At 46.6% G+C, this 551,494-nt stretch overlaps 3 protein-coding genes and 1 long non-coding RNA gene across 5 annotated transcripts in view; 3 read left to right on the top strand and 1 right to left on the bottom strand.

Annotated features, from left to right (window-relative positions):
- Window positions 1–12,378, top strand: part of LOC119966082 — a 42,329-nt gene extending 29,951 nt beyond the window's left edge. Inside the window, exons 2-3 of the long non-coding RNA XR_005460673.1 lie at window positions 10,061–10,163; window positions 10,542–12,378. This is a non-coding gene — a long non-coding RNA (uncharacterized LOC119966082). The remainder of the gene's footprint in view (window positions 1–10,060; window positions 10,164–10,541) is intronic.
- Window positions 12,379–89,212: 76,834 nt separating this feature from the next.
- On the top strand, window positions 89,213–429,361 carry jazf1b (JAZF zinc finger 1b). The gene is made up of 5 exons (XM_038797271.1): window positions 89,213–89,386; window positions 257,759–257,831; window positions 353,683–353,879; window positions 407,217–407,386; window positions 427,267–429,361. The coding sequence occupies exons 1-5, from the start codon at window positions 89,272–89,274 to the stop codon at window positions 427,441–427,443; spliced, it is 732 nt and encodes a 243-aa protein (XP_038653199.1). The 5' UTR covers window positions 89,213–89,271; the 3' UTR covers window positions 427,444–429,361.
- LOC119966081 (protein cornichon homolog 1-like) lies at window positions 99,375–100,172 on the top strand. Its single transcript, XM_038797273.1, has one exon. The coding sequence runs from the start codon at window positions 99,390–99,392 to the stop codon at window positions 99,819–99,821; it is 432 nt and encodes a 143-aa protein (XP_038653201.1). The 5' UTR covers window positions 99,375–99,389; the 3' UTR covers window positions 99,822–100,172.
- Window positions 429,362–468,329: 38,968 nt separating the features above from the next.
- The window catches only part of LOC119966079 (tax1-binding protein 1-like), a 142,519-nt gene continuing 59,354 nt past the window's right edge, over window positions 468,330–551,494 (bottom strand). The window contains exons 8-17 of one of the 2 annotated variants that reach the window (XM_038797269.1): window positions 546,436–546,675; window positions 541,368–541,523; window positions 540,688–540,799; window positions 539,190–539,308; window positions 526,612–526,734; window positions 501,935–502,030; window positions 501,333–501,510; window positions 501,016–501,158; window positions 469,447–469,538; window positions 468,330–469,345 (exon numbers count right to left, since the gene is read on the bottom strand). In XM_038797269.1, coding sequence (XP_038653197.1) covers window positions 469,144–469,345; window positions 469,447–469,538; window positions 501,016–501,158; window positions 501,333–501,510; window positions 501,935–502,030; window positions 526,612–526,734; window positions 539,190–539,308; window positions 540,688–540,799; window positions 541,368–541,523; window positions 546,436–546,675 — 1,461 coding nt within the window. In that variant the 3' untranslated portion in view covers window positions 468,330–469,143. The remainder of the gene's footprint in view (window positions 469,346–469,446; window positions 469,539–501,015; window positions 501,159–501,332; window positions 501,511–501,934; window positions 502,031–526,611; window positions 526,735–539,189; window positions 539,309–540,687; window positions 540,800–541,367; window positions 541,524–546,435; window positions 546,676–551,494) is intronic. The other variant, XM_038797270.1, reaches the window with a different exon arrangement.

Below are 551,494 nucleotides of genomic sequence, written 5' to 3'. Positions count from 1 at the left end.
CGGGGTGTATTGAGAGGTACTTTGAGGCCAACGACAACTGGGAGGTCCAAGTGGGGATGGTCTGGGAGGCATTGAAGGCGGTGACTAGAGGGGAGTTCATTTCCATCCGAACCCATAGGGAGAGGGGGGAGCAGAGGGAGAGGGACAGACTGATAGGGGAGATGGTGAGGGTGGATAGGAGATATGCGGAGGCTCCCGAGGAGGGATTGCTGGGCCTTCAGGCCAGGTTCGACCTATTGACTACCAGAAAGGCGAAGGCTCAGTGGAGGAAAGCACAGGGGGCGGTGTATGAATATGGGGAGAAGGCGAGCAGGATGCTGGCACACCAGCTCCGAAAGCGGGACGCGGCCAGGGAGATTGGGGGAGTTACAGATAGAGCTGGGAAGGTGGTGCGGAGGGGGGTAGATGTTAATGAGGTCTTCAGGGACTTCTATGGGGAACTGTACCGGTCTGAACCCCCAGTGGAGGGGGGTGGAATGGGGCGTTTCTTGGACAGGTTGCGATTTCCGAGGGTGGAGGTGGGACAGGTGGAAGGACTGGGGGCGCCGATCGAGCTGGAGGAGTTGGTTAAAGGGATAGGGAGCATGTAGTCGGGGAAGGCGCCGGGGCCGGCTGGGTTTCCGGCAGAATTCTATAAAAGGTATGTGGACCTGTTGGGCCCCCTGTTGGTCCGGACCTTTAGCGAGGCAAGGGAAGGGGGGGCTTTGCCCCCAACTATGTCACGGGCGCTGAATTCCTTGATCCTGAAGCGGGACAAGGACCCTCTGCAGTGCGGGTCATATAGGCCGATTTCGCTGCTAAATGTAGACGCCAAGCTGCTGGCAAAGATCCTAGCCACAAGAATAGAGGATCGTGTGCCGGGGGTCATTCATGAGGACCAGACGGGAGTTGTGAAGGGAAGGCAGTTGAATACAAACGTACGAAGGCTCCTCAACGTTATTATTATGCCGGCTGTGGAAGGGGAGGCGGAGATAGTGGTGGCATTAGATGCGGAGAAGGCCTTTGATAGGGTTGAGTGGGAGTATCTATGGGAGGTGTTGGAGAGGTTTGGGTTTGGGCAGGGGTTTGTCCGTTGCGTGAGGTTGCTCTATGAGGCCCCGATGGCGAGTGTAGCCACGAATAGGAGGAGGTCGGAGTACTTTCGGCTGTACCGGGGGACGAGACAGGGGTGTTCCCTGTCCCCTTGCTCTTTGCGTTGGCAATTGAGCCCCTGGCCATGGCGCTGAGGGAGTCGGGGAACTGGAGGGGCCTGGTCCGGGGTGGGGAGGAGCATCGAGTGTCGCTTTATGCGGACGACCTGTTGCTGTATGTGGCGGACCCGGTGGGGGGATGCCGGAGGTGATGATGATTCTTAGTGAAGTCGGGGGCTTCTCTGGGTATAAGCTGAACCTGGGCAAGAGCAAGTTGTTCATGGTGCACCCGGGGGATCAGGAGGAGGGGATTGGTAGGCTCCCACTGAAGCAGGCAGGGAAGAGCTTCAGGTACCTAGGAGTCCAGGTGGCTGGGAGCTGGGGGGCCCTGCACAAGCTCAACCTCACAAGGTTGGTGGAGCAGATTGAGGAGGAGTTCAAAAGGTGGGATATGTTACCGCTGTCACTGGCGGGGAGGGTGCAGTCCGTTAAGATGACGGTGCTCCCGAGGTTTTTGTTCCTGTTCCAGTGCCTCCCCATCCTTATCCCGAAGGCCTTTTTTAGGAGGGTCAACAGGAGTATCACGGGATTTGTGTGGGCGCATGGGACTCCGAGGGTGAGAAGAGTGTTCCTGGAACGGGGCAGGGATAGGGGGGGCTGGCGTTGCCCAACCTCTGTGGGTACTATTGGGCTGCCAACGCAGCGATGGTGCGTAAGTGGGTAATGGATGGGGAAGGGGCAGCATGGAAGAGGATGGATGTGGCGTCATGTGTGGGCACGAGCCTGGAGGCGCTGGTAACGGCACCGTTGCCGCTCCCTCCAACGAGGTATACCACGAGCCCGGTGGTGGCGGCTACCCTCAGAATTTGGGGGCAATGGAGACGGCACAGGGGAGAAGTGGGGGGCTCGATGGAGGCCCCGATACGGGGGAACCATCGGTTTGTCCCAGGGAGCATTGATGGCGGATTTCTGGGCTGGCACAGGGTAGGGGTTAGGAGGTTAAGGGACCTGTTTGTGGAGGGGAGGTTCGTGAGCTTGGGGGAGTTAGAGGGGAAGTTTGGGCTCCCCCCGGGGAACATGTTTAGGTACATGCCTGTGAGGGCGTTTGCCAGGTGGCAGGTGGAGGGGTTCCCCTTGTTGCCCCCACGTGGGGTACGGGACAGGATGCTCTTGGGGCTGTGGGTTGGAGGAGGGAGGATTTTGGACATATACCGGGTAATGCAGGAGGTAGACGAGGCCTCGTTGGAGGAACTGAAGGGCAAATGGGAAGAGGAGCTGGGTGAGGAGATTGAGGAGGGGATGTGGGCGGATGCCCTGGAGAGAGTGAATTCCTCCTCTTCCTGTGCGAGGCTTAGTCTCATACAGTTCAAGGTGCTGCATAGGGCCCACATGACTGGGACGAGGATGAGTAGGTTTTTCGGGGGCAAAGACAGGTGTGCTAGGTGCTCGGGGAGCCCAGCGAACCATGCCCATATGTTTTGGGCGTGCCCAGCGCTGGGGGAGTTTTGGAAGGGGGTAGCAAGGACGGTGTCGAGGGTGGGTGGGATCCAGGGTCAAGCCAGGCTGGGGACTCTCAATTTTTGGGGTTGCAGTGGAGCCGGGAGTGCAGGAGGCGAAAGAGGCCGGTGTTCTGGCCTTTGCGTCCCTAGTTGCCCAGCGGAGGATCTTGCTCCAATGGAAGGATGCGAGGCCCCCAAGCGTAGAAGCCTGGATCAATGATATGGCGCGGTTCATTAAATTAGAGAGGGTGAAATTTGCCTTGAGGGGATCAGTACAAGGGTTCTTTAGGCGGTGGCAGCCTTTCCCGGACTTCCTGGCGGAACGGTAGGGAAATAGGCCGGCAGCAGCAGCAACCCGGGAGGTGACGGGGGGGGGGGGGGAGGGGGGGGGAGGGAGGGAGGGGGGGGGTTTGGTTCGGTAGGGAGGGAGAACTGTACATGGGTTTGTGGGATGTGGCGGGTGTTATCTCTTTCCCTTTTGCTTTTTGGGTGTTTTTTTGTTTTTTCTTTTGTTTGCAGTTGCTTTTGAAGTTGGGAGGGTGTTGTTCTTGGGTTTTTACCGCAGTTGTTCTGTTAATATTGTTGTGATGTTTATATTTTGTAAAAATCTTAATAAAAATTATTTTTAAAAAAAAACGTAAGTGCCACCGTCACCTTGATGGCAACCGGTATCGCGTTTCCTCCTCCCGTTCCACGTGGGGCGAGGTGCGACATGAGTTGGCAGATATGTGCGACCGTCTCTCTGCTCAACCGGAGTCTCCTCCTGCAGGTGATGTCCGGCATTGTCTCGAAAGAGATCCGGCCACGGTACACCCTAGGCCTCGCTCGTCGCCTCTGGCGCTTTGGCTCCACCATCAATGCCTCCTCCTCCTCCTCCTCCCCCCCATGCTGCTCACGACAGGCCACTCCACGGCCATTCCCTCTGCTCCTGCAGCTGCCCCTGCATCCACTGTGGGATGTGGCTGTGGACGCTGCTCGATCTCCAACTGCAGTGCAGCAGCCCCAACCACTGCGCTGAACATAGCCGTTCGGTTAGCATACATTCTGCTCACCTACAGAAGGGTGGTGGGGGGCAGAGAAACGGGACATGTTAGACGGAGGTTATTCGACACCTCGGCAGCTGCCTGCCACGGGATACCTGTGTGTCCCGGTGGCCTGGTCGCGCTGCTGACACGCGGCCAGCCTAACCCCTGGTCACTTTCTGCGTCCAACGGGCAGTTAAACTATGTGCTCCTCACCGGTGCGTCAGCCACAGGGCAACCAGCAGCAGTGTCCTCGTGACCGTCCTGCCATGGCAGGGCGGCTGACATGTTGCATCCGGGGCTGGACGACCCACTCCACTCCACTCCCTCTCCCCCCCCACTACTCGCTCTCCCCCCCCTCCCACTTCTCTCTCTCCCCCCCCACTTCTCCCTCTCTCCCCCCCACTACTCGCTCTCCCCCCCCCCACTTCTCCCTCTCCCCCCCCACTACTCGCTCTCCCCCCCCCACTTCTCCCTCTCCTTCCCCCCCAATACTTCGCTCTCGCCCCCCCACCACAGTTCTCTCTCTCCCCCCCACTTCTCCCTCTCCTCCCCCCCTACTACTCGCTCTCACACTCCCCCCCTCCCACTTCTCTCTCCCCCCCCACTTCTCCCTCTCTCGGCCCTCCCCACTACTCAAGACTCTCTCCGCCCCCCCGCCACTCCCAAACCTTCTCCCGCTCCCCCCACTTCCACTTCTCCTCTCTCCCCCCCACTACTCTCGCTCAACCACCCCCCACTTCTCCCTCTCGCTCGCCACCCACTTCTCGCTCCTCCGCCCCTCCACTTCTCACTCTCTCCTCCTCCCCCTACTCGCTCTCATCCCCCCCACTGGTCTCCCTCTCGTCCCCCACTTCTCCCTCTCCCCCCCACTTCTCCCTCTCTCCCTCCCACTTCTCCCTCTCCCCCCCCACTTCTCCCTCTCTCCCCCCCCACTACTCGCTCTCCGCTCCCCCCCTCCCACTTCTCCCTCTCTCCCCACTTCTCCCTCTCCCCCCCCACTTCTCCCTCTCTCCCCCCCCCCACTACTCGCTCTCCGCCCCCCTCCCACTTCTCCCTCTCTCCTCCACTTCTCCCTCTCCCCCCCCACCTTCTCCCTCTCCCCCCCACTTCTCCCTCTCCCCCCCCACTTCTCCCTCTCTCCCCCCCCCACTACTCGGTCCTCCCGCCCCCCCCCACTTCTCCCTCTCTCCCCCCCCACTACTCGGTCTCCGCCCCCCTCCCACTTCTCCCTCTCCCCCCCCCCACTTCTCCCTCTCTCCCCCTACTTGCTCTCCCCCCCCACTTCTCCCTTTCCCCCCACTTCTCCCTCTCCCCCCCCACTTCTCCCTCTCTCCCCCCCCACTACTCGGTCTCCGCCCCCCTCCCACTCTCTCCCCTCTCTCCCCCCCCCACTACTCGGTCTCCCGCCCCCCTCCCACTTCTCCCTCTCTCCCCCCCCCCCACTACTCGCTCTCTGCCCCACCCCCACTTCTCACTCTTCCCTCTCGTCCCCCTCTGTCTTTCTCCCTCTCCGGACCCCCCACCTTCTTCCCTCTCTTGCCCCCCCCACTACTACCTCCTCGCGCTCCCACTCCGCACTCATCTCCCAAGCTTCTCCCTCCTCCCCAACCCACTTCTCCCCATCCTCTCCCCCCTACTTGCGCTCTCGCCCCCCACTTCTCACCTTTCCCCCACATTCCCTTCTCGCCCCCCACTCTCCCTCATCTCCCACCACTTCTCCTCTCCACCCACCACTAACTCCGCTTCTCCGCCCCCCACTTCTCCCTCTCCCCTCCCACTTCTCCCCTCTCCCCCCCACTGATCGCCCTCTCCCCTCCCACTTCTCCCTCTCGCCCCCCCCCTCTCCCTCGTCCGCCCCCACGACTCGCTCTCCCCCCCCCACTTCTCCCTCTCCCCCTCACTACTCGCTCTCCGCCCCCCCACTTCTCCCCTCTACCCCCCACTACTCGCTCTCCGCCCCCCCACTTCTCCCTCTCCCCTCTTCCCCCCCCACTTCTCCCTCTCTGCCCCCCCACTTCTTCCTCTCCCCTCCCACTTCTCCCTCTCCCCCCTCTAGTCGCTCTCCGCCCCCCCACTTCTACCTCTCCCTCCCCACTACTCGCTCTCCGCCCCCCCCCACTTCTCCCTCTCCCCCCCACTACTCGCTCTCACCGCAACTCCCCACTTCTCACCTCTCCTCCCCCCCACTTCTCACCTCTCCCCCCCACTACTCGCGCTCTCCGCCCCCCCACGTCGCTCTCCCTCTCCCTCGCCACTTCTCCCTCTCCTCCCCCCCACTACTCGCTCTCCGACCCCCCACGCTTTCGTTCCCCTCCTCATCGCACCCCACTTCTCCCTCGTCCGCCCGCCCCGCTTCTTCTCCTTCTACTCCCCCCCACTACTCGCGTCCTTTTCGCCCCCACCACTTTCTCCGCTCCCCCCCCACACTTCCTCCCGCTCCGCCCCCGCCAATTCTCCCTCTCTCTCCCCCCCCCACTTCTCCCTCTCTCCCCCCCCACTACTCGGTCTCCGCCCCCCTCCCACTTCGCCCTCTCTCCCCCCCCACTACTCGGTCTCCGCCCCCCTCCCACTTCTCCCTCTCTCCTCCCCCCCCCCACTACTCGCTCTCTGCCCCACCCCCACTTCTCGCTCTTCCCTCTCGTCCCCATTTCTCCCTCTCCGACCCCCCACTTTCTCCCTCTCTCCCCCCCCCCCCACTACTCGCTCTCTGCCCCACCCCCACTTCTCACTCTTCCCTCTCGTCCCCACTTCTCCCTCTCCGACCCCCCACTTCTCCCTCTCTCCCCCCACTTCTCCCTCTCCCCCCACTACTCGCTCTCCGCCCCCCCACTTCTCCCTCTCCCCTCCCACTTCTCCCTCTCCCCCCCCCACTTCTCTCCCTCTCCCCCCCCACTTCTCCCTCCCCCCACCTCTCCCTCTCCCCCCCACTACTCGCTCTCCCCCCCACTTCTCCCTCTCCCCCCCCACTACTCGCTCTCCGCCCCCCCACTTCTCCCTCTACCCCCCACTACTCGCTCTCCGCCCCCCCACTTCTCCCTCTCCCCTCTTCCCCCCACTTCTCCCTCTCTGCCCCCCCCACTTCTCCTCCCTCGCCCCTCCCACTCTCACCTCTCACCCCCTCTAGTCCACTCCTCCGCCCCCCACTTCTACCTCTCCCTCCCCCCTAACTACTCGCGTCTCCGCCCCCCCCACTTCTCCCTCTCCCCCCCCAACTACTCCGCTCTCCGCCCCCCACTTCTCCCTCCCCCTCCCCCACTTCTCCCTCTCCCCCCACTACTCGCTCTCCGCCCCCCCACTTCTCCCTCCTCCCCCCCACTTCTCCCTCTCCGCCCCCCCGCTTCTCCTTCTCTCCCCCCCACTACTCGCTCTCTGCCCACCCACTTCTCCCTCTCCCCCCCACTTCTCCCTCTCCGCCCCCCCGCTTCTCCTTCCTCCCCCCCCACTACTCGCTCTCCGCCCCCCCACTTCTCCCTCTCCCTCCCACTTCTCCCTCTCCCCCCCCACTACTCGCTCTCCGCCCCCCCACTTCTCCCTCTCCCCCCCACTTCTCCCTCTCCGCCCCCCCGCTTCTCCTTCTCTCCCCCCCACTATTCGCTGTCCGCCCCCCCCCCCCCCCCCCCCCCCCCACTGGCCGCTGCGTTCTCGGGGATGCCTTCCCCAGTTTGCCGAGACTCCGGGACGGTCCGCTCACCCCCTCACTGCTCGTCAGCCAACACGACTGGCTGGCGACTTTAAAAAGCAGGTGTGGACGGCGACATCGTGACCTTGCGTCATGACGTCGGGACCTCGGCCCATCCGGGCCGGAGAATAGCGGGGGTGCCGGAGAATCGCCTTTTTGGTTGCATCGGGCGATTCTCCATGTTTTTGCGTGCGAAACACGATGACAAAAATTTGGCCGGTTTGGAGAATAGCGGGAGCGCGGCGGACCGGCGTCGCGGGAAAAAACGGCGCGGCACGCTATCCTCCCAACCGGCGTGACATCGGAGAATCTGGCCCAATATTTTGTGGAGTCTTCTCCAGGGGGAGGAGTGGGAGGGTTGCCATTTCGAATAGGGACAACTCATTTTAAGTATCTGGAGGTGCAGGTGGCATGGGACCGGACATAACATCGTAAGCTAAATTTCAAAAGCTAAATGCCTGGTGGGGAGGGTGAAGAAGGACTTGGTGAGATGGGACAGTCTCCCCTTGTCGCTGGCAGGTTGGGTACATGCAGTAAAAATGAACATTTTGCCGTGGTTTCTGTTTCTGTTCCAGTGTCTGCCGGTCTTTTTGCCAAAGTCATTCTTTCAAAGGGTGCTGGTCTCGTCATTTGTGTGGGCAGGAAGGTAGCTAGGATAAGGACAGTGGTGCTTCAAAGGGGGTGGCAGTCGGGGGGGGGCTTCGCCCTTCCGAACCTATTGCACTATTACTGGGTGGCAAATGCGGAGAAGGTGTGAGGCTGAAGTAAGTAGACGGAGGCTTTGTGGGTGCTGATGGAGGTGGGGTCGCTGGCACTGACAATAGCACCACTACCGGTCACCCCAGGGAAATATTAGGGTAGTCCTTTAGTGGACGCCACGCTTAAGATTTGGGGCAATTTTGACAGCACTTCAAGTTGAGGGCAGGTTCGAGGGTGATGTCAATAAGAGGGAATCACTGGTTTAAGCCAGGGAGGATGGATATGAAACCAAAGAGAAAATTCTGGAAAATCTCAGCAGATCTAGCAGCATCTGTAGGGAGAGAAAAGAGCTAACGTTTCGAGTCCAGATGACCCTTTGTCAAAGCTAAAAGACTTAGAAAATGGGAATTATTTATACTGTGGCATGAGAGAATGAAAGATGAGTCATAGCCACAGAAACCAAGGGAACAGAGTGCTATTAGCCACAGAAACCAAGGGGAAAGAGTGCTAATGGATATGGGTGTATTGTTATAAAAATGTTGAAAATATGAATTAAAATATTTTTCAAAAGAAAAATTCTCTGCCCCATCCAAACTCTGAGCTCTCTGTTTTCGGCATCCAGCATTATTCCAATAAAGCTCAATGTAAGCTTGTGGAATAGTACCTCGTCTTTCAATGAGGCACTTTGCAGCCTTTCTGATTCAGCACTTGAGTTAATAAAGTTCAGATCATAATCTCTTCCCTTTGAATTTGGATGGCAGCCGTTGATAATTCTGTGATTCTCATTTACCTCCGCAAGACCCATCTTTTGTTTATTTTATTGTCTCCTTTTGTCTTTCTCCATTATACCTTTCTAAATGTAACCTCTTCTGCTTCCTGCCTTCGATTCTCTCACAGACCTTCCCGTTGGTTCTTCCCACCTGCCCTTGCCTCTCCTTTCCTTGCACCTGAATTTGCCTAAAACCTGTCACATCTCCAACTTGTTGCGGCTCTGATAGAGAGGGTCATTAACCTGAAAGTTAAGCTCTGATCATCTCTCCACGGTACTGCCAGATCTGCTGAGAATTTCCTGCTTTTTTTGTTATTATCCACATGGTCACCTGGTTTATTCTCTCATCTGTCTTGAATAAAGGTGTTAGATTGACCGCTTTATATTCTGTGGCAAAATTTGCACTTCTAAGAGTTGAAAAACAATGGTCAGAGTCTTTGCTGTACCCTCTGCAACCTCTCCAACAAGTAGGTTATATGCTTTCAAAATCCAGCGACTTAATTACTTTGAATACTATTTATTTTCAAAACTGACCTCTTTCCTAATTATTTCTGACTGTATTCCCATATTTTCTCTCTGTACTTTGACTCCCATCATTATATCTATAAACCAATGAACAGTATTTATTTTCTCTATGACAGTTTCATTCTCCACAAGTGGATTCCCCCTTCATCTGTGAACTTTCAACCCGTTTCAAATTATTTAGAATGCATTTATAAAGATCCTATTCCCTGGAAGCCGATCAACCAGCTTTTTCATATTACAAACATGCATTTTAATCTTAATTTTACATCTTTTTATAACACAGTAACTTGATTTTTAGGGTAGCACGTCAACAGAGTAGTTAGAACTACTGCCTCACAACGCCAGCAACCCGGGTTCAATTCCAGTCTTGGGCGACTGTCTGTGTGGAGTTTGCACATTCTCTCCTTGTCTGCATGGGCTTCCGCCAGGCGCTCCGGTTTCTTCCCACAGTCCAAAGATGTGTAGGTTAGGTGGATATGGCATGTTAAATTATCCCTTAGTATCCAAAGATGTGCAGGCTAGGTGGGGTTACAGGGATGGGGTGGGGAGTGTGTCTAGATGGCGTGCTCTTTCAAAGGGTCGGTGCAGACTCAATGGGCCGAATGGCCTCCTGCACTGTAGGAATTCTATGGTTCTAATGCTCATAGATTAATTTAGTATTGTTAGCCCTAGTTTTATCATATGCCTCAGTGTTGTGTTTCAATTTAATTTTTAACCTCTTTATTTATCCACAGAATTGTACCCCTTTGTGCATATGTGTGTCACTGACTATTCATTTCTTACAATTTTGAAACTGCCAGAACCTCTCTGCTTGCTGAACAGGAATCCACAAAATAGGTAATTTCCTAACTTTGAGCTCTCAGGAGGGAAATCTGTTGGGAACAAAAAGTAAAACTGAATCTCTATAATATAGAAAGAGAACAAACTCCATTTGCAGAATAGCTCAGAAATCAGAAACCCTTGACCAATTGAAAAGGTTAAAATATAAATGGTAAATACATCATTTTGCTTTAAGTATATGGAGGTTATAAAGCAAAGTTAAATCTTCAAGCTTAGAGCTAATACAAACGTGCTCCACATTCTAATCATTGCTACATAGCCTGCATATCACAACATAATCACAAAGTACAATTTGGACCATATATATTTTGCTTGAAGGTATCTCATGTAGTCTCAGTCAGCATTTTAACATTTGTTCCTTTTCTGCCATTACAGACTTGGAGGTGCAGCCTTCCAGCATTGCCAGCAACTCTGAGCAAGACAATAGCAGATAGCTCCTTGAAGCATAGCTACACAAATCCTTGAGAATTCAGTTAATGAGAATGCAAAGGCATAATGGTGAGAAACAGTGTAGAAATGAGGCCGACAGGAGGAGCAGGAACCTGCTGGCTGGAAGACCACACAGTTATCAATGACCTTCTGTACTTTCTTAAATACAGCAGTTAATCTGAATTTGGCAGTCAACTCATACTCCTCTTGCCCTTCAGAGAGGAGATGAAAATGTTGGCCAACATCTTAAAGAACTGCTAGCCTGAAATGAAACAGCAGCAGAAATATTCAGAATGTTTATTCATTCTTGGAATGTGGGCAAGACTAAAACGGCTGGCAATTATTGTTCTTCCCATTATACTCTATGAATATGGTGGTGTGCCATCTTCAGCTTCCATAACAGATCATACCAGTCTCCTCCAATGCCTTTTCACTTTTGGCCAACTGGTTAGGATTGCACCTGTCTGTTTCCATTCTTATCTGTCTAATCATAGCCAATAACCTCCTCACGTTTGAGAACAACTGTCTTTTCTTCACGAACCCTGTCTGGTCCTCCCCAATCACATTCAGGAGACACTCTTCCAACCTTTGCCAGTATCTTGGCATCTACATTCAACAGAATAATGGGCCTATATTACCCACCAGTTCCTTGTGCTTCTTTAATAGTAAAGACATTAAAGCCTGCCCTATCGTTTGCAGCAAGGCACCCCTACTCATCGCATCCTCAAACATTCCCACATCAACGGCACTTGGAGGGGGTCGGGGTTGCGGGTGGTGGCAACGGTACAGCTTCCGATGACCCCAGGTAAGTATAAGGTGAGTCCAGTGGTAGTGGTCATGTTGAAGATTTGGAGGTAGTTTAGACAACACTTTACGCTGAGGGCTGGGTCAGGCAGTATGCCAATCAGGGGGAACCATGGGTTTGAGCCGGGGAGGATGGATGCCCGGTTTCAGGAATGGGACGAGAGAGGAATCAGGGAAGTAAAGGATGTGTTCCGAGGGGGCGATTTGCAAGCTTAGAAGAGCTGAGAGAGAAGTATGCATTGGGGCGAAGGAAAGGGTTTAGGTATATGCAGGTGCGAGACTTTACGAGGAAAGTTTTCCCGACCTTCCCAATAGCATTGGCCTCCTCCTGGAGGCTCCTGAAAATATGACCAAGATAAAGTGGGCCACATCGTTGCAGTTTGCGGCAACACCCGAGGATTGGAGATAGAAAAGGGACAGAAATGAGAAGTGGCATCTTCAGACAAGGAATGAGGCAAGGGGGGACCAAAGCAAGGTGAGCCAGCAGAACATAACTACTGTACACTAAACAGGTCAGTGAGCAGTTGATAGAACGGCGCTTTTTCATCCTTTCTCTTGCCAATTATATCAAGCACAGGGGTGTACCAAACTGCTGCATGGACTGATAGGAATGGGAAGATAGTGAAAGATGGAATTTAATGCAGGGAGGTATGAAGTATTGCAATTTGGCCGAAGATATTGAGAAAGACAATGTAGACTTATTGGTACAGTTCTAAAGAATTTCCAGGAACAGTGGGATCGGAGGGATTAGGTACATCAATCTTTACATCAATCTTTGAAGGTGACAAGACATATTGAGAGAGTAACACTTAACTTGCAGGGCTATAGAGATAGAATGCAGGAATGGGACTGATTAGATTGTACTACAGAGGGCCAACATGGACGCATGTGCTAAAGGAACATCGGTAATTATGGATGATTTTAATCTAGGGCAGCGCGATGGCACAGTGGTTAGCACTGCTGCCTCACGCCGCCAAGGTCCCAGGTTCAATCCCAGCCCTGGGTCACTGTCCATGTGGAGTTTGCACATTCTCCCTGTGTTTGCATGGGTTTCGCCCCACAATTCAAAGATGTGCAGGGTAGGTGGATTGGCCATGCTAAATTGCCCCTTAATTGGAAATAATGAACTGGGTACTCTAAATTATTATTTTTTTAATGGATCATAAGGTGTACTCCCGGACCGATTTCTTTGTCTTGGGGAGGACCCTACTGGCTGGGGTGGTGGATACGGGGCACTCGGCAATCACGATCTGGGACCATGTTCCGCACTGGGTGCACCTGCAGGTGAGTATGGATAGCAAGCAGCGCCCGCAATGGCGGTTGGTTGTAGGACTGTTGGCGGACGAAGCGGTATGCAAGAGGCTGAGGAAGTGCTGAACTTCCTGCAGGTAAATGATACGGGGGAGGTCTCAGCAGCGGTGGTCTGGGAAGCGCTGAAGGCAGTGGTGAGAGGAGAGCTGATCTCGATCCAGGCCCACAGGGACAGGACGGATAGGGCAGAAACGGACCGACTGGTAAAAGAGATTCTACGAGTTGATAGGAGGTATGCGGAGGCTCCAGAGGCAGGGCTTTTAAGGGAATGCCAGAGGCTACAGGTGCAATTTGGTCTGTTGGCCACCAGGAGGACAGTGGAACAGCTCAGAAAGGCGAAGGAGGCGATTTACGAGCACGGTGAGAAGGCCAGCAGGATGCTTGCATGGCAGCTCAGAAAGGCGAAGGAGGCGATTTACGAGCACAGTGAGAAGGCCAGCAGGATGCTTGCATGGCAGCTCAGAAAGGCGAAGGAGGCGATTTACGAGCGCGGTGAGAAGGCCAGCAGGGTGCTTGCACAGCAGCTCAGAAAGAGGGAGGTGGCTAGCGACATAGGGATGGTTGTTGACGGGGATGGGAACCTAGTTGAGGACTCGGGGCTGAGCAAGGCCTCTCGGGATTTTTATAGCAGGTTGTATCGGTCGGAACCCTCTGCGGGGCCGGAGAGGATGAGGCACTTCTTGGAGGGGCTGACTTTTCCAAAGGTGGATGAGGATTTAGTAGAAGGGATGGGGGCCCCGATTGGCCTGGAGGAGATAGTGGAGGGTTTGAAGGCCATGCAGTTGAGTAAGGCCTCGGGACCGGCGGGTACCCAGCCGAGTTCTATAAAAAGTTAACGAGGCTAAGGAAAGAGTGGTTCTGCCCCAGACGATTTCACAGGCCATGATCTCGCTCATCCTGAAACGGGACAAGGACCCGGAGCTATGTGGGTCTTACAGGCGATTTCTTTATTGAACGTAGATATCAAACCCCCTGGCCAAAATATTGTCCTCCAGAATCGAGGACTGTACATCGGATGTTATTGTGGAGGATCAGACCGGGTTCGTTAAGGGTAGACAGCTAGTGGTCAACGTAAGAAGGCTGTTAAACGTGATCATGATGCCCCAAGAAGGTAGGGAGATTGAGGTAGTGGTCACGATGGATGCGGAGAAAGCCTTTGACCGGGTTGAGTGGGATTATTTATGTGAGGTGCTGGAGCAGTTCGGTTTTGGGAGGGGCTTTATTGACTAGGTTAGGTTGCTGTACCGGGCTCCGGTTGCAAGTGTACAGACAAACAGGATAACTTCGGACATTTGGGTAGCATGGTGGTTAGCATAAATGCTTCACAGCTCCAGGGTCCCAGGTTCGATTCCCGGCTGGGTCACTGTCTGTGTGGAGTCTGCACGTCCTCCCCGTGTGTGCGTGGGTTTCCTCCGGGTGCTCCGGTTTCCTCCCACAGTCCAAAGATGTGCGGGTTAGGTGGATTGGCCATGCTAAATTGCCCGTAGTGTCCTAAAAAGTGAGGTTAAGGGGGGGTTGTTGGGTTACGGGTATAGGGTGGATACGTGGGTTTGAGTAGGGTGACCATTGCTCGGCACAACATCGAGGGCCGAAGGGCCTGTTCTGTGCTGTACTGTTCTATTCTATGTTCTATTTCAGATTGCACCTGGGGATGAGACAGGGAAGCCCCCTCTCCTCACTGCTGTTTGCACTGGCGATAGAGCTGCTGGCAATTGCTCTGAGCGCTGGAAGGGGCGGGGGGGGGGGGGGGGTGGAGCACAGGGTCCTGCTGTATGTGGATGAATTACTGTTGTATGTCTCAGACCCAATGGAGGGGATGGATGAAATTATGGGAATTTTAGGGGAGTTCGGCTAGATTTTGGGATATAAGCTCAATATGGGGAAGAGCGAGATGTTTGTGGTCCAGGCAAGGGGTCAGGAGAGGCGACTGGGGGAACTGCCGTTCAGAGTGGCAGGGGACAGTTTTAGGTACTTGGGTATCCAAGTGGCGAGGGATTGGGACAGGTTACATAAATTGAACTTGGCCCGACTAGTGGAGCAGATGAAGGAGGATTTCCGGAGATGGGACGCGCTCCCGTTGTCTTTGGCGGGCAGAGTTCAATCGGTGAAAAAGACGGTCCTCCCGAGGTTCTTATTCGTTTTCCAATGCCTCCCCATCTTCATCCTTTTTTAAGCGGATCAATAAAATTATTGTTGGCTTTGTGTGGGGAGGGGGCAAGTCCCCGCGGGTGAAGAGGGCAATGCTCGAGCGGGGTCGGGGGGATGGTGGGCTCTCGCTGCTGAATTTCAGCAATTATTACTGGACGGCTAAGAGAGTGGGTGAGGAGGTGGCTGGTGGGGATAGGGAGCCGGCGTGGGTGCGCATGGCGGCGTCTTGTAAGGGCACAAGTCTGGGGGTTCATTGGTAACAGCGCCTTTGCCGTTCCCGCCGGCGCGATACTCCACCTGTCCAGTGGTGGTGGCGGCCCTGAGAGTCTGGGGGCAGTGGAGGAGACATGGGAGCATAGGGGGCATCGGTATGGTCCCCAATCAGCGATAATCACCGGTTTGCCCTGGGGAGGATGGACGGGGATTCCGAATTTGGCGGAGAGCGGGGATTGAGAGGATGGATAAAGTTTGCATTGGCGGGGGGAAACGAATTTCGATATCTACAGGTGCGGAACTTTCTGCGGAGGCAGGTACCAACCTTCCCACTCCTGCCCCTAAGGGGGATTCAGGACAGGGTGGTTTGTAGAGGATGGATAGGAGGGGAGAGTCTCGGACATATATAAAAAGCTTATGAGCTTGGAGGGGATGCAGAACGAGGAGCTGAAGCAAAAGTGGGAGGAGGAGCTGGGGGGAAAGATAGAGGAGAGCCTCTGGGCGGACGCGTTGGGTAGCATCAACGCGACCGCAACGGGCAGCAGGCTCAGCCTGATCCAATTTAAGGTCGTTCACTGAGCTCACATGACAGTGGCCCAGATGAGCAGATATTTTGGGGTGCAGGACAGGTGTGCGGGGGGCCAGCGAACCATGTCCACATATTCTGGGCATGCTCAAAACTGAGGGGATTTTGGCAGGGGTTTGCCGATGCCATACCCAAGGTATTAAATACAAGGGTAACAATGAGTCCAGAGGTGGCGATTTTCAGGGTGTCTCAGGATCCAGGTTGAGAAAGAGGCAGGCGTTCTGGCCTTTGCTTCCCTGGTAGCCCGGAGGCGGATATTACTAGCATGGAGGGACTCTGAGCCCCCAAAATCAGATACCTGGCTATCGGACATGGCTGCCTGCCTCTGCCTGGAGAAAATTAAGTTCGCCATGAGAGGGTATCTGTTAGGGTTAGCCCGGAGGTGAAAACCATTTGTCACCTTTGCAGAGAATTAACCGTCAGCAGAAGGGGGGTGGGTGGGTTAGGCTAGCGTAGATTAGGGAGGTAAATGATGTGGGACCTGTGGGAGAGGGAGGCGGTATTTGCACTATGTTAATGTTTTCCTTCTTATGTACATTGTTGATTTTGTTGCTGTTACAATGCCAAAGAAATACGTCAATAAAATGTTTATTTTTTAAAATGGATGATTTTAATCTGCATGTAGATTGGACAAATCAAATTAGTCAGAATACCATAGAGGAGAAACTCCTGGAGGGTGGGTTTCTGGACCAATATGTCGAGGAACCAATTCGAGAACAGGCCATCCGAGACTAGGTATTGTGTAATGTGAAAGGAATCATTGGCAATGAGCAACCATAATATGGTTGAATTCTTCATCCAAGATAGAGAGTGATGTAGTTGATTCTGATACTCGGGCCCTGAATCTAAATAAAGGAAACGACAATGATATGAGGTGCGAGTTGCCTATGATGAATTAGAAAATGTTAATTAAAGGGATGACGGTGGATAGGTAATGATAAACATTCAAGGAAGAACTGCAACAATTGTTAATTCCAAAAATAAAATGAGAAAGTTGGCCAAACCATGGCTTACAAGGGAAATTAGAGATAGTATTAGATCCAAGAAAGAGGCATTCCAATTGGTCAAGAGAAACAACAGGCCTGAGGATTGGGAGCGGATTGGGAGGGAATAAAAAAACTGACTGTAAATGCTTCTGTCAGTAGGTGAAGAGAAAAAAGATTGGTGAAGACAAATGTATGTCCCTTACAGTCAGAAACAGGGGAATTTATAATACAGAACAAAGAAATGGCTGACCGACTAAATACCTACTTTAATTCTGTCTTCACAAAGGAGGGCACAAATAACCTACCATAAATGTTGAGGAAGACGGTTTAGTGAGAGGGAGGAACTGAAGAAGATTAGTATTAGTAGGGAAATGGGGCGGAATTCTCCGCTCCCCACGCGGCGTGGGAGAATCGCAGGAGAGCCCTCCGACATTTTTCACGCCCCCCGCGATTCTATCCCCCCTCCCCCCCGGCTCGGATAAATCGCCGCTCGCCGTTTTTCACGGCGATTCTCCGACCCCGATGGGCCGAGTGGCCGGGACCGTTTCACGACAGCGTAACACACCTGGTCGCTGCCGTCGTGAAACGGGCACCAGATGCCCATTTGGGGCTTCTAGGGGGCCGTTTGGGGCAAGAGCACCACGACTGTGCTCGGGAGGGGACAGGCCCGCGATCGATGCCCACTGATCGTCGGGCCGGCGTCCAAATCGGACGCACTATTTCCCCTCCGCCGCCTCGCAAGATCAAGCCGCCACGTCTTGCGGGGCGGCTGAGGAGAAAGACGGCCACCGCGCATGCGCGGGTTCGTGCCATCAGCGTCATGACGTCAGCCGCGCATGCGCAGGTTGGAGCCGGCCAATCTGCGCATGCGCGGCTGACGTCATTAGGTAGAGCCAGCTGCGTCATTCTTGGCGCGACGCCCCCACGGCCAAGGGTTACGGAGCGCCGCTCCTAGCCCCGCCGGGAGGGGAGAATAGGGGGCGAGGAACGGCCTCTGAGGCCTTCGTGAAACTCGGCCAAGTTCACGACGGCCCTCACGATTTTTCCCAGGAGCGGAGAATTCCGCTCATGGTATTTGGGAAATTGATGGGATGGGAATGAGGGCAGCACGTTAGCATTGTGGATAGCACAATTGCTTCAGAGCTCCAGGGTCCCAGGTTCGATTCCGGCTTGGGTCACTGTCTGTGCAGAGTCTGCACATCCTCCCCGTGTGTACATGGGTTTCCTCCGGGTGCTCCGGTTTCCTCTCACAGTGCAGGTTAGGTGGATTGGCCATGATAAATTGCCCTTGGTGTTGGGTGGGGTTACTGGGTTATGAGGATAGGGTGGAGGTGTTGACCTTGGGTAGGGTGCTCTTTCTAAGAGCTGGTGCAGACTCGATGGGCCGAATGGTCTCCTTCTGCACTGTAAATTCTATGAAGGCTGATAAATCCCCAGGGCCTGATAATTTACATTCCGGGGTATATATGGAGATGGCCCTAGAAATAGTGGATGCATTCATGGTCATCTTCCAATATACTATAGTCTCTGAAACAATTTCTACAGATTGGAATGTAGTTAATGTAACCCCAATATTTCAAAAGGAAGGTAGAGAGTAAACAGAGGACTGGCGGGATGCTCCATTTTTCCGGCAGCCTGGGGGTTTTCCGACGACATGGGACTGCCCCACAATTGGAAACCCTATTGACCGGCCAGCATTATGGAGAAACTTGCCGGTGGGGTGAACAGGAAATGTGGAACGGGGGGGAGGAGAATCCAGTCCAGGGAATTTAGACCAGTAACCTGACGTCGGTAGTCGGGAAAATTCTGGAATCCATTATCAAAGATTTTTTAGCAGAGCATTTGGAAATCAGTGGCAAGATCAGACAGAAGCAGCATGGATTTATGAAAGGAAAATCATACTTGGCAAATTACTGGAATTCATCGAGGATATAATGAGTAGAGTTTGTCATAATATACACCAGTACATCATGGTGCAGACACACACTGATGGACACACACAGGGACCAATCAACATGCCCAAACACCGCAGCCAATCACGTTAGAATACACACACTATAAAGGCAGAGGACACCACGGTTCCCGCTCATTCTGGGTGCTGCCTCTGCGTGGAACAAGAACTCATCCAGTCCAGCACAGACTCATAACACGTGCTGAGAGAATCAACTGGTTCAGACAAGGCTTTGGTCTCTAGTTTAAGTTAGCATCATTTAGACACGCAGTCATCGTGAGTTAGTTAGCAGTTAGTTAATAAAATTGAGTTGAACCTTCCTCAGTGTTGGTAGTGTCTGTTCATCTCTCAAGTCTACACTAGCCAACACTTCAGAGTTGACGAGGGACCCCAGTGGATGTGATTTGTTTGGACTTTCAGAAGGACTTCCACAAAGTCCCACATAAGAGATTAGCGTATAAAATTAAAGTGCATGGAATTAGGGGTAGTGTACTGAGATGGCTAGAAAACTGGTTGGCAGACAGGAAACAAAGAGCAGGAATAAACTGTTCTTTTTCCAAATGGCAGGCAGTGACTAATGGGGTACCGCAGGGATCGGTGTTGGGACCCCAGCTACTCAAAATATATATTAATGATTTAGGTGAGGGAACAAAATGTCATATCTCCGAATTTGCAGATGGTACAAAGTTGGGTGGGAGGGTGAGCTGTTAGGAGGGGGCAGAGATGATTCAGCGTGATTTGGACAAGTTGAGTGAGTGGGTAAATGCATGGTAGGTGCAGTACAATGTGGATAAATGTGAGGTTATCCACTTTGGTAGCAAAACCAGGAAGCAGGTTACTATCTGAATTGCCATAAATTAGGAGAGGCGAATGTTCAATGAGACCTAGGTGCTGTCATACTCCAATCGCTGAAGGTAAGCATGCATGTCCAGCAGGCGGTAAAGAAGGTACATGATATGTTGGCTTTCATAGTGAGAGGATTCGAGTACAGGAGAGAGATGTCTTACTGCAATCATACAGAGCCTTGGTGAGGCGACACCCAGAATATTGTGTGTAGTTTTGGTCTCATCCATTCCTGCTATCAAAGGGGTGTTGAGAAAGTTTATAGACTGATTCCTGAGATGGCTGGACTGACATATGAGGAGAGATTGAGTCGGTTAGGATTTTACTGGCTGGAGTTGAAAAGAATGAGGGGGGTTCTCAAACACATACAAAATTCTAACATGACTAGACAGGATAGATGCAAGAAGGATGTTCCTGATGGTGGGAATCTCCTGAACCAGGGCTCACAACCTGAGTATACGGGGTAGACCATTTAGGACCGAGATAAGGAGAAATTTCTTCCGCCAGAGAGTGGTGGACCTGTTGAATTTTCTACCACAGAAAGTATTCAAGGCCAAAACACTGTATGTTTTCAAGAAGCAGTTAGATAAAGCTCTTGGGGGCGACAGGGATCAAAGAATATGGGGCGGGCAGGCGGGAGGGGAAAATCAGGCTATTGAGTTGGATGATCAGCCATGATCATAATGAATGGTGGAGCAGGCTCACGGCTGAATGACCACATCCTGTTCCTATTTTCTATGTTTCAATGGGTCAACTGGCTTCCTGTATCATCATGGCTCTCTGGCCTGGATTTTTGCAGTGGAGGCAGGAAACGAGCCAGGTTTGCTTTGCTATCAGGAGCTCACCTCCAGTGGGAAACTGATTAAGGGTCTATGGGGACAAGTCCTTAATTAACATGGAGATGGGTTCCCTATTCATTTAGAGGCAGTGGGGATGCAAATAGTAAGATGAAGTGAGGACTGATTTATGCTTTCCACGCTAACCAGTACAGAGGTTGCAGATAAAGGTTTGCTGATTGTCCCAGATATCTGCAGAGCACCAGAGGAAAGCGAGCTGTCCCAGGAGAGCTAGTAGCTTGGCACCCAGGGCAAAGCTGTCCCTTTCTTCATTGATTGGAACTTGGATTCAATGGTGAAGGGTCGGAGGGAGTGGAGGGAGGTCCTCTTCCCAGAGCATGGCAGGAAGAGTCCACATCATTGAGCAGCAGGATCGCCTCTCCATTAAGTATCATCTCATTGTCCCCTCCCATCTCCTCTTTTCCTGAATGAGCTGATTCCTTGAAAGCCTAAGCATCCTCAAGGTCCACATGTCTCTGGAAGGCCATGTTATGGAGAGCGAAATAAACCACCACAACATTTAAGATACTTGTGGGGGGGGGGGGGGGGGGGGGGGGGGGGCGCGGGTATAGCCGGATGATACCCGACTCCTCCAGGCACCGGAATTGAAGAAACCATAAAATCCTGCTGCTGAGGGATCTTCTATGTTTCAGTGAGATCATAGGCCCAATTTAATCAGCCTTGCATCATCGGACAGCCCTGTCATCCTATGGATTAATCTAGTGAACTTTTGCCCTTCTGCCTCCAAGAGGAGTATGGCCAGGATTTTCAGAGCCCGTGCCGGGTCGGAGAATCGCCGGAGGCACGGGAAATTCCTGCCACACCGCTCCGACCCTGGGCCGCCGATTCTCCGGCGACCAGAGAATCAGCGGCAATTGCGGTCGCTGCAGCGCTGGTCGGTGACCGTTGGTACAGGCAATCACGCCCATGCCGACGTCGGCCGCCGCGTGCATGCACGGACCCGCATGCGGCCACCGTGCACATGTGCGGCTGCGCGGTCTGGACAGCAGGGCCCCGCCACCATCCAGAGCGGCGGGACGCACACCGGGGCCCTGCTAGCCCCCTGAAAAATGGACAATCACCCCGGACTTTCGAAGAAAAAGTCCGGAGTGATTCTCGCCCATTTTCTGGCAGGTGTGGTGACTTAATCCCCAAAAGGGTGAATCCTGGCCTATATCTTTCCTTACATGCGGAGACCAAAAAAGGCGAGTCCCCGCCATCTGAAAAATTCAGGCCAAGGTGTGGCCTTGTACAATTGTAGCAAGACATCCTTATTTTTGTGCTCTAATCCTCTTGTAAGAAAGGCCAACATGCCATTGCCTTCTAATAGCTTACATACATGCTAACTTTCTGATTTCCTTGTATGAACGAACATATCCAAGACTCCCTGAACATCAACATTTAAAGGATTCAAAGCTTTGAAATATCTCTGCTTTTCTATACTTACAATCAAAATGAATCACCTCACAATCCTAACATTATAACTGACTTGATTGGATTTGTCCTGCTTTCTCTGGAAGGACAAACTTGGGCAATTTTAATCGTTGTTGGGTAGATGCAAGTTTGCCAGTATTGGAACAGATTGGAAATAGGCATGCCCCTAGACAGAGAATAAGACTTCAATAGTACAGCCATGAAGTGGTCGAGCCCATAGCTTTTCCTGTATCCAGTGGGCTGAGCCATCTCTTGATATCACATGGAATGAAGCAAATTGGCATCTGTGTTGGTGGGGACCACAGGAAGTGGCTGAGATGGAATTTTTTTATTTGTTCACAGAATGTGGGCATCACTGGCTAGGCCAGAAATATTGCTAATCCTTAATTGTCTTTGAGCAGGTAGCGGTAAGCCACCGTCTTGAACCCCTGCAGTTCATATGGTGTAGATACACCCACAGTGCTGTTAGGAAGGGAGTTCCAGCATTTTGACTCAATGACAGTGAAGTTCCAAGTCAGGATGGTAAGTGGCTTGGAGAGGAACTTGCAGGTGATGGAGTTCCCATACATATGCAGCCCTTGCCCTTCTAGCTGATTGAGGTCATGGTTTTGGAAGTGACGTTGAAGGAGCTTTGGTGAGTTGCTGCAGTGCATCTTTTAGATGGTACTATTTCCACTATATGTCAGTGGTGGAAGGACTGAGTGTTTAAAGTGGTGGACAGTGAGCTGCTTTGTCCTGGATGGTGGATTATTCACTTGGTACTACTGACTGAAGATGGTTGTGAGCGCTTCTCTTTTGGCTTTTGCACTGACAATGAGAGTAGAAATATTTGTTGCACCTCCTCCTCCACATTGTTATTTATTTATCCACCATCATACGGGACTATATGTGGTTGAACTGCAATGCTTTGATCCAATCCATCAGTGTGGGATGGCTTAATTCCATCTATGACATGCTAGTTCCACTGCAGTAATAGAGTCATAGAATGGTTACTGCACAGAAGATGCCATTTAACCATTGTGTCTCTTCTTGCCATCTGAAGGAACAATTCACCTAATGCCACTTCCCTGCCTTTTCCCCATAGCACTGCAAATGTTTCCTTTTCAAATAATGATCCAATTCCTTTTGAATGCCTCGATTGACCCTGACTCCACCACACTCTCAGACAGTGCATTCCAGAACTTAACTGCTGGCTGCTTGAAAATTGCTTCTTTTGTCAGTTACCTTAAATCTATCTCCTCTAGTTCTCAATCATTCCACCAATTCCACTGTGGTGGTATGCATCACTGTAAATACACAAGGGTTTAACGTAAGTACACGTAGACTAGAGAGACACTAGAGGGGGCACCAGAGACATGACACACAGACATTCAACCAATAGGTCAGTAAGATAGGACACGACCAATGGGCATTCACAATGGACACTACCACAGGGTCCCATTATATCAACCCATATATAAAGGACACAGCACACATGATCTTCCTCTTTCCAGTGGAGACACTCAGTGAGTACACAGGGTTGATTCAACACGTCATACCCACCACGTGGATTGTAGCAGACTGGTTCGTCAGTCTGACTAGCTATAGCAGGATTAACAGGAGAGTCGAATCCAAGTAGGAGAATTGTAAATAGTTCAATAAACATGTTGAAGTTATCTCCACGTCTGAACCTTCCTTTGTCAGAGTGCACATCAAGGAAGCAGCTTATGCTACGTCAAGAGCATAACAAAACATCCACCAAGCAACAGTTTTGCCCTATCACTCTACACAGACCCTGCATGATTTGAATACCTCTATGAAATCTCTTAACATTCTCTTCACCAAGCAGAACAGTCCCAGAGCAGGATTCACCATTTCACCAGCCCTGTTTTCCTGAGTGACGGGCCCCAGCCAGCAGCAGGATCTTTCATTCCGGCAGCCGGCCAATGGGGATTCCCATTGTGGCCATGCTGTTGGGAAACCCGTGGGCGAGGGTGCGCTGCCGGCTAAGCAGAGGATCCCACAGACTGAGAATCTGCTACCAATTTCTCCAAATATTCTACGTAACTGAAATTCCTCATCCCTGGAACCATCTAGTAAATCGTTACTGCACTCTCTGTAATGCCTTAACAGGCTTCCTAAAGTGTGCTGCCCAGAACTGGATCAATGCTCACCTGTCACATGAAAGGTGCGTGAAAATGGTGGGTCGCGAAGGTCGGCCGGTGTGGGCTGCAAAGGTCGGCCAGCCAAGGTCGCAAAGGTCAGCTGGCATGTGTCCTGGAGGATGGCCGGTTGGTAAAAATGGGTCCCGGACAAAAATGTTTGAAAAACACTGGTCGAGGTTATTAATATACATGAGGAAGGGGAGGAGTCCTAACACCGTTCCCCAGTAAACTTAACTCTAAACCACTACTCTTTGTAGTAATGTTACTCAGTCGATTTGCAGTCCATATTTCTCTTTTTTTAAGTACTTTAATTCCAAATTTTCGACTTTTCACATTTTACAGCAATAACAAACCAACCCAACACGTTACACCCACCACCCACCTCTCCCTCCCCGCCACCCCTCCCTCAGCAGGTAACCAACCCACTAAAATGCACAATAACCAAACCCCAACTTCTGTGGAACCCCTCACTCATCCGCCTGAGAGCAAATTTCACCATCACCAGGTCCCCCAGCCACACTGAGGCACAGGGTGGAGAAGCTGACCTCCACCCCAAAAAGACCCGTCTGTGAGCAATCAGCAAGGCGAAGGCTAAGACAACTGCCCCCGCTCCCGCCTGCAACTCTGACACTCCGAATATGGGGTTGGATTCTCTGTTTTAGAGACTAAGTCCCCAGGCCGGCGTGAAAACCATGGTCTTTTACGCCAGGACAACTGGCGCCAAAACGCCACTGACTCCCCGTTTTGCTGGGGGCTTGCAGGGAGGCAGCATAGAGCTTGCAGCTCTTGCTGCCGATACAGTCCCCAACACTTCCAGTTCAGACACCGCGCATAAGCACGGCGGCAGCCACGCCCTGCTCCATGGCATGGAGTCAGCCCGCAGACCTGGACCACCAAAGTAGTGCCCCACATCGGCCACTAGCGCAGCCCGGACCGCCCGCCCACAGAGCCCCATCTACAGGCTCCACATCTACATGTCAACCCCCAAAATGGTGCTGAAAACTGCCCTCCAAAAGTTTTCCAGCTTCGGTCAGGACCAAATCATATGCATGTGATTCGCAGGACCTTTCCCATATCGCTCACAGACATACTTAACCCATCAAACTGCCAGCTCATCCTTGACTTTGTGAGGTGCGCCCTATACACCACCTTCAGCTTATCAGCCCCAGCCTCGCTCACCCAAGTCGAGGCATTTACCCTCTGCAGCACCACACACCACAATCCCTCCTCCAATGCCGCTCCCAGCTATTCCTCCCACTTAGCCTTAACTCCCTCCATGGACATCTTATCCTCCTCCAAAATCCTCCCATTAATCACCATGAGAGCCACCCTCTACAACCCCCCCCCCCCCCCCCCCCCCCCCCGCAACCCCCCACTAACAGCACTCCCTCCAACAATCCAGTTCATATTTCTACTGTCCCTTTTATTCAATAGCTGTAATTTTGCCCACAAGTCTGTTTTGTGGCAATGGCGTAGTGGTATTGTCACTGGTTTCGTAAAGACCTAGGGAATGCTCTGGGGACGTGGGATCGAATCCCACCTGGGCAGTTGGTGGAATTTGAATTCAATTTTTTAAAATGTTAAATCATTGTCGATTGTCAGAAAGACCCATCTGGTTCACTAATGTCCTTTAGGAAAAGAAATCTGCTGTCCTTACATGGTCTGTCCTACATGTGACTCCAGGCCCAGAACAATGTAGTTGACTCTTGAATGCCCTCCAGGGTGGGCAACAAACAACTGGCCCAATCAGCAATGCCCTCATCCCATGGATGAATTAAAAAAATAATCAGATGCTTTTTGAAAGTTTATGAACCATATTAATAGCATTATCTTCATCAGCCCCCTCTGTTAACTCATAGAAAAACTCAAGCAAGTTAATCACAATCTCCCCTTATCAAATCCATGCTGGTTTTCCTTAATTAACCCACATTTGCCCAAATGGCTTAATTTTGCTCGAATAATCAGCTGGAATTTAAACCTGCGACGGAGCAGGTGAGCCATTGAAAGCTCCGTTCACATCAGCAGGACTGGAAGGTCCTGCCGGCGATAAAGGCTGGAAAATTCCAGCCTTCATCTCTCAGGCCTTTCCCACCACTGAGGTTTAATTGGCTAGCCTGTTGTGGTTGGGCTTATATTTACAACCATTTTAGAATAAGGGTTTAAGATTTGCACACTGTCCAGTTCTTTGGGAGTAGCTCTGAATCTGAGGAAGATTAGAAAATTATGGCCAGTGCCTCCACAATTTCCACTCTCACTCCCTTCAGTAGCCAGTACTAACTCCTTATCATTTTTAAACCTTTTAAGTGACGGAATGAGCTCCACTTTCACCATTACCTGAGTAGTATCCTCTTCCTTGCTAAAATCAGGTGCAAAGTATTTCTTAAAACCTCAAACATGTCCTCTGCCTCCATGTGTACATCCCCTTTTTGGTCCTTAATAGGCTCACCTCTTCATCTGACCAGTTTTTTACTATTTCTATGCCTGTAGAAGAGATTTTGATTCCACTTTGTGTTAGTTGCCAGTTTCTCTTCATACTCTCTTTGCTTTCTTGTTTCTTCAATTCCCCTTTGAACCTTCTTTCTCCAACCTTGGGCAGGATTCTCCAAAAATCGGGCTATGTCCCTGATGGAACCATCAATTCACCAGACACGTGTTTCCGATATGAATCTAGGCTTTAATCGACTTACTTCAGAGCCAGCCTGTTACCCGTTGATGAACTCTTAGTGAACTCAGGCTGACTCTGGACAAGGGTACTTATACAGCAGCACTAGGGGGAGGAGTCATGGGCGGAGCCAAGGATGGAGCCCAGTACAAGTTCCTGAGTACTCCCAGCGCTACTCCCCCTAGCGGTTGGATAGCGCTACTGCGCTTACAAAGACAGTGTGAATTATCATATCATATATTACATTCACCACATTCACCCCCTGCAAAAAAAATCAAGTCTGGCGGGGGTGGTGGTCTACAAAATCAGTCTGTCCGGTGGTCGAATTGTCCGCTGTGATCTGCGGAGCACCAGGATTGCAGCCTCTTGCGGTGGCTGGATGGGTGTTGTGTGCTGGGGTACGATGGTGGACTCCAGGGAGGGTTGTAACCGAGCTTCATACTCTCCTGGTTTGACCGGGGACTGGGGGGGGCGCTGGGGGCTGGCCGGCGCGGGTGCGCGGAACTGGTGGAGCGAGCTCGTGGGCTCGGTCGCGCAAGAGGGCGGCAGCATAGGGTGTAGGGTGAGAGGTCCTTCTATGGGGGTAGAGGGGGCGCTGGATCTGGCGGGTGCCAGATCCCGGAGGGATACAGTGTCCTGACGGCCGTCAGGGAACTCGACGAAGGCGTACTGGGGGTTGCAGTGAAGCAGGTGCACCTTTTCAACAAGGGGGTCGGTTTTGTGCGCCCTGACGTGTTTCCTCAGAAGTACGGGGCCCGGCGTCCTCAGCCATGCCGGAAGTGAGACCCCCGTGGTAGTGCCCCTGGAAAAAATGAAGAGCCTCTCGTGAGGGGTCTGGTTGGTCGCCGTGCACAAAAGGGACCTAATAGCGTGGAGAGTGTCTGGGAGGACTTCCTGCCACTGGGAGACTGGAGCTTTCTAGACCGGAGTGTCAGTAGGACGGTCTTCCAGACCGTCGCGTTCTCCCTCTCCACCTGCCCGTTCCCCCTGGGGTTGTAGCTAGTAGTCCTGCTCGAGGCAATGCCCTTGTCGAGAAGGTACTGACGCAGCTCGTCGCTCATGAAGGACGAACCCTGATCGCTGTGTACGTAGCTGGGGAAACCAAACAGGGTGAAGATGCTATGCAGGGCCCTAATGACTGTGTGGGAGGTCATGTCGGGGCACAGGATAGCGAATGGGAAATGGGAGAACTCGTCTACGACATTTAAGAAGTAAACGTTCTTGTTAGTTGAGGGGTGTGGCCCTTTGAAATCAATAGCGAGGCGATCAAAGGGCCTAGAAGCCTTGACCAGGTGGGCCCTGTCTGGTCTATAGAAGTGCGGTTTGCGCTCTGCACAGATCGGGCAGTCCCTGGTGACCGCTTTTACCTCCTCGTTGGAGAAAGGCAGGTTTCGGGCCCTGATGTAGTGGGCGAGCCAGGTGACCCCCAGATGGCAGAGGTCATTGTGGATGACTTTTAATCGGTCGATCTGTGCGCTGGCGCATGTCCCGCGGGATAGGGCATCCGGAGGCTCGTTGAGCTTCCCGGGTCGATATTTAATATCGTAATTGTAGGTGGAGAGTTCGATCCTCCACCTCAGAATTTTGTCGTTTTTAATTTTGCCCCTTTGCGAGTTGTCGAACATGAAGGCAACCGATCTTTGGTCGGTGATGAGGGTGAACCTCCTACCTGTGAGGTAGTGCCTCCAGTAACGGATAGCCTCCACAATGGCTTGTGCTTCTTTCTCGACTGAGGAGTGTCGGAGTTCTGAAGCGGAGAGGGCACGGGAGAAAAATGTGACTGGTCTCCCTGCCTGATTTAATGTGGCTGCAAGAGCTACCTCTGAGACGTCGCTCTCTACCTGAAATGGAGTGGATTCATCCACCGCCCGCATGGCCGCTTTGGCGATGTCCTTCTTGATGCCGTCGAAGGCCTGGCGTGCCTCAGCTGACAGGGGAAATCGTGTGGCCTTAAAGAGTTGGCGGGCTTTGTCCACATATTGAGGGACCTACTGGGCGTAGTAGGAGAAGAAGCCCAAGCACCGTTTGAGGGCCTTGAGGCAATGGGGGAGGGGGAGTTCTAAGAGGGGGCGCATACGGTCCGGGTCTGGGCCCAGGACTCCGTTTTCCACAACATAGCCGAGGATGGCTAGTCTGGTTGTGCGGAAAACGCATTTTTCCTTGTTGTACGTGAGGTTCAGTTTCTGGGCCGTCTGGAGAAAACGGTGGAGGTTGGCGTCGTGGTCCTGCTGGTCATAGCCGCAGATGGTGACATTGTCCAAGTACGGAAACGTGGCCCGCAGCCCGTACTGGTCCACCATTCGGTCCATTGCTCGTTGGAACACCGAGACCCCATTAGTGGTGCCGAAAGGGACCCGGAGGAAATGGAAGAGGCGGCCATCGGCCTTGAATGCCGTGTAGTGGCGGTCCTCCGGGCGGATTGGGAGCTGGTGGTATGCAGACTTCAGATCCACCGTGGAAAAGAGCCGGTACTGGGCGATCTGGCTTACCATGTCTGCAATCCTGGGGAGGGGATAAGCGTCGAGGAGCGTAAATCTATTTATAGTCTGACTGTAGTCGACCACCATACGGAATTTTTTCCCGGTCTTGACGACCACCACCTGAGCTCTCCAGGAACTATTGCTGGCCTCTATAACCCCCTCACTGAGTAGCCTTCGGACCTGTGTTCTGATAAATACCCTATCCTGCAGGCTATACCGCCTGCTACAAGTGGCTACGGGTTTACAGTCCTTTGTGAGATTGGCGAAGACAGGAGGGGGAGGAGATTCGCAACGTAGCGAGGCTGCAGATAGTGAGTGGGGGCAGGGGCCCTCCGAAGCTGAGGGTGAGGCTCTTGAGGTTACATTGGAAGTCTAGGCCAAATAAGAGTGGCGCGCAGAGTTCGGGCAAAACGTAGAGTTTGAATTTCAAGTAGCTAGCGCCTCGGATTGTGAGTGTTGCGGCGGTGCGCCCCTGGATCTGGACCGAATGGGAGCCTGAAGCGAGCGCGATAGTTTGCTGCACGGGGAAAACGGGGAGGGAACTACGTCTTACCAGGTCTGGATGTATGAAGCTCTCTGTGCTCCCGGAGTCGAAGAGGCATGGCGTTCTGTACCCGTTGATATGGACCTCTGCCATCGAGTTTCGTAGATTCTTTGGTCGTGATTGGTCCAGGGTGACCGCGCTGAGTTGCGGGTAGTCGGCGGCTCGATCAGCTGTGCTGGAGTGGCCCCGTGATGACTGCCCTCTGAGTTCATATTCGTATTCTTCCGCTGAGTTGTCCGAGCGCGGAGATGCCGATCGGGCCCGTGGGTCGCACGTGGCGGGCGGTGAGGAAGATGGCATCCAAGATGGTGGCCCCCATGAGTCACACGTGGCCGGCCGCGTGGTGGAGGTTTTCCAAGATGGTGGCCCCCATGGATCGCACGTGGCTGAAGGGGGCGGAGTCGGGGCATAGGCCGCAGCGTTTCAGGCCCCGCGGGCCTGCGAGTGAGGGGAGCGATTACTTCGAGTCGCTGGGGAGTTGGAAGCTGGGGCCCTTTTAGCGAGGCACACTCTTGTGTAATGGCCTTTTCGCCCGCAGCTGCTGCAGGTCACGTTGCGGGCCGGGCAGTGCTGCCGCGGGTGCTGATTCTGGCCGCAGAAATGGCAGGCTGGAGCAGCATAGTGGCTGGCTGGAGCAGCATGGTGGCTGGGCGGCTGCGTAGCACAGGCCTGGGGGAGTCGCTGGTCGGGGGCCCATGATTGGGTCGCGGGGTCCGCGGGGAACGAGTTAAGGCTGCGGAAGGAGACCTCCATCGTGGTAGCTGCTTCCACAGTCGTTTCTAAGTCCTGGGCCCCCTTTTCCAGCAGTCGTTGGCGCACATAGTTAGACCCGAGGCCCGCTACAAAAACATCGCGTACAGCAATTTCCCTGTGTTCAGCCGCGGTAACCGCTTGATAATTACAGTCATTGGACAAGTTATTGAGTTCCCTTAGGAATTCGGCGAGTGATTCTGTAGGCCGCTGGCGGCGAGTCGTGAACACATGGCGAGCGTAAACTTTGTTAACAGGCCTTACATAAATTTTATCGAGAACTGCGAGCGCTGCAGTATACGAACTGGCCAAGTTTAGTTGCGTAGGAGTGCAGTCTGTCAAAATGACAGTTCTCCCGAGGTTCTTGTTCCTTTTTCAGTGTTTGCCCATCTTTATCCCTAGGGCCTCTTTTAGAAGGGTGACTAGTAGCATCATGAGCTTTGTTTGGGCGCATGGGACCCCGAGGGTGAAGAGGGTCTTCTTGGAGCGGGGTAGAGATGGGGGGGGCTGGCGTTACCCAATCTCTCGGGGTATTATTGGGCGGCCAATGTGTCGATGGTGCGCAAGTGGATAATGGAGGGGGAGGGGGCAGCATGGAAACGGATGGAGAGGGCATCCTGTGGAGATACAAGCCTGGGGTCCCTGGTAACGGCGCCGTGGCCGCTCCCTCCTATGAGGTATACCACGAGTCCGGTGGTGGCGGCTACCCTCAAGATTTGGGGGCAGTGGAGGCGACATAGGGGAGAAGGGGGGGGCTCGATGGAGGGTCCGTTAAGGGGGAACCATAGGTTTGTCCCGGGGAACATTGATGGGGGATTTCAGGGTTGGCACAGAGCGGGCATCAGACAGCTGAGGGACCTGTTTATTGATGGGAGGTTTGCGAGCCTGGGGGAGTTGGAGGAGAAATTTGGGCTCCCCCCGGGGAACATGTTCAGGTATCTGCAGGTAAAGGCATTTGCTAGGCGGCAGGTGGAGGGATTCCCTGCGCTCCCCGCAAGGGGGGTGAGTGACAGGGTGCTCTCGGGGGTCTGGGTCGGAGAGGGGAAGATATCTGATATCTACAAGGTTATGCAGGAGGCGGAGGAGGCGTCAGTAGAGGAGCTGAAAGCTAAGTGGGAGGGGGAACTGGGGGAACAGATCAAAGACGGGACATGGGCTGATGCCCTGGAGAGGGTTAATTCTTCCTCCTCGTGTGCGCGGCTTAGCCTCATCCAATTCAAGGTGCTGCACCGGGCCCACATGACTGGGACGAGGATGAGTAGGTTCTTTGGGGGTGAAGACAGGTGTGTCAGGTGCTCGGGGAGTCCAGCGAACCATGCCCATATGTTCTGGGCATGCCCGGCACTGGAGGAGTTCTGGAAGGGGTTGGCGAGGATGGTGTCGAGGGTGGTGGGATCCAGGGTCAAGCCAGGATGGGGACTCGCGATTTTTGGGGTTGGGGTGGAGCCGGGAGTGCAGGAGGCGAAAGAGGCCGATGTGCTGGCATTTGCGTCCCTAGTCGCCCGGTGAAGGATCTTGCTACAATGGAAGGATGCGAGGCCCCCAAGCGTGGAGACCTAGATCAATGACATGGCGGGCTTCATTAAGCTAGAGAAGGTCAAATTCGCCTTGAGAGGGTCGGTACAAGGGTTCTTTAGGCGGTGGCAACCTTTTCTCGACTTTCTGGCTCAACGATAGGGTACAGGGACAGTAGCAGCAGCAACCCGGGGGGGAGGGGGGAAGGGGGAGGGACAAGGGGGGGGGGCGGACAATGACTATGTTTGTTTATTTAATTTTAATTTATTTTTAAGTTCTTTTGTTGTTCATTGGGGTTGGGGGGATGTGATACATACGGTCTGGGGGTGTTACAGTTATTATGGGTTATTTTGTTGCATTTCATTGTTTGTCGTTATGTTTTATATTTTCTGTAAAAAATTCCAATAAAAATTATATTTTAAAAAAAAGTTTAGTTGCGTAGAAATTCTGTGGCTCACCTTGCGTGCAGTAACTTAGCTTCTGTTCCTCTGTCATTTCGGCTGTGCTTCTGCCAGGTAGGCCTTGAAGCACCGCAGCCAGTGGGAGAAGATTTCTTTAGCCTCTGCAACCTGCGGGTCGAGTTCCAGGCGTCCAGGCTTGAGGACTGATTCCATGATCGATCTTTACTGTTCTTAAGTCAATTAAATTGATGGAACCATCAATTCACCAGACACGTGTTTCCGATATGAATCTAGGCTTTAATCGACTTACTTCAGAGCCAGCCTGTTACCCGTTGATGAACACTTAGTGAACTCAGGCTGACTCTGGACAAGGGTACTTATACAGCAGCACTAGGGGGAGGAGTCATGGGCGGAGCCAAGGGTGGAGCCCAGTACAAGTTCCTGAGTACTCCCAGCGCTACTCCCCCTAGCGGCTGGATAGCGCTACTGCGCTTACAAAGACAGTGTGAATTATCATATCATATATTACATTCACCACAGTCCCCACGCCGGTGGGAAAACCGGCGGCAACCACTCCGGCTCAACAGCCCCCGAAAGTGAGGAACGGCCAGCGTATTTCCACGCATGTGCAGACCGGCCGGCGCATTTCCAGGCATGCGCAGCGGTTCCCTTCTCCACACCAGCCCCCAGGCAATATGGCGGAGCCTTACAGGGGCCCGGCGCGGAGGAAAAAAGGCCCCCCACGGAACCAGCCCGCCCGCAGATCGGTAGGCCCCGATCGCGGGCGAGGCCACCGTGCGGTACCCCCCGGGGTCGGATTGCCCCGCACCACCCCCAGGGCCGCCCCCGTACACCTACCTGCCAGTCTCGCCGTGCGTGAGGTGAGTAATTCACGCCATCAGGACTGGGCAAAATTTTATAGCCACTCGGCCCATCGAGGCCCGGAGAATTGCTGGGGGTGCTGCTGTCAATGGTCCCGACCGGCGTGGCAGGAATCCTGCCGGACCCCGAAAAACAGTGCCAGAGAGTAGCACAGCCGGAAAGCGGCATTCGCGCATCCCCCCGGGGATTCTCCGACACTGCGCCGGGTCGGAGAATCCCGGCCCTTGTTCTCAGTTGTAATATCCACCTGACACCTGTTATGCACACTTTCTATGTTTCATCTTAATCTTTTTTTAAAATAATTTTTATTAGAGTTTTCACAAAATATCAACAGCAAAATGAAAAAGGAATCCTATAGAATTAAATACAAAACAGAACAAAACAACCCAATGCCCCCCTCCCCCCTATACATAAATAATAAATTAACACCCGTCTAAACACATAGCAAACATAGCAAATATGTACACCCCCTCAGATCCCCCAATATAGAAAAACAAAAATAAAACAGAATCCCCCCCCCGCCCCCCCTTCGGGTTGCTGCATCCTTCCACTGAAGAAGAATCCTCCGCCGGGCTAGAAGGATGCAAAGGCTAGAACACCGGCCTCTTTCGCCTTCTGCACTCCCGGCTCCTCTGCAACCACAAATATTGCGAGCCCCCAGCCCCGTTTGACCCTGGATCCTACCACCCTCGACATCGTCCTCGCTACGCCCTTCCAAATTTCCTCCAGCGCTGGGCATGCCTAGAACATATGGGCATGGTTTGCTGGGCTCCCTGAGCACCTAACACACCTGTCCTCACCCCCAAAAAACCGGCTCATCCTTGTCCCGGTCATGTGTGCCCTGTGCAGCACCTTAAACTGTATGAGGCTGAGCCTCGTGCACGAAGAGGAAGAGTTCACCCCCCCTAGGGCATCTGCCCACGTCCCCTCCTCGATCTCCTCCCCCAACTCCTCCTCCCACTTACCTTTCAGCTCCTCCACCGAGGCCTCATCCTCCTCCTGCATCACCTGGTATGTTGCCGTAATCTTCCCCTCTCCAACCCACACCCCCGAGAGCACCCTGTCCTGTACCGTGCGTGGCGGCAGCGGTGGGAATCCCACCACTTGCCGCCTGGCAAACACCCTTACCTGTAGATACCTAAAGGGGTTTCCCGGGGGGAGCCCGTACTTCTCCTCTAGCTCACCCAGGCTCGCGAACTTCCCACCCACAAACAGGTCCCCCAACCTTCTTATCCCTGCCCTGTGCCACCCCGAAAACCGTCCATCTATTCTCCCCGGGACAGACCGGTGGTTCCCCCGTATCGGGGTTCACACCGAGGCCCCCACCTTCCCCCTGTGCCGCCTCCATTGCCCCCAAATTTTGAGGGTAGCCGCCATCACCGGGCTCGTGCTATACCTCATTGGAGGGAGCAGCAGCGGCTCCAGACTCGTACCCTCACAAGACGGCGTCTCCAGCCTCTTCCATGCCGCCCCCTCCATCACCCACTTGCGCACCATCGCCGCATTAGCGGCCCAATAGTCCCCACAGAGGTTGGGCAGCGCCAGCCCCCCCCCTCCCCCCCCCCCCCCCCCCCCCCCCATCTTTACTCCGCTCCAGGAACACCCTTCTCACCCTCGGAGTCCCTCGTGCCCACACAAACCCCGTTATGCTCCTGTTGACCCGCCTAAAGAAGGCCTTCGGGATAAGAATGGGGAAGCACTGAAACAGGAACAAAAACCTTGGGAGCACCGTCATCTTGACTGACTGCACCCTGCCCGCCAGGGACAGCGGCAACACCTCCCACCTCTTAAACTCCTCCTCCATTTGCTCCACCAGCCTCGTGAAATTAAGTCTATGCAGGGCCCCCCAGCTCCTGGCCACCTAGACCCCAAAAAACCTGAAGCTCCTCTCCCCCTTTTTAGTGGGAGCTCGTCAACCCTACTCTCCTGGTCCCCTGGGTGAACCATGAACAACTCACTCTTCCTCATGTTGAGCTTGTACCCTGAGAAGTCCCCAAACTCCCTGAGAATCCTCATCACCTCCGGCATCCCCCCCACCGGGTCCGCCATATATAGCAGCAAGTCGACCGCATAGAGCAATACCCTATGCTCCTCCCCACCCCGCACCAGCCCCCTCCATTTCCTCGACTCCCTCAGTGCCATAGCCAGGGGTTCAATCGCCAGTGCGAAGAGCAGGGGGGACAAGGGACACCCCTGGCTTGTCCCTTGATGCAACCGAAAGTACTCAGACCTCCTCTTGTTCGTTGCCACACTCGCCATCGGGACCTCGTATAACAGCCTAACCCACCTGACGAACCCCTCCCCAAACCCAAACCTGTCCAGCACCTCCCACAAGTACCCCCACTCTACCCTATCAAAGGCCTTCTCAGCGTCCATCGCCGCCACTATCCCCGCCTCCTCCTCCCTCGCCGGCATCATAATAACGTTCAGGAGCCTCCGCATATTCGCGTTCAACTGCCTCCCCTTCACGTACCCCGTCTGGTCTTCGTGGATGACCTGCAGCACAGAATCCTCAATTCTCGTGGCTAAGACCTTCACCAGCACCTTGGCATCTACATTTAACAACGTAATCGGCCTGTAAGACCCACACTGCAGGGGATGATTGTCCCGCTTCAGGATCAAGGATATCAGTGCCCGGGACATCGTCGGGGGCAACGCCCTCCCCCCCCCCCACCCACCCCCCCCCCCCCCCCCCCCCCCCCCCCCCCCCCCTTGCCTCATTGAACATCCTAACCAGCAGCGGGCCCAACAGGTCCACATATTTTTTGTAAAATTCGACCGGGAAACTGTCCGGCCCCGGTGCCTTCCCCGTCTGCATGCTCCCTATCCCTTTGGCCAGCTCCTCCAGCCCAATCGGGGCCCCTAATCCCACCACCAGTCCCTCCTCCACCTTCGGGAACCTCAGTTCGTCCAGAAAGCGGCCCATCCCTCCCTCCTCCAGTGGGGGCTCGGAACAATACAGTTACTCATAAAAGTCCCTGAAGACCCCATTGATGCCAACCCCACTCTGCACCACACTCCCTCTCCTATCTTTAACTCCCCCAATCTCCCTAGCTGCGTTCCGCTTCCGAAGCTGATGCGCCAGCATCCGGCTTGCCTTTTCCCCATATTCATAAGTCGCCCCCTGCGCCTTCCTCCACTGCGCCTCTGCCTTCCTGGTGGTCAACAGTCCCTCCTCCGGCACCTCCGCGTACCTCCTGTCTACCCTCACCATCTCCCCCACCAGCCTCTCCCTCTCCCTCTGTTCTCTCCTCTCTTTGTGGGCCCTAATGGAGATCAGCTCTCCCCTAACCACTGCCTCCACCGCTTCCCAGACCATCCCCACTTGAACCTCCCCATTATCGTTGGCCTCCAGGTATCTTTCTATGCTTCCTCGGACCCGCTCGCTCACCTCCTCGTCCGCCAACAGCCCCACCTCCAAGCGCCACAACGGGCGCTGGTCCCTCTCCTCCCCCAGCTCTTAGTCTACCCAATGCGGGGTGTGATCCGAAATGGCTATCGCCGAGTACTCGGTATCCACTACTCTCGCAATCAGCGCACGGTCATAACAAAGAAATCGATCCGGGAATAGGCCTTATGAACGTGCGAGAAGAACGAAAATTCCCTAACCCCCGGCCTTGCAAATCACCAAGGGTCCACCCCACCCATCTGCTCCATAAACCCCCTCAGCACTTTAGCCGCTGCCGGCCTCCTACCCGCCTAGACCTGGAGCGATCCAGTGCCGGATCCAACACCGTGTTAAAGTCCCCCCCCCCCCATTATTAGGCCCGCCACTTCCAAGTCCGGGATACGACCCAACATGCGCCACATAAAACCCGCATCGTCCCAGTTCGGGGCGTACGTGTTGACCAGCACCACCCTACCTCCTTGCAGCTTATCACTTACCATTACGTACCTGCCGCCATTGTCTGTCACAATGCTCGACGCCTCGAACGACACCCTCTTTCCCACCAAGATCGCCACCCCCCGATTTTTGGCATCCAGCCCTGAATGAAACACCTGGCCTACCCACCCCTTCCTCAATCTTACGTGGTCCGCCACCCCAGGCCCGCATAACCAGCCCATTCAGTCCCCTTACGTTCCAGGTTATCAGCCGGATCAGGAGGCTGCCCGCCCCCCTCCCCCGCCGACTAGCCATAGCACCTCCTCGGCCAGCCACGCGCCCATGCCCCACGCCCGGCCCGTTCCCCACAGCGGCAGACCCCCGTCCCGACCCCCTCTACTCACTCCAGCTCCCCCTTGACCATACCAGCAGCAACCCGGTTCCCCCCCACCTCCTCCACCCCACCCTCCCCACCCCCCCAGTAGGACCCCTCCTCGCTGCATTGCTCCCGCCATTGCACTCCCGCAAGTCAGCTGATTCCTGCTGACCGAGGCCGCTCCCGCCTCTCCTTCGACTCCTCCCATTGTGGGACTTCCCCTCCCCCTCCATTACCCACCAGCAGGCTCTCCACCTACCCCTGCCATTCCACGCGCGGGAAAATGCCCGCGCTTCCCCACCCCGGCCCTGCCCCCTCCAGCCTTCAGCATGGGGAAAAGCCCACGCTTTCCACCTGCCTGGCCCCTCCTCCTCGGGCGCAGCTCCTTTTACAGGCCCAGTCACCTCACGCCCGACTTGGGCCTCACCCTCCCCCGCAGGGCCCCACCCCCCCTACCGGCCATCCACCCCCACTCCGTTTACTTGCCCCCTCCAAGAGCCCACCCGCCAGACCCAACCAAAACAGTGCCCAACCCACCCTAACCACCCACACCGAACCAAAAATAAACAAGAACAAAGAACCCCCCCTCAAAATGTAACACAATCACAACAATCCCCAACCATCCCCACGCACGATCCCCCATCCCGACCCTCAGTTTGTGTCCAGCTTCTCGGCCTCCTCCTCCCACACCTCCTCCGGGGACTCAAAATAATGGTGCCGGTCCTTGTAGGTGACCCACAGACGCGTCGGCTGCAGCATGCCAAACTTCACCCCCTTCCTGTGCAGCATCGCCTTCGCCAAGTTGTACCCGGCCCTCTTCTTCGTCACCTGCGCGCTCCAGTCCTGATATATTCGAACCTCTACGTTCTCCCACCTGCTGCTCCTCTCTTTCTTGGCCCACCTGAGTACACACTCGCGATCAGCGAATCGGTGAAACCGCACCAGCACCACCCGCGGCGGCTCGTTAGCCTTGGGCCTCTTCGCCAGCACTCTATGGGGTGGCTCCAGGGCTCCTGGAAGGACCCCGCTCCCATCAGCGAGTTTAACACGGTGACCACATAGGCCCCCACGTCCGACCCTTCCAGCCCCTCCGGGAGGCCCAGGATCCGCGAATTCATCCGCCTTGACCGATTCTCCATCTCCTCGAACCATTCCTGCCATTTCTTGTGGAGCGCATCGTGCGCCTCCACCTTTACCGCTAGGCCCAAGATCTCGTCCTCGTTATCTGAGATCTTTTGCTGGACCTCGCGGATCGCCGCCGCCTGGGTCTCCAGCAGCTTATCAATAGAAGCTTTCATCGATTCCAGCAGGTCCGCTTTGGGCTCCCTGAAGCAGCGCTGGATAAGCGCCTGCTGCTCCTGCGCCCACTGCATCCACACTGCCTGCTCTCCGCCCGCCGCCATCTTGCTTTTCTTCCCTCGCACTTTCTTTGGCTTCACCACCACTTTTTTAGTCGCCCCGCTCCTGGTCCAAGCCATACACTGTCGGGGGAATGTTGCTGTCTCCTTCCCACACCGGGAAATGCCGAACAAATGCCGTTGGGGGCCCTGAAAAGAGCCCAAAAGTCCGTTCCAAGCGGGAGCTGCCGAACGTGCAAATTAGCTCTGCATAGCCGCAACCGGAAGTCGTTTCATCTTAATCTCCATCTCTTCCATCATCCAGGGCTCTCTGAATTTGTTTGCCTTCCCTTTCACTTTTTGGAAATATACTTCAACTCTACTTGAACTAACTCTCTGTGGTCGTATGATTAACATAGCTGCCTGCCATTGGTGCAGAACACCGGCTTACCATTGGCCCTGGTCGGTCATGTGCCTCTCGACCGATTGGTTGAGACCAGTCATGTGACGGCTCCCCGATTGGTCGAGGGGCTGAGTTAACCCCGCCTCCAGGGTGAGCTATAAATACCCAGCACGCCCGGCGGTCGGCCATTTACTGTAGTCAACCGTAGGGCTAACATCTAGCTTATTAAAGCCTACTTTTGTACAGCAACTCGTCTCACGTTCAATTGATGGGTCATCACTCTCCAATAAAGGCAGCCCATTGTTCATTTGCAGTTTTGCCTGCTAATCGTTGTTTCCAATTTATCTGGGCCAGATTGGTTCTTACCCCATTGAAGTTAACTTTCGTCTAATTAATTATTCTTACTCTGTATTGCTCTTGTCCTATTCCATAGCCAATCTAAATATATATATGATACAAGGACTCGCTGTCCCCTAAGTGTTCCATTGCTGACACTTAATCTACTTGACCCATCTCATTCCCAAGAACCAGGACCAGCAATGCCTCTTTTCGCATTGACCCGGAAGCATAATACTGAAGAAATTTCTCTGAATCACACTGTACGAACTCTTACTAACTCTATAGCATTTATACCACCACTATCCCAGTCTAGATTTAGATAATTATAGTCCCCTATTATAACTGGTCTTGCACTTTGATTTGATTTGATTTGGTTTATTGTCACATGTACAGAAGTACAGTGAAAAGTATTTTTCTGCGGCCAAGGGAACGTACACGGTACGTACATAGTAGCCAAAAAGAATAATCGACAGAGAACATTGACAAATGGCACATCGACAAACATTGATTGGTTACAGTGCGGAACAAGGGGCCAAACAAAGCAAATACTTAAGCAAGAGCAGCATAGGGTGTCGTGAATAGTGTTCTTACAGGGAACAGATCAGTCCTAGGGAGAGTCGTTGAGGAGTCTAGTAGCTGTGGGAAAGAAGTTGTTCCTATGTCTGGATGTGCGTGTCTTCAGACTTCTGTATCTTCTGCCTGCCTTCTCTGTAATGTCCTTGTAAATTTGTTCCACTTTATCTTTCTCACTAGTCGGAAGCTTGTAGGCCACACTGAGCAATGTAATTGCACATTGTTTAGCCCACTGGGCTAAATTGCTGGCTTTTAAAGCAGACCAAGGCAGGCCAGCAGCACGGTTACATTCCCGTAACAGCCTCCCAAAACAGGCGCCGGAATGTGGCGACGAGGGGCTTTTCACAGTAACTTCATTGAAGCCTACTTGTGAAAATAAGTGATTTTCATTTCATTTTTCCTTAGCTCGAGCCAAATAGATTTTGTCCTTGACATTCCCTCCAGAACTGTAAAGTTATTTTTAATCAATACTGCCACCCCTCTTCCTTTCCTACCTTTTCTATCTTCCCTGAACACCTAGTATCCAGGAACATTCACCCAGTCTTGCCCTTTTTGAGGCAGGTCTCTGTTATTGGCATCTATTATTACCATATTTCCATGTGCCTATCTGCACCTGCAATTCACCAATCTTATTTACTATATATGCATTCTTGCATTCACATACATGCACTGTAACTCTAATTTAGACTTATTACTTTCCCTCTTCTCCCTTACTATTTCCTACTCAATCACTAGCTGTCTTTCCAAATATTCTGTACTTCTTGGCATCTCTCTCTGGTATTATCTCCTGATTCCCTCACCCATGCCAAATTAGTTAAAACCCCACCCAGTAGCACGACCATATTTTCCCACAAGGAAATTGGTCCCAGCTCTGTTTAACTGCAACCCTTTCGAGCTGTATGGGTGTCATCTCCTCCAGAACTAATTCCAATGTGCCAGGAATCTAAAGCCCTCCATCCTGCACCAGCTCCCGGGCCCACTCATTCATCTGCTCTATTTCTATTTCTACACTAGTTTGCCCGTGTCACTGGAAGTAATCCAGAGATTACTGCTTTTGAGGTCCTGCCTGCTAACTGCTTGCCCAGTTCCATAAATTCTCTCTGTAGGTCTGCATCTCCTCTACCTATGGCATCGTACCAATGTGGACACAACTGCTGGCTGTTCATCCGCCTCTTACGGGGTAATCTGCAGCTGTTCAGTGACATTCTTGACTGGTGCCAGTGAGGCAACATACCATCCAAGATTCATGGCTGCAGGAACGCCTGTCTATTCCCCTAACTATGTAATCCTCTATCATTATTGTTCTTCCAGTCTTATTCACCCTTCCTTTTCCAAGCTGAGCCAGCCATGATGACCTGGACTTGGCTATGGCTGCACTTCTCAGATGAAACATCACTTTACTCGGTGTTCAGAGTTGAATACTGGTGGAGAATGAGATGCACTCAGAGCACCCCTGCATCACCTAACTAGTCTGTCTTAACTGCCTGACTGTCACCCATTCCCTCGCTCCCTGCATTCCCTTAAGCTGCAGGGTGACCTTATCTATAAAAATGTTATGCACAAAGCTTTAAACGTCACAGAAATGTCACAGCGAGCCAACTGTTGCTGAAGCTTCAGAACCCATATAGTGAACTACTACAGCTGACAACATTTCCTGCACATGTAGTTATACAGGGCACAGGAAATGTCCCAGAGTTTCCACATAGAACAGGATACATTGGATTGGATTGGATTTGTTTATTGTCATGTGTACCAAGGTACAATGAAAAGTATTTTTCTGAGAGCAGATCATTAAGTACATGAAAAGAAAAGGAAATGAAAGAAAATACATAATAGGGCAACACAAGGTACACAATGTAACTACATAGACACCGGCAACTGGTGAAGCATACAGGGGTGTAGTGTAAATCAGGTCAATCCATATCAGGGGCGTTTAGGAGTCTGGTAACAGCAGGAAAGAAGTTGTTTTTAAGTCTGTTTGTAGGTGTTTTCAGACTTCTGTATCTCCTGCCCGATGGGAGAAGTTGGAAGAGTGAGGAAGCCGGGTGGGAGGGGTCTTTGATTATGCTGCCCGCTTTCCCCGGGCAGCGGGAGGTGTAGATGGAGTCAGTGGATGGGAGGCAGGTTTGTGTGACGGACTGGGCTGTGTTCACGACTCTCTGAAGTTTGTTGCGGTCTTGGGCCGAGCAGTTGCCATACCAGGCTGTGATGCAGCCCGATAGGATGCTTTCAATAGTGCACCTGTAAAAGTCGGTAAGAGTTATTGTGGACATGCCGAATTTCCTTAGTTTCCTGAGGGCATATAGGCGCTGTTGTGCTTTCTTAGTGGGAGCGTCGACGTGGGTGGACCAGGACAGATTTCTGGAGATGTGCACCCCTGGGAATTACTGCTAACCATCTCCACCTCAGCCCCGTTGATGCTAACAAGGGTGTGTTCAGTTCATAGAATCATAGAACAGTGCAGAAGGAGGCCATTCGGCCCATTGAAGCTGCACCGGCCATTGGAAAGGGCACCCTACTCAAGCCCTCACATCCACCCTATCCCCATAACCCAATAACCCCACCAAACCTTTTTGGTCATTTAAGGGTAATTTAGCATGTCCAATCCACCTAATCTGCACATCTTTGGACTGTGGGAGAAAACCGGAGCACCCAGAGGAAACCCACTAGGTTCTCAATCTCCCTCCTATATTCTGCCTCGTCATTATTTGGGATCCGACCCACTATGGTTGTATCATCAGCAAACTTGCAGATGGAGTTGGAACCAAATTTTGCCACGCAGTCGTGTGTGTACAGGGAGTATAGCAGGGGGCTAAGTATGCTGCCTTGCGGGGCCCGGGTATTGAGGACTATTGTGGAGGAGGTGTTGTTGCTAATTCTTACTGATTGTGGTCTGTGGGTCAGAAAGTTGAGGATCCAGTTGCACAGTGAGGAGCCAAGCCCGAGGTTTTGAAGGCGGAGCTGTAGTCAATAAATAGCAGTCTGATATAGGAGTCCTTCATGTTGAGATGCTCTAGGGATGAGTGTAAGGCCAGGGAGATGACATCTGCTGTGGACCGGTTGCAGCAGTATGCGAATTGCAGTGGATCAAGGCGTTCTGGGAGCATGGAGGTGATACGCTTCATGACCAACTTCTCGAAGCACTTCATTATGATTGAAGTCAGGCCACCGGACAGTGGTCATTGAAGCACATTGCATGGTTTTTCTTTGGCACCAGTATAATGGTGGTCTTCTTGAAGCAGGTGGGGACCTCGGAGTGGAGTAGGGACAGGTTAAAGATGTCCGCGAACACATCTGCCAGCTGGTCTGCGCAGACTCTGAGTGCACAACCAGGGATCCTGTCTGGGCCCGTCGCCTTCCGAGGGTTCACTTTCAGGAAGGCCGATCTGACTTCGGAAGCTGTGATGGTGGTTATGGGTGTGTCCGGCGCTGGGGCAGTCAAAAGCGGATCGTTGGTTTCCTGCTCGAACCGAGCATAGCATGCATTGAGTTAATTGGGGAGGGATGCGCTGCTGCCAGAGATACTGCTCGGCTTTGCTTTGTAGCCCGTTAGGTTGTTTAGTCCTTGCCACAACTGCCGAGCGTCTGTAACGCTAGTCTGTGACTCTAGCTTAGTCTGATATTCTCTCTTGGCATCTCGGATGGCTTTGCGGAGGTCGTACCTGGATTTATTGTATAGGTCAGGGTGGCCTGACTTGAACGCCTCAGACCTGTCCTTCAGTAGAGAGTCAATCTCGCGATTGAGCCACGGTTTCCGGTTGGGGAACGTACATTCAGCTTTCTTTGGCACGCAGTCGTCCACACATTTGCTGATGAAGTCTGTGACGGTGGTGGCATACTCATTTAGGCTGGTCGCTGAGTTCTTAAATATGGATCAGTCCACTGTCTCTAAGCAGTCACGTAAGAGCTCTTCTGTTTCCTTGGACCAGCACTGCACGACCTTCTTAGCTGGATTCTCCCGCTTGGGTTTCTGCTTGTATGCCGGGAGAAGGAGCACCGTCATATGGTCTGATTGCCCAAAGTACGGTCGGGGGATGGAACGGTCAGCCCCCTTGATTTTTGAGTAGCAGTGGTCAAGAGTGTTGTCACCCCTGGTGGGACAGGAGATGTGCTGGTGGAATTTTGGGGTTGTAATCTAGGGGTTGAAGCTGCCCTGATATTCCTCCATCAGATAATAAAACCTACTACTTAATAAAAATAAAGAATGCATTCACGGAAATTAAAGTCCGCTGAACAGCACAAATAGTGGGATGCTTCCCGGCGGACAGAGCGCTGAAAAACATCCTGCTATCCAATGGTATGTTGCTGGTTTTTTTGGGCCTCAGGGAAGTTCTTCCCATCGAGGCCACACAAGCTGACCGGCATGATAGGCTTCTCACAGAACGCCATATTTTCCGGCAGCCCCGATCTTCCCCTCCCCACCCCATCCCCATGTCCAGACCTTCCCTGCTTTCTTCACCCCTCACTCTCAACCCCAAACATTGGGAAGCCCATGGGAGCCACTCTTCACCCCCCGTACTCTCTACTTAACAAGGCCCCCCCCGCCCCCGGCCCGACCCTGGGCAGTGCCAACCTGGTACCCAGGCACCCTGCTACTGCCATACTGGAACCCTGGCAGTATCTGGGTGCCAGAGGGAGTGCCAGGGTGCCACCCTGCCCTGTTCCCGACCACCCGGGCTTCTCTAATGGTCTGGGAGACCCCTCCAGGAGTCATTAAGACTGTCCACGTGTGTGTGGACCAGTACTAAATGGCACCATGGCGAGGTCTCCCAGGAACGCCCCATGAGTCCCGGGCACCAGATGAATCTGGCATTTAAATGAGCAGGTTTACTTATTTAAATATTTAAATCTGAATCGCAGCCAGCAAGGACGAGATCCAGATCATGCCGACGGGAGTGAGTCGACCATGAGTGAGTCGGCATGATCGGCCAATGCCGAGCCACTTTTGGCGCTCGCTCGTGATTCACCCGTTGTGCATGGATCCATGCTGGGCACAACAGAGTGGCTGAATCGTGCCCAAAGACTCACTAGCCACTCACCTTTCCTCAGTTGTCACTTAAATATTGGGAAGTTAATTGAAATGTTTAACTTAGTGTTTTTTAAAATTCTGGTTTCCAACTTTCGAGAAAGGGAAACAGCTGCAATATTCACCAGCCAATCAAATTGCAGTCCTCCTGAGAACCCTTGATTTTATTTATTTTTTTCACTTCAGAGATCCTGACCCCTTCACACTGATCCCAGTCTGCTCCACAATGATCCTGATCCCTTCACACTGATCCCAGTCTGCTCCACACTGATCCTGATCCCTTCACACTGATCCCAGTCTGCTCCACAATGATCTTCGTCCCTCCACACTGATCCCAGTCTGCTCCACAATGATCCTGACCCCTCCACACTGATCTCAGTCTGCTCCACAATGATCCAGATCCCGTCACACTGATCCCAGTCTGCTCCACAATGATCCTGATCCCTTCACACTGATCCCAGTCTGCTCCACCATGATCCTGACCCCTTCACACTGATCCCAGTCTGCTCCACAATGATCTTTGTCCCTCCACACTGATCCCAGTCTGTTCCACAATGATCCTGATCCCTTCACACTGATCCCAATCTACTCCACAATGATCCTGATCCCTCCACACTGATCCCAGTCTGCCCCACAATGATCCTGATCCCTTCACACTGATCCCAGTCTGCTCCACAATGATCCTGACCCCTCCACACTGATCTCTGTCTGCTCCACCATGATCCTGCCCTCCACACTGATCTCAGTCTGCTCCACAATGATCCTGATCCCTTCACACTGATCCCAGTCTGCTCCACAATGATCCTGATCCCTTCACACTGATCCCAGTCTGCTCCACAATGATCCTGATCCCTTCACACTGTTCCCAGTCTGCTCCACAATGATCCTGATCCCTTCACACTGATCCCAGTCTGCTCCACAATGATCCTGACCCCTTCACACTGATCCCAGTCTGCTCCACCATGATCCTGACTCCTCCACACTGATCTCAGTCTGCTCCACAATGATCCTGATCCCTTCACACTGATCCCAGTCTGCTCCACAATGATCCTGATCCCTTCACACTGATCCCAGTCTGCTCCACAATGATCCTGATCCCTTCACACTGATCCCAGTCTGTTCCACAATGATCCTGATCCCTTCACACTGATCCCAGTCTGCTCCACAATGATCCTGATCCCTTCACACTGATCCCAGTCTGCTCCACAATGATCCTGATCCCTTCACACTGATCCCAGTCTGCTCCACAATGATCCTGATCCCTCCACACTGATCCCAGTCTGTCCCACAATGATCCTGATCCCTTCACACTGATCCCAGTCTGCTCCGCAATGATCCTGATCCATTCACACTGATCCCAGTCTGCTTCACAATGATCTTCGTCCCTCCACACTGATCCCAGTCTGCTCCACAATGATCCTGATCCCTTCACACTGATCCCAGTCTGCTCCACAATGATCCTGATCCCTTCACACTGATCCCAGTCTGCTCCACAATGATCCTGATCCCTCCACACTGATCCCAGTCTGTCCCACAATGATCCTGATCCCTTCACACTGATCCCAGTCTGCTCCACAACGATCCTGACCCCTTCACACTGATCCCAATCTGTTCCACAATGATCCTGATCCCTTCACACTGATCCCAATCTGTTCCACAATGATCCTGACCCCTTCACACTGATCCCAGTCTGCTCCACCATGATCCTGATCCCTTCACACTGATCCCAGTCTGCTCCACAATGATCCTGATTCCTTCACACTGATCCCAGTCTGCTCCACAATGATCCTGACCCCTTCACACTGATCTCAGTCTGCTCCACCATGATCCTGACTCCTCCACACTGATCTCAGTCTGCTCCACAATGATCCTGATCCCTTCACACTGATCCCAGTCTGCTCCACAATGATCCTGATCCCTTCACACTGATCCCAGTCTGCTCCACAATGATCCTGATCCCTTCACACTGATCCCAGTCTGTTCCACAATGATCCTGATCCCTTCACACTGATCCCAGTCTGCTCCACAATGATCCTGATCCCTTCACACTGATCCCAGTCTGCTCCACAATGATCCTGATCCCTTCACACTGATCCCAGTCTGCTCCACAATGATCCTGATCCCTCCACACTGATCCCAGTCTGTCCCACAATGATCCTGATCCCTTCACACTGATCCCAGTCTGCTCCGCAATGATCCTGATCCATTCACACTGATCCCAGTCTGCTTCACAATGATCTTCGTCCCTCCACACTGATCCCAGTCTGCTCCACAATGATCCTGATCCCGTCACACTGATCCCAGTCTGCTCCACAATGATCCTGATCCCTTCACACTGATCCCAGTCTGCTCCACCATGATCCTGACCCCTTCACACTGTTCCCAGTCTGCTCCACAATGATCCTGATCCCTTCACACTGATCCCAGTCTGCTCCACAATGATCCTGACCCCTTCACACTGATCCCAGTCTGCTCCACCATGATCCTGACTCCTCCACACTGATCTCAGTCTGCTCCACAATGATCCTGATTCCTTCACACTGATCCCAGTCTGCTCCACAATGATCCTGATCCCTTCACACTGATCCCAGTCTGCTCCACAATGGTCCTGATCCCTTCACACTGATCCCAGTCTGTTCCACAATGATCCTGATCCCTTCACACTGATCCCAGTCTGCTCCACAATGATCCTTATCCCTTCACACTGATCCCAGTCTGCTCCACAATGATCCTGATCCCTTCACACTGATCCCAGTCTGCTCCACAATGATCCTGATCCCTCCACACTGATCCCAGTCTGTCCCACAATGAACCTGATCCCTTCACACTGATCCCAGTCTGCTCCGCAATGATCCTGATCCATTCACACTGATCCCAGTCTGCTTCACAATGATCTTCGTCCCTCCACACTGATCCCAGTCTGCTCCACAATGATCCTGATCCCTTCACACTGATCCCAGTCTGCACCACAATGATCCTGATCCCTTCACACTGATCCCAGTCTGCTCCACAATGGTCCTGATCCCTCCACACTGATCCCAGTCTGTCCCACAATGATCCTGATCCCTTCACACTGATCCCAGTCTGCTCCACAACGATCCTGACCCCTTCACACTGATCCCAATCTGTTCCACAATGATCCTGATCCCTTCACACTGATCCCAAACTGTTCCACAATGATCCTGACCCCTTCACACTGATCCCAGTCTGCTCCACCATGATCCTGATCCCTTCACACTGATCCCAATCTGATCCACAATGATCCTGATCCCTTCACACTGATCCCAATCTGTTCCACAATGATCCTGATCCCTTCACACTGATCCCAGTCTGCTCCACAATGATCCTGATCCCTTCACACTGATCTCAGTCTGCTCCACAATGATCCTGATCCCTTCACACTGATCCCAGTCTGCTCCACAATGATCCTGATCCCTTCACACTGATCCCAATCTACTCCACAACGATCCTGACCCCTTCCCACTGATCCCAGTCTGCTCCACAATGATCCTGACCCCTTCAAACTGATCCCAGTCTGCTCCACAACGATCCTGACCCCTTCCCACTGATCCCAGTCTGTTCCACAATGATCCTGATCCCTTCACACTGATCCCAGTCTGCTCCACAATGATCCTGATTCCTTCACACTGATCCCAGTCTGCTCCACAATGATCCTGACCCCTTCACACTGATCCCAGTCTGCTCCACAATGATCCTGATTCCTTCACACTGATCCCAGTCTGCTCCACAATGATCCTGACCCCTTCACACTGATCCCAGTCTGCTCCACCATGATCCTGACTCCTCCACACTGATCTCAGTCTGCTCCACAATGATCCTGATCCCTTCACACTGATCCCAGTCTGCTCCGCAATGATCCTGATCCATTCACACTGATCCCAGTCTGCTCCACAATGATCCTGATCCCTTCACACTGATCCCAGTCTGCTCCACAATGATCCTGATCCCTTCACACTGATCCCAGTCTGCTCCACCATGATCCTGACCCCTTCACACTGATCCCAGTCTGCTCCACAATGATCTTCGTCCCTCCACACTGATCCCAGTCTGTTCCACAATGATCCTGATCCCTTCACACTGATCCCAATCTACTCCACAATGATCCTGATCCCTCCACACTGATCCCAGTCTGCCCCACAATGATCCTGACCCCTTCACACTGATCCCAGTCTGCTCCACAATGATCCTGACCCCTCCACACTGATCTCTGTCTGCTCCACCATGATCCTGCCCTCCACACTGATCTCAGTCTGCTCCACAATGATCCTGATCCCTTCACACTGATCCCAGTCTGCTCCACAATGATCCTGATCCCTTCACACTGATCCCAGTCTGCTCCACAATGATCCTGATCCCTTCACACTGTTCCCAGTCTGCTCCACAATGATCCTGATCCCTCCACACTGATCCCAGTCTGTCCCACAATGATCCTGATCCCTTCACACTGATCCCAGTCTGCTCCGCAATGATCCTGATCCATTCACACTGATCCCAGTCTGCTTCACAATGATCTTCGTCCCTCCACACTGATCCCAGTCTGCTCCACAATGATCCTGATCCCGTCACACTGATCCCAGTCTGCTCCACAATGATCCTGATCCCTTCACACTGATCCCAGTCTGCTCCACCATGATCCTGACCCCTTCACACTGATCCCAGTCTGCTCCACAATGATCTTCGTCCCTCCACACTGATCCCAGTCTGTTCCACAATGATCCTGATCCCTTCACACTGATCCCAATCTACTCCACAATGATCCTGATCCCTCCACACTGATCCCAGTCTGCCCCACAATGATCCTGACCCCTTCACACTGATCCCAGTCTGCTCCACAATGATCCTGACCCCTCCACACTGATCTCTGTCTGCTCCACCATGATCCTGCCCTCCACACTGATCTCAGTCTGCTCCACAATGATCCTGATCCCTTCACACTGATCCCAGTCTGCTCCACAATGATCCTGATCCCTTCACACTGATCCCAGTCTGCTCCACAATGATCCTGATCCCTTCACACTGTTCCCAGTCTGCTCCACAATGATCCTGATCCCTTCACACTGATCCCAGTCTGCTCCACAATGATCCTGACCCCTTCACACTGATCCCAGTCTGCTCCACCATGATCCTGACCCCTCCACACTGATCTCAGTCTGCTCCACAATGATCCTGATCCCTTCACACTGATCCCAGTCTGCTCCACAATGATCCTGATCCCTTCACACTGATCCCAGTCTGCTCCACAATGATCCTGATCCCTTCACACTGATCCCAGTCTGTTCCACAATGATCCTGATCCCTTCACACTGATCCCAGTCTGCTCCACAATGATCCTGATCCCTTCACACTGATCCCAGTCTGCTCCACAATGATCCTGATCCCTTCACACTGATCCCAGTCTGCTCCACAATGATCCTGATCCCTCCACACTGATCCCAGTCTGTCCCACAATGATCCTGATCCCTTCACACTGATCCCAGTCTGCTCCGCAATGATCCTGATCCATTCACACTGATCCCAGTCTGCTTCACAATGATCTTCGTCCCTCCACACTGATCCCAGTCTGCTCCACAATGATCCTGATCCCTTCACACTGATCCCAGTCTGCTCCACAATGACCCTGATCCCTTCACACTGATCCCAGTCTGCTCCACAATGATCCTGATCCCTCCACACTGATCCCAGTCTGTCCCACAATGATCCTGATCCCTTCACACTGATCCCAGTCTGCTCCACAACGATCCTGACCCCTTCACACTGATCCCAATCTGTTCCACAATGATCCTGATCCCTTCACACTGATCCCAATCTATTCCACAATGATCCTGACCCCTTCACACTGATCCCAGTCTGCTCCACCATGATCCTGATCCCTTCACACTGATCCCAATCTGATCCACAATGATCCTGATCCCTTCACACTGATCCCAATCTGTTCCACAATGATCCTGATCCCTTCACACTGATCCCAGTCTGCTCCACAATGATCCTGATCCCTTCACACTGATCTCAGTCTGCTCCACAATGATCCTGATCCCTTCACACTGATCCCACTCTGCTCCACAATGATCCTGATCCCTTCACACTGATCCCAATCTACTCCACAACAATCCTGACCCCTTCCCACTGATCCCAGTCTGCTCCACAATGATCCTGACCCCTTCAAACTGATCCCAGTCTGCTCCACAACGATCCTGACCCCTTCCCACTGATCCCAGTCTGCTCCACAATGACCCTGATCCCTTCACACTGATCCCAGTCTGCTCCACAATGATCCTGATCCCTTCACACTGATCCCAGTCTGCTCCACAATGATCCTGATTCCTTCACACTGATCCCAGTCTGCTCCACAATGATCCTGACCCCTTCACACTGATCCCAGTCTGCTCCACCATGATCCTGACTCCTCCACACTGATCTCAGTCTGCTCCACAATGATCCTGATCCCTTCACACTGATCCCAGTCTGCTCCACAATGATCCTGATCCCTTCACACTGATCCCAGTCTGCTCCACAATGATCCTGATCCCTTCACACTGATCCCAGTCTGTTCCACAATGATCCTGATCCCTTCACACTGATCCCAGTCTGCTCCACAATGATCCTGATCCCTTCACACTGATCCCAGTCTGCTCCACAATGATCCTGATCCCTTCACACTGATCCCAGTCTGCTCCACAATGATCCTGATCCCTCCACACTGATCCCAGTCTGTCCCACAATGATCCTGATCCCTTCACACTGATCCCAGTCTGCTCCGCAATGATCCTGATCCATTCACACTGATCCCAGTCTGCTTCACAATGATCTTCGTCCCTCCACACTGATCCCAGTCTGCTCCACAATGATCCTGATCCCGTCACACTGATCCCAGTCTGCTCCACAATGATCCTGATCCCTTCACACTGATCCCAGTCTGCTCCACCATGATCCTGACCCCTTCACACTGATCCCAGTCTGTCCCACAATGATCCTGATCCCTTCACACTGATCCCAGTCTGCTCCAAAACGATCCTGACCCCTTCACACTGATCCCAATCTGTTCCACAATGATCCTGACCCCTTCACACTGATCCCAGTCTGCTCCACAATGATCCTGATCCCTTCACACTGATCCCAATCTGCTCCACAATGATCCTGATCCCTTCACACTGATCCCAGTCTGCTCCACAATGATCCTGATCCCTTCACACTGATCCCAGTCTGCTCCACAATGATCCTGATCCCTTCTCACTGATCCCAGTCTGCTCCACAATGATCCTGATCCCTCCACACTGATCCCAGTCTGCTCCACAATGATCCTGATCCCTTCACACTCATCTCAGTCTGCTCCACAATGATCCTGATCCCTTCACACTGATCCCAGTCTGCTCCACAATGATCCTGATCCCTTCACACTGATCCCAGTCTGCTCCACAATGATCCTGATCCCTTCACACTGATCCCAGTCTGCTCCACAATGATCCTGATCCCTCCACACTGATCCCAGTCTGTCCCACAATGATCCTGATCCCTTCACACGGATCCCAGTCTGCTCCGCAATGATCCTGATCCATTCACACTGATCCCAGTCTGCTCCACAATGATCCTGATCCCTTCAAACTGATCCCAATCTGCTCCACAATGATCCTGACCCCTTCACACTGATCCCAGTCTGCTCCACCATGATCCTGATCCCTTCACACTGATCCCAGTCTGCTCCACAATGATCCTGACCCCTACACACTGATCCCAGTCTGCTCCACAATGATCCTGATCCCTTCCCACTGATCCCAATCTGCTCCACAATGATCCTGATCCCTTTACACTGATCCCAGTCTGCTCCACAATGATCCTGATCCCTTCACACTGATCCCAATCTGCTCCACAATGATCCTGATCCCTTCACACTGATCCCAGTCTGTTCCACAATGATCCTGATCCCTTCACACTGATCCCAGTCTGCTTCACAATGATCTTCGTCCCTCCACACTGATCCCAGTCTGCTCCACAATGATCCTGATCCCTTCACACTGATCCCAGTCTGCTCCACAATGATCCTGATCCCTCCACACTGATCCCAGTCTGTTCCACAATGATCTTCGTCCCTTCACACTGATCCCAGTCTGCTCCACAATGACCCTGATCCCTTCACACTGATCCCAGTCTGTTCCACAATGATCCTGATCCCTTCACACTGATCCCAGTCTGCTCCACAATGATCCTGATCCCTTCACACTGATCCCAGTTTGTTCCACAATGATCCTGATCCCTTCACACTGATCCCAGTCTGCTCCACAATGATCCTGATCCCTTCACACTGATCCCAGTCTGCTCCACAATGATCCTAATCCCTTCACACTGATCCCAGTCTGCTCCACAATGATCCTGATCCCTCCACACTGATCCCAGTCTGTCCCACAATGAACCTGATCCCTTCACACTGATCCCAGTCTGCTCCGCAATGATCCTGATCCATTCACACTGATCCCAGTCTGCTCCACAATGATCCTGATCCCTTCAAACTGATCCCAATCTGCTCCACAATGATCCTGACCCCTTCACACTGATCCCAGTCTGCTCCACCATGATCCTGATCCCTTCACACTGATCCCAGTCTGCTCCACAATGATCCTGACCCCTACACACTGATCCCAGTCTGCTCCACAATGATCCTGATCCCTTCCCACTGATCCCAATCTGCTCCACAATGATCCTGATCCCTTTACACTGATCCCAGTCTGCTCCACAATGATCCTGATCCCTTCACACTGATCCCAATCTGCTCCACAATGATCCTGATCCCTTCACACTGATCCCAGTCTGTTCCACAATGATCCTGATCCCTTCACACTGATCCCAGTCTGCTTCACAATGATCTTCGTCCCTCCACACTGATCCCAGTCTGCTCCACAATGATCCTGATCCCTTCACACTGATCCCAGTCTGCTCCACAATGATCCTGATCCCTCCACACTGATCCCAGTCTGTTCCACAATGATCTTCGTCCCTTCACACTGATCCCAGTCTGCTCCACAATGATCCTGATCCCTTCACACTGATCCCAGTCTGCTCCACAATGATCCTGATCCCTTCACACTGATCCCAGTCTGCCCAACAATGATCCTGATCCCTTCGCACTGATCCCAGTCTGCTCCACCATGATCCTGACCCCTTCACACTGATCCCAGTCTGCTCCACAATGATCCTGATCCCTTTGCACTGATCCCAATCTGCTCCACCATGATCCTGATCCCTTCACACTGATCCCAGTCTGCTCCACAATGATCCTGACCCCTTCACACTGATCCCAGTCTGCTCCACAATGATCCTGACCCCTTCACACTGATCCCAGTCTGCTCCACAATGATCCTGATCCATTCACACTGATCCCAGTCTGCTCCACCATGATCCTGACCCCTTCACACTGATCCCAGTCTGCTCCACCATGATCCTGACCCCTTCACACTGATCCCAGTCTGCTCCACAATGATCTTCGTCCCTTCACACTGATCCCAGTCTGCTCCACAATGATCTTCGTCCCTTCACACTGATCCCAATCTGCTCCACAATGATCCTGATCCCTTCACACTGATCCCAGTCTGCTCCACCATGATCCTGACCCCTTCTCACTGATCCCAACCTGCTCCACAATGATCCTGATCCCTTCGCACTGATCCCAGTCTTCCCCACAATGATCCTGATCCCTCCACACTGATCCCAGTCTGCTCCACAATGATCCTGATCCCTTCGCACTGATCCCAGTCTGCCCCACAATGATCCTGGCCCCTTCACTCTGATCCCAGTCTGCCCCACAATGATCCTGATCCCTTCACACTGATCCCAGTCTGCTCCACAATGATCCTGATCCCTTCACACTGATCCCAGTCTGCTCCACAATGATCCTGATCCCTTCACACTGATCCCAACCTGCTCCACAATGATCCTGATCCCTTCTCACTGATCCCAGTCTGCTCCACAATGATCCTGACCCCTTCACACTGATCCCAGTCTGCTCCACAATGATCCTGACCCCTTCACACTGATCCCAGTCTGCCCCACAATGATCTTCGTCCCTTCACTCTGATCCCAGTCTGCCCCACAATGATCCTGATCCCTTCACACTGATCCCAGTCTGCTCCACAATGATCCTGATCCCTTCACACTGATCCCAGTCTGCTCCACTATGATCCTGACCCCTTCACACTGATCCCAGTCTGCTCCACCATGATCCTGACCCCTTCACACTGATCCCAATCTGCTCCACAATGATCCTGACCCCTTCACACTGATCCCAGTCTGTTCCACAATGATCCTGATCCCTTCACACTGATCCCAATCTGCTCCACAATGATCCTGATCCCTTCACACTGATCCCAGTCTGTTCCACAATGATCTTTGTCCCTTCACACTGATCCCAATCTGCTCCACAATGATCCTGGTCCCTTCACACTGATCCCAGTCTGTTCCACAATGATCTTTGTCCCTTCACACTGATCCCAATCTGTCCCACTATGATCCTGATCCCTTCACACTGATCCCAGTCTGCTCCACAATCCCTTCACACTTGTCCCAGTCTGCTCCACAATTATCTTGACCCCCTTCATAAGACCATAAGATATAGAAGCAGAATTTGGCCCCTTGGCCCATCGAGGCTGCTTCGCCGTTCAATCATGGCTGATATATTTCCCATCCCCATTCTCCTGCCTTCTCCCCATAATCCCATATCCCCTTTTTAATCAAGAATCTATCTATCTCTGACTTAAAGACACTCAGTGCATTGGCCTCCACAGCTTTCTGCGGCAAAGAGTTCCACAGATTCACCACCCTCTGGCTGAAGAAATTCCTCCTCATCTCTGTTTTAAAGGATCGTCCCTTTAGTCTGAGATTGTGCCCTCTGGTTTTTCTTTTTCCGATAAGTGGAACCGTCCTCTCCACATCCCCTCTATCCAGGTCTCGCAGTATCCTGTAAGTTTCGATAAATTCCCCCCCTCACCCTTCGAAACTCCAATGAGTCTGTTTCACAGTGATGCTGACATACTTCTTATCTTCCGTGTGATCGTGCTGTGCTGCATCCTGGTCCCAGTCTATTTGACAGTGACCCTTGACCTTCTGCACTCTCCTCCTGGTCTGCTCCCAGTCATTCTGATCTGCTTCACACTTCTCCCAGCTCGTTCCCTGGGTTGACACATCATTTTTTAGACACACCTATTGATCCTCCTGACATGCTCGCCCAGACTCCTCATTGAAACTGAATTGATCCCCCCGTCTTCATGGTAATGGTAGAGTGAGAGATATACTGGATCTTGAAGTTATAGAATGTTGAGAAATGCAATTATGCTGCTGGTGATTGCCCATCATTGATATCCAGTTTGTGCTGCCAAATCTGTTCTGAATCTATCCCATTTGGCATAGTGGTCAAGCCACCACACCACGACCCAGACAGTGTCCTGAGTGCATAGGTGGAACTTGTGTTCATAAACAATGTGTGGTTGTCATTCCTACCAGTACTGTCACAGACTGGCACATTGGTGAAGATTGAGGTCAAGAAGAATTTTCCTTTGTGTTAGTTCTCTCACCAGAGGCTCAGTCCGGCCTATTTGTTCCTCAGGACTCAGCCAACTGTTGGATCAGTAAATCAGAATCTTATAAATGTGTCCATCCCCTAAATTCCAAACCATCCAAAAATGCAAGAGTTGGGATGAATGTTTACTTTCAGCACTCCTGGCACAGAGCTTTCCACACCAGACCACATCTCAGCAATCACATTCAGGTGACATTTCTGACAATGTGGTGGAGGTTAAAAACCTGGAATCATTTCGGGAACAATTGGATGGATCATTGGGGCTGGCAGAAGGGAGTCTGGGATTATTCCGGATTGATGAATTAAGGTTGGCTAAATATTCTTTCTCATCTACAAACACCCTGTGACCAATGACAATGAAAGTTTATATGGCAATGTGGCCTCAGATGCTGAGCTTCACTGAAGTTGCGAGTGAGGGTGAAGGAAAAGTATGGAAGGATGGATCTTAGTCCATGTTTCTATTCTCTATCCTGAAAAGCCTTGTTTTCTAATGAATGCCAGTAGCTCTTAAAAATAAATCAGTGCATATATGTTCCAGGGACTTCCACACCTGGATATGTTCTTGACTGTTATGTGTTGTGTATCACTGCAAACAGACTATAAAATGAGACGTTATAGTTCTCCGAAGTAGGGCGTGATCTACCGGCCTTGTCCCGCCGGAATCGGAGCGGGATGCGACCGGTTGATCCCGTGAGGGGAACTCTCCCAGCATTCCCGGCGGCTGTTATGGGTTGTGAGATCTAACCAGATCTTGTGAGACGTCGCGGTCTGTAGTCTAGCATGGATAAGTGAGTTTAAAAACACACTTAACCATGCTGGCGCTGGATGGAAAGGCCACCTGGCATCTATCGGCCTCGCCATAGCCGAGCGCTGATTAGTACTGGTCCCCACAAATGAGGACCAGGCGTACTGGCATCCGGGGACATCTCCAAGGTGACTGGAGGCTCCCGGGTGGTCAACCTCTGGCCACGCTGGTACCCTGGCACCGGTGGTGCCACCTTGGCATTTAAAAATTCCCTCCCGATCTCTTCCTGCACTGAGCAGCTCCGCTTGCCGGAACTCCTCAGTGCCGGGAATGACGCTAAAGTGCGGCCTCGCGGGGGGGGGGGGTGTTCCCTAGCGAGGTTGTTCCCAGTGCTACAAGTGCCAGGAACGACCACGCGAGTCCCGCACAGAACAGACCCTATTTTCTTTTAGTTAAATCGCAAGGGGAGCAAAGTGCCACATTGCAGCTCACTGTTTTTTTAACAAACAATTTTATTGAGGTATTTTTCGGCATCGTAAACAGTTACAGATAACAAACAAAAAAAAGACAAAAATGTGCAAACATCAACGTAAAACCAATGGCTCAATCAAATCATACTGCACAAGCCCGCTCCTCTCCCATAGACACTACCCGCCTATTTATCCCTCCTACTCTACTCTAATCTCCCCCCCCCCCCCCCCCCCCCCCCCCCCCCGCTGACGTTCACTCTCCCACGAAGAAGTCGATGAATGGCTGTCACCTTCGGGTGAACCCCAGTACAGATCCCCTCAAGGTGAACTTAATTTTTTCCATACCCAGAAAACTTGACATGTCTGAAAGCCATAGTTCGGTCTTCGGGGGTTTTTGGTAAGAAGTCTTACACCACCAGGTTAAAGTCCAACAGGTTTGTTTTAAACACGAGCTTTCGGAGCACTGCTCCTTCCTCAGGTGAATGGAGAGGTATGTTCCAGAAACATTTATATAGACAAAGTTAGAGATGCCAGACAATGCTTGGAATGCGAGCATTTGTGGGTAATCAAATCATTACAGATCCAGAGATAGGGGGTAATCCCAGGTTACCTTTCATGGCTACCTTTTTGGACACTAAGGGCAATTTATCATGGCCAATCCACCTAACCTGGGAGGAAACCGGAGGAAACCCACGCTGACACGGGGAGAACTTGCAGACTCCGCACAGACAGTGACCTGGAATGCGAGCATTTGTGGGTAATCAAATCATTACAGATCCAGAGATAGGGGGTAATCCCAGGTTACCTTTCATGGCTACCTTTTTGGACACTAAGGGCAATTTATCATGGCCAATCCACCTAACCTGGGAGGAAACCGGAGGAAACCCACGCAGACACGGTGAGAACTTGCAGACTGCGCACAGACAGTGACCCAGCGGGGAAATCAAACCTGGGACCCTGGCGCTGTGAAGCCACAGCGCTATCCACTTGGGCTACCGTGCTCCGCGTTGTGGAAACTTTAAAAAGAAAAGAAACAAACCAATACTGTTCTTGAGCTTAACATGCAGTAAACACATTTTGACAAAAATATTAAATTGCAACTGGCAGCTGTGAAATTCAGTACAAATATATGTGTGCAATTGTTCCATTCAAATAATACTTTGCATATTTGCTCATACTGTATTCAATCTGAGTTCCTGTTAGGTACTGAGCATTGTATGAAATGCAGTAAATAATGAATGTTTTTTTTCTGCTGTATTTGTTTTGCTTTGAAACTGGAAGTATATTCATCAATTTTCACTCCAGTTCTGTTCTAAATGTGAAGTAATTAGCAATGTTATTGAAATACAAAAATCCATGTATTGTGGACAACAATTGTTTTTCACAATTCATTTCAAACCAGCTTGGGCTAGGGGGAACTGTTGCAATCTATATAGATTTGTTGATAAAAGTCATTCTGTCTGATGCTTAGATTTTGCACAACCTCCAGCTGGTTAAAATTAGTGTTTATAAAGGCCTTTTTTATAATTAGTAACATTCGCCCAAATAAGGAACATCAATTTCGTGCCTTCTGTAGCTGTCAGATTTTCCCCGATGCATTTTATTCATAATCAAATTTTAATCACTGTTTCCTTCGACTACAATTCGACTAGCATGTGTACTGATCTGGTATAACTGGGCAGTCAATAATTTTGTAATTTTTATTTAAGTTGTTTTAAGCCATAACAGCATGCAAAATATATATCACATCAGGGTGGACAAGGAAGTAAAAACAGCAAAGACTACAGGGAAGTTTTGAAGCACTGGATTGTACTGAACAAACTGTTCACCATACTGATGAGCCATCAATTGCACGAGAGACGAGTTGCTTTACAAATGTTAGGCTTTAATAAACTAGAACTTAGCCCTGCGGTTGTCTACAATAAAATGGACGACCGCCGGGCGTTTGACTATTTATACCTCGGCAAGGAGGCGTGGTTAATTCAGCCTCTCGATCAATCGGAGAGCTGTCACATGACTGGTCTAAACCAATCGGTTGAGAGGCACATGACCGACCAGGGCCAATGGTAAGCCGGTGTTCTGCCCCAATGGCAGACAGCTATGCAAATCATATCACCACACATACTTAGAACTACACTGCTCCAGTATGACCAAATGTTTGAACCAAAAATCTGATTTTTTCCCTGACTCCCACACTGATTATGGTTCACAAGTCAGATTTGAACCACTCAATATGACCCGAGACTCCTAACTGCACTCTCTAAGTTTTACCTGAAAGGACTTGTTTAGGCACATTTAGGTCTCCTTTTGATCCCATATTTTTACATTCTTATGTGTCAGGTGGCTCATTAATAATAATAATTTTTATTGTCACAAGTAGGCTTACACTGCAATGAAGTTACTGTGAAAATCTCCTAGTCACTATACTCTGACGCCTGTTCGGGTACACAGAGGGAGAATTCAGAATGACCAGTTCACATAACAGCACATCTTTCAGGACTTCTGGGAGGAAACCGGAGCACCCGAAGAAAACCCACACACACACAGGGAGAACGTGCAGACTCCACACAGACAGTGACCTAAGCCGGGAATCTAACCTGAGACCCTGGCACTGTGAAGCAACAGTGCTAACCACTGTGCTACTGTGCCGCCCATTGGTTGCACTCTCAGCTCTGAGTTAGAAGGTTGTGGATTCCAAATTTACCCTCCAGACTCAAGTAAATAATTTAGGGACTCCCGGTGACGGCGGGCAGGAGGCAGCCGCGTGTTGGAGGGCTCCCGTACGGGAACGGCATTGTCGGGTATTGACGCCCAGTCCTAGGGGCAGCGAAGGCGGTAAAGGTCAGGAGAAAGCCCAGGGAAGGGATATGTCGAGGATCAGTAAAAAAACGGCCATGAAAACAGCTGAAAGTCCGTCGAGGAGTAGAAAGGTCACCGCGGGGTCGGGAAAGAAAATGGAGGCTGGAGCACCAGGCGGAGGTCGCATTGCTTACGGCTGAAGAAATATCCAAGGTAATGGCTGCGGAATTCGAAAGGCAGTTTACAAAATACATGGAGACAATGAGGAAGGAGATGAGGGAGGTTTTGAGTGTGCTGGTGGAGGAGGCGATTTCCCCGGTGATGACAGCGGTGGCGAGCGCAGTGGCGGAGGTGCGGAAGCAAGGGGAGGCGCTGAAGGAAGTGGAGGAGACATTATTGCAGCACGGTGATCAACTTACATCGATGGGGAAGGAGATGCGGAAGGTTATGGAGATTAACCAGGATCTGCGAGGAAAAATGGAAGGCCTGGAAAACAGATCCAGGTGACAGAATTTGAGGATTGTGGGGCTGCCCAAAGGAGTTGAAGGGCCGCGGCCGACTGAGGATTTTGCTGCGATGCTGGTGAAACTATTGGGGGAGGGGGAAGATCCCACCCGATATGAACTGGATCGGGCTCATCGGTCATGGAGGCCTGTACCAAAGGCGAGTGAGCCGCCATGGTTAGTGACTCTGTGCTTCCGTAGGTACAGTGTGAAGGAGAAGGTCCTGTGCTGGGCCAAGCAGAAGTGGGTGGTGCAGTGGGCTGGAGCTGCTATACGTGTACACCAGGACTTTATGGTGGAGCTGGCGAGGAGGCGGGCTGCTTTCAACCGGGTGAAGAGGGCACTGCACATTAGCAAGGTGCAGTGCGGCATTGTATATCTAGCGAAGCTGAGGGTGATGTACAAGCTCAAGGACTTTTATTTTGGAACGGCGGAAGCAGCGGAGGAGTTTGCGAAGGCAGAAGGACTGTGGCAGAACTGAGAAATTGAGAAATGGCCATGTGCCAATGTAACCTCATGACTGTATTTTCTTCTTTTTTGTTTCACTGCGTGCAGGTGTATGGGCTAAAGGAGCCAATGTTGTATATATTTGGACAAGTGAAGTGATGGGACTTGCATTCGAAGTGAGGGCTCTTTGGGGTGTAGGTGGATATGCAGGGTGTGTGTGCTAAAAGGGGATTTCCGGGCTTTCCTAGGGCCGGGCAAGGGGGAAAGGGACCCGGGCGGGGGCCTCCACGCTGAGGAGTGGACTCCATGGTGACCATGGGCAGTCCCGGACTCCTATTTTTTTCTCCATTGTTTTTTGTTTCCACCATGGGAGGGTTTGCTTTATTGGATGCATATATTGACAGGGGGCTGTTGTTTGGGGTGGTGGGAGGATGGGATCGTTGTTATTGTTAAGGGGATTGATGTTGTATTTGTTACCGTTTACTGTCTGTGGGTGGGGTGTAAATTTTGAAGGAAAATGTGAAAATGGAGAATAGAAACATTTATTAAATAAAGCAAATAATTTAGACGACAGCGGTGTACAGTATAGAGGGAATGCTTCATTATCTTTTGGATGAGACATTAAACTGAGGCTTTGTCTGCACTCTCAGAAAGAGGTGAAGGTTTCCATGGCATTATTTTGAAGAAGTTATTCCTGTTGTCCTGGCTAATAATTAGCGTTCAATCAACATCACAAAAAGAATTATCGCATTGCTTTTTGTTGGAGCTTGTGTGCAAATTGACTGCTGTGTTTCCTCCATTATAGCAGTCACATGTACCGAAGTACAGTGAAAAGTATCTTTCTGCGGCCAAGGAAATGTACACAGTACGTACATAGCCGAGAAAAGAATAATCAACAGGGAACATTGACAAATGGTACATCAACAAATAGTGATTGGTTAGTGCGGAACAAAGGGCCAAACAAAGCAAATACGTGAGCAAGAGCAGCATAGGGCGTTGTGAATCGTGTTCTTACAGGGAACAGATCAGTCCGAAGGAGTGTCATTGAGATGTCTAGTAGCTGTGGGGAAGAAGCTGTTCCTATGTCTGGATGTGCGGGTCTTCAGATTTCTGTATCTTCTGCCAATGGTCGTGAAAAATGCAATAATGTCTTTGTCCGTAGGATCCATCTGGTCTTACGACCAGAAAGTCGGCGGCGCCCCGCATCGATCCTCCACCCACTGGGGGGGGGCTAGATGCCACGCAGCATAATGCCCCCCCCCCCCCCCCCCCCCCCCAGGAGAAGACCGCCCACAACCACCGGGAGCGGGAGAAGACTGGAGGGGGACTGCCGGACCTGCTGCCCCTGACCATGGCAGAGGAGAGGGCCATGGATGTGGTCGGCAGCCCGGAGGAAAGGGAGGTCGCCGGGATGGAGTCCGACCGCGGGCGAGTAAATGAGACCCTGCTGAGTCGTGGTTTCCTGTGACATGTGCCAACCCCCCCCCCCCCATCACCCCCACACCGCCCTCACCACCATCCCCACACTACCCTCACCCCTGCCCTACGACCCGTGGTCTAATCATGCATCTTGTCTTGTGTCTTGTAGGACATTCAGGAGATGGGGCGGGTCCATCTGGCATTCCCCCCCCCCCCCCCCAAGCCACAGCAGGAGTTCCCTGTGAGCCGAACAGAGACGGGGGGAGCAGCTCGGAAGGCAGCCCTCAACCCGAGACTCAGGACACCCTCAGGACAGACCTCAAGTCTGAGGATGACACTAATTTCCTGACACACCCGTCTCCAACACCCTCCACCGTCCCAGAGACACTCATCTCGGTCGGGCACTTTAGTGAAGAGGCTTCTGGGACACTCTCTGGTGCGCACCACACAGCTGCTCTGGTACATCAGGCAAAGGTAGGAGCACCCAAGGGGACGGACAGTCGGTGGGCAGGCCGATCCCAGGGACTGGCTGCCGTCCAGATGGGTTTTGAGCTTCAGGAACGGACAATCCCATCGATTGTGGAGATGCAGTCGCAGACCCAGGGACTGCATGAGGGGTTTCCTGCGAGCATCCAGCATCTACAGACGGAGGTGGAGGAGTCCAACCACGTGTGGGAGTAGGAAGTGGTGGCGACAATGCCTGCCACCCAGGCCAACATCGCACGGGTGTCGTCCACGGTAGAGACATTGGGGGCAAAAGTTTTGGCTATGGATCAGCATGTCAATACTTGGGGCAATCTGTGCAGGCACTGGCCGAGTCGAAGGGCAGGGCTTCCCTGTCACAGGCAGCCATGTGCCAGAGATGCCTGGACATCGCAGCGGCACTCCTGAGCATGGCCCAGTCACAGGCAGTGAATTAATTGGAAAAAATGAATTGGATACTCTAAATTTTTAAAAAACTTATGCCTTAACTTAATTTGCCAGTTCACTTTAGCTAGCTGTGATTTAATGCCCATGTATCATAGACTTTACAGTGCAGAAGGAGGCCATTCGGCCCATCGGGTCTGCACCGGCTCTTGGACCTACCCAAGGTCAACACCTCCACCCTATCCCTATAACCCAGTAACCCCATCCAACACTAAGGGCAATTTTAGACACTAAGGGAAGTTTATCATGGCCAATCCACCTAACCTGCACATCTTTGGACTGTGGGAGGAAACCGGAGCACCCGGAGGAAACCCACGCACACACGGGGAGGACATGCGGACTCTGCACAGACAGTGACCCAAGCCGGAATCGAACCTGGGACCCTGGAGCTGTGAAGCAATTGTGCTATCCACAATGCTACCATGCTGCCCTCATTTAAGTTAAAATACAAGCCTTAGAGCCACTCTTCTCTCTCTCTCAAACTGAATGTAACATTCAATCATAAAATGATTGCTGCTACCTTAGGGATGCCTTCAGTACAAAGTCATTGATTAATTCTATCTCATTGCACAATACCAGACTAGTGAAGCCCGTTCTCTGGTTGGTTCCAGAATGTGTTGTTCTATGAATCTATCCCAAAATCATTCTATGAATTCCTCATCGAGGCTACTTTTGGCCATCTGATTTTCCCAGTCTATATACAGATTAACACCCCCCACGAGTATCGCTGAGCTGACAACCCCCCCCATTATTTTTTCCTTTAAACCACGTCCGACTGTATATTTGCTGTGAAGGGATGTAAATGGAGAAGGCAGCAAAAGGAGTCTCTTCCTAAGGAAGACCCTGACCTGAGCCCCACCAGTCTAGCACCAGCTCCCCTGACCCCCACTTCCCAGGAAGGACCCCCCTCGACACCCTGGCTGCAATGGTTGGGAGGGGACTTACTGCCTTTCCGTGGTGACGGGACAAGGCAGAAGCTGTTTCTGAGGATGGGAGAATTGAGCATAGCCGAAGTTAGCTGAGGAGGTCAATAGGACCAGGATGCAGCAGGAAGCACTTCACTGACCACTTGAGAGTTGGCAAGGTGAGTGCTTACAATTATCAGCTGCCTGCCATTATTCTCTCACCTCCTTAGCAGTCCTTTGTACAGAGAGGCAGACAATACAGAGAAATACCTCACAAGATCTCTTTGTCACCCTTCATTGATGCACACAGTGTGTTATTATGTTATTTGAGTAACGTAATCCGCTACTTGGTGTAGGCGCTGTTGAAGAATACTCCAGACCTCGAGGTAAGTTGAACATATTTATTGAGCAATTAACAAAGCTCCTAAGTGAGTTCTACACTCTACTGATCCGACTCTAGTGACAGTACACTCTATTAACTATATGAACTTTCTCTAGACCACATGTGGTGGTGTGACGGTGCTGCTTACTACACACGTCTTACTCTCTAGGTTTCTGCCAGTGGAAGGGGGAGAGGGCCTGTGTGTCTTGTCTTTTCTAGTGGTCGTGTGATGCCCTCTTGTGGTGATGCCACCGCTGGGTGTTCTGATTACCCATTGGTTGTGTCTAGTTCTGATTACCCATTGGTTACATATCTGCATATCATTACATCTCACTGTTTTTTTGTGTGCATTTCTAATGACGTGATGGTAGCTATGGTTGACAATACTAAAGATAATAACATGATTTGCATGACTTGGATATACAGTAGACATGACGAGGAAAATGTTCGTATTTCCAGTCTTTGGGGTCTCCATCTCGTCCTTGATGACCTTCTGAGAGGTGGTGGAGGAGATGCCGGTGTCTTGATTGTTGTGTGGGAGTATGTTTGACTTTGCCGTTGTTCTGCGGGTAGTGTGGACTGGAGGTAACGTGATTGAAGTTGTAGCATTTAGCAAATGTGATCCATTCTCGACGGTGGAAGCACGGCCCATTGTCGCTCATGACAGTATTTGGGATACCATGCCACGAAAATGTCTCTTTTCACGCTTTGATGATGGTCTTTGAGGTGAGGTCAGACGGCTTCAGCACCTCAGGATAGTGTGAGAAGTAATCAATGAGCAGTATAAAGTCACGATCATTCGCATGGAATAGGTCAATGCCGACCTTGGACCATGGAGAGGTTTCCAAGTCGTGTTGTTGAAGCGTCTCCTTACTCTGTGCTGGTTGTATCTTCTGACAGGTCTCGCAGTCCAGGACCATGTCTGTGATGTCCTGGTTGATGCCAGGCCAGTAAACGGCTTGTCGGGCCCTGCGTCTGCATTTTCAATGCCCCGGTGTCCCTTGTGAATTTGCCGCAGTACTATGTGCTTGAGATGCAGCGGGATCACTATTCTGTCCAACTTTAGCAGGATTCCGTTGATCAGCGTTAGGTTGTCTTTGACGTTGTAGAATTGAGGGCATTGCCCTTTCGGCCACCCAGTCTTTTGAGGGTGTAGATGACTCGTTGCAGCAGTCTCTTCTCTGATGAGAATGAGTTTTTCGTCCGTTGCCGGGAGGTTGCTTGCGCACATTTTGACCTGCGATTCAATGTGCTGGATGATCTGGATGATCCCGTACCAGCCTCCCCGAACAGGCGCCGGAATGTGGCGACTAGGGGCTTTTCACAGTAACTTCATTTGAAGCCTACTTGTGACAATGAGCAATTTTCATTTCATTTTCATTTTTTCATGATCTCCAGTGGCTCACTCGGTGAGGTGACGGAGCGGGACAATGCATCTGCAATGATGAGCTCTTTGCCAGGTTTGTACTTGGGGACTTTCATTGCCTCAATGGCTTTTATTTTGTCCATGTCCGGGCAGACACCGTGTTTCGATATCTGATCACCCAGGAACTTGAGCGTGGACATCCCAAAGCTGCCCTTGGATTTGTTTAGCTTGAGTCCATGCTCATGTATGCGTCAGAATACTCTCTTCAGTCGCGACACATGTTCCTCTGGAGTTGAAGACCAGATGATGACATCGTCAATGCAGACACGAACCCCGCCTATTCCTTCCATCATCTGTTCCATGATGCGGTGGAATATTTCAGATGCCGAGATGATGCCAAATGGCATTCAATTGTTGCAGAATCGGCCAAAAGGCGTGTTGAAGGTGCAGAGCTTTCTGCTGGATTCTTCGAGTTGGATTTGTCAGAATCCTTGGATGCGTCTAGTTTCGTGAAGAAGCGCGCGTGTGCCACTTCGCTCGTAATTTCTTCCCTTTTTGGGTTTGGGTAATGTTCCCGCATAATGTTTTTGTTTAGATCCTTGGGGTTGATGCAGATTCGTAGGTCCCCCGAAGGCTTCTTGATGCACACCATCGAGCTGACCCAGTCAGTTAGTTCAGTGACCTTAGAGATGATGCCTTTCTTCTATAGGCTTGCGTGTTCTGCTTTTAGTCAATCCCTTAGTGGAGCAGGAACTCTCCTTGGTGGGTGGACCACCTTTTTGCATCAGCCCGCAGTAGAATTTTGTACTCGTATGGAAGTGTGCCCATTCCGCTGAAGACATCTGGGTATTGGTTCGGTATGTCGTCAATGCTGGCCTGAAAATCCTGATGAGACGGCGTCATAGTGTAGACCCTTGGAATGAGGTTCAGTTGCTTGCAGGCTTGCGCACCTAGCAGGGACGCCCTGTCTGGTTGGACAATCTCGAATCTCAGGCTTGTCTCTATGTGTCGGTTGGACACTGTCAGGTGACATGACCCCAGTGCCGTGATTGCGTTGCCATTGTAGTCCTGGAGTTTGCAGGCAGCTGGAAGGATTTTGGGAGCCTTCATGATTTTCATGAAGTCAAACTTCAAGATCAGTTTGGCAGAGGCACCTGTGTCCAGTTTGAACTGGGTGGGGCATTGGTTGACATCCATCACTGCGTTCCATTCATCCCCGGAATCAACGGCAAGGATTGATTTGACTTGCGAGGTGTCCGGTGTGGTGTTTTCGCACTTTATGATGATGCCTACTCGGAATGTTTTATCCAGGTAGTCATCGTCTGGATTTATTGCATCTTGATCAGACTCATGCGTTTGGTGTTGCACACTTCTGATGTGGTTCTGTTTGAACTGTGGTCGCTGACACCTGAATTTGGTGCAGATCTGTACTGGGCAGCATAGTGGTTGAGTCTCCAATATTGGAGACATGGTTTGCCTTTTGCAGGGCATTTCTTTCTAATGTCGGCGGTTCCACACTTTGTACACATCATGGCATCGGCGTCATGATGTTCCGGGCATCGTCGCGCATGCGCGGTGCGGTTCTCGGCCGATTTGTGTTTCCGGTCATATTGCGCATGCGCCGGGCCCAAGGAGGAGCGCGCAAGATGGCTGCCATCGGAGATGTGGAGGCGCTCCATTCAGGAGATGGCCTGAACGCTCTCCACCTTGTCGGAGGTTTGTTTTTCACTCTCAGCATTTCTGCATTGTAAGTAGCGATTTTTTGAGTGTCCATTTACTGTGCGCGTTTCGATAGCAATCCTTAAAGTCATATGTTTAATTTTTAGCAGTTGCTCTCTCAGAGGTCAGAGTGGATTCCAAAAACGATTTGGTCTCTGATCATGGAGTCAGTTATGTCAGCGAAGTTGCAGGTTTGGGCTAGCAGTCTAAGGTTAGTGAGAAAACTATTGAAGGATTCATCTTTACCTTGTATCCATTGTTTAAAGATGTAGTGCTCAAATATTTTGTTTGTGTCAACCCCACAGTGGCTATCGAATTTTTCCAGGATAGTTTTGTATTTCGTTTTGTCCTGCCTTTCTGTGTAGGAGAGTTGAAGATCTCTATCGCGTGGTCACCCGCGGTGGTCAGTAGGAGAGCTACTTTCCGAGCTACTTTACTTATTGGTCGCGTTGTTCAAGTCAGATGCTTCTACATATAGTTGAAATTTTTGTTCAAACAAACGCCAGTTAGCACTAAGATTACCGGTGGTCCTGAGGTGATGAGGAACTTGTGTCTTGTCCATCGTGTCTGGATTCGATAGCTTTGTTCTGGTGGTGATGCTTGTGTTGGCTCTGTTGCCAAAGAGCTGTCTGAGTTTGTCTCTGAACTTACTGAGTTTAACTAGGTAGATACAGTAACCACTCCTTGTACCATGTCTTGTTATGTTACTGTGATGATCGGAATACCTTGCCCCTTTAAGAGGCTTGTGATGATCGGAATACATTGCCCCTTTAAGAGGCTTGGAACCCTGGAGGACTCCGCCTCTGGCTATGCCCCCTGGGAAACAGTACTTAAGATGAGACTCCATTTTGCGAGCACACTTCTCATGGAGGCTGCCATTGTTCACTGCTTATTAAAGCCTTTGATTACTGACCTAACTTTCGTGTCGTAATTGAGAGTGCCTCAATTTAATAAGCAGTGCACATCAAGATGGACAGCGGTCTGAAACCAGAGAGACTCAACCTGGAAGGCAGGACGCCTGAAGCCTCGGAAATCTTTAAACATTGGCTCCGGTGTTTTGAGGATTATTTGGACTCCTCACCGTCTGATGTCGACAGCGCTCGCAAGCTGCGCTTCCTACATGGCTGGGTGAGCCACCGAATCTCTGCCATGATTGAAACCGCTACGACCTATGAGGCGGCGATCGAAATATTGAAGAAACGCTTCATAAAGACTACCAATGAGGTACATGCCAGGCATTTGCTCTCGACCTGCAGCCAGCGCTCCGGAGAAATGCTGGACGAGTTCGTGGAAAGACTCACCGCGCTCGCGAGGAACTGCGACCACAAAGCAGTGACGGCTGAAGAACACAGGGACTTACACATTCGCGACGCCCTTGTGTCTGGCATCAGGTCATCGTACATCCGGCAGCGGCTCCTAGAAGACGGGGCGAAGGATCTTCAAGGCACGGTAACGCTCGGCTTTTCTCTCGAAACGGCCCACCGTAACCTCCTTACGAATCCCTCTCGATCCACTCCAGACTCGGCCACGCTACAGGCCTGTGCCACGCGTCGATCCACTCACTCCGGGGGCTCCCCATGCTATTTCTGTGGGCAAGGCCAGCACCCACGTCAGCGTTGTCCGGCCCGATCCGCGACCTGCAACGACTGCGGGAAGAAAGGGCACTTCGCGAAAGTCTGCCTGGCTGGGCCCAAAGGCCACAAACAAAAGTCTCACCGGGCCCAGAAATCAAGCTCCCGGCCTCACAGACCCCGCAACGCGGCTGCACTGCGGCCAGACACGCCCACTTCTGACGCGTCATCGACCTCGTGCGAGTCATGGGAGCAGCCATCTTGGCGGCGGCCATCTTCGAAACCCGACACGTGCGACCGGCGGCGGCGGCCATCTTGTGACTCCGGGCGGCCATTTTGTGAGTCCGACTCTGACGGCCCGCACCTAGGAGCAATCACGCTTGATCAATCACGGCCGAAACACCTGCGAAACTCGATGATGCGGGTGCGAATCAACGGCCAAGACACTCCCTGCCTGTTCGACTCCGGGAGCACGGAGAGCTTTATCCACCCAGACACGGTAAGGCGCTGCTCCCTGCGCACCCATCCCGCCTCCCAAACTATCGCCCTCGCCTCAGGGTCCCATTTGGTTCAAATCACGGGGTATTGTGTCGCTGACCTCACAATTCAAGGCGCGAAATACTCCTGTTTTAAACTGTACATTTTTCCTCAACTCTGCGCCCCCCTGCTGCTCGGCCTTGACTTTCAGTGCAGCCACCGGAGCCTGACACTGAAGTTCGGCGGACCCCTGCCCCCACTCACAGTCTGCAGCCTGGTGACACTCAAAGTTGCGCCACCCCGCCTCTTCGCGAACCTCACTCCCGACTGTAAGCCCATCGCCACCAAGAGTCGCCGGTACAGTACCCAAGACTTGACTTTCATCAAGTCGGAGGTTCAGCGGCTACTAAAAGAGGGGGTCATAGAGGCCAGCAACAGCTCTTGGAGGGCCCAGGTATTAGTAGTCCGCTCCGGGGAAAAGCAACGCATGGTTGTGGATTATAGCCAGACAATAAACCGCTTCACACAACTCGATGTGTACCCACTTCCCCGAATAGCTGAAATGGTGACCCAAATTGCCCAGTATCGGGTATTCTCCACGGTTGACCTCAAATCGGCCTACCACCAACTCCCTATTTGCTCAGAGGACCGCCCCTACACGGCTTTTGAAGCAGCCGGTCGGCTGTTTCACTTCCTTAGGGTACCCTTTGGTGTTACAAACAGAGTCTCCGTTTTCCAGAGGGCGATGGATCAAATGGTGGACCAGTACGGCTTACGGGCGACCTTCCCGTACTTGGACAACGTCACCATCTGCGGCCATGACCAGCAGGACCACGACGCAAACCTGAGGAATTTCCTCCAGACTGCCCGGGCCCTTAACCTCGCCTACAACAAAGAGAAATGCGTGTTCCACACAACCCGGCTCGCCATCCTCGGCTACGTCGTGGAGAACGGGGTCCTAGGCCCGGACCCCGACCGCATGCGTCCCCTTAAGGAACTCCCCCTCCCCCGTAGCCTCAAGGCACTCAAACGGTGCTTGGGGCTTTTCTCCTATTACGCCCAGTGGGTCCCCAGATATGGGGACAAAGCCCGGCCACTCATTAAGACCACGGTTTTTCCTCTGACGGATGAGGCCCAGTCGGCTTTCAACCGTATCAAGGCCGGCATCATCAAGGCCGCCATGCACGCGGTGGACGAAGCCATCCCCTTTCAAATAGAAAGCGATGCATCAGACGTCGCCCTGGCTGCTACCCTCAACCAAGCGGGCAGACCAGTAGCGTTCTTCTCCCGAACCCTCAACGCCTCGGAAATTCGACACTCTGCAGTCGAGAAGGAGGCACAAGCCATAGTGGAGGCCGTGCGACACTGGAGGCACTACCTAGCTGGTAGGAGGTTCACCCTCATCACCGACCAACGGTCGGTCGCCTTTATGTTCGATAACGCACAACGGGGCAAAATAAAGAACGACAAGATTCTGAGGTGGAGAATAGAGCTCTCCACCTATACGTACGATATTAAATATCGCCCGGGGAAGCCCAACGAGTCCCCAGATGCCCTGTCTCTCGGCACGTGCGCCAACGCGCAATTGGACCGCCTGAGAGCCATCCACGATGACCTCTGCCACCCGGGGGTCACCCGGCTTGCCCACTTCATCAAGTCCCGCAACCTGCCCTACTCCACAGGGGAGGTCAAGACCATGACTAAGGCATGCCAGATCTGTGCAGAATGCAAACCGCAGTTCTATCGACCAGACAAGGCCCGCCTGATAAAAGCCTCTGGGCCCTTTGAGCGACTAAGCGTGGACTTCAAAGGGCCTCTCCCGTCCAACAACCGCAACATCTATTTCCTCACCGTCATCGATGAATTCTCCCGCTTCCCTTTTGCTGTCCCCTGCCCCGATACTACCTCGGCCTCCGTGATCAAGGCACTGCGCAGCATCTTCGCTCTGTTTGGTTTCCCCGCTTATATCCACAGCGACCGGGGTACATCGTTCATGAGCGATGAGCTGCGTCGGTACCTGCTCAGCAAGGGCATCGCCTCGAGCAGGACGACGAGCTATAACCCGCGGAGAAACGGGCAAGTGGAGAGGGAGAACGCGACAGTTTGGAAGGCTGTCCTCCTAGCCCTACGGTCAAGGAGTCTCCCTATCGCCCGCTGGCAGGAGGTCCTACCCGATGCCCTGCACTCCATTAGGTCGCTCCTCTGTACGGCCACGAACGAGACCCCTCACAATTGTTTGTTTGTCTTCCCCAGGAAGTCCACCTCTGGAGTCTCGCTTCCACCCTGGCTGACGACTCCGGGTCCAGTCCTACTCCGGAGGCATGTGAGGAGCCATAAAACGGATGCAATAGTCGAGAGGGTCCACCGGCAGCACGCAAACCCTCGTTATGCCTACGTCGAGCACCCCGATGGCAGGCAGGATACTGTCTCCCTGCGAGACCTGGCACCCGCTGGCTCTCCCACCGACTCCACCGATCCTCCCACCGACCCCCCCCCCCTTCTACCGACGCTCCCGGCCCTACACTGAACGCCGACTTCGACAGCGCCCCCTCCATAGCGCCCCCTGCCCCCCAGCCGACACCGACCACCCTAATCACTCCTGATACCCCCCCATCTCCAAGGCGGACAAAGCTTCAGTCAACCGTGCTCCCGGATAGACCACCATCGGAACCGACCGCATCCACGGCGCCACCACCAGAGCGGCGAAAGCCAGCACGGACTATCAGACCACCACAAAGACTGAACTTATAATTTAAAAACACTTCATCCCCGACGGACTATGTTTTTTTTAAACAGGGGGTGAATGTGATGATCGGAATACCTTTGTCCTTTAAGAGGCTTGTGATGATCAGAATACATTGCCCCTTTAAGAGGCTTGGAACCCTGGGGGACTCCGCCTCTGGCTACGCCCCCTGGGAAACAGTACTTAAGATGAGACTCCATTTTGCGAGCACACTTCTCATGGAGGCTGCCATTGTTCACTGCTTATTAAAGCCTTTGATTACTGACCTAACTTTCGTGTCGTAATTGAGAGTGCCTCAGTTACTTTGAGTAACATAAGCCGCTACTTGGTGTAGGCGCTGTTGAAGAATACTCCAGACCTTGAGGTAAGTTGAACATATTTATTGAGCAGTTAACAAAGCTCCTAAATGAGGTCTACACTCTACTTATCTGACTCCAGTAACACAGTACACTGATGCACTATCAATTACGACGAGATGAGAGTATAGAGTAATCGAGGCTTTATTATGCAGAGATGTGGAGCCTCCCGCAGCTGCTGCCGAAATGGCTGCAGCTCGGTGAGCACACACATTTATACTCCGCCTACTGGGCGGAGCCAGCAGGCAGGGATCTACCCCTGTACCTGTAGTACAGGAGCCTTACCGTATTACCTCTCATATACGTATTATACAAACAGTGGGATGGCGAAGGGGAATCTGGAGTATTCATCGACCTCGTTCAGGAAGTACGTGTTTTGGTTGGAGGAGGGGAGGGGCCCTTTGAAATCCATGCTGAGGCGTTCAAAGGGACGGGAGGCCTTCACCAGGTGCGCTTGATCTGGCCGGTAGAAGTGCGGTTTGCACTCCACGCAGGCCTGGCAGTCTTTGGTGACTTCCGCAATGGAGTAGGGTAGGTTGCGGGCCTTTATGAAGTGAAAGAACCGGGTGACCCCCTGGGTGACAGAGACCATCGTGTAGGGCCCGGAGTCAGTCCACTTGTGCACTGGCACATGTACCTCGGGATAGGGCATCGGGGTGCTCGTTGAGCTTACTGGGGCGATACAAAATCTCGTAATTGTAGGTGGAGACCTAGATCCTCCACCTCAAGATTTTATTATTTTTAATCTTACCCCGCTGTGTGTTGTTGAACATGAAGGCAACCGACCGTTGGTCAGCGAGGTGAGTGAATCTCCTGCCGGCTAGGTAATGCCTCCAATGTAGCACAGCTTCAACGATGGCTTGGGCCTCCTTTTCGACAGAGGAGAGCCGTATTTCGGAGGCACGGAGGGTGCGGGAAAAGAATGCCACGTGTCTGCCTGCCTGGTTGAGGGTGGTGGCCAGAGCTACATCTGATGCATTGCTCTCGACTTGAAAGGGGACGGTCTCGTCGACCGCGTGCCTTGCGGCCGTGGCGATGTCGGCCTTGATACGGTTGAAGGCCTGGCGAGCCTCAGCCATCAGGGGGAAAACTGTGGAGTCGATGAGTGGGCGGGCCTTGTCTGCATAGTTAGGGACCCACTGGGCATAGTATGAGAAGAACCCCAGGCATCGTTTGAGGGCCTTGGGGCAGTGGGGGAGGGGGGAGTTCCATGAGGGGGCGCATGCGATCGGGGTCGGGCCCTAGAACTCCATTTTGCACCAAATAGCCAAGGATGGCTAAGTGGTTGGTGTTGAACACACACTTCTCCTTGTTATACGTGAGGTTCAGGATTTGGCGGTGTGGAGAAATTTGAAACGGTTTGTGTCATGGTCCTGCTGATCGTGGCCACAGATGGTGACATTATCAAGGTACAGGAAGGTGGCCCGCAGTCCGTACCTGTCAACCATTCGGTTCATCTCCCGTTGGAAGACCGAGACCCTGTTAGTGACGCTGAAGGGAAGCCTAAGGAAATGGTAAAGGCGGCCGTCTGCTTCAAACGCAGTATATGGGCGGTCCGCCTTACGGATGGGGAGCTGGTGGTAGGCAGATTTCAGGTCCACTGTAGAGAAGACCCGTTACTGTGCAATCTGATTGACCATATCAGATATGTGTGGGAGGGGGTAGGCGTCGAGCTGCGTGTACTGATTGATGGTCTGACTATAGTCAATGACCATCCTGTGTTTCTCCCCAATCTTTACAACGACCACTTGTTCTCTCCAGGGGCTGTTGCTGGCCTCAATGGTGCCTTCCCGAAGCAACTGCTGGACCTCCGACCTGATGAAGGTCCTGTCCTGGACCGTCTCCTCCTCGTGGCGACAGGCTTGCAATCTGGGGTGAGGTTTGCAAACAGGGAGGGTGGTTTGACCTTAAGGGTTGTGAGGCCGCATACGGTGAGGGGTGGTAGGCGTCCGCCGAATTTTAGAGTGAGACTTTGGAGGTTGCACTGGAAGTCCAGGCCGAGTAGCAAGGCAGCGCAGAGGTTGGGGAGGATGTAGAGCTGGAGGATCTTCTACGAACACGGAGTCAAGGCTGGCTGCCTATTGGCTCACCAGCTGAGAAGGAAGGCAGCTGTGGTAGTATGACTAGGGGTATTATGGTACCTTGGAAGTGAGCTGCTATCGGTGCAGAGGACTCGCTGCCCATTGGCCCGGGTAAGTCATGTGCCTCTCAGCCAATTGGCTGAGAGGTAGGTAGCTCTGCCTACAAGGCAGGATATAAGAACCCGTGCTTCCCGGCAGTCGGCCTTTCTTCTGTACATCTGCTGCCGGGCACACATCTTGTGCATTAAAGCCTTTTGTTTGGATCTCATCTACGTTTCGTGTCCATTGATTGTGCATCAGCAGCCACGAGGGAAATAGCGCAAGTAAAGGATAGGGGCAGACTGGTAACAGAACCAAAGGAGGTCAATCGGGCATTTGAGACCTTCTACCAGAGACTGTACACCTCCGAGCCCCACTATGGGGGCACGGGGATGGAACAGTTCCTAGACGGACTGGAACTACCAGTTGTGGAGGAAGACAGACGGGAGGAGCTGGAAGCAACAATAGGCCTGGGAGAAATCATGGAAAGCATCAGCTCCATGCAGGCGGGGAAGGCATCGGGACCCGATGGGTTCTCGGCGGACTTCTACAAAAAATTTGCACCAGTCCTGGCCCCACAACTAAGGGACATGTTCGCGGACTCACTGGCAAGGGGCACTCTGCCCCCCGTGTTAGCACAGGTCACAATTTCTCTGATACCCAAAAAAGATAACGACCTGACGGAATGTGGATTATACAGACCCATTTCACTGCTGAACGTGGATGTGAAAATACTCGCAAAGGTCCTGGCCAAAAGGCTGGAGGGCTGCGTACCAGAGGTGGTCGCAGAGGACCAAACGGGCTTTGTCAAGGGTAGGCAGCTCACAGAGAACATCAGGCGGCTGCTGAACGTAATAATGACTCCCCCTTCCCCGGGGAGAGAACACCAGAGGTGATTGTCTCCCTGGACGCAGAAAAGGCCTTCGATAGAGTCGGATGGAAATACCTCCTCGAGGTACTGGAACGGTTTGGGCTCGGAGTGGGATTCACCGCCTGGGTGAGGCTCCTGTACAACGCTCCCAAAGCAAATGTCCGAACTAACACCACCAGCTCTGAATACTTCCAGCTACAGAGAGGAATAAGACAGGGCTGCCCCTTGTCCCCACTCTTGTTCGCGCTAGCGATCGAACCCCTGGCAATAGCCCTGCGGGACATGAAAAGTTGGAAGGGAATCCGGAGAGGAGACAGAGAGCACAGAGTCTCGCTCTATGCAGATGACCTGTTCCTCTATGTCTCGAAGCCACAGGAGGGACTGAAGGCAATACTGCAAATACTGAAAGAGTTTGGAACCTTCTCAGGGTACAAACGTAACCTGGGCAAAAGCGAGGCATTCCCAGGGAACCCAAACGGGAGAGGGACAGAGCTGGAAGGGCTTCCGTTCAAAACGGCCCAGAACAGATTCCGTTACCTGGGGATCCAAATAGCCAGAGACTGGACACAGATCCACAAGTGGAACCTGACCAGCCTGGTGGAGGAAGTAAGAAAAGACCTTCAACGGTGGGGCTCACCCCCACTCTCCCTGGCGGGGAGAGTGCAGACGACCAAGGTGAACATATTGTTGAGATTCCTCTTCCTGTTTAGATTCATCCCGATCTTCATCCCCAAGGCCTTTTCCCAAAAAAATGGACAGGGTAATCATGGCGTTTGGAGGGGGGGTCCCCGAGAATTTCCAAACAGATACTGCAAAGAAATGAAATGAAATGATGGAAAGTCAAAGGGGCCTTGGCTTTACCGAACCTACAATACTACCACTGGGCAACAAGGCAGAATGAGTGAGGGGCTGGGTACAAGAACCCGACACAGATTGGGTACAAATGGAGGAGGCATCCTGTAAAGGAACAACCCTCCCGGCCCTGGCCACAGCAGCACTCCCATCCCCTCAGAAAAATACACAACAAGCCCAATGGTAGCGGCCACGCTCGGAACGTGGACCCAGCTGAGACAACACTTCGGGATAACCAAAATGTCCCCCATGGCTCCCATATGCGGCAATCACAGATTCCCCCCCCCCCCCCCCCTGTTGCACGTTTTACTTGAGTGTATTACGCGTTTATTGGAGTGTATTAACACGCCTCCGTTTAAAGGCCGTGTGCTTAACACTACTACAGCTCTGTGTATGTATTTTCAGCTCGGAGTCGCTAGGTGCCGTATTTAGACACCTCACAAGTATTTCAAGGTCAGGTTCAAAGTAATAAAACTATACACCGATTAGTAAGTTCAAACGATTGATATTTATTATACAAATATAATAAATACGCATGCATACGCTAAAGACTAATACTTATTTCTACTATTAAACGACTAAATACTTATCTAAGTAGGAACCAGCAAGGTCAGGGGACAAGGCCTTTGTTCCTTTCTGGACTGCACCTTCTGTTCACTAATAGTCGGATAATGTATAAGCAATGCCGGGTTCACGTAGCGAGCGTCGTTTTGGCACTTACTGAATGATGGCTGGTGCTCAACGGCTGGTGATGGAAGCCAGGATCTGGAGGCTGGAGTCGGAGTCAGAACAGCAGTCCAAGCCGGAGCACAAAACAGCAGTCCAAGCCGGAGCACAAAAACAGACAGAACCATGTGCGGGGTCTACCTTTATAGGTCTCCCAATGTCCGTGCCTTTTCGGGGCGGGCCTCTACCTGCCATGTATCGATTGGGTCATTTCCCAATCGATATTTTACAAATCCCCCAATCTGAGGGTCTCTTCTCGATGGGTGGGGCGGTCTCTAGGGTCTTTTGTGATGGATACTTCTGGTGCCGTTTCGTCTGGGCGTCCACTCAAAGTATCCATTCAAACGCAAATGTTGCTATTGTGTGGGCCCAGATCTGGATCGCCTCATTACTATGCAAAGCGTTTTGCTATTTACACCTTTGGTTGAGATCTTGCACCTGGCCATAAACTAGTTTTGCTACGTGCAGAATGCTAATTAGCCTTTGCAAACTGCTTGTCCTGGCTAAGACTGTTTTCTCCCTACAGCCTTAGCAGTTCTCCATTTTGTTAGCCCAGTGTCCATCTTAGGTGGCTACACCCCCCAACTATGTTGGATACCATCTTCAAAAGATGGAGGTGGGACAGGGGCACACTGACAGTCGGGGACTTCTACGTAGGGCACAGACTGGCGACGCTAGATGAACTGACGAGGAAGTGGAAACTAGCAAAAGGACAGGAAATACGACACCTCCAAATAAAACACTTCCTCCGCAAAGAGACAGTAGGGCTCCCCGGGGCACTAGAAAACACAGTACTAGAGGACCTGATCGGCGCAAGCAGCGAGAAGGGGGGCCTCTGTGGGAAAATATACAGACAGCTACTAAATAGAACTCGAATATCACTGGATGAGACCAGACAAAAATGGGAGGACGAACTGGGGACAGAGGTGGGATGGGGACTCTGGAGCGAAGCACTGAGCAGGGTGAGCTCCACCTCCTCCTGCGCAAGGCCTAATGCAGCTCAAAGTGGTGCACAGAGCGCACCTCACCAGAACCCGAATGAGCAGGTTCTTCCCGGAGGTGGAGGACAAATGTGAGCCATGCCAGAGGGGCCCGGCCAACCACACCCACATGTTTTGGGCTTGCCCCAAGCTTACTGGGTTCTGGACAGCCTTCTCTGAGGCAATGTCCGAGGTGTGGGAATGAGGGTGAAGCCATGCCCAAGAGTGGCAATCTTCGGGGTATCGGAGCAGCCAGAGCTACACATGGGGAAGGGGGTCAACGCCCTTGCTTTCGCTTCCCTAATCGCACGCCGGAGAATCCTGCATGGCTGGCGATTGGCAGCGCTGCCGACTGGCTCGCTGACCTTTCGGAATTTCTCCACCTGGAGAAGATTAAGTACGCCATCCGAGGGTCGGAAGAAGACTTCCTGGACACTTGGGGGCAGTTTGTTGACCCGTTAAAAAACGTGTTCGAGGCCAGCAACGAGGAGTAAGCTGATGGGAATTTTTAAAAAAACACCAAGATAGATGAGGAACCAAAAGATTGCGCAACCCAGGAGCTGGGGGGGGGGGGGGGGGGGGGGCGTGGAGGGAGACGGAAGGAAGGTGGGGAAACCACAAAAAATGGGGGGGAGGGGGCTACCCACCTTTTAAAAAATTCTTTCTGGAAAATAAAAGAAAAACACAGCCGAAGGCAGGGGGGGGGGGGGGGGGGGGGGAGAGAGAGAGAGGAAGGGAGGGGGAGAGAGGAAGGGAGGGGGAGAGAGAGGAAGGGAGGGGGAGAGAGAGGAAGGGAGGGGGAGAGAGGAAGGGAGGGGGGAGAGAGGAAGGGAGGGGGTAGAGAGGAAGGGAGGGGGTAGAGAGGAAGGGAGGGGGTAGAGAGGAAGGGAGGGGGAGAGAGGAAGGGAGGGGGTAGAGAGGAAGTGAGAGGGGGGACAATGGGGAAGGGGAGGAACTATAGACCGATCCAGAGGGCAGCGAAATGTACATAGGATCAGTTAAACGAAGGACAGAATAAACCTCTATGTATAATAAAGGAAATTAGCGCAGGCAAGAAAAATATGATGTATATCTACAACTGTTTACAAATATGAGAAATTCCAATAAAAAGATTTTTAAAAAAAAGTAATGACCACTCCCAGAGCTTTGGCAGTGCCACTAGAAGGTACCCTATCACCCCGGATTTCTTTTTAAAACCTAAGGGCCCTTCGGCATGGAGGTATCCTCTTCTTTATCCTGCAGCCTTAACAGTAGCCACCTCTAATGGTAGCAGATCTAAACTGCCAGACCTCTGATTGACCCAGCAGTTTTGGGACGCAGGTTGCCATCTTTAATTGGACAGCAGTCTCAGCAGTGGCCATTTAAGAGACCACAGCCAGAGAAAAGTCGCACCAGGGTCTAGAAAAAAAAACCTACTTGCATAGAGTCAGAAAGATACATCCATACGAGGCCGAGTTATATTGTCCCAGTCAGACTTAACCTCATTAGTGGGAATACACAGGATGCCCCAGATCCATTATTCTTTGGGACACTCCTGTCTGACCAGCTATTAATCCATTACAGGGTCTGATGGCCTCTTTTTCCGTCAATGGGAGGTTAGTTGCATAGCAATAGCATGGCTCTATTCTTTTGTATAAACGGGAGTGGGCACTCAAACAGCTAAGATAACACTGATGGGTTCGACGGAAACCCCAGCAGAGAACCTTTATTTGAGGGGCTGATGGAGCTCAGAGAGATGGAATGCTGTTTTGAACAGGTACAAGAGGAGGCTTTGGAAATCAACCAAGAAGGTCATGAGCATTGCCACTGAGGCAGGCTTTGGAAAAAGGGTTCAGAATGAATGTCTCTACCAGAAGAAAAATTGCTTTGTAAATGCAAAAATTGCCTTTGTCTGTGTGCGAAAGTGGACTGAGTGCTACAAGTTCTGTTACAGTTTTGTTTAATGGGAACTAGTGTCTTTAGGTTAAGAAACTGCATGTAATCTGTTGTTGTGCGGGTTGAAAAGTATAAATATTGTTTTATTTTCTTTTAACAAAGTTTGTTTATAAAATAACCAGAGCCATATTTCTTATATTATCACTCCTGGAATGAATTGATCTTCTGCAACGTCGTGAAACATAAAAATGTTAGGGTGACATAGTGGTTAGCACTGGGACTGCGGGTGCTGAGGACCCAGGTTCGAATCCCGGCCCTGGGTCACTGTCCGTGTGGAGTTTGCACATTCTCCCCATGTTTGTGTGGGTTTCATCCCCACAACCCAAAGATGTGCTGGTTAGGTGGGTTGGCCATGCTAAATTGCCCCTTAATTGGAAAAGAAAAATAATTGGCTACTCTAACTTTATATTAAAAGAAAGAAACTTAAAAAAGTTTTGGCTCTGGTTTAGCCTCTAAGCCACTGTTGAGAGTTGACCATGCGTCTATAACACCACTGACAAATAGGGATCTTTAATATTAAAACTTTTGAACGTAGGATTAACCCCATTAACATCCAAGGAAAAACACAGCTTTTCAATTAACAGTTAAGCAATTCTAAAAATATAAAGGTCTTTGAGCTTATTTTCCCATCTACTTCTAAATTTTCAATTAAGCAAAATCCACACACACAGGTCAAATGCCACTTTTTTTTTAAACAAACAATGTTATTGAGGTTTTTTTTGGCTTTGTAAACAGTTACAGATTACAGACATATGCAAATAACAACGGAAACCAACACTTCAACCAAACCATAGTGCACATAACCGCTCCTCTCCCATAGACACTACCCGCCTATTTATCCCTCCTACTCTACTCTAACCTCCCCCCCCTCCCAACCCCCACCCCACCCCCCTGCTGATGTTCAATCTCCCGTGAAGAAGTCGATGAATGGTTGCCACCTCCGGGCGAACCCCAGTATAGATCCCCTCAAGGCGAACTTGATTTTTTCCATACCCAGAAAACTCGACATGTCCGAAAGCCATAGTTCAGTCTTCGGGGGTTTTGAGTCCCTCCATGCCAGCAGTATTCGCCGCCGGGCTATCAGGGAAGCAAAGGCGAGAACATCGGCCTCTTTCTCCTCCTGGACTCCCGGGACTTCAGAAACCCCAAAAATTGCCACCTCTGGTCTCATCACCACCCTTGTTTTCAGTACCCGGGACATGAACCCCCACAAATCCCTCCCAGTACCCCCTAAGCTTAGGGCATGCCCAAAACATGTGTACATAGTTCGCTGGTCCTCCCGCGCATCTAGCGCACTTGTCCTCTACCACAAAGAATTTGCGCATCCGAGCCACCATCATGTGGGCCCGGTGAACGACCTTAAACTGAATCTGGCTGAGCCTGGCACATGTTGCGGTTGAGTTTACCTTACTCAGGGCTTCCGCCCATACCCCGTCCTCCATCTCCCCGCCAAGCTCCTCCTCCCATTTGAGTTTCAGTTCCTCCATCTGGGACTCTTTCCCCCTTCATGAGCACCTTGTAGATATCCAAGACTCTACCCTCTCCTCCTTCTCCTCAAGAGACTATTCTGTCCTGGATCCCTATTGGCGGGAGGCGTGGGAAGGATGGGACCTGTCTGCGTATAAAGTCCCGCACCTGTAAGTACCTAAAGTAATTTCCCCTTACCAGCCCAAATTTCTCCTCCAACGCCCTCAAGCTCCCCTCCAGGAACATATCGCCCACTCTCCTCACTCCTGCCCACCGCCATGTTCGAAACCCACCTTCCATGTTCCCGGGGGCGAATCGATGGTTATTACATATTGGAGCCCAGACTGACGCACCCACCTCCCCTACATGTTTCCTCCACTGGCCCCATATCCGCAGGGCCGCCCCCACTACCTGGCTGGGGGAGTACCTGGCCGGCGAAAGCGGTAGGGGAGCCGTGACCAGGGCTGCCAAGCTGGTGCACTTGCACGATGCCGCCTCCACCCACTTCCAAATAGACCCCGTACCCACCATCCATTTCCTTATTTTGGCTATTTTAGCCGTCCAGTAATAGTTGATCAGATTCGGCAATGCCAGTCCCCTCTCGCTGCGATTCTTTTCCAGCATCGCCTTCCTCACCCATGGGGATTTTCCCGCCCAGACAAAGCTCATAATGATTTTGCTGGTCCTTTTGAAGAAGGCCCGTGGGATAAAGGTCAGGAGGCACTGAAAAATGAACAAGAATCTTGGGAGGATTGTCATCTTTATCGTCTGCATCCTCCCCGCAAGTGATAGCGGGAGTGCATCCCATCTCCGAAACTCCCTCTTTATTTGTTCCACCACTCTAGTCAAATTTAATTGATGTAACCTGCCCCAGTCTCGTGCCACCTGTATCCCCAAATATCGGAAACTTACCCCAACCAGCCTAAATGGCAGCTCCTTCAGCCTATTCTCCTGGTCCCTTGCCTGCACCTCAAACATCTCACTCTTGGTCATATTTAATTTGTACCCTGAGAACTGGCCAAACTTTCTCAGTGTTTCCAGTATATTGTCCATCCTGGCCAGTGGGTCCGACACATACAGGAACAGGTCGTCGGCATAGAGAGAGACCTTGTGCTCCACCCCCCCACCCCCCAGTCATTCCCTTCCACCCCTTTGCAGCTCTCGGAGCAATCGGCAACGGTTCAATGGCCAGCGCGAACAGCAAAGGGGAGAGGGGGCATCCCTGTCTGGTCCCGCGATGTAGTCTGAAATAATCTGACGTCGTCCTGTTCGTCCTTACGCTAGCTTTTGGTTGGTGCCTGATACAATAGTCTGACCCAATTAACCAGTCCCTCCCCGACCCCAAACCATCCAACCACCTCCCACAAATAGTCCCACTCCACCCGGTCAAAGGCCTTCTCAGCGTCCATTGCCACCACTAGCTCCACCTCCTTGCCCGTCGGGGACATCATAATCACATTCAGCAATCTTCTCAAGTTGGCTGCCAGCTGTCTGCCTTTAACAAACCCTGTTTGGTCGTCCCCAATCACCTCCGTACACAGTTCTCAATTCTAATCACCATGACCTTGGCCAGGAGCTTGGCGTCCGCATTAATCAGGGAGATTGGCCTGTATGACCTGCAGGATTCTGGGACCTTGTATCACTTTAATATCAGTGAGGTGGTGGCCTGCGACATCGTCGACATCCCTCTGTCCCTCGCCTCATTAAAAACTCTGGTCAGCACCGGCCCCACTATCTCTGAGAACTTTTTGTAGAACTCTACCAGGTATCCATCTGGTCCCGGGGCTTTACCCGACTGCATGGCCTTTAGGCCCCCAATACCTCCTTCGCTCTAATCGGGGCCCCCAGCCCACTTTTGGGAAGGTTAGTCCATCCAGGAACCGTTTCATCTCCTCCGGCTCCTCCGGGGATTCTGAAGTGTAGAGCTTACTGTAGAAGTCCCGAAACACCTTATTCAGTCCTGGCGGGTCCTCCACTCTGCGCCCCTTCCCGCCCACCACCCTACTATTTCCCTGGACGCCTCCCTCCTCCTGAGTTGTTGCGCCAGCAATCTGCTATCCTTCTCCCCATGCTCATACATCATTCCCTTTGCCTTCCTAAGCTGTTCCACAGCTCTACTCGTGGATAGCACTCCCAGTTCCGCCTGCAGCCTCCGTCTCTCCCTGAGTAGGTCCTCCCCCGGGGACCCCGCATGCTCCTCGTCTACAAATGCCACTTATTAATAAAGTTAACACTCAGTGGTTTACAGATTTATTCATAAAGTCTTTGGGAGAGAAGCTTTCAGAAGTCAGTCTCAGAAACACACCTCCTTTCCTTAGAATCCAGAGCAGAATTCTAAAATGAAACTAAAAACAGACAGCCCTTCTCATTTTAAAAATTGTTTTTTTCTTTTTTTAAATAAATTTAGAGTAGTGAATTATTTTTTTCCAATTAAGGGGCAATGTAGCGTGGCCAATCCATCTTTGGGTTGTGGGGGTAAAACCCACGTAGACATGGGGAGAATGTGAAAACTCCACATAGACAGTGACCTGGGGTCAGGATCGAACCCGGGTCCTCAGTGCCGTAGGCAACAGTGCTAATCACCGGGCCACCGTGCTGCCCACACAGCCTGCCTAGCTGTTAACCCCTTGATCACAGCATTAATTGACACATGGGCAGGATCCACAGGTCGCATTGCGCCCAAAAAGCAGTGAGATGCAGTACAACGAGATTGGTAGATCCCACTTCCGGGATCTACCTGGCTCGCGACGCCTCGCGAGATCTAGCCAGGTATCGCGATATGAATCCTGCTCATTGTGGGCGGGATCACTTTCTGACTCAGGATATTGAGGTCATGGTCAAGAGGAAGAAGGAGGCATATGACATGCATAGGCAGCTGGAATCAAATGGATCCCTTGAAGAGTATAGGGTTTGTCAGAGTAGAGTTAAGAGAGAAATCAGGAGGGCAAAAAGGGGACATGAGATTGTCTTGGCAGATAAGGCAAAGGAAAATCCAAAGAGCTTTTACAGATACATAAAGGGTAAAAGGGTGACTGGGGAGAAGGTAGGGCGTCTATGTGCAGATCTGCAAGGGATGGGAGAGGTCCTAAATAATATTTCTCATCAGTATTTACTGTTGAGAAAGGCACGAATGATGGGGAAATTGGGGAAATAAAAAGTGATGTCGTGAGGAGTGTACATATTACAGAGAAGGAGGTACTGGAGGTATTAAAGCGCATCAAGATAGATAAATCCCCGGGACCTGATGAAATGTATCCCAGGACTTTGTGGGAGGCTAGGGAGGAAAGTGCCGGCCCCCTAGCTGAGATATTTAAATCATCGACAGCCACAGGAGAGGTGCCTGAAGGTTGGAGGGTAGAAAATGTTGTGCCCTTGTTTAAGAAGAGCTGTAGGGAACTACAGACCGGTTAGCCTTACTTCTGTAGTGGGTAAACTGTAAGAAGGTATTCCGAGGGACATGATCTACAGGCATTTAGACAGGCAAGGGCTAATTAGGGAAAGTCAGCATGGCTTTGTAAGGGAAAAGTCATGTCTCACCAATTTGATTGAGTTTTTTGAAGGGGGAAGGTAGATGTGGGCAGTGCAGTCGGCGTTGTCTACATAAACTTTGGCAAGGCCTTTGACAAGGGGCATGATTCTCCGAAACGGAGAGAAAAGGCCGACGCCGGAGTGAAACCCAGAGTGTTTCACTCCGGCGTCGGAGGCAGCTCCTCGCCCCCTATTCTACCCCCCCCCCCCCCCCCCCCCCCCCGGGGGCTAGGAGCGGCGTTGTGCGAATCTCAGGCCTTGACGCTTGCGTCAAAGCGCCGCGCCGAGAATGACGCGGCCGACGGCGCCTAAGTGACGTCAGCCACGCATGCGCAGGTTGGCCGGCTTCAACCCGCGCATGCACGGGTGCCGTCTTCCCCTCTGCTGCCCCGCAAGACATGGCGGCTTGATCTTGCGGGGCGGCGGAGGGAAAAGAGTGCGGGGCGGCGGAGGGAAAAGAGTGCGTCTCTTAGAGACGGCGGCCCGACGATCGGTGGGCACCAGTCACCTCACGAGCACGCCCGTGGTGCTCGATCCTCTCTCCGCCCCCCACAGGCCCCACACTTACCTGTCGCGCGCTGTTCACGTCGGCAGCGACCAGGTGTGGTTGGCGCCGGCATGAACCGGCCGGGTTCGTCAGGCCGCTCGGCCCATCTGGGCCGGGGGGTGGGAGAATCGCAGGGGGTGCCAGTGCAGTGATTCACCCGGCCCTCCCGCGATTCTCCCACCCGGCGTGGGGAGCGGAGAATCGCGCCCAAGGTACTGCATGGTAGGCTGTTGCAAAAGGTTAAATCTCACGGAATGCAGGGTGAGGTCGCCAATTGGATACAAAATTGGCTTGGCGACCAAAGTCAAAGGGTGGTTGTGGAGGGTTGTTTTTCAAACTGGAGGCCTGTGACCAGTGCTGTGCCTCAGGGATCGGTGCAGGTCCACTATTATTTGTATATATTAATGATTTGGATGAGACTGTAGGAGGCATGGTTAGTAAGTTTACAGATGATACCAAGATTGGTGGCATAGTGTATAGTGAAGAAGGTTATATAGATTGCAGGGTCTTGACCAATTGGGCCAGTGAGCTGATGAATGGAAGATGGAGTTTAATTTGGATAAATGTGAGGAGATGCATTTTGGCAGATCAAATCAGGGCAGTACCTACTCAGTTAATGGTAAGGCGTTGGGGAGAGTTACATAACAAAGAGATCTAGGAGTACAGGTTCATAGCCCCTTGAGGTGGAGTCGCAGGTGGACAGGGTGGTGAAGAAGGCATCCAGCATGCTTGGTTTTATTGGTCAGAATATTGAATACAGGAGTTGGGACATCTTGTTGAAGTTGTACAAGACATTAGTAAGGCCATACATAGAATCCCTGTTATAGGAAGGATATGGTTAAACTGGAAAGAGTGCAGAAGAGATTTACGAGGATGCTACCAGGACTTGATGGTCTGAGCTATAAGGAGAGGCAGGATAGGCTGGGACTTTTTTCCCTGGAGCTTAGGAGGCTGAGCGGTAATCTTATCGAGGGCTATAAAATAATGAGGGGCATAGATAAGGTAGATAGTTAACATATTTTCCCAAAGGTAGAGGAGTCTAGAACTAGAGGGCATAGGTTTAAGGTGAGAGGGAAGAGATACAAAAGAGACCAGAGGGGGAATTCCTTCACACAGAGAGTAGTGAGCATCTGAATCGAGCTGCCAGAGGCAGTGGTAGAGGCGGGTACAATTTTTTCCTTTATAAAACAGTTAAGACAGTTACAAGGGCAGAATGGGTATGGAGGGATATGGGCCAAATGCAGGCAAGTGGGACTAATTTAGTGATAGAACCTGGAGGGCATGGACAAGCTGGGACAAAGGGCCTGTTTCTATGCTGTAAACATCTATGACATTTATGACAAATCAGCATATTAGAGTGAGACAGCAAGTCTCATTCTAATATGCGTTCCCAAGATCTAACCAAGGCGTGTGATCTAACTCCCTCGTCCTGGACAACGTGGACGAGCGGCAGTCAGTACTGGTCTAGATAAATGGGGACCAGATGGCACGGTACTCGTGGGGGGCGCCCATGGGATTGGAGGCCCCCAGATGCATGCCCTCTGGACAGATGGTGCCCTGGCAATGCCAAGGTGCCACTTCCAGCTGGCACTGCCAAGGTGTCAAGTTGGAATTTTTGTGCAGCAATGATCAGGCCAGGATGTGCCCTGCATGGGTGTGGCTCAATGGTGGAATTTTGCACTGGCGTCATCAGCCATGTTTTCAGCTGATACGCCATGTCTACAAACTACAAACCCTGTAGTTGCGGGAATCCTTCTTTGGATGTGAATTTGTGTCTCTCAAAAAAATGAACTCTTAATGGAATCCCGACAGTGCAGAAGGAGGCCATTTGGCCCATCGAGTCTGAACCGACCTTTTGAAAGAGCATCCTAACCTCAACCTACTCCCCGCAGTATCCCCATCATCCCACCTAACCTACAGGTCAATTTTAACATGGCCCATCCACCTGACCTACACATCTTTGGACAGTGAGAGGAAACCGGAGCACCAGAGGAAACTCATGCAAAGAGGAAACACAGTCACCCAAGGTCAGAGTTGAATCTGAGTCCCTGGCTCTGTGAGACAGCAGTGCTCACCACTGTGCCACCCTTTTGTTAGATATTCTGAATTAGTGAAACGGGGGCAATCCACTGGATAAACCAAAATGATCATGAACGTTAATGCGATGATTTTGTTTTACAACTGACATTTTGTTTTATTGGAAGGTGCATTTTATGTTTAAGTTCTTTTATTTGTCCTCCCCTTTTAAAAAAGGTACCTATAAATTTACCATTTGGATTGTTTAAAAGGGTATCCATGAAGTGAACAGTTAACATTTCAGATTCAGACCTCGCATTACTAGAGATGGTAATATTTCAAAGTTAGATTTCCAGAAACTGCAGGATTTATGATTAACTCTGTGCTCAGTTGGGCTCTTGTCCAGCCAGAGTAAGCAATAGAAAACACTTGCAAGTTTCATTACCAGGTGGATTCGGTGAAGTGAAAAGTGCAAAGCATTGGAAAGGAGGACACGAGATTAATACCAATTATGATTTATGTTCATGGTTTTGGCATGGACCAACATCTTGGAGACAGATACAGCTCACAAATGGATCTTCTTGAAGATTTTGCATCTTTGGTGTACGCTTTGAAATAAGCAAATCCAATTGCACATTACTTTTATTGCAATATATTATAGAGGGCTTTACAAAACTAGTAATTTAATTTGGGATTATTTTAAAATTAAGGAAATGCTGCCTTTACTTGCATGCAGGTGGAATGAGAGATGGATGGTTTGTCAGTGGGTGGGTTGGCAGCCCCGCTCTCACTCACAGTGTCCCCGCCCCACTCCTTTCCCCTCCCCTCCCTCCTGCCGCCTGGACCCATGTAGCACCATGACAGGGATCGCGGCCGCCTCCTTCTTCTCCAATACTTGCCGCTTCGGGGGCTGCGGGCTGCACTTCCAGACCCTGGGGGAACTCATCGAACACATTGAAGACAACCACATCGGTAGGCGGGGAGCGGGAGGGAGGCAGCGCCCCGCTCCAGCAGCGGCTCGCGTGGAGCGGCGGCCGGCTGGGAGGTGACCGGCCGGGACGCTGCACGGCTGCTCTGCCCACTCTCCACAGCCCTCCGGACATGGCTTTGGGCCGAGGCTCCGCGGGGCCCCTGGCCACAGGCCGCGTGGGGAAGGCAGACCCGTTCACCACCGCCCCCTCCCCCAGTGCCGACTCGGGGTGTGGTTCAGGGGCAATCCGCTCAGTGCGGAGGGCGGACGGTGTCAGTGTGAGGCCTGGGCCGAGTGGGGCCATTCAGTTGCTGCCATGGCAACGCCTGCAGTGTCCGGGCCGGGCGAGTGGCCGCTACAAGGGCCCGCGGGAGGGGGGATTATTAAGGGTCATTATGTGTGGAGCAAGGTGGGGTTGAGGGTAGAGGTGGTGGGTGGGTAGAGATGGGAGTCGGTGCGCCGAGGGTGCAGATTGTTTGGGGGGGGGTGCGTGAGTGGGTTGAAGGTGGAGATTTGGTGGGTGGGTGGAGATGGGGGTGGGTCGAGGGTGGAGATGGGGGTGGGTGGGTCGAGGGTGGAGATGGGGGTGGGTGGGTCGAGGGTGGAGATGGGGGTGGGAGGGTCGAGGGTGGAGATGGGGGTGGGTCGAGGGTGGAGATGGGGGTGGGTGGGTCGAGAGTGGAGATGGGGGTGGGTGGGTCGAGGGTGGAGATGGGGGTGGGTGGGTCGAGGGTGGAGATGGGGGTGGGTCGAGGGTGGAGATGGGGGTGGGTCGTGGGTAGAGGGGTGGGTCGTGGGTAGAGGGGTGGGTCGAGGGTGGAGATGGGGGTGGGTGGGTCGAGAGTGGAGATGGGGGTGGGTGGGTCGAGGGTGGAGATGGGGGTGGGTCGAGGGTGGAGATGGGGGTGGGTCGTGGGTAGAGGGGTGGGTCGTGGGTAGAGGGGTGGGTCGAGGGAGGATGTTGGGTGGGTTGAAGGTAGAGAGTATGAGGGGGGTGGTTGGGGTGAGGGTAGAGTGCATGGGGGTTGGGTGGATTGGGGGTAGGAGGGGGGTGGATGGGTTGACGGTGGAGGGGAGGTGGGTGGGTTGAGGGTAAAGGGATGGTGGGTGGGTTGAGGGTAAAGGGAGGGTGGGTTGAGGGTAAAGGGTGGGTGTGTTGAGGGTAAAGGGAGGGTGTGTGGGTTGAAGATAGAGGGGGTGGGGTGGGTTGAGGGCAGAGAGAGGGGGTGTGCTGAGGGTAGGGGGGGCTCGGTAGGGGAGAGGGGGGTGATGGAGTGGGGCTGGGTGGGATGAGGTTAGGGTGGAGGGGGAGTTGGGTGAAGGAGTGAAGCTGGGTGGGGTCGGGGGGAGTGGGGTGGGGTCCGGGGGGGGGGGGGGGGGAGAGAGAGAGTGGAGTCAGGTGGGGTGGGGTCCGGGAGGGGGCAGGGGAGAGTGGAGCCAGGTGGGGTGTGGTCCGAGGGGAGAATGGAGCCGGGCGGGGCTGGGCTGAGGGCAATGGCAGGAGGGAGCGAATGGGGCCAGGTTCTGGGCGAGTAGAAGGGGCAAAAGAACTGGACCAGATTGAAGACGAGAGGAAGGAGAGTCGGTTTGAGTGTGGCGCAGGGCTGAGATTGGGGGAGTGTGAGTGTGGAGTGCTTGGTTGAAAGTTATTGGGTGGTGGTGAGGGAGGGAGGGGACCAAAGGGAGGGGAGAGCGGACCAATGGGAGGGGAGAGCGGGGCTGGGTTGAGTTGAGGCTGAGTTTCGGGGAGGATAAAAGAGGCCGGCTGAAAAGATGTTGAGTGGTCGTGAAGGGGACGGGTTGAGCAGGGAGGGAAGGGTTGATAACGAGGCTGAGCTGAGTGCGAGAGAGCAGGCCAGGTGAAGGGAGGGTTGAGATAGCGCGGCCGAGCTGAGGGGGAGAGAGCGCGCAAGGGGAGGGCGGGGAGAGTGGGGCCGGGCAGGTGGCGCAGCGTGGGGGTAGAAGGTGTGCTGGCTGAGGGGAACGGGGGCGAAAGGAGGATGGGAAAGAGGGGTGGGAGGGAGAGAAAGCGGGGCTGGCGAGGGGGTGGGGGATGTGGAGGGCAGGGATGAGGCATGGGGAAGGGGTCCGTGCCGCGGAGGTTGTATGTGAAATGGGGACAAAGGTGAGAGGGAGAGAGTGGGACCGGGCATGGATGGCAGGTAGGAGTGGTGGGTGGGGTGTGTAGTGGAAGGTGTGAGGGGCAGAGAAGGCTATGTTGGGTGAGGGCGAGGGTGGGGGGAGGGGAGTGTGCCGGGAGGGCTGGTGGGCGATGGCGCGGGGTGTGACAGCGATGGGTGGGGGAGGGCGGGTGTGTGAGGGGGCAGGTGGCTGAGTGCGATGGGCAGAGGGCGAGTGGGGCAGACGGGTGGGTCAGACAGCTGGATGAGGGTGTGAGGGTGAGGGGAGGGCGGTTGCAGTAGGGGTAATTGGTGATGGGGAGAATGGGTGTGGAGGAGAGTGGGGTTAAGGATGTGGGGATGGGTCAGGGTAGGCAGGGGATGGGTTGGAGAGTGGGGTGTAGTTAGTGAGTAGGGGATATGTGTGGAGGAGTGTGGAGTTGTGGCGAGAATGGTGAGAGACAAGGGTTGCTGGCGGTTGGGGTAAATAGGGTTGGTTGCTGTGGGGATGGGGTGAATAGGGTTAGGGTGGAGAGTATGGGTTTGGGGAAGAATATGGAATGGGGGTTGAATGGGGTGGGGATCGCTGGTCTGTAGCCCTAGGTGCAGTAGGAAACAGATGGTGGGGGTGGAGTTTACAAGGGTGAGGGGGAATCTCATTGAAACTTATAGAATACGGAGAGGCTTAGACAGAATGAATACGGAGAGGCTTAGACAGAATGAATGCGGAGAGGATGTTTCCACCATAAGGAGAAACTAGAACCTGAGGGCACAGCATCGGACTCGAGGGACGATCCTTTACAACAGCGATGAGGAGGAATTTCTTCAGCCAGAGGCTGGTGAATCTGTGGAACTAATTGCCGCAGAAGGCTGTGGAGTCCAAGTCACTGAGTGTCTTTAACACAGATAGATAGATTCTTGATTAGTAAGGGGATCAAGGGTTAAGGGGAGAAGGCAGGAGAATAGGGGTGAGAAACCTATCAACCATGATTGAATGATGGACAGATTTGATGGCACCAATGGCCTAATTCTGGTTCTATGTCTTGTGGTCTTATGGGATGTGGTATCCATTGGGTAGGGGGTTTGCATTGTTCATAAATTGGGTTGAGTTGAAATGCAGTCGCCTCCTTGTATGCTTGGGGTCAAAAGGTTTTGAAACAATTTTCATGCCATTTTAACCAAATTCCTTGATCTCAAGAACAGCTTGGTTACTATTTAGATCAGGAGTGCATCTGAGTGATTGTTTTGAAACTTGGTTGGGCCATAATCTGCAAAGTTATTTGATATTTGGTTTGCCCAATTTGGGGTGTGAATATAAAATTCTGGGCATGAATTCCTAGTTGCTGCCCAATACTCCTAATTTTTTAAGACCCACATGGCCTGAAATCATGCACTGTGCAAGCTCCAATTCGTTTTTTCCAGTTCTACAGTGGTCCTTGACAGGTCAAGTTTGGAGTACTTCTCCCAGTTTCATTTACTGTGAACTGCTGCTGACCTATGTCAGCCCTCCTTAGCTTGCTGGTCCTTATATTGGAGGTTGTGATGTAAAAATGAGTTGTTCGGCTTCTTGCACGCAGTGTGAATCTTTCTGTTTCTGTTTCTATTCACCCACCAGTGGAATCAGCTTCACAAGCCCCTTTACTGGCTGTTTTTATATCAGCTCTATTATCATAGAATTTACAGTGCAGAAGGAGGCCATTCGGCCCATCGAGTCTGCACCGGCTCTTGGAAAGAGCACCCTACCCAAGGTCAATACCTCCTCCCTGTCCCCATAACCCAGTAACCCCACCCAACACCAAGAGCAATTTCGGACACTAAGGGCAATTTATCATGGCCAATCTACCTAACCTGCACATCTTTGGACTGTGGGAGGAAACCGGAACACCAGGAGGAAACCCACGCACACATGGGGAGGATCTGCAGACTCCGCACAGACAGTGACCCAAGCCGGAATTGAACCTGGGACCCTGGAGCTGTGAAGCATTTGCGTTATCCACAATGCTACCGTGCTATTCTCACTCAGTGGGGCAATTTAGCTTGGCTAATCCACCTACCCTGCACATCTTTGGGTTGTGGGGGTGAGACCAACGCGGACACGGGGAGAATGTGCAAACTCCAAATGGTGCAGCTGCTACTCTTAACTGCACAAAATGTTGTATCCACCCCATTTGGAGGCCTTTCTTGTCCCAAATCCTCTCCCGCCACAAGTCTAATCCCATCCACCCATCTCCAGTTTCTCCTCTCCATCACTCAAGCCTCAGTCTCGCCAATGCCTATTTTTTTTTATTCTGCCCATCCTAAGTCCCAATTCCACTAAACTCTGGTTTCCCCCCACCCCTTACCCAAATCTCAAACTCACAGCCTCTAATTCACAATCTGACCATTGAGCTATTTCAGAACCATGTTTGCTACTCTCCTATTCTCTCCGAGATCCTATCCCTTGACTCCCAGTCACCTTTCCCCATCTTTCTCCTGTTCCTCTCCCCAGGCCGTCTCCCTGGACTACTGCCTCTCTCCCCGTGGGTCCCAGCCTTCCACCACCCTCCCCTGAAGTCCCAGTGATAGAAATTGCTGCAAAATTAAAAATATGCAGTTATCTTGGCTTCAAAGATGTTTGCTTAGAGACTTAGCAACTACGTTTCAACTAGACTGAACTGCGGTCCTGGATGAAACTTCATGTGTGCATGTTTGATAGCCCTTGTTTGGACATTACATGAAAACACACTCCTGAAAATTATTATAGGTTAAATCCTGGTGTCGTGGACTCTGATATAAGGGTGATTACAGTTGAACTTGCTCACTTCTGAGAATTTTTAAAGCATGAAAATTGTACTGTGAAACATGAGGTCCTGAGCAAGCTGGTATTTTTAAGTCCCAAAAAATGTTGGTAAATATGACAATCGCCTAATGTAGATACTAGAAACCCAAGATATGAAGTCTACACATTCTCCTACTTAGAAAAGATTAATCAATATAGGGATGTAGAGGAAAGGATGGCGAAGATGATTCTGGAAAAGAGCGAAAGTAACAGGGTAGTTGTTATGGGAGACTTTAACTTTCCAAATATTGACTGGAAAAGATATAGTTCGAGTACATTAGATGGGTCGTTCTTTGTACAATGTGTGCAGGAGGGTTTCCTGACACAATATGTTGACAGGCCAACAAGAGGCGAGGCCACATTGGATTTGGTTTTGGGTAATGAACCAGGCCAGGTGTTAGATCTGGAGGTAGGTGAGCACTTTGGAAACAGTGACCACAATTCGGTGACCTTTACGTTAGTGATGGAAAGGGATAAGTATACCCCGCAGGGCAAGAGTTATAGCTGGGGGAAGGGCAATTATGATGCCATTAGACATGACTTAGGATGTGTTGGTTGGAGAAGTAGGCTGCAAGGGTTGGGCACACTGGATATGTGGAGCTTGTTCAAGGAACAGCTATTGCATGTTCTTGATAAGTACGTACCAGTCAGACAGGGAGGAAGGGGTCGAGCGAGGGAACCGTGGTTTACCAAAGAAGTGGAATCTCTTGTTAAGAGGAAGAAGGAGGCCTATGTGAAGATGAGGCGTGAAGTTTCAGTTGGGGCGCTTGATATTTACAAGGAAGCGAGGAAGGATCTAAAGAGAGAGCTGAGACGAGCAAGGAGGGGACATGAGAAGTCTTTGGCAGGTAGGATCAAGGAAAACCCAAAAGCTTTCTATAGGTATGTCAGGAATAAAAGAATGACTAGGGTAAGAGTAGGGCCAGTCAAGGACAGTGATGGGAAGTTGTGTGTGGAGGCTGAGGAGATAAGCGAGATACTAAATGAATACTTTTCGTCAGTATTCACTCAAGAAAAAGATAATATTGTGGAGGAGAATGCTGAGACCCAGGCTATTAGAATAGATGGCATTGAGGTGCGTAGGGAAGAAGTGTTGGCAATTCTGGACAAGGTGAAAATAGATAAGTCCCCGGGGCCGGATGGGATTTATCCTAGGATTCTCTGGGAAGCCAGGGAAGAGATTGCTGAGCCTTTGGCTTTGATTTTTAGGTCATCATTGGCTACAGGAATAGTGCCAGAGGACTGGAGGATAGCAAATGTGGTCCCTTTGTTCAAGAAGGGGAGTAGAGATAACTCTGGTAACTATAGGCCGGTGAGCCTAACGTCTGTGGTGGGTAAAGTCTTGGAGAGGATTATAAAAGATACGATTTATAATCATCTAGATAGGAATAATATGATTAGGGACAGTCAGCATGGTTTTGTGAAGGGTAGGTCATGCCTCACAAACCTTATCGAGTTCTTTGAGAAGGTGACTGAACAGGTAGACGAGGGTAGAGCAGTTGATGTGGTGTATATGGATTTCAGTGAAGCGTTTGATAAGGTTCCCCACGGTCGGCTATTGCAGAAAATACGGAGGCTGGGGATTGAGGGTGATTTAGAGATGTGGATCAGAAATTGGCTAGTTGAAAGAAGACAGAGAGTGGTAGTTGATGGGAAATGTTCAGAATGGAGTTCAGTTACGAGTGGCGTACCACAAGGATCTGTTCTGGGGCCGTTGCTGTTTGTCATTTTTATAAATGACCTAGAGGAGGGCGCAGAAGGATGGGTGAGTAAATTTGCAGACGACACTAAAGTCGGTGGAGTTGTAGACAGTGCGGAAGGATGCTGCAGGTTACAGAGGGACATAGATAAGCTGCAGAGCTGGGCTGAGAGGTGGCAAATGGAGTTCAATGTGGAGAAGTGTGAGGTGATTCACTTTGGAAAGAATAACAGAAATGCGGAATATTTGGCTAATGGTAAAATTCTTGGTAGTGTGGATGAGCAGAGGGATCTCGGTGTCCATGTACATAGATCCCTGAAAGTTGCCACCCAGGTTGATAGGGTTGTGAAGAAGGCCTATGGTGTGTTGGCCTTTATTGGTAGAGGGATTGAGTTCCGGAGCCATGAGGTCATGTTGCAGTTGTACAAAACTCTAGTACGGCCGCATTTGGAGTATTGCGTACAGTTCTGGTCGCCTCATTATAGGAAGGACGTGGAAGCTTTGGAACGGGTGCAGAGGAGATTTACCAGGATGTTGCCTGGTATGGAGGGAAAATCTTATGAGGAAAGGCTGATGGACTTGAGGTTGTTTTCGTTAGAGAGAAGAAGGTTAAGAGGTGACTTAATAGAGGCATACAAAATGATCAGCGGGTTAGATAGGGTGAACAGCGAGAGCCTTCTCCCGCGGATGGAGGTGGCTAGCACGAGGGGACATAGCCTTAAATTGAGGGGTAATAGATATAGGACAGAGGTCAGAGGTGGGTTTTTTACGCAAAGAGTGGTGAGGCCGTGGAATGCCCTACCTGCAACAGTAGTGAACACGCCAACATTGAGGGCATTTAAAAATTTATTGGATAAGCATATGGATGATAAGGGCATAGTGTAGGTTAGATGGCCTTTAGATTTTTTCCATGTCGGTGCAACATCGAGGGCCGAAGGGCCTGTACTGCGCTGTATCATTCTATGTTCTATGTTCTATGTGATGAATCCGACCACATTTGGGAATATACTCATGCTGTAGCTACTGTACTGGCAAACATGCACAGAGCTACTCATTTTTTAAATAAATGTGAAACACGGAAGACAGCATCTGCATTCTTAAACTGTTTAAACAAACTCTCCTTTAGTTTATAAAATATGTAGATGGTCAATGGGAGGTCCTGCCAGTTTTGCACTTGACAGCCCACTGCAGTGTGCAGTGGCCCCTGAGATCTGAATTATTATACAGAACATAACTACAGCAGTAATTGTAGCATTTTGTAAGTTAAGTCCACTTAAAATGTTTTTTGTAAGAAATCGACTATTATTCGTTGCAAACAGTTGTTGTGACTTGAGATCCTGCTTTTAACTTTAAATAATTTGGCTGGAATAAATCTGTGTAAATGCACTTTATCAATGAGTAGCAGTGACATGGGGCTGAATGAAATTAATATCTGTAGGAGATGCTAGATTGTGAAAGGCTTATCCACAAGTGATGCTGTAAGTGTTGTTTCTCGGTGACTGACAATGTCATAAAACAAAGTCTCCAAGCATGATATACCTGTTTCTGATATGTGCAAACTATAATGTTCCCTTATAAGAAGTAAAGTAAATACAACTTCTGGTCATGTGAAATATTATCTCCTCTTTCAATCATGTGGTTCTGGTGCATACTGAGTCTGTTTACTGCTGCTCATCACATTGAAACGTAAAAAGAAACTGAACAAAAGTAAACAGTCTCTGTCCTGACATTAACCCTACTTCCTAATAAATGTCTCTAAGAAATTAAGAAATTAGAAATCCTATGTCTGCGCATACTTACTGTCCACTAAACATTACTTTCTGTTTTCACATTGGTGTCATACTTGTCAATATTTCTATTATGAATTCCAATGTCTATAATGAAAACCACACATGAAAGCCTGTCACCGTGATTACACACTCCTCCGAGTGGAATTGACCGAATTTTGCATCTCCCAGCTCTTCAATATACAATGCAAAGAAACCCCTCCATTCCAACCAAGTTTTTGAATGTGCTTCCCAAATTTCTGTAGGTTCTGTTGTTTATATATGAATAATAAAATAATTATATACAAATAGGGCCGAAGATGTGACTTTAAAGGGGCCCTGAATTATAGTTGGACACCTTGATTGAATTATTCCTATCCCCTGAACCTGCTTTACCCGAAGAGTAGCCTTGACCTTGATTCCCACTGCTATAGGAGATTGACTGGTATTATTCAATACATTTATAAAGGAGATTTGAAAATTCTAAATACCTGAATGTTTGAAACTTGGAATGATTATATAGATAGACAGTTATTAAAACATTGTTACATGGGGTGACTAATGTGATTATCTCAACTTGGACTGCTGGGTTTGGATGATTGCCACAATCTTAACTTCACCTTACCTAGACTCGAAATTTATTGTGTGAATCCATTCCCCAATGTGGTACAAAATCGTACTGAGGCATACTTTTTCATTGTTGATCTATATCGAGTTAACATGTCTTGAAGTTCCACAGTGAGCCTCAGTCCGTCTAGTCGAGGGAGTAGAAAATTTAGCTCCACATTGCTATCTGTTAGTCCCTGCCATGTGTATAGACATTGGATGAGGACAGGATTAGGCTAGGTCATGATGCCTTGTGTTGTTAAATGGTCCAGAAATGCATTATTTTCCTGAATACACACGAAGAATGAGCATTTGAGTGAGATACTGAAAGCGTTCCTGTTGATTCCCTTATTTTCCATTTCTTTCCTTGTGCCGTTATCATTTCGATCCATGGATGCTTAATTCACATATACCTTTTAAGTCGAGCAAATGAAGTGGGGAACTAAAGAGTACACCGTGCTCGTGTTTGGACAGCAGAACCCAGATTTTTTGGCACCTGAGAGGTTGGTGGGACTTGGGTCGATTGGTTGAATGATGGCCAATGAATTGGCCAAAAAGCTGTAATCTGCTCAATAACAGGCGGTGATTGGATCTTATCCATGTGAGATTATTTTTCACACACACGCATTCGCTATCTCTCTCTCTCTTGCCTGCGCATGCTCTCTCTCCCTCTTTCTCGCACTCCTGTTGTATTTCTCCTGCTGTATTTCTGAAACTCCAGAGACCTGAACACATCTACAGTGAACATCATTACAAACTGAAAGCAGAAACTTTGAACTGAAAGCCGAGTTTGAAGGAATGTGTGCGAGAAGATAACCACCTGAAACAGACTTATCTTTTTTACTCTATATTTTTGCATCCAATTTTTCCTTCTCTGTTTGTTTGTCAGGTGTGTGTGTGTGGAGGGTTGAGGTGAGTTAAAGAGGGAATAGGAATTAAATAACAGTTAACCTGTTGTACTTGCTGCATGCTTAATTATAGTCATTGCCATCCAAGATGGCATTTACATTCGTGGTCTTTTGTTATATGTTGGCGCTGCTCCTCACTGCCGCGCTCATATTCTTTGCCATCTGGCATATTATAGCATTTGATGAATTGAAGACTGACTACAAGAATCCTATAGACCAATGTAATACACTCAATCCTCTGGTACTTCCTGAGTACCTCGTCCATACTGCCTTCTGTGTCATGTTCCTCTGTGTAACAGAATGGCTTACATTGGGTGTCAATATGCCATTGTTGGGCTATCACATGAGGTACATGACTCGACCAATAATGAGCGTTCCAGGTCTTTATGATCCTACCACTATTATGAATGCTGATATACTAGCATACTGTCAAAAGGAAGGGTGGTGCAAACTAGCATTTTACCTGTTGTCTTTTTTTTACTATCTATATGGAATGATCTATGTGCTGGTGAGTTCTTAAAACAACAGTTGTGATATCCAGTGAACTTGTTTATTCAATGCTAAAGACAGATGGATGATGGTAGTCTTTTAACAACTTGGACCCATCTACAGAACCTGTGGTTCAACTTATGACTCGCTTGTATGCATACAAATTTAATGCTTTCCCTCACTTCATGGACATTTTGCCACCAGAGTTTATAGTTTTCCGCTCGTAGAAGAAATTATTTCTGCAACTTGCCTTGACCCGAAACTGAGAACAATTACGTTTGTACTTTGTATGAAAATTGCTGATTATGTTTTAAACATAACCTGGAAATTGCACTCCTATTTGATGCTGTTCACCAATAACTTGCAGGTATATTATGTCAAAGCAATTATGTAACTAGGCTCAAATGTATTGTGTCCAGTTTAAAAGATAGACTAGAAGATGAATTCAGACACTCTTTGGACCCTAAGCATCAGGATACCAGTTTACGTTTTTAGTATATCGAATAGTTTTGCTCACATTATGTGATGAGAATTTATTTTAAGCTTGTAATTGTACTCACGGAAGGAATGATGGATATAACCTAACCTGTGATGGTCATTCTTTACAGAATATGCAAATTATGGTTCTTTTACACAAATGGATCCCTTTCCCACACAAAGTGACATTTTAAAAGGAAAAATTCTTGCTATAGTTTGGGAACATTTGTTTGTGAAGACTATTTTAGCTCTGGTAAATGTGCCAAAGGATTCCATGTTGATTTGACCTACACATTTATATGGTTCTACTATACTTTTAATACATAATGAATTTGGTTATATTGACCCTCATAGCATTTATTCTGATTATGTTCAAATAACGTAAACTCCCTTTTTGGAATACTTAATTTGGTTTGTAATAATACCGTTCACTAGATATGGTGTGGTACAGCTGCATGTTTATTTTTATGTACAAATTCCGGCAAATAAAAAGCTTGAATATAAATTAAAAAAAATTATAGTCATTGTCATAAAAAATATTAATTATTTAAATTTACAAACCTTGTGACTGTAGTTATTGGGCAGCCAAGGGTCAAAGACTGAACTATTTGTTAATTTCAATTGGGTTAAGACTCCGGGTCAGGTTGGGCTGGAATTGACCACGCAGTAGCCCAGGGGGGGTTGTAACATAATTTGGGGGCTCATCTGGGATCTTTGGCATGGTAGATGGCGATGTTTGAGTTGCAGTATAAATTGAAAAGAGACATCAGGTTTGCAGTGGTATAACAGGATGGCTCTGGTGGCTGCTAACATTTTTATTCAGGTGAACAAACTGTCTTTGGTTTATTTAAAAGAGATTCAAAGAGACAAGCTAACCAAATTTGCAGGTGAATTGAAAATAGAGGTGCCAGCTAAAGCGAGGAAGGTACAGATAACTGGAAAAAAAAAATGAAAATTGCTTATTGTCACAAGTAGGCGTCAATGAAGTTACTGTGAAAAGCCCCTAGTCGCCACATTCCGCCGCCTGTTCGGGGAGTGTCGCTCGTTCTGGGTGAGCGTGCTTTACACTCAATTTGGCTCTGTTTCGTTCCTTAGCTGTTGAGTCACCAGGTATCGTTAAGATACCGCCACAAGTTTCAAGTTCAAGTTCAAACCAATAACTCCATACACCAGTTAGTAAGTTCAAACAAGACATGTTTATTATAATACAGTTATCTACTAATCATGCATATAAAACTACAAGACTAGGCTAATCCTACCACTAACAGGCCAATACTTATCTGGATAAGGGGACTGCCGGATCAGGGAACAACGGCCTCTAGCTTTGTCCTGGATCCGCAGGCTTCCAGTTGGTGTAGACTAAAGGGGTCAGGAGTGTCTACTCTCGTAGCGTGTGTTGTGTGACACTTACTTGTTGGCGGCTGCTGTTGGCCAGGCCTCTCCGCTCCGTGGTCAAGTTCGAGAGCTGCTACAAAGGTGTTCTTATTGGGAGGGCCGGCTGAGAGAGCTGGTCAAGGAGAGGCTGGCAGAGAGAGAGAGAGAGAGAGAGCTGGGGTCGGGGTCTCTGTCTTATACCTCTCCCAGGGTCTCGCGCCCACCTGGGCGGACCCTCTATACACTCGCAATCGATTGGGTCTCTTCCCAATCGATTGATTTGAATTTCCCCAATAACGGGGCAGTCCCTCGATCACTGGGTGGTTTTTGGGGCTTATTGTTTTGGACTTCTCTTGGCGCCGAGAAGTCTGGCCTTCTATTCATTGTAGCGATTTGAGTTAACTTGTTTCCATTGTACCTGGGAATCACCCGGTATCGCCTCATTAGTATGCTAACTTGTTTTCTTTCACAGTGCTGTCTTGTTTCTGCAGCAGTCAGAATACGCAAGCGCTTTGCAAGCTGCTTGCTTTTGCAACATGTCCATTTTCCCTGCATTCCTTGTAATCTTCCATTTTGTGTTGGGCAGTGGCCACCCCAGGTGTCTACACTCCCCCCTTGTGATCCTCATGAGAAATCATGAAGGATCACCCAAGTTCGGTGTCTTTGTGTTCCCTGATCTCAGCGAGTCCCATGGCCTCTACACTTTCCTCAATTATGGCACAAATGTTTTATTTAACAGTCTCTGGTTGGCGCTATGTCAAAGGGGACATGCATTACTAGGGAACCTCTAACTATCCTTTGTAAACTACACTCCCTTACACATTTAAACATTCTAACTTCCTATCCTTGAAACATTATCGTCATTACATTCCATTTCTGGCTCGGCAGTCGAGCTCAGAACATCACAATACGTCAGAAAAGGTCTTTATTTACAACAGCAACTTGAAAATTAAATCATTCATTACACATCAAGGGGTTGGGGGGACTGGTGGAAGCCAAAAATAGGGGATTGTACTCTCTATATGGTCGAGGCGCGAGAGCGGGAGGCTCTCCTTTTCCATTTCCTTAACCTAAGTATCTGTACTACGATGCAGAGAACTGCTATCGCCAAAAGTGATTCAACAACATATGATAGGGAGTACCAATTCATAAATTTTGTGCACCAGGTCGGGTCATCGCTGTTCATTACTGGGCTTTGAGTAGTTGGTGTTTGGGAAACATTAACGGCCGGGGTGGGGGTAAAGGGATTTCTGGTCGCGCGCAGTACAAAAGCAAGGAAGAATAATACAATGGCTGTCATCGTTCTTCTCTCTTCTCTTCCTTCTGTTTTCTTTCTTGTTGATCTTGCTCTGATCCTGCTTTGGTCCCTCCTTCGAACGTCCGAAAGCTGGGGGATCAAGCATAGTATCTGTCAATGATCCGTTTAATACCTTTAATGCTAGTGTATCTGTCCTCTTATTCCAATTGTCCCTTAAATGAATGGCCAAGTCACTCCCTGTGACCCCCCTCATTTTTTTTTCAAAAGCGAATTTAGGACCAGACATACACTTAACAACTGTGCCACTGTGAGTCGTCTCGCAGGTTTTGCGATTTACCATCCCAATGTTCCTGGATGTAAATATTATAAGGAGTGGCAACCGAAGGGCTACCTCAAACAAAACAAATGAAACCAAACTTTAGAAATGAGATATCCGAATGAGTTACGTATGGGCCGCGACGGGTAAGATTTGAATGGAATCCCCGGGTAGGGCGTGCTGTGCTGTGCTGACCAGAGTGGGGGGGTCCTCAGACAGGGCGGGTCCTCAATGCCGTTTCTCCACTGCCTGAGCGACCTGGAACGAACGGCCATGAATGTGTTCATCGTGGATTTGCAGCCTCTATTCCCAGAATAGAGGGGCACCTAAAAAAAGGGGGAGCCAAGATGCTCCTAGTGGGGTGAAGGGTGAAGCCTTAAGTTGGGCTCCAGACATTGCAGCTGAGTCAAGTTCTCAGAGATATCTGCGGACAAACTAACGTGCATGTGAGGTGGTCACAAGCTTTTCAGCTGAAAATCGTGAGGCCGTTCTCCAAAAACAAACATTAACAAACAAACAAACATCACCAAACATTCTTGCAGGTTCCATCAGTGGTGGCGTGGGGCTGTGAAAAGCTGTTTAAATTTAAACACTGAGCATTTAACAAACACATACAAACAACCATGCAACGAATATCATACAGGTTCCATCAGAAAGAAGGATACCGTAAATTACATTTGGCTTGGGGTGTAACTAGCATATGGAGTCAGTGCAATGTGACCGAAGAAGAGAGGAAGGAGAGAAACAAAAATGAATTGGCATTGCTGAGGTATCCCTGCCATGAGAAGTGGTGGGTAAGCGCTCATAGTTTGCATGGGGCAGCTGGGACCTTGTAGCTGCGGTGGGTGGTGTTCTCTTTCATATCTGGGGGCGGGTCTAGCTGGTGGTGGGGGTCTCTTGCAATCTCGGGCGAAGTGTCCTGGCTGCCTACAGTTGTAACATGACCCCTGAGGCACATGAGGCGAAGCAGGCACTCTGGTGCATTGTTCCCTTGGGTATTGTTCCCTGAGTGGGGGGTCGGGGCTGTTGGGTTCGTTGCTGCTTCGGGGGGCATTGGTGGGCTGATTCTGTTGCTATTTCGGGCGGGGGGGGGGGGGGGGGGGGGGGCTTGACATTCTCGAGCGTAATGTCCTAACTGTCCGCAGTTAAAACATTCCTGTGACTTGGTCTGCTGTGGGCTGTTCCTTCCCTTATTTACACATGCGGGGTTTTGATGTGTTTTAACTGGATGCATGTGTGCATCTGCCTGTCCTTCCTCGGGTTTTATTATTATCATTGGAGCAACTGGAGTCATTGCTCAGCATTTAAATTTGAAAGAAGTGTCAGAAGCACAGCTTGTGTCATGGCGACAATCAGGAGAATTAGCTAAAATCAGTTATAAATGAAACACATGGAAATGCAACAAAAAGAAAGAACTTTTCAAATAAAAATTGAAATGAGGAGGTAAGAGAGAGGAAAAAAGCATTAGAGAGAGAGAGAGAGGAAATAACAAAAGAGAGAGAGTTCCAACTTGGGGCACTAGAAATTAAAAGCGAGCTGCCACGAGCTAGAGGGGAGCTTAATCCTACAACGGAACCCAGTGGCGATATGTTTAAGTTTATACAGGCCTTCCCAAAGTTTGACGAAAAAGAAGTAGAAACCATTTTTAGGGCATTTGAGAAAATGGCAACCCAAATGGAGTGCCTGAATAAAACATAGATATTACCCATGCAAAGTAAATTGACAGGGCGGGCACAGGAGGTTGATGCTTCCCTATCAGAGGGGGTGTCTGACAAGTATGATGAGGTAAAAAGGGCTATTTTGGGTGCATATGAATTAGTTACCAAGACATATAGGCAAAAGTGTTGGAATTTAAGGACGCTTGCCGAATTTGAAAGGGTTAAGCAGAACAATTTTGAGAGATGGGTACGAGCATTGGGCGTTGAAACTACCTATGAGACTCTGAGAGCGATCATTCTTTTAGAACAATTTAAGAATTCCCTACCTTCTGTGATAAGAACCCATGTTGGAGACCAAAGGATGACGACTGCTGGACAAGCACCAATAATGGCTGACGATTATGAGCTGATCGATGAATTTAAACCTTTGTTCCATCACTCCCATAATTTTGAAAATGATAGGAAGTAATAATAATAATCACTTATTGTCACAAGTAGGCTTCAATGAAGTTACTGTGAAAAGCCCCTAGTCGCCACATTCCGGCGCCTGTTCAGGGAGGCCAGTACGGGAATTGAACCCGCGTTGCTGGCCTTGTTCTGCATTACAGGAAGGCAGGTAGCCGAGGTAAGGAATGGATAGCTGGGAATGCTCCGAGATCTCCTCCTCAGACCAGGAAGGAAGGTATTGAAGGTGAAGGTGAGACTCGGAAGGCCTAGATGTTACCATTGCAATAAAATGGGATACGTCGTTCAGCATGTTGGAAGTTGCGAGGAAAACCAATGGGACTTGTTGGAGCTCATAAGGAGGATTCTGAAAAGGGAACAAAGGTGGCGAACACTACATGGCAGACTGTAGCTTTAACTGGACTACTGTGGTAGTTATGATGAATGAGGTCGATGAGAGATATATCGAGTTTCTGTCTAAGGGGAAGACCACCCCATTTTCATCGACTGATGTACCCAAACCCATAACTATTTTCAGGGACACGGGTGCTACGAACTCTTAATGGAGAAAGACTAGGTTTTCCTTCCAGAGAATTCAATGAAAGCTAAAATGAATCGGATAAGTGGAGATTATACCCAAGTTCCATTGTTTTTTAATATTTTATTTTAATTGTTCATGGGATCTGGGCGTCTCAGGCTGTGCCAGCATTTATTGTCCATCCCTAATTGCCCTTGAGATGGCAGTTAAGCGCCAATCACACTGTTGTGGGTCTGGAGTCACATGTCGGCCAAACCAGATAAGGATGACAGATTTCCTTCTCTAAATAACATTAATGAACCAGATGGGTTTTAACGACTATCAACAATGGTTTCATGGTCATCACTTTTATTTCCAGATTTTTATTGAATTCCAATTCACCCATCTGCAGTGGCGAGATTTGAACCTGGGTCTCCAAAGTATTACTCTGCGTCTCTGGTTTACTAATCCAGTGACAATACCACAAAGCCACCGCCTACTATAAAGTACAATTGGAGTGTGATTTAGTGTCAGGTCCAGTAGTTGTCAGAGTGGTTAGGATGTTGCCAGTGGACGGAGTCGACTTAGCTTTGGGGAATGATTTGGCAGGAGTGAAGGTTGTAGTTTCACCCACAATTAGAGTGTGAGGAAAGTACTGCGGATAGTGCATGAGATACCAATGGCAGGATATGTGGGAATTCTGAAAATCTATTGGTCTTTAAATGACTCAAAGAAATGTTGAAAAAAAGTTAATCACACCGTAAATGACAATGTTAATTAATCTGATTCTGCAGATACTAATGAAATTAACTCTACGAGAAAGGTTTCTCACAGAACTTTGTCAAAGATAACATCAGGTAGAAAAGCAGATTCTGAGAACTCCAAACTGAAGGTGCCTAAGAAAAAGGAGTCCGAATATATTAGTAATAACAGTGATGAAGAGTCAGACAAGTGTTCTGATTATGAAGAAATGTTAAACAACTGCTACCAAATGGACCTGTTACTAACGGATCTTGAACAGCTGGCAAGGTATTCTTCCAAAGCTAAGGAAGAGAACAGCAAATTGGAAGGGGAAAGTGAATTGGACTTTCCTAAAAGTAACCTGTTATAGTTTCTTGCAGTAAACCTATTGCCATCCACTTCAAGTGCAATTGTTTCCCAGAGCATGTCTGTCTTGAAGGAAAATAACCATAATAGCATGCCTTCAGCTATTCAGGATGAGCACAGCAATGACTGCGAAATCCCACCAAGCAAACAGCGGAGTAACCCGACTCCTTTTAAAGGCACACAGCGCCTCTTCAAGGTAAAGGAAGCAAAGGAGATTAAATAATTAGTGATCAGTGTCTTTTGTAAATGGAAGAGGAAGGTGGATGAAGACCCATGCAACGATCCTGCAACCACATCTGTTAACAAAAACCAGAATGTTTATGGAACCAACAACGTGCTATCCACTGATCCTGATAATGATGTGAAAAGTAGGCCACCACCATTTAAAGGAGTAATTCAGTGTCTTCAATTCAACACACCCACCATGGACAACCCTAGCCACAGGTTTCACCTTGGTATATCTGAAAGTAAAGAAGAACATCTGGAAAGCACAAATTCTATAAGTCCATATCACTAAATTAAGAAAAAAGCTGTGATTATGACATCTCCGATGAAGAGATAAATGCTGTAAAATAAAGTTGCGAACATTAAACCCTTTACTTGTCACTGAAAGTAACCATGAGAAGGAAAGGCGAGAATGGAAAATGGGAGGAGTTGAAAAGTGTTTATTGTTTTAAAAATGAACCAAATATTGCCCTCGGCATTAACAATACAGCTTGTAATTTGGCTGCAGAAGATCCTTGAAATTTGTATAAATATTTATTGGGCAATCAGAAAAGACTGGCTGCATTACATTGGAGACAGAGAGACAGAAATGCAAAAGAAACCATTCAGGGGGCTCCCCACATCAGAAACCTGACAAAGGGAAGCACACTGTCTTTGATTGTGAACAAAAGAGTGAAAACACGACACTGTTTGAAGGTATTAGAAGGAGTTCTAAAGCCAAAGATGCAAACCTATCCGCAGAAGAACAGAGAGAATATCTAATAAAGGTACTGAAAAATCTAGACAGATTTGTAGGGAAACACCAGGGTGAACTACGATAACGAGTCATGCTGAAGACATAGGAAACTCTGAATCAATAACGCACCATCCGCCTCGACTAAACCCCTGGAAACCGGCTCAGTTAGAGGTGCGGAAATACAGTACACGTTGGATATGTTGTAGAAACAAGCGAAAGCCCTGTGGTCCACAGAACACCAAGTAGAGCTGTGGTGAACCACTGTTATTGTAGTTCCACTGTTGTTCCACTGTTACAGCGCTGTACATATTCTCTGTTACTGTTTGTTCCATTGTTAATCACTGTTATATATTGTTGTTCTTCAGTGGCTCCGCCCCACTGGGTGTTGTACACAGTTGACTGATCTGTAGCCCTGTCTCCAGTCTGGGTTCAGCAGCAGATAGGCTACATCTTAGAACATTAAAACCATTACTTCGTTTTCTACAACTTGCCTCGTGTGTAATTGATGGTGCATTAAGAGCTTAGGAGATTCAGGGCCATGTTAGTGGGCAAAACAGTGCTGGCCGCCCCGGACTTTTCCAGACCATTTAAAATAGACAGATGTCAGTGACCTGGGGTTGGGGCAGTGATACTACAACACGCAGGAATAGAGAGGCCAGAGGGATATTTTTCAAAAAAACGGTCCATGCCAGGGAAAGAATTCCACCATTGAAAAGGAAGCTTTAGCATTAGAATCATAGGATTTGCAGTGCAGAAGAAGGCCATACAGCCCATTGAGTCTGCCCCAGTCCTTGGAAAGAGCATCCTAGTTAAGCCGAGGCCTCCACCCTATCCACATAGCCCGACCTTACCTTTTGGACACCATGGAGTAATTTAGCATGGCCAATCTACCTAACTAGCACATCTTTGGACTGTGGGAGGAAACTGGAGAACCCGGAGGAAACCCCCACAGACACGGCAAGAAAGTGCAAACTCCATGCAGTCACCCGAGGCCAGAATTGAACCCGGGCCCTTGGAGCTGTGAGGCAGCAGTGCTGATCACTGCGTCACTGTGCCGCCCATACTACCAGCCCTTCAGTACTTTGAAGTATATGTCTGGCATGACAATAAGCAACGCTTAGTTTATATGGACCATAATCTGCGCTTATAGAAACGGAACACAAGATTATTCCGTTGCAGTTTATTATTACGACAGTTCAATGTTAAAAATGTACGCATCCCCAGAAAGGATAATGTGATAGCAGATGCTGACTAGTTACCAATGTAGAGACTGGGAAGGAACTTAAATAATGGGATGGATGAATGGATATATGTTTGTAATTTATGTCTTGTATACCTGATAATGAAATGTCTGTTCCTTGACGTTTCATTCCTTTTAAGGAGGGAAATATGTAAGGGCCCCTTCCTATTGATTCCCTTATTTCCCCATTAATTTTGGCATTATCATTTTGATCCATGGATGCTTAATGGACATACATTTTTAAGTTGAGCAGAGGAAGTGGATAACTAAAGTGTACACTGCTAGCCTTCGGACAGCAGAACTCAAACATTTGGCACCCGAGTGATCGGTGGGACTCTTGTTCGATTGGTTGGCTGGTGGCCCGATATCTGCCCGATAACAAGTGGTGATTGGATCCTCCCCATGAAGAATGATTTTTCAGAGAACCAAGGAAAGCACGGTGGGGTCCTGGACGCTCAAGAGGAAAGAAGCTGCTCTCTCTCTCTCTCTCTCCTATTTTCTCCATAAAAGCTGAGAGACCTAAATGAATATAGAGTGAAAATCAATACAGACTAAAAGAAGAAACTTATAACTGAAAGCCTAGATTAAAGGAAGGTGTGCTAGAACACAACCATCTGAAACAACTCTTATACTTTTTACACCCCTATTTTCCCCTAGGTTTGTGTGTGTGTGTATATATATAGAGGGTGGAAGCACGTTAAAGGGGAAGGGTTAGGAATTAGATAATAGTTAATCTGTTGTACTTGCTGCATATTTAATAAAAGTTATTAATAAAATAGTTTTTTACATTTGCAAAACTGGTGACTAGTTATTGGGCAGCCAAGGGCCAAAGACTTTGAAGAATGATTTGTTAATTTCAATTGTGTTGGGACCCTGGGTCAAGTGGGGCTGGAATTGACCCCGCACTAGTCCACGGGGGTTGGAACATCATAATGATATCATTGGTGGTCAAGTTTTGTGACTTTGCTGGCATGAGGATTCCTGACAACATGGCTACCTGTGCCTACTATCCCAACCAGCAATTTCTTTGGGGGGAAATTGAATCAGGTCACATAACTTGCTGTGTCTCACTAGAATTCCAATTGGTTTCACTCATGCTGTTGATCCACTTGAGATTAGTGTATCACTTGAACTTAATCTGCTGAATAACTGGCTTGAAGGTGCTATTTAATGTAAAAGTACTTTTATTTGCAATTTTGGCGTACATTACTGTAGGTTGGCATACATTTCTTGGGGATGCTATCAATCCTGATGTCTTTTACTTTCCTTCCCGTCTCACATTCTTATAAATCAAAATGTAGATTCAAGCCATAAAGCATTTCTCTGGCCTGAGACCTTAGTGCAGTACTGAGAGGATGCTGCTTTGTTGAGGATGCTGCTTGTTGGATGAGATGTTAAAAGAGGTTCCTATCTGCCTTTTCATGTGGACATAAAAAATATTTCACCTTCATCTCCTAGGGGCCTCACGGTAGCATGGTGGTTAGCATCAATGCTTCACAGCTCCAGGGTCCCAGGTTCGATTCCCGCCTGGGTCACTGTCTGTGTGGAGTCTGCACGTCCTCCCCGTGTGTGCGTGGGTTTCCTCCGGGTGCTCCGGTTTCCTCCCACAGTCCAAAGATGTGCGGGTTAGGTGGATTGGCCATGCTAAATTGCCCGTAGTGTAAGGTTAATGGGGGGATTGTTGGGTTATGGGTATACGGGTTACGTGGGTTTAAGTAGGGTGATCATTGTTCGGCACAACATCGAGGGCCGAAGGGCCTGTGTGCTGTACTGTTCTATGTTCTATCTCCCTGAATAGGGTAATCTGTCAGAGCAGATCAGCTGTCTAATGTATAATTTGCTATCAGTGGGGTAAGAATCGTGTGTTTTGTAACAGGTGTTCAGTACCTTGCCCCAGATCACCATCCAAGCCGTGACAGTGCCAGTTGTGCCCTCCTTGGCACTTTTTGAAGAGCGTGTTCTCCTGACATCCTGGTCAACTCTATTCCCTCGACCAACATCACCAAAACACATTCTGGTTTGCAGAATCTTAAGAATGATAAATGGCTGCCACATATGTCCATAAACAGCTATGACTGCAGGTTGCAAGCAATTGTTAACATTTCTTTTCATATTTGTTCATGTGATGTGGCATCGCAGGCTAGGTCAGCATTTGTTACCCATCCCCTATTACCTTTGAGAGGGTGGTGGTGTGCTGCTTTCATTGAACCTCTGCAGAGGGCTTTACAGTGCTCTGAAAACCTCTGTTTAAAAGCAAAGTTCTTTTGGTGTTTTGGGGAATTTAAAAAAGATATGATACAAAATGGAGAGCATTAGTTTTAGATGCACTGGAGACTGAGGGTTTTCATGTTTTGTATTGCAGGCAATGCCGCTTTGTGAAACCTTGTTGCAATCTATGTTAAAAATGCTAGCAATGGGGTGGTGCAGTGGTGACCCAGCCCCGGGTCACTGTTCGTATGGAATTTGCACATTCTCCACGTGTCTGTGTGGCTCACCCCCTCTCCCCCACACACACAATCCAAAAATGTGCAGGTTAGGTGGATTGGCCATGCTAAATTGGCCCTTAATTGGAAAACAAATAATTAGGTACTCTTAAATTTATTTTTGAAAAAGTTAAAAAACAAATGTTCGCAATTACCTATAATTATTACATAGTGTTACAAGCATACAAACAGGCCATTCAGCCCAACATGTCCAAGCAGTTTTTATTCTCCACAGGACCCTCCTGCCACCCTTCTTCATTTAACCCCATCTGCTAAATTGATTCCAAGCCAGATGGTGAAGTATGAATCTAGATACATATCTTTTCATAATAGTTTTGTTTGCAGAATGCAGTATAACATATCTAAGTTTCCTAATTACCAATCAACAAGTGTCCCAGAAGCCCCTTTTATGTGCTCTTTTGAAAAGACCGAATGATCAATAAAATAAGATGGGGGTGGGTACTGTAATAAAAAAATCAAAGCTTCAAAGGAAACTTCAGTGCAGTCCAGCTGCTTCATCAATCACTTTCCCTCCATTGTTTGGTCAGAAATGGGGATGTTCAGTTCCATTCACAATTCCTCAAATAATTAATTACAAACAGAAAATGCTGAAAATACTCAGCAGGTCGGGCAGCGTGCTTAGATAGGCTTTTTGGTTGGCATGGTCGAGTTTGGGCCAAAGGGCTGTCTCTGTGCTGTAGATTCTATGATATAAACCAAAATGTAATTTCTGGGGTGATGATGCACCCTGAAAGACCCACCGGTCATGGATGGAGACCCTTTTTTGCTTAATATTGCTGTGGGGTTTCAAACCTGGGTCCAATCGTGTGTGAAGCAAACGTGATGACACCATCAACATATCATTCTATTCCTTTTTCTCTTGTGTTTATCTAGCTTCCACTTAAATGCACACCTGCTAGTTATCTCAGTACTCCTTGAATCAGCGAATTGCATATTTTACACACTCGCTGGGTAGCAAAGTCCCTCTTGAATTTCCTATTTGATTTGTTATTGACTGCATAGACCGATGGTTCCTCACAAGTGGAAACCTTTTATCTGTGTTTACCCTGTCAAACCTTTCATAATATTTAAGATTTCTATCTCGTCATACCTCATCAATCTTCTCTTTATCTGTTCATTTTCTTCGATGGGTATAAACCTGCCACTTCTGGGATCATTCTAGTAATTATTTTCTTTTACACCTCCACGGGAGCGTCAATATCATAGAATCATAGCATTTACAGTGCAGAAGGAGGCCATTCAGCCCATCGAGTCTGCACCGGCTCTTGGAAAGAGCACCCTACCCAAACACACACCTCCACCCTATCCCCATAACCCAGCAACCCCACCCAACACTAAGGGCAAGTTTGGACACTAAGGGCAATTTAGCATGACCAATCCACCTAACCTGCACATCTTTGGACTGTGGGAGGAAACCGGAGCACCCGGAGGAAACCCACGCACACACGGGGAGAACGTGCAGACTCCGCACAGACAGTGCCCCAGCCGGGAATCGAACCTGGGACCTTGGAGCTGTGAAGCGGTTGTGCTAACCACTATGCTACCGTGTTGCCCCCTTTCTGTAATAGGGCAAGCAGGACTATTCACCGTATTCTCCTATGGTCTGACCAGGGTTTTATAAAAGATTAACCTAGCTTCTTTACTTTTTAAATTCTGATCCTCTACAAATGAACCCCTGTGGTATTTTTTTATAGCTTCATTAACCAACATTGCTACTTTTAGTGATTTCTATTTCTGTACTCCCAGACCACATTGCTCCTCTTCCTCATTTACACACTTATTCTCCAAGGAGAATGTAGCCTCTTTATTTGTCTAATCAAAAGGTCCCACTTTATACTTAAATATATTACAGTTATTGTGTCAATTACATATCCATCTTGCATGTTTATTAAAGTCATCTTGTATTTGATCATAGTCATTGTCTGCATTAACTATCAACCACAATTTGATGTCATTAGCAAATTTTGAAATTTGTGCTTCCGCTTCCGATGCCCAAATAGGTTATTTATGGCGAACGACAGTGATCCAGCAGCGATCCATGTGAATACCACTTCTGCTCTTTTCTTTTTGCTTTGTAGAAGTCTTGCTATCTATTCTGTAACTTGTCTACTGATTAATCATGAGCTTACTATGTGGTAACCTTCTCAAGGCCTTTGTGAAAATAGAAATATATTATGTTGACTGCATTAACCCATCTACCTTTTCTGTTACTTCTTTAAAGAATTCAGTAGCGTTGGTCAAACATGACTGTCTTTTGAAATCTCTGATGACTGCTCTTAATTATATTCCCAGCTTCAAGACATTTTTCTGTAACACCTTTGAGTAAGGATGCCATTTTCTTTCTTATCACTGATATGGAGATGCCGGCGTTGGACTGGGGTGAACACAGTAAGAAGTCTTGCAACACCAGGTTAAAGTCCAACAGGTTTACTTGGAATCACTAGCTTTCGGAGCACAGCTCCTTCCTCCGTAAGCTCTTGATTCCAAACAAACCTGTTGGACTTTAACCTGGTTTCTTATCACTGACATTATGCTAATTGGTCTGTAATTCCCTCGACTTGCTATATCTCACTTTTAAATGTAGGAATAATAATAAAACACAAGCCTCACTCTGTTCATTTTTCTAATTTAATAAAATATATGTCTAATCTCTGCTGATTCTTTTTTAAAAATATGTTTATTAAAAATGTTCCATATTGGGCAGCACGGTGGCCTAGTGGTTAGCACAACCGCCTCACGGCACTGAGGTCCCAGGTTCGATCCCAACTCTGGGTCACTGTCCGTGTGGAGTTTGCACATTCTCCCCGTGTCTGCGTGGGTTTCGCCCCCACAACCCAAAAATGTGCAGAGTAGGTGGATTGGCCACGCTAAATTGCCCCTTAATTGGAAAAAATAATTGGGTAATCTAAATTAATTTTTAAAAAAATGTTCCATATTAAACAAAACAATCCAAAACGATTAACCAAAATTACACAGTTAAAAGAGACAAATGATCAGAAACACTTATTAACTTTAACCCAAAAAACTAAACAAAACCCCCTAACAGCTGACGGTGGCTAGCTGCTTACAGAATGAAATGAATGGCTGTCACCTTAGGTAGAACCCTTCCACTGACCCTTGGTGGACTTAACCTTCTCCAAATGTAGAAAAGACATGAGGTCATCCCACCAAGCTGATGTACTAGGCGGAGTAGAAGACCTACACCCCGGGCTGTCAACAAGTCGAAGGCGAGGATGTCCGCCTTCACCCTCCACTTAAGCACCAACCAGTCTGATACCCCAAATATGGCCACCAGCGGATCCAAATCAACATTGAGTATGTCCAATATGGTGTTAAAGAAAGGGGCCCAGAGTGTACCAACTTGTTTAGAGTCATAGAGTCACAGAGGTCTACAGCACAGAAAAGGTCCTTTGGCCCATTGCGTCTGCGCGGTCAAAAACAACTACCCAACTATTCTAATCCTATTTTCCAGCACTCATAGCTAAAACTCTCCTCATAGCTAAAACTCTCCAGCCCAGGCAACATCTTGGTAAATCTTCTCAGCACCCTTTCAAGTGCTGTCACGTTCCTCCTATAATGTGGATTCCAGAACTGCACACGATACTCTAGTTATGGCCTAACCAATCTCCACATGGTGTTGAAGGAAAGGCCCAGAAACTTAACCAACATGAACCAGGACATGCATGTGTGGTTAGCTGACCCCTGGGAGCAGTGCTAATACTTGTCCTCCACCCCAGAGAAAAACCTGCTCATCCTCACTTTAGTCAGATGAGTTCTATGCACCTCCTTGAAATGGATGAAAATGATCCGAGCACACGAAGATGTGCGATTGACGCTGTGAAGGGCATCACTCCACACCTCAGCATCCAGAATGGGATCCAATTCACCCTCCCATTTCGCCCTAACCCCTCTCAATGGCTCTGATTCCGCTGAGAGGACATGGCGATATATGCCCGAAATCGTCCCCTCATCATACCCAGCCAAAGACAAAATCCTCTTCAACAGGGAAGAAGGTCGTTCCAAGGGAAAGGAGGAAAAGCCTTGCACGAGAAATTGTGAACCTCACGACCTGAAAAGACTGGAACCAGGCAGTTGGAATTTCTCCACCAGCTCGTTAAAACTGACAAACCTCCACTCCACAAGTAGGTCTCCAAACCCTTCTCTCTCATGACTTAAATGTCCAGTCAAAACCTGTTGGCAGAAAAGGATGGTTGTTGCAGATGGGGGCTAGTGAAGACAGGGAACAAGGCTTGAAATGCTGCTTGAACTGCTTCCAGATTCTCAGAGTGAACACCACCACTGGATTCAGGGAACAGCTCACCGGAGAGAAAGACAACCATGCAGTAATTATTGCGTCAAGGCTCAAAACAGTGGAGGAGCTCGCTTCCATTTGTCCTCCAGTGGAACCAGGATCATTTTTTTAAAAAAAATAATTTTTATTGAAAGAGTTTTTCCATACAGACATTTACCCCTACTAATTTTTAAATTATTTACAACACAATCCCTCTAGGCAAATATCCCTCCCTCGCCCGCCCTCTCGCGCGCACCAGTCCTCCCCCCCCCTCCCCCCCCAAGCAACAACTTAACAAACAAGGCAGCCTACAGTTTCAGACATGAGCAGCGAGCAGACTTGCCCGCGTTACAGTCGTGCATGTCCCCCCACGACCATTGCTGCCCCCCCTCCCCCCCCCCCCCCCCCCCCCCCCCCGGGTTGCTGCTGCCACGACCCTGTACGCCTATCTCTGATCTAAAAAGTCAAGGAAAGGTTGCCACCGCCTGGAGAATCCCTGTACCGACCCTCTCAGGGCAAATTTGATCCTTTCTAGCTGAATGTAGCTAGCCATATCGTTAATCCAAGTTTCAACGCTTGGAGGCCTCGCGTCCTTCCATTGAATTAATATCCTTCGTCGAGCCACTAGGGACGCAAAGGCCAGTATTCCAGCCTCCCTGGCCTCCTGTACCCCCGGTTCTACCCCGACCCCAAAGATCGCAAGCCCCCATCCTGGTTTGACCCTGGACCCCACCACCTTCGACACCGTCCTTGCCACCCCCTTCCAGAACCCTTCCAGCACCGGACATGCCCAGAACATATGCACATGGTTCGCTGGGCCTCCCAGACATCTGACACACCTGTCCTCACCCCCAAAGAACCGGATCATCCTTGTCCCCGTCATGTGAGCTCTATGCAGCACCTTAAATTGAATGAGGCTCAGCCTCGCACACGAGGAGGAAGAATTGACCTTCTCCAGTGCATCCGCCCACGTCCCGTCTTCTATCTGCTCTCCCAGCTCCACTTCCCACTTGGCTTTCAGCTCCTCCCCTGATGCTTCTTCCGCCTCCTGCATTATCTTGTAGATGTCTGATATCTTCCCCCCTCCGACCCAGACCCCCGAGAGCACCCTATCACTCGCCCCCTTACTGGGGAGCAGGGGGAACCCCTCCACCTGCCGCCTAGCAAATGCCTTCACTTGTAAATATCTGAACATGTTTCCCGGGGGGAGCTCAAACTTCTCCTCCAGCCCTCCCAGGCTCGCAAACCTCCCCTCTATAAACAGGTCCTTCAGCTGCCGTATGCCCACCCTGTACCAGCTCTGAAATCCCCCGTCGATGTTCCCCGGGATGAATCTATGGTTCCCTCTTATTGGCGCCGCCAACAGACCTCCCATTTCCCCCCTGTGTCGCCTCCACTGCCCCCATATCTTGAAGGTGGCCGCCACCACCGGGCTCGTGGTGTACCTCGTGGGGGGGAGCGGCCATGGTGCCGTTACTAGGGCCCCCAGGCTTGTGTTGCCACAGGACGCCCTCTCCATTCGTTTCCAAGCTGCCCCCTCCCCTTCCATCATCCACTTGCGCACCATTGACACATTTGCCGCCCAGTAATACCCCGAGAGATTGGGTAGTGCCAGCCCTCCACTGTCCCTACTCCGCTCCAAAAAGACCCTTCTCACCCTTGGGGTGCCATGCGCCCATACTTAGCTCATGATGCTACTCGTCACCTTTTTGAAGAAGGCCCTAGGGAGGAAGATGGGCAAGCACTGAAATAAAAACAAGAACCTTGGGAGGACCGTCATTTTGATTGACTGCACCCTCCCCGCCAGCGACAACGGTACCATGTCCCACCTCTTAAATTCCTCCTCCACCTGTTCCACCAGCCTGGAAAAGTTCAACTTGTGGAGGGTCCCCCAGTTCCTTGCCACCTGCACCCCTAAGTACCTAAAGCTCTTTCCTGCTCGCTTGAAGGGGAGTCTCCCAATACCCTCTCCCTGATCCCCCGGGTGTATCACAAAAACCTCGCTTTTGCCCAAATTTAGTTTGTACCCCGAAAAGTCCCCAAACTCTGCTAATAGTTCCATTATCTCCGGCATTCCCCCTTCTGGGTCTGCCACGTACAGCAGTAGATCATCCGCATACAGCGATACTCGATGTTCCTCCCCTCCCCTAGTCAGTCCTCTCCACCCCCCTGAACCCCTCAGTGCCATCGCCAACGGTTCGATCGCCAGTGCGAAAAGTAGGGGGGATAGGGGACATCCCTGCCTGGTCCCTCGGTGGAGCCCGAAATACTCCGACCTCCTCCCGTTTGTCACTACACTCGCCGTCGGGGCCGAGTAGAGCAACTTCACCCACTTAATAAACCCTTCCCCAAACCCAAACCGTTCCAACGTCTCCCACAGGTACTCCCACTCCACCCTATCGAATGCCTTCTCCGCGTCCAGCGCTACCACTATCTCAGCCTCCCCCTCCACTGCCGGCATCATAATTACATTCAGCAATCTCCGCACGTTCGTGTTGAGCTGCCGCCCCTTCACGAACCCTGTCTGGTCCTCATGGATTACCCCTGGCACACAATCCTCTATTCTAGCTGCCAGGATCTTTGCCAGCAACTTGGCATCCACGTTCAGAAGCGAGATAGGCCTGTAGGACCCGCACTGCACGGGGTCTTTATCCCGCTTCAATATCAGGGAGATCAGAGCCTGCGACATTGTCGGGGGCAGAACCCCCCCCTCTCGCGCCTCATTAAAGGCTCGTACCAGTACCGGTCCCACCAAGTCCACATTTTTCTTGTAGAATTCCACCGGGAACCCATCTGCCCCGGCGCCTTCCCCGCTTGCATCTGACCTATTCCCTTGACTAGCTCCTCTAGCCCTATTGGCGCCCCCAGCCCTTCTACCAGCCCCTCCTGGACCCTTGGGAACCTCAATTTATTTAGGAAGTCCTCCATTCCCCCTCTCCTCGTCGGCGGCTCAGACCGATACAACTCCTTGTAAAAATCCCTGAAGACCCCATTCACTTCTTGCCCCTTCTGCACTACCTTCCCGCCCCTCTCCTTCACTCCCCCAATCTCCCTAGCCGCATCTCGTTTGCGAAGCTGGTGTGCCAGCATCCTGCTCGCCTTTTCCCCATACTCATAGACCGCGCCCTGTGCCCTTCTCCACTGCGTCTCTGCCTTCCTGGTGGTCAGCAGGTCGAACTTGACCTGCAGGCTGCGCCGTTCTCCCAGCAGCCCCTCCTCTGGTGCCTCCGCATATCTCCTATCCACTTCCAATAGCTCCCCCACCAGCCTCTCCCTCTCCTGCCTCTCCTTTCTTTCTCTGTGCGCCCTTATGGAGATCAGCTCTCCCCTGATCACTGCCTTCAGGGCCTCCCAGACCATCCCCACCTGCACCTCACCCGTGTCATTCAAGTCCAGATAGCTCTCAATGCTCTTCCGGACCCTTTTACACACCTCGTCGTCCGCTAACAGCCCCACATCCAGCCACCACAGCGGGAGCTGGTCCCGCGCCTCCCCCATTTCCACATCCACCCAATGTGGTGCATGATCAGAGATCGCAATGGCCGAGTACTCAGCTTCCCGTACCCTCGGGATCAGCCCCCTGCTCAACACGAAGAAATCGATTCTGGAGTACACTCTATGGACGTGGGAGAAAAAGGAATACTCCCTCGCCCTCGGCCTACCAAACCTCCATGGGTCTACTCCTCCCATCTGCTCCATGTACCCCCTCAGCACTTCTGCCGCTGCCGGCCTCCTATTGGTCCTTGAGCTCGATCTGTCTAGCCCGGGGTCCAGCACTGTGTTAAAGTCTCCCCCCATGATCAAGCCCCCTGCCTCCAGTCCCGGAATGAGGCCCAATAGGCGCCTCATAAAACCCGCGTCATCCCAGTTCGGGGCATATACGTTGACCATCACCACTTTCTCCCCCTGCAGCTTACCCTTCACCATCACATACCTACCCTCCTTATCCGCCACCACCTCCTCCGCCACGAACGACACCCTCTTTCCCACCAGAATTGCCACCCCCCGGTTCTTTGCGTCCAATCCAGAGTGGAACACCTGTCCCACCCACCCCCTTCTCAGGCGAACCTGGTCCACTACCTTCAAATGGGTCTCCTGTAACATTGCTACATCAGCCTTCAGTCCCTTCAGGTGTGAGAATACCCTTGATCTCTTGACCGGCCCATTCAGCCCCCTCACGTTCCAAGTGATCAGCCGGGTCGCGGGACGACCCGCCCCCTTCCCCTGCCGATTAGCCATGTCCTGTTCCCTGCTCGCCCCGGGTCGACCCTCCCCTTCTGACCCGCTCCCCATGGCGATGTCCCCCTCCCCCCACCTCTCCAGTCCTCCACTTCCCGTTTCTGGTCTTTTCAGCAGCAACCCGGTGTCCCTCCCTAACCCCCCCCCCCCCCAGGCTAGGACCCCTCCTAGCCGCGATGTACCCTCCATCGCACTCCCGTAAGTCAGCTGGTTCACGCTGACCCGGCTGCTCCTGCCACACTCCGACTCCCCCCGGCTCGGGGGGGGGGGGCCTCCCCCCCTTGCCACTCCTCCCTGGCCCCGCTCCAGCGCGGGAAAGGTCGCCATTGCTAGCCACGCCCCGCACTCCTCTCCTCCCCCCCTCCCCTGCCCCGCGCGCGGGGAAAACAGAGGAAAGCCCGCGCTTTCGCCCTGCCACACCCCACCCCGCCATCTTCAGTTCCACCCCCGTCCCCGTCCATGCCTGTAAAGAACCCCCCCTAGGAGCCCATATCCCCGATCTGCTCTCCCCCCCCGTCCCGCCTCCCCAACTTAACATTATAAATAACAGATAGATAACAAATAACAATGTACTTAACAGTCGCCCTCTACCAACAGCATAAATAACCATAAATAACCATGAATAACCACAATAACAATAACTAAGGGAAGTTGGCAAAGGGGGAAAAAACATCAGAAGAAAAACCACAGCAAGAGTTCAAAATCCAAACAAAGAATTCAGCTGAAAGTACCCGAGCGGCTACGGCCGCCAAGTATCCCCTGGGTCTAATTCGAGTCCAGTTTCTCTTCCTGTACAAAGGCCCACGCCTCCTCTGGGACTCAAAATAGTGGTGTTGGTTCCTGTAGGTGACCCACAAGCGCGCCGGCTGCAGCATTCCGAACCTGATCCGTTTTGCATGTAGCACCGCCTTCGTCCGGTTGTACCGGGCCCGCCGCTTTGCCACCTCCGCACTCCAGTCCTGGTAGACCCTCACCATCGAATTCTCCCACTTGCTGCTCCTTTCCCTCTTGGCCCACTCCAGCACTCTCTCACGGTCGCTGAGTCGCTGGAACCGCACCAGCACCGCCCTCGGGGGCTCATTTGCTCTTGGCCTCCTAGCCATGACCCTGTAGGCCTCTTCCAGCTCCAGGGGCGAAGGGACGGCCCCTGCCCCCATCAGGGAGCTCAGCATTTCTGCTACATATCCCGGGAGGTCTGACCCCTCCAGGCCTTCTGCCAGGCCCAAGATCCTCAGGTTCTTCCGCCTCATTCGGGTATCCAGCTCCTCAAAACGGCTCTGCCATTTCAGGTGGAGTGCCTCGTGCACCTCTACCTTTCCCACGAGGACCGTGGCCTCCTCCTCCCTCGCAGTCATCTCCTGCTGCAGCTCCCGAATCGACGCCTCTTGGGTCGCCTGGGCTCCCATCAGCCTGGTGGTCGTCGCATTCATTGACTCCAAGAGCTCCATTTTCAGCTCCGTAAAGAAGCGCAGGAGAGCGGCCTGCTGCTCCTCCGCCCATTTCCTCCATTCCTCGGGTGCGCCACCGGCCGCCATTTTGGTCTTCTTCCCCCGCTTTTTTTTGGGAGCTGCTGTTGCTTTCTTTACCACCCCACTCCGGGTACTGACCATAAAGTTGGTCTGGTTCTCTTCAGGGAGCCTTCCCCCACCGAGATTTGTCCTTACAGCGCCGTTGGGGCCCTCCAATTGGCCCGAAAACACCTTTGTAGCAGGAGCAGCCAAACGTGCGACTTAGTTGGTCATAGCCGCAACCGGAAGTCTCGGAACCAGGATCATTGAACCACAACAATATCTTATGAGTATTGGCTGCCCAAAGGTAAAACAATAAATTGGGTAGAGCCAAGCCGCCTGATTGTCTTATCTCTTTGGATCAAAGCCCCAGGGATCCTTGGGGTCTTACCCACCAAATAAAGGAGGACATTAATTTGTTGATTTTGACACAAAAGGACTTGGGTTGGAGAGGGAGGAAAATAGAGAGAATTGAAAAAGAAATAAAAATCTTGGGGCAAGTTCATTTTAATAGCCTGAAACCTGCCCTCTCAGGACGGGGAGGTGATGCGACCTCTGCAAGTTTGCTTGACACTGAACTAGATTAGTGTCATTTAATTTCTGAAGCGAGACAAAATTGTGGACCATCCGGATCTCCAGATAGGGCGGCATGGTAGCGCAGTGGTTAGTACAGTTGCTTCACAGCTCCAGGGTCCTAGGTTCGATTCCCGGCTTGGGTCACTATCTGTGCGGAGACTGCACGTTCTCCCTGTGTCTGCGTGGGTTTCCTCCGGGTGCTCTGGTTTCCTCCCACAGTCCAAAGATGTGCAGGTGGATTGGCCATGATAAATTGCCCTTAGTGTCCAAAAAAACGGTGAGGTGGGGTTAAGGCGTTCGGGTGGAGGCGTGGGTGCTCTTTTCAAGAGTCGGTGCGGACCCGATTGGCTGAATGGCCTCCTTCTGCACTGTAAATTCTATGAAATTCTATAATGAAAGCTCGTCTTGACAAGTTGAAAAGGTAGTGTCCCCAGTTGGGTTCTCCTCCGGGGGTTGACCGCAAAACATTCTCTCTACTCCAAGTTTAACTTGTGACCCGAGAAGGAGCCAAAAATCCTAAGCAGCTTCATTATCTCGTCTCTAGAGGATACTGGGCCCGTAATATAGAGATATAGGTTATCCGTGTAAAGGGTCACTCATTGCTCCATCCCTCACTGCTTTATCCCATTCCATCTAATAGAGGATCTCAGTGCTATAGCGAGCAGTTCTATTGCCAAAGCAAACAGTAGTGGAGACTGTGGACACCCTCGTCTCATAACCCTATTCAATATAAGTAACCAGAGTTCTGGGCCTTGTATGAACGCTAGCAGTGAGGGTCCTTTAGAGTAGTTGAATACAGAAGATAAACATGTGGCCTAACCCAAACCTCCCGAGAATCTCAAACAGATATTCCCACTCCACTCTATCAAATGCTTTTTCCACATCCAGGGAAATAATGACCTTCAGTTCGGGCACCGAGGAGGGAATAAAGACAACATTTAGCAGGCAACATATATTGGCCGACAATTATCGCCCCTCAGCGAAGCCTGTGGGATCCTGCGAGATCGCCTCTGGGTGGTAGGACTCCAGCCACAGCGACAGCACTGTGGCAAGTACATTTAAGAGCGAGAAAGGTCGATTCGACCCACACTGTGTTGGGTCCTTTGTCTTTCTTGAGAATCAAAGAGATAGAGGCTGGTAGTGCCAAATCAACAAAGTTTTAAAAAATTAATTCGTGGGATGTGGTCGTTGCAGGCTGAGCCAATATTTATTGCCCATCCCTAATTGCCCTTGAGGGGGCATTTAAGAGTCAACCACATTCCTGTAGGTCTGGGATCACATGTAGGCTAGACCAGGTAAGGATTTCCTTCCCTGAAGGGCATTTGTGAGCCAGATGGGTTTTTATCGCAATCAACATCATTAGACTTTTAATTCCAGATTTTATTCAATTCAAATTTCATCATCTGCCATGGTGGGATTTGAACTTGGTTACCAGAGCATTATCCTGCATCTCTCGATTACTAGCCCAGTGACAATACCATTAGACCACTGCCTCTCCCAATGGTCCAAAATTACAATCGCTGAGTACTCAGCAGCTACCACAGAAGGGAACAGAGACCTATCTACTACACAAAAATTGATCTGTGAGTATATCCGGTGCACATGTGAGGAAAATGAAAACCTTTGTCCCCTGGGTGCCAAAAGTGTCAAGGATCTGCCGACCTCATCTGCTCCATGAACAGCAACAAAGCTCTGGCCAACCCTGACGGAGTCAGAGATTTGGGCTTGGATCGATCCAAACTAGGATTCAGAACACAAATTCCAATTAAGCAGCAATTTAGCGTGGCCAATCCACCTACCATGCACATCTTTGGGTTCTGGGGAGTCTGAGAACCCAAAGATGTGCAGTGTAGGTGGATTGGCCACGCTAAATTGCTGCTTAATTGGAATTTGTGTTCTGAATCCTAGTTTGGATCGATCCAAGCCCAAATCTCTGACTCCGTCAGGGTTGGCCAGAGCTTTGTTGCTGTTCATGGAGCAGATGAGGTCGGCAGATCCTTGACGCTTTTGGCACCCAGGGGACAAAGGTTTTCATTTTCCTCACATGTGCACCGGATATACTCACAGATCAATTTTTGTGTAGTAGATCGGTCTCTGTTCCCTTCTGTGGTAGCTGCTGAGTACTCAGCGATTGTAATTTTGGACCATTGGGAGAGGCAGTGGTCTAATGGTATTGTCACTGGGCTAGTAATCGAGAGATGCAGGATAATGCTCTGGTAACCAAGTTCAAATCCCTCCTTCTGCAATGTAGTTTCTATGTCTATGTCTAAGACAAGGTGGCCTCCATTGATTTCAGGAGGCCCTCTGACGTAACCTGCCAGTGTTTATTAAATTCCTTAGGCAAGGTACTTGAAAGCACGTCAGTGTATAGGGGCTGGTTTAGCACAGGGCTAAATTGCTGGCTTTGAAAGCAGACCAAGGCAGGCCGGTTCAATTCCCATACCAGCCTCCCCGAACAGGTGCCGGAATGTGGCGACTATGGGCTTTTCACAGTAAGTTCATTTGAAGCCTACTTGTGACAATAAACGATTTTCATTTCATTTCATTTCATTTCATTTCATTTCATTTTTCATTTCATTAGTGAGGAGCTCCAGAGGCTGCCTCCACCATTTTATCTACTGACGAGCTCTGAAAGGCCCCTGATTCCGTCAATGAGCTTCTGCTATCCACCCTACTTTTCTGGGCATTTCAATCCCATTAATTATATTGGTTTTCAAAAAAAAATACTCTCAAACTGAGCGAAAAGGGCAAAAAGTGCAGTACCCTAGTGGGAGCCACCTCTTGTACATCTTCCCCCGACATTACGCCACCAGAAGTCTCTTTAATTCCTTTTACTATCGACAGATGCAATCCTTAAGGCTAGTGATGTTATCCTTTTTGAATAGTTTATCAATTACCTCACACCTTTCCATTCTGAATGTCTTTTAAAGATAAATCAAAAATGATATTGAATGTTATGCCTAACTTGATGGTTTGTTTGGTAAATATTGAAGCAATGTATTGTTAGTAACTCCATCCATATTCTGACTTTTCTTTCGTTATTTATGTCTCTGTGGAGTACTTCACAATTTATTTTTATATTCCTTGCTAATTCAATTTTGTAATTTCTCTTTGCCATCCTAACTTTGGACTTGATTCCTGACCCTTTCATTTTCTATTGTGTTACTCTCTCCTTTGTTGTCTTAAGCTCTTGAGGCATGCACTTTTAAAATTCATCCATGGTGTGTCATTACTGACTAGTTTGTTCTTGCTTTTAGTGGGATATATTTCTCCAGGACTCTGTTATACGCAGTTTCTGTGCCATGTAGAAACGACAGGACACTGATTTCCGAGTTAGGGGGCAGAAAATGCAGGAATGTTTGATGTGTGCGCCGCTCTCAAACCAGTAGTCAGCTTTAGAGACTGTTGAGGGTGCTGTTCAGAATGTGATGCCAGTGGCCAAGTGACTACATAGGAAGGAACAACAAAGAGTAAATATGCAGTCATTATAGAAGATTAATTGCCCGTAGTGTCCTAAAAAAACAGTAAGGTTAAGGGGGGGGGGGGGGGGGGGTTGTTGGGTTACGGGTATAGGGTGGATACGTGGGTTTGAGTAGGGTGATCATTGCTCGGCACAACATCGAGGGCCGAAGGGCCTGTTCTGTGCTGTACTGTTCTATGTTCTATTTCATAGTTAGGGTAGCAGACAGTCATTTTGGTGAACCTTCTGCCTGCAAACAGTTTCTTGTTGATTTTAAAAGCAGAAAGCATGAATGGTTACCTCAGCATGTAACTTCCACAAGTTCAAAATCCTTTTCCCAAACAAAGCATGGTGTAGTTGATTCCAAACATAATTAAGATCAGGGGAACCATGATAATACACTGTAGAGTGATGATATTGGGGGATTTTAATTGCCCAAATATCGATTGGGATTAATGTTGGAGAAAGAATTTCAGAAATGGGTTCAAGAGAACGTCTTTGACAAGTATGTTCTCGGTCCAACTAGAAACGAGGCGTTGCCGCATCTGGTGCTGGGGGTGAGGTGTGCAAAGTGGAACAAATGTCTGTGGGGGTATATCTGGATAAGAGTGAACATTATATCATAAGATTTTGACTAGTAATGGAGAAGAGCAAGGAGCAATCGAAAGCAGAACCTGTACATTGGAAATGGGCTAATGTCAATGGGATGAGAGAGGATCTAGCTGCTGTAAAATGAAGCCAAAGATGACACGGAAAACTGTAACAGAACAATGGGTGGTCTTTAAGAAGGAGATTCTTCAGGTACATTCTATCAAAGATGAGAAATAGAAGAACCCAAATCAGGGCTCCTTGGATGATGAAGGAACAGAGAATATGAAGAAACAAAAAAGCTGTGAGGCAGCAGTGCTAACCACTGCACCACAGTGCCACCTCAATTATGATAATTTTATATTAAAGTGAGACATTTAGTTAAATAAATTTTTTAAAATGACACTTAAAACACTTGCACTTAAAACACAAGAGCAGCATAACACCATTAACAGTACTTTTCAAACACACCTTGGCTTAATAATTCAGAGCTAAATCTCCTTTCGATGGCAACAATTTTTATACATTTTAAATGTATAAAATGCCAGTAACTGATAGATTTCTGGAACAAGAGGCTCACACGGCAGAGGAGGGAAGCTCAGAAATATCTAACCAAGGGTATAGCTCCCCTCGCACTCCCACTTTATGGAGTAGTCCGGGAGCCATCAGGCACCTCAACGGATGAGGAGGTGATGCAGGGGAGGTGCTGGAATACCGCAGCACCTCGGACTCTCCCCACCCCCATTGCTGGCACATCTGGTGGGCAGCAGCAGGACGGGGTGGTATCACCGCTCGATCATGCTCCTGGTGGCTGCATGGGCTTCGTTGTAGAGTGCCTCTGCATTGGTATGTGGCCTCTGGATCAGCGTCATGGCCACAGTGGATAACCCCTGACACCCAGGAGCCAACCTCCCAGCCGGGGGTGTGGGAGGGGGGGGGGGGGGGGGGGTGAGATGAGGTTGGGGGATCTGTGGTGGCACCCATATGGCTGGTGTCATTCTGCAGAACCAGGGGCCAAGGTGGGTGGTCAGTGGGTGCACAGCAAGATGGGCGCAGTAATGGTAGTCCATGCCTGGGTACTGCCCCATCCTGTGGATGGTCACCCGGGGCCTGGCAGGGCCCCTACTACCACCCCCCAGCCCAGCCTGGCAGCCCGCAGTCACTCCTCTCTGTGTCCTACTTCCTCTCTCTCTCTCCCTCAGCGGCCACAACGCCGCTTTCACGATATTTGAAAACCCTAGTGAACCGCGCCGTCAGGAACTCGGCCCATCGCGGAGGCCCCTGAGAATACCGGGTCAGGCCCACTAATGATATGCAAACGTTGTTTGCTGTACTTGCGTTCCGTACGCATTGACGCCGCTGTCGAGGTGGTGAAGAATCACAATTTCGCATCTGACCCTATTCTCCACCAAATCGCATTTTACGATTTGACTGTCGGCAAACGGAGAATCCCATCCTGTGTTCCAACCAGATCTATTTCTCTGCGTCCAGACTTGTCAAGCCTTTTCTTGTTATTAAAATGAAGACTGAATTATATGTGCTCTATTCCTATTTATTAATGCTGCTTCACTTACATGCTGCAGGAGAATACTGTTGGGAAAGAACAAAAGTTCTGCTGTTGGCTTTTATTCAACATGTTTGAGGTTTTGTTTTAAAATTACATGTTAGTTCATGAAGTTGAAACATGAATTTCATTTTGACAGCTGCTGTTTGACTGTGGGTTCTGGTTTTGTACTACTTGGTCACCAATTGCTGAATTGTTGAGTTCATTGACGTACATGAATGAACCTCTCTAAAATGGGTCAATTTAGAAAATTTGAATTTTTTCCTCATAACCCGCAGTGTTCAGAAAAATAGTTTTAGTCGGTGGATTCTCTTAGCTTCTCTCTTGACTGTATTGGAATTGTAGAATGACATAGCACAGAAGGCCACTGAGCCCATCAGCTCTTTGGAAGAGTTATCCAATTGACCGCACTCAACTATTTCACCATAGCCCTGCAATTTATTTACCCTTCAAGTACTTATCCAATTGCATTTTTAAAGTTCTTAATCAATTTGATTCCATCACCCTTTTGGGTAATTTATTCAAATAATAGTGACATGCTGTGTTTAAGAAAATTCTCCTCATCTTGCCTCAAGTACGTTTGCCCCTCTGATACATTTGCCCCTCTGGTACATTTGCCAATTATCTTCAATCCAGGGTCCCATGTTCGATTCCCGGCTTGGGTCACTGTCTGCGGAGTCTGCACGTTCTCCCCGTGTCTGCATGGGTTTCCTCCGGGTGCTCCGGTTTCCTCCCACAGTCCAAAGACGTGCAGGTTAGGTTGATTGGCCCTGCTAAATTGCCCTTAGTGTCCAAAAACGGTAGATGGGGTTACTGGGTTACAGGGATAGGGTGGAGGTGTAGGCTTAAGTAGGGTGTTCTTTCCCAGTGCCGGTGCAGACTCGATGGGCCGAATGGCCTCCTTCTGCACTGTAAATTCTATTATTCTATGTACGCTGGTACTCACCTGTCTACATATATTGACTAGCTCCATCAAATCTCTCCTTAATCTTTCCTACTCTGAGGAGAACAACCTGAGTTATTTTGTGTCTCTTATCTGTGGTAACATTTTAATAAATGCTCTCTCAGACGTCTTTAGGGTGAAGACATCCTTCCTATGGTGCCAGTATTAGCTACAGTACACTAGTTGGGGCCTAACTAGTGTTTTATAAAAGTTTACCATAACATCCTTGCTTTTGCATTCTTTGTCTGAAAAATTCAGTTCTGTAGTGGCAGTCGTTTCAACAAAACGATGGTGATTTAGGAGAAAAATGGTGTTTGCGCCCTTCCCACCAATTTCTGGCTTGGGTCAGGCTAAACACCAGTTTGTTGAGGGTGTTAAAGTGGGCGTAACATGCACACTGTAAGTATGCAGAATTGGTTCCCTGATTACCATTTTTACCTCACTGACTCTCGTTGACACCCGCTTTTAAAAACATGCATAGCTGAACATGAATCAGCCACCAATCCTTTTAAAGCTTCTTCAATTTTCAGGCCAGTTGACTATTACTTTCTGCTGAGTTTGTGAAAGCACTAGATTTCAGAGATGCTGGTGAAGTTTGGAGGTAGTGATGCTAGATGTTGGGGAGCCATTTGTTGCTTCGGCAAAGCTGTTGGGTACATCATTTTCTTCCAGTTATGAGGTCTGTAGCTGCAGCATCAGAGCGAGTGTAAAAGAGGCAGGTTAAAAGAAAAACAGCTGCCTGCACTTGGAAGGAAGAGGCCGGAGACCCTAGCTGCTTATGGTCTTCAGGTGCACTTCTATCTGCACCCAAGTCAAGAACAATATGTTCAGTGGATGCGCTTCACCAATAGTTGCAGAACTATGCCACTTCTTGGAGCTAGTACTTCAGCGTTAAAGCAGGGCGAGGATGGTGTTGCCATTGGCTGTCATGGTGATTGTTGCCCAAAATCATTCTTGGTAGTGAATCTTTTCAGGCTGGAACAGGTGGCGAAGCAAATATTTCCTGGTGCACTGTTCATTGCTGCATCTAGGAGGTCATGCACATGGACTTCATTGTCTTCTCTTTAATCAGAAAGAAGCAGGAGGTAAGTGCATTTGGCTTTGCCAGGATAGGGAGCTTCTACATGATGCAGGGAACCATGAACTGCACACACATTGCTTTGCAAGCACCGCATCTCAATGCTGATATGTACAGAAATCCTAATGGGAACACTAACTTTGTGTGCAGGTGGTGTGTGGCCATGCCAAATACATCATGCTGGTGAATGTCTGGTATCCTGGAAGCAACCAGATAATCATGATTCGTTCATGCTGTGCCGGTACACTTTTCCAGCAATCTTTCAGCCACTATATCAGGACAGTGACTGGAATCACCCACTGTATACCTGACTGATGACGTCCTCTCTGACCCTTCACAAATGGCCTGCATCCATATAATTAGAGCTAAGGTGAGGAATGTTGGCAAACAGACCATGGGCATGTTGAAGCAACAGTCTTGCTGCATGGGCCGCTCAGGAGACCGCTCCAGTACTTGCACAAGTGGATGTCCTGGTGTGCATCCTCCACAATCTAGCCGTAATGAGCACTTGCCACCAAGTATTCGATGACCAACTTAGAAGGAGCAAGAGGAGGGACAGGAGCAGATGGCAGAGGCAGCGGAACATCCTTGTTCTGGATGGCTGTCTTTAAGCACATTGTCAGATTCTGGTCATACTGAATGAAGCACCAGGGGTGGGATTCTCCAGCCTCGTTCACCCGGCGACCGGAGAATCTCGCCCGAGGTCAATGGATTTTTCCATTGCCGGCGTCTCACCAATGGCGTTGTTGCGATGGGCGGGGCGGGAGAATCCAGCCCCAGGTCGTTGTCGATTTAAAAAAAATGTACTTTTATTCAAATGTTTCCATTTTATACATAATACAAAATAATACAAAGCAACAAACAGAATAGAACACCAGTACACCCATACATCCCTCAAAACACAACCTAACCCCTCACAAAACTTAACCCCCCCCCCCACAAATCCCCCAACCCTTAGCAACAAATGGTGACCAACTCCTTGAAATACACAATAAACAGCTGCCATCTCCAATAATCTCCTCAATAGCTGCCCTCAAGATGTACTTGACTTTCTTGATATATTGGCATCCCATCAGATGTCCCAGCCATACTGAGGCACTGGGCGGAGAAGCAGACCTGCACCCCAGCAGTACTCTCCTCTGGGCAACCAGCGAGGTGAATGCCAGGACATCGGCCCCCTGCAGCTCCAATGAGTCTAACACCCCAAATATGACCACTTAAGGGCCAGGCTTCAGTTCAATTTACAGAATCACCGACATGGTGCGGCACAAGGAGACCCAAAAGTCCACAGTGTGTGCACATGGCTGGCCTGACACTCTGAACACCGGCGGACCCTCTGAACATCGCTCGCACTTATCTTCCACCCCTGCAAAGAAACAACTCATTCTGGACCTAGTCAGGTGTGCCCTGTAAACTATTTTGAGTTGGATTAAACCAAGCCTCATGCACGATGACGTAGAGTTCATCCTCTGCAGTGCCTTGCTTCACACCTCATCCAAAATGGACCCTAATTCCTCCTCCCACCTGGCCTTGATCCCCTCCACTGACACTGAATCCTCCGATATAATCCGTTGATAATGCCAGAGGTGCTCCCTTCCTGTGACCGTATGAGCGAAAGAACCCTGTCCGTTAGAGAGATTGGCGGCGCCCTGGGGAATGTTGTAAAAATCTATTATAATAATCTTTATTGTCACAAGTAAGCTTACATTAACACTGCAATGAAGTTACTGTGAAAAACCCCTAGTCGCCTCATTCTGGCGCCCGAACGGGTACACTGAGGGAGAATTCAGAATGTCTAAATGACCTAACGGCACGTCTTTCGGGACTTGTGGGAGGAAAGCAGAGCACCCGGAGGAAACCCATGCAGACACGGGGAGAACGGGAAGAGAGACTTTCTTCTCCTGCATCAAGGCTACCAGTATGGTATCCACAAACCGTGGAGCATACCCTATGGCTGTTGCGCCTGTTCTATTGCTTCCTTCAGATCTTCCACTCATGTCCAAGTAGTTCCAGCCCTTGGTACTGCCAGAGTGCATCTTGGCATTAAGAGGTGCCGTCTGGCTTTAAATAGTGCAGGCTAACTTTAAGTCGTGTCTGAGTCTCACAGACTTGTGTCCTGGCTGGGACATGCAGCCATTCAGCAGTTTCCTCCGCGCTGGGCTGCATGCTGCAATTGTTACAATTAGAGTGCTGTCTGCATCACTTTGAATAGGTGTTGTGTTTGTATTTGGGGTCTTTTTTATTTTGGCCCCTGTGCTTCTATTTATAAAGCTGTGGATCCTACTTGACTTTTCAACCGTTTGCTCAACATGTGCTGGCGCAAGACTTTGTGTACATGTACATTGTCTTGTGTACATACATTCCCAGTTGCCTCTGTTCCTACACGTCCTTACCTTTATTATTGTTGGAGGAATAAATCACAGTCCATTATTATATTACAGCTTAAATCAAAGTGTAGATCAAGCATATCCATGAATGAAGGCACTGCTTTTCTTTAGCCGGTTATTTTTGCATGAAAAATTATACATTTTTGCATAATCAATTTACTTTTTTGCTGTGCTGTTGGGGAGATACTGAGCAGAGAAAGGAATGGGTTTTGAAAAGTGAACCACTGGAACTTGCTCCGATACAGCTGCTAGCAGCCAAATACAAAATGCCATTGGGAAGGTAAACAGCTGTATGCCAATTGAACAAAAACATGTACTGATGGGAAAGGCTTCATATTAATGCTTGCCTACTTAATTCAGCATAATTCCAGCACTAAAAGTTGAAAGTTTCATGATTACAATATTAAATGAGCTTGCTTTCAGAAAGTAAGTAAAACCGTTTAAACTGTGCATGGAGAAATTTGCCCAGATTAAATGACTGGAATAAATTTGAGTCTTTTAAAAAAAAAATCTATCCATCTCTTAATCCCATCTTTCTTTCCCTCTTCTTTGTAAACTGTACGTGAGTTTACATTGAATTGTATTATAATTATTACTTTCTGGTAGAGATTTTCTGTGACACAATTAAGTTTCACAGTCAGATTTGTGAAGAGCTATGCTGTTGCTTGCCCTATGCATGCAAAACCTGACATTCCCTGTAGAGGGTCCTGCACAGAAAAGGATCTCTAATTTCAGCACCAAAGTCGACAGAAGTCTGTGGGGAGTGGTAAATGTAACGAATGGTGAACATTGTTCCTTCGCCACCAACTGTTAAATTTTGGGCCAATTAGTGTTCTTAGTTACAAAATATCTCCTTCATTACAAAGTGTTTATCAACCAACTTTGAGCAGAAGTAAGTCTGTGCTTTCATGACATGTTTAAATTTTGTTATGTCAATACGTGGTTTGTAGTTGGTTTATCAATTGTCTTAATGTCAGAACAATGAGTACTGACATTTTGGGATCGTTTTCAGCATCCTTGCTCAGTGCAGAACCTTGCTGCCATCAGTACTGACCTGAATTGTGAGCACAATTTCCATAATTGTCCATTGAAATCAATAGGTAGAAAATTGCAGATAACATCCCTGCGCTGGTCTAATATACACTGACATCCAGCATCATTTCCCGCCACCAATGCATTCATAAAATTCCCCTAACAGTAATAGTAGCTCCCTTAGAGTGAGGCTTAACATCAGGGCAGCATTTGAACCTGTGTGGCATCAAAGAGTCCCAGTACAATTGAAATCAATTGGAATCTGGAGAGGAGTGGGGAGCTATCCACTGCTTGGAGTCATACCAAGATCAAAAGAAGATGGTTGTTAGAAGCCAATCATCTGAGCCCCAGGACATTGCAGTGGGAGTTCTTTAGGGAAGTATCCTAGGTCCAACAGTCCTCAGCTGCTTCATCATTGACTGTCTCTCCATCATAAAGTGAGAGGTTGGGATGTTTGCCGATTATCGTGCTGTGCTCAGCTCCATTTGTAACTTCAGATAATGAAGTAGTCCATTCCTGCATGCAGAATTCAGGCGTGTGCTAATGAGTGGCAAGTAACATTTGTTCCCGGCAATCTCCAACAAGAGAGAATCTGTAGGAAAATCCCATTTTTATGAAATGGGTCAGGGCCGAGTTCATTCGTAAAAAAGGATTTTCTTTAAAGCCGGTATTGTGAGTTCACCCTGCGAATTTATAGTAAAATAATTAGAGAACGGCAATACAGTCAGACAAAATGATGGATTTATTTCACAGAGCAGGACCGTACACAACAAGGAATCAGCAAAAGATTAAGTAAAATAATTTCCGCTGGGGAATGTTTCAGCCTGTTCGACCAAAATAATAAATCAAAATAACACTCACTTTCGTTTCGTAAAACCGGCATTTCCAGTAAATTGGTATCGCAAAAATTGGGCATTTACCTGTAACTATTTCCCCATGATGTTCAGTGGGATTACAATTGCTGGATCCCCCCCACCATCAATATCCTGGGAGTTAGCATTGCCGATAGACTAGCTGGGAATTCTGCAGCGTGATGCTCATCTCCTGCCTCCCCAAAGCCTGTCCACTTTTCCCAAGATGTGGAGATGCCGGCGTTGAACTGGGGTGAGCACAGTAAGAAGTCTTACAACACCAGGTTAAAGTCCAACAGGTTTGTTTCAAATGCTAGCTTTCAGAGCAGGCATTCACCTGAGGAAGGAGCAGTGCTCCGAAAGCTCGTGTTTGAGACAAACCTGTTGGACTTTAACCTGGTGTTGTAAGACTTCTTACTACACTTTTTCCAAGGCACAAGTCAGGAGTGTGATACATAGAATCCCGAGATGGAATACTCCCCACTTGCTTGGGTAACTGCAGCTCCAACAACACTCGACAAAACAGCCCACTTGATGGGTACCACTCTGCCACCGTCAACATTCAGTTCCTCCACCACCAGCACACCATAGCTACATTGTGTACCATCTACAAAATCCAATGCAGCAACTCAAGTATTTGCATTTTCCAAACTCTCAACCGTCATCATTTAGTAGAGGGCAGCAGATGCATATTTTCCTCTGAGCTACACACCACCCTGACTTAGAATCATGTTGTCATGATTCTTCGTCACTGGGTCGAGATTCCTGACCCTCCACCACATGCAGAGCAGCAGAACTTTATTAAAAATATTTTTATTCAAGGCACTTTCACACACATACACAAACTATCACAAGAACAACACATTAAGTCAATAAACAACCACATCCCTCCAGCCCCCGACATCAACACCCAGCCACGTCCTGCCTTACCCCATTTTAACCCCCTTACCCACCCACTCCCCACTGACCCCTCAATACTCCTTAAAGAAATCAAGGAACGGTTTCCACCTCCAGGCGAACACCTCTACCGACCCCGTAACGCAAAATTGACCTTCTCCAGCCTCAGAAACTCTGCCAGGTCGCTCACCCGCTTTTGCTGGTTCCGTGTCCGGCCACCCCAATAAAATCCGTCTCCGGGCTCTCGGTGACGCACAGGCGAAAACACCCTGGACTCCCGAGTCTTCGCTACCTCCGGACTTGGAAGCACCCCTATATCCAACACCTCAGGCATAACATCCGCAAACCCCTACCAGAACCCCCTCACAGAACATGTGGATGTGATTTGCGGGCCCCACGCACACCGTCCACACCTATCCCACAAAGAAATCTACTCATCTTTGCCACTGTCATGGGCCCAATGCACCACCTTAAACTGGATAAGGCTTAACGTTGCACTCAACAAGATCGTATTCACCCTCTGCAAGGCCTCTGCCCAGGTCCCAGCCCCCACCTCCCCTCCCAGCTCCTCCTCCCTCTTACGCTTAGGATCCCCCACTGGGGTCCCCTCCCACTCTATCAATCCCTTATAGATATCTGACACCTTCCCCTTCCCTATTTTGTCTTTCGACAGCAACTTGTCCTGGAGTTCAGAAGAATGAGGGGGGATCTCATAGAGATTTATAAAATTTTAACAGGACTAGACAGGGTAGATGCAGGTCAGATGTTACCAATTATGGGTGTGTCCAGAACCAGGGGTCACAGTCTGAGGATTCAGGGTAAACCATTTCGGACAGAGATGAGGAGACATTTCTTCACCCAAAGAGTGGTGAGCCTGTGGAATTCATTACCACAGGAAGTAGTTGATGTTAAAACATTGAATATATTCAAGAGGCGGCTAGATATAGCACTTGGGGAGAATGGGATCAAAGGCTATGGGGAGAAAGTAGGATTAGGCTATTGAGTTGGATGATCAACCAGAGTTGGATGATCAGCCATGTTCGTGATAAATGGCGGAGCAGGCTCGAGGGGCCAAAAGGCCTCCTCCTGCTCCTCTCTTCTATGTATGTATCATGTAACCCCTGGGCAACAGCCCCGGAGAGGACGGCACCTCTCTCGTCATGAAAGCCCGAACCTGCAGGGACCTAAAATCATTCCCCCCGGGCAACTCATACACTTCCTTCAAATCCTTCAGACCTGCAAATTTGCCCCCTATAAACAAGTCCCCGAAGTGCTCAATCCCCACATGCCGCCAACCCCCTGAACCTCACATCCAGCCGCGCCAGTGCAAATGTATGGTTGTCGCAGATGGGTGCCCACACCAATGCACCCTTGAGCCCGAAATGCTGAGACTGCCTCACATCCTTAAGGCCGACACCACCACTGGGCTCGTGGAGTACTTGGCCAGCGAGAACGGGAAAGGCGCCAACAACAAAGCCTTCAAACTTGTTCCCCTACATGACGCTGCCTCCAACCGACCCCTCCTCCAATTTCCACTTTTGCACATTGCAATATTTGCTGCCCAGTAATAATTTATCATATTCCGCAACGCCAGCCCTCTCCCCCATTCCAGAAAAGCCCACCGCACCCGCGGGGCTTTCCCCGCCAACACTAACCTGGAAATTAGTCTATTGACTTTCCTGAAGACCGACTTGGGGAGAAAGATAGGGAGGTTGTTCTGAAACACGAACAGAAACCTAGGCAGCACCGTTATTATCACTTTCGCCACCTGCCCAGCCAGCTACAGCGGCAAAACATCCCACCCCTTAAAATCTGCCTTTATCCCTTAAACTAATCGAGCCAAGTTCAGTTTATGCAGCTGGGCCGAGCTCCGCGCCACTTGGATACCTAAATACCTGAAGCTCATCCCCAGCATCATAAACGGCAACTCCCCACGTCTCCTTTCCTGCCCTCTGGCATTAATCAGGAACACCTCACTCTTTCCCATTTTCAATTTATATCCCGAAAAACCGCCAAAATCCTCCAGAATCTCCATAATACCTCCAATGCTGCCCACTCGGTACGAGATATATAATAACAGGTCAATGTATATAGCGAGACCTTATATTCAGCACCCCCCACTCAATCCCTCTCCAGTCCCTCGACGCCCTAAGCGCCATTTCAAAAGCTCTTATCGCAAAGGTGAAAAGCAATGGGGAGAGCAGGCACCCCTGCCTCATCCCCCGAAGCAGCCCAAAATGCCTCAAACTCACTCAGTTCGTCCGCACGCTTATACAGCAACCGGACCCAATCCACAACCCCTGCCCGAACCCGAACCGTCTCAGCATCTCCAAAAAATATGCCCACTCCACCCGATGAAAAGATTGCTCTGTGTCCATTGCCACCACTACCTCCACCTCCTGCCCCTCCGAAGGCATCATAATAACATTGAGTAGCTCCACACACTCGGCGACAACTGCCTTCCCTTCACAAAACCTGTCTTATCCTCACCTATCACTCCTGGCACAGAGTCCTCAATCCACGATCCAAGCACCATCGGCAGCAACTTGGCATCTACATTTAATAACGATATCAGGTGGTATGACCCACACTACTCTGGGTCTTCATCCTTCAAAATCAGGGCGATGGAAGCCTGCAACAATGTAGGAGGGAGTTTCCTCCTCTTCTCCCTCGCTTCATTGTACCCCCTCACCAGCAGTGGCCCCAGGTCCGCCCCAAACATTTTGTAATACTCTCCCGGGAACCCGTCTACCCCTGGGCCCTTCCCTGCCTGCGTCGATTCCATACCATCCATCATCTTCCTCAGTCCAAGTGTGGCCCCAGGCCCTGAACCAGCCCCTCCTCCACCTTGAGAAACTCCAACCCATCCAGGAACCGCTGCATCCCCTCCTTCCTGGTCGGGGGCTCCAACACATACAGCCTCCTATAAAAGGCTTCAAATACCCTGTTCACCCCCTCCAGGTCCATCACCACCTTACCCTTATAATCCTTCACTCTACCAGTCTCCCTCGCCGCTGCCTGCTTCCTCAACTGTTGGGTCAACATCCTTCTCACCTTCTTCCCATATTCATACAATGCCCCTCTAGCCCTCCGCAACTGTCCCAGTGCCTTTCCCATAGAATCTAGCCCAAACTCCATCTGGAGCCTCGGCCTCTCCTTCAACAACCTTGCCTCTGGCGCTTCCGAATACCTCCTGTCCACCCACAAAATCTCATCCACCAGTCTTGCCCTCTCCTCATGTTCCACCATCTCCCTGCACGCCCAAATCAAAACAAACTCCCCTCTCACTACAGCCATCAGTGCCTCCCGTAACATGGCGGCTGTGACATCCCCTGTGTCGTTCCACATGGGGCAGCACGGTGGCGTAGTAGTTAGCACTGCTGCCTCACAGCGCCAGGGACCCGGTTTTGATTATCACCTTGGGTGACTGTGGAGTCTGCACGTCCTCCCCGTGACTGCATGGGTTTCCTCCGGGTGCTCCGGTTTCCTCTCACAGTTCAAAGATGTGCTGGTTAGTGGATTGAACATGCTAAATTGCCCCTGAGGATGAGGTGACAGGGTGGGGGTTTGGGCCTAGGTAGGGCGGTCTTTAAAAGGATCGGTGCAGACTCGATGGGCTGAATGGCCTCTTTCCGTATTGTAGGGATTCTATCAACTCCATATAGCCATGAATGGCAGCCCGCAACCGCTCATACACCAACTCATCCACCAGCAACCCCACGTCTAACCTCCATTACATCCTCGACAACTCAACCGGTCCAAACTTGGATCCAGGACCGTATTGAAATCACTCTCCATAATCAACCGATGTGAGTCCAGGTCCAGAATCTTCCCCAACACCCGCCTCATAAAATCCACGTCACCCCAGTTTAGGGCATAAACATTTACCAGGATTACCGGCATCCCCTCCAACTTCCCACTTACCATCACATACCTATCCCCCCTATTGGGCACAATGCTCCCCACCTCGAACGCCACCCTCTTATTGATCAGCACAGCCACCTCCTTGTCATATCCAGCCCTAAATGAAGCACCTGCCCCACCCATCCCTATCAAAGCCTCGTCTGATCTGCAACTTCAGGTGCGTCTCCTGCTAAATGCCACATCCGCCTTTAGACTCCTCGGGTGCGTGAACACCCAACTGTTTAACCGGTCCATTCAGCCCTCTCACATTCCATGTGATCAAGCTGGTCGGGACGCTCCATGACCCCTTCCCTCGCCGATCAGCCATACACCTTTTTGAGCCAGCCCCTGGCCTGGGTCACATGCCCCTCCAAGCCCGCACTCTGATGTCCGCCACCATCGATCCCTTCCGAACTGCCACACCAACCACACCCTTGTCAGCAGCCCCCCCACCCCTATCTTCAACCCAACCCCATCTCATCACCCCCCCCCCCCGACACACAAACACACCATCCTCCTGGCAGCTCCCCACTTCACTCCCGTTAACTAGCCCACCCAGCTAGTATGCCCAAGGCCTCCAACTTCTCCTCCCTCCAGTTCTGCCCCCCCCCGATCCACCCAAACTCCAACACACAAAGAGTAACAAAAGGCACACTCACCATCACTGCTCTCCCGCTAAGACCTGCCTTGAGCCCGATGCACTTTACAAAGCACACAAATCTCCTCCACAGTTCAACGTCCTCACACTCCTCCCAGTCCATTGTCCGTCATAAAGTCCATCGCCTCCTTTGACGTGTCGAAAAAGAGCTCCTGTTTCTGCAATGTTACCCACAGGCGGACCGGGTAGAAAACTCCAAACTTCACCCCCTTCTTAAAAGGGCAGCCTTTATCCGGTTGAACCCAGCCCTCCTCTTCGCCAACACCCAGGTGTTGGTGACCCGCAGCTCATCCCTTCCCAGGTACACTTCTTGGTCTGCCTTGCCCATCATAGGATCTTCTCCTTATCCAAAAAGTGATGCAGCTGCACCACCATCGCTGTTGAAGGCCCCCAAACATGCAGCCTCCTCCTCAGTGCTCTGTGCTATCGGTCCACCTGAGAGGTCAGTCAGAGGTCCCCTTCCCCCATCAACATCTCCAGCATCCTCACCACATACTCAGCGGCCTCCGCACCTTCAATGCCTTCAGACATCCCAACTATCCTCACGTTTTGCCTCCTGGAGCAGTTCTCCAGGTCCTTCGGCCTATTCTGGCTTTCCCGCATCACCCCAATTGAGCCGTCAACCAGGTCATCTGCTCCTCATGCTCCCCATCACCTCCTCCACTTTCTGAATCGTACGGCTAAGGGACTCCAGCCTCTGCTCGGCACGCTCAGTCACAGTTCTTGGCGGCTCCACCACCGTGGCCAGGTCCTCCAGGGCCTCTTTCCTCTGCTGCTGAAATTTGTTATTTAAGAACTCCACCAGCTGCTCCGTCGACCACAGGGTAGGGAGCGCATCACACCTTGCCCTCTACCATCTTTCCTTCTGGCGCACAACAAAGACTCTCCTGCTCCAATTGCTCTTTATTTCCCATGGCGCTCCTCGTCCGCTGATCCATGCACCAGTTACACCAGAGGAGTATTACCTTCCCAGGGCACTCCTGCACCTTTTGCTCTCAAATACCATACCCTTCGGGTGGGGAAAGAGCAAGAAAAATCCACCCTGAGCGGGAGCCACCAAATATATAAACATCCGATGATCGCCACCGGAGGCGGCAGATAGCAGCAGATCTAGTTAGCAGCTCAGCATATTCTTCTCGAGGGTAATTAGGAATGGGCATTGCATGCAGGCCTTTGTCTCAATGTCGCATTCCAGAATGGAGGAAAAAAAACAGTTCCTGCTTCTGGTAATGGTCAGAAATAAGGCCGAAAGCCCAATGTGGCAAAGTGAGTTTTGGTGGGTTCACAATCATGTCACTATGTTTTGTCTTCCATGACCTGAATGCAATAGTTTAAATGAACTGTTCTTTCTCCTAATTGTGACTTGCCAATTATGTAGACCTGTCTCAGTTTTTATATCACCTTGGTACCTGGTCTATTAAAACACTGCCGAACTATTATATTAAACACATTGGGTATTTATTACGAGTTAAACAACAGCCAGTATCAGAATGAGACTACTCTGGTGCACAACGGCACTATTAAGTGTCGTAAACATGGAAATGAAAGTCCATTGGAAAACTAATTGCTCTCCAATGCCTGTAGAATTTGGGTCTATTTTGGTTAAGCAGCAGAAGCTGGAACTAATGTAGAATTTATGCAGATAGTATTTTGAATAAGTTCTGATAGCAGGAAAGCTTTCCTGCTGCCATTGCAGATCATAAATATAGTTTGAGTTCCTGGAAGTGAATATCATTCTGAACATTGGCATTGCAAAGTTGAAGTAGTTCCTCAAAATATTGTCTTCATTGTATTCAAACCTTGTTGATAAGCACCGCCTCTGAATTACAAATCTCAGATCTCTTTTATGAACAGCAGAAGTCTCTAGTTTATAAAACCAGTGTCTCTTTGAACTCTACATTTATGACATTAGATAAATAGCTGCTGTAATTCTTCCAACAATTAACAATTAAGTTTGATGTTCAGAATAAGACTTGCTTTAAGTGCATCCAGATAAATGAAAATACTTGATAATATACTTCAAAAAAGAATATGCATTCCACGTTGCCATATCTCCGTTCTAAGATTCTCAGTTGAAGAAGTAGTATTATTCAGATTGTTGAAAACCCCAGTTACTGACCCCGAGATTTGTTAATCAGAACAAGATGCTGCTTCATTATTTTGAGGATAGGATTACTGCAGATGTTTCAGATTTGGAAGGTAGCATATATAACATAATTCACATAAACATCATGAGACCTATTTTCAACTTTTGTCACACAAAATTGAAATTGAAAGATTGCAAAGTGGAATAAATGGAAGGTTCCATTCAAGTCCATACATACGAACATACAGACCTACAAATTTGGAGCAGGAGTAGACCACTTGGCCCCTTTAGCCTGCTCCTCCAGTTGATAAGATTGTGACTGATCTGATTGTAACCTCAACTCCACATTCCTGCCTATCCTGGTAATATTTCACCCCTTTGTTTATCAAGAACCTATCTCACAGGGTCAGTGTCCCAGGTTTGATTCCCGGCTCGGGTCACTGTCTGTGCGGAGTCTGCATGTTCTCCCTGTGTCTGTGTGGGTTTCTTCCGGGTGCTCCGGTTTCGTCCCACAAGTCCCGAAAGACGTGCTGTTAGGTGAATTAGATATTCTGAATTCTCCCTCTGTGTACCCGAACAGGCGTCAGAATGTGGCAACTAGGGGCTTTTCACAGAACTTGAAATGAAAATCACTTATTGTCACAAGTAGGCTTCAAATGAAGTTACTGTGAAAAGCCCCTAGTCACCACATTCCGGCGCCTGTTCGGGGAGGCTGTTACGGGAATTGAACCGTGCTGCTGGCCTGCCTTGGTCTGCTTTAAAGCCAGCGATTTAGCCCTGTGCTAAACAGCCCCGTAACTTCATTGCAGTGTTAATGTAAGCCGACTTGTGACAATAGTAAAGATTATTATTATAATAAAAATATTCGAAGACTGCTTCCACCACCTCGTGAGGAAGAGAATTCCAAAGATTCTTGACTCTTTGAAAGAAAATAATTCTCTTTATCTCTTAAGTGGCGACCCCTCATTTATAAACAGTGACCTGTAGCTCTAGATTCTCCCGCAAGGAGGGCATGATAGCACAATGGTTAGCACAGTTGCTTCACAGTTCCAGGGTCCCAGCTTCGATTCCCAGCTTGGGTAACCGTCTGTGCAGAGTCTGCACGCTCTCCCCGTGCCTTCGTGGGTTTCCTCCGGGTGCGTCGGTTACCTCCCACAGTCCAAAGGTGGATTGGCCATGCTAAATTGCCCTTAGTATCCAAAACAGGTTAGGTTGGGTTAAGGGGATAGGGTGGAGGTGTGGGCTTAGGTAGGGTGCTCTTTCCAAGGGCCGGTGCAGACTCGATGGGCCGAATGGTCTCCTACACTGTAAATTCTATAAGAGGAAACATCCTCTCCTCATCAACCTTGTCAAGACCCCTCAGGACCTTGCATGTTTCAATCAAGTCGCCTTTTACTCTTCTAAACTCCAGTGAGTACAAGCCCAGTCTATCCAACCTTTCCTCATGAGACAACTTGCCCATTCGGGTATTAGTCTTGTACACCTTCTCTGAACTGCTTCCACTGCATTTACATTCTTCCTTAAATAAGGAGACCAATACTGTACACAGTATTCCAGTTGTGGTCTTGCCAATGCCCTGTATAACTGAATCATAACCTCCCTACTTTTATATTCAATTCCCTTTGCAATAAACAATAGTATTCAATTAGAATTCTATTTATTTGCGGTACCTGCACATTAATCTTTTGTGATTCATGTACCCAGATTCCTCTGCATCTCAGAGCTTTGCAATCTCTTACCATTTAATCAATCTGCTTTTTTTATTCTTCCCAAAATGGACAATTTCACATTTTCCCACGGCATACTCCTTTTTGCAGAACCTTGGCCCACTTATTTAACCTATCTATGCCTTTGTAGCTTCCAAATGTCTTCTGCGCAGGTCCCTATCTTTTTAGCATCATCGAATTTAGCAACCATAGCTTCGGTCTCTTTATCCAAATTATTTATATGAATTGTAAAAAGTTGAGGTCCCAGCACTAAGCCCTGTGATACACTACTCATTACAGGCAATCCTCGATTTTACGACGCTTGAGTTACAAGAAATGGCACTTTAAACATTCATATAATTGACAACCCATTTTGACTTTACAATGCCACGGCAACACGTTCAGAAGCGCACATTGGCGTTCTTTGCCGCATCTGTTTGACTGGACAGTTCAAACCATTTTTATTGGCTTGGAAACAAGTGTTTTACCCTGTTAAAATTTTTGTCGCAATTGTCACAATATTAATGCATTAATAAATTTATGTTTTACTTAATATATGCTCAGACTCGCAGAAGTTCAAGGTTAAACCAGCAACTGACAGCGATCGAAGGGCTTCATTATATATCCCACACTAACTGAGGAACTTGTGCCAAGGCGTGCAGATATCAGTTTGCCTCAGCAACTTGAAAGAGAAACAGTTGCGAGCATTTTATACCACCGGGTGCCCCATCAGTGATTTCTGGACTTGATTCAGGAACCAATCCCCCATTTATACCTTGTTCCTATGGAAAGATCAGTTCTAACTGATGACATTTTGACTTAGCATGTAGTTTTCTGGAACCAACTGTGTCGCAAGTCAGAGGACAGCCAACCAGAAAATGACACGTTTGTGCCTACTCTGTTTCCTGTTAGCTAACCAATCTTCTATCCATACCAATATGTTACCCTTTATACCATGAGCTTTGATTTTTGCGCAATATCCTTTAATGTGGCACTTTATCAAAAGTCTTGTAGCAATCTAAGTACACTACATCCACTGGTTCTCTTTTGTCAACAACATACGTTACTTCTTCAAAGAAGTACAATAAATTGGTTAAACATGGTTTCCCTTTCACAAGACCATATTGACTCTGTCTGATTGCCCTAAATTATCTAAGTGCCCTGCTATCAGGTCTCTAATAATAATAATAATAATCGCTTATTGTCACAAGTAGGCTTCAATGAAGTTACTGTGAAAAGCCCCTAGTCGCCACATTCCGGCGCCTGTTCGGGGAGGCCGGTACAGGAATTGAACCCGCGCTGCTGGCCTTGTTCTGCATTACAAGCCCACTGTGCTAAACCAGCCACGGCCTGTTATTCACCTGTTCTTCGCCAGCCTACCCCATTAATACTGAATCCTGTCATTGTGGACATTGACACACTCCCCGCACTAACCCCACCACCTTTGAGGCACCCCTTTGGAGGCTTTGTGTACCGTCACTTACTGGAGTTCCCCCACATCCCAATGAGACCATCACATACCTCCCCATACCCGCACCCCTCCCCCTTATTAGATGTTCCCTATCTACAGGTGGCAAATGCCCCAGAACCATCACCTCTGCAGCCCAGTAAGAGCCCCCCATATCCTGGGATACCAACTGTAGGACAGGCCTGCACATCAAGCTGTGCATTTTTCCTTTTGAACACACAGCCATTTCCCCTCCCTGCATATGGGATACACCATTCTTCCAATGACTGCTCCTGCTACAAGGCTGCTGCTCCTCTGCAGTGTCTGTTTTCTATGACTGAGGTATTTATATCTTGGACTGCCTGTCATCTATGACTCCTTTCCATAATAGCTTCTAATATTTTTCTTACGATAAATGTTAAACTAACTGGCCTATGGTTTTCTTCTTTTTGAATAAAAGAGTTATATTTGCTAATTTCCAATCTAATGAACAGTTTCCAAATTTAGAGAATTTTGAAAAATTAAAAGGAACACCAAATGTCTCATTAGCCGCTTCTGCGACCCTAAGATGAAGTCCATCAGGACCTAGGAACTTGTCAGCCCGCAGCTCCAACAATCTGCCCAGTACCACTTCCCTGGTGATTATAATTTTCGAGGGTTCCTCCCTTCCTCCAATTCCTGATTTACAGCTTTTTCTGGGATGTTATTTATATCATCTATAATGTAGACCGATGCAAAATACTTGCTCAATTAAAAAAAAAACTTGAGAGTACCCAATTATTTTTTTCCAATTAAGGGATAATTTGCCATGGCCAGTCCACCTGTCCTGCACATCTTTGGGTTGTGGGGGTGAGACCCACACAGACATGGGGAGAATGTGCAAACTCCACACGGACAGTGACCCGGGGCTGGGATTGAACCTGGGTCCACGTGCCGTGAGGCAGCAGTGCTAAACAATGCGCCACTGTGCCGCCCGCTTACTTCACCTCCCATCTTCTTATTTTCCATTATTAATTCTCCAGACTCCCTTTCTCCAGGACCAATGCTCATTTTAACTTTTCTTTTTAAATATCTACAACACTATTACTATCTGTCTTCATATTTCTAGCTAGCTTTCTCTAATACTCTAATTTTTCCCTCATCGCTAATCAAACTAATGTGGCAGGGGGATGGGAACCGATGCAGGAAGTTGGAAGGTAGTAAAACAGGGACAGAAGCAAAAGGAAGTAAGGGGAAAAGTGCAAGGCAGAGAAGACATAGTCAAAAATCTAAAAGGGCGACAGTACAAGGTACAGTGACTGAGGGGAGCTCAGTGAATAGGCCCAGTAATAACAAAAGGAATAAAACTGGATATATTAAGATTCAAAACAGAGGTTAAAAAACCAACATAAGTGTACTTTACTTGAATGCTCGTAGTATTCGGAATAAAGTAAATGAGTTGATGGCACAAATCATCATAAATGACTATGATTTAGTGGCCATTACTGAAACATGGTTAAAGGATGGTCACGACTGGGAGTTAAATATCCGAGGGTATCAAACTATTCGGAAGGACAGAGTGGATGGTAAGTGAGGTGGTGTTGCTCTGTTATTTAAGGATGACATACGGGCAATAGTAAGGGATGACATCGTTGCTAGGAGGATAAGGTTGAATCCATTTAGGTGGAAATCAGGAATAGTAAGGCGAAAAAGTCACTGATAGGAGTAGTCTATCGGCCACCAAATAGTAACGTTATGGTGGGGCAGGCAATAAACAAAGAAATAACTGATGCATGTAGAAATGGTACAGCAGTTATCATGGGTAGATTTTAATCTACATGTCGGTTGGTTTAACCAGGTCGGTCAAGGCAACGTTGAGGAGGAGTTTATAGAATGTATCCGCGATAGTTTCCTAGAACAGTATGTAATGGAACCTACGAGGGAACAAGTGGTCCTAGATCTTGTCCTGTGTAATGAGACAGGATTGATTCATGATCTCATAGTTAGGGATCCTCTCGGAAGGAGCGATCACAATATGGTGGAATTTAAAATACAGATGGAGGGTGAGAAAGTAAAATCAAATACTAGTGTTTTGTGTTTAAACAAAGGAGATTACAAGGGGATGAGAGAAGAACTAGCTAAGGTAGACTGGGAGCAAAGACTTTATGGTGGAACAGTTGAGGAACAGTGGAGAACCTTCCAAGCGATTTTTCACAGTGCTCAGCAAAGGTTTATACCAACAAAAAGGAAGGACGGTAGAAAGAGGGAAAATCGACCGTGGATATCTAAGGAAATAAGGGAGAGTATCAAATTGAAGGAAAAAGCATATAAAGTTGCAAAGATTGCTGGGAGATTAGAGGACTGGGAAATCTTTAGGGGCAACAGAAAGCTACTAAAAAAGCTATAAAGAAGAGTAAGATAGAGTGTGAGAGTAAACTTGTTCAGAATATAAAGACAGTAAAAGTTTTTACAAATATATAAAACAAAAAAGAGTGGCTAAGGTAAATTGGTCCTTTAGAGCAGTGCTTCTCAAAGTGTGGTACGCGTACCGGGGCCGGTACGCGAGCCATCGTCTGCCGGTACTTGGAGTGTTTCCAGAAAAGAAAGAGACAGTAATCCTGGATTGGCTTGTTTCGCTCACCGGTCCCTGGCACATTGAAAAAAAAAACTGCCGGTCCGCCACATCAGTTAGTTTGAGACGCACTGCTTTAGAGGATGAGAAGGGAGTTTTAATAATGGGAAATGAGGAAATGGCTGAGGAACTGAACAGGTTTTTTGGGTCGGTCTTCACAGTGGAAGACACAAATAACATGCGAGCGACTGATAGAAATGAGGCTATGACAGGTGAGGACCTTGAGAGGATTGTTATCACTAAGGAGGGAGTGATGGGCAAGCTAATGGGGCTAAAGGTAGACAAGTCTCCTGGCCCTGATGGAATGCATCCCAGAGTGCTAAAAGAGATGGCTAGGGAAATTGCAGATGCACTAGTGATAATTTACCGAAATTCACTAGACTCTGGGGTGGTCCCGGTGGATTGGAAATTAGCAAACGTGACGCCACTGTTTAAAAAAGGAGGTAGGCAGAAAGCAGGAAATTATAGGCCAGTGAGCTTAACTTCGGTAGTAGGGAAGATGCTGGAATCTACCATCAAGGAAGAAATAACGATGCATCTGGATAGAAATTGTCCCATTGGGCAGACGCAGCATGGGTTCATAAAGGGCAGGTCATGCCTAACTAATTTAGTGGAATTTTTTGAGGACATTACCAGTGCAGTAGATAACGGGGAGCCAATGGATGTGGTATATCTGGATTTCCAGAAAGCCTTTGACAAGGTGCCACAGAAAAGGTTGCTGCATAAGATAAAGATGCATGGCATTAAGGGTAAAGTAGTAGCATGGATAGAGGATTGGTTAATTAATAGAAAGCAAAGAGTGGGGATTAATGGGTGTTTCTCTGGTTGGCAATCAGTAGCTAGCGGTGTCCCTCAGGGATCCGTGTTGGGCCCACAATTGTTCACAATTTACATAGATGATTTGGAGTTGGGGACCAAGGGCAATGTGTCCAAGTTTGCAGATGACACTAAGATGAGTGGTAAAGCGAAAAGTGCAGAGGATACTGGAAGTCTGCAGAGGGATTTGGATAGGTTAAGTGAATGGGCTCGGGTCTGGCAGATGGAATACAATGTTGACAAATGTGAGGTTATCCATTTTGGTAGGAATAACAGCAAACGGGATTATTATTTAAACGATAAAATATTAAAGCATGCTGCTGTGCAGAGAGACTTGGGTGTGCTAGTGCATGAGTCACAGAAGGTTGGTTTACAGGTGCAACAGGTGATTAAGAAGGCAAATGGAATGTTGTCCTTCATTGCTAGAGGGAAGGAGTTTAAGACTAGGGAGGTTATGTTGCAATTGTATAAGGTGTTAGTGAGGCCACACCTGGGGTATTGTGTTCAGTTTTGGTCTCCTTACTTGAGAAAGGACGTACTGGCGCTGGAGGGTGTGCAGAGGAGATTCACTAGGTTAATCCCAGAGCTGAAGGGGTTGGATTATGAGGAGAGGTTGAGTAGACTGGGACTGTACTCGTTGGAATTTAAAAGGATGAGGGGGGATTTTATAGAAACATTTACAATTATGAAGGGAATAGATAGGATAGATGCGGGCAGGTTGTTTCCACTGGCGGGTGAAAGCAGAACTAGGGGACATAGCCTCAAAATAAGGGGAAGTAGATTTAGGACTGAGTTTAGGAGGAACTTCTTCACCCAAAGGGTTGTGAATCTATGGAATTCCTTGCCCAGTGAAGCAGTTGAGGCTCCTTCATTTAAAAAAATTTTTTTTAAATATAAATTTAGATTACCCAATTATTTTTTCTATTAAGGGGCAATTTAGTGTGGCCAATCCACCTACTCTGCACATTTTTGGGTTGTGGGGGCGAAACCCACGCAGACACGGGGAGAATGTGCAAACTCCACACGGACAGTGACCCAGAGCCGGGATCGAACCTGGGACCTCAACGCCGTGAGGCGGTTGTGCTAACCACTAGGCCACCGTGCTGCCCTTGAGGCTCCTTCATTACATGTTTTTAAGGTAAAGATAGATAGTTTTTTGAAGAATAAAGGGATTAAGGGTAATGGTGTTCGGGCCGGAAAGTGGAGCTGAGTCCACAAAAGATCAGCCATGATCTCATTGAATGGCGGAGCAGGCTCGAGGGGCCAGATGGCCTACTCCTGCTCCTAGTTCTTATGTTCATCATTCTTTACTTTTGTTTAAAGTCTGTCCAATCTTCTGACTGCCACTCATTTTCATGCAATGATATGTCTTTTCAATAATTTGATATTATCTTTTAACTTTTTTATTTAACTATTGATGTCGGGTCCTCCACTTGCAATTTTTATTTCTCATTGGAATGTATCAATTCTGTGTATTTTAAGATATCTTTTAAATTTCTACCACTGCATCTTAACCTAATTTTCCAGTTAACTTTAGCTAGCTCTATCATGCCCTCATAATTGGCCACATTTAAGTTAAAAATACCAGTCTTAGACCAACTCTTCGCTCCCTGAAACAATGTAAAAGTCAATCATATTATGATTGCAGCTACCTAAGGCTGCCTTCACAATGAGACCATTAATTAATCCTATCTTATTGCACAATACCAGGTCCAGTAGACTGATTGGTGTCAAAATGTGCTGGTCAAAGAAGCTATCTTGAAAACATTCTATGAACTCTCATCTAGGCGACCATTACCCATCTAATTTTCCCAGTCTATATGTAAGTTAAAATCCTGCATGATTATCGCCGTACCTTTCTGACAAACTCCCATTCTTCCTTTATAACCCTGTCCTAATCATGTTGTATTGTTAGGGGGCCGGTACACCACTCCCACAAGTGACTTCTTGCCGTTAACATTTCTGTTCTTTACCTAAACTGTTTCTACATCCAGGTATCCTGAACTTAGATGATCTCTCTATTATGCTGATATCATCATTAATTACCAGGGCAACTTCTCCACCTTTTCCTGGCTTCCTGTCCTCCTTAAACATCAATTACCCTTCAACATTCATTCTCCCATCCGTTGACTCTGTCTACACCTTCTGGCCTTTGGGAAAGCGAGCAGCATAATCAAAGACTCACCCTCTTATAGACTGAACTGATCACTTCACATATCTTCTCTACTGAGTAGTACTGCCTGTGCCTGTGTATTTACATTGTGTGTTTATGTATGTCCTGTGCTTTTTTTCATGTACGGAATGATCTGTCTGGACTGTACGCAGAATCATACTTTTCACTGTACCTCAGTACATGTGGCAATAAAACAAATACAATCCAACATTCAAGTTCCAAATTGTGCCATCCTATAGCCATGTATCTGTAATGGCTATCAGACGGCACTTATATTTTCTATTTGTGCCATCAGCAGCTGTTCCGCTTCGTTGAAGGGTTAATAATGAGGGGACATAATTTTAAGGTGAGGGGCAGGAGGTTTAGAGGGGTGGTCTGGAATGCACTTTGGGAGGGTAGTAGAGGTGGGAAATCTCATAATCTTTTAAAAAGTACATGGATGAGCACTTGAATTATCCTAATATTCTGGGCTATGGGCCAAGTGCTGGAAAGTGAGATTAGTGGAGATTGTGTAGTTTTGTTGGTATACTCTCAATGGGTCGAAGGACGTTTTCTGTATTGGATAACTCGATGGCTCTATCAGTTAGTCTGTTTTGATAATCTGCTATTCACACTCGGATACAGAGCCCTTAGTTTTGCCCCTTTTAAAAAATGATTTTTGTAACCTCTAGCCTAATCCGCCGATTTACATTTAGCTTTGTACTCTCTGTTCCTTCCTGTCACGGTCTGTTTATCCTTTCCATTAGTAATATGTGTCTCTCTTGTCTCTACTCTTAGATTTACCACATCTTCCCAAATATGATTCCTCGTCCCCATTATTTATTTTAAAACCCCTTCCACTTCCCTAGTTATGTGGCTTGCTAAAACACTGGCCCCAGCACAGTGAAGGTGCCCCAACGGTACAGACCCCACTCTCCCCAGCGCTGGCGCAAGTAATTCTCCCACACCAGCCTTTGAGACACACATTCATCTCTCTAATTCCATTCACCCAATACCAAATTTGCATTTGGCTCGAGTAATAATCTAGAGATTACTACCTTTTGAGGTTCTGTATTGTAATTTAGTGCCTAGGTCCTCCTAGTTTCTATGCAGAATCTCTTTGCTAGTCTTACCTATGTCGTTGGTACATATATGTGCCATATGCAATGTATTGTCTCACTGCGGGGTTTGTCTCCAGCCCTGAGCGGATATCCCAAACCATGGCATTGGGCAGGCAACATAGCCATCTGGACTCATGCTATCAACTGTAGAGAGGACGTAGATGGGAAGGAATGTCCCCTTAGTAGAGGGGTTAGTAACCAGGGGCAGAGATTTCAGGTAAAGGGCAGGAGATTTAGAAGGGATTTGAGGGAAAACAAATTCAGCCAGAGTGTGGGAGGAATCTAGAACTCACTGCCTGGTAGAGGCGGGATTCGTCACAACTTTAGGAAGCATTTAGGTGAGCACTTGAATCACGATAGCCTACAAGGCTTTGGACCAAGTGCTGGAGAGAATAGCTAGGTGCTTGTTGGCTGCGCAGACACAATGGGTTGAATGGCCTTTTTTTGTGCAATAAAGCTGTATAAGCTGTATTGCTGTCTGTGGTCAGCACTGCTGCCTCACAGCTCCAGAGATCTGGGTTTGATTCCGACCTCGGGTCACTGTCTGTGTGGAGTTTGAACATTCTCCCCGTGTCTGCGTGGATTTCCTCCGGGTGCTCCAGTTTCCGCCCACAGTCTAAAGATGTGCAATTTAGATGGATTGTTTATGCTAAATTGCCCCTAGATGGGGTTACGGGGATAGGGCCGAGGTACGGTACTCTTTCAGAGGGTTGGTGCAGACTTAATGAGCCAAATGGTCTCCTTCTGCACTGTAGGAACTCTATGATTCTGTGACTATAACAGTATCTCCCTCTAACAGTGCTGTCCCCCATCACTAACGTATTCCCTTCGCTACCCCCAGTTTAATGGCATCCTTTACCATGGTGCCATGATAAGCCCGCTCACCCATCTTGCATTCACACATGTAGCAAGTACCTCAGACCAGTTGGATAAAGTTAGGGGCTGACATTCCTCCATCACTACAAGCTAGTTTGTGTTACCTGCCTGACTTGCAGCCAGATCCTCCTGTCTCTGACCATTGACCAATTTTAAAGTTTTGCCTAACCTTAGGAGAGTGACTGCCTCCTGAACAAAATGCCCAGTTAACTCTCCTCCTCCCTGATGCCCTGCGCGCAATGTGTGCAACTTGGACTCCAGCTCAGCATCTCTGAGCTGAACTTGCTAAGCTGCAGCCATTTTCTGCAGATATTTTCGTCTGGGTTTGCAGTGCCTTCCACAGATTCCCAGATACTTCAGTTACAGCTCAACATGAGCCCTGCGATTTCTATCCAAACTTATTTATTTAATTAGTCGATTACTCACTTGAACATGCAATGTGATTTCAACATGAAAGTTATTGCAAATATTCGCTACTGTGGTTTATTTTTATTGCTAACTGCAGGTGGTGGTAAGAATATTTGTTTTGGGAATGTGATTTTATATTAAAAGCTCATGGTTTTGACATATATTGGAAATCATCAGCAACAAGAACCCTTGCAACAGAATTGTCTCTGACAAATTCTTTAAAGTCAAGGTTATGACACATGCAAAATTATTGTCTGTGGAATTGTCTGTGAAATGAAGTTGGTTAAAGCAAAACATTTGAGACCAATTGATGTGATATAAAACAACTGCTCTCATATACTTAGAAATGTTGGTCTTCCCTTTGAAGTGTGATTAAAGTTTCAGGTTGTAAGTTCAATGTTTAATGTGAATGTAACTGCCACATTAGTAGGAAATAAAATAAACAGATATTGGATATAAAGTTGTAAGTTCTCTGGTGTGAGGGATTTTTATTATTGGCTGCTTTCACTGTGATATTTGAGTGGTGAACAACGATCATTGTCAGGAAATGGTGGACTCGATAGACTCGAAAGACTAAAATCTATTGATACCTATGAAAATTTTTAAGATTGTAAACTGATCTCATAACGTCTGGAAATCACTTTTGAGTTAATCTCGGTGCAATTTGATGCCTCTTAATTGGATTGTTGGCTTTTGATACTGAAAATTTTCATTGCTTTTTATAATATGAAGAAAACTTCATTCAAATGATAGACTGTCTCAGTAGAGAGAGAAATTGTGCAAAGGATTTACAGATTACAGCAATGAAAAGTGTCATAATGGGAGCTAAAATGCCAGGAAACTTTCCAAAAACTCTTGTCTATTTTATTACTATACAAGGGCTATCAAAATTAGTTCTGAAATCAGAGCACTTAAGTCACAGTCAATTTCTAATCATGTGTCCAACAATAGGAGAAAGGTCATTTTTCTGGAGGGGAGAAGAGAAAAAGGAATTTCTGGTGGCAATTAAATTTACTGAGACTCCATTCTTACAAATTTGATTATAAGCAAGTAATTTTAATGAGCCGCTATTTTTTACTTGCCAATATTTTCATATAACATGGTTTGAATAGATCCTTCACAACAGAAGAAGATACATTTTTCCAGCTGATATTGAACTTTGTGTCATCAGTGGTGTCTTGGTTGAAAACATTTGGTAGGGGCCACATCCGCCTCCAAGGCTGATGATTATTGAAACAAATAAATGCGCAGTTTGAACACGTTCACATTTGAGATTTATCTGACCGTGAAACCTAAAGAAATGGACTGGAATTCCTTGTGTAGACTTGAAAGGATGGGTAATATTGCTGAAGAAAAGAGACATGCTTTTCATCTGTCACTTATCGGGACAGATCGCAAGATTACAAATAGTAAACGGAACAATTTTTACTGTATGGGAAAGGAGTACTGGAAGGTGGACTTGATTGGAAACTTCAGCAGGGAACATTGGAAGTGCTAAACGTTTGTTCAAATTCATACCAGGAAGGCCGACTGTGATTGGTCAAGATCACCTGAGGAAGGAGCAGTGCTCCGAAAGCTAGTGTTTGAAACAAACATGTTGGACTTTAACCTGGTGTTGTAAGACTTCTTACTGTGATTGGTCAAGGTATTGCCATGGTGAACGAACCAATGGAATGGCTGTCCCACAACCTTCAGTTCACAGCAGGCAAAGTACTGACTGTACTCAACCAGCCCGTGCTTGCAAAATTCAAAACACGGTGGGATTATCTGGCCTCCCCCGCGGCGTGTTTATCGGCGGCGGGAGGCGGCCCACCGTTGGCCAGGGGCGGGATATTCTGATCCTGCCGCTATCAATGGGATTTCCCACTAATTTCCCCCCCAAACTGCCGGGAGATTCTGCCGGCGTGAAGAACCAGAAAATCTCGCCCATAGTGTCCAACATTTGACGTGATTCCACAATTGGACAGCACTTGCTAAACAATCCTGACTGTGCTGAGAATTACACTGAAAACCAATTTAGGATTGTCAGTCAAGCTCACTTATGCATGCTAGAAACTCATATAGTCACATGCAGGATCATGTCCTTTGCAGACAGAAGGAGCATGCACATTCACTCATTGCACCTTTTTCAACTGTCATAACACCCACGGAGGTCACAGTATAAGGACAATCCGATGTCCCATGACCTCCACGGAATATGAACTTCCCTGGTAATGGAGGGCGGGAATTCCCCTTTACTCAGGGAACCTCATTTGTATCTCAATCCGGGCCTGTGTGCAGGTTGGGGAGGGAGACCCTTCAAGGAGTGGAAACTTATTGTATACCGAATAAACCTTGTTAATTGTTTTTTACCTGCTGGTTCATGCTTGCTACTTCGGCGGATTCTGCACCAACTAAACAACAACTTGGAGGATGGCAATTCCCTGTTCATTTGCTTGACCAATTAGTCTTGACCTGTCTGGTTTGAATTTGAACAAAAGCTTGGTAGTTAATTTGGCATTCTCTATGGCAATGCCTCCAGCAATCAGAGTTCACTTGCCAATCAGTCAGCATTCTCTTTTCATGCAGCGTAAATTGCTGTTCTCTTTACTGTTGGTAATCTTACGATCCGCCCTGATGAGTGCAAGGCAAAAAACCTAAGACAACATGTCCCTTTTTTCAGCAATATACAATTCTGCACTATCAAAGGATTGTGGAACCTCCCCCTCTGGTTAATTGTTTAATTGTCCAGAACTGTGCAGGGCTATAAACTTTGATCAGATCCAGATATTTAGGGGCGGCATAGTGGTTAGCACTGCTGCTTCACAGCTCCAGGGTCCTGGGTTCAATTCCGGCCTCGGGTGACTGTGTGGAGTTTGCATTTCTCCTCCCCGTGTGTGCGTGGGTTTCCTCCGGGTGCTCCGATTTCCTCCCACAGTCCAAAGATGTGCACGTTAGGTGGATTGGCCGTGCTAAATTGCCCTTAGTGTCCAAAAGGTGAGGTGGGGTTACTGAGTTATGGGGATACGGTGGAGGTATGGGCTTTTAAATAGGGTGCTCTTTCTAAGGGCCGGTACAGTCCTGATGGGCCGAATGGCCTCCTTCTGCACTGTAAATTCTACAATTCTATGATATTCACTCTGTCTATAACATGCTGCTTCTGCTATGTTGCAAGCACATTGCCCTGCATTCTAGCCTCACCGGTTGGTACCTAATTATTATGTATGCTTTTGTTGCTGTTTGAATGTTCTCCTACTCTGCTCACTGAATGAGGATTGGTCTACTGGCTTAATGCTGATGGTAAAGTAAGGAATTTGCCAGGCCATATGGTTAGATTGTGGAGGAATACAATTTTGTTGATGGTAATGATTTCACACCGCCTGGTGGATGTCCGGTTTTGATCTGCTATATATGTTCGGAATCTATCCCATCAGCAAGTTGTAACATCTGTCGCGAACCACGCAGATGGTCAGATGGTACTTGTGAGGGTATCCCATCTTGCAATACTGGTTTGTGGGAGTGTATTGTTTTTTTTTTGTGGAATCTTTTGAGGATTCAAGTGAAGTCCCAGTGAGATCAACCAGCCCAGTTGTCGTGTAACAATTACTAAAGACTGTTTATTAAATTAAAGAGAAGACAAATAAACACGAACAGGACTACAATACTCTGGGGCAACACTAAACACGCACACAGTTTATTTGGAATGTATTCCTTGTTCCAAACTATATCCATGATCCACGAACTCCTTAAGACTTTCCCTTTCCCCAAACAAAATCCAAATTAAGTAAATTTTCAACTCAAATGCGGCTTACGGTTACCGCGCAATACAGTGGATAGTCCAGTCTTTTCCTGGTTCAGTGAAGATATTTAATCTGCCTTTACATAGGTTTAAGACTTAGCTCTAAGACCTAGATTCTAGCCTAGACTCCTGGCTGTTAGATTTCAAATTTGCCTCTCTGGTGTGGGGTGTAAACTGCCTCTCTGCTTCTGGGAGTGGTGGCAACTATGTATCATTTGTCTAGGCACATGAATTTTGTTCCTTTTTAAAATTGCATCTCACAGGGCAGCATGGTGGCGCAGTGGTTAGCACGTCTGCCTAATGGCACCGAGGTTCCAGGTTCAATCCCGCTCTGGGTCACTGTCCATCTGGAGTTTGCACATTCTTCCCGTGTTTGCATGGGGTTCGCCCCCACAACCCAAAAAAATGTGCAGGGTAGGTGGATTGGCCATGCTAAATTGGAATAAAATGAATTGGGTACTCAAAATTTATTTTTTGTTTCAAATTGCATCCTTTTATGCCGTTTTAGCTGGCTAGTGCTATCATTAAGCAGATTTCTACCCATTGCTGGGAAGACCCATGACACCAGTTGATGGTACATTGCAACCCATCATGTCTTGTTATATTTGTGTTACTGCTGTTGCTCGGCAGATCTCCACCTGTTGCTGGGCAGATCCATGACAGTTGTGTCACACAACACAATGTGGTTCCACAAAGATTGTTCAGTGGTCAATCCTACAATACTATGGACAGATTAGTGTGAAGAAGGTCAAGTAGGTTTTTCCTTTGTTTTGCTTCTCTCACATTAAGGCCTGTCTGGCAGGTTTGTTGTTGAGGACTGGGACTCCTCGCTCAGTAGTGCTGTTCATCAGCCACTGTTGGTGATGGCCATTGATGTCCCTCACTCAGAGTAAATTCTATGCCTTTGCTACTCAGTGCGTTTTCCAAAAGGACTTCAATGTGGATTAACACTACGTCGTCAGTTGAGGGAGAGTGGTAATTGGCAAGCAACAGGAGATTCCTTTATCTATGTTTGATCTGATGCCATGAGACTTCATAGGATCCAAAGTCAATGTTGGGGGCTCCTAGGGCCACTCCCTCCTGACTGTATAACCTGTTGTGGGTCTGTGCTGCCGGTGTGACAGGAATACTCAGGAATGGTGATGGAGGAATCTTGGACATTGCTGTAAGTTGAGTATGATCATTGTGGCTATTGTTTGATTAGTCTATGTGACTGCTCTCCTAATTTTGGCATAGTTTACTTTGGTCAAGTCCTGCACCTCGATTGATGCTGGGTGTTAATGCCCAGTATTTATCTTTTATCGTGGTGGTTCTTTGACCCTAGAAATAATACGGTGGACCATAAACTAATCCCCACCTTCCATTCCTAGTAACTCATGGGACAATGATGTTCTTCAAGAAAAGTGTTTCACCTGACTTACCATGATCAGTACCATGGGAAATGTTTTAGTTTGTTAAAAGTCATATGATTGCATGTACTTCATGTGCGTTATACTCTAGCACGGTGGCACAGTGGTTAGCAGTGCTCCCTCTCAGCACCATGGACCTGGGTTCAATTCCAACCTTGGGTCACTGTGTGGAGTTTGTGCATTCTCCCAGTGTCTGCGTGGGTTTCCTCCGGGTGCTCCGGTTTCCTCCCACAGTCCAAAGATGTGCAGGTTTGATGGTTTGGTCGTGATAAATTTCCCCTAGTGTCCAAAAGGTTAGGTGGGGTTTACTGGGTTCTGAGGAAAGGGTGGGGGCATAGGGGCTCTTTCAAAGGGTTGGTGCAGACTCGATGGCCTAAATAGCCTCCTCCTACACTGTAATGATTCTATGATTACATTTTGCTGTTGCATCTAAATTTTATATTTATTAAATAGCATAAATCAGAAATGCTGAATATCGACCAATAAAAGGAGGAATTGAGTCAAACAAATTACTTAAATCGTTTTAATCCCTTTTGGCTGCAACAAGTTAGGAATCTGTAAGTATGTAGGGTAATTTTAATCTACCAAATTGTTCAGAGTATTCTTTCAATACCCTTTTTTTCCTCCAAGGAAAGCAGGCTCAACTCCTCCAATCTGTCTATGTAATTGAAGTTTCTTATCCTTGGAGCCATTCTTGTGAATTTTTATACATTCTCAGTAATGCCTTCATATCTGAAAGTATGATGCACATAACTGACACAGTACTCCAGCTCAGGCCAAACCATCGTTTTGTACAAATCTAACATTGTTTTCTTGTTTTTACACTCAATGCCCCTATTAATAAAGCCATGGATAACTGCTTTTTCAACTTGTCCTGCCACCTTCAATGTTTTACGCACATATGCGTCTGTTTGTTCCTGCACCCTTTTAGAATTGAACCCTTTATTTTATATTGTCTCTCTGTGCTTTTCCTACCAATATGAATCACTATACATTTCTCTGCAGTAAGTTTCATCTGTCACTTGTTCGCCTATTTCAACATCTTGTCTATACCCTTTTGAAGTGCTACTTTATTCTCCTTACAGTTCACAATGTTTCCAAGTTTTGTATTGTCTGCAAGTTTTGAAATTTTGCCCTATAGTCCAAGGTCTAGATCATTAATTTATATCAGAAGATCAAGGATTGCCAAATAAATCCTGGGGAATTCCACTACAAGCTTTTCAGTCCAAAAAGCATCCATTAACCACTAGTTTCTGTTTTCTGTCCTTCAGCCAATCTCGTATCCATGTTAAAGATGATTTGCCCAGATCAAATCCTAGCTGGCTTTCCTTAATTAGAGGTTTGTAACTTGACTAATAATTTACTTAAATTAGTAACTTCACCAGTGTTGCCAAATACAAAACAACCGACCAGTGGTTTCCAGTTTTCGAGAAGGCTGCCTGGTAGAGCTTGCTTACTATTGTTCTGTGTAATAGTGGCTTTAAAAAAAAGTCAAATGACGATTTATGTAAAGGAACAAATTAAGGCTTGATTCACAGTTTTTATGGAAAATGGTTGCTGTCACAGAATTCAATTAGTTAATTGGTAAATATTTCAGGGCAACATCTAATAAAAAAAATAATTAAGTAACTTACTATTCTCAATTATAAATCAGTGGTCCTGTTACTGCATTACAGTTTAATACGTATCATCCCTGTTATAAAAGAGCATTCCTCCATTGTTATAACCCACATGGGCCTTACAGGGTAGGGATGATCCACTACCCCGTGGAGCTCACAGAGTACCAGCTTCCCCGATAAGGGGGTGGGACACTCTTAACTAAGTTCATGTGCTTTTGTATAATTAGAGTCGGCCAGTTAGGCACTGACTGGAGAAGACCCAGTTAGGAACAACTGGAGCTGTATATAATAGTTACCGTGTCAAATTATTTTTTTTTGTTATTTCTCTACAACTAAGTGTGGGCTCCTTTCATTGCCCCGTACAAAATCCAACTTACTAAATGCAAGCCATGGGAGATTTACTATTAATACTTTAGAGCTCAGCACCTATCTGTCTTATATTTTTTCTGTCAAAGTCGGAAAACAACAAAGCTGAGGATATGATGGGTACACAAATAAATTAGCGAGAAAAGCAGCTAAAAAACTACGAATAAGAGGCGAAGAGCTTATGATAGCAAGGAGGAAAATGTATGAATAAAAGGAAAAAGTGAGTGAATAGAATTGGCCAAAAGCCTAACTTGAAAATACTTAAAATGTATTTTTTTTGCGGGCTGGTTTAGCACACTGGGCTAAACAGCTGGCTTGTAATGCAGAACAGAACAGGCTCCGAAATGTGGCGACTAGGGGCTTTTCACAGTAACTTCATAGAAGCCTACTTGTGACAATAAACTATTATTATTATTATTATTTTCCATTTGAAGTGTGCTGACTATATGCAGAAGATAAGGACCCAGATCCTCTGGCCCCCAGATGTTCGGAGACCAGAGATGTGCCTCCTCTGGACCACTCAGAAGGCCCAACACAAGGGTTTCACAGGAATTGCCCTGGATGTTTCAACTTCCAATAGGCAATTGCTCATCACCCTCTGGAAAAAGTCTCCAACTCTGAGTTAGACTCAGAGATTTTGGAGGGTTTGGACTCAGTTACCTGGATAGTTACCCAGGAAATATTAGACTGCAAAGAAACAGGACTAACTTCGGTAATGATACAACTGATTCCACCTCCCCACTATCCCCTTTCCGACAATCCCACCCTCTTCTGACCTCCCTGGCCCTCTGATACTCCTCCCGCTGATCCAACCTCACCACCGTAGCCAGCTGCCTGACCTACCCTCTCTGCCACCTTAGTTAACCTACCACCCAATTCACCTTGCCCACTTGCCTCACTCACACTCATTCATTGGCACATTCAAAAACTATTTGTGTCCCAAAGCTTTATAGTGCATTAATAATGAAGACGTACCAAAATACAGCAGCCAGTGCTGTAAAAAGGGTGTGTGGCTTTGTTTACCCCAATGATCCTCGCCTACTAGGAAAGACTCAGAACAGAGGGCCTCTGCATTTCTGAAGATGTGAAGCTCCAATGTTGGGTAAGAAAATAGGAGCTAAGTGACGAGCCAATATTAATTTCCACTCCTTACAAGATTTGGTCAGATGTTTCTGACATTTTAATGTTTATATCAGAATAATATAATTAACCATACCAATAATATACTGGCGGGTAGGTTGGAGGAGTGCCGCCTGAAGGTGATAGGTGAAGATCAGACGGGGTTCGTGAGAGGGAGGCAGCTCTTTTCAAACGTTAGAAGGGTATTGAACATGGTTATGGCACCGGCAGAGGGGAAGGAAACAGAGGTGGGTGTGGCATTGGACGCTGAGAAGGCCTTTGACCGGGTAGAATGGGGGTACTTGATGGCAGTTCTGGAGCGGTTTGGAATTGGACTAAGATTTGTGAACTGGGTAAAGCTACTATAAAAGGAGCCGAGGGCAAGTGCCCGCACAAACAACATCAGCTCGAGATACTTTCCTCTCCACCGTGGGACTAAGCAGGCGTGTCCTATGTTCCCCCTGCTGTTTGCACTTGCGATTGAGCCGTTGGCCATCGCATTAAGACGTTCGGGGGTATGGAAAGGAATAGGGTGGGGTGGGGGGGGGGGGGGGAATAGAGCATAGGGTGTCCTTATATGCCTATGACTTGCTGTTATACGTGTCGGAACTGAGTGCATCGATAGGGGGAATATTGGAGCTGCTTCGAGTGTTTGGGTCTTTCTCGGGGTACAAACTAAATCTAGACAAGAGTGAGCATTTTGTGGTGCCTCGGCCTGGGTTGGGGGGCTGCCATTCCGTAGGGCAGGGACTCACTTTAGGTACCTGGGGGTGCAGGTTGCACGGGAGTGGCGGGGGGTGGGGGGGGGCTCCCTCTGTCACTGGCGGGTCGGGTACAGGCGGTTAAAATTAACGTGGTGCCGCGATTTATGTTTATTTTCCAATGCCTGCCGATTTTCCTGCCAAAGGCTTTTTTCAGAGAGATTGAGGGAAGGATTACTTCGTTCATATGGGGAGGGAAGGTGGCCAGAGTTAGAAAGGTGCTGCTACAGAGGGGAAGACAGGCAGGGGGTTTGGGTCTTCCGAACCTGATATATTACTACTGGGCGGCAAATGTGGAGAAGGTGTGGAGCTGGGTCAGAGGGGTTGATTCCCACTGGGTCAGAATGGAAGAGAGTTTGTGCAGGAGGTTGGGATTGAAAGCACGAGCAACAGCGCCGCTCCCGATAGCCCCGGGGAAATACTCAGGGAGTCCGGTAATAATAGCTTCATTGAGAATTTGGAGGCAGTTTCGCCAACACTTCGGGTTGGAGGCAGGGTCAAGGAAAATGCCGATATGGGGGAACCACAGATTTGAGCCAGGGAGGTGGGATGGAAATTTTCGGAAATGGGAGGAGAAGGGGATTAAGACACTAAAAGTTTTGTTTCTTAGGGGTCGGTTTGAGGCTGATGTCAGAGCCTTCGCCTTGTTGATTGCCCGAAGGTGGATCCAAATAGGTTGGAGAGCAACCTCCCCATCCTGTGCCCTGGCATGGCGTGGGGTGGGGGAGGGGGGGGGGGGGGGGGGGGGGGGGGGGGGGGGACCTGTTGGAATTCTTACTCTTGAGAAGGTTTAAGTTTGAACTGAGGGGAAGGATGGAGGGGTTCTACAATTCATGGGCATTATTCATTATGTACTTTCAAGAACTGGATAACATCGAACATTAGTTGGGGCGGGCGGGTGGGGGGAGCTGGGGCTGTGTGTGTTAATGGCGACTGTGGGTGATTCCGAATTCCATTTTGTCTTTAGTTTGTGTGAATATGCAGGCTAATGTTTGGGGTTTGGTGGGAGGATGGGATCGTTGTTATTGATATGGGGATTGACATAATTGTTACTGATTATTGTTTATTGTTGGTGGGTGTAAATTTGGCAAGCACCTGGGTAATCCGATCCCCTGGAAAACTCTCACGAGTGCCATTGCATCTGGTCCCTGTTTGTGGAGACCAGCAGTGAACGGCACTCTCCTGTCGTGTCTGCGGTGAAGGGGATAGATCCCAACATCTCAGGAAATTGCATATTAAAGTGAGACTAGCTGCCTTGCTCCAATCTGCAGATTTGCCAAAAGATGATCCTGCCCACATCGCAACGCCTCATGAGATTGGGTTAGATCTCGCGAGGCGTTGCGAGCTGGATGGATCCAGGGAACAGGGTCGCCTGTCTTCTATTAGCCACATTGCGCTACGGCGCGCTGCCTTTCAGGCGCAACTTAGCCATTCGATAGTGCCCAAAGAGTTATAAAAATATTTAATTGTGTATTAGCTATGCACAGAGTAAATTGTAACCAAACAGGAAAACTTACAAATAACAATGGCACAAGCTGTTAAATACAAGTTCTGAGTTCATTATTTGGGACAATTTATACGCCCTTCTCCCACATACATCCCTCCATTTTAACCTCTAATTACTGAAAGCAGTACCGTGAGAGATTAACTGGACATGTGTTTTGCTTGCAGTACTGCAGACATCTCGATTTGCTATGGATGCAAAATTATATTTTAAATAAATAATTATTTAATTCTTGATTTTTCAGAAAATTGGCATGAAACTAATAAGTATTTTACAATCTTTATAGTTCCCCCACCAAGCAACCATGAAACTCGATTCACGTGATGACACGTTTACTTACCAGTTAGACTCATGGCCTTTGAGGGGCTTAACGTTCAGCTGGCAAGTCGATGCTGTTTTCTTAACTACATTATCTAATGTCCAGCATGTAAAATAAGAGCCTTTTGTGTTTATGATGCAAAATGCTGCAAGAAATGTGCTTATGTTTGTGAACCTATTGTATATTGTGTATTCCTGTGGCAGTCCTATTCTGGCCATCATCCTTGTGCCACACTTCTTACTTGCCTGTCTTATATTTTGGCCCACATTCTGCGGGGCAGGTAGATAGGTGATGGTGAACTGTCACCATTCGTCATCATTACTATTCTGAAAGTGACTGCAGCTCCCAAGATGTAATAATAATAATAATCTTTATTATTGCCACAAGTAGGCTTACATTAACACTGCAATGAAGTTACTGTGAAAATCCCCTAGTCGCCACATTCCGGCGCCAGTACACTGAGGGAGAATTCAGAATGACCAAGTCACCTAACAAGCACGTCTTTCAGGACTTGTGGAAGGAAACTGGAGCACCCAGAGGAAACCCACGCAGACACGAGGAAAACGTGCAGACGCCGCCACAGACAGTGACCCAAGCCGCGACTCGAACCTGGGTCCCTGGCGCTGTGAAACAACAGTGCAAGATGTTGGGCATTCTGTAACTGTGCAGATTAACATGTTGCAGTCCATCATCAGGGCTCTGGTCCAAGCTCTGCTGTGGACCCCCTCCGACCTGGCAATTACTCAATTTGGTGAGAACCTCAACTTTCCCACTCTCATATACCTGGTGCAAACTCCATGAAAAGTTACTTTTTGTTCAATCGGTATTTATTGGCAATGTGATCAATGTAAGTTGCTGAACAACAGAAATGGCCCTGAAAAATAACTTTACATTCATGGATTGCTTAAAACAAATAATTAGTCCATGGGTCACTGTCTGTGCGGAGTCTGCACATCCTCCCCATGTGTGCGTGGGTTTCCTCCGGGTTCTCCGGTTTCCTCCCACAGTCCAAAGATGTGCAGGTTAGGTGGATTGGCCACGATAAATTGCCCTTAGTGTCCAAAATTGCCCTTAGTCTTGGGTGGGGTTACTGGGTTATGGGGATAGGGTGGAGGTGTTGACCTTGGGTAGGGTGCTCTTTCCAAGAGCCGGTGCAGACTCGATGGGCCGAATGGCCTCCTTCTGCGCTGTAAATTCTATGATAATCTATGATTAATCTAGGACAAAGGTTCGGCACAACATCATGGGCCGAAGGGCCTGCTCTGTGGTGTATTTTTCTATGTTCTATGTTTTAAGCTAAGTTTTAAAATGTTTTAAAACGTTTTTAAGAAAGCAATTTTCATCTTCTATCTATCTTACCCCTATCTGTCCATATCTATCTGTCCCACTCTTTACTTTGCTCCATGTAAAACCTTTTATAAATGATATTTTACTGGTCTTTGTTCCCTGGTTGAGAGATTGTGAAAATGCTTTAATGCAATTGGATGCATGGACAGCCTGATGCCATCATTGCTGCTGCATATTGTGAATGTCCAGTAAAGAACACTCAATTACTTGCAGCATCATTGCACGGCAATAGAGGTCAAAGTCTTATCAGAATGATCTCTCAGCAAGGCATTAGTTTGTGGTCAGTGGTGATCACCCTTGTTTTGCCGCTGATTGCAAACTTCAGACCTAATGTGAAGACCAATACATCACTCAAGCATTAGGAAACGGACAAATCAAACACAAAGAAGCTTCTCCTGAGGAACTGTTTAAGGAAAGATGAAAATGATGATTCGGGCATTAGTAGTGCATCCACCAAAATAAATGAAAAAAAAACAAATTAATTGAAGTGTACCAAAGTATTTTGTGAATCTCCCCTCAACTGAAAGGTTGGGATATATTTATAGCATTAACTCTTTTTGATAGAAATAATAATGCTGAATAAGCTTATTTTTGCTTAAAATTGCCGGTATACATTGTAAATGCCTGGGAAATGTTTTTTCAGTGAAAGGTACGACTGAGGCTCTATTTGTGATATCAGACATCACCTCTCTCTTGCTTCAAAGGGGTACTTCTAACCGTACCCACTGAGTAGAAAGAGACTTAAAATTGATTGGGAGATTTATCCAAAAACAATCTAGGTGGCATAGCGGGTAGCACTGCTGCATCACCGCGTCAGCGACCCAGCTTCAATTCCGGCCTTGGGTCACTGTCTGTATGGAGTTTGCACTTTCTCTTGTGTCTGCGTGAGTTTCCTTCGGGTGCTCCAGTTTCCTCCCACGGTCCAAAGATGTTCAGGTTAGGTGGATTGGCTATGCTAAATTGCCCCCAAAAAGTGTCCAAAAAGATATATAGGATAGATTAAGGGGTATTGAGATAGGGTGAGGGTAGTGAGCTTGCGTGGAGTACTCTTTCAGAGGGTTGGTACTGTCTCTATGGGCTGAATGGCCTCCTTCTGCACTATAGAGATTCTATAGTTCTGCTGTTTCCACAGCCTTCTATTTGAGCCTACTCTTTTGAACAGACTGGAAGGAGGCCTGCCTAAGATCAGTGGAAATCTTCTTTAAATGTACAATGATGTCAATGGACCCAAGCTATAATTTTAACTGATAGCCTGAAGTGGGGAAGGTAGTTGGAAGAGATTTCTTAAATGTGGGAGGATGCAGGGTGGCAGGCGGCAGCACAGAGTGCTTCTGGGCCCCAGAAGGAAAGTTTAGGCCTTCCCTATCTCAACTCCTCGCTCTTCCTGAATATGTAATCCTCCCAAAATACCAATCTCTTGACTCACCTTAGTCCTGGCAAAGTGTGTCTTGCCTTGCCCCTGATGTTTTGCTATGGCAAGTTGCAGCAGTCCACCAGCTTCGGACCAGGGGCATGGTACCCAGTTATTAAAGTCCTCTGAACCTCATGATGCCACTTCACCCACTCTTACCACCAACTCCCCTCCACCCTGGCTTTCACACTAGGTTACAATTGTATCACAGAACAAATTAAATGTAATTTTTTTTGAAGAGCAATTTGGAATAAACAAAGTTTAAAACAAGTTCTTTCATGGGATGTAAGTGCCACTGGCAAGACTAGTGTTTGTTACTCATACCTAATTGTCCTTAAGAAAATGATGGTGAGCCACCTTCTTGAACTGCTATCGCCCATCTGATATAGGTGCACCCACTGTTAGGCAGGGAACACCATGTTATTGACCCAGCAACAGTGAAGAAATGGTGATTTAATTCCAAGTCAGAATGGTACGTGGCGTGGAGGGGAACTTGCAGATGATGGTGTTACCCTGCATATGTTGCCCTTATCTTTCTATGTAATAGAGGTCATGGATTTGGAAGGTGGTATTGAAGTAGGCGTGGCACGTTGTTGCACTGTAACTTGTAGATGGTACACACTGCTGTCACTATATGCCAGTGATGGAGGGAATGAATATTTAGGTAGTGCAGGGGTGCCGATTATCCATTTCCCTTTGCGCTGGGTGATGTTAAGCTTCTTGAGTGAGCGGGTGGCACAGTGGGTTAGCCCTGCTGCCTCACGGCGCCAAAGTCCCAGGATCGATCCTGGCTCTGGGTCACTGTCCCTGTGGAGTTTGCACATTCTCCCCGTGTTTGCGTGGGTTTCGCCCCCACAACCCAAAGATGTGCAGGCTAGGTGGATTGGTCACACTAAATTACCCCTTAATTGGGAAAAATGAATTGGGTACTCTTAAATTAAAAAAAAAAGAAGCTTCTTGAGTGTTGTTGGAGCTGCACTTATCCAAGCAAGTGGTGAGCATTCCATCACACTCCTGACTTTTAGCTTGTGGGTGATGGACAGGCTTTGGGGAGTCGGGAGGTGAGTTACTTGCCACAGAATTCCTAATCTCTAATCTGGTCTTGTAGCCACAGGCATAAGATGTTCATTTGCTTAGAAATTTCAGCTGGCGACCTCTTGGATAATCAAGTAGATTATTCCAAATTATACAGGTTTGGATGTCATAGCGGGATATCGACTCTTGCAGTGAATCGTTAACTAATCTAGGTGAGTTCTCAACACAGAATACCAAATAATTATTGAAAGTGAACCGAGTTATATACCTGGATGGGCAATGTCAGGTGGCGTACTTTAAATTGATCAATTCTGAGAATGTCATGGAACCGTTGTGTCATATGACAAAGTGTTAGCCTCAGTTCCGTTTGTCAAGCTCCTGCCTGAGACAGAAGGTTGTGCATTCAGACCCACTCTTGAGACTTGAGTACAAACTGACAGATAAGGAGCTCCACACAGTCTTTCGGATGAGACTTTAAACTGAGCCATGTTGGATGGAATGATCCTCATTGATACAATGATACAATTTCTCAGGAGAGCAGGGAAGCTATCCCTCGTGTCTGGAACAATATTTATCCCTTGGCCAACTCCACTTCCAAACACATGACCTGCTCATTATCACATTGCTGTATGTGTGACCTTGCTGGGTACAATCCAGGTGCTGTGTTTCAACAAAATAATTGTGACTCCACTGCAAAAGTATTTAATTGGTTGTAAAGTGCATTGAGATGTTCTGAAGTTGTGAAAATTGCTACATAAATGCAAGTTATTTCTTTGACACCAGTTGATGGCACTTTCACACCATATGCACTTCATTTTTACTAGAGTCTGTGTGCCACTTAATGTAGAAGATAACACAATCCTGCATGGTTCTAAACATCACTTCCAACCAATATAATAAGGCCTGAAATCTAGACATGTTATCCCCAAACTAACAATAATTCTGCTACAGCTCATTTGATTCTTTCACCTGCTGCTCACTGAATGTACCCAAGTGAAATCCTAACAACCTATCTAAACCACGTGTTAGCCTGCATTACACAGTCTACATTCTTATAATACATAGATATTAACACAGGCTTCTGTATTGCTATGCTATTTGTCGGTACGGCGGCACAGTGGTTAGCACTGCTGCCTCACAGCTCCAGGTATGTGGGTTCAATTCCAGCCTCAGGTGACTAAGTGGGGTTGGCACTTTCTCCCTTGTTTGCGTGGATTTCCTCTGGGTGCACCGGTTCCCTCCCACAGTCCAAAGATGTGCAGGCTAGGTGGATTGGCCCTGCTAAATTGCTCCTTAGTGTGCAACAGGTGGGGTGGGGGGTCACTGGGTTACGTGATAGGGTGTAGGCATTGGCTTAAGTAGGGTACTCTTTCCAAGGGCCAGTGCAGACTTGATGGGCTGAATGGGCTCTTTCTGCACTGTAGGGATTCTATGATTCTATCCTATTATGTTATATATACTAGATGCCTTTTAGATATTCAGATTTCTCACCTGAAAAAGGCACTGGGTGCATTGTATATGCAAAGCGGGTTCCTAATGCTACTTGTACGGTCCTGATGCAAAATCTGGGTCCGATTTGCAGGGCTTGTGCTGCATGTGCTTTGCCCAGTTGTGTCAGGTCTTGATGGCCTAATCATCCCTATAAACGGCTGCAGGCTGCTCAAGGAAAGGTAAAACTTTTTAAAGATTACACCTTTGGAGTAGGAGGACAAGGAACAAGAACTCCCTCTAGCGGGTGCAGCTGGCTGGAATTTAACAGGTCTTTGCCAGTGAGCTTCACTGGGTTGTCATGTTAATTTCACAGTTTATGTGTTTAATTCAAATCAGACCCAATGCCAAATTTTGCTCAGGGCTCTCGAAATGAAAATCGCTTATTGTCACAAGTAGGCTTCAAATGAAGTTACTGTGAAAAGCCCCTAGTCGCCACAGTCCGGCGCCTTTTTGGGGAGGCTGATACGGGAATTGAACCATGCTGCTAGCCTGCCCTGGTCTGCTTTCGAAGCCTGCGATTTAGCCCTGTGCTAAACCAGCCCCTTTTATCGTTATTATTAGGAGTACATTTCAATCACACTGGCCATTTCGCAGCAGTAACTCAAACTTGCTCCAGTTTACAGCTCCCGGTTTACACAACTTCTAGGAAGTGTTATTATTGATCATAAAGTACAGTCACAGAGGCTGCTAGGCTTTGACCTGTCCCATCCCCCAATATAATTAAAAATAAATAAATTTACAGTATGCAATTCTTCTTTTTTCCAATTTAGGGGCAATTTAGCATGGTCAATTCACCTACTCTGCAGAGTGGGACCCACATAGACACGGATGTGCAAACTCCACACGGACAGGGACCCGGGGTCAGGATCAAACCTGGCTCCTCGGCGCATGAGGTAGCAGTGCTAACCACTGCGCCACCGTACTGCCCTTCCCCAACATAGAATGATTAAGAAAGATATTTTATGGAAAGAGTTTTAAGATAGGTGAAAGTTGTGAAATCTGTTTTGTACATAACATCAAAAACAAAGAATAGCAGGAACTCTTCAAATTTAACCTGGTGAAAAGTACATGGGTTACTTAGGTTCAGATCTCAGATTGTGACACAGCCAGTTATGATCTTGCTGCTTGAATTCTAGTCAAAGTACGGGTCCCAGGTTCGATTCCCCGCTGGGACACTGTGCGGAGTCTGCACGTTCTCCCTGTGTCTGCGTGGGTTTCCTCCGGGTGCTCCGGTTTCCTCCCACAGTCCAAAGACGTGCAGGTTAGGCGGATTGGCCATGCTAAATTACCTTTAGTATCCAAAGGGCTAGGAGGGGTTACTGGGTTGTGGGGATGGGATGGAAGTGAGGCCTTGGGTGGGTCGGTGCAGACTTGAATGGCCTGTTTCTGCACTGTATGTTCAATGTTCACTGTTATATAAGCACAGTGACAAACAACTTATGCACAGTAAGGTCCCACAGATAGCATAAAGATAAATGAGTAGTTAACCTTCTTGTTTGCATTGAGGGAGGCATGCTATGCAGGTCACCAGGACACCTCCCTGTTGTTCTGTGCATAATTATGTGGTATTTTTGCTTTTAGTCCACTTCAATGGTAGACAGGGCCCCATCTAAATGAAGGTACTGCTACTAATGCAACTCATTGTAGCAAAGCCGTAGCCTAGTCCTGGAATGAGGCTTGAACCCTCCAAATGTTGTGACAGGGTTGAGGTTCCTATCAAAGTACTGTTATTCAACTAAACAGGCACACTGAATATATTCCACATTTTTATGGTAACTGGAATTTTGATTATTTGTACATTCTGAGAACTCAAAATCACTGTTGCAAGTTATTTGTATCATTATTCCAGTTTTGTAGAACTTATGAATAAAAGTCCTCCATTTCAAATACTCAGTGGTTTGCTTAAATGCACTGGTACACTGGGGAAGATACAAATAAGACAAGATTATAGTCTGCATCTTTCTTGACCTCTTTTATAAACTAAGCGTATGACGATTTTAATGAAAATTACAGATGTTTCCCTAAATTTGCTGTACAAAAATGAAAATGTTTTCCTTCTGGTATTTCTGAATACCACTAAAGCCATTGTCTCACTTGTAACAACTCTTAAAATGCATCATTATAACTCAAAAGATTAGTTGGTCAATAATTCTAATCTTATTATTACAATAGTTACTTTGGTTACTTGGAGAATGGTGACACCTGCTGGTAGAATAGCAAGGATAAAGTGTCTATGTATTAATCAAATTGGTCTTAATGCAGGAGGAGCTAACTTTGGGATTAATGAAGAATCCTTGGATTTCTCCACAAATGTTTTTGAAGTGAATGAATGAATGGCATAGTAGAATCAGAATTTTACAATATAGAAGGATATTATTGGCACATTGCGACTGTGCCAGCTTTCTGAGAGTCTTTTTCCTCCATATTCTTTTGACTTTTGCTTTTTCAAGTATTTATCCATTTCACTTTTAAAAGCTGTGGTGGATTCTGCTTCTTCCATTGCCTCTGCAGGATATTCTATGTCCTTGTGTAAAAACAAATCTTCTCTTTGTTCATTTGGTAGTGATCTTAAATGTATCCAAATATCAAATCACTGAAAGGCTTTTTGGATGAAAAGAACCCCAGTTTCTCCAATCTGTCTGCATAACAAAGTCCGTCAATCCTGATATCATCTGTGACTATTCCCTGTGCCTTGACATCCTTTCAAAGTAAGGCACCCCAAATGTTCATAATTTCTAACGATGGCTGAACGAATGATTTGATTTGTTAACTTTTAGAAGGCATTAACATGACTGTTTGTTTCTCTGAGATGGTGGGCGGAATTTAATGTAGGCCTCTGGAGCAGTGGCAGAGTAGGAATAGTGGCGGTGCCATAGAAACACCTGGGAGGCCAAGTTGGAGGCCTTGATGTCAGTTAGTTGGGGCCAAATCACACGGGCGGTAGGGAGGCAGTGAGGCTGTAATGTCACATGCAAGTGGCAGGAAGGTAATTGAGATTGTGGAAGAAGGCATTAAGTTGAAGTAACATACTTTTGAATGGAATCGAATTACACTCTGGGGTCGTGGGCTGTCAGATCTCTGACCATTAAAAGCTAGTGGTTTTCAGGCAAGGTTTTCGATTCTGAGAAGGTCGGCCATTCTGGAACTGCCGTCCTTGGAGTGTACACTTTAGTTGAAAGGAGAGAGGAAGCAAGTGAACGTGTGAATGGGAAGGGAAACTCTTGAGAGGTTGAGGGACAACAGCTGCATCCAAAGGTAGCAATCAGTTAAGGAGGTGTCGTCTAAGGATAAGTCTTCCTGGCCCATGAATGATGGAGGAAAGGCTCTGAGGCGTTCACCAGTCCGTCGAGCCTCTGTTACCAGGACAAGAGGCGTAGCAAGTGGTGCTGCCCATAACTGGGCAGCTGCATGAGGGCGCAAGAGAGGCCGAAGATGGTTCCTGCTCCATTCCAGACTATTCGGAAGTCGCATGAATTATCTTCGGTTGTTATAGCAATGGCGCATGGGGGAAATTGTGCCTTTCATGGGTGTCTGTCACCAATCTCTGCATGATGCTGCAGGGCAGCACGGTAGCATTGTGGATAGCACAATCGCTTCACAGCTCCAGGGTCCCATGTTCGATTCCGGCTTGGGTCACTGTCTGTGCGGAGTCTGCACATCCTCCCCGTGTGTGCGTGGGTTTCCTCCGGGTGCTCCGGTTTCCTCCCACAGTCCAAAGATGTGCAGGTTAGGTGAATTGGCCATGATAAATTGCCCTTAGTGTCCAAAATTGCCCTTAGTGTTGGGTGGGGTTACTGGGTTATGGGGATAGGGTAGAGGTGTTAACCTTGGGTGCGGTGCTCTTTCCGGGAGCCGGTGCAGACTCGATGGGCCAAATGGCCTCCTTCTGCACTGTAGATTCTATGTAATTCTATATCCCTCATGAGATAGGGTGGGGGAATGGGTCCAGGGTGCTCTTTCAGAGGGCTGATGCAGACTTGAAGGGCCAAAAGACCTTCTGCGCTGTAGGGAGTCCGTGGATCCTATGGCAGCTGCTTCTAGGACATATTATTCTTTTACTTGCCTGGCTTCTGAAACTTGAGACCTGTTGCATATTGCCACTGAACGTGCCCACTCAGACTCATCCTGGCATTGAAGAGAAGGTCATTATTCCGGCTTAGGATCCACTTACGCTGCTGGACCCTCATGGCTGCTGACCTCCGCAGCTACCTCCATCCTAGCTTCACTGGTGAAGCGGGAGGGCTTCCTTTTTCCGTTCATTGAGAACAAGACCACCTGCTGTTTCTGAGCTCCCTGGAGGAGAACCTTAGGGAGGCATCACTGAGCCATGGGGCAATGCGCTGTTTGAGTTGTGCCATTCCACTGCTGTATAGCTCTTGCCTTGCTTTCTTCATTGAAGGCTGCTGACATTGGCAGGATTTTGTTGTGGCCACTAATAGTCCAGATCTTCCTGCTCAATCTTTTCTGGCTTGGCGCTGTAGGCTGGTGTTTTGAGCTGATTGGATCTCCTTTCAGCTTCAGATTCAAAAAGAGTCAAAAATCTTGGAACCATTACAGACAGCTCTGGCTGACGTTTAAAAATGTTGCCACGTGACCCAGTGGTTAGCACTGCTGCCTACGGCGCTGAGGACATGGGTTTGAATCCCGGCCCTGGGTTACTGTCCGTGTGGAGTTTGCACATTCTCCCCGTGTCTACGTGGGTTTCACCCCCACAACCCAAAAGATGTCCAGGTTAGGTGGATTGGCCACGCTAATCTGCCCCTTAATTGGATAAAAAATAATTGAGCACTTTAAATTTATTGACAAAAAATAAAGAATAAAAAAATGTCGGCAGCATCTGTGCTACCATCACTTGAGAACAGTATTCCAGCCTTCCTGCCCGCCTCCCTCTGTCACATGATTGGATGGGCACTGCACCTCTGTCTGATTTATTGGCTGGCAACTGTGAGATCACATTCGACTGGTTGCTTTGCCCCAGATGACAACGCCACCGATTTCTGGGTCCACCACCTTGACAGAATTATAGAGGAGCAAGTGTAACCCTGGTAGTAAAGGATGACATAAGGACATTAGTGAAAAATATCTGGCCTCAGAAGATCATGAAGTAGCATCAGTATATGTGGAACTTAGGAATGGCGAGAGTCAGAATACGCTGGTGGGAATAGCTTATAGGTCCACTAACAATAGTTCTGCTGTTGGACAAAACATTAAACATTAAATTATTAGAGCTTTTAACCAAAGCAATGCAATAATCTGGGATCTTTACACTTCATATCTTATACTTCATATCAATAATCTGGGATCTTTACGCTTCCCGTACCAGCCTCCCCGGACAGGCGCTGGAATGTGGCGACTAGGGGTTTTTCACAGTAACTTCATTGAAGCCTACTCGTGACAATAAGCAATTTTCATTTTTTCATATAGACTGGGACAATCTCTTTGGCAAGAGTGGCCTAGAAAATGGGTTTATAGACACTTTCTTTGGAGCAATATGTTATGGGACTGACCAGGGCAGTGGTTCCCAACTGGCATACTGGTGTGCCACAAAATAAGATTCAAGATTAATGTAACTAAACTAAAACTAATCTTCGTCTTCAGTTCTGTGGACGGCATCTCCAAGTCCTAACAAACTTTGGACTTCCCACACATGCACCAGGTGCTGGGAAAGGGCTGCACATGCACAATTCTAATTTTTTTCCCCCTCTAGAGTACCCAATTATTTTTTCCCACTTAAGGGGCAAATTAGCATGGCCAATCCACCTACCCTGTACATCTTTGGGCTGTGGGGGTGAGACCCACGCAAACTGGTTCAAATTTTTTACGTTGGTAGGCATGCACATGGGCCTGATTTCCATAAAGATTTCAAATGCGGCATGCTGCTTTAGAGCAATAGCATTCTGGCTGGCACGCCGAAGAGTTGTGCTTGTGAGTTGATACTTGAAGTAATTTATTGTGTAGTTTGACCATAGTTTGCCATGGATAAGCTCTTGAAGAAAAGTGAAGAATCCCGCTTTGATTCAGATGAAACCGAAAGAACAGACCATCAGGAGAAAAAAAGCGAGGTTTGTACACAGACAGCACGGCAACAGTTACTTGGCCATTGGATTTTCGTGGACTGATGATACTTCTTCCCCTGTCCCAGAATGCCAATGGTACCAAGAAGGTGAAAGCACCATTTCAATCAAAACGCCATTTACTCTCAAACACTTGAAAGAACAAAACATAAAGCAAAACATAAGAACATAAGAACTAGGAGCAGGAGTAGGCCATCTGGCCCCTTGAGCCTGCTCCACCATTCAATGAGATCATGGCTGATCTTTTGTGGACTCAGCTCCAACATATGTCGGAGTTTGTGTGGGTCTCAGATGATACGCAGAAGGTGAGTTACCTGGTGGCTGAGCTCATAGTGAAATCGAAGATCCTGCACACCATTGCCAAAACCCTAATTCTGTCGGCCTGCAAAAGCGTTGTGGGACCTGATGCTGTGAAAGAAATCAGAAAAGCTCCTCTTTCTGATAATACAATCAAACAGCATATTCATAACATGTCAGTTGATTTTTGAGCAGGCGCTTCAGGAGAAATAAGAAATGTGTGGAAAATTTTGCCCTGTAGATTAATGATTCCACAAATATTAGCCACCACCAGCTCTTGGCCGATGTCAGATATGCTGACAGATATTTTTTTCTTTTGCAAACAATCATATGACCGGAGAGGATTGATGGAGCAGCTTCCATGACCAGAAAGGTGAAAGGATTTGTGAGTAAGGTGAAAGAACAGAATCCTGACATCCGTATCAGCCACTGTTCTGCACTGAAAAGCCCTTTTTGCCAAAAAGATGGCACCTGAGCTAATTGCAATCCTCGACCAAACAGTGAAAATGTGAACTATGTGAAGTTGCATGCTTTGAAGTTGCGCTTGACTATTTTGTGTGAAGAGATTGGAGCAGAGTACCAGGGTTTACACATACACAAAGAAGTGCGATGGCTGTCTTGGGGAAACCGTTCTCTCGTGTTTGAGCTCCGTAATGCATTGAAAAAGTTTTCAGCTCTGCATGAATTGCCACACAAAGATTTTATATATTATGGTTCTTGTTGTGCTAAGCTTGCATAACTTTCAGATATATTCAGCCATCTGAATGAGTTGAATTTTAAAATGTAGAGGAAAAATGAGAACATTCTGGCTGATAAACTTCAAAACTACAGATCGAAATTGACCCTTTGGCAGGAACAAATGGCAAGTGGGTCATTTGGGGTGTTCAAGCTGGCATCAGCAAATCCTGCTGGCAAAACCAATCTCCAGCTCACCTCCACACATCAAGAGAAGTTCTACTGCTATTCCATGAGTATCAAAGATTTTGCCTGTGTACGTGATCCATTTAGTTCACTTTCTTTAAAACCATCAAAGATTTTGCCATTAAAAAAACACGAGGAATTCAGAACTCAGGATGGATCACCTGTCTTCATTGTTAAACTAAACATTGGTTCTTAGAAGCAGGAGAAGAAAAAAAATATCATGGGTAATGAGGAAATAAAAGATTATTATTAATAGCAGAGAATGTGAACAATTGTCTATCTTCACGGTAGAAGACACCAGTTTCCTACCAGAAATTGACAGTAACCTAGGAGCTAAAATGAATGAGAAAGGTTAAGGAAATTGATATCAGCAGAGAAAAAGCTTTGGTGAAACTAGAGGTTCTAAAATCTGACAAGCCCCTGACCTGATGCCTATACCGTAAGATTGGAAAAGAGATAGCTGCAGCGATTGTGAATATGCTAGCTATGGGTTTACAAAATTTCTTCAATTTGGGAATGGTCACATCAGATTGGAAGTTAACAATGTTGCACCGCTTTTCAAGTAAAGAGGAAGAGAGAAAACAATGAACTACACACAGGCCAGTTAGCCTACCACAAGTCGTTGGGAGGAAAATGCTGAAATTTATTATCAAGGAAGTCTTAATGGAGTTAGAAAAGTAAAGTATGATTGGAACAAATCAACTTTGGAAACCCTATTTGACAGATTTATTAGAGTTTTTGTAGGTTGTAACGAGTAGAGTCAATAAAGGGGAATCACTAGATGTAGTATACCTACATTTCCAAAAAGCTTTAGTTGAGGTGCCATACAAAAGGTTAATAGGCAGATTAAGGGCTGATGGAGTTGGAGGTATTATGAGAAAGGGCTATGAGAAAGCTCTGGCTGGTAAAAGTTGGAAACACTCCAAGATTATCCATAAGTATTTCAATTGAAGAGGATAACCAGGAAAAGAGTCGGGACCAATGGGGAAGAGCCAGAGGACATTGGTAGGGTATTGAACGAATACTTCACACCTGTCTTCACCCAAGAGAATGAGGAGGAGAATGAGATACAGAACTCGGGGAGAGAGACTGTGAGGTTCTTGGGCAAGGTATTGGGAGGTACTGGCAGGCTTAAAAGTGGACAAATCTCCAGGTCTGGATGAATTGTGTCCCAGGATGCTGTGGGAAGCAAGGTTACAGGGGCTTTGACCCAAATTTTTAATTCTCTCTGGCCACGGGGAAGGTGCCAGAGGACTGGAGAACAGCTAGTGTGGTCCCATTATTTAAGAAAGGTTGTAGAGGTAAGCCAGGGAACTACAGACCAGTGAGTCTCACATCAGTGGTAGGGGAACTATTGAAGAAAACTTTGAAGGAGAGAATCTATCTCCACTTGGAGAGGCAAGGTTTGATCAAGAATAGTCAGCATGGCTTTGTCAGAGGGAGGTCATGACTAACAAATTTGATTGAATCTTTTGAGCATGTGACCAGGTTAGTAGATGAGGATAGTGCAGTTCTTTGTAATTTACATGGATTTCAGCAAAGCCTTTGTTTGACATGGGAGACTTATAAAGAAGACAAATTAACATGGGATACAGGGTAACTTGATAAAGTGGATTCAAAATTGGCATGGCTGTAGGAGACGAGGGGTGATGATAGGCGGCTGCTTTAGTGACTGGAAGTCGGCGTCCAGTTGGCGTCCGGTGTCCAAATAGCGTCCCCTATTTGTCATTTATATAAACAACATAGATGACTATGTGGGAAGTAGGATCAGTAAGTTTGCGAATGATGCAAAGATTGGTCAGGTGGTTAACAGTGAGGTTGAGTTTCTTGGGTTGCAGATGGGATGATCAAATAGGCGGATAAATGGCAGATGGAATTTAATCTTGAAAAGTGTGAGGTGATATACTTCGGAAGGAGTCATTTGACAAGGAAGTATTCAATGAATGGCCTGACACTGGGAAGTTCTGAGGAACAAAAGGACATAGATTTCTGAAGACCAGTTAATAGGGTGGTGGGAAAGGCATATGGGACACTTGTTTTTATCAATCAAGGCATAGATTACAAAACCAGGAGGTCATATTGAAGTTGTACAGAGTTTTGATGAGGCTACATCTTGAGTACTGTGTGCCATTCTGGTCCCCACATTATAGGAAGGATGTGATTGCACTGGAGCGGCTGCAGAGGCGATTCACCGGGACATTGCCTGGGATGGAACATTTAAGTTATGAAGAGAGGTCGGATAGGCTTGGGTTGTTTTCGCTGGAACAGAGATGACAGAGGGGCGATCTGACCGAGGTGTACATGATTATGAGGGGCGTGGATAGGAAGCAGCTGTTCCCCTTGGTTGAAGGGTCAGTAACGAGGGGACACATGTTCAAGTTCGGGGCAGGAGATTTAGGGGGGCTTTAAGGAAAAACATTTTAACCCAGAGGGTGGTGACGGTCTGGAATAAACTGCCTAGGAGGGTGTGTAAAGGTGGATTGCCTCACATCCTTTTGAAAAGTACCTGGATGAGCACTTGGCACGTCATAACATTCAAGGCTATTGGCCAAGTGCTGACAAATGGGATTAGATAGGCAGGTCAGGTGATTTTCATGCGTCGGTGCAGACTCGATGGGCCAATGGGCCTCTTCTGCACTATTATTCTGTGATTCTGTGTGAACCTTCTCCGGGGTGGGGACCCCCCCCCCCCCCAAGCACTTGATTAGCACTATCTCCCGGGAGGCAGCCTCATGTCTCAGCTGGTGTGCTAACAGAGGGATGGCCTTCTCCCCTTACTTATAAAAGGTCCCTCTCGAACATCGCAGCTGGATCACCGCCTTGACTGTTGGCAACAATTCTAATTCTATCTGCAATTTATTTCTGCCGATATTTCTGGTGTTCGGCAATTAAGTACTGGCGAGAATAGATTCATAGAATTTACAGTGCAGAAGGAGGCCATTCGGCCAATCAAGTCTGCACCGGCTCTTGGAAAGAGCACCCTACCCAACCGCACACCTCCACCCTATCCCCATAACCCAGTAACCCCACCCAACACTAAGGGCAATTTTGAACACTAATGGCAATTTAGCATGGCCAATCCACCTAACCTGCCCATCTTTGGACTGTGGGAGGAAACCGATCTACCCCCTAATGACAGCCTTCAGGGCTTCCCAGAGCGTGGAAGGTGAGACCACCTCATTCATTTTAAACTCTACATACTCCCCAATTGCGGAGTATATACGCTCACAAATCTTATGTCCGCGAGCATCTCCGTGTCTAATCTCCATGGGGGTCGCTGAGAGTGGCCCGGCTCCAATATCAGGTCCACAAAATGCAAAGCATGATCCAAGGTAACGATCGCTGCCTCCCTTGTCACACTCATTTCATTATCAAATGTTTTGTACCACTATTTAATTGTAGACTCTGGCCTCCGGTAATATTATATTGTATTATTTCACAAATCGCTCAGATTGCTTCTGGAGGAAAAATAAAGCCTCACCATTTTTTACCCTGCGTCCAATGTCAAATACAACTTGTATTTCTTTGCACTTTTAGCTTTGAAGCATTCTGAGATGCTTTGTAGAAGCATTATTTGACACAAATGGATGCTGAGCCAAAAGATATTAGAAGAGCGAAATGAAAGTTTGCTCAAAGACATGGGTTTTAACCAGCATCTTAAAGGGGAAGAGGGAGGTGAAGAGAGTTTCAGAAGAGATTTCAGACTCATTGAGCCGAATCTTCGCTACTGAGGTGGGTAGATTAAATCAGAAAAAATTCCAGGGTTGCGACACCCTTGCAAAACAGACCTTGAGTGTGACGATGTTAGATCCAAGGGGATGGGTGTAGGATTGAGTCAGGCTTGCCACCCCCAGAAGCACAGCTTGAGCCATAGGAGAAGGCGTGTGATGAGACAGGCTGGTAGAACTCCCATCTCGGTTCTCTGAGATTTTGTGCCGGTTGCATTATAAGATTTTAGGTTCTCTAGCCTTCACCCCTCACACTCCCATTGCTCTTTATATCCTCTATCCCAGCACATGCCCCCCACCAACCCTCTGGTCCCTTTTACCAATATGCCAACTCACCTAATGTCCACGCGTGGCAGATCTAAGGAGCCATGTGAAGACTTAGAATTCACTTATACAGACTTGCTAGTAAACAATTCCTATTCATGAAAGCCCGTTCAAACATTCTTAAAATCTCAAGTGCTTATATAAACAAGCTTCACATCAAAGACAGCACGTCCTTTAATAGTCTCTCTAAGTTGTCAATCAAATTGTGAACTCTGCACCCCACCCAACACAGGAACTGAGGATTTTAAATTGACGGTATTATGAGGGTCATGGAGCCAATTTAAGTCAGCAAGCACTGTGGTGATGAGTGAGTGGGACTTAGTGCAGGATAATACACAGTCACCAGAGGTTTGGATGAGCTGATATTTATAGAAGATGGAAGATAGGGAACTACCTCGGAAATCATCGGAATATTTGCACCTGGAAGAGGCAAAGGCAGGGATGAGCGTTTCAGCAGCTGCAGTGCTGAGATAGGAATAGCCAGGTGATGTTCTGGAGGTGGGAGTCAGTGATCTTTTTGATGGGGTGGATATGGGTTCAAAATCTCAGCATGGCCTCGAGCAACATGTCAAAGTTGCAAATATGGTCTGGACAGGACGGGGGTTAGATTTTGTGGCAAAGGTACGAATTTGTGTGGTGGCCAAATAAGTTGGCTTTGATCTTCCCAGTATTTAGATGGAGGAAACAATGGTTGCCAGACACACAGTTTGACAACATAGAGACAAGGGTAACATTGTCCATTTGTGCTTGATGTGGTCCGCCCTTCACTGGTAAAACATGGTGTGCAACAAATGTGCACAGGCCTACACTTAGATTTGAGGCAGCAAAGATGGATACCAAGCCAGAGGGACAACTGGGATTGGAGAGTGAGAAAAGATTTTCCTGGAGATGAGGATGTGAGGTAGTGATTGAACAGATGAATAGCTGCAGAAGGAGCCTGGTGAATGAAGGCCAAATACTAAGTAGTTGGGAACTTGAAATTGAAGTTGCATAAGAAATAGGAGCAGAGTAGAGTATCCAGCCCTTCAAGCTTATTCTGTCATTCAGAGCCTCTCTTCCCCTCTGTCCCGTAGCAGGCAGGCTCCCTTCTCTCCCAGGCCTTGCAGGCAGCCTCTCGTTCCTCTTAGCTGCCAGCACCCCCTCTTCCTTCCCGCCCCCAAAAGGCAGCCTTTCCCTCGCAGCCCCTCTTCTGGCCTGCAGGCTCACCCCTGCAGCTTGCGGCCTGTAGGCTCAACCGGGCTCAGGCTCACAGTGCAGCTTCCGGCCTGCAGGCTCACACTGCAGCTTCCGGCCTGCAGGCTCACCACTGCAGCTTCCGGCCTGCAGGCTCACCACTGCAGCTTCCGGCCTGCAGGCTCACCACGGCAGCTTCCGGCCTGCAGGCTCACCCCTGCAGCTTCCGGCCTGCAGGCTCACCACGGCAGCTTCCGGCCTGCAGGCTCACACTGCAGCTTCCGGCCTGCAGGCTCACACTGCAGCTTGCGGCCTGCAGGCTCAACCGGGCTCAGGCTCACACTGCATCTTCCGTCCTGCAGGCTCACCCCTGCAGCTTGCGGCCTGCAGGCTCACACTGCATCTTCCGGCTTGCAGGCTCACCCCTGCAGCTTGCGGCCTGCAGGCTCACCACTGCAGCTTCCGGCCTGCAGGCTCACCCCTGCAGCTTCCGTCCTGCAAGCTCACCACTGCCGTTTCCGGCCTGCAGGCTCACACTGCAGCTTGCGGCCTGCAGGCTCACACTGCAGCTTCCGGCCTGCATGCTCACCACTGCAGCTTGCGGCCTGCAGGCTCACCACTGCAGCTTGCGGCCTGCAGGCTCACCACTGCAGCTTCCGGCTTGCAGGCTCACCCCTGCAGCTTGCAGCTTGCAGGCTCACCCCTGCAGCTTCCGGCCTGCAGGCTCACCCCTGCAGCTTCCGGCCTGCAGGCTCACCACTGCAGCTTCCGGCCTGCAGGCTCACCACTGCAGCTTGCGGCCTGCAGGCTCACCACTGCAGCTTCCGGCTTGCAGGCTCACCCCTGCAGCTTGCGGCTTGCAGGCTCACCCCTGCAGCTTCGGACCTGCAGGCTCACCCCTGCAGCTTCCGGCCTGCAGGCTCACCACTGCAGCTTCCGGCCTGCAGGCTCACCACTGCAGCTTGCGGCCTGCAGGCTCACCACTGCAGCTTCGGGCCTGCAGGCTCACCACGGCAGCTTCCGGCCTGCAGGCTCACCACTGCAGCTTGCGGCCTGCAGGCTCACCACTGCAGCTTCCGGCCTGCAGGCTCACCACTGCAGCTTGCGGCCTGCAGGCTCACCCCTGCAGCTTCCGGCCTGCAGGCTCACCCCTGCCGCTTCTGGCCTGCAGGCTCACCCCTGCAGCTTCCGGCTTGCAGTCTCACCCCTGCAGCTTGCGGCTTGCAGGCTCACCCCTGCAGCTTCTGGCCTGCAGGCTCACCACGGCATCTTCCGGCCTGTAGGCTCACCACTGATCGTGTCATTGCAGGAAATTAGGTAAGTGTGGCCTCGGCGGGAAGTTCCTCACTGAGGCCAAAATAAAAACCCCTTTGATAGCAGGTTCGTTCTTGGTGCTGCAGGCGCCGAGTAACACTCTCAAAACGGGACTCTTTCTGCGAAATTGTGCCCTGAATTAATAAGAATCAAATGCAGTGGCTAAGGAAGAAAGGAGGGAAATTGGACATTTGGGTTCAGTATACAATCAGGATTTTAAGATAAGATTCTCAAAGATGGGGAAGGTATTATGATTATAATTGGAACAGCACTGCGAGATGTTTAATGCCCTGTTGCCTCAAGAGTGGTCGGAGAGAGAATCTCTGTAAATTGGTAGGTTGTCTGCATACCAAACACCGAGTTTGCAATCAAAGATCAAATGTTTAAATTGTAAGGAGGGGCTTCCTGTAAGCTAATAAATATTTGAAAAACCCTTAATTTTTATAATTTAAAACCGCATTCTGTTTCAACACAAGTGCATAACATTGTATGACACCGTATATAAAAAGCTGCAGGCTTCCTGTTAAAATGTAAATAAAGTGCACTGATCTCAATCTTTGGAGGCTACAATCAATTTTCAGCTTTCCCGTTTCCTCTCAAACTCCCAAAGTAGCCTGCCAGTGCCTTTATTTAATCTCCTACTTATTTTCACTACTGGGACTTCATGTTTGGAAACTAATTGAATTTGAGCTCTAGTAAGGAGATAAAGCCAAAGCCTCCTCTAGAATGTCCTTCCATGATGTGACTGTGCAATTTCACTTTGTTGGAGAAGTAATAACAAAGGTGAACTATGTCACTGGATTGTTATTTTGAAGCAGATAATTCAGAGCAGACAAAAAGCACTGCCTGATTTTCAGCAGAGTTAAGTGGTGATGTGGTTGTTTCACTGTTCTATCACAGAGGTATTTTGTAGGAGACACCAAGTACTGCTGATGTCTATAATCACACCCTCCCAAGTATTGTTGTTTGCATGAAAACTACAAGAGCTCACTTAGCCCATTAAATCCATTTCAATGTTTTGACCTCACCTGCTTTCTGTGGTAGCGAATTCCCCAGGCTCACCACCCTCTAGGTGAAGAAATTACTCCTCATCTCAGTACTAAATGATTTATTCTACATCCTTAGACTGTGACCCCTAGTTCTGGACTCAGGAACATCCTTCCCGTATCTACTCTGTTAAGTCCAGTTAGAATTTTATACGTGTCTATGAGATCCCCCCTCATTCTTTTGAACTCCATCGAATATAATCCTAACCGACTCTATGTCTCGTCATATAGCAGTCCCGCTGCCCCAGGAATCAGTCTCGCAAACAAGTCCTCTATAACAAGAACATCCTTCCTCAAATAAGGAGACCAAAACTGCATGTAATATTCCAGGTATGGTCTCACCACGGCCCTGTACAATTGCAGCAAGACACCTCTACTCCTGTACTTGAATCCTCTTGGTATGAAGGCCAACATACCATTTCCCTTCTTTACAGCCTGCTGCACCTGAATGTTTACTTTCAGCGATTGGAATACAAGAACCCAGGTCTCGTTGCACATTCCCCTCTCTCAATCTATAACCGCTCAGATAATAATCTGTATTCCTATTTTTGCTACCAAAGTGGATAACCGCATATTTGTCCACATTATACTGCATTGGCCATTCATTTGCCTACTCATTCATTGCCCATGCATTTGCCCACTCACACCCAAATCACACTGAAACAACTCTGTATCCTCCTCACAGCTCATCCTACCACCCAGCTTTGTGTCATCTGCAAATTTGGAAATATTACATTAAGTTCCTTCATCTAACCATTAATATATATTGTGAATGTCTAGAGCCCTAGCACCAATCCCTGCTGTACCCCACTAGTCACTGCATGCCAATTGGAAAAATACCTGTTTATTCCTACTCTTTGTTTCTGTTATAGTCTCAATGTGCTGCAAAGAGAAAAGGTATGGAGATGCCACGCAGTTATATTTCTTACAAACACAATGTGAGGTTTATTAGGAGATGTTGTTCATCCAATCTAAGATAAAGAACTGAAGACCGCACAAACATCCTGCTGACGTCACTACAGTTCATGTAGGGATGTATTCCTTCATACAATACACCCCCACCCTCCCCCTCTATTTCTTGGGTACAGTGGCAACTTTTCTCAACGTTAAACAATAGACCCGGTTATACATTAAATACATGACTTGCACCATTCATTATCTTTTTACATGCATACAACTTAATAAGAGTCTCTCAGGTGGGCATCTATTACTTTTAGCTGTACTCGACTTTCTGGAACCTGGCTACTCGAGACCCTGGAAGTGTCTTTTTCTTCTGTTGGTGGTACTTCCAGTGAAGTTACTTTAGTGTCCTTCTCCATTGATGTTGGAGATTCATCAGAAACAGTCTCTGTCTTGGTCTCTGTTCAGAAGTATTGCTGCTTAGGTTTTCCGATGAAAATACTTCATGGGAAGTTTCAGCAATTTCGCTTTGTGAAGCTAGTCGTTGGACATTATGGCAGCGCCAAACTTCCTTCCTTTGTCTGCACAGTGTATGATATTGGACCTGTCTTTGCTCGGATCACAGCAAACACGCATTTCTCATTGGTAATGTAGCTTCTTACTAGCACTCGGTCTCCTTAAATAAATACTCTCTTTTAGAGTTTAGTTCCCTCCTCCCAATCTGTGCTTGGTTTTGTCGTTTGACAATCTCTGAAGTCTACGGTGGTATCAAAAGGTCAACTTTGTTCTTCGCTTCCTTTTGAAAAGCAGCATAGCTGCTATACTCTATGTCACTGTGTGTGCGGTGTTTCGGTATGATTTCAAGATGTTGTTTACTCGTCTTGACAATGTACCATGGTCCTTTCATGCCTTGATTGAGTGTTTAAATGACTGGTACAAATCGCTTGACCAAACCATTTGTTGCAGTTGGTACGTTTATACCATTTCCTTTTTAAGTAGTCTTCAAACTCCCTAGAAGTGAACTGTGTTCCATTGTCACTTACGACCCGCTCTGGTCTACAAAATTGTGTAAATATTCCATCCAACTTCTCAATAGTCTGTTCAGTCGTTGTAGATTTCAATATCACTACTTCTGGACACATAGAGCGTGCATCAACATAGCTAGGAACATGTATCCCTCCACTGGACCAACGTAGTCTATGCATATTCTCTGCCATGGCTGTGTCGGCCATTCCCACAGACGTAAGGACATTGTCCTACCTTCTCTTTGATTTGAGCATTTAATCCTGGCCATCAAAAATAGTTGCGTGACAATTTAGTCATGCTTACTGCACCAGGATGTCTCTCATGCAGTTGATCAAGGATTTTATTATGCGAGCACAAAGCAAGAATCATTCTGATTCCCCAAAATAAAACTCCACTCTGGACTGTCAACTCCGGTCTTATTGTGATGTCGGGCTTGAGATCTGGGTTTTTACGATGTACATCTGTCATCATTTTATTAAGAACCATGTCCATCACCTTCCCCATTTCTGGATTTTGAGATGAAGTCACAGACACATTATGCACGTGTGAGAAATATTGGATGTTGACAAAATTGTCTTCAGGTTCTTGGTTGATTTATAACAGCAATTTTGACAAACCATCAGTATTCGCATGTTGCTCCGATTTACGATATTGAACATCGTAAGTGTGCGCCGATAGTAATAAAGACCATCTCTGTAACCTACTAGCTGCAAAAGAAGGAATACCTTTATACGGCCCTAAGATTGATGTCAAGGATTGGTGATTTGTCAAGAGTAAAATGACGCCCATAAAATAGTGGTGCAACCTTCTTACCCAAGAGTATGATGCTTAAAAGCTTTTTCTAGCTGAGCGTAATTTGTTTCTGTGGTAGTAAGAGTTTGTGAAACGAATGCTATCGTTCATTCCTCTCCTGATGGCATTATGTGTGGGACACTGCACCAACCCTATAGGGTGACGCATCACAAGAAAATTGTAACTTCAGCTTGAGGCTTTGGTGAACCAATAGCTCTGACTTCTTTAAGGCGTCTTTTACATCTTTATACACACTTTCGCATTCTTATGTCCAGTGCCATACACTACCCCCAATCCCATATGCTTTAATTTTACATGCTAATTTCTTACGATGGACCTTGTTGAAAGCCTTCTGATAGTCCAGATAAACCACATCCACTGGCTTCCCCATATCAACTCTATTAGCTGCATCCTCAAAGAATTCTAGTAGATTTTTCAAGCATTATTTCTCTTTCGTAAATCCATGTCCGATCCTGCCACTGTTTTCCAATTGCTCTGCTATTAAATCTTTTATAATGGACCCGAGCATTTTCTCCACTACTGATGTTGAGGCTGACTGGTCTATAATTCCCTATTTTCTCTCTATCTCCCTTACTGTTGCACTCTATTTTCCCCAACTTAATCAATCCCTTTGTCCTTTTCTGAATTCTACACTGCTCCAAATCCTCAGGTTTGGTGTTATTTCTGGCCAATTTGTATGTTTCTTCCTTCGACCTAAAACCATCTCTAATTTTCCTTGTAACTTGTGGTTTGGCCACCTTTCCCGTTTTATTTTTGAACCAGACAGAATGAACAATTGTTGCAGTTCACCCATGTGCTGTTTGAATGTTTGCCATTGCCTGTCCACTATCATCGCTGTAAGTAACGCTTCCCAATCCATCTCAGCCAACTCGCGCCTCAAACGATATGTTAAAATGTCAGGATATTAAACATATGTTTTGTGTTTGGCTCTGTCTAACATAAGAGTAGCTAATGAAACAATAGATTTTGTCATGTTTCATTAAGAAAATTGCAAAGAAAAATTTGGATATGATTAATAATAAACTTAGTGTGCAATTGCTGTGGACAGTGGCAGTCAAGTAGCATGTGTTATCTCAAGGGGATTTAACAAGTTACTGCAATCTTATATGGGCGGCTGGTGAGGCCATATTTTCTAATTTTGTAATTACAGTTTTGGGCATTCTGCAAGAGGTTTGTTAGTGAAATCTAATCGTAAAATACGCAGAGTATATCAGTGAACACTGAAACCCACGGAGCTCTTATAAAGTGCACCAGTCATTGACTTGTCAGTTGGACTTTATGATTGCAGGAATGTTATTGAAGCAGCTGAAAATAATTATGCGTAGGATATTCTGCTGTTAACCATGAAGTATTTTTGTGTTTTTTAACAGGACTATAAGTCATAAATTTTTCATCATTTGCAGTTTGCTTGGTGAATGGAATTTAATTACAGATTTGGAAGAAGTTAACCAAATTGAAAACTATGTGCAGTTTTTGTCAAATAGAAGGAAGAATATATTGACAATGGAATGGTTTTCTACCTTTGAAACCCACTGGTGTTATTGAGCACTCTGCCATGAAGAGTGTAGCATGGAACAGTTAACCACGAGCTTTGTCCAAATTCAAACTAGGCAGGTCGACTATGGTCAAGGCAATGCCCTTGGGCAATGAACCAGGGAATGACTGTTCCTTAAGCTTTTGCTTAGTTGAAAAAGTGTGGACATGTTCCTTCTGTCTGCAAAGGGCAGAGCTCTCTGTGTGAATATCTGTAACTTGCAGCATGTATAAGTGAGCCATGCTGCTCGACTGATAATCTTAAATTGTTTTTTGGTGTAATTCTTAGTATAATCAGGATTGCTTAGGAGGTGTTGCCCAATCATGGAATAATGGTACACACTATGTTTTGGGTTTTGCAAGCACAGGCTTGTTGGCTACAGTCAGTTGTTCATCTACTGCGAACAACCAAAGGGGCGTGGTGTTTGATACGATCCACCATTAGTTGGGACATACTGCCTATATATCTGACATAACACCAACACTGAAATCCATATACCATATATCCTGATGAGTGAAAAACGTAAAGCTTTGACAGCATGTCTCCTTTTTTTTCAGAAGCACTCGAGTCCTGCTTTGTTTCACAGGACTGACATGTCCCGATTTCAGCTCATGTCTCTTAATAGGGCCCTGTGGACTTTTGAAATAGTGAGACCACCAATTTAGTGCTGAATTACAGGCAATTCAAGGTTATGAACGTCTTTGCTCAATGTGCAATCTTAATTCAGTGACAGTGGCTTTAATCCACCTGTCTGCTTAATTTAATTTACAAATATGAAAAGGTTGTATTTTAAACCACTGCAACCTTCCTTTAATGATTTTAAAAATGAATCAAAATATTTTTAATTAGAAAAGAAAAATATCCTTCAGGTTACTATCAATATAAATTCCAGTGCTTTTAGCTTTTTTTCTACAAATCTATAAGGCTAATGAGTAGAAATGTTCCCCAAAATAAATACTGGAAGGACAGAAGTGTTACCTTCAGTCTCTATGCCAAACTCTGTTCGCTGGCCATGAACTCCAATCCTCCATCCCTCTCCTTGGCAAATGTCTGAGGCTCAACAAAAACTTTGTAACTTTGATGACATATTTCACCTTAAGATGAGCGTCTGTCAATATCAGTGTCATAGGGCAGCACGGTGGCACAGTGGTTAGCCTACTGCCTCACGGCGCCGAGGTCCCAGGTCCGATCCCGGCTCTGAGTCACTGCCCATATGGAGTTTGCATGTTCTCCCTGTGTCTACGTGGGTTTCACCCCCACAACCCAAAGATGTGCAGGCTAGGTGGATTGGCCACACTTAAGTTGTCCCTTAATTGGGAAAAATTGAATTGGATATTCTAAATTTATTTTTAAAAATCAGCGTCATCACTAAAACCACTTATTTCACTTCTATTACATAAGATCATAAGACATAGGAGCAGAATTAGGCCACTTGGCCAATCGAATCTGCTCCGCCATTCAATCATGGCTGATATTTTCTCATCCCCATTCTCCTGTCTTCTCCCCATAACCCCTGATCCCTTCATTAATCAAGAACCTATCTATCTCTGTCTTAAAGGCACTCGGTGATTTAGCCTCCACAGCTTTCTGTGGTAAAGAGTTCCACAGATTCACCACCGTCTGGCTGAAGAGATTCCTCCTCATCTCTGTTTTAAAGGATCATCCCTTTAGTCTCAGGTGGTGTCCTCTGGTTCTAGTTTTTCCTGCAAGTGGAAACATCTTCTCCACGTCCACTCTATTTAGGCCTCGCAGTGTCTTGTAAGTTTCAATAAGATCCCCTCTCATCCTTCTAAACTCCAACAAGTAAAGACCCAGAGTTCTCAACTGTTCCTCATACGACAAGTTCACCCACCTCTGTCTCAGCCCATCTGCTGCTGAAACTCACATCTGTGTCTTTGTTACCTACAGACTCGGCTATTACAATGCGCTCCTGACCAGCCGTCATTGGGAACCGCGATTGGGTGTAGAATCAGTTCTGATGCTGAAATCGCGGCAGACACTGATTTCACACCAAATCGCAATTCTCCTTTGCCTCAACAACAGTGTCAACGCGTTCCAGAACGCGAGTACAGTAAACACCGTTGGCATATCATTAGCAGGGCCGACCCGGTATTCTCCCGGGCTTCTGCGAATCTCTGTCTCCAATGGGCTGAGTTCCCGACAGTGAGGTTCACTCGTGCTTTTAAAAGTTGTGAAACAGGCGCCGTGGCTGCTGAGGGAGAGAGAGGGGGTTGGGAAAGTGTCCAACATCGCCATAGCTTGCTGACAATTGTGCTGCTAGCCGGGAGGAGTTGTGGAGGGTGGCCAGGAGGTGGGCTCTGGGGTCGGAGTCGATGGGTACAGAGCACTATTGCCGCAGCCTGCAAGGCAGCCATGCAGCCGTGCACGCCACTGACTGCCCACTGTGAACTTAAGGCCTCCTCCCCAAGGTGCCCTCTGGCCCTGGCCGATCCATCAGCAGTATGAGCATGTTCCAGTGCTATCTTGTTGGCTGGGATGAGTGTGAGTGGGAAGTGAAGTGTGTATATGCGTCTGCACCTTATCAGATTCCTGAGTGTCAATTGAGAATCTGGCACCGTTTCTCCTTGGAATTGATTGTGTTCCACGTGGCACCAGTGCTAGCCCCTTAACATTTGCTGTATTGGTCCAGGTTTGGCACCAGTTTTGCTGCCGTGGAAATCCAAGAATCCTGCCCCAGCGTCAATGTTTAGTCTCGGGAACGGAGAATTCTGCCAAAGAGAGTTTGCTTCCAATGGCAGTTCTACAGCATGTTTTCTCATAGCACTTGCTGCTTAAAGCATCTGCTTTACAGCTGGTAATGGCCTTCTCAGAGTCATTCATTCACTTACAGGCGGAAGGCTTTCTGGAGAGGCACTTTATTTCTTATCAGAGGTTCAAATTCAGTCCTATATCTTTCGATATAGATACTTTATTTCACATAAAACCTTGCTTCAGCACATGGTTTGACTTTAAACCTCTGCAGTCACAAGAAAATGACGTCCAGACTTGCTGAAGAGAGAGTCAGTCCTCAGTGGTCTTCTGAAAAGGATTAGTTTGATCTTTTTGGAGAGAGTTAGTTGGAACCCTCCATACAGGCTGCAGAATCAAACATGAAAACAAAAGGGAACCTCATTAATCTAAAAGCATTCCAGTGGGATCAGATTCAATCACCACCAGTTACCGGGCAGAGTACATCACTTTGGGCCAGTTCATTAATGTCATGAGAATGTCACTTTAAAAAATGTCTGTCTGCTCATGTTACTGCAGTGATGTCAGAGTGTGGGTGGAGCAGAGCTCTGGCTCTGCTTTTTAGTTTCACTTTGAGAAAAGCTTGGGTGTGTCTTTTTTTGGTTTTGTTTCCAGTGTTGGAGCTGAAGCCAGATAAAGGAGGTATACTGCTGTTATCTCTGCCATGAAAAGACTATCTCTTGATCATTTGGTGAATTCAGAATTATAAATGTTTTCAGTCGTGAATGTAAACATGATCTGCTTCTGTTAAAAGGTGTTTCTTATGTCTTCTGGATATTGTTTGGGACGTTATTAAGGATTAGTTAGTGTTGTATTCTTTGGGGGTTGTATTTGAATTAATGGTTGCTGAGATGTTCACTGTATGTTTTAAAAAGGTTAACTTGAGTTCATAGAATAAACATTGTTTTGCTTTGAAAAATACTTTTCCATTTCTGCTGTACCACACCTGTAGAGTGGACCATGTGCTCCCCATACCGCAATCTAGTAAAAGTTGTAGGTCAGGTGAACCCCATGATACACTTTGGGGTTCTCTAAACTCTGGCCCATAACATTAGACACCAGCCAAATCAATCAAACCAAGTTGTCACTAATGTCAGCCAATCTCCAATCGCCCAGTCTAAAACAGCACAGCCTTCGAGAAACCTCTGTTTGAATTAAATGTACAGGTTGCTTATAGGCTGCTTTGCCTTAAGTCACAACCATTAAACATTCATGAATCAAAATGTAACGGCAAAAAGAAAAGAAAGGGGAAAAATCGGGAATAAATGGGAACAAACAGGGAGGACCGTTACAGTTGGTAGCACATTCACTTCTGAGTCACCAGGCTCGGAGTTCAAGTCTCATTACAGGACGTGAGAACAAAAATCAAGACTAACACCCCTGTGCGCTATCGAGGGAACATTGCATCTTTTGGGTAAGATGTTAAACCAACACCTTCACGGGTGGATGTAAAAGATCTTGTGGCACTATTTTAAGAACAACGGGGGAGTTATCCCTGATGTTTTGAACAATATTTATCCCTCACTCAACAACACTAAAAACGGATTATCTGATCATTATCACGTTGTCTGTGGAAGTTTGTAGAGTGAAATTCGCTTCTGCATTTCTTACATCAGCGACTATCCTTCAAATAGTATTCAATTGGCTGTAAAGCGCTTGAGAGTTTTGGTGGTCGTGAAAAGCACTACATAAGAACAAAGAAAACTACAGCACAGGAACAGGCCCTTCAGCCCTCCAAAACTGCGCCGACCATGCTGCCCGTCTAACCTAAAACCGTCTGCACTTCAGGGGTCCTTATCCCTCTATTCCCATCCTATTCATGTATTTGTCAAGACCCCCCTTAAGCGTCACTATTGTACCTGCTTCCACCACCTCCCCCAGCAGTGAATTCCAGGAACCCACTACCCTCTGTGTAAAAAAAACTTCCCTTGCTCATCTCCTCTAACCTTTGCCCCTCACACCTTTAACCTATGTCCCCTAGTAAATTGGCTCTTTCACCCTGGAAAAAAACTATCCACTCTGTCTGTGCCCCTCATAATTTTGTAGACTTCTATCAGGTCACCCCTCAACCTCTGTCGTACCAGTGAGAACAAACCAAGTTTATCCAACCTCTCCTCATAGCTAATGCCCTCCATATCGGGCAACATCCTAGTAAACCTCTTCTGTACTCTCTCCAAAACCTCCACACCCTTCTGGTAGTATGGGACCAGAATTGAACACTATACTTCAAGTGTGGCCTAACTAACTGCAGAACCAGACAAAATATGAAGGTTTGATCTGGATTTGAGCATGACTTCCTTTGATTTATAATTTATTCTATTTATTATATATTTTTCCATTCTATTTACTTAGCTGATTTCTATTTAACAGTGGTTGGGCATGTCAAACATCTGCTGCCGTGATTATTCACCTTCCTCTCCAAGGCACTAACCCATCCCTTAACCTTTTTATCAGCAGGCAACTTTTGGATCTCTTCCCTTATTGATATTTTTCCGAGCCCAGTGACACTGTAGTATCCCAGCCAAGATTGTATAGGGCACTTTGCAACCTGGTACTTTCTTCATCCGTATGGCTCACTGCCCACTGAATAAACCCACTAAGCTATCAAGGAAACTCAAGGTTACATTTTTACCTGCATCGGTGACCCCCATTCTTGTAATTATGAATCAAAAATGTTTGCAACATCCATTAGACTATCCATTTTTTTCAATCTTCAGTTTCTATTAATTATGCCTGCATTCCAATGCATGACTGCCCACACATACGGTTTAACAGGGTAATCATGTTAAGTGTTACTTTGTATAAATGTTGAATAATTACATGTGTTCTTCATGTGGCGAAGCTGTGTGGAGTTGTGGGATGAGATTCCATTATGCACCACCAAATGGATGTCCAAATGTTAGTGTTCTTTACAGGCAGGGATCTGCAGGGAAGTTTAACTTCATCTATTTATAGACACAAGCTAGAAGAGCTTGTGTACCAATCTGTAATTTTAATAAACAATTCAAAATTGTAGAGCACATTAAAAATGCATGTCTTTTTAAATTGTACCACCATTGATGATTGTGCCTTTAACTGCCTGGACAATAATCTCTGGAATTCCCTCCCCAAACCTCTCTGCCTCTCTACTTTTCTTTACTCCTTTTAGATGTTCCTTAAAAACTGCCTCTTTTATTAAGCCTTTGGCCATCTTCCATAATATCTCCTTTTGTGGCTCAGTGTCAAATCTTGCTCTATAACACTCCTATGAAGTGCCCTGGGATCTTTTATTACAATAAAGGCACAACATAAATGCACATTCTTTTTGTTGTTGGTTATATTATTTGTTACAAATATAGCTTGGGATAAAGAAAGTCCAATATTTGATCCCCAGTCTGTGCCAAGTTATGTGATCTCAACTGGGATAACAGGAAGCTTTCTTAATTTGCCTCGGCTCTGTGGGGTACTTGGGGACTGGGGCAGAGAGGAAACCAGCCATGGTTCCTGTTCAGTTACAGTTTTAAGTAGTCGTTAAATACTACAGTCTCACTTTTTTTGCCCATGGAAATGATTCTTGATATATTGTTCACTCCCAACAAGGTGATGTGTAATTTTATAATGCACCACATCTGATAACGTATTGATGTCCAGAGTCGAATGGAGCACCGGTATAATCATCTAGCTGGCAATGACACAAGTCCCACGTCCTTACAGTTTTCAGATAATAGAAGAATAATCATTCTGTCAGACCTTGTACTTTACAATCGATGAATCATTAGAAGTAATAAACAGTAGCAAAAGATTAATGCAACCTATTATACTGGATTTCGGTAACTTCACTTACAACTCCTCAGTTTACAAAATAGTAAAACATCCAATGCTTTACTGTCATTCCTAACAACACTGAATTTACACCATAATTAAGGGTAGCAATACAATGGAATGATAAAAGTCAGTGAGCAGAGATTCTCTTTTGCGTAATAAAAGGGCAATCTTACGAAGATGGAAGTAGGCTGTCTTGGTGATGGAGAGTTTATGGGGTTGGAAGTTAAGCTCAGGGTCATACGGGATGGAAAGGTTGCGAATAGACTGGTTCAGCCTCACTCAGTGACCAGGGAGGGGGTGATATGGGTGCTGTGGAATGGGGTTTGTGACGAGGCCTGAAAATAATGATTTTGGTCTTCCCATTTTGACGAACCAGAGGAAAATGAGGGTTCAGGGGAAGGGCTGGTGGAAGTTTGGCTTTGTTGGCTTGTGGAAATGTGGACACTGGTGAAGGCAGCTGAAAGGATGGCACTCATCCAAAGATTAATGGCAAGCTCAGTGTTTTGTATGGCTCATAATGGAGGAACACAAGCTGTCGACCAATATATGGTGATTTTGGAGCTCGGCCAATATCTTGCCCTCACCGTTAACTTGTAGCAAATTTTGGCTTAGATGTACCAATATATGTACATCGTTATGACTAGAAGGAGTGTTCGCAGCCACCATATATAAACTTCCAAAAATCTTAAAAATAATGAGAAAGGTTTGATTCTTGACATTTCTGCAGTCCTCTACACTGTCTATTGTTTTGGCATAGTTTCAGACTGCTGATTTCCTGTGACATTCCTAATTGAATCGAGGGTAAGAACTCCAGGAGACACATCTTTGGCTGGTTTAGTTTGGAATTTGACTTGCTTATGCCGTGGTAACCACGTGCTTTGTTTTGTACGGACCTGTCATTTTATGCATTTTCTTTTTGTACTGTCAATCCAAGATAGAGGTATTTTAAAATATTGCTTTGGAACTATATTTCCCGATTAAATTGCTAAATTGTTGAATGATGAAAAACAAACACCAGCTGCACTTGATTAATTTATAAATTGTGATCAATGTGTATGTGGGGTGTTCTCCCAAAATCTTATCTATCCCTAATCATATTCCTGACAATGGTATTGGTCAGTGGACAAAGTATGGGGCTGTCATAACACATGTTTCAATTAAGCAATAAAATTAAAGATTTTAGTGAAGTTTCTACAACAAGGCAGTAAAATTGTTGCCTGTCAGGATTCCTTGAAGGGTGGAGACAGCGTTAAATTTTAATTTGATTTTAAACAAACTTCTTCCTCAATGTGTAGTGATGAAGCTGGTGTGTGTGAGTGACCCCTGGGAACAGCTGTCTCCATTTTATCAATACCTTCTAAAGATTGTGATCCAAATTCCATTATATTAAATCTAACAGCTATCCTTGTATTGACCAGCGACTGAACAATTGAATACTTTGCTGATTTTCAATCTATTGCGTATCGGTCTCAGTGACAGCATGATCAAAGTGGTGACAACTTAGCATATTTGTCACTGTTGATGCTGAGAGGGAAGCCAGCCATTTTAACTGTGAGGAATTCTACAAAGTCGTATGAAAGTCCTAATAGACTATATGTGGCATACGTTATGACACTTATCACTTACATCACGATTTCCTGGAATTGCTACGCCATAATAATGGGTAATCCATATCCGTTTCAGGAAGGCAGTTAAATTAAAAAGAGAAAAAGGTGTACTGACTTCTGATCTGTTAGAGTGCACGTGTGGAGGGTGGTCAGGAGAGTAAGGGCTCAGTTGTCATGCTTAAGTTGTTTGTTGACATTCATAGACAGCACAGGAGGAGACCATCTGGCCTATTTTGTTGTTGCTAGTTAATTGATTGACCTGTTAACTAGTCCCATTCCCCATCTCTTTTCTCTGCAGCCCAGCATTTTTTCCCCTTCTCATTCCCTTTTGAAAGTTACTGTTGAATCTGTTTCCAATATCTTCATCAATCTTGCAATCACCTTAAATCTGTGTTCTTTGGCTGCTGACCCTTCTGAAACTTCAGTTCCTCTTTATTTACTCCAACAAAACTATTATTGATTTTGAACGCATCTATCAAATCTCCTTTAAAACCTCTCTGCTCTACGAACAATGACTCCAGTGTAGTTGGTTGCAATATTCAAGTGAGAATAAGTAAACAACATTTAGGCAGTGAAATTGGAGGGCAGGAGAATTACAGCAGCACCACATTCAGGGTAACCTATGAGACATTTGGGGAGAAGTGTTCGATTTGTATTTGAGCAAGTTTAAATCTTGTGCCGGTGTATAGAGGGGTTGCTTTAGGGCTTGCAATCCAATCCATATGCTTTCCTCCTTTTGTCTGTTATTTAAAAATAATTTTGACTAATGTGGTTTTTAGTTTTGCAGCACCATTCTCTTCCATAATTAAAATGCTTCCTTTAAAGAGAAGCAAAGTTCAATGAGAATACTTCATTCCAATGGCTTCCCCAATCAGTTTTACCAACTGACCAGAGATATAAAATAATATAGTAAGCAAGCTTAGTAATGCCATTGACATTGCTAGAAATAGTAAAGTAATGGTGTAAAACAATAACACTAATAATATCGCTGCGATCACTAAACATGCACAGTCTGTTGCATTGTAACTGCATGATGCTACTATTGGTAATGTCATCAAAGCGGTTCAATAATGCCAGACTGCCACTTCCGAGTAACCTGCAGACTTGTCCAGATCTGTAGACTGTAGGAAACTATATTATTGGTTGGCAATCCAGTCCATCATTAAGTCGATTTTCATCTTTGTCGCTAACTTATTACCACAGTTGGTGAAATCCTTACTGCACCGTTACTATCTTTGGTCTCAGCTTTCAAACGGTGGACCAGTCTTCGTGTGTGTTCCGATTATATCTACAATGATAGTATAATTCTGGTTGGATGCCCATTTTCTGTCTCTCGATCAAGATGAGAAACAATGTGAGTTAAATTGAATAGTTCCTGAAAATGAGTGTGGGGAATTGCAGCTTTGTGCCTAGTGTTCATCATCATGATTCTTGTGTGCAGCCAGCTTCATTGATAGGTTATGTGCATGCAGGAGTCCAAAATCAATACCTGGTAGTGCTACCCGAGCTTAAAGCTAACCTGCACCACTGAACGAGGAAGTGCTTTGCTGGGATGCCCGTGGGAGCTGAATGTAACCTGAGAAAATGCCGAGTGGGTGGGAAAGAGCAAGCTATCGACTTTTCTGACATTGTACTTGTGAAAGAGGAGGAAAGGAAAAGTATCCTCTACCTGCTCCTGCGCCACTAACCTTGGCAACTGCTCACATTGCCACAGCCAGTCACTCAGCTCCTAACAATCTCTTATCAATGGAGAGAGGGAAAAAGACATCACCCTTTAAATGTGACGTCATTGACAGGCAGATGATTGGAGGATGATGAGCGTTTATTAGCCCCGTCCTACAGCAAAGCCTGGTGACCAGTCAACTCGGATTTCCCTGCCACTGGACCAAGACCTTGATCTGCTGGGACCGTGTGGTGGGTGGTGTTTAAAGAATCCACAGGGCGGCATGTGGCGCAGTAGTTAACACTGGGACTGCAGCGCTGAGGACCCGGGTTCGAATCCCGGCCCTGGGTCACTGTCCGTGTGGAGTTTGCACATTCTCCCCGTGTCTGCGTGGGCTTCACCCCCACAATCCACAATCCAATGCTAAATTGCCCCTTAATTGGAAAAGAAAAATAAATGGTTACTCTAAATTTAAAAAAAGGAATTCGCACATAGGCACCTTCCCACACAAATGAATTCCGGGACCTGGAATGCCAGGACCAGAATGCACAACACCAACAGCAACAGACCCGAACGCCGCACCACCATCATAGCCCGGGAACGCCTCATGGGCCTACAGCTCACCCTGGCCCAGAAGCAGCACATCATAGCCATCAGTGCCTATGGCCCAACCCGAGATGCAACGGATGAGGCATTCTACACCCTCCTCAACCAATTGCTGTCCCACATCTGTAAGGGAGAGAAGCTGATTCTCGTTGGCGACTTCAATGCTAAAGTCAGGAAGGATGCAAACCTTTGAAAAGGCGTATTAGGCAGGGAAGGCATGGGGAAAACAACCGAGTCCTCCTCCTGACAAAATGTTTAGAACATGACCTGTCACCATAAACACCCTATTCCGCCAGAGGGACAAACAGACGACCTCATGGCAACACCCACACTCCAAGCACTGGCAGCATCATCTGGGCAAGGGACTGCAAAGACGTCCGCGTCACCCACACCACGACCGGAACCGATAACTGCTGGACTGACCACTGACTAATCTGCCCTACTATCTCCATCACCCTTGCCCAAACCGGCCTAGGCAGAAGAAACTCTGCCACAGGATATTCAATATCACTGGACTCAAAAGACCGGGAGAAGAAAGAGCTACTCAGTCAGCGCTTCACAGGTAACCTGGCGACAACCAACGAGCCATCGCCACAGAATGCCCACCGTGCCTGGTCCGCCTTAAAAGCCACGATAGTCAGCACCTTTAGAGCAGACGCTCAAGCTCTCAACCAGGAAACACCAAGACTGGTTCGATTAGAACGATAAAGAGATCCAGGATCTCCTTTACCGTAAATGTAAGGTGATCCTGAACTGGCAGCTCCATCAAAACTCGAGTAAGAGGAAACAAGCTACAGGCAACTGAAGCTGAGGTGCAACAAAGAACTCTTGACCTGAAGAACAAATGATCGGTGGAAAGAACACAGGTGACTCAGCGACAATGTGCGCGGCTTCGTCAGCACAATTAAAATCATCTACAGTCCGAGTACCCATAGACCCACCTTTATAGAGCCATCAAAGACAGAGAGGCAGCCTGCCGGAGAGAGCACTTTGAGGACCTCCTTAACCAAGACACAACCTTCGACGCAAGTGCCCTCGACATCCCACAACACGCTACCCGTCACCATCTCAGGGCAACCCCAGCTGGTCATGAGATCGAAGAAACCACCCAACAGCTGAAAAACAACAAGCCTCTGGCGCAGATGGAATCCCTGCAGAAATATTAAAATGCGACGGAGAGGCACTCTTGCCTGGAAGGAAGGGAACCTGCCGGGTGATCTCAGAGACACCTTAATTGTGACCATCTGCAAGAAAGGAGACAAGTCCGACTGCGGAAATTGCAGAGGGATTTCCCTTCTCTCCGCCACGGTAAAAGTCATCGTGAGAATCCTCCTCAACTGCCTCCACCCAGTGGCTGGAGAGTTCCTCTCTGCATCTCAGTGTGGCTTCTGCCCATCAGGTGGCACAACAGGCATGATCTTCACGTGACAAATCCAGAAAAAGTGCAGGGCGCAGCATCAATCAAAGGCTCGATTTCACAAAGGCCTTTGACTCTGTCAACCACGAGGAATTGTGGCACATTCTCAAATCTGTCACCGTTCTCCGCCTGTTCCACAGTGCCATGCAAGCCATGATCTTCACCAACGGAACCACCACAGACCCAATACATGGGCACCTCCATTTTCACTGGTTGTCCATTCAGTAAAGGAGTGACCCAGTAACTGTTACACCTGAAATGGTGGGTACATTCGATGACAATTTGTTATCTGACTGTGACTCTGGTTCTTTTTCGTGCCCTTTTTGTATCACATGGATCCTTTTCCCTCTATTCAGTTTTCCATTTGATACACTTAGCTCTTGCTTTTTTATAGCCCTTGTTTGGAACTTGTTGCTTCTTTTCCCAGCATGCATGTTTGGTGCCCCCTTTTTACCACCATTCCTGCATTTTGCTTTTTTGCACCAGCAGACTGTTGCTGCATACTCAATTTTTTGCACATCAGTGGCAATTTTGAAACTGTGTCTGTTTTTGTGTCTCAGCTGATATTTTATGCATTCTAGTGCTCAAACTTAATTGTTGGCCTTCCTTAGCTGCTGATTCCATAAAGATTGTGACTTCTAAAGCCTTGTTTAGGTTTAAGTTGCTTTCTGTTAACGGTGTATTTTGGATAGTTCACTTCTCAACCCACACACTAGTCTATCTCTAATGGTGTCGTTCAACACATCTCCAAATTCGCAGCATTCAGCTAATTTCTTCAAAGTAGCTACGAACTGTGTGATTGATTCACCTTCTTGTTGGTTACGTTCATGGAATCTGAATATCCTGGCGATGACCAACGGCTTAGGTGAGAAATGGCCCTGCAATATCCCACATTCTCATCTTGGGTTTCCAAGCCTGGTTTTTCTTGCTGCACCAGACCTCGCAGGAGATTGGATGTTCTAAACCTCTTGTCTCCCCCATCCCCATCCCATGTTTATTCACTTGGACAAAATAATGGAATCTCTTTCAGTATATGAGCTCCACTGCTCCGTATTTTCATCATATGGCTAAATCGCTGGCTTTGAAAGCAGACCATAGGCAGGCCAGCAGCACGGTTCAATTCCCGTAACAGCTTCCCTGAACAGGCGCCGGAATGTGGCGACTAGGGGCTTTTCACAGTAACTTCATTTGAAGCCTACTTGTGACAATAAGCAATTTTCATTTTCATGTGGTCCCATAGCGCTAAATATTCCGGTCATTTTTACTCTGGAAAGGGCTTGCGTTAGCACAATGTGACACAGAAATTTTAGCACTTCTTCACTGTTTTCAAACAAGGTATCCCTGAGCTCAGCCTATTTCCTGCCAAACTTTGGAACACCACCAGTTCTAAATTATTGTTGCAGGGTACTTGCTACTCACCGTGGTCCCTGCACTGTTCCAGATCTTTCCGGGCAGAGCACGTGGTGACCTTCTTTTCAATAAAAATCTATGTTTAAATTTCAGTTCCTTCAATGGCTGCTATCGATGTTTGGCACCCCTCCTTGGCAGTTTTGGTTTAGCAAACCTTTTAGCTCCTAATCCTTTTCGGATGTCTCCGTGACGATTTTTCTATATTTTCTTTCTACTCTGAGAGTATGTCAGCTTGCTTCCGACCTCATTGTTGCCAGTTTTCTTTGTGATATTTTTAAAGTAGGCTTGCAGACCACAAGCCTACAAGTACAAACAGGTACAAACAAGCTTTATTGGAAAGGTGTTTACTCTACAGGTTGTTAGGCCTGATGGCCGATGACTTCATCAATATGTCATGTGATTAGACCATGTTCCAACTAGGAGCAAACATGAATACACAACAGGTGTCACATTCTGTTTTCTAATGCCCTGTGAAGCGCCTTGGGATTTTTCATTATATTTAAACACTGTATAAATATAAGTTGTTTGCTGCCTCTCTTCCCCTTTTGCCTACTCCTCATCCTTGCCCTCCTGCTCCCAACCCAGATGGTTGGTGGCAGAGGTAGTTCTTCAGGATGGCATTTTTGTGCTACATGCACTATAAAACTGACCATTGAGAGCCACTCAGCTGAATACTGCAGTGCTCTGCTGAAACTATTGTATGATAACTTGTTGTAATCTGCCTGCTCTGCCTACTTCTGACTAACGGTAACTATGCATGCTACACCTTTGCTAAAATGGCATCCAACATACTTTATGTCACAAGTGTGTGATGTGGATGCTATTTTGAAACCCTAAGGGCATTCATAACACCCAGACAACAATATTAGCAAGCAATTTCTCACCTCAAGTGTTGTAATTCATTCGCTGGTATGATATTTCTGGCAGCCGTTTCTCTGCTGATTGCATGTGATTCACTAAAGAAATACCCTACTAAATTGTCTGTAGATGGCGACATAGTTCAATGAAATAGGGTATTTTACATCCAAAAAATTAAATGTTGAAAAGGACATTGGTTTCCTTTAGCTCTTGTTAGTTGTGCAGGAGATTTTTCTTTACGTAAATAAATACCAAGATAAAAATATTGTTTTGTGAAAAAAAGTTTCTCTTTGTTAAACTTTTTGAATAATTGTGCTGCTGTTTGCTTCAGGGCTGCAATAGTTTCAACAGCATTGACTTATGTAGATGTGTATTTACTGTTAGTGGGGCCCTCTGCTCACCTTCATTCCGGGGATGGGGGGGGGAGGCCTCACCCATCCCTTCACACTTTCCCTCCCCTTGCACTTTTCCCACATCCCCTCATACTCTTCCCACATCCCTCACATTCTTTTCCCAGCCCCCTTGCGCTCTTTCCCCAGCACTTCATACACTTCGCACATCCCTTCACAATCTTCCCCACCCTCCCTCTTAGCACACCTGGGGTCCTCCGTCTGCTTCGCTGCCTCGCCTCTGTGGCCCCCTGTCCACTCTGCTACCTTGGCTGGGGTTTCTAGCCTCGGTCGGCAGTAGCTCAGGTTTGACCCACCTCCCTTCCAAATCTTGTTGTCATCCTTGAAAAACATACACTTTCGATCCTTCTGCAAATTGTCACCTTATCAGAGATTTCAGTCTTCATCTTGAATCATCTTGCCCCTCTTTGTTTTTCCCAGTGCTCCTGACCTCCCTTAATATCTTTATTTACATGAACTCCCCTTGCCATAGTCACAACTATTCCAGCTCCTGCTGCTTCCTAAAATCCCTACTTTGTTCTAAGTCTGCCTCTGGAAAAGCCATTCAGAACTTTCAAGTTCATGATACGCTGCCATTCGATCGTCTCTTCACAATATTTTTACAGATGTCGTCGACTCAATCATTAGCTTGCATCCACCTTGGATGGCTTTGTCTCCAGTAAAAACTCTCCCAGCCTGATCATTTCACCTGGTATTTTCATGGATTCAAATCCAGGGGGTTGTGACATGAACATTTCTGACACACCTGGTTTATCCGTGGACAATCTGGGAATGGAAATATTATTCTTGGTTTCTAGTCTTCATTGCTTAAAAACTTATCCATCTCCTTTGCAACAAAGTGAAGGTGCTCAAGTAATTCAGTGTCACCAAGATTCATTTGTTCAGCTGCCTCTTGTTAGGATACCGGACCAGACCCCATCTTTTGTTTGAATACTGGATAGGAACCCCAAATAATCTTTCTATTTGTAAAACGGAGGAAAGGATACTTCATCGCAGGAGTGATGACTGACCAATAGGGATCTTTTATGTAAACATTAATTTAAACACAGAATTAACCACATTTGCATCAAAGAAATAACTTTACAATGATCAGTTAAACAGTTCTTAAATAAAAGGAAAAACATGAACTTACTATCTGTACCTGTTACTAATTCAAATTAAGCGACCCAATACAATTAAAATGGCACTTATAAATAATGATAACAAACAGGCTACTGTCTTATCTGTGTAAAGACTTTTGGTGAGAGTTCCTTTCAAGACCAGATCCAACCTAACAGCATTTGACAAAACCGCTGTTCAATTTAAAATGCTATAACGGACTGCAAAACTACAGACAGACCTGGCTCCTTCTGTAACTTCCATCATCTGTATTCAACTACGTTCCATGACCTGCTTAGCTTGGACTAAATACAATCCCTCATAAATTATCTACACTCTAGGGAACAATCTAAAATAAAAACGTTTCATTAACCTTTATCTGTAACCAAGTAAATGGTTGAAATGAATTAATACCTGACTCTTTTACAACACCTAAATTACAGCTTTACCAGTGCCTCATATTGAAACCGAATATTCATCAACGTATTTGGTTCCAAGTTCAACCTTGAGCACATCAATCATCTTCTTCCAGCTCTGTAACATTGCCTGTTCCATCTTTCCCTCAGCCAATCTGCGTCTCTTCCATGCCTCTGTCTCCTTAGATTTGGTACTTCACCATTTGTCTGGTCTACACTCTATCCTCACCCTCCATACCTCTGTTGCTTTTATTGTAACCTGAATCATGCTCTGCTCATCCACATCTCTCCTGCCTGCTGGTCTTTACCGACTCCAAAGCTCCCATTGTCTCACATGTTCAGATCTCTTTGCCGCATAGATTTATCCTAGCTTGTAATCTCCTTGATCCCGATGTACCTCTGAAAGTTTTGCACTCATGCCTGCAACCTTTGACATGGTTGACCACACCATCATTCTCTCATACCTCTTCACTCTCGTCCAACTGGGTGGGACTGCTCTCACTTGGCGTTATTCTTATCTATATAATCGTAGAATCATCTTTACCTCTGGTGCCTCCAAGAATCAATCCTTGGGGGCCCCTCCTATTTCTCATTTAATTACTGACCCTTGACAACGACATCCCAAGGCATGTTATTCATTTTCACACATGCACTGGCAACACCCAGCTCTACCTCACCATTGTTGCCTCATCATCGGCAATCAGGCCTTCATTTTTCTAGGCCGCAAGCTCTCGTCATTTCAGCCTCAACACCGTTTGCTCTTCTCATTTCCAACTTACAGTCATGTCTTCTTCTTTGGTTTGATGTCATTTTTTAGCTGATTATTCCTATACGAAGGGTCTTGATACTTTTTTTGTACAGATACCATCTGATATATGCTTCCCAGCCTTGTCATTAGACTTAGTTTAGCATATTGATAACAATGTGCATTTAAAAAAGCACGCTAAAACCAATGCTCTCGAATGCTGCACAGCATATTTCTTGTAATATGTCACTCTTAATTCATCATCTCATTACTTCTAATCCGAGTGACACACCTGTAACTACCAATATGTTAACCTTGCCCCTGAAATTCCACGGGCCACAATCCAGACGCAATTGGGGTCCTGGTGATTTATGTTGCTCAGAAAGCCCTCCAGACACAACCCATATTTGGCAGGATAAAATCCATAATTGTACTACTGGGTCTTTTTCAATGCTTGACTGAACAACGTTAAAAAACTTAAGGTGTTCACCATTATGTTTTTTCTAAAATTTGTGGATAATATTTCCCTTGAAATCTTTTGTGTGCTTCTCAGCTCTCTTAAGCATTTAAGAATACTTGCCTCGATCATTACCCAATTTTAAATTAAAGAGGCTATAGTTTAAAACACACGTACTGATTTTGACTTTAAGTGAAACAAGATGCCCCAAATCAGGATAGTTATGACATTTTTGAGAATTTTCTAAAAGACAAAATGAAAGTGAAACCTTGACAAGAGTGCCAGACTGAATTTTATAACTTTTCTGAAAAAAACTTGTGACATAAACATGCCTATTCTAATTTACAATATTGATGCCGTCAGTCTTTTTAGTTACATTGGATTTTGCTATGTAAAGTTGCTAGTTTTAGTTGAGTGAATTGGTGAACTGAACTAGTTGATGGACAAAAGTAATTTTCATCCTGTTTTCTTGTGGACTAACATCACATGGCAGGAATGAAAAATAATTTCAGAAATAACTAGATGCATGGTAGCAGATTTTAAAAATGAGTTGTGTATCTTAAATAAGTTACGTATTTTTTGTTCCACAGTTAAATACACCGTGAACAGTTTTGTGTTTAAAAAATAAAATGATATGTTAATAAAGGTGCTATTCCATTTTTGAAAATTGGTATACCTTTTATTATTTTATTACTTTGAGGTTGGGCGAAGGCATATATTTCAGCTTTAAAGCTTCTTTCTATTTACAGGAGCTATGTCTTGTACATTTGGTTGAATCAGTCCAAAACATTGCTTAAAACAATAGTCAGTAATATTTTCCTGGTTAAAAATATTGTATCATTCAAAAGATGTGATAATGATTGACTATTTAAAAATAATTAAAATCCTTACATGGAATTTGTGGAAATTCATGATAAACACGGAAAGTTGCAAAAATGGCTGCTTATACTTTATAGATTGTTTAAGAAATTAAATTGGAACATAATAGAAATTCATATATTCCAGGACATGTTTAGAAATTCATATATTCCAGGACGTGTTTAGAAATTCATATATTCCAGGATATGTTTAGGATTTTACCTGGATGATAAATGTGTCAGCAGATTTGTGTTTGAAACTTTATAGTCACAAAGTCAGTTTGTGTTGCATGTTACTTAAACATTGTGGGTGCGATTCTCCGACCCCCACGCCAGGTGAGAGAATCGCGGGAGTGCCAGGCGAATCACGCCTCGCCGCCCTGGCACCCCCACGCGATTCTCCCACCCCCCCAAAATGGCGTCTCGCGTTTTGCGACTGGCGGCTCGGTGATTCTCCGGCACCGGTTCACGCCGGCGCCAACCACACCTGATCGCTGCCGGCGTGAACATCGCGCGACTGCTGCGTTTGGGGCCTGTGGGGGGCGGAGGGAGGATCGAGCACCAGGGACGTGCTCAGGAGGGGTCTGGCCCGCGATCGGTGCCCACCGATCGTCGGTCTGGCATCTCTGAAAGATGCACTCTTTTCCCTCCGCTGCCCCGCAAGATCAATCCGCCATGCCTTGCGGGGCAGCGGAGGGGAAGACGGCGCCGGCCAACCTGCGCATGCGCGGGTGACGTCATTTTGGCGCTGCCGGCCGCGTCATTCAGGCCGCACCGCTTTGACGCAAGCGTCAAGGCCCGGCGCGCGAGATTGACGCGCCGCCGCTCCTAGCCCCCCGGGGATGGGGGGGGGGGGGGGGGGGGGGGGGGTGGGGGGATGGGGGGGAGAGAGGAGAGAGTATAGGGGGCGAGGAGCGGCCTCCGACGCCGGAGTGAAACACTCCGGGTTTCACTCCGGCGTCGGCCCTTTGTCTCCTTTAGGGAGAATTACGCCCTGTGTGTGGTATTAATGTGCAGCATCAGTGGAAAAAGTATATTAAATACACAACTGACAAGTATTAAGAACGTATTTTGGAAACAAAATCAACTTGCATGTGAAATTCAGCTCTTCGGGTCTTTCTTAACTATTCGTGAGGCAATCACTTTATTGGCTTTGCCGTAAAATGTTCTGACCCTTCAGGCTTTAGAGGCCCCATTTCGCAACAGTGAACATAATATTGTGCCAAATAAAGTGCTTGTTTTGCATATTGCTAAGGCAGAGTAGAGTTAGTCTGCATCTTTCCTTGTGTTATAATGCTCACCTATATTAGCTTAAAGGGACGGATTAAGATACTATATGAACAGTTGTGAGAGGAAAAGACTTTTAATAACTGGATAATTTCTCTCTCAATGTTGCCCTGGATATTTCTGAAGGAGTACTTCATTCTTAAGTTCACATTTTATGAAAACCTCATTCCAATTCCATGCTGAAAGTTGAGTGTAACCTAGGTAGCTTTCTCTTGTAAAGACCTCACAGGTAAGTGGTATTGCAGTGTTTTTCACATTGAGGACATGTTTATATTGGTTGACTGTGGCGGCTGTAAATGTGGAAACAATTTCCTCACTAATTTGGGACAATTGGTATGTTTTCCTTAATCAGAACGGAAATAATAAAATTTAAAAACATTTAGAAGTGCCCACCACTAGTTCAGCTGCACCTGGCGTTCCTAATTACATTTGTTTCGATCATCACTCAAAACTGGGGGGCTAAATAGCCACCATCAATACTTATGAATGTATATTGGGTATTAACTTGTAAAACAAAATTATGGGAATTGTGTGATATTGTAAAATCTGAGGTGATGACATTTTTGATTGTCTGAAAAGTTAGCTTTGATATAATTTCAAGGTCAGAAACCATTTTGGCTACATAATTTAGTTTATGCCAATTTTAAATCCCTCATCTTTGCCCTTAAGCTTTGATATTTGTTGTTGTGGTTAATTTTAGCTGACCATTCTTTGGTAAAGAGAGGAACTTCAATAAAATGTAAGTTAGGGTTGCAGGGTCTCCTGTGGCAGTTTCAGTGCTTATCTGATAAGAAAGCTTTCTGCTTGGTACTATAAAATTATCAAAGAGAGGCATCTGTTCAATGCAAGAGGTTGTTGGTTTATTTTTTTTATCTCAAAAGAGAGCTTGGGCAATGTAGACTTTCCATTTGTACATTTGCCCTTAAGGCAAGAATAACGCCCCATAAAGTTTGCTATTTCTTACCACAATACTGCAGTGGCTGCAGCCTGCAGCCAATTTACTTATTCCAGTCTCTTTTAGGTCTGGAATGTCTTGCCTGGCAGCCTTTAAACTAGGTCAACAGATTTCAAATGTTAAATTTAGTAGCTGCATGCAAATATTAATTGTTAACAGAATCATTATTACCAACAGTAAAATGGTTGGCATAAGCAATGTCTCCTAGGAAATGACTACTACAAGTTTCCGCACAAATAGATGAAATACAATGCTACGTTATACATGCGCACTTGAATGTAAAAAGGTTTCATTAATTAAAATAAGTAAAAGGTTTTTGTTAAAATTGTCATAAATGTACAAGAAAATTCATTTCTGTAATACCTTAAGTCATTTTGTAATATTGAATCAAATGACATGTCTCCAATCATTTAAAAATAAATTATTACAAATTGTGTAGCAGTTTTAAAATATGATAGCACATTGTCTTCCTTTGGTTTGTGTTTCAGTGATTTCTGAATCATTTTCACTAGAGCATGCTGGTGCTTCATAAAAATGTCACCAATCACATTCTACATTAAGCACCTACCCGTTCAGCTCTGGGCTGTTGAAATAAATTCGGACCAGGTGTTCCTCTCATAATATAACTCTCTGATGTGTTTTGATAATGAGCTTGAAAACGGAAACTGTCATTTTTCAAGTGGCTTGAAGAATGCAATTAGAGCAGTTTTAAAAGTGCCATGGGACAGTATTCATCAACGAAGCATTAGTTTCATTCACAGACATTTTTTTACCCAGAGAATGTTTTCTGAAACATAAGCTTGTGTGTTTTTGTTTTGTGGCTGTTGACAGATGGTAGATGATCAAAACTAGATCAGTGTTTACCTGTTTTCAAAGAATACCCGGACAATCCATAGGTGAACCGAAATAAATAAAAATATGTAATTAGCCATTTTGATAAACCTTTTAATGTGCTGTAGTAATGATAATATTTGCTATTTCAGTCGAATAAACTGTGTTGTCTGAGGAGAAGGCATTCCCAGTGATTAGTTAGGAATAAAGTTCACCAGTGTATTGAGATGTAGAGATGAAAACCCTTTCACAAAAGCCAATGTCTCAAAGCATTTTACAGCCAAAGATGTACTTTTTGAAAAGTAGTCATTGTTGGCATACAGGAAATGGAGCAGCGAGTTTGCACACAGCGAACTCCCACTAACAACAATGTTATAATTGACAGATAATTTGTTTCTGTGATGTTGATTGACAGATAGATATTGTCCAGGATGTTGGAGATGGCACTCCTACTCTTCTTCGAAGGAGTGCTGTGGGATCTTTCATGTCCACATGACAGGTCGACCAGGTCTTGGCTTAACAATTAATTCGAAGGTTGCACCTCCAGTTGTTCAGCATTCTTTCACTACTGTACAGGCGTGTCAGCCTAAGTTTAAAAATTTTTATTTTTTTAAAAATTCTTTTCACATTTTCTCCCAAATTTACACCCACCAACAATAAACAATAATCAGTAACAAATATGTTAATCCCATAACAATAACAACGATTCAATCCTCCCACCAAACACGAAACATTAGCCCGCATGTTCACAAAAACAAATGACAAAATGGAATCAGGAATCACCCATAGTCACCATTAAACACACACCGCCCCCCCCCCCCCCCCCCCCAACTAATCTTCGATGTTATCCAGTTCCTTGAACGTGCATAATGAATAATGCCCATGAATTGTAGAACCCCTCCGTCCTTCCCCTCAGTTCAAACTTAACCTTCTCAAGAGTCAAGAATTCCAACAGGTTCCCCCCGCCACGCCAGGGCACAGGGTGGAGAGGTTGTTCTCCAACCCATCAGGATCCGCCATCAGTTGATCAACGAGGCGAAGGCTACAATATCTGCCTCCGCATCCGTTTCCAACCCTGGCTGGTCCGACACCCTGAATATGGCCTCCCGGGGGCCTGGGTCCAGTTTTACGTGCACCACACTTTAGAAATTACCCTAAAAACCTCCTTCCAGTAATCCCCTAGCTTTGGACAGGACCAAAACATATGAATGTTATTCGCGGGGGCCCCCCCGCAGTGCTCACACACATCTTCTTCTACTCCTTCAAAGAATCGGCTCATCCTCACCCTTGTGAGGTGTGCTCTGTAAACCACCTTCAGCTGTATCAGCCCCAACCTCGCGCACGAGGTGGAGGCATTCACTCTCCAGAGCACCTCACAACAGAACCCTTCCTCCATACCCTCTCCCAACTCTTCCTCCCACTTTGCTTTGATCCCTTCCAGTGGTGCCTTGTCCTCTTCCAAAATAGCTCCGTAAACCGCTGACACTACCCCCTTCTCCAGTCCCCCTGTCATCAGCACCTCCTCCAGTAATGTGGAGGCCAGCTCCACCTGGAAGCTTTGTATCTCCTTTCTGTCAAAATCTCGAACCTGTATGTATCTAAACATTTCCCCTTGCTCCAGCTCATACTTAGCTTCCAGCTCCTTCAGACCTGCAAACCGACCCCTAAGAAACAAATCATTTAGTGTCTTAACCCCCTTCTCCTCCCATTTCCGAATATTTCCAGCCCACCTCCCTGGCTCAAATCTGTGGTTCCCACGAATCGGAATTTCCCTTGACCCTGCCCCAACCCGAAGTGTTGGCGAAACTGCCTCCAAATTCTCAATGAAGCTATTAGTTCCCCGGGGCTATAGGGAGCGGCGCTGTTGCTAGTGCTTTCAATCCCTACCCCCTGCACAAACTCTCCTCCATCCTGAACCACTGGGAATCAACCCCATTGACCACAGGGAATCAACCCCTCTGAGTCAGCCTAAGTTGTTGTGTCAATTCCTGGAGCAGAGCTTGAAGCCACTGCTTTCTGACTTCGAGGCGAGAGTGCGACCAGCTGAGCCACGGATAAGCTCCTCTTGATACTTAATTTTCTCACATCCTGATCAAAACCACTTTTACAGTAAGGACAGAATGGCAACTAGATATTTCTCTGAAGAAGAGGGTAATATGTGTTTTAATGAAGGAAGAAGTAATTTATCTTGCTCATATGTTCCTTTCTGATTTGCCAAAAGAAAAATGATCTTAAACAGGATCTAATCAAGGCGATGATCTTTCTTTCTTAAGCAAAACTACATGTAGACTTATTCTAAGGGAGTAATTTACTATTTTGGTTCTTCAAAGTGCTGGCTCTGGTGAGAAAAAAGGTATGTAGTCTGCCGAATGCACTGCCAGCTTTCCCCACCAAAAACCTGCCCCAATGGCAACGTCGGCCTTCTCGAGATTGGGGTGTCATAGTGAAGGGCATTCCTGATCTAACAAGACTGAAAATAAAACCTAAGAACTCTTCCCCCCCCCCCCCCCCCCCCAAACAAACCCCCTCCGATACACCCCCCCTCCCCCAAACAAACCCCCCTCCGATACACACACACACACTCGGGGAGCCTCTCCCCCAACAAACACAGCTGGCGGCATTTACATTCCATTAATTTAAAAAATCTGGAACTAAAATCTAGCCTCAAATAATGGTGAACATTATCAATTGTTGTTAAAACCCACCTATTGATAATGTCCTTTTAGGGAAAGAAATCTGCCATCCTTACCTGGTCTGGTCTGGTCTACATGTGACTGCAGGCCACAGCAACGTGGTTGAAATGCCTTCTGAAATGCCACTCAGTTGTATCAAACCATTACAAAGTCAAACAAGAATGAAACCGGACAAATCAACCATCATCTACTTCGACGCTGGAAATGACAACAGCACATCGTGCTGACTCGGCAAAGTTCCTCTTCGTAACAGTTGGGGCCTTGTGGCAAAATTGGGAGAGCTGTCCCACTGACTAGTAAAGCAATTGCCTGACATAGTCATACTCACTGAATCATACCTTACAGACAATATCCCAGACACCAGCAACACTATCCCCAGGTGTGTCCTGTCCCATTTACAGGACAGAGCCACCAGCGGTGGTGGCACAGTGGTAAGCAGTCGCAAGGGACTGCTTCAACATTGAGTCTGGACCCCATAAAGTCTCATGGCATCAGGTCAAACATGAGGAAGGAAACCTCCTGCAGATTACCACCTCCCACTCTCTCTCGTCTGATGAACTCTCCAATTGGAGAAAATGCTGAGGGTGGAAAGAAAGGGCACAAAATGTACCCTGGGTGGAGGACTTCACATGTCCATCATGACGGGTGGCTCAATAGCACACTACTGACCGAGCTGGCTGAGTTCTGAAGAACATAGCTGCCAGACTGGACCTGCGGCAGGTGGTGAGAGAACCAACAAAAAGAGAAAAACCTACTTGACCTCGTCCTCACCAATCTTTCTGTCACGGATGCATCTGACCATGACCGTATTGGTAGGAGTGACCACCATTTGGTCCTTGTGGAGATGAAGGCCTGTCTTCACATTGTACTCTCCATCATGTTGTGTGGCACTGCCACAGTGCTAAATGGGAGAGATTGAAGAGACCTAACGACTCAAAGCTGGCCATTTATGGGGTGCTGTGAGCCTCCACAGAATTGTTTTCAACCACAATCTGTAACATGGGGCTCCCATATCCTCCACTCCTCTGTTGCCATCAAGCTCGGGGATCAACCCTGGTTCAATGAAGAGTGCATGCCAGGAGCAACACCAGGCATACCTAAAAATGAGGTTTCAGCCGAGTGAAATTACAGCACAGGGCTACTTGGCGCTAAATAGCAAAAGCAGCATGTAACTGGCAAATCTAAGCAATACCACGATCAACGGATCAGATCTAAGCTCTGCAGTCTTGCCACATACTGTCATGAATGGCGGTGTACAATTAAACAGCACGGTAGCATAGTGGTTAGCACAATTGCTTCACAGCTCCAGGGTTGCGGGTTCAATTCCCGGCTTGGGTCACCGTCTGTGTGGAATCTGCACGTTTCCCAGTGTGTGCATGGGTTTCCCTCCCACAGTCCAAAGATGTGCAGGTTAGATGGATTGGCCATGCTAAATTGCCCTTTTTGTCCGAAATTGCTCTTAGTGTTGGGTGGGCTTATTGGGTTATGGGGATAGGGTGGAGGTGTGGGCTTGGGTAGGGTGCTCTTTCCAAGAGCCACTACTGCAGACACAATGGGCTGAATGGCCTCCTTCTGCACTGTAAATTCTATGAAACAACTCACTGGGGGAGGAAGCTCCACGAACATCCCCATCCTCAATGGTGGGAAAGCCCAGCACATCAGTGCAAAAACCAAGTCTGAAGCATGCAAAACAATCTTCAGCCTGAAGTGCTGAATGGATGTTCTGTTTTTCTGCGGCCTCCTGAGGTCCCCAACATCACAAATGCCAGTCTTCAGCCATTCAATTCACTCCGTGTGATATCCACTCCGCGTGATATCAGTAAACAGCTGATGGTACTGGATATTGCGAAGGCTATGGGACCTGACAACATTGCAACAGTAGTAATGAAGACGTGCTCCAGAAGTAGCCGTACCCCAAGCCAAGCTTCGGACCAGCCAATTATTGCCCCATCAGTCTACTCTCAATCATCAGCAAAGTGATGGGGTGTCATCGACTGCGCTATTTCAGTTTGGGTTCTGCCAGGGCCACTCAGCACCTGACTTCATGAGAGTCTTGGTTCAAACATGGACAGAAGGGATGGGGTAAGAGTGACTGCCCTTGATATCAGGGCAGCATTTGACCAAATGGCATTAAGCAGCTAGAGCAAAGCTGAAGTCAGTGGCAATCAGGGGAAAATTCTTCAACTCTTCACTGGTTGGAATCATACCTGGCACAAAGGAAGATGGCTGTGGTTGTTGAAGATCAATCTCAATCCCAAGACATCATTGCAGGTGTTCCACAGGGAGTTTCCTTTCCTGTACATTTGTAGCTACTTCATCAATGACTTTCGCTACTTTATCAATTACTTTCTCTCCACCACGAGGTCAGAAGTGAGGATGTTCACTGATAGTACACTGTGCAGCACCGTTTGCAACTCCACAGATACTGATGCAGTCTATGTCCATATGCAGCAACACTTGCCACTTATCAGCCATGTTATCCAAGAAACATCCACATCACACAGGCAATGACTGTCTCCAACAAGAGAGAAAATGTAACTTTCCCCTTTTGATGTTCAATGATATTACCATCGCTGAATCTTGCTCCATCCCCACCCGCACTATCAACATGTTGGGTGTTATCATTGACCAGAAGCTGAATTGAACCACCAAATTAAATGTTATGGCTGCAAGAGCAGGTCAGAGGCTGAGCATTCAGCAGCAGGGTGACTCACGTCCTAACTCCCCAAAGCCAGTTCTCCATCTACAAGTCAGGAATGTGATGTAATATTCTCCACTTGACTGATAAGTACAGCTCGAACGACACTCAAACGTTACATCATCCAAGACAAAAAGCCTACTTGTTTGGCACCCTATCCACCAAGTTAAACATTCACTCCCTCACCCCTGATGCACAGTGGCAGCAGTGTATACCATTCACAAGATACACTACAGCAACTCAGAAAGGCTTCGTTGACAGCACTTTCCAGACCCATGACCGCTACCACCTAGAAGATCGAGGGCAGCAGATACATGGGAACACCACCACCTGCAAGTTCCCCTCCAAACCACACACTATCCTGACTTGGAACTAAATCGGTGGGTCAAAATCCTGGAATTCTCTTCTTAACACAACACTGTGGGTGTCCCATGGACTGCAGTTTTTCAAGAAGGTAACTACCACCATTTTCTGAAGGACAATTCGGGATGGACAATAAATATTGGTGTGATGACCACGTCCCATGTAAGAATAAATTTAAAAAGAATAGTTGAATAAGTTCAAAAGGCTACAGGAGTTTAGGAAGAGACAGAATGGCAGTGTTGTCATTGAAAGTCAGAGGTATATGGGTTGCTATGGAGTGAAGTACAGTGGGAAAGCGGTAGAGATGGAGATGAGGGAATGGAAAGCAAGCAGTTGGAGTGTTGTCTTTTACAAGCCCTTACCACTGGAAACTCAAGTGGAATTTACCTGTCATTTTATACTATATTACCTACCATCTCAGGCCTGAGTAGAGTAAACATCAAAGAATCAGAAACAATAGGAACAGAAACAAAAAGCTAGTTAGAGACAGAAATACAGAGAAAAGAGGAACAAGTGGAGGCAGAACAGAGGAGAAAGGAAAATGGTAGTAAAAAGACAGAAGTTAGAAAGAGTTACCGTGTGTAAAAATATAAAATATTAAAATTATTGAAAGAACTTGTACTTCTGTTTGTCATGCTTAGTTCTTGTGCCATTTTCATGTTTGAGCAATGCTTAACTGTAAGATGTATATTCTTTTAGCCACTCCAATGCTTGTTGCATATGTTTCTTAAGTTCGTCACCTACTTCTCAGGCAGCACTTCAAAAACGCATGAGCATCTAGCTTCCAACTACCCTCTTTCCTTCTAAGGTACTTGCTCCCATTGTAACCATTCTATTTTCCATTTGTTGGCAAATCCTCCGTGTCACTGCACATGATGTCAGATGTTTTGTAAGGAACATTGCTGTTCTATCAAGTGATATTATCAGATGTATTGATTTATCAGCCGTGAGAGCAACTTGAGAGCACTGAGAAGGGGATCCAGGGTCTTGCACTGCTGGGGAATGGGGTCTTCCAATATTGGCATGTGCAATGTGTGACCACCTTGTGGGGTTTGAGGTGAAGGAGAATGAGATCATACTGCTCTTGTTCACATTTGAACCATCAGGTTACAAAACCTCAAACATGTTTCCAACAGTCCATCTCCTACCCTCAACAGTCTGCAACCACTTTTGTACACTCTGGTTCATTTGTGATAAACCATCTCTGTTTCATTTTATACCAATCAACAAGGAAAGCATAATAATACTGTGTTGCTGTTATCTGTCTGTCAGGTATTAGCAAAAGAAAAAAAAAGCAATTGTTGCATAGATCGAACAATTGACTGAATGATAATCATTGAAAATTTGTCCTCTTGTTTCTTGAAAATTTCCTCTAAAAGGTAAATAAACATGGAAATTTTCACGGGAATAGACAATACACCCTTCCCAGCTTCCTAATTGTTGAAATTAAATGTCATGTCCAGATTTTTTTAAGCATAAGCTGAGGCTTGAACTAAAAGCTTTAATGAAGATATTAAAAGACATACAAGCAATTTAGTGCAGTTATCATGAAATATATCAATTTATTTATTTTTATCTGCTGCTATGCCACAAAATAGCCTTTGATTGTTGATTGTAATCAAGTATAAACCACTTAAATTAGACTGGTTCTGAAGATAATCAGTTGAAGGCTAAGAGGTTGGCAATGTGCAGGTGGGCTTGCATCTGGTATCTAAATGGAGTTCAGTGAATCACTTAAATTTCATTAACTTTTTAAGTAATGAGAGACACTTTCTGTGTGATTTGAACCCCTTTTGAACTTTTAGAGTAAGAGGTATATAAGATGGGCGGCCTGCCCTAACCCACTCAGTTTTTCTTGTACCAAAAGCCTGCAGCCTTTTACCGCTGACTCAAGGAGACCGACGGTTAGCTACACTTTCATGCATTGCATTTTATGATATTGAAGCTGTTCTAGGGTTGGCAGAGGTTTGCAATTTTTTGAATACCTGCGGAGGTGTAGTTTATACTTTTTGTAATCAAGTGAAACCATTGATTTTATGCTGCCGTCTCCTTTTCATTGTTTATGTACCTGATTTGTAATTTATAAACCTGAATCACATGGTCTGATGATTATCTGAAGACTAGGAGAACACAAGGGGAATTGTGTCAATTCCAGTAAGTAGACAGGATATTAAACACACTACTGGATGAGTTCATAGGGAGCAATACTTATTTTCAGGACTAGTCTTTGATACTTAACATTTTTTAAAATTTAGAGTACCCAATTCATTTTATTTTTAAAAAAGGGGCAGTTTAGCGTGGCCAATCCATCTAGCTTGCACATCTTTTGGGTTGTGGGGGCGAAACCCACTCAAACACGGAGAGAATGTGCAAGCTCCACACAGACAGTGACCCAGAGCCGGGATTGAATCTGGGACCTCGGTGCCGTGAGGTCCTAACCCACTGCGCCCATTTGATACTTAACATGAGAGAAATATGAGCAAAGTGTATAAAAGTGGCTGTTAATCTTTATTGTTAGGTTCATACCCATGCAAGTAAGGAGGCTGTTTTCCTGAAACCCTTTTGGCCATTCCACATCTTAATTTATCAACTGTAAAGGGCTGGTGGTGAAAAGTAAATAGATTGAGCTAAGAAAATAATATTTTCCTGTTGGATACATCACTGACAAAAGCCAGACAAGATGATAGCCAGGCTGCCATGGTTAGCATTGCTGCCTCATGGCGCTAAGGATCCAGGTTCGATCCCGGCTCCGGGTCACTGTCAGTATGAAGTTTGCACATTCTCCCCAGGCTCACCAGGCTAAATCGCTGGCTTTTAAAGCAGACCAAGCAGGCCAGCAGCACGGTTCGATTCCTGTACCAGCCTCCCCGGACAGGCGCCGGAATGTGGCGACTAGGGCTTTTCACAGTAACTTAATTGAAACCTACTTGTGACAATAAGCGATTTTCATTTCATTTTCATTTCTATGTGGGTTTCACCCCCACAACCTAAAGATGTGCAGGGTAGGTGGATTGGGGCCACACTAAATTGCTCTTAATTGGTTTAAAAAAAATAATTGGGTACTGTAAATTTAAAAAAGAAAGATAATAGCCAAGATTCACTTGGGTGAGTAATTATTATTTGTCATAGGATGCAAAATCTGGGCTTAGCGGTTTTAATCTGATTGGCCACTTCTTCAATAGAAGTCTGAAATTTAGTGCACCAGGTGTATAATGTTTGAATGTTTTGATCCACTTGCTCTGTGAGGTGTAAGATCCTCTGTCCCACATGCTGACGTTCCGGCGCATGCAGGTACTTACGCCGGCCAGCGAGGTCCTTTCGGCCCCAGCCGTCAAATAACCCACTAACCAATTCCGAAGAGTGGGCACAGACAAAAGCTGTGTGGCGTTATTATAGATTTTGGGGGATGAAATGAAAACCTGAACAGCATTGCTGAGAGAACACTTTATACTTTCTGCCGATATATTAGTCATTGGTCTCTTGATTTCTCTCTTGGATCTGTCAAACTATCTCAAATGCATTCAATTTGAAGATAACAATAGGTTTTATGAGGAATAATGGCTGGGATTCTCCCCTACTCGGCGGGCCTGGGGGTCCCGGCGTGTTGGAGTGGTGTGAACCACTCCGGCGTCGGGCCGCCACAGTTCCGCACCTTTAGGGGCCAAGCCCTCACATTGAGGGGCTAGGCCCGAGCTGGAGTGGTTCCCACTCCGCTGGCTGGCGTGAACGGCCTTGGCGCATCGCCGCTGGGGCCGAAAGGACCTCGTGGCCGGCGTAAGTACCTGCATGCGCGGAACATCAGCGGTGCTGACGTCATACCAGCGCATGCGCAGGGGAGGGGGTCTCTTCAGCTCTGCCATGGTGAAGACCATGGCGAAGGCAGAAGAAAAAGAGTGCCCCCACGGCACAGGCCCGCCTGCCGATCGGTGGGCCCCGATTCGTGGGCCATGCCACCGTGGGACACCTCCCGGGGTCAGATCGCCCTGCGCCCCCCCAGGACCCCGGAGTCCCACCCGCGCCGCCAATCCTGCCGGTAAGAGAGGTGGTTTAATCCACGCCGGTGGGACCGGCATGACAGCGGCGGGAATTTGGCCCATTGCGGGCTGGAGAATTGCCGCGGGGGGCCCACCGACTGGCGTAGGGGGCCCGTCGACCGGCGCGATTCCCGCCCCCGCCGTATCTCGGGGGGCGGAGAATTCGGGACACGGCAGGGGTGGGATTAAAGCCGGCCCCCGGGGGTCGGAGAATCCTGCCCAATAACTGTCAGGCAGGGAGCCCTAAATAGTATTCAATCTCAGGACTGCTGAGCTGGAAAAAAAACACTCCAGTTTTGATCTTGTTGATTGACTTCAAAACTATGAGCAAAGTAAAAGGCATGAACCGTACCCTTGTATAAATCAGAACTGGGATAAGTACTTGAAAAGGTACAAGACAAGAAGATATGCTATAAGCTCTTTCGAAAAATATATAAAACAGCAACTGTATCCCTCTCTTCAACAGTGTTTTTAAGGCTTCGCAGGATGCCCTCAAGTTAAAGGTATGCAATATATATCTGGTAGTACTGTGGATTCAGCCTGTAAATTATTGGTGAATTAATGTTCACTTTTCCCATAATTTTGCAGCTTCACAAAATATTTCTGTAATTGTTTCCTCTTTCTGGCACAGTCTGTAGTATTAAATATAATGTGGTTAGTCCAGCATTCCTGTGACCCAGACTGGATATTTACAATGTGTGAGTCATTTGAAATGTGATGCATTTGTCTTTATAAAGATGAAAGGAAACAGATGTAAACATTAAACTATCGTGAGGCTTGAATTAATGCGTAGAAGTTTTTTTAGAAGTTACAGGCATAAAGTTTTTTTTGCAAAAGCAGAGGAATTACATCCTCTGTGTGAATTGTGGTACCTTGGATACAGAACAGCTCTTTCTTAAAAACAAATTCTGTACTCTTTCTTGACAGGTTGGTAGCCCAGGGCAAGTCTGTTCGTTTGTATTTTGGCACAGTATCAGTATCAATAAACAGATCACCCATGATGTTTCCTTTCCTCCAACAGTTAAATGTCATTATAAAGAGAAGGGTGATAGGACAGGAAACAACCATATGTAGAGAACCAGGGACTACCCTGGTGGCCAGTGCATAATAGCATAATAACTTTGTTTGAAAAAAAAAACAATGTCTCCATTAATAATGTTTTGAAATCCAAGTAAAGCTGTCAGGTATGATTGGATAAATGTGCCAAGCTAGTCCACAGTATATGAAGCGGACTGCCAATTTTGCATGTTAAGTGCTGTGAAGTATCAAAGTAAAAGTACTCAATGCCTAGCTGTAAGTAAATCAGGAGCATTTTATTACCAGTGTGCATGCAGGGGAGATCATCTCTCTGTGAAGCAGGGCGGCACCTCGACCTAAATCATTCAGATCATAATTTATTGTCTCATTCGTTAGCCAGCTGCCTGTTTCAGCATAAAATCCCCATGGTTTCCCCATATTGTCAAGTATCCCGTGATTCCCACTTCAGTGAACTATTTTCAATAGGGATAAAATACTGCAGTGGTTGGAAATCTGAAAAAGAAAATGTAGAGTAGTCTAGCCAAAATCGTGAAGAGCAGACAAGTTCTGACAAGGAGTGTATCTGAAATGTAAAATTAGCTGTTCATTGTACCGATGCTAAATAATAAGCTGCATGGGTTTGCTTTTTGTCCCAGTGTAACTGCTTTTGTGCTGGTAGCTAACCTGTCATAGGATGCGCAAGAGGTTAATAACTGACAGCCTAGCATGTAAGCTCTCGAATTCCCTTCCAAAACTTACTCCTCTTTTTATCTTTATGTCCATAAAATGTACCTTTTCGATTAAACTATCTGTCATCTGTCACAATACCTCCTAATATAATTGCTGTCAAATTTGTTTGATAGCACTACTGTGAAAAGCCTTGTGGCATTTTGCTGTGGTGATGATGCTATCTAAATGTAAATTGTTGCTGTGCATGTATTTTTTATTCATTCACGGGGATCTGGGGCATTACTACGTTTATTGCCATCCTTAATTGCCCTGAGAAGGTGTTGGTGAGCTGCGCTTTGTTGAACAGCTGCAACCCATGTTGTGTAGGTACTGTTAGGGAGGGAAGTCCAAGATTTGGCCCAGTGACAGGAAGAACAGTGAGATACTTTCAAGTCAGAATGGTGAGTGGCCTGTGAGGGGTACTTGCCCGCTGGTGGCGGTCCCTGCATCTGCTGCTCTTGTCCTGGAACTCGCAGATTTGGAAGGTGCTGTGGAAGGAGCATTGGTGAGTGATAGACATGAGGCTATGACAGGTGAGGACCTTGAGAGGATTGTTATCCCTAAGGAGGTAATGGTGGGCAAGCTAATGGGGCTAAAGGTAGACAGTCTCCTGCCCTGATGGAATGATCCCAGAGTGCTAAAAGAGATGGCTAGGGAATTGCAAATGCCTTAGTGATAATGTACCAATTCACAAGACTCTGGTGTGGTCCCGGCGGATTGGAAATTAGCAAACGTTGACGCCACTGTTTAAAAAAGGAGGTAGGCAGAGGCGGGTAATTATAGGCCAGTGAGCTTAACTTCGGTAGTAGGGAAGATGTTGACTCTTTCATCAAGGAAGAAATAGCGAGTCATCTGGATAGAAATTGTCCCATTGGGCAGACGCAGCATGGGTTCATAAAGGGCAGGTCGTGCCTAACTAATTTAGTGGAATTTTTTGAGGACATTACCAGTGCGGTAGATAACGGGGAGCCAATGGATGTAAGAACATAAGAACATAAGAACTAGGAGCAGGAGTAGGCCATCTGGCCCCTCGAGCCTGCTCCGCCATTCAATTAGATCATGGCTGATCTTTTGTGGACTCAGCTCCACTTTCCGGCCCGAACACCATACCCTTAATCCCTTTATTCTTCAAAAAACTATCTATCTTTACCTTAAAACATGTAATGAAGGAGCCTCAACTGCTTCACTGGGCAAGGAATTCCATAGATTCACAACCCTTTGGATGAAGAAGTTCCTCCTAAACTCAGTCCTACATCTACTTCCCCTTATTTTGAGGCTATGCCCCCTAGTTCTGCTGTCACCCGCCAGTGGAAACAACCTGCCCGCATCTATCCTATCTATTCCCTTCATAATTTTAAATGTTTCTATAAGATCCCCCCCTCATCCTTCTAAATTCCAACGAGTACAGTCCCAGTCTACTCAACCTCTCCTCATATTCCAACCTCTTCAGCTCTGGGATTAACCTAGTGAATCTCCTCTGCACACCCTCCAGCGCCAGTACGTCCTTTCTCAAGTAAGGAGACCAAAACTGAACACAATACTCCAGGTGTGGCCGCACTAACACCTTATACAATTGCAACATAACCTCCCTAGTCTTAAACTCCATCCCTCTAGCAATGAGGACAAAATTCCATTTGCCTTCTTAATCACCTGTTGCACTTGTAAACCAACCTTCTGTGACTCATGCACTAGCACACCCAAGTCTCTCTGAACAGCGGCATGCTTTAATATTTTATCGTTTAAATAATAATCCCGTTTGCTGTTATTCCTACCAAAATGGATAACCTCACATTTGTCAACATTGTATTCCATCTGCCAGACCCGAGCCCATTCACTTAACCTATCCAAATCCCTCTGCAGACTTCCAGTATCCTCTGCACTTTTCGCTTTACCACTCATCTTAGTGTCATCTGCAAACTTGGACACATTGCCCTTGGTCCCCAACTCCAAATCATCAATGTAAATTGTGAACAATTGTGGGCCCAACACGGATCCCTGAGGGACACCACTAGCTACTGATTGCCAACCAGAGAAACACCCATTTATCCAACTCTTTGCTTTCTATTAATTAACCAATCCTCTATCCATGCTACTACGTTACCCTTAATGCCATGCATCTTTATCTTATGCAGCAACCTTTTGTGTGGCACCTTGTCAAAGGCTTTCTGGAAATCCAGATATACACATCCATCGGCTCCCCGTTATCTACTGCACTGGTAATGTCCTCAAAAAATTCCACTAATTAGTTAGGCACGACCTGCCTTTACGAACCCATGCTGCGTCTGCCCAATGGGACAATTTCTATCCAGATGCCTCGCAATTTCTTCCTTGATGATAGATTCCAGCATCTTCCCTATTACCGAAGTTAAACTCACTGGCCTATAATTTCCTGCTTTCTGCCTACCTCCTTTTTTAAACAGTGGCGTCACGTTTGCTAATTTCCAATCCACCGGGACCACCCCAGAGTCTAGTGAATTTCGGTAAATTATCACTAGTGCATCTGCAATTTCCCTAGCCATCTCTTTTAGCACTCTGGGATGCATTCCATCAGGGCCAGGAGACTTGTCTACCTTTAGCCCCATTAGCTTGCCCATCACTCCCTCCTTAGTGATAACAATCCTCTCAAGGTCCTCACCTGTCATAGCCTCATTTCTATCAGTCGCTGGCATGTTATTTGTGTCTTCCACTGTGAAGACCGACCCAAAAAAACCTGTTCAGTTCCTCAGCCATTTCCTCCATTTCCCATTATTAAACTCCCTTCTCATCCTCTAAGGACCAATATTTACCTTAGCCACTCTTTTTTGTCTTATATATTTGTAAAAACTTTTACTGTCTGTTTTTATATTCTGAGCAAGTTTACTCTCATACTCTATCTTACTCTTCTTTATAGCTTTTTTAGTAGCTTTCTGTTGCCCCCTAAAGATTTCCCAGTCCTCTAATCTCCCAGCAATCTTTGCCACTTTATATGCTTTTTTCCTTCAATTTGATACTCTCCCTTATTCCTTAGATATCCACGGTCGATTTTCCCTCTTTTCTTCCGTCCTTCCTTTTTGTTGGTATAAACCTTTGCTGAGCACTGTGAAAAATCGCTTGGGAGGTTCTCCACTGTTCCTCAACTGTTCCACCATAAAGTCTTAGCTCCCAGTCTACCTTAGCTAGTTCTTCTCTCATCCCCTTGTAATCTCCTTTGTTTAAACACAAAACACTAGTATTTGATTTTACTTTCTCACCCTCCATCTGTATTTTAAATTCCACCATATTGTGATCGCTCCTTCCGAGAGGATCCCTAACTATGAGATCATGAATCAATCCTGTCTCATTACACAGGACAAGATCTAGGACCGCTTGTTCCCTCGTAGGTTCCATTACATACTGTTCTAGGAAAATATCGCGGATACATTCTATAAACTCCTCCTCACGGTTGCCTTGACCGACCTGGTTAAACCAATCGACATGTAGATTAAAATCCCCCATGATAACTGCTGTACCATTTCTACATGCATCAGTATTTCTTGTTTATAGCCTTGCCTCACCATCTCGTTGCTATTTGGTGGCCGAGTAGACTACTCCCATCAGTGACTTTTTCGCCTTACTATTCCTGATTTCCACCCAATAGATTCAACCTTATCCTCCATAGCACCGATGTCATCCCTTACTATTGCCCGGATGTCATCCTTAAATAACAGAGCAACACCACCTCCCTTACCATCCACTCTGTCCTTCGAATAGTTTGATACCCTCGGATATTTAAACTCCCAGTCGTGACCATCCTTTAACCATGTTTCAGTAATGGCCACTAAATCATAGTCATTTACGATGATTTGTGCCACCAACTCATTACTTTATTCCGAATACTACGAGCATTCAGGTAAAGTACACTTATGTTGGTTTTTTACCTCTGTTTTGAATCTTAACATCTCCAGTTTATTCCTTTTGTTATTACTGGGCCTATTCCTGTGCTCCCCTCAGTCACTGTGCCTTGTACTGTCGCCCTTATGGATTTCTGACTATGTCTTCTCTGCCTTGCACTTTTCCCTTTACTTCCTTTGTTTCTGTCCCTGTTTTACTACCTTCCAACTTCCAGCATTGGTTCCCATCCCCCTGCCACATTAGTTTAAACCCTCCCCAACAGCTCTAGAAAACACCCCCCCTAGGACATCGGTTCCAGTCCTGCCCAAGTGCAGACCGTCCGGTTTGTACTGGTCCCACCTCCCCCAGAACCGGTCCCAGTGCCCCAGGAATTTGAATCCCTCCCTCTTGCACCATCTCTCAAGCCACGCATTCATCCTATCTATCCTGACATTCCTACTCTGACTAGCTCGTGGCACTGGTAGCAATCCTGAGATTACTACCTTTTGAGGTCCTACTTTTTAGTTTAACTCCTAACTCCCTGAATTCCGCTTGTAGGACCTCATCCCGTTTTTTACCTATATCGTTGGTGCCTATGTGCACCACGACAGCTGGCTGTTCACCCTCCCCCCCCAGAATGTCCTGCAGCCGCTCCGAGACGTCCTTGACCCTTGCACCAGGGAGGCAACATACCATCCTGGAGTCTCGATTGCGTCCACAGAACCTCCTGTCTATTCCCCTTACGATCGAGTCCCCTATCACTATAGCCCTGCCATTTTTCTCCCTGCCCTGCTGTGCAGCAGAGCCAGCCACGGTGCCATGAACCTGGCTGCTGCTGCCTTCCCCTGGTGAGCCATCTTCCTCAACAGTATCCAAAGCGGTATATCTGTTTTGCAGGGAGATGACCGCAGGGGACACCTGCACTGCCTTCCTACTCTTGCTCTTTCTTTTGGTCACCCCATTTTCTATCTCCCTCATAAACCTTCACCTGCGGTGGTGACCAAGCGGTATATCTGGGAGTTCCAGAAAGCCTTTGACAAGGTGCCACACAAAAGGTTGCTGCATAAGATAAAGGATGCATGGCATTAAGGGTAAGTAGTAGCATGGATAGAGGATTGGTTAATTATAGAAAGCAAAGAGTGGGGGATTAATGGGTGTTTCTCTGGTTGGCAATCAGTAGCTAGTAGTGTCCCTCAGGGATCAGTGTTGGCCCCCAAATTGTTCACAATTTACATAGATTATTTGGAGTTGGGGACCAAGTACAATGTGTCCAAGTTTGCAGACGACACTAAGATGAGTGGTAAAGCGAAAAGTGCCGAGGACACTGGAAGAGGGATTTGGATAGGGTTAAGTGAAGGAGCTAGGGCCTGGCAGTTGGAATACAATGTTGACAAATGTGGGTTATCCATTGTGGTAGGAAAACAGCAAACGGGATCATTATTTAAATGATAAAATATAAAGCATGCTGCTGTGCAGAGAGACCTGGATGTGCTCATGCAAAGTCGCAAAAAGCTGGTTTCCAGGTGCAACAGGTGATTAAGAAGGCAAATGGAATTTTGTCCTTCATTGCTAGAGGGGATGGAGTTTAAGACTTGGGAGTTTATGCTGCATCTGTATAAGGTGTTAGTGAGGCCACACCTGGAGTATTGTGTTCAGTTTTGGTCTCCTATCTGAGAAAGGATGTACTGGTGCTGGAGGGTGTGCAGAGGAGATTCAGTAGGTTAATCCCAGAGCTGAAGGGGTTGGATTAAGAGGAGAGGTTGAGTAGACTGGGACTGTACTTGTTGGAATTTAGAGGATGAGGGGGGATTTTATCGAAACATATAAAATTATGAAGGGAATAGATAGGATAGATGCGGGCAGGTTGTTTCAAAATAAGGGAAAATAAGGGGAAGTAGATTTAGGACTGAGTTTAGGAGGAACTTCTTCACCCAAAGGGTTGTGAATCTATGGAATTCCCTGCCCAGTGAAGCAGTAGAGGCTCCTTCATTAAATGTTTTTAAGATAAAGATATAGTTTTTTGAAGAATAAAGGGATTAAGGGTTATGATGTTCGGGCCGGAAAGTGGAGCTGAGTCCACAAAAGATCAGCCATGATCTCATTGAATGGCGGAGCAGGCTCGAGAGGCCAGATGGCCTACTCCTGCTCCTTGTTCTTATGTGAGTTGCTGCAATACTTCTTGTAGATGGTACCCATGGTTGCCATTGTGCATTGGTGGTGGAGAGAGTAGATGTTTAAGGTGAGAATGGGCTGCCAATCAAGCAAGCTGCTTGGACATGGAGCTGGTTGAGTGTTGGTTGGAGCTGCACTCATCCAGGCAAGGGGAGAGTATTGCATCACACATCTGACTTTGTGCCCTGTAGATAGCGGACAGACTTTCGGAATTCAGGAGGTGGGTTACTCGCCACGGAATTCCCAGCCTCTGACCTGCCCTTGTAGCCACAGTATTTATATGACTACTCCAGTTCAGTTTGTGGTCAATGGTAAACCCCAGGATGCTGATAATGGGGGTTTCAGCAATGGTAATGTAATTAAAAGTCAAGGAGAGATGGTTAAATTCTCTCCTGTTAGAGATGATCATTGACTGGGACTTACGTGGCAAGATTGATCAGGCTAGGTTGCCCCTTAGTGTCCAAGAGTTAGTTGGGGTTGCTGGGATGGGGCAGGGTAGATAGCCTGGGTTGGGGTGGATTTTTGAGGGCTGGTGCAGACTCGATGGGCTGAATGGCCTCCTTCAGCACTAAGGATTCTGTGATTCTGTGAATGTTACTTGTCATGTATCAGCAAGCCTGAATATTATCCAAGTTTTGTTGCATATTGATATGGACTGCTTCGGTGTCTGAGAAGTCACGAATATTGTTGATTATTGTGCAATCATCAGCGAACATCCCCACTTCTGACTTTATGATGGAAATAAGGTCACTGCTGAATCAGCTGGAGATAGTTGGAGCTAGGATACTGCCTTTTTTTTTGATGAACTAAAAAGAAGAGTAAATCAGCCCTTTCACAATCCCAAACATACACCACATCCTCCCACACCGCCCGCTGCGGTTGTGTGTTACATGATATAGAAACAGAATGCACTAATTTGAGTTTCACAGGATGTTAAGAGAAATTAATATTTTTCTGATTATGATTTTTGTGCCGTTGAAGAAAAATGAGATACCAGGATTAATTGAACAGGGAGAAATGTACTGAAGACTTGCTGTCTGTGAGATCTGAGCTATAAACATGTTACGGTTGGTGTATTTGGAATGAGGAGTTAAAACAAATTCAGGTAGGTTATGTACAAGGACGAGATGCAAAGCACTTGAGGATTTACGGTGCCATTCAATCCCAGGACACATGTAGCACGGGGTTAGATACAGAGTAAAGCTCCCTCTACACTGTCCCCATCAAACACATCCAGGACATGTACAGCACGGGGTTAGATACAGAGTAAAGCTCCCTCTACACTGTCCCCATCAAACACATCCAGGACACGTACAGCACGGGGTTAGATACAGAGTGAAAAATGAAAATTGCTTATTGTCGCGAGTAGGCTTCAATGAAGTTACTGAGAAAAGCCCCTAGTGGCCACCTTCCGGCGCCTGTTCGGGAAGGCTGTTACGGGAATCGAACCGTGCTGCTGGCCAGTCTTGGTCTGCTTTCAAAGCCAGCGATTTAGCCCAGTGTGCTCCCTCTACACTGTCCCCATCAAACACATCCAGGACATGAACAGCACGGGGTTAGATATTGAGTAAAGCTCCCTCTACACTGTCCCCATCAAACACATCCAGGACATGTACAGCACGGGGTTAGATACAGAGTAAAGCTCCCTCTGCACTGTCCCCATCAAACACATCCAGGACATGTACAGCACAGGGTTAGATACAGAGTAAAGCTCCCTCTACACTGTCCCCATCAAACACATCTAGGACATGTACAGCACGGGGTTAGATACAGAGTAAAGCTCCCTCTACACTGTCCCCATCAAACACATCCAGGACATGTACAGCACGGTGTTAGATACAGAGTAAAGCTCCCTCTACACTGTCCCCATCAAACACATCTAGGACATGTACAGCACGGGGTTAGATACAGAGTAAAGCTCCCTCTACACACTACCCTCCGTCAAACATTCCCAGAGCAGGAACAGTATGGGGATAGCCACACAGTAAAGATCCCTGCTACACTGGCCCCATCAGACACTACCAGGGCAGGAACTGCATGGGGTGGGACAGGAGCAAAGCTTCCTCTATGCTGTCCCTTTCAAACACTCCCAGGAAATGTTTAGCACAGATCTGATACAGAGTAAAACTGCCCACTACACTGCCCCATCAAACATTCCCAGGACAGACGCAGCACAGGGTTAGACACAGGGCTCCCTCTATTCTTTTCCAGCATACTTCATTGCCAAATTAGTATACAATAGCACAGTGGTTAGCACTATTGCTTCACAGCACCAGCCAGGGTCCCAGGTTTGATTCGCGGCTTAGGTCACTGTCTGTGCGGAGTCTGCACATTCTACCCATGTCTGCGTGCGTTTCCTCCCGGTGCTCCGGTTTTTCCTACAAGGAAGACGTGCTGTTAGGTGAATTGGACATTCTGAATTCTCCCTCAGTGTATCCGAACAGGTGCCAGAGAGTGGTGACTAGGGGATTTTCACAGTAACTTAATTGCAGTAAGCCAACTTTTGACAATAAAGATTATTATTACATCAGACTACCCTATGACAGTGCAAGACTTAATTTCCTGTACCAATGGTGCTAAAGTCTCTAGATACCTCTTTTCTGACCGTCTCCGCGGTTGGTTGGTTAGTCAATGGGTATTGAGAGATTTGGTCACTATTCCAGAACTTGAATCTCTTGGATCAAGAGCTTGATATCTTGGATTTAGACTGTCTCTGATCCACACATCCCAGCAGACAGAATTGAATTTAAACCCAGCTCTTACAGCTGATGCCACTGACCAACAAACTACAAAGCCAGGTCCCTACTTCTGTAATTGGCTCATGTTGAGGTCAGATTCTTGATGGGAGACTCTTCATTATCAGCCTCCCATTGGATTACAGATACCAGGAGGTTCAAAATGCCACCAGCTTTAAACAGATTCAACAGCTGGTCAAACATTATCAGGAGCATACTCCTGCCATTTTACCCTCACTGTTAACAGGGATGCACAGGGGGCAGTAAGTACCCTCCCTGGGAACCTGCCCAGTCCCGGGCAACCAAACTCAAAAGGAAAGGGCAGACATGAAAATAATTTTAAAAATAAATAAAATGCAAACCTGTAAAGTAATACTTGCCTTTGAGAAGACTCCTCCCACAGGCCCGCCCAACCACATGCTAGCCCCACTGAAATGGGTTATCAGTGGGCGGAACTCTCCATTTGGAAGACTTAAGAATTCCTGTCAGAACTGAACAGCACGCTATTCGCGTTCTCGTTGGGCGCTATTCATTCCGCGATTCAGGACATACAAATGGGCCAGTACTCTGCCGGTGTGAATTGGAAGCAGTTCCCGGCCCAGTGGGCGGTGTAACTGCTGGGGCCAGAATTGGGGCTAAAGACCCTGACAGGTGTTTTTAAATGCTCCACTCACCACACACTGATTGCTGCCACAAAGATGGCTCAGAGAAGGCCGGACAGGGGCAGTTGAAAGTGGCCCCCGCGGCAATTCTCCGTGCTCGACGGGTCGAGTGTCCGCCGGCGTGGTTCACATGCAGTGCCACCCGGCAGGACCTTGGCGTTCTGCGGGAGCTGCCCTGGGGAGGGAGGGGAGGAGGGGAGGGGGGGGGGGGGGATCCAACTCCGGAGGTACCTTCACAGTGGCCAGGCCCCCAATTGGTGGCTACCAATCAGCTGGCACACTCATTCCGGGGGCAGGGGGGCTATGTTCCTCCGTGCCGGGCCCCTGTAAGGCGCCGCCATGTTGCGCGGAGGCCGGGCAAAGACGGTAACTGCAGGGCCCCGCCGGTGGCCGGAGCTGAGGGACGCACTCCTGGGACCTGCCAGCCCCTTGAAGACGGAGAGTCAGCCTGGACTTTCTAGGCAAAGATCCAGAGTGATTCCTGCCCATTTTTCTGCGGACGTGGGGACTTAGTCTCCAGAAGGGAGAACCCCGCCTATGATTTTTCACTTGTGCGCTATTCTCAACCCAAACACATTTCTTGCTGCCGGCGGCTGGAAGCAGAGAATTTATTTCATTGTTTCCAGGTGGAAGACACAATGATTCGATAACAAACCAATTTGCATCAAATTTGAAGGTAAATCTGCAAGTGGTCAGCAAGTGTCTGCATTATAGTTTGCAGTGAATTGGGCATGCTAACCAGTGTGCCCAATTTTATGTAATTTGTTTCCAGGAAAGTTCAATACCACTCAGAGCCTTGGAAAATCAGGGTTAATATACTCCTGTCAATCCAATAGAAATTATTTGTGAGAATAATTTAAAACTTTACGGTTTGGGAACGGCATTGTCGGGGGTTAACGCCCGGTCCTAGGGGCAGCGAAGGCAATAAAAGCCAGGAGAAAGCCCAGGGAAAGGATATGTCAAGGATCAGTAAAAAAACGGCCGTGAAAACAGCTGAAAGTCCGTCGGGGAGCAGAAAGGTCACCGCAGGGTCGGTAAAGAAAATGGAGGCTGGAGCACCAGGGGAGGCCGCATTGCTTACGCCTGAAGAAATAATTAAGGTAATGGCTGCGGAATTCGAAAGGCAGTTTACAAAATACATGGAGACAATGAGGAAGGAGATGAGGGAGGTTTTGAGTGTGCTGGTGGAGGAGGCGATTTCTCCGGTGACGACGGCGTTGGCGAGCATAGTGGCGGAAGTGCGGGAGCAAGGGGAGGCGCTGAAGGAAGTGGAGGAGACATTATTGCAGCACGGTGATCAACTTACCTCGATGCGGAAGGTGATGGAGATTAACCAGGATCTGCGAGGAAAAATGGAAGACCTGGAAAACAGATCCAGGTGACAAAATTTGAGGATTGTGGGGCTGCCCGAAGGAGTTGAAGGGCCGAGGCTGACTGAGTATTTTGCTGCGATGCTGGCGAAACTATTGGGGGAGGGGGAGGATCCCTCCCGATATGAACTGGATCGGGCTCATCGGTCGTGGAGGCCTGTACCAAAGGCGGGTGAGCTGCCAAGAGTAGTGACTTTGTGCTTCCGTAGGTACAGTGTGAAGGAGAAGGTCCTGTGCTGGGCCAAGCAGAAGCGGAAGGTGCAATGGGCTGGAGCTGGTATACGTGTACACCAGGACTTTACGGTGGAGCTGGTGAGGAGGCTGGCTGCATTCAACCGGGTGAAGAGGGCACTGTGCATTAGCAAGGTGCAGTGCGGCATTGTATATCCAGCGAAGCTGAGGGTGATGTACAAGCTCAAGGACTTTTATTTTGGAATGGCGGAAGCAGCGGAGGAGTTTGCGAAGGCAGAAGGACTGTGGCAGAACTGAGAAATTGAGAAATGACCATGTGCCAATGTAACCTCATGACTGTATTTTCTTCTTTTTTGTTTCACTGCGTGCAGGTGTATGGGCTAAAGGAGCCAATATTGTAAATATTTGGACAAGGGAAGTGATGGGACTTTCACTCGAAGTGAGGGCTCTTTGGGGTGTTGGTGGATATGTGGGTTTTGTGTGCTGAAAGGGGATTTCTGGGCTTTCCTAGGGCCGGGCAAGGGGGAAAGGGACCCGGGCGGGGGCCTCCATGCTGGCCGGTTTAAACCGGCCAGTGAATGGGAGTGAGGTGTGGGGAGGGGCTGCGGCCATCGGAGCCTGGCGGAACAGGGTCCGAGTGGTCTAGCCGGGGTGGAAAGTTGGGGGGAAGGAACTGAGGTTGGGGGGAGGAGTTTTACAAGAGGCAGTGGAGGGGAGGAGTTGGGGGGGCGCGGTTTACAACTCTTGGGTATCATGGTAACCATGGGCGGTCCCGGACTCCTTTTTACTTTTCTCCTTTATTTTTTGTTTCCACCATGGGAGGGTTTGTTTTATTGGATACATATATTGACAGGTGGGCCGTTGTTTGGGGTGGTGGGTGGTGAGAGGAGGGGATCGTTGGGCGCGATTCTCCACAACCACGATGGGTGGGAGAATAGCGGGAGGTCCGCTCCCGCACCTCCCGCTATTCTCCCACCCTCCCCAAAATGGCGTGTCCGGTTTTGCGACACGCCGCTCGGAGAAACGCGGGCCGTCATTTTTCATGGCGGGCCGCGATTCTCCGGCCCGGATGGGCCGAGCGGCCTGCCGTTCCCGACCTGTTCACGATGGCAGTAACCACACCTGGTCGCTGCCGTCATGAACATGGCGCTCCAGGTAAGTGTGGGGCGTGTGGGGGGCGGATCGGGGATCGAGCACCATGACTGTGCTCGGGAGGGGACGGGCCCGCGATCGGTGCCCACCGATTGTCGGGCCGGCGTCTCAAGGGGACGCACTATTTCCCCTCCGCCGCCCCGCAAGATCAAGCCACCACGTCTTGCGGGGCGGCTGAGGGGAAAGACGGCAACCGCGCATGCGCGGGTTTGAGCTGTCCAACCCACGCATGCGCGGCTGACGTCATTAGGCGCCGCTGCCGCGTCATTCTTGGCGTGCCGGGACAAGGCCCGGCGGCCGAGTTTCCCAGTACAGCCCTCCTATCCCCCGGAGGCGGAGAATAGGGGACCGGGAGAGGCTTCCGACGCCGTTGTGAACCTCTCCGGGTTTCACGACGGCGTCGGGCCTTTCGGAGAATTCCGCCCATTGTTATTGTTAAGGGGATTAATTTTGTATTTGTTACTGTTTATTGTCTGTGGGTGGGGTGTAAATTTTGAAGGAAAATGTGAAAATGGAGAATAAGAACATTTTTTAAAACAATAATTAAAAACATTACTATGCAATGCAGAGATTGAAGACAACCTACTAATGTTTCCAGAAAAAAATCAAAAGGTAGACAGTGAGACTTCTGTGTTGTAGACTTAATGAATAACTTTTCAATAATTGGAACACACTGTCCAAATTAATTAGTAAATTGAATAAGTTTGGGTAGCTAGAAAAATGACCCAAGGTCATTCTGCAATTCTGAGGAAAGTATAGTAAGTCGTTTAGTGTTGTCACAAGATTATAAAGTCTGTGACCCTCATGCCTCCTACTAAGCATTCTAAATTAGAAGGACGGTGTTATTCTCCTAATTATGCCGACTCCATGAAGGCAAGGAATTTTACATTAAAGATTTGGCTGCAGAATTTGTTAGAATTCAAGCACTATTGTCTGTATAACATATTATGTAAAACAAAAAATAGTTTATATTATAAAAATACTATTTAATTTAACATGAAATGTTTTGAGTAGAATTGTCGGACCATGAACCTCCTCCTAATGAACAAAACTCGGGTTCTTGCAGGTTTGAGAATTGTGGTTAAAAAAGGACAGGTTAGAATCTATATAGTCTTTCACGGCCACCAGACATTTGTGATTTTCAGGGCGGCATGGTGGCACAGTGGTTAGCAATGCTGCCTCATGGCACCGAGGACCCTCGTTCAGTCCCGGCCCCGGTTCTCTGTCCGTGTGGAGTTTGCACATTCTCCCTGTGCCTGCGAAGGTCCCACTCCCACAATCCAAAGATGTGCAGGGTAGGTGGATTGGCCATGCTAAATTGCCACTTAATTGGAAAAATTAATTAAAAAATTTTATTTAAAAACTCACCTGTGATTTTCAGCCAATGAAAAATTTTGAAAGTGTAGTTTCTGTTGTAATGTAGGAAACACAGAAGTCAATTTGTGCACAGCAAGCTCCCATAGTAATTTCTGTGAAAATGACCAGATAGTCTGTTTTTGTGATGTTGATTAAGGGAGAAACATTGGCTGGGCCACAGGGGATTACTGCACCATCTCTCTGAAATAATGTTTTGGGATCTTTTACATCCACCTGAGAAATCAGGCGGGACCTTGGATGACATGTCATCCAAAAACACCGGGCGGAATTCTCTGCAAGGCCCGACGCCGTCGTGAACCTCTCCAGGGGAGCTAGGAGGGCCGTACCGTAAATCTCGGCCGCCGGGCCTTATCGCTGGCGTCAAGGCCGGCATGCCGAGATTGATGCGGTCGGTGCGCCTAATGACGTCAGCCGCGCATGCGCGGGTTAGCTGGCTCCAACCCGCGCATGCGTGGCTGACGTCACGACGGATGATGGCTCAAACGCGCGCATGCGCGGTTGCCGTCTTCCCCTCCGCTGCCGCGTAATACGTGACGGCTTGATCTTGCGGGGCGGCGGAGGGGAAAGAGTGCGTCCTGTTGAGACGCTGGCCCGACGATCGGTGGGAACCGATCGCGGGCCAGTCCCCTCCCGAGCATGGTCGTGGTGCTCATTCCCCTCTCCGCCCCTCCACAAGCCACAAAACGGCTGTCGGCGCCATGTTCATGCCGGCAGCGACCAGGTGTGGTTGCCGCCGGCGTGAACCGGTCGGGAATGGCCGGCCGCTCGGCCCATCCGGGTTGGAGAATCGTGGGCCGCCATGAAAAACGGCGGCCCACGATTCTCCGAGCGGCGTGTCGCAAAACGCGACACGCCATTTTGGGGAGGGCGGGGTGGGAGAATCGCGGGGGGTGCCAGAGCGGCCCTCCCGTGATTCTCCCACCCGGCGTGGGAGCGGAGAATCGCGCCCACCATCTCCAACAGTGCAACACTCACTTAGAACTGCATTGGACTGTTGATTTTACGTCCTGGAGAGGGACCTGAACCTAGAACTTTCTGATCCAGATCCAAAAGTGCTACCAACTGAGCCATGGCTAACGCAGCCAGTAAAAAAAGTCAGTACAAAAATGGTATTGTTTGCAGTAGGAAAATTAACTAACTACGATCAAATGTCAACAATGAACTCTTAACGCCGGCTTTGAACTGTCTTCAGCTAGTACATTGGGTTTGTTTACGGATGGAGGATTTCAGGACTAAAGTGAACCCAGCCTGATCATGTTCTGAAAGAAACGCAAATGTTTTCTGGAAGGGTCACATATAAGGTTACTTATAATGTAAGGAACCTTCTTTTATATTCTAATATAGAATTAATATTCCCTGATGTATGCACAAATCCTGTATTGGTCCCAATAATCCCATTTCTGAAGGAAATACGGTTACAAAGCATGGAGCATATTTACCCCAACTCCGAATCTATTGCTTGGAAATTGCTTGGGTCTCATTTAACCTGTTGTTATGCCTGCATGTCAGAGGGTAAAACTTTTCCCTTGCATTTGCAATTAGAATATTGCAAATGTCCAAACTGTTCCATAAATGTAAGGTTTAGAAGCATGAATTTAGCTTAATTTCTATCCAGCTCTGTTTTGAGCAATTTTGAGTGAAATGTTAATAAGATCCTTTGTCATATATTGATACCAAAGATCAGTGGTTGATGATACTAAAGATCAATGGTTGATGACATTAAAGATCAATGGTCGGTTGTATTACTTTCCCAATTACTTGCTAACTTGCTATGTCATTGTTCATTAAATGTCTGAAGTCTAGAACTTGAACATGATTCCATTTGAATTGGTGACTGGATGTTAAATCACAGCAGAAAGTTACCTAGAATATTACTAGGTATAATAGATTAACTTCTTAAAAATGTAATGAGTCTGTTGAGGCATTTTGATAGTTAGCTACATTGGATTCTGGTTATATTTGAAAGACTCTGAAGTGGCCTGTGCTTTCAAATCTCTTCAAAACACGAGGGGTGGGATTCCCCGACCCTGTGCCGGGTCGGAGAATCGCTGGGGGGGGGGGGGGGGGGGGGGGGGGGGGGGGGGGGGGGGGGGGGGGGGGGGGGGGGGGGGGGGGGGGGGGGGGGGGGGGGGGGGGGGGGGGGGGGGGGGGGGGGGGGGGGGGGGGGGGGGGGGGGGGGGGGGGGGGGGCGCAAGTCACGCGACTCCGCATCGAGGCGGTTGCCATCCCCCGGCCAACTCTCCACGCTCGACGGGCCGACCGTAAGCCCGTGAGTCCCGCCGTTCGCGTGTGGTCCTATCCGGTGGGACCTCGCCGTTCATGCTGCGGGGGCCGTCCTGGTGTGGGGAGGGGGTTCCGACTCTGGGGGGCCTCCACAGTGGCCAGGCCCACGATCGGCCTACCGATTCGGGGGGGGGCTATGTTCCTCCTCCGCGGCGGCCCCTGTAGGCTCCGCCACCTTGCCCGGGGGCCGGCGTGGAGAAGGCAACCCACGAGTATGCGCGAACTCACGCCGCCGTGCTGGCGCCCGTATCGGCAGCTAAGCTGCGTGAAGCTTCCAGTGCCGTGCTGGCCCACTGTGCGGTACTGGATCACTGCTCCTAGGGCCAGTGACACTGCCGTAAACGCTCCGGCATTTACCACGGCATCAACACATAGCCCCAGGATCAGAGAATTCCACACCTGGAGTCTACAACAGAGAAAGGGTATAAATGATGCTTCTGCAAATTAGCAGTTTTTTTTGATGCAGTTAAATTAAGCTGGATGTGAGCAGTATTGCTAGTGTGCTACTGCAAACACTGGGCATGAACTGCTATGATCTGGCAGACAAAATGATCAGGTGAATTGCTTAAGTCAAGACAAGACGAGTTGTATTGCCTCTATGGCTTCCTTTTTGCTTAAACAACATATCGGCAACTGTAGTGGCAAATAGGATGTGCCTTAGAAATAAGCTCATATCCGTTATTTCCACACTGAAATGCTATTTTTGGGTTGGGTTCCATCAGGATCACCAAGCTGAGAGTGATTGTCCTTGACACTGAGGTAGCATTCCACCAAGTGTGACATCAAGGAACTGTTGTAAAGTTGAAGTCAAGGGGAACCAGGAAAAACTCTCCCCTGACCACAGCACAAAAGAAAATGGTTGTGATTGTTTAAGGCCTGTCATTTCAGCCCCAGAACATCACTGCAGGAATTATTCACTGCCGTGCCCCAGCCCAACCATTTTCAGCTGCTTCAACAACCTTAGAATTAGCAGATAGCAAAGGAAGCCAGCATGTTGCTGTGTGCCGAAACCCAGGATTGAACCAGGAACCTTTACATCTTCAGTCTCTCCCAACTGAACTATTTCAGCTGAGGCCTGCATGGTGTTCAGTTCCATTTGCAAGGCCTCATAACGAGGCAGCCCATGCCCAAGACCTGGATAACATTCAGGCTTGGACTGATAAGTGGTAAGTAACATTAACGCAATACAATTACCACCACCTCTAACAAGAATCTAAACCTCTCCTCTTTACATGAATTTTAAAAAAATTCCAATTAGGATTTAGAAAAGGAGCAAAAGAAAATTAAGCCAAGTCAAGTTTGGGGCCTCACGGTAGCATGGTGGTTAGCATCAATGCTTCACAGCTCCAGGGTCCCAGGTTCGATTCCCGGCTGGGTCACTGTCTGTGTGGAGTCTGCACGTCCTCCCTGTGTATGCGTGGGTTTCCTCCGGGTGCTCCGGTTTCCTCCCACAGTCCAAAGATGTGCGGGTTAGGTGGATTGGCCATGCTAAATTGCCCGTAGTGTAAGGTTAATGGGGGGATTGTTGGGATACGGGTTACGTGGGTTTGAGTAGGGTGATCATTGCTCGGCACAACATCGAGGGCCGAAGGGCCTGTTCTGTGCTGTACTGTTCTATGTTCTATGTTCAAGCCGAGAATCATCCAGGTGTAAGTCTGAAAGCACAATACCTACTTTTTCAGCTGGACCACATGATTAACATTTAGGTCTTGACTTATCTCTCTATTTTAGTTCCATTCCACAAAACCAAGGAGACAGATTATGGCACTTCTGTTTCTAGCTGTCACCTAAGACAGCTGGGTCACTGTCTGTGCGGAGTCTGCACGTCTCCCAGTGTGCGTGGGTTCCTCCGGGTGCTCCAGTTTCCTCCCACAGTCCAAAGATTGGCGGGTTAGGTGGATTGGCCATGCTAAATTGACCGTAGTGTCTAAAAAGTCAGGTTAGGGGGGAGGGTTGTTGGGTTACGGGTATAGGTGGATACGTGGGTTGAGTAGGGTGATCATTGCTCGGCACAACATTGAGGGCCGAAGGGCCTGTTCTGTGCTGTACTGTTCTAAGTCTAAGAAATGCAACTTGAACCAAAACCAATATAGCTCTAAGATAAATTTTAATTCTCGTTCACAAGCACTTGCAAGTTTAAGGAAAGTAATCATGTACAGTCATCACAGAGGGCATGGACACCATGTTTACAGCTATTTGATGATGTGCCTGAATTCAAAATCTTGTCTCTTGGTTTACAAATCCATTCATGGCTCATTCTGCTCATCTGCTTCTGTTTTCAGCTGTATGTACCCGTTATGCACCCTCTCCCTATCTGATTTTTTTTGTGCCTCTTTTCTGTCTGTATCACTACTCACCCCAACATCAGATGCAGAGCTCAGTAATACTTTTAAAAATTATTTCGTGGGATGTGGACATTGCTGGCTAGACCAGCATTAATTACCCATCCTTAAGAAGGTGTTGGTGAGCCGTCACCTTGAACCTCTGCAGTCCAGGTTGTACAGGTACAACCATAGTGCTGTTAGGAAGGAGTCCCAGGATTCTGACCCAGTGACAGTCAAGGATTAACAATGAACCAAGTCAAGATGGTGAGTAGCTTGGAGGGAACTTGCAGGCGGTGGTGTTCCCAGGTATCTGCTGCTCTTGGGGTGGGGGAGGGGCCAGCAATTTAAGGAGGATAGAGAATTGTCTCACATAATAAATATCTTTGTGCACAACCAGTATGATGCCTCTGTCGCCTTATTCCTCAATGTGGGCCGACCTCCGAACCCTTGACCCATCTCACCAGGCATCCCCCCTCCCCATGGCACTCGCTCACTCTCCGGCGTGGACATGTCCCCCGAGCTTTGTCCCATCCCCTGGGTGTTCGGATATTGGCTGCCATGTCCGTGGTGTTGCCTCCCGCAGTGTTCAGGCACAGTATCCAAGCATCGAGGTGTGATTGGGATGCTGAGCAATGACTCCCACCTGCTACATGTCCCGTCCACCCACGGGGACCCACTTGGGTTGTGTAAAGTGCTCACTTAACCATGATTGCCAATTCCCTATTAGCGATAGCCTTCAGCCACATGACCAGAGGCCTCGGCAGTTGGTGGGGGTTATGGATGGTTTTTGGGGCAGACAGGCAGGGACAAGGGTTTCTCCAGGAATGGCTACACACGATCCAGAGGTTAGCATAGCGGAGCCGCATGCGGTGGCCCTCCCCACAACGCCCTCCCCCACTGTCCCATGGCGGCCCACCCCTGTGGCGTGTCTCCCCTCCCTCCACCCAGTCGAGGGTCCCCCACCCACCGCCGAGCACTGGGGTGGCAAGCCCAGCACCTCCGGGCTCTTTACCTGTGAGCAAAGATGGCTACTCAGCTCCCCACAGAAGCCCTTTCAGCAGGTTCACGTTTTTCAAAAGGAGTGCTAATCGGCACCAGCGTGAGCACTTGCTGAGGAGGCCGCTGAATAATGGCAGGCTGTTGGATGTGGGGTGTCTCACGTTCATTTAAAAAAAAATTTAAAGTGCCCAATTCATTTTCTTTCCAATTAAGGGGCAATTTAGTGTGGCCAAATCACCTACCCTGCACATCTTTGGGTTGTGGGGTGAAACCCATGCAACCACAAGGAGAATGTGCAAACTCCACACAGACAGTGACCCGGGGCCGGGATCGAACCCGGGTCCTTAGAGCCATGGGCTCTCGATAATTGTATGGAAATGGGGCTTAAGTGGTGATAATTGGTTTCTCGCCACGCTACGGCGAGCTCATGATTTCGCCTACGGAAGCAGACCGATTGCATCGCAAACGGTTTGACGCCTGGCGCAATACTCATATTTGGCCTCTCCCGCTATTCACTTGAGCGAGAGTGCAACAAGGCCGGAGAATCACGCCCACAGTCTGTGACCTGCTTGGAGCCACAGTATTTATTGGGCTGGTCCAATTTGGTTTCTGGTGAATAGTGACCCGAGAAGGTTGATAAGTGAGGGATTCAGTGATTGCATTGCCATTGTATGCCAAGGGGAGATGGCTGGATTTGCTATTGTTGGGGATGGCATCTTGTGTGTATGTTACCCCAGGCTGACTGTTGTCCAGGTCTTGCTGCATATGGATATTGGCTGCTTCAGCACCTGAAGAGTCATGAATTGTACTGCATATTGTGCAGTCAACCACAAACATCCCCAGTTATGATCTTTTGAGGGAAGGTTATTGATGAAGCAGATGAAGATATCTGGGCCTCGGGCATTATCCTGAAAAACTCCTGCAGAGTTGTCCTGGGATTGTGATGATTAATATCCAACAACCACAACCATCTTCCTTTGTACCAGCCAGTGGAGAGTGTTCCCCCTTTCCAACCCCTTTCCATTTTGAGGGAATTGAGGGTTTGGAGCAGTAGCCAGCAAGAGCAGGGCGACTCGACCAGAGGCTAGCCAGGCAGCAGCACTGAGAGTGAGCACTGGGCAACAACTTGACTGGGCAGCGAAGGCAGCGTTTTGGGTTTCTGTGCCTTGCATTGTGTGAGCTTGGAGTGGGCAGGGTCAGGAAGGCATTGACATAATTCAGGGCGGGGCTTGACATTGTCAGCGGGGCTCAGCATCATTGGGGCCGCGACTCTGTTATTGGGGGCAGGGCTCGACTTCATTGGGGCGTGAGTGGGGCCCAGCAAAGAGGGAGAGCACGGGCCCCCCAAAAGGGCTGCCTCTGGGCATGGGCAGTGTAAGTTGTCTAAATCTGGGCCCATCTCAGACTGTTGGCTGACAGAGTCCTTACAGGGCTTTGAATTAACGAACAACATTTCAATTGTCTCCACTGAGATAGTTCTAGGAGGGGCAGAGGGAAAGTAGCAAGAGAGTTGAAGTGGGGCATATTGCTGTCCTGCTGTGGGGAATAGCGTCCACTGACAAAAGTCTGTCCTTTAACTGTGGGATATTGAGGTGTAGATCTGGAAATGTTGGGACTAGGAAAATGGCAGAATTGGTGAGGTCTGAGATCTAATATTTTTGAGAAAGCGGCAAAATTATTGGGGGCTTTAAGTTTTCATGAATTGTCCTTGTAGCTGTTCCACTAATTTTTCTGCAAGTGTAGTATAGGCGCACTAAAGTCTCTGAAATATAGCTCAGTGCCAAGAAAGCTATTAGTGTAACCTTTCCTGCTGTGAGAAATGGCCGATTGTTGCATCCCTGCTTACTATCTCAGTAAAGCCACAATAATACTTTTAAATCTTCAAACTAGTTAACAGGTCACCATCAGAAATATGGCAGTCGGCTTTTTCTCAAGAGCTGGTTTGCAGGGGGGAAAGATATGGGCCTTCAAGATAAGAGATGTGGTCGCATGAAGATAGAAGGGAGAAAAAGGACACTTCTAACTCACATAGACGTCGAGAATTGGAGAGGCAAGACAGATTTTTTTTAAAGTCTGAGGCATGATGCACTGTAAGAACAGTATCACAGTACCATCTACCCTGGTGCTGGAAGGACTTAATCAGAGATAAATAGAAGCGTATCAGAGAGGCATTACAGGATGTAAGTATTACTCTCACATTGGGTTGTTCCTCAAAATACTTAATGTTACCAGCAGATTTTTTGTGATGTTGCTTAACTGATTCAGATCTGTTTTATGAGATTTAGAAACTGACCATATGTTGGTGAAAACTAAATAACTCTTGCATGACAGAGCATGATGCTGAAATAAACATGACAGGAGGAAATAGGTACAGTTGGAAGACTTCTGATATATCATAATCAGTTGTGTATATTTATAAAAGTTGTCTTGTGCTGGGATTTGTTAGCAAGTGCTTTTAGGCTGCAAATTCTTTTTAATGCTTTGACAAAGTTTAAAGAGTCACCCAGACTCAAAACGTTAGCTTCCTTCTCTCTCCCCAGATGCTATCAGACATTGTCCTGTATTGTCTGTTTTTGCCCTGAGATTGTCCTGTATTGTCTGTTCTTGTTGAGTCCAGCATTCGCCGTAATTTGCTTTTCTCTTCATGTTCGATTCTTTTTAATGTTTCAGTCAAAACCTCAATTGGAGGAAATACATATGATAGAATATTCTCTTAAAGGGAAAACGTTGGATTTTTTCCCCCCCAAAAAAACCTTTTGGATGAACCACAGAAGTAAAAAACAAAGGAAGGATATATTGCTTTGATAAACAATCACCAATGTACAGTCAGTAAAACGCAGTCAATCTGATTGCCATCCACCAGCGTACCAGCACGACTAATGTAAACATTTCATACATCTTTATGTTCAAGTTAGTTTCCAGTGGACATTTTTTAAATCATTACTGTGATGATGCTATCATTAAAGGCTTATTGCATAAGAGAGAATTGCATTTACTATGCTCCTTTCATAACCTCCAAACATCCCAAAGTGCTTCACAGCCAATGAAATACTTTTAACATAGACATAGACATTTTGATGCGTAGTCACTGTTGGACATGAAAATGTACAAAATTAACAGGCAGGAAAAGATTAGTTGGTCCACCAAGCTTGCCCCACTAAATACTTTTGTGAACATGCATAACAAGGTCCCGGAATATCAATGAAATAAATGACCAGATCATCTGTTTTAGGTGTTAGTTGAGGGCTTAATGTTGCTCTTCTTTGGAAGGTATTGTGGAATTGTTAATACTTACCTGAGAGGGCAGATAGGGCCTCACCTCGAACATTGTAGTACTTGTCAGTACAGTACAGAAGTGCCCACCTAGATTATGTTCTTGGGTCTCTGATGTGGGGCAGGATTCTCCGCGAACCGGCAGGGTGGGCCACTCCGCCGCCGAGGAATGGCGTGAACCTCCGCACCTTCAGGGACTGGGCTGGTGCCAGTGTTTGGCGCCACGCCAACCGGCGCCAAAGGGCCTTTGCCGGCCAGCACGAGTTGGCGCATGCGCAGGACCGCCAGTGTATGCTGCTGTCATCCCTGCGCATGCACAGGGCAGTTTTTCTCCGCACCGGCCATGGCGGAGGTTGACAGCGGCCGGTGCAGAGGGAAAGAGTGCCCCCACAGTAAAGGCCCGCCCGCGGATCGATGGGCCCGATCACGGGCCAGGCCACCGTGGGGGCACTGATCTCCCCCCCCCCCCCCCAGGACTCTGCAGGCCGCCCGTGGAGCCAGGTCCCGCCGGTAAGGACCTGCTGTGATTTACGCCGGCAGGACCCGCTGAAAACGGGCGGCCACTCGGCCCATCGTGGGCTGGAGAATCGCCGGGGGTGGGGGCGCTGCCAGCAATTCTCCGACCTGGCGGGGGGTTGGAGAATCCCGCCCGTGATACTTGAACTCTCAACTCTCACCTTTCTTGCTCAGAGGTGAGATTGCTACCTCTGAATCAAGGCCAACACCTTAGATTAGGTCTTGAAGAGCACAGAGTATAAAATCATTTGTTCAATTTACAGGGACTGCCCGAGTGTTCTGGCTTCAGTCTGTGCTACAGTTGGAGCAGGACAATTGACCTCCTTACTGACTAGCAAATGAATTCATCTCGGCTTCCAACTTCTCATCACTATCCAGTAACTTTTTTTAAAAAAAATTATTAAGTCATGTATGGTTTTATAGCAATAAAAGACATAGTTCAGTGCTTAACACATCCCTCCATCTCCCACTGTTCCCGCCTAATTGAGAGAAAGAAAAGCCTAACCCCCACCCCCCCAGAATCTGCTGACAGTTTAGTTTTCTCCGAAGAAGTCGATAAATGGCTACCATCTCCAAACGAACCCTAACGTTGATCCTCTCAGTGCGAACTTAATTTTATCAAGTCTGGGAAACCCAGCCATGTCGCTCATCCATACCCCTGATATTGGGGGCTTCAAGTCCCTCCACGCTGGCAATATACGTCTCCGGCTACCAAGGAGGCAAAGGCCAAATTATCAGCCTCTCTCGTCCCCAGGACTCCTGGGTCGATCGACACTACAAACATTGCTGCCTCTGGACTCGGCGCCACCCTTGCTTTTAGTATTGTGAACATGGCATCCGCAAATCCCTGCCAGAATCCCCTAAGCTTCAGGCATGCCCAAAACATGCGGACGTGGTTTGTGGGCCCCCCTGCACCACTCGCACACCTGTCCTTCACCCCAAAGAACCTGCTCATCTCCCCCCCCCCCCCCCCCCCATGATCAGTGATGACTAGCCAACACCAGGTCACCATGATCAATATATGCGAGTCCAGGTCTGGAATTTTCCCTCACACTCGCCTCATAAACTCCGCGTTGTCCCAATTTGGTGCGTTAATATTCACTAATACCACCGGCATCCCCTCCAGCTTCCCAATCACCATGATATACCTACCCCCTGAGTCCGCCACTATATTCCCTACCTCAAATGACACCTGCTTATTGATCGGGATCACAACCCCCCTAGTTTTAGAGTCCAGCCCTGAATGAAATACGTGCCCGACCCACCCCTTCCTCAGCCTCGTCTGATCCACTACCGTCAGGTGTGTCTCTTGTAGCATTGCCACGTCCGCCTTCAACCTCTTCAAATGCGCAAACATATGAGCACTCTTGACCGGCCCATTCAGCCCTCTCACGTTCCATGTGATCAGCCTGGTTGGGGGTACCCTGCCACCCACCCCTGCCGATCAACCATCACCCTTCGTGGCCAGCCTCCAGCTCGCGTCCCGCGCCCCTCCGACCCCCCCCCCCATCCCCCATTAACAAAGCAACAATCCCAACCCCCACCCCATATCAAACTTGTTACTTGCTCAACCCCCACTGCGCTTCCATGAGCTAGCCTGCCCAGCTAGCCTGGTAATCCCCGCCCATGGCGCCAAGGTTCCTACCCCCCATTGATCTCCTCCTCCCCCCCACCGCTCGGACATACATATGCAAAACATAACAATCCCCAACAAACACAAAGAAGAAAATTCCATCCACCCCACAAGAACAAAGTTAACCCGCACACAAAACTGTTTAATGTCCTCCATCACCTGCCAGTCCCCTGTCCTGAACAAAGTTTATCGCCTCATTTGGCAATCGAAATAAAGCTCTTGCCCCTCGTAAGTAATCCACAAACGAGCTGAGTACAAGATGCCGAACTTCACCCCCTTCTTGAAGAGGGCCGTTTTAACTTTGTTGAAGCTTGCCCTTCTTTTGGTCAGTTCTGCATCCAAGTCCTGGTAAATGCGCATCTCATTATTTTCCATTTACAGCTCCTCGTCTGCCTGGCCCACCTCAAGATCTGTCCCTTATCCAGGAACCGGTGCATTTGTACCACCATCGCCCTCGACGGCTCATTCATCAGTGGCTTCCTCGCAAGCGCTCTGTGCGCCCAGTCCACCTCTAAGGGTCGAGCAAACGCACCTTCCCCCAGCAGCTTCTCGAACATATGCGGCACGTATGCCCCTGCGTCCGATCCCTCAATGCCCTCCGGGAGGCCAATGATCCTCAGGGTCTGCCTGCATGACCTGTTCTCCTGCTCCTCCATCTTCTCCTGCAGCCTTTTCTGGTGGTCCCTCATCAGCTCCATCTCCGTCGCCATCGCAGTTAGCTGGTTCCCGTGCTCAGCCACCTTCTCTTCCATCTTCTGGATCGCCTGTCCCTGTCTTTCCAATCTTTTCTGCACCAGGTCAGTCTCCATCTTAATTGGGTCCAGGTACTCTTGTCTTTGCTTGGCGAAGCTCTCCTGAAGGAATTCCACCAGCTGCTCTGTTGACCATAGGGCTGGCAATCCGAGTCCCTGAGCCTCCACCATGTGTCCCTGACTTCACTCCCTAACAATCTCTCTTTGTAGACCACTTCTGGTCCACAACTCCATAAACTGGTTGGAGATTCTTCTCCTCTACCTCACCAGTTTCCAATTTTACCGATCAGATCCCCCATAAGTCGGGGGAAACGGTCCCAAAGGTCCACCACGGGCGGGAGCTACCAAATAAGCGACCTCTCGCTCCATGGAAGCCTCTCTAGTAGCTTCTGATCACAATCCAGTGACTCCTGCTAGAAAGCACACATGTATGAATGTCAGGTGAGAAGGAGATCAGGCTTTACAGACATAGATAGGATTTACAAACCAGCAACTCCTTATCTTGCCCACTACCTGAAGGTATCATTATATTTGAATTGTAGCAAAATTAGTTTAATAATTAAACTGCACTGTATTTTATAGTGATAGGAGAGATTTTTATTTTCCGCCAGAATCGTTTGTCTGCTTTGATTAAATTGAAATCAACAACATCTTGTACTTATAAAGCACCTTTAATATATTAAAATGTACCAAGGTGCTTCACAGGAGCATGATAACGAAAAATTAGACATTGAGCAACATAAGATATTGGGGAAGGTTGATCAAAAGGTTGGTCAAAAGAGGTAGGATTTAAGGAACATCTTAAAGGAAGAAAAAGAAGTGGAGAGGCAGATGGCTTTCCAGAGTATAGGGCTGAGATAGCTGAAAGCATGGCCAGCAATGGTAGTGATTAAATGAAAGAAGGAAAGGTTGTAGGGATCGCCCTACAAATCCTCACATGCGTTGAGGAATATCCACCTAGAATTAGTGATTAGTGTTGTCGCAAATCATTTCTATTTGTATTCATTTTGGGGATAAAGAAGAGTTAAAAATTAAAAATGTTGTCTTGGAATGTACGGGGGAAACATCATCCTATTAAGAAAAGAAAGATTTTTTAATTAAAAAGGAGAGAGTTGACATAGCTTTGTTGCAGGAAACTCATTTAACTGATGAGCACTTAAGGTTGAGATGGAGCTGGGTGAGGCCGTTTTTTTCACCTTGTTCTTGACCAATAATCGGGGAATAGCAAAATTAGTCAACAAAAATGTGCCTTTCAAAATAGGGAACTGGGTGAATGACAAGAGGCGGGGGGGGGGGGGGGGGGGGGGGGGGGGAGAGAGAGGGGGTGACGTAGATACATGATTGTCAAGGGCCTTTTATATAGGGAGTTTGTCTTGCTAATGAATGTGTATGGTCCTCCAAATTATTCCCCTGAATTTGTTACTAAAGTCTTCATGGTCCTTTGCTGATCTGGTATTGGCTAATTCCTTAATAGGTTGGGACTTCAATTGTCACCGTAACTCCTCAATGCTTCAGCTCCAAAAACCACCTCCGATATAACAGGTCAGGGTGCTTGTGTCGGTTTGCGAGGAGGTGGGGTACATAGATATGTGGAGAACACTTCATCCTCGCGATAAGGAAATCACTATTTTTTCTGCATCTCATTAATGTCATATTACAATGAACTATTTCTTCATGTCAGGAGCAATGCTGCATTTGGTGCTTCCTGTTCCATAGGCAATACAGTGAATTCTGATCATGGTCTCATTTTTGTAGTTTTTGCTTGAGGGACCTGGAGATCTGATGCGCCATGCTCAGGGATAATTCATTTACCACATCTTTTAAGATGGAATTTGACTTCTTCTACTCAGTCAATTCCATCTCTGATGTAAGCCCCTCTATCCTGTGGGAAACCTGTAAGGCTTATGCTTGAGGGCTAGTCATTTCATACACGACCGACAAAAGGCATAAAATGCTGGAGTACAGCGCCGGTTGGAAGTAAAATTGGCTGAAGCAGCGAGCGTATCAGGCCTCCTAGCCGCTTATTGTTGCAAGATATTCGTGCAACTTGCGCAGCACTGGATTCCTTGCTGACTCAGCAGGCTGAGAGGAGTTTAAAGTTTGCGAAACAAAAGTTATATGTATTTGGAAAAAAACCAAGCAGATATCTGGCCTTTCTGATGAGAAAGAAGGCTGCCTCCAGGGTTATTCCCGCTGAGCTGAGGATATCAACAACTCATTTAAGGGTTTTTAGACCAATTTATATAAATCAGACTAGTCTGAGGATGCACTGACACTGATGGAGCGTTTTGTCTCTTCTCTTAAGCTCCCAACGATCTCTGAGGACCAAAGGTTTGTCCTGAATGCTCCTGTTTCTAAAGGGGAAGTGACTCTTGCATTGAAGGAGCTTCAATCTGGCAAGGTCCCAGGGCCTGATAGTTTTGGGTTTGAGTATTACAAGGAATTTAAAGACTTGCTATTAGATCCACTGATTAGCATATATAGTTAACTCATTTGAAGCAGGTCTGTTACCACAGACCCTCGGGAGGTGAATATTTATTTAATTCTGAAGGCAGACAAGAATCTTGAAGAGTGCACATCCTATAGGCCTATTTTACTCCTGAATGTAGATATGAAGTTGTCAGTGTGGCACCGGAGAGAATTCTCTCATCCTTTACTCCTGGATAAGCGATAATAATAATAATCGCTTATTGTCACAAGTAGGCTTCAATGAAGCTACTGTGAAAAGCCCCTCGTCGCCACATTCCGGCCCCTGTTCGGGGAGGCTGGAACGGGAATTGAACCCACGCTGTTGGTCTTATTCTGCATTACAAGAAGGATAAGTATCCTTCAATTCAAAATAAGCATAAAATTATCGGGAAATATATCCCTATGGAGTTCCTAACTTGCATACTCCATTCTAAATGAATGAAATGAAATGAAAATTGCTTATTGTCACGAGTAGGCTTCAATGAAGTTACTGTGAAAAGCCCCAGTCGGCACATTCCGGCGCCTGTCTGGGGAGGCTGGTACGGGAATCGAACCGTGCTGCTGGCCTGCTTGGTCTGCTTTAAAAGCCAACGATTTAGCCCAGTGAGCTAAACCAGCCCCTAAATCGGATGTATTCCGAAATGTATGCGATCCCTATCTCAAATTTATAGGTTCTGCTATGTCTGACTTGCTCCTACAAGGTTTCCCATAAGTTATGTAGCACTGTTTTCAATTCGTTGTGCATGAAGGCGTGCATCATATTATCATGTTTACATGGCCTGCCTTATCCTCTTCTCGCCTATTCTTTAACTTATCCGTTTTTTTCCTATTGCATGGTTGGAGGCCATACGTTTAAGAACCTACTGTGTTGACATTCTTCTGCCCTTTTCTGTACTCATGTATGCCGAAAAATGGCAGCACGGCGGCGCAGTGGTCAGCACTGCAGTCTCACGGTGCCGAGGTCCCAGGTTCGATCCCAGCTCTGGGTTACTGTCTGTGTGGAGTTTCCACATTCTCCCCGTGTTTGCATAGATTTTGCCTCCACAACCCAAAGATGTGGAGGTTAGGTGGATTGGCCACATTAAAATTGCCCCTTAATTGGAAAAAATGAATTGGGTACTCTAAATTTATTTTTAAATATATATATAGAAACATTTTAACTGTACTGCATCAGTTTTGAGGGTTTGTTGCATTATTGGTAAAAATAAAAAACTAATAAAAATATATATAAAAATTTCATTTAGACGTTTGGAATTGGTTTTTGCTGTTTCATATGGCCAATAGACACGAGCTTGTGCTTTTTTTTTATCCCTTTCGTTGGAAAGTATCGGTAACACATTTCAGTTGATAAATTGAATGTGCTGCAGTATTAAATCATCTGTTAATCATGGCCCTCACAGGTCTTAAAGGTGAAAGTACTAGCCCAAACTACATCATATGCTTACTTTGTGAAGTGCATATGAACAGACAATTTCCCTAAAATAAGTAATCCTTTATAAGAAGCCTTTTGATAATTCTGCAACTTGAATTACTGCAATGCATCGCGGGTTCTCGTTGTATCAAACTATTAGAATTTTGCCTGTAGAAAATAGTGGCAGACTTTTTTATTTTTGTTGCGTGTAATTTTTAGAAATCCGGGGCGGGATTCTCCGACCCCCACCCCCGGCCGCCGAATTCCCCGGCACCGGAGATTTGGCAGGGGTGGGAATCGTGCCGGTCGGCGGCCGCTTGCAGCGGCCCCTCCGGCGATTCTCCGGCCCGCGATGGGTCGAAGTCCCGCTGGTTCTTTGCCAGTCCCGCCAGCGTAAAGTAGACTAGGTCCCTTACCGGCAGGACCTGGTGGGCTGTGGGGGGGGGGGGGGGGGGGGGGGGGGATCTCGCCCCGGGGTTGCCCCCACGGTGGCCTGGCCCGCGATTGGGGCGCACTGATCCGCGTGCGGGTCTGTGCCGTGGGGGCATTCTTTTCCTACGCGTCGGCCATGTTCGTCTCCGCGATGGCAGATGCGTAGGTGAACACCCCCCTACGCATGTGCGGGTATGACATCAGCAGCCACTGACGCTCCCGCACCAGCCGGCGGAGTCCCTTCGGCCCCGGCTGGCGTGGCGCCAAAGGCCTTCCACGCCGGCCGGCGGGGCGCAAACCACTCCGGCGCCGGCCTAACCCCTGAAGGTGCAGAGGATTCTGCACCTTTGGGGCAGGCCGGTGCCGGAGTGGTTCACGCCACTCCGCCCCGCCGGGACCCCCCGCCCCGCCGGGTACGGGAGAATCCCGCCCCAGATTAATTTTCAGAACTAATTATTTATGGCAATTTACGACCCATAGTTTGTCATAATATTACTTTGTAGATGGTACTGGAAATTATTTTCAAGTCCCTGTATGTAGGGGCACCCAAGTGCTTTATGACCACTAACTACTGGGAGGTGAAGATGGAATGCAGGAAAGTTATATGTTTTTAAATCTCTTGCTATTTTGTTGTTGCTATGCTCGTGTTGATTGGTGCTGCATTGGAAATTATAAGAATTTTATTTTTATTGCCAATCTTAAATTAACCTGAGTCTTCCTCTCGCTACTCCGTGGGTCGAATTTAATCCCGGTAATAAGTTTGAAGGCAAGGGGAGAATTTAATTGAGTGGGAGAGTGTGACGTGGGGTCCGCTGACTTCCCATCTGAATGCTAATTGAGGCTCTCAAGGGTCATATAAGGATCTCATCCCAGTGCTGCTGATATTCAACCTGCATAGTGTTGCCATGCAGGAAGTCCGCAAAACAAGCCCTGTTGGGATTTCTTGTGGGCCCATGTTGGGGAAAGGTGGGATCCTCATTCAAAGGCACTCAGTGCTTGACTGAGAGACCAGGCATTAGGAGCTGATTGAAATGTAATTTACCCAGAGGTTTGTAAATTTTTGGATTTCTCTACTGCAGGGCTTTGGCAGCTCAGTCATTGAGTAAATTTAAAGTAGAGATGGACAGATTTCTAAATACCAATGACATAAAGTGATCTAAGGATAGTGTGAGGACAAGGTCATTGAGGTGGATGGTCAGACATGATCTTACTGAATGGCGGAGCAAGTTTGATAGGCTGAATGGCCTACTACCCCTAAATTCCTATGAACTGCAATTCACAAGACATTGGATTAAATTCATTGTTTTATTCTGTCCTTTTTGTATAGTTAAATTTTATTCCAAATGTTGAATGTACCATTGATTTTCAATGTAAATTGTCTTAATCCCCTCTCCTCTGACTTCTACCAGCCCCCTCACCTCCAATGGTGTGCAAAGAACTCACTACGATTGAGGCCATCTGCCTCTACCAATTCCTTCCCTAATCCATGGGGTGAAACCACCTCAAAGGTCCTGAAGTTGCATCGTTCTTAATTTTCTCCTAAACCCTCTCATTTCGTCTCTCAGCTCAGCATGTACATAAGGTCCACCTCTTGCTCTCTAACTCTATTCCCTCTAAATTGCTGACCACCCAACTTCTCTTCCAGGTTCCCATGCTAGCTGATATTGTTAAATTTTCAGTGGGGATTACAATTAGGATATGCCAAGGAAAACCTCCTTTTGAATTTCACACCTGCTGATGTCATTAATTGCTTCAAAGAAAGCTTGTAACTGGCTGTCCCCATTTGTATTTCTATAAAACTATGTTCCAGGCCATCAGACAGGGCCAAAGTCTATGAAAACAATGTCTATGTTGAGGGTGTTTATATATTCTTCCTAGCTCATTGCAGGGGAGAATGGACAAATTAAGTGACGGCTGGGACATTGACAAAATAATCATCTGTTACCTTCAGTTAGCTCCTCAGTTACCTTCTGTGGAATACTCAGATCATTATGGCTAGAGAGAGAGATCATGTGGCTAAACTCATGATTTTGAAATGTCTTATATTACAATGCCCTGGGTGCTTTTGAAGAAATCTATTGAAGAAATGGCTGAAGGCAGCAACATGTCACATACCTCCCTCTTTCAGACTTTCTTTGAGGAGTATGCACATTCTCCTCGTGTGTGGTTTTGTCTGGATGCTTTGGTTCCTCCCACAGTCCAAAGATGTGCAGATTAGGTTAAGGGGTTATTGGGATAGGGCGCAGGAATGGGCATATATGGTGTGCTCGTTCAGAAGTTCAGTGCACACTTGATGGGCCGAATGGCCTTCTTTTGTACGGTAGAGATTCTATGATGTAAAGAGATTAAAACTGCATACACTATTACAGATGTGGTCTCACCAAGGTCCTGGACAGCTGAAGTAAAATTTCTCTACTTTTATTTTCCATTTCTCTTGCAATAAGCATCATCATTCCATTTGTCTTCCTATCATTTGCTGTACCTGCATACTAACCTTGTGATTCATGTACCAGGACCCCCAGATTCCTCTATCACTGAGTTCTGCAATCTTTCACCATTTTAAATAGTATACTGCTTTTCTAATCTTCCTGCCAAAGTGAACAAGTTCATATTTACCCACATTATACTCCAGCTGCAACGTTTCTGCCCTCTACTTAACCTGTCTACATCCCTTTGCATTCTCTACCTCCTCTTGACAACTTACTCTCTTACATATCTTAGTGTCATTTGCAAATTTAGTTACCATACTTTCAGTCCCTTCATCCAAGTCATTTGTATAAATTGTAAATAGTTGAGGACTCAGCATTGGTCCCTGTGGGCACTCCATTAATTACAGCTGGCTAATCCAAAAAAAAACATTTACCCCTTCTGTCTACATCCTGTTAGCCAACCAATCTTTTAGCCATGCTAATATGTTACCCCTTGCACCATGTGCTCTTATCTTGCGTAGTAACCTTTACTGTGGCACCTTATCATATGCCTTTGGAAATCCAAATTTACCACATCTACCAATTCCCCTTTATCCATCTTGAATGTTAATTTGTTTAAAAAGCTAACATTAGTTAAACTTGCCTTCCGTTCACAAAGCCTTGTTGGCTGTCCCTGATCAAATTGTGATTATCTAAGTACCCTGCTATAACCTCCTTAATAATGGATTCTAGCACTTTCTCTATGGTTTTAGGCTAATTGGCCTGTAGTTTGCTGCTTTCTGCTCCCCTCCTTTTGCCTCCTTGATTGCTGATGAGCAGAAATGTCAATACTGGGAAGACCATAACCATTGGCCTCATTAGCTTCTCTGTTCTGTAGCTGCCTGTTCGTCCCTCTCAACTGTCTAACGCTAACCAGGCTGCGTCCAACCTTGGTATCACATTTGACCCCAGAATGAGTTTCAGTCCACATTTCATTAACATTGCCCGACTCCATCCCTGCTTCAGCTCATCCATACCTTAATTATATCAAGACTTCACTGTTACATTTCACTCCTGGGCTGGACTCCCATCTTCTAGCCCCATAAACTTGAGGTCATTCAAAAGTGTAACTCACACCAAGTCGTATTCACCCATCACTCTGTGCTCAATGACTTGCATTGGCTCCTCTTTGAGAGAAAACTTGATTTTAACATTTTTAACCTTGTTTTCAAATACCTTCCTAATACTTCATGGCAGTGTGAGATATATTTATGCTTTACCAATTCTGGCCTTTTGAACAACATGTTTGGAATCATACCACTATTGATTGGTGTGCCTTAAGCTACTAAGGTCCTAAGCTCTGGAATTCCTCTGTAAATCTCTCTGCCTCTCCAACTCTCTTTCCTCCTTTTACCTCTTTGACCAAGTTTCAGTTGACAATGGTGTTGGGTTTTTTAAGAGCTATATTTTTAAAATATATTTTCAGTAAACTTTTGTCATTTTATACCAAAAAATACAAGAACAAAAAAATCCAAACAGCAACAATTATCTAGTAAACTAACCCACACCCCCATTGCTCCCTATCCCCCCTCGAACATCTAACAGTGACCAATTCTTTGAAATACAATCTAAATCGTTTCCATCTCCAGTAGAACCCTTCAATTGACCCCCCTCACTGTGCATTTGACCTTCCCAAGGTGCAAAAACTCCATTAAATCACCTAGCTACGCAGTGACAGTAGGTGGCATCACCAGCCTCCAACGCACCAGGAGTCACCTCCGAGGAACCAGCGAGGGGCATAGGCCTGGTCATCTGCCCCCATCCCCATCGACAGCTCCGGCAGGACCAATACCCCTTTGCTGTTTGTGGATTAAAGAAATGATCTAGATATGAATGTAAGGAGGGCAGATCAGTAAGTTTGAGGATGATATAGAAATTGGTGGGGTGGTAAATAGTGAGAAGGATGGCATTCTGTTACCGGAGGATATTGACAGGCTGGTCAGATGGGCTGATTAGTGGCAAATGGCATTCACCACGTATATGTGTGCAGTGATGCACTTGGGCAGGAAAATAAAGCAAGGGAATACATGATGAACGGCAGGATGCTGAGGGATCTTAGTGTGCAGGTGGATACAGTGGTTAAGAAGGTATATGGTATACTTGCCCTCGTTACCCGAGGCATAGAGTTTAAGATCAGGGAGGTTTTTCTGGAACTGTATAAAATGTTGGTTAGGCCACAGCTGGAATATTGTGCGCAGTTCTGGAATTCACATTATAGGAGGGATGTGATAGCACTGGAAAGGGTGCAGAGGAGATTTATCAGGATGTTGCCTGGGCTGGAGAGTGTTAGTTATAAAGAGAGATTGGATAAACACATTGTTTTCCTTGGAGCACAGGAGACGGGAGGGCATGATTGAGACGTATAACATTATGAGGGGCATAGATAAGAGTCAACAGGAACAATTCTTTCCCCTTGATGGAGGAGTCAATGACCAGGGGCATATATTTAAGGTTGGGGGGGGGGGGGGGGGGGGGGGCTTAAAGGGGATGTGAGGGAAAACATTTTTACTCAGAGGGTTGTTTGGGAGTTTGGAATTTTCTGCCTGAAAGGGTGGTGGAGACAGAGACCCTCATAACATTTAAGAAGTATTTAGATGTCCACTTGCGATCCCAGGGTATACATGGCTATGAGCCAAGTGCTTGAAAATGGGATTAGAATAGTTAGGTGGTTGTTTTTGACCGGCACAGATAAGATGGGCCAAAGGGCCTTTTCTGTGCTGTATGACTCTATGACCCCAAATATAGCCACTAAAGAGCAGGGCTCCAGCTCAATGTTCAGAATTACTGAAAAAAGAGACTGCATAACACTCACACTTACGACAGAACCAGGGCATGTGCGTGTGATTCGCGGGCCCTCTGAAACAGCGCTCACACTTATCTTCAACCCCTGCAAAAAAACAACTCATTCTGGTTCTAGTGAGGTGCGTCTGACCAGCTTAGTACCTTGAGCTGGATTAGGCTCAGCCTCGCACAGGATGATGTGGCATTCACCCTACGAACGGCCTCACTCCACACCTCTGCCTCCATTATAGGCCACAGCTCCACCCCACGTTTGGTCTTCACCCCTTCCAACAAGACCAGATCCTCTCCCAAAATCCATCCATATATGTCAGACATATTCCCCTCTTCCGACCCTGCACAGGGTAAAATCCTCTCCGTAAGGTTGATGGCGGCGCCACCGGGAATGTCGGGAATATCATACTAAACACAAAATTCCATACCTGAAGGTACCTAATCGCATCCGAGCCTGAGAGCCCGACTTTCTCTTTCAGGCTGGCCAACTGCCCCTTCAGGAATAAATCACTCACTCTCTCTCCAGCCCCTTCCACCCTCCAAATGTGGCATCCAACTTTGCGAGCTCAAACAAGTGGTTCTTACAAATGGAGCCAGCCTTGACACTGACCCCAACTTGAAGTGCTGACGGAGTTGCTCCATATTTTTTAAGTGGAGACAACTACCGGAGCAAATGGCAGAGGCACAGTCACCAGTGCCCCCAAACTCAACCCTCTCCATAACCCAGACTCCATCCACACCCAAGTAGACCCCTGGTCTCCACATCACCCCAACACTCTTCCGCATTGGCGGCCCAGTAATAAAACATCGAATTTGGCAGCGCAAGCCCCCACGACAATCTATCCCTCTGCAGGACCTTCTCCGAATCCTTGGGGAGGGTTTTCCCACCCATTTGAAACCCGATATAAGCCACTAAATCCCGAGAAAATGACTTTGGGGGGGGGGGGGGGGGGGGAATACCGTAAGACACTGAAATAAGAACAAGAATCTTGGTTAAACGTTCATCTTGATGGATTGAACCGGCCCGCCAAGGACAACAGGAGGCTCTCCCACCGTTGCAGGTCAGCCTTGACCCGACTCACTAGGCTGGTATAATTCAATTTACTGAGCCGTGCCCAATCCCGAGCCACCTGTACCTCCAAATACCGAAAGCTAGTCCCGGCGTGACTGCAAGGTAGCCCCACCTCCACTGGACTGACATCCTTCCCCTAATTGTTGACCACAGAATACCTAAGTTTAACTTGTATCCAGAGAAGGAGCTAAAGTTCTTCAATATACTCATTATGCCCCCTGTAACATTCCCGGGTCCCTCACGTATAGCAGGTCACCCGCATACAAGGACGCCCTGTGTTCCACCCCTTTCCCTAACAATCCCTCTCCACTTATTTGAGGCCCTCAGAGCAATAGCCAGTGGCTCAATCACCAACGTGAACAAAAGGGGAGACCTAGGACCCTCCTGCCTCGCCACCCCCCCTTGCAGCCGAAAATACCCCAAACTCATGATGTTGGTACGAATGCTGGCAGAAGGAGCCTTGGACAACAACCACACCCACGATGCAAACCCAGGGCCCAACCCAAACTTCTCCAAAACTGCAAAGAGGTAGCTCCACTCGACCCTAACAAATGCTTTTTCTGCATCCAGCAACACGATTACCTCAGGAGCCCAACCGCTGGCGTGAGAATCACATAAGCAGTTGCCTCACATTGGATGGCCCTTCACAAATCCCATCTGGTCCTCCTCAACTAGAGACTGAGTTCCAACCTCAATGCCAGGATCTTGGCGAAAAGAAGAGCTATATTTTAATGAAACAATACATCACTATTGTCACTATTATATCGTAAAGCTTTTATTATTTATTATTTATTTTAATATCCCGGGCAGTTTGTGTTGGAGTAAAATTACATTATTTAAAAACTGACAATTTTTATCTGATCACACAGTAATTTGTTTTCTTTATACTTGAGAAGTCTATTAGTGAGATAATGTGAACCTGTCTGAAGTCATGGTAATTATTCATAATTCTGTTTTCTTCCCTGCAGACACAGACCCACGGGTGTTAGAGAAACAAGAGCTACAACAGCCAACATATGTAGCTCTAAGTTATGTTAACAGGTAAGAAGACTTTTCATACAAACACCTAAATGAACGCTTTGTTATTTCTTGTGGAGATTTCTTTCAAAAAAGGGAGCAGAACAATGTAAAACCAATTTTTTGGGATGCAGTATATGCAATGTACTTTGTACTTTCAAGATTTTGAAGGTGACTTAATATATTTATCAACTATGTAAGCTAGTGTCACCCCACAAAATAATTTTTTATATTTATAGTTATTAATAATAGCTGTAATACAATTTCACTTTCTTGACTCTTCCCTGTTCTGTCCACGAGTCATTGAGAGTGAAATTAGAGTTGGGTGATGGTGCAAAATGCATAATAGTGAGTCAGCATCCTGTTTTGCATTCTTACCTTTTTTCGCTTTAAATTAAGTCAATGCATTTCAAAAGTAATTTACTGTACTTGAAACATTTTGAAATATATGCGATAAGGTATGATATAAGTTTGTTTTTCTTGATCACCTCCTCAAGTGCTCCTTAAACCGTGGTTTTTGATTAATTTAGCTCCAATAGCTGCAAAAGTCAAGGGCGGGATTCTCCCATCGGGCGGCTAAATGCCGAGGCAGGAGTAAAACGAGAGTGTTTTACTCCGGCGTCAGCGCCCGTTCCGGGACCACATTCTGCGGCCCACAGGGGGCTAGGACAGCGCTGAACCCGGGGTCTGCGCATGTGCAGTTGTGCCGGCGCCAACTAGTGCATGCGCAGTGGCCTTCTTCCCCGCGCCGGCCCCGACGCCAAATGATGCAGGGCTACAGGAGCTGGCGCGGAGGAAAGGAGGCCGGGGGACAGAGAGGCCGGCCCGCCGATCGGTGCCCACCGATCGGCGGGCCAGGCCACTAGGGAGGCGCCCCGCCCAGGGTCGGGCGGAGTTGCGCGATTCACGTGGCACCGCTTCTCCAACCTGGGGGGAGGGGGTCGTCGGAGAATTCCGCCCATATGCACGCTGCAAGATGTCACATTTTGCCTTAAATGTATCCTTATAAGTGCAGATATATATATAATCTTTGTTGCTTTATTCCGATCTGCTCATGGTTAGCCAGCAGCCTTCCAACTGCAATCTTCATCTTGTGGTCAAGCCATCTTAATATAGAACGATGCACCTTCCTAATTTCTGATCGAATCATTAAAATGTTAGATCAGAAAATGTTTAGCTTTTCCGTCAGATGTCTGCACTGTTGAATAGCCTACCAAGTACTGTCAGACTAGGTTCGCATGAGAAGAGCCAGCTGGGTAAGATTATATTTGATTATATTGGTAAACAAAACACATACTTTGACAAAGCTTTGACAAAGAGTCATTGGACTCGAAACGTTAGCTTTTTCTCTCCCTACAGATGCTGCCAGACCTGCTGAGATTTTCCAGCATTTTCTCTTTCACTAGAGTGCTTCACTACCAATTCTGTATTAGTTGAATCCCTGTTGCAATGAAGAAAAATGCAATAGTCAAAGAGCACACAACAGGGCGAACATGCTCAAGTGTCTGGAACCCATAACCTTCTGACTCAGAGATATCACAATTCAAGGCTGACTGATTGGGTTGTGATCATAAGATATGATAGACAAAAGAAGAATTCCCATTGTTTTGCCAATCTTATTCAGAGAGGCCTCATGGATTCATGCTGTGAAAGATAAAAATATGACCACTGCAAGGATGAGGCACTTCAATTAAGTGGAGAGACTGGAAATGAGAGATAAACAATCCTACAACCAACGGATCAGATCGATGTTCTGCCGTCTTACACATACAGTCATGAATGGTGATGTATAATTAGCAGTTAACAAGAAGAGGAGTTTTCATGATCACCCTCATCCTCAATGATATTAGATCCTAGTGCATGAATGCAAAAGTTGAAGTTGAGCTGAAGTGTTTGCGACCATCTTCAGCTAGAAGAACCAAATTGATAGTCCATCTTGGCTTCCACCTGAAGTCCCCATTGCAACAAATGATGGATTTCAGCCAGTTTGATTCACTCCATGTGATATCAATAAATGACTGAGTGCACTGAATAGAGGAAAAGATTAAAGGCTATGTCAGCGTCCCAGCTGCAGTGCTAAGACTTGTGCTCCAGAGCAAGCCACGCTCCTAGCCAAGCTGTTCTAGGACAGCTACAACATTGGCATTTACCTGACAATATGGAAAATTGCCCAGGTATGTCCTGTCCTCAAAAGGCAGGACAAATCCAATCTGGCTAATTACTGCTCAGTCAATCTACTCACAATCATCAGCAAGATGATGGGAGATGGCATTGACGCTGTATTCAAGTGGCACCTGGTTAATGGTGCTCAGTTAGGTTTGGCCTGGGCATTACACCCCAGACCTCATTACAGCTTTTGTCCAAATTAACTGAATTCCAAAGATGAGGTGGGATGGGTGTGAATGCCCTTGCCATCAAGGCAGCATCTGGCTGAGTGAGGCATCAAGGAACCCTCATAAAATTGAATTGATGGGAATCAGAGGAAAATCTTTGTATTGGCTAGATTCATAGCACAATGGAATATTGTTATGGTTGATGGTACTTAATGATCTCAGCCTGAGGAAATTACTGCAGGGGTTCCTCAGGACAGTGCCCTAGGCCTAACCATCTTCAGCTGCTTCAGCAATGGCATTTCCTCCCATCATAAAGTCAGAAGTGGGGTGATCGCTGATGATTCAGTTCCATTGCTAAGATAATGAAGCAGGCCATACCCACACGTAGTATGATTTCGACAACTTTCAGGATTGGGCTATAAGTGGTAAGTAACATTTGCAACACATAAGTGCTGGATAATGACCATAATAATAATCATAATCACTTATTGTCACAAGTAGGCTTCAATAAAGTTCCTGTGAAAAGCCCCTAGTCACCACATTCCGGTGCCTGTTCGGGGAGGGCCGGTATGGTCCCTACTAAGAGCAAGACTAACCAGCTCCTTTGGACATTCAACAGGATTCCACCACTTACTTCCAGACCACCACCGTCTTCCTGAAACTACAGATGAGGAGGAATACCGAGGATAAAGGACATCATCGGTAGATGAACAATGGCTCCAGAAATATTAAAAATATAGTTTCATACCCTTCATCAATTTTCAGCTCTTTTCTAGGTTCTAACCCTGAGATCTTCCAAGTCAATAAACTTTCACAATGAACAACTTTATGAAGCAGTAGATCCAAAATCAGAAGTGTGCAGTCCTTCAAGTTAACTAGCATTTCTAGAGGGATTTATAAAGTAATTTTTATAGTGGCCTTGTTTTGGGGCAGTAATGTGGCATTGAGAGAAAGATTGAATGTAGCATATTGCCAACTTAAAATCATTTACATGGCGCAAGCTTGTGCTGAGCAGGGAACTCTGCTACATTTTCCTCAGCTTTATGCCTAAAAATAAGTGAAAACACAGAAAAATCTAGCCTGTTGTTCTCCTTTTACAAGATTTCAGTATAATAGAAATGAATGATTGAAACGTGATCCTTTAAAATTGGCTGTGGAGATATTTAATTAAGTGTAGAGCGATGTCAAAGTAGGAGGCAATTGGTGAAAGTAATGAGATTTGCAGATGACCAGGTCCTAATGGTTAGCACTGCAGAGGATCTACAGATATTAATGGATATAATCAATGAACTAGTGGAAGCTTATGGAATGAAAATAAATGTAAAAAGATGAAAGTTATTAAGATTGAAATAATGGTGGGAAAGTAGAGGTCAAGGTAAATGGTCGACAGCTGGAACAGTTCTTACTTTTTTACTCTTTTGTGGGATATGGACGTCACATGCAAGGCCAGCATTTGTTGCCCATCCCTAATTGCCCTTGAACTGAGTGGCTTGCAAGACTATTTCAGAGGACAGTTAGAGTCGATCATATTTTTGTGGCTCCAGAGACACATGTCGGCCAGACTGGATAACGGCAGTAGATTTTCTTCCCTTAAGGACATTAGTGAGCTGGATGGGTTTGTACAGCAATCAATGATAGTTTTATAGTCACCATTACTGAGACTGGCTTTCAATTCCAGACTTAATTGGAACCATCCGTCTCCTTCATTTTGAGTATGTGTGAAGCACTGTCAGAAGGTATTATTGTGATTTTAAAAAATTAGAGCTATAATTGCTCTGCCTAAGAATGAGAAAAGAGTATCTTCTACGAGACTGAAGCATGGACCTCGTGCAAAGCAGACATCCAATGATTAGAAAGTTGTGAAATGTGTTTCTGGGTAAGGATGGAGTGGGTCAGTTGGAGAACATTGAGGAAGGTCTCAGACTGGTGAAGAAGAAAACATCATCAGTGATTATCTTCAGGAAAAAGCAACCAAGTTGGATTGGCCATATTCTGTGGAATAAATGCTTGCTGAAGAATGTGATGTAAGGAAGATTAGAGGGATATAGTCACAGAGGGAGAAAGAATGATGATGTTAGACAACTTGAAATTGAAAATGGGGTGCTCCTATGAGCAACTGATCAGGAAAGAGCAAGATGCATGGCATGGAGAAATGAGCAGAGGACATATAATTTTGCAGATCACTACTACTTTAGGCTTTGTCTAGTCCTATTCAATCAAAAGATGACTTCCCAGTGGGGGGAAACCACACCACCTGTTGATCACCTGCCTTTCCCAGTGGGGGGGACCCTTCTTTGCAAAATTGTTCTGGCTCCTTTATTACAGGTGTCATTGACCTAGAATCATCTACAATGCTGTTACAAAAATGTATCTCCTAATCTCTAATTTCCCTTCTAGCTTCCAAATTCTACGATTGTATTCTGTATTTCTATATTCAATATCCATGATAACAAGTTCCTTTAGTTCCACCGTATACCTTTTTTAACTCATTTTTATCATGCCCCCCTTGTATTTTCTGTCATCCTTCATAATTTATTTCTTCAAGTCCAGGAATTATCCTCGCTTCTCTTTTCTGAGTTCTTCCTCAAACATCGATCTGTTTTTTGAGGTAAGGTTATCAAACTGCACACTGTAATTCAGAAATAGCTTCATCTGTACAATGGCAATTCCATTCTCTGGTTTCCAATCCTGTCCCCGATGGATTCAGGTCAGTCAGTACCTGCTTGACTTGAATTATTGTCACAAATTGTATGAAGTATGAACACAAGGTAGTGCAAAACCTAAGAGTTTACATAGAGTATGGTAATTGCAGGCCCAATTCAAATATGAATGAAGGCAGGTCTCATTATATGTACATCAGGAGAAATGTTAGATGCATTTAGGCATAACTAGAGCCTGGCCATTGACTTGTAGCTTGCACAGAGAAATCAAAAAGAAAGCTAGATTCCAGGAATCAAAATATCCCAGAATCGCACACATTTGGAAGCCAGAAACGTACACACAAGCAAAATTTGACATTCTCACCCAAAGTAAATGAGTGGCCCAAGCTATTGGTTATCTTCGCCTTTCACTGAACTCCTTCAATAAGCAGGAGATAACTGCCAGGTAAAAGCCCCTCCAAGAAAAATGAGAGCGGAAGCAATACGTGTTCAAATTTCAAATCTGTGACTTTATAGAATATTTGAATACTTTTGCACCTTCACCAACACATACCGTTAAGATTTTAATTGCTTAATGAGACTGGAAGTGATTTTAGTTTCCATGTATTTATATTAAAAAAAGATCTATTCTGGTTTGCACTGTTTTAAGACATATTAGAATCCCAAGTGCAAATAGCAACACGTAGCATGCCGGCCTATAATTGGATAAAGATCATAACTTCAGCTGCAAATGGCACTGGTTCTCTGTTTATTCTTTATTTTCAGAAGCTTTTATGTCCCCAAATAACTTGATATATTGTCCGTGAGTCCACATTATTAGTTTAAAATGACCCCAAATCCAAATAAAAAAACAAATTATGGCGGATGCTGGAATCTGAAACGAAAGAGAAAATGCTGTAAAATCTCAGCAGGCCTGGCAGCATCTGTAAGGAGAGAAAAGAGCTAACATTTCGAGTCCGATTTCTCTTTGTCAAAGCTTTGACAAAGAGTCATTGGACTCGAAACATGAGCTCTCTTCTCTCCTTACAGATGCTGCCAGACTTGCTGAGATTTTCCAGCATTTTCTCTTTCGCCCCAAATCCAAATAATGCTTTTGGTGGACTTACAGTTTTCTTAAAGACTTCTCTGTTGCGGAGCATTAAGCAGGACCATCTAAACTAATTTTAGTCAGTTTACTTTGCTTTGACCAAGTGAGAAGGAGTGAACTGGCTCCTCTCTATTCAACCTCTTTGGACAGTCACAACAAAGGTTCAAGTTTTGTTTTCACAAGGATATGTCTTTTCTAAATTGGAGCAATATTGAGCCAATCAAAAAAGGTTTAATTGAGTCAAAGAAAGAGCAAATGAATTTGCCTCTAAACCCAACACTCGCGAGTGCGCGCGCGCGCGCACACACACACACACACACACACACGTATCAGAAATAAGGGGAATTAGAGTCCAAATGTATGGTTAGGTGACCTTTGATTGTCCTTAAGATGTAGATTTTAGATGCTGCAGCCAATTTGGGTTAGTTGGTTTCTTGGATGTGGTCTGGCGCAGAGGATGTTACAATTATTATGAGATCTTGGTTTGCTGGTAGGCTACTGGTAGAGTTGTTTCTCGAAGCAGGTGAAACCCTTATTCCTCTGTTTCCTCTGCTGAAGACTTTCTTGATACTGCCTGTCATTTGAAATCCATACCGCCCAACCCGTCCATACAGATTCTGAGATCACTGTCTCCAGTTTCCAGAAAAAGGCCTTCGGGAGAAAGATCAGAAGAGCCTGGAAGACAAACAGGAACCTTGATAGCATATCTGGGGCTGTTTAGCACAGGGCTAAATCGCTGGCTTTGAATGCAGGCCAGCAGCACGGTTCGATTCCCGTAACAGCCTTCCCGAACAGGCGCTGGAATGTGGTGACTAGGGGCTTTTCACAGTAACTTCATTTGAAGCCTACTCGTGACAATAAGCGATTTTCATTTTTCATTTCATATTTATTTTCACGACCTGCACCCTCCCTGCCAGTGTCAGGTGTAGTGTCCCATCTCTTGCAATCCCCCCTAATCAGTTCCACTAATGTTGTCAAATTCCACTTGTGCATCGTAGCCCATTCTCTCATCACCTGGATTTCCAAATACCTGAACCCTTCCCAAGCCACCTTAAATGGCAGTGCCCCCAAGTTGACCCCCAGCTCTGCCGCATTCACCGGAAACACCTCGCTCTTCCCAATGTTCAACTTCTATCCCGAGAAGACCTCAAACCACTCCAGTATTTCCATAATCCTATCCATACTCTCCAGCGTGTCTGACACAAACAATAACAGATCGTCCACGTACAGCGACACTCTGTATTCCCTGCTCCTCCTCACAATCCCCTGCCACTCCACTGACCCCCTAAGAGCCATAGCCAAAGGCTCAATTGCTAGTGCGAACAACAGTGGACCCTGCTGTCTTGTATCTCTGTGCAGCCTAAAACTCCGTGAGCTCGTCCCATTCGTGACTACACAGGCCACCAGAGCTGTATACAAGTGTACCCACGCCTCGAACTTCAGTCCAAACCCAAACCTACCCAAGATCACAAATAGATACCTTCACTCCATCCGATCAAAAGCCTTCTCTGCATCCATGGAGTTAGTTGTACGAGAGAAAAAAATTAATTACTGTAACATAGATTCAATAATATTATTTTGTTAGCTCAGTCGAGTGTGCAAACCATTTCAAGCAATGTAAAATAAACTAGCTTTGGTTTAAATATATAGCTCAATGTTCTTTGTAAACACTACGACTTTGGCTATCTTGGAGAACAATACAAGGAACATTACAGTGACCTTAATTCACAGCAAATTGATCTCATCCCACTGGCAACCTTGCCAAGACTTGAAAAGTAGGATGGAAGGAAAGGAGCAGGCAGCTGGCTACAGACAAGTGGCAGTTTAGCCCAACACTCAACCTTTTTGATGGTTACTCAAGCAGAGGTGGTACTGTTTCCGATGCTTGTGAGCATGATTTTTCTCTTTCACCTGTGGGGGGCAGTTGCAGCATTCATGCAAGAAGGCAAGCACGTTTCAGATGAAAATCAGACATTATCGTGGCTACATATTGCAAGTGCTGGGCTCCATGTTAAACCCTGGTATAGCATATCCAGAGTCTTCAAAGGTAGGCTATCACAGTCATTTCCAGGTGGATTTTCTAGGGGCTTTGCAACTGGTTGATGGCATCTTGATAGGTGCAAATTTTCTGTTGCCAAGAAAGGGAGCTTGGGGCAAACTTAAACAATTGCACCTGGCACAAACTCCAGCTGAAAGCCAAAAAAGCAAAAGACAAGGACTTTTAAAAGAGTTAGTGCATCTACCGTTAAAATACATCATCCTTTTGAATGCCATCCCGCCTGCAGGTTCACCTGGGCTTCTATCTAGGATGCCCTGGTATGCAGGGATATGACATTAGGCATGCCCCTGGGCCAAAACTGGTGTAGAATCTTTTCCCACCCTCTTCTGCAGGTAACACTGAAGCTCCCACCCTCAGTTTATTGGACTGGTATTCGCCCCCACCCCAGACTTGAAATAGGTAGGTTCCGCACACTATGTTGTGAGAATTACACATTTGATTTTCCATCTTAAATGATTTAACCTCACTCCATTCATCATATTTCCCACCTTCTGGACAAAATATTTAGATTCCTTATTGTTTTTAGTTTCATGCTCAAGTTAATTCATTCTCCTTACTCTGATCGTTTACTTCAGCTACAGACTTCTAGTAGTGAACAGTTTATCTTCACATTTTAAAAAATAGTTAAGCAAATTGAATGCTCAGCCTGCCTTCGATTTTGCATTGCGGTGTTTTACCCTGTGGTTGAAAGAACTGAAGATGGCCACATGAGGGAGCACTCTTACAAAGCACTGAAGAGTAAAAATCAACTGGATGTGCCTGAATATTGCTCAGTGGGACAGTCTAACCGACTGGTGTTCTGTGTACATGGCTCACCATAGAATATTCATATTATAGTTTTAATCTATAAGTTATGTATAACTTTGAATACAGTTTTATACTAATGTTTGTTTTTGCATTTCTGTATTTTTATAATGCAGTGTTTTCTGGCAGAATGGCATCACTGTCATCTCAAATATCTTTCATTTTCAAAATTGGTAACTTTATCTTTATAGTGTTGGTAGGTGTGTTGAATGTGTGATGAAAATGAAGTATTTAGGTCAAAGCTGTCATTTAACAGGAAGCTGATTGAGACAAATCCTAAATGCTATTACGCATATAGCAGCCGCTGACACAGATGGTTTTACTTATGCAGAAGTGTTTTCACATCCTAGATTTTGAGTATATTTGGAGATGGGACCTAAAGAAAAGAGAATCTTAATGAGAAGTAATAGATCCAAACAATTGATTTCTTTTCTAATTAACTTTTAATGCAAAACAGTATAATAATGACTATTTTAACTGTACTTAATCAGCCTTCAGCTGAAGAAAAGTGAAAGCACATTTCCTTTGCTACTAACGCACTGGTCTATTGCCAAAAAATAAAACCTAGACAACCTATTGTATTTTTATGAGCAATGCTTAGGAGACCATAACTATAGACAGACACAACATACAACAAAGCGTATACTGCGCCTAGCAACACGTTTTTTTCAAGTGCTTTTTGTGTTTTTATTATCTTGGTCAGTGCTTTAAAGATGTTAAGGCCAATTCCAGAATCCCGACTGTGAATGAGCCAGTGTCCCATTTCTGGGTGCAGGATGGGGTGAAGAGACAGCAGCAGTAGGTGAGGGACAGGATGCGAAGGGAACCACAAGTCCCTGGGTCGGATAGGTGAGAGCAGTGGTGGAAGAAGCAAGGAAGGAGGACAAAGCAACCTAGGCATGAATAAAGTTAGCGATGGGAGCCTTTTGGGGCAAAGGCCCAATTTTCACAAAGCTCAGCTAACCTATTTTGGATGCATAATTTTGGAGTTGGGAGAGGTCAGAGTTGACATCGGTTGTGTTGGGCGATTGTCAATCAGAAATAACTATAGCGTAAGCTGAGGTTTCAGTGTGATGGGAAAAGCCTGATGTGGGGAAGTGTTGCAGTTACCACAACTGCTCATTCTCTATAAAATCTAATGTATAACCTACGAGTTGATATTCCATGCAATTTCTGATTAGAAGTTGGAAGGCAACTTTTTTTTTAATGATTAATTTGTGCAATCACTCATTAGACAGTAAATCTATTGATGTTTTGCAAGATAAATAGGTGAAATTGATCTTTGGTGACAGTAATGAAGCAGGAGACTTTTTTAAATATTGTGTCCAGTTTTCTTTTCAGTGACTGCAATCTCCAATAAGTAATAGTTAACTTAGTTATTCATTACAAAATATATGAAGCACTTTGAGATTTAAATAGGCAATGGAAAGGCATTTTAAGAATGCAATGCTTCTTTGAGTCACATGCTGTGTCTGTAACTCAGCAGTTTGGCGAAGCTAAGGGTACAACAGGAAGTAATTGAAGACTGAAACTGACCTGAAATTAGGACGGTAAAGAGTAAGCCACCTAGCCTGAGGCCTGTCAGAGGCCTGGACTGAAGAAGTTCCTTCAGGATTAAGTAAATCTCAAGTTCCTTGGACATCTTTGAAGGGCAAGTTCCATTATTGCCTGTGACAGTGCACGGTGCCATAGAATACATAATCAGAAGTTGGCTGAACCACTGAAGAGGAGATGCAGCATTTTCCAGCACAGCAACAATGGAAACAACTTCCAAAACAAGTAGCAGAAGCATTCTTCAGTAACTGGTCGAATCAGACAGGATGGCCAGAGGGCAGCACATGGAATATCTTGAGCACAGGATCTATAGGCCAAGGGTCAGTTTCCTGGACCCATTTGAACAGTATTGTCAGAATCCTGCAGTTAACAGGCCAGGTGTGGTTGCGGATCTATGCACCTTCCTGGAGGAAAACCTAAGGTCAACAGGAGCAAGGGGCTACCTATTTCCCAGTTTGGTCAAGGTGACCGCAGCCCTCAATTTGTGTCTGTAGGATCTCGCAATGTGCCTTCCACCACTGAATCAGCCAGCTCACTAATCATTCTTTTGCAAAAGGATCCAACTACATTAACTTTGAACAATACAACACAGGAACAGGCTCTTCTGCTCTCCAAGCCTGCAGCAACCATGGTACTTGCCTAAACTAAAACCATATGCACTTACGGAGTCTGTATTCTTCCATTCCCACCCTATTCATATATTTGTCCAGATGCCCCTGAAATGCCCCTATGGTACCTGCTCCCACCACCTCCCCAGGCAGCGCGTTCCATATATTTATCACCCTCTGTGTAAAAAGCTTTCCTCACACATCTGTTCTAAACTTTTCCCCACACACTTTAAATCTATGTCCCCTAGTACTTGACTCTCCTACCCTAGGAAAGAACATCTGACTATCCACTCTGCCCATGCCACTCATAATCTTGTAGATCTCTATCAGGTCGCCTCTCAACCTCCGTCGTTCCAGTGAGAACAGACCGAGTTTATCTAACCTCTCCTCATGGCTAATGCCCTCCATACCAGGCAACATCCAAGAAAACCGCTTCTGTACCCTCTCCAAAGTATCCACATCCTTAAGTTAGTGTGACGAGCAGAATTGTACGCAATATTCCAAATGAGGCCTAACTAAGGTCCTGTACAGCTGCAACACGACTTGCCAATTTTTATATTCAATGCCCCGACCGATGAAGGCCAGCATGCCGTATTCTTTCTTGACCACCTTGTCCACACGAGTTGCCACTTTCAGTGATCGGTGGACATGCACGCCCAGATCTCTCTGCTTGTCAGTATTCACAAGAGTTCTACCATTTATAGATTCAGCCTGTGAAGCTGGTGGCTATGAGATTCAATCCCTCACAGGATTTCCATCGATCTAGGGCATGACTGCACCTAGGCACCATTGGAACAACCAGATCTTTTAATCAATCAGAATAGATTCTGCTTCAATATGCAGCTGATGTATGACCTTTGCAAGAGGATACACCAAGTTTGTGCCAAATATCCAGGAAGTTGCCATGAAATATTCATCCTTATTCTCTTGTGCCACAGATCTTCTTTGCACCACACAGCATCAGTGGATGGCTCCTGGGGTACAAGGGCCCATGTGATTCTTTTTGTACGGTTATTCATGTCCACTTTCTCTTATTTTAACATGGCTTCAGCAGAATTGGAGGCTAGTTGCTTGTTCCCCTGCTCTAACACTTTATTTGCCCATGGCAACAGCTTCTAGGCTCCAGAGTCTGTGAAGGGCCCACCAAAAACTGCCCAAAATTGCATATATGCGGTATCAGATTCGGTTGTGGAGGTAGGGCACAGTGTGTGGCTCAATCAGAGGGCCCGGGGGCAATAATCGTAAACTGGAGACACCTTGAGAAAAGACCCACTGCCATGATTCTCCTCTGGTCTGGCTGCAGTTGATTGTAGCTCTCTGCCATTAAGGCGGCTTTTCGATCAATGCTTTGCAAGGTCACCTCCATAGTGTGAAACCATTGGTGTGGGCCAGTTTCCACTCATTGGTTTGTTGGATCTGACTCTCCATGAGGTTGGCCATTCTTTCAGTGGAACTGGCCATGGGCACAAATGGCAGAAACATCACGGCGCTCATGGACTCCTACCTTCTGCACAGGGGTGTGCACCGTCTCCAGAAATTCTGATGCCCACACATTTCCCTTTACTGCTCGACATGTGCCCATTATATAAGTCCCAAATCTCAGCATTGGTGTTCAGCTGTGCAGAACTTGAGGTGTTCCTAGCCAGCTGATGGAGATTCTCTACAGTTGTCTTTGCTGTCGTACCTGCCCGTACTCTTATATGAAGTGCTTCTGATCATCTGCCACTCTGTCTGCCTGTGATGCTCAATTCATCCAGGTGTTGCACTGGTGGATATTGCTCATGGATCATTGGTGCTTGTCTGAGTCGTGTTCCTCCTTTCCGGATTCCACTCCCTCCTCCCCCATCTGTAGCATGTGGCAATGTACTCGTGGAAGATGGAATAATAACATCCGTGCTGCACGAAGGAGAAATAGCGTTCCAGTTTAGCATTTCACGGATTATAGTTTATTTACTAACAGCATTAATTCATCATAAGTGACAGGACTGTCAAATAGCGATGTGAACTCTAATGCTTTCAGCAGGTTTCATTAGCACCCCCCATTTCTCCATTGGTAACCACTTGCACTGCTACCAACCTGTCGATCTCCAAGGCTTCTCCAGGGCTTCTTCCTCCATCACTGTTAGGATGACCTGTGAAAGTCATATAAGCCCCACTTTACTGCCCCTCGCATCAGCTGTGAACTCTCTCCTAGTACAATGAAAAAAGGCAGACAATTAGGATTGTAAGGGGTTACGAGATTTCTAAGGATGAAGGTAAGACTTTGGGGATTGACTGTGGGATGGAGCTGGAGAGGAGCAGCAGTTGCAGGTAAGTATTAGTACTGTTTGCTGATGTGGAAACTTGAGGAGGAACCTGCGGCAAAATTAATATTAGTGGCAGCAGTGTTTGGCTGAGATAATTGTGCAGAAATTTATTAGGGAGGTGAGAGAGTGAATACTATAAGCTGAGAACTGCAGAGCATTCAACCAGACCTTATTGCTGACCTCCTCTGAAATCTCAAATCATGTCTGTTCAGGGAGGCTGGCTGGCTTCCTCCTGCCATTTTCTGAAAAGAGTACTTCTTTGACCTGTCTGATTCCAGTATTACCTCCAGGCAGCCATCCAGGAGCTTTCAATCCATGTTCTTCCTCTTCTCTGCCTCTTTACTCAATGAATGACATCAGACAGTGCTACCACTGAGCATGCTTCCTGGATCTCTGTAAGTAGAGATCCTTCATTTATCTTTCAGCCATATCATCTCACTCACCCTCCCTAATTGGACTGCAAATCAGATGGTTGGCTCTAGGAAATACCAATTCAAGGTCTACTACTTGGCGGGTTAGGTTTGTCACCCAGAAATAGATCCACTGTTGCCCAGAGACCAAGATGACATGGTTCCACCCAGTGTTCGACTATTATTTTTGAGTGGAGAAATACAATGCACACCTCCCATTTTCTAATGAAACTTTGGCTTCCAAATTTTGCATTACAGGCTTCATGACCCGAGCTTTTCTGGGGTTATGTCAGGTGCCATGTTGAAACAGGGGACCTTCAGTCAACTCAGCCCAGCAGCGGAGCTGTAAAATATATGTAAATTAGGTTCCTCTGCCTTGCTGCTGATGATTGTGCCACATTGAACTGCTGACATTTTTTCATTTGAAACCCACTGACAAATCCTTGATGGTTACAGGCAGGAAAAACGCTGCACCAGAATATTTAAAGGGCATAAATGACTGCACTCTCAAAGCAATGCATGTTCCATATCAAGGACCATACAATGTCTGTCAACAGGATGGGCTTTCAATCACTCAACATTCAGTTGGTGTGTGCATCATGCAAGTTTGTATCTGATTTCCCGGCAGTTCTCATGATGCCTTTATCGTTCTGTGCTCAATCCCCATTCTACTCCACCAAGATCAAACTAATTGCTGAAGGATAATATGTACTCCTGAGCATGCAACTCATAAAATCAGTTAGGGTCCCAACCACAGATGCAGAGGAGTGTTCCAATGACAGTCATGCCTCTAACAGAGCTCTGATTGAACAAGCAACTACCATTCTCAAACAGCTTCTCCTGCCTGGATATGACTGGAGTTGTTCTTTCAAGAAGCCCCGAGAGGCTCTCTTGATTAGTTGACTGTCAATTCATGTTCCATGAATGTGCAATCTTGAGAGCCACCTGGGGAAGTAGAAATGGAAGCACATGAATGGGAAGAACAGCAGAATGTGAAGAAAGAACAAGATTCATCGATCTTGCCTGCAGCCAGAGCTTTGCAGCAGCAGATCCTTGAGGAATACTTTGTTACTTAATCACCTGTGCCACCCTTGCACTATATAATCCTTTTACCATCAGACACCAAACCGTACATCCTCAAGATTAATGCCTTCAACTTCAACACCAGCATGGCCATTGCTATCACTTCATTAGGTACTGCCAAACAAAATCAATCTAAAGAAACAGTGCACTTCGAATTCCAAAGCATTAGTTTTTTGGTTGTGAATAAGCAATTTTCAGACTAAATGCTATCCTTGTGCAAATCCTTATTTGCCTGTCTTTAGTTCTTTTGCCAAATCTGGTGTGGTGATGCACTCCAGCAGCAATTACATTGTATAGTCTCATTTATTGTTTTCTTCCAGAAATGTATAACACCAAACTTATTGAATTGCATCTGTCACCTCTGCCCATTCTACTAACCTATTTATGTCTTCCCAAAGCATTTTACAGTTCTTCTTCATTTTCAAAAACTCCCTACTTTATGTCGCCAACATAGTTTGAAATTGTGTACCCAAGTACAAATCAACTAAATAAACCAAGAACAAAAGTGAAATTTGCACAGACATCGGAGATACATGACTGCCAAATCTTCTCCAATCTGGGCATTTATTCTAACTTATTGGTTTCTGTTACATTAACTGAACCTTTGTATGCTACTGAAAGCAACTTATAAGTGCTAGCATGGTCCCTGACACCCGCGGTGTACCAGTGGGTTCCTTTGCTACAAAATCAGCTTTATAGTGTGTAACAGATGTAAAAAACTTAAAAGAATTACAGCTGTTGGATTACTTACACGGTCTGGTGCAATTTTCTGCAGTCCCTTTTGTTTTTGTCCTGAAACTGGCATTCCTATCGGGGATTTATTGAACACTAATTATATTAAATATACTAAATACCACAATTTGTTCTCTGTCTCTATATCCACAGTTAGTTCAGAGATCGAAATAGCAAAAGAGTCATATTCGACTCAAAGCATTAACCCTGGCCTGAACTTTGCACCGAACAAGAGGCACCCAGTCAAAGTGGAAATGGGCCCTGAAGCTTGAATCCAGAAACCGGCCCCAAAGCCAGGGGAGCAGGGAGGGGTTAAACATTTCCAATCCGTGGCTCATGGAGGCAACTGCACATGTTAAAGAGAAGCTGTCTTCAGTCAGGTCCAATTTAGGCCAGTGGACTCTCTGAAACATGACTTATGCACATTAGTTCTATCCCGGTCTAAAGTTAGCTGAGTTCTTTGAAGAGGTAAGGTATCCTTTTCAATTGGAACATGGACACCTATGGGTGAGATAAGGGCCGTTTGGGATTGTTAAAAGCAGACATGAATGTGCGTAAAAATTGAATAAGCTCATTGAACTGTCAAGGGAACTATTAAAGCTCATTGAAACTGGTAATCTGTTGAGAGATTTAAATTTCCTGACCTTTAAAATTAAAAAAAAACGTTTCCAGGTTAAAAAAAACCCAGTATTTGCTGTTTAATTATTTTTGTTGACATGAGCCTTAGGGTTATCATTATAGGATTTGTGCTGCATGACTGATTTGAGGGGTGCTATCGGTTCACAGTTTAATTGACAGCTCCAAGTGCTTATGAAGTCTTTGAAGACTATGAATATAAATGCATGTTTTTAAAAATGATTGAGAGAATGTAGTGAATGGGTTTTTATCAACGAGATTTTTTTTTAAAGTGTGGATTTTCAATAGACCTTTAGAACTGGGGTCTGCCCATGGTGAAGATGGGGTGAGTTGGCATGGAGGAGCATAGATCATAGAATTTACAGTGCAGCAAGAGGTCATTCGGCCCATCGAGTCTGCACATGCCCATGGAAAAATCACCTTATCTAAGCCCACACCTTCACCCGATCCCCATAAAGCAGTAACCCCATCTAACCTTTTTGGACACTAAGGGCAATTTATCATGGCCAATCCACCTAACCTGCACATCTTTGGGCTGTGGGAGGAAACCGGAGCACCCGGAGGAAACCAACACAAACACGGGGAGAACGTGCAGACTCCGCACAGACAGTGACCCAAGCCGGGAATCGAACCTGGGACCCTAGAGCTGTGAAGCAACTGTGCTAACCACAGTGCTACTGTGCTGCCCTATGTAAGGGCAAAAGGTGGTGGGTAGGCATGGAGTTGGAATAGGGGCTATAAAGGACCATGGGGTAGTTGGAGGAGCTTGGGCAGGGCTTTGGATTGCAGCTGTTGAGGGTGCCTCCTTATCATTTCATATGGATATTTAGACAGTGGTGGCGAACAGGGTCACATGCAAGGTGTTGGGTTAGTGGGGATAGTATGGTAGTTGCTTTGGTGGATTATTTGGAAGAGAGGAGGTTGCAACCCAATTACTGAAGCCCAGAATTTTCATCACAGATGTTCTGTATTATGAGCCACGGCTGACAAAAATTGGCCAAGAAAAACAGCTCGGTACGAAGCACCAGCAAACAATGAGAAAGGACCTGCTTTGAGTTGAGCGTACATACCATACTTTGCCAAGCAATAACCTGCTCACTGATACTCAGTTTGGGTTCCATCAGGGCCACTCAGCTCCTGACTGCATTGCAGCCTTTGTCCGAACAGGGATAAAAGAACTGAATTTGAGGTGAGGTGAGAGTGACTGCTCTTGACAACAGAGCCTCATTTGACTAAGCATGGCATCAAGGAACTCTGACAGAACTGGACTCAACAAGTATAAAGGCAAAAACTCTCCACTAGCTGGAGTCATACGTAGCACAAAGGAAGATGGTGGTTGGAGGTCAATCATCTCAGTCCCAGGACATTACTGCAGGGGTTCATAGGCCCAACTATCTTCAGCTGCTGCATCAATGATCTTTCTTCCACCATAAGGTCAAAAGTGAGGATGTTCGTTGATGATTGCATCTTTTGTAACTCCATAGATACAGAAGCAGATCGTGCCCAAATGCAGCAAGACCTGGAAAACATTGAGGCATGGATGATAAGTGGCAACTAACCTTTGTGCTGCACACGTGCCAGGCATTCACCATCTTCTACAAGAGAGAATCCAGCCTTCTCCCCATGACATTCAAAGACATTGCCATTGTTGCATCCCCCACTATCAACATGCTGAGGTTTACCATCGACCAGAAACTGAACTGGACCAGCCGTATAAATACTGTGGCTACAAAAACAGGACAGAAACTGGAAATCCTGTGGCGAGTAACTCACCTCTTGACTCCCCATAACCTGTCTACCACAAACAAGACACAAGTCAGGGGCAAAATTCTCCAACCCCCATTAGGGTCGGAGAATCGCCTGGGGCCGCCGTAAATCCTGCCCCCGCCGTGGCAGAGATTCCCGCCACCCGGGAATTGGCGTGGGCGGGAATCACGCCACTCCAATTGGCGAGGCCCCTGCGGCGATTCTTCAGCCCGCGATGGGCCGAAATCCCGCCGCTGGGAGGCCTCTCCCGCCGCCGAGGTTTGAACCACCTCTGGTGGCGGCGGGATCGGCGGCGCGACCGGGGTCCTGGGGGGGGGGGCGCGGGGCGATCGGACCCTTGGGGGTGCCCCCACGGTGGCCAGGCCCGCAATCGGGGACCCCCGCTCAGACTCCGGGCCAGTGTCTGGGTGCACTCTTTCTCCTCCGCCGCCGCCACGGCCTCTGCCATGGCAGAAGCGGAAGAGAAACCCACATCGCGCATGCGCCGGTGGTGATGTCAGCGGCAGCTGGCCGCTGACGTCACCGCCGGCGCATGCGCCGGCCGGCGAAAGCCTTTCGGCCAGCCCCACTGCCGGGCGGTGGGCCTGAAATGCCGCTGGCACCGGTTTTTTGCACCAGTCTTCTGGTGCCAACCGCTCCGGCGCGGGGCTAGCCCCCAAAGGTGCGGAGAATTCCCCACCTTTGGGGAGGCCCGACCCCGGAGTGGTTGGCGCCACTCCCCTACGCCGGGACCTCCAGTCACACCGGGTAGGGGAGAATCCCGCCCCAGGAGTGTGATGCAATACCCTCCATTCTCTTGGATGAGTACAGCTCTAGCAATTCTCAAGAAGCTTGACACCATCCAGGAAAAAGCAGACCGCTTGATTAGCACCCCATCCACCACCTTCAACAATCACTCTCTCCCACCACTGATGCACAGCAACAGCAATGTTTACCATCTCCAAAATACATTGCAGCAACTCGGTGAGACTTCTTCTACAGCACCTTCTAAACTTGCAACCCCTGTCACCTCGAAGGACTGTGGAAGCAGATACAAAATCAGAAAATGCTGGACAATCTTAGCAGGTTTGACAGCATCTGTGGGGAGAGAACATAGAACAGTACAGCACAGAACAGGCCCTTCGGCCCTCAATGTTGTGCCGAACAATGATCACCCTACTTAAACCCATGTAACCCGTATACCCATAACCCAACAATCCCCCCATTAACCTTACACTATGGGCAATTTAGCATGGCCAATCCACCTAACCCGCACATCTTTGGACTGTGGGAGGAAACCGGAGCACCCGGAGGAAACCCACGCACACACGGGGAGGACGTGCAGACTCCACACAGACAGTGACCCAGCCGGGAATCGAACCTGGGACCCTGGAGCTGTGAAGCATTGATGCTAACCACCATGCTACCGTGAGGCCCCCTAGCTACCGTGAGGCCCCCATGAAGGGAGCTCACTTTTCGAGCCTGGATGATTTTTCATCAAAGCTCTTGCAGAGAGTCATTCAGACTCTATAAACGTTAGCTCTGTTCTCACTCCACAGATGCTGTCAGACCTGCAGAGATTATCCAGCATTTTCTGTTTTTGTTTCAGCTTCCAGCATCTGCTTTCACCTGAGGGAAGCAGATACATGGGAGCACCACTCCCTACAAATTTCCTTCCAAGCCACTCACTATCTTGACTTGGAACTATACTGCTGTTCCTTCACTGCCACTGGGTCAACATCCTCTCATGTTCTTCCTAACAGCACTGTGGGTGTACTTACAAACATGGAGTGCAGCGGTTCAAGAAGGCATTTCATCAGCACATTCTCAAAGCAATTAGGGATTGGCAATAAATTCTGGCCCAGGCAGCGACACCCACATCCCATGAAAGAATTTTAAAAAGCCATGCCTTGATGTGTTTATTATGTGTTGATCTATAATATGTGGACTTTAATAATTATGTACTGAATATTGCAATGCTACTTTATTGCTATTTTGATTTTGTTGGTGTCTGGGGTCATGTTTATTTTCAAGTGTTGAAAAGCGGTCATTGGAAAATAGTTCAGGAAGCACTGTCACAAGCTTTCTTTTTAGCAGTCTTATCAGATTGGCCTGCCACCTTCAATGTTATGTGTATGGAACCCCCAGATCTCTCACTTCCTGCATCTCCTTTTAAATTTGATGATTATAGCCCGGTGGATCTGCATTATACCTGCATCTTGGCAGCACAGTTGCAATTGTGATAAATCCTCAGTATCATATTAATACTTAGAGCTAATACATTTGAACAGCAGCTAGCATATTTCCAATATAATTTCTTTTTAGCTAGTATTATTCACTATTATTCGCTATTAACCTACATTGTGCTGATTCTTCCATGCAGTCTAGTATAGTGGCAAAAAAAGTTTTATTGTAAATTAGCTAGCAACTGTTGACAAATTGAAGGCTGCTGTTAATGTTGAGATTCTCTGATGTTAAACTTCTCAAAAGACAGGTTTGTGGTTTTTGGTTTAAAGTTCCCCACAGCTTTCTGACACTTCTATTTATCTTACTGCAAAAACGTATTGGTGTGGATATACAGAACGGTATGTTACTGCGTGCACTGGAATAACGTACAAATAGCCTCGGGAGATAAAATGTTTATCTTTGCACAGTAGTGCCTCTGACCCAGTTTATGAATAACACATTGCTGTTTTTTCAATTAGAAGATGTGGGCAGAGCAGGGATAAAACACATTGGAGGTTTGTTGATGCAATAAAATCTGAGAACTCTCCCAATAATGTGGCTTTCTTCTTATGTTAATATACCAGTGAGCTTTTTCCTCCTTGCCTCTGACCTCAGTTCCTGGTATTACAAAATTAATTCTTCATGTTAATTTAATCAGTAAGCAACAGGACACCAGGTTGATATTTTTCAGGAGCTACATATTAGATTAAATTATGTAATTGGACCAGAACTTCCGTTTTTTGGTTGGGAATGTTGTTTAAACAAATAGTGGGGAAGGGCAAATGAAAACCAAAAATTGCACTTTCCTCCGACTGTGATTCTCTGTTGAATCAGCAAATATGTGCAGCATTTTTGCATGCTGCATATGCTGTCTTTGATTATGCGAGACAAGGTCTTTTAACACTGCTGGAAGTATGGATTGTGTCAGCTTGAAGTCTTTCATGCTTGGAAGATGCTCACTTAAGGTACAGCGAGCGGATTGTGGAATGGTGGTTGTGGTTTGCTTATTTAAAGGTCTTGCACCGTGCATTTAATCTTAAAGATTGCTGTGTGGATTTTTGTTTAAAAGAGTGTCTCAAGCTAATTATTACCTTTGTGTCGTAGAATTATTCACTATTGGACTATTTAATCCTTTTTGACTTTTGAGGGTGGTGAGAAGCAGGTTGCAAGGCCTCTCTAAAAGAAAACAAATAATGACAGGTTATTAATGTTAAGTAGCTGTATATTTAGGCTTCTGCTTTAGTTGTGTTGGCATCAGAGTCTAATATCCATATTCCGCCAACATTTATATTGCTTCTGTGAGACCCCTTTAATCTTCTGTCATTTCATATTTGAATTAATGATCCCGTCTACTAGACACAAACATTCAACTCTTGAAGGATGCAAATGCATTTTTGTCACTTTTTAATGAAAAGCATTTTAAAATGCAAGTACCTTTTATCCGAAATGCAATGATTGGAGAGATGAAACATGAAGGGAGAGATTATCCTTCCAAGTGGTGTTTGGAGCATGTCAGCTGGACACCCAGTAATCCTTTTCTTAAAAATTAAATTTAGAATACCCAATTATTTTTTTCTATTTAAGGAGCACTTTATTGTGGCCAATCCACCTACCCTGCACATCTTTGGGTTGTGGGGATGAGACCCACGCAGACCCGGGGAGAATGTGCAAACTCCACACGGACAGTGATCCGGCGCTGGGATTGAACCCGGGTCCTTGGTGCCGTGAGGCAGCAGTGCTAACCACTGGCCACTGTGCCGCCCCAACACCCAGTAATCCTGATAGGAGAGATGGTCCAATGAGAGCTGGGTAGGGTGGCCAATAGCGATTAAATATATTCATTTTCCCCCACGTTCCAGGCATCAGTCACCCAACACATTCACCCTGTGCCACACTGCATTGCCATGTCATTTGGAAAGCAAAGACTCATTACCCCACTGGATGATGCTTGGCTGTCAGGCAAACAGCCTTTTTCTCCCATTTTCAGTACTTTTATATCCGGTAAAGAGAAAAGCTCAAAGAAAATGACAAAGCGAAACAATCTTTTATAATGTCCTGATGATTTTTCTCCAAAATTGCATACATCAGTGTCCTGGAGATTGATCTTCAATTCTTGGCGACTCCAGGCCAATCCAGGAGGGTTGGCAACCCTAGGGCTAAGCCTCAATAATATACGGCTATGAGTAGAAAATTGGCTGTAATAACGTTGGTCCTGGGAGTGGCGGGAGAGAAATGTCGTACCTTCTGGGCCCCTTTTCAACCAGACCAGTTGAGCTTTAAAGAGACAGTCGTATATCACAGGACCACAATTTCAATATTAAAAGGCAAATTTAGAGGACTAAGTGGCCAATCAATTAAAACATAGAACATACAGTGCAGAAGGAGGCCATTCGTCCCATCGAGTCTGCACCGACCCACCTAAGCCCTCACTACCACCCTATCCCTGTAACCCAATAACCCCTCCTAACCCTTTTGGACACTAAGGGCAATTTAGTGTGGCCAATCCACCTAACCTGCACATCTTTAGACTGTGGGAGGAAACCGGAGCACCCGGAGGAAACCCACGCAGACACAGGGAGAACGTGCAGACTCTGCACAGACAGTGACCCAGCGGGGAATTCTCTGATATATTCCTGTTTCCTTGCAATTGCTCCTGAGCTGGTTTCGGGGAAATGACAGCTACCCATCTGGCATAGACAGAAAACTAATGGAGGTAATAATTGAACCAATTTGCAGCCGTTTTTTTGGAGCTATTGAATTTTAAAGGGGGTGCATAGAATCCTGTCTGCACCTTGACTGCTCACAGGGCGCAAGAGCACAGAAGGAGGTGTTTATTGTTGAACTTTTTTGTTCTCAGTTCCTGAATCTCCTTTCCCTGTGTGCCTGAAAATCTATCACTCTGAACTTGTGTTAGTAGCTCCCTCTGTGTCTGAATGTATTCTCTCTCTCGTCCATTGAATAACTGAATTCTCTCTCTCATCCTCCCCTTAAAACACCTTAACAGGACAAGCAGTGTGATAAAGTACAATTGTTTTTTATTTCCACCCCAAATAGAAAGAGATCCAGGCAAACTGAGAAAGTATTGAACAATAATACCAACAGCAGGTCAGAAGATCTAACTGTACATTGTTCTGGGCCCAAGTATATTTACCATGTAACACATGATAATTCATCCATGTCTTATAATCTTAACTTAATTCGGAATGATGAATAGCATAAAGTGTGAAATTCTAAAGGGTATTTAACTCATGAGTACACTCATTCTGCCAGTCATAAATAATCTGTTATATCTTTGACTTTACGCCGCTTGTGAGATAAGATTCTTTTCAGTGACATGTGTGCTTAATGAGCTAAGTTCAGTGTAAAAATATGAACTCCATTTACACATTCATTACTTAAATTGACTGACAACTGCATTTAAAGAACCCACAGAAGGATTCATGCTGTTGCGTTCATCACAGATCTTGCAGATAGAAATTCCACCTCATTAGTTTTCCAATTAAAAGTCTTCAAAGTTATCATTCACCTCCTCCATCCCCATTGGAAGTAGGTGGCCTCTTTGATGGGGGAAGTTCGGAGGCTGGAATCTCTGCACAACCCTAGAATGAACTGCAACAGCAACATGTATTTATATTGTGCCATTAGCGTAGTGAAATATTGCGAGGTGCTTTATAGGAAAGTTAGCAAATAAAATTTGATGCTGCAACATTCATTGGGACAGATCGAATTATAAAGTCCAGAGGTAACAACAGGCTTCAGGGGCAGATCAGCTGAGGCAGACGCAAAGTCTGGCCATATAATGAAGGTAGAAATAGTTGTGTTAATAACGATTTTGGTATGTGAGGTGAAGCAATTTTCAGGGTTGAGTTCAGTCTCAGATGATTGCCAGGGCAAGGAACGTGGAGCTGAATATCACACCAAGAGTGTGAACCGTCAAGCCTGAGGTGGTGGTCAGGAAGGGTGATGGAGTCCGTAGCGAGGGGTATGCTGTGTAGTGGTGACTGAAAAATTTCTAATGTTTAGCAATATTTTCCAATGAGGCTTATTTGTGACTGGATGTTTGAGGAAAAATCCAACACCACTGAGGCAGTGGAAGGATCAAGATAAGTGCTGGAGAGAAAGAACTGGATGTAATCAGAACATGTATGCAAGTTGTTTTTGAAAACTCACCATTATTCTTAGAATTCCCCTGTACCAAAAAGGGCCGACATTCTAAATGGTGAACAGGGATTCTCACTCCCTGACTCCGATGCAGGCTTAGGTGTGTGCCATTCAGGTCAAACTATATTTTCAAGTTATCCCCCGGTATAACCCATACCTTCACCGAAGATTTTATCTACTTACCACTTAGTAGCATCGATGTCCTGGGTCCTGCATTGCTAAGTAAGTAAAGTAGACTTTGGAATAACCACTGTTTCAGGTTAAATTAAGTTATTTTATTATTATATTTTTTCTTTTAAAAGCTGCAATTACTTTATTTACAGAAAGGAAAAAAATCTTGCTTCTGGATCCTTCTGGTTGGTTGAAGGGACCTTCAGGCCCACCTTAACAATCATTCTTTTTAAAATCTGGTCTTCTTTAGATGTATTCGCTGGTGAGCTCGGTTGCTGTGTCCTATCCTTCCTATGTACCGAGCTGGCTCTCCTGGCTGTCCCCTTTCTTCGGGTTTATATTCTCTTTCGAACAGTTATTAAGTTTTAACGCCTTTATTGTAAATTAGCTTATTTCACTTTGATTGTAAAAAGTATCTTTGATCTAAACATTCTAATACAACTAAGTATTCATTTTGGGCATGGCCTCAGCCCTCAGATCTGATTACATTGTCCTTTGTGATGTTCAAAGTTCCTTTGTGATATTCAAAATGCTTTGGTTTCAAGAGGTGTTATTTTTAATTCCTGTGATTTCAATAGTTTAATTTTCCAATTGTCCCCAGCTCATAACTTTGCCTTTGATTTTGACTTTAAATTATGTTTCTCGTAGACTGATAGTCTCCAATTTTCTTTTAATTTACTTGATATCAGTAGAATTTCACACTTGAAATTGACACCTAATTCAACTGAACCTCATCCTTTCCTTCCCAGCTGTTTACTAAGAGAGTTCATTTCAATGAAGGTGTGAGCCATTGTTTTAGCTTAATACAAGAATCCTGTGTGTTTGCTAAGCCTGCTTGTGAGAAAGAATCTTTTGTAATCTTGCTCTTTGCAGCTGCTTTTAACCCTTCATGGGATCTTTCCCTGTATCCTCTCATGTTTCTCTTAGACCAGATATTGCCAGACCTCCATGTTTCAAATGACACATTTTTCCGTATTTTCAAGAACAAAGTTGACTCTGCTCATAATGATGTCAGTGAGGGAGGCACCTAGAGGAAGAAAGGGGGGGGGGGGGGGGGGGGGGGTGGAACCAACATTAGCTCTCTGGAGCAAATCCAGAGGTTAGTGTGTGGAGAGAATTTGTTCAAAATTCTCCAGATATTGGTTTGGTAAGAATGGAACAAGAGGATTATCCCAATGCTGCACTAAATAACTGCAGAAAAGTGTTGAAAGAGAATGATGCCGTCAGTCCTATTGAAAGCTGCAGAGGAGGAATATTGTCCCATAACTGCAGTCAGGTAGCTTGTAGCATGTCATTCATGACTTTGATTTGGACTGTTTCAGTACTGAAGAGAGGTGATGGGAACTGGATTGAAGATTGGATTGGTTAGTTGCGAGAGACTCCGAGCTAGGGGATAACTATACGTTTGATAACCTTGGACAGGAGAGACTAATTGAAGCTGGACAGTAGTACCAAGGACAGCAGAATTGTTTTGATGACAAATTTGAAAGGGGAGCACCCGGAACCCAAGAGGGAAGCAATTTACAATATCCATGAGCAGGGCGAGGGGGCAAAGAGGTTGAACGGTCAATAGTTGAGTGAGAATGGGTTTAAATAACATGGTAGCTATGGACGTGAGGAGTTTGGAGAGAATAGGAGCAAGAAAGTAGAATGAGTCAGACAATCAGAGTTTGGGGTAACAGGAGGACTTGGGAGAGGGTAAGCTAAAGGTAGGCAGCTAAATGTATGTGCTTCATTTTGTTGCAAAAACATTCAATGAAGATACAAAGAAAAGAGAATAAGGAGGTTGATAGTAATAGGGAAGAGGACCCTGATATCTTAAAATTAAAATATGGTGGATGTTGGAGATCTGAAATAAAAACAAAGTGGTGAAGAAACTCAGTCAGTCTGGCAGCATCTGTGGAGATAAACAGAGTTAACGTTTTGAGGCGAACACGACTCTTTGGAACTGAAGAGAGGTAGAAGTTGATGGGTTTTATGCTGGTGAAAAAGGGGAGGGTCGGGTACAACAAAGGGGAAAGTCAGGCATAGGTTAGAGGGTGGGGAGACTAAATACCAAAAATGTCATGGAACATAAAGAAAAGTGTGTCGTAATGGTAATAGTTAAGAAACAAAAAGTTGGTCCGAGTAGGTATTAATAGGACAATAAAGGCCAGCTCTGTCTCTATTCAAAACATGAAAACAAGGTACAAACTAGCATTGGAGGGGGCGGGGAGGATTCAAAACCGAGGACAAAGTTCATGATCTGAAGTTATTGAACTCTGGCTTTAAAGTGCCCTATCAGAAGATGAGATGCTGTTCCTCCCAGTTTGTATTGAGCTTCACTAGAATATTGCAGCATGAGAAGGAAAAAAATGCAAGCATGACAGCATGATGGTGAATTAAAATGGTAAGAGGCCAGAAGTTCAGGGTCATGTTTGTGGTGGAGCGGAGGGAATGGTCCCTTCAAAATGTTGACCGGGAAAGATGTGTTTATTGTGGCATTATGTTGGAGGTGGCGGAAATGGTCGCGAATGATCCTTTGAATACAGAGGCTAATTGGGTGGAAAGTGAGGACAAGGGGAATCCTAGCCTGGTTCTGGGAGAAAGTGGAAGGAGAGAGGGTAGCAGTGCAGGAAATGGGTCAGACACAGTTAAAGGCCCTGTCAACCATTGCGTGGGAGGGCGGCAGAATCCTCATTTCAGGGAAAAAGGAAGACATGTCGGAAGTGCCATTGTGGAAGGTAGCATCATCATAATAGATGCAACTGGGAGAATGGAGTGGAATCTTTAGAAGAGGCGGGGTGTGAGGATATGTAGTTCAGGTAGCTGTTGCAGACAGTGGACTTGTACTGAATATTAATAGTCCATCCTCAACCATAGATTTGAGCCAGGAAGTGGGATGGAAATTTTCGGAGATGGGAGGAGAAAGGAATTAGGACACTGAAAGATTTGTTTCTTGGGTGTCGGTTTGCAGGATTGAAGGAGCTGGGAGCAAAGTATGGGCTGGAGCAGGGGGAAATATTTAGATACATGCAAGTTTGAGACTTTGCCAGAAAGGAGATACAGAGGGAGGAGGTGCTGATGACGGGCCTATTTTGAAAGAAGAGAAAGCACCGCTGGATGGGATCAAGGCAAAGTGGGAGGAAGAGTTGGGAGAGGGAATAGAGGGGGGGGTTCTGGTGTGAGGTGCTCCGGAGGGTGAATGCCTGCACCTCATGCGTGAGGTTGGTGCTGATACAGCTGAAGGTGGTATATAGAGCGCGCCTCACAAAGGTGAGGATGAGCTGGCTCTTTAAGAGGGTATAAGATGTGTGTGAACGTTGCGGGGGGGGCAGGGCGCAAATCACGTACACATATTTTGGTCCTGTCTAAAGCTGGAGGAATACTGGAAGGAGGTGCTTCGGGTAACCTCTAAAGTAATGCATGTGAAACTGGACCCGGGCCCTCAGGAGGCCATATTCGGGGTGTCGGACCAGCCGGGGTTGAAAACGGGTGCAGAGGCAGATGTTATAGCCTTCGCCTCGTTGATCGCCCGAAGGCTGATCCTGTTGGGATGGAATGTAACCTCTCCACCCTGTGCCCCTGGCATGGCGGGGGGACCTGCTGGAATTCTTGACTCTTGAGAAGGTTAAATTTGAAGTGAGGGGAAGGTTGGAGGGATTCTACAATTCGTGGGCGTTATTCATTATGCACGTTCAAGAATTGGAGTACACGAACATTAGGGTAGGGGGAGGCGTTGGGAGGGTTGTTGGGGAGGGGGACTGACTATGTGTTAATGGTGACTATGAGTGATTTCTGATTCCTTTTTGTTAATTGTTCATATTCCCATGCGGGCTGCTGTTTGGGGGTTTGATGGGAGGATGGGATTGTTGTTGACATGAATGCTAACATTGCATTTGCCTTCCTAACTGCCGACTGAACCTGCACAGTAACCTTAAGAGAATCGTGAACAAGGACTCCCAAATCCCTTTGTGCTTCTGCTTTCGGAAGCATTTCCCCATTTAGAAAATAATCTATGCCTAGATTCCTCCTTTCAAAGTGCATAACCTCACACTTTTCCACATTGTATTAGATTTGCCACTTCATTGCCCACTCTCCTAGCTTGTCCAAGTCCTTCTGCAGCCCCCTTGCTTCCTCAATACTACCTGTCCCTCTACAGATCTTTGTATCATCTGCAAACTTAGCAACAGTGCCTTCAGTACCTTCTTCCAGATCATTAATGTATATTGTAAAAAGTTGTGGTCACAGCACAGACCCCTGAGGCACACCACTAGTCACCGGCTGCCATCCTGAAAAAGACCCCTTTCTCCCCACTCTTTGCCTTCTGCCAGTCAGCCAATCCTCTATCCATGTCAGGATCTTACCCTTAACACCATGGGCTTTTAACTTATTTAACAGTTTCCTATGCGCACCTTGTCAAAGGCCTCCTGGAAATCTAAATAAATCACGTCCACTGGTTCTCCTTTGTCTAACTTGCGTGTTACCTCCTCAAAGAACTCTTAACAGATTTGTTAAACACAACCTCCCTTTGACAAAGTTGTGACAAGTGCTCCGCGATCTCACCTTTAATAACAGACTGTAAAATCGTACCAATGACCGAAGTGAGGCTAACTGGCCTATAATTTCCCATCTTCTGCCTCCCTCCCTTCTTAAACAGTGGTGTTACATTAGCCACCTTCAAGTCCTCTGGGACCCTTCCTGCCTCCAGTGATTCCTGAAAGATCATCACTAATGCCTCCGCAATTTCCTCTGCTATCTCTTTTGGGACCCTGGGGTGTAGTCCATCCGGTCCAGATGAACATTCCACCTTCAGACCTTTCAGTTTCCCCAGAACCTTCTCCTTAGTAATGGCCACTGTACTCACCTCTGCCCCCTGGTTCTCCTGGAGCTCTGGCATCCCACTGGTGTCTTCCACCGTGAAGACTGATGCAAAGTAACTATTCAGTTTGTCTGCCATTCCTTTGTTTCCTATTATTACTTCTCCAGCCACATTTTCCAGTGGTCCAATGTCTATTTTTGCCTCTCTCTTACCTTTTATATATTGAAAAAAACTCTTCTTATCTTCCTTTATATTACAAGCTGGCTTCCACTCATACTTCCGTCTTCTCCCCCTTATTGCTTTTTTAGTTGTCCTCTGCCTGCTTTTTAAAGGCTTCCCAATCCTCTGGTTTCCCACCAATCCTCGCCACTTTGTCTGTTTTTTCCTTAGCCTTTATGCTGTCCTTGACATCCCTCATCAGCCATGGATGCATTGTTCTCCCCTTAGCATGTTTCCCCCTCCTTGGGATGAATTTCTGTCGTGCCTCCCTAATAACCCCCAAAAACCCATGCCGTTGCTGTTCCACTGTCTTCCCTGCTAGGCTCCTTCTCCAATCAATTCTGGCCAGCTCCTCTCATGTCTTTGTAGTTACCCTTATTTAATTGCAATACTGTTACATCTGATTGCAGCTTCTCCCTCTCAAACTGCAAGGTTTGATTGCAGATTCTCCCTCTCAAACTGCAGGGACCACATTGCCACTGCAGCCACCATCTGCTTTCACAGGCAATGAGATGCACAGTCTTTTGCTTATTTTACCTTTGAAGACTAGCAGAGTTTGAAGCCATAGTCAAGTCATATCTGGCGTTGGCTAAACCTCTTGTGACGAGACTTGCTGGTTTGTACCCCACTGATTTGAAAAAAGATGGATAATGAATAATAAATAACCTTTATTGTCACAAGTAGGCTTACATTAATACTGCAGTGAAGTTACTGTGAAAAACCCCTAGAATAGGGGTTTTGCTCGGGAGCTAGCATAGAACATACAGTGCAGAAGGAGGCCATTCGGCCCATCAAGCCTGCACCGACCCACTTAAGCCCTCACTTCCACCCCATCTCCGTAACCCAATAACCCCATTTAACTTTTTTTGGACACTAAGGGCAATTTAGCATGGCCAAACCACCTAACCTGCACGTCTTTGGATTGTGGGAGGAAACCGGAACACCCGGAGGAAACCCACGCAGACACGGGGAGAACGTGCAGACTCCGCACAGACAGTGACCCAGCAGATAATCGAACCTGGGACTCTGGCGCTGTGAAGCCACAGTGCTATCCACTGTGCTACTGTGCTGCCCTCCTGATGGGGGTTATGAAAGTCCTAATGAACAGAACAGTAGACGTGATGTCACCACATTCCTGTACGCCAGTGAGGCCTGGACTGTGCATCACCAACTGATGGGGGTTATACTGGGGGTTAACTAAAAAGGATAGAAGAGAGCAAAGACTTTGCTTAGGATGTAGACGTGACAAGAAATTGAAAAAAATCAACAACCAATAATTAAAACAAATACAAGGTAAAGCATAGGCAAATGAGAGATTGAACTTGTTGGACAATTTGGGAAGAATTTCACCCATGGTGGATCAGAAGAGCAAGTGGGACTGAAAGAATATAGGGACATGGGTGGTGAAGGATGTGAGAGTTGGAGATGGCCTTGTCGAGACTTTGGGAGTCGGTTAACGCAGGGATTGAAGAGATTGAAGAAATGGTTGTCAGTATGGGAGAAAGGCTCAATAGATTGAAATTTAGGACTGATGCAAGGGAAACTAAGGTGAAGACTGAATTCACGGAGAACAAGCAGTCACTCGGTATGAAGGAAAAAACAAAGGTTAGTTTTGGGAGAAACTCAAAGTGGTGCTTCAGAAGGGCAGTCAGCAACAAAGAGTTTAAAAGGACAGTGAGAGGGGGGTTGGAAAACAATGAGGTGCTCAAAGAAAAGAAAGATGCGTCAGGAGCAACAGATAGGGCTAAGTAATAAGGCACTGCCACTTCAGGGTGCTTTGTGTGTAGGAATTAATGAAAAATTAAACCAAGTGTGGAGGTTTTCGTGAGGGATAAGGATATACCACCCGTGAATCAGGATTTGCTGAAGGCTTTGCGCTCGTCCTATCTCGGGCTCTTGATGCTTCTTTGTTTCCTTTGTGCACCTCATTGTGTTCCACCCTGTCCCTGCTCTTTAGAAGAGTAAGAGGCAACTTAATTGAAACATATAAGATCTTGAGGGATCTTGACGAGGTGCATGTGGACAGGCTTTTTTTCTTGTGGGAGAATCTAGAAATCACTGTTTAAAAATAAGGGGTCACACATTTAAGATAGAGATGAGAAGAAATATTTTATCTGATGTTACGACACCCGGGGCAAGTGCACAGTCAATTCCAGCCCCACGTACCCAGGAGTCACAACACAAGTGAATTAACTAATAATTCTTATAAAAATAAAAGTCTTTGGTCCTTGGCTGCCAAATAATTACAGTCACCAGGTTTGTAAGTTGAAACACTATGACTGTTCATTTATACCAGAAACTGTCAGAAGATATGCAGTAAATACAACTTGATAACAATAAGCTAATACCTATTACTCCCTTTAACTGTACCGCCCTCCACCCACACACACAGACAGAGGGGTGGAATGGGATAAAAATAACAAGGATGAAGGTCAAAAGATAAGAGTATTTACTTCAAATGGTGGTTCTTTAGCACACTTTCCTCACAGCACACTGGTTGATCAAAGCCTCTGATTCACAGCTAGCAATGGTCTTCTTTGCAGAGTCATTTCATTCAGGATCCCCGCAGGCTCATAAATGCAGTACTTACAGGCAGTAGGCTTTCTGGAGAGAAGGTTTCTTTTTTATCAAACTGGGCCTTCAGTTCAAACTTCACATATATCTTTCTGTAGAGACACTTTATTTCACATCAAGCCTTGCTTTCAGATCGCGGTTTGATTTCAGGCCTTTGCAGCCTCAAGCAAATGATACCCAGACTTACTGGAGAGAGAGTCAACCCTCACAGTGACCTTCTGTAGAGGTTTAGTCACATATTTTCTGGGGAAAGTTAGTTAGGTCCCTTCATCCAGGCTGCAGAATCAAAAGTGAAACCAAAATGGAACCTTGTGGCTCTGAAAAACATTCCAGCGGGATAATATCCAAATACCACCTGTTACCAGGCAGATCACTTTTGGGCCAATTCATTGGCCATCAGCCAAATCAATCAAACCGCGTCATCCCTGATGCCGGCCAGTCGGCAATTGCCAGTCTAATACAGCACAGCCTTCTGTGTGAATTAAAGGCACAGGCCACGGTTTCCTTCTGCTTGAATTAAAGCGACAGACCACCTTAAAGACACATGTCCATAAATCATCCATCGATCAAAAATGCAATGGAAAAAATAAAAGAAAGGGGAAATAAAGGAATAGACAGGGAATAAAAAAGAAGGACTCTTACACTGAAAGTAGTGAGTATTTGGAACACTTATTCAAAGCGCAGTGGAAGCGGAGCCTTTAAAAGTTTTCAAGGCAGAGGTAGAGAGATTCTTGATAAACAAAAGGTGGAAGATTATTGGGGGTAGGCAGGAGGCTATGGTCAGAACAGCCATGATCTTATTCAGTGGTGGAGCAGGCTCGAAGGGCTGAGTGGCCTACTCCTATTCCTAAGTCATATGTTCATAAATTAAAATCAGTATCTAAGATAAGCTCATGAACGGCAGTACCTTTAATAGAATGTCAACAGACGTATTGGAGGGAAATATGTAGAGAGAAAGTGATTACGGATCACCTTGTAGTGAATGGAATAAAAAGAAAGTCGGCGAGGTTAACCCTTAAATGACCGTGCGTGGCAATGTGGTTGACTCTTAACAGCCCCTTTAAAGGCAATTAGGGATGGGCAATAAATACTGGCACAGCCTGCGACGCCCACGTCCCATGAGCGGATAAAAAAAGAACGTTGATCAAACTGAGTTAACGTTCTCTGTAGTCCCTCGTAAATTCTATTTTCCATCCTCTAACGTCTCTCATATCCTTATCTTGCCTTTCCTCTTACTTTTTTACTTCCCCATCCCTTCTTGGCTGCTCTTCAATGGGAATCCAGCAGCCAAGTCTTTAAGGAGCCATAGAGCAGCCAGTAAGTCAAGGAGTGGGTGAGGTTAAACTAACAAGAGCAAATCTGGAAGCAACCAAAGAATGAACAGATGGTGCTTGGACAGCTGCCTGCAGCAGGGACTTTGGGAGACGATTGCTTTTTTCCTGATTGCAGCTGACTACAGTCAGGCATCTAGGTGTTTAGGGACAAATATCACCCCTCTAGATAGTATTCTGCCCTGATACTGCTGTAGTATTAACTTGCTGTCTCATGATGTTGGTTGTGCCTGTTCCCTGTTCCATCAATTTGACCTGTTTGAATTCCCATCATTTCAGATCTGAAATGTTCTGCTTTGCGATTGTCAACTTTAGGCTATTTCTCAATCCATTATTAGCAGCACAGAAACGATCTCCAAATCTCAAAGTACGAATGGATAAAACTTGCAGAGTAACAAGTAACATCCTGAGACTACTGAGAAAACCTGTGTTTTAAATTTACAAAAGAAGGTGCCTATTAGAATACCCAGAGTTTCTGTTTATTAAAAAAAAATTGTGTTTAGAAAAATGTTATGCCTTTTGTTACTGTTCCAAGTAGTGTTGTTATGAAAAGAACCTCTAACGCTCCAATGATTTTCTTTTTTCCAATTGTGAGGGAGCCAGTTGCTGAGGGATGAAAATGAGTTTCAGTGCTGCGTGGAATTTTTTGTTTTGCAAATTTGACAAAGGAGCTGACTTTGTTGTTTGTAGGCTTATAATTCAGAAGCTTTTTCTAAAGTGTACTTTAAACAATAGGCTGGCATTGGAACCTGTAAATGATTGAAAACTATATTTTTGAGCCAAAATTTTAGGTAATAGTTTTCATATGCTCATTTTACATAGAATGGTCTAGCAACTCAATTATCTTGCCTACGGCAAATGAAGTACAGAATGTTAGGCCTCTGAATTCATTTCTGTCATTTATTCCAAAGTGCATTCTCACTTATGAGATGGTACTTGTGAAGTTTATCCACGTTATTTCACGTAGTAGGGGGGAGGGGGGGACCTTTGTACATTTTGGGATTGTCTCTTCACAGATCTCTCCCACAGAAAAGATGGGAGGTCAGAGACCAGTAGCCAGGGAACAGTCATTAGAAAACCTCAAACATGAAGTTGAGTGATTCAGCCTAATGTCAGCAACGTGGCATCTCTTAAGGCAATTCCAGCGAAGTATTTAGATATTTAAAGGCTTTTAAAATACTAAACTGTTTGTGCCCATGGTTGCACACAAATAAACAAAAGGTCAATGACTGCCAAAACTGATCTTTTCCATTATTCATTTCTACCAGAGCTGTACTTGATTAGTGTGCCTATTTTAGTCAATCATCAGCTGTGGATGTGATTTCTTTACATCAAATAAATAAGATGACCACTGCCAGCTTTATGGTGTTTGAATCATTTTTTGTTGATCTGATAGGAATTTTAAGAGAATTTTGGGGTAAATGGCTGCTAGTTGAACCTAAATATTTAACTTATCCATAATATACACCCCTATCAAATTCCTGAAATGCCTCTTCTGAAATTTACAAATGAGATCCTGTGTGACAAAGGTAAACTATCCATCCCCATCCTTCTCGACCTGTTACCAACTTTTGATACGGTTAATCATACCATCCTCCTCCAATAAAAATTTATTGTCACAAGTAGGCTTACATTACCACTGCAATGAAGTTACTGTGAAAAGCCCCTTGTCGCCACATTCCGGCACCTGTTTGGGTACACAGAGGGAGAATTCAGAATTTCCAAATTACCTAATGGCACGTCTGTGTGGAAGGAAACCGGAGGAATCCCACGCAGACACGGGGGAGAATGTGCAGACTTACACAGACAGTGATCCAAACCGGGAATTGAACCTAGGACCCTGGAGCTGTGAAACAACAGTGCTAACCACTAAGACCTCTTCCCCTATCATTCAGCTGAGTGAGCTTTTTGCACGATTTTGTGAAGCAAACATGGTAACCACAGCACTACAGAAACAGGCCAAAGGGAATGGAACTGAACACAACAAGCATCATGATTGATTTGAGACAAGTTGATGTTATTGGCCAGTATGGGGATCAAACCTTGCCGTTATTAGCACCAAGCTCCGACTAGCTGAGCTCAGTGGGACTGCTCTCACCTGGTTCCATTTTTATCCAGTCATTACCAGGATTTTTTGTGGCTTCTCTTCCTGTTCCTGCACAGTTACCTCTGCTGTCCCCCAAGAATCTATCCATGGTGCCTCTTATTTCTTATCTATATGCTTTCCATTAATTATATCAGCCAAAAACATAGCATTAGTTTTTATTAGTTTTCACATGTATGCTCAATGACTTCCAGTTGTGCTTCATCATCACCTTTCGGCTTCTCTGCCAAAGCTAAATTATCAGACTGCTTATCCAACATCCATACTGGATGAGTTGATATTTCCTCTAATTAAACATTGGGAAGATTGAAGCCAATATTTGCAATACCTACTCCAAACTCTGTTCCCTAGCTATTGATTCCATCAATTGCCCTGTCAACAGTCTGAGATTAAGCAGGTCTGCAAACTTGGTGTCACGTTTGATCCTGAGATGAGTTTCCAATCTTCTGTTTGTGCCATCTCCACAACCTCCTGTTTCCTGTCCGTAACATTGCTCAGCATTTGTTCCCAGTCACAGCTCACCTGCTGTTGAAACCCCCACCCATACCATTTTACCTCTAGACTTGACTATTTCAAACTTCTGTTTGGTCTCCCATATCCTACCCGTAACATTTTGTAAATCTGGTACCATCCAAAACTCTGCAATCCACGTCTTAACGCGCAGCATGTCTTGTTCCCCATCACCCCGTGCTTGCTAACCTACATTGACTCCTGGTCATGCCATGTCTTGATTTTAAAATTCTCGGGCGGGATTCTCTGACCCCCTGCCAGGTCGGAGAATCGGCGGGGGGCGGCGTGAATCCCACCCCCGCCAGCCGCCGAATTCTCCGGCACTGGAGATTTAGCGGGGACGGGAATCGCGCCATGCCAGTCGGCGGCTGCTTGCAGTGGCCCCCCCGCCGATTCTCCGACCCGCGATGGGCTGAAGTTCCACTGGTTCTTTGCCAGCCCCGCCGGCGTAAGTTAGACGTGGTTCCTTACCGGTGGGACCTGGCGGCGCGGGTGGGCTCCAGGGTCCTGGGGGTGGGCGGGGTGATCTGGCCCCGGGAGGTGCCCCCATGGCGGCGTGGCCCGCGATCGGGGCCCACCGATCCGTGGGCGGGACTGTGCCGTGGGGGCACTCATTTCCTACGCGCCGGCCGTTTCAGCCTCCGCGATGGCCGACACGTAGGTGAACCCCCCTCCCTGCGCATGAAAATAAAATGAAAATCGCTTATTGTCACGAGTAGGCTTCAATGAAGTTACTGTGAAAAGCCCCTTGTCGCCACATTCCGGCGCCTGTCCGGGGAGGCTGGTACGGGAATCGAACCGTGCTGCTGGCCTGCTTGGTCTGCTTTAAAAGCCAGCGATTTAGCTGAGTGAGCTAAACCAGCTCCATTGCGCGGGGATGACGTCACAAGCCGCTGACGCTCCCGCGCCAGCCGGCAGAGTTCCTTCGGCCCCGGCTTGCGTGGCGCCAAAGGCCTTCCACGCCGGCCGGCAGGGCGCAAACCATTCCAGCGCCAGCCTAGCCCCTGAAGGTACGGAGGATTCCGCACCTTTGGGGCAGGCCGATGCCGGAGTGGTTCACGCCACTCCGTCCCGCTGGGACCTCCCACCCCGCCGAGTACGGGAGAATCCCGCCCCCTCACCTTTCTTTTCAAAGTCTTCCCTGGTCTTTCCCCTCACTTTGTCTATAATTTCCTCAATCCCGCAACCCTCTGAGATAGGTGCGCTCCTCTAATTCTGACTTCTTGTGATTTTCCAATCATAGTTCCACTATTAGTAACCATGCCAGTTCTCTACACTCCTACCTCTGGAATTCTCTCCCTCCACCTTTCTGCCTCACTACCCCATTTTACTACTTTTGAGGCATTTTGGCCAAGCTTTTGGTCATCTGACCTAATATCTCCTTTGTGGCTCGGTGTCGTAATTTGTTTTACAATGCTCCTGTGAAACCTTGGGGCACTTCACTTTGTTAAAGGCGCTATGTAAGTTGTTGTTATAAATGTTTTGTTGGTACAGCATTAAAATTGGACTGCAGCTCTAGCATGAATTTTCTAATATGATTTGCCAGTGCATTGCATTTTACAAGCCTGCTGCACAGTATTTTATAGTGTTCCTTGGAGATTGTTTTATAGCTGCAGCCAAACCCTGCTGTTGAGGTTCAAAATAACTTAATCTGAACTTCCTGTTCATAAAAAAAGTATCAGTGGAAAAATTAATTATTTTATTACAATGAAGACACCTATTCAAATAAATATTTGTGGAGCATGTTACTTTGCTTCAAATTTAATAGATTTCCTTTGGCAGAAAGTTAGTCATAACTGCAGAATATGATTGTACATTAGAGGTTTCTGAAGAAGATGATCTTGTTATATGTGAAAACAAATCTTCATCAGAATAAAAACAATTTGCTGCTAAAAGCTGTTTTGTATCGAGACCATGTTGAAACAATCACGTAAAATATGTATTCTAAGCAAAACAGTGATACAAATATGATATAAATCAAAGTGTAATAAGGGAAAGGAAATAGCAAACAAGAACATACGACATTAAAATGTAAACTAGGAACATTTCAAGCCAAGGTCAGTTTCACAGGATATTCAAATGGTAGCAATATGGTGTAATTAAAAAAAAAATCAAAGCTTTTGTCTGGAAACAATGAAATAGCTCCCGTTTTAAACTATTGAAAGAAGCTAATTTCATGTTTGATCAATTACTCTGCAATGATTGAGGAAAAATCCAAAAATGATTATTATATTCTGTGCTTGAACATTGCACTGATGGAAACAATACTGCTGTCAACTTATAATCATTGAACATTTAAAATATGGATTGATATGTTTCTTGAAAGCATTAGAGGAAGTAGTTTAAAGACCTGTACAATGCAATATTGCCTTGTCTGAAAGAAAAAAATCCACAAATCTCACAGCACAGTTTCACAGGGTAGTCAGTGTGGGGATGGGGATGAGTCAGGCATGGGAAATGCTGACGTAAATCTGTCAGTGGTTTGTAACTTGGCCACTGCATTATCAAATAATTTCCACATTACATGATCAATTAGCATGAGTGTTCATGATAATGACCCAGGCAAGGCAGTTTCAACTATATAAGGGACACTCCAAACCAACACAACAGAAAGAATTGGCAGAATGGAGGCCAGACTTATAAAAGGCTGTGCTTTGACTTAGTGTGGTATGTGCAGCTGGGGCTGTAAGGGCCCATGGCAAGATATGGTTCTCTAGATACCTGGAGGTGAAACAAAGAAGGTGTGGCTGGAGGTCAACCCCAGGAATGTGGTGCCATGACCAGGATTCTAAGCTGAAATAGGTTTTTTTGACGTAAGCAGAGCAAGAAAAGTGAATACAATAGCAGTTGCAACTATATTCTGATGTGTGTTATCACCCCAATACACATTTTTGAGCTTAATCTAGCACAGTGACATGCAACATAGGCTAGTGAGTGGGCTGCATGAGTGGCCCTCCTTCATCTCAGTGGCTGCAAGATTGAAATCAGGCTTATTCACTAACCATGATCCTATGAATAAGATTAAATACATAATGAGTTATAGAAAATACGTAACTATTTATTAATAGCCAAATTCATAGAATTCATACAGTGCAGAAGGAGGCCATTCGGCCTATCGAGTTATTAAAAACTTCAAATAATAAAAACAAAATAATTTGCACTTTGGACGCAGATGAAGTGTACTTCCCTCTAAGTCAATGTTATGTGAAATCAGCACGCACCACGCTTCACTTGCCTTTGCTTTACGTGCACATCACTTCAGTCATACCGGAAGGATAAAAACTACGCAGACAGAAATCAGCGGATTGTAACATGGATAATAGGCAACAAAAATTCTCGTGGGCTGCATTCAGAACCCAAATGAGCTGCACGTGGCCCCCGGGCAGCCGGTTGCCCACCACTGATCTCGCACATCTTCTCTCACAGAAATTTACCTTGGATTGCACCCATCCCTCTCTGCCTATGCACTTGCTCACAAATCCATCTGTCCATCCACGACCAACACTTGCCTTCATCCTCTTGAATGAAATGAAAATGAAATGAAAATCACTTATTGTCACAAGTAGGCTTCAAATGAAGTTACTGTGAAAAGCCCCTAGTCACCACATTCCGGCGCCTGTTCGGGGAGGCTGGTACGGGAATGTTACGCCTCTACCTGATAGTCAACCTCAAAAAATGTGCTACTTCCATCTATTCAACATATGACATTACTCTCATCTTGGGTCACCTTCCCTTCTTGCAGATGAGAACTGGAAGTGGTCCTTGAAAATTTCAAAACTGAAACCTGCAATGGAGTTGGTATTGAATAGCAGTGGATTTGCCATGCCTGGATGTTCATTTTAAAAATTGTTCCCTTGACCATTCCAAACCATGTCTTTAATCTCCCTCAGGGCCTTCAAGTGCCCTTCAGGACAACAAAGTCTCCTCAGTGGGGAAATACTCACTCTGTGGATGCACTGTCATAGGAATCATGCAGGCTGTGCAATAACTTCAATGCTGAAATTCACAAACCTCTCTCCTGGGAGCGTCGTATGTGTGCAGGCTGATGCCTTGGAGTTAAACATTGAAGTTGATGATTTGGTTCCTGCTTCCTAATGCGTTTGCCATTTTCCAGAATTTAACCCTGTAGCCAAACACAGACAAATGATGGATTAGTAATTGCTTTGTTTGTGTGGGTGAGGAGAAGCAGACGGAGGAATTATTGAATGAAAGGGAACAATGCAAATCAATTTTCCAACTTTCTCAAAAGAAAGGCTGCTGTTTTCAGGCCCCTCACCTGATGAAGAGGGGGTGGCAGAGGCCTTAAAGTAGAGTGAGAGGACACAATGCTGGTTCACACTGTTGCCCGGAGAGTGTGTTCAGCTGATTGAAAATTTAAATCCGGTCCTATGACAATAGGTCAAGAGAACCCAATACCATTTTTGGGCTGAACTGGGCAGAATATGAGCTGTGCTCGCACCACCTAGTGTCGGCTATCGACATGACCTTGGAGGAACAGCAAAGTAGGGTTAATAAATGCTGGCCTTGCCCCAATCCCATGCCCATATCCTTTGAACAACAAATTGAATTGTTGTAGTCATGCATTTGATACTAGAATGGTGGAGGAAAAAAGGATGGAAACAGGACAAATGGAGAGCTTTAGTATATTTGCAGATTTGGGTTAAGGATGTTGGGACTCAATTTTGCTCCAGTGACTCCACCATTGTTCCTACCATACAGAGTTCACAATATCTAACCCCGCTGCTGCTAAAAACACTGAATATCAGTGCCCCTTTAATGAGAGAGAGAGCCATCATGTACTCCTGCCCCTGCTGTAAATTTCAACCTTGTGGATGTCAGTTGAGAAATAGTATCCAAACTCTAATTGTTGAACTTTTCGTTAAAAAAAATTGCAATGGTAGGTAACAACAACAAAGAATGTTCTCTCGGTGGGGGACTTTAAAATCCATTGGCAGCACCACTATTGAGTAAGCTGACTAAGTCCTGAAAGACATAGCTGTCAGACTTGGTCTGCGGCAAGTAGTGAGAGAAGCAACATGAGGGAAAATCCTACTTGGCCTTGCCTTCACCAATCGACCTGAGGCAGATGTATCTGTTAGTGGTAGTATCGGAAGGAGTGACCACCCACACAGTCCTTGTGGAGACAAAGCCCCAATTTATTGTGTCAGCAGTGGCTCTGCTGGTAGCACTCTTGCCTCAGTCATTAGGTTCTGGGTTCAAGCCCCACTCCAGAGCTTGAGCACAAAACTAAAGGCTGATTCTCCAGTGCAGTCCTGAGGAAGTGCAACACTGTTGCAGGTGCTATCTTTCGGATGAGATGTGGCCCCATCTATATTTGCTCGGGTGAATGTAAAAGATCTCACAGTGCTATTCAAAGAAGAACAGAGGAATTATCCCTGGTATCCTAGCCAATATTTACCCCTTAATCAACATTACAAAAACAGATTATTTGGTCATTATCATATTACTATTTGTGAGAGTTTGCTGTGCACAAATGAATTGCTGCATTTCCTACATTACAATAGTGACCACACTCAAAAATGCTGGAAAGCATTTTAAGATTTGTTGGTCGTCAAAAGTGCTACCAAAGAAGAACAAGGCAGCTTGCCTCAATGACTACCGACCGGTGGCCCTGACGTTTGTTATCATTAAATACTTCAAGCGGCTAGTCATGAGAAGGATCACTGCCAACTTCCCAGACAGTCTCGATCCACTGCAGTTTGCCTATCACCACAATCGGTCCACAGCAGATGCTATCTCCCTGGCTCTATAATCAACGCTCGAACACCTTGACAACAAGGACACCTATGTAAGACAATTGTTCATCAACCACAGCTCCGCCTTCAACACCATTACCCTAAGAGACTAATAACCAAACTCTGCAATCTTGGACTTGACCCCTCCCTGTGCAGCTGGATCCTTGACTTCCTCATCAACAGACCGCAATCTGTCAGGATTGGCAACAGCAGCTACTCCACATAGTCCTCAACACCGGGGCCCAGCAAGGATGTGTGCTCAGTCCTCTACTGTACTCCCTATAAGCATATGACTGTGTGGCAAGATTTAACACCAACTCAATCTCTAAGTTTGCGGATGATACGACTGGTGGGCCGTATCTAAAACAACGACGAATCAGACTACAGGAGGGAGATGAATCGCTTGGTTGCAAGGTGTACCAAAAACAACCTCTCTGTAAATGTCGGAAAGACCAAGGAACTGATCATCGACTTCAGGAAGCGTAGCGCGACACACACTCCCGTCTGCATCAACAGCTCTGAAGTGGAGATGGTCGATAGCTTTAAGTTTCTGGGGGTCACCATCACCAACAGTCTGTCCTGGTCCACTCACGTTGATGCAACAGTCAAGAAAGCCCAACAACGTCTCTACTTCCTACGGAAGCTAAAGAAATTTGGCACGTCTGCATCGACTCTCACAAACTTCTATAGATGTGCGATAGAAAGCATCCTATCCTATCTGGCTGCATTACAGCCTCGTATGGCAACTGCTCGGTCCAAGATCGCAAGAAACTGCAGAGCGTGGTGAACTCAGCCCAACGCATCACACAAGCTTGCTACCTTCCCATTGATTCTGTATGCACCTTCCGCTGCCTCAGGAAGGCAGACAGCATTATCAGAGACCCCTCCCACCCAGGCATTGCGTTCTTCCAGACCCTTCCATCAGGCAGAAGGTACAGAAGTCTGAAGACTCACACATCCAGACACAGGAACAGCTTCTTCCCCACAGCTACAAGACTTCTCAACGACTACCCTTCGGACTGATCTGTTCCCTGTAAGAACATTATTCCCTGTAAGAACACTATGAGCTCTTACTCATATGTTTGCTTTGTTTGGCCCCTTGTTCCGCACTGTAACCAATCAGTGTTTGTCGATGTACCATTTGTCAATGTTTTCTGTTGATTATTCTCTTTATCTACTGTGTGCATTCCCTCGGCCGCAGAAAAATACTTTTCACTATACTTCGATGCGTGTGACAATAAATTAAATCAAAATCAAATCAAATCAATAAATACAAGTTGATTTTTTTAACATTGAGGACACCCTCCATCATGCTGTGTGACACTACCACTGTGCTAAGTGGGAATGATTCAGAACAGATCTAACAACTCAAATCTAGACATCCACTGAAAACATGTGGGCCACCAGCAACAACAGAATTGTATTCTTTCATGATCTGTAACTTCCTGGTCTGGTATTTCCCTCACGCTACAGTCACCATCAATCCAGAGAATCAGCCCTGGTTCAATGAGGGGTGTAAGAAAGCATGCCAGGAGCAGCATCAAGCATACCTAAAAATGAGGTGTCAGCCTGGTTTAACGGTAACAGAACTGCGTGCATGCTAAACACCAGAAGCAACATACTATAGACAGAGCTAAGTGATTGGACAACTCAGGGATTAAATCAAAGCTCTGCACTCCCACCATGTTGAACTGCGAATAATAGTGGGACCTCTGAGGTTACCACCAACACAGAACCCAATATTCAGCTAACTCAATTCATAAGTGAAAATGGTGGGTTGTGAAGTTCAGCTGGTGTGAGTCACTAAGTTCATCGGGCATGCAGCGCGAAGCTCGGCCGGCGAAGGTCAACTGGCGTGAGTCTCTAACGCCGGCGGACATGGGTCCCGAAGGATGGCCGGTTGGTAAAAATGGGCCCCGGCAAAAAGGTTTGAAGAACACTACACTACATGTAACAGAAGAAATGGCTGTGCACTTTAGATACAGCAAAAGACTGTGGGTTCTGGTAAAATTCCAGCTATTGAGTTGAAGAACTGGGGCTGCCGAAAATCCCGCCCCTGCCATGTCCAGAATTCTCCCACCCACAAAAAGTCGGCGCCCGCCAATCCTGCCGCCCGCCTCGGAGAATGGCGGGTGCCGGCGGGACTCTACGGGTTTCTGTGCTGCCGTTATTCTCCGGCCCGCGATGGGCCGAAGTCCCGCCGCTGGGAGGCCTCTCCCACCGCCGAGGTTTGAACCACCTCAGGTGGCAGCGGGATCGGCGGCGCGAGCGGGCCCCCGGGGTCCTGGGGAGGGCGCGGGCCGATCGGACTCCGGAGGGTGCCCCCACGGTGGCCAGGCCCGCGATCGGGGCCCACCGATCGGCGGGCGGGCCGGTGCCGTGGGGGCACTCTTTCTCTTCCGCCGCTGCCACAGCCTACACCATGGCGGAAGCGGAAGGGAATCCCCCAGCGCGCATGCGCCGGTGGTGACGTCAGCGGCAGCATGCATGAACCGGCGAAGGCCTTTCAGCCAGCCCCGGCGCCGGGCGGCGGCCGTCAAAGGCCGTTGGTGCCGGTTTTGCCGCCAGTCGGCACGGTGCCAACCGCTCCGGCGCGGGCCTGGCCCCCAAAGGTGCATTCTCCGCACCTTTGGGGAGGACCAACGCTGGAGTGGTTGGCGCTACACCTGGACCCCCCCGCACCGCCGGGTAGGGGAGAATCCAGCACCGGAGATTCGGCTGGGACGGGAATCGCGCCGCTCTGGTCGGCGGCCGCTCACAGCACGCCCCCCCCCCCGCCCCCCCGGGGCGATTCTCCGACCCGCGATGGGCTGAAGTCCCGCTGGTTTTTTGCCAGTCCCGCCGGCGTAAATTAGACTAGGCCCCTTACCGGCGGGACCTGGCGTCGCGGGCGGGCTCCGGGGTCCTGGGGGGACCGCGGGGCGATCTGGTGGCCTGGCCAGCGATCGGGGCCCACTGATCCGTGGGCGGGCCTGTGCCGTGGGGACACTCTTTTCCTACGCATCGGCCTTGTCCGCCTCCGCGGTGGCCGACGCATAGGTGAACCCGCGCATGCGCGGGGATGATGTCAGCAGCCGCTGACGCTCCTGCGCATGCACGGCCTCGCGCCGGCCGGCGGAGTCCCTTCGGCCCTAGCTGGCGTGGCGCCAAAGGCCTTCCACGCCAGCCGGCGGGGCACAAACCACTCCGGCGACGGCCTAGCACCTGAAGGTGCAGAGGATTCTGCACCTTTGGGGCGGGCGCACGCCGGAGTGGTTCATGCCACTCCGTCCCGCCGGGACCCTCCGCCTGCCGGGTATGGGAGAATCCTGCCCCTGGGCTCCAAAACTGATCATGCCTCTAGCTGAGCTGTTCAAGTAAAGCTACAATATTGGCATCAACCAACAAAGTGGAAAATTACCTAGGTATGTCCTGTCTGCAAGATGCAAGGAAACCCCAGTCCAGTTAAATACTGTCCAATTAGATTACTCTCAATAATCAGCAAAATGATGGAAATTGTCGGCGTTACCTTCCATCAAGTGTCACTTACTCAGCAATAATCTACTCACTGATGTTCAGTTTGAGTTCAGCAGGGACCACTTGGTTCCAGACCTTATTTAAGCCTTGGTCCAAACATGGACAAAACAGCTCAATTCTAGAGGAGGAAAAAAGTGACTGTTCATAACATTAAGGCCGCATTTGATCAAATAAGAGACTTATAAAATTCTAACAGGACTAGACAGGGTAGATGCAGGGAAGATGGTCCCAATGATGGATGTGTCCAGAACCAGGGGTCACAGCCTGAGGATTCAGGGTAAACCATTTCGGACAGAGATGAGGAGACATTTCTTCACCCAAAGAGTGGTGAGTCTGTGGAATTCATTACCACAGGAAGTAGTTTATGCTAAAACATTGAATATATTTAAGAGGCGGCTAGAGGGGAGAATGGGATCAAAGGCTATGGGGAGAAAGCAGGATTAGGCTATTGAGTCGGATGATCAGCCATGATCGTGATGAAGGGCCACAAGGCCTCCTCCTGCTGCTATCTTTTATGTATCTATGAAGGAGCCCTAGTAAAATTGAAGTCAATGAGAAACACAGGGAAACACTCCACTGACTGGAATCCTACCCAGCACAAAAGAAGATTCTTCTATTTGATAAAGACCAATCATCTAATCCAAGGACATCACAGCAGGGGATCCTCGGGGCAGTGTCCAAGGTCCAACCATCTCAGTGACCTTCTCTCCATCGTAAGGTCAAAAATAACAATGCTAGTTCGACAGTCTGTTCCATTCAGAATTCCTCAGATAATGAAGCAGTCCATGCCCGCTTGCGGCAAGACCTGGACAACATTCAGGCTAAGTCTGATAAAGGGCAAGGAACATTCACACCTTACAAGTACTGGATATTGACCATCTTTGACAAACGGAAGTCTAATGACCTAGCCTTGACATTCAATGACATTACCATTGCTGAATCCCACAACACCAACATCCTGGGGCCGACCATTGACCAGAATGGAATTTACAGTGCAGAAGGAGGCCATTCGGCCCATCGAGTCTGCACCGGCTCTTGGAAAGAGCACCCTACCCAACCCCACACCTCCACCCTATCCCCACAACCCAGTACCCCCACCCAACACTAAAGGCAATTTTGGACACTAAGGGCAATTTAGCATGGCCAATCCACCTAACCTGCGCATCTTTGGACTGTGGGAGGAAACCGGAGCACCCGGAGTAAATCCACGCACACGGGGAGAACGTGCAGACTCCGCACAGACAGTGACCCAAGCCGGGAATCGAACCTGGGACCCTGGAGCTGTGAAGCAATTGTGCTAACCACTATGCTACCGTGCTGCCCAATCTTTACTGGAGTCTTTACTGGAATAGCCACATAAATACTGTGGCTCCAAGATTAGGTAAGAAGCTGGGTAATCTTCAGAGAGTAACGCATCTGACTCCTTTTCACCTATAAGGCAGAAGTTAGGTGTGCGATTGAAACTCTCCTCTTGTCTGTATGAGTACAGATTCAAAACGCTTGAGAAACACAACACCATCTAGTAAAAAGCAGCCCATTTGATATCACATCTACTAACTTAAACAGTCACTCTCTCCACAACCGGTGTCTGCAGTGTTTACTAACAACAGATGTGTTACAACAAATTCCTATAGCTCCATTGCCATCACCAAATTCACACCTCGACTGCATAAAACAAAGAGGGCAACAGACAGATGGGACTACCACCACCTGCAAGTTCCCCTTCACGGCACACACTATCCTGACTTGGAAATAATTAGCCATTCTTTCATCATCGCTGGGTTAGAATCCTGAAACTCATTGCCTAACAGCACTGTGGGAGTACTTTCACCAGACACACTGCAGTGGTTCAAGAAGACTATTCAGACCCATCTTCTCAAGGGCAATTAGGAATGGGCAATGAATGCTGGCCTTGCCCCAATCCTGTACCTGCCTTTCGCGAACACATCTGACAGTTTTTGGCATGCATTTCTGGCTAGAATGGTTAGGGGGTGGGACAACTTTGCTCCAGTGATTCCCCAACTCTTCCCACCATGTAGAGTTCGCAATCTCATCTGGACCATCTGGAAGAAGACGACTTCCAGATGAAAGGATTAAGAAAACTGGAGTGAATTAAATCTTGCTGCCCTTGTGCAATCCTCAGCAATTGATTTGAGGCACTCTATAGCCTCCCTGCTGTTCTGGTTTGAAAAAATCAGATTGTGTGCTGTTGCCGCAGCTGGGTGTTAGATTTTGCTGTGGTTTTGGAATATAAATAATAAGGAAAACCATAAAGTAAGAAAGAAGCAGTAAGTGAAGAATGCACAACAGGCATCAAGCAAACATTTACATTTAAACGCCAACGACCTGTAGCATTAGCTATTCTTTACTGTGCATTAGAGAACTGGATTGCTACTGATCAAGGATAATTCATGATGGCCTTGTACTATTTCTGAACTTGGAGATGACTGTACTAATGTTCTTAATTAACAATGAACATTGGTTCACTGAAAAAATAAAAGTGCCACGTGATTCCGAGCAAAGATTTATTTCTTGACTGTACATCAATACATGTGTATTTACACAACACTGTGAAGTTAAAATCATGGCCCTGGATTTTAGTGTGGAGGTATGTTGGGGGTGGGGAGTAGCTGTTGTGAGGTTGGGAAGCCCAGAAGAACCGGTTTCTTAAATATACACCAGAGTTTAATTGTAGGGCTCTTTAAGTAGGGTTCCCACCGACAAGTCTTGACCGATAGGATGCAGGCGTTCCATCAATAAACCTGCTTCACAGGGCTGTAAGAAGGTTAATGTACTAAGAGAGATTGGAGATTTAGAGAGATTGTGGGGAGAGGATTCAGATTGTTTGTTGTTGTTGGGGGGGTGGTGCAACATCTGGATCGAGAGGGACGAGATGGGGGGGGGTTCCAGAATACGGAGTGTGGCTCCAATCGTGTTGGGGTGGGTTGTCAATTGGATGGTGGTCAGGGGAGGAGCAGATCAAGAAAGAATTAACTCCTGCACTCCCTTATTTCTTCCCATAAACTATCAAATCTTTCCTTTTCAAGTACATATCCAACCTGCTTCCACCACCATTTCAGGTATTGTACTTCGGATCTAACCACTGTGTAAACATTTTTTTCATATTTCCCTGGTTCTTTTGTCTTTACTGTGTTGTCTGGTTACTGTGACCCTCTTGCAAGTCAAAGTCAATTTTCTCTATTTCCTATGTGAAAACCTTTATATTTAATTGACTTTTTAAAAAAAGTTTGGGACCACATTTGTAGCCTTGTTGAGAGAGTTAGTATTTGCAGAACTCTGTGTTGTGATGCAAAGATGCTGCACTGGAGTTGTTTCACACAACATGATACAATTTGCCAAATTATGATATATAGATGTAACAATACAAGCAATTGTAGCGTACAAACTGACTGTGACTGAAAACAATGCCGCACTTATTATAATTGTGTCTTATCATATTTATTATTCAGCAAGTATGAGGCTGGTTTAGTTCAGTTGGCTGGACAGCTGGTTTGTGATGTAGAACGTGGCCAGCAGCGCGGGTTCAATTCCTGTATTGGCTGAGATTATTCATGAAGGCCCAGCCTTCTCAACCTTGCCCCTCGCCTGAGTTGTGGTGATCCTCAGGTTAAATCACCACCAGTCAGCCCTCCCTCTCAAAGGGGAAAGCAGCCTATGGTCATCTGGGACTATAGTGACTTTACCTACTTACTTTACATTTCAAAAATAATGCATTGCAAGTATCCCATCAATATTGAGTTTTTGTTGTGTGATCTCAGTATCAATATTGGTCTGATTGTTCCAGCCCATTTTTTGAAATTTTATAATTAAAAAATCGTAACACCCATTCCTTCAACTGACTCACTTATGATGGAATAACTAATTATTGGTATTCTCACAGCATTTATTTATTTGTTGTTTAAATTTAGTGTAACTGCATTTTGCTTTTCCTTCTCCACTGCACCAGAGCACTTTTATCTCCATAGATATATGGAAGAGAACCATATATATCATAGATATATAGCTTTTGAGAAATGGAAATAGCAATAAATCCCACAAATCTACTTATGGTAGAGGGGTTTGTGTTTTTGCGCAGTACTGCTGTTCTACCTATAGATGCCACTTATGCACTTCACAAAGCACATGTTACGCATGTTGGTAAAAATGTGTTTATAATCTGGACTCAAACGGTTCATATTGCAGCTATATTATTAAAATGTAATGGTGAACACATCTACATGGGTGGTTTATACTCCTGTGCTCCATTATTACAATTTTGCTGGGCAGCTTTAGTCTGATTATTTCACCTTCATTGCCACATTATACTATTTGATTGGAGAGAGATTACAGAATTTGTAGGTACAGAGGAATCTGGGTGTCCTGGAATGTGAATCATAAAAGATTAGTGTGCAGGTACAACAAGTGATTAAGAAGGCAGATGGAATGTTGGTGTTAATTGCAAGGGGGATGGGATATAAAAGTAGAGGTTTGACTGCAGCTTTACAGGGTATTGGTGAGATCACATCTGGAATACAGTTTTGGTCTCCTTATTTGAAAAAGGATATAATTGTGTTAGAAGTAGTAGAGAGGAAGTTCACTCAACTCATTCCTAGGGTGAAGGGCTTATTCTGTGGAGATTATTTTATGGAGAAAGATTGAACAGGTTGACCTATACTCATTGGAGATTAGAAAAATGAAGGATCTTATTGAAACATTTAGATTCCTGAGGGGACGACAGGACAGATACTGGGAGGATGTTTCCACTTGTGGGGCAGACTTGAACTAGGGCACACAATTTCAGGATAAGAGGTCTCCCTTTTAAGCCTTAAATGAGAATATTTTTCTGTCAGAGGGTTGTTAGTATGTGGAATTATGTTCCCTAGACAATAGTGGAGGCTGTGTCACTGAATTTATTCAAGGCAGAATTGGACATTTTAAAAATATATTTGATGAAAAATTTCCATAATAAGCAAAATAATACAAAATAATTAACCAAAGTTACACAAGAGTGGGATTAACAAGAAAAATCACGTATTAGCTGAACCCAAAACTCTAAACGAAACCCCCTTAAAGCTGACGGTGACTAACTCCTTAAAAAAGGAGATGAATGGCTGCCATCTTGGGTAGAACCCTTCTGCCACCCTCACTCGGAGAACGACCCTCCCCTGGAAATTGACTCTCCCCTGGAGATTGACTCTCCCCTGGAGATCGACCCTCCTCCGGAGAACGACCCTCCTCCGGAGGGTACATCCTCCAATGGTGTACTTAACCTTCTCCAAATGTAAGAAAGACTTGAGGTCACCCAACCAAATTGAGGCACCGTGAGGAGTCAGAGACCTCCACTCAAGCAGAACTCGTGTCCAGACTATCAACAAGGCAAAGGTGAGGACCTCCGCGTTCACCCCCGTTTGAAGCACCAGCAAGCCTGAATCCATGCCAGCAGCGACATGGATCCAAATCAACATTGAATATCTCTGACATGGTGTTGAAGAAAGAGACCCAAAAGCTTAGCAACTTGGGGAAAGACCAGTACACATGAGTGTGGTTAGCTGGCCCCCAAGAACAACACTAACACTTGTCCTCCACCCCAGCGAAAAATCCATTCATCCTCGCTTTGGTCGGATACACCATGTGCACCACCTTGAATTGGATGAGACTTAGCCGAGCACATGAAGACATGAAGTTGACCGTCATCAGCCTCATACCTCATTGGCCAGATTAGGACCCAACTCACCCTTCCATTTCGCCCTCGCCTCACTCAACAGAGTTGACTCCGCTGAGAGGAAATGGCCATTTCCCCCCTGAAATAGTCCCCCCACCAAACCGGCCAAAGACAAAGTCCTCCTCAACAGGGAAGAGAGTGGTGCCAAGGGAAAGGAGGGAAAGCCTTGCACAAATAAAATCACGAATCTGAAAGTATCTGAAAAAACTGGAACCAGGCAGTTGGAATTTCTCCGTCTGCTCCTTAAAACTGGCAAACCTCCCCTCCACAAACAGATCTTAAAACCCTTCCCCTCCCATGACTTAAAACGTCCAGTCCAAATCCACTGGTAGGAAAAAGTAGTTATTGCAGATAGGGGCCAGCGAAGACAGGGAACAGAGCTTAAAATGCTACCTGAACTGCTTCCAGATTCTCAGCCTGGACACCACCACTGGATTCAGGGAAAATATCATCGGCGAGAAATGCAACAATGCAGTTACCATTGCACCAAGGCTAGAACCCTTGCAGGAGCTCACTTCCATTTGTCCCCATATGGAGCCAGGATCACTGAACCACAACAAAATCAAAGCCATTGAGGGTGAAAATCAACTTTGGCTGGAGCACAAAACCAACACGTGGTGAATTAGCCGCCTGTGATAATCTCAGCCAATTTTCCTTTCCACTGACTTCTTAAATTGCAGCACAAAAATTTATGTATTTTGCATTTCGTTTACAGCACCTATTTCTTTTATCATCTAAAGTGTTTGGGCTTTTGGCATTCTTTTTCTCCAGTGCACTGAATGGGAAATGGAGCAGGATGTATAATGGGTGCCAAATTCTTTGGCAACGGCATGAAGTGGTTGGTAATGTGGTATTTCACCCTGATTTTCTGTAAATCACAAAGGATGAGTAATGACCAGGAATTCAAAATATTTTACCCGACCAGAAAAATGCTATGTAATTTGGTTAAATTGCCCATTTAATAAAAGTAATTCAGTTATTTTAAAACTCTTAGTGATGTCCCATGCAAATGTAATTATTTTTTGTAATTTGTTTTTCCTAATGAGCAAGAATTTTTTGGTGGCCGATTATCTGACATTGCACCTTTCAGGATGCAGGCATTATACAGCAGAGAATAATCCCTATTATAGCAACAGCCATAACCTGTATTTATGTAGCGCCTTTATTGTGATCTACATCCCAAGGCATTTCACAGGCGAGTTATAACAGCAGAGTTTGGCACTGAGCCACATATTAGGGCAGATGAACAAAGGTTTGATCAAAGAAGTAGGGTGGGGTCCTGAAATTCCGCCCAAAGTCAACGGACCTTTGGCTGCTCTCCAAATTGTCCGGTCTCACCCGTACCCATGTTTGCCACAGGCGACACCGGAAAATTCCTGCTTTGGCATCTTAAAGGAGGAAGAAGAGATAGAGCGATGAAGGCATTTAGGGAGTAAATTCCAGAGCTGAGGGCTTGATGGCTGAAGGCACAGTCACCAATGGTGAAATGATTCAAATTGGAGTTGTTGAATAGGCTAGAATTAGAAGAGTATAGATGTCTCGGAGGGATGTGGGGCTTGAGATTACCAAAATAGGGAGGAGTGTGGCTTATATAGATTTGAAAACCAGGATGGGAATCTTAAAACTGAAGCATTGTTTAGCTGGGATTCAATAAAGGTCATTGAGAACAGGGGTAATAGATGAACCAGATTTGGTCCAAGTAAGGACACAGGCAACAGAGCTTTGGATGACCTCAAGTTTATGGGGGGTGAAAAGGAGTAAAATGTTTTTCTGCTTGAATGAATTTAGCTGAAAAGTATAATACAATCATTCACTTCAAGTTGAAGTCTAAAGCTGGGAAAACAGTACCCCTGGGGTTAAGCGAAGGACATTTTCTTCATGGTAGTTACTTCTGTAATGACTTTACCATTGTATCTACGTCATTTAGCTGGAATATGCCAACTACACTTAGTTTACAAATGAAAATGTCTATCTGTTTTTAATGATGAATTTGGGAAGCTCTGATGAATAAACAAAACTGGATATCACCAAATAATTTATTTGAAAGTAAAATTGTGCAAGCACTGCAATTTAATTAGTTTTACCACAACACAATATTGTTCCAAAATGTTCTGTATCGTTTTAACTTGTTGGCTACTTTTTTGATGTGGTAGCTTGAACTGTCAAGAACTGTATATCGTTCAATGCTTTGAGGCCCTTCCCAATTTTCAGATGTACCCTCGGAAAGGTCACTAATACCACTGCTGGTTGCTGTAGGAATTTCGGAATCTCTGATGACTGCCACGGTTGATCTATCTACCCTGTTAAACTTGCATGTAAAACTCAGTCCAAAAGGATTAAATAGAGTTTTACCATGCAATAAACACATTCCAGCACCATAGGCTGGCTTGCTCACTTCGGTGTGAAGTTGTTTTTGGAAAGGGATTCGCGTTTGCTATCTCCTTTTATAATTAAATAGAACGGCAATAGAAATGTGTCAAATGTTGTTTGTTTACACTTTTAAAGCTTAGTATCTGAACATCTTTTAAACAACAGCTCTAGTAATTATGATATGATCTCTATTTTTAGGTTTGACAAAATAACGACATTTTATTTGAAGTTGCTCACTCATTTTCGAGCACTTTATTGTGGGAATTATTTCATAGCAAGAGAACCCATCCTGTGCACATCTCTATGTAAACTTTGAATGTTGCTCCTTAATTATGAACATTATACACCCAATCGTTTTTCCTTTTCCTCCTGCCCAGGACCAAAAATCTGAGTCTGAATGTGAATATTATGCACTGGAGGACTGGAATGTCACCCTAATGTCTTTTTGGAGACTTATATATTTTAATTTTATAGTTGTTAGACTATTTATATTTTAGTAATGAAACTTCAGATTTGTACTGGTAGAATGTTAGCACCTTGCATTTTGATAAATAGGAGACCCCCTTACCATGATTGGGAAGAATTGTCATTTCAAAAGCATAAATATTTAAAAGCCATAACCAGTATGTTTAAATGTAATTAATGACGTGAGGGATTTATTCTTATTCCATCCTTATTAATCTTTTTAAAATAGTTTTTAACAAATTATTCTTTCATGCAATGTGGGAATTGCTGGCAAGGCCAGCATTTGTTACCCATCCCTAATTACCCTTGAACTAGTGGCACTGTGACCATTTCAGAGGGCAGTTAAGGGTGAACCACGTGGCTGTGGGTCTGGAATCACATTTCGGCCAGACCAGGCAAGGAGCGCAATTTCCTTCCTCAAGAACCTGATGGGTTCTTATGACAATCGATGATGGTTTAATGTGTGACCATTACTGAGATTACCTTGTTTTTAATTCCAGATTTATTAATTCAATTCAGGGCAGCACGGTAGCATTGTGCTTAGCGCAATTGCCTCACAGCTCCAGGGTCCAGGTTCGATTCCCGGCTTGGGTCACTGTCTGTGCGGAGTCTGCACATTCTCCCCCTGTGTGCGTGGGTTTCCTCCGTGTGCTCCGGTCTCCTCCCACAGACCAAAGATGTGCAGGTTAGGTGGATTGGCTATGCTAAATTGCCCTTAGTGTCCAAAATTGCCCTTAGTGTTGGGTGGGGTTACTGGGTTATGGGGATAGGGTGGAGGTGTGGACCTTGGGTAGGGTGCTCTTTCCAAGAGCCGCTGCAGACTCGATGGGCCGAATGGCCTCCTTCTGCACTGTAAATTCTATGGTTATGATTATCTATGAATTCAAATTTCACCAGTTGACATGGTGGGATTTGAACCCATGTCCCCAGATTATTAACCAGGTCCTCTCCTTTTAGTCCAGGAATATTACCACTATGCAGCCATCTCCTCCTAAACTTACTTTACTTATCCATAAAGTCAATTCAAATGCAGAAAACTGATATGATTGATATATGTGATGTAGTTCAAATCATTGGTTTACGGTATCCTCTTCAACAGTTTAACAATTTGTTTTCTGGTGCAGTAATAGCTAAGTAGTGATGTGGTGAAGCATGCTTTTATTTTTTGAACAGCAGTGCAAGAAAACATTGACGACTATTTCAAGATCTACTTAAATGCCAACTAGGTGATAAGAATTAATTGAAAAGAAATGTGCATCATTGTATCTTCATGTGCTTGCTAGCATTGTAATTTCCTTCTCTGTGAAGGACTGTTCTGACCTAAGGATTTGGTATTCATGGAAGATGTGGTGGCTATTATGGGATGGCAGGGGGAAAGTCTAGATATCTGTTCTTAGTTTCACCAGAGTATAGCACAGTATGCACTGTGATACATTGTGTGGAAAACTAAAGTGAAGAGTTCTTCGTACATTAAAAATATGTGTCTAACTATGTTTTGCAGGCTTCTACACAAGGGAAAGGGTAGTTCTGAACTTAGCACTTAAGAGAATGAAGCTGGGCACGTCGAGTATTTTGGTGGGTGCGATCATAATTCAGTTAGATATAATGCAGTTCTGGGAGAAGAAAAATATAGGCCAGGTGTAAAATTCTTGTGACGTCTGGTCAATTTTATTACTCTGAGATGTGATTTCCCAAAGTGAACTGGAAACCGTTATGTGAAGGTAAATGTGCATCACAGCAGTGGGTGGAAGTCAAAGAGGAAATCGTGGGGGTTGAAAACAAATATGTTCTGACACACTAAAGGAATGGAACTCTCAAATCTAGAGCCTCTGCATGTTGAGGAGCACATAAAGTAAGATGAGGCAAAACAAGCTTATGCTTCGCCCTTCATTAAAGAGGGAAACAATGTAGACATTGTGGTTAACGAGTAGGAGTCTGAAATATTGGATGGGATAAACACAGTGAAAGATGAAACATGAAGGAGTTTAGCTTCTTTGAAATTAGATATGTTGTTGGCTCCTGATGAAATTGTCCCTGGCTGTTCAGAGACACAAGGGAGGAAATAGTAGAGGCTCTGACCATTGTTTTTCAATCCCCTCTAGTTACAGGTCTTCATCCTAACCTCAGTGGTGGACAAATATTTGGAAAAACATCTGATGGTCAATATTAATTACCATTCAGAAAGGCACAGATTAATCAAGAACAGTCAGTAGTGATTGTGAGGGGAAATTCATGTCTGACTAATTTAATTGAATTTTGTGAGAGGTAACAAAGAGGGTTGATGAAGATAGTGCATTTGATGTAATCAAAATGGATTCTAGCAAGGTTTTACAAGGTCCCATATGATAGGCTGGTCAGAAAGTTAATGTCTATGGGATCCAAGGCAAATGGGCAACTAGGATCCAAAATTTGCTCAGTGGCAGGAAGCAAAGTATGAGCGTTGGGTGTTTTTGTGATTGGAAAGCCATTTAAAGTGGGATTCCGCAGGGGTCTCCAGTAGGCACCTTGCTTTTTGTGGTTATATTTCATATGTTTTATTTTATATATATATTTTTAAATTTAGAGTACCCATTTAGTTTTTTTCCAATTAAGGGGCAATTTAGCGTGGCCAATCCACCTACCCTGCACATCTTTGGGTTGTGGGGGCGAAACCCACGCAAACACGGGGAGAATGTGCAAACTCCACACGGACAGTGACCCAGAGCCGGGATCGAATCTGGGACCTCGGCGCCGTGAGGCTGCAGGGCTAACCCACTGCGCCACCGTGCTGCCCTTTTATTTTATATTTAAATATTGGTAATAATATTTGCAGATGATATGAAAATTGATCATATTAATTGATAGTGAGGAAGAAATCTGGAGACTGCAGGAAGATATCAATGGTGCTGAATTATACAAGGTGCCAGATTCCCTGACCCAGCTAAAACGATATAGGGCCAGCCTACCAAGGGGAAGCTAGGCAGCCATTCGATGGTCCATTGTCCATTAATAGACTGGATGTGAGATTCCTGAGCTGCAAGTGCATGATATCCTGCCTCAGAGAACTGCCGTCCAATCAGAGGCTGGAAGCTCTCGGGTGTGTCTCACTAGATCATTTAGGTATGTTTGGGGAATCTTGCCGGGTGCCAAGCTAGCAGGCTGGGGTTTGAAAGGCCATTGGGGTGAGGGAACCCTACGATGGGTAAAAGTTTTGAGGAGACCCTCTGATGATCTCAGGGGGTCCATTAAGGAGCAGCACCCTCTGTCCACCAGCACCATATGCAGAAAAGCCTGTCACGCTGACTGCTTGGCATGAGCTTCCAGATAAATCCTGGCAGCAGCGGAAAGAGGCCCTTAAGTAGACATTAATTCCCAATTTAAGGGCCTAAATTGGCCACGTGAATGAGCCGCCTAATGCCACCCCCACCATTGGTGCACAGGGTAGGTGAATATGGGTCAGGGGCATGTTGAAAGGCCGCCTGCTGGATTTAACAAGTCCTTCCCCCATTCAGATTTGCTGACAAGGATCATTAAATCCAGCCCAGTGTACTAATCACGTGGGCAGAAAATTGGCAAAAGGAATTTAATCTGGAGGTAATATATTTGAGGATGGAAAATAAAGGATGGGATGCACAATAAATGGCAGGATTATGAGAAGTGTAAAGAAGCAGAAGGGTCTTGGAATGAATGTCTAAAGACCCTGAAGGTAGGAGGACAGGTGGACAAGATGTTCAGGATGGAATATCGAATACTTTCCTTTTTAACTGAGGCATGGAATCTAAGTGCAGGGAGGTTAGACTCCTCCTCCTCTGTCAGGTACCATGCTCTGTGAGGGTGTTAATGACCACGAGCCTCCATTGGATTGGTCCAAGATTATGCTTTGCAAAGTACTGCAGTGGTTTGTCATTGCCTCTGCAATATGGCTGACTGGAAACTCTCCTGCTCTTACGGCCTGCCATCAAGTGTATTGAAAGGAGTTACAGGCTGATAAATCAACCTGTTAGGCGACATCATGAACACACCTTCCATGGCTATCAAGTCTTGAAGTGGGGCTATATCCCAGAGTTTCTGGCCCAAAGGTAGGTACAGTACCACTGTGCCAGGCAACCTCCTACTGAGGTTCTACTAAAATGGCATAAAATTCTCATTCTCAAGCTGGAGCACTGTGGACAGTTCTAGTCACCGCATTACAGAAAGGATGTCATTGCACTAGAGAAGGTGAGAGGAGATTTACAAAGATGTTTCCAGGTCGAGGGAATTTTAAGATTGATAGGCTGGACTTGTTTTCTTTTGAACAAAGAAGGCGTAACTGAGGTGTGTACAATTATAATGGGCCTAAATGAGTCGATACGAAGGACCTATTTAACATAGAACATACAGTGCAGAAGGAGGCCATTCGGCCCATCAAGTCTGCACCGACCCACTGAAACCCTCACTTCCACCCTATCTCCGTAACCCTATAACCCCTCCTAACACTTTTTGGTCATTAAGGGCAATTTAGCATTGCCAATCCACCTAACTTGCACGTATTTGGACTGTGGGAGGAAACCGGAGTACCCGGAGGAAACCCACACAGACACGGGGAGAGCGTGCAGACTCCGCACAGACAGTGGCCCAGCGGGGAATCGAACTTGGGACCCTGGCGCTGTGAAGCCACAGTGCTAATCACATGTGCTACCGTGCTGCCCCACGGGTAAGTAAAGTGTCAATAACCAGGGACTATGGGCTTGAAGTAGTTGGCAGAAGGATTAAAGCTTATTTGAGAAATATTTTCACTCCGAAGCTGGTGAGACTTGGAACACACTGCTTGAAAAGATGGTAGAGGCACAAACCCTCACTGAATTCAAATAGTACTTTGGTATACACTTAAAGGGTGGGATTTTCAAGTCGCCAAGTCTCTCGCAGAGGGTCCTGTCACTACAGGGCTGGAAGATCCCTACCAAAGCGCCGTAACCTACAAGGAATTAGGCCGGATAGCTGGTTCTCAGTTTGCACAAACAACAACTGGGTGAATGGACTCTTCTGAAAATATCCGTGATTCTGTTTATATTGAATACAAAGGTTCGCGCATCAGCAAATTATACCGAACTACTGCTGTCCTTTATAGTGGCCTTGTGGGAACATCCGATATTTCCCACATAAACACGTTGCTACTTCCCTAAACTCTCATATAGAGGAAAAATTTACTAGCCACAGATCATAATCTGGTTGACACCCTTGACCTCTTATGTTGTTAACATAGGTTGATGAGATCAGAATAGAAACCGCAAACTTGCTCAGTGTCACGGAGACCTGTACAGATCAGCTGATAGGGTTACATATAGTCGGGTGGGAGGAGGCTCATGTGGAGCATAAACAGTGGCATGAACTGTTGGGTTGAATGACTTATTCCTGATATACAGAATTGTATCAAATATCAACAGACATGAAAACGTACCACCCATATGTCTGAAAAGAATTTAAAAGGGAACAAAATGCAGGACTGTTGAAGTCCCTGTTTTTTTTTAAACAATTGTTCCGGCAGGAGGGGGATTATCTTAAACAGCCCTGATTTCTCCTTGCACTAACCGCCAATAAACAGAAAGGTATTTTTTATTTTCCCCTTTAAAAGTGGTGACAAATTTTCTCCAATACTTAAATTTGGAGTGTTCCAATCCTGTATGAATAACTCGCACAGGAAACTTGAGGCAAGATAAAATAAACGGGTTGGTTTATTTCACACACGCACACAAAATGCAGGAAAAGGGTTTCACACTCATACAAGAAAAGAGGGATGAGGGAAAGAAAGGGCCAGATCATAATTAAATACAAGTTGTGGTTCTACATGAGACCACAATCAAAAGTCTAATGGAGTGTTTATTCAAAAGGTAGGTTGGGCGACTGTCACAAGGTGATCCGCCTTTCCAGAAGTGAGGTTTCCACGAGGGGGGAAGACACGTAGAATTGAATTAGCCTTGAAGGCACCAGTTCCATTGTTGCAGTAGTTCACAATGTAGATGAGGGCCAGTCAATTGCACCTTTATGCTGCTACCTGTTCGATGGTAAGATGGTAGACAGCTACAGGTTGTTTGTCTGGAGTTACTGTTCTCTTTGTAGGTCAAACAGTCACCGATTATAAGATCAGCAGCTCAGTCCTTCAAGAAATTCAGACAGCTGAAGTCTTGATCGTGCCATAGTGTGGTTTTGAGTTGAATAATGAGACTCCTGGTTGAAACCCATAGTGTTTTGGAGCAGGTAATGTTTGGGCCATTTAGACCTCATTGGATATTAGGAGTCACAAGCAGCTGCCTTCGTCCATAGCTATCTGGGACAGATATGCCATCTACTAACTCATAGTGTTCTCTTGGCTGTAACATTTATTTAATGCAAGGAGTGTTACATTAGAGAATGCGTGAGGTGTTATCCTTTGTTTGCTTCCAAACTGTTCAGAACCTTTCAAAAGCTGTCATGTGATCAGCTGGTACCATTTTATCAGCCCAGCAATTGTCCGTTTTGAACAGAAAAATAATTTTATAAAGTAGCCAGGTTAGGGTGGTGCACTGGTTAGCACTGCTGCCTCAAGCGTTGAGGGCCCAGGTTCAATCCCGGCTCCAGGTCACTGTCCGTGTGGAGTTTGCACATTCTCGCCGTGTCTGCATGGGTCACATCACCATAACTCAAAAGATGTGCATGGTAGGTTGATTAGCCACATTGCCCCTTAATTGGAAAAAAATGCATTGGGTACTCTAAATTTTTTTTTAAAGTAGCCAAGTTGACAGAAATACATTTCTTTTTTCTTCCCATCTTAACTGGGACACCATTCTATTGGACCTTGGCGGGAGTGCCAATAGGTGTGTTATAATTGAACCTGTGCCCTTGGCTTGAGAATGAAAAATCAGTCCGGGTTTAACTCGTCATTGCTTCATCGTCAGCATTTGATATGGTATTTTGCCATTTGTTGTTCCCTTGAGAAAACAACCACCCAATCAATACTTAACCCTCGAGCCACAATCTTCCGCGCTATCTGCACTCCTCCAATTCTCCCTTTCATCACTCCCCCATTGACGGCTGTGTCCCCAGCGGCCTGGGCCCTAAACTCAGGAATTCCCTCCTTAAACATTGTTGCTTCTCCACCTCCATTTCCTCCTTTAAGACACTCCTCAAAACCTATTTCTTTCACCTGCTTTATGGGGCTTGGTGTCAAATTTTGTCTGAACGCTCTTCTGAAGATTCTTGGGACATTTTACTAGGTTAAAGGCACAATATAAATAAGTTATTGTTGTCGAGGTTCACAGCTACTCCTCCGTGAGGTTGAGTAATATTCCTTATGTATGACTTGTGGTTCTTGTAACTATTTTTAAATCGCTATTAATCAAAGGTTCAACATCTTTCTGGATTCTTGTAAATTTCCTTTTTTTAATTCATTATAGCTTTATAGAATAGTTACACAGTGGAATTTTAACCCACAAAGACAGGTTTGTTTGGTTTATGTGGGATGTAAATATTCCTAGATTTCCGAAACACAACCTTGAACATACCCACTTCCAGTTGTAGCGGCAGTGTAACAGGATGTGGGTAACCATATATTTTTATTAGGCTACGTGCCTCAGAATTTGTCTCCATTTTAAATTTAATTCTGTCCCGTCAGATTTCACAGGCTCAAGAAAGTGAAAACTGCTGCATGTAAGATTTTAATTCTCTCCAGCCACTCGATGCAACCGAGGCCCCCACCCCATGAACTCTGTCAGAAATCAAATCTCACCTGTTCCTAGCCTGCATGACATTCCCCACCTGTCGGAGAGCCAAACTAGTCAACCAGTGGTCATCGGGGTTAGGATCTTGTTATACAAAACATGCACAGAGCAAACTCATCTTTGGGGACCAGAATTCTGCTACTCCTCACACCATCCCCACCCCACTTCTATTCAGTAAAGAGGCCCCAATAAATGTTGGGAGTCAAAATGGGGTCTGCAGCACAGTGGCAGTGCGGAGCCTGCACGTTCTCCCCCTGCCTGCGTCCAAAGATGTGCGAGTTAGGTGGATTGACAACCCTAAATTGCCCTGTAGTGTCCAAAGGTTAGTTGGGGTTACTGGGTTATGAGGACAGGATAGAGGTGAGGGCTTAGGCCTAGGTGGGGTGCTCTTTCTAGGGCCGGTGTAGACCTGATGGGCTGAATGGCCTTCTGCATTGTAAATTCTCTGATTCTACATACGAGGCAAACCCTGAACTCAGTACTGAGTTGAAACAGTCCCAATTTTCACTGTAGCAAGGGCCTTAACCCAGAGTGTGGGAGTCATGAACTTTTAAGGTAGACTTACATGCTCATGAAAGGCAGATAAAGTCAGTAGAATGGTGAAGCTGGTAGGTTATTCCCTTTAAAAATGAAGAAAACAGCTTGCCTAAGTGAGTGGTAAAATAAATCTGAGTTGTAAAGTTACTTAAATCCCCAGCCCTTTAAAAAAAATTAAAATAGGCTGCATGTGTCAATGAGGGTTCAAAAAAATGTTCTAGTAGTTATAATAATTGTTTGTTCACATTAGCCTAAGATAGTTATCTCAGCAGGGGACTCTAAATTCACAGTTTTATTGACAGCTGGAAAAGGATATTAAAGGATTTAGCTGTCTTTGATGGAGAATTAATTCACAACTTAATAGTTCTACTGACCTAAATGAAAGATATTTAGCCCTGGATTTTAATTGATCTCAGCATGGCTCCTGAGGACTGTCCATGGTGGATGCAAAGTGACTTGATATGGTGGGTGTAAAGATGAAGGCTGTGTTAGCACGAGTTGCGATTAAGTTGACATGGGGGCTGTAAGGGACTTTGGGTTAGGTGGGGGCAGAGGTTGGCATGTAGGTCATGGGGCAATTGGTGCTGGGTGGGGTGTGCATGAGTTAGTATTTATGGTGCATGGGGAGGGGTGTGGAGGTGAAGGTTAGAGGGCAAAAATATTTAAGAAAACAACTGGTATAATGTCTCCGACAACTGAGAAGGGCCTTTCAAACTGCCCACCTCAGCAATCAGTGCACTTAGGCAACTACAACCCAAACCCTGGCAGTGCTAGGGTGCCAGGCTGGCAGTGCCAGTGTGCACAAAGGGCATGCACCTGGAAGCCTCTGATCCCCTGGGAGAGCCTCGCTTGTGAAGACCAGGACTGAACGGCACTCACCAGAGGTCTCGGAGGTGAAGTAGATAGATCCCACGACTTAGATACCTCGGGAATCTGCACATTAAAGTGAGGCGAGCTGTCTCCAGCCGTCCCGCTTTAATACGCAGATTTTCTAAACAGAGATCCCGCCCACACTGGGTGGGATTTACATGGCAACATCTCGTGAGATTACATTAGATTTCGCGAAGCGTTGCAGGCCGGGTAGATCCCGGGAGCAGGTTCTCCCAGCTTCTATCGCCCACGCTGCGCCGCGGCGAGATGCTTTTCAGGTGCAGCGTGGCCTTAAAAACCGTGCCTCAACCTTCAACAATGCAGACTATTGAATAAAAATTACTAAATATCTGAGCACATTGTTGGGGATTATCAGTGACTCTCTAATTTACTGGATTAAATAGTGGGCCAGTAAGATTCTTAACTTCCTGCTTAGACATCATGTAGTTCCAGAACGCTTTACTGTCCCCCACGTTCTGCAACTGTACGTTTAAAATTCAGCACCGCTTGTCGCACTACAGATTTAAGATTGTTAGCAGATCTATTACGATGAATACAATTTTCTTCTGTCCTGAGCACTCTAAAAGTCAACTCGGCTAACTGCTATTGTCTCTCTGTTTCTCGTACTTGCTCTATTTCCCAGAGTGGTTTTAATTTGTGACATCATTTTTCATTGAAACATTTTGTCCAAGAGCCTCACGTATCATTTATGAATATTGTGCCCAGACATCATGGATGGCATATCACTAGAAAACTGCAGTCCAATCTTTCTCTTGCAAAGGTTCCTGGGTGGAATCTCACAAAATGTTTTCAAAGCGTCAGGCTCAGATTGAAAACTGGTGTGTAGCTCTCCTGTTGCACAGACCAGTTTTCACTCCTGATAATGAGCCTCGTTATGGAAAAGAAAAAAAATTAAAGGGCGTGGTATATTCCCTTACTCTGGTGGGGCGGGGCCTGATCGAGCCGGCATCCAACACCACAGAGATTGGGGCGCCATCTTTAACAGGTACCCTGATCAGAACTGGTGTAACACCTCCCCTCCTCCCACCCACCTGGACAATCATTGGGTGCTCTTCTTCCCCCCCCCCCCCCCCCCCCCCCTCCCCGCCATGACCTTTCTGTGCCAGGGCACTGCCCAGGCATGTACCTCTCCCCCGGGAGCTATACTTAGCTTTTGCGTCCCCTCGACTGAATCCTGTTTTTAAAAGCTGTTGAATGTTGTGTGAGTATTTAGTGAGGGTGCAATCTTGTGGAAGGGAGGCATGTTAATACACTTAATTATAATCCTTTTAAATGAGGCTTCTACCCTTTGTGGGTGTAAACCTCGTGGTGTCACCGGCGAGGGCTGGGGAAAATCGGGAAACGTGATTTCTCTGGAGAGAATCCAGTTTCCCGAATTTCTTATCGACTTTCTACCCGCATAACCTTTCTCGATGAAAATCACTCCCACCATCTCTCTAGCCACCTCCTTCAACACTCTGGGATGAAATTAATCTGATCCAGGGAATTTATCAACCTTCAATCCTGTTATCTTTCTAACTAGCGGGGTCTGTGGAGGGCTGGCCAATAGGAGAAACAGAGAGGGGAGGGTGCACTGTTTCGGTCATGTCACTGAGGTTCTGGTTTGTGCTCAAACTGCGGTGAAGGAGGGGGGCAAAGGGCAGGAAGGAAGGGACTCTCAAAAATGTCCCTTGCCGATGGTCTGTGATTTCTCCATGGTTATAATTTTGGTTCCCGGCTAACAACCTCTTTTTTTTTTAAACGTGTAGATTTTGCAACCACTCTTCCTCGTCCTTAAACAAAAATGGTGTATGGACATCGGGATATTTTTTAAGCAATTCTTGCAAAACAGAAGTAGGTTCGTTAGAACGTGATGTGAAATTCTATTCAGGTCTCCCCAAAAAAAATTTTCATTTAAAATCTTTTCAACTACATCCTTACTAATAATAATTGCTTCTGGTTCTCCTGAGATTTCTGCTTTTCAATCTCCTTCCTAGCTCCCTGAAATCTGCGTTCGGAACTTCAACCACTTCCTACCCAAGTCATTGGTAACAAATGGACCACAACTTCTACAGCTGCTCCGTGACATCCTTGACCCTGACATCACCAATTCACCTTATTCCTACTGATAAAGCGGACTTAATACTTAACACACTTTACGAGTTATAATAAACCTTACTTAAAGCATCTCATTTCCCTGCGCACAGAATTCCCATATAAACCTAATTTGTTACTCACTCGACCTCCGTCTCACTCAGGTGTAGTCATCTGTCTCCTCATGTGCATGTTACTACTGTCTTATTAAAATTTCTTCAAGCATTTAGATAAATAACCTTTTTTTCACCCCTTCACTTTGCTTGAGGCTTATTCACTGAAGCACTATTACTGTTAAACTCTCTGTCCCTTCCTATCCCACTCTGCTTGTGTTTACCCAAATCACTATGCTGCCGTATATTTCCCTTCATCTGACCCCTCTCTTTTTTTAAATTAAGGTGCTATCCACAGCCCTGGTTATACAGTTCACCAGGGCGCTGATCCAAACCTGGTTTAAGTAGCCCAGTCCTAATGGAATACCCCCTTCCCCATGAATTGAAATCCCTTCTTCTCATACATCTCTTTAGAATCATTGAATTTACAGTGCAGAAGGAGGCCATTCGGCCCATCGAGTATGTATTGGCCCTTGGAAAGAGCACCGTGTCCAAGTCCACACCACCTTTCCCTGGAAGCCAGTAACCCCTCCAAACCTTTTTTGGACACAAAGGACAATTTAGCATGGCCAGTCCACTTAACCTGCACATCTTTGGACTGTGGGAGGAAACCAGAGCACCCTGAAGAAACCCAAGCTGACACGGGGGGAACGTGCAGACTCCGCACAGACAGTGACCCAAGCCGGGAATCAAACCTGGGACTTTGAGCTGTGGAGCAACAGTGCTAACCACTGTGCTCCGGTGCTGCCCACTTTGAGCCACATTTTTAATTTTCTAATCTACCTGACCCAATGGTCAAATAGCAATCCAGAGATTATTTCATTGAATTTCTGTGCTTTAATTTAGATCCCCAAACTCCCTTTGCCAAACAAGTTCTACATATGTCTGCTTAGAGCAGACAATTGGATCATTCCCTTCCCACCATGTTTTTATTCAGCCGTGTGAAGAGGTCTCAAATTCTGGTAATGCAACCTTCACAGCTTTGCTACAGTTGTACAGGGCTTTGATGAGACCACACATGGTGCATTGTGTGCAGTTTTGGTCTTCATATTTAAGGTAGAGGAAGCAGTGAGAGTTTACGAGATTGGTTCCTGGGGTAAAAAGATTGTCCTATGATGAGAGGCTAAGTAAATTGTCCTATACTCTCTGGAGTTTAGAAGAATGATGTTAGACGTTTAGCTGCTGTTGTATAAAGATTCAAAGGTACTGCTCCTTTTACAAACACCTTTATTCCTCTTTAACAGACTCTGCCCATCTTCACATCACCTCACACAAAGGCCACCTGAAGCCCTTTTACATATCAGTGTCAATTATTAGATCCTTCACATAAATGAGACAACTAATTGGAATATCTCTTAACCCATTACTTAACAGTCTCCCCTTGTAGAAAAAAAATTAGGTGAAAATAAAATTGCAAGAAACTCAAAAACACCCCCTTCCCCCCCCCCCCCCCAAAACAATCACAGAAACAGGCGTCCTTCATTAACAATATCTAAAATTTTCTGTGTACTAGCTCCTCTTTTTGTAAAACAGTCTGACAATTGATAGCTACTGTCGACCCATTTAATTTTTGCTATTTCCCCTCTGTCCAACATCTGCTTCAAACTTGCGATGTCTATCCTTAACCTTTTTTCATTGACACTTTTTGTAGAGTGCACATTTTCCCACAGGGATTTATTGTCAATGTGACAGTCAATCGGTATATTACCCAAATCCCCTAATCCCAAAATTTCTGTCAATATCTGAACTATATAAAAGGCCATATCCACCGCCTCTATAAGGCTTAACGTCACAACAGCCAAAGTGCTTTTGACCACCCTCCTTATTTTCTTTGCTTCCCACACAAGAGGGCAACATTTTCCATTGTTCCCCAAAAGGAAAATTATAAAACCTCCTGCTCTTGAAACCCCATCACATAAATTTGCATAGGACGCATCACTATAAACTATGAGTTTCAAGTGCCTACTGTCATTGGATAGGCATATGGACGATAAGGGAATAGTGTAGAGGGACTTTAGAAGGGTTTTGCAGGACGGTGCAGCATCGTGGGCCGAAGGGCCTGTACTGCGCTGTAATGTTCTATGTCACCTAAAACTGGGAACCTCAAAACACACTCCTGCATTTTAGTTTGGCTAACGCTTTATTTTCTCTTACTATGTCTTCCACTTTGGGATCATTCATTTTTGTACTCAACTCTAAGACATCAAAACTCACGTCTGGTCTAATCTGTCTACCTAACCAATTCAGTTGCCCAATTAAACTTCGCAGTTTCTCTTTTTCCATCTTTGAAGCCATTGTGTCTCTTTGTGAAACCCGGCCACAATTAATTGCTATTGGGCTGATGCTTTCCAAATAAGATTGCGGACGTAAAGTTGCCCCTAACTTAGTCTGTCCGATTTCCAGTCCAATATATTTAAATGCACCAGGAAACCGGACTTCCAACCCTGAATTCTTTCCTCAAACCAGAGATTACAATAGCTTCGAAATCACTAGTCCCACCCCACAAAAAATAATCGACATACATCATAAAGATGCCAGAAAGATTTTCTTTATAGTGCTAGTAAAACATTGCCGGATCTGCTTTCAACTGGCAACAGCCTAACTTAAACAAAACTGACCTTACCGAAAAATACCAGACTCTAGACGCATCATTTAATTCATATACACATTTGTTCAACTTCCAGAGTACCCCTTTTGTGTTAGCTGCCTCTTTAGGAGGACGGAGGAAAATGTCTCTCTGAAGCTGACGCCCCTGCAAAAAGGCAGCTTTTATATCTATAGATTTGCATTCCCATGCCTTTGTGGCTAATAGAGCGAAGAAGATCTTTAAAACAACCTTTCCTGCCGTAGGTGAATCAACCCTTAAATCAAGTTCTTCTAGGTTTTCTTCAAATCCCCTTGCCAGAAGCCAGTCCTTTGCCTTATAAGTTTCACCCGGAAGAACCTTTTCTGTGCAAATCCATCTCTAGAATAGAGCTCTTTGTCCCCTATCCGGTACTTCCGTGTATACCCCAAATTCACTCCAGCTATGCATTTCTTGCTGCTTTGCATCTTTGATAACTTTTTCATCTAATTTATTGGAAGCCACAAAAATACTCCTATTCGTAGTCTTACTCATGTTCCGAGATAGTGATAAATTACGCCCCCCCCCCCCCCCCCCCCCCCAAACACCCGGCTGGTATCTTGTTCTGTACTGCTACTGCTTGATCTTTCCCTTCTGCAGTAGGATGTCCTTTCAATAGTTCTCGGCCTTTTCCTGCAGACCTGTTCACTATCCAATGTACTATCTGAACTGGCACTGCATTTCTGTGCCCTCCATTTTTGAACTTTGTGTTCCCAATCCATTGTCTTGACTCCTTCCCCTGAATGCTGTGCATTCAACCAATGTTTATACTTTCCAGTGGCCTTCCCTGCTCTACTAATAACAGTTGCATCCTTCCATTGACTCGACCCTTCAGGCACATATGTCACTTTTGTACCAACTTTTGGCAGTTGTCCTTTCGGAAAAATGGCCTGTTCTAATTCATCAGAAGTGTTGTGTTCCTCTACAGAAACCCTGTCTATATCAGTTTACTGGTCCTCATAGTTCTGTAACACGTGCATACCAGATGACTCTGGTCCCTCATCATGCCTGTCTGCTCTGTCTAAATTTGAAAATTTGTAATCTGTACCCATTATCCTTGATGAATGTACCCTAACAGTTTGATTACCATGTTGCAAAATAATTGTTTTGCCATCTATGCCTATGATCTTCTCTGGGACTTTCCATTCATTAAAATGGTCTCTCTTACAGTATACTATGTCTCCTTGCTGAAAAACGGTATTTGATGGCTGTACATTATGTCTTAAAGCTCTGTGAATTCTTTCAGAGATTTCTGCTTTCAAAAAAACTTTTCTACGGCTTTGTAATGCATTTAAATGCTCAGCAAAGGCAGACCTAATTGTAGTCCCTTCCCAAGCTGGAGGCTGGTCATCTAAAAATGGAGGGGATTTTAGGATTTCTACCAAACACTAATTGATAGGGACTATAGCCCCCAACCATCTGCAATGAATTCTTTGCATGTACTGCCTATGGTAAAGCTGAATTTAGCTTGCAGTTTGGTCTATCTGCTAAAATTTTCCTGAGACTGTAATCTATTACCGCATGGGCTCTTTCAGACACACACTATTACTAAATGGGCTTTCCGCAGCCGTGTTCTTAACTGTGATATTCACTTTTTCACACATATTCCTAAACTCATCATTAGCAAATTCTCCCCCATTGTCCGGAAGGAATTTTGCTGGTGGGCCCATTCTTGTCTCTTTTCCACGATTTGATCCAGAATTACTCTCTTTTCTTTACTTTGTACAATCGTTGATTGATTAAATCTGGTTGCTGAATCTACAAAATGCTAAATAAATATATTATTGGCTTTATCCCAGACCTTAAGGTCCATGGCCACAATGTCGTTAAAATCTCTGGCCAAAGGTAGGGTTACTATTGGTCGCGCTGGTGTCCTTCTGTACTTCCTACAAACTTCACAGCGATCACTAACCTGTTCTATCAGCTTAGTATAGACTTCATCCCTTACCCCTGCATCCTTTAATAAAATTTTCAGCCTCCGAGGAGACAGATGTGCAAATTGCCTTTGCAGTTTTAATACAACAAGCTTTTTATCAGCTAAAGTCCTATTTTCAACGGCCATTAACACATCCTTAACAACTGTACTTTAAATATTATTTGTCAGTAATGGAATACAATAGTGTCCCGACTGAAAATTGTAAGTCCACCGTCTTTCCAAAAACTGTCGCCGTATCCTGTTCCGTATCCAGTTTCATGTGTGCTTTCTTCATCGACGGTCTGCTCAGAAGCAAAGGTATCTCACTTGATACAACATCCGTGCTAATGAAATGATTCACTCGGCAATATTGCAAGGGATCACCACTCTTTTCAGCGACTTAGAGTATTATCATCCCAAATCTGAAACTTGTGGAACTTTCAAATTCCTTAACCTTGTTATGATTTTCAGCATTCAAGGAGTCCAGGTAACATTTTAACCAGTCAATTTCACACACACTAGATGTGCAGCCACTGTCCAATACAGCACAATTGAAGGATTCTGCAACCAACACCTTTATTACCGGCATAAAACTGCTTGTTAATAGGACAATGCCTTCTTTCTGGTCACTATCTTTTTCCTCTTCTGACTCTTCCGTGTCATATAGGGGCTGATTTAGCTCACTGGGCTAAATCACTGGCTGTTAAAGCAGACCAAGCAGGCCAGCAGCACGGTTCGATTCCCATATCAGCCTCCCCAGACGGGCGCCGGAATGTGGCAACTAGGGGCTTTTCACAGTAACTTCATTGAAGCCTACTCGTGACAATAAGCGAATTTCAATTTTCAATATGTTGTTTCAAACACTATTATAATGTGTTGGACAGTTGAAAGCATAATGGTATTGAGAGTCTCATCGAAAACATCGATTTGTCGTACCCAAGGCATTTCTGGGGTTCATCTTCCGACTAGATTCTAACTGGGTTTCTGTCTTCATAATTTTCAGGTCCCGATCTCCTTCTACATTCTTGGAACCTGTTTGTAGCCGTGCGATTTTGCCATCCTGTTAGTAGTGTATCTTCCATATTCTGCTTTATTGCAGACTGACCTATTTGGGTCATCAGAGCCAACGGAATTGAATGTTTCCCCAGAAACATTTTTTAAAGCTTCTATCATCTGATCGAATAAGGTATCCTTATCCGCAAACTGAACTACTGTCAAAACAGGAGCCTATCCATGTTGCTCACTCTTGCACAGTCAAGTAATTTAAAGGCCAACACAGACTGTGGAAATTACTGGTTGTGTTTCTGCAGCCTTTTATATAATCTGCCAAATTCCATTATCTAGTCTTCCATGGAGAAATCCTCTATTTTCCGGAACCTATCAAAATCCGACCATGCTTCATATGCACTTAACAAATCATCCTTTTTATAAATCCTATCCATTTAATGTAGTAGAGTCTCCAGACCTTCTTCTGAGTCTAACTTTTCCAGTTCCAGCTCAGAAAACACTTTGCTTCGGATTTACTGTCATAAGGTAGAGAAAGAGCCAATGCCATAACCTTGTTTTCTCTTTCCCAAGGCAGTTACCTTAGTCCACATAACTACTGCACTTCTCCATAGGTCGTACGATCCCCTGTCAGAAAATAAGGGGGGCAATCATAGCCGGCCATTTTTATCCTAGGTTTAGCCATATATTTTCTTTTCTTTTTTTCTCACTCACTCCTTGGTTTGGTCTGGAAAAGTTGTATCTTTCAACCCTTCGCATTTGCACACAACCATCAGTGTCAATTATTGGATATTTGACATAAATGAGACAACTAATTGGAATGTCTTTTAACCCAGTACTTAACAAATGAGAGGTGATCTCATTGAAACATACTAGATACAGAAGGGGCTCAATTGGGTAGATACTGAGTGGCCATTTCCCTTGGCTGTGGAATCTGGAACATGGAGGAACAGTGAAGGATAATGAGTCAATCATTTAAGACTAGATACTCCATCATTGAATAAATTGAAGCTGGGATTAACAGATTTTTGATCTCTTGGGGAATCCTGTGAAATGGGAAGCAGACAGAAATGTAGAGTTAAAACTGAAGAAAAGTACCCAATAATTTACCGTTTACATATTAGAACTTGTGCTCCTTTGTCCTTCTCTCATAAGTAATCTTCTGGTGAGCATTTTCTACATATTTTGAAAATCTATATACACAGAATCACAGAATAATATAGCGCAGAAGAGACCCTTTGGCCCATCGAGTCTGCACCGATGCATGTAAAACGCCTGACCTGTCTACCTAATCCCATTTGCCAACACTTGGCCAAGCCTTGAATGTTATGATTTGCCAAGTGCTCATCGAGCTACTTTTTAAAGAATGTGAGGCAGCCTGCCTTTACCACACTCCCAGGCAGTGCATTCCAGATCGTCACCACCCTCTGCGTAAAAAAGCTATCCCTCAAATCTCCCCCATTAACTTGCCCTTCACCTTGAACTTGTGTCCCCTTGAAACTGACCCTTCAACTAAGGGAAACAGCTGCTCTCTAACCACCCTGTCCATGCCCCTCATAATACGCGTACAAATTGCCTCAATTGTCGGTTGAATAGCCCAATTTTTTACAATCCTTCCTTGTATTTCAGGTCTTCACTCTTAAGAAACAACTTTGTTGCTGTTCGCAGCACTGATTTCAATACTTGAAATATTTTGTTTTTTGCTGACAATAGCTGGATGCAGCATTTAAGCTGCAGTCTGATCAGAGCACAATATAACAACCATAAACCCTTCAAATTTTACATTTTACTGTTTTGGCTACAGATGGTTCCTCACTGTTCTTCGTGGGTTAGAAATATTTATAGGTGAGTTCACAAAGGCACCTAGATCTCATTCACCTTTATCTAACACCATTCATTGAGTAATGCGGTGTCGACATTTTCCTTTGTGTAGTCATGGTAGCACAGTGGTTAGCACTGTTGCTTCACAGCGCCAGGGTCCCAGGTTTGATTCCCGGCTTGGGTCATTATCTGTGCGGAGTCTGCACGTTCTCCCTGTGTGTGCGTGGGTTTCCTCCGGGGGCTCTGGTTTCCTCCCACAAGTCCCGAAAGACGAGCCTGTTAGGTGAATTGGACATTCTGGATTCTCCCTCAGTATACCCGGACAGGCGCCGGAATGTGGTGACTAGGAGTTTTTTGCAGCAATTTCATTGCAGTGTTAATGTAAGCCTACTTGTGACACTAATAAAGATTATTATTATTTTGCACTTCTGCGCTAAATTTTGATATATTGACCCCTTAAATATTTTGTCCCATTCTGTAATTTGTGACCTCCCTTTTGCAATTGCACCGATCTGACCTCGTTTGGTATTATCTGCAAATGTGACCACTTTATTGAGTTTCTGAATTCAGGTCATTTATGTAAATTAGTGTGAGTCGTGAGCCCTGAGGCAGCCCAGGCAGTCCATTCACCTGGCTGCTCTTCCACCCCCCCACCCCAGCCCCATTCTGACATGGCTCCTCTAACAAGTACTTGTTTCCAGCCTTCAGCCAGTTTCCTAACTATTCCCAGGGTTTACTGTGAATCCCTACAGCTTTGAATTTAATTCATAGCTTTTTATTGGCATTTTATCAAAGTACACCACGTCATAGGGATTACCAAAGTCCACTTGCGTTGAGATTTCCTGAAAGCAATCAAGAAGGTTGGTCAGGCAGGATTTTCTCCTCTTGGATCCATGCCGACTGCTGCTCACAAATAATGTGATAAATCACAAAAGTAGAGCTGAAACAGTTTATGAATGCCAGGGTAACTGTGAGGTTGGGCTGCTGCTTCAAATTCAATGTTGAACTTGCCTTTCAGTTTCTTAAATGCCTAAGTGGAGTGCTCACTGTCGAAGTGGCCACTGAAGGAAAAAGAGAGAAGCAGAGTGTGGGGTAGAGAGCCAAAGGCCTGATCAAAGAGGTGCGTTTGTGTTAGGGTGACCAGATTTTCAAAAGTTAAAACCAGGACACACTGACCAGCTCCGGATAATATTGACTTTCACATCAAGGAGCTCAGAGTCTACGATTGCACCCTATTCCAGTGTAGCACTGAGCAGTTACTTCACCAGTCCCCTCATTGAGTGCTTTTACCTGGAGCTGCACCATATGCCCCGATGTCAGCATGCTGAAGAGGCGTTGTCAGCACCACATCTGGAAGAGTGGCCTGGACAGATCTCTCGAGCATGCTTGGAACACTGGTTCAGCTGGGGATGCCTCCCTGGGATCAGCTGTCAATCATCCCAGTATGCCCCTCCCAGCTCTGTTGTTGCTTCTCTGTTCACATTCTGCTTGCATTCGTATTTTGCCGCTGTTATTTTATGAAGAGACATTCTGGAAACCGGACGTTTGAACGATTTTGAGGGTATTGTCAGGACAACGAGATGCTTCTGAAAATCTGGGACTGCTCTGGCAGAACCAGGATATCTGGTTGAGGAGGTTTTGAAAGGGAAGGAGGGAATTGGCAAACACAGGGATTTCCGGAAAGAATTCCAAAAGGCAGAAGAATAGTTTAGGAATGCACAGTTCTGCAGGGACATAAGGAGATCACAAAAGCTTAGGCCCAAATTTTTGGCCCCAGGTCAGATGTGCAGAGTCAAGAGATCTCCCAGCTTTGTGAACCAAACTTTTAAAATGCCCATCCACAGGTTGGATTACGGTTTGGGATGTTTGCTGAAATAGGAATCGGGTGGACAACCCGGAACAAGTGCGGAGGCTGTGGGGTTGGGTTGGACGGAAGTCACTGTGTTTAAATAAATAATAGAAAAACAGTCCTCTATTCCCCCCCTCACCCATACACACATCTTATGCTTCACCCATGCCCCACCCATCCCACATGACCCCCAGACCAACCCATGCCCCTCTACCCGCTACCATGTCCCTCAACCCCGATACCAACTTAGTGCTAACTTATGGCCACCACCTTTTGCCCTTCCCCCTCCATGCCTTCTAATCTATATTCCTTGGACACTTCTTCGACTCTTTTGACAGTTCTCTAACAGCTGGGTAGCCCTCGGACAGCTATACAGTACCAATGAATTTCTGCATAAAAAGTATGGAATCATGTTCACTTTTAACAATCTCAAAAGGTGCTTTACTTCTCCCAAAGGTGTTTGGGATCCTATCCAAAGGATAGCTTACCTCTCCAGAGGATTATCCTGGCCATCCAAACAAATCCACCAAGTTCAGACCTCCACTTGCATTTTCTGCAGACCTCAGCTTGCATTTTCTGATCTGCACACTCTGGATTTCACATCCTAGCCTACTTCAGTGGAGATAGCTGATGATTTAAATAGTCAGCCAGCTCTGTGAATGGCGCAGACCCGAATCCTGGCCTGACTCCGGTACTATCCCCACAATGGGCAATGCTTCACCATTGTGGTGAAAAACTGGGACAAAATCTTAGTGCAATAAGAATGGGAAATTTGAATTTGATATGCCAATATCGAGGCAGTGTACACCAGTGATCCCAAGACTACAGTGCTAATAGCAGTGTGGATATGGTACAGGTGTGTGCAAAGCCTGCAACATTGGATTGATGTTAAACTGATAGAGGTTTGATGTTGGGAGGCCAGATTTTATACATTAAAATGTAGATTTTATAATGAAGCTTGCGATTGAGCTGCAAGAAAACTTTTACTCAATTTACTTTACTAAAAACTTCAGCAGTACTGTGATAAAGAAAATAAGGTCAATTCATATCTCTAATGAGTTCTAAACACACGTAATGCAAACATTGCTGTCGGGAGTGGGCTATGCTTATTTTTGACTGCTTCCAGCAATATTTCCAATGGAAGGGGGAAGGCGGTAGCATAGTGGCATTGTCACTGGATTAGTAATCCAGAGACCCATAAGACCATAAAACATAGGTGCAGAATTAGGCCACTCAGCCCATCAAGTCTGCTCCGCCATTCAATCATGAGATGGTGTCCTCTGGTTCTAGTTTTTCCTACAAGTGGAAACATCCTCTCCACGTCCACTCTATCCAGGCCTTGCAGTGTCTTGTAAGTTTCAATAAGATCCTCTCTCATCCTTCTGAACTCCAACAAGTAAAGACCCAGAGTCCTCAACCGTTCCTCATACGACAAGTTCACCTACCTCTGTCTCAGCCCATCTGCTGCTGAAACTCTCATCTGTGTCTTTGTTACCTGCAGACTCGGCTATTACAATGCGCTCCTGACCAGCCGGCATTGGGAAACGCGATTGGGTGTAGAATCAGTTCTGATGCTGAAATCGCGGCAGACACTGATTTCACACCAAATCGCAATTCTCCTTTGCCTCGACAACAGTGTCAACGCGTTCCAGAACGCGAGTACAGTAAAAACCGTTGGCATATCATTAGCAGGCCCGACCCGGTATTCTCCCGGGCTTCTGTGATTCTCTGTCTCCAATGGGCTGAGTTCCTGACAGTGAGGTTCACTCGTGCTTTTAAAAGTTGTGAAACAGGCGCCGTGGCTGCTGAGGGAGAGAGAGGGGGTTGGGAAAGTGTCCAACATCGCCATAGCTTGCTGACAGTTGTGCTGCTAGCCGGGAGGAGTTGTGGAGGGTGGCCAGGAGGTGGGCTCTGGGGTCGGAGTCGATGGGTATAGAGCACCATTGCCGCAGCCTGCAAGGCAGCCATGCAGCTGTGCACGCCACTGACTGCCCACTGTGAACTTAAGGCCTCCTCCCCAAGGTGCCCTCTGGCCCTGGCCGATCCATCAGCAGTATGAGCATGTTCCAGTGTCATGAGTGTGTGTGGGGAGTGAAGTGTGTATATGCAGCTGCACCTTATCAGCTTCCTGAGTGTCAATTGCCAATCTGGCACCGTTTCTCATTTGAATTGATTGTGTTGCCTTCTCCTGCCTTCTCCCCATGACACCTGATCCCCTTACTAATCAAGAACCTATCTATCTCTGCCTTAAAGACGCGCCGTGATTTGGTCTCCACAGCCTTGTGCGGCAATGAGTTCCACAGATTCACCACCGTCTGGCTAAGAAATTCCTCCTCATCTCTGTTTTAAAGGATCGTCCCTTTAGTCTGAGATGGTGTCCTCTGGTTCTAGTTTTTCCTACAAGTGGAAACATTCTCTCCACGTCCACTCTATCCAGGCCACGCAGTATCCTGTAAGTTTCAATAAGATCCCCCCTCAACCTTCTGAACTCCAACGAGTACAGACCCAGAGTCCCCAAACATTCCTCACATGACAAGTTCTTCATTCCAGGGATCATTCTACTAAACCTCCTCTGGACCCTTTCCAAGGCCAGCACATCCTTCCTTAGATAATGGACCCAGGGTAATGCTCTCTGGGCACCTGGGTTTGAACCCCACCACGGCAGCTGGGGAAATTTGAATTTGATTACAAGTCTAACGATGACTGTGAAACCATTATCAATTGTTCACAGAAATCCATCTGGTTCACTAATGCCCTTTTTCCTTCAGGGAAGGACCCTGACCTAGTTTGGCCTACATATGATTCCAGACCCACAGCAATGGAGTTGACTCTTAAATGCTTTCTGATATGGCCTAACCAGCCACCCAATAAATGCTGGCCCAGTCAGCGATGCCCACATTCCCACAAATGAATTTAAACAAAGTTTCCAGATGGAAATTGCTGGTACATTTGCATTTATATTAGCAACAACCTATCACTACTTTTTTTTAAATTGGCACCTGTTACAGTCCTATCAATTGCGGCTGTATTGCACTGTTGACTGATGACATTGTTTTTACATTACCAAAAATATGCAGCATTTGACTTAAACACTATTACATGCTCAGCTATAATAAAGTTTGTTACAGGATGACGAAGAGCAAAACAATAACATGATTTCCCAACAAACTCCCTTAACTATACCACTCTTGAAGCTATAGAGCCCCATCTATAGTTATGGCTGAAGAAATTCAGGAACCATCTGCAATTTAAGTCACGTTGCTGGGCAACTCCACATCTGAATAGACCCAGGAGTGCTCATCGTAAGGAAGTAAAAACATTAAGTGCTGAAAAAACTCAGCAGTTCTGGTAGTATCTATGGGGAGAGAAACAGAATTAACGTTCCAAATGCAAATGTGGTTCTTCTTCATAACTCTCCTTCTCTTCTGAAGCAAAGAACTTTAACTCTGTTTCCCTTTCCACAGATACTGCCAGACCAGCTGAATTTGTAAAGCTCTTCCTGATTTTATTTCAGGTTTCCAGCATCTGCGCTATTTTGCTTTAATCATTGTCAGAAAATCTTGACCATCCCTTTACCGGACTCACTCCCTCCTCACTGATCACAGCCAAAGATGACCTCACCGCTTAGCTTGATAACAGGCTGGAGCTTACTGCTGCCGATTTTCCACAACTGTCTACCAGCCAGCTGTTGGATCTAGTCAACTTCAGCATATCACTGAGAACATTTATGGAAATGAGTCCAGGCCATTAAGATTGGCCTGCCTCCATCTCCCTGATGTGGAGATGCTGGCGTTGGACTGGGGTGAGGACAGTAAAAAGTCTTACAACACCAGGTTAAAGTCCAACAGGTTTGTTTCAAATCGCTAGCTTTCGGAGCGCAGCTCCTTCCTCAGGCTAGTGATTTGAAACAAACCTGTTGGACCTTAACCTGGGATTGTAAGACTTCTTACTGTCCATCTCCCTGGAATGCCATCCACTTCAGAACTCATGCTCTCCCTTTAACATCTCATATTTTTTCTGAATGCCCAGCTATGGCAACTGGAAAGTATGATCATCTTCATCAATATAGTTAGTTTGATGTTGCCAGTAAACCTGGTTTCCCTCTGAGTAGATCAGAAAAAATGTCCTTCATAATCTTTTTTAAAAATAAATTTAGAGTACCCAATTGTTTTTTGCCAATTAACTGTGGCCAATCCACCTACCCTACACATCTTTGGGTTCTGAGGGTGAAACCCACGCAGACACCGGGAGAATGTGCAAACTCCACACGGACATAACCTGAACGGAATTTATGACCCTTCAACTGGGGTGACATATAAAGACAACTATCATAGTTTGTCGGGTAAAAATACAGACTAATAACTGTTATGTTGATTTCAAACTGACTAAAAATGTGGTGCATAATTGTGTTTTGGTGGAGGTTTTGCTGTGCTTAGCTTTATCATTTTGTCAGCTCACTAATAAACGGTCGCAGAAAGTACAGAAACCCTCAATTTTACATATGGTGGATAAGAGAATTATGGGAATCTTGTCTCTGTGGTAGGTTTGCATATTCTTTACAAATGACACCCATGCTGTGATGCGATAATTGACAAGGAATCCTGTTATTAAGAAGGTCTGTAGAGGTAATTAGCACTCAAGGTTGCATTTTTTAATCGGACTTGAGTCAGATAATTTATCACAGCAGTAGCAAGCTGTCAGGGTCACATTATAAATGCTTGTTAATAATGAATAGAGATTAAACACAGACTGAATAGAAATTAGGCCAAGGAGTAGTTATCAAAGGTCTGATTTTGATATTTACAGTGCTAATTTCACATTGTTTTGGCAAACAGATTGAGTTGCAAAGCATTATTTGTAGCTGGAAACTACTGAAGGATTGAAGGAAGGATTGTGTTATAAACATTGAGAAAATAATTCTCCTCTTGCTCCTAATTGATTAGAATAAATTTATTCCGTTTTTGAGGAGCTGAATTAGCACAACACCGCTGACAGAACCAGGCTCTTCAGAGTAATTAACCGACCTTAAGTTTATGAATAGAAATTTTGCATATTGAGTGAGATCTAATTTGTTAGCATTAGTAAACTACAGCACATTCAATTTAATCTAACCAATTTGTCTCTGACCCAGTTAAAGATAAGCATTTGGTTTGTGTTATAACCAGGCGACTTTAATGTGGAAACACTCTTAAGCAGAAGGAATGAGAGTTGTTAAGTTATTTTAATTCTTTTTTCATACCAGACTAGTTACTTTACATGGTTCTTACTATTTTTCCTGTATTTTCTAAAGCCAGTGGACAAAATGTTAATAATAAATTATTGATGATTTCTGGGGTTTCTAAGCTGCATATTTAGGTTCATATGTTTATGAATTACAAAAATCTTAACTGTCAACAGTATTAACCACACATTTATGTTATGTAACATCAGTAGCTCACCGCGTAAAAGCTTGTCATATAACCTGCTTTTTGTGTATGTGAGACTTTCAAATTATATCCTGCAAGTGCCAACTCGCAGTGTGAAGTATTTTGGATCAGCTTTCAGTTTCCTTCTGCTGTTAGAAGAATGTCCATTGGAGACTTTTTTCCACTTCAATCCCTGTTCCATTGTGTACCACAGTCTGCCAAGCTTGCCAAACACAGCAGGGCTGCTGTGGTGTATGTATGTGTCTGCATGTGACAGCTCCCCTGATGTGGAAAGACATTGGCTGTAAAACAGCTACTGTAGAAACATGTAAGAACTTGGATTATCATCCAGGACCTGAACAGCCATGCTGTGTTGCTTGCTGTAGTGTGATCAAAGTCCACCTTTGTCGACCCTTTGGGCTCAGTTTTATATTTACACAGACTTTAAACTCTTTGCACCTAGTAAAAGCAACTGTAAGTTACTACTGCTGTAGAAGTGCAATTTTTAAAAAATATGGTGTATTTCACTTCTGTTAAAAATAGGTGACGGTTTCCATTTAAATTTGGGAATAGATTACCAGAGTTCTATTTATTTTAAGATTGGTATTTAGTTATCATTTCTGTGTATTATGCTTATTTGGGAATAGATTACCAGAGTTCTATTTATTTTAAGACTGGTATTCAGTTATCATTTCTGTGTATTATGCTTGCTATCGCATGTTTAACCCTCCATCCAGGGCCACTAATTACTCAAATTGATGCTTAAACATTGTCATGAAGGGCAGCAAGAATATTTGAAAACCAGGGAGCAGTGAGACACCAATAACACTCATGTCAGAAAGGTATTTAAATATTTCAGAGTTCTGAGGTTCCTGAGAGCCAGCCTTCATTTTGCATTTACCTGTTTGAACAGTGTACCCACAGCAAACCATGGAATGAGCTGGTAATAAATAGCACAGAGTGAAAACAGTAATTCACCTGTGGGAATTCGACAAAAGTGAGAATCTGGAGCAGAGAGGAAGGAGGAACGGAATAGTTTTTTCATGGAGATAGTTAAGGATGTAAATTTAACAGTGGGTGATTTTAATACCACCCAATGAGGACAGTACGGGTAAGGTGTTTTCAGATGGCAAAGAGGTTGATTGGACCATCTTCCCAACAAGTTCCCACACAATCTTGTGACCTGATTTATTTTATTTTTTTTATTGCCTGCCAGCACTGACATTGGTGTTTCCAACTGAGCTTAAGACCATAGAACTTCAAGCAGAGTTGGAAACAATTTGACTTGTCGAGAGGGAAGAAAGTTTCAGACGGTTGTCACCCTGGGGCGATATGGAAATCTGGCAGTGACACAGAAGGACAAACTGACTGTTCACAGCTCTGGGAAAATGAAGAAATAACAATCCTAAGTAGGAACACCGAGAACAAATTACCCTCTCAAACAAGTTTGGATGCACTGGATTTTTGTGTGAAGGATGAGGACTCCAGGTAGAACCACCAAAAACAAGAAGGTGACTCACGTTGAGCAGTGGAAAAATTGGCATTTTAGTTGGAAATCAGTAGGAATAAGAGACTGAATATTTAGAACGGTCTAAATATTCTGCAGTCCAGACGGAGTGTCTCAGATGCTTTGTTGCTTTCCAGAGGCTGGAGCAAGAGTCATTCGGAAAGACTGGAAACAATTAAGCAAAGGGAGAGAAAATATCCAATCATCATGGTCCATGCAGGAAAAACAATATAGGAATAGGGATGCCTGAAATACTGAAAAATAAGAGTTCAGGAGATAGACTTTAGCTGAATGAGCAAGCAGTTGAACAGTTGGCAGTCTGGGTAAGCAGTCTGGCCGAGAAGCACAATGCTATCTAACGGCACTCGGGTTAGGTAGGAGGCCTCAGCGAGGAACGTGGCCGAGGCCACATACAGCCCTGTTCCCTGCACTGAGGAGCTACGCTCATCAGTCTCTGGAGTCCCCAATGTGAGAACTGACCCCTCCCCCTCAACCCCAACTCACTATGAGGGGGGGGGTCCCCCACCCTGGCACCTCCACAACACCCACGCAGGACACCCCAGGCCCGATCGCTGCCATGTGAGAAATGCCAGATTGGCACCATGTCAGTGCTAACCTGGCACCCTGACAGTGCCCCTGCTTGCTGGTAGTGTTGCATTGGCACCCTGGCAGTGCCAGGCTGGCAAATCCAGGGTGCCACCCTGCCCAAAGGCCTCCAGTCACCTGGGAGACCCCCACGAATACCATTCCACATGGTCCCCGTTTGTGGAGACCACTTTTTTTTCCAAAAAATATACTTTATTCATAAAATTTATAATAAACTTTACAGAACATTTCAAATTGTCTTGCCTGTACATTCCCATCTAAGTTACATTCATTTGTCTTTCTTCAATTCAATTGGGTAACGTTACACACGTATCCTACTTTTACAGTTCTTTCTTAAATATTTAAATTGCTTTGTTTCTTTCATACATTGTGGTATTGAAGACCCGGACCGAGGGGCTTTACATTGTAACCCACCCCATGGTGTACATTTGGTGGTAAGACCTTACACAGTGGTCTTTCCCATTTGCGCCTTGACGGCAGCTGCCCCAAGCTTGAGTGCGTCCCTCAGCACGTAGTCCTGGACCTTGGAATGTGCCAGTCTGTAACACTCGGTCAAGAACAATTCTTTCACTACTGAACAGCACTCGCCCGAGGCCTCTGAGACTAAGGGGATAGATTCCCACAGCCTCGGTTGCCTCAGGAAGCTGCATATTACAGTGAGACTAGCTGTCCCACTCTAATATGCAGATTTGTCGAAACGTGATCACAACATCCAGCGAGATTGCATTAGATCTCGCGAGACTTTGCGAGCCGGGTAGTTTCCAGGAGTGGGGTCTCCCGGCTTCTTTTGGCCATGTTGCGTGTGGCTCGCAACTTTTTGGACACAGCGTGGCTGTTCGACCGTGCCCACCACCAATGGGTGGAGCAGTTAAAACTGAGGCTGTTCAAAAGGCCATAATTAGATGAGCCCGCAGATATTTCCGAGGATTGTGGAGATTACAGAGATAGGGAGGGACAAAACCATGAAGGGATTTGAAAACGTGGATGAGAATTTAAAAATCAAGATTTTGCTTGAACATGAGCCAGCATGGTCAGGTGCACAGACATAAAGGGTGAATGGGACTTGGTGTAAGTAAGTACACAAGCAGAAGACTTTGGGCGCGATCCACCAGCCATGTTGCGCTCTCACTTGAGCACGGTGCGGCAGCTGAATGTCGGGAGAGCCCTCTAGCCGACAGTCTTCGTGCCTCGGGGGATTTGCCCAAGTCCCGCGAATCTGAAACACGCCCACAACGTGCGTGACCAAAGAAACAGGAGGAGAAGCCAAGTAATGATTAGATGGATAAGAATGAAACAGAGCGAGAGCAGTCCCGCCCAGCTGTACAACAGTGGAGAGGCCTTGGTGAAGAATAGTCTGGTCAACTGTGCCAGAGCCTCTGAATAGGTCGAGAAGGATGAGGAGGGATAGTTTACCTTTGTCATAGTGACATGGGATATAATTTATAACTTTGATAAGAACCATTTCAGGACCTTGGCAGAGACAGAATCCTGATTGGAGAGATCCAAACCTGTGGCAGAATTTTCAAGGTCCCAAGTTGGTAGAGTGGGGGAGCAGAAAATAGTGGAGAGCCGAACAGAGATGGAAACCAATTTAAATAATTAACGACCCACTTAAGTTGATTCTTTAAGGGCCACCGGTATTTTGATTCAGGGAGGCAGTCTCCCTGCAGCAGCCCAGTGTTGACACAACGGACCAGAGGCCCCGTCATGCAAAGTGTGCCGCAGGGATCTGTCTGCCTGGCTTCTCTGAACTTTGCTTTAAAACTCTTCTTTTTGCAATACCTGCCCTGTCTCCTCAATGCCCACCTCTCCTGGTGTAGCAGTAGCCATTGATCCTGGGGGCACTGCTGGAACTGGATTGGCTGACAGCTCTCTAAGATGGGACCTCCTCAGAGATAAGCTCCCTCCTCAAGCCAATTAGGGCAGCAGGGTGGCACAGTGAGTAGCACTGCTGCCTCACGGCGCCCAGGTCCCAGGTTCGATCCCGGCTCTTGGTCACAGGGGCTGGTTTAGCATACTCGGCTAAATCACTGGCTTTTAAAGTAGACCAAGGCAGGCCAGCAGCACGGTTCAATTCCTGTACCAGCCTCCCCGAACAGGTGCCGGAATGTGGCGACTAGGGGCTTTTCACAGTAACTTCATTGAAGCCTACTCGTGACAATAAGCGATTTTCATTTAATTTCATTTCATTTCATTAAAGTAACCCAGCCTGGTGGAGGCAGGCTCACGTCTGACTTTTTAGCTGGTGTTGGTCCCAAGGCCACTATTTCCACACAAAATTTTCGCCCGTGGTATCAGCATGGAATATGGCAGATGAGCAATAGCATTTTTAAATTAAATTACAGAATTGAAAAGTAAACACCATTAAGTTTGGAGACGGAGGGCAGCACGGTGGCGCAGTGGAACGTGCGCCGAGGTCCCAGGTTCGATCCCGGCTCTGGGTTACTGTCCGTGTGGAGTTTACACATTCTCCCCGTGTTTGGGTGGGTTTCACCCCCACAAGCCAAAGATGTGCAGGATGGGTAGATTGGCCACACTAAATTGCCCCTTAATTGGAAAAAATGAATTGGGCACTCTAAATTCATTTTTTTTTAGTTTGGAGACGAATGTCAAACACCTCTGACCTGAACTGCCTTGGAGCCTCCTTGCTGTTTCAGGCGTGCATACTATCAGTATTTGGGTGTAGCTTGTTTTTTCTTCATCCATGATGTTGAGCCTGATGTGCACTGAGGAATGTCAGTGACTCTTCCACTAATTCTTACAGCTATTACAAGTATGTTAATCCTCATCTGCTGCAAAATGGTTGCTATGGCACCAAAATGGTAACGTAAGCACCATTGACTCAAAACTAGGTTTAGCAATGCCTCCCCTCTTACAGACATACAGACAAATGGCTTGAGAAAGGGGGTTATCTATCCCCGCCTCAAACTCCATAATAGGAACAAAATTCAAGTTGCAGGCTTCTAAGCTAGCATTTGTTTTAGGGATATTATTTAACCGACTGCAGGAACCTGCTACTGAGAGCAGTACAGAAAGATTGTATAGGCAGCTCCATTTGTTTTGTAGTAGTTGCTTGCCCGAGACAGCTCTGTGAAAATTAATGTAGCCATTTAATTTGCCCAGTCTTTCAGACCTCTGGGTTGTGCAACTTCAATATCCAACATTAACTTGCCCATCCCGAGTCATTCACTGCAGCCCTCATATGGAGGTCAATGCAGCCATATTTTCGACTGTGGCCAGAGCCCATTCTCGTGCAGGTATGCATTGATTTCAGACCCTTGAGAGAAACGCCACAGGAGATCTGGTTTTCCAGGTGTTTGACATCACATATTAGCACTATCAGTGAGTGATTTAAAGGCTGTTGAATGGTCTTGGGGCTGTTGCAGTTTATGATGCTTTCCAAGTTTCATGATCAGATTACGGTTATACAACAACTCTCCTGTGTTTGTTATTCCCCATTTAAACCCTCTACAGATTCCTGTTCCTGAATTTATTTCATAGAAATGAAGTAATAGTGGAGCATTTTTACTTTACTGAGATTGCCATATAAACATGGAGCACCTCCAGCCCTGCAACACTCCGCTATCTCCTTCAATTCTGGCCTCTTGTACATTTCCAATTTCCTTGGCCCCGCCATTGGTGAATTTGCCTTAAGTTGTCTCAGTTCCTGAGCAGCACGATGACGCAGTGGTTAGCACTGCTGCCTCACTGTGCTTAGGACCCAGATTCAATCCGGCCCAGGTCACTGTCTGTGTGGAGTCTGCACATTCTCCCCATGCTAGGAGCGGCGCTCCGTAACTCTCGGCCACCGGGCCTTGACGCTTGCGTCAAGGCGGCGCGCCGAGAATGACGCGACGGCGGCAACTAAGTGACGTCAGCCGCGCATGCGCAGGTTGGCTGTCCCGCAAGACATGGTGGCTTGATCTTGCGGGGCGGCGGAGGGGAAAGAGTGCGTCGCTTTGAGACGCCGGCCCGACGCTTGGTGGGCACCGATCGCGGGCCAGTCCCCTCCCGAGCACGGCCGTGGTGCTCACTCCCCTCTCCTCCCCCCACAAGCTTCAAACGCCACTTTAGCGCCCATGTTCACGATGGCAGCGACCAGGTGTGGTTGCCGCCATCGTGAACCGGTCGGGAACGGCAGGCCGCTCGGCCCATCCGAGCCATAGAATCGCCGATCGCCGTTAAGAACGGCGAGTGGCCATTCTTACGAGCGGGAGGTGGGAGAATCGCGGGGGCGCCAGGGGGGGCGTGTCATTAGTCGCCCGGCCCGCCTGCGATTCTCCCACCCGGCGTGGGGAGCGGAGAATCGCGCCCGTGGAGTTGTAACGCTGGAGTAAATTGCAGAGATTGGCACTCTGAGATAAATTGTCGATGATTTAATATATTTATCTGCAATAAACATATTTCTTTAGTCAAGAAAATATATGGCTGCGGTGTGATTGTCAAGTTCTATTGTTAATTGCTAGGGATAGTCTCAATAACAATTAGGTTAACAACTGATGATTTTGAAATTTTGTTTTAATGTGAGTGATTTGCTGGGATGGAAAGAGAATTTTATTTTCCTCTTGCTTTCCTCTGAATCATACATGTTATCAAAATAGAGTCCAACCATTGTCAATTAAATCTTGTATTGGCCATGTGAGATATCGAATACGTGGAGAGTGCCCAAATAAGCTGTTTTAAGGAATGTGGTAAGGCGTTGAGTTACTGCCCTCAGCTGTGCTGTTATAAAGAAGTACAGAGCAGAGATTGAAAAATGTCCACACAGGAAAGCATGAAAAATGGTATGTAAAATCACTGGTTTTCATTCATATTGACAAAGTCCTGACAGCAATTTATCAGTTGACCGTCTTGGCTTTGGTGTGGTGGTACATTTATGTACTGTGATTTTATGTGTGTAACTGTAGTTCCCAAGTGAGCAGAAATAGCTTAACAATTTGTAAAATGGAACACAAAATAATTTTACATTACAGCAGGGAACAATGGAAATTAAATCGACTCAAGCTTGCCCACAGGAATGGTTCATCATTTAATTTCTTCACAAATAATGTTAGTTCCATGAGACATCGCTCAACATTGTCACTTAATTAATGTAAGGTTGCTGCTAAATTACCAATGATTTAATATAAGTATCGCTCCAGCTGCATTCTGGCTATGGGAAGTTTATAAACCTTGGCATTTTCAGGTCATTTCTGCTGGCAGCATGAAACACTACAGGTTCATTCATTTCACTAAATTACATTTATAACGAGGCTTGTAAGACATCATTATAGTTTAAAATGCTACCGTAGCATGTTAACTTGAGGATATAGAAGAGAAATCGAATTGGCTGGAGCTATCCTGTAATTCTCTTGAAAGTTGAAACTAAAAACCGCCCCTTTATGAAAGACATTGGAAAAAAATAATAGGGAATATATAATGGGGGAATATAAATTTTATTCTGTTGTACTGTTTTTGAAGTCGTCAATACTCTACTTTCCATTATTTCACTCGAACAACCTCCCTCCCCCATTGGCATTATACCTCACCTTTGTGCATTTGACAGCTGCCTGCTCCCTACTTTGTTCTTCACTTTGTCGTTAAAACACTGTTCCCTCTAATGTTTTGTTTGTTAATTTCAGTTGCGATTTCTGCCACTTCCTTTTCCATCCATGGACCAAATAAGTTAATGGCACTGAAGGTCATTGATCCCATTCATTTATACGCCAGCTCTTTGCAAGAGTAAACCAAAACGAATCCCACTGTCCTTCTCACTCCTGGTAACCCTGGATCTTCCTCTGCTTCAAATATTAGTTAGATTTCCCCTTACAAGCTGCTGTAATTTCTGCCCCAATCATTCTCGGTGGCAATATATTCCTTGCTACAGCATAGAAAAACACTCCAGTCTCTCTCCTTCACTCTGTTAATGCAGTGTGAGGTTGATTACCACTTATGACTGACCAGTAAAGATATTGGCCAGGATTCTCCTTTCAGGGGACTAAGTCCCCAAGCCGGCGGGAGAACCGGCGCCAACCATTCTCCGCACTTTCAAGGGCTAGGTGGATGCCGGAGGGTTTGGCGCTGCTCCAGACGGCGGCGAAGGGACGGCATGAGTTCGCGCCTGCGCCAAAGGGTTGGCATGATCTTGCGCATGCGCGGACGGCCGGCGTATTTTGGTTCTCTTCTCCGCGCCGGCCATGGTGGAGCCCTACAGGGGCCAGCACGGAAGGAAGAAGTGCCCCCACGGAACAAGCCCGCCCGCAGATTGGTGGGCTCGATTGCGAGCCAGGCCACCGTGGGGGCCTCCCCGGGGTCAGATCCCCTCGCGCCCTCCCGAGGACCAGCCCCGCCGACTTACCTGTCAGGTCCCACCGGTACGTGAGTTGAGTGATTCATGCCAGCGGGGCTGGCCAAAAACGGACAGCCACTCGGCCCATCGGGGCCCGGACTATCGCTGGGGGGAGCGCTGCCAGCGGCCCCCGACCGGCATGGCGTGAATCCCGCACCCGCCCAAAAAACGGCGCCGGAAAATACAGCAGTCGGCGGCAGGGCGGGATTCGCGCCACCCACCGGGGATTCTCCGACCCGGCGGGAGGTCGGAGAATCCCGCCCATTGTTTCCGTATTCACCCAATCAAAACTGTGGGTGGGATTTTTCAGATAGTGGGGTTTGCTGCCCACCACCATAGAATCATGGGGGAACATATCCCTACCAATCACAATAGCCCCACAGCCTCTGAGGAGCCTAATTGGCTGCAGACAGGGCTTCAGCCCTTGGTGGGGCACAAGTCTCGCCTCAGAGAACTGCCAGCCAATCTGATGGGTCAGCAGCTCTGTAATCCCAGCAGCCCTAGTGGTAAGAACCAGAACTACGGGCAGTTCCCAGGCTCTAGGTCCGGAGACCAATTGCAGATAAGTGCATGGTCTCACAGTGTGGGAGGAATTTCAGTCCTGGGTGGTGGCGAAAGGTGGTGTGGGTGGGAGTGTTGACCAAGAGGTAGGGGAATGTACCCACCGATGACGCACCTTTTACAGGATTGCCCAGTGTGGTGGGGAGGGGGTCCCTTGAAGGAGGCACTTCCCATCTCTCACCTGAGTCCTGGGCAGTCCTGTCGAGCCTCCCCTCCCCCTGAAGTCCTCCCACCGGCCTCAAAATTGATTATTTAGTAATTCCTCCAATTCCTTTGGCTGATGTTTGGGTGCAAACAGGCTGAGGACAACAACTGCTGCACCAAAACTCAAGGGTGATGGGAGTGTGCCATATTGATCCTCTTGCTTCACCAGGAGGTATACCAGCAGGCACGAGGTGCACTCCAACAGGCAGTTCAGCATTCAGGGGAGATTCAAAATCAGCTGGCTGAGAAGTTCAGGATGGAGGGAGGCAATCGGAAGGGAAGTGAATGGAGATCACCAGCAGTTGTCTGTTTTAATGTGGAGTCCGGAAGCACACTTCAATGCAATGCAAACTCCAGTGGATTTTTTCCCATTATGGCAGAAGGGGCACAGGCACAGCACCTTTCTTTGCACATTTATATCAGGTTAGTGCTGTTTCCTGGTGGCCAGAAAGGCCAATGTTATGCTATCACATATCAGACCCAAAATCCCAGCAACATAATCCCTAAAACTAAAGCGGAATACTTTGGATGTTGGAAATCTGAAATAAAAACCGCAAATGCTGGAAATATTCTGCAGGTTTGGAAAATCTGTGGAAAGAGAAAGTTAACGTTTCAGGTCAAAAGAAAGGTAATTGGCCTGAAATATGCACTTGGTGTTTCTCTCTGCAGATGCTGCAGACCTGTGAACTATATCTAGTGTTTTCGATTTTTACTCCAACATATAACATCGCACTCATCGTGCCCATTTTATGCCTGATATTCAACTCCAAGTAATCAAATTTCCAATGCACTGCAGCATTGAATCTGATTCCTGTCATTCCAAGGTGCCAATGCATTACACCATTTTAGATAGCTTTGCCCAGCCTATCATTGCTGAAAGCTTAAAATCAAGTTTAGTGAATTCACGTTTGTTACCACTCACTCCAATGTTTTATATTGATTCTTAGCACAGTAAATTTGCAGAGTTGTAATTTTACAAATACTTGAGGGCAGATTTATTTCACTTAACACGTTAATTTAAAAATCTTTCAGATAGTTGATTTACTGCTGGTGTGCTTACTTTATACATATAAATGACAGCTACATTTTTACAGTCATTATGACACTCATAAATTATTCCGTTCACTTAAAAGCAAAGCACAGCTTAAATCCTATTTACACTAGCAGATCTCCCTTGCTGTTGCTTACAGATTTTATGCTCCCTCGTCAGTGGGTTTAAAGGCAGGAAGGCATGTAAACTCCAGAAGATGGCCTTCCCAATGCCTTCCTGCTTCCCCCCTACCTGTCTGAAATTTTACAGGATGTTGGCTGGTATCGGGCAAGTACAGAATGCAACCTCCTTAATCAGTCCCCTGGACCCACCAGAGGGATCCCCCTCCCCCCAGATCAACCCTCACCAACCACGTTAGTACCACCTTTAACCCTCTTCCACCCCTCCCCGACCCATTGAGCTAGCTCCCCCCTCATCAAGACCCTCAATCCCGGATCTACCCGAGTTCGGCCCCCTGCCTGTAGCCCTAGCAGTAACCAATGCTCTGGTGGAATGAATTGGTTTACTTCATCAGAGTTTATACTGAAGTTGTAGAGACCACAAATTCTTATGACCGGAGAACTAAAAACAAATTGTGTTTGATCAAGTCAGATCCTGAGCAGACTAGCCTATGTTGAGAGCAACATGTGGGGTGAAAAACTGCTCTGTACATCTTCACTGTGAAAGATAAACACTTTCAATTCACAGTTCTGGCAGCAGTTAGTTTGTACAGTATGTATCTTCCGAACTTCCCAAGATGCTCAGTAATTCAATGTCAATTCTTGCCTAATTGCCATAATATTGTCTGTATGAGCATCTCCGCAAACTATCAGATTATACAATGCAATGCAAAGCTTAATTTTATAAAGTTATTGTCAGTGTACAGATGCTTTATTCTTTATGCATTTGGGAGGTGCAAATGAACCAGTGATCAAAAGACAGTGGCCTCATAGAGGTTATGCAGATTGCAGTGCCAATCTGTCTAATCTTGCAGTGAGTGTTGCCATCAACATATCACTAACTGGTCAAAAGGGGCAGTCTGTACAGGTCAGTTAGGAATCCACTCGGATATCCCTCAATGTATATCATCCAGTCTGAAATAGTAAAGTGATATTGCTAATAGTTGTTGGCCATCCCAGCAGAACTAACCAAGTATTATAAGATATAATTCCATAATCTTAGCCTGGAATGTAAGGTCCAACAAAGTTGCCCCAATTCCCATGCTCCTTCCTTACATGGCTCCCCACACAGATCATGGGATCTCAGAATTTCCTGTATACCTTTTTTTCTTTTCAGTGTCTTCTTGTAAAGCTGGAAAAGGCAAGTAATATAAATGTTTGGTTTACTATAGATAAATATTTAAATATTTTGCCTTTTACATCACAATGGAAAAAGGGATCAAGATTTATAGGAGTGTTGATCTCAAAATCTGATTTGTTCCCACAATGCTATGGAGATGTGTGCAGTTCTACCTATTGGCCTCTGGGAGGCTCTCTAATACCATGTTTTTTTAATGTGCTTTGAGTCCGGTCCATGTTCTAGGGATGTGTTTGGGGGGTGGGGAAAAAAGTTTACGTATGCCTTCCCTCACACAAATCTGGCAAACAGATTGAAATGTGGGCGGCCATTCTTTGTGGTCTTTCCAGTCTGGATTCATTATTTTAATAGTTTACAGCAAGCTTACGTAGCAGCAAGAGTCCAGAATTTACAGGGTAAGAAAATACGCTTTTCAGTCAAGGTTCTTACTGCAGAATGAAGGACGCATTTTATTCAGTTTTTCCTTTCATGAGAATAACAATTGCAAAATTTCAGCATCTTCTCATCTCAAAATGGTGGCCTATCTAACTAAAATGGAATTTTGAACAATACTTGTGAAGTGTCAGTAGATGCCACTACATTTAGAAAGCTTGTTGAACCCCTAGTAATTACAGAAAAAGAATTATGGGCATTGAAATGCGGGTTTATTTTATAGTTTTTATCACGTTGTTTTAAATTGACTTTTTTTTAGCTGAACGAAGTACAACTGTTGTCATACATTATTGTTGGAGGGCTGTTTTCCCAGAATGCACCACAGTTTTCATCTCTGGTCCTCCTTGGCCATTGGATATGGCTGCTGGTTATTAAAGTTTCTTTATTTTGTAATGATACTTCAATAGTGGCCATCCCTTTTTAACAACTTTTTTCTACTTAATGAAAACCCTATTATTTTGCAATAACTGTGCTTATGAAATGGATCAAACACAGAGGAAGGAAACTCCTGCTGCACGTTGCCTTAGAGGCTTTTGCATTCTTATGCACTCAGATGCTAAACCATTTCCATCCTAGCGGGGTTTCGACTTCATTTCTACTAGACCAGCAAATTATGCCACTTTGGTTTCACAGAATCTCTACCTTTCACCCACAAAATGTAATGTTATTTCTGTTTTGTTTCTGCATTGTAATATTTCTCTTTGTCATAATAAGACAAATGCCCAGCATTTTTGACTGCACGGAAAACTTTATTTGACCGTTCAGAAAGAAAGCTTTGCAAAACTGCTCAAAAACTCAGTTGTTTTGCTAGTCCACCATTATGTAGACAGTGCTTTAATCCCTTTCATGACTCCAATCTTGATTGTTTCATTTTCAAATTTGTAGATTTTAAGGAAAAGAAACTTTAAAATTGATAAAATAAAGTTGATATGTAGATTTGCTTGCAAGAAATTATGCCATTGGATTTCAGTAAAATGCAATGAAGGCTGTGCAAATAAACTTACCTGCAATACTGAATTGATTTTTAATGTCTTTTTGCTAATGGATCTCACTTTACCATTTATGTTCCTGGTTGGCTCTTTAGCACGTCGCATATCTCTGCAGATTGCCTCGTGGATTTTGAGGCAACTGCCATTTATACAATGGGTTGAGGTAGAAAGAATATTTGAAAAATGAAATGAAAAAAATGAAAATCGCTTATTGTCACAAGTAGGCTTCAATGAAGTTACTGTGAAAAGCCCCTAGTCGCCACATTCTGACGCCTGTTCGGGGAGACTGGTACGGGAATTGAACTGTGCTGCTGGCCTGCCTGGGTCTGCTTTAAAAGCCAGCGATTTAGCCCAGTGTGCTAAACCAGCCCCTATCTTTGCTCATCTAATTACATGAAGTGTGATGTTGACATAATTTCTTAGATATTCTCCCCCTCCCCTTCCTTTGCTCTAAAACAAACCAGTACAAGTCAGATGAAGTCATGCTCAAATCATATAGTGCACTGGTCAGACCACACCTTGAGTATAGTGTGTAGTTCTGGTCACTGAAACCACTATATGAGGGAAGCATTCAGGCCTTGAAGAGTAAACCGCAGATCTAGCCATTAGTGTTCGAGGACTGTGTTACGAAGCTGGAAAGAAATCTGGGATTTCAATCTTTAAGCAGCAAATGAGAGTTGGAAGCATATCCTCAGCTGCACTAAGCCTGATATCAGTGAATGGCAGGTAAAAATGAAATAGAGGGTAAGGAGGAAACCTGCTTCTTTGCCCACTCAAAGCGTCACCTGAAAAGCTAGGTTAGAAAGAGCAAGACTGAGGAGGATCAATTCATGTGATTTGCACTTGAATTCACAGACTAGTTACTAGTTCCACTCAGCTATACACATAGCTATGTTGAACCTTTGTATTAGAGATAGCAAAGTGGTCCTGAAATTAGTTGGAATTTCCTTCAGTCTTGATGTAATTCCGATGGAACTCCTGAAGAAATACCATATTTCGATAGGAGTCCTCCTTTGGAATTTTGTTGGATAAGTGTTAATATGTCCTGTGGTTAATTCACAGTTTTCACTGTTGTATGTATTTAAACATGCGCAGGAATAGAGTAGTGGGCCAGCACTCTTACCATCAAGCCGGAAAGCAGATTATTGCTTGGCACAACTACTGCTGTTGCTTTCTGAAATTGACAAAGAAAACTAACCAATCATAGTATGGTGCCTGCAATATGACAACACTTCACCAAACCAGCAAGTCTAAACCACTGGCTTCCCCTTAATCATGAAATAAATAAATTAAATGATGGAATGTGAATGCCAATAAAAATCCCAAGTACTGCAAATGGTGTTTGATTTAGACAGTGAGAGTAAGCAGTTTGTCCTGAATGTGGGGTTCTGGTAGTTTGAGAGACTGGAAGGACAACTAAAAGCATTTTATGGACTAATAAGATATCAAGAGGCAGTTATGTTTCTCTATGTTTGCCAGTGTAAAATATTATAGTTTTTTTTTGTCGCTGTTTCAGGGCCTGCCAATACTCACGAGAGTCCCATTATTCTGAGTTCCAACATTGGACATGAACTTGATCATTTCCAGCATGGAATGGAGAAAGAATCCTGTCTAAGATCGCATATTTGCAGTGCAATAGCTATTAGTCCCATTGCCAAGAACAGCCAGCCCATTCAGGAAATAAAATGTTACCTGGCACAGGGCTGACCTTTGAAATTGTTGCTGTTTTTTCAATGAGCAGATCTTTTCATGCAAACTGTTCATTTTTAAGAGAATCGATTTGGAGACTTGAACAATGGTCCTGAGACAGTGCATGAAAAGTGGCCAAGTAATAAGCGCTAAGGGTAATTATAAAAGGCCCATAAACTTGTGTTTAGCTCAGGCATCAACAAGTATAGATTATTTGCAAGTACTTTTCGAACTCAATACCTAAATGTGTAGCATGCTTGAGGAAAGGGAAGAGGTTGTTTTGATGAAAAGGGAACAGTGAACATATAACTGGCAGGCATTTAATCTAGAACAAGTGATTATTGGAAGAAATTATTGTTGTGCAGCATCGTTCCTATCCTCAAGATATCCCATGGCACTTCACAGCGAATTATTCTTTTGTAGACAAATACAACAGCCAATTTCTGTGTGATAAAAGTGCCACAGTCAATGAGTTAACTTGTTTTGGCAGTGTTGAGTTAAGAAGTAAATGTTGACCAGGATACTGGGAAAAATCCTTGCTTTTCTTAAAATCATACCATGAGAATTTTCTTAATATCTACATAAGAAGGCTGATGAGGCCTCTGCTTATTGTCTCATCCAAAATGTGCAACTCGACCAATGTATCCCTCGTCGGCACGGTAGCACAGTGGTTAGCACTGTTGCTTCACAGCGCCAGAGTCCCAGGTTTGATTCCTGGCTTGGGTCACTGTCTGTGCAGAGTCTGCACGTTTTCCCCGTGACTGGCGCGGGTTTCCTCTGGGTGCTCCGGTTTCCTCCCACAAATCCCGAAAGATGTGCTTGTTAGGTGAACTGGACATTCTGAATTCTTCCTCTGTGTACCTGAACAGGCGCCGGAATATGGCGACTAGGGGCGTTTCACAGTAACCTCATTGCAGTGTTAAGTAAGCCTACTTGTGACAATAATAAAGATTTTTATTATTATCAGGAGTGCGCTGAAGTGCCAAACTAGGTTGCACTCGAGCCCTGGAGTGGAACTCAAACCAGATTCTTCTGACTCTGGCAGTGAGAGTGCAACCTTGAGCCAAGCTGTGAGTAAATATATCATTTCACAGATAATGTGAATAGCTTAATCCCACTGTATATTGCCATAGAGGTGCACACCCACCCTGCTCACCACTGAATCTTTAAAAATCTGAAATACTACCAAATTCATATATCTGTTACCTCGCCCATATATGCTTTTCACTTGCCCTAAAAACATTTTGCACAGTAAAGATGATCATCTAAAATATTATTCCCCGGTAGAAAGCCACAGATTACATGTGTGTTTTTGTCATTGCAGATTTATGACTGATGCTGCTCGCCGGGAACAGGAATCCCTGAAGAAAAAGATTCAGCCTAAGCTATCTTTATCGTTATCGAGTACTATTCCGCGAGGAAGTATTTCTACGCCACAACGTCACAACAGCGGTAGCCTTACTCCACCAGTCACCCCACCTGTTACGCCGTCGTCATCATTCCGAAGCATTACTCCCACAGGTACAAAAGAAAAATAATCCCATAAATGAGTCTAAATCCAAATCCGCAAATGTTTTTTATCAGTCGTGAGTTAATTGATCTCCGTTGACATGGCAACTATGACTGTTGTAATTAACCATGGTGCTTGTGATCTGAGGAGTGGGGGAGAGTCAGGCCAAGTTCCTTCTTCTGATTGCTACTTCATGATCCCCTGCTAGATGGTGCACATATGTGAATGATGGCCCCTCACAGCTGGAGAGCCTGGTAATATTCAATTAGTTACTTGTGCAAAGTATCCAAGTGTTTCCAGTACCCATGGAATCATAATTTAATTCAGGAGCTGAACATCAGGTGGGGGGGGGGGGGGGGGGGGGGGGGGGGGGGGATTGAGATTGTTTAAAAAAGAATTAGAGTTAATTAGGTACATTTAAAAAGTACGGATTTGAGAGATTAACATTAAGGATATATGGTGGAAAGGAACTAAAATGGAAGATCACCTATGGGAAGTAGATGGCAAAGGGAAGTAAGGGGTAAATTAACTGAGGGATGTTTAATTTAAATAGGACTAAACTCTAAAGGAAACACAGGATGACATAAATGTTTTAACTAACAGGGGGCAACAGGAGAAGTAAGAGAAAAGCATTCAGCAGAAAGAAGTACAACTAAGATGAACACTATGAGGTGTGTTTGCTGTGGAATGTTCACAAACGAGAACAGTCACAATAGAGGTGAAAAGTTGCAAAATCAGTCTGTTAAGCATAATCTTAAATAATGAACTACAATCTAAGAAAGCAAAGTACAAAAAATTCACAAGTCCACAGAGTAAGTTAGGGATCTGGAATTGGATTGCAGATCGCTGTTGTCAAATGGAAAACCGGCGTGAAGGGTCAAATATGCGTCATGAGCATGGCCATCACCACATTGAATCTTACTGCTTTCAGATGTGCTTAGAATGGCTGGTGAACCTGACACCTGGAAACTTGAGAGGAGACAAATCCATTGTAAGACATGATAATGAAAATCGCTTATTGTCACAAGTAGGCTTCAATGAAGTCACTGTGAAAAGCCCCTAGTCGCCACATTCCGGCGCCTGTCCGGGGAGGCCGGTATGGGAATTGAACCCGCGTTGCTGGCATTGTTCTGCATTACAAGCCAACTGTTTAGCCCACTGTGCTAAACCAGCCCTTATGAGATGGAAAATTTCAATGTAAACTGCTCTGGTTAGACATTACTAATATCAATGTGTTTTTGGGTGCTACCACCAAATAGCAGCCTATTGATGAAAAATGGAAGGCAGCCAAGGATAGATTCTTGTGGGGACTCCAGAGATAACTGGAGGAGAAACACTGCGACTGATTCTTTGGGTATTATGGGACAGAAAGGAATGGAATCAGGCAAGGGAAGCCCCATCCAGCTGGACGATGAAGGAGAGGGGTTGGAGGAGTGCAAACAGGTCAAGAAGGTGAGGAGAAGGTATAGTTTACCATTGCCACTGTTACACCGGATAGTATTTCTGACTTAGAAAATTGTGTTTCAGTATTGTGGCAGGGTTAAAAACCTGATTGAAGGTATTCCAATATGGAATTCCAGAAAAGATGGGCACAGCTTTGGGAAGTGACAACAAATTGAACAAACTTTTGAAGGGAAAAAGAGGTTGAGGACAGGGTGATAGTTTGCAAGGACAGAGGGGTCAAACAGAATGCTGAAAAAGACGAGAGAAGAAATTTGCTCGGGACTACGTTTCATTGAAGATGTCAGTGAACTCTGAAAGGTCACCTGTAGATTGGAAATAGATGAAGCTTCACAAAACAAACTCTGACTACTATAGACACATTTGTCTGTCTTCCATTCAATGTAGGATATTGGAATTGATTATCAGAAGTAAATTTGAGGACCATATGCATATTAATAACCTAGTTAAAACTATTCAGTATGGATTCAAAAAGGGAAGGTCCTGTCTGACCAACCTCCTCGACTATTTGACTCCTTTAAATGATGCCACATTAAAACCTGTTAATTAAACTTAAAGGCGTGGGGATTCAGGGCAAACCCTGTGAATGGATAAGAAACTGAAAGGTAGGAAACTCTTAATTACTTGATGGAAGAGTTTTGTTGAAGCTGGGGAGGAGCAAGCATGCAGTGTGATACCACTGGGCTTGCTGCTGGGCCGTTAATGCTACTACTTCCCATAAAAGACCCAGAAATTCAGCACAGTGGGAACATTTTGCAGAAGATTTGTTAAAAGTTAACTTTAAATTAAACTGGCAGTGGAATTATGAGATACAGGTTGAAAATCGTTAGAAGTAAATTTAAGACTGATATCAGAAAAAGAGGATGATCGACTTGGAATGGATGTCCAATGAGATTAGTTGAAGCAAAATTCTAAGATGGTGTGGCATTGGGATCGCTAGGATTAGATAAAATATAAATGGTCTTTCTCATCTGTAATAATCCTGTGATTGACTGGTTTCAGTATTCATGTTCTATCCTGTTGAAATGCAATTTTTATTTGGTGCCTCGAAGACACAAACCAGGTATTCAAGTACGGCTCTAGTTGAAAGCAGAACCAGCAGCTTTTCTTCTTCTCCCTCCCCCCACCACCCCCACCTTCTGTCCAGGGTTGATTAGTCACATCTGTAGTACATAATGCAGTGATATGGCAAATTACAGAAGGCTTTAACCTACACTTAATGATACAGTACAAACGTGGCAGAAGTGATGGTGTTGATGTGAGTCAGAGTTGTGGCAAGTAAAGGTAATAAACCTTTCTCCACAATGTGCCAAAGAAATGTTTCTTTATTTCAGGACAATAATGTAAAAAAGGATAAATAGACATTCAACTTGAGGGGTGGCTATTTGTTGATATCAGCTGTTGTTGAAGTGGTATTTGTGTTCCAAGGAAGTATTGCTCACCACAGAATTAGGTTGCATTCGAATTGCTGTGTTCCCTTGCATTTCTAGTGTAGGACTGATAATGAATGCCACAATACACACAGCAATTACACTTTTGAAAATCTGGTATTTATTCATAACAGAGCATAAGTTTAATTCACAAATCTTGGCACTACTTTCTCTTATTAGCCATAGAAATTTTACTCTGAGACAAAAACATGGAGAACTTTTTTTAAAATACTGTTAGAAGCCTGCTGAAAGAAATTTGCTAAAGTCACTGAACTATGGCTTTGCAACAGAGATGCCAGCATCATGTCAAAAACATAAAAATACATTTTTACTAGGCTCGAACTGTGCATCATAAAAAAAACATTGATTGAGAGCTGTAATGTGTCTCTTTCTAGCTACGAATTATGTAACTTGACAAAGCCCTTTGCTTAACCGACGATATACATTAGTTTGGACTATATTAGATAAGAAGGAGCTTTACCCTACTCAACGGAAATATGTATGGTAGCCAATTCATTTTTGTACTTTGGGCCCATTTTAAAACTGTATTTTAAAACTGCACAATGTAATTCGTGTAAATAGTAGTGGATAAAAACTAAGAAATAATAAAGATACTATTAAATTTTTGTAAGTATTCTCATATCATCATCAACATTCTTCCATCAACGTAAGATAATAGATCTGCGGCAAATCTGCTAGGGATGAGAGAGTTTCATTTGGCGCACTTTTGCCATAAACCACCAACCAGTGGGAAAGACACAGAGAAACAAATTTACAAGGAAGGCCCAGAGGTGCAACCTCAGCTCTTTTTCTGGTACATTGATGACTGTTTCAGTGCCAGTTCCTGCTCTTGTTTTTTTCTGGCTCGATTGGAGAGACTCAAAAAGGTACTTCATATTTCCTGCTTTTTTACGCAGCATAAAAAATACTTTACTCAAGAAGGTGACTGGAGAGAGAGAGGTGAGCTGGAGCTTCTCCAATACCACAGTTTTATTATTTTTGTTTATGCAGCTGAATAAATATCAGTTGGAGCAGCAGTAGTACTGGTGTGAAATTCCACAATCCTCAGTCATAAATTGCTGTACTCTCACTCGCAGGAGGAGCAACCCATGCCTATCAACAAAAATGAACTACTACCATGAACTAAAATTTAAAAGTTATATATTATTAAAGGACACATCAATTTGAAATAAGCTACACCCTAAAGTTGTAAAAAATATATACATCTTGCCTCTGCAAGTCCAACCAAGATAGAGCAGCTATACTTCCCCCATATGCATCAAACTATCCCAAATTTAGGTTCCCAAAGATGACTTAAAAAGACCATGAGACACTGCAGGACATGAATGTGCATGAAGCATGTATCATTCTCAGTGGAGACAGCCAAAGCATGTCAAAACTACCAAAGAAAAATAATCTGATGAATCAGGAGTGCCAGAGGGCTAATCTTAACTTTGGGTGTCAGTTTTACATCTCTCCTGATTTTTATTGTAGTTGCTGCTGGTTCACGGTGAGCTATTTTACATTATCACATAACTCAAAATTATCTCCCACTGCGGTGCCTATTTTCATAAAAGGCATCACAATAGATTCAGGTAACTCACTGATCATTCTTCAGTCCCACACAAAATAATGGAATAAATTGTTGGGAGTAAACCTGAAGCACATTTGTATAATACAAGAGTAAGTAGTGGTCAATGTAGATTTAGAAAAACTAAATACTTGTGTCACATTTCAGGATGTTTGACTGTGCACCACAATGAAGGCCTTGGTGTAACACTTAAAAACACTACAGAGTTAAACTTGATTCTCATGTGTTTAGCTGGATGTTAGGTCTGAAAATATAGATTATGATTCAAATGGATGTGTGGACCAGCATGTTTTGAACAATACAAATTAGTTTGGATATTTCAGTGATTGTACACACTTATTCTGGGTGCGATAACTTGATTTATTTCAGCTCAGCAGGATGCATTTGTCAGGGTTGTCAGACAAAATATCAAGCCAGTATTAACAAAAAGTAACTTAAGTCTTTATTCAAGATTAGATGGTAAGAAAGCATTTCTTGACCTGAAATGACAACAAAGATATTTTCCCCACCTAGAACTTTTTCTTTAAATTTCGAGTACCCATTTTTTTTTCCAAATAAGGGGCAATTTAGCATGGCCAATTCACCTACCCTGCCCAACTTTTTGGGTTGTGGGGGTAAAACCCACACAGACACGGGGAAAATGTGCAAACTGCACATAGACAGTGATCCGGGACTGGGATCGACCCGGGTCGTCAGCGCAGTGAGGCAGCAACCCCAGCTGGAACTAACCAAAACAAAATTAAATTAAAAAGTGACTACTCCCTGGTCTTTTTGGTTGAATCACCCTCACATGGTGCCATGAAGCGCTATTTTAATATTTTGCTACGTTGTGCATCAAGCCTCGTGGTTGAGTTGATATTTAGGTTCGGTGTCCCACTGTCCTCATTTTTTTTATGGGATGAGGGCGTTGATGCAAAGGGCAATGCTTCTTGCCCATCCTTAATTACCTTGGTGGTGAGCCACCTTCTTGAACCGCTGCAGTCCATCTCCTGCATGCACAGAGTGCTGTTACAACAGGAAGGGAATTCCAGAATTTTGACCTAGCAACACTGAAGGAACAATGATGTAGTTCTGAGTTAAGATGTTTTGCGGCTTGATGGGGAACTTGCAATTGGTGGTGTTCCTATTGTTGTGTTATGCTGCTTCGGATAACACAGGCTGCTACTTGATGCAGTCTTAACTAAAGGATGCTCCAGACTCTGAAATGAGTTCAACGTGTTTATTGAACTATTAACACAGTTCTCAAATGAGTTTGACTCTCTGCTAATCTAACTGTAGTAACTCAGTCTAACTGTACCAGCTTGCTTTAAGCCACGTGCTGGGGTGTGATGCTGCTGATCAACCCTGTCTAACTCTCTCGATGTCTGTCTGTGGAAAGAGGCAGGGTGTGAGTGCCTCATCCCTTTTATAGTGTTTATGTCATGCCCCCATGTGGTGATGCCACCTCTGAGTGTCCTGACTGCCCATTGGTTGTGTCCTATTCTGAGTGTTCATTGGTTGCATGTTTGCATAGCATGACACCTATGAGTCTGCTGTCCTCGTTCTTCCAGGTGGAAGAGGTTGTGGTTTGGAAGGCTTTGTCGAAAGAGGCTTGCTTCTGTGCATCTTGTATATGGTACATGCTGCTGTCATTATGTGCTGATGATAGAGGGACTGAATGCTTAAAGTGGTAAACGGAGTGCCAATCTAGCTGACTGCTTATTCCTGGATATTTTTTTAAATGTTGTTTGAACTTCATTCATTCAGGGAAGTGGAAAGTATTCCTGACTTGTGCCTTATAGATGGTGGACAGGCTTTTAAGAGTCAGGAGTTGAATTACTTGAACAGCCTCTAACCTGTTCTTGTAACCACAGTTTTTATATGTCTGGGCCAGTCCAGTTTCTGGTCAATGGTGAGTATAGAGAAATACAGCACAGAACAGGCCCTTCGGCCCACGATGTTGTGCCGAACCTTTGTCCTAGGTTAATCATAGAATTTTGGACACTAAGGGCAATTTGTCAGGGCCAATCCACCCAACCTGCACATCTTTGGACTGTGGGAGGAAACCGGAGTACCCGGAGGAAACCCACGCACACACGGGGAGGATGTGCAGACTCCACACAGACAGTGACCCAAGTCGAAATCGAACTTGGGACCCTGGAGCTGTGAAGCAATTGTGCTATCCACAATGCTACCGTGTTGCCCTTAAAAACCCCAGGTACTGATGGTGGGGGATTCCACACTATAAATACTGCTGAATACTCGGGGCAATTGGTTAGATTCTTTCTCTCACTCTCACTGGAGATAGTTATTGCTGGGCAAGTTTTTTTTCCTTTTTTTCTTTTTATAAATTTAGAGTATCCAATTATTTTTTCTCCAATTAAGAAGCAATTTAGCATGGCCAATCCACCTACCTTGAACATTTTTGGGGTTGTGGGGGTGAGACCCATACAAACACAGGGAGAATGTGCAAACTCCACACGGACAGTGACCCAGAGCCGGGATTAAACCCGGGTCCTCGGTGCCGTGAGGCAGCAGTGCTAACCATTGCGCCACCGTGCTACCCTCATTGCCTGGCGTTTGTGTGGCATAAATGATACTTGCAGTCTTAGACTGCTTCAGTATTTGAGGAGTATTACAATCCCAGACCACAAGTGTTGCTGGGATACTAGACAGAAACCCCAATATTTTATTTAATTTGTAATACTGGACAGAATTTAACAGAAACATTTCTAAGTTCATTTGTGGTGAGTTTTTCAGTGAGTTTCCGCTGGTTCTGCCGGTGAGTTCTCCACTGCTAGCAAATGACACTCACTTTTTTGGGCCCTGGGGAGTTTCCCACCAGTTTAGACCACACTGCGGAGCTAAATTCCGAGATCAGCCGCCATTTTGAAATGGTGCCCCGATCTCTAAGTCAGCTTGTGGGACCCCACACCGCCCACGCATGGGCATTGTCACCCCTACATGCATGGGCATTATCCCACACACACCCGCAGGTAAAGATGCCCCCTCTTCATGCCCCCTTAAAGGCCCCCTCTCCAGGGCCCTATCCGTTCTCCCCCCCCCCCCCCCACCTCCCAGAGGCCCCTACTTACTTGCCCTGCACCCCTCCACAACCCCCTTAAAAGCCCCCTCTCCAGGGCCCTATCTGTTCCCCCCCTCCCCCCACCTCCCAGAGGCCCCTACTTACTTGCCCTGCACCCCTCCACCCTTCAAACTCCCCTAACCCAGATACGCCCAAACCTCCACCCTATCCCAGTAACCCCACTTAACCTTTTTGGACACTAAGGGCAATTTAGCATGACCAATCCATCTAACCTGCACATCTGTTGAACTGTGGGAGGAAACAGAAGCACCTGGAGGAAACGCATGCAGACACTGGGAGAACATGCAGACTCCGCACAATGACCCAAGACAAGAACCTGGGAGCCTGGAGCTGTGAAGCAACTGTGCTAACCACTGTGCTACCATGCCCCCAATAGGGATATGGTATATTAAAACAAACTTTATTGCAAACGCTAGATTAAAATAACTTTAACATCATAAAAGAAAATAGCTTGCAATTACCCGTTAAACAATGCTCGACAATAAAATGAAACCTTTTAACTCCTATCTGCTATTTATAATAATAACCGCTTATTGTCACGAGTAGGCTTCAATGAAGTTACTGTGAAAAGCCCCTAGTCGCCACATTCCGGCGCCTGTTCGGGGAGGCAAGAAAACCTCTTCTCAGGTCAAAATCCTCTTTGAAATACTATGAGCCCATCCAGGAATACTTGATCTAAAGAGATATCTTGGATAAACTGCTGAGAGAGAAAGATCCTTCACGAACCAGCTTTCAGATTCTTGCGTGTTTAACAGACCACTGTTTAACCTGTTTAACGCCAGCCGTTTACAAAATTGCTGCTCCGTTCACAGGCAAAATATTTTTAACTAAACTGTTTTGGGAGAAGCTGGTGGTCTGTCCACATCCCAATCTAAACTGAACTCCCAAACTGAAAACCTGAAAGCTTCTGCCTCTGACATTCAGCGCAATCTCGCGAGACATTGCAGTATAAATCCCGCCCATGTTTTGTCAAATCTGCATATTATGGCGAGGCAATAAGCCTCACTCTAATGTGCAGATTCCCAAGGTACTTGAGGCTTAGGGATCTAATCACTTCGCCTTGGGGACCTCGGGTGAGCACCGGTTGGTACTGGTCCCCTCCAACGGGGACCAGACGGAACGGCACTTGTGGGGGTTTCCCAAGGGATAGGAGGCCCCTAGCTACATGCTCCATGGGTAGAGTGGTGCCCTGGCACTGCTAGTGCCACCTGGGCAGCCTGGCAGTGCCACCTGGGTGCCAGTCTGGCACTGCCAAGGTGCCCCTGTAGCACAGCTAACTGGCAGTGGCACTGCCAAGGTGCCAGGTTGGCACTGCCAAGATACCAAGAGATGACACCTCCACCCCAATCCCACCACCGTCACACTCCCTCCAGCAACGGGATGGGCGGTGCCACCGGAACAGTTGGTAAAACCTTTTAAGCAAGATCCAGCACTTGCAAGCATCTGAAAACCTCCACTCCGCTCGCTTCACTTGTCCCCCGGTCCCCCCAATCCCCACATGTTCCATGTTGTCACCTGAACCTGAGATCTCTCTGCTTCCCCTCCAATCAGCCATAGCTGCTACTCCTGGCCCCGCCCAACAGGTGGGACCCAGCCCTTCCCCTAAGCACCGTCTGCCAGCTACCTCACCCCCCTCTTCCCAGAAGTCCCCCAGCCACAACCCCACCATTCCCACCTCCCATGCCTCTTGAAACCTGTCCATACAAGTTCCAGTGATCGTGGCCCATCCACCCATTCGCTCCCGTTCACTAGCTAACTTACGTTGGCTAGCACGACAACCCCTGTCAGAGCTCCCACGCCACATAGATAAAACCAAGAGAAAGCCCCCCCCCCCCCACACACACACTCAAACCTTCCAAACTCCCACATCATAATCCCTCAAACCGAAACAATAATTCCCAACAACTCACCACAAATCCCTCACCATCCCTTCCCAACATAACCTACCAAGGGAAAAAAAGGGTGAAACAAGAAAAAAGAAAAAAAGATTAACCCAACCAAAGTCCAAACTCATCTTGGTCCCAGTCCCTCAGATTTCACGAATGCTTCTGCCTCCTCCACTGTCTCAAAGTGTTGGTTTTTGCAGTAATGCGTGACGCCCAGCTTCGCTAGGTAGACCACCCCAACCTCGTGTTACTTTTATACAGCGCGACCAAAGGCCGCCAGTTATGCCATGAGATCCGTATATATGAATACCACCGCCTTCCCACCTAACCTCTTGGTTCAACTTCACCCATCTCAACACCTTTTCCTTTACCTGATAGCTGTGGAAGTATACTAGCACAGCTCTTGGTGCCTCACCCGCCTTTGGTTTCGGCCAGAGCGACCGGTGAGCCCTGTCTAGTTTGTAGATGGAGGAGGTCGTCCTCCCCCAACAACTTGGCGAGCATCTACTCAAAATACTCTGTTGGCCTCCAGTCCCTCAGGCAGTCCCCTGATCCTTAGATTCTGCCTTTGTGACCTGTTCTCCAGGTTCTCCACTTTGTCTCTCAGCCCTTTGTTACTCTCCACCACCCTCCACAGCTCCTCACCCATCGAGGTGAACTGGTCACTCCATCCCCTTCAACGCCTCCTCTCCTTGTTCCTGTACCGCCATTGCCAGAGCCTCCTTCATCGGGGCAAGAGTCTCGTCCACCCACTGCTTGAGCGAGGCCATCATCTCCTTTCGATGCCTGTCAAAGTGTTTGGAAAACAGCCGCTGAAATGCCCCCGCCATCACCTCAGCCAGCTTATCCGCTGTAATGGGCAGAGCCCCACTCAGTGAGCCTACTCCAGCCATCTTTCCTCCCGCTGAACTCCCCACCAAACCCACCGGCAGACTTTCGTTGCCGCCCTTTTTTCCCCGGATTCTTTTTCTGGGTTTTCAACATCCTTTGATTGCCTTAGACATTCCTCCAAATAATCGTACAAAATTGTCCCCAAAACCTGGGTGCAAAGGGCCAAAAAACAAAAGCTCTAGCAGGAGCCACCCAACCTGCGACCTTCACCTACATGTCGCCACCAGAAGTCCCCCAGCCTCCTGTAGTCATACATACATAGAAACATACATAGAAAATAGTAGCAGAAAGAGACCATTTGGCTTTTCGAGCCTGCTTCGCCATTCATTATGATCGTGGCTGATCAAGTTCAATATCCTAATCCAGCCTTCCCCCATACCCCTTGATCCCTTTAACCCCAAGAGCCATATCTAATTCCTTCTTAAAATTACACAAGGTTTTGGCCTCAACTACTTTCTGTGGTAGCGAATTCCACAGATTCACCACTCTGGGTGAAGAAGTTTCTCTTCACCTCAGTTCTAAAAGGTTTGCCCTTTTCTATGAGTTTCTATGAGATTCCCTCTCCCTCTCCTAAACACCAATGAATATAATCCTAACCAACCTAGTCTCTCCTCATATGACAACCCCGCCATCCCAGGAATCAGCCTGGTAAACCTTTGCTGCACTCCCTCCATAGCATGAACATCCCTCCTCAGATAAAGACACGAAAACCCCCCGCACAATACTCTGTGTGGCCTCACCAATGCCCTATACAATTGCAGTGAAACATCCCTAATCCTATACTCAAATCCTCTCGCTATGAAGACCAACATACATACCATTTGTCGTCTTCACGGCCTGCTGTACCTGCGCGCTTACTTTCAGCGACTGATGCACGAGAACACCAAGGTCTCGCTGAGTATCCACCTCTCTCAGTTTACACCCATTCAAATACAATTCTGCCTTCCTATTTTTGCTACCAAAGCGGATAACCTCACATTTATCCACGTTATACTGCATCTGCCATTCATATGCCCACTCAAATTCCAACCATGCCAATAGAATTGACTATCCCGGCAGAAAACTGCCTTGTATGCAATATTCTGCTTCTCTTCCTCCCACTCCCCAGCCTCCCATTTATTCTTCCCACTTCTGACTGACACTGGGCAAAATCTCTTTCTCAAAAAGACATAGTTCAAGAAGATAGATTTCAAACTCTAGTGAGGAAGATTAAAATGGAGGATGGAGAAAAAATAGTTAATATGAGACACATGTGGATTACTTAAAGTGTGCTGTTATTTAGTTTACAAGCCTCATACCTTTCTACATTGTCATTTTGTCCTATTAAGGGCATAAAATCTGTGAGGCTGGCAAGAACTCTTTGGGGATATATGGATATCCAAAGGCACAAGGTCTCAGCCCAATTAAAATTACATTCTCAAGCCTCATGCTGAAATACAAAATGTAGGACGAAAGTCATTTGTTTTTGCAGTGATCCAGACTTCTGATGGTTCCCCAGGTAAAGTAAGCATGAATAGCGTTTGCCTTGGCACATGTAGTGTTGCGTTGTACAGTATTTTACAGTGGATTTAACATTAACATGATACCTGAAACATAGCTTTCATTCTTCAATTGTTTGTGGCTACCGCAATCACCTGTATTCACTGGAGAGGGTGTGTTCGGCAATTTGTTTTTTGCTGTGCTATCATCCATTTTGTTTCGCAAATATTGGTACCAGTGCATTGTTGGAAATGTCACACGCGAGTCGATGTGGATTTTGAAGATTAATTGACGTTTGCTGGGAAATTGATTAGATAACAGTTAGTATCGTATGATTTGGCTACTTGTAAATGAAGCTGATGAGATAATTAGCATGTAACTGTCATGAGAAAATTGTGGTCATTCTCCCACACAGAGATAATTGTATATCATGGTGGGTGTGACATGTTTTGTCTGAACGCTTGTAATAAAAATACAGATAATGCTTGCATTTATAACACACCTTGTCATTTGGAAATGCCTTAGAACGTTTAACATGATTGATCCATTTTTTAAACCTTGTGATCCGTCATTTTATAATTACATCAGAACAATAAAGTATTATTGTATGATAGAAAACTGCAAAAGGTCTGTCAGTTTCTGATGTCACTCTTGTTGACAGTAAATGGAGTTGCATTTTACTGGTCTTTGCCTGCGTAAGTATGTACTGAATAGAATATAATAGAATGGGGAAATAAGTCAATCGCCCACAGAAAGAGTGAGTCAGGTTAAAATGTGGGTCCTGATGAAGAATTGTGTCCAAACCTTTATTCCAAATACAAATGAACATGGCAATTCCTGTATTCTTAACTAGTTATTCAAAGTTCCAGTAGTGATACTTTATTTCGTCTTTGGTTTTATGGGGGTGTTTATAATTTTATCAAGTATTTTTACAACTGTTCTGTAACAAACGCGTTTAATGAGGCTAACCATGCTCCACGTCGGAGTTATCCAGTCATAGGATTCTCACAGTGCCGAAGGAGGCCATTTGGCCCATTGAGTTTGCTCCGATCTTTCAAATGAGCACTCTACCTATTTACACACCTCTCTGTGCCCAACCCATCCCCGTAACCCCCTAATCTAACCTGTATATCCCTGGAGATTAAGGGGCAATTTAGCATTGCCAATCCATTTAATCCGCACATTTTTGGACTGTGGGAGGAAACCGGAGCACCCAGAGGAAACCCACACCGACCCGTGCAGATACTGGAAAAATGTACACTTCACACCGCAGTCACCCCAAGGCCGGAATTTAACCCAGGTCATTGGCGCAGTGACGCAGCAGTGCTAGCCACCATGCCAATGTTTGCGAATCTTAAGAATTATCTATTCCAGAAGGTTGTCGATACTCCACTGTTGAGTCTATGTCAATCTGAGAGAGGCAGGTTTTAGTCTCTCAGGGAATCAAGGAATGTAGGGAGCAAGTGGGAAAGTAGAGTTGAGACAGAAGATTTACTAATTTGGCCTCCTGAAAGTGGTAACCCATTCTCACCTAATTCCTGCCTGCAGCACCAGTTCATGTTTTAGCACTATCTTATATGTCTATTCCCATTGAATACTATCAGCCAATTATTTTCCACATTGCTTTCTAAAATCCCGACAGAATTTTCATCTGATTAATAATTGGTGAAATTACATAATTTTGTATCACCCACAAGTATAGAATCTTGCTCATAAATGTCTCCAATTAAGTTAATGAACAACAGGAATGCAAGGTTATGTCTCCGTGAAACCCCATCAAGTCAATACTGTCTACCATTGAGCACAAAGCTTACAGTATGAATACATCTTGCAAACTGATAACTCCGTTTAGTCTAATGTAATTAATAATATTCATCATTTTTTACTCAATTTTATCAGTTTGATTCAGTATAAATTTATTGTTTACTACAGAGCTCAGTTATTATGAGTAGAACGGAATTTAAATAAGTGAATGAGAGCATAAGAAATAGGAGCAAAACAAGTAAAAGATTTTTCAAAGCGATAGAATTTTAGAATGAAAGATGTAAAACTGAATGATGGGCAGTAGAAAATTTGATGGAAAGCTTGGGCAACTAAGCAATTTTCCAGCAGACCTTTAAGTGGTGCTCAGCCCAAAAAGGCTATTTAAATTGCAAAATCATAGTCCTACAATTGCTTATAAAGAGAAACCTTCAATTATGTCACATATTTCATGATCTCAGGATGCCCAGAAGCACTTTATAGCCAACAAAGCACAGTTGAGGTGTGCTAACTGTTGTAATGTCAGGAAATGCTTGCGCATACAGGCATATGAATTGGGAACAGGAGGAAGCCATTCAGCCTGTTCTGACATTTGATAAGATTGTGGTTAATCTGATTGTGGCCTCTACCTTCCTTTCTACCCCCCATACCTATTGAGCCTTTTGTCAGTCAAGAATCTACCTAACTCAGCCTTATGGTAGCACAGTGGTTAGCACCGTTGCTTCCCAGTGCCAGGGTCCCAGGATCTGTACAGAGTCTGCACGTTCTCCCCGTGTCGACGTAAGTTTCCTCCGGGTGCTCTGCTTTCCTCCCACAGGTCCCGAAAGACGTGCTGTTAGGTCATTTGGACATTCTGAATTCTTCCTCTGTGTACCGGATCAGGCGCCAGAATGTGGCAACTAGGGGATTTTCACAGTAACTTCATTGCAGTGTTACTGTAAGCCTACTTGTGACACTAATAAAGATAATTAAAAATATCCAATGACCCAGGCTCCATTGCTTGTTGTGAAAGAGAATTCCACAGACTTCTCTGAGTGAAAAAGGATCATCCTCATCTTCATCTTAAACGGGAAACCTCTTATTTTTAAACAGTCCCCTGGTTCAGAGGCAACACCCTTTCAGCATCCACCCTGCCAAATCCCATCAGGATCTTCATGAATGAGATCACCTTTAATTCTTCTAAACCAAAATGGGTATGGCCAAACCGTGATTCAGGAGTAGGTACATCTTTGGGGCTTTTGTACGATATGGAACCAATATCCTCACTTGGTAACAATGTGGGACAGGGGAATGGAATCAGGATTTAAAAAAAAATATTTGTTCAGGGGATATGGGCATCACTGGCTAAGCCAGCATTCTTTTCCCAATCCTACTTTCCCTTGGGAAGGTGGTGTTCAGTCACTTTCTTGAACTGCTACAGTCCATGTGGTGTTACACCCACAATGCTCTTAGGAAGGGGGTCCCAAGAGTTTGACTCAGCGACAGCGAAGGAATGGTGATATGGTTCTAATTCAGAATGGTGTGTGCTTTGAGGGGACCCTGCAGGAGGTAGTGTTCCCATGCTTCTATTGCCCTTGTCCTAGGTGATAGAAGTTGAGATTTGGAAAATATAGTTGAAGGAGCCTTGGAGTTGCTGCAGTGCATCTTGATGAGGGTACACCCAGTTGCCATTGTGCATCAGTGATGGGTGGAGTAAAATGTTTAAGGTGGTGTCAGTCAAGGTCATTGATGGTGTGGTGCCTTTTGAATGTGGTGGACCTGCACTCATCCAAGTAAGCGGAGAGTATTCCATCACAGTCCTGACTTTTGTCTTGTCGATAGTGGACAGGTTTTGAGGATTCAGGAGGTGAGTTACTCCCCACAGAATTCCCAACCTCTGTCGTGCTTTTGTAGCCACAGTATTTGTATGGCTAGTCCAGTTCAGCTTCAGGTCAGTGATAACCCAGGATGTTGATAGTGAGGGATTCGATGATGTCAAAGGGAGGTGGTCAGTTTCTCTCTTGTTGGAGACCTTTACTGCCTGACAATTGTATGGTACAAATGTTACTTGTCACTCATCAGCCCAAGCCTGAATATTGTCCATGTTTTGCTGCATATGGACATAGGCTGATTCAGTATTTGAGGAGCTGGAAATACTAATGAATATTGTGCAATCATCAGTGAACATCCCCATTTCTGACCTTAGGATGGAGGTAAGGTGATTGATGAAGCACCTGAAGGTGGTTGGCTTAGGAACTTCTACAGTGATGTACTGGGACTGAGATGATTGATTTTCAACAACCACAACGATCTTCCTTTGTGCTGGGTAGGACTCCATCCAATGGGAAGTTGCTAACTCATTTAGCATGGTGGTAGTGCCAAACTCATTTTCATTTCATTTCACAACATGATGGAGCTTATCCTTATTGCAATGACATGACGTGTCTCTAAAAGGGCTGAGCGGTGGTCACCTCTTTCAGTACTTTCATGGACAGGTGCATGCACAACAGGTGGATTGGTGTGAATGAGGTCAAGTAGGTTTTTCCCTATTATTGGTTCCCTCCCCACCCGCTGCAGAGCCAGTCTCCGAGCTCTGTCCTTCAAACTTCATCAATTGTGGTGCTACGATCAACAATGTTTTCTCAGACTAGCTTTTAATTCCAGATTTATTAATTGAATTGAAATTCCAGTAGCTGCCATGGTGGGATTTTAACCTGTCTCCCCAGAGCATTAGCCCAGGCCTCTGGATTACTCCTCTAGTGACAATGCCTCACCGTACAGCATTAGAAAGGAGAAATATGGTGCACAAAGCATTGGGAGGGTCAGATAGTACCAGTATACGAAATAGGAAGCCGAAGAGGGTATACAGTTGGATCCATTAAGAGCAAATGGTGGTTCCAAGCCTGCATTTGCCAGCAACAGTCTGAGAAGTCTTCCAGGAGCTGATTTTGCTGAGCTTCACAGCATTGCAGAACTGGGCAATATCTAGGCTAGCATGTCCATGGGGCTGGGAGGGTGACTGCTCCACTGAATTGGGTTTGATTGTGATTGTGACCTTTCATACTTGGGCCCTGTCAGTGGGGCATTGTCTGTTGACCCTTGATTCGAGGATGACACCTACTCAGAGTTGCAGGTTTCTGACATAGATTTTCATGTGATTGAAAAGGTTGATTATCGACCCCAAAACCTTTGGGTACATGGGGACGAATGACCTACAAAGTAGTGGGATATAGAGAGCAGGATTTTCCTCCTGTCCTTTTCTTCTTTTTTTCTCTGCCGCCTCTCTGCCTCACCATTAAGGCATTTGAACTCTCAACACATGATGCAGCCTGATGAACAAGTTGTTGTCACTTAGAATGATTGGCAGCAAGCTCCACCCAGGCCTTAAATGTCAATGCTGCCCTGCTTCAAGGAGTGCTTCAGAGTGCCTTTGCAGCATTTTCTTTGTACTCCTCTGAAACGAGGGCCCCTTGAGAGTTGATAAAACAGGACCTGGCGGGGGAGATGCTTTCCAGTTATCCAGACGATCTCCAGACCATCAAAGTTGATTTTGTATGAATTTTGTGTGAATGTTTGTGGAGCTGGCTTCAAGAAGGACACCAATGTTTTGACAGTCCTCCCACTGAATCCAGAGGATGTACTGGAGGCATTATTGATGGGATTTTGCTGGTTCTTGAACAGCGCAGGAGTGTGGTAACGTCAACTGCTCTTTATATTGGGGCTTTTGTTGACTTGCAGAGGTCATCATTGTCAAACACTCACTGCCGTAGTTTGTAGAAGGCTGAGCCGGCTCAGCTGATTTGTTATTGGATCTCCTCGTCAATGGTGGCCATTTGAGAGAGTTAGCTGCCAAGCTCTGGGAATTGTTCAACATATTCCAGAGTCACTCCTTCAACATATTCCAGAGTCACTCCTTTAACATTTCCAGAGTCACTCCTTTAACATTTCCAGAGTCACTCCTTTAACATTTCCAGAGCCTCTCCTTCAACATATTCCAGAGTGACTCCTTTAACTTTTCCAGAGTCTCTCCTACAACACTTCCAGAGTCTCTTCAACATATATGGGAGGTGGAATATTTAGCTGACCAGGTGCGGGTTCATAGAATCATAGAATCTGCTGTGCAGAAGGACGCTATTTGGCCCATCGTGCCTGCACCGATCCATTGTATCTGCAGCAGGATGCCAGGAATGTAGCAAAATCAGCCCTAACGAGGGCCTTAACCAGCCTAATTGTAACCCATCTCCGCTGTCGGGAACATTTAGCCCATTGATTCAACTTGTGTCCCTCCTGGCTCTGTAAATATCTGCCAGCCTGCTGCTGGCCTGTTTCTGTCTTCTCCAGATCTCTTCTTACCTTGCCGCCACGCCCTATTTGCTGTCTGGCTTTGTGTAAAAAATAAAAGCCGGCCGATTTTCCAAAACTGGTAAAATTCAGATAAGTCTTGCATTTGAAAATGATTTGGTCATCCGAACTGTGGCCAACTTGCTCCCCTATTACACCAAAGTTGAACATTTCCCACCCCACCCCACACCCTCAACAGAATTTGGCTTCAGTATAATTTGAATTATTAAAAATGTTTTACCACTTAATAAATATTGTCCTCAACTAAAACTTAAATGCTGCCTAACACAAAAGTTGCCAATGTTTGTTTAGTTTTGTTTGTTTCTATTTTCTACTATCAAACTTTTCTGAGTATAAAATAGTTTTAGGGTGCTCTTTTTTCATACCATTTAACAAGGACTTGACAATTAGGATACATGACAATACTGATTTTGTTGCAAATGTTTGAGGTGTGTGTCTCACTGTAATATTAATAGCAAAATAAATTAAGGATCTTGACCTAACTTGCCATGTGCTATCTCCATAGATGCTGAAGAACTCTGGAGAATAGTAAAATTTAATTTTAGAAAATTTGAAAGAGTTAAAGATGATTTATTTACTTTTGATTTTGATTTGATTTATTTGAATTTGATTTATGGTCACATGTACCGAAGTACAGTGCAAAGTATTTTTCTGCGGCCGAGGGAACGTACACAGTATATAATAGACTTCTAGCTCATCTTTAATATCTTGGATCATTCAGACCAACAAAATGGAATGTCAGAGGTGGGTGGCAGAAATTTATCTCAACTTTGAATATTAGTAACATAATTTCCCTGACTTCTTGGGGATGGGCTGGAATGCGGGAAGGCTGGAAAAATGCACGGAGAAGTGTTGGGTGGCTGGCCATTTTGTCAGCAGCGGGAAAGGGAACGAATGGTGTGCTCACATGGAGCCCAGTTGAGCCACTTCAGTGGTCCCATCTCTTTTGCCTGCACCTGGAGGGCCCAACATCATGTCGGGATACCACTCACTGAAACCCTGACAGTCTCCCAGCATACTCCAGAGCATGGCCTCTTCTGTGGGCACTCTTCCGCCCACATAGTGGTCCCTAGGTGACAGCAGCTGGCCTCACAGCAACAGCACCCCCTATCTTCAATGATCTCAACCACCACACCACTCCCCCAAAAAAAGCTGGGGGCTCCTTCCTGACCCCTGAATCCCCAAACCTCGCTTACATGTCCTTACCCATCTCTGAGGGTGCACAGCCATCAGTACATGCCACCGTGCCATCTGTGGCATTGAGGTTAGAAGGAGAATTGAAATATATGTATCCTTAAAGTAATTATTATTTATTTGAAGCAAGTTAATTCAGTTTGTAATTCTCCCAACATGGGGACTCGCGTTAGCAGTGCTGCTTTGGGAAATTGAGAGTGTTTGTTAAACACAGGTTGATAGAATTGGTGGCCTGTTTTAATCTGCCATGCTTCTTATTTCCATTAACTTCAACGAAAATAATTGGGACATGTGAAACAAGCTGCCAATTTGCTGTCTCCGATTTTAAACAATTGCACAAAATCAACATTCCCTCTGCCGCCACACACTCCACAGTGAAACAGATGGGTGGCCAATTGTTCCTCTGATCTGCAGCCCAAATATATAGGTGCAGATTGGACTTGAAACTGAGGAATATTGAAGCAAAGGGGGGGGGGGGGAAAGGCAGAGATAAAACATTTTAGTTGATTAAAAGAAACAGATCCCTTCTGTGTTGTAAATGAATTGAGCAGCTATTTATAATGGCTTATAGGCATCAAACTCTGGTCCTTTTCATCTAAAATGGGATAAGGTTGCTTATGATCCATTAATGAAAACCATTTTTACACCTTTTGATTTCAATCATAACCAGCTAGCTGAAAACCTGCTGTGGTTGGGCAGCTCATATGTTAAATATTTGGCAGCCTTTCTTGCCCTAAAGGAATAAAGATCAGTAGGAGGTAGCTCCTGGTGACATCGCCAACTTACTTTTATTTTTAAGTATATGCTTTAAACCAGTCACTCTAATATTTCTGCTGTACTTTATGCATGGGGCTGAATCACACACACACACACAAGTTTACGTTGTTTGATATATACATATCGCCAAAAAACTTGGTAAACAGCACATGTTTTTGTAAATGTTTGATTTTAAAGCTGTAAATGATTTAAATTCTCGAGCGCTTGACTTTAGTGCTTCAAACCCCTTCTTGCCCAATGGAATGCACATGCTTTTTAATGCTGTATAGACAGCAAGGGGTAAAATATATGTATCATATTAATCAGTTCCCTCATTTTCCAACATCAACATGTATATAGGACCTTCTGCTATCGCGGAAAGGAAAAAAATCAGACCACTGTATAGACAATACAATTTGACCATTTTACACTTTTGAGGCATGCCTTTAGTTCTTTCTCTTCTGCTGTCAACAGCAGATGTTTGTTAGTTACCACGCATAAAAATATTCATATAACTTGATTGTTTTTTTTAGTCTACAGTCATTTATATAATGTCCAATAGATGATTGATAAGACGAGAGCAAGTATGCATAGATATAAGGTTTAAAATAAGAGATTTAGGCCCGAAAGAAGGATTTCTTTTGCACACACGAGGTTGTGAAACTGCAAAATTCACAGCTAAAGTTAATGGTTGAAGCAGAGACCCTGTCTGGAATTTTCCTGTCCCTTTGGGGATTTGCCAGGAGACAGGAAAACCAGCAAATTGGCAGGGAAAAGCATCAGATGGCTAACATCTTCCCATGATCTTGCCAGTGGCGGGAAATCTGGCAGAGCAGCCAGACACCAAGAGACTAATTGATCCACTTAGGTGGCATGCTAAAAGCCTCTTCCCGCCTCAGCCCCTATTTTTCATCATCGGGGAACGAACTGCGCTGCCCGAGTCACCATGTCAACCTCCCAGCACATTCCGGGTCTTCATCTGTTGTGGACACGGGGCCCACAGAGTGCCCATGCCCTAAAGGCGGCTGTGGTCATGCTTCAATTTTGGACACACTGGCCACAGAGCGCGCCCCCCCCACCTCCAGTGGCAATGACTGTCCAACAGAAACAGCAGCACTCGCTCACGGCAACAGCACCACCTGCTCACGGCAACAGGACTGCCTACTCACGGCAACACTGCCTCTATCACCAGGGCCTGCCTGCCTTTCCTCAGCATTTCCAGACCCCACAGCCCTCTTTACTGGCACAGGGTCGTTGGTGTGCCTTCATCATCGAGTTGCAGTCCCAGCAATGGTTACTGCTGAGGTATCAGCCCTTTGATTGAGACAGGGCACAGTTCTATGCCAACCACAATCGCAGGTGGTGCCTCATCTACAAGGCTGGGGACAGTCCTGTTTCAAGAGCAACTGAATGGGTGCCATGAACCAGTTTATTGCATGTCTCGGGCACAATCTGACACAGAAACTAGGTGCGCAGTTATAGAGAAGGAGGCTCTCGCAGTCAATATGGGCTTGAGAAATCATCTGACTATATAATTGGGCTGAAAGTAGCCATGAAGACAGACTACAAACCATTAGACTAATTGCTGAATGAAAAGGAACTCACCAGAATGCCCTCAAGAATCCAGAGATTCCACTTTTGACTAGCGCACTTCACTTAAAGACAACAAATATATGTCCCAGGCAAGCTGCAACTGACTGCAGACATATTGTTTAGGTCCACAGTCAACCATCGAGCAACACAGGATATTAATCTGGCCAACAAGATCAAGTCCTATTCCGAGTTTGTGGCAACACAATTGCCAGAAAGCTCAAAGAAAACAACAACAAATATGCCAAGAGATTTTCCCGTGTCTGCGTGGGTTTCTTTCGGGTGCTCCAGCTTCCTCCCACAGTGCAAAGATGTGCAGGTTAGGTGGACTGGCCATTCTAAATTGCCCTTTACCGTCTATAGGTCAGGTGGGGTTCTGGGGATAGGAGGGGGGGGGGGGGTTGCCCCAGGTTGGTGCAGACTCGACCGGCCGAATGGTCTCCTTCTGCACTGTAGGGATTCTGTGGTGCAAGATGAGGTCTGCATCCATCAATACATCATGCAAGGTTGGCACTGTAGTCCACGTGGAATGGTCATGAAAAAATACTTTAAACAATGAAAACGCTTTGAGCGGATGCTAATTCCCATCTCACTCCAACTGGAGATTCAACCAGGAGCATACAGGCACCACAAAATAATGAGCACGAGCACAGTCTGCTATGCAGTGGTTGGAAATATCACGAGCGATCAAAGAGATTGTTTCACAGTGCCAGGTATGCACGGAGCATAAACCAGACCAACAAGGGTCCCTTATCCCCACTCCTTCAACCTGCCCAGGCTCAACAAAAGACACAAGGTATGGATAAGCGATCTCAGCAGTGTAGGTGTCCCCATCCAAAGAGATGGTGATCAACAATAATCTTATTTAATACATACCCAGGAGGTACAATAAGAAAGAACAGGAGAAAGCTTATCCTCGTTCCTCAAAGCGAACAATCTATGATATATTTGAACCAGATATCGAGAGTCAAACTGACACACACCAGATACTGCAACTCTTACCGTGACCAAGTCAAACCAAATAAATCCAAAGGGAGACTAGCGAGCATCCCAGCCCGGGAGAGCTGTAAAACCTCCAGATCAATTAAACCAATGAAGTTAGAGACTTGGGGGGAGATGAGGTAGTAATAAAATATAAATGTAAAATATATTTGAGCAAAGACTTAGGGTTAGATGTAATATTACGGTGTTCAGGGCTGGAAGCGTTAATATGTGGGACTGGAGAATACTGCCGCCCACATGATGATAGAAGACAGAGTCATATGACAAGGAGAGTAGAAGGTACAAGGTCATGGTTTAGACTGAGTGACCACTGCGGTCTTATATATCTGTAAATAGTTATATTCATCCAAGAAACCAATTATTGTTTAGCCATATCCTTGGACTGGGACTACAACAGTCAGGTGGCACAGTGATTAGCACTGCACCAGGAACTCAGGTTCAATTACGGCCTTGGGCGACTGTGTGGAGTTTGCATATTCTCCTCATGCCTGCCTAGGTTTCCTCCGGGTACTCCGGTTCCCTCCCACAGTTCAAAGATGTGCAGATTAGATGGATTGGCTACACTAAATTGCCCCTTGGTTAGGGGGATTACAGGGTTGTGGGGGTAGGGCGCTCTCAGAGGGTGGGTCCTGACCCAATTGGCCAAATGGCTTCCTGCTGTACTGTAGCAATTCAATATTTCTTTGAACAGTCCCCTGAGGTCCAGGACCAGCTAAGTGCATGTGGTCTCACAGCAATGAGGCCCAGAGGGGGTAGTAGCACCCAGGGGTATGAGGGGTGGGGCTGTGGGGGGCAGACAATGTAGGGCGGGGTGGGGGGAGGTTGCTGCCTGAAGTGGAAGTGTTGGCCATTGAGGAAGGTGACCCCCTACTCCATCCTACCCGAGGCCTGAGCACAGTGACTTGCTGGACTACTGGAACTCTGATAGTGATTCCAAACAACAAGAAGCACTACTTGCCCCATAATCAACTGGCAAGGACCCTCTTGTCAGTTTTAGCTTTCCACATACGCAAGAATAACATTTGGTACAAGATGCTCTCTTGTCAGTGGAAGTATTTTTCTTCCAAGTTATCGAATTCTTTTTGCCGTCATTTTAGTTTTCCACTTGGAATCTTTCACTCCGGGGTATCTAGTGATCTCACCTGATACCATGAACTGTCAATTGCTTGGTATAATAATAAAGCCAAAGCTGATTTGGCATTGCACTCATGGTGTGACAGGATATATTATTTGAGATTAATTGAAAGGACATGGGGGACGTCCGGTGGCCGTATGTCAGCGGAGGACATACACAAAGTGGTTCCCACTAGGATACTGTACTTTTCGCCCATTTCGCCCAGTTTCTAGGGGCATTGTTTTGTAAAATCGATGGAATGAGATGCCCATGTAAGGGAAATGCCCAGAAGGACCAGGGCAAAGAAACTTCAAAGCAGAACCTCAATGCCAGAACTGGAATCTTCTTGAGGCTTGTCGGCGGAGAAAATGGTCGAGGCAGCTTCAGTGACTCCAGCCACTCCACTAATTGCTGAGATGCTTACTGGCACTTTGGCGGCGGAATTTGAAAGCAATGGTGGGTAATGTCAGGAGACCTCCCCACGTCGATGGAAGCGGCGGGGCTCCCATTCCGTTGGGATTGGAGAAGACCAACGAGACGCTAAAAGAGCATGGTGCTGCGATACAAGGTGTGGAGACGATTCTCTGGAGGCCAAATTGGATGATTTGGAGAATCATTCCATGAGGTGGAATGTTCAAGTCGTGGAGTTGCCAGAGGGAATGGAAGGCCCAACTTCCTCAGAATATTTTTCAAAGATGTTTGGGAAGATGGTGGGAGAGGTTGGATTCACACCCCGTCCCGAGCTGGATCGAACCCACCAGACACTCCCACAGCAACCTCGCACAACGAGCAGTTATTGTGAAGTTCCATAGCTTCCAGGAAAAAGAACAGACCCTGAGATGGGATAAGGAACATCGTGACTATAAGTGGGAAAGCCACGCCATCAGGCTGTGTCAAATTGTTGGTGCGGAACTGGCTAAGAAGCGGGTGGCATTTAACACAGCCAAAGCCGCCCTGTATAAAAGTTGAGTCCTATTTGTGGTGGTGTACCTGGTGTGGCTCAGAGTGACTCTTGAGGGGAATGACAATTTTTCCGAGGCACCGGAGGAGGCTGACTCTTTGTAAAAAAAAAATAAGCATGGGCTGGGTGCGGCTTGATGGAGGTCTTCGTGTTTTTGGATGTTGGGGGTGGGCGTGTGGATATGGGGAGTTGTTGGGGTTCCTTGTTCATGTCTGTTTTTATTTGTTCTTGTATTGGTTGAGTGTTTCGAAAGTTGGATTTGGGTGGGGGTTGTTAATGTTCTGGGGGGCTTTGCCCTATATGCTATAACTTATGAGAAATACATAGCTCCCTGTTTGGAGTCCTATGTTTTAAGGGGTGTTTTATACTTTATGTCCTTTTTCTGTTTGCAATTTTCTTTACTCTGGGCAGGAGCTGCCCTGCCAAACGAAGAGTTGGCTAACGGGAATGGAATGGTGGGAGTGACTGCAGCTCATAATATATTAGTTTTGTTTTCGATAATGAGCTTAGTGTTTTTGATCTGTTTGCGGTCCGGGTTCGTGGAAGTAGGTTTTAGTGTTTTTTGTTCACCTTACACTTCCTCGCATTCATGTTTGGGTGTGGTATTTTTGAGGATGGGGAAGTGGAGGGGAGTAGGGGGTAGGAATAGTCTGCTGACGGTGACTACAGATTTTTCTTTGTTTTGTCTTGATAGTGGGTTTGGCGGCCATCTTGGGTGGGCCTGGTGCCAGTACTCACGAAGTAACTGTTGGATAACCCCTCTTGGTGGAAATGGCTGACTCTGGGGTGGGGGGGACACCTCCAATTCATTTGATCACCTAGAATGTAAGGGGGTTGAGTGAAAAGGTCGAGAGCATTTGCTCACCTTAAAAGTCTGAGTGCTGATGTGGTGTTTCGGCAAGAGAGTCATTTACAGGTCCAAGATGAGGCAAGGTTGCGGAAAGGATGGTTGGGTCACATTTTTCATTTGGATTTTGATGGTAGGGCCCGGGTGCGGCAATTTTAATTAATAAAGGTGTAGAATCCGCTAAAGCAGCTTACGTGGATCAGCCAGGTAGAAAACAAAGATTCTATTTATTCATAATATTACACTCTCCAGTCCCCGAAGGGTCTCCTTCCGGATTCCTGGCCAGGGTTTTTATAGTAGAGAGCTGAGCTCTCAGTTAAGGGGGAAATCCCGCCCTCTCGTATTCCGAAGAGGTCACCTGGAACCTAATTGTCCTGACCTTGTGACCTCCCTTCGGGTTATAACAAAAGGGGTTCAATTTTCAGCCGCTAAGATCTTGGCAGACGTGATTATTAGTGGTGGGCACCTCGATGGTCCTGGTGAATGTTTGTGCTCCAAATCAGTTCAATATGGGTTTTATTAACAATCAGCTAACCTTCGTGGGTGTTCTGGATCCCGGAATGGATCGATCCAGACCCAAGTCTCTGACTCCATCAGGGGTGGCAAAGGTGTTGTTGGCTTTCATGCAGCAGATGGGAGGGGGCGGATCCGTAGCGTTTTTTGTACCCGAGGGATAAAGACTTCTTTTTTCTCCCATGTCCAACAGTTATACTCATGTATTGACTTTTTTGTGATGGGTAGGTCTCTTCTCCCTTGGGTGAAGAGGACGGGGTATTCAGCGATTGTGATTTCAGACCATGCCTCACATTAAGATTTATTGTCACGTGTGCCGAGGTACAGTGAAAAGTATTGTTCTGCGTACAGTCCAGGCAGATCATTCCATGCATGTAAAGTATAGAACATACGACAAATACTCAGACATAGACATCAAATGAAGCATACGGAGTGTAGTGCTACATCCGTAGCGAAGATGCGTAGAGCGATCTGCTCAGTCCATAAGAGGGTCATTTGGGAGTCAGGTAACAGCGGGGTAGAAGCTGTTTTGAACCTGGTAGTGCGAGTTCTCAGACTTTTTCTGCCCGATGAAAGAGGTTGGAAGAGAGAATAAGCCGGGTGGAGAGGGGTTTTTGAAGTGGAGGGGGGGGGGAGGAGGATAATTTCCTACAAAGCACACATGGAAAGAACTGCAAAGGTGGAGCAGCAGAGGCTGGTGGACACCATCCTTGAGGTAGACCATTAGTACTCACTTGCCCCTACCCCGGAGTTGCTTGCAAGTAGGAAAAAGCTGCAGACACAATTTGAAATCATGACTTTTATGAACACGGGACAAAGCCAGTTGCCTTTTAGTTCATCAGCTGTTGCGGCAAGCTGCTTTCCAGGAGATTGTGTAGATAAGGGTCTCGAGTGGCAGTTTGCTTTTCATCCCACCTAAGGTCAGTGTGGCTTCTGTAACATTTTATTGATATCTCTATCGAGATCAGAGCCCCAGAGGAGAGTTCACCCATGACAAAGTTTTTGATGGGTTCTCCTTCCCATTGGTGGGGGGGGGGGGGGGGGGGGGGGGGGGGGGGCAGGAGGAGTTGGAATCCACTTTGGTCCCAGAGGAAATTATGAAATGCTTTGGGTTGATGCAGATGGATAATGCTCCTGGCTCTGATGGATTCCCCATTGAGTTTTACAAGACGTTTGCAAGACAATTGCTCCCTCTAATCTTGGATATGTTTAATGACTCCATGTCCGGAGGTTCGTTGCCCGTTACACTTGTACAGGCTCTATCTCCCTGATCCTTAAGAGGGACAAGGGCCCTACGGAATGTGGTTGTTTCAATCTATTTTGCTTTTGAGCGCAGACGCTAAATTACTCTTAATTGCTGGCACAGCGGTTGGAGCCCTGCCTCCCAGAGGTGATGTCAGAAGACCAGACTGGCTTCGTCAAGGGTTGGCAATTGTCGACCACTATACGTTGACTATTGAGTATTGCCCTTTTCCCCCTCTCCAATGCCCAAGCTGGAGGTAATTGTTTCCATGGATGCTGAAAAAATGTTTGATAGGGTGGAATGGGGGTATCTCTGGATTCTTGGGAGGTTTAGGTTGAGGCAAAAGTTTGTATCCTAGATTTGGTTGCTGTACAGGTCCTCCACTGCTAGTGTTCGCACAAATGCCTTGAGCTCGAGTATTTTTTGCTGAATAGCCGTACGACGCAGCAATGTCCATTATCTCTGCTTCTATTTGCTTTAGCAATTGAACCGAATAAGAAATTCCAATAAGTGGATGGGGATATATTGGGGAGGGAGGAAACACACAAGGATGACCTTGTATGCAGATGATCTGCTTCTTTATATTATGGACCCCGTATCCACTATGAATGAGATATTAGCCACTTAGGAATTTTAGCTCCTTCTCAGGGTATAAGTTGAATTTGAATAAGAGCGAATACTTCCTGGTTAGCACCCCCCCTCCATGGGATATGTTACCTTTTCGCCTTGCCAGATCTAGCTTTCGTTATCTGGGAATCCGGGTGACTCATGATTGGGCCTCGCTCCATAAACTGAACTAAATTAGGCTTGTCTGGTTAATAGGGTCAAATCTGACTTGCAGAAGTGGAATCACCTCCCCCTGTCCTTGTTGGGCAGGGTTCAGATTATTAAAATCCATGTCCTTCCGAGGTTTTTAATTTCTTTTTCAGTGTCTCCCCACTTTTCTCCCCAAATTCTTCTTTGTTAGAGTTAACAAATTAGTGTCCTCTTTCATTTGGTCGGGTAAGATCCCCGAGGATCCATAGGGCGTTCTTGCAGAGAGACAGGCAGTCAGGTGGTCTAGCTTTACCTAATTTGTTATTTTATCATTGGGCAGCCAATATGGAGGAGGTACCAGGATGGTTTAACGACCCGAGTTCCATATAGGGGCAAATGGGGACTTATAGGAAGTTCTTGTAGGGGCTTTAGTAACTGCCTCGCTGACGTTCTCTCCAGCAAGGTTTTCTTCAAATTTGGTAGTGGTATCTACCCTGAAGACCTGGAAGCAGTTCAGGCATCATTTTAAATTTAGTTCCATGTCATTGCTGGCCCCTATCTGTAATAATCACCTCTTTTTGCCAGTGGGCTTAGACTCTACGTTTAGGTCATGGAGGAGAAGGCCGTGGTGAGGTTTGGGGATTTGTTCATGGAAGGAAGGTTCGCCAGTTTTGAGGAGCTGTCGGAAAAATTCCAACTTCCTCGGTCCCATCTGTTTAGATATTTTCAGATTTGCGATTTTTTTGCTTAAAGCTTTTCCCTCTTTGTCCTTGGCACCACCATCCTCCCTGTCGAAGAGGATTTTGTCTCTGGCCAAGCCTGGTGATGGAGCGTTTTGTGTATGCACGGCCAGATCCTATCAGCAGAGTCGCCTCCACTGAATGAGGTAACAGTAGAGTGGGAGGGTGAATTGGGTCCTATTCTGGATGATGAGTTGTGGAGCGAGGCTCTTCATAGGTTCAATTCCACGTCCTCTTGTGCGAGGCTCAGTTTGACCCAATTCAAGGTGATGGACAGGGTCATCTGACCAAGGCGAGGATGAGTGTTTTTTTTCCAGGGTGGAGGACAGGTGTAAGCGTTGTTCTCGGGGGGCCGGCTAACCATACTCATATGTTCTGGTCCTGTCCCAAGTTAAAAAGCTTTTGGGCCTCTTTTCTTCTACACCATGTAAGAGATACTTAATGTCGAACTGGAGACACGTTCACTGGTGGCCATTTTCAGGGTGTTGGACTCGCCGGTGCTGCAGACAGGGGTGAAGACGAATGACTTTGCATTTGCCTCGTTAATAGCCTGGAGGCGAGTTCTGCATGGGTGGAGTTCTCCTACTCAGCCCAGTGCCTCAGCCTGGTTGGGTGACCTCATGGAATTCCTACATTTGGAGAGAATCTAGTACACCATTAAGGGGTCAGTTGAAGGGTTCTACCTAAGATGGCAGCCATTTATTTCATTTTTCAGAATTGGTCCACCGTACTTGTTAAGGGGGTTTTAGTTCAATGTTGTGGGGTTAAGATTGGCCATGTTCCTGATTTATGATTATGTTCTTTTTACATTGCAACTTGAAGTGTTTGTTTTATATTATCATGTTTATAATGGAAAAGTTTTAATAAAAGCATTTTTTTTAAATAAAGGATATGGAGGGTCTATTGGGATGCAGCAGCTGGGTGTTCATTATGGTACTGGATTAGCAGCCCCGAAGTAGAGTTCTAATCCTGCCGTGTGAATTTATTGCAATATCCTTTAAGGAAAGGATGCTGTCACCTGACACAGTTTGGCCTATATATGACCCTTGTCCCAGGCAACTAAGAATAGGAATGAAATATTGTCTTGCCGTTCCAAGAGTAATTTTTAAAAATCTGCAACTGGGTACAGGAGAGGTAAATACTAATTTAAACCAATCTTAGTCTTGCTCGGTTTTAGTGTTTTTAATAGGGTGTATTTTTCCCTTTTTCACTTCACATACCTTGCCCACCACTTCCTCAGTTCATAAGCTGCCTGAAAAATGCTTTTTAATTCTGTAAATTTTTAGAATGACAAGAAATAGTTTAAAATTGCAACCGTGCTTTCCATGTGTTTGTATTAGGACTATACAATTGTTAATAATGAGTGTGTTGTATTACTTGTTTTGCATAACTGTCATGGGAATGATGTCTTTGTAGTGAACTGTCGCCTGTGATAGACAGCCAACCATACATGACGCCCTGTAAACAGATGGAGAACATCTTTGTTTACCAACATTGAATCTTCAATGTGTAGTAGCTTCAACATAGAACAGATTTGACTCTTCTTTTTCCCAAAAGAATCTTATATCTGCAAGTATTGTTAGTGTTACCACTGGGAAATGAATATAAAACTAGACCAAACAGATGGTATGAGAGTCATCCCTGGTCTATCTTTGTCAGAAGTCTCATGAATAGGCTTTTATTTATCTCCAATACATCAAAGCTGTTTGCCCTCAATCCTAATGGACTCCTTCCACTAATGAGAAAAAAATCTCTCCATGTTTTAGCCCTTTCTTTGATGGTGAGAGGGGTATTTTGGGAAGAAATGGATGTCTTGAAAAGGGTTTTCCCGAGGCTGGTTAAATGACCTGTTCTTGACAGTTTTTTGTTCAACCTTACCTGAGTGCACACAATGCTGACACTGGATGCAAAACTGTTAAATATTCTCAATATTAATATCAATGAGCACAAAAATTCAACTGAAATAGGTGGAGAGACGATAAAATGGAATTAATAATAGTGTAGTACTTCTTTGAAAAGAAAACTACATTACTTTCACATTATGGATACAGTAGCTGTGTACACTGAAACACAGCTGTTTCTTTCACTTTGATGCATAGTCTTCAGTTGTAAACTTATCTTTAAACATTTGCCAGGATTCAATTTATTGGCAATGACTGAAGATGGAAATATTTCCTGTGTGACTGATGAGTTTATTGAGTATTTACCGTTTTTATTCTTAGCCCAATAGTCTGGACAAATGGATGCCAATAATTGGCATTTCATGCTGACATTTAGATTGAAGGCCCTGTTAATTTTTTAAAAATCATTCATGGGATGCAAAGATCAGTGACAAGGCCAGCATTTGTTGCCTATCGTGGTTGCTCCCAGTTGAACCGCTGCAATCCATGTTGTGTTAGCACACCCACAGTCATGTTAGAGCTGGAATTCCACGATCTTTACTGAGCAACAATGAAGGAACAGCAACATAGTTCCAGGTCAGGATGGTTTGTGGCTGGAGGGGAACTTGCAGGTGGTGGTTCCCCCATGTATCTGCTGCTTTTGTACTTCTGAGTGGCAGAGATTGTGGGTTTGGAAGGTGCTGTTGCAGACATTTAAGCTATTAAGATAAATTGGCATCACTGAGGCTATTCTTTCTAGAGAATAGAAGATTGATAAAGGTGCTCTAAACAATGAGGAGTCCAGACTAAGACGACGGGGAGAGATTATCTAATTGGCGAAAGGGTTGAGAGGACACCGATTTAAGATGATTGGTAATGTGAGGAAAAACAATTTAGCTACCTAGTGGTTATGATCTATAATGCACTGCCTGAGAGTGGGGTGGAGGTAGACACAATCATGGTTTTCAAAAGGGAAATGGATAGTTATCTGAAGAGAAAAAAATCTGCAGAGAGGAGTGGGAGAATGGCCTCTTTGTTCTGTAAACATTCAATGAAAGGAATCTCAGCCATTGCATACTCTAAGCAAGAATTCACACTGCAGAGGTTTCTGCCTATGGTATGTGGCAGGTGGGACCCCTTCCATTAATGAGAGGACCTGACTATGACTGTTGGGGGCAAAACGGATATTGATAGGGAAAATGAGTGGAAACAAACAGAAGAGAGAATAAAAAAGTAAAGGGATAGGAAAATATATATATCAATGAAGAGAGAAGGGACTTGGCTACAGTGAAGAGAGATGGAAATGTATGGCATTGAAAGGGGCAAAAGATGGGACCAAGAGCAGAGTGATAGACTGCCAGCATAAACTCAGAAGAGAGAGTTCAAGATTTAACCGAGGGGATTGGGCAGGGGATGGCGGAAGGGTGCAAGTGGTATCATGTCACCTTCAACTGGGTTGACAATACTGTGGCCCTGAATGAGGGTTCGAAGATCTGAAATAAAAACGAAAACCTATCCCTGATTGTTGCTTGTTCCACCTGCCCCTCCCGACATTTCAATATAAAAATGCTGCAAGACCTGCTGAGTTCCTCCAGAGTTTTTACTTATTTTATTTGGAGAATTGATGATATCTGTTGAAAATCAAAATCGTGCATGTTTTCCATTAAAAACCTATCAATGTAAAGTATAAAAGATGTTTACATCAGCTAGAATAAATCAATTTTCATGAAAGTTCAATATTTCTGCTGGAAATAGTCCCAAACACCCCTAAAAATGTATGACCAATTTTGCCTGTCCAACAACAATTGAATCCTCAGATTAGCATTTTATGAACTCAAGTTAGATTATTAATACTCCAGTTTAAGTTACCAAGCCCATGTGAATGCTGTTTTCACATACCAATTTTCAAAATATTATAGTAAGAAGTCTTACAACACCAGGTTAAAGTCCAACAGGTTTGTTTCAAACACGAGCTTTCGGAGCGCAGCTCCTTCCTCAGGTTCCTCAGGTTGAAACAAACCTGTTGGACTTTAACCTGGTGTTGTAAGACTTCTTACTGTGCTCACCCCAGTCCAACGCCGGCATCTCCACATCAAAATATTATGTGAGCTTTCTATCTTAAGGTAGATACATTTCTAATTTAAGAACATAAAGCCCGGTGGAAGGAGACATGTTCTTGATTCTTCACCGTGTTGGGATTGTACCAGCTAGCTCTGTTAAAACGGTATCCTTGTGCTCGGTTTATAGATTGCCATGTTGCAGTTATTCTGGAAAGATAGCAGGCTCTTAGAACATAGAACAGTACAGCACAGAACAGGCCCTTCGGCCCTCGATGTTGTGCCAAGCCATGATCACCCTACTCAAACCCACGTATCCATCCTATACCCATAACCCAACAACCCCCCACCCCTTAACCTAACTTTTTAGGACACTACGGGCAATTTAACATGGCCAATCCACCTAACCCGCACATCTTTGGACTGTGGGAGGAAACCGGAGCACCCGGAGGAAACCCACGCACACACGGGGATGACGTGCAGACTCCGCACAGACAGTGACCCAGCCGGGAATCGAGCCTGGGACCCTGGAGCTGTGAAGCATTTATGCTAACCACCATGCTACCGTGCTGCCCCTTAAATTGTATGTTTCATTTTCACAGCTGTCCAAACAGTATTAAGGAAAATGGTCAAATATTGTTGGACCATGGACCATTTCAGAAAGTTGATACAATCGACTGGACATAGTTGCGATTTGAGAATTGGGCTCCTGGATGGCACCACTTCCTCTTCGACACTTGCAATATTCAAAGGGACTGCATGGGGACGAGATGGGAAACCAACTCTTCGTCAATTAACAGCCCCTTAAACTCCTTAAAAACAGTGTTAAGGGGCCTGACTTGATTGGAATGGGATTTTTAGTCTTTTTTATACATGAAGCTGAGCATACTGGTGCACATTAGGATACAACTGTTAGGGGTCAGCACAGGGCAGAAGAAAGTTTACTTCTATCTATGTTTTATTTTGTACTTCAATTTGGCAACCATGGCTACTTTCCATTTTCTCTATCCTTCTAATCCTTTAACGAGCTGCCTGTTCTCCTCGACAAGGCATAAAAAAGTAGCCCTCAACATGGCGTCCGTCTGCCTTTGCCGCTGGTACCTGCCACTGGCAGGTGCTCGGTGCCTCTAATTGGGCCCAATCAATATTTACATATACAATCACTGTGTATAACGGAGTTCAAGTGCAGGGTCGGGAACCGGAATTAATCTGGACCTGAAAGTCAGGACCAAAATAATCACCTATATGCAATACTGTACAATGTTTATTTTTCTAAATTCAGTACCACGGTGCACGTATATGATTATTATGCATGTTGCTGAATGATGCTCATCATTTTTCTAACAGTGACCAAATGTTCCCAAGTACCATTGCTGCACTAGAATTTTACTGACTTCGCTAAGAAACAGTTTGAAGCACAGTAGGTTGAACAGAGGAAACAGGCTACAATTCCCAATCCTGTTTCCTTGCCAAAAATCCCTGCCCGGAGTGCACATGTGTGAATGTCAGGCAAGGACATAATTCGGCTGACCCCCGATGCCACCAACACAGATGTCTTTTCTCCTTTCTGCTCCTGCATGGGTCCAGCGGGTAACCTGCTGGACAAATCTCATGCCTCCTCTTTGTACCATTCAATTGCTTGTGATCTACATGATCAAAACTCTGTATACTGCAGGTGAGACTTTTTCTTGCTACAGTATGCACGCACATTCAACTTTAACTCCTGATCATGAACCAAAACTTTGTGTATTTTGTCCTTCCCTGATGGTGACACTTCGGACTAATTGTAACACCCCTAAATGAAATTATTCATTTTGCACAGACAGTGAAGTGAAAATGAGGCCTTACTTAGTGTATGTGGTTCAGCAGTATATCAGCAGTGCACTTAGTAAGCTAGGAGACGAGATCTGAAATTTGTGCTTATAAGCTGTAGTTAATCATAGAATTTACAGTACAGAAGGAGGGCATTCGGCCCATCAAGTCTGCACCAGGCCTTGGAAAGAGCACCCTATTCAAGCCCACACCTCCACCCTATCCCAGTAACCCCACCTAACCTTTTGGACACTAAGGACAATTTATGATCCAGCTAACTTGCACATCTTTGGACTGTGGGAAGAAACCGGAGCACCCGGAGGAAACCCTTGCAGGCACGGGGAGAATGTTCAGACTCCGCACAGACAGTGACCCAAACCGGGAATCGAACCTGGGACCCTGGAGCTGTGAGGCAAATGTGCTAACCACTATGCTACCATGCTGCCCTTCCCCTAAGTGGGATTGTGGAGCTGATAGTTGACTTTGAAAATTACTGTAACATTATCCTTGAAAAATACTGTTGTCGCTCTTTGACAGCATATTGCTACCTTGGAGCAGCCTGGCCACTTCTGCTGCTCATCAGGAAGTTTGTTGTTGATATGTATCGTATGGCTAGAACAGGACATGCACATCCTGGGAGCAAGGCTCACATCTCCCAATAGTCCATGCTAACTGATATTCACATTTCCCACATTATACCAATGTTGAATAGTAATGGCTTATTATAATTCAGAATACTGAATAGTATAGCTTTTGGTCTCCTGTAATTTACCAGAAATGAAATGCTGGTACGTTTGAGCTTGTAACTCTAAACAAGTGACCAAATGAATGGAAGCAGAACAACTCTTCAAAGCAGGATTCATTCTTGGGACATGATTTTTATTAGTATTTACACTAGATTTTATCCTAGCAGAAATGCAGTAAAGCTGTAAGCGAGTAGTTTGTCATTTAATATATTATTAAGGAGAAAAATTGAAGCAGCTACTTTAGGAATTAAATAAACTAAACTGTAGGAAATCATGAATTGGTCTAATTTAGTTCCGGTTTGGATTAAATATTTTAAAATTGCAAATGATAAACTGTACAGGGGATAGTATGTAAAAGAGAAATTTTATAAGCCATTCACGAACAACCAGTATACTTATACTGGAATAAAAAACAAACCATATAGCTCGGGAGGGTAGTCTTCCAAATGTCTAGTGTGTTGCTCAAGGCAGCAGAGGCCCAGATGATCCCAGGTGAGCTCTACTGCTTTTCCAGGCCCCACTGAGGAAAGTTAATTTTCAATTTACCAAATGGTCTTTGGCTTCCTGGTTCGCCTGGCAGGTCAGCTGGAGCACTTGGGAGCAACCTGAAATATCCATCTTTGTCATAATTTGCATCTATTAACCTAGTTCCCACCAGAGTTTTGCAGGTGCCTCATTCGCTGTCAAAACCAACAGTACTGGAGAACTGCACTGTTACCAGAACCGAGAGTTCATACATATTAGGAAAAATTCAACAGACTGGGGCTCTTATCTCGGGAAAAGAGAAGACTGAGGGATAATCAGATAGCGGTCTCTAAAATTTTGAAAGGTTTAATGGGCCGAATGGCCTCCTTCTGCATTGTAAATTCTATGATTCTATGATCGGATAAACGTAGAGAAGGTACAGAAGGTATTTCCAGCTGCATAGGAGACCAGAACTATAGATCATCAGTGTAAAATGGACACCAATGAATCCAATCGGGGTTTCAGAAGACAATTCTTTACCAAGAGAGTGGTTAGAATGTGGAACTTGCTACTACAAGGGGTAGCTGGGGCAACTGGTATAAATGCATTCAAGGGAAAACCAGACACATGAGGGAGAAAGAGTTGGATAGATATGTTGATGGGTTGAAATGAAGACGGGTGGGAGGAAGTTCATCTGGAGCATAAACACCAGCATAGATTTTAAGACGCAATGGCCTGTTCCTGTACATATACTACTATGATAAAATCAGCAGTCTGCAGGAATTGAGTAGGATATGATGCCACTCCATTTTAATTATTCCTAAGTTTGTTTCCACTAAATGGGGATGGCTAAAATCGTTCTGTGCATATTTTATCTCCCTGACATGGCTGACTGCATAATGACAACCTTTCCTGCTAGCAGTAATTGAAATCTTTTGTGCATAAGTTGCCAATAACAGCATGCTACCAAGAATCCAACTTCTCTTTCATACTGGTACTTGGTAGTTGTGGTGAATTATAAACCTACTAATTCACACTGTGTTCCAGTATATGTATTGTGTTCTTGTGGGCTCTGTATACGAGCCGTTGCTCGGCTCTGCCTATAGGGGGAGATGAGAAGTTTGTACTGGGCTCCACCCTTGGCTCCGCCCATGGCTCCTCCCACTAACCTGAAGTATAAAGCTTTGCAGTCGGGAGCCTGCTGCCAGTTCATCTCGTCGCAGGCAGGCTCTGTTGTAAGATTATTAAAACCACTGTTCACTTCCAATCACGTGTCTTGTGAATTGATGGTCACATCAATTTAATAATCTTAGGAAACTTGAAGAAAACTACTATGGAATCAGCCCTCAAACCTGATCGACTAGAACTCGACCCGCAGGCTGCAGAGGCGAAAGAAATCTTTCTACACTGGCTCAGATGTTTCAAGGCCTACCTGGCTGAATCAAGCACTTCAGAAACTACGGAGGAGCAGAAACTCAGTCTGCTGCACGCAAGGGTGAGCCACTGTATCTCTACACAACTTAACAGTACTTCCTTGTATACAGAGGCCCTGGCCATACTCGATCGAATGTACGTGAGGCCCATCAACGAGGTCTACGCGCGCCACATTTTTACAACCCGCCGCCAGCACCCCGCGGAGTCGCTGGAAGAATTTCTGTGCGATTTAAAAGCCTTAGCTCGGGACTGTAATTATCAAGCTGTATCAGCCGCCCAGCATATGGAGCTCGCTGTCCGAGATGTGTACGTGGCAGGGCTCAGGTCAAACTATGTGCGCCAGCGGTTGCTCGAAAAAGGGGCCCAGAACTTGGAGGACACTGTAGAGTTAGCTACAGTCTTGTTCCTCAGCCTCACCTCGTTCCCCGCGGACCAAGCAACCCCATCCTGGGCCCCCGACCAGCGACTGCCCCAGGTCTGCACCACGCGGCCACCCACCCACTACGCAGCCCCAGTGTGCCATTTTTGTGGGCAGCCCCAGCACCCACGGCAGCACTGCCCGGCCTGCAACGCGACCTGCAGCAGCTGCGGTTGCAAAGGACACTATACCCGGGTCTGCCTGGTGAAGAAAGCCCCCTCTCCAAACTCTCCCGCAGCCCAGAGCATTCGCTTCCAAAACTAGCAGGCCCGCAGGCCCCAAAATGCTGCAGCCTGTATGCCGACTCCGACCCACCCGACACGTGCAACTCATGGGGGCCGCCATCTTGGCAATCCTCCTCTACACAGCCGGCCACGTGCGACTCATGGGGGACGCCATCTTCCTCGCCGCTCACCACGTGCGATCCATGGGGCTGCCATCTTGGGATCCATCCTCTTTGAACACTGAAACTCACCTCGAAGACTACGACCTCAGCGGACAGTCATCACGGGGCCACTCCAGCACAGCTGATCGATCCGCCGACTACCCGCAACTCAGCACGGTGACGTTGGACCAGTCGCGTCCGAACCACCTCCGCAACTCGATGATGACCGTTAAAATCGACGTGTACAGTACACCGTGCCTCTTCGACTCCGGGAGCACCGAGAGCTTCGTACACCCAGATCTGGTAAGGCGCTGTTCACTCCCTATCTTCCATGCACGGCAAACTATCTCCCTCGCTTCGGGCTCACACTCTGTTCACCTCCAAAGGCGCACCGTCGCGACCCTAACGATTCAGGGCGCCAGCTACTCGAACTTCCAGCTGTACGTACTCCCCGAACTCTGCGCCCCACTCTTACTGGGACTCGACTTCCAGTGCAACCTCAAAAGCCTCACACTCAGCTTCAGCGGGCCCCTACCTCCACTCACTATCTGCAGTCTAGCGACGCTAAAAATCGACCCCCCTCCACTCTTTGCTAACCCGTAGCCACTCGCAGCAGGCCGTACAGCCTGCAGGACAGGGTGTTTATCAGAACCGAAGTCCATAGGCTCCTACGTGAGGGGATCATAGAGGCCAGTAATAGCCCCTGGAGAGCTCAGGTGGTGGTCGTCAAGACCGGGGAAAAATTCCGATTGGTAATGGACTAGCCAGACCTTTAATCGGTTCACGCTCCTTGATGCGTACCCCTTCCCCAGGATTGCAGACATGGTGAATCAGATCGCCCAGTATCGCATTTTCTCCACGATGGATCTGAAGTCTGCTTACCACCAGCTCCCAATCCGTTAGGAGGACCGTCACTACACGGCGTTCAAGGCAGATGGCCGCCTCTTCCATTTCCTCCGGGTTCCCTTTGGCGTCACAAATGGGGTCTCGGTGTTCCAACGAGCAATGGACCGAATAGTGGACCAGTACGGGCTGCGGACCACATTTCCGTACTTGGACAACGTCACCATCTGCGGCCATGATCAGCAGAACCACGACGCTAACCTCCATCGATTTCTCCAGACTGCCCAGAAACTCAACCTCACGTATAACACGGAGAAATGCGTTTTCCGCACGACTAGGCTAGCCATCCTCGTCTATGTGATGAAAAACGGGGTCCTGGGCCCCGACCCGGACCGTATGCAACTCCCTCTCCCTCATTGTCCCAGGGCCCTCAAATGGTGCCTGGGATTTTTCTCATATTATGCCCAGTGGGTCCCTCAGTATGTGGACAAAGCCCGCCCACTATTTAAGGCCACAGTCTTTCCTCTGTCAGATGAGGCTCGCCAGGCCTTCACCTGCATCAAGGAGGTCATCGCCAAAGCGGCCATGCGGGCGGTGGATGAATCCTTCCCCTTTCAGGTAGAGAGCGATGCCTCTGAGGTCGTTCTCGCAGCCACTCTAAATCAGGCACGGAGACCAGTCGCCTTTTTCTCCCAAACCCTCTCTGCTTCGGAACTTCGACACTCCTCAGTCGAAAAGGAAGCACAAGCCATCGTGGAACATATACGACACTGGAGGCACTACCTCGCAGGTAGGAGGTTCACCCTCATCACCGACCAAAGATCGGTTGCCTTCATGTTTGACAACTCACAAAGGGGCAAAATTAAAAATGATAAGATCCTACGGTGGAGGATCGAACTCTCCACCATCAAGTACGATATTATGTATCGACCGGGGAAGCTGAACGAGCCCCCAGATGACCTGTCCCGCGGCACGTGCGCCAGCGCGCAAGACGACCGCCTGAAAGTCATCCACAATGATTCTGCCATCCGGGGGTCACCCGGCTCGCCCACTACATCAAAGCCCAAAATCTGCCTTTCTCCACCAAGGAGGTAAAAGCCATCACCAGGGATTGCCTGATCTGTGCGGAGTGCAAACTGCACTTCTATAGACCAGACAGGGCCCACCTGGTAAAGGCCTCCCGGCCCTTTGAACGCCTGAGCATCAATTTCAAAGGGCCACTCCCCTCGACCAATCGGAATGTGTACTTCCTGAACGTCATCGACGAGTTCTCCCGCTTCCCCTTTGCCATCCCGTGCCCCGATATGACCTCCCACTCAGTCAGAGCCCTGCACAGTATCTTCACCCTGTTCGGGTTCCCCAGCTACGTACACAGCAACAGGGGTTCGTCCTTTATGAGCGACGAGCTGCTTCAGTACCTGCTCGACAAGGGCATTGCCTCGAGCAGGACTACCAGCTACAACCCCGGGGGAACGGGCAGGTGGAGAGGGAGAACGCGACGGTCTGGAAGACCGTCCTACTGACCCTCCGGTCCAGGAATCTCCCATGGCAGGAGGTCCTCCCCGACGCGCTCCATGCTATTAGGTCCCTCCTATGTACAGCCACCAACCAGACCCCTCACGAACGGCTATTTGGTTTTTCTAGGGGCACTACCACGGGGGTTTCGCTCCCAGCATGGTTGAAGACACCAGGCCCGGTTCTCCTCTGGAAGCACGTCCGGGTACACAAAACTGACCCACTCGTAGAAAGAGTGCTCCTACTCCACTCCAACCCCCAAATCGCTTTCATTGAATACCCTGACGGCCGTCAGGACACTGTTTCCCTCCGGGGCCTGGTGCCTGCAGGATCCAATCCCTCCACTACTACCGCCGAGGTACCCCTCACTACACCCGCACAACCCTCCGCGCCCTGCACTCCCGCTCCTACAGGTTCACTGCCCGTGCTCCACGTCCCCGCATCTATGGGTTTCCGGTGCTCCCCGTCAGCAGTCGAACCAGTCGGGTACGAAGCTCGGACCGAATCACCCCTGGAGTCCACCATCGTACCCTCACCGACCACCACCACCCAGCCACCAGAAGAGGCTGCAATCCCGGTGCTTCGCCGATCCCAAAGGACGACTCGGTCGCCGGACCGGCTTAATTTGTAGACCCATCACCCCCACCGGACTTGATTTTTTTACAGGGGGTGAATGTGGTGAATTATAAACCTACTAATTCACACTGTGTTCCAGTATATGTATTGTGTTCTTGTGGGCTCTGTATACGAGCCGTTGCTCGGCTCTGCCTATAGGGGGAGATGAGAAGTTTGTACTGGGCTCCACCCATGGCTCCTCCCACTAACCGGAAATATAAAGCTTTGCAGTCGTGAGCCTACTGCCAGTTCATCTCGTCGCAGGCAGGCTCTGTTGTAAGATTATTAAAACCACTGTTCACTTCAAATCACGTGTCTTGTGAATTGATGGTCACATCAGTAGTGCAGACCCGTCCCTGCAAGTTGGAAGGTGGGAAGTACTGTTGGCATGGAGACTTAATTTATCTCCGCCGCTCGGAGTGTGATGAGTTCTGTTACTAGCTGGCCATGTCTCTTGCCTGGTTCCATTAATTTGAACATGATGTGTTTAATTTGTATACAGGCATTTGCTGTTTACATGGTTAAGCAATTTTGGACTTTTTCTTTCCACATTAATGGTGCAAGTTATTGTTGTGAAGTTCTGACGTCAGGGAGACAGGAAAGGACCCCAGTGCAGTCACTGGGAACCTATTATATCTGGACATCAAAAGAAAGCAGAAAAGTTTGTCCACCGAGGGAAAGTCAGAGTTACAGTCAGCCTCACGTAAATGTTTTTTTTTAAAATTCCAATCAAGGGACAATTTAGCATGGTCAATCCACCTACCCTGCACATCTTTGGGTTGTGGGGGTGAGTCCCACACAGACATGGGGAGAATGTGCAAAATCCACACAGACATTGACCCGGGGTCGGGATCGAACCCGGGCCCTCAGCGGCATGAGGCAGCAGTGCTACCCACTGCGCCACCGTGCCATCCTGTCTCGCGTAAATGTTAACATATTAAAACAGAAACTTGATTAATTAATTTGGTGATGCCATTGTGCACACCTTAGTGTGGAGTCAGTCCTGAAGCAGCTGAAAGTTCCCTAGTACTTTTGAAGTATCAGCCCACACAGTGAAAGCTGAACAATCAGTCCCCTAACTTTACAGGAACAATGCTTCCCAATTGTCAGGCTGGCCTTTAATATTAATTATTTATTCATTCTTTTTAATGAAATATATTGGGGTCAAATTTGACTTTTGGGTGCCCCTTGGCTGGACATACATTTCAAAGAGGCCCCTGCCTCATTTAAATTTGGAAGGCAAGTTCCGGAGCACCAACCAGTCAATTTGATGCAGCTCTGCAAATTGGGGCCTCAAGGTATGATTTGGACAGCTGTCAGCATGTTAAGCTATGGGGGGTGGATTGCAATCACAGAAGGTGGGTGACCTGGGGCAGCAGAGACCCAAATTATTTTTGTGGGCCACAGAGGAGCTTGCCTGCTTTCAAACTAAACTTTGGAGGACTTTGTTGATTCCATCCACAGGCTCCAACCAGTGATGTTTGGGAATTGTACCAGGATGCTATTGATGTCGTCGCACCCGATTTATATTGTGTGATGAGGTTTCTGTCTTTTCCTGGTGGGAGCTTGTGTTGCAGATTTGAAGTTCCCAGTCAAATTGACAGCTGTAAGCTCTGAACTCCGATGTTGAACACAGAACAGCACTGTTCACACCCAAAACAGGAGATGAAAATTGTGGTCTGTGTGCCTTGCTTGCATTTGACTGGATCAAATGTCATACTCATAAAGGTTCACAATTGTGCAGCGATTAACCTACCAATTAATACAGACAAAATGGGAGACAATGATCTCTCCAGAATCATGAGGCAGTGACCAGCTAAAATAAAACACCTAGCAAAGAAGGAAAAGGGAAATTAATAACATTAGTGAAAAATATATTTTTTGAATTTATCTTGGTACCTCAGAAAATTAACAAGCCTAGCGATACAGCTGCTTTTTCTGTATTTTAAATATCTCCAGCAGTGTTTCCTCCAGATGTTCACTAATGTCCTTCTGGAGAAGGAAATCTGCTGTGCTTAATATAAAAGCAAAATCTGTGGATGCTGGAAACCTGAAATGGAAACAGAAAATACTAGAAAGTCTCAGAAGGTCTGGCAGTATCTGTGGGGAGAGAAACGTTTCAAGTCCTTACGACTCTCCTTCAAAGCTAAAGAAGGGTGGAAATGTGGAACACACAAGAACTAGGAGCAGGAGTAAACAATTCAATTCGAGCCTGCTCCGCCATTCAGTACTATCTCTTGTCAGCCTCATCTCAGCCTGCCCACTCCCCAGAATTCTTCATCCCACTACTGATTTTTTTTTAAAGATATTTTATTCCAAACATGCACTATCAACAAAATACACAATTCAACACAACATCGTTAACAGTTTGTACAGACGCTGCCTGAGGCTACAACTGGTGGGCCAACATACGACTCGCCTCCTCCCTTACTCATTCTGCACCCCCTCGCCCTCCACAGCTGCCCCATTGCCTTGCCCATCATCGACCTATCATATTGCCCTTACAACTTCTTCCTATCTGCCAGCAGCTCCTTCATGGGGCCGCCAAGTATCTTCTATTTTCCTCAACTATATCGTCCAATAGCTGTTGGTGCTCCTCCTCCTGTCCCGATGAGCCTTAAACAAAATGATCTCACCTCGGACCACCGCCATCAAAGCTTCCCAAAACGTGGCTGCAGACACCTCCCCATTCTGATTAAGCTCCACATAATTCCTAATTGTCACTCTCACCGTCCCACAAAACGCTTTGTCTGCCAGAAGTCCCAAATCTAACCTCTGCACCTGTCCCGAACTGAGCCTCACATCCAGGCAGTCCAGCATGTGATCCAAGATCACAACTCCCGCATATTCCACCCCTGTCATCCCCATCAGCACCACCCGGCTCACCATGAAAAAAATCAATCCTCGAGTAAACCCTATACACATGCGAGAAGGAGTACTCCCTCCCTTCCCAGGTTCCTCAACCTCCAAGGATTCACCATCCCCATCCTTTCCAGCTGTGTCCCTCCCCCGTTGTGGTTCAGCAGGGGTGCCGCCCCCGATCCAGATTGAGTTTGAAGCCCGGGAAGGCACCAAACTGTTCCAGGAGCTTCGTGATTACTTTCAGGCCGTTCTATAGGCCATCCGAGATGTAGAGGAGCAGGTCATCCGCATAGCGTGAATCTCTGTACTCTGCCTCCTTCCAGCCTTTTGCATCTCGCACTGCGATTGCCAGGGTTTCGATTGCCAGGGCGACCAAGAGCAGGGACAGTGGACAACCCTGCCTTTTGCCTCAGTGCAGCTGTAAATATTCAGAGCTGGAGGTGTTGGTCCGAACACTCACCTTGGATTCGTTGTACAGTAGTTTCTCTCAGAACCCTAACCCTAGCTCAGACTGCTCCAGTACCTCAATGAGGTACTTTCATTCGAAGGCCTTTTTTGCGTCCAGGGAGATGATCACCTCTGGTGTTCTCTCCCTGGATGGAGTCATTATTGCATTCAACAGCCGCCTGATGTTTGCACTGCTGTCTATCCTGCCAAACCCGTCTGGTCCTCTGCGACTATCTCCGGTATGCAGTTCTCCAGTCTCTTGGCCACGACCTTTACGTGTATCTTCGCGTCTACATTGAGCAGCAAAATAGGTCTATATGATCCGCATTCTGTCGGGTCTTTGTCTTTTTTGGGTATCAGCGATATTGTGGCCTGTGTTAGCATTGGAGGTAGGGTGCCCCTTGCGAGTGAATCTGCGAACGTGTCCCATAGGTGTGGGGCCAGGGCTGGTGCAGATTTTTTATACAAGTCTGCGGGAACCCATCGGGCCCGGCGCTTTCCCCGCCTGCTCTCCATGATTTGTTTCAATCGTCTTGGTGCTTCCAGCTCCCCCCACCGCCTATCGTCCCCCACGACTGGCATGTCCAGTCCATCGAGGAATCGTTTCATCCCCGCGTCCCCATCGGGGGGCTCGGAGGTGTACAGTCCTTGATAGAAGGTCTCAGATATTCGGTTGACCTCTTTTGGTTCGGCTACCAGTCCGCCTCTGCTATTCTTTACCTGCGCTATCTCCCTTGTGGCTGCCTGCCTTCTCAGCTGGTGAGCCAATAGGTGGCTAGCCTTTTCTGGATGTTCGTAGAAGTCTGTGTCTGGTGGAGTTGGTGCACTGCCTTCCTGGTGGATACCAGGTTAAAGTCCATCTGTAGCTTTTTCCTCTCTATTGTCGGGGCCTCAGAGTACTTTCTGTCGACCTCCAGAATGGAGTCGATCAGTTGTTGCCTAGCAGCCCTCTCTTCCACATCTCTACGTGCCTTGTAGGCTATAAGCTCTCCCCTAATCACCGCCTTCAGTACCTCCCAGAAAGTGGAAGGTGACACTTCACTGTTCTGGTCGTTCGTAACGTATTCGCCTATGGCCTGCGATGTTTTCTGGCAGAAGACCTCAATGACCAAAAGGTCCGTATCCAACCTCCATGTGGGGCGTTGGGCACGGCATGTCTCCAACCTCACATCCATGTAATGTGGAGCGTGGGCGGTGATGACTATTGCGGAGTATTCCGTCCTTGCTAGTTCTGGAAGCACCGATTTCCCCACTGCAAAACAAGTCAATCCATAAATATACTTTGTGCACCGGTGAAAAGAATGAAAATTCCTTCTCATCAGCGTGAAAGAACCTCCAAGGGTCCACTGCCCCCATCTGCTCCATGAATGCACCCAGTTCCCTAACCATGCCTGTCCTTTTCATCTGAGGCTCGATCGTCCCGTCAGTGGGTCCTGTGCACAGTTGAAGTCACCCTCCATGATCAGTCGATGCATGTCGATATCAAAGATTTCCTCAATGGTATTTTTTATGTAATCAGTGTCGTCCCAGTGGGGCACATACACATTTACCAGAACAACTGGTGCACTGTCCAGGACACCCCTGACCATGACGTACGGTCCTCCTGAATCTGTAACCGTCTTTAAAGCTGCAAACACTGTCCTCTTCCGAGTCACTATGGCTACTCATGAAAGGTACGTGTGTCCCACCCAGCCCTTCCTTACCCATAGTCGGTCTTTCTCCCTCAGGCGAGTCTCCTGCAGGAAGACTATGTCGGCTTTCAAACTTCTCAAATTGGCGAAGACTCTGGATCGTTTCACTGGGCCGTTATCACCTGACATTCCAGGTGATAATCCTGATCGGAGGGTTTTGGCCCCTCCATCCTGCAGGATTAACAATACTTACCTGGTGGACGCGCCCCTGCACTCCAGGGTTTTCCTTTGTTAGGGGGCCGTTCACAATGGCCGGGGTGACCGTTCCCGCCATGAGGCCGGGCCCCTGCACTCCGGAGTTTTTCTTTGTTCAGGGTGTACTCAACATGGCCACCAACTGTGTGTATGCCACGTGGGTGTGTCCCTTCACTCTGGGGTTTCCCTTTGTTTAGGGACCCTCCAAAGTGGCTGCTTGCGGCGCCATCTTGTTCCCACATCCTGCTCCTCACCTGTTGAAGATTAATCCGAGAACCCATCCTCTCTTCCCATCCTGTGCCTTTTGTGTTCCTTCCCACCCCCCCCCCCCCCCCCCCCCACTCCCCCCACAGCCAGACGCCCCCTCCCTGCCAGGGGGTGTGCCACATCCTCCCTCACTGTCTTGTCTTACTGTGCTAGCTATCCCTGCTAGTGTGGTGGCCCCCCTCTTCCTCTGGCCCCTAACCTACGCCCATTGTCTGCACGCTTTCTCTGTTTGTATCTCGCCTTCACATGCGTTGCCCTGTCCTCGCCCTTCCCTGTGACCTGGTCTTTTTGATCAGAACGAGGCAGCACAGTTCCACGCAAACATTTCATTTGTCTAATAAGTCTCTATCTCTTTAGCATCCTTCTTTGATCCACCTTCATCGCTGCCTCCTCTGTCCCTTATCCAGGCCATTGGTCCATACAAATTTGTTTGCCTCTGTCAGGATGTTAAAATAGTGCTCCTTGTTCTGGTACGTGGCCCAGAGCCTGGCTGGGAGCAGCATTCCGAATCGCTCCCTGTTCTTGTACAGGTGATTTTGCTTGATTAAATTCGGCCCTGCACTTTGCCAGGTCTGCCCCAATGTCTTGCTAAATTCAGATTTTCTGCCCTTCCCAGCTACTCGCCTTGGTCTGTCTTGCCCACCTCAGGATCCTCTCGCGATCCTGGTATCCGTGCAGCTTCACGATGACCGCCCTCGGCTGTTCCTCCGCCTTGGGTTTCGGCCTGAGTGACCTGTGCGCTCTGTCGATCTCCAAGGGTTGACAAAGCTGTCTCTCTCGACTAGGTTGCCGAACACTTGAGCGACGTAGCTCGTCAGGTCTCTGCCCTCAATACCTTCTGGCAGGCCCACAATCCGAATGTTCTGTTTTCGGGACCAGTTTTCTTGGTCCTAGACTTTACCTTTTAAGTTCCCGTGGGTCGCCACCACCCTTATTAACTTCTGCTTCCAGGACGGCGATCCTGTCACTCTGGTCTGCCGAGGCTTTCTGTAGGTCAGAGATTCTTTTTTCTTGTGCTTCCACCTTTTTCCCCAACCCGTCGATTGTTTTTTGTACGGTGACCATCGCCTCCGTCACCACTACCTGGACAATAAGACTTTCACCCTTATTGCCTCTTTCATGGAGGTCAGCTCCTTCATGAGGGAAGTCTTCCATCCATCTCCAGGTGATGGGGGGGGGGGGGGGGGGGGGGGGGGGGGAGGCTGATGCTCGGGTTTTCGGTCTCCCTCTCTCTTGGGTGGCTGGGGCGCCCTTGCCTCATAGATGCGCCGGCTCATCCGCCTGCTGCTCGTGGCCCTTTCCGCCACTTCTGCCGTCCCTTTGACCCCTCAAACTCCCATTTGCTGGCACTTTGATACTGATCTTCTCCCCATTGAGGTAATGTTGCCGTCGAATTTTCGGGCAAATTCACCTAAAAGTGCCTATTTAGCTCTGGTCTGGAGGAGAGCCACCTGATGTTCATCCACTCAGCACATCGCCATCGCCAGAAGTGAGACGAAACTTAGAAAATTCTATCAGTATTAAACAGGGTAGATTCGGAAAGAATATTCCCGATGTTTGAGGATAAAGGGTAAATCTTTTAGAACTGAGGTGAGGAGAAATTTCTTCATCCAGGGAGTGGTGAATCTGTGGAATTCATTGCCACAGAAAGTTGTTGAGGCCAAAACGTTGTATAATTTCAAGAAGGAATTCGATATAGCTCTTGGAGCTAAAAGGATCAAGGGATATGGGGGGAAGGTGGGATCAGGGTTTTGAACTTGATGATCAGTCATGATCATAACGAATTGCAGAGCAGGCTCGAAAGGGCCGAATGGCCTCCTTCTGCTTCTACATTTTCTGTATATTTCTATGCATTTACAAGAATGATTCCAGGGTTAAAGAACTGTAGCTATTAAGGATAGATTGAAGAGGTTGGGACCGTTTTCCTTGGCGAAAAGAAGGCCAAAAGGAATTGTGACAGGTATTCAGGAACCTGAAGGATAGATATGGATAAATAGTGAAAAATTGTTGCCCAGAACTAGAGGACACACATTCAAATGAATTGACAATTGTGATGTCAGGACAAAACCTTTGGTATAAGCTTCCTGAGAGGGTGAGGAAGGCAAGTTTGATCGTGGTCTTCAAAAGATAATTGCATTACTATCTGAAAAGAAAAAATGTGCAAGGTTGCCGGGATAAGAAGGGAAATGGGACTAGGTAGAATATTCTTTCAGAGAGCTAGTGCAGACTCGATGGGCTGAATAGCCTCCTACCCTGTAAAGCATTGGTGAATCAGTAATCTCAGAACTCATTAAACCAATGTGGAGCAAGTCATCCTGTATGGCTGCCAAAGAAGAAAATGACATGCCATCAACAGCAACAAAAGTGTAATCCTCCAGAATAAGTAACCTCGTGGCCCAGCGTATTCCTCACTCCTCCATCGCCATCAAGCTAAAGGAGAAACCCTTGTTCAAGGAGCAGTGTAAGAGAGAATGCAGCACTAGGCATACCTAAAAGTAAATGTGAGATTGGTGAAACTACAACACAAGACTACAATCATGCTGAACAGCAGAAGCCACATCCTTTCGATAGAAATAAGTGATCTCACAACTCACGCATTGGATCACAATTCTGCAGTGGAAAATTTAAAAAGTAACCAAAAACTCTATAAACATCCAATACTGAATGAAGGCAAAGCCCAGCACGTCAGTGTAAACGGCAAGGCTGATGCATTTGCAACCGTCTTCATTCTAGAAGTGCCAAGTACACAATGCATCTTGGTCTTCTCCTGAATTCTTGAGGCCTGCCAAAATCAAATTGATTAATTCCACGTGATATCAAGTAATGCTTGAGCAGACCAGCTAGAGTAAAAGCTCAGCTGTGGTACTGAAGACTTCAGAACAAGCCATGCAAAATAGACACGGCCAACACACCAGGCCGTCCTATTGTATCAGGCAATGGGACCCTGTGTGAGAACCTCTCTGGCTACATCGAGGGCATCGTGAAACCCATCGTACTAGGAACGCCCAGCTTCTGTCGCGACACGATGGGCTTCCTACAGAAACTCAGCACCCATGGACCAGTTGAACCAGAAACATTCCTCGTCACAATGGACGTCTCCGCACTCTACACCAGCATCCCCCATGATGATGGCATTGCTGCAACAGCCTCAGTACTCAACACCCGACAACTGCCAATCTCCAGACGCAATTCTGCAACTCATCCGCTTCATTCTGGATCACAACGTCTTCACCTTCGACAACAAGTTCTTCATCCAGATGCACGGAACAGCCAAGGGGACCAAATTCGCAGCTCAATATGCCAACATCTTCATGCACAAGTTTGAAAAAGACCTCCTCACCGCACAGGACCTTCAACCAACATTATGCACCAGATACATCAATGGCATTTTTTTCCTTTGGACCCAGGGCGAAGAATCACTGAAACGACTACATGATGACATCAATAAGTTCCATCCCACCATCAGTCTCACCATGGACTACTCTCCAAAATCAGTTGCATTCTTGGACACACTCATCTCCATCAAGGCCGGTCACCTCAGCACTTCGCTTTACCGCAAGCCCATAGATAACCTCACAATGCTCCACTTCTCCAGTTTCCACCCTAAACACATTAAAGAAGCCATCCCCTATGGACAAGCCGTCCATATATACAGGATCTGCTCGGACGAGGAGGAGCGTAACAGACATCTACAGACGCTAAAAGATGCCCCCGTTCGAACAGGATATGGCGCTCGACTCATCGATCGACAGTTCCAATGCGCCACAGCAAAACACCGCACCAACCTCCTCAGAAGATAAACACGGGAAACAACCCAACCGACAGAGTACCCTTCGTCGAAAAGTACTTTCCCGGAGCGGAGAAACTACGACATCTTCTTTGCAGCCTTCAACACGTCATCGATGAAGATGAACATCTTGCCAAGGTCATCCCCACTAGTTGCCTTCAAACAACCGTGCAACCTCAAACAAACCATTGTTTGCAGCAAACTACCCAGCCTTCAGAACAGTGACCGCGACACCACACAACCCCGCCATGGCAATTTCTGCAAGACGTGCCAGATCATCGACATCGGTACCACCATTACACATGAGAACACCACTCACCAGGTACGCGGTACATAGTCGTGCGACTCGGCCAACATTGTCTATCTCATACTCTGCAGGAAAGGATGTCCCAAAGCGTGGTACATTGGGGAGACCATGCAGACACCGCAACAATGGATGAACGGACATCACGCGACAATCGCCGGGCAGGAATGTTCCCTTCCAGTCGGGGAACACTTCAGCAGTCTAGGGCATTCAGCCTCTGATCTCCGGGTAAGCGTTCTCCAAGGCAGCCTTCAGGATGCGCGACAACGCAAAATCGCCGAGCAGAAACTTATAGCCAAGTTCCGCACACATGCGTACGGCCTCAACCGGGACCTTGGATTCATGTCGCATTATATTCACCCCCGCCATCTGGCCTGGACTTGCGAAATCCAACCAACTGTCCTGGCGAGAGACAGTTCACACCTCCTTAACCTGGGGTTACCTCTATATCTAGATCTGTAAAGACTTAATTACCTGCAAATGCTCGCATTCTAAGCATTGTCTTGCATCTTTGACTTTGTCTATATATATGTTTCTGGAACATACCTCTTCATTCATCTGAGTAAGGAGCAGTGCTCCGAAAGCTAGTGTTTGAAATAAACCCATTGGACTTTAACCTGGTGTTGTAAGACTTCTTACTGTGCTTACCAATGCTTAGTTTAGGTTCTACAAGGCCCACTCAGATACAGATTATCTTGGTCCAACTACGGATTTTCAGAGAGGTGTGAGTGATTGACCTAAACATTGAAGCAGCATTTGACTGAGTGTAGCATCAAGGATCCCAAGTAAAACTGAAGTCAGGCAAACTCTCCTGGTTGGAGTCATACGTAGCGCAAAGGAAAATGGTAGAGTTGTTGGAGCCCAATCATCTCAGCCCCAGGACATGGGTGCAGGTGTTCATCAGGGTAATATCCTAGGCCCAACTAAGTTATCTACTTCATCATTGATCTTCCATCCTTCATAAGATGGGAAGTTGAGATGTTTACAGATAATTGCACCCAATGATCAATCCCATTTGTAATTGCTCTGATAATGAAGTAGTCTCTACCGGCATACAGCAAGACCTAGACTACATTCGGGCTTGGGCTGCCAACTGGCAACTAACATTCCGGTCACATAAGTGCCAGGCACTGACCACTATAAAAAGACAGAATCTAACCGTTTCCCCTTGACATCTTACAACTGACATTGCTGAATCAACATTGTGAGGTTACTATTGATCAGAAATTTTCAGTACGTCCCACATAAATACCCTGGCTACAAGAGAAGCTAAGAGGTTAGGAATTCCACGGTGACTCATCCCTGATTCCCCAGCGCGCGTCCACCATCTGCAAGGCACAAGTCAGGAGAATGTTGGAAAGCCCCTCCATTTGCCTGAATGAGTGCAACCCGAGAACCTCAGTACCATCCAGGTCAAAGCAACCTGCTTGATAAGTACTCCATACACTCCCTTCAACATTCGCCTTACCACTAGCTCACAGTGGCAGCAGTGTTTACCTTGTACAGGATACACTGCAGGAATTAATCAAAGCACTTTGAACAGCACTTCCAAACCCACAGTCTACCATCTAGAAGGGAAGCAAACACATTGGAAGTACTACTAACTGAAAATTCCCCTCCAGATCTCACATCATCCTGACTTGGAATCATATTGCCATTCCGTTAATGTTGTTCAGTCAAATTTCTGGAATTCTCTCTCTGCCATCACTCTGGGTGTGCCTACATCACATGAATTGCAGAAGTTCAAGCAGGTAGTTCACCACCTCTTTCTCAAGGGCAATTAAGTGGGGTTACAGGATGGGGTGGAGGCTTGGGCTTGGGTGGGGTGCTCTTTCCAGGGGCCGGTGCAGCCTTGATGGGCCGGGTGGCCTCCTTCTGCACTGTAGGTTCTCTGATTCTATGAATTAAGGATGGGCTATAAATGCTGACCTTGTCAGCAATGCCCATATCCAATGAAAGAATTAAAAACAAGAGGCGAGGTCCTCTATCTGACGGCAGGGATTTGAGCTGATACAGCTTTCCACAGTTGTCCCACGAGTGAAAGAGACTGAAAAATATGGCAAATTGCACTTCCCATAATCCATTTGTCAATGTGTACGATTAATAATACAACACAAATCCAGGTGATATTGAGTCGATACAGATTGCTATTGCTCCAGCACTTGAAATCCTGAGTACAATTTTGGATGCCACTTGTAGCAATCATCCCAGACATTGGGAAAGGTCATCCAAACGTAGCTAGTTTTTATGGGGAAGTTGATGAGCCTGGTATTAACTGGAGAGGAGAAGACGCTGATATTGTATAAACATTCGAGTCTTTTAAGTAAATATTTAAATAAATCCTGATAATAGGTTCCTGATTGCCATAAACTTTAAAACCATGGAGAGTTTGCTCAGGGTTGGAAGAAGGAAGATGCACAGGCAGCTTAGGGCCAATTACTTTATGGTCGGGGTGTTAAACATTGAGAAAAGATTGTACAGGAAAGTAATGGAGGCAGACAGTGTAAGGAAATTTAGAACAGAATTGGATATCTATTTCAAGGTGTGAATGATTGAGGAGCATTTGTTTTTGGGTGGACTGCAGAGTCTCGTTTAGATCTGTTCTTTCTATCCCTAATGTAATCCCTAAGTTTCTATCCCTAACGCAAGCTGTGTGTTGGCTGATACATTACTATCCCAAGATGACCTGGAAATGAGACTCGCAATGCACAAAGTTTCCAGCCCCAGTTCTCCTTACATCAGTGGTGAAGGCAGAAGCTCAACTCAACTGCGTGGAGGCTTCAGCAGAGTATCAGAAACTAATGTAACTGGGTCTCATTCCAACTGACTGCTGACTAATTTTGCAGCAGCAGTTCACAAGAAAGACTAAACTTTTGGGACCTCTATGTTTTATGACTTATGGTGAAATCAAAATGTCTTTTTATTAAATAACTTGATTTCCTTTTTGTTTTTAAACATGTCCCCCCCATCTCTTTCTCTTTCAGGTAGTGAATATGACGAAGAAGAGGTAGACTATGAAGAATCAGACAGTGATGAATCTTGGACCACAGAAAGTGCAATTAGTTCAGAAGCTATTCTGAGTTCCATGTGCATGAATGGAGGAGAAGAAAAGCCTTTTGCCTGTCCTGTTCCTGGATGTAAAAAGAGATATAAGGTACACTGGATGACATTAAATAGATAAATAATCTGTTGAACTATAATTGAATTTCAGTTATATAATATCAATTTACTGGATATCATATCCCAAGGGACAATGTCTTGCTTTTTTCTGATAGATTTATTAGCACCATTAAAGGTCTACGTCACCAGGTTAAATTGCAACAACAATGGGCTGGATTTCCATGGAGTCAGGGAGACTCCGTGGATGTTTAAAATGGTGGCCGGACCTGATTCCAAGGTTCTGGACAGCCCCAATTTCCACTAGTGCTTGTTAAGAAGTCCAGATCCTGCACTCCCGACCTAGCTGGCTCCATTGGAGGGATAAACATGTCCTAGTCCACAATTTTCATGGAGTCAAACTGTTATAACCTGCCTGCTTGCCATTGGCTGGGGACTAATGACAATCCCACAATCCTGTGGGAGTATGAGCTTCCCCAATGAGGGGGGCGGAGAAATCATTAGCAGACTCCCTGCATAAATAGAGCTGGCCAGTTTGGAACCAGAGAGAGAGAGGAGTGGGCAGCAAGGGAAGTTGCTGCTGCTGTTATATATATATATATGTTATTGTAAATAAATGTTATTTCTTTGTATCCTGAAAACTTGTGCTGGATTCTTCGTGGCCCTCACAAAACTGGCGACGAGGGTTAAAGTGAATAGCTGTCTACACTGCTGAAGCCACCTCCCTGGATTTTTGTTGGATACAGGTTGGAAGTTGTTTTCTATTACACCATGCCTCTGTATGGATGTTTGGATGTTTTTGATCCTGTGCTGGAAAGCTGGAACCAGTGCGCACAAAGGACGCGTTACTGTTTCCGGGCAAACAACATCACCGAAAACGAGCGCCAGGTGGTCATATTGCTCACCGCCTGCGGCCCGCATACATATGGGGTGATTAGGAGCTTTACGTACCCAGCTGTGCCGGACACCAAAAAGTTTGATGAACTTGTGAACTTAGTGGGGCAACATTTTAACCCAACCCCATCCGCGATAGTCCAACGTTACCGGTTTAATACCGCTAAGAGGACCCCAGGAGAATCCCTTGCCGACTTTCTATCCAGGCTACGCAGGATTGCGGAGTACTGTGACTATGGTGAGACCTTGTCAGAAATGTTACGTGACCGTTTGGTTTGCGGTGTTAACAATGCGGCCACCCAGAGAAAGTTGTTAGCCGAGCCAACATTGACTTTTCAACAGGCCATTCAAATAGTATTGTCACGAGAGAGCGCAGAACGAGGAGTGCAGGAGCTACAGGGAATGGAGGTGCATGCCTTGGGGCGCAACCTCTTCCGTCCGAAAGATCCCCCCCCCGCACCCCTGCGGTACCTTGGGCGAGGCGACGTCCGGATCGACGCCAGTGGCCGTCAGACATTCCTCCCCGAAGGGAGCCTTCTCCAGAACCAATGGATGAGGGGCCATGTCCGTGTCAGACTTGTAGGCACCGACCCCGTCGCGGATGCCGGTCCTGGGGGCGCCAGAGGCGCCGGCGTTCCGACCGAAACTGGGGCCAGCCCAGCGGCCGTACCTTTCATTTGGATGAATCTGCGGCGACTACTCCCGAGCACATGGAGACGGAGGATGACTGCCTGCAGCTGCATTGTGTGGCAGCTCCCCGTTTGGCCCCCATTAAAGTGACAGTAGGGTCAATGGTCACCCGCTTGAGATGGAGTTGGACACTGGCGCAGCGGTCTTCGTGATCGCCCAGAGGACATTCGACCGCATCAAGCAGTGTATACAGACCCTTGCATTAACCGACACACAGGCCAGGTTGGCCACCTATACGGGGGAACCAGTGGACATTGCAGGAACTATGATGACCCCTGTTGTTTATGGACACCAGGAGAGGTGTTTCCCACTTATCATGGTGCGCGGCCATGGGCCCAGCCTGTTGGGTCAGGACTGGTTGCGCCATTTGCAGTTGCAGTGGCAGCACATCCTCCAAACAGTTTCTGGAGGGTTGAGTGAGGAGCTGGGACGATACCCAGATGTATTCCAGCCCGGTTTGAGGATAATAAAAGGGGCTGTAGCCCGTATCCAAGTCGAACCAGGAGCCACGCCGGGCGCGCCCGGTGCCTTACGTCTTGCTCGAGAAGATAGAAAGGGAGCTCACTCGTTTGGAGACTTTGGGTATTATCCGTCCGTTTTGCTGACTGGGCAGCACCAATTGTACCTGTAATGAAGCCAGATGTCACAGTTCGCTTGTGCGGCGACTATAAACTTACAGTGAATACGGCTTCCCGACTCGACCGATACCCAATGCCTCGCACAGAGGATCTCTACGCGAAGCTTGCAGGCGGACTCTCGTTCACAAAATTAGATATGAGTCACGCCTACCTGCAGTTGGAGCTGGACCCTGCCTCCCGGCCATATGTAACGATTAATACACACAGGGGCCTGTATGAATATACACGTTTGCCCTTTGGAGTATCCTCTGCTTGCGCTATTTTTCAACATGTTATGGAGGGCATTTTGAGAGGTTTACCGCGTGTTGCTGTCTACTTAGATGACGTTTTAATCACAGGGATGTCGGAGCAGGAACATTTGGAAAATTTGGAGGCTGTCCTTAGACGCTTTTCAGAGGCTGGAGTCCGTTTACGTTGCACAAAATGCGTTTTTCAGGTGAAGGAAGTTGTTTACCTGGGTTATCGGGTGGACCGCGAAGGTTTGCACCCCATAGCAGAAAAGGTGCACGCGATTCAACAGGCCCCCGCCCCGACTGACACTTCGCATCTTCGTTCGTTTCTCGGCCTCGTAAACTATTACGGAAAGTTCCTCCCCAATCTGGCAACTACGCTGGCCCCGTTGCACCTTCTGCTAAAGAAGAATCACACCTGGGTTTGGGGTCAGCCGCAAGAAACCGCTTTCCGGCGGGTAAAACAGCAATTGTCGTCATCTGGGTTACTAACCCACTATGATCCTGGAAAGCTTTTGCTCGTCACATGTGATGAATCCCCGTATGGTCTTGAGGCCGTCCTGTCCCTCAAGATGGAGAACGGGGCCGAGCGGCCGATAGCTTTCGCCTACTGCACATTGACTGCAGCGGAAAAGAAATACGTGCAGATCGAGAAGGAGGGCCTGGCAGTGGTCTTTGCAGTGAAACGTTTCCACCAGTACGTATATGGCCGCCACTTCACTATCGTGACTGATCATAAGCCTCTGCTGTGACTTTTCAGAGAGGATAAGCCAATACCCCCCATTGCTTCCGCACGGGTACAGCGCTGGGCTTTGTTGCTCGCTACATACGAGTATTCTCTGGAGCACAAACCAGGAACCCAGATAGGGAATGCCGACGCACTGAGCCGATTGCCTTTATCGACCGGCCCCATGTCGACCCCCACGACCGGTGAGGTGGTTGCAACCCTAAACTTTATGGACACCTTGCCTGTCGCGGCATCACAGATCCGTGAGTGGACCCAGACGGAGCCAGTCCTGTCAAAGGTTCGGCACATAGTCCTGTATGGTGGGCAGTATAGACAGCTCCCAGGTGAGTTGCGGGCATTTTCCTCCAAGCTGTCCAAATTCAGCGTGGAAGACGGCATCCTTTTGTGGGGGACACGTGTGATTGTCCCGGAAAAAGGACAGGAACTGATACTAAGAGACTTGCACAATGGGCATCCAGGTGTGACCAAAATGAAAATGTTGGCCCGGAGTTATGTCTGGTGGCCAGGCCTCGACACCGACATTGACAAGGTGGCCCAAAACTGCTCCATTTTCCAGGAGCATCAGAAGCTTCCGCCGGCTGCGCCCCTACATCACTGGGAATGGCCAGGGCGGCCTTGGGCGCGCTTGCATGCGGATTTCGCCGGCCCTTTTCAAGGATCCATGTTCCTGCTATTAATCGACGCCCAGCCTAAATGGCTAGAGGTGCATAAGATGGGAGGCACAACGTCCTGCGCAACAATCGAGAAGATGCGTTTGTCTTTCAGTACGCATGGCCTCCCCAAGGTGCTGGTCACGGACAATGGCACTCCGTTCACAAGTGAGGAGTTTGCGAGGTTCATGAAGATGAACGGCATTCGCCATATCCGCACCGCCCCTTACCTCCCGGCTTCAAATGGGTTGGCGGAGCGCGCAGTGCAGACATTCAAACGAGGCCTAAAGAAGCAGTCTTCCGGGTCGATGGACACTAGACTGGCTCGGTTTTTGTTTTCATATAGGAACACCTTCCATGCAGTGACTGGGGTAGCTCCCGCAGAACTCCTAATGGGCCGGAGACTTCGCACCCGCCTTATCATGGTTTTCCCAGACATTGGCGCAAAAGTACGCCGCACACAAGAACGGCAGGGACATGGTTTTTCTCGGCATCGGCCAATTCGGCAGTTTACGTCCGGTGACCCAGTGTTCGTTCGGAATTTTGTTGGTGGTGCCCAGTGGGTCCCTGGCGTAATCCTTCGCCAAACGGGCCCTATCTCTTACCAGGTACAAGCCCAGGGGCGTCTCCAGCGCAAACATGTAGACCATGTTCGGTCCAGAAGACTATCCCTGCCAAAGATTCCCTGCCCCAGGAGCTCATTTCTACAGCCGCAGAGACCAGACACAATGGAAAGTATTCCTCACACTCTTCCTCTGGTGCCTCACTCAAAGCCTGCGCAGGTCGTGACAGAACCGCGTGGAGATAAAGACACCAAGATGACAGAGGCAGCAGACTCTGACTCAGAGATGGAGACACAAGACACCTCAGAGGGGGAATCCTCGGGCCCATGGGCCGTGGATGTACAACCGTTACACCGTTCATCACGGAAGCGCCGGTCTCCATCTCGTTTCACACCACCCGATCCAGCGCCTCGTGCAAATGGTGTCCGGCCTGCGGCAAAACGAATCCGACGCCCTCCTTCGCCAGGGTCTTCGGTAGATTCCTTGGACTTTGTGGGGGAGGGATGTTATAACCTGCCTGCTTACCATTGGCTAGGGACTAATGACAATCCCACAATCCTGTGGGAGTATGAGCTTCACCAATGAGGGGGGCGGAGAAATCATTAGCAGGCTCCCTGCATAAATAGAGCTGGCCAGTTTGGAACCAGAGAGAGAGGAGTGAGCAGCAAGCGAAGTTGTTGCTGCTGTTATATATATATATATATATATATGTTATTGTAAATAAATGTTATTTCTTTGTATCCTGAAAACTAAGCTGGATTCTTCGTGGCCCTCACAAAACAAACCAACTACTAAAGGACCTGTGGTTCACATCATCTCAAAAGTGTCATGAACCGTAGTCTGAATGAGGGGACCTTTTGAAATGCCAAGCTCTGCCCCTCTACCCAGCCTTCTCATGGCTGCTCATATCCTCCATGTCAAGCTGTGCCCTTCCGCCCTCTCCCAGTCGCCTCTCATATCCTCCATTCCAAACTGTGCCACTTACATGCTTATTCACCACTGTACACTATTCATTCATAACTTTCTGCTACCTTAAAAAAACACCTTTCACAATAGTCTAGTCCTATAAAAGTGTCAATCATCCAGACCATTTAAAGTATCGATTGCCGAAATTGCAAATAATTGAAACTTCTTTATCTTGTGTAAATAAGCATTGTGCAATTGACGGAAGAATAGGTTTATTTTGGATGCAGCTGTTTTAACAATCTAGTGGATTTCTGGGCTCTCAGTCAAGCCTCACTATGCATTCTTGACTGAGAGCTTAGACATCCATTGCTCTGAAACGCCTGTGTCCCAAGGAATACATTATTTGATTGACAGGTCTTGCTCTCTAATCTATTCTGTCAATTGCACATGTTGCTGGGCAGAGTTGACACGGTGGCACAGTGGTTGGCACTGCTGCCTCACAATGCCAAGGATCAAAGTTCAATTCTGGTCTTGGGTGAGGGTGTAGTGTTTTTCTCCTCAGGGAGAAAACGTGCTGATTCGGCAATTGGCTAAATTGCTCCTTATTGTACAAAGTTGTGCTGGTTAGGTGGGATTATGGGTCGGTGTAGACTCCATGGGCTGAGTGGCCTCCTTATGCACTGTAGGAGTTCTATAAGATAATTCCAAACATTTGCAATTGATACTTAAAGTGTGTGGATGATTGACATTTTTATAGGGCTGTAGTGAAGGGAGATTTGTTTGAGGAAGTAGAAAATTATGGAGAACTTTTTAAAATGTTTTTCACATATCATAGAATCCCTACAGTGCAGAAGGAGGCCATTCGGCCCATCAAGGCTACATCGACCCTTTAAAAGAGCACTCAACACATATCCATTACCCCGTCCACCCCACCCTATACCCATAACCTCATAACCAAACTTGCAAACGCCACATAGACAGTCACCCAAGGTGTGAATCGAACCCATGTGCCTGGCGCTGTGAGGCAGCAGTGCTGCCACTGTGCCACCCTATAGTTACAAAAGGGTTCCTCTATTCCTATTGGTACTTTAAGGTTCATTGGCTCTGGACTGATTATACAGTGGGTTAATAGGCATAGAGGTGTCAAAGATTGGCATGGAAGATGTGAGGCCATGGGAGTGGTAGAGGGGCATAGCTTGGCTTGGAGGGTATGAGTGGGGGTGGAAGAGCATATATTGATATGGATGGGACATGGGGTGTGGGGGGGGGGGGGGGTGCGGGTGACTGGTGAGGGATAGAGGGTTGTTCTTTGTTTTGCTGTCTTAGAATCATAGAATTTACAGTGCAGAAAGAGGCCATTCGGCCCATAGAGCCTGCACCGGCCCCTGGAAAGAGCGCCCGACTTAAGCCCACACCTCCACCCTATCCCCGTATCCCTACCTAACCTTTTTTGGACACTAAGGGCAATTTAACTGGCCAATCCACCTAACCTACACATCTTTGGACTGTGGGAGGAAGCCGGAGCATCCGGAGGAAACCCATGCAGACACGGGGAGAACTGTGCAAACTCCACACAGGCAGTCACTCGAGGCCGGAATTGAACCTGGGTCTCTGGAGCTGTGAAGCAGCAGTGCTCACCACCATGCCACCGTGCCGTCCATTCCACCCCGTCCCGATTAATACCCCTGCATTGATTGGAAGCGCTCAAGGCCAAAGAGAGAGGCCTGATTGCCAGGGCAAATAAAAGTGGAGAGGGTGGGTAGCCCTGCCAAGTGCCCCTTTTAAGGAGAAGTAGTCTGAATATAGCGTATTCGTGTGAATGCTGACAGTGGGAGCATTGTATAACAAACGGATCCATGAGACAAATTTCTGGCCAGATCCAAATCTTCCAAGAATCTCTCAAACAAATAGTCCCATTAACTCTGTCAGATGCTTTCTCTGCATCGTGAGATATTATCACCTCTGGCTCAGGTGCAGGAGAGGGTGAAAGTGTGGCATCGAAAAGGCGACCTATATTAGCCGATAACCGACAGCCCTTTACAAAGCCTGTTTGGCCCTCTGAAATTATGCTTGGAAGGCAAGGTTCCAATCCAACCTTCGAGAGCAGCTTAACATCTGTGTTTAAGAGCGAAATGGGTCAGTATGAACCACATTTAGTCGGGTCCTTATCTTTCTTAAGGAGCAAGGAAATAGAGGCTTGAGTAAGGGATGGAGGCTATGAACCACGGGATGGAGAGCCATTGAACATATCTCACAGCAAAGGAGTACGTTATTCCAAGAATTTCTTATCGAACTTTATCGGAAAGCCATCTGGGCCAGTGGCCTACCGGCCTGCATGAGACCAATGCATTTTAAAATCTCGTTGCGGCATATCGGGGAGTTCAACTCCGAACTCTTGACTGTTTCGAAAGATGGGATGGGCACGCCGTCCAGAAAATCAGTCATGATCGACTTTTCTGCAGGAGCTCAAATTTATACAGGTCACGGTAGGAGGATGTAAAAGCCACATTGACCTGGAGAGGGGTGGAAACGAGGTTGCCACCCGGGTTGAGTATCTGGGGATCTCATGGGAAACTGATTGGTGTTTATGTCGGTGTGCTAAAAGACCACTGGCTTTCTCTCCATATTCGTAGCAAGTACCCCTGGAGAGCTGCAGCAGAAGAATGGCCTTATTGGTGGTCAGTAGCTCAAACTGGGATGCAACTTTTGTTTGCTTGCATATAATTCCAGTGTGGGATCGAGTGAGTACTGGTGATTTACCTCCATAATGGAGTCCACCAGCCTCTGTTGTTCTAATTTCTTCATCTTTAGCACATGAGGCTATAAGAAATAATTCACCCCCCCCCCCCCCCCCCCCCCCCCCCCGAGCACAGCCCTTAACAGCCTCCCACATGTGGAAGGCGAGATGGAGTTGGACCTATTTAATTTAATGCAGTCTGCAATAGAGGTGGACAGGCACTCGCAAAATTTTTTATCAGCTATCAAAGTGTGACGACTGTGTGCCAAAGAAAGCAGTACGTACGTTCCCCAACCGGAAACCATGGCTCAACTGCGTGATTGACTCCCTACTGAAGGACAGATCTGAGGCGTTCAAGGCAGACGACCCTGTCCTATACAAGAAATCCAGGTACGACCTCCGCAAAGCCATCCGAGATGCCAAGAGAGAATATCAAACTAATCTAGAGTCACAGACAGACTCTCGGCGGTTGTGGCAAGGACTAAACAACATAACGGGCTACAAAGCGAAGCCGAGCAGTATCTCTGGCAGCAGTGCACCCCTCCCCGATGAACTTAATGCATTCTATGCTCGGTTTGAGCAGGTAACCAACAATCCGCTGTCGAGTGCCCCAGCAGCCCATAATTCACCCATACCCACCATCACAGTTTCCGAAGTCAGATCGGCCTTCCTGAAAGTGCACCCACGGAAGGCGATGGGCCCAGATGGGATCCCTGGTCGTGCACTCAGAGCCTGCGCATACCAACTGGCAGAGGTATTCACAGACATCTTTAACCTATCCCTACTCCACTCCGAGGTCCCCACCTGCTTCAAGAAGACCACCATCATACCGGTACCAAAGAAGAACCAGGCAACATGCCTCAATGACTACCGCCCGGTGGCCCTGACGTCAGTTGTAATGAAGTGCTTCGAGAGGCTGATCATGAAGCGCATCACCTCCATACTCCCGGAACGCCTTGACCCACTTCAATTTGCATACCGTCGCAACCGGTCCACATCAGACGCCATTTCCCTGGCCCTACACTCATCCCTAGAGCATCTCGAAAACAAGGACTCCTACATCAGACTCCTATTTATTGACTACAGCTCCGCCTTCAACACCATAATCCCAGCCAAGCTCATATCAAAGCTCCAAAACCTAGGACTTGGCTCTCCACTCTGCAACTGGATCTTTGACTTTCTGACCAGCAGACCACAGTCAGTAAGAATGAACACCAACACCTCCTCCACAATAGTCCTCAATACCGGTGCCCCGCAATACTTAGCCCCCTACTCTACTCCCTGTACACAAACGACTGCGTGGCAAAACTTGGTTCCAACTCCATCTACAAGTTTGCTGACGATACGAGCATAGTGGGCCGGATCTCGAATAACAACGAGTCCGAATACAGGAGGGAGATAGAGAACCTAGTGGAGTGGTGTAACGACAACAATCTCTCCCTCAATGCCAGCAAAACTAAAGAGCTGGTCATCGACTTCAGGAAGCAAAGTACTGTACACACCCCTGTCAGCATCAACGGAGCCGAGGTGGAGATGGTTAGCAGTTTCAAATTCCTAGGGGTGCACATCACCAAAAATCTATCCTGGTCCACTCACGTCGACGCTATCACCAAGAAAGCACAACAGCGCCTATACTTCCTCAGGAAACTTAAGGAAATTCGGCATGTCCACGTTAACCCTTACCAACTTTTACAGATGCACCATAGAAAGCATCCTATCGGGCTGCATCACAGCCTGGTATGGCAACTGCTCGGCCCAGGACCGCAAGGAACTTCAGAGAGTCGTGAATACCGCCCAGTCCATCACACAAACCTGCCTCCCATCCATTGATTCCATCTACACCTCCCGCTGCTAGGGGAAAGCGGGCAGCATAATCAAGGATCCCTCCCACCCGGCTTACTCACTTTTCCAACTTCTTCCATCGGGCAGGAGATTCAGAAGTCTGAGAACACGCATGAACAGACTCAAAAACAGCTTCTTCCCCACTGTCACCAGACTCCTAAATGACCCTCTTATTGACTGACCTCATTAACACTACACCCTGTATGCTTCAACCGATGCCAATGCTTATGTAGTTACATTGTATATCTTGTGTTGCCCTATTATGTATTCTCATGTATTTTCTTGAATTTTGTTTAATTCCCTTTTCTAATGATCTGTTGAGCTGCTTGCAGAAAAATACTTTTCACTGTACCTCGGTACACGTGACAATAAACAAATCCAATCCAATCCAATCCAATCAAAGTAGTATCCAACCTCCAGGGTAGATGTTGGGTGGGGCTGAACTCCAGCAACAGATTAACAAAGTGTGGGGCGTGGTCAGAGATTACAATGGCTGAGTACTCAGCTGTCACTATCATAGGGAGGAGGGCCCTATCCAGAATGAAAATTTCAATGCGAGAACACTCATGGTGAACATGAGTGAAAAAAAGGAGAAATCCCTGTCATTCAAATGTAAAAAATGCCAGGGGTCTACCCCTCCCATCTGAAGCCATGAAGGAAGCCCCGATGGGGGATTTTGAGCAAACCAATTTTGGTCCTGAATGCAGTTCAGGTTGCATTCTAAAATAAGATGCTGTGTGTCGAGGTTGGAGACAGAAGATAACGAAGAGTTGATGAAATTCATATCATCCAATTAGATAAAGGTAAAGTCATCATAGTCCCAGATGACCATAGGTTGCTTTCCCCTTTGAGGAAGAGAGCTGACTGATGGTGATTTAACTTGAGGATCACCACACCTCAGGCGAGGGGCAAGATTGAGAAGACGGGCTTTCATAAATAACCTCCCATTTAGCGGCATGGATGTTGACCAGAACTACTGGGGTGTTCAATAGGGAGGTTGCATATGATTATGGGCATAATTCTCCCAAAAGATTTCTAAAATAATTTGTGGCGGATTTAAAAGGAGTTTCCCGCGGCTCTGCTGGCGAGTTTCCCACCGCTATTCAATGACACTTAGTCACTTTTTTGGGCCCTGGGGAGTTTCTCATCGGTTTGGCCTACACTTATTAAGAATTTGTTTTAACACAAAATCGAGATTGGGCTGCCATTTTGAAAGGGTGCCCCGATCTCTGAGTGAGCTTGCCCCCTACCCATGGGTAATGTCACCCCCCACACACATGGACACTACCCTACACCCCCCCCCCCAAGTGAGGACACCCTGCTATGAGGTCCCCCCTCTTCAGCCCCCCCAAGCCCTCTTGCAGCACCCCCTCCCTTCTATGAGCCCCAACCATCACCCCGCCAACATCCCGGAGGCCCCTACTTACCTGCCCTCCACTCCCCCACCCTTCAACCCCCCCCCCCCCAACCCTTAATTCATGGGCACGCTCCCTTCGTCCCCTGACCCTTGGCAGTGCCACACTGTCCCCACTTGGGCCCCTTTGCACTGGCACCCAGGAAGTATTCCTGCTGGCTTGGCAGTGCCACCTGGGCAGTGCCAAGGTGCCTGCATTCCAGGAGGAGGGCCAAGGGGCCACTCTTCACTTAGCGATGTCCCAGGAGACCTCCAGGTGCCGTTCTGTCTGGTCCACATTTGTGTGGACCAGCACTGATCGGTACCCGGCTGCAGCCTCCCTGTAGAGGCCGACAAATCGAGGGTGTCCGGTAACATATGGTCCTGCCCATTTGGGGCGGGGTTCCTCTCCGACATCTCACAGGACTCTGGAGAATCTTGCGAAGTATGGAACCTTTCGGGAGGCTCGCTGGGAGCCTCTGCTGGGATGCTCCGGCCGCGTTGTGCTCTCCCTTGAGCACAATGCAGCTGGAGAATTGCACCCTATATATCGACCGTCGGGATGAAGAGAATCGGAGTCTTTTGTTAATTAAAATCACCCTGTCCCTGCTGTTAAAACTATAATTAAAAACTTGCCCAATCGATCCTTTGCAGAGTTTGGTCTGATATTTAATGTGTGAATGGGTTTCTTGCAACAACACAAAATCAGAATTGAGAAGACAAAGCGAGAAGAGAAACTGAGAAGACAAAGCAAAAAGCACAATCCAAGATGGCCACCGAGCCACGTCAGGTGACTCGACACAGATACTGTCAGAAAACTAAAACTAAACTACCAACCCCTCTCCAACCCAAATACGCCATCACAGTCCAGCATAACCACACCCAAAAGCACATGGAACGGTGGCAAACAATAACTTAACCTAAAACCTGCAAATATCATAACTCAACACAACTTGAAGCTCATTTTTAAAAACTATTATGAGCTGCAGAAAACCTTTTAATATCATTCCCGTTAACCAGCACATCTTTTTAGCAGGGAGACTCCCAACTGAGAATAAAAACTTATTTGACTTAGAGCGCAACGAGGGCAACTGAAAGTCGTGTCAAATGGTAATGACAAAGAAAATAGGTTATTATAAGGGGCAAACAATAGAAATCCCTCAAATACAACTCTGGTCATCAAGAATACACCCAAACAACAGACATGAAAAGTGCCAACACAGCAAAACAATCAAGCCAAGGCACATGATAGGTTGAAATTCAGTGTTTTATTCCTTCAAAAGTGTCAGTTGTCTCTCTCCCTTAGCCAACATAGTGAATGCAAACAGAAAAACTTAACTACAAGAAACAGAATAGTATCAGGTAAATTGGGTTTACAAAATATAATTATACACCACTACATTTAATTGGATAGCATAACTTTTCAACTGCAGCAGCTGGCACAAAGCACAGTAAGCTTTTAAATCTTACTGTTGTTAGTTCCTGAGGTTTATGAGAATTCCTAACACTTGGTTAAAAATTCTGTGGTGATGATCATTATATTCTGGTCTGATTGAACAGATAGTACGGGTTGAGGCAGTAGACGCGTTGGAAATTGGGAGTACTTTAAAGGCGTAATTCTTTGGTTCAGGAAGCAAACAATCCATGGCGATAACACAGAAAGATAATTTCCCTAGAGGCTATCAAAGCATTGAGAAGTGTAAATCTTCAATGGAAAAAAACCCTGTTATTTACTGCATCCTGCCTGTACTTTGTTTGACACCTAGTCTTTTCATAAGTGCCCCTAGAACTATATAATTCTTCATTTGCTTCTGGAATCTCTGCCTTCATCTGAAATTCCAGAGGGCAGTCTCACTGATATCTTGCACACCATTAGTGTAAGAGCGGCCAGACTGGAGGTGAATTAATGGTCCATGCTGGGCTTGAAGATATAGAGAAAGATGCAGACACAAATAAGTGTTCCCCACCTCTGTCAATAGATTAGCACAAACAAATTGGACAGAATGTTGGGCCTTGAACTGCTGATCAGAATAAAAAAGATTCTTTAATCGCATTAGGAAACAACAGTTGAAAGTTTTAAAAACATCTGTATATAAAGTTCTTGGAGAACATATGTAAATTGAATTTTAACCTTCCAAAGCAGTCGTCTTTTGATTCAGAAATTATTTGTGCTTTAAAAAGTAAACTTTATTACAACGCTGAATTTTCATTATCCAAGTTACATATCTCTATTCATTTCTGTTACCTTGGGCTGCCATTTATGTGATCCCACCGGACTTGCTTTCGAGGGGGGTGGGGAGAACACATAAAGGGTGTGCCCACCCCAACAGATTTGAATAAATAATCAAGGGTCAATTGGGCTTATTAACACGCCACCTGACCCCAATAATACGCTGCCCACGCCATAAAGAAGTTGACGTGGGCAGGTCACTTTTTAAAAAAACATTTTCAAAGAGCAGGAAGGAAGGAGGTGGGTGCTCTATCTTCAGGTCCCTTGGCAAATAGGGGTAAGCCCGCATAAGATATCCCCCCCCCCCCCCTTTCTTCCTACCCCGTCTGCTCTTTAAAACACACCTAACCCATTGACACACTCCCTTACCTAAACCCCTGGCTCTGGGATCGATGGGCTGCGCCCTAGGCCTGTTTGCAGCCAATGCAGCACCCATAATGCCCTGGTTCTGCTGGGACTGATGAACCTGTCACCCATTCAGATTGGCTTGCAACTCTTGAGGGCAGATCTTCATCCCCAGCAAGGGGCGTACATTCCACGCTGTCCCAATTTAGCCTGCATTATGGCTGTGGGGCGGACTGGTGTGGAATGGATCTGCTCCAGGTACCAACCCCCCCCCCCCCCCCCCCCCCCCCGGCCCTAATATTCTGCTCTTTGGTTTATTGAAATAAAAGTCTTAATATTTAGTTTTGTAGCACCATGGAACTACCAGGCACATTGTCCAGCAGCTGTCCAGGTCTGTGGTGGTTTGCTGTGTTTTCCAAGATACCATACTAGTGCAGCCATTGCCACCAAGAATCGAGAGGCCACCACATGAACAAGAGGACGAAAAGGAGAATGATAGAATCCATTTTGGATTCCTGCATTCTGGGGTGGGCTACAGAGTGCCTGCTCAGACTCCAGTCACTGCCATTTTCCACTGTTACATCCACCTGGTATACCCCATTGCAGCTACCATTCTAGAATAATAACAACCAACGCAAACAATTCCTGGAGTGTCACGTGATGTGAGATCGGGAGCGGTTGCGTTTAGATCTCATAACCTCTGTATGACCTCCCACCACAGCACTGGGTCATTGATGGCTTCCGCCTGTGCTGCAGTGGAAACTAATAAATTGGCTACCTGACATTGCATCAGGGTTGGGTTTGTGAGTGCTGTCATGGAGTTGGCTACCTTTTCCACAGAGAAAAGGATGGGCTCCAAGCTCCATGCGATGTCCTATCCATAGTGGAGTTGAACTCCTCCATACTCTTGATATTGACACTATGCTGGCAAGCCTGCCATTGCACCAAGCATTTTGGTTTACTTTTTTGTCAGCATTCTTTTGTACACTGCCTCACTAAAGTTCTAATCTGAGTGCCCTCTGGTGCTACTTGTCCGTACCCCACCTTCTGTTGAACTGGCACACAAGTTACTCTTTCCGTCTGGTCGCCCTGCAACTCACATTGTGCACGCTGATTAACCATATACAGATCCTGGCTGTATTCCCATGTAAAAAGTACATACAATGCCAGTATCTGAGCTGATGGCTGCGAGTGTCTGATCAGCTAATGGAGCTTCTTCCTCAAAGATATGGTGCAGCTAGCACTCATCTGCTTGGGGCTGTTGTGGTTGACTCGGTGACAGTTCTTAAGAGTCTAGTTCTTACGAAAAATTCAGAAGGGGGTGACTGGGGTGAGGAAGGGGAGCTGGCTGTAAAGCAAACGGTTGAAGGTCACAGCATCTGCATCTTGCATTTCATACCAAATGGATGAGGGTGAAGTGGATGTTGAGAAGGGCCATGGGCAATGATATATTGTCATCCTGAATGCTCTCAGTGACACTAGATGTTGTGGGTTCTGTTGCAGCCAGTCCCATGATGTTCAGCAATATCTCCTCCATCAGGCTGAGACTGAAGGTATATTCATCACCCCATCATTTTGGCTTTGCTACTTATTATTGCAGGCAACTTTGTGATGTAAGAAGGAGGGCAGAATATCTGTGAGTGTGTTGCATTGTGTTTGGGTGATGTGCCTGTCAAAGCTGGAGGTATGTGGAAGCTGCGGGTCTGAAGCCAGCATCATTCAAGGTGTGTGAGGGTGAAGTGGAGGATCTGAATGTCAGACACGAGCCCTGGGTGCCATTAATTGCTGCTGGGTAAGTGATGGACACGTGGTATATTGAACATTCCCACTTAACTTCGGAGAGCAGAGAGGAGCAAACCAGCAGGGGATACACAGAGAGAAATTCACGAGAGCTGCTTGGGGGGGGGGGGGGGGGGGGGGGGGGGGAGAGTGAACAGTGACATTACAGGCAAGCCCGAAGTCGAATGGTTGGTGAGTAACTGCTGTTGGGGACTATCTGGAAGGAGCTGGAATTTAGAAACACACAAACCTTTAAATAACACTTCCTTTTACTTAATGTAGAGACACGAACACAAAGGAATGAGTCCATTAGTTATTTTATTCTTAACTGTTTATTGGATAACTAAGGTTTAAATTAGTGGCGGTGAAAGGAGGAATTAATTTTATTCACAATTAATTAAGAAAATAATTGATTAGTTACTTAATTAAGATTCAGTGGGGTGGCAGGCTAGGTGATGTGCTGTGATTGCAGGATATGAGAACTTCTGGATTCCAGTGTGATCCAGGGAAAACACATCTCCAGTAAGTGTCTACACCTTGAGGATCTTCAACTCAGAGACATTGAACTGGAGGCCAAGCTGCAGACAGTGCAACACCTCAGAATGTTACCTAGATAATTTTTCCAGAAGGCGGTCATAATTTTAGGATAGAATCTTCTGTTTTGATCAGTGGTCAGGGACAGGGGTGTGTGACTGCAAGCGAGGTAGGTAAGGAGATCAAAACTAGAAATGCAGGAGCATTGGCGTGCGCAATTGTCTTAACAGGTTGAGGACACTTTTGGCCTGTACTTATGAGAGTTGGGACTGCATATTGGATGAGCAAACTGACGATAACATCATTATAAAGGGAGCCATTCCAGCAGTAATGTGGTAGTAGGGGACAGTAGAGTGAGGAGGATAGACAAACAGTTTTCTTCAGCCAAGAGAGAGAGTCCTGAAGGCTGTGCCGTCTGCCTGGTGCCAAGGTTCAGGAGATATGCTCTAGGCTGGAAGGGAACTTGTAAGAGGGGTCCACGTTGATACCAACGACATAGGTAGGACTAGGAAGGCGGTTCTGCTTTAGGGACTATGAGTAGTTAGGGCCTAAATTAAGAAGCTGATGATTACCTGAGCCATGAGCAAATTGGCGTTGGGTAAGTAAGATTAAAGAGTTAAATGTGAAGCATCAATATTGGTGTGGGAGAAATAGGTTTCAATTCATGAGGCACTGTCATCAGTACTGGGGAAGAGGAAGCCCTATTGTTGGGACGGTCTTCAGGTCAGCCATGCTGGAACCAGTGTTCTGGTGAGTTATATAACAATGACAGTAGAGAGGGTTTGAAATTAAATAGAGTGTGAGGAATGATATGATAAACTAAAGAGGGAGAATAAGGTAACAGAGCAGGATAGCCATAGGGAAATGGTCATCAAAGTGTGGCAGAGAGGGACAAAGTTGACAAACATACAAACGTTCCAACAGTTAAGATTAGAGATTGTGAGAATAACTCAGCATTTTCTTAAATTCATTTTTTTACGGGATGTGGGCTTCACTGGCTAGGCCAGCATCTGTTTCCCGTCCCTAATTGACCTTGAGAATGCGGTGGTGATCTGCCTTCTTGAACCATGTGGTGTTGGTACATCCACTGTGCTGTTAGGGAGTTCCAGGATTTTGACCCAGCAATGAAGGAACGGCGATATATTTCTAAGTCAGGATGGTGAGTGACTTGGAGGGGAACCTCCAGGTTATGGTATTCCCATGTATCTGCTGCCCTCGTCCTTGGTAGTAGTTGTGGGTTTGGAAGGTGGTGCCTAAGGAGTCTTAGTGAGTTCCTGCGGGGCATTTTGTGGATAGTACACACGGCTGCTGTTGTGCGTAATAGTGGAAGGAATGCCAATCAAGCAGGCTGCTTTGTCCTGGATGGTGTCGAGCTTTCTGAGTGTTGTTGGAGCTGCACTCGCCCACACAACTGGAAAGTATTCCATCACACTCCTGACTTGTGCCTTGTAGATGGTCGACAAGCGTTGAGGAGTCAGGTGGTGAGTTACTCGCCACAGATTCCTAGCCTTTGACCTGCTCTTGTACCCATAGTATATATATGACTAGTCTAATTCAGTTTGTGGTTTGTGATGTTGATAATGGGGATTCACTGATGGTAATGCTATTGAATGTCAAGGGGCGATTGTTTGATTCTCTCTTATTCGAGATGCTCATTTTCTGGAACTTGTCTGGCGAGAACATTATTTGCCACTTGTCAACCCAGTGTCTGAGGAGTCGCGATGGTGCTGACCATCATCAGCAAACATCCCCACAGTTGACCTCATGTTGGAAAGAAAGTCATTGATGAAGCCACTGAAGATGGCTGGGCCTGGAACACTATCCTGACGAACTCCAGCAGCGATGTTCCAGGACTGAGTTGATTAATTTTGAACCACCGCAGCCATCTTCCTTTGTGCTAAATATGATTCCAACTAGTGGCGAGTTTTCCCCCTGATTTCCATTGACTCCAGTTTTGCAAGGGCTCCCTGCTGTCATACACGATCAAATGCTGCCTTGATGTCAAGGGCAGTCACTCTCACCTCACCTCCAGCATTAAAGGCACATGCATTCGCGACAAGGTAAATGGATTGATTCCACAAATAAAAGTAAACGGGTGTTATCTAACTGCCATTACAGATTTGTGGCAGGGTGACCAAAGCTCAGAACTGAAAGTGCAAGGGTATTCGGCATTTAGGAAGGACAGCCAGAAAGGAAAATGAGGTGGGATCGCACTGCTGACAAAACATGGGATCAGTACGTTAGTGAGAGGATTTTAGATGGAAGATTAAGATGTAGAATCCGTTTGGGTGGAGCTAAGAAACAACAACGGGCAACAAACTTTGATAGTTGTTAATCGACCCCCAAATACTGGTGGTAATGTAGGGCACGGTGTGAATCAGGAAATTAGTGTTGCATGTAATGGGAGTAATGCAGTAATGGACTTCAATCTACATACAGACTGGGTCAACCTAATTATCACTAATGCTGACGAGGATCAATTCCTGGAATGTATACGCGATGGTTTCTAGAACAGTATGTTGAGGAATCACCTAGAGCAGGGGTGGGCAAACTTTTCCGTGCAAGGGCCACATTCAGAAATTCACAATTTTAAAGGGCCGCATATTATATTAATTAATAGTCCCGGTTGTAACCAATTAGCGTGCGGCATATACCTCAGCACTTCCCCCGGCGGCATCCTGCCTTTAGCCCTCTTTTTCTCTACTTTTGAAAAATGGCGCTTCACCCGGTTATGATTCTGGGCGCCTCATATAGAACATAGAACAGTACAGCACAGAACAGGCCCTTCGGCCCTCGATGTTGTGCCGAGCAATGATCACCCTACTCAAGTCAACGTATCCACCCTATACCAGTAACCCAACAGCCCCCCCCCCCCCCAATTAACCTTATTTAAAAAAAAATTTTTTTTTTTAAAGAATTGTTTTTTTTTATGACTTGATCTTGGTGGGCCGCATAAAAACCTTTGGCGGGCCGCATGCGGCCCGCGGGCCGTAGTTTGCCCACCCCTGACCTAGAGGATGGGCTATTTTAGATTGGTATTATGCAATGAGAAAGGGTGAATTATTAATCTTGCTGTAAAGGAGCCTTTAGGGAAGAGTGACTGTAATATGGTGGAATTTTACATGAAGTTTGAAAGTGATGCCATTCAGTCCAAAACTAGTGTCTTTGATCTAAACCAAGGAAACTACAGTGGTAGAATCTCGTTCCCTCAGGTTTTAATTGTTGGATGTTTTAAAAATGTAAAATTAGATTTTTTTTTCTCTAACTTTTCCTCTTTGGTACATTTTTCTCTACATCTTAATCCTTACTCATTTCTCTCCCTTTATTTTTTCTTTCTGTACCTTCTGATTTGGCCTTGAATTCTCCTACCCTAATTTACATTTCCTTTCCTTGGTATCTTATGTGATGGTTTCTAGTTTTGTACTTCCTTACAAGTGGAAACACGCTCTCTGGGCAGATTCTTAACTGCCGAGGGAGGGTAAGTTTGGTTTGGAGTCAGGTATGTGTGGGGGTGCTGAAGGAAAATCTTGGGGAGAAACAGTTTCACAATTATGGCAGATTGAAGTGTTCTGTCATTAAATAGGTCAGCCAAAACATTTTAGTTTGAGACACTACTGGAGTTTAAATTGCTCATGGGTGAATCAGTAAAATTTTGCACTATTTGTTCGCTCAATCTTAATTGTATTTGATTGTTTTTATATTGAATTGCAACTTATTCTGCTTTTGTTTCCTCAACAGAATGTAAATGGTATAAAATACCATGCAAAGAATGGCCATCGGACTCAGATACGTGTCCGCAAACCATTTAAATGCCGTTGTGGGAAGAGTTACAAGACTGCACAGGGTCTGAGGCATCACACCATCAATTTCCACCCACCAGTGTCTGCTGAGATCATTAGAAAAATGCAGCAGTAAAAGAGACAAAACATCTGTATGTGTGTGTGTGTGTGTTTGTATGTGTATATATAATATATATACATATATGTTATATATAGTTATGTATGTATACGTGCTGGTTAGACTATACCAACAATCCAGAGCATCACCAGCAGTAACTGAAAGATCCTCTGTGGTGTAGGATGAATTCAGCAACTTTTCAAACACTAGTCATTTCGGCCTTTTTAAGTGTGTGCTTAAAATTGTTTGTATATCTTAGAATAATGTATCTTTGGACTGTAGAGTACATGCTTTTGTACATGTGTACATCTGCTCATATTACCTATAATCCATTGTTATTACATAAGGTGCTAAAAGTAAAGTTATTTGAAAATATTTCCTCAAATTTGCATACTGCCAATGTTCACTTCAGTATGCTTATATGCGGTGAATACATTGACTTATTTTAAAGCTGTTGTATCTTCAACTTGTTATCTTTTTTTAAGTTATAATTTTATTGCCTAGTTTTGTAATCCAAAAGCTGGCTGACCAAAGTAGACCCCTGTGAGATGTAACGTGCTTTGAGTACATGGAAGATATAGTGGGGGTAATATTAACCTTTGCCAATAGCATGGATCAGTTGATATCTGGCTGCTGCTCAGGATGCCATCTCTTCCAATTTTTCTAACCATTGAATGCAAAGAAGTTGAAAATCTGAAGAGACTTTCGATCTACCATCACCAGTTTCACACTGTGGGCACGTGTCAAAAGTATTCCCCAGGGCCTGTATCGCATTCAGAACGTGCTACAGACATCACTGTAATCTTTACTTCATATCAACAAGCATTACAGATGTCAGCATGGTGTAAATTAGTGGGTGTTTAGTACGGTAAAGATACAGCAGTGTGGGAAATATGTTGACGTATCTGCTGCATGTAAAGCTACAAATTTACAAAGCGTTATTAAAATTATTATTAAACCAGAGGGGAAACGTGCAGGGGATTTGCACATTGCTTTTTTAATAGAATTTTATATATCTTTTTTTAATTTTCCCTCTCCAGGAATTATTTGCTTTCTTGGTAGTTTGTTATGATATTAAAATTAATAATTTTCTTGTTATATACCACTTTGAATATGTTCTGTTATGTGGAACTGAACTTCATCATAATTGATGGAATTTCTAAGCACTTTGTAGTTACCTGTTGCAAGTAGATTTAAATGTTGTGTGTTGCCAATACCTGCAACCACTGTACTTGCATGTGCCTACGGTTGCAAGGACAAAGCATGTTAAGGAGGTGGTCACGGAATTTTTTTTTAATGTTAAACCTCCTACTCATGGTTAATGTATTTTTGTGAATTTCTCTTGTATTAATAAGCTCATCAATGCCTTGTTACTGAAACTCACTGCATTCCATTTGTAATTAAGCTTTCCACGTGGTATCACTACGCTGCATGTGAACAATGTTTGCCATTCTCGCCTTACAGATGGTGAAGTGTTTTACTTTAGAGGAAGGATAAATTTTGTCATTTCCATTCTTGATGGCTTATTGGCAGGAGATCATAATAGTATGTCCTTTTTGGTACTGCTCCATATAGTAAAAATGGAAACAGCATTTTGGATAAGTCAAAACACTCATAAACTTGTCATCAATGCATGTAAATTCTTGAGAAATAACTACTATAATTAGATTTTACAAGTATTTGCTTCTACCTTGTGGCAGTATTATGAAACATATATGGATGGGGTTACTTTGTTGTGTATAGCAAATTGTATCGTCAAGTCTTTGTAAAGTGCGCTCTAAATTATATTTTTCATATGTTCTATGGGGGGGAATGTTACTTTATTGAAAGTAAGGTTGAGGTGTGAGCAACTGAAGGCACCCAGATAATTCACACAAAAAGCTGCTTTCTAAATGTACAAAGTCACAAATAAAGAATAAAAATGCCTCTGATTCAGCAAATGGTTTCTGCTTTTCACAAGAGTGCAATTAGAGTTTAAGGATTATAGTTCCAGTACTCCAGAATGTACTTTTAGCACCTGCATTTACAATTCTCTAATTTTGCAGTGGAAATGTAGAAAACGCTCCCTGAGTATCTACATATTTTGAGGTATTTGTGCTCTGGAAGTGTATTCAAAATCTGGGGGGAAAGTCTATTCATTGCTCTTTAAGTTCCAGATCTGAGCCAAGCCATCTGGGGGCAGGAATCGATCCCAAGTGGAGCACTTCCCCACAGAGAAATTGGGACACAAGCTAAACTCAACTGCTTTTGAAATAAACCCAGCAATTCATTTCAAGCTGCATTGGGAATGGCCTTTGGCATATGTCACCTACCCTTCTCCTTATTTGGAGAATTATATATGTCCCAAAGAGTCTTGGAAAAGGGGACCATGTGTAGATCATTTTTGAGCTTGTGCCAGTGACGGGGAGCTTTATCCCAAGATGCGCATCTTTGGGAATGTGCTATGCAAAACGGTTGAACAATCACACACAGCCTGCAACCAAATTTCTTTTTTTAAATAAATTTAGAGTACCCAATTAATTTTTTGCAATTAAGGGGCAATTTAGTGTGGCCAATCCACCTACCCTGCACATCTTTGGGTTGTGGGGGCGAAACCCGCGCAAACACGGGGAGAATGTGCAAACTCCACACGGACAGTGACCCAGAGCCGGGATCAAACCTGGGAACTCGGCGCCGTGAGGCAGCAGGGCTAGCCCACTGCGCCACCCTCTGCAACCAAATTTCTGGGGCGGGATTCTCCCATCCCACGGCAGAATGTCAACACCATCGTGTCCACGTCGCGTAAACGCCCGATGCAACAGGGGCCGGCACATAGGAAAGGAAGCCCCCAGCCACAGAGGCCGACCCGCTGATCGGTGGGTCCCGATCGCGGGCCAGGCCACATCGGAGGCCCTCCCCCCTGGAGTCCCCCCCCCCCCCCCCCCCCCCCCACAGGCCGCCACCCGACCCTTCCACGCCGATGTCCCTCCGGCCCAGAGCACGTTAGAAAGGCGCCAGCGGGAGTCGGCTCTTTAACGGCCGCTCGGCCCATCCGGGCCAGAGAATCGGCGGGCCAGCCGGATAGAGCGGCCCGCGACTGGTGCGTGAGTTGATGCCTGTTTATAGCATAGCCAGATGCAAAGTGAAGCTCTGTGGTCAACAATGCTTCATTCCCAATCTCAAGAGCATCCGTACGGAAGCAGTGTGGGATTTATTTCCATTTCCCAACCGCATTCAGCCCTATCTGAGTGACAATGCCAACTAGTACAAAATTCTGCACTGTTTTATATTGTCAACCCAAGCCCGTAGAAAATTGGATTGAAACTATTAGAAAGGACCCATTCATCCTTTCAGACTGTATTGAATTTGAACCTAATTCCTAGAGGTGATTTGTCTCAGCCAGTTAACTAAGAACCTCCTTAAATTCCCTAATTGAGCAAAGTCAGAGAATCTGAATTTAGGACTAATTTCAAATATCCAAAGCAAAACTTACATGACATTCTTTGAACAGCTTTTTATGGTGTATGAATATTCTGTTGCAAAACACACAAAGCATTGCCTCTCATCCTGTGTCATCTGAAATTCTAATTGTCCTAATTTGAATTTGGAGTTCACTTAATACTCTATTGGTGCCATGCCATAATCAAATGTTGTACGCTTTAATGAACTTTATACCAAAGAGAACTGAAATTTTAAACAATAGACCAGATGGGCAATAGGAAAGCCAACCCATTATGGTGGTAAAGTATTAACTTAAAAATGGGAGACATGCAGTGAAATTTGTCTTGGGCAGTAATGCATACCGAGCGGTTATGAATTGACTAACCATTTTATATTCCGTCTCATTTTCTTTTAAATCAAATGACAGAGTATAAAATGAACTGCCAATTTATTATTTTACGTTTTTGTTACCACCCAAGACAGATTTTGTTCCCATAAAGTTTACATGAAACTGAATTTGGACAATACAATTATTTATTTACAGACTGCCACGTGGGTAAAATTCAATCACGTAAGTGTTATGATCCCAGGATCCATAGACCGTAACTTATATTTTTTTGTTTAGAGTTGTGGATGAACAGATTCACAGGACTGCCAATTAACTTTTAACAAAAGAATAAAGCAATAATTAAACATGAAAAGATTGACTGTAATACAATACTCCTTCACCCGACCTACATCTCCACAGATGTACACAGATTTTAAGGATAACACAAATTACAAAATGTATCTTCTACAGGGCAACACAAACTGGAGGAACAACATCTCATCTTCTGGTTAGGCACGTACAGCCTTCCGGCCTGAACATTGAATTCAACAACTTCAGATGATCAGCCCCACCTCGACCCATTTGTTTTCATTTCATTTAACAGTCTTTTACCATTTCTTTCTTAATATACATTTAATTTCCCCCCCCCCCCCATCTTATCCGCCTTTCCTGCACCTTTCTCCTCTTTGCTTCCCCTCCCCCCACACCTACAGTTCATCCTCTGATGTTAGTTACCCTGCTGTGACCTTTCACATCTTTTGTTCTCTCTGGGGTCTGCCATTAGCACTCGTTCCCCTTGATTTCTGTGGCCATTAGCACCCGGTTTCCCTGGGTTTCTGTGGCTATGACTCATCTTTCATTCTCACTCCACAGTATAAATATTTCCCACTTTCTCTGTTAGCTTTGACAAAGAGTCATCGGACTCGAAACGTTAGATCTTTTCTCTCATTACAGATGCTGCCAGACTTGCTGAGACTTTCCAGCATTTTCTCTTTTGTATCTTCCACAGTAATGCTCTTGGCAAGTACACTATATATAAAACAACAGGCCAAATGTGGTCAGACACACCACATTCTGAAACCAAGTAAGTGGTAGATGTCACCCAATAGAACTTCTGTGAATTTCTCAACAAATCACCCCAGATCCCTGTCACACTGAGTCAACTGGTCTCACCGGAAACTGACTTTCAGAGTGATTCCAAATTACATCTTGAAGAACATACTTTGAAGTCTCCTCGCAAACAATGCCTTCTCTCGGATGCCTTCACCAAGGATCCACTTCCAGGATGTCAGTCTACTTTTGGTATTCCTCTGTCTTGTGTTGCCACATGCATTCAAGCTTCCATGCAATCTCTCAGATGCCCAGCCATGCCAATAGAATATCACTGCTTCACAGGCTGTATTAAGGTGTCACAACCTTAAGATTACTTCAGATGTCTGACTTCTTGCTAGCCGAAAGCTATACCTTGTTTCTAATACCGCAAACACAAATTAGATTATTTAAACCTTTCTGTTTCATGACATAAGGTATTAAATGGTCCTCATTAGCAGCACAGATTAAATACAAGTGATAAGATCACAGAAGGCCATTGAATGTGGGGTTGCTCCTGTTAATTGTATGGAAATTGGTCTTAAGTGGTGATTATTGGTTTCTAGCCACGCTACAGCGAAATCCTAATTTTGCCTATGGGAGCGAGCCAGTTGGATCGTGAATGGTTTGGCGCTCGGTGTAGGTTCTTGTTTTTGGCCGTTCCTGCTATTTAATGGCCTCATCTCACTTTTTTTTTTTATAAATGTTTTTATTCAGTTTTCGTATTTTATATTGAACAAATTACAAATTGTTAGGAGAGAGAAAAAAAAAACAAACAAAAACAAACACGCAAAAATTAACACACATATTTACAGGTAAGCATCTTCGTAGTAGTAACTGCGCCCCCCCCCCCCCCTCAACATGTTTATTTAGCTTGGTTTTGGGCCTTAGCTAGCCATCGAACCCCCGTAACGAACCTGTAGCCCCCCCCCCCCCCCTCCCGCTACCTTCCCCCGACTATTCTTCCTCTTGTACATTGGCCACAAATAGGTCCCGGAACAGTTGCATGAATGGCTCCCACGTTCTGTGGAAGCCGTCGTCCGACCCTCGGATGGCAAATTTGATTTTCTCCATTTGGAGAGATTCCGAGAGGTCGGACAGCCAGTCCGCAGCTCTGGGCGGTGCTGCTGACCGCCAGCCAAACAGGATTCTACGGCGGGCGATCAGGGAGGCAAAGGCAAGGGCATCCGCCCTCCTCCCCAGGAATAGATCTGGCTGTTCTGAAACCCCGAAGACCGCCACTATCGGGCATGGCTCCACCCTCACTCCCACCACTTTGGACATTACCTCGAAGAAGGCTGTCCAGTACTCCACGAGTCTGGGGCAGGACCAGAACATGTGGGCGTGGTTGGCCGGGCCTCTTTGGCACCGTTCACATCTGTCTTCCACCTCCGGGAAGAACCTACTCATACGGGTTCTTGTTAAGTGGGCTCTATGTACCACTTTTAGTTGCGTCAGGCTGAGCCTTGCGCACGTGGAGGTGGAGTTGACCCTATGCAGTGCTTCGCTCCAGAGTCCCCACCCGATCTCCATCCCCAGGTCGTCCTCCCATTTCCTCCTTGTTGCGTCCAGTACGGTGTCGTCCCTATCTACCAGTCGGTCATACATGTCACTACAGTTCCCTTTCTCTAGGATACTTGCGTCCAGTAGGTCTTCCAGTAGTGTCTGTCGTGGCGGTTGTGGGTACGTCCTTGTCTCCTTTCGTAGGAAGTTTTTGAGCTGCAGGTACCGTAGCTCGTTCCCCCCAGCTAGCTGAAATTTCTCTGTCAGTTCGTCCAGTGTTGCGATCCTGTCGTCCGTGTACAGGTCCCTGACTGTCAGTGTCCCCCCGTCCTGCCTCCACCTTTTGAAGGTGGCGTCGGTCAGTGCTGGTTTGAACCTATGGTTGTTGCAGATGGGAGCCCTGTTCGACATTTTGGTCAGGCCAAGTTGCTGCCGCAGTTGGTTCCAGGATTGGAGGGTGGCTGTCACCACTGGGCTGCTGGAGTGTTTTTTGGGTGGGGATGGGAGTGCTGCCGTGGCGAGGGCCCGGAGGGAGGTTCCCATGCAGGAGGCCTCCTCCGCACGCACCCACTCAGCTTCTGGCTCCTGGATCCATCCCCTTACTCGCTCGGCTGTTGCTGCCCAGTGGTAGAGTTGTAGATTCGGGAGGGCTAACCCTCCCCTGGTTTTTGTTTTTTGTAAGACCTTCTTTGGGATCCTAGCATTTTTACCCCCCCATACGAACGCCATGATGAGTTTGTCCAGCGCTTTGAAAAAGGCCTTGGGGATGTAGATCGGAATGGATCTAAACAGGAAGAGGAACCTGGGCAGTACGTTCATTTTGATCGTCTGAACTCTCCCCGCGAGGGAGAGCGGGAGTGTGTTCCATCTTTGCAGGTCCTTTTTAACTTCCTCCGTCAGGCTGGTGAGGTTCCATTTGTGGATCCCTTTCCAGTCATGGGCTATTTGGATCCCCAGGTAGCGGAATTTATGTCGGGCTTGTTTGAACGGCAGCCCCTTTAGTGCTGCCCCCCCCCCCCCCCCCCCCCCCCTTGCGGGTGTAATGGGAAGATCTCACTTTTGCTCATGTTGAGTTTGTAGCCCGAGAAGGCTCCAAACTCTTTCAGGAGCGCGATGATCCCGTCCATGCTGCTTTGTGGGTCCGAGATATAGAGGAGCAGATCATCCGCATAGAGTGAGACTCTGTGCTCTCTACCTCCCCTTCGGATCCCCCTCCAATTTTTTGCTGCCCTGAGCGCGATTGCTAGCGGTTCGATTGCTAGTGCGAACAGCAGCGGGGACAGTGGGCATCCTTGTCTGGTGCCCCTGTGCAGCTGGAAGTATTGGGAGTTGGTATTGTTGGTCTGTACACTCGCCATGGGAGCGTTGTACAGGAGCTTTACCCAAGCGGTGAACCCTGTTCCAAGCCCGAACCGCTCCAGTACCTCTATGAGGTATTTCCATTCGACTCTGTCGAAGGCCTTTTCTGCGTCCAGGGAGACGATCACCTCTTGTGTTCTCTCCCCGGAGGGGGTCATTATCACGTTCAGCAGGCGCCTGATGTTCGCGGTCAGCTGTCTACCTTTGACAAAGCCCGTCTGGTCCTCTGTGACCACCTCAGGTACACAGTCTTCTAGCCTTTTGGCTAGGATTTTGGCCAGTATTTTGGCGTCTGCGTTCAGCAGAGATATGGGTCTGTATGACCCACATTCCGTTGGGTCTTTGTCTTTCTTAGGTATCAGCGAGATTGAGGCCTGTGCTAACGTGGGTGGCAACGTGCCCCTAGCTAGCGAGTCTGTGAACATCTCCCGCATGTGCGGGGCCAGCGCTGTCGCAAATTTTTTGTAGAAGTCCGCCGGGAATCCGTCCGGTCCCGGCGCCTTCCCCGCCTGCATGGAGCTAATGCTGTCCATGATCTCTCCCAGTGCTAGTGGTGCTTCCAGATCCCGTTTTCTGCCCTCTCCCACAACTGGTATGTTCAGTCCGTCAAGAAACCGGTTCATCCCAGCCTTCCCCGTTGGGGGCTCTGAGGTGTACAGCTCTTGGTAGAAGGCCTTGAAGGTTTTGTTAATCTTCTCTGGTTCTGTTTCCAACGTGCCTCTGGTATCTCTGATTTGCGCGATTTCTCTGCTGGCTGCCTGCTTTCTCAGCTGGTGGGCCAACAGGCGGCTGGCTTTGTCTCCGTGTTCGTATAGGGCCCCGCGTGCCTGGCGGAGTTGGTGTACTGCTTTCCTGGTGGAGAGCAGGTCAAAGTTCCTTTGTAATTCTTTTCTCTCCGCCAGGAGTTCTACAGTCGGGGCCTCGGAGTATTTATGGTCTACCTCCAGTATGGAGTCGACCAGCTTCTGCCTAGCCACCCTTTCCTCCCTATCTCTTTGCGCTTTGTAGGCTATGATTTGGCCTCATCTCACTTGAGCAAAATGAGCCCACTTAATCGCGCACCAAATGTCTTGATTAATTCCTTGCTATCTCAACATATAAACAAACGGACAGATCAGAAAAGTTCCAGTCAAGCCCGTTACATTAATATCTGATTGGATTGCAATTAGGGGTACAGTTATTGATAGTGTTTGTTGGCTGGGAGGTTGCTGATTATCATGTGTAGGATTATATAAATAATGCGTTGAACTTCGAGACTTGAAGGGTTAATGTTAAATATGTAAATCTACTACATCATTAACAATGTAAGATTTCATGACAACAGAGTCTTCTGGTGGATGGTTCTGTCTGAAGCCTCGTGCTGAGCCTTGTTAAGTGCACAGCCTTTGAAAGCGTTAAATCTTCCCTTGACAAGAAAATTGAGACTCCTCCAAGATTCCTACAACAATGTGATCCTAAATTAATTCATCTTTCATGGCTCCATGTTCACAATTCTCAGCTAGTCAATATAAATTATTAATGAAAGCATCTTTACTCTCTCCCAGTCTTTGGATACATTGTGTTCCTTCTAAGGCTGAAATATGTTTCAAAAGCTTTAATGACATCTTTGTATGTCGCTGTTTCTTTATTCACGCCCTCTCTGACCAAAAATCATCTGCACTGCTGCCAGTAGCCTGGAGAAGGGTACTGACCCATTCCCTGCTAGGCTTCTCTGCTAGTCCTTAAACAGTTTGGTACCTGGTAAGCCTACAACGCCAGTTCTCCTATTTCAAGATTGATCCCGTGCTTCCACCTGCTCAAAGCATTCTGGTAAGGGTAAGATTTTCTCCATTGCTTTTCTTCACTTCTTAGCCCCAACTCCCCCACTGAGCTTTCCTTGTAGTTATTTTGCTTCCTTTTTCTGACCACTGAGCTTTTTCCCACTCATATGTTTTGCTGGAATTTTTTACTTGCCGCTTTTTCCATTGATGTTACCGCTGCCGCCACCTATTATCATTGTTATGGGTCTGAGCAGAGGTTGTCCTTGGTTATGATCGATAGAGACTGCTTGAGGCAAGGCTGCTGGTAAACATGACCTTTTATGAAACATTCTTTTTTAAAAATATTTTATTTAGGCATTTTCATAAAAAAACAAGCAGAAGCAAAATTGTACAACATTATAAATAACCAACACTCACTCCCACCCCCCACCCCCGCTCCCTACTCTCGCCCCTTCCTCCAGTCCTGCCTTCCCCTTTTAACGTCCACTCCCCCCCTCCCCTCCCTTTTTGCTGACACCTCAATCCTCAAAGAACTCAATGAATGGCTTCCACCTCCGAACGAACCTATCAACCGCCTCCTGGACTCCCGCATCTTCTGACACCCCAAATATCGCTACCTCTGGACTCGGCGCCACTTTTACTCCCAACACCTCGGTACTACGTAGGCAACTCCCTGCCGAAACCCCTTTAGCTTCAGATATGCCTAAAACATGTGGACATGATTCACGGTCCTCCCCGCGCACCACCCACCTATCCCCGACCCCCTCAAAAAGCCTACTTTTTTAAAAAAAATAATTTTTATTGAAATTTTTTACAGAAAATATAACAACAAACAATGAAAAGCAACAATAAAACACCATAGTAACTGTAACACCCCCGAGACCATATCAACGCATGTATCTCACCCACCCACCCACCCCCCCCCCCCAAACCCAGTAAACAGCAAGAGAACTTAAACATAAATTTAAATTAAATAAACATAGTCAACGCCCCCCCACCCGCGCGCCCGCCCGCCCCTTCCCCCCCGGGTTGCTGCTGCTGCTGCTGCTGACCCAGTACCCTATCGCTGAGCCAGAAAGTCGAGGAAAGGTTGCCACTGCCAAAAGAACCCTTGTACCGATCCTCTCAGGGCACATTTGACCTTCTCCAGCTTGATAAATCCCGCCATGTCATTGATCCAGGTCTCCACGCTTGGGGGTCTCGCATCCTTCCACTGTAGCAAGATCCTCCGCCGGGCTACTAGGGACGCAAAGGCCAGCACACCGGCCTCTTTCGCCTCCTGCACTCCCGGCTCCACCCCAACCCCAAAAATCGCGAGTCCCCAGCCTGGCTTGACCCTGGATCCTACCACCCTCGACACCGTCCTCGCCACCCCCTTCCAGAACACCTCCAGTGCCGGGCATGCCCAGAACATATGGGCATGGTTCGCTGGACTCCCCGAACACCTGACACACCTGTCTTCGCCCCCAAAGAACCTACTCATCCTATACCCGGACATGTGGGCCCGGTGCAGCACCTTGAATTGGATGAGGCTAAGCCGCGCACATGAGGAGGAAGAGTTAACCCTCTCCAGGGCATCAGCCCATGTCCCATCTTCGATCTGTTCCCCCAGTTCCCCCACCCACTTAGCCTTTAGCTCCTCTACTGACGCCTCCTCCACCTCCTGCATTACCATGTAGATATCAGATATCTTCCCAACCCCGACCCAGACCCCCGAAAGCACCCTGTCACTCACCCCCTCACGGGAAGCAAAGGGAATCCCTCCACCTGCCGCCTAGCAAATGCCTTTGCCTGCAGATACCTGAACATGTTCCCCGAGGGGAGCCCAAATTTCTCCCCCAGGCTCACAAACCTCCCATCAATGAACAGGTCCCTCAGCTGTCTGATGCCCGCCCTGTGCCAACCCTGGAACCCCCCATCAACGTTCTCCGGGACGAACCAATGGTTCCCCCTTAACGGAGCCTCCATCGAGCCCCCCACTTCCCCCCTATGTCGCCTCCACTGCCCCCAAATCTTGAGGGTAGCCGCCACCACCGGACTCGTGATATACCTCGTAGGAGGGAGCGGCCACGGCGCCGTTACCAGGGCCCCCAGGCTTGTGCCTCCACAGGATGCCATCTCCAACCGTTTCCATGCTGCCCCCCCCCCCCCCCATCACCCACTTACACACCATCGACACATTGGCCGCCCAATAATACCCCGAGAGATTGGGTAACGCCAGCCCCCCACCATCTCTACCCTGCTCCAAGAAGACCCTCTTCACCCTCGGGGTCCCATGCGCCCAAAGAAAGCTCATGATGCTGCTAGTCACCCTCCTAAAAAAGGCCCTAGGGATAAAGATGGGCAAACACTGAAAAAGGAACAAGAACCTCGGGAGAACCGTTATTTTGATGGACTGCACTCTACCCGCCAGCGATAGCGGCACCATGTCCCACCTTTTGAATTCCTCCTCCATCTGCTCCACAAACCTGGTGAAATTAAGCTTATGGAGAGTCCCCCAACTCCTGGCCACCTGCACCCCCAGGTATCTGAAACTCTTCACTGCCCTCTTAAACGGGAGCCTCCCAATTCCCTCCTCCTGATCACCCGGGTGTACTACAAATACCTCACACTTGCCCAGATTTAACTTATAGCCCGAGAAGCTCCCAAACTCAGCCAACAGCTCCATCACCCCCGGCATTCCCCCCTCTGGGTCCGCCACATACAACAGCAGGTCGTCCGTATACAGCGATACCCTATATTCTTCCCCATCCCGCACCAGGCCCCTCCACCTCCCCGACTCCCTCAGCGCCAAAGCCAAAGGTTCTATCGCCAGTGCAAAAAGCAAGGAGGACAGGGGGCACCCCTGCCTGGTCCCACGGTAGAGCCTGAAGTACTCTGATCCCCTTCCATTGGTAACCACACTCGCCATCGGGGCCTCGTAGAGCAACCTCACCCATTTGATGAACCCCTCCCCGAATCCGAACCGCTCCAGCACCTCCCACAGGTACCCCCACTCAACTCTATCAAACGCCTTCTCTGCATCCAGCGCCACCACTATCTCCGCCTCCCCCTCCACTGCCGGCATCATAATAACATTTAACAATCTCCGCACATTCGTGTTAAGCTGTCTTCCCTTGACAAATCCTGTCTGATCCTCGTGTATCGCCCCTGCCACACAGTCCTCTATCCTGGTGGCCAGGATCTTCGCCAGCAACTTAGCGTCAACATTGAGGAGCGAGATAGGCCTGTATGATCCACACTGCAAGGGGTCCTTATCCCGCTTCAGGAGCAGAGAGATCAGCGCCCGTGACATCATCGGGGGCAAAGCCCCCCCCCCCCCCCCCCCCCCCACCTCCCATGCCTCATTGAAGGCTCGCACCAACAGGGGGCCCACCAGATCCGCATACTTTTTATAAAATTCCACCGGGAACCCATCCGGCCCCGGCGCCTGACCAATCCCCCTGACTAGCTCCTCCAACTCTATCGGCACCCCCAGCCCCTCCACCAGCTCCTCCTGCACCTTTGGGAAGCGTAGCATGTTCATGAAGCTCTCCACCCCCCCCCCCCCCCCCCCCCGCCACCGGCGGCTCCGACCCGCACAGTCCCTCGTAAAAGTCCCTAAAGACCCCGTTCACCTCTGCCCCCTTCTGAACAACATTCCCACCCATATCCGTCACTCCACCAATTTCCCTAGCCGCATCTCGCCTGCGGAGCTGATGCGCCAACATCCTGCTCGCCCTCCTCCACTGTGTCTCCGCCTTTCTGGTGGTCAACAAGTCGAACTTGGCCTGAAAACTACGCCGTTCCCCCAGCAACCCCTCCTCCGGGGCCTCCGCGTACCTCCTATCCACGTCCAGGAGCTCCCCCACCAGTCTCTCCCTCTCCCTCCTCTCCCTCCCTTCCCTATGGGCCCGGATGGAAATCAGCTCCCCCCGGATCACTGCTTTCAGAGCCTCCCAGATCATCCCCACCCGGACCTCCCCCATGTCGTTGGTCTCAAGATACCCCTCAATACTTCCCCGGACCCTCCTACACACCTCCTCATCCGCCAGCATCCCCACATCCAGGCGCCACAGCGGGCGCTGGTCCCGCGCCTCCCCCATCTCCAGATCGACCCAGTGCGGAGCATGGTCTGAAATCGCTATGGCCGAATACTCTGCATCCTGCACCTTCGGGATCAATCCCCTGCTCAGGACGAAAAAATCTATTCGGGAGTAAACCCTATGCACATGGGAGAAAAAGGAATACTCCCACGCTCTCGGCCTCCCAAACCTCCAGGGATCCACCCCTGGTCCATAAACCCCCTCAGCACCTTGGCCGCCACCGGCTTCCTACCCGTCCTTGAACTGGACCAGTCCAGTGGGGGATCCAGCACCGTGTTAAAGTCTCCCCCCATGATCATCAGGCCCCCTGCCTCCAGCGCCAGGCCCAACATGCGCCTCATAAAGCCAGCATCATCCCAATTCGGGGCATACACATTAACCAGCACCACCTCTCTCCCTGCAGCCTACCCTTCACCATAATATATCTGCCCTCCTTGTCCGCCACCACCTCAGACGCCTCGAACGCCATCCCCTTCCCCACCAGAATCGCCACCTCCCGGTTCTTCGCGTCTAATCCTGACTGGAAAACCTGCCCCACCCACCCCTTCCTCAGATGAACCTGGTCCGCCACCTTCAAGTGGGTCTCCTGGAGCATAGCCACGTCCGCCTTCAGCCCCTTCAAATGAGAAAATACCCGAGCCCTCTTAACCGGCCCATTCAACCCCCTCAAGTTCCAGGTGATCAGCCGGATCAGGGGGCACCCCGCCCCCCTCCCCCGCCGACTAGCCATTGCTCATCGACTGCTCGCCCCAGGCCAGCACCAGCACATCCTGCACGACCCGTCCCCCATGACGATACCGCCTCCCCTCTACCCTCCCTGGCCAACACCAGCTCTCTCCTGGTCCTTCCAGCAGCAACCCGGTATCTCCCCCCCCCCCCCCCCCACCCCCCCCAGGCTAGGACCCCTCCTAGCCGCGACGCACCCTCTATGGTACTTCCGTGAGTCAGCTGACTTCTGTTGACCCCGGCAACTCCCGCCAAAACCCGGCCCCTCCCGACATGGGGTCATCTCCCCTCCTGCCACTCCTCCTTGGCACCGCTTCAGTGCGGGGAAAAAAACAGTAGAGACCACGCCCCCACCGCCAGCTCCACCCCTCCTGCCCCGCAGCGTGGGAAACCAGAGGAAAGCCCGCGCTTTCACACTGCCCCACCCCACCCTTCTGACGCAGCTCCCCAAATTCCAGCTCCACCCCATCCCCCAGCCCCGTACAGAAGAGAAAATAAAAAACAAACCCCCAGCAATCCCCACATAACACAAAACCATACCCAACAGACCCACCCGGAAACAGAGCAAAAAACCAGCATAGAAAACACATGTCAAAGTTACAAAAACAGCAATAGCAAAAACAGCAACGACCATAGTGCACCGGACCCAGCAGCCCCAGAACCTAGTTCGAGTCCAGCTTCTCCGTCTGTACAAAGGCCCACGCCTCCTCCGGGGACTCGAAGTAGTGGTGCCGGTCCTTATATGCCACCCACAGACGCGCAGGCTGCAGCATTCCAAATTTGACCTGCTTGGCATGCAGCACCGCCTTCGTCCGGTTAAACCTGGCCCGCCGCTTTGCCACCTCCGCACTCCAGTCCTGGTAGATTCGCACTACCGAATTCTCCCACTTGCTGCTCCTCTCTTTCTTGGCCCAGCGCAGCACACACTCCCCGTCACTGAATTGATGGAACCGCACCAGCACCGCCCGCGGGGGTTCATTTGTCTTGGGCCTCCTGGCCAGCACTCTGTGGGCTCCCTCAAGCTCCAGGGGCAAATGGAAGGACCCCGCTCCCATCAACGAGCTCAGCATCGTGGTCACATACGACGGAAGATCCGACCCCTCCAGCCCCTCCGCCAGGCCCAGGATCCTCAAATTCTTTCGCCTCGTGCGTAAGTCCAGCTCCTCCAAGCGGTCTTGCCACTTTTTGTGAAGTGCCTCCTGCAACTCCACTTTCCCCACGAGGACCACGGCCTTCTCCTCCCGCTCAGCGGCCTGCCGCTGCAACTCCTGAATGGCCACCCCCTGGGCTGTCTGGGTCTCAAGCAGCTTGCTGGTAGTCGCATTCAGGGAGTCCAGCAACTCAGCCTTCAGCTCCGCAAAACAGCGCAGAAGAGCAGCTTGCTGCTCCTGCGCCCACTTCCACCAGTCCTCAGGTGCTACGCCGGCCGCCATTTTGTCCTCCTTCCCCCGCTTTTCCTGGGGAGCTGCTGCAGCCTTTTCCTTTGCCCCACTCCAGGTACGCACCATAAATTTCGGGGAATGTTCCTCCAAACACCTTCCCCCACCGGGAATCGTCGAAACAGCGCCGTTTGGGGCCCTAAAATAGGCTCGAACGTCCTTTAATAGCAGGAGCTGCCGAACGTGCGGCTTAGCTCCGCATCGCCGCAACCGGAAGTCTCAAAAAGCCTACTCATCTGCAGTACCGTCATATGTGCTCTGTGAAGTACTTTAAACTGAATAAGGCTTAGCCTCTCACACAACGAGGATGCATTCACCCTCCGCAGGGCCTCAGCCCACATCCCCACCCAGCCCTCTTCTGCTTTATATCTCCAACCGGGGCTCGTCCCAACCCAACAGCTCCTTGTAGTCTTTGCCCACCTAAAAAGTATAAGAGCTAACATAGTCTTCCTTCAAGAGACACCTGTGGGAGAAGGACCGACTGCAGGTAAGGAAAGGCTGGGTGGGACAGACCTACCGTTCCTGCCACGGGGCGAGAGATGGTGGGTAGCAATCTTGATAAGCAAGAGAATGGGGTTCATGGGAACAAAGTTGGTTATGGACCAAGGGGGAAGGTATGTCATAGTCAGTGGTGCCCTGGAAGGGGCACCGGTGGTCCTGGTGAACGTATATGTGCCCAACTGGGACAACACGTAATTTATAAAGAAGACCATAGCGGAAATCCCTGACATAGGTACGCACCAACTGATCATGGCGGGGGGGGGGGGGGCGGGGGGGGGACCTTAACTGCGTACATGACCCACTGATGGACAAATCAAATTCCAGAAAGAGAAAAATATCAGGGATTGCTGAGAACTGGGAATGTTTAGGGAGTGGATGGGAATGGAACTATGATCGTTCCTGTACCCGGGTGGGAAGGAATTTTTGTTCTTCTCACCAGTACACAAGGTCTACACCTGCCTAGACTTCTTTGTAGTGGGGAAATTGGTGCTTCCAGAAATTGAGCGGAATACTCAACGACTGTAATCTCCGATCACGCTCCACATTACATGGATATGAGGTTGGAGACAGGCCGTGCCCAACGCTCCATATGGAGGTTGGACACGACCCTCTTGGCCAACAAGGCCTTCGGCCAGGAAACATCACAGGCCATTGGCGAGCATATTACAAACAACTAGAACAGGGAAGTCTCACCTTCCACAAACTGGGAGGCACCGAAGGCAGTGGTTAGGGGAGAAATTATTGCCTGCAAGGCTGGTAGAGATAAAAAAGAGAGTGCGACTAAACAACAACTATCGACTCCATACTGGAGGTGAATAGAAGATTCTCCGAGGCCCCAATCATAGAGCTTATGGCGGAGAGGAAAAAGGTACGAATGGACTTTAACCTGCTATCCACCAGGAAGACAGTGCACCAACTCCGCCAGACAGAAGAGACCTTTTACGAGCAGGGAGACGAGGCTAGCTACCTGCTGGCTACTAGCTGAGAAAGCAGGCAGCCACAAAGGAAATAGGGTGAAGGACAGCAGAGACGGACTGGTAGCCGAACCAAAAAAGGTCAACAAAGCATTCAAGGCCTCTTACCGAGGACTGTTCATCTCTGAGCCCCACGATGGGGTCTCGGAGATGAAACGGTTCCTCAATTGACTGGACATTTCCATCGTGGGTGATGATAGATGGAGGGAGCTGGAAGCACAAATAGGACTGGGAGAGGTCAGGGACAGTATCAACTCCATGCAGGCTGGGAAGACGCCGGGACCACACAAAGAATTTGCGCTGGCACTCGCCCCGTATCTGTGGGAGATGTTCGCAGATGTTCAGTAGTGAGGGGCAGCCTTCCTCCAATGCTAACGCAGGCCACCATATCGTTGATACCCAAAAAAGACAAAGACCCAACGGAATGCGGATCATATAGACACATTTTGCTGCTCAATATGGACGTGAAAATACTCACAAAGTTATTGGCCAAGAGACTGGAGAACTGCATAGCGGAGGAGGACGCTGAGGACCTGATAGGCTTTAAGAGTAGACAGCTAACAGCTTCTGAATGTGATACTGACCCATCCGGGGAGAGAACACCAGAGGTGATCGTCTCTCTGGACGCAGAGAAGGCCTTCGACAGAGATGAGTGGAAATACCTCATAGGTGTATGAGAGCGGTTTGGGCTTGAGATGGGGTTCACTTCATGGGTGACATTCCTGTACAATGCCATCAAGGCGAGCATGCAGACCAACTCCACCAACTCTGAATACTTCCAGCTGCACAGAGCCACAAGGCAGGATGCCCACTGTCCCTGCTCTTGTTCGTTCTGGCAATTGAGCGGCTGGTGACTGCCCTGTGAGACGCGGGAGGCTTGAGGGGAATCCGGAGAAGAGGCAGAGAGCACAGAGTCTCACTCTATGCTGATGACCTGCTCCTCTGCATCTGTGACCCGCAAAATGGCATTAAAGAAATCACAAAGCTCCTGGGAGAGTTTGGAGGCTTTTCAGGCTACAAGCTCAACTTGGGCAAAAGCAGTTTTCGCAATGAACCCGACAGCGAGAGGGGCAGAACTGGAAGGGCTAGCACTTAAAACAACCCAAAACAGATTCCACTACCTGGGAATCCAGATAGCCCACGACTAGATACAGATCCACAAGTGGAACCTGACCAGTCCGGCGGAGGAAGTAAAAAAGGACCTACAGAGATGGGACACATTTCTCACAGGTCGGTCACCCTCCCGCTCTCCCTGGCGTGGAGGGTGCAGACGATCCAGATGAACTTGCTGTCCAGGTTCCTTTCCTGTTCAGACCCACACTGATCGACATCCCCAAGACCTTTTCACAAGCAATAGACAAAATGTGTGAGGGGGGGAAAAATCCCCAAAACAGTACACAAAGGAGAAGAAGTATGGGAAGCCTAGCCCTCCTGAACTTGCAATATTACCACTGGGCAGCCATGGCCAAGAGAGTGGGGGGATGGGGGAAGGAGCCAAATACGGAATGGGTGAAGATTGAGGAATCCTCCTGCACAAGAACAACCCTCTGAGCCCTCACCACGACAGCACTCCCATCCCCACCAACTAACCCTGAGAACCTGGAACCAGATGAGGCAGCCCTTCGGTCTGACCGAGATGTCCACCATGGCCCCCATCTGCGGCAACCACAGGTTTTCACCAACCATGCTCAACACCACCTTTACGAGGTGGAGACAGGACGGGGGACACTGACGGTTAGAGACTTCAATATGAGGGACAGACTTGCAACCTTAGAGGAACTGACAGAGAGACTGGAACTACTGAACGGACAGGAACTCCGACATCTGCAAGTCAAAAACTTCCTCCGCAAAGAGACGACAATGTACCAGAGGGCCCCGAGAGAAGACATGTTGGAGTAGTTACTGGAGGCAGACAGTCTGGGAAAGGGGAACTGCGGGAACATATACGGACAACTTTTAGAAAGGACACGCTCCGCACTGGACAAAACTAGGTAAAATGGGAGGAAGAGCTAGGGACGGAAATAGGGTGGGGACTCTGGAGCGAAGCACTGAACAGGGCCAACTCCACCTCCTCATGCACAAGGCTAAGTCTCATACAGCTGAAAGTGGTGCACAGAGCGTACCTGACAAGAACCCAAATCAGCAGGTTCTTGGAGGATAAACGTGAACGGTGCCAGGGAGGCCTGACCAACCACGCCCACATGTTCTGGGCCTGCCCTGGTATTTCGGGTTCTGGACAGCCTTCTCCGGGCGATGTCCAAGGTTGTGGGGGTGAGGATGGAACAGTGCCTGAGAGTGGCAGTCTTCAGGGTATCAGACCAGCCAGAATTACATATGGGGAAGAGGGCCGACACCCTTGCCTTTGCTCCCTAATTGCCCACCGGAGAATGCTGCTCAGCTGGCGATCAGCAGCACCACCCACAGCTGCAGACTGGCTGTCCGACCAATCAGAATTTCTCCATCTGGAGAAGATTAAGTTCACCATCTGAGGGTCTGAAGATGGCTACCACAAAGCTTGGGGACCATTCACCAACCTATTCCAAGACCTGTCCAAAGCCAACAATTGATTGAGTCCGGGACACGTGGGAGCCACCGGGACCACAGGGAATAGACAGAAATGGGAGGGGGGAAACAGGAGGGAGCGACCAGAGGAAACAACAAGGGGGAGGCCTGAAAGTGGGCAACATAGGGGCCAGAGGGCCCAACACAAGGCCTCACGAATGAGAACCCTCAAAAGCAGGTTGACAACAGGATTAGAAGAGGAGAAAAGAACGGAGGGGAGGCTAAGCATCAGGGAGAGGGATGGGAGAAGAAGGACACTGCCCACAGATAAACACCGAACAAACACCATGGTCAAGTAAAGAGCCAAGGATAAGACCCTGAAACAGCGAAAGGGAGGGGGGGGGGGGGGGGGGGGGGGGGGGGGGTTGATACTGAATAGGACACGTAAACTGTAACCATCTCACTTATCATTAATGAATGTACAGTGTAAAGATGAATACTTTAATTGAAATTAAAATATAATGGGAAGCTCTGAGGTCCAATCTCCTTGAACATTGCTTTTCAGACACGTCCAGTTTTCTCCCCTTTGTTACCTTTACTAAGGCACAGTTTCATGAATGTCAACACCCCTCTATTACCTCATCCTTTCTTTAAATATATTTGTATTAGGTTTTATCCCAGTTATTACAACAATAAACACAGCAAATAACAGAAGAATTGGTACAAAATGGGTACAGACAGAACAAGAATTATTGCAAGCAAAATATTGCAGAATAGATTTAGAACAGGCCTGTTGAGGAGTCTGAGCCCCTAGTTTAGATGCCAGTCAATTAAAGAAGACCCCACAATGTGTGGGGAAAGAAGGCAAGGTGATATCAATGCAGGAGGATAATAATGCAGGTTGCGCACCCCAAAGTATTGTGATTCAGACGAACAACTTGAAATGGATAAAATTGGCTTGAACTAGAATAAATTTGCTCATGGTATGCTTAGCAAAGGCAAGTCAGCCAAGGTGGAGCCTATGAATTTAAAATAGAGGTTCCATACTTTACTAAATGCATCAGAATTAAAGCAGAGAACAAATGTCAAAAATTCCATAGGGTTGCATTCAATAATCAAGCTATGCCAGTTTTGGATGGAAGAATATTTTTCACTAACCCGGATGCATAGGATATTTCTACGAGCAGCAAAGGTCAGAATAATGAGATTTGCGCAAGAGCAGTGGGAGAGACCACATCCAGAGTGAGACAAAACCAGAGATCATAACTTCACAAGATATAGGAGCAGAATTAGGCCATTTGGTCCATCGAGTCTGCTCCGCCATTCGATCATCGCTGATCTTATCCTGGCCTTAACACTGCAATCCTGCTCATTCTCCATAACCCTTCACCATTTACCAGTTAACTTTTTTACCAATGAAAAGAATTTGGGAATTTGAAACAGAGTGGGAACTGAATTGGTAAGTCCTTCCTTTTTACTTTTTTATAAGTTTAATAGTCCAGTTAAAAGGATAATAAGGAGCTGACCCACCCAAATAACTGAGTGGCAATTATATGTCAATCACCTGAAGCCTGATTAGGAGTTAATAGGTGTTGATTATATACTTTTGAAGTTTAACTAGAATGTGAGTCATCAGAGTAATCTCAGCTCTATTTAAGGGGCTTGAAAGCACACTCACAGTGCACTTTATGCACGTAATGGGTGAGACCGCATCTGGAGTGAGGCACAGCCAGTGTGAGTGTTGGGAATCCAAAACAGAGTGGGAATTGAATTGGTGAGTCTTTCCCTCTTTCCTTTTTTATAAGCTTTGTAGTCCAGTTAAAAGGGTAATAAAGAGCTGCCCCATCCTGAGTGGGAATTACCTGTCAATCACCTGAAGGCTGATTAGGAGTCAATAAGTGTTGATTACATACTTTTAAAATGTAACTGGTGTGTGTCATCTTAGCTCTATTTAAGAAAGGGGCTTCAAAGTGCACTCATAGTGAGCTTTGCGCATGCACAGTGGAAGAGACAACACCAGGGAAAAAAATTCTCTGACCCCCAGCAGGGTCGGAGAATCGCCCGGGGCCACCGAAAATCCCGCCCCTGCCGTGTCCAGAATTCTCCCACCCGTAAAAAGTCGGCGGCCGCCAATCCCACCGCGGAGAATGGTGGGGGCCGGCGGGACTCCACGGGTTTCTGTGCTGCCGTTATTCTCCGGCTCAGATGGGCCTAAGTCCCGCCGCTGAGAGGCCTCTCCCGCCACCGTAGTTTGAACCACCTCTGTGCCGGCGGGATCGGTGGCACGAGCGGCCCCCTGGGGTCCTGGGGGGGGGCCGCGGGGCGATCGGACCCCGGGCGGTGCCCCCACGGTGGCCAGGCCCGCGATCGGGGCCCACCAATCGGCGGGCGGGCCAGTGCCGTGGGGGCACTCTATTTCTTCCGCCGCCGCCACGGCCTACACCATGGCGGAGGCGGAAGAGAATCCCCCAGCGCGCATGCGCCAGTGGTGACGTCAGCAGCAGCTGATGCACCGGCGCATGCGCGAACCGGCAAAGGCCTTTCGGCCAGCCCCGGCGCCAAAGGCCGCTGGTGCCGGTTTTGGCACCAGTCGGTGTGGTGCCAACCGCTCGGGCACGGGTCTAGCCCCTCAATGTGAGGGCTTGGCCCCTAAAGGTGCGGAGAATTCCACACCTTTGGGGAGGCCCGACGCCCGAGTGGTTGGCGCCACTCCGCTACGCCCTGCCGGGTAGGGGAGAATTTCGCCCCAGGAGTGAGACACAGCCAGAGTGAGTGAGATTATCGGGAATTTGAAACAGAGTGGAAATTTGGTGCAAAGAGGGAAGAGTTTTTTGCATTTTCATTTGCTTTTTGCATTTTCTCCTTGCTTGGTAACTTTTTAAATCTTTAGAGAATGGTCATACTCTGCTACAGGAGTTGAGGCTACAGGGAAGAGCGCTGATTGGTAGGTAGTGGGTACGTTGGGTACGTCTTTACTACTGTTATGGGCCAGGGTTTAGAAAACTCTGAAGAATATCATGGAGGTCACCTAACCTACAATTGCTTATTAATGTTGGTTATGAGGAGCACAGGGGCCTGCCTTTCAGGTGTTATTCAACAGAGGCCTTTTTAAAAAATGTTTTTATTCTCCATTTTCACATTTTCCTTCAAAATGTACACCCCACCAAACAAGCAGTAAATGGTAATTCAACAAAGGCCTTAAGCACTTTTAATCAAAAACAAAGTTTATTCTACAAATTTAGTTAACATTTTTATAAACACATACAATAAGCATTTTTATCAACATAAACATAAATACCCCACACAGCTACAGTACTCTATATATAACCCTTACTAAATTCCCCCTTTAAGCTGTTCCAATTTAGTAACAAGATCCCATAGACCAGAAAACCCTTTCAAAGGTGTGGCCCAGCACACAGCACTCAAGACCTGGTTTAGATGCTCTTGTGTCCTTTCCAAAACTGCAGGTTTGAATTTCTCCCAGAAAACAATTATTTAATTTCAAGTTATTAAGTAATCTGGAAACAGTTTTTAAAATGCAGAGAGAGAGAGAGAGACAGGCCAAAACTTCTCTGTCTGAATACAACAGCCAAATGTGAAAATGAAAGCAAAAACTCAGAGCCACAAAACAGCCCCAAACCAAAACAAAAGTAAAACTCCGAGCCACAGCCCAGATCCACCCACCCAATGACATCTGCTGACCCAGTACCCTATCGCTGAGCCAAGAAGCCGAGGAAAGGTTGCCACCGCCAAAAGAACCCTTGTAACGATCCTCTCAGGGCAAATTTGACCTTCTCCAGCTTGATAAATCCCTCCATGTCATTGATTCAGGGCTCCACGCTTGGGGGTCTCGCATCCTTCCACTGTAGCAAGATCCTCCACCTGGCTACTAGGGACGCAAAGGCCAGAACACCGGCCTCCTTCGCCTCCTGCACTCCCGGCTCCACCCCAACCCCAAAAATCGTGAGTCCCCAGCCTGGCTTGACCCTGGATCCTACCACCCTCGACACCGTCCTCGCCACCCCCTTCCAGAACTCCTCCAGTGCCGGGCATGCCCAGAACATATGGGCATGGTTCGCTGGACTCCCCGAACACCTGACACACCTGTCTTCGCCCCCAAAGAATCTACTCATCCTAGACCCGGACATGTGGGCCCGGTGCAGCACCTTGAATTGGATGAGGCTAAGCTGCGCACATGAGGAGGAAGAGTTAACCCTCTCCAGGGCATCAGCCCATGTCCCGTCCCAAATTATGTAGTTAACAAAGAATTAATAACTATATTGAATTACATTTATAAGGCACCTAAAATGTGACATGGCATGTGCATTACCAAAATGTTTTGGCCGCAAGCACTGTACTGAATGTTTAGCAGTGACAATCAACCCAAAAGCAATATATTCTCCAGAATAAAATAATGTGTCAGAAACCAAAGACAATAAAGCTTAGAACTCAGAGGGATTGGCCAAAAACAGATACAGCCTTGACAAATCAATTTGGAAAGAAATTCATCTTGGCTGGATTTCAGGCAGAGGGCTTGGACAGAAGCTCAAAGGCAGGAAAAGAACAGGCAAAGCCTTTTTGAGGTTGGGAAACTTGCAGGAATGGATTTCCCTCAAGTGCTGCCAAATATAAAGGTTGAACCTGGCTGGTGTGTTTCGGCTCCTTATCCAGGCCACAACCTGGAGACATTTTTAAAAATGTTTTTATTAACGATTTTTAATGTTATACAAAACAAAGGCAATCATATGCATACATTGAAAACAACAGAACAGAAAAAAGAGAAAATATGTATTGTACATCAGTTGTCCTTTGTTATTTACATTGGTTGTGGCTTCTTGTTTGCTACAGTGGAAGGATGCGAGACCCCCAAGTGTGTGCTTACTTCTAGCCGGGTCCCCAAACCTGGCTGGGCTCCCTGCTTCTTTGTTCCCCCCCCCAGTCCCACCCCCCCCCCCCCCCCCCCCCCCCCCCCCCCGTCCCCCGTCCCCCAACAACTGGGTGAATGGCTCCCATGTTTTGCGGAAGCCCTCTTCTGGCCCCCGGATAGCAAATTAAATTTTCTCCATCTGGAGAAATTCCGATGGGTCGGGCAGCCAGTCTGCAGCGTTGGACGGTGCTGCTGATTGCCAGCCAAGCAGGATTCTCTGGCAGGCGATTAGGGAGACAAAGGCAAGGTCAATGGCCCTCCTCCCCATGAAGAGATCTGGCTGTCTGAGACTCCGAAGACTGCCACTCTCGGGCATGGCTCCACCCTCATCCCCACCACCTTGGCCATTGCCTCGAAGAAGGCTGTCCAGTATCCGGCTAGTCTGGGGCAAGACCAGAACATGTGGGCATGGTTGCCCAGGCTTCCTTGGCACCGTTCACATTTATCCTCCATCTCTGGGAAGAACCTGCTCATTCGGGTTCTAGTTAAGTGGGCTCTGTGCACCACTTTCAGCTGCATTAGGCTTAGCCTTGCGCAAGTGGAGATAGAGTTGACCCTGTGCAGTGCTTCGCTCCAGATCCCCCACCCTATTTCAAACCCGAAGTCCTCCTCCCATTTTTCCCCAGTCTCATCCAGTGGTGTGGTCCCTTCCTAGTAGTTGCCCATTCAGGTCACCACAGTTCCCCTTCCCTATGGTGTCCAGTAGATCCTCTGGCAACGACTGTTGTGGTGGTCGTGGGTATGTCCTCATTTTTCTACGCAAGAAGTTTTTGACCTGCATATATCTTAGCTCACTCCCCCATAACAGCTGGAGCATCTGTTAGTTCCTTGAGTGTTGTCAGTCTGTTGTCTGTGTAGAAGACCCTAACTGCCAGCGACCCTTCCTCCTGTCTCCACCTTTTGAAGGTTGTGACCATTGTCGCCGGCGTGAACCTATGGTTATTGCAGATGGGGGCCTTAATGGACATTTTGGTTAATCCAAAGTACTGTCACAGTTGGTTCCACCACTGGAGTGTTGCTATCGCCACTGGGCACGTTGAATGTTTGTTTGGTGGGATGAGAGTGCAGCCAAGTGTACGGCTCAGAGGGAGATCTCTCCCCTCCCCCCCCCCCCCCCCTCCCCTCCCCAAATACACACAAACCCATGATCAGTTTTTCTAAAGAGTTGAAGAAGGCCTTGGGGATCTAGATCGCCATGGATCTTAACAGGAAGAGGAACCTGGGCAGTGCGTTCATCTTGATCGTCTGGACTCTTCCCGCGAGGGAGAGTGGGAGTGTGTTCCATCTCTGCAGGTACTTTTTTACTTCCTCTGTCAGACTGGTCAGGTTCCATTTGTGGATCCCCGTCCAGTCATGAGCGATTTGGATCCCCAGGTAGCGGAATTTGTGTTGGGCCTGTTTACAGTGCTGCCCCTCCCCCTTGTGGGTTCACCGGGAAGATTTCACTTTTGCCCAGGTTGAGTTTGTAGCCCGAGATGTGGAAGAGCAGGTCATCCTCATAGAGCGAGACTCTGTTCTCTCTGTCTATTCTCCGGATCCCCTTCCAATTTTTTGCCATCCTGAGCGCAATCGCTCGTGGTTCAATTGCGAGGGCGAATAACAGTGGGGACAATGGGCCTTGTGCATCCATGTAGCTGCGAGTACTTCGAGCTGGTGGTATTTGTCAGGTGTTCTCTCCCTGGATGGGGTCATTACCACGTTCAGCCGGCGCCTGATGTTTGATGTCAGCTGTCAACCCTCGACAAAGCCGGTTTGGTCTTCTGCTACCACCTCTGGTATGCAGTCCTTCAGTCTCCTGGCTAGGATCTTGGTCAGTATTTTCGCATCCACGTTTAGCAGCAAAATGGGTCTGTAGGTCCCCCATCCTGTTGGGTCTTTGTCTTTTTTAGGTATCAGAAAGATTGAGGCCTGTGCTAGTGTAGGAGGCAGTGTGCCCCTAGCTAGCGAGTCTGTGAACATCTCACGCAGGTGCGGGGCCAGTGCCGTCGCAAATCTTTTGTTGAAGTTCGCCGGGAATCTGCCTGATCTCACCTGCATGAGGTTGGTACTTCCCATGACTTCTCCCAGTTCTAGTGGTGCTTCCTGCCCCTGTTTTCTGTCCTCCCACACGACTGGTATGCCCAGTCCAGTAAGGAACCGTTTCATCCCCAAGTCCCTAGCTGGGGGTTCAGAGGTGTACCTCACCTGGTAGCAGGCCCGTTGACCTTTTCTGACTCCACTGCTCGGTTGCCTTTGCTGTCCCTAATCTGGGCTATTTCTCTTATGGCTGCCTGCTTTCTCAGCTGGTCAGCCTCTGTCTCTGTGTTTGTAAAGGGTCCCCTGTGCCTGGCAGAGTTGGTGCACTGCTTTCCTCGTGGCGAGCAGATCAAAGTCCATTTGTAGCTTTTTCCTCTCGCCAGGAGCTTGACGGTCAGGGCCTCGGAGTATCGCCGATCTACCTCCAGTATGGAGTTGACTAGCTGTTGCTTAGCTACCCTCCCTCCCCTATCTCTTCATGCTTTGTAAGCAATAATTTCACCCCTGATCACAACCTTCAACGCCTCCCAGAGCATGGAGGGTGAGCCCTCTCCATTCCGATTATTAGTAATGTACTTGATTATGGCCCGTGATATTTTCTCACAGAAAGCCTTATCGGCCAAGAGGGCCATGACTAACCTCCATGGGGGATTTTGGGTATGGCTCATTGTCATGAGAATGTCACCTTAAGAAATGTTTGGCTGCTCATGTTATTGCAGTGATGTCAGAGTGTGGGTGGAGCTGAACTCTGGCTCTGCTTTTGTAGTTTCACTTTGAGAAAAGCTTGGGTGTGCAGTGTATTTTTTTGTTTCGTTTCAGTGTTGGAGCTGAAGCCAGACAAAGCAGATGTACTGTTGTTCTCTCTGCCATGAAAAGATTATCTCTTGATCATTTGGTGAATTCAGAATTATAAATGTTCTCAGTAGTGAATTTAAACCTGATGGGCTTCTGGTAAAAGGTGTTTTTTTGTCTTCTGGATGTTGTTTAGGAATTTATTAAGGATTACTTTTGTGAGGGCCAAGAAGAATCCAGCACGAGTTTTCAGGATACAAAGAAATAACATTTATTTATAATAACATATATATACAACAGCAGCAGCAACTTCCCTTGTTGCTCACTCCTCTCTCTCTGCTGGTTCCAAACTGGCCAGCTCTATTTATGCAGGGAGTCTGCTAATGATTTCTCTGCCCCCCTCATTGGGGAAGCTCATACTCGCATAGGATTGTGGGATTGTCATTAGTCCCCAGCCAATGGTAAGCAGGCAGGTTATAACAATTACTTAGTGTTGTATTCTTTGGGGGTTGTATTTGAATTAACGGTTGCTAAGATGTTCAGTGTATGTTTTAAAAAGGTTAACTTGAGTTCATAGAATAAACATTGTTTTGCTTTAAAAAATACTTTTTCATTTCTGCTGTACCACACCTGTAGAGTGGGCCGTGTGCTCCCCATACCACAATCTAGTAAAGGTTGTGGGTCAGGTGAACTCCATGATACACTTTGGGGTTCTCTAAACCCTGGCCCATAACAAATTGGGGGCTCGTCCAGGATAAAAGTCAATCTATTGGATTGGCTTAGTGAACTTAAAGACAGTGAGGGGTGAGCATATTGCGGTTGCTGTTCAGGTGTGGTATCCAGTTTAAGTGGGGAGTGTGTTGTGAACAATGGCTCTTTCAGAGGCTCTGATGGTTTTGGGGGTGGAGACGGTCACACGCAGTACCTTATGACGGAGACTAAAAGCAGACTGTTAGATTTGGCAAAAACATTGCAGTTAACATTACCTGGCAAAATGCAAAAAGGTGAGGTAATTATGGCGGTGGCTAAGCATTTAAAGTTGCCTGAGATGCAGTTTGACTCATTGGAAATGGCAAAAAATTCAGTAACAACTTAAACAAATGGGACATGAGAAAGAATTAAAGCAGCTTGAATACAAAAGAGATAGAGAGGAAAAAGAAAGAGAGAGAAGTAAGAAGAAAATAAAGAATAGCCCTAGCAGAACAAAAAGAAAGAGAAAGTGAGATACAGATCAGGGAAAAAGATAAAGAGAGAGAGTTTGAACTTAAGAAAATGGCCATGAAACACGACAGTCCGTTAAAATTGGCAGACGTAAAGGGAAACGTACAGCTGGATGATAGTGATGAGGACAGTGAGAAAGAGCGTCATAGTCACAGGCTTGGTGGGGATCTATTTAAATATGTCCAAACTTTGCCAAGGTTTGACGAGAAGGAGGTGGAAGCCTTTTTCATTTCATTTGAAAAGATAGCTAAACAAATGAAATAGCCACAGGACATGTGGGGATTACTGATTCAAACAAAACTGGTAGGTAGGGCTAGTGAAGTGTTTGCATCACTTCCGGAGGAGGTATCTGGGACGTATGAGGATGTGAAAAAATCCATTTTAGGTGCATATGAACTAGTGCCTAAAGCCTACAGACAAAGGTTCAGAAATTTAAGGGAAGAATTTGGTCAAGCATACATGGAGTTTGAAAGGCTCCGAGTAATTTTGATAGGTGGATAAGGCTTTCAAAATAGACCAAACGTATGAAGCTCTCAGAGAAATTATACTTTTGGAGTAGTTTAAAAATTCAATTCCTGATGTAGTGAGAACTCATGTGGAAGAGCAGAGGGTTAAAACTGAGAGATTAGCAGCAGAAATGGCAGATAATTATGAATTAGTTCATACATCAAAGCTTGGTTTCTGACATCAGTTTCAGCCTGTGAGGGATAGAAACTGGGGACATGAGAAATACTCAAGTGGTAAAGGTAAAGGTGATATGATGGGAGATACTGAGAGTGTACCTCAGATTAAAAAAGAAATCCAGGAGGGTGGAAAAGAAATGAAAAGTTTCACATGTTTTCACTGTAATAAACTAGGCCATGTAAAGACACAGTGTTGGTAGTTGAAGAAAAACACTGGCAAGGCTGACGTAGTAAAACAGGATAAGACAGTGGGGTTTGTTAAAGTGGTAAAGGAAAGCCCAAGTGAATCGAAGGAGGTGCTAAAGATTATACAGCCTGATCAAGAGGTGATTGATAAGAAAGTGCCAGATTTCTTTAAAGAATTTACTTGTGTGGGTAAAGTTTACTCATGTGTATCAGGAGGAGCAGGTAAAGAAGTCACAATTTTAAGAGATATGGGAGCTAGTTAATCTTTAATGGTAAGAGATGAGGAGTTATGTAGTTTGGGAATAATGTTGCCAGAAAAGGTGGTAATATGTCCCAGGTTCGATTCCCGGCTGGGTCACTGTCTGTGTGGAGTCTGCATGTCCTCCCTGTGTGTGCGTGGGTTTCCTCCGGGTGCTCCGGTTTCCTCCCACAGTCCAAAGATGTGCGGGTTAGGTGGATTGGCCATGATAAATTGCCCGTAGTGTCCTAAAAAGTAAGGTTAAGGGGGGGTTGTTGGGTTACGGGTATAGGGTGGATACGTGAGTTTGAGTAGGGTGATCATTGCTCGGCACAACATCGAGGGCCGAAGGGCCTGTTCTGTGCTGTACTGTTCTATGTTCTATGTGGAATTCAGGGTGAGAGAAGTAGTGTTCCATTATATAAGGTAAGATTGGAAAGTCCAGTGAAGAGTGGTGAAGTGGTAGTAGGAGTAATAGAGAAACTATCTTGTCCAGGAATACAGTTTATCTTGGGTAATGCTTTTGCTGCATCGCAGGTGGGAGTGATGCCTACTGTGGTTGATAAGCCAGTGGAAAATCAGACAACTGAAGTGTTGAAGGACGAGTATCCTGGGATTTTTCTGGATTGTGTAGTAACAAGGTCGCAAAGTCACAGGTTAAGACAAGAGGAGAAATCAAAGAGTGAAGATAAAGTTGAAGTGCAATTATCAGAAACGATTTTTGATCAGATGGCTGAAAAAGAACAAGAACAGGTGGGGATGAGGCGGATATTTTTAGTTCAGGAAAATTGGCGGAGTTACAACAGAAAGATGTAGAAAGAAAACGGATGTATCAAAAAGCATATAGGGAAGAGGAATCTGTGAGTATACCAGAGTGTTATTACCGTAAAAGTGATGTCTTAATGAGAAAATGCAGACCTTTACATATGCAGGTGGATGAAAAGTGGGCAGACGTTCATCAAGTAGTATTGCCGGTAGGGTATAGAAAGGAGGTGTTGCGAGTTACATATGAGGTACCAGTGGGAGGTCATTTGGGAATAAAGGAAAACTCAAGCTAAAATACAAAAACATTTTTATTGGCCTGGACTACATAAAGTTGTAGTTAAATTTTGTCAATCATGTCAAGTGATAGGGAAATCTCAAGCAGTGATAAAATCAGCGCCCTTAATACCCATTCCAGCATTTGAGGAACCTTTTAGGGTCCTAATTGATTGCGTAGGACCGCTTCCGAAAACAAAAATGGGAATCAATATCTTTTGACGGTAATGGATGTGTCTACTAGGTTTCCAGAGGCCATTCCAGTATGTAATATTACAGCTAAAAAGATTGTGGAGGAGTTACTTAAATTCTTTACCACTATAGACTACCCACAGAAATACAATCGGACCAAGGATCAAATTTTACCTCAAGGTTATTCAAAGAAGTTATGGATTGCTTAGGAATAAAACAATTTAAATCAACTGCGTACCATCCAGAATCGCAGGGAGCTTTAGAAAGGTGGCACCAGACATTAAAGACAATGTTGAGGGCGTATTGTCACGATTATCCAGAGGATTGGGATAGAGGAATTCCATTTGTACTGTTTGCAATTAGGGATGCACCTAATGAGTCAACCAAATTCTGTCATTTTGAACTAATTTTTGGTCATGAGGTAAGAGGACCACTTAATTCATTAAGGAAAAATTGGTGAGTGAGCAGTCGGAAATTACATTATTGGATTATGTGTCAAATTTTAGGGAACGATTAAATAGAGCAGGTGAATTGGTTAGACAACATTTAAAAGTTTCATAAAATGTCATGAAACGGGTAGCAGACAAGAAATCCAAAGTTCATAGTTTTGCCAGTGGAGATAAAGTTTTAGTATTGTTACCAGTGGTAGGTGAACCTTTAAAAGCAAGGTTTTATGGACGTTATCAGATTGAAAGGAAATTAAGTGAAGTGAATTATGTGGTAAGCACGCCAGATAGAAGGAAAACTCACCGAGTGTGTCATGTGAATATGCTTAAAAGGTACTTTGAAAGGGAAGGAAAGAAAAAGGGGGTTTTAATGATTCTAACTCTAAGTGACAAACCAATTCCAGATGACTGTGAATTTGACATACCTCAAATTAAATTGGAAAACGAGGATGTTCTTAAAAATTGGGATAAATTGTTGAGTTACCTTCCAGAGGAAAAACGGGCTGACCTGAAAGAGTTATTGATATCACGTGGGCAAGTTTGTAGAGATAAATTGGGAAGTACTAAAATGACTATACATGATGTAGATGTGGGAAATACTGTTCCAATCAAACAACATCCATATAGACTTAACCCTTTAAAATTGACACAGGATGACAAAGAGATTGAGAGTATGCTTAAAAATGGCGTAATAGAAGTGGGTTGTAGCCAATGGAGCTCACCCATAGTGATGGTACCGAAACCAGACGGTACCCAACGGTTGTGTGTGGACAGTAGAAAGGTTAATGCAATTATAAGAACGGACTCTTATGCTATTCCACGTTTGGAGGATTGCATTGGGAAAGTGAGACAATCAGCTTTTATTTCCAAACGGGATTTACTTAAAGGTTACTGGCAGGTACCTTTATCCGAAAGGGTGAAGGAGATTTCAGCTTTTGTGACTCCAGGTGGTATATACCAATTCAAAGTTATGCTATTTGGCGTGAAAAATGCCCCAGCCACATTTCAACGATTAACTAACAAAGTTGTTTCAGGATTTCCCAATTGTGCGGTATATACATTGACGATCTAGTAATTTTCAGCCAGACATGGAAAGAACATTTTAGACATCTGATGGAGTTATTCGATCGACTTCAGGAGGCGGGTTTGGTGATAAACCTAGCCAAAAGTGAATTTGGAAAGGCCCAAGTCACTTTCCTTGGCCATACAATCGGACAGGGTCGAATGGTCCCACGGGATGTGAAAACAAAAGTTATTGGGGAGTTTCCGATACCCTCGACACAACGGAAAATAATGTGATTTCTTGGTATGAGTGGATTTTACCGGAAATTTGTACCGAATTTTAGCAGTGTGGTCGCTCCACTGACTGACTTGCTCAAGAAGCGTAAAAAATACCAGTGGACAGCGGAGTGTCAACAGGCATTTGACGGCCTGAAGGCTGTGTTAACCACTGCTCCTGTGTTAGCCCATCCCAAATTATACGAAACCATTCAAAGTGGTGGTTGATGCAAGTGATGTGGGTGTAGGTGCGGTGCTGCTACAAGACAACGACGAAGGGCAGGGCAGCCTATTGGTTATTTTTCAAAGAAATTGAATTCTCACCAGAAAAAGTATTCAACGATTGAGAAGGAGACTTTAAGTTTGGTGCTAGATTTGCAACATTTTCACATTTATGTGACCAGCAATCCGTCTGACACCATTATATATACTGATCATAATCCGTTGACCCTTTTGGAGCGATTCCGGAATAACAATATAAGGCTGTTTCGCTGGAGTTTATTGTTACAACCATTTAAATTAAAAATAGTACATGCGGCAGGATGAGGAAAACGTGATAGCCGATGCTTTGTCACGAATGTGATGAACGGAAGCAGGTTCAGTTGGAGGAAGAAGAACAAAAAAAATATTATTATTTTATTATACCTGTTTGCATGTGTTGTTTTTTGAAACGAAGGAGTATATTTACTGTATGCATTTCTTAAAGGATAGTGAAAAGTTGAAAAATGAAACCATCTTGAAGTTGATGGTTTTTTTTTTCTTGGGATGAGGTGTCATGAGAATGTCACTTTAAGAAATCTTTGTGTGCTCATGTTACTGCAATGATGTCAGAGTGTGGGTGGAGCTGAGTTCTGGCTCTGCTTTTTAGTTTCACTTTGAGAATAGCTTGGGTGTGTCTTATTTTAGTTTTGTTTCAGCGTTGGAGCTGAAGCCAGTCAAAGCAGGTGTACTGTTGTTCTCTCTGCCATGAAAAGGCTATCTCTTGATAATTCGGTGAATTCAGAATTATAAATGTTCTCAGTAATGAATTTGAACCTGATGGGCTTCTGGTAAAAGTGTTTATTTTGTCTTCTGGATGTTGTTTGGGAATTTATTAAGGATTACTTAGTGTTGTATTCTTTGGGGGTTGTATTTGAATTAAAGGTTGCTAAGATGTTCATTGTATGTTTTAAAAAGGTTAACTTGAGTTCATAGAATAAACATTGTTTTGCTTTAAAAAATACTTTTCCATTTCTGCTGTACCACACCTGTAGTGTGGGCTGTGTGCCCCCCATACCACAATCTATTAAACGTTGTGGGTCAGGTGAACTCCATGATACACTTTAGGATTCTCTAAACCCTGGCGCATAACAGCGTCTCCAACCTCACACACATATAATGTGGAGCATGGTCGGAGATTACGATTGCAGAATATTCCTCATTTACTATCCCTGGAAGCACCGATTTCCCGACTATGTAGAAGTCGATCTGTGTATATTCATTGTCTACCTGGAAGAAGAACTCCTTCTCCCCTGTGTGGGTGAATCGCCATGGGTCCACTGCCCCCATCGGCTCCATGAATATGCCGAGTTCCACGATAGAGCCTAAAATACTCCGATCTCCTTCCATTTGTGACTACACTCGCCATCGGCGCCGCGTAAAGCAGCCTCACCCATTTGATGAATCCCTCCCCAAATCCAAACCTCTCCAGCACCTCCCACAGGTACCCCCACTCAACTCTATCAAACATTTTCTCTGTGTCCAACGCCACCACTATCTCCGCCTCCCCCTCCACTGCCGGCATCATGATAACATTGAGCAGTCTCTGCACATTCGTGTTGAGCTGCCGCCCCTTGACAAATCCTGTCTGATCTTCATGAGGGTTTCCCTTTGTTAAGGGTCCGTCCAAAATGGTTATGGTCACCATTCTCCCCATGAGGTCATGCCCCTGCGCTATGGGGTTTCCCTTTGTCCAGAGGTCACCCAACATGGCCGGCAACTGCGTGTACACCATGTGGGTGTGTCCCTGTAGTCGGGGGTTTCCTTTTGTGCAGAGACCCGCCGAAATGTTTGCTTGCGGTGCCTTTGTGTTCCAAGTTGCCCCGTGTGGCCTGTTGTAGCCAGCCTAATGCCTTTACTACCTTTGTTTCTATGTCTCCACCTGTGGCACTTTCTCCCCGCCCTCCGGCTCCCTTCCCTTAGTTTCTTCCCATAGTCATCCCCCTGTTGCTGATGCTTACCCTCCCCCCATTGCCAGGCGCTCTCTCCTTTGCGGGAGTTGCACCGCGGCCTCTCTTTCCGCTAGTGTGGTGGCCCCCTCCTGGGATCGGTTATGTACCCACCCGCTGCCCGCTCTCTGTATTCCCTACCTGCCATTCTGCTCGCCATTTCCTGTGCTCTGCTGCACTCACTCTTCCCTTCTTCTGTTTCACCTCTTGTCCTCAGAACGAGGCAGTGCAGTCCCGCGCAAAGTGTTCATCGGGTTGGTTAATTGATTTAGTAAATAAATTAAAAAAGTATTTCGGATGATCTTTTCACCACTGTCCCTGCTGCTGTTTCTCCAGCCCATGCTCCAGGACAAATTTGTTTGCATCCGCAGGGGCTGTGAAGAAGTGCTCCCTGCCCGGGAATGTGACCCAGAGTTTGGCCGGGTACAGCATCCCAAATTTTACACCACTCTTGTACAGGGTTACTTTTGCCCTGTTGAACTCTGCCCTGCGCTTGGCCAGGTCAGCCCCAATGTCCTGGTAGATCCTGATCCGGTGACCTTCCCAGTTACAGTTTTCTGTTTGCCTTGCCCAGCACAGGTTTCTTCCCCGGTCTTGGTACCGGTGCATTTTAGTGATTATCGCCCTCGGCTGTTCCCTGGCTTTGGGTTTTGGACGGAGCGACCTGTGGGCTTTGTCTATTTCTGATGGGTTGGGGAAGCTATCCCTTCCCACCTTTTACCCAGCATTTGGGCCACATAGTCCATGCGGTTCCTACCTTTGATCCCCACCAGCAGGCCCACAATCCGTAGGTTTTGGTGCCTCAATCGTTTTTTTCTGATCCTCAAACTTTCCTCTCAGACTCCCTTGCGTTGCGACCAACCTTGATATTTCCTTTCCCACGGCGGCGATCCTGTCACCCTGGTCTGTTGAGGCTTTCTTTAGCTCATTTATGGCACTTTCCTGGACTTCCAGCCGCTTCTCCACCTTGTCTATGGCCACCTGCATGGTCGCCAGAGCTTCCGCATTCACCACCCTGACTGCAGCCTGGATGTTGGTTTCATCTCCTCTTTGTGTTCTCTCAGCTCGTGGGGCGGGTCGGTCCTTCTCGCTCTAGCGAGGACCGAGGTTCGATGCCTCGTGCGTCTGCCGGCTCAGTCATTTGCTTCTCCTGGCTTTTTCCACTTCTTGTTTCTACACGGTCTCTGATGTGACTACTGATCGGCATCTTCCTTCACGTTGATGCTGGTTGAGGTGTGGGGATATTTTCTCCCCTTGTATTAGTGGGCTATTTCAGATGATAGAGCCTAATTTCGGGTTCTTGGGAGGAGAACCACCAGATGTGCGACTACTTGACCCATCCCCCCCCGATCAACTGTCCCATATTTTAAGGAATTGTCCTTTATTTTGACTGTTACATACCCCTAAGGGACATTTGTCCCTTATTTCTAGGACAGCCTCTGGAAAAGTCTGAGAATCTTCTTTTTCCTTTGCAACTTTGTATTTGCATATTGTAACCAGTGGCCCCTAGGAGGATTTGATTAGCAGCATCAAAGCACCAATGCAACATATCAACGTTTCACCATCAGTTTGCTGATGAACCAATTGAATAATTTGTTTTTGGAGAAAAAAAATGTTTTCTTCAGTAACTTAATTATTGTAAAGTATGTAATATAAAATGCAATTGAACATATCAATTGAATTAATCTTACAATACATTTAATAAATAGGACAGGAATGTTTTTAATATGCAAATTGGGTCTGATAATATTAACAGGACCCAGTGTACAATATTAACCAGGAGCCGAAGCCAAAGACCCAGAAATAAAGCTTAAAGTAACATTTTTCGGATTTCCTTTGTGGGAGGAGTGTTCTTCCAGGGCTCACAAGAAAAGGAAGGCTGCCCAATTGTGACCCTGACTTTCCAGTGTCCCCATCTCTTGATCACAATCACAATCTTTGAAACAAATCCGCCCACAACCAATCCTGGCCCTGAGCTTTCCCTCCCCTCCTCATCTCTGTCTAAGCTGTTGATCTGGCCAGCAATCAGGCAGGAACCTATGTATTCATTAGATGAGGCATTTGTGTTGGGACATGGTGACCTTGCCAATCCTAAGTGATAGCGGATTTCCATGAACCCCTGTCCACATCCTACCCACCACCGTATTACTATTGTGGCCAAGGTATTTCACTACATGTCTTTGCCTGGGCAGGAGCAATGATACTGTCAGCTGACTGCAAAACCTGTGGTCCAGACTCATGGACATCATTTTTGTCATCAGAACAATAGAGATTATGAGGCAATTTAATAGAAGTTTAAAAAATTATGAATCAAGGTGAATGTTTTGCGTAGTTGAGGGCTTGGAAACTAGAGGGTAGTGATAAAAGATTACGGTGACAGATTTAGAACAGAGGGCAGGAGAAAGTTGTCTGTGTGGTTGTGGCATTCACTACCAGGGCTGAGTTTTCAAATTCCCGCAAAGACTGGACAGGAGGCAGAAAGGCCCACAATGTTCCTCCACCGACCAGCACACTAGTCCCCTGCCACAGCTCTCCTCTGGCCCAATGCTGTTAGAGAGAATCAGGGGGGTTGGGGAGCAAGAGGCGGATCACCTGTTAGGCTATGGAAAGGGCCAATTAAGGCCACTTGCTGGAAGTTTCCAGTTGACATGTGAGCCCCCGAGCTGAGGCCAAAATGCTACCCAGTGATGAAGGTGGCCTCCTTGGTATCAGATTGGAATGGCTATATCCATACTGCAATTTAACCTACCCACATCACCCAGCTGTTGTGCTGGCTGTGTTATGGAGGGGTTCTCCCTTCACAGTGGTGGCCAGGCAGCTATGACATCTCTGTAATTTTAACTTTTAAAAATCTCTTCAGAGGCCATCTCCACCGTCTCATTCTCCAACTCCCCTCCCAACATTGGCAGCTCTCACCTCTAAAAGTGGGGCTGACAATCTCTCAGGGCTAGAGCATCACCTGTTGGCCCTTGAGCCTTGGGAGTCTGCCTGCTGTCCATAGCTTGCAGTGGGCATGGGTCCTGGTCACTGATTAGCCAGCTGATTTTAAAAAAATCACACCATGAGTCAGGTGCAAAAGCAACGCAAGGTCGGGACATAGAAACGCACCCAATATCGAGGCCCTGACCCTCTAAACAAAAGCTCAGCTCTCGCGGGGGGGGGGGGGGGGGGGGGGGGGGGGGGGGAAGCTCTCTGTGGCTGAATCCAGAAAGAATTGGGAACAGAGGCAGCTATTGGCAGAGGTGTCGCTCTGGCATCATGGACCTGCTCCAGGTAATTTTAATTTGAGTCTGGGTCGGCGTGGTGGGGTTACAGTGACCCGCCCAGGAATAGTAGGTAGCCCATTAGGCCGACTGAGGTCAAAATGGGCAGCCCACCTGCCATATTTTAAGAAGTGATCAAGGTCTCTTGAGCTTGCTACCAGATCCATTGATCCCAACAATATGCTGCCCACACCTTAACATGGCTGGTGTGGCAATCAGATGGGAGTGGGCAGGCCATTTCAAAAAATTCATTTTGCGCATCGGGTGGAAGCCCTCACTCAGATTGTACTTTCAGGTTCTACCCGCCTAATTACCAAAACCCACCCCACCCAAACCTCTGCAACTTCCCTACCGCAACTGCCCAAACCATCCATGCCCAATATCCCAGACCAACCTTGCTCCAGGATCCATTGCTCCTTCTTCTTGAGCCTCCTTGTATCCACAAATGCACGCTGGGTGCTGCCAGGTCTGCTGGAGATGCCAGCATTCTGATTGGCCGCCAGCTCCCAAGGGCAGGACGTCCTCCACAGTGAAGGGCAGATGGAAGTATCAAAGTTAAAAATTGGATTGGATTATTGGCTGGGTGAGCTAAATATAGAGTAATGAAAGTGTCTCAGTGGAGAATAGTGACTAGTCATGTTACATAGGGATCCATAATTGGTCTTGTAAATAATGGTGTCATGAATTATCTAATAATAATAATAATAATAATTGCTTATTGTCACAAGTAGACTTCAATGAAGTGTTAAAAGCCTGTTAAAAGCCCCTAGTCGCCACATTCCGGTGCCTGTTCGGGGAGGCCGGTACGGGAATTGAACCCGCGCTTCTGGCCTTGTTCTGCATTACAAGCTGGCTGTTTAGCCCACTGTGCTAAACCAGCCCCAGGAACAATTACGCCAGCAGGATCACTTTCTCAAATAAAACTATGGAGGAATGCAAAATGTTTAACAGAGACGGAAGTAACACCTTAAATTATTTTTAATGGGAAAGGTGAAAATCATACACTTAAAGCGATCAGGCTTTGGTCACAGCACGGAAGCGCTCTTAATTGAAGTAAAATAAAACATTAAAGCAAATATGTTTGTGGTTCCCGATCCCTTCTCAACTTTCTGAAAATGTTTGCACCCTCTTTCCTATCCATTCAGAGAATCTCCTTCCATGGTTTTTCATTCTGTCCCCACACCATTATCCCTGGAGTCTCTGACGTTCCTATTTCTTATTTGCATTACCCAAAAACACATCAGGTTCCACAACCAAAAGGAAGTCTTGCATTTATATTGGGCAGTATTCTTCCACCCCACCTAAGCAGGTTAGGTGGCAGGTGGGAACGGAGAATTCGGTGGGAGTCAAAAAGTCGGAAACCCACTGGCATAAGATCACGTTGCAATTCTCAGTTGTTAAGAACACCGCTGATGTTAAATGCAAAGGTATTCCAAAACCCAGAAGACTATCTTGGAACACCAGTTCTTGGCCGTGTATATTTTCATTTTGGTATACGGTGAGAAAATATATGCAAACCAGGGCAGAATAGTCCAGTCTTTTGTGATCAATTAAAAAAGAATATATATCAACTTAAATGAAAGCACGCAACAAGAAAGACTATAATGAACCAAAACAGTACATCCAACTGCATTAATGGCTATACACATGCTGTATATCCTGAAACTACCCTTGATCCCAACTACCTATGTATTCTGAACTCTGAAAAACACCCCTTTTCCCCAAACACATCAAATATTATATAACTCTATGGCTAATCCGGCAGATAGTCACCATCCCCACAGGTTAGTTTCCAGGTTTGGGAAGGCCATCTTCAGTAGTCAGTGTAGAGATTCTTCTCTGAGTTTTGATTTTATACAGCAGCCTTTCAGCACCAGCTTAGTTTTGGGAGAGCCTGCTTTCTGCAGCTGGATATGGCTATGTTGGGAACTGTTTCTCTACCCTCTTCTCCAGTTATCTTGCCATGGATGTATTGTTTTTTCCCTTTGATGTTACCCACCCTGTGGATTTAGCCCATAAATGCCAATTCCCTTATCTCCTCACTTTGAAGTCACCTCCTCCATACCCCATTGTTTTCCCCAGGTAACTTAGGCAAACACTAATTCACATCTCAAAAACAGTATGTATTGCCCATCCCTAATTGTCCTTGAACTGTGGTGAGGCCACAGAGGGATTTGGAAACAAGGATGAGAATATGAAAACCAAGATGTTGCTTAACCAGGAGCCAATGTAGATCAGCAAGCACAGGGTGAGAGTTAGGATTTGATAAACAAGAGTTTTGGATAATCTCAAGTTCACAGAGAACAGAATACGGGTGGCCAACCTAGAGTGCATCGAGCCGAAAGCTAACAAATACATAGTTGAAGGTTTCAGTAGATGAGCTCAGGTGGGCAGAGTTAGCCAATGTTATGGAGCTGGAAATGGGCAGTCTTGATGGTGGGATGAACATGTGGTTCGATACCAAAGTTGTGAAGTGTACTTCACCCCCAAGCAATTGCCTGGGAGAGCGATGGAGAGCTACACCTGTCAAGAACCCCATCCCCTCAAAACACATCAGATTTTAATATTTCTGAAGCAGGAGCCTCTTGCTCACGGTCACAAAGGAGTCGACTGTACACTGCAGGTGTGACACGTGTTAAAAATGTGTCAAATTTTAGTGGATAAAGCTCATTTTCATTTCCTGCTCAAATGAGTTCCAGTAATTCAAAGGATGACAATGCAACAAACATTATACTTTTGCCAACAGCTGAACCTGCCTTTATTATGAACAGAAGTTCCACTGCAATTTAAAGCTGATATGCCATCACCAGTGACAAACAAAATTTAAATAAAATGTTGAGATCTAACATAATAGCAAAAGTATTCAGAAAATGTATATCAATAAGCATTTACAGAGAAGGGAAATTAAATACCAAGATCACAATGCAGAACAAGTTTAACATTCTAGTGGAAGTGTAATGTTTTACAGAATATATATATATTCAGATACTGTTATCCAGAAGTACACTATTCATTTCTTTAAATTTTTATGGAGTTAGAATGAGATCAAAATTTCAAACTCAGGATTTCAGATCAGCTTAACGTTGATAAAACAAATTCAAATGTCCTACTAAATATCCAAAAATAGTCACAGGTTTTGAAGGATGAAAGACTATACCATTTAGGATCCATAACAGATTATATGTAGGAAATGTGCTTTTGCTTAATGTTCCAGAAGGTAAACTACAATCAATCAATTTTAGGATTACTATCCATGGCATAACGATGTATTGCAAGTAGTGTTCAAATAAGAAAAACATTGTTGTCTTCTACTGCAACTATTCACATCAGTAACTAGCACTGATTAGTCATGCTTTTACATAACAGTTATATGCTGCATTGCATACATAAGATTAAAGATTTTTTGGATATAGCAAAACTACTCTTTAGCCCAGTATTAAAGGCGCCTTTCAGTGATAGTAATATATAGTGTACTAACTAAATTGTTAAAATCCAATGTAACCAACCTTAGTTACAGATCAAGGAAATTAAACAGGCTTTGTAATTTAATCAAAGCTCTGAACACTTTCAGGAAAATGTGTCAGGACATGTTTTTCAAATACATGCTGGTCACAATCTGGTGGAAATTGTTCATTGCACATGGGACACACCTTCCAATGACTTTCAACGTGCTCTTCAAATTTGCTCTGATCATAGTTTGGTGGAAATACCACATCACATAGCGGACACTTCTTGTGAAGATCAAGGCTACAAAATGAAAAGCAAAGAAAATCAATGAATAATTGTTTGTTTAAATAGACGAGGTTACAAGGAAAATACATTTCACAGAATCTAAGAAATAAACTTGCCTTGAATTAAAGCAGAAGTGAGCACCTCGTTCTTGTAGCAGGAATCCTGGAGAATCAGGGATACCTGCTGGTGAACCACTTTCCACTTCATCCTGTCAAAAGTAAGATGACGTTAAGCACTTTAACTAGGAACCCAGAAAGGAAAATTACAGGATAATTAAAGTGCTCACACAGCACAAGAACCACCACGATAAAAAAAAGGTCAGTCCAGAAGCATTTCCCTTAAATTACAATAACCCGATCAAATGCAGGAGTATTGCCAAGTAAAATTTCACATGTATAACTGTTTAAAGTACTAGTATATAGGAACTTTCATTCAGAATGCTCTGTCTTGGTCTGGATTAGTATCAATAACAAAATATCCGCTTCAGAGCAGGTGTGGATTATGGCGCTTGCAGAACAAACTTCTGGGCGGGATTTTATGCACCCCTGCCCCAAGGCATATTTTCCGGCGGCAGAGGGAGCCCGCCATTGGCCAGTGGCGGGATCTTCTGGTCCTGCCGACGTCTTTGAGGTTTAGGGTGTCCTGCACCCTCTGCTTCCGGGAAATGCAATGCAGGGGATACGCCACCAGTGGGAAAAGCCAGAAAACCTTGGCCCCTCTTTCATGCAGTTATAATATTTATATAAATCCACAATCCAGAACTGAAATAATGTGGCACAGTAGGATCCTAATTGAACTTGATAATAATTAGTTAATGATTTCAACAGAATGGGAAAGATAATTAATAAATCACGTATCAGGATTTTTTGATTTTATTTCTGTAGGAGTTTGAAAAGAATGATGTCTAATGTACATTTTTAGCCAACATATTTTCCAACAAGTTTTTTTAAAAAAAGCTAGATGAATAGGTCAACAAAATGCTCATTTGAAATATTTCCCCATTGAATATCATGCCCTCATTGTATTCGCAAGTTGTTTGATCATTGTCTGTTTTTGAAGGAGATAAAAGGGCAGAAACTGGATACATGCGTTTTAAAATTAAAACAGGAATGTTGCAAGAGCAGTCAGATTCGTCTTTATTCTGCCTTAGGAAACAATCAAGATGAAATCCATTCAAAAAACAGGAGCATCCAGTTCAGCTCATTAGAACTATTATTGTTGGTCCACACTGGTTCAGAGAAATGAGTGCTATCTGCCATAAAAGATACTCAAATGCTAATGGGAATGACAAAACGCATTAAAGCCGAATAAGTATTTGACTAAGTTTGTTATATATTTAAGAAAAAAAATGATGTGCAGACATCTACAGGTTCTGTGTTTCTTTTCTAAAATAAAACAAGAGTTATTCAAGTAATTACCATGTTAAGGCCAATTTCAGAATTTTTACTCCATACTGGAGTATCAGGTACATTATTGAATGCTATGAATTCTACAATTTGCTCATGGTCAGTGCTGATTTTTACCAAAGCAAGAAACAAACCATTTCATGACTTTTCAAATTCCTTGATCTTCATCAGAAGTCAAAATTATTAGGGCATAAACTAAGACTCCACACAAATACCTCTTGCGATTGATAAACCACTTTCAGCATCTGCCAATTGTACTCTGTCCAAGCGGGAAGAGTAGCATGGTTATAATTTTATTAGAATAGTTATCAAAACTAGTAATCCAAGACTAATCTAGCCAGGACTAATGCTTGGGAGATAGGAGTTCAAATCCCATCACAACATGTGGGAAATTTAAATCCAATTAATTAATAAATCAGAAATAAAATGTTAGTTTCATTAGTACTGATCACAAACCTATGGATTGTCATACAAACCAATTTGCTTCAATAATGTCCTGCAGGGTAGAAATCCATTGTCCTTACCCAGTCAGGTCTGCATATCACCAGACACACAGCAATGTGATTGACTTGTAACTGCCCTCTGAAGATGGTCCAGCAAGTCAAACAATTGCATCAAACTACTGGATGTGCTGGCCTTGGAAAGGGTCCAGAGGAGGTTCACAAGAATGATCCCTGGAATGAAGAGCTTGTTATATGAGGAACGGTTGAAGACTCTGGGTCTGTACTCATTGGGAGTTTAGAAGGATGAGGGGGGATCTTATTGAAACTTACAGGATACTGCGTGCCTGGATAGAATGGATGTGGAGAGGATGTTTCCACTTGTAGGAAAAACTAGAAGCAGAGGACACATTCTCAGACTAAAGGGACAATCTTTCAAAACAGAGATGAGGAGGAATTTCTTCAGCCAGAGGGTGGTGAATCTGTGGGGCTTTTGCCGCAGAAGGCAGTGGAAGTCAAATCACTGAATGTCTTTAAGACGGAGACTTCTGGTGGCGGCCATGGAGGGGTAGGTCGCACATTTGATAGCTCCTGCCTGTAATGGACTTTTGGACCCTTCTCCCCTGTTTTTTTGTCAGATTTTATGGTATAAAGCAGTGAAGAGTGAGACAGTAAGGAGAAATCCCCCTAGTGTATGGAGAATTGGACCAGAAGTAGCCGTGTGAGACGGCAAAGTCCTATAAGGGAGACGCAAGCAGAGCTGGTAACACAGGACAGCATGGCGGAGGGCAAGGGCCGCGGGGAGACGGCACAGTGGCCAACGGAGCAGCTGGTGAAGTTTTTCTAGGATTACTTCGGCAAGCTGAAGGAGGACATGCTGGACCCAATTAAGGCTTCGATTGATCAAGTGGTTTCAGAATCAGGAAACCTACGGGAGAGCGATCCAGGAGGTGGAACAAAAGTTGTCCGAACATGAGTATATAACCGTGCTGGAAAGCAAGGAGGGGATGATGAACGACTGACAGAAAAGAATGCAGGAGAAGCTGGAGGGCCTTGAGAATAGGTCCAGCAGGCAGAATCTCAGAATTGTTGGCCTCCCTGAAGGCAGTGAGGGATCGGATGTGAGGGCCTATGAGACGGACATGTTGGAGAAGTTGGTGAGGGCTGGGGCGTTCCCACGGCCCCTGGAATTGGACAGAGCGTGAGGAAGCCCAGAGGGAATGAAATGCCGAGGGCCATGGTGGTACGTTTTCACCGTTTCATGGACCAGGAACACGTTTTGCGGTGGGCCAAGAAAGAACGGAGCAGCAAGTGGGAGAACACTGAGTTGCGCATTTATCAGGACATGGCAGCGGATTTGGCCAAGCGTCGAGCTGGGTTCAACCGGGCAAAAACGACCCTCTTTAAGAAAGGGATGAAGTTCGGGATGCTGTACCAGCCCGTCTGTGGGTCACACATGAGGAACGGGACTTCTATTTTGAAACGCCAGACGAAGTATGGCCTATATTAAAGAAAGGAAGCTGGAGGCTAATTAAAAGACACTTGAGCCTTGAAGAAGTACTGTGGCAGTGATTTGTGGTGCTGGATTGTATAAATTTAAGTAGCTCTATGTGAAATAATGGGCTGTGTGGATGGTTAAAGGTTGATCTGTCTTGCAGGGACCTTGTTAGAGGGGGGATGGGTGACTATTTTTCTATAGTGATTGTTTCTTCACTGTTTTTTGTTGTTGTTTGTTTACTGGGGTATGTGATGCTTTTAAAATGTTTATTCATGTGGGGAGGGGGGAGGAGAGGAGAGTACAATTGGGAGACAGACTGCTTGGTGCCAGGGGCTGGAGCTATCGAGTCAGCATGGGTCAGCTGACTCTCGGAAGCGCAGTGGGGGGAGGACAGGTGTTAAGCTGGAGCTTGACTTGGGGGATTGGGTTTTTGGTGTTGCTCCTAGGTGGGTGGGGGAGGGGGGGGGGGAGCTGCTTTGCTGACAGGGGAGGAACTGTTACTCAGGGATCAAAGGGAGGTCGGGAACGGCGATAGTCCGAGTGGGGACTCGAGGAAGTGGAGGGCATGAGCTCGAGGCTGGCCTAAAAAGGGTGATGGCTAGTCACCCGGCGGGGGTTGGAAGCCCCCCATCCAGGCTGAGGCTGATCACATGGAATGTGAGAGGATTGAATGAGCCGGTCAAGAGGGCTCATGTGTTCACACATTTGAGGGAACTGAAGGCGGACGTAGCAATGTTACAAGAGCCACACCTAAAGGTTACGGACCAGACGAGATTGAGGAAGGGGTGGGTTAGCCAAGTGTTCCACTCAGACCTGGACTGAAAGACCAAGGGGATAGCGAACTTGATCAGCAAATGAGTGGCATTCGAGGTAGGGAGAATCGTGTCAGACAAAGGGGTTAGGTACATAATGGTGAGTGGGAAGCTGGAGAGGGTGCGAGTGGTACTTGTGAACATATATGCTCCGAATTGGGATGATGTGGAATTTATGAGGCGGGTGTTAGGTAAGATCCCAGACTTAAGAGTCACATAACCTGATCACGGGAGGGGACTTCAATACAGTCATTGATCCGGAATTGGACCGGTCAAAATCCAGGACAGGGAGGAGGCCGGCCATGGCAAAGGAATTGAAGGGTTTTATGGAACAGATGGGGGGAGTAGACCCATGGAGGTTTGCACGGCTGAGGACGAAGAAGTTTTCCTTTTATTCACATGTCCACAAGGTATACTCTCGCATCAATTTTTTTGTTATGAGCAGGGCGCTAATACCGAAGGTGGTGGATACTGAGTACTCAGCAGTTGCAGTGTCGGATCATGCCCCGCACTGGGTGGACCTACGGGTTAATGTGGAGAGAGGGCAATGCCCATTGTAGAGATTGGATGTGGGGTTGCTGGCGGACGAGGCGGTCTGTGGGCGGGTTAACAAGTCCATCCAGAAATACCTGGAAACAAATGATACGGGGGAGGTCTCTGCAGCGACGGTCTGGGAAACTTTAAAGGCAGTAGTCAGAGGGGAATTAATCTCGATACGGGCCCACAGAGAAAAGGTGGAACGGGCTGAGAGGGACAGGTTAGTTGAGGAGATTCTCCAGGTGGACAGGAGATATGCGGAGGCCCCGGACACGGGGCTACTGAAGGAGCGGCGGAGGTTACAGATGGAGTTTGGGCTGTTGACCACAGGGAAAGCAGTGGAACAGTTGAGGAAGGCAAGGGGGGGCGATCTAGGAGTACGGGGAAAAGGCAAGCAAAATGTTGGCGCACCAGCTCAGGAAAAGAGAGGCGGACAGGGAGATAGGTAAAGTAGAGTAGAGACGGTAATACTGTCCTGGACCCAGCGGTGATGAACAAGGTGTTTAAGGACTTTTATAGTAAATTATATGAGTTGGAACCCCCGGCTGGGGTGGAGGGGATGAGGCAATTTCTGGATCAGTTGAGGTTCCCGAGGGTGGAGGAGGACCTGGTGGAGGGGCTGGGAGCCCCAATTGAGATTGAGGAAATAATCAAGGGGCTGGAGGGCATGCAGTCGGGCAAGGCCCCGGGGCCTGACGGCTACCCGGTGGAATTCTACAAGAGGTTTTCAGAGATATTGACCCCACTGCTGGTGAGGACATTTAACGAAGCATGAGAGAAAGGAGTCCTCCCCCCAACAATGTCGCAGACCTAGATTTCATTGATCTTGAAACGGGAGAAGGATCCGGAATAATGTGGGTCATACAGGCCGATTTCTCCACTGAATGTGGATGCCATATACTGATACTGGCCACAAGGATAGAGGACTGTGTCACAGGGGTGAAAGGAGAAGACCAGACAGGATTGTTAAGGGCAGGCAACTCAAGGCCAATGTTCTAAGGCTTCTCAATGTTATTATGATGCCCTCAGAAGGAGAGGAGGCAGAGGTGGTGGTAGCGATGGATGCGGAGAAAGCTTTCAATCGGGTGGAGTGGAATTACCTGTGGGAGGCGTTGGGAAGGTTTAGGTTTGGTAAGGGCTTTATTGAATGGGTGCGGTTGCTCTATCAGGCACCAATGGCGAGTGTGTGTACAAACCAGCTGAGGTTGGGGTATTTTGAACTACGCCGAGGGACGAGGCAAGGGTGCCCCCTCTCCCTATTACTGTTTGTTCTGGCCATAGAGCCATTGGGCATGGCGCAAGAGCCTCTAGGAACTGGAAAGGGCTGGTTTGGGGGGGTGGGAGGGGTGGAGCACAGGGTCTCACTCTACGCAAATGACCTGCTCTTGTACATTTCAGACCCGTTGGAGGGGATCGGGGAAGTAATGCAAATCCTGGTGGAATTTGACAATTTTTCGGGGTATAAATTGAACATGGGGAAAAGCGAGATGTTTGGGATCCAGGCAAGAGGGCAGAAGAAGAGATTGGGAGAGCTGCTTAGAATGGAGGGAAGAGCTTTCGATATCTGGGAACCCAGGTGGCTCGGAAATGGGAGGTACGACACAAGTTAAACCTATCCCGGTTGGTAGAACAAATGGAAGGGGACTTTAAAAGATGGGACATGCTCCTGCCATCACTGGCGGGGAGGGTACAGACCGTGAAAATGACTGTGCTTCCCCAGATTTCTGTTGTCTTTCAGTGCCTCCCCATTTTCATCCAGAAGGCCTTTTTCAAGCGGGTGAATAAGATTATTTTGGGCTTTGTGTTGGCGAGTGAAACCCTGCAAGTGAAGAAAGTGTTGCTAGAGCGCAGTCGGGGGGAGGGTGGGTTGGCGCTGCCAAACTTCTGCAGTTACTACTGGGCAGCTAATATAGCCATGATTAGGAAGTGGGTAGTGGGGGAGGGGTCGGTATGGGAGCGGATGGAGGCGGCATTATGTAAAGACACCAGTTTGGGAGCACTGGTAACGGCACCTCTTCCGTTCTCGCCAGCCCAATACTCCACAAGTCCGGTGGTAATGGTGGTTCTGAGGATCTGGGGGCAGTGGACGAGATATAAGAAGTGGAGGGAGCATCGATTTGGACCCCGATTTGCAACAACCACAGGTTTGTATCGGGTAGGCTAGATGGCGGGTTCCGGAGTTGGCAGAGGGCAGGAATTAGAAGGATGAGGGATCTATTTATAGATGGGAACTTTCCCAGCTTGAAAGCTTTGGAGGATAAATTTAAATTGCCAGCAGGGAATGGTTTTAGGTATTTGCAGGTGCGCGACTTCCTGAGAAAACAGGTGCCGGCCTTTCCACTGCTGCCGCCATGGGGGATACAGGGTAGAGTAGTCTCCAGTTCCTGGGTGGGAGAGGGGAAGGTATCGGATATTTACCAGGAGCTTTCAGAGGCAGAGGAAACCCCGGTGGAGGAGCTTAAGGGCAAGTGGGAGGACGAGCCTGGAGGAGAAATAGAGGCGGGTCTATGGTCGGATGCCCTAAGAAGGGTTAATACCTCCTCATCGTGTGCCAGGCTTAGCCTGATACAATTTAAAGGTAGTCCACCGGGCACACATGACAGTGGCTAGGATGAGCAAGTTTTTCGGGGTTGAGGATAGGTGTGCAATGTGCGCGGGAAGCCGAGCAAATCATGTCCACATGTTTTGGGCATGCCCAAAGCTTAGAGATTTTGGCAGGGTTTTGCTATGGCAATGCCCACGGTGCTAAAAACATGGGTGGTGCCGAGTCCGGAGGTAGCAATCTTTGGAGTGTCGGAAGATCCGGGAGTTCAGGGGGCAAGAGAGGCCGACGTCTTGGCCTTTGCCTCTCTGGTAGCCTGGAGACGGATCTTATTAATGTGGAGGGAATCGAAGCCCCCGAGTGTAGAGACCTGGGTTAGTGACATGGCTGGGTTTCTCAGTCTCGAAAAAATAAAGTTTGCCTTAAGAGGGTCAATAGTAGGGTTCTCCCGGAGGTGGCAGCCGTTCGTCGACTTTCTTGGGGAAAATTAAAAATGTCAGCAGATGCAGTATTCCGGGGTGGGGGGGTGGTTTCAGATTGCTGTATGGTTGAGGTGTGTGAAAATTGGGCTGGGGGGGGGGATGTCTATTTTACCATGTTGATGTCATTGTTTTTGTTACTGTTATAAAAATTTACAAATACCTTAATAAAATATATTAGTAAAAAAAAGACAGAGATAGGTTTTTGATCAATAAGGGGATATGGGGAGAAGGCAGGAGAATGGGGATGAGAGAAGTATTAGCCATGATTGAATGGCAGAGCAGACTTGATGGGCCGAGTGGCCTAATTCTGTTTCGATGTTTTTTGATCTTGCTACAGAAAAGTCAAATCATAGTAAAGCAAGAGAGACCAACGATGTTGACAAAGACAATGAAAACAGCAAAGATAAAGTTGACACTCCAGTCCTCCCCACCAACATCTAAGCACTTGTGTCAACATTGGGAGAGCTGTCCCACAGACTAATTGAGCAACAGCTTGACATAGTTATACTCAAGTGGTCAGCATCCTGACCAATCTACCGGTCGCAGATGCATCTGGCTATGACAAACTTGGTACGAATGGCCACTGCACTGTTCCTGTGGCGATAAAACCCCATCTTCGCACTGAGGAGGCCACCCTCAAATCACCTAGTGTGGCAGTACCATCATGTGAAACAGGAAACGCTCAGAACCAATGTACTAATTCAAAACTCGGTATCTATGAGGTTTTGCAAATCATCAGTAGCAGCAGAATTATATTCAACCCTAATCTGTAAACTCCTAGCTTGGCATATCCCTCACTCTGCCATCATCATCAAACCAGGGACCAACCATGGTTCAGTGAGGAACATAGGAGACCATGCCGGGATAGCCAAAAATGAAGTGCTGACCTGATGAAGTTACAAGCTAAATAGCAAAAGCAACATGCCAGAAATAAATACCTAAATCTATTTTTTATATAATCTTTATTGTCGCATATAAGCTTACATTAACACTGCAATGAAGTTACTGTGAAAAGCCCCTAGTCGCTACATTCCGGAGCCTGTTCGGGTACACAGAGGGAGAATTCAGAATGTCCAAATTGCCTAATACCTACAACCAAAAGATCGGAGAAAACCCCCGCAGTCCTGCCACATTAAGTCATGGAGGTGAACAATTGAATTAAAAAGCAGAGGCTCCAAAAGCACCTCTATCCTCAATCAGGGACGAGCCCACTGCATCAGTATGAAGGCTGAAGCATTTGCAACCATGTTCAGCCTGAAATACCGAGTTGATGATCTAACTTGACCTCCTCCTGAGATCCCCAGAATTAGATATGTCAGTATTCAGCCAACTGAATTAACTCTATGTGATATCAAGAAATGGCTGACAGCATTGGATGTAGCAAAGGCTATGGGTCCTGATAACATCCAAGTTGTAGCAGCTTCAGAATTAGATGAACCCTTAGCCAAGCTGTTCCGGTGACAACACAGACACCTACCCAACAATGTGGAAAATGTCCAGGATATCCTGTCCACAAAAAAGCCGGACAAATCCAATCCAGCCAATTACCGGCTGATCAATCTACCCTCATCAGCAGCAAAGTGATGGGAGGTATCGCGACAGTGCTATCAAAGGGCTCAGCAACAATCTGTTTACCGATGCTCAGATTGCATTTTGTCAGGGCCACTCAGCTCCAGATCGCATTACAGCCTTGGTCCACACATGGAAAAATGTGACAATGGGAGACAGATTGCCCTTGACATCAAAGCAGCATTTGACAATGTGGCATTAAGAAGCCCGAGCAAAATTTAAGTCAATGGGAATTGGAGGAAAATTCTCCACTGGTTGAAGTCGTACCTAGCACAAAGGAAGATAGTTGTGGTTGTTGAATGTCAATTATCTCAGTTCTTGGCCATTATTACAAGAGTGTCTCAGGGTCGTGTCCCTTGGCTCAAACATCTTCAGTTGCTTCAATAACCTTCTCTCCACAATAAAGTCAGGAGTAGGGACGTTCTCTGATAATTCCAATGTGCAGTCCATTTGCCACTCTTCAGATGTTGAGGCTGTCCACTCCCACCTGTAGCAAGACTTGGACAACCTTCTGGCTTGTGCTCATAAGTGACATTCACACTCCACTAGCACCAGGCAATGGCCATCTATAGCAAGGGAGAAAATCTGACAATCTCCCTTTGAAATTCAATGACATTTGCTGGATCAGTGCAGCTTCAATAATACTCTCAAAGCTCCACACTATCCAGACAAAGTGGCTTGCATGATTGGCACCCCATTCACCACCTTCAATATTCTCTTCCACCAATGGCACAGTGCGACAGCAGTGTAAACCATTTACAAGATGCCTGCAGCAACTCACCATGGCTCCCAGCATCTTCCAAACTCATGATCTTTACCACATGGAAGGACAAGGGAAGCAGATGCCATGGACACGACTGCCTTAGAGATCCCCTCCAAGCCAGTCACCATCGTGACTTGGAACTGTGTTACTGTTCCTTCACTGGCACTAGGTTGAAATCCTGGAACTCCCTAACAGCACCAAACTGACTGCAGCAGTTCAGCAACATTCTCAGGAGGACCCCACATTGTTTAAGTTACGCTACATGATCTTCACTGGCGGGACAGCCCACAGACAACATGAAGCGGGATTCGCCCCAACGGAATTATTGATGGGACGACTGCGCGCCAGACTAAGCCTATTTCCCAATTTGGAGGGGAAGGTGCGAGTCCAAGCAGAAGAGTCAAAAGTGTGATGATGTGCCAGGAGGTCCGAGAGAACATTTAAAACTGGAGATGCCGTATACGTACGGAACTTCGAGGGTTGGATCCCTAGAATTGTATTGGAGAAGACAGGATCTCTCTCCTACAAAATCAAGGTCCAGGGAAAGGCCATGAAAAAGCTCCTGGACCACCAGAGGAGTCAGGAGCCCTTTCCAGTGGAAACCCCAACCCAACGCGAGTAGCAGCCACCTCCAGCATAGGGTCTGAGCCCACGGGGGATCCTAGGTTCATTCCTCCCTAGAGTGAATGGAAGATGAGGAGGCTGATTTTCCTCCAGAGGCCAGCACAGAGGATGAGCCCGCTTTCTTACCCTCAGGTGCTCTTCCAGAAGCAGATGTCCTTAGACCGCTTCACTACCCCTCGATCTAGCTTCACCTGCCACAGACTCGAGGCCGAGTGCCAAAAGGCTCCATCAGCACGGGGTGAAACGGACTTGAGGGGGAAAGGATGTTTAACCCTCGTGACGACCACAGGGGATCACTGACTGATCTCTCCATGGGCTTCGTAGAATGTGAGTAGCCGTGTTGCTCCCCAGTGGGGCATTAAACATCAAACTCCAGACCTGGACCAGCAGTTCCCAATAGTTTTTGTCTGGAACATTTTGTACAGCGTGGCTGTGGCCTTATTTGTGTTGAAGAATAAACCTGTTTTGCCTTTTAGCTTGCGCCTCCTGGAATTTTTACAGTGGCTATTTAAAGAAGGTTGAAAAATTCACCTAACTTCGGCTCGAGCCAACGGAAGTCAGTTCATGGTTTATAGGTTACCTGGCTGGAAAAGAAAAGGGCAAGCAAGCCATTGGTAGCATAGAATCAAATATGGTGAATTACTGAGGTGGGATGAGTGTTGTTGGTTGAAGACAAAATCCAACGAACAGCCCGGTTCTGTTCACAACACTTTACTGCCTTCCAGTCTCAACACTGTTATCATCAACGTTATACTTTAACCACTGCTTTATTTTCTCTCTGACAGCAGGTGCTAGGAATGGAATGGCTGCACTAGCGTTACTGGGAGTGGAGAAGGTGTGGGCTAGCATTTAGAGTGGAGTTTCCAAATGACTACATCACTGGCCAGCATGCTTGGCTTCTACCTACTTTTCTTCACCACATTCTTAAGCCATGGAAGCCTTCTGATGGAAGATCATTGACTTGAAAGGTTAATTCTATTTCTCTCCACAGATGCTGCCTGACCTGCTGAGATTTGCGAGCTTTTTTTGTTCTCATTTAAGCATTCTCGGCCAAATTTATCATGTTTCCTTCCACCTCTAGTACTTGCTGACACCTTCTGTGGATTCAACAGTTATTTCTTGTCCCATAATTTCTTTTGGCCCTGTTCCACCACCACTTTGGTTATTCAATCGCTGCAGCCATTCACTGTCACGGAACTATCCTTGTGTTTGTTCTGGACTCTTTCCCTCGCGTAGAAGCTGTGCATCTAACACCTTCCACTTCTTATGAAAGTTCCTCAGCCTGAAACAGTAACTCTGTGCCTCCCCGAAAGATGCTGCCAATTTGCTGAATGTTTCTGCTTTAATTCCAGTGTACATCTGAATAATCCCAGAATCTAGTCTAAAAATAGTAAAATTTTCTTTATGCATTCATCAGCTTTCAAAGATTATGGGATATAGGAGTAATCTAATAAACCAATTCATTATCCAGAGTTACACTTTGCAGCCACATAACATCACACTATAATGTGTAGCAAACTGTCAATCTACAAGACTCTTGTAATTGACCATGGAGAAGGGAATCCATCTATTGTAATAATTCAAACAGATCAGTAAATCATTAACACCAACAATAACATGCTCAGTTTGAACAATTTAAATTTTGATTTGATATTTTAATTGAGCATAAATATCAGGAGATTGATAGCCAGAATTTCAGATGGGTGATACAGCTCAAACTTAAAAAATGAGAAATATCAGTGTGATCAGACCGTGCTGAAATGTTTGTTACTTTCACTCTATTTACTGGAGGTTTAACTTCACTTCCTGAAACTGCTCACTTCCATACTTTCACCAACTCTTGAATTGTCTAAATGAGTTAAGTCTGCCTGAATGAAATTGTCAGTTAACTATCAGTTTGAGAAGTGAAATATGCAACTATTAAAATATAGCTAATAAACAGCTGCAACGGCAACACTATCCGTTACCGTGGGCTTTTCCCCTCCTGTCCAATGGCACTTACCCTTTAAGCCCTCATATTTCTATTTGCGGATAGCGGACGGGAATGAAGTAGTCTTTACACTTCCCTATGTACTTCAACAACATCTATCGTTGGCGGTAGGGCTGTCAATCACACAGTTCTGGATGGCCTTTTATTGGCCTTTCAGACTTGGGAGCCTGCCTGTTGTACTTAATTGGACAGTGATTGTGGAAGGGGTCAAATAGGAGACTGCCTCCAGCAAAAGAGCTCTGCCGATTTGGCTCCTGGCAACAGTGGATTCAAGGCCCCGATTTAGTCTAGATGTCAGGGTCTAAAAGCCTTCAGAAAGATCCTGGCCAAAGTCTCCACTGACTTTCTATCAATTTTAATCAACCACATTTTAAAATGATTTTCATCTGGCTTAATATATTAGATTGAATAAATGTTTTGGCCTTGGTTCAATGGTGGTGAAGTTAAAAGGTTGTGGGTTCATGTTCCATTCCAGCAGTTGAGTACATAATTTAGGTTATGTGCCAAGACCAAGGGCGTCTTGTACTACTGGAGGCCGTGTCTTTTGGATGATGTATTTAAATTAAAACTCCATCTGATGGATATAAAAGATTCCATGACACTATGTGAAAAGAGTGGGAAGATCACAATGGTGTCAATGCCAACATTTATCAGTCAACCAACATCACTAAAACAAATTGACTGACCCATTACCTCATTGCTGTTTGAGGAGCCTTGTATGTAAAATTGGCTGCTGTGTTTCCTACTGTACAATAGTGGCTCCACCTATAAGGTGGACTGTAAGATGTCCTATGGTTGTGAAAGGCACTTTATAAATATGACTTAATTTCTCTTGAAAACCATTTTACTCTCAGGATTAAGACATTTAGTTACATTAATGAACTTTAGCCTGAACATAGCCATGTTAAACATGATTTGGAAGGTTCAGAAGTGGAGAAGGACTTAGGGCGCGGTTCTCCCAGCCCCGTACCGGGCCGGAGAATCGCTGCAACCGCGCCACCCCTACGCGCGATTCTCCGAGGTGCGGAGAATCAGCGCCATTTAAGCCAGCGCGTTTGGCGCGGCGCCGATCACGGGCTGCTGTCCACGGCCAGGCCAATTCTCCGGCCCGGATGGGTCCAGCGGCCGCGCGGAAACGGCAGAGTCCCACCGGCGCCGTTCACCCCTGGTCGCTGCCGGCGGTAGCTCTGCACGAAGGGTCGGGTGCGGCCTGTGGGGCGGGGAAAAGCGCTCCTTCAACGGGGGGGGCCTCCGATGGGGTCTGGCCCGCTATCGGGGCTCACCAATCAGCAGGCCGGCCTCTCTCCCCACCCCGGGCCTACTTTGTTCCGCTTCCGGCCCCAGAACTCCCACGCATGTTGTGTCGGGGCCAGAGCGTTCCGTGAGTCTATCGCCCATGCGTCGGTTGGCGCTTCTCCACTGAGCATGCGTGGGTTGGCTCTGCCCCCCAGTCCGCGCCAGGATGTAAGGCTGGATCGACGTCAAACGCTCCAGCGCCGGGCTAGCCCTCTTTGGGGGCCAGAATCTCTACTGCCTGCGCCCATTTCGCGCCGTCGTACACTTAGACCCGCGATCGGTGAATCGCGCCCTTAATTTTCCTAATTCTCAGTCAGCACCACAATTCACCTAAAAGTTAATTTTAAAAAAGCATGCAATCATATAAGTTTATGTGACACCAGTGCAGTAAACAAACAGTGGAATTTGGGAGCCTTTATGGGGAATAAAGGGGAGCACTGATGAAAAATAAAAAATGCAGGGAGTTGCTGAAGAACCACTTATACTTAATTTATTGTCCAATAAGTCTTCCTGTGGAGAATTTAGGAGAAACTGGTGGTCGAACATTCATTGGTGCAGGGGTAGAAGATTAATACTTTGCCATTAAGCCACTGTAAAGCACCTACTCCAAAATCACCAGTGCACAAATACGTATCTAGCCTGTTTGGAATGCCTTCATAAAATTTTGACACACAGATCCTTATAACCACCCTAAGCTCATTTTTATCAGTGGAGAATTTCATTTAAAGAAAACTGGTTTAAGAAAAAAAGTCCAATGAACAAAATGACAGCAAAAGGATTGAATGGTGATTTAATCAGATTCAATGGATGCCTCAACGATCCACAAAAAAAGGTCTGTGAAATATGCTGCATATGCAGCCAAGACCCATATTAGAACAACTGGATAAGGGGAGAAAAAAAAACATTCAAATGGAATAAAAAACCTAGAAAACAGAAAAACTGTCAATTTTAATTCTGCAAAGTCTGTCAATCATGATCTCCACAAGAAAAAAATACTGTTCAGCCTTGCACCACACTTGCCAGCGGTCAGTTCTGAGTGATCTGTATATCCCAGTAACGCTAGTCAAGCGTGTCACACATGTCACAGTGCAGTCAGACATATCAGCTAAATTGCCCAGTTGGGCTGCTCCTCTCATCAGTTCTGTCAGCAGTGCTCTCATTTCATGAGCACTAACAGCACATAAATAGCTGCAGCAGGCACTGATGAGGATCACAATGCTGATGGACAGCGAGGTCGGCCTCACAGCTCCCATCAACAGTCAGCGTGATGCTGCATCACTGGAGGATGTGTCCAAATCTGCTTGCAATTTGAAAAAGCATCATCTGCTGAGAAACTCATGTATATGGATCACATGAAGCTCTCTGCAGACAAGGACTGCAAAGAGCAAAAATTACAATTCAACATGAAAATCTCTATTTAAACCCTCAGGGTGCATTTACAGTACATCTTTAGTGCAACTGCAAAATAATTTTGCGTTAGAGTAGAAATAGAGTCAGGGTTTGACCTGCATATTTTTAGAACATTAATTTAAATGCTTATGAAGGGTGTTGATGTTGCCATCCACACAGTATACATTTAAGCATCTGGGGGTGGAACTCTGTGCATGTACAAATCTCTGCCTAGGACAGGGGAATTGGAGTTCCAACCCAGTAATACAAATAGAGTACGACCTAAATGGAACCTATACTGAGATCTGCAACTACACTACAAGCAACCACTACAAGCAACCAAAGGCCTCCTCATTACTTGAGAGTTTCACACAAACTCAATAATAGCAACTAAAAGTTTGATCAGAATATCCTTATTTTTCCTTACGATGCTTTGGAGAAAAATAAAGTATTTAACAAAATGCAAACAGCTAGATGCACATGTCAAAGATGTGCATAATCTTTAAAAAGTCAACAAACACTCTGAACACTACAATTTGCGATAATTTTATAGGGACAAGAGAAAAGGAAAAAGGGAAATTTGTTACAATGTTTTCCATAAAGAGTCAGGTGTTCTCTGGATTTTTTCAAGCAACCCACAGCACAGATCATATTTCAAGCAGCTAGAGAAATTAATGTTCACAAAATGCTTTTAACACTGATGCTTATTCACCATCTTTTCTCATGATCTACTGACAAACAAGATAACACTGAAAAACTGTTAAAATAGTCAATCAAAAACACACTGGATGAGCAAAAATTCTAATATCTCAATTTAACAGTCTTAGCCCAAAAAGCAGCAATGGTTGACCAAAAATGCCTTAAGTAGCAGACTAGCCTTTCCATCAAAATCTGCTTTCTCTGTACACTTAATACAATCTTACTCAACAATTGAATTGGTACCAGATGCTACATTAGTGCATTATGATACAGTAAATAACATTCAATTATAAATGGTAATAGTGGAGCTTTGTGGAAAATTGGCAACCCATTAAGTGAGGCATGCAGATACATTAAATTTGTGCTGTGGTGAAGAATCGGTAACTGTCACCTGAACACTGCAGTGATATGTGCATATAGAGACATGTAAAGGGTTAATGATTACATCTTAGTGTAACACAACCACTAGAGGGCAACACTTGATTACACTATATATATATGAGAACACAAAGCATCTTGGGTCTCTTCCAACCAGGAGTGACTAGACAGCGGAGTGTTAGAGAGATAGATCACAGCATAGTTAGCACGTGTAGTTTAAATTAGTTAATACTTTCATATAGATTACTTGATTACTAGTTATAGTTATGTTGAATGTGTGAACACAATATTAATCAATTCGTTATTCAATAAATCTGTTTCGCATTATTTTGAAGATTAGTGGTTTCTTAAGAATCACATCATCAGCCCATTCTGGATATACAAAGCAAAGAGTAACAATATATTACCAAAGAGTAATATACTAACACGATAAATTGATTACTCAGTTTAAATATCATATTGTCTCTGTAAGTAAATTCAAATGCTATGTAACCACCTCTATAGTGCATACTAGCTTTTTGATCAAGTAACCTTTACATACAGTCTCTTCACACTTATAAACCTAACCTTTTATAATCAATAACTCACGTTAAAAGTACCATACAAATGCAAGAATTGTTTAAAGGTGCCTTACAGGAGTGCTATCACAGAGAAAAATGGATAATGGGCCATAATTTCAGAGTTCCAGGGCAGTGTAACTAGGGAATACCTCAAACATGCACTGTTAAGGATTACACTGCACTTTCCTGGCAACTGCAAACATCTCATGGGCAATTGCCTTGCACTGAGTACCATCTGAAAATTAAATTTTCAACTTCAAACTCTGGAAGGTTCCAACTGTGTTGCAACAATAGTTACCCAGAAGTCAGAAGAAATAAAACCACATACGTCCAACGACGGCCATGGTGTGAGTGGCGTCACATTTGGTGGCTCCTGCTTATGGCAGTCTTTTCGGACCTTTTCTTCTGTTAATGGATGGATGTGAGGAGGCAAAAAAGGTGCAGGAGAATGAGTGGAAGAGATTGACCCTCTAGTGTATGGAGTTGAGGGCCAGAAGCGGTCGCAAAAGAGGGGATCAGACAGCTAGAGATGGTGCGGTTCCTGCGACACACGTGGAGACGCTGGAGGGTCAGGGAACTGCCCTGCCGGCTCAGTGGTCAACAGAGCAGCTGGTGAGCTTCCCGAATGAAAAGTTCACCCAGCAACGCAAGGAGAATCTGGACAGCCTGGCCCGGGCGGTGGATTCAATTAAGGCGATGATCGACTACATGGAGACGAAGCTGGAGGCCCAGGGTCAGTCGATCCAGAAGATGGAGAAGGTGGCGGGGGAATATGAGGAGCAGTTCGCCTCGATGGCAGAGGAGATGGGTCTGATGCGGGATCACCAGAGGCGGCTCCAGGAGAAAGTCGAGGACCTGGAGAACCGGTCACGGAGGCAAAATCTAAGGATCGTGGACCTGCCGGTGGGGAGTGAAGGAACTGACGCTGGCGTGTTAATGGGAGGATGCTGGAGAAGTTGCTAGGAGAGGGTGCATCCGCACGGTCGCTGGAGGTGGATCGCGCGCATAGGGAGCTGATGAGGAAGCCCCTGGAGAACGAGCCGCCTAGGGCGATGGTGGTGCATTTGCACCATTTCCTGGACAAGGAGCGGATCATGAGATCGGCCAGACCGATTAGGCGTTGAACCTGGGAGGGCAGTGAACTTCGAATACATCAGGACCTGGGTGCAGAGCTGGCCAACAGAAGAGCGAGTTTTAATAAGGTCAAGGCGGCCCTCTACAAGAAGGGGGTGAGGTTTGGGATGTTATACGTGGCATGACTGTGAGTGACCTACGAAGACCAGGAGCTGTACTTTGAATGGTGGAGGAAGCAATAGAATTTGTCAGCGACAATGGACTGGCAGAAGGTGGACTTTGAACTTTGGGGAGATGCTTTGGCGCTGTGTTTAACCTGTGTTTGGGATCGGTCGAGCTCGAGGAGGGTGTCAGCAACAGCCAAGGAGCTTCGGGGGTTCATGGAGCACATGGAGCGGGCGGTGAATCCACGGAGATTTGGGAGACGGAGGGAAAAGGAATATTCTTTTTACTCCCATGTGTATTCCAGAATATACTTTTTGTGTTTGACAAGACGTTGTTGGCAGGGGTGGTTGATATTGAGTATTCGGCAATAGTGGTGTCAGACCATGCCCCGCACTGGGTGGACCTACAAGTGAACTAAGGAGGGGTCCAGCACCTGCAATGGAGGCTGGATGTGGGACTGTTGGCGGAGGAAGAGGTGTGCGAGCGGGTGAAGAAGGCCATCCGGGGTTATGCGGAGATTAATGACACGGTGGCGGTTTCGGCATATACGGTTTGGGAGGCACTAAAGGCAGTGGTTAGGGGGGAGTTTATTTGGACTTGGGCACATAGGGCGAAGGCGGACTATAGAAAGGCTAGTGGAGAAAATCCTGCAGGTGGATAGATGTGCTGAGGTTCCAGAGGGGGGGGGGGGGGGGGGGGGGGGGGGCTGCTAAAGGAATGGCAGAGGCTGCAGGTGGAGTTTGGGTTATTATCTATGGGTAAGGCTCTTGGGGCAGTTGAGACTGGTGAGAGGGGCGGTATATGAGTATAGGGAGAAGGCGAGCAGGATGCTAACGCACCAGTTGAGGAAGCAGGAGGTGGCGAGGGATATTGGGAAAGTGAAGGACACAGGTGGGAATACAGTCTTGGACCCAGCAGGAGTGAACGGGGTGTTTAGGGACTTCTATAGCAAATTGTACAAGTCGGAACCCCCAGCCAGGGAGGAGGCAGTTTCTGGAAAGGTTGGAGATCCTGAATGTGGATGGTGGAGAGCCCTGGGGGGCCCCCAAGTGAAATTCTAATTACAAAATAGTCAAAATAATTTCTTTGGCTTGATATTCTATACGTATAGGAAGTATATTTAATGTTCACCAGTTTCCATTTTGTGTAATTTAGTTAGAAGGAGGGGGTTTTCTTTTACTGCAACTAATTTCCATAACTTTAGCTCTGATAGTATATTATCTAACTTGTCATGGATAAGTTTTGTCCAGAGTGCATTAATGGCGGCGGTGCAATCGGGTAATGCCCCAGGTCCGGACGGGTACCCAGTGGAATTTTACAAGAAGCTCTCAGGAGTGTTGGAACCACTGTTGGTAAGGGCCTGCTATTAAGCAAAGGAGTCCCCCCACCCCCCCCCCCCCCCCCCCCCCCCCCCCCGGCCGATGATAAATGGCCCCTTAGTGTGCAAGTTAAATGGATTGGCCATGATCAACACGCAGGTTACCGGCATAAGGCTCGGAGAGTGGGCCACGGTACAGCGCTCTTTTGGAGGGTTGGTGCAGACTTGATGGGCCAAATGGCCTCCATCTTCACTGTCAGGATTCTAATGATCCACCCCATTGCCTTCACATCCTTTCTAATGTGTGGTGCCAAAATTGGAAACAATACTGCATGAAACTGTTGCATAATAAACCTACAGTTTCACTTCAGCAAATGCAAAAGTCAATATCAAATAAACTGGGGTGGGGAAGGAGAGGAAAATTCAAAGATAGATCAATGAAAACAGAAACGAACACAAATGAGGACTTCTATATATTTAAACCTGCACAATTAAATTATTTGTCATGATACAATTAATGCACTCTGGACAAAACTTATCCATGACAAATTAGAAAATATACCTTCAGAGCTAAAGTTATGGAAATTAGTTGCAGTAAAAGAAAACTCCCTCCTTCTAACTAAATTGCATAAAATGGAAACTGGTGAACAATATATATATATATATATATATATATATACTTTGTGTACGTACAGAATATAAAACCAAATATCAAAGAAATTATTTTGACTATTTTGCAATTATAATTTCAATCTGGCATAAATGCAGTTCTAAAATCAGGAGAATTCAGTTTAAATGTGCCTGATTAATTACAATTATTCTCTTGTATATCTGGTTATATGACATATCTAGTGAATCCAACACAAATTAAATCATGAGAGCAATTGTGCGCCTAAAAGCATGTGATTGAATTATATTGGAATTAGCCACTAAAGCAAAGAAAAAAATATTAAATATTTTTATTCTTTAAGCACCAAGTGGTTTCATGTTCGGCATTCTTTGCCATTCTGTAAAATCTGTGACGTACATTCCATTATCTTCACTGGTGACCCACAGACAATCTGCTTATTCGAACACATTAGAGTCCCTCTGTCTCATTACAAAAGCTGAGTTATGTCAGCAAATGAGCACAAGACACAAGAGCTCTTCCTCATGGGTTTGCAGAAGGGCAAAGAGGATCAAAGACACTCGGATCGGAGTGAATATGGTGCTAATTAAACTGCGGCAGACGACTAAAAGAGCTCGTCATGTGCAATACGTGCACCAGGAATGGTCATATTAGAAATGCAGAATGAACACCAAGGTAGGTAACATGACCAAGTGCACATTTCTATTCTTTCAATGTGGTGTGAAAGTTGTGACAGTTTCTCTAATTATGCGCAGTAATAGACAGAATAGGTCAAAAGTCAGGTAGGTGAAAATCATTTTCCTTTCCTCGGATGCTGAGCCCTAGATTTGAAATCATGCCTGTCTGAACACTGTTCAACTTCAACAAAGGTTAATAGCAATTAAATGCAGCAAACTAGACTAAATGAGAAACAGGTCGTGATACCACTGTACTCAGTGTGAACAAGAAGAGCAGAATTCCAAACAATGGAGCTCTGCAAATAATTAAGCTGCCATTGTGAAATAAAATATTATCCCCTCCAAACAAATGATCAATACATATTCAAGTTATCCGTGGGAATCAAGTTCAAGTTAAATTAATAGAACCAATGACAATTACACAGTTAGCTCCCAATGCTGGAGATGTTAACTTTGCATTCACATATGCTAATATTTCTCTTCATCTCAGCTGTTGCTGAAACTCTCATGAATACTGTTGTTACCTCTCTACTGGAGTATTCCAATGCTCTCCTTGCTGGTTTCCACATTGCATCTTCCATAAATTGGACAGCAGTCAAAATTCTGTGCCCACCTCCGAATCAAGACCCACTTACCTATTCAACACTTGATGATCTTCTTCACTTAACCCAATCCAGCAAAACATTCTCTCTATGGCTTCATCCCATCTATCAATGTACCTTCTTCCAGCTCCACAATCCTCTGATATCTCTGCATTCCTCCAATTCTGGCCACTTGCCCTGTCCCAATTCCTATCATTTCACCACTGAAGGGCTTGCTTTCAGCTATTTTGGTCTTGAGCTCCAGAATTCTATCTGAAAACACTCCCATTGCTACCTCTCTCTCTTGCTTCCATGAGCTAATTGACAATAACATCAGGTGGTACTTACTCAGCAATAACCTGCTCACTGATGCTCAATTTGGGTTCCACCAGAGCCACTTGGCTCTTTGACCTCATTACAGCCTTGGTCCATACACAAATATAGGAATATAACATATATTATATAGACACAAGCATTGGGGGAACCTGTTCCTTCTCGTGAAAGAATCAAGAACAAGAGGGCACAGATTTAAGGCAACTGGCAAAAGATACGGCTACAGGCATAAAAATGTTTTCACACAGCTAGTAGTTATGATTTGGAATGCACTGCCAGAAAGTAAGGCGGGGTTCAACTGAGGCATTCAATAGGAAATTAGATAGTTATCTGAAAAGGAAAAATGTTCAGGGTTACAAGAAGGCAAGGAATGGCACCAAGCGATTTTCTCATTTCAGAGACTGGTGCGGACATGATGGGTTAAATTACTTCTTTTTGTGCTGTAATAATAACTTGAGGGGAGATGAGAGCACCTGCACTTGACATCAAGGCAACACTTGAACAAGTGAGGCATCAAAGAGCTCCAGCAAAGTTGATGTCAATGAAAATCAGAGGAAAGCTCACCACTGGTTGGTGTCATACTTCGCACAAAAGAAGATTGCTGTAGTTGTTGCAGACCAATCATTTCAGTCCTGGGACATCGCTGCAGGAGCTAGTCAAGGTAATATCTTAGGCTCAAATATCTTCAAAGACCTTCCCTCCATCATAGGATCAGAAGTGGGGCTATTCACGGATGATTGCAATGCTTAGTACCATTCACAACTTCCTCAGAAGCAGTCCATGCCTGAATGCAGCAATACCAATTTGCAAACCCCTTTATCTTGCATAGCTGAGTGCATTCAAAGCAGGAAGACAGCTCATCAACATCATATAAAAGGGATCAACTACTTACAATTACGATCAGGTTGATTTCTTATGGGTGTTTCTTCAATACTACAAATATTTGGTGTTTTCTGCAGTTGTTCAAAATTGCAACGGTCCACAGGAACTGATATGGCAGGGCAATAAGTTTTTTTCAGACTTAAGCTTTCTGCACAAACCAGATGCTCCAAGACATAGGTGCACTATTACCTTTCTAATTGAAATACAGCATGAGGAACAGAGACCACAGTGAGCAGGATAAGCTGCCAGAAGAGTGTCAAAGAGGGAGAAGGACTCTCAACCTCGGGTGCCCAGGGAGCAATTCACTCAATCGGACTGCAACAAGGAACAGTAAAGGAGCTTACTGCAATCTGCCACCTGCTGCAGCCACAACAGGAACCTCAGGACAAACCAAGAAACACACTACGAATGGCTGTGAAAGTGAGCACAACAATGAGTGTGTGTGTGTGTATCTAGTTCAGAGGCTGGAGTTGCAAGATTTCTTACAATATCTCCCTGCCCAAAGAAAGTAAACTGAGAGAACACCTGGCTTCACATGAATTGCAGGCCACCATGTGGTGCAGGGTATTATATATGGCAGGCACAGTGTGCCACACCTCCAACTGAGGTATTCTGCAATGGAAGGGATTTCACTCCATTTGCTGCTTTGTGGCCTTGGCACTGAATCATGCAGGACAATATCTGGCATCCTGGCAACAGCAATGATGCCTTTGTTCTGTGGAGGCCTTAAATTTGAGCCACCACAACTAAACAAAGATGATTACAGGGGTGGAGACAAGCAAGGGTTATCTACTGATAACATGTCTGATAACTCCAACACACAAGCCTATAAATGCATAAAATTAAACACATGCTGACAGAAGCGACCGTTGGTGTGTTAAAACAATGCTTCCTGTCACCTCCTGGACTGCTTTGCTATACTTGCCAGAGAGGGTGTCAAGTTTCATACAGGTGTCTACTCTACCATATGCTGCATAACCTCAGCATCATGAGAGGACAGCCCTGGTCACCAGCTACATGGCAAGCACCTGAGCTGAAGCATGAGAAGCAGAAAGGCTGAAGGAGACAGCCTAGCTAGCCCCTTCTGGCGGGGATGTCCATGATGAAGAACAGAGCGCGACACTAGTAACCACAACCCCATTTCCTCATTTGCTAACTGTTCCACATCTTGGCTTTGCTTTGTTACTGACCAGTAGAGCATCCATTTGGCCACAACACAAAAAAGCCATAACAAAATGAAACATTCCAGACCTAATTTTTAAAAATGACTGGTAAAAGACCACTGATTTTCCGGGGGGGGGGGGGGGGGGGGGGGGGGGTGTGTGGCCGGGGCTGTAAGTTGCCTTACACAACAGCTCTGGACTGCACCACCTTGGCATGAACAACAACAGCCTGCAATATTTGGCACTACAAAGGCACCGGTGAAGTGGGAGGGAAAATATTATGCTGCTGAGAGGGGCAAAAGTGTAATGTCTCATGGAGATATTGCCACGCTCCCGGATGGCCCCTCAAAAATGTTTGCAATCTGTTGGAGCACAGATTGCTAGACTGCTGTTTTGCCTAGAAGCCTCTGACTATACTGTAATGCACAGCCATTGTGTCAGCAAGCTGACCTTGAATGACAAGAGGGGGCATAAATAAGAGCATGCTTGCACCATTGAAGCTTTTAAATCAGAAGTAAGTGCAGGGCAAGGAGGAAATGCATCGAGAGGGGGAAGATGGAATATACAGTAATTTTTGATCGTTTCAGCCCTGTGGCAATGGCCAGGACGATCGTCTTTCTGGGGATTCTGTCCATTTCTGGTTCACTCCTACGATTTCCGATTATGCACTACCTTGCCCTGCATGAGAGGGCAAGCGCAGTGAATGATGTGCAAAATCTTTGGGTGTTGTGACTGTCACGGCTGATTGAATTGCTCATGGTGTGTGCTAGCTGTGAGAAGCAGTCTGCAATTTGTAGCAGTGTAAAGTGTTTGAGAGTAAAGTGAAGCAACAAATGTGAAGAAGGAGTTGTTGTTAATAAGTGAGTGATGGGTGTGTTGAACTGATCAGTGTTTGAGGTTAGTGGTGCAAATTGGTTGGATATGGAATTTGAAGAGAAATTCACTGACCTTGACCACTTGTGTGAGGTCACTGAACTTCTTGTGGAATTGCATCTCGGTCCTCAAGGCTCGTCTCCTGGCATTGACGGCCACAGCTATATGCTCCCTTTGTCTTGGGAGTATTTATCTGTCTAGCCTTGTACAGGAAATCTGCTCCTTTCCATGTCCTCCAACAACACCATCAGAGCAGCACTCTTGGAATCTGCTTCCTCCCCTGTTGTAATGTTTGTCAGGTCAGAGTCATGTTCTGTATGACAGATGAGTCATAGTGTGCTACCCCTTTAAGATGTGCAGGTGCACCTGCAGCATTGTAGGCTATTTTTAAGTGGTGCTAGTTAGTCACGATATTGCCCCCTTGTTGCTGCGTCAAGCCAATCAACATGCAGTTAGTGCTGACTGGATGTTGAAACCATTGAAATTAGCAGGCAGAACAAATTTAACCGCCAGTGTTTTATGTAATGTTGAATCTGAATTATGAAAATTCCTGTACTAAATAAAAGTGATAAGTTATGTTGGCAGGAATGTAAATTACCTCTGTGCAGTTAGTTATTACTTTGTGGGGACTTCCGGTTGCGGCTATGACTAGCTAAGCCGCACATTTGGAAGCTCCTGCAACAAAGGTGTTTTTGGGCCAATTGGAGGGCCCCAACGGCGCTGAAAAAACGAATCCCGGTGGGGGAAGGTCCCCTGAGGAGAACTAGACCGATTTTATGGTCGGTACCCGGAGTGGAGCGGCAAGAAAAACGGCAGCAGCTCCCCAAAAAAAGCGGGGGAAGAAAATCAAAATGGCGGCCGGCGGTGCACCGGAGGAGTGGAAGAAATGGGCGGAGGAGCAGCAGGCCGCTCTCCTACGTTTTTTTCACGGAGATGAAAGTGGAACTCTTAGAGTCCATGAACGCGACGGCCACCAGGTTGGTGGGAGCCCAGGCGATCCAAGAGGCGTCGATTAAAGATCTGCAGCAGGAGATGGCCGCGAGGGAGGAGGAGGCCACAGTCATCGGGGCAAAGGTGGAGGTGCACGAGGCACTCCACACGAAGTGGCAGAGCCGCTTCGAGGAGCTGGACACTCGGATGAGGAGGAAAAATTTGAGGATCCTGGGCCTGGAAGAAGGCCTGGAGGGGTCGGATCTCCCGGGATATGTGGCGGAGATGTTGAGCTCCCTGATGGGGGAAGGGGCCGGTCCGGCGCCCCTGGAATTGGAAGAGGCATACCGGGTCATGGCCAGGAGGCCTAGGGCAAACGAGCCCCCGAGGGCGGTGCTGGTGCGGTTCCAGCGGCTAAGTGATCGAGAGAAAGTCCTGAGGTGGGCTAAAAGGGAGAAAAGCAGCAAGTGGCAGAACTCGATGGTAAGGGTGTACCAGGACTGGAGTGCGGAGGTGGCAAAGCGGCGGGCCCGGTACAACCGGACAAAGGCGGTGCTACACGCGAAAAAGATCAAATTTGGAATGTTGCAACCGGCGCGCTTGTGGGTCACCTACAAGGACCAACATCATTATTTCGAGTCCCCAGAGGAGGCCTGGACCTTTGTACAAGAGGAAAAGTTGGACACGAACTAAAACCTGGGAGCACCGGCGGTCGTAGCCGCCGGGGGACTCTTGATTGTGCAAGTGGCCCTTTTCTTTTTCAGGCCAGGTCGGAACTGGGTAACAGTTTCGTGGAGTGTTTGGGGTGTTTTTTCTCGAACGGTTGACTTTTCTGAATATTTTGAAGGTTTCGAGTTGTTGGGTGTTTCTGTATATTTGTACTGTTGAAATCTCTATTGTGGGTCGTTGGCTTCTTATGGGGTGTTTTTTCCCGTTTCCAATTTCCCTTAGTTATTTACCCCTCTTACCCTTTTTCTTTGGGAGCTTGGGGGGGTTTTTTGGTTCTTTTTTTTCTTTTCGGGTTATGGTTATCTGCGGTTATTTATACTGTTTGATGGAGGGTGATGGTTGGGCACGCGGTTAGTTGATAGTTAGTTAATTATTTGTTATTTAAGTATGTAGTTAAGTATTTATGTATTTAGTTGCCATTGGGTATTTGTATTTATATCGTTAAGTTGGGGAGACGGGACGGGGGGGAGCGGGTTGATTATGCGGGTCTTTCTCGGGGGTTTTAAGGGGATCTTTCACGGGCGCAGATGGGGTGAACCGGGAGGAGTCGGAATGTGGCAGGAGCAGCCGGGTCAGCGGAGACCAGCTGACTCTCGGGAGTACGATGTGGGGTACATCGCGGCTAGGAGGGGTCCTAGCCAGGGGGGGGGGGGGGGGGGGGGGGAAGGGGGGGGGACTGGGGGGACACACCGGGTTGCTGCTAGAAAGACCAGGGACGAGAAGGGGAGAGCCGGGGGGGGTGGGGGGGGGGGGGGCCACCGCTATGGGAAGCGGGTCAGAAAAGAAGGGATGACCCGGGGCGAGCAAGGGACAAGACATGGCTAATCGACAGGGAGTAGGGACGGGTCGCTCTGCGACCCGATTGATCACGTGGAACGTAAGGGGGCTGAATGGGCCGGTCAAAAGATCAAGGGTCTTCTCACACCTGAAGGGACTGAAGGCTGATGTAGCAATGCTGCAGGAGACTCATTTGAGGGTAGCAGATCAGGTCCGCCTGAGAAGGGGGTGGGTGGGACAGGTGTTCCACTCAGGCTTGGATATCAAGAACCGGGGGGTGGCGATTTTGGTGGGAAAGAGAGTGTCGTTTGTGGCGGCAGAGGTGGTGGCAGACAAGGAGGGCAGGTACGTGATGGTGAGGGGTAGGCTGCAGGGAGAGAGTGTGGTACTGGTAAATGTGTATGCCCCGAACTGGGACGACGCGGGTTTTATGAGGCGCCTGCTGGGCCTCATCCCGGGACTGGAGGCAGGGGGCCTGATCATGGGAGGGGACTTTAATACGGTGTTAGACCCTGGGCTGGATAGATCGAGTTCCAGGACGAATAGGAGGCCGGCAGCGGCAGAGGTGTTAAGGGGGTTCATGGAGCAGATGGGAGGGGTAGACCCATGGAGATTTGGTAGGCCTAGGGCGAGGGAGTATTCTTTTTTCTCCCACGTCCACAGAGTGTACTCTAGGATCGATTTTTTTCGTATTGAACAGGGGGCTGATACCGAGAGTGCAGGACACGGAGTACTCGGCCATTGCGATATCGGACCATGCACCACATTGGGTGGACGTGGACATGGGGGAGGCGCGGGACCAACGCCCGTTGTGGCGCCTGGATGTAGGGCTGTTGGCGGACGAAGAGGTGTGCAGAAGGGTGAGAACGGGCATTGAGAACTATCTGGGTACGAATGACACAGGTGAGGTGCAGGTGGGGACGGTCTGGGAGGCCTTGAAAGCAGTGATTAGAGGAGAGCTGATCTCCATAAGGGCACACAGAGAGAGGAAGGAGAGGCAGGAAAGGGAGAGGCTGGTGGGGGAGCTCCTAGAAGTAGATAGGAAATATGCGGCGGCGCCAGAGGAGGGGCTATTAAGGGAGCGGCGTAGCTTGCAGGCCAGGTTCGACCTACTGACCACTAGGAAGGCGGAAATGCAGTGGAGAAGGGCGCAGGGTGCGGCGTATGAGTACGGGGAAAAGGCGAGCAGGATGCTGGCACACCAGCTTCGTAAGCGAGATGCAGCCAGAGAGATTGGGGGAGTGAGAGAGAGGGGTGGGGATGTAGTGCAGAAGGGGCAAGAGGTGAATAGGGTCTTTAGGGACTTCTATAGGGAATTGTATAGGTCTGAACCGCCGAAGAGGAGAGGGGGAATGAAGAACTTTCTCGACAAATTGGGGTTCCCAAAGGTACAGGAGGAGCTGGTGGAAGGGTTGGGGGCGCCGATAGAGCTGCAGGAGCTAATTAAAGGGATAGGCCAGATGCAGGCGGGGAAGGCGCCGGGGCCGGATGGGTTCCCGGTGGAGTTTTACAGGAAATTTGTGGACTTGGTGGGTCCAGTGCTGGTGCGAGCCTTCAATGAGGCGCGCGAGGGGGGGGTTCTGCCTCCAACAATGTCGCAGGCCCTGATCTCCTTGATTTTGAAGCGGGACAAGGACCCGGTCCAGTGCGGGTCCTACAGGCCTATCTCCCTCTTAAATGTAGATGCCAAGCTGTTAGCAAAGGTCCTGGCAACCAGGATAGAGGACTGTGTGCCAGGGGTAGTCCATGAAGACCAGACGGGGTTCGTGAAGGGACGCCAACTTAACACAAATGTTCGGAGATTGTTAAATGTGATTATGATGCCAGCAGTGGAAGGGGAGGCGGAGATAGTGGTAGCGCTGGACGCGGAGAAGGCATTTGACAGGGTGGAGTGGGAATACTTGTGGGAGACGTTGGAAAGGTTTGGGTTTGGGGAGGGATTTATCAAGTGGGTAAAACTGCTCTATTCAGCTCCGATGGCAAGTGTGGTAACAAACGGGAGGAGGTCAGAATATTTTGGGCTCCATCGAGGTACTAGGCAGGGATGTCCCCTATCTCCCTTACTCTTTGCATTAGCGATTGAGCCGTTGGCGATGGCACTGAGGGGTTCAGGGGGGTGGAGAGGACTGACAAGGGGAGGGGAGGAACATCGGGTCTCGCTCTATGCGGATGATTTGTTGTTGTATGTGGCAGACCCGGAGGGGGGAATGCCGGAGGTAATGGGGATACTAGCGGAGTTCGGGGACTTTTCGGGATATAAATTAAATCTGGGGAAAAGTGAGGTCTTTGTAATACACCCGGGAGACCAAGGGGAGGGAATTGGGAGGCTCCCCTTCAAAAGAGCAGTTAAAAGTTTTAGGTATTTGGGGGTGCAGGTGGCAAAGAACTGGGGGACCCTACACAAGTTGAACTTTTCCAGACTGGTGGAGCAGATGGAGGAGGAGTTTAAGAGGTGGGACATGGTGCCGCTGTCGCTGGCAGGGAGGGTGCAGTCAGTTAAAATGACGGTCCTCCCGAGGTTCTTGTTTTTGTTCCAGTGTCTGCCCATCTTCCTCCCCAGGGCCTTTTTCAAGAAGGTAACGAGTAGTATCATGGGGTATGTGTGGGCACATGGCACCCCGAGAGTTAGAAGGGTCTTTTTGGAGCGGAGTAGGGATAGTGGAGGGCTGGCGTTACCCAACCTTTCCGGATATTACTGGGCGGCAAATACATCGATGGTACGAAAGTGGATGATGGAAGGGGAGGGGGCAGCCTGGAAGCGCATGGAGAGGGCGTCCTGCGGCAACATAAGCTTAGGGGCACTGGTAACGGCACCATGGCCGCTCCCTCCCACGAGGTATACCACGAGCCCGGTGGTGGCGGCCACCCTCAAGATCTGGGGGCAGTGGAGGCGACACAGGGGGGAAGTGGGAGGTCTGATAGGGGCACCACTAAGAGGGAACCACAGATTTGCGCCGGGAAACACAGGAGGGGGATTCCAGAGCTGGCAGAGGGCGGGTATTAGACAACTGAGGGACTTGTTTATAGAGGGGAGGTTTGCGAGCCTGGGAGAGCTGGAGGAGAAATTTGGGCTCCCCCCGGGGAACACGTTCAGGTACCTCCAAGTGAAGGCATTTGCCAGACGACAGGTAGCGGGGTTCCCCGCGCTCCCCGACAGGGGGGTGAGTGATAGGGTGCTATCAGGGGTCTGGGTCGGGGAGGGGAAGATCTCGGACATCTATAAGATTATGCAGGAGGTGGAGGAGGTACCAGTAGAGGAGCTGAAAGATAAGTGGGAGTTAGAGCTGGGGGAACAGATAGAGGACGGGACATGGGCAGACGCCCTGGAGAGGGTTAACTCGTCGTCGTCATGTGCGCGACTAAGTCTCATTCAATTTAAGGTACTGCATAGAGCCCACATGACGGGGACAAGGATGAGTCGGTTTTTCGGGGGTGAAGACAGGTGTATTAGATGTTCGGGAAGCCCTGCGAATCATGCACATATGTTTTGGGCATGTCCGGCACTGGAGGAGTTCTGGAAGGGGGTGGCAGGGACGGTGTCGAGAGTGGTGGGGTCCAGGGTCAAGCCAGGATGGGGACTTGCGATCTTCGGGGTTGGGGTGGAACCGGGGGTACAGGAGGCGAGGGAGGCTGGAATATTAGCCTTTGCGTCCTTGGTGGCTCGGAGGAGGATCCTGATTCAGTGGAGGGACGAAAGGCCTCCGAGTGTTAACACCTGGTTTAAACGACATGGCAAACTTCATCCAATTGGAAAGGATCAAATTCGCCCTGAGAGGGTCGGTGCAGGGGTTTTCCAGGCGATGGCAACCCTTCCTAGACCTCTTGGATCAGAGATAGAAACTGAGGCCATGACAGCAGCAACCCGGGAGGGGAGGGGAGGGCGGGAGGGGGGGGGGGGGGGGGGGGGGGGGGGGGGGAGGGGGGAAAACGACGAAGGAAGTACGGTAGCGGCGGTGGCACGGGCAAGGCCTGCCCGAGGACGCTGCTAGAAATGATAAGTTGGTCTGACTGTCGGTTCGCCGGCGGGGGGGGGGGGGGGGGGGGGGATTCTTTTTCTTTTCCTTGTTAAGTAGGGGGGTTTGACTTTGTTTTGTTATAATTTAAATGTAAATGTAGGGGGGGTTAAAATGTTTGTATTTTGAAAAATTCAATAAAAATTATTTAAAAAAAAAAAAAAAAAAAAAGTTATTACTTTGTGTTATGTAGCATAATAATTAAATGGGTCAACCTATAATACTGTCTCGATTGTTTTCGATCAAACAAAAAAAAGAGAACACAACTGGATTTTTTTTTTGGCCAATGGAACAAAACAATACTGAGCATGTACGAGAAAAATGTGTCAGTCATCAGATGTGTGATGCATGAGTGATATTAAAAGCACTACCCTACTTTATTTAATTATATTTTTGAATGTATGAAGCTCAGCAAAATACACACTTCACTATCGGCATGAACCAACTTTGCTGCTGAACCAGATGGCCAGAAATTAATGATACACAGTAGCCCTTTTTGTTGCAGCAAACAGATCATAATTTCCTTTAAAATCAAATGACAATCAATTAGAACTTGCATTAATAAGCTCATCAGGGTCCTCAAGTCCATCTGGCCTACTGAAGTTGCGAGAAGGTTGGCTGCAGACCACGGTACTGTCCAATCCCCACGAGGGAATCCCTCTTGGCATTCTACGGATCTCATCAAGATAAAGTACACCATCTGCTCCATGTGAATTCAAACACATCACAAAAATGAGTTAATTTGCTGATGATAACAAAATCCAATGTTATTTTAGTAGGAAAAAGTACAAAACACAGTTTTAAGAAAGGTTACATTCTGGTTACCATCAACATAAAAGTAATATGAGGAGTGGCTACCTCAATAAGCACCAACCTCTTCCAGGCTCTGCATACGGGTTTCCAAATTGCAGTCCAGGATGTTTCACAGGTACAATAGGAGGGTCAGAAGAATATGGGTTGGGATATTGTAATATCTGCTGTGCATCTTGAGGCTTTGAACTTTGTGAGTTTTGCTCTTCACAGTCATGCCTACTTACTTCCCTTGAACATTCCTAAAAAGAGGAAGCAGTTAGTAATAGGATAAAGTATACATCTAGAGTTGAATTAATGTAACTTGGAAGTTGTATACTTAGATTATACAAATTCCATCAGAAAAATAATTTCACATTTAGGTAACCCACTTATTTACTCTTTAAACTGATTACTCAATCGTGCAACTGTATAGCCCACGATGGCACTAAACTGATGCACCTACATTCTCTGCTGCAGGAAAAAGTACTGTTCTTTGCTGCACTTTCCAAACAATTTCTGGTATTTGTGGGGTGAGGAGGGGGTATGTGGAAAGAGAGCAAGGGAATGCAGACAAGCAACCAAAAAAACTAAATTTTAATTATACCTAGTAAGATTTTATACTCTAAAATAATCGCTCAAGTTTCACAAAAGAAATCATGTTAACAAACTACTTGAGCCACTTGCCCGATTCAGTTCTTCCAGTATTTCTTTTTCTTTGTCAACAACTGCCAATTTTGCTTTAAGTTCCTTTACTTCCTGTTCCTTCTCTGAAAGCAGAATCTGTAAGAAATAGTGCAAGGCAAGAATCAAGAAGTGTGCGCTTTATTTCAGTTTTACTTAAAATGGGAATAGTATTGTGACTTTGTTCAGTATTTGAAATCACAAGCATGAACAAAGTTTAAAAGGCAGTTTGGCTTTGCAAGGGTGCTCTCAAAGCAGTCAGGATTGAAGCCCTCCTACAGGATCTGACTCTCTTCCCTTGCAGCACCACCACGTCAACCAAAACAGATCAGGTCAAATCTTGCTGTAGAAATAATGCAGAGACTAACACTGTTCATCATTATTGATGTGCAAATTGAATAGCAACAACCAGTGACCACACATACACAATAAATGCGGACATTGCTTTCAAAGATGCTCTGCACCTCCAAAAGATACACAAATACATATCTCACCAATCATAAAAAACATTCCATTACAGAGGAGTTAGGGTTAGGGTTCAGGAGTCTGTTCTGTCATTTAATAGAATCACGGCAACCCCACAGCCAAACCTCCACTTTCCTGTCAGATCCCCTTATCATTTGATTCCCTTAGAACTCAAAATTCTATCAAGTGACTGGACAACAGAAATCTTCTGTGGGATCCTCCATTTTGCCAGTAGCGCACTCACGCCCGCGGATTTCTCAACGCCGTAGGGGTGCCCACAATGGGAAACCCCATTGGCCGACTGCCGGGATGGAGGATCCTGTTACTGGCAGGGGTGCGCAGCACTAGAAAACAGGCGTGGTGGAACAGAGAACCCCACACATTGCACCTGAAATGGCCATTCATTTACTCTGATATTATGCCCCAGAGTTCTAAACTCTACAGCCAGGTAGAGCAACCTCTTGTTCTGAGGGCTTGACAAAGTTGAGACTTGCATGTTTCAAAGAGATCACCTGATTCCTCCAAGTGATAAATTCTATCTGCCTCACTTCATAGCTCAACTTATGAGGAGGAATCCCAGGAATCAATCTAGTAAGCCTTTCATGTACCATCTCTATGGCAAGGTTACCCTTCCGGATGGAGACCAAAATTACATAGTACTCCAGGTGTGGTTTCACAAAAGTTTTGTACAACTGCAATGAGACTTCTTACTTTTGTACTCTCGCCTCCCTTTGCAATAAAGGCCAATATGCAATTTGCCTCCTCAACCTCCGTAACCTGTTTGTTAAAGGGAAAATCTTACTTGCTATATTTCTTATACAAGGATTTTAAATCCTTCTGAACACCAATATTTCATAGTTTCTCACCATTTTAAAAAAAAAATCTGTTTTTCTAATCTCACCACCAAAGTAAATAGCTTTGCATATCCCAACAGTATACTCCATCAACCACTCTCTTGCCCACTCAAATAATCTGTCTATGTCCTTATGCAGATTCTTCAGACAGGCTTTTCTTTGTAAGCTTCTGAATCCCACATGAACTGCCTGGGAAACAGTCACGTTTTGCGATTTTCTTTGAGGGTCAATTAATGGCTGGAGGGCAAGCTAACCATCTAATCAAGCTAACCATCCAATTAAGAATGGCGTGCCGGATCTTGAAGCTGGAGGGAAAATCAGAGCCTTCCATTCAAAGGAACACCAGAATACGATGGCAGTTAAGTGAGGGAGAGGGCACTTCAAAATGGAGGCACCCTATCTCAAATGGTTTTAAATTTAGATTTTAAAAATGGCTTTTGCAGCCAGGCCATCACTTTGGAGGGAATAACTTCCCTACAGGATGGCCTGGGGCTTCTGAAACACACAAATAAGAGGGGAAAGTAATCATAGAATCCCTACAATGCAGGAGGCCATTCGGCCTATCGAGTCTGCACTGGTCCTCCGAAAGAGCACCCTACCTAGGCCCACTCACCCACCTTATCCCCATACCCCACCTAACCTTCGGACACTAAGGGAAAATTTAGCATGGCCAATCTACCTAACCTGTACATCTTTGGATTGTGGAAGCAAACCGGAGCACCCGGACGAAACCCATGCAGACAAAGGGAGAACATGCAAACTCCACACAGATGCCACCCAAAATCATGGTAAAGGCCGCATTTCTGCAGGGCGATGAATTTCAAAGTAAAGGGTTTCTGAAAGTGCTCAATTAGGTAGCAAGTGCAGAAGGAAAACTAAGAGAAATAAAGAAATATATCTATGGCAGGAATGATGCCTCCAGGGACTGGTATTTTTTGGCAAAATCAGTTTGTTGAAAATAGACTGTACTGAACTGGAAGCAGATGTCACAATGTTTTATTAGCATCATAAAGGGAAGTGTCCTGGCATCTTCTTGATGCATGTTGATGATTTCTTTTGGTGTGCTACTGTGTAATTTGAGACAATTACATATGAAAAACTTACAAGAACACCAAGACGCCCCCCCCCCCCCCCACATCCCACCCCCAAAATAAATTTCAATTCAGGACAGGAATACAACAAAAGTACGTCTTAACTCTACGAAAGTCTTTCAGGAGCTTTGCAATTTCTTTGTGACTTACGCGATACCACTGGTGAATCTTGTAACCATAGGTGAAGAGGTAGATTGAGAGTCTGAACATGAGCGTTCCTCTTCCACCCCCTTAGCAGAGTCAGCTGGCAAAACTGGAAGAAGGGGAACAACTTCCTGGTTGAACACTCACAGCAGCATTACCTTCGGCCATGTTATCTGTAACGGTTGCTGATTCTGAAACTTTTCCTGATTGAGTCATAACGTAAATTAATATGGTCTTGGGGTCTGCGAACAACGCTTCTGTGTTGCAGTTTCATGACCCAAGATTCTACACACTTTGTTTAAAATTATTCCCGTCAACCACCTCCGTTACCACCAAAGTTCCTAATGTAAACTTGACCATCTGATAGGAACTGCCTCTCTAGGCGTGGAAGCCATGTCGCTCCTTTTACTTCTCTTACCTTCTGCTCACTTTTCTTCTCATGGCATAGGGAACTGTCCTGGGCTTGAAAAAGCAAGGAGTAGTCTGTGGATCTACATACAACTTCACAGTAGTGCCAGTTCTTCTTTGAACACGTCGGGATACGACACCGTCTGTGCGGAGTCTGCACGTTCTCCCAGTGTCTGCGTGGGTTCCCTCCGGGTACTCCGGTTTCCTCCCACAAGTCCCGAAAGATGTGCTTGTTAGCGGAATTGGACATTCTGAATTCGCCCTCTGTGTACCCGAACAGGCGCCGGAGTATGGCGACGAGGGGATTTTCACAGTAACTTCATCGCAGTGTTAATATAACCTACTTGTGACAATAATACACAACCTCCTTGGTCACCTTAGTGTACTTTGATATCACCTCAATTCTTTTTTAAAAATAAATTGAGAGTACCCAATTATTTTTTTTCCCAATTAAAGGGCAATTTAGTGCGGTCAATCCACCTAATCTGCACATTTTTGGGTTGTGGGAGTTAAACCCACGCACACACGGGGAGAATGTGGAAACGCCACACGGATAGTGACCCGGGTCCTCAGCGCTGTAGGCAGCAGCGTTAACCACTGCGCCACCGTGCCACCCTGATCCGCCCCTATTCAATGGGATTTTGCTGAGCCAGTCATGCTGTAGCAAACCCATCCCCTTCCCTTTGACCACAAGGAGATGTGCCCCTGCTTCTTGACTGTTGTACGCAATATGGACTCCTGACACCCAAGTAACGGAATGCACTCTTCGGTGTACGTCCTAGGTTTGATTTCTACTGGAGGAAGGGCTGGTGCTCGGTTAGAGCCCCACATCGCCTTGGTAGTTCTCTTCAGCAATAACGGATGCAGAGGTCCTGTATCCGCCTCAATCTTGATTTGCTTCCCATCCATCACCACTGTAGTATAAATAGGCTCGTGTCCACCTCCATCTTGACTTGCTTTCGATCCACCGCCACTGTAGTATAAATAGGCTCTGCTAGCGCCTCAGTAACATTAAACATATTGTAAGCATGCTCCTCTGCCTGCTCCACATGGTGGATAGCTGCTTGGCGCATCCTTGAATTTAAAATTTCTTGCTCAGCCTTTGCAGCACTGCATTTCTTTGCTAAATACCCTTCTTGTAGCATCGGTGACCAACAGTGTCTAGAATCTTGCTGTGATTTGCATAGTCAGGCCTTCCACACCTAAAACACTCCACTGCTTTAACTTTTTTATCTGTAAGTTTATTTATGTATTTGGTGCAGTGTCCCTGCCTGGGCATTATTATTAGCCTGCTGAATATGTCTGGCACTGTTGGCAGCCATTTCCAAACTTTGGGAAAGTTGTGGCTTCCAACCAACACTGAATGTTATCCTCATTAATGCCACGGTCTAGCATATCTCTTAAGCATGTCTTCCAAAACATCACAGAAATCTGCGTTCTGAAATCTGGTGTAATTCTGCCACAATGTCTGTAACTGATTGACTTTCCTTTTTGAATATGGCTATGAAATTTGAATCTTCAAACAATCACCACGCATTTCGGATGATGATGATTCTGGACCAGAGTGACTAAGTCTTCAAATGAAATTTCCCGTGGGTTGGCCAGATTCCTCATCAATTGACAAGTCCGTGGCCCACACACACGCGGGAGAATCGAACCCTACATTGCAGCATCCTCTATTCCATTTGCTAAAATCTGCTGCAGCCACTCCACGTATTCCAAGGAGTCCTCACTTCATTCATTAAACTCTCCGATTGCTCCAAACATAGACATGGTGCTGCTAATTTAAAATGCAGTCAACTAAACCCACGATGAAAACTAGCTATTCACCTGAATGCAACCTCGTGCTGCCACGCTGAACATTGAACCATTCTTTTTTTTTGCCACTTTCGCCTCGTCAGCAAAATGTGATAACTTGAGACCACAAAGATGTCGAATTTGTTATTTAAAAGAAGGGAACTTCTTTACATATATAAATAACTAGGTTTAATAGCAGAAAAGCCTTCCCAAAGCTTGCACATGCTCGGAATCCTCAACAGATGCCAGCAAAACAATTACGTAGAAGGCTTATAAGAACAAACTCAAAATGATGCTCTGCAACAGACCCCATCTCCACTCCCTCAAGTCCTAGGGATGCAGTGTTGAATGTTTACAACAGCAGACAACGGGTTTAGCCATTCACCAACAGATCAGGCTGGACCACCAAAAGCACTATCGGTTCCTGTTCATGTCTGCTAAATCAATTTACTAATCTATGATAATGCTGCAGCAGGCCATTTGTTAAACGCTTCTCCAGTGTCAGCACCCTCGCTGCCAACATTAAGCACAAGAAGCTCATGGGTTACTGGTCATTGAGATAGAGACCAGTTGATCTGCTGTCTCTGTCACTTTCCTGCCTTCCCCGTTGCCCACCAGACTGAACTTCCTCCAACACCGTGGGTTTCTCCAGGTGCTCCGGTTTCCCCCCACAGTCAAAAGATGTGCAGGTTAGGTGGATTGGCCATACTAAATTGCCCTTAGTGCCCAAAATGGTTAGGTGGGATAGGGTGGAGGCATGGACTTAAGTAGGGTGCTCTTTCCAAGACCCAGTTCAGGCTTGGCATCCTTCTGCACTGTAAATTCTATGAATGTGAAACCTCCCGCTGACCTACCCCAGAATTTTTATCTTTCTCCAGTTTCTCTCTCTTCTCTCATGTCCTTTCTGAGCCCATCATCTCCTGATACCCACCTCATGATCTATTGACCCTACTCCTAGTAAACGGCTGACCACTAAACGGTTGACCATCCAACATCCCTCCTGGTCACCAGCTGACACTGTTACAGTTTCTCTCTTAGGATTTGTTGGTCTTGTCTTCAAATCTGCCATCACTGCTACATATATTCAGCAGGCTAATAATAGTAATGCCCAAACAGGGGCACTGCATCAAATACAGAAATGAACTGACAGAAAAAAAGTTAAAGCAATGGAATGATTTAGGTGTGGAAGGCCTGACTATGTAAATCAGTATACACGTTTCTAGAGGCTGATTGTCACCAATTCATTTAGCAAAAAAAATGCAGTACTGCAATAAAATTTAAATTCAAGGAAGCGCCAAGCAGCTATGCCCCATGTGGAGCAGGCAGAGGAGCATGCTTACAATATATTTAATGTTACTGAGGCGTGAGCAGAGCCTATTTATATTGCAGTGGTGGTGAGTGGGAAGCAAATCTAGATTGAGGTGGATACAGGAGCCTCCACATCCGTTATTACTGAAGAGAACTAACTACAAGTCGATGTGGGGCTCTAACAGAGCACAAGCCCTTCCTCCAGTAGAAATCAAACCTAGGATGTACACCAATTTTGCCTACAGGAGTGGGCCGATTGCATCGCAAACAGTTCGGTGCCTGGCACGGTTCTCATTTTCGGCCTCTCCCGCTATTCACCGGCTTCGTTTCACTTGAGCGAGAGTGCAATGAGGCCGGAGAACCGCGTCCGTAGTCAGATATTTCAGGTCAATTACTTTGGTGATTATTTATCGAATTGTATTTGTAATTTTCCAATTCTGATGAAAGGCCAGTGACCTGAAAAGTTAACTTTCTCTCTCCACAGACCTGCCAGGTCTGCAGAGTATTTCTAGCATTCCAGAATCCAACATTCCACCCCCACAGACTTTGTTAAAGGAAGATATAGATCTAATTTTACGAGCTGCCTCTTTACTGATTGTTCCAGGGATTGATTTGGAATACAGTCTGTTACACTGCTGTCTACTCCTGAGTACAAGCTTATTTCCTGTTACATTTGGGAGAAACGGGATATCCACAGATGGCAATATGTTTTCCAAATTAAATTAGGAAAAAGCAATTCATGTCTTTTTAAAAAACAATATAAGCTACTGAAAGGAGTTGGCTCACAAAGGTTAGTTTTGAAATTATTAGAAAACCAAATTCACTTATTTTGAATGGATACGCATTACTTTACATGCAGTGTAGAGCTGGATATTTCTATATACAAAAACATACTGTGGTTTTAATTTCAAATCATGTGCTTAAAAAGTAATTTGACATAATCAATTTCCTTGCTATATTAGTGTCCAGAAAGGTTAGGAGGGGTTATTGGATTAAGGGGATAGGGTTGAAGTGAGGGCTTAAGTGGGTTGGTGCAGAATCAATGGGCTGAATGGCCTCCTTCTGCACTGTATATTCTATGTTCTATATTCTTTCAAGCATGTACGATACCATTATCTCCAGAGTTATGGTTTTAATACAATGCAGTACTTTTTTTCATTCCTCCTTGAACTCTGTACACCTTCATGAAGCTAACTGTACAATTGCCAAATCTCTGACAGAGGTTAACAAATTCGCTAATGTTAATTTTTGAATGTACTTGTCTCAAATGACTTTGCAACCTTTCTTTGATGTCTTATTCTTTCCTTTCCAAATCCAATGTGATATGTCAAACCAATTACTCTCCATTAAAACAAACAGCCACCTGCAAGTTTTGTCAATTTAATACAAGCACCAATTTTTTTGCAAACAGCCTACATATTTTGCCTCTGTTCATAAATGATGGAAAGAACTCACACAAAAACATCTACCCATTAACAGGAAATTACTTCAGACGGAATCACTTTCGGTTTATGTTTAAACATGAAAGCAGTAGCATATTCATAATGTATTTAAGTGTAAACATCATAGATTTTACCAACAAAATTGGGTGTATGGGCCTGATTGCCAAAAAATAACCAAATAGTCAACTCCCGCCTACTCCTTTGGAAGCAAATTCCCATTTCAATTTTTCCACACTTTTTTGTGATGAGTGGATCCCGAAGACACTGGCAAGCAAGGTCTCAGAGATCTCAACGTGATCCCTGAAGGCTGGCATTGGGAGCCTCCCAAAGGGTCTCTTTCAGCAACCCCCCCCCAGCCCCCCCCCCCCCCCCCCCCAAGTTGAGCAATAGGTATGGGGTCACCAAATGCCCTCTCATGGCCATGTTCTTTCAGGCCCTGCACCCTGGTAGTGCCGCGAGGTTGTCAGGGCACGGTCGTACCAAAGCTGTGCCCGGGGGGGGGGGGGGGATCTTTGCAGTTGGGAGACTCCAGGTTTGAAAGATCTGAGCATATTTAAATGCCAGTTTAAATATGCTCATCTGGTCCACACCCAGTGAAGGCATGAACCACATTGTGCCTCGTGCCACAGGCCAGGAGCATCGAGCTCCATTCATTGCCCAGTGCAAACTTCGTTAGGGGCTATCTGGCTACTCTCCCAGAACGTGCACTGGGTGCAATGGGGCAGAGAACCACCGCCTTCATTGCCCAGCTGGATGCAAAGCAACAGTTGGACAGAACTGTCCTTGCCCAGTTCCATTCTCATGAAAGGCTGCAACAGCTTCTTTTCCCAGTCTCAGCTGTTCCTTCTGGAATTCTCCAAGGATTTCTCTATTTCTTTGCATTTCTCATCTGCTGCCTATTGGAAGCAACATCTGAAAATAAAACATCACATCTATTGCACCACCATCACTTTTGACAAGTCCACTGCCTCGGATTTGTCCCAATACTTGACCGGCAACCTAAATTAGATGAGCACAAGTTTACTCCAACTAAACATGGGAAAGAGTGAAGTCTAGGCCCCTGCCATAAACTTAATATCCCAATTATTGTTTCCATCCTTCACCTGATTAATTGTCTGAAGCTTGCCAGATCTTCAAACCTTGGATTTATGCTTGATCGAGATGAGCTTCTGTTGCTCTGTTCCACCACCAAGACTGCCTACTTACACGTCTTACACCATTCAACAATGACTGGTTGAAACCTACCTGACAATGAAACCTTTCTAATGCCATTGTTACTTCTGCACTCAACGTTCCAATACTCTCGGCCAGCCACAAACTCGCTATTCCAAAACTCTGCTGCCCATGTCTTAAGTCAGACCAAGTCGGGGACTTCCGGTTGCGGTGATGCGGAGCTAAGCCACATGTTCGGTAGCTCCCGCTATTTTCGGTCTTTTGGGCTCTTTTAAGGGCCCGTAGCGGTGCTGGCTGGACTTTTCCCGGTGTGGGAACACATACACTGCGCTTATCTGCCGATGGATGGACTGGACCAGGAGCGGAGCAGTTAAAAAATCGGCTTTGGAGCAGAGAAAGGTGCGAGGCAGGAGAAACAAGATGGCGGCGGGCGGGGAACCGGCAGCGTGGCAGCAGTGGGCGCAGGAGCAGCTTAAGTGCTGCTTCAGACAGCTGAAGGCTGAGATCCTGGAACCGTTTAAGGCCTCGCTGGACAAGCTCATGGTGACTCAGACGGCTCAGGGTGCAGAGATCCGAGAGCTACGGCAAAAGGCCTCGGAGAGCGAGGATAAGCTCCTAGGCCTGGCAGTGAAGGTGGAGTCGCACGAGGCGCTCCACAAGAGGTGGTTGGCGAAGATGGAGGAGATGGAGAACCGTTCTCGTCGGAAGAACCTGCGGATCCTGGACCTCCCGGAGGGGCTGGAAGGTTCGGACTTGGGGGCCTACGTGGCCGTGATGCTGAACTCGTTAATGGGCGTGGGTTCGTTCCAGAGGCCCTTGGAGCTGGAGGGTGCCCGTTGAGTGCTGTTGAGGAAGCCCAAGCCGAACGAGCCGCCTAGGGCGGTGCTGGTCCGTTTTCGCCGCTTCGTTGACCGTGAGTGTGTGCTGGGATGGGCAGAGAAGGGGGGGCCAGCAGGTGGGAGAATGTAGAGATCAGGATGTATCGGGGTTGGGGCATGGAGGTGGCGAAGAGAAGGGCTGGTTTCAATCGGACAAAGGCAGTGCTTCACGGGCAGGGGGTGGGGATTGGCCGGTTACAGCCGGCTCGCCTCTGGGTCACTTTCAAAGATCACCAGCTTTACTTCGATTCCCCGGAGGATGCCTGGGCCTTCATCCAGGCAGAGAAGTTGGACTTGAACTGAGGATTGGGGGGCTGGGGACTAATGTACATAGTCCGGAGGCCTTGCCCTCCTGGGTGTCCCTTTGTTTTTCTGGTTGTGTTTGTTGATGCCTTTTTTCTTTTTGGGGCTGTTATTTATTTATTCGGGTGCTTTCTTGTTTTTCACTGGTGGAGGGCTGGGGAGCTGTTCGCGGTCCCGCTGGGTCGCGCGCCCTTCTTTTTCCCGCGTGTTGGGTCGGGGGGTCGGGGTCTGAGATGGAAGCGCTGGCTTTCTTCCCGTGTTGGAGACGCAGTGGGCGGGGCCGGCACTGGGTGGGGGGAGTGGTGGTTGTGTTACACGGGGGGGGGGGGTCATTGGGGTGGTGGGGTGGTGGGAGCAGCCGGGGTGGTGAGCCGAGGGGGAGCTATGGCTGACCAGCGCGGAGGGAGAGGGAAGAGCCCCCAGATTCGGCTGGTCACGTGGAGCATGAGGGGGCTGGGTGGTCCGGGGAAGCGGTCCCGGGTCTTGGCGCATTTGAAGGGGCTGGGAGCAGACGTGGCTATGCTCCAGGAGACGCACCTTGAGGTGGCGGATCAGGTGAGGCTGAGAGGAGGCTGGGTTGGACAGGTGTTTCACTCGGGGCTTCATGCGAAGAATCGAGGGGTGGCGATTTTAGTTGGCAAGAGGTTGTCATTCGTGGCATTGAGTGTGGTGGCGGATAGCTGTGGTAGATACGTAATGGTGAGTGGTAGGCTTCAAGGGGAGTGGGTGGTTCTGGTTAATGTGTACGCCCCCAATTGGGACAATGCGGGCTTCATGCAGCGAATGTTGAGCCGGATTCCGGACCTGGAGACGGGGGGCTTGATCTTGGGAGGGGATTTTAATACTGTGTTGGACCCAGCTCTGGATCGTTCGAGGTCTAAGACGGGCAAGAGGCTGACGACGGCCTCAGTGCTGAGGGGGTTCATGGATCAGATAGGAGGGGTAGACTCTTGGAGGTTATTGAGGCCGGGAGGTAGGGAGTTTTCCTTTTTCTCCCATATCCATGAGGCTTATTCCCGGATTGATTTTTTTTGTCCTCAGCAGGGCGCTAATCCCGAGAGTAGTGGAGGCGGAGTATTCGGCAAGTCATATCTGACCACGCTCCTCATTCGGTGGACCTGGAGGAGGGGAAGGATCAGCGCCCGCTGTGGAGGTTAGATGTGGGGCTTCTGGCAGAGGAGGAAGTATGTGGGCGGGTCCGTAGGTGCATAGAGGGGTATTTGGAAGCTAATGACAATGGGGAGGTGCAAGTTGGGGTGGTCTGGGAAGCGCTGAAGGCGGTGGCTAGAGGGGAGCTGATATCTATTCGTGCGCACAGGGAGAGGGGGGAGAGGGTTGAGAGGGAGAGGTTGGTGGAGGAAATGGTAAGGGTGGACAGGAGGTATGCGGATGTCCCGGAAGAGGGGCTTTTGAGGGAGCGTTGCAGTTTCCAAGCGGAGTTCGATATACTGACCACCCAGAAGGTGGAGGCGCAGTGGAGGAGGGCGCAGGGGGCAGTATACGAGTACGGGGAGAAGGCAAGCCGGATGCTGGCCCACCAGCTCCGGAAGCTGGAGGCAGCGAGAGAGATAGGGGGAGTCACAGATGCAGGAGGGAACCTGGTGCGGAGTGGTAGGGACATTAATGGGGTGTTCAGATCCTTTTACGAGGAGCTGTACCGATCGGTGCCCCCTAGGGAGGTGAGCGGGATGGACCGCTTTCTGGATAAGCTGGAGTTCCCAAGAGTGGAGGAGAAGCGGGTGGAGGGTCTGGCGGCCCCAATCGAGTTGGAGGAGCTGATGGAGGCGCTGGGCAGCATGCAGACAGGGAAAGTACCGGGACCTGGCGGGTTCCCGGTGGAGTTTTATAAGAAGTTCTCAGACCTGCTGGGCCCGTTGTTAGTGAGGACCCTGAATGAGGCGAGGGAGGGGGGGGCTTTTCCCCCGACGATGTCTAGAGCAATAATCTCACTGATTCTGAAGCGGGATAAGGACCCCCTCCAGTGTGGGTCTTACAGGCCAATCTCGCTCCTCAACGTGGACGCAAAGTTGTTAGCTAAGATACTGTCCAGGAGGGTGGAAGATATGGTCCCGCTGGTTATCCATGAGGACCAAACAGGGTTTGTGAAGGGGAGGCAGCTGAATGTCAATGTGCGGCGGCTTCTTAATGTTATGATGATGTCGTCGGCGGATGGGGAGGCGGAAATAGTAGCATCATAGAATTTACAGTGCAGAAGGAGGCCATTCGGCCCATCGAGTATGCACCGGCTCTTGGAAAGAGCACCCTACCCCCTACCCAAGGTCAACACCTCCACCCTATCCCCATAACTCAGTAACCCCACCCAACACTAAGGGCAATTTTGGACACTAAGGGCAATTTTTATCATGGCCAAACCACCTAACCCGCACATCTTTGGATTGGGGGAGGAAACCGGAGCACCCGGAGGAAACCCACGCACACACGGGGAGGATGTGCAGACTCCGCACAGACAGTGACCCAAGCCGGAATCGAACCTGGGACCCTGGAGCTGTGAAGCGATTGTGCTATCCAGAATGCTACCGTGCTGCCCAATCGATGGATGCGGAGAAAGCTTTCGATAGGGTGAAGTGGAGCTACCTGTGGGAAGTGTTGAGCAGATTTGGGTTTGGTGAGGGATTCATTAGCTGGGTGAGGCTGCTATATAGTGCCCCGGTAGCGAGCGTGGTGACGAATGGGAGGAGGTCGGAGGAGTTTCCCGGGGGACAAGGCAGGGGTGCCCCTTGTCTCCCCTGCTCTTCGCGTTAGCGATTGAACCCCTGGCCATGGTGCTGAGGGATTCGAAGAACTGGAGGGGGATTGTGGGGGGCGATGGAGCACCGGTTGTCGCTGTATGCGGATGATTTACTGTTGTACATCGTGGATCCGGCGCGGGGGGGGGGGGAGAGAAGAAGAGGAGATGCTAGAGGTGTTGAGGATACTTGGGGGGTTTGGGGACTTTTCGGGCTATAAGCTCAACGTGGGGAAGAGTGAGCTGTTAGTGCTGCATTTGTGGGACCAGGAGAGGGAGATAGGGGAGCTCACGTTGAAGAGGGCGGAGAGGGGCTTTAGATATCTTGGTGTCCAGATAGCTAGGAGCTGGGGGGCCTGCATAAGCTAAACTTTTCGAGGCTGGTGGAACAGATGGATGAGGAGTTTAGATGGGATGTGCTGCCACTCTCGTTGGCGGGCAGGGTCCAGTCGGTTAAGATGATGGTGCTCCCGACGTTTTTGTTTCTCCTCCAGTGTCTCCCCATCTTGATTCCGAAGGCTTTTTTTAAGGAGGGTTAATAACAGTATTCTGGGGTTCGTGTGGGCGCGGAAGACCCCGAGAGTGAGGAGGGTATTCCTGGAGCGAGGCAGGGAGGTAGGTGGTTTGGCGTTGCCCAACCTGTGTGGGAACTACTGGGCTGCGAATGTGGCAATGATTCGTAGGTGGGTGATGGAGGGGGACGGTGCTGCATGGAAGAGGTTGGAGGCGGTGTCCTGTGTGGGCACAGGTTTGGAGGCATTGGTGACGGCCCCGCTCCCACTCCCCCAGCAAGGTATTTTACGAGTCCAGTAGTGGTGGCTTCCCTCAAATTTTGGGGGCAGTGGAGGCGGCATAGGGGGGAAGTGAAGGCCTCAGTTTGGGCTCCGATACAGGGCAACCACCGGTTTGCACCAGGGAGAATAGATGGTGGGTTTTTGAGTTGGCACAGGGCAGGCATCAGGCGGATGGGGGACCTTTTCCTTGACGGGAAGTTTGCGACCTTAGAGGAGTTGGAGGGGAAGTGGGGTCTCCCCCCTGGGAATACTTTCAGGTATATGCAGATTAGGGCGTTTGTTAAGCAGCAGGTGGCGGAGTTTCCGCTATTGCCGCCAAGGGGGGGTGCAGGATAGGGTGCTCTCGGGGACGTGGGTCGGCGAGGGTCGGATCGCAGCAATTTATCAGGTGATGCAGGAGGGGGAGGAGGCCTCGGTGGAGGAGCTGAAAGCGAAGTGGGAGGAGGAGCTAGGGGAAGAGATCGACGAGGGGACGTGGGCGGACGCCCTGGGGAGGGTGAATTCGTCCTCTTCTTGTGCACGGCTCAGCTTAATTCAGCTGAAGGTGCTGCATAGGGCGCACATGACTGGGGCCAGGCTGAGCCGGTTCTTTGGGGATGAGGACAGGTGTGGGAGGTGTTCAGGAGGCCCGGCGAATCACACCCACATGTTCTGGGCGTGTCCGGCGTTGGAGGGGTTCTGGAAGAGGGTGGCGGGGACCTTGTCCAAGGTCGTCGGTTCCAGGGTGGAACCGGGCTGGGCTATCTTGGTGTAGGATCCGAGCCGGGAGTGCAGGAGGCGAGAGAGGCCGGTATTCTGGCCTTTGCGTCTCTAGTAGCCCGGCGTAGGATTCTTTTACAGTGGAGGGACGCGAAGCCCCAAAGTCCGGAATCCTGGATTAACGACATGGCCGGGTTCATCAAACTGGAGAGGGTCAAGTTTGCCCTGAGGAGGTACGGTACAAGGGTTTTTCCGGCGGTGGCAGCCTTTTCTTGATTTCCTGGCGGAGGGTTAGTGGTTGGTCAATCTCAGCAGCAACCCCGGGGGGGGGGGTTTGTTTTTGCGGCTATATGTTTGCTACTTTCTTTTTTGTTATTAATTTATTGCTTTGTGGGGGGGGGGGGGGGGGGGGGGGGGGCTTTTCGCTCTGTTTTTTTCTATGCCTTGTTTATTTTATTGTTGGGAGAAAATTTGTTGTTGAAAAATTTGAATAAAAATTATTTTTTTTTTAAAAGTCAGACCAAGTCTTGTTTACTCATCATTCCTGTGTTCGCTTCCAGTCTATCCATACCTCAGTTTAAAATCCTTCTTTGTTTTCAAGTCCCTCCATCCCTGTCGTCTTCTCAAACCCTTGGAAATCTTGGCATTCCTCCAATGTTGGCATCTCTGATATCAATTGCTTGAATGACAGCAGTGCCTTGGGCCCAATCTCTAAACCACTCTGTCTCTCTGCCCCTCTCCCCTCCTTTAGGCCCAGCTTTTTCACTAAGCTTCTTGTCATCTGTGGCTTGGTGTCAATTTTTTAATTTATTGATAATGCTCACTTGTTCGAAAATTTGCTACATAAATCATTTCCTCTCCTCGGGTCCTTTTCCACTCTTTCATAACGGACATTGCCCTTCCTCAGAAACACATTAATTTCCTCTATACTTCCATAATTTTTCACAGAATTTGTAGCTTCCTGTCTGTGACCAGCATCACATCATATGACATAATGCCTTTATCTGCTAACCAATAGAGGAGCTATATATTGCAAACTCATAAAATACTTTTCAGATCAAGTAAGTAATGTTAACCGGAGGACTGCCTTTCAGCTGAGCATTATGGCTTGAATGTAAAATACCAGCTTATGAATTTAGGGTAATTAAAGTTAGGAAAATATTGCAAATTAATATGGAGATTTAAAATTACATTCATCCATCTGAAGTAAATCGACAATAATCAAGTTCTTTTGAGACACTTGGTTGGAAAGACTTAGGATCTAGATTAGACATCTACATTTCAAATGGAACATCTTTAACACTATTACTATAGAAATTATCAACTGATATTTCCTTTCAAGGAAGATAAAATAACATTTGGCAACTCAATAAATGCCTGTCCATAGGCATTGAATTCAAAACAAATAACTTTTTTTATTACACTGCATTTTTACTGTACTTAATGGATTGTGGTTTCCAATTTATTATATTACTTAAAACATGCTCAAGATTTACTTGCATCCCTTTTGGGAATGTTGCAATAATCCCTTCCAGTGATCTTCTAATACCCAGTTTAATTTCTTGGGTGGCTGTCTTTCAAATACTCAAATTTTCTCTCCACCATGCTGTCAGTTTTTGAACAATCCTTAGTGGTCTTAAATAAAGAGTCTTGTTGAGATGATGTTGGCTAAAAGTTGTACTTTGCTGAAAATCAAAACTGGCTGAATTCCATGCACATTATTGTGGCTCAGTTTAAAAGGTTTGCTGGAGTTTAATTTGCTCAATGACCTATTTCTTCAATGCATATAAATGAGTCACAATGGTGAAATAAATAAGAATTACACAGATCCCTCAGACAACCCCAAGTCAGGCTATTTAAAAAAAAAACACATCTCGCAGAAGATCGTTCCAAATTCTAACAATTCTGTTTAATGGTGTATGCTTACACAGAATCTCCCTTGTATCTCAAATTTTGTTTCCACTTTAACCTTGAATCTTCTATTAATGAATTGGCAGACATGAATTATGCAGGATTTGTAGAATAGAACTGAATTTTAGAATATTTTAACTTTCACAGGGATGCCCCGATTAACTCACTCTCCATGCTTCATGAAATAACTGGTCACTTGTGTTTGGCATTTAAATATCCAAAGAATGTGCAAAATATTTTAATATCAAATCAGATTTTGAATTCAATGTTGTCGTAATAGGACAAGAGTACCTGTGACTGGATAAAATGAATTATTGCCGCAGGATTTACATTACTGAGGGACCAGTAGATTAGACTTAGAGAGAGCAGAAAGATAAAAGGTCTGGTAGTGCCCTAATAAATGTATGAAACTGTTTATTTAGTTGATTTCAAAATTATTTCATCCACTGCCCAACCAGCCTTGCTTATCTGTTTTACATTTTGACCACAATTTGAGCAAAGAACTTGAGAGACATCAGGACCTAAACTTTACTGTTATTATCACTCCACTCCCTGGTCTACAAAATGTGTAATTTGAAGTAGTGGCATAGACTTAAGTTTATCAGATTCCATCTTGATCAGCTGCAATTAAGACTGAATATTTCAACGTTTCCTGTTGTTCCTGCTAACCATGTTTTTAGCTAATCCTTATCAGCTGTGTGAAGTTTGACTACATTATCCCAAGGTTCGAGTTCTGTCTTTGGTGTCTTTTTTTATTCTTTCATGGAATGTGAGCATTGCTGGTTAGGCCAGTTTTTGTTGCCCAGCGCCAGGGATCCGGGTTTGATTGTGGCTTGGGTCACTGTCCGTGCAGTCTGCACGTTCTCCCCATACCACCTCCACCGCCACCACCACAGTCCAAAGATGTGCGGGTTAGGTGGATTGGTCAGGCTAAATTGCCTTCTAATGTCCAAGAGTTAAGTGGGGAAGCTGGGTTACGGGAATAGGGTGGAGGGGTGGTCTTAAGCAAGGTGCTATTTCAGGGGCCTGTGTGGGATCGATGGGTCATATAGCCTCCTTCTGCATTCTAGGTTCTATGATAAAGGAGCCACCTTTTTGCAGTTCATGTCTTGTTAGTAAACCCACAGAGCTGTTAGGAAGGGAATTCCAGAATTTTGATCCAACGATAATGAAAGAATGCAGATAAGAGTTTCAAGTCAGGATGCGGTGTGGCTTGGAAGGGTATTGGGAGGTGGTGGCATTCCCATGTATCTACTGCCCTTCAATGTGACAGAGGCTACATGTATGGAAGATGCTGTTGAAGGGACCTTGGTGAGTTGCTGCATCTTGTAGGTGGTAGACTGTGCAACTGAACATGGAGGGGGGAATGAATGCTCAAGATGGTGAATGGGATGTCAATCAAGTAGATTGCTTTGTGGTGGATGGTGTTGAGTGCCTCGAGTGTTGCTGGAGCTGCATTCATCCAGAGAGTATTCCATCACAGTCTTGTCTTGTGCCTTGTAGATGATGATGTGGAGATGCCGGCGTTGGACTGGGGTGAGCACAGTAAGAAGTCTTACAACACCAGGTTAAAGTCCAACAGGTTTGTTTCAAACACGAGCTTTCGGAGCACGGCTCCTTCTTCAGGTGAATGGAAAGGCTTGTTCCAGAAATGTTTATATAGACACAGTCAGAGATGCCCCGGAATGCGAGCACCTGCAGGCAATCAAATCATCAAAGATGCAGAGAGAGAGGTAACTCCAGGTTAAAGAGGTGTGAATTGTCCCAAGCCAGTTCAGTCGGTAGGCCTCTGCAAGTCCAGGCTTGTTGGTGGGGGCCGAATGTAATGCGACATGAATCCCAGATCCCGGTTGAGTCCGCATTCATGCGTGCGGAACTTAGCTATAAGTTTTTTCTCAGCAATTTTGCGTTGTCGCGTCTCCTGAAGGCCTCCTTGTAGAATGCTGACCCGGAGATCAGAGGCTGAATGTCCTTGACTGCTGAAGTGTTCCCCAACTGGAAGGGAACAGTCCTGCCTGTTGATAGTCGCACGATGCCCGTTTATTCGTTGTCGCAGTGTCTGCATGGTCTCGCCAATGTACCACGCTTCGGGACATCCTTTCCTGCAGCGTATGAGGTAGACTACATTGGTCGAGTCGCACGAGTATGCGCCGCGTACCTGGTGAGTGGTGTTTCCACGTGTAATGGTGGTGTCCATGTCGATGATCTGGCATGTCTTGCAGAGATTACCCTGGCAGGGTTTTGTGGTGTTGTGGTTGCTGTTCTGAAGGCTGGGTAATTTGCTGCAAACAATGGTTTGTTTGAGGTTGCGCGGTTGTTTGAAGGCCAGTAGTGGGGGTGTGGGGATGACCTTGGCAAGATGTCCATCCTCGCTGATGATGTGTTGGAGGCTGCGAAGAAGATGTCGTAGTTTCTCCGCCCCAGGAAAGTACTGGACGACGAAGGGTACTCTGTCAGTGGTGTCCCGTGTTTGTCTTCTGAGGAGGTCGGTGCGGTTTTTTGCTGTGGCACGGTGGAACTGTCGATCAATGAGTCGAGCGCCATATCCCGTTCGTACGAGGGCATCTTTCAGCATCTGTAGGTGTCTGTTGCGCTCCTCCTTGTCTGAGCAGATCCTGTGTATACGGAGGGCTTGTCCATAGGGGATGGCTTCTTTAATGTGTTTCGGGTGAAAGCTGGAGAAGTGGAGCATCGTGAGATTATCTGTGGGCTTGCGGTTAAAGCGAGGTGCTGAGGTGACCGTCCTTGATGGAGACGAGTGTGTCCAAGAATGGAACTGAATTTGGAGAATAGTCCATGGTGAGTTTGATGGTGGGATGGAACTTATTGATGTCATCGTGTAGTCGTTTCAGTGATGTCTCGCCGTGGGTCCAAAGGAAAAAATGTCATCGATGTATCTGGTGTATAGCATCGGTTGAAAGTCCTGTGTGGTGAGGAAGTCCTGTTCAAACTTGTGCATGAAGATGTTGGCATATTGAGGTGCAAATTTGGTCCCCATGGCTGTTCCGTGCATCTGGATGAAGAATTTGTTGTCGAAGGTGAAGACGTTGTGGTCTAGAATGAAACGGATGAGTTGCAGAATTGCGTCTGGAGATTGGCAGTTGTCGGTGTTGAGGACTGAGGCTGTTGCAGCAATGCCGTCGTCATGGGGGATGCTGGTGTAGAGTGCCGAGACATCCATTGTGACGAGGAATGTTCCTGGTTCAACTGGTCCATGGGTGCTGAGTTTCTGTAGGAAGTCCGTCGTGTCGCGACAGAAGCTGGGTGTACCTTGTACGATGGGTTTCAAGATGCCCTCGATGTGGCCAGAGAGGTTCTCACACAGGGTCCCATTGCCTGAAACGATAGGACGGCCTGGTGTGTTGGCCTTGTGTATTTTCGGGAGGCAGTAGAGATCTCCAATGCGGGGATTACGTGGGATGAGAGCACGTAGGGTGTTCCCTTCTGACCCTACCCTGAGAAACTCCTGCAGCAATGTCCCAAGATTGACCTCCAACAACCACAAGCATTTTCCTTTGTGCTAGGTATGACTCCAACCAGGGGAGAATTTCCAATTACTTGAAGGTGATGGTGATCTGCCTTCTTAAACCAGTGCAATCCGTGTGGTGAGATTTCCAGGAGTTTGACAATGTTCAACGAAAGAAAAGCAACATGTTTACAAGTCAGAATGGTGTGTGGCTTGTTAGGAATTTGGGGGTGGTGGTGTTTCCATGCACCTGCTGCCCTTATCTTCTGGTTGTTAGGTTCTATCAAAGGGGCACTGGCAAGATACTGAAGTGCATCCTGCAGGTGGCACACATAGCATCCTCAGTACGCGGATGGTGGTGGGAGTGAATCTTTTTGGATCACTGATAACTGAAGGCACCTGCAAATACATCAGCTCATTCCTTCCAGTCACCCGTGCTTCATCATGGTGGAGGCTGAGTTTTCATGGCATCTTACCCCATTATTTACCTGTTTTGGGAGGAGTCTTGGCAGCTAGGCCAGCATGTATTATCACTCCTTAATTGCCCTTGAGAAGGTGGTGGTGAGCCACCTTCTTGGATCTTGTAGTTTGGATATACCCATTGTGCTTTAGGGGGTTTCAGGATTTTGAACCAGCGACAGTGAAGGAACAGAAATATAGTTCCAAGTGAGGATGGTTTGTGGTTTGGAGGGGAACTTGTACATGCTCCCATGGGCCTCTTGACCTTTCTCCTTTTTGGTGATAGAAGGTTTTCAAAGTGCTGCCTAAATCAACTTGACAAGTAAATGGTACACACTGCTGCCACTGTGCACTGGTGCTGGAGGAAATTGATGTTCAACGTGGTGTCTGGGGTTCCAATCAAGCGGGCTTGTAGCATTTGTTGATTGTACACTTGTTGGAAAGTATGTCATCACATTCCTGCCTTTCTGGTCAATGGTAACCCCAGAATGTTAATAGTATGAGATTCACTGCTATTAATGCCATGAAAATAAAGACAACAAATGGTCAGGTTCTCTTGTATTGGAGCTAGTTATTGCCTGGCATTAGTGTGGCATGAATGTTATATACCACTTATTTGACCAAGTCTGAAAATTATCCATCAGCACCATTTTTCCTGGGCAGCACGGTGGTGCAGTGGTCAGCAGTGCTGCCTCACGGCGCCGAGGGTTTGATCCAGCCCCAGGTCACTGTCTCTGTGGAGTTTGCACATTCTCCCCGTGACTGCATGGGTCTTATCCCCACAACCCAAAATCATAGCATCTACAGTGCAGAAGGAGGCTATTTGGCCCATCGAGTCTGCATCGGCCCTAACAAAGAGCCCCCTACTAAAGCCCATGTATCTACCCTATCCCCGTAACCCAGTAACTCCCACTTAACCTTTTTTGGACACGAAGGGCAATTTAGAATGGCCAATCCACCTAACCTTTGGACTTGTGGGAGGAGACTGGAGCACCCGGAGGAAACCTACGCAGACACGGGGAGAACGTGCAGACTCCGCACAGACAGTGACCCAAGCTGGGAATCAAGCGTGGGATCCTGGAGCTGTGAAGCAACTGTGCTAACCACTATGCTAGCATGTTTGCCCCTTAATTGGCAAAAAGAATTGGGTACTCTAAAAAAAATTTTCAAGCAACATTTATCCTGATCCATTATACTCTGTGGCGTTTAACACGCAGGTCTAATAGTATCGCTCGGCTTCCACTTAGAAGGTCATGTCCAGTGCTGTTCTGATACGTCCTCTAACACTCTACCTTGAACTAGGGTTGGTCTTACAGCTTGACGATGATCAGAGTGAGAGATGTGTGTACAAAGTTACAAATCGTTGTGGTATGCAAAGCTCCTCTTCCCAATGCTGCATGGATATCATTTTGGGCTAGTAAATCTGCCCTTTGTCCTGCTTAGCATTGTGATTTTGTCACACCATACGCAGGGTCTCCTTACTGCGGAGACAAGGCTTTAAGAAAAGCATTGCATGGTGGGACAGCTGAGACTGCGTCGGGTAGGTGGTGTGAGGTTACTTCCTTGGGATAGTTGCCCCACTACCTTGCACAGGTCCAGTTTGATAGCTTTGTCCTGCGGTATCAGGCCAGCTCAGTCAATGGTGCTCCTACCCAATCCACTCCAAATGATCCTTACTTCCCTCAGAGGACTCTTCCAAATGAAGTACTGATTTGTTAGTTGGAGGTCGGTGGTGGTGTGGGTTGGTGTGGAAACAGCGGGTGGTACAGTAGTCGTGTTATGTCACGTGAAACCATGTAACATCATTGGAGTCCAAGTTGAGGGTGCGCAGATCACACTCATCTCACTGTATTGCACTGTGCCAACATCTCTGCTGGATCCCACCTGCTCTCTCTAGGTGGGAAAATACAAACTCTGAGGGCATTGGAAGAGCTTACAATGTTGGCTGATATATAATGCCGTGAGTAAGAATAGATCAGCCGTTGTTTAATTAGTCTATGAGAAATCGATTTCAATTTGGCCATCAGTTCACTGGTGTTAGTGAGATTAATTTTCTCACTCAACTAGGCTGAGACTGCTGAATCTCTGTCAATAAGTCTGGACAATTTATATTGTTGAATCATATAACAATAAAGATTAACCACTCGTGGAAATTACGTTAAGTGCAGGCTAAACTAGATACAGTAGTTGATTACCTGCTCCCCTCTCTTGAAGAATAAGTGAGTGAACCAGTTGGATTTTTACAGACTTTCTGGTTTATCTTCTGATTCTAGTCCATAAAGTAACTGATAGTTTGGCTCAGAATCTGTGGGAATGGGGCATTTTAAGGTATGTTGCGGTAGTTGATTATTATTTTCCTTGATACAGAGACTTAAAGTCAAATTTGACTTAGGAGAAATTGAAAGGGGGAAGGAGGATTGGATTGAGCAGCAAACAACATTTTTGAATTTGTTTGATAACCCTCCTCAAACAAATTATTACTTGCAGCAGAGATATTCTAGATTTCAACTGTTCCCTTTCTGGGGCTCCAAAATTGAGCGGCACGTAAGGACCATAAATTACCCAATTAACAGGGTCCTTAAACAGCACCAACTTTCTTCAAGAAGATTTATTCATATTCATGACATTCGTGATACGGCTGACAGCAAGTTTCAATTTGAGAGAGGCTAATGGTGGGAGTGGCACAAATCATCCAGAAATTTTTGTGATGGTTCACAACTCAGAGCATCTTGTCCTTGCTACAAATTGCTGGAGTGGAAGGCAACAATATGTGCTGAAAATTCTAGACCATCAAGTTCAGCATCACAACTTGGGACTGTGGGGTCTGAACTCAACCAGCTCAATACCCACTGACAGCTCTTTTTAATAGTGATGTTTCTGTGAACGTTTGCCAAAAATTATGTAGGTTTCATTTATAATTTTAAAAAAATTATGACCATTACTGTAGTCACAAACCTGTAACCAACAGCACTTTATCTCAGAGTTGTGAGGCATTAAATATTCTCCCCAAATACAAACCAATTTGAAACGTCAAAATCTTTATAGGAACAATGGAGTTTTTGAAGTGGACATAGCATGAAAATACAGACCTACATGGGTGAGATGGTGACACAGTGGTTAGCACTGCTGCCTCACAGCACCAGGGATCCAGGTCTGATTCTGGGCATGGGCGACTGTCTGTTTGGAGTTTTAACATTCTCCCAGTATCTGCATGGGTTTCCTCCGGGTGCTCCGGTTTCCTCCACAGTCCAAAACGTGCAGGTTAGTGGATTGGCCATGCTAAACTGCCCCTCAGTGTCTACAGTTAGTTGGGGTTACAGGGATAGGACAGGTGAGTGGGCCTAGGTTGGATGCTCTTTCAGAGGATCTGTGCAGATTGGATTTGACGAATGGCCTCCTTCTGCCCTGTCGGGAACTATGAACAATGTGCGGGGTGGCACGGTGGTGCAGAGGTTAGTACTGCTGCCTCATGGCGCTGAAGATCTGGGTTCGGCCCCAGGTCACTGTCCGTGCAGAGTTTACATATTCTCCTCATGGTTGCGTGGGCTTCACCCCCACAACCCAAAGATGTGCAGGTGGATTGGCCATTCTAAATTGCCCCTTAATTGGAAAAAAAAATTGGTTACTCTAAATTTATTTAATTTTTTTAAAGAACAACGTGTGGGGTTATGGGCCTAGATAGAGTGCTCTTTTGGAGGGTCGATGCAGACCCGATGGGCTGATTGGCCTCCTTTTGCACTGTAGGGATTCTATGAATTTGTAAAATACATGTGGCAACTCTGCAAACTTCAAGTGGAACAGGAAATAATTTAATTTTACATTTATGTAATGTAAACTCCTCGGAGGGTTGAGAAACGTAGACTGACGAGACTGTTCCAACAGTGAACATAAGCAAAAATAGCAAGGCAAATAATGTGTTAGACAGGTTCACACCTAAATTGCATGAACAATTCGAGCAGCTGCTCTGAATAATATGAAATGGTATGTCAGTATTAGATGTTAGAAGAATTTAAAAATTAATGTTTTTGATCACCCACATAGGACAAGCAACAATGAATGTCACCACCGAAGCACTGGTGATAAGGGCAGTCTAGAGTTACTTTGGTTAATTTATGCTCAGGCATTCTAAATGCACGGTTGATTTTGATCTAGTTTCAAATTCTAATACTGATTAAGGCTAAAACCTTTATCTTTCTCCTTCAATGCAAAATCTTGTGCACAATTGAGATCTTTAAAGTTCAACTTCGTTATTTATTCTGCAAAAATCTAGTTATATAAGCCCCACATTTTTGTTAATAATTACATAAATACTTTGCAAATGCAAAACAGAATGAGGGGCAGAGAAAGCACGAGGGGAAAAAGTTGGTGGGGAAGGGGAATGAGATGCAGCTAGGGAGAGTACACTGACAGAGCCAGGGAGATGGGGAAAGATTTCATTCTTGCTCAACAGAATCAGAGGAAGAGTACACTGTAATTTTAAGTTATTTTGAAATATGTTACACCTCTATCTTAGCAAATAAAGATTTCATCCAATTTAACTGGTATATCTTTCTACAGATATTCCTGGATTTTCCAGAGTTGAGGTCTCATGGTACAAGGTTTAAATGGTGAGAAATTGTTTATTATATTGAAATAAAGAGTACATTAACATTTATTTTCTAACCAACGAAGCTGAAGGACAAGTATGGCAAAGAACATTACCCATTATTTTTTCCGATTTGTATACTGCTGGATGTTTTTACCTTATACTGAATGTCCTCTGTAGCTTCTTGTTTAAGGTCACTGTTTATTTTTAACTGCTGATTCAATTTTTGCTGGATATGAGCCAGTTCTTCAGCAAAAGTATGACTTCTTTCATTCTCTTCCTGAGGAACGATAACAGACAAATAATATTGGCAACTACAGAGTATATCTCGGTTCTTTCATCTCCCACTTGATGTTGTGGTTAAATTTGTTATTTCAACTGGATTAATCATAAACAGATTTATAATGCATTTACACAATTCTAATATACCAAAGTAAAACACATTGGACTGGATTCTCCGTCATTGGGATGCCGTCAATCGGAAACCGCATAGACCAGCCGGCGAAACGGAGCAACTTGCCGGTGTTCTGAACAATTGCGGGGTGGAGAATCCAGCCCATTTTCTCTCATTGGGGAAAAGGCAGATATACGTTTAACGGATAGAATAACCAAACAGTCTCATAATCCTACTCGACTCGAGATATTTCCCGAATCTAAAATCAGGAGTAACTTCAACACATGTGCCTCCCCACACGATCAGATAACTCAAGATCCCAGTCATTCACCCAACATTAAATCTATGCTTCTAGCATCAAGTACAATCACACAAAGCATAGGGAATGTAATATAGTGGGAACTTGGCAATGTACATGCCTGTGTGTGTTTTGAATGCATGCATAAAGCTCTCCGTTGCTTCCAAGGAAAATATTCATCAAAAGAACTGGCACCCGTCATCTAAAACCCAAAGCAACACACATCATGCCCACAATGGAATAAATGGTCACAGACAATTAACAAGGATAATTATGTATAATTTGTCAAATGACATCTACCAGATACATGCATTTCCCCAGATTTAAGACTCCAAAATCTTACATTTGGAAGCCTTCCTAACCAGTAGTCTGGACTAAGGCTTTACTAGATAAATAGGCAGAACAGAAAATCATTGGCACTGATTTTCATAAGGCTTCCCTCAATTGTAAATTTTGGTTGGAGATCAGTGAAATCCCTAAAGTTAAGGCTTTTCCTACTCTTTGGGTAAAGTTATAACATTTAATCAAGAAAACCCCTGCTGATATTCTACCACAAGATCATTATCAACCATATTTACTGGAATTCATTCTTCTAGTCATATTTAAGAACAGGAGACGTAATGGATAAATGCACCAACCATGCTACTGAGTTACCACAACCTGAAAATATTCCAGTAAATCCCTAATCTGTGTCTAGTTAAGGTAACTAAAAGTGCCACAGAGGGGACGTTTGGTGGGTGGTGTGGTCAGAGTTTTGACTTCTGAATGTTATATAGTGGCCCCTTCTAGAAAGCATCTGCAGTCACGAAGTGAGGACAGAACTGGGTCTGGTGATATTTGGCTACCACTTTCTTTCGCCTATTGTGACTTACTAATTAGGTTTATAGTAGCTACTTGGGAAACATACAAGAAAGAAGGGATACAAATCCCATTGAATCATACCCAAGCAAAAGCCACACATTCAGAAATAGTAGGAAAACAGGAGGAATTAGGGAAGAGGTAGAAAAGAGAAATTAATGTTGCCCTTCATGCAAACCTCATCATCTAACCCTCTATTTATCGAAGTTCAGTGTTAGTTAAGCATGCTCAATGTATCGATAAGGGAGACAAAATCTTTGTTCAGCCACGTCAAATCAAATATGACATTTCGTTTAGCCTATGTACTGCTAAGGGCCTAACATGAAGGGCCTAACATGAAGCAGAAGAGTGTAACAGCACTATGGCTGAAATATACACAAAGTCCAGTGATTTAAGAATCAACCACAATATCCTGCACTTTACAATGTACCTGACCTGCAGTTTTGATTCCTGCTTGCTTATACTTTGAATGCATGCAGAGTTCAAATAAACTACAGCACCCTTTTCTTCCAGGAGTTTTGAATTTTACGTTTGGTCACGGTGTTGTTCCTAGATGTTAATTTTATGAAATAAAGGGCAATGGTTGCCTCAAGTTGATGTGATTGTGCTTCGTCATTCAATCAAAATCTGAATGGTTACCTCAAATTAAAGACTAGCCAATGTCAGCAATATGCTTTCCAGTTCTGACAGACACATTTAATGTGGAATGAGGTTTCCTCTACCCTCTTCCAATAACCTCTGCTGTGTTCTTCTTCCACAACCGTGATTCTGAGCGAAACTGCAAATGTCTAAAATAGTTTTACAGACAGCAGAGAGGACAGACTTTCAATCCGAGGTACAGAAAAAGATTAAAATACAACGTCCCAACACGCTGCACTCCCAACTGCAGTTACTAAATCTATAATGTTTGAGATATTTTCACTTTTCAGCAGCATTCAGGTGGAATCTGGGTTGTATTTGTTTATTGTCACGTGTACTGAGGTACAGTGAAAAGTATTTTTCTGCGAGCTGCTCAACAGATCATGAAGTACATGAAAAGAAAAAAGAAAAGAAAATGCATAATAGGGCAATACAAGGTGCACAATGTAAAGAGAAAAGTTGGTACTACTGTTAGTTTTAGAATTAAATTTTAAAAGATTAGTACGATTATAAGATATGTAAAAAGAGGATCTGTTTGGGAGAGCTCGCAGAGAGTCGCTATGCTCCGGTGCCATCGTGCTTCTTAATAAAGAGAGCTCATCTTCAAATCTAGGGTCCATCTGTCACCATTCATAGGATTGCTGTTGTCTCTATTAGGCCAAATATAACATTTCCTACATTTTAAAAAATTGAGAGTCCAAGGGATAAATGGTCCAAGGAACCAAGGAAAATGGTCAATCCAGAGGCAGCAAAGAGCAACAGACTCCCAGTTGTCAGGCAAGAGGCAGAAAGGTCAGGGTACAGCATTTAGGAGCAACGGGACAGCCAAGAATCAGAACAGGGACAGTTAGCAGCAATGGGATGAGAGTTAGGGTTAGATGGGCTGATTACTGTAGCTGACAGTAAATAGCTGTGCTGCCCAATAGAAAAAAGATCTTCAAATGTACAAAACTAATGGTGGGTGACAAAAAATTAAAATAAAGATGTACCCCAACAGAAATTAATCTAGCTGGCTGCCTAAAAGGCTAATTTATGCAAAAGTGAGGAAGCACTGAAAGTAAAAAGGATATTCCTCTGCAGCTGCACCAGGAGTAACTACTGCAATGTATGTCACAAGACTGTCACATAAGACTGCAAAGTTCCAATAAGAATGCTTTATGAAGTCATCACAGGAGGCCGGTTACACACAACCTTTTGATGAAATATGGTTAAACAGAAATGCTGCCAAATCCAGACTCAAAGCCCAGATAAAATCCAGCCCACAGTACTTGGGTGAAGAATCAAAGGGGAATTGAGGAGAAACCTTTGACCCAGACAGCAAAGGGAACTCGCTGTCTAAAAGGGCAGCAGAGCCAGAAACCCACATTGCATTTAAAGAGTATTTGGATATGCACTTGAAATGGATCAACATCCAAGCCAGATCTACTTCATCAACATCCATGCCAGAAACCGAACTGCACCAGGCACATGCCATGGATAATAGTGCAGCACAGAAATATGTTATTCTGCAGTGGGTGTTTGAACTCCTGACTCCTTAAAGCCTGCCACGTGCAAGTCAGAAATGCAATTAAACATTCATTCGTCTGCATGTCAATAACATCCAAATTCTTCAACAGTGTCCAGGGCAAAGCTGTCTGCTTTCATTCACTGGCTTAAAATTAAATCCTTCCTTCACTGGTGTAACATGGTTGCAATGTGTCATATTTACAGAATACATTGCAGCAGCACACCAAAGCTTCTTCGGCATAACTTCCCAATTTGTGGCCTGCACCATCCAGAGAGATACAGAGGAACACCAAGTTCTCTTCCAAATCACATTTTGGGATAGATTTTCATCCCCTTGTAGAGGCAGGAATGGGGTGGGGAATGTAAAAACTTTCCTTTTTCACTAGGATTTTGAATTTCCTATGCCACACAAAAGGTTGCTGCATAAGATAAAGATGCATGGCATTAAGGGTAAAGTAGTAGCATGTATAGAGGATTGGTTAATTAAGAGAAAGCAAAGAGTGGGGATTAATGGGTGTTTCTCTGGTTGGCAATCAGTAGCTAGTGGTGTCCCTCAGGGATCCGTGTTGGGCCCACAATTGTTCACATAGATGATTTGGAGTTGGGGACCAAGGGCAATGTGTCCAAGTTTGCAGATGACACTAAGATGAGTGGTAAAGCAAAAAGTGCAGAGGATACCGGAAGTCTGCAGAGGGATTTGGATAGGTTAAGTGAATGGGCTAGGGTCTGGCAGATGGAATACAATGTTGACAAATGTGAGGTTATCCATTTTGGTAGGAGTAACAGCAAACGGATTATTATTTAAACAATAAAATATTAAAGCATGCCGCTGTTCAGAGACCTGGGTGTGCTAGTGCATGAGTCACAGAAAGTTGGTTTACAGGTGCAACAGGTAATTAAGAAGGCAAATGGAATTTTGTCCTTCATTGCTAGAGGGATGGAGTTTAAGACTAGGGAGGTTATGTTGCAATTGCATAAGGTGTTAGTGAGGCCACACCTGGAGTATTGTGTTCAGTTTTGGTCTCCTTACTTGAGAAAGGACATACTGGCACTGGAGGGTGTGCAGAGGAGATTCACTAGGTTAATCCCAGAGCTGAAGGGGTTGGATTATGAGGAGAGGTTGAGTAGACTGGGACTGTACTCGTTGGAATTTAGAAGGATATGGGGGATCTTATAGAGACATTTAAAATTATGAAGGGAATAGATAGGATAGATGCAGGCAGGTTGTTTCCACTGGCGGGTGAAAGCAGAACTAGGGGACATAGCCTCAAAATAAGGAGAAGTAGATTTAGGACTGAGTTTAGGAGGAACTTCTTCACCCAAAGGGTCGTGAATCTATGGAATTCCTTGCCCAGTAAAGCAGTTGAGGCTCCTTCATTAAATGTTTTTAAGGTAAAGATAGATAGTTTTTTGAAGAATAAAGGGATTAAGGGTTATGGTGTTCGGGCCAGAAAGTGGAGCCGAGTCCACAAAAGATCAGCCATGATCTCATTGAATGGCGGAGCAGGCTCGATGGGCCAGATGACCTTCTCCTGCTCCTAGTTCTTATGTTCTTATTTCGTATGACAGCTGATGATTGGGTCACCATTGACAGCCCTAAATCTGTTTTACTTGTCCCTCCGATTTCTGAAAACCTGCCCTGTTGGACAGCTAGTGAACCTTGGGGGAAGCTTAGGCGACAATTAAGTTTCAAATGATTTAACAGCTTCAAAAATCATTAGTAGATGCTGTCTTCCAGGTTTGATGCGTTTGTACTGCAGCGATTGATCATCAGGCTGCAAATGTGAGTTGACCATTTCATCGACCAGCATTGTGCAACAGTTGAGATGCACAAGAGTACTTTACCCATTCAGAAAAAAAAGTGTCATCATGCATGCAAAACGGAAGAAAACAGTGCTTGAGAAGCCTACTGTTATGACCTGGCTGTTATGTCCACAGCCAATTAAATTTTGGGGGAAAACTGGTCTGCAAGCTTTCACTTAGGAAAAATACGATGCCTTCTCCAGGACTGCTTTGATTGACAAGGCGTATGACTGGTCAGGCATCTGGTGTAGCTCAGGGGACAAAACAAGTCATTTGTTTTGCCAGTTTCAATAGCCTCCATTGTTACCTCTGCCTTTAACGGATAGATTAAAACAAACCTGAGTATACAGATAGGATATAGACCAAGGAAGAGCTGATCAATTTTTGACGAAGGTGTGGCTCCCAATCCTGGAATTTGTTTAAGGATCCATGAACATAGGGAGAGGAGGCAAAACTGCTGTGTGTCGTTTTATTTAGAATTGTTACAATCCCAACTGTTACCACTGGACAGTCAGATTTTTGGCTCAATAAATTCTAACTTTTGTTTTAAGAAACCATGGATGAAAATTACTGAACAAATTCACAGGTGCCTGCTGATGAACTTAAAAATAAATATTAAAACAAGAAAAATGAACTGCATTACACCAGGTTAGAAATATCTCAATACAAAAACAAAGTGACTCAATTTCCCAATATTCCTTTATCCAGTAATCTCTTTAGAGATACGTACTAATTCAGCAATATTAAACAATTTACCAGATTCACCTTACTCTAATATTCAGAGTAAATATGCTGTACATGTGAACCAAGTGGCAAACTGTGGCCAGACACCCCTACACTTGTCATACCACTAGCCAACTCTTTCTCACGAAGGCTCCAATTTTCACATTTGAAGAACTTGCCTTGGAATTCTCTCCAAATGTTGTTCCAATTTGAATGGCTTCAACAAGGATCCACTTCCAGAGTTTCAATCACACCTCGAGACTCCCTTGGATCTCCTAGTACACTAGCACTTCATCTTCCAAGCACATTTTACAATTTTCTGCCATGGCAAGAAGAACACCACTGCTCGAAAAGGGTGCCTTTCCCCTTGTAGATTGTGGCATGGAGTCACCAACATTTGGCTGTGCTCTCTAATCTTCTGGGCTTTTCTCAAGCCAGTTTTGCATCAAGTCTGTTCTCCACAGGTCTTTTCTTAACCGGAGAGCCTTTTTCTCCGACAGTAGCATTTATCTTGACTCAACGGGACCCAACTCTGATCCCCATCTTTGTCCCTGCCTGGGACTTTCTTCTGGGACCTCTTTCTATCCCACTACCTGGTTCGGAAACTTATTTGGTTTTCTCGGTCCCTGTGGTGAAACCACTGTGTTGTATTGTGCTGCCACAGTAGTACGTGTTGTACAGTATTGCTACTATATTACATGCTGTACGGTTTTAGCTCTGCCCGTGGCTCCTCCCCCTAGGGCCTGGGTAAATAGGCTGCCGAGCTTTCACACTGCCTCATTCTGGAGCACACTGCCAGTTCTGTTGGAAGTCAATTAAAGCCTTAGTTATTTAACTCTGCGTTCTCCTTCTTAATTGATAGCATATCAGTCCCCCTCCCAGTGTCCTGCTTCCTGGGACACCTCACCCAAACGGCAATCCAGTTCAGATCACCTGGCCTGCAGTTTTTCACCGTTTCACTTATTTTCTTCTACATGTGTGCAGGGCCAGTACCCAGTATAAAGACGGTAAAGGACACCAACTCCACATTTGCAGTCATTTCCCAGCTGGTGCATGCACAAGAGGTCCAAAGGCCCATCGGTAACTGGAGTCGCAACCTCCAGTTTAAGGCAAACATGTGTACTTCATACCAAAAATGCTGTTTATGGTTTGGTCTCAACTGCTGTGGTCAAATTTGTCACAATCGTCAAAAAGGAGAATTTTCAGAAGTCTCATGACAACTGGTCAAACATGGGTAAGGAAACCTCCTGGTGAGAATGTACCACCCCACCCTGCATGCTGATGAATCAGTACTCCTCCATGTTGAACACCACTTGCAGGAAGCACTGATGGTGGAAAAGACAGAATGCACTCTGGGTGGAGAATACAATGTCCATCACCAAGACTGTAACACAACCACAGAGCGAGCTGGTCACGTCCTAAAGTCCATCGCTGTTAGACTGGCTCTGCAGAGGTGGTGAGGGAACAAAAAAGAGGGAAAAACCTGACCTCAATCTCACCAACCTGCCTGCATCTATCCATGACTGAGTGGCACGGTGGTACAGTGATTAGCACTGCTGCCTCACATTGTCAGTGATCTGGGTTCCATTCCGACCTTGGGTGACTGTGAAATATGCATGTTCTCCCAGTCGCTGCATGTATTTCTTCCCACAGTCCAAATATTTGCAGGTTAGGTGGACTGGCCATGCTAAATTGCCCTTTAGTATCCAGGGATGTGCAGGTTATATGGGGGGGCCTAGGTAAGGTACTCTTTCAGAGAGCCGGCACAGACTCGATGGCCTCCTTCCTTCTGTACTGTAGGGATTCTATGATTCCATGAGCATCGGCTGAGTGACCAACGTACAACCCTTGTAGAGATGAAGTCCCGTCTTCACAATGAGGATACCCTCCATTGTGTTGTATGGCACTACCATTGTGCTAAGTGGAATAGTTTTGAACAGATCTAGCAACTCAAGACTGGGCATCCAGACTTAAGACTGAGGCGCCATGTCCCATCAGCACCAGCAGAATTGTACTCCACCACAATCTGTAACTGCATGGCTCATCATATGCCCCACTCTACCATACCGTTACCTCCAAGGTAGAATCAACCCTGGTTCAATGAAGAGTGCAAGAGGGCATGGCAGGAACAACACCAGGCATACTTAAAAATTAGCTTTCAACCTGGTGAAATTCCAACACAGGACTCCTTGTATGCTAAGTAGTATAAGCAGTGAGTGGTAAACAAGAGCAAAGCTAGTCCACAACCAACAGATCTGATTGAAACTCTGCAGTCCTGTCACATCCAGTCTGAATGGTGGTGGACAATTAAACAATTCACTGGAGGAGAAGGCTCCACAAATACCCCAAGCCTCAATGATGGAGGACAGCACATCAGTGCAAAAGATAAGACCGAAGCATTCGCAACAATCTTCAACTAGAAGTGCCGAGTGGATAATGGCACTACCATTGTGCTAAATGGAATAGTTTTGAACAGATCTAGCAACTCGGTCTCCTCCAGAGGTCACAGAAACCAGTCTTCAGCCAATTTGATTCACTCCATGTGATATCAAGAAACATCTGAAGGCACTGGATGCTGCAAAGGCTATGGAACCTGATAATATTCTGGCAATAGTACTGAAGACTTGCGCTCCAGAACGTGCCACGTCCCTAGTCAAGCTGTTCTAGTAGAGCTACATCACTGGTATCTACCTGGCAGTGTAGTAACTTCCCCAGGCATGCCCTATACAGAAAGCAGGACAAATCCAATCCAGTCAAGTAGCACTCCATAAGTCTACTCTTGATCGTCAGTAGAGTGATGGAAGAGGTCATCAACAGTGCTATCAAGCGGCACTTGATTAACAATATCTTGCTCACTGATATCAGTTCAGGTTCCGTCAGGGTCACTCGGCTTCTGACCTCATTACAGCCTTGGTTCAAATGTGGACAAAGGAGCTGAACTCCAGCAGTGAGAGGAGGCAAGGTGAGGGGTGATTGCTCTTGACAGATGACATCAAGGAGCCCCAGCAAAACTGAGGTGAACCAGTCCGCATCCCATGAACAAAAATAAAAGGTAAACGGGGGGGAAACTCTCCGCTGGTTGGAATTATACCTGCCACAAAGGAAGATGGTTATGGTGATTGGAGGTCAGTCATCTCAGTTCCAGGACATCACTGCAGGAGTTCCTCAGGACAGTGTACTAGGCCCAGCCAGCTTCAGCTGCTTTCATCAATGATCTTGCTTCCATCATAAGGTTAGAAGTGGGGTTACTCACTGATGACTGCACAATGTTCAGCACCATTCACGACTCTTCAGGTACTGAAGCAGTCCATGTCCAAATGCAGCAAGGCTTGAACAAGACCTGAACAATATCTAGGCTTGGGCAAGTAGCATTCATGTCACACAAGTGTCAGGTGACAACCATCTCCAACAAGAGAAAATCTAACCATCGCCCCTTGACATTCAATGGCATTGCCATCACTGAAACCCCCCACTATCATCTTTGGGGGGGGTTACCATTGACCCAAAAATGAACTGGACTAGCCATATAAATACCGTGGCTACAAGTGTAGGTCAGAGGCTAGGAATCCTGCAGTGAGTAACTCACCACCTGACTCAAGTCAGGAGTGGGGTGGAATACTCTCCACTTGCCTTGTCAAATGCAGCTCCAACCTCACTCCTGAAGTTTGACACCATCTACATCAAAACAGCACACTTGATCAGCACCCTTTCACAAACATTCACTTCCTCCTCCACCAACAAACAGATGCTGCAGTGTGTAGCATCTGCATGATGCACTGCAGAAACTCACCCCAAGCTCCTTAGGCTTCCAAACCTACAACCACTACCATCTAGAAGGACAACAGATACATGGGAATATCATCACCTGGAAGTTCCCCCCAAGCCTCTCACCATCCTGACTTGGAAATGTATCGTCGTCCCATCACCGTCACTGGCTCAAAATCCTGGAACCCCCTCCCTATCAACAGTGAGGTGTACCAACATCACAGGGATAAGTACATCACATGGACTGCAGAAGTTCACAGAATCCCTACAGTGTAGGAGGCAGCCATTCGGCCCATATAGTCTACACCGACCCTCTGAAAGAGCACCCTACCTAGGCCCACTCCCCCATCATATCCCTGTATTCCCATAACCCCATGTAACATTTGGACAATTTAGAATGCCCAATCCAGCTAACCAGCACATTTTTGGACTGTGGGAGGAAATTGGAGCACCCAGAGGAACCCCACGCAGACACAGGGAGAATGTGCAAACTCCACACAGACAGTTACTCAAGGTTGGAATTGAACCAGAGTCCCTGGTGCTGTGAGGCAGTAGTGCTAACCACTGCGCAACCGTACCATCCCTCAAAAACCAAGCTCACCACCACCTTTTCAATGGAATTAAGGGATGGGCAATAAATGATGGTCTAGTCAGCGGCACCCATATCTCGTAAATTAAACAAAAAAGATTGCTGGATATGGGTTGGCGTGAAGCATCCTCAGTGAATTGGCAGTGTTTTTTTTTCAAATTTATAGTTACAGAGCATCAAACCAGTGCTCACTGGGCTAAATCGCTGGCTTTTAAAGCAGACCAAGCAGGCCAGCAGCACGGTTCGATTCCCATACCAGCCTACCCGGACAGGCGCTGGAATGTGGCGACTAGGGGCTTTTCACAGTAACTTCATTGAAGCCTACTCGTGACAATAAGCGATTTTAATTTTCATAAAGGAAAAGCTCATGGAAGAGCAGCGTATTTGTGATAACCTAGAGTTAATTCGATCTTCACTTCTTCGGAGGTATAATGATTTTGGACAGCTGAAGCCATTATGAATACTTTCAAAAGCTATTGAACCACTTATCACAGCAGGGGTTGTGTTCACAGTTTTAGAGAAGGTTAGTTGTCTTTGATGTGGTTACCGAATAGAAGCTTGTTTTTATAACTGAATGGTCACTTGTGGGAATTTACATGTTATTCATTAAGTCAGATTTTATTAAAATAACTACGGTTGTGATTTTCACTGACAGGTCCATTAAATTGGATGCACTTTTTTTTCTTTAAATTTAGAGTACCCAATTCATTTTTTCCAATTAAGGGGCAATTTAGCGTGGCCAATCCACCTACCTTGCACATCTTTTGGGTTGTGGGGGTGAAACTCACACAAACACGGGGAGAATGTCCAAACTCCACACGGACAGTGACCCCGAGCTGGGATCGAACCTGAGACCTCGGCGTCGTGAAGCTGCAGTGCTAAAGGGCTAACCCACTGCGCCACCATGCTGCCGGATGCACTTTTAATATTCCATTTCAAAGGATCCCCATTGCTATTGCATGGCTCCTGATGACTGTACATAATGCACTCTGGGTAAGTGAGTGGATACTGGGTATGGAGGAGGAGGAGGGCATGAGTGGGATTGGGAGTTGGGAGGATGAGCGGGAGAGTTTAGGGGGCTTATGAACAATGTTGGAGGGCTGAGAATAAGCCCTAGTGAACCAAGGTAGGCCTTCTAATCAGCCAACTCAGCATCTGCACTACTATAACGTTGTCTCGGGAGTCAGAAAACCCGAACCCTGCCCACCCACAACTCTAATGTACATAAATATGGCAGGTATGGCCATAGGTGACTGTCTCTGGTTTGTGAAGTCAGAAAATGGCCTAACTCACATTTCTAGAGCTCAACACTAAATCCAACCCTTCATCTTTACTTGGATATTATTGCTGTTCCTTATTTATCAATGAAGCCAAAACCTGGGGAATCATAGCTAACAGCATTGTTGGAACATTTTCACCATATGAATTCGAGCAGTTCAAGAAGAACCAACACCACCCCCGCCAGAGCATCTAGAAATGGACAATAAATGCCAATCTTACCATATTCTGAAAATGAAAAAAAAGATAGGTGTATACATAATAGATAGATATGATATATATATACACACACACACATGTATATATGACGCACATATATATATATATGTATGTATGATGCACATATGGTAGATATATGTATATATGAATATGTCTATATGAATGTATACATGATATAAATGTAGCAAATATAAAATAAAATATATTCCTGTTGAAGGGGACATTTGCCTTAAGTGCAAATAACACCACAAATAATTTCCTTGCAGCATATTAAACCAATGTTATTGTGCATGCATGCTTAATGCCAAGCATTCTAAAAAGGCTGTGTGTACAACTTGGAGCCTTAAACTCATGACACCATACTCCAATTGGGAAAGCGTCCTGGCCAAACAATCAAACTCTGAAACACCAGAGACTTTGGACATTTTCCAATTAGATTTTATGGCCTTAAAATTTAAGAATTCCTCCTTGCCAGCCAAAAAAATGCACCATGAATTAAAATGCATAATCTCCAAAACAGGATAACAGCCAACTTTACTTAACTGATTTCCAACTCTATTTCTTAGAGCATCCATGATGCTACAAACAATCTTTCAATTTCCAACCCACTTGTAACATGTGGCAAGGTTTTATGACACCAGCTCTGGCAACTGTTTTACTTACAGCCAACATCTGTTTGCATTTCTTGTACATCTCAGTTTTCTCAGTTATTTCCTTACTCATTTTACTTATTTGTGTCTGCACCAAGAGATCAAATGTATGGTCGAATGGAGCTGGCATGACTGTAGGGAAAAGAACAAGATGTTTACTGTACCACTGATAATTAAATGAGCCATAACAAAAAATTAATCAAGTTTTAATTTGTTAATTCCCAGACAAGCAATTTATTCTTCTAAAAAACATTTTGCTGGTTAAATTACAACTCGTCAATGCCAGGGCAACAGGACTTTCCAAATTTTGGCTTTAAGCTAGCAGTTCAAACATGCATTTAATTCAGTAGCAGAGAAAAAGTTCTATTTTGAAAAATAATGATTTGTTACTGTCGATTTAGCTTAATTTGGCTTCTGTTGAGGGGAATAGCAAGTATTTCAGCAATACCAAAAAAAACAGAATGGTTACAGCAGAGAAGGAGACCACTCAGCCTGCCAAATCCATGCTGGTTCTCTAATAGAGCGATTTACTAGGGCAATTTAAAAGAAAAAAAATTTAGAGTGTCCAATTCTGTTTTTCCAATTAAGAGACAATTTAGCGTGGCCAATTCACCTACCCTGCACATCATTTTGGGCTGTGGGGGCGAGACCCACCCAGACAGAGAGAATGTGCAAACCTCACACGAACAGTGACCTGGGGCCGGGATTGAACCCGGGTCCTTAGCGCCGTGAGTCAACAGTGGGCGCTGTGAGTCAGCAGTGCTAACCACTGCGCCACCGTACTGCTCTTTACCAGAGCAAATTATTCCCTCGCCATTTCCCAGTAGCCCTGCAACTTCATTCCCTTCATGTGTTTATCAATTTCTTTTTAAAAGTCACAAATAGCTTAAAAATGTATCATCTATCTCAGACCAAATTAAGCACATGGTGGCAATTTCACTGGCGGGTTGAAATTATGTGACCATTTTGTGCATCTCATCTTTTGACAACCAGTTATGGACTGATGGGGGCCTCCCTGGAACACCACCAGAATCAGCTGGGAAACAGTGCATCTTTCACCTGTTTCAGTACAGAAACGATTGCCTAATCCCTGTTGGTAATCAGGGAGGTGTTTTGCTGATAATCTTCTTGGGTTAAAAACATTTTAAAAATGAATTCCACAGTTGTAAATGAAATAAAAATGCTGAGGGGAGCTATGTTTACTCATTGCTAAATAAATAGGTGAATATGCAGTACAAGCATTAGATAAATATTTGTTTAAAGGCTACTAAATATTAAATTATTTTGCCTGTGTCCTTATTCTTGCAAATCAGTACATGTACTCAAGAGTGGAAGCAAATGAAAGCTTACAAAAGATGCAAGACATCTTATATAAGTGCAATATGTGTGTAACATATAGAATATAAAACACACACACAAAAAAATGTGAAAAAATATATACGGAATACTTCAGAACATTAAGCGGTGTTAATTTATTTTGACAGCTAGAGCCTAAACAATCACAGAGATACCTGGAGAAGAATCTCGAATAAAGTCTGCTGCAGATACTGGGGGTAATTCAGTGTTTGTCCCATTATCAGTTAGCTTTTGCTTCTTAGAGAATGTTTCATTTTTCTTCTCTTCCTATTAATGTAATAATGTATGGTTAGATAACACCTTTTCTTGAAGATCATGTCTCACCAAACTAAATTATGAAATGAACAGAGGCTAAGTAACCATGAGATGTTATAGTACTTTCTCTCATCGCCAAGTAACTCCAAGTCAGAATACAGGATGACACACAGGTTGTAATAGAATTCATACTTTAGCTTCATAAAAGGATCTGCCGATTATTCAAGTCATAATGCCTTTAATCTCCCCATTAATTTCATGCCCTCAATGCCTTCTCATGCTTCTGGAACGGTGGCTTTATTGTCAGTTATACCTCTGCTGAACAAGTTAAAATAAAAATATGAGCACTGCCACATGCTGTTAAATCTCTCTTCCTGGACTCTATCTCAATTACTCATAATGCTTCATAGAAAACGTTTGTTGAGCTCTCAAAGTTTCCCACTTATCCTGTCATGATGAAATTCCCACAGAGATCGGGATAGTCTTGCGATTTAAAATGCTAATAATGATAAAGCAACATGTGCAAATTATTTCAATTTGTTGCATTACCCCAGTAGTTTAAAATAAACATTATACTCACCAACTGCTCGGTGAGTTTGACAACTTGTTTTTGCAGTTTTTGACAGTCCTTGTATTTTTCTTTGTAATGTTCAGCAGCCATCTGCAATCTAAGCTTCAAATCTTCAACTTCTTTATGCAGCTCTTGCTCCACTGTATTGTCAATCACTGCAGAACCCTAATATCAATATTTGTAAAATGCTTTAAGTGCATTATTAAATATCTAAATGATGAATATTTGTATGTCATACCATGCAATTTATCATATTATTCTGCTGATGAGGTGAATCTTCATCTCTTTGAGGCAGGAGCATCCCAAGCTTTCTGTCTTCAAGGTCTTTTTTTTTTTTAAATACATTTTTTCCAATTAAGGGGCAGCTTAGCGTGGCCAATCCACCTACCCTGCACATCTTTTGGGTTGTGGGGGTGAAACCCATGCAAACATGGGGAGAATGTGCAAATTCCGTACGGACAGTGACCCAGAGCCGTGATCGAACCTGGAACCTCGGTGCTGTGAGGCAGCAGTGCAAACCAGTGCGCCGCCGTGCTGCCCTTCAAGGTCTTCATAATGATGCCTCATTGAATATACATAACATTTGAATTAACTTTCCAATTAATTTCCATTCAGCATGTTCCATTTTGCTCCATGTGTCCACAGAAAGGATACAGATATGAACTAGATTAAACTGTTGCTTTTAAGTTGAAGTTAACTCACCAGGGTTTAAAATGTAATGTAACAGTCACATAGTGGAGCTACTAGAACAAAGGGACAATCGGAATGTTAATTAGCTCAACTAAATGGTAATCACCAAAATTAATATCCACATCTGGAACAATGGGTATTTACTGTTTTGTTTCAGGTGCGTTCAGTAGATAATCACAGTCCACAATCACTCATCGTAAAATAAATCAACTTGGCCTCGCCTCACTAACTGCTATATAGTCAATATTGCGAAGATTGGAAAAGAGCACAGGGGACGGTGTGAAAGGATCACAATATCCAATTTTCATTGTTACTCCTGCTAAGTTACAATATCATACAAAAGCAAAATACTATGGACGCGGAAATCTGAAAATAAAAACAGGATACATCTGTGGCGAGAAAGAGTTAAGAGTCTATGATCAATCATCAGTGCTGGGAAAAAAATAGAAATGGAACAGGTTTTAGGCAAGTAAAAGGGGACAGGCTGGGAAAACCAGCAATGGAAAATGGTCCCTTTGGAATGCTGAAAGGGGAGAAAATGTGATGTGTTTGGTGGTGGCAAAGATTTTAAGGACCAACCGATGAGTAAGGGCTGGTGGCATGGAAGGGGAACTTATTATCACAGTTCTGGGAGGGAGGGAAAGGGATGAAAGCAGATATGGGGGAAATGGTATGGACATATTCCAGGGCCCTGTAAACCAGGCTGGCGGGTTCTGAGTGGGGGCAGTGTCCGCTTTGGAGGAAAACGGAAGACATGTCAGAAGCACTGGCATGGAAGGTTGCAATATCTAAATAGATACGTGATGAAGGTGTCAGAACCGGAAGAAAAGAATGGAGTTCTTAGGGGAAGCAAGGTGTGGGGAAGTGTAGTCAAGGTAACTTTGGGAATCGGTAGGCATGGTGAATATTTACTGGTCGTTCACCTCCAGAAATGGAGGCAGAGAAGTTGGTAAAGGGAGGGGAAGACTTAAGGTGGACCTTGTGACAGTGAAGGTGAACCTTGTGACGGTGAAAGAAGGGTGGAAATTGGAAGCAATGTTCATTAAAATTTCCTGATCAGATTGAGAGCAATGGTCATTGATGTATCAGAAAAGGGGGTGAAGGATAGAGCCCGAAAAGGACTGGAACAAGGAGCATTCCATATATCCTACAAAAAACAGGTTGGCATAGGTAACACATGTGATTTTTAAAAACTTTTTCTTTTAAAACAAAAAAGAGATGTGGGCATTGCTGGCTAGGCCGACATTAGTTGCCCATCCCCAATTGCCCTTGAGAAGCTGGTGCTGAGCTGCCTTCGTGAATAGCTGCAGTCCATGTGGTGTAGGTATGCTGACTGCTATTCGGGAGGGAATTCCAGTGAAGGAACGACAATATATTTCCTAGGTGCTGCCGAAGGAATTTTGGTGAGTTTCTGCAGTGCATCTTGTAGATGGTACACACTGTTGCCACTGTGTGTCGGTGGTGGATGGAGTGAATGCTTCTGGAAGTGGGTGTCAATCATGCAGGCTGCTTTGTCCTGGATTATCCACAGCAACACTTTTTATTTGGAGGAGTTAAGTGGATTGAAAGAAGAAGTTCTACTGTGAGAACAGGTCAGGCTGCCAAAGGAGGAGCATGGTGGTGGATTGAGACTGGTTGAACCTCCGTTCAGGGAAGAAGTGGAGAGACGCAGACCGCCCTTGGGGCAGCACGGTAGCATGGTGGTTAGCATAAATGCTTCACAGCTCCAGGGTCCCAGGTTCGATTCCCGGCTGGGTCACTGTCTGTGTGGAGTCTGCACGTCCTCCCTCTGTGTGCGTGGGTTTCCTCTGGGTGCTCCGGTTTCCTCCCACAGTCCAAAGATGTGCGGGTTAGGTGGATTGGCCATGCTAAATTGCCCGTAGTGTCCTAATAAAAATGTACGGTTAAGGGGGGGTTGTTGGGTTACGGGTATAGGGTGGATACGTGGGTTTGAGTAGGGTGATCATGGCTCGGCACAACATTGAGGGCTGAAGGGCCTGTTCTGTGCTGTACTGTTCTATGTTCTATCTATAGTGAAGTGGAGACAGTTAGGAGCAGGAAACTAGAAATTATTAAAACGTGAGAGACGGCAGCAGAATAGTCACGGATGGCGGGAAGAGACTGGACAAGGGGAGGGAAAAAATGGAGTCAGTTCAGTTGGGCAGGAACAGACTGAAATGATAGCTTTGCCAGGGCAATCCTGTTTATGGATCTTCGAAAGGAGATAGAACTGGGCTGTTCTGAGTTAGAGGGCAACGAAGGTTGGTAGCTGGGAGGCAATCTCCAGAGAAGATGTGACAGACATGGAATGATAGCTTGTGTTCAGTGGTGGGGTCATGGCTTGTTAAGAGGAAATGTCTGGCCTCTGGGAGGTAGAGGCCAGTTTGCAGGTTTGATGACAATGTTAGGTTGAGGTTTGGGCTGAGGGAACAGAGACCAGCTACCTCTGAATGAGATAAGTCTCAGGAATAGGGCAACAAAGAAATGGAGGTTGAGAACTGCAAGCATGACATTTCAATGAACAAAATATCACGGATAAGGGGCCAGAGGCAGGGTCCAGCTGGAAGAAGACTATGGAGATAGGTTTAAGGACAGGGCAGGACTCTTGGCCAAGGCATTCTATACAGTGCCACACAACAAACTTATGTGAAAAATTACAGCTCATGGAATAAAAGGGATAGTAGTAACGTGGATACAAAATTGGCTGGAGGAAAATCTGCAGCGGTGTTCTCCAGGGGTCAGTATTGGGACCCTTGCTTTTCTAATATATGCTAATGATCCAGATCTTGGTGTGTAGGGGACAATTTCAAAGTTTGCGAATGACACAAAACTCAAAAGTATTGTAAACTGTGAAAAGGGTGTTGAACTTCAAAAGGATATAAATAAGTTGATGGAGTGGACAGATAGGTGGCTGATGAAGTTTAATGCTGAGAAAAGTGGGAGGTGATGCATTTTGGTAGGAGGAACAGGAAGCGAAAATATAAAATAAGCAGAAGAATTCTTAAAGCGAGTGTAGGAGCTGAGGGATCAGGGGGTAAATGTGCATAGATCATTGAAGGTGGCAGGACAGGTGGAGAGAACAGTTAATAAAGTATATAGTATTCTGGTTTTACTAACACGGGCATAGAGAATAAGAGCAAGGAGGCTATTGTGGTAACCGTTTAGGCCCATTTAAAATTGGGTATTTTAAATTAAAGAATTGCACACGTTAAACAAAGCCACAGTTGCTCCAGCACAGCCTCATGGGAATTCGGACTGGCCAAGGCAGGCTGCCAACACATGAACGCACCTGCCCTGCCAATCGGCCATCAAGCGATAATTGAGCCGATTGAAATGCACCAGCCTACTGTAATGAACCCAGGCCGGACAAGACTATTGAGCATCTAGAATTCCCACCGTTACCTTAGTTGACATGGGGTACGTGCAAATACGGCCATGGGAGATAGACACCTGGGGCACGCCCAGGTGACCCGTCAATAGGGCATCAATCGGATCACTGGGCACTAAAAACCAGGTTCGATACCCCATTGGCAAAAGGCCAGAGGAAGTGGAAAAAGGGCGCAAAGCCAGAGGGGATAAAACAGGCACTCCAGACCCCTCAGGATTGAAGACTCGGCGTGCGAGATGACCTTGACCAGATTGGAGAAGTGAAGACCAGACCGGAAGGAAGAAAGGAAGAGATCGTCAGCGAGAACTACCTTTGTGAAGACGGGCCAGAGGAATTCCAGCGATAAGATCCATAGCCTATCAAGCCATCTTTACGGGTAATATACACTGATCTTGGGTACCTCTAGTATTTTGTGGGTAATATAAGGGTTAATTGTGTTAAATAAATATTGTTGAATTTGAACTTGTGTTTGTGGTTTGTTTCCTCGTAAATAAAAACACTCTAGGTAAAAAAGTAAACTGGTCGAAAGTACCTGAGGTTTTACAGGTACAACATTGAAGCCAATTTAAATCAAACAGACATAAGCCAACAAATAAGAAATACAATTACAATAAAGCTAATTGGATCAGATTGTTTGGACTGGCCAGCTGTTTAACAGCTATGAGGCCACCTTTTGGCAGCCATGCTTCAGGTCACAAGTTCAATTGTAGACTCCGATTCCAATAATGAGATTGAATTGGTCTTTGGTGAATCTGTCAGATTAGAAAGGGACTTGTGAACTTCAGATTCATTCTACAATTTGAGAGTTTGCTTTTTCCAAAAAGACAAATTAGGGGATCAACTCGTATTTACAATATTATGCAAGAGCTCCTTTTCTATTACATGGGGGAGTGGGATTGACCAAGAGATAGAGAGAAGAAGTTTGGGGAGGACAACATTTTTTCCAACGGTAATATCCAAATCAGAACAGAAAAATTAAGCAAATTTTATAATGCATACCTTTTCTTTTTTTGCAGCTCTTAGCACTTGTATCTCTCCCAGATATTTTTTCTCAGTTTCAGCAAGTTCTTCTTTCAGCAAATCAATTTTTACTCGTGCACTGTGCAGATCACCCATGGTTTTGTCACGAATGTTGGAAGTATCAGCAAGCTCCTGAGCCATCAAAGCAATTTTCTGCTCGCTCGCTTGCACATGCTCCTCAGCTCTGCGTAGATGTTCACGAAGAACAGATATTTCATCCTGAAAATTCACCACAGTCATAGGAAAATAATTTCCAGCTGTTGTTTTGGCTATTTGAACAAACTAATGGTATGGATGTTTATTGCATTCCAAATTGTAGATGGAAAACTAAAGTTTCAGCCAACCATCAGCAATAATGCTCTTTTCATTATTCTGAAAGAACTTAAGTCATTTGATTCTTAGGATTTCTTTTTTTTTAATAAACAATTTTATTGAGGTAGTTTTTGGCTTTATAAAGTTACAGACGTCATCAGAAAGAAAGCAAAAAAGGCAAAAATATGCAAACATCCACGTACTTTCAATACTTCCATCATAACATATTGCACAAGCCCGCTCCTCTCCCACCGGTACTACCCGTCATATTTCCCCCCCCCCCCCCAACCACCACCACCCCCACCCCCTGCTGACGCTCACTCTCCCGCAAAGAAGTCAATAAATGGTTGCCACCTCCGGGCGAACCCCTGCACAGATCCCCTCAAGGCGAACTTAATTTTTTCCATACCCAGGAAACTCGACATGTCCGCAAGCCACCACTCAGTCTTCGGGGGCTTTGAGTCCCTCCACGCCAATAGTATTCGTCACCTATTCTTAGGATTTCTGATACTTAGAGGCTCCTTTACTTTGAGGTTATCGATTTAACCCTGTCTCATTGCACATTACCAGGATAACCTGCCGCCTCGCTGCCTCTAGAATGTACTGCTCTAACAAATTGCCCCAAAAACACTCTTGTGAACTTATTTTCTAGATCCCTTTGTCTATCTGATTCTAGTGATTACACTATGATAGAATTTCACGTTCAGTTTGAAAACAAGAAGAATGGGTCCATGACGAGTGTTTTGAACCTAAATATGAGGCAAAGCTGGCAATGGTGTATTGGGAAACTAGCGTCATGTCCATAAAACAGAGGAGATCATCAACTGATGAAATCAAACCTTACTTTCCGCACACTTAAAAATGAATTTTGCTAGACCAAAAACATAGCTGCTACAGGTCACATGACTTTCAAGTTGGCTACAGCAGTTCTGGAAACTACCAACAGTGAGTACAAATCTCATCCTTGAGGACTCTCGTAGCTATCATTGTAGCTACAATTAACGGAACAAGGGATGAGCAGATGATCCTTCTCCCCAGCATGAATATGCAACCTGAACATGTAACAAAGAGAAAACCATTGTGATGCCTGGTTCTCTGGAAAATTCCTGCCATTGTCGGTGGAGTGGACCAAGTCGCTGTATACCAATCTCATCTTGCTGTGTCATCACCAAATTCAAGGGAATTCCATAACTCAGCAGAACCCACTTGAACCTTAACTTCGACGTGCAATGTGAAGGAACCTCACTGCACTCTGGACATTCACGTGAATTATCATATCTTTGGTTCTTTGTATAAAAGTTATTCCTAGTTGCAAAATGTTTTTCTTTCTTACTTCCTTCTTGTATGTTTGCATGAGTGCCTTCAAATGTATGAATAAACAATACTTCTGATTTAACCCAGAGGGAGTTTGGTGTAGGCGGTTTTCAAAGTGACGTCACAGACAAAGGATTTGGGCAATGCCACAGCTTCTTTCAAAAATTAAAATATGTCTGCTTACAGATGGACAGCAAGGAAAATAAAGGAGTCCAGTTTCATACAATCATAGAATTCCTACAGTGCAGAAGGAGGTTGTTTGGCCCATTGAGTCTGCACCAACCCTTCAAAAGAGACCCACTCTACTTCGGCCCAATTCCCCACCCTATCCCTACAACCCTACCCTAAGTGGCAATTTAACATGACCAATCCACTTAGTCTGCACATCTTTGAACTGCGGGAAGAAACTGGAAAACCCGGAGAAAACCCACGCAGACACGGGGAGGCTCCACACAGACAGTCACCCGAGGTCGGGATCAAATCCAGGTCCCTGCCGCTGTGAGGCAGTGGTAACCACTTGTGCCATCGTCCCGCTCCCTGTATTTAAAAGACAAGGATGAAAGACAGGGCAGTAGAGTTTTTGAGAAGGATGCATTATCCAAGGCTAAATAAAGAAATTAAGGACAGCATTAAAGTGAAAGAAACATTATACAAATCTGTATACAGATTAGTGGTAGGTCAGAAGATCGGACAGCGTTTAAGAACCAGCAAAGAATGACTAATAAGATAATAAAGAGGCAGAGAGCAGAGTATGAGAGAAGGTGTGCTAATAATATAAAAACACGATAGTTTCCCGAAGTATTGGAGTAGAAACAGTAACTAAAGCTAGTGCTAGTCCTCTATAACTGTGAGCCTGGTGGTGTGGAGGCATTGAACAGATAATTTGCACCCGTCTTCATGGTAGACGACTTAGAAAACTTCACAAAGAAACTTCCGGTTGCGGCTATGACCAGCTAAGTCGCACGTTTGGCAGCTCCTGCTACAAAGGTGTTTTCGGGCCGATTGGAGGGCCCCAACGGCGCTGTAAGGACAAATCCCGGTGGGGGAAGGCTCCCTGAGGAGAACCAGACCAACTTTATGGTCGGTACCCGGAGTGGGGTGGTAAAAAAAGCAACAGCAGCTCCCCAAAAAAAGCGGGGGAAGAAAACCAAAATGGCGGCCGGTGGCGCACCCGAGGAATGGAGGAAATGGGCGGAGGAGCAGCAGGCCGCTCTCCTGCGCTTCTTTACGGAGCTGAAAATGGAGCTTTTGGAGTCAATGAATGCGACGACCACCAGGCTGATGGGAGCCCAGGCGACCCAAGAGGCGTCGATTCGGGAGCTGCAGCAGGAGATGACTGTGAGGGAGGAGGAGGCCACGGTCCTCGTGGGAAAGGTAGAGGTGCACGAGGCACTCCACCTGAAATGGCAGAGCCGTTTTGAGGAGCTGGATACCCGAATGAGGCGGAAGAACCTGAGGATCTTGGGCCTGGCAGAAGGCCTGGAGGGGTCAGACCTCCCGGGATACGTAGCAGAAATGCTGAGCTCCCTGATGGGGGCAGGGGCCGTCCCTTCGCCCCTGGAGCTGGAAGAGGCCTACAGGGTCATGGCTAGGAAGCCAAGAGCAAATGAGCCCCCGAGGGCGGTGCTGGTGCGGTTCCAGCGACTCAGCGATCGTGAGAGAGTGCTGGAGTGGGCCAAGCGGGAAAGGAGCAGTAAGTGGGAGAATTCGACGGTGAGGGTCTACCAGGACTGGAGTGCGGAGGTGGCTAAGCGGCGGGCCCGGTACAACCGGACGAAGGCGGTGCTACATGCAAAAAGGATCAGGTTCGGAATGCTGCAGCCAGCGCGCTTGTGGGTCACCTACAGGAACCAACACCACTATTTTGAGTCCCCAGAGGAGGCGTGGGCCTTTGTACAGGAAGAGAAACTGGACTTGAATTAGACCCAGGGGGTACTTGGCGGCCGTAGCCGCTCGGGTACTTTCAGCTGAACAAGCGGTTCTTTTTTTTTTTTCGGCTGGGTCGGAACTGGGCAACTCTTATTGGAACGGTTTCCTTTTTTTTTCTTCTTCTTTCCTTGTTTGGATCTTGAACTCTGGCTTTGGGTTTTTTTTCTTCTGATGTTTTTTCCCCCCTTTGCCAACTCCCCGTAGTTATTGTTATTGTGGTTATTCATGGTTATTTATGGTTATTTATGCTGTTTGGTAGAGGGCGACTGTTAAGTACATTGTTATTTGTTATCTATCTGTTATTTATAATGTTAAGTTGGGGAGGCGGGACGGGGGGGGAGAGCAGATCGGGGATATGGGCTCCTAGGGGGGTTCTTTACAGGCATGGACGGGGACGGGGGTGGAACTGAAGACGGAGGGGTGGGGTGTGGCAGGGCGAAAGCGCGGGCTTTCCTCTGTTTTCCCGCGCGCGGGGCAGAGGAGGGGGGGAGGGGAGGAGTGCGGGGCGTGGCTAGCAATGGCGACCTTTCCCGCGTTGGAGCGGGGCCAGGGAGGAGTGGCAAGGGGGGGGAGGCCCCCCCCCCCCCCCCCCCCCGCCGAGCCGGGGGGAGTCGGAGTGTGGCAGGAGCAGCCGGGTCAGCGCAAACCAGCTGACTTACGGGAGTGCGATGGAGGGTACATCGCGGCTAGGAGGGGTCCTAGCCTGGGGGGGGGGGGGGGGGGGGGGGGGGGGGGGGGGGGGGGGGGGGGGGGGTTTAGGGAGGGACACCGGGTTGCTGCTGGAAAGACCAGAAACGGGAAGTGGAGGACTGGAGAGGTGGGGGAGGGGGCCATCGCCATGGGGAGCGTGTCAGAAGGGGAGGGTCGCCCCGGGCGAGCAGGGAACGGGACATGGCTAATCGGCAGGGGGAAGGGGCGGGTCTTTCCGCGACCCGGCTGATCACTTGGAACGTGAGGGGGCTGAATGGGCCGGTCAAGAGATCAAGGGTATCTCACACCTGAAGGGACTGAAGGCTGATGTAGCAATGTTACAGGAGACCCATTTGAAGGTAGTGGACCAGGTTCGCCTGAGAAGGGGGTGGGTGGACAGGTGTTCCACTCTGGATTGGACGCAAAGAACCGGGGGGTGGCGATTCTGGTGAAAGAGGGTGTCGTTCGTGCGGAGGAGGTGGTGGCGGATAAGGAGGGTAGGTATGTGATGGTGAAGGGTAAGCTGCAGGGGGAGAAAGTGGTGAATGGTCAACGTATATGCCCCGAACTGGGATGACGCGGTTTTATGAGGCGCCTATTGGCCTCATTCCGGGACTGGAGGCAGGGGGCTTGATCATGGGGGGGGACTTCAACACAGTGCTGGACCCCGGGCTAGACAGATCGAGCTCAAAGACCAATAGGAGGCCGGCAGCGGCAGAAGTGCTGAGGGGATACATGGAGCAGATGGGAGGAGTAGACCCATGGAGGTTTGGTAGGCCGAGGGCGAGGGAGT

Source organism: Scyliorhinus canicula, chromosome 5 (assembly GCF_902713615.1).
Source record: "Scyliorhinus canicula chromosome 5, sScyCan1.1, whole genome shotgun sequence".
NCBI lineage: Eukaryota > Metazoa > Chordata > Chondrichthyes > Carcharhiniformes > Scyliorhinidae > Scyliorhinus > Scyliorhinus canicula.
Note: the sequence above shows the minus strand (reverse complement) of the source record. Positions and strands in the feature narration are given on the sequence as shown.

What these genes read in the sequence shown, in the direction of transcription:
- jazf1b (XM_038797271.1), top strand. Translation starts at nt 89,272, where the DNA reads ATGACAGGGATCGCGGCCGCCTCCTTCTTCTCCAATACTTGCCGCTTC. An exon ending in GCTCTAAGTTATGTTAACAG is followed by an intron (nt 257,832 to 353,682) that starts GTAAGAAGACTT and finishes TTGTCATTGCAG; the next exon opens with ATTTATGACTGATGCTGCTC. An exon ending in CCGAAGCATTACTCCCACAG is followed by an intron (nt 353,880 to 407,216) that starts GTACAAAAGAAA and finishes TTTCTCTTTCAG; the next exon opens with GTAGTGAATATGACGAAGAA.
- LOC119966081 (XM_038797273.1), top strand. Translation starts at nt 99,390, where the DNA reads ATGGCATTTACATTCGTGGTCTTTTGTTATATGTTGGCGCTGCTCCTC.